General features: G+C 41.9%; 3 protein-coding genes and 3 long non-coding RNA genes across 15 annotated transcripts in view; 3 read left to right on the top strand and 3 right to left on the bottom strand.

Moving 5' to 3' along the window:
* The window catches only part of LOC126335315 (ubiquitin carboxyl-terminal hydrolase 45), a 159,193-nt gene extending 144,310 nt beyond the window's left edge, over positions 1-14,883 (top strand). For all 7 annotated transcript variants that reach the window (XM_049998466.1, XM_049998469.1, XM_049998471.1 and 4 more), the window contains exon 15: positions 14,519-14,883. In XM_049998466.1, coding sequence (XP_049854423.1) covers positions 14,519-14,758 — 240 coding nt within the window. In that variant the 3' untranslated portion in view covers positions 14,759-14,883. The remainder of the gene's footprint in view (positions 1-14,518) is intronic.
* Positions 14,884-14,981: 98 nt separating this feature from the next.
* Positions 14,982-17,715, bottom strand: LOC126335316 (uncharacterized). 3 transcript variants are annotated; one of them, XR_007564855.1, is made up of 3 exons: positions 17,692-17,715; positions 17,340-17,489; positions 14,982-17,287 (listed from the first exon to the last, which is right to left on the bottom strand). It is a non-coding gene; the product is annotated as an uncharacterized LOC126335316 (long non-coding RNA). The 3 variants fall into 3 exon arrangements; XR_007564854.1 differs by lacking the exon at positions 17,692-17,715 and adding an exon at positions 17,566-17,591 and having other exon boundaries at positions 17,365-17,489; XR_007564853.1 differs by lacking the exon at positions 17,692-17,715 and adding an exon at positions 17,566-17,591.
* Positions 17,716-25,275: 7,560 nt separating this feature from the next.
* LOC126335317 (uncharacterized) lies at positions 25,276-29,215 on the top strand. Its single transcript, XR_007564856.1, has 2 exons — positions 25,276-26,440; positions 28,677-29,215. It is a non-coding gene; the product is annotated as an uncharacterized LOC126335317 (long non-coding RNA).
* A 27,040-nt stretch (positions 29,216-56,255) lies between these two features.
* On the bottom strand, positions 56,256-355,417 carry LOC126335318 (esterase FE4-like). The gene is made up of 11 exons (XM_049998474.1): positions 353,727-355,417; positions 227,572-227,712; positions 190,108-190,239; positions 188,253-188,406; positions 178,837-179,022; positions 162,738-162,943; positions 142,956-143,121; positions 132,233-132,453; positions 89,653-89,785; positions 58,551-58,671; positions 56,256-56,620 (listed from the first exon to the last, which is right to left on the bottom strand). Exons 1-11 carry the CDS (start codon positions 353,811-353,813, stop codon positions 56,467-56,469), a joined length of 1,701 nt encoding a protein of 566 aa, XP_049854431.1. The 5' UTR covers positions 353,814-355,417; the 3' UTR covers positions 56,256-56,466.
* A 101,691-nt stretch (positions 355,418-457,108) lies between these two features.
* Positions 457,109-485,021, top strand: LOC126335326 (uncharacterized). 2 transcript variants are annotated; one of them, XR_007564858.1, is made up of 4 exons: positions 457,109-458,013; positions 476,151-476,331; positions 483,948-484,033; positions 484,789-485,021. It is a non-coding gene; the product is annotated as an uncharacterized LOC126335326 (long non-coding RNA). The 2 variants fall into 2 exon arrangements; XR_007564857.1 differs by lacking the exon at positions 476,151-476,331.
* Positions 458,565-498,714, bottom strand: LOC126335320 (uncharacterized). The gene is made up of 9 exons (XM_049998477.1): positions 498,477-498,714; positions 489,137-489,254; positions 485,840-485,973; positions 485,441-485,537; positions 484,722-484,951; positions 480,060-480,211; positions 473,308-473,433; positions 468,961-469,091; positions 458,565-458,988 (listed from the first exon to the last, which is right to left on the bottom strand). Exons 1-9 carry the CDS (start codon positions 498,684-498,686, stop codon positions 458,885-458,887), a joined length of 1,302 nt encoding a protein of 433 aa, XP_049854434.1. The 5' UTR covers positions 498,687-498,714; the 3' UTR covers positions 458,565-458,884.
* Between the last annotated feature and the right edge of the window lie 48,025 nt (positions 498,715-546,739).

A 546,739-nucleotide genomic window follows, 5' to 3' on the forward strand; every position in this document is an offset into this window, starting at 1 on the left:
CACACACAAATTCCACTTTTACCAACACAGTACCAGCCTATTACTACTGGGTCTACACCCTAAACCAAATGATGACAGACTTTTTTTGAGTCTTCTCAGAAAGAATACAAAGTTGACTTCTCCCTCTGGTTAGCAGGTGGCACTCTGCATTGTCACTGACAGCATACAACGCGACTGGACCAGGACGCGTGTTGTCACCTGGGTTATCAAGCAGTTGCGGCTTCTCTACCTTTATCCCCTTGTGATATAAATTATGTGCATCACCCTACAAATTCTGTGAAGCAAATAGCAAATAAACATTGAGAACAGGTAACAATTCACTATTAGATGAAGGATTAGTGGCACATGGACACATTTAAATATCTGAAGATTGCTCTAGCTTTTAGTATTATCTCTGTTTCTAGATCTAGCACATGTATTCTCCCTCTCTCTGGGGTTCTTGAAACTTTGCGTAGTGTTTTATGAGGTAGGTTCCATCTTATTTTCAAGCATGTGACCAATTGTGTTGCTCTTCTTTTTGTATGCTAAATATTCCTTCTCAGTCCTGTTTAATATGAGTCCCAAATAGGGATGGCAGTGGTTTATCAGAAATATCAATATTGTATAGAATTAATACTAATAAATTGATATTACACTGTTGATATATCAATATTATTAGTACTTACCATAAATATATTTCAACTTTCCTAATTTTGTGCTGGGTATTGAACATCAGTAATTTTCCTCCACTCTTCCTGTTAAATAATATTTATAAAACAGTCATTAATATTTATAGTGTGATGTTAAGATATGACATCTCAGTTTGTCTATATGGTAGGTATTGAATTATTTTTTAATGAATTCATTTTGACTCCTTGGCAGTCTACGTACTTTACATACAACTCACATAGTTGTTTTTCCCCATTCTACATAAACTCTAACAACTTTGTTAATTTCCAATTAATTTGAAATCCTGAAAGTGCTTAGCTCACCACTTTATCTGAATCAGTTTTTACCAAATTGTCTGAGAGTGAGCCTATTCTTGAACTGATGACTTTTTATTACTGATAGACTTAGGCTAATTATTTCTGTTTGCGGTGATCGTTCCTTAGTGAGTATGCACATGGCGAGCCTAGGGTGCCAAGCCATTGCAGCACATTTTCCTTGTCTGTGCTGAATTTTACTTTACTATTTCGTTACTCTGACTTGTTCTCTAGGACAGATTACCTGCTGACAGTCCAGCTCACTTGTAGGATGTCGATTCCGCCTTCTCCCATTTTTTTCCTGTATTTCTCTCTATTTATTTTGGTTAATTTGTGTTCGGACCCTGCAGCACATTTTGACCTGTGCCTCTTAAAACATTTTACAGATTGTGTGGTTCATGCAGGGAAGGGTTGCTCAATAACAAGCATGAAAACCAGTTGATGTGGGGGATCATCAGGTACTCATATGGTGGATGCCCTCGGGCATGCAGAAATCACATTATTGTTGCCTGATCTATCACTTTGAGCATGCTGAGGTGGTGGTCCCAGTCGACTTGGCGGCCACTTGGGACTCTGGACACTGGCCATTGTGCCAGGTGGCCTTGTAAAGCTTCGCCACGGCCATTTTGGTTTATTTGTTTCGATTAATTTTTTGTGCTTACTGGACTATCCACTCGAGTATGGGAGCTATGTCTTTCAAATATTAAAATTACCCAGTTGATACATGGAAAATGTCACTTTGAAATAATAACAGTACAAGTAAAATAACTTAATTTTATCATCCCTTTAACACATAACGTACTTCCCTAACAATCTTTAAATTCATCCACTCCTGTGTTAACAGTGAAGATCATGTAGCATTAATTCTGAAGTAACGATTGTTCCATTGCATTTCCACTTTAATCAAACAGGTAATAAGTGATCATGGAAGCCTTTTCATGTACATTCTGCTGTCAATATGTTTCTTCACTACAATTTACTGGTTCAAAAATAAAACACTGTTTTGGTCATAAATCCCATAATTAATACTGTGTGCCTTTCCATGAAATAACTGAATTACTGAAAGACTTTTCTTTTAAAGTGACATAACACTTTCATCTCTTAATTATCTTTCTAACAGATATTTCATACTATTTATTTGCAATGCAGCTGTGTGCAGCTGCTGTGTGCAAAAGCCTGACACTGACACGGTTTTCAAATGTTCCAGAAGGCAGGGATAAGTAAGGAATACAATATCAATATGTTGCAGTGTCAAAGATAGCAGTACTCCTTACATCTCCCCAGGAGAATTATTTAAAAATGGGAAAAAAAATCTTTCTTGAAAACCCCTCCCCCCAAAAAAGTAAACAAAAATATCTCAGAAATTTTACCCAGCCACAAGGTCCACACAGAAGACAATCACACATTGCAAACAACACAGCAATGGCTCTCTCCTGCATTTTTATACTGTAATGCAATAAAAATCTTAAGCACACTTCACACTCACTTGTCCCTGCACTGAAATTTTACAATTCTTTATATTTGGATTAATATATGTGACACGTGGGCAGTCAACACGCACACAAATGAAAATGTGTGTGTGTGTGTGTGTGTGTGTGTGTGTGTGTGTGTGTGTGTGTGTGTGTGTGTGTGTGTGTGTGGGTGTGTTGGGGGGGGGGGGGGGGGGATAATAATTATTCTTATTATTCCTGTGCAAATTGATTTAGCCTCCGTGGTTTGCCACTTACCCTAATCGTAATTTTTCTCAATAAACAGGGTCATATTTACAATGATAAGAACTTACCGTCCGCAGCTCGTGGTCTCGCGGTAGCGTTCTCGCTTCCCGAGCACGGGGTCCCGGGTTCGATTCCCGGCGGGGTCAGGGATTTTTCACCTGCCTCGTGATGACTGGGTGTTTGTGTCGTCTTCATCATCATCATCAATCATCCCCATTACGGTCGGAGGAAGGCAATGGCAAACCACCTCCACTAGGACCTTGCCTAGTATGGCGGCGCGGGTCTCCCGCGTCGCTCCCCTACGCTCGGTAAACGGAGTATGGGACTCATCATCATCATCAAGAACTTACCCACAAATATCATGTTGTGGTCTTCAGTCCTGAGACTGGTTTGATGCAGCTCTCCCAGAAATGACTTCCTGACACTTAAATCTATATTCGATGTTAACAAATTTCTCTCCTTCAGAAACGCTTTCCTTGCTATTGCCAGTGTACATTTTATATCCTCTCTACTTTGACCATCATCAGTTATTTTGCTCTCCAAATAGCAAAACTCTTTTACTGCTGTAAATGTCTAATTTCCTAATCTAATTCCCTCAGCATCACCTGACCTAATTCGACTACATTCCATTATCCTCGTTTTGCTTTTGTTGATGTTCACCTTGTACCCTCCTTTCAAGACACTGTTCATTCCATTCAACTGCTCTTCCAAGTCCTTTGCTGTCTCTGACAGAATTACAATGTCATCGGCGAACCTCAAAGTTTTTATTTGTTCTCCATGGATTTTAATACCTACTCCGAATTTCTCTTTTGTTTCATTTACTGCTTGCTCAATATACAGATTGAATAACATCGGGGAGAGGCTACAACCCTGTCTTGCTACCTTCCCAATCACTGCTTCCCTTTCATGTCCCTCGACTCTTATAACTGCCATCTAGTTTCTATACAAATTGAAAGTAGCCTTCCGCTCCATGTGTTTTGCCCCTGCCACCTTCAGAATTTGAAAGAGAATATTCCAGTCAACATTGTCAAAAGCTTTCTCTAAGTTTACAAATGCTAGAAACGTAGGTTCGCCTTTCTTTAATCTTTCTCCTAAGACAAGTCGTAAGGTCAGTATTGCCTCACGTGTTCCAGTATTTCTACGGAATCCAAACTAATCTTCCTCGAGGTCAGCTTCTACTAGTTTTTCCATTCATCTGTAAAGAATTCGTGTTAGTATTTTGCAGCTATGGCTTATGGCTTATTAAACTGACAATTCGGTAATTTTCACATCTGTCAACACCTTCTTGGAATTATTATATTCTTCTTGAAGTCTGAGGGTACTTCGTCTATCTCATACATCTTGCTCACCAGATGGTAGAGTTTTGTCAGACCTGGCTCTCCCAAGGCCGTCAGTAGTTCCAATGGAATGTTGTCTACTCCGGGGGCTTTGTTTCGACTCAGGTCTTTCAGAGCTCTGTCAAACTCTTCACGCAGTATCGTATCTCCCATTTCGTCTTCATCTACATCCTCTTCCATTTCCACAATATTGTCCTCAAGTACATCGCCCTTGTATAGACACTCTACATACTCCTTCCACCTTTCTGCTTTCCCTTCTTTGCTTAGAAATGGGTTTCCATCTGAGCTCTTGATATTCATACAAGTGGTTCTCTTTTCTCCAAAGGTCTCTTCAATTTTCCTGTAGGCAGTATCTATCTTACCCCTAGTGAGATAAGCCTCTACATCCTTACATTTGTCCTCTACCCATCCCTGCTTAGTGATTTTGCACTTCCTGCCGATCTCATTTTTGAGACGTTTGTATTCCTTTTTGCCTACTTCATTCACTGCATTTTTATATTTTCTCCTTTCCTCAGTTAAATTCAATATTTCTTCTGTTACCCAAGGATTTCTACTAGCCCTCGTCTTTTTACCTTCTTGATCCTCTGCTGCCTTCACTACTTCATCCCTCAAAGCCACCCATTCTTCTTCTACTGTATTTCTTTCCCCATTTGTGTCAATTGTTCCCTTATGCTCTCCCAGACTCTCTGTACAACCTCTGGTTCTTTCAGTTTATCCAGGTCCCATCTCCTTAAATTCCCACCTTTTTGCAGTTTCTTCAGTTTTAATCTACAGGTCATAACCAATAGATTGTGGTCAGAGTCCACATCTGCCCTTGGAAATGTCTTACAATTTAAAACCTGGTTCCTAAATCTCTGTCTTACCATTATATAATCTATACAAATATCATAGGTTGTGCAAAAAATAAGAGTCCTGTACAATATTGTCAGTTCTCAAAGAATTCAAAACTTTGTATACCCTTCTTTTTTCCTGGCTCAGCATCACTGAGAAGTCTTTGACTCTAATTATGCATTACTTTTCACTTCCTTTAGTCATATTTTCCTAATCTCAGCAATTATGATATCTCAACTGTCCTTACCTTGATCAGTGTAAGCAAAAGGAATATCGTTATACACATCGTGTTTACCTAAATGTAAGCCGACCTTGAATGCAGGCTACACTCCAGAAACGAGACTCAAAGGAAAAAGAAATTACCCTAGTTTCAAGCCAAACTTATGAATCAAATATGAGTTACCATATAATGGATAAAGTATAAAGTGGCCCCACGTCTTAGGGATTTGCGGGGAGTTGTACGTGTTATGTAATAATTCATATAGAATTAAATGCAGCTACTGTTACATCGCAAACACTGACAACAGTGAGTATTCACAATATGTATCAAAATATTTCAACTGGAACTAGGGCAGCTGGGGCCACTGAGACTTTTATAGACTGTACCACAGCATGTGTTAGTTTTTCCATATCACATGAATGTCATCTGAAGTAGTAGTTTTTTTTTTTTCCCCCTCCTTCTTCCAATGAAATAGTGTTTTCATCCAAGAAAGTTACATTTTGGCCTGACAGAGTATCACATTTGATTTAAAGGATATAAACTGAGTGAAGACCAGTCCACGTATTCAGGACACTGATTTGTATCATCTCTTGTAGTGGTTAGACAGCGTACTTTACTAGATTACTTTTTAACATTGTAAACAGTATAATTTGTCTACACACAATCATTTCCAACACAAATGATCCACACAAAGTGTGAACTGTAAGTATTGTCATCACTGCAGAAAATCTTTCTCCTGCAGTGTCTCCTATGCCTGTCACTGTTGCTTGGCAAACAAGCTAGAGTGCGACTGTGTAGAATACAGGTGGCTGTAATTACAAACTACATTCGGGTGGTCTGTGAAGGGTGACATCACAGGCGAGTCTTACTGGACTGGACTGGAAAACAGTGGAATTTCTTGTTACATCGTAAATATTGGCAGTATTGAGAAATGTATTGACGTACTAAGTTGGTGCATAAGTTAGTAGCATTTTTATTTTGCATGTTAGTGTTCCTGTTGTGAGTTTGTTTATAGATTGCCATTTTTTATTTGTAGTTCACTGTTGCTATTTTGAGTTACATATTGTCATTTTGTGGTAGTGAACGGAGCTGTGGACACTAGAAAATTAAGTGCCAGGTGGAAAATTCAGAACATTTCTGACATGTTCTTGTGTCAGAGTTCAAGAGAGGGGTGACGGCAGCAGAGGCTGTGTCTGGGGATAATGCCATTGGACAGAGCACAGCAAGAAAATGGTTTTCTTGTTTTAAGGAGTATCTTTTTGACATTAGTGACTCTCCCCGTTCAGGAAGACCTTTGGGGTTTGATGAAGGTCATTTAAATGCATTAATCCAGAACAATCCGCGTGAGTATGAGAACTGGCAAGTGTGATGAACTGTGATCATGCCACCAATGTGCAAGATTTGCATGTTAGTGGGGAATGTTTAGAAATTGAGTTTATGGGTACCAAATGCTATAAGCCAAAATCAAAAATCAGCAGTTGGCCATATGTGCATTGTGAACAACACTGACCATTCGTATCCTGCACCATTACTGGTGACGAGAAATGGTGTCTTTACGTTAACGTAACGAAAAGAAAGGAAGCACCAGTTGCCTGAAGTGATGTTGCTCCATTCTGCTAGACCAACAAAAAACACTGAACAGGAGTTGGGTTGGGAAGTCATTCGGCACCCACCTTACACCTAATCTTCCACCATCAGATTTTCACTTTTTCTACTCTTTATTGAAAACAGCCTTCAAAGAGCTTCCTTTCCAGGTGAAAATGCACTCCAAACATGGCTCAACGAGTTCATCTCAAAACCACATGATTTATAGTCGCAGATCCAAAAAGTTACCCAATGTTGGCAAACAGTTGTAAATAGTGAAGGAAAATATGTCGTTGATGACTAAAGTCTTTGTTGTGTTTATTGAACTTATGGGAAAATGCAACAAACTTGTGCACCAACCCAGTTCATTGACATGACAGCTTCTGAATGGAGCTGGAGCTGTCAAAATGTAAAACTGTATTTATCGTGCTTGCCAACTTCTGCACATTTGTGCAGGTTTGATGGTGTGTGTGTGGGGGAGGGGGGGGGGGGCGTGTTTTTAAGATGTGTTTTTACTGGTATAAATATATGAAAAACTGCTAAATTCAAAGGTGAGCAATATTAAATTTGAATTTCCCACTTGATAAAAAAATAATTAACTTAAGTACTCGAAACACTAACAAAATGGCTTCTGTGGCAAAGTAACTATGTACAGCAGCTTCTAGCAACATTTTTTGGAACTTTCTTAGGTTTTGCCCCTGAATCTAAGCCACAGACACATTTTGGACCATGAAAATCATAAAGGAGGTCAGAATCAAACAATAGAAAATCCAGAATGGAATGTAACAATATTATGAAAGGGAAGTTGCTACTCACCATATAGCAGAGATGCTGAGTCGCAAATAGGCACAACAAAAAGATCGTCACAAATAAAGTTTTCGGCCATTAAGGCCTTCGCCAACAATAGTTGAAACACACACACACACACACACACACACACACACACACACACACACACACACACACACACTTGACTGCAGTCTCAGGCAACTGAGAAAAGGTCAGCTTGCATTTGCGTTAATATGATAACTGCTGCTCAGTGCATTGAAGAATTCAAAGAAATGCAAGCTTTCATTAAGCAGGAATTCAATTAGTTACCAGCTGGCTACCTAATGGCATTTTACAACTGACCATCCTATAGATCATCATTTCTCATGATCAGATTGGGAAACAAAAACTAATTTATACATCTATGGAAAACAACATGACCTCAACAACTTTTTTGGTCCTGTCTTCCTCAGTTGCGTATAATATTTTGGTTTACTGATAATTTTTACTTATGGACTGTCGGACAGCAACTGAATAAAACACTACTTTAGTGTCATATGCGTTTCACCTTTATTTTCTACAAGGCATCATCAGTGGCAGGTTGCATGGACAATTTCTTACATATTAAGCTCCTGTTGCATTTTTGGTGTTGTTGTTCTTCTTATGAATGCCAGTTTGCAGTTTTTCCCCCCACATACCACAACACTATGAACTGAACGCTTGTATCAACGTGTTTTATTCATCTATCTTGACATAGAGTTAAATAAAAATTGTATGTGTGTGGGTAATGTATGGCAGGCAACGAAACTGTTATTTACAGTTGAAATAATGCTTTTAACACAAAGAAATACAAGTTGATGATTGTCAGCTGAAACTAAACACTTGCAAACACACACATAATTGACACTATCCTTTTGTGCACAACAATTTAAGCTCTGTGCTTACTCACTGACAGATGGACATAGCAGCTGACTTTCACATTTCTGCTCCTGTTGAGGATGCCAGGCAACTGCTGTGTGCTTCAGTTATTTCATAACAGCCGGCAGCATGTTGGTGGCGAGATTTAAACAGAGCAACTGCGCAGTCCCTCCATGCAGCATTGACTCCATGGAGGCACAGTTGGTGGCGACTACCAGAGTGAGCGCCCTCCTGGGCTGGCACATCCCCCACCTTCTAGACTGCAGATGAGGCGAGGTGCGGTGGTAATGATTACTCCATCACCAGAACCCCCATTCCGTGATGTCTGAGTGCAACGAATGTGGAAACAATCACACGGCACAGTGTCTGTATGCCTGACAAGAAACTAAAGCACACACACCATGTAACACTCTTAAATTTTAAATGTTGCAATTATGAAATGCCAAAAGAAAGAAAATTTTACTGTTAACTATAAGGACAGTCTACATTGCTGCTAGCTTAACACACATTCAGTATTTTAACACATCAGTACATAATTATTAAATAAATCACTGTTCATAAACATTTGACAGTTATTCTTTTCGTAAGTGCGTCAGGATTCTTGTGGCTGTATAGTGCACAACACATCATTTCGACCTCTTCATCTTCCTCTTTCTTTTCCATTTCCACTGCATAATATTTATGTTTTTGTAAGTGATCTGCCTATTCTGCTTTGCGCCATTCTGCGCAATCTTTTCTCCTTTTATTTCTTCCTCTGTTTCTGTCCACCTCTTGCAGAGCCATAATTATCACACGTCTTTGCAGTGGTAATCGCACCTTCTCTTATTCCTTTTACTTGTATTTTCTCTAGACTTCATTGCTTCTTGTCTATTCTGTTTTGTGCGGGTCTTCCTTGCATCTATCTACAGTACCAGTTATTGCACCAGTTAGATGAACACAAACTTTGAGCAGTAGGCGTTGTGTCGTCCTGCATACAGTGTTGTTCTCTTTATACTGAACTTCAAAATACTGAGTTTTTCCAAAAAGTCTGTTTACATTTTGTCATATCTCTGGTAATATGGATGGTCGCAAATAAAATTTAAACTCTCATCTTTTGTTCTTTTAGACCAATATGTATTTAAGAACACCTCAATCTCTTTATATGACGAAATTTCATTTCCTTGCTCCCCAAACAACATGTATTCAAGTTTCTTCTCTTGATCTAACAAACTCTGACATTTCTCTTGTAAATCCCGTGTTTGTTTTTTAACAGTCTGCTCCAGTTTCTTTGTGGTGACAATCTTCGTATCCTCTGCTTGAATATTCCATTTCAAAATACATTCTTTATCTACTGACAATACATCTGAATCTGCACTGAGAATGTGTACAACCAGTAAGGTCTCTGCATCATCTGCTTGATCCTTCTGTTTAAGATTACATTCTTCATAGACCGACAATGCAATACTATCACAGTCTGTGCTTGTACTAGTCATTTCTTCATCTAAGATTGCAGTACCTGTCATTCTGCATGACATGTGAAGTTTAGAACTAGGTATTTCAATTAACAGGTCAGTGACTGAAGTTGCTTCTAATTGTGACTCCACTGGTAATGAACAGGTGCTTTTTGCGTTTCATGACATACAAGGTGTGTCCAAATAATTCCGGAACATTCGTAATTTCTCGCCAATAGTATGTTGGAGCACAATGCATATGCCTGTGTTTAATGTGTAACTGTTGGAAGTTTCATTGTTGTATGTCTGTTAGTTATTGTTCAGTGCTGTATATCGCACAGTTTGTGAATTTCGAGATGGCAGAGTTAGAGGAGAAACACATCTGCATTAAATTTGTGTGAAACTAGTGAAGACCTGTATAGACACGCATCAAATGATACCGGAAGTCTAAGGTGGTGAGCGCTTAAGTCATACTCGCTACAGATGGTGGAAACGGTTTAAAAAAGGGCCGGACAGATGTTAAAGATGACATCTATTGATGGTGCTCATGTCAGGAACATCAACGAAATTGTGCATGTCAACCAAAGACTGACTGCCCGAGGGATTGCAGAAGAATGTAACATTTCATTTGGATCATGTCACGAAAACCTGACACGTCATTGTGGAATGCATTGTGTTGCCACAAAGTTTGTCTCGTGAATTTGCAGCTGGAAGTTTGCGTGATCCAGGAAGAGGCATAGCAAGACTGTTTCCGGAAGTGTGTCAGTTGTGGAGGAGAATACTTAAAAGGAGACCATGTAGAATAAGTGAAAGGTAAGAATAGAAAAATATTGTGGACAGAGTTCCAGAATTTTGTGAACAGATCTCGTATGTGTGTTTCTCTTTGTGGCTCTCTTCAGATATTGTCGCTGTTTCTTCTCTACTTTCCTTAACAATTTATTTTACTTCATCACCAATTTCCATTTGACTTTCTTCCACTTTAGTTACCTCAACCAGCAGTTTGATGTTTCTTCAGATGCTTCTACTTGTTTTGTTTCCAGGGTCACTGCAACTAACTTCTCTATCTTCTTTAATTATATATAAAGTCCCTGCCTCTTTCCTAACCCGTCTCCTCCACCTCCTTTATCTTTAATTTTCATGTTCCCCTAATTTATTTGTGCATTTCTCTTCACCGTGTCCCCAAGATATGGATATCTGTGTTATTAAAACTGGTTACCTCCCTTGCCTCTGCCTTTTCTTTCTCTGTCAAATGAATTCCTGAAACGCTAATTACTGGTACTTGTTCCTTTTCTGGTGACATTTTTATGGTTGAAAGTCAAAAAGTACAAAACACAAGTCTTTCTAACTTCATTCACATGAAATTCACCACATGCCTAATGATTCTAAATGTTCGTCTACAGCAGCAGTTTTAAACTACATACAATTGGCGTTACTGCGGCAGCTGTTGGTTGCTGTGTAATGGTGTGATTCTGCAGACCGCAGCTTTTGTCTTATTGAGATGGTTGTCTCAGACCACTGCAATCCAAGATGTAGAATTCCTCAACTTATCTCAAACCACTGCGCTCCAGGATTCTGTAGATTTCGGTTTCACAGGTGATTCTGTTGAAAATGATGTTCTCCCTTTGGAGTGTTGTTCCGTTATCAGTTTTTTTTCTCATTCCTGACTTTCGAATTGCTATTCTGTACTAGAAAATGTAAAGCTGCATAATATTCTTCTCGAAAGAGCAGTCATCCTTCATGTGGCACCAGACATAAAGCTCTGTTGTCGTCTTTTCAGTTTATTTTTTTGTAGGTTAATTTTTGCAGCTGTCGGGCTGTAGTATGGCAGCTCTGCACAGAGAACCCACTTCATTATGAAATAAATCTATGTTCCTAATATGAACTTAGGTCTCTTATACATTCCAAATATTAAAGTTATTCAGTTGAAAAATTGAAAATCTAACTTTGAAATAATAGTAAAAGTCAAATGACTTTATTTTATTGTCCCCTTAGCACATAACTCACTTCTCTAACAATGTCTAAACTCGTCCAGTCTTTTGCTAACAGTTAAGCTCATTTCACTTTCGTTCTGAAGTAACCATTGCATTTCCACATTAATTAAACAGTAATCACTGATCACAGAAGCCCAGAAGCCTTCACATTTACATTCTACTATCAAAATTTTCCTCCATGACAATTACTGATTCACAAACATGTCACTGTTTGAACCTAAACTTCATAATTATTCCCACACACCTTTCCTTGCAGCAACTAAATTCTTATAATACTTTTCTTCTACGATATGACATAAAACTTTCAACTCGTGTATCTTTCTGCCAAATTTTACATGTTATTTATCCACGACACAACTGCTCGCAATTGCTCTGTGCGGAAGCCCGACAGTCACTATCTGCCCACAGTGAGACAGCATGTGGCCACTACTGCTTGGGCGTTGTTGTCATTATTCAGTAAACAATGCTTCCTCCATGGAAGAGGCACACTCAGCTTCGAAAGTTCCAGAAACCAGTGATAAGTAAGGAGTATGTCATTGATATGTTAAAACATCAAAGATAACAGTACTGCTTCCAACTGTTTTCTCTATCTGGGTGATGTTTGTGGGTAGAGTCATCATCCAGAGTAGACAGCATCATAGCGGATATTTTGGCATCAAGAAAGTACCCAGTGTATCAGCCAGTGTTTGTGAGGATCTGGCTGGCAGTCTCCTCAGACAGACCGCAGTTTAGTACCAATTATTATGGTCTTAGGTACTTTCCCTTGGTTACTCCACGAGGGGAAAACAAAACTGTAAGCTTTGCAATCAATTATTCTCCTCATATTCTAGTTTGCCCCCAAACATATGCAGTGTCTTTTGTCTCTACTAAATTAATGCTTTTTGTTGGAGGCTATTGAAATCTTACTAGGTGAACTCTCTTTCTCTTGGCAAATTACGAAGTGATTTCATCTTAATTAAGAGTCAGATCCTATCTTTTTCTGGCTGTAAACAACTTGTAAATATCTTGGTGATGTTCCTGTTACCAACACAATCCCCATAACAACCTGAACGTGGTACAGTGATTAATTTTTCACCAGGACCCAACACTGTAAATGAACGAAGAACTACGGATATACTCAGGGATGGTATGTACAAATTAACTTTCCCATGGAGTCGATAGGCCCTCCTCTCTCTAGGTTCCTGCATCACCAACTTTGGGAACCACTCACCGCACCTGGCTGGGGAGGCAGCATCCTCCTGTGGCAAATACTGGTGACAGAGCTCAGTCTCAATAACCATCTTCCTGGAACTCTGCAGATCAGAGTGTCGACACCAGCCGGTACCTGGAAGAGCCACGGACTGAGAGTCCCAGGGCTGCCTATTGTTATTTCATTCCTACACCTATAGTGGATAAGCCCTCTCAAGAAAAAAAGGTTGTGAAAGGGGAGGAGGAGGAGGAGGAGGAGGAGAAGAAATCTCAGGACAAAGTGACTCTGAACAGATTTTCATATGTTTTCCAGGCCCACTGGTGACATACAGTGATCCTGAGACTTGACCTTTCCTCCTGGCTGGTTCACACCTAACCAAGACACCCTCAGCCTGGCAATCCGGTGGAATAGCAATGGATATTAATGGCACCTGCTGGAACGAAAACTATAATTTCTTCTTGTACTAAGATTTGTGTTGTTCTCAGAGTCACCCTTAGTGGTACCATAGTTTCCTTCACCTTTGATTATTTCATAGAAATGACAGACAAATCTTTAATCTTTTAAAGCAAATGAAGCATTGTACTGCATCGCAATGTCACTTCATAATTCAGACTAGGGATTGACGCCGTTCTGCAATACAACGGATGTTTGGCAACGACAGCGAGAAACTACTGTATAGACCAGGTGGGGGCAAGTCTTGCACACTGTTCATACTTCTTACCTTAAGCTATGACACACACCAACAGGGACATTATTGTGTTGATAATGCTGCACAAATTCTTATGCCGTGTTTGTTGCTTGTTTCTGCCAGCATTGTTTTCTATAATAACGCAATATTTCAAACCAATACAAATTTTATGTGTAAAAATAACTTCTTTTTAAAAAAGGTTTATTTTAAAACAAAAAATTTTAACACTGCTGCTATAGTTAATAGATATTTCGGGTTTTTTACTCAGTTATTAGTAAAAAATAAAATGTACCTCTTATAGCTGAGCTCAAACAAATAACGAAAAATACCGTTTATTCAGAATTCAAATATCAGTATCGGTTTTAACCATTCAGTATTTTCCCATCCCTAATTCCAGCTATGATTATTGATATTGTAGTAAGAGAACCTTGCATTTTTGTGTTTCATTGAGTGCACAGTTTTAAATTTGTTTTATAAACATTTAAAGCAAGTGCTAGTCTTTGCACCCCTGTGAAAAATTACAGTAAAGTTCATCGCCCATGTATAATTTTGCAAAGTTATTCCTCCTTTCAGGTATTTCACATCTCTTATGTCAATTTAGATTACATTTTTTGTGTCTTTTTAAAGCAAGCATTCATTAAAATATTGCATATTTGTTGGCATTGTCAAGACTTCTCATTTCTTTTTCTCAAAAAATATGATAAGACATCCTAGGTTTTCTCACTTTTGAAACAGTAGTGCTGTAACTGTTATGTAGAATTTCTGCAGGAGGTTGTAACCTGTATGTGAAACTTTGAGAGCAATAGTAATATGTCCAAACACGTGTCTAATGTGTAATTGTAAGTTGTCACAAACCTGTAGACAAATAAACATTTTTGATTACAGGTGCGACCAACACTATCGGAAGATGATTACCGTTGGTCATTTGTCCCCACATCACAAGGCTCCCACAGAAATAAATCTCAGGCAATGAAGAGCCAAGCACAAGGCACTGCAGAAGGTGGAACGTTCACTCCGCCACCAGGTCGCTGGTATTATGTCAGTGACTCTAGAGTGAGAGAAGTTGAAGAAGAGGTTGTGATGCGCAGTCAGGCATATATGTTGTTTTATGAGCGCATTTGGTAGCAGGTGAAGACTGTGTGTTTGTGAGTTCTTCAGTGGTGTGCAAGGTGATGGCATTTATTTGCCAGCGTGTATCAATTATTTTGTTGGAAGATATTTATTTGTTATAATGATTTAGTTCTATGAATGTAAGATTACAACACCCGAAAAGAAATACCCCTACATTTTTGAACAGAACTATTTTAATTCCTCCACATGTAGTAAACTGTGAACTGTGTGAGTGTGTGTGGGGGGGGGGGGGGGCGCACACATGGACGCGTACCGTATCTTTTACACTGTTTTCTTGCAGATTCTTCTGAGGATTTTGTTATGAAATTTTCTGAAGCATAGTAGCCATTAAGGTTTGATGTGTAGAAATGCTTTGTTGGTGGTATAGTCGTGTTGCTCAGAACGATGATCCTTTTCATTTGAGTGAATGTTGCATGATCAGTGTCAGATTTGATTCATTAGTACCTACCTTATAAGGAATTCTGTCCATGTTTGCCAAAACAGTTGAGGTTTCATCCATAAGAAAGTTCCTTCATGTCGTGCTGGCATTTCAGTTGTTGTTAATGTTGCTGTTGTGATGTGTTTTGCTACATAACTATTTTTTCTGTGTGCAGGAAAATCTCTGTGGTAGTTGACATTATTTTTGAGTCAGAAAGACTGGTGTAATTGTTGTGTAGCTCTGGGCAAGTAGTTAGTGTTTTGACTGAGGCCATCTGTCTTCTTATCTTTATGTAATGGAAAAATGATACATTGTTCTGTTGTATTTGAGAACACTTCTTTTTTGTGTTGTTTGGTTTTATATCAGTTCTCAAAAATGAAGTGTTAGCTGATATGGCATTTTTCTGTCTGTATTTATATTCCTCTTGCTATGTACTACTGAGTTATGCTGTGTGCAGAGAGCTGTGTGATAAGAAAGTCATTAATTATTACAGCTAAGAACAAAATGGGAAACTGAATGTAGATAAGAGGAGAATTTTACAAAATTATGTGTTTGTGAAAGTTCAGTTATTCAAACAGTGTTAATGAGAAATTTCTAAGAAAACATCTCGGGGAATGTGTTCATTTATTGAACTTGATTATAAATTCTGTAGATGTTTAAAAGGATGAAGTAATGAAGTGCAAGTTACAGAAAAGAGAAAGTACAGAATAAAATTCATTTTATAGTTACAGTATTCCTTTCTTCACATGTTTCATATAAATTGAAAGTACCAGATGTTGTCACAGAGATGAAGCAATGTGATAGCAGTAAGTCTCAGTGAAGAGTTTATAACAAGAAAGACAGTTTCATATGAAATGATAGAAAAAATGTTGCTCTTTAACAGATGGAAAATTGGCCAATCTCTATGAATGCTACAAGAAAAGAAAAACGGAAGGAAAAAAAAAATTGATGATGACAAGCAAATACTAAGTCCACATCTCAAAATTGTTATGTAACTGGCCATTATTTCTGAACTGCAGGTACTTTTTCTCTGTGTTTTCTGATCTATGCTACTCAATTGTTTACTGAAGGAAACGGTTTTCAGAAGTTGTGCTGGCTAAATTAGTTATAACTAAATATTTATACAGTTTAAAAATAAATTCATTGAAATGTATTGCATACTTATGTCCATTGTTGTATAAAATATTTCTGAAATTTTGTGTTCTATATGAATGTGAGTTATGTGAAGGTATGTCTTTAAAAAAGTGGAAATAAGTGTGATGAACAAAGACATTTGATGTAGTAAGATGGAAGTTCTGGACACTAGTGGTCAGTAATATGCTGTGTGTGTGTGTGTGTGTGTGTGTGTGTGTGTGTGTGTGTGTGTGTGTGTGTGTGTGTGTGTGTGTGTGGGCGCGCGCATATGTGCGCATAATGATGTGACCGTAGAATTATTTGCCTTGTTAAAGGTACAAAGCAGTTTAGCAGTTTGAACATAAATTGCAGTTATATTGTCATTTCCTGGCAGTAAATTAGTTCGATGATTTTTAACAATGATATGAGGAGCTGAAGGTACCTGACCAACTCTGAAGAGGAGGATTTTGTATTGAGATTGAAATTGTGAAAACCAGACTTTTATATGATAACTTACATAAACTATTTGACACGATACAGTGAATGAGAAAATATTGGTATTTTATACTGTGTGATAAGTGGCATGTCATTCATTTCATATGGAAATATTGTGATGATGTAGATTCACGAGAGAATGTGTCACTATTTAAAATTTGTTTGCGACACTTGAAGTAGATGATGTTAGCATGGTGGCATGTTAAGTGTAAAATCTAAATTTCACTGTCTGTGTTTGTATGCACAATCGCTATGTACTGTGCCTAAACAACTACTGCAGATCTGAATGGATATGTGTGACATAACACTATTATGATTGTAGTAATTCCATCTCCCTACACATGACCAATGGTGCATTATTGTTTGTATGAAAAGGACCAGCACCATTATAGAAAATGGAAGACATGTGACTTTGCAGTGGCACACTGCTTAATGTTAAATTGGTTCAAGGGGTTGCTGTTTGATATATATATTTGACTCTCCCTCTCCGCCTCTACCTCCCCCCTCTCCCCTCTGCCTCTACCTCCCCCCTCTCCCCTCTGCCTCTACCTCCCCCTCTCCCCTCTGCCTCTACCTCCCCCTCTCCCCTCTGCCTCTACCTCCCCCTCTCCCCTCTGCCTCTACCTCCCCCTCTCCCCTCTGCCTCTACCTCCCCCTCTCCCCTCTGCCTCTACCTCCCCCTCTCCCCTCTGCCTCTACCTTCCCCTCTCCCCTCTGCCTCTACCTCCCCCTCTCCCCTCTGCCTCTACCTCCCCCCTCTCCCCTCTGCCTCTACCTCCCCCTCTCCCCTCTGCCTCTACCCCCCCCTCTCCCCTCTGCCTCTACCCCCCCCTCTCCCCTCTGCCTCTACCCCCCCCCTCTCCCCTCTGCCTCTACCCCCCCCTCTCCCCTCTGCCTCTACCTCCCCCTCTCCCCTCTGCCTCTAATCTCCCCCTCTCCCCTCTGCCTCTAATCTCCCCCTCTCCCCTCTGCCTCTATCTCCCCCTCTCCCCTCTGCCTCTATCTCCAGCTCCCCCTCCACCTCCCCGGATCTCCACCTCTCTTCCCCTCCCCCTATACCTCTCTTCACCTCCCTCCCTACCCCCTTCCCTTCCTCCCTACCCCTCTCCCCCTCCTTCCCTCCCTCCCTACCCCTCTCCCCCTCCTTCCCTTCCTCCCTACCCCTCTCCCCCTCCTTCCCTTCCTCCCTACCCCTCTTCCCCTCCTTCCCTCCCTCCCTACCCCCCTCCTTCCCTCCCTCCCTACCCCCCTCCTTCCTTCCCTCCCTACCCCTCTCCCCCTCCTTCCTTCCCTCCCTCCCCCTCCTTCCCCTCCCTACCCTTCTCCCCCTATCTCTCATTTATCCTTGTATTTATTTATTAGACCTTGTTATGTCTTTCTGACATGGTAGTCTGAGAGTTTCCTGCACACAGTTTTGCTTTTTTTTCTGGGAAAATAGTTGAAACATTATTAGCAGTGTTTTTCTTGTGGAAGAATATTGTTACAGTTTTGTGTTTAGGGTGCAGTTCCTGTGATGAAATGTCTTGACTGATAACTGCATTTTGCAGAGGAATTGTCTGTATTGTTGTATTTGATCTTATTTAAGGAGTTGTTTATTTATTGATGTATTGTAAGTTTTATTTAAGTGGCGTTACTTATAAGTAAACAGCTATTTTTATTTATATTGGTTTGTATATGTGCATTTCATACGATTTTTATGTCAGCATTAAATATATTTCATAATAATTAGCTCTGTGAAGTTTTAGATACATATACTTCTTGAGATTATTTTGAAATGTAACTTTATTACCTGAAATATATTTACATATGAGGGTGTTAGTGTTTTAATTTAACCAAGCCTGACATATTGGTGCTCTGAAACTATATTTATTGATACTTTAATTCATATTTAACTGCTTATTTCATTTATTCGGCAACAAGGAAAAAAGACAGGAAGGACAGGCTGATACATCACAACTATTGAGCCAGTGGACACTTATTCATGAGCTGTGGGATTTAATTCCTATCAGCTATCCTAATTCATTTTTAATCAATCAGTATGTATGAATGGTGAAGATGTGGCCATTTTCTGGTTTCTTTACAGGCCCAACTAAGCATTTGCTCAGCATTGAGGGTTTCACTCATCATTTGTTCTAAGTTCTAGTGGAGTGCGTCATCAGTCATCTGGATTACTAGTGCAACTGAGGCATTTAAGTGTTAAACCCAAAAATGAGAGATTTAATTGTAATTACATACGCTGTTTTATGAGTATTGTTTTCCACAGTTTCAGTTGGTCATTTAAAGTTGGTGGGATAATCTGTGTGCCTGGTAACTAAATATTTGTAACTTAGGTTCTACCATTGTTTGGTTAGAGAGATAACAACATCCCTAGTTGGCTGATGATTATTTCACAACATTCAGAATTCCTAAATGTTTGCTTATGGGGAAAATCAGTCAGTAATAACTTAACACTGGTTGATAATAGCACCAGACTGTTCAAATGTTTCAACAATATTATAAAAAGGATAGATTGCTACTCTCCATGAAGGTGACACATTGATTTGCAGACAGGCACAGTGAAAAGGATGTTACACAAGAGTCTTTTCTTTGTACCTGTCTGCAGCTCAATGTCATCTTTATGGTGATATTATTGTTGATATTATTTAGCTTGCATTTATCGTGAGGCTCTTGCCCAACACAAAGTCCCAAGCGACTGCAAGAGAGTGCAAGTGACTCCTGTGTATAAGGAGGATGAAAGAATGGACTTGCTAAGTTACAGACCAATGTCCTTAACATCGATTTTCTGCAGAATTCTTGACTGTATTCCGATTTTGAATCAGAATCAACAGAATTTTAGAAAACATGTCTTGTGCAGCAGTCAGCTTCTCACATGATACACTGCTAATTAGAGATGAAGGGCAATAGGCAGATTCCATATTCCTAGATTTCCGAAAAGCATTTGAGATGATGCCCCACTGCAAACTGGTAACGAAGGTACAAGCACATGGAAGACGTGAGTGGCTTGAAGACTTTTTAAGCAACTGACATTTATGTCTCAAAATTTTAAACAAGGCTGACAGGGGTAACCATAAACAGATTTTCAATGTATGAAGTATACAGCCAGCTGGCTGCATGCATTTAATGTAAAAACCTTGACTAGGTTTTGATATCAGTAAGAGTATCTTTGGTAAGAAGTCATGAATTACGTGACACCATGTGACTTCCTTCTGAAAAAGATACTCTTGCTAGTATCGAAACTTGGTCAAGGTTTTTACATTAAACTTAGGCAGCCGGTGGCTGTATATTCCATATACAGAGACAAGAGTATTGTCAGGAGTGCCCGAGGGAAGTGTAATAGTGCAACACCGAAAATGCAGGATGCATGGCACCTGCTACCAATTATTAATTTTTTTATTGTATGTAAATATTTGGAATGTAAATGCTTTCTTTTAATGGGTAAGGACATTGCTTCACTGTATGTGTAAATTTAGATAGAAGTCTGTTGACATTTCATTGTATTTATCTGTGTCCTACTGTGAAACTTATAAGCTCTGGGAAAAAGCCAAAGAAATTGTTATTTGCATCGACTAGTAACCATAATAGCAGTGCTTGTGCGTTGTAGAATCTTTGTGTAGGGAGTTGTTGCACAGAGCACATGGAGAGTGTGGGAGACGGGTTCCAGTGCTTGTAGTGTACGGAAGTGTGGTGTTAACGCTCTCGCAGTTGAGTGTACCATTTTTGGCAGCAGCATGTACGCGTGTCAGCCAGATGTCTAGAGCAGGAGTACGGACAGTGGATGGGCAAAAGTGGCTGTATTAGTTAAGATTGCCCGTTTCTATAATCAGCCTTGGCTCCACAATATGCTACCATCATCAACAACAACAGCAGCAGTTCCAGCAACACAGTTTTGTCATTTGCTCCGAGTTTTGTCATATGTACAGCACTGAAGTAAGACTGTTCATAGGTAGAAAGTATTAATGGTTAACCCAGGAGCACAACTGAATGTGATTTGATTGAGAAGATTATTTATTTAAATAATAATCAGTTAAACTCATGGTGATTGTGTCCTCATTGCCCCCAGACATAGTTACCAAGCAGAATCCTTGTTCCTTTTTTTCCCTAATATGCTAACTGAGTTTCATGAGAAACAAATTGAATAGTTACAGATAATTTATTAATGAATAATTTCTCTTTTAAGAATTTTAGCTTCAGTCTAATTTCAATTAACTGTTGTACAACAGATGCTTCAATATATGACCAAAGTAAAGCAATTTCATTTTTCAAGATTGAGAATCAATCACTGGAAAAAAATCCAAATCTAAAGAAATGCACAAATTAAGAGTGCGGAAGTTTTATTTATTTTACATATAGCATGGAGCACATGACTGTTTGATTTGGTACGTATTCTAGTATTTAATTCTGTTCAAGTCAGTAAAAAAGGCTCAGTTGTTCAGACAATAATATGAAATCCAATTTTCAAAATAAGTAACGGCAAAGTAAAAAGTGCTTGCTTTTCTTTTCTAAATTTCTTTGATGACTTTACGCTGAGGTCACTGAAAGTCATTGTTTATGTAATGAAGTTCAGTACTAACATACAGTTTAATTGCATACTTTCAAATTATTACTTGACTGCCTTTTTCAACATAATGCCAAACATAATGGAAGAGTGACTTCCCAGTTTTCTTTATCATTACATACTCACTTAAAATTAGTGTTAAAAAAAATTCTGACAACCTTTAGTTACTATGTCAATGTTTAATAATACATATTTTTCTTTCCCCGTCATCTTGTACAGGATTTTGGATGCAAATTGCCTGGCGACCGTTAATTACTTCCTTTTCTTTCATTAGTGTAACTTTTGGATTCATGATCAATGGTACCCCTTTCTGTCCAGTGTTGTTCATGAGTGAATGCACAAAATAACTTTCATTTTCCGAATTATAGCCCTGTTTGGTTTAATTACTTTTATTTTAAGTAGACTTTCCATCAGAAGGGTAGGTTGTACACTTTCCTCCTACTTACTGGTATCACTTCTTCGGAAAAGATAGCCTTATACAATTACAAAAAATCCATTAGGAATACACGTGATCCACGGTCATATTTTATATTGCAAGCATGGTTGGCCGATTAGTCAGAGGGAGGTTACAATAGGACCACTGTTTTCTATATAAGTAAATGATCTGGTGGACAGGGTGAGCAGCAATCTGTAGTTGTTTGCTGACGATGCTGTGGTGTGCAATAAGGTGTCAAAGTTGGGTGATGGTAGGAGATTATCAGATTTCTAGTTGGTGTGATGAATGGCTGCTATCTTTAAATGTAGAAAAATGTAAGATAATGCAGATGAGAAGGAAAAACAAACTCATAATGTTTGGATAAAGCTTTAGTAGGGTCATGCTTGACACAGTCACGGCATTTAAATATCTCAGCACCATGTTGTAAAACGATAACAAATGGAATGAGTATGTGAGGATTATGGTTGAAAACAAATGGTCGAGTTTGGGTTGGTGGGAGAATTTAGGGAAAGTGTGATGCATCTGTAAAGGAGACCAAATATAGGGTGCTAGTGTGATCTATTCTTGAGTGCTGCTGGAGTGTTTGGGATCTGGACAGGACACATTAAAATAAGACAATGAAGCTCTTCAGAGGCATACTCCTTGGCTTGTTACCCGTAGGTTCGAACAGTGTGCAAATATTGTGGAGATAATTCAAAAACTCAAATGGTGGGGGGGGGGGGGGGGGGGGGGGAGGCGACACTGTTGAGAAAATTTGGAGAACCATAATTGAAGCTGACTGCAGAATGATTTTATTACCACAAACATACATTTTGCCTAATGGCCACAAAGGTAAGATATGAGTAATGAGGGCTCATATTGAGGGATATAGACAGCTGTCTTCCCCTCACTAACTTTGCAAATTGAACAGGAAAGGAACTGAATAGTAGGGCTACAGGACACCCTCTGCCATGCACTGTACAGTGGCTTCTGGAGAATGTATATAGACGTCGATAATCCAACCAGGACTTCCTGTTGTTTGAATGTTCCAGTGCTTTTGCTGTCAATCTCAGCAGTACAAAGTTGTTGTTGTCGTTGTTGTTGTTGTTGTTGTTGTGGTCTTCAGTCCTGAGACTGGTTTGATGCAGCTTTCCATGCTACTCTATCCTGTGCAAGCTTCATCATCTCCCAGTACCTACTGCAGCCTACATCCTTCTGAAGCTGCTTAGTGTATTCATCTCTTGGTCTCCCCGTACGATTTTTACCCTCCACGCTGCCCTCCAGTACTAAATTGGTTATCCCTTGATGCCTCAGAACATGCCCTACCAACCGATCCCTTCTTCTAGTCAAACTCCTCTTCTCCCCAATTCTAATCAACACCTCCTCATTAGTTATGTGATCTACCCATTTAATCTTCAGCATTCTTCTGTAGCTCCACATTTCGAAATCTTCTATTCTTATCTTATCCAAACTATTTATCGCCCATGTTTCACCTCCATACATGGCTACACTCCATACAAATACTTTCAGGAATGACTTCCTGACATTTAAATCTATACTCGATGTTAACAAATTTCTCTTCTTAAGAAATGCTTTCCTTGCCATTGCCAGTCTACATTTTATATCCTCTCTACTTTGACCATCATCAGTTATTTTGCTCCCCAAATAGCAAAACTCCTTAACTACTTTGAATGTCTCATTTCCTAATCTGATTCCCTCAGCATCACCCAGCCTAATTCGACTACATTCCATTATCTTTGTTTTGCTTTTGTTGATGTTCACCTTGTACCCTCCTTTCAAGACACTGTTCATTCCGTTCAACTGCTCTTCCAAGTCCTTTGCTGTCTCTGACAGAATTACAATGTCATCGGCGAACCTCAAACTTTTTATTTCTTCTCCATGGATTTTAATACCTACTCCGAATTTTTCTTTTGTTTCCTTTACTGCTTGCTCAATATACAGATGGAATAGCATCAGGGAGAGGCTACAACCCTGTCTCACTCCCTTCCCAACCACTGCTTCTTTTTCATCTCCCTCGACTCTTATAACTGCCATCTGGTTTCTGTACAAATAGTAAATAGCTTTTCGCTCCCTGTAATTTACCCCTGCCACCTTCAGAATTTGAAAGAGAGTATTCCAGTCAACATTGTCAAAAGCTTTCTCTAAGTCTACAAATGCTAAAAACATAGGTTTGCCTTTCCTTAATCTTTCTTCTAAGATAAATCGTTGGGTCAGTATTGCCTCACGGGTTCCAGTGTTTCTACGGAATCCAAACTGATCTTCCCCGAGGTCGGCTTCTATTCAGCTCCCATCTCCTTAAATTCCCACCTTTTTGCAGCTTCTTCAGTTTTAATCTAAAGTTCATAACCAATAGATTGTGGTCAGAGTCCACATCTGCCCCTGGAAATGTCTTAAAATTTAAAACCTGGTTCCTAAGTCTCTGTATTAACATTATATAATCTATCTGATAGCTTTTAGTATCTCCAGGATTCTTCCATGTATACAACCTTCTTTTATGTTTCTTGACGATTAAGTTATGCTCTGTGCAAAATTCTACCAGGCAGTTTCCCCTTTCACTTATTAGTCCCAATCCATATTCACCTACTACGTTTCCTTCTCTCCCTTTTCCTACTCTCGAATTCCAGTCACCCATGACAATTAAATTTTTGTCTCCCTTCACTACCTGAATAATTTCTTTTATCTCATCATATAGTTCATCAATTTCTTCATCATCTGCAGAGCTAGTTGGCATATAGACTTATACTACTGTAGTAGGCATGGACTTTGTGTCTATCTTGGCCACAATAATGCGTTCACTATGCTGTTTGTAGTAGCTTACCCACAATCCTACTTTTTTATTCATTGTTAACCCTACTCTTGTATTACCCCTATTAAATATTGTATTTATAACCCTGTATTCACCTGACCAAAAGTTTTGTTCCTCCTGCCACCGAACATCACTAATTCCCACTATATCTAACTTTAACCTATCCCTTTCCCTTTTTAAATTATCTAACCTACCTGCCCGATTAAGGGATCTGATATTCCACACTCCGATCTGTAGAACACCAGTTTTCTTTCTCCTGATAACGATGTCCTCTTTAGTAGTCCCTGCCCGGAGATCCGAATGGGGGACTATTTTACCTCTGGAATATTTTATCCAAGAGAACACCATCATTATTTAATCATACAGTAAAGCTGCATGCCCTCGGGAAAAATTACGGTTGTAGTTTCCCCTTGCTTTCAGCCGTCCGTAGTACCACAACAGAAAGGCCGTTTTGGTTAGTGTTACAGGGCCAGATCTGTCAATCATCAGACTGTTGCCCCTGCAACTACTAAAAAGGCTGCTGCCCCTCTTCAGGAACCATATTTGTCTGGCCTCTCAACAGATTCCCCTCCGTTGTGGTTGCACCTACGGTATCTGTATCGTTGAGGCACGCAAGCCTCCCCTCCAACGGCAAGTAAGAACAGCTGATCACAGAAACAGGGCAGTAAGACATGGACTTCCAAGGGCAGTAAGACATGGACTTCCATTTGGTATGAGACTAGTTGAAATCCGTGTCCAGTGATTCAGATTTAGCCATCGCAGTTTCCTTAAACTGCTTGAGGCAAGTGCTGCACTAATTCGTGTGAACAGTTAGTGCTCAGAGCCACAGACCGTCACTGATTTGAATCTAAGACAGTGATCTGTCTTGAACGACTTCTTAAAGGGATGTTAGACCATAGGGTTCCTTCATTCATTCATTCCTTTCTTTTCTTAAATGCAGGCACTGACAGGCATTCTCGCCACATGTAATGAGTCATTGTCCCAGAGTATACTGTAACACACTAAGATTAACATGTTGCCCCATGAAACGGCCAGCTCTTCAACTATTACATACAGCACCGTGAATTATTGCTGTTAAAAATTGTTGTAATTACCCAGTTTTTGTGCAACTTTGTATAACCGTCTGTAAAGATAATAGTTAATTACAGTAAGAATTTCAGCTTTTATCTAAAAGTACCGTTTTGTATATGAAAAATTACGCAAAACACAGAATGTGTTAATTTTTATGATAGATAGTATCCCAACATGTTAATATTTTACTTCAGAAGTTAGTGAAGAATCTTAATTAAGTACCTGACCCTTAAATGACAGTGTATATAATATTTTGAGGAAAATATTAAAATTTACGTAATAGTTTCATTTTGGGACTGGTGCTATAAGTTTATTGCAGGATGATGATACTTTCAGTTGCTGTGTTGTCGGAGTGAATGAATGTAGCAAGTACATGAAGTGTTGAAATTGTTAAGAATTGTGAGTGAGTGTGGGAATCAGACTGTGCAGCTTTGATGTCACATACATGGGGTAAAATGATGATTGAAAAAGCGGCCAGATGTGGGTGCCGTGAACTTGGGTGATGGGGATCCAAGGGTGAATATTGGGAAAATTTAATTAAATGAAACCTCTCACTTGTATTTTTGTTTAAGGTGTTGCGACCAATGCAGTTAAGATGGCCATTCTGTATCTACAAGATGTTAAGGTGCCAAGAGGCTGTTTTTATTTTATAATGTTAGCAGACATTTTAGTCTGCTGCTAATCCGCATGAAATTTTTATACCTCTTAAACTGTTGTTTGGTGCTAGCTAGTGACTGGATTGGCATGTCACTGGAGTTATATTCTCAGTTCAGCGTATTTTGGTGAGTATTTATACACAATAAATGTTTAGTTACCTTCATTCTGAAAGCAACCATTTACTCTGTTTATTTTAAGTACCATTTCTATAGTTGTATTGAGGTGGATAGAGATAATACAAAAAATTCCAAAAATATTCTGGTAACATATGTATTGTAGACATTTAATTAGATGACAGACAAAATTGATTTTTAAAACTTTGTTTGCAAATTGGTTAACCTAACCTCATTGTTAAACTCCTTCCAGTGATTCATGATGCCTAGGACTTCCAAAAGATACTCTCAGTTGTACATTATTATGCAGGCTGTTGCTCCATATGGAAAGCAAAAAATAAAAATAAAAACACCATTATGCGAAGTAATCCAGAGACACTCCTGCTGTAAATACTGAGATCAAGAAGAAAGATGATCAGACTCATTGTCCTAACCACCTTCAACGAGAACTTGTTGAATGTCGTATAATTTGTGCAGATTGGGGTTATCCTTTAAGTGCCTTTGACTTGTGTTGTTTCATAAAATATCACTTGGACAAAGAGGGCAAGAATCTAGCTAAATTTAAAGACAGCACAACGGGTATGAGTGAGGACGTGGCTTCCTGACTAGACACAAAACTAAACACTCTCAACTCTCAAAATAGTAAAAGGAGCCAAGCACAAATGTCCCCAGTAATTATCAACACTTTCTTTGATGAGCTGACAGCCTCAATGGAAGGTACTGGAGTCAGTGTACCATCACATCTGATGATAAACTAAGATGAATCTTCGATCTCTGATGACTTAGGCCAATGCAAACTTATTTTTTAAAACATGATGCAAATACCAAGAGAAGGTGATGAATCAAAATAAGTCCATTGTATCTGTCATGTTCACAGTGTCTGCTTCTGGGACGATGGTCCCCCCCCCCCCCCCCCCCCTCCTCCCAATTATATAATCTACAAATCAGTTTATATGTATGACTTGTGGTCTGATGGTGGTCCTCCAGGTACCTTCTACAACTGCAGTTAAGCCTGGCTAGATGAAGGAAACTGCTTTCTTGACTGGTTCCAGACGTTACTGTCCTCACTACATGAATTTGCGGGGAGGAAGATTGTGATACGTGACAATTTAAGTTCTCGTGTATTTCCAACAGTTGTGAGGCTATGTGAGGAACATAACATGTTGTTTGTTTTCCTTCCTGCAAATTTGATGCATTTGACACAGCTATTATATGAGGGTAGTAACTTACATAGTGTCACCTATTTATCACAACCGATATAAAAGAGTTACATGTTTGCACCTATACTGTCCTTCAAAGTAGTCACCAGTGTTGTGTAGAACCTGTTGCCAGTGATGTGGAAGGCAAAGTTTACGATTAGCAGAGCCTGTTCTGTTGATGGTGCGAATGGAGCGGTCTAAAGTTAGGTGATTCTCGTGCACGACTGTGATGATGTTATCCTAACACATTATGTTCCTCCACGGGAGAGCGTCAATGCACAGTATTACTGTTTGTTTTTGGAGCATCACCTGCGACCAGCTGTGTGAAAGAAGCGGCGACACTTCGTGCGCAACCCACCTGTCATTTTGCACGACAATGCACGGACTCGTACAGCGCAAGATGTGGCTGCTCTGTTCGGTCAATGGGACTGGGAAGTACTGTACCATCCACCGTACTCCCTGGACTTAAGTCCTTGTGACTTTGATTTGATTCCGAAGATGAAGGAACCACTTCGTGGCATTCACTTCAGAACTGTTCCAGAGATTAGACAGGCAGCAGACAGCTCCATTCGCACCATCAAAACAACAGGCTCTGTTAACCGTATACTATGCCTTCCAAATCGCTGGCAGTGGGTTCTACATAATGCTGGTAACTACTTTCAAGGACAGTAACAGGTGCAAACATGTAACTCTTTCGTATCAATTGTGAATAAATAATTGCCGCAATTTAAGTTCCAACTCTCTTATGTTGCCCTTTTCCACCCACTCAAGACAAGTTGGAGAAAAGCTCTTGAGAACAGTAAATCAAAATCAAATGTCAAAAGCAGAGCATTTGATAAAGTGTTTTCATTTCCTACTGAAGAAAACATTAAACTCAAGGGAAGAAGTGTTGAAAAATCATATCCAATCTAATTTTCAAAAGGCAGGTAGGTTTTCAAAAGGCAGGTAATTTCCTCTTAACTGGAAGAATGTACTTGACTACATGCCAATTGAACGTGAAAAACTGCAACAAATAGTCTGACAGAATTCTTAAAACTGATGTGTTACAGGGATGATGAAGCAGAGCGGACTTTCACAAAACCAGTGTTGTTGATGCAGAACAGTTGTCGGATGATAAAGAAGAAACTATTCCAGATGAAGTAGACACATCTGTAGAAGATGGATAAAATGGTGATGCAGCCATTGCAGATGACAGGATAAACAATTTAAAGGAAGGAGACTGAGTTAAGGTCAAGTTTTCTTGCGATAAGTGTGTGAAGGTATTCATTGGAAAGATTCTTTAAGTTTTTAAGGAAAATGGACAATACATTGGAACATTCCTTTGCCAATCGAAGAAGTGCTCAGATGTGTTTGCTTTTCCTGATGTGACCGATGATTGTGTTTTCTCAAAAGCAGATATTATTGGTGTTTTGAAGACACCAACTATGCAAGAAGGATGTCACACGTTCAATCCAAACCCATTTTTGTAATGACTGATTTGTTTAGTTAACCAATTTGCAGATTTTATGCTACCCTTGATTTTTATAATTTTAAATTGTATTGGTAAAATTACAATTATTGGTTTAAAATAAACAAATACTCACTAGTACTACTGTTTATATGTAATAAATATCATCAAGTCTTTTAAAAAAGATAGGTCCTTTCCCTATAGACCCCACCAGATACTTGGAGAGGGAAAACAATGATAAATAAATGCCTGTCCCTTTTCATCCTGATGGTGGGGAACCAGAGACACAAATGTGCGTGCGCGTGTTCAAGAAAAAGAAAAACAGATATTTATTGTACAGCATGAGCAGTGTTACACAATACAAAAATATTACCTTCAGCAGGAAATTATTTATTGTTCAGGAATAACAAAAGAAACACACATCTGTCTCTATTCACCCCAGTTTATGGTTCTTTAGAAATATAATACTCACTTCAGATGATTCGAGGTGGAATTAATTTGATAACTGGGAAAGTCTTATTTTGTAATTTCATGTAAATTGATATCAACTGGGTCTGGTCCAAAGAGGAAGAGAACCAGGGTATGTGAATCATAATATTAATTTCGTTGGCTACTGTGTTATTTGGCCAATCAGAGAAGTGGTCTTTTAGCTTGTTTTGGTAGTGGGAGAGCAATTTCATGCTTGGATCAGTGCATCTGTGGTCAGCTCATGTGATGAGGTCACATGTTCTGGACCTCTTGGTAGTTTTGTTAATTTAGTGGGATTTGAAGAATTTAATCAATTGTTAGAAGTTCGTGATCATTTGTGGATGACATCTAAGAAAAGTTTTCAATTTTCTGTGGGGACTGAGTCTTTTTTCCGGCGTTTATAAATTCCACGTGGAATGCTGTGCAGTAAACTTTCATAGAACTAAAAATGATATACATAGTACCTAAGTGGGCATTCAGAACTGTTAGATGCTGTGTAATTTTTACAAACTGTTTATTGGCTAATAAAAAGTGCTGTTCTTCCAATAACAGATAAGAGTTCAGTTTTTAAACTGTCTGAGAATGAAAGGATTAGCACAAACCGTGCTTATTTTCATTTCTGAAACTGTATGGTAGGATGGACTTAGTAACAAAGGTCTGTACACAGTGTGATAGTACAGACCACAGTTAATCTAATGCAAGCACTTTTTTCATTTAGTAGTTACAGCCAGGTCTGGTAAAAATCAACTCACACTGACAGCACAATACAATTCTGTTCACTCCTTTGACACATGTAGTGCAGGTAATTTTTTACAGATTTTTGCAGCTGAGGAACTGTAGTTGTTATTTCAGGATGGGTTATACTTCTGAAGAACTCACTAATGTGAGTACTTTAGAGTGTTAATAGAAAGGCAGAAAATTTTGCGCCATCACAAGTCCTATGATTGGTCTGATGCGGCCTGGGACAGCTCTCTCCTGTGCCAACCTCATCATCTCAGAGTAGCACTTGTATAGAGTAAACCATTCAGTGTTGAATACTAAGAAAATCACTGGAAGTATCTGCGTAAAACACAAGCCAGAAATTTGTAGCTGGAGAAAGTTTCGAGACCAAAGATAAAGGTAAGGCAACTATAGATTAAAATTATGTGCCAGAGTGGGACTTCAACAGAGGCCTTTGCCTTTTGCAGGAAGGTGCTTTACAGACTGAGCTATGCAAGCATGGCAGTGACTCACTCTCATAGCCGTGAGGCCGGGCTGTGGGTTGTGCTTGGCTAGCTCAGCTAGTAAGCACTCCTGCGAAAGTTTGAGACATGGTCTGGCACACTATTTTAATCTGCCAGGAAGTTTCAACTCATTGCACACTCTGCTGCAGAGTGGAAATTCATTCTAGAAAGGAACTATAGGTTGATAATTTTCAAGAGTCTAGGTATTGCCTTACAGCCAGAAATTACCTCGGTGGTATTGGGTGAGGTCATTATGTACCCCCACAAATAGTATTAGCCTCCTAAGTATTCAACGCTGTTGGCTGTTATATTGTACTCCATTTTAAGTACAACAGATGCTAGCTGTTTACCACCTAGTAACAATCATTAGTCAGCAATGTATAATTGCACCAATTGTCATAATTCAAGTAAGGAGTGCATCCAAAATAATTTGTACACAATATTGGCATTAACTGCTGAGCATGTTTCCCTGACATTGGTGAGGGGTGGATGTGAAAGGTGCACCTCATGCCAACGTAATTAGCTTGGAAGGACTCCTTAAGGCCTCATATTCACCTCTAACGCTACCCTGTCTTCCTAAAACTGATTACTCATCATCTAGCCTTTACAAATTGAGATGTTCTTTTTTTTAGATGTCTTGAAATTCCACTCCTGACTTATTACAGTACTCAGGTATCAGATAATGGTAACATGTCGTAGCAGATAAATCTTGCACTGAAAAAGGTTACATTTATCATCATTATCAATATCATCATCGCTTTTAACATCGAAGATCAAGAGGTGGGTGGAGTAATTTATGACCTTGTAATCTAGTCCTTATAAACCCACAATTACCACCTTCATTATAACATCATGGAGACTCCATCCATAATTGGAAATGGTGTTTTTCTTCTGAATCAGTTGTGAAAGATACAAAATCAGTTCCAGTTGGAAAATTTACGTTATGAAGCATGTAAGTTATTACCTTAAATCACTACAATGTGCTATGAAAACACTTCACTACCAACAAGAATCATGACAGTGAGAGGTTTATTTTTCCATGTGAATACAAATCAGCATTTTTAATGCACTTCCACAAGTTTCATGTGCTCATTGAAATTCTTGTTGTTGTGGTGTACAGTCCAGAGACTGTTTTGATGCAGCTCTCCATGCTACTCTATCTCCAAATAAACACTGCAACCTACATCCTTCTGAATCTGCTTAGTGTATTCATGTATTGGTCTCCTTTTTACCCCCACACTTCCCTCCAGTACTAAATTTGTGATCCCTTGATGACTCAGAATGTGCCACAACTTCCTCTTCACCCTAATCCTGTTCAGTAGCTCTTCATTAGTTACATGATCTCCTACAAATCTCCTCTTTCTTCTGTAGCACCACATTTCAAAAGCTTCTATTCTTTTCGTATATAAACTGTTTATTGTCCATGTTTCACTTCCATACATAACTACACTCCATACAAATACTTACAGAGAAGACTTCCTGACACTGACTTCGGTCGCGCAGCTTGAGGCTGTTGCCAATGGGCACCACTGTGGGGAGCCGGACTTGGGTATCACGGGGATGTCAACCTCGTTCCGTCTGTCCCCAGATCGGTCTGCCGCTGTGGTTGCTCCGGTTGCTGCCCGCAGTGGGGCTGAGCCCTCGCCTGTGGTTGATTGGGATGTCGTTCCAAGACGTGGCAGACAGCGAAAGGCGTCCCCGGAGGCTGATCAGAAAGCCTCCCTGGTGCATCTGACAAACCGGTTTCAGGCACTTTCTCTGGCTGAGCCAGATGCAGCTCCCTGCCCTGTTTCAGAGGATCATTCTCAGCCTTCAAGGTCCAGGCAATCGCAGAGGATGGGCTCACTGGTAGTTGGGAGCTCCAATGTTAGGTGTGTAATGGGGCCCCTTAGGGATACGGCGGCTAAGGAGGGGAAGAAATCCAGTGTGCATTCCGTGAGGAGTCATTCCTTATGTGGAAGGCGTCCTCCCGGATGCCATGAAGAGCACAGGGTGCAGCCAGCTGCAGGTGGAGGCACATGTCGGCACTAATGACGTGTGTCGCTTTGGATCTGAGGAAATTCTCTCTGGATTTCAGCGGCTATCTGATTTGGTGGAGGCTGCCGGTCTTGCTTACGAGATTAAGGCAGAGCTCACCATCTGCAGCATCGTTGACAGAACCGACAGTGGACCTTTGGTGCAGAGCCGGGTGGAGGGTCTGAATCAGAGGCTCAGACGGTTTTGCGACCGTATTGGCTGCAGATTCCTTGACTTGCGCCATAGGGTGGTGGGGTTTCGGGTTCCGCTGAATAGGTCAGGAGTTCACTACACTCAGCTGGCGGCTACACGGGTAGCGGAGGCTGTGTGGCGTGGACTGGACGGTTTTTTAGGTTAGAAGGCCTCGGGAAAGTGCGGGATGGGCTGCAATGTCAAAGGGTGCTTGGCAATTACAGGACGTGCTTGGATCAAGGAACAGTCGGAATTATAGTTGTAAAATGTTGTAGTTGCGCTGGAAAAGTCCCTGAGCTTCAAGCGCTAATAGAAAGCACAGAAGCTGATATCGTTATAGGTACAGAAAGCTGGCTAAAGCCTGAAATAAGTTCCGCAGAAATTTTTACGAAGTCTCAGACGGTGTTCAGGAAAGATAGATTAGGCAGAATTGGTGGTGGAGTGTTTGTGTCTGTCAGTAGTGGTTTATCTTGTAGTGAAGTCGAAGTAGATACTCCGTGCGAATTGGTGTGGGTGGAGGTTATACTTAACAGCCGAATTAAGTTAATAATTGGCTCCTTCTACCGACCCCCAGACTCCGATGATACAGTTGCGGAACAGTTCAGAGAAAGTTTGAGTCTCGTAACAAATAAATACCCCACTCATACGGTTATAGTTGGTGGGGACTTCAACCTACCCTCGGTATGTTGGCAAAAATACTTGTTCAAAACCAGTGGTAGGCAGAAAACGTCTTCCGAGATTGTCCTAAATGCTTTCTCCGAAAATTATTTCGAGCAGTTAGTCCACGAACCCACGTGAATTGTAAATCGTTGCGAAAACACACTTGACCTCTTGGCCACAAACAATCCGGAGCTGATAGAGAGCATCATGACTGATACAGGGATTAGTGATCACAAGGTCGTTGTAGCTAGGCTCAATACCATTTCTTCCAAATCCATCAGAAACAAACTCAAAATAATTTTATTTAAAAAAGCGGATAAAGTGCCACTAGAAGCCTTCCTAAAAGACAATTTCCGTTCCTTCCGAACTGACTATGCGAATGTAGACAAGATGTGGCTCAAATTCAAAGATATAGTAGCAACAGCAATTGAGATATTCATACCTCATAAATTGGTAAGAGATGGAACGGATCCCCCGTGGTACACAAAAAAGGTCCGAACGCTGTTGCAGAGGCAACGGAAAAAGCATGCGAAGTTCAGAAGAACGCGAAATCCCGAAGATGGGCTAAAATTTACAGATGCGCGAAATTTGGCACGTACTTTGATGCGAGATGCCTTTAATAGGTTCCACAACGAAACATTGTCTCGAAATTTGGTAGAAAATCCGAAGAAATTCTGGTCGTATGTAAAGTACACAAGCGGCAAGACGCAGTCAATAACTTCTCTGCGCAGTGCCGATGGTACTGTTAACGACGACTGTGCCGCTAAAGCGGAGTTATTGAACGCTGTTTTCCGAAATTCCTTCACCAGGGAAGACGAATGGAATATTCCAGAATTTGAAACACGAACATCTGCTAGCATGAGTTTCTTAGAAGTAGATACCTTAGGGGTTGCGAAGCAACTCAAATCGCTTGATACGGGTAAGTCTTCAGGTCCAGATTGTATACCGATTAGGTTCCTTTCAGATTACGCTGATACTATTGCTCCCTACTTAGCACTCATATACAACCGCTCGCTCACTGATAGATCTGTACCTACAGATTGGAAAATTGCGCAGGTCGCACCAGTGTTCAAGAAGGGTAGTAGGAGTAATCCATTTAACTACAGACCTATATCATTGACGTCGGTTTGCAGTAGGGTTTTGGAGCATATACTGTATTCAAACATTATGAATCGCCTCGAAGAGAACGATCTATTGACACGTAATCAGCATGGCTTCAGAAAACATCGCTCTTGTGCAACGCAGCTAGCTCTTTATTCACACGAAGTAATGGCCGCTATCGACAGGGGATCTCAAGTTGATTCCGTATTTCTAGATTTCCGGAAAGCTTTTGACACCGTTCCTCACAAGCGACTTCTAATCAAGCTGCGGAGCTATGGGGTATCGTCTCAGTTGTGCGACTGGATTCGTGATTTCCTGTCAGGAAGGTTGCAGTTTGTAGTAATAGACGGCAAATCATCGAGTAAAACTGAAGTGATATCAGGAGTTCCCCAGGGAAGCGTCCTGGGACCTCTGCTGTTCCTGATCTATATAAATGACCTGGGTGACAATCTGAGCAGTTCTCTTAGATTGTTCGCAGATGATGCTGTAATTTACCGTCTAGTAAGGTCATCCTCCGAAGACCAGTATCAGTTGCAAAGCGATTTAGAAAAGATTGCTGTATGGTGTGTCAGGTGGCAGTTGACGCTAAATAACGAAAAGTGTGAGATGATCTACATGAGTTCCAAAAGAAATCCGTTGGAATTCGATTACTCGATAAATAGTACAATTCTCAAGACTCAATTCAACTAAGTACGTGGGTGTTAAAATTATGAACAACTTCAGTTGGAAGGACCACATAGATAATATTGTCGGGAAGGCAAGCCAAAGGTTGCGTTTCATTGGCAGGACACTTAGAAGATGCAACAAGTCCACTAAAGAGACAGCTTACACTACACTCGTTCGTCCTCTGTTAGAATATTGCTGCGCGGTGTGGGATCCTTACCAGGTGGGATTGGCGGAGGACATCGAAAGGGTGCAAAACAGGGCAGCTCGTTTTGTATTATCACGTTATAGGGGAGAGAGTGTGGCAGATATAATACAAGAGTTGGGATGGAAGTCATTACAGCATAGATGGTTTTCGTGGCGGCGAGACCTTTTTACGAAATTTCAGTCACCAACTTTCTCTTCCGAATGCGAAAATATTTTGTTGAGCCCAACCTACATAGGTAGGAATGATCATCAAAATAAAATAAGAGAAATCAGAGCTCGAACAGAAAGGTTTAGGTGTTTGTTTTTCCCGCTCGCTGTTCGGGAGTGGAATAGTAGAGAGATAGTATGATTGTGGTTCGATGAACCCTTTGCCAAGCACTTAAATGTGAATTGCAGAGTAGTCATGTAGATGTAGACGTCCACCCGGCTTCCCGCATGCCCACTGTATGCCCTCGCTCAAAGTCCGTCAACTGCACATACGGTTCACGTCCACGCTGTCGCGGCATGCTACTAGTGTTAAAGACTGCGATGGAGCTCCGTATGCCACGGCAAACTGGCTGACACTGATGGCGGCGGTGCACAAATGCTGCGCAGCTAGCGCCATTCGACGGCCAACACCGCGGTTCCTGGTGTGTCCGCTGTGCCGTGCGTGTGATCATTGCTTGTACAGCCCTCTCGCAGTGTCCGGAGCAAGTATGGTGGGTCTGATACACCGGTGTCAATGTGTTCTTTTTTCCATTTCCAGGAGTGTAGCATAGTGGAGATGCTGAGTCGCGATAGGCACAAGAAAAAGATTCACACAATCATAGCTTTCGACCTTTAAGGTCTTTGTCAGCAGTACACACACACACACACACACACACACACACACACACACACACACACACACACACACACACACACAAGCGCGCGCACACACGTCTGCAGTCTGAGAGCTGAAACTACACTGTGAGCAGCAGCACCAGTGCATGATGGGTGTGGCAACTGGGTGGGGGTAAGGAGGAGGCTGGGGCAGGGAGGGCGAGTGATAGTATTGTGGGAGTGGTTGACAGTGAAGTGTTGCTGTTTAGACGGAGTGCAGGACAGAAAGTGCGGATTGGAGAGGGAGAAAGTAGTGGAAAGGAGAAAAATAAAAATAAATTAAAAGACTGGGTGGGGCAGTGAAATGATGGCTGTGTAGTGCTGGAATGGAAACAGGGAGGGTGCTGGATGGGTAAGGACAGTGACTAACGGAGGTTGAGGCCAGGAGGGTTACGGGAACATAGAATGTATTTGCAGGTAAAGTTCCCATCTGTGCAATTCAGAAAAGCTGGTGTTGGTGGAAAGGATCCATATGGCACAGGCTGTGAAGCAGTCATTGAGATGAGGGGTATTATGTTTGGCAGCGTGAATATAGTGGAGATGCTGAGTCTCGATAGGCACAATAAAAAGATTCACACAGTCATAGCTTTCAGCCATTAAGGCCTTTGTCAGCAGTTGACACACACACACACACACACACACACACACACACACACACACACACACACACACACACACACACAACTTGCGCACATGTCTACATTCTCAGATAGCTCTAGTCCAGTCACTAACATCACCCATCCTATCAAAGGCAGGGCTACCTGTGAAACCAGTGATTTACAAACTAAGCTACAACCACTGTGCTGCATTCTATGTAGGCATGACAACCAACTAGCTGTCTTGTCTGCATGAACGGCCACCGACAAACTGTGGCCAAAAAACAAGTGGACCACCCTGTAGCTGAACACACTGCCAAACATGATACCCCTCATCTCAATGACTGCTTCACAGCCTGGGCCATATGGATCCTTCCCACCAACACCAGCTTTTCTGAATTGCGCAGGTGGGAACTTTCCCTGCAATATGTCCTATGTTCCCGTAACCCTCCTGGCCTCAACCTTCGTTAGTCACTGTCCTCTCCCATCCAATCCCCTCCCTGTTCCCATTACAGCACTACGAAGCCATAATTTCACTGCCCCACCCAGTCATTTAATTTACTTTTATTTCTCTCCTTTCCACTGCTTACTCCCTCCCCCTTCACACCTTCTGTCGTGCCCTCCGTCCAAGCTGCAACACTTCACTGTCCGCCACTCCCACCATACTATCCCTCCCCCCTCCCTGCCCCAGCCTCCTTACCCCCAGCCAGTTGCCATTCCCATCATGCAATGGTGCTGCTGCTCGCAGTGTAGTTTCATCTCTCTGAGACTGCAGACGTGTATGCAAGTTGTGTGTGAGAGAGTACTGCTGACAAAGGCCTTGATGGCCGAAAGCTATGATTGTGTGAATAGTTTTATTGTGCATATCGCGACTCAGCATCTCCGCTAAATGGTGAGTAGTAACTTTCCTTCTCTGGTATCATTTTCTTTTTGTTATGGTCATCTTCTTGCGGCTTTATCTTCGGGTTATTAAAATTTGCACACAAAGAACTTTATGTGAACAAAAGTTAAGAAAAATGTGTGATCACGAGCTGCACTAAGATGGTAGCAGAAAGAGCGCTAAACCCAGACTGCAGTACCTACTAAAGACATTGTTCATATGCTGCTGCTGACAGCAAAAGGTATTCATATTGTTGATCATTTCCCCTGTCGCACACGAACGGCTGATGACATCACGCTAAATCAGCAACACTCATTATGTGAAATGTCGCTCGTTAAGCGAGTCATCTTTTTTTAGTTTGATTTCCTTGTTATGCGAGTTGCACATTGTGAGAGGTGATAGTTAAGTGAGGTTCCACTGTACTACGACATGGTTAGACAACTTTCCAATACGCTTTCAACAGCAGACAGCAGCAATATGACACATTTACCAATGTAACCTCTTTTCCACCAATGCTATATAGGTCACTGATTTCTCTCTAGCAGGCTGAAATGTACATAGAACCTGTCCACATCCTTTTTCTTGTGTTAATATTATTAGTAATGGAAACCCCATGTTGGAATATCAACGATATTAGGAAAAGGATTGATTGCTACTCACCATGAAGATGACCTGCTGAGTAGCAGACAGGCACAACAAAAGAACTGTTACACATAATAGTTTTCAGCCAAAGCCTTCTTCAGCAAAGAAAACCACACACACACACACACACACACACACACACACACACACACACACACAATATATTCACAAATGACTGCTACTGCTACAGCACAGTGCGGAATTACATGCTTGATCTTCAGTTTGCAGACCTACAAAGGAGGGAAGTGTATGAACTCAATCTGGCAACCTCGCTTCCCTCATGTGTCTACTCTCCAGTTCCCACTCCAGCCTGTGACACCCCCAGAACACAATTTATCTCTAAATATAGTTCTACTGTGCTTAGATGAGATACACACAGTTAATATTTGTTCTTAACACAATTTATTTAACAATAAACATCAATTTTATACACCAAAGCACAATTTTTAATAATCTAAGATTTTTCTGTGCCTGCAAAGTGGAAACTTCATAGAGAAAAAAATGAGTAGGTAGTAGCGTCAGTTTTTGATTCTAATACTGAAGTTTTTTTGTTACACTGAGTACCATTGGGGTCTTTAGTGACCCCAGTGGAATTTATTTTTTTAGTTAGGATAGTTTTAATAATGGTAGAATTAAATCACATTCCTTATTTTTTCCGCAATCTAAAACATGATGGCAGTGACATTACATTAAATTAAAATGCAATTTTTTAAAAAATATTTACTTCTGTAAACTTTACAAACGATTCTCATGAAACAACAAACATTTTTGATTAAAATCAGAACTGACATTTATGACGCAATACACTTACAGCAATAAATTGTAGAGTGGTTTTTGCACACACAACATCCACAGGTTGAACATTTATCGGTGAATTTTCTATCCTCAGGCCTTTTACAAAACGGACACCTTCCTCTTTTTTTGTCTGTGCTGTTGATGGAAGTGCTGTGGAAATAATTTTGTCTGGCTTTCTTTCAACGAGCTGCTTTCCTAATTCTATGATGAATGCCCGTCTCTTGTAGTTTTGTTCTTTCTGCCCACAGTGGTGTAAAATGTAGTAATCTAATAAACGCATTCAGTGCACTCATATCAATCATGTTGTAAAATAATACTAGTGGCCACCTTCTGCTCATCCCCCTTGTAGTGTATGTTCTAACCAGCTTGTTCATGGTATCTATTCCTGATTTTGTTTTACTATAATCCCGAATCATTACTGACTTGAATTCTTCACGATCTTCTACTTCCTTCCTTGAATACATTGTACTGAGCAAAGTTACTTTTCCCTTTTTTGGACAATATGAAACAATTGAAGCATGCTCTTGGAATCCAAAAATAGATGAATATTTGACTCTACCTTTGGTCTGAGTGAATGCTTGTGGTAGTTTTCCTTTATTTTTTCTAATTTTTCCGAAGAGTGTGAGATTGATTTTCAGAAGTTCTCTCGCCAAACTAAGGCTAGTGAAAAAATTGTCAGTTGTTGCATTTCTGCCACTGTTTTCTAAGCCTTTCACCATATCTAAAGCAGCTCTCTCGTGTTGAGCAATTTCACGAGATTCATTTTCTTGTCGACCAGTGTAAACTTGGAGATGGATAATGTGAGACGTTGCACTATCACGTACAGCTGATAATTTCAACCATAATTTTCCTGGTATTGAAGGAACATATTGCCAAAATGGACATGTACCACGAAATGCACAAGTTGTTCATCAATTGTTACATTGCTGTGGGGAACATATGTATGTACCCACATTTCAAATATTTCTCTAATGGGAGCCAGCTTGTCAGGAGCACGGTTGTGACGTCTCACATCTGTGTCATAAAATTGGATGTATCTTGAAATTTGCATAAAGCGATTTCTAGCCATTGCTTCACTAAAAATGGGTCTACCATCCTCTTTGTTCCACAGACGTGTAACTGCTTCATTATGGGCCTTGTAAGCACCTGCTAGGACCAAGACACCAAAAAGCACTTCAGTTCAGTGGCATCTACTGGTTTCCATTTACTACCATAAGCAAGACTACCCTCTTTGTTAGTCCACTTTAGAATTACATCAACAATGTTTCTCCTAAGAAACAACTGAAAAGCTGATTCTATGGAGTCTACATTTTTCACTGCAGAGTTTGTTGGACCTGGCTTTACTCGCTTTATATTCCATCTCTCTTCTCTTCCATAAGCTCTTCTCAACTCATGTTTGTGGCACAATTCTTCTTTGCTTTTAGACCTACACAAAATAAAAAAAATAATAAAAATACAAAGGGTATGTCTCTTACAAAAATACAATGGGTACTTACATATAACAGTCATAAATACATGTTACTTCCTGTTCAGGCTGGACATCTCCACTGTCCAAATATTCTTCTGAACTTCCGTCTGATTGAGGAATATTCTCTTCTAAGATGTCAATTTCTCCATCAGTGCATGAGACATCAGAAACTATATCGCTGTTACCACTATTTGATTCTAAAGATAGAGGATTATCCTGCAGTAATATTTCAATCACTTCGTCTTCGGAAAGGTGACAAGACATTTTCCACTAAATGCAACACACACAATAATAGTCTCCCCTTGTATGGAACAAATAACTGTTGGCTTATATAGTATTGGCAACAATCACATGTTACAACAAGATTTACAAGAAAAAAACAAAGGAAATACAGCAACAGTTATGGATTCAATGCAGGATTATTGGGTAATAATACCGCAAGAGAGAAATGGGGTCGCATTTAACCCCAATGGTATTCAGTGGTTCCCTCTTGATTTTCTCCAAAACTAAATATTTTCAAAAAGTTATATTACGAACCCATTACTTAATTCAGGAAAAGTCCAAATTTTTCATAATTTTTAAAAATAGGAAATTTTACAGAAAATTACGGCCTGGGGTCATTATAGGCCCCACGGTATTAGGAGGGTTAAGAATAACAAAAAATTTATGATTTAATGCCCCCCACCCTCTCCCACTTCCCCATATTTTTTTACTCTCGTTGACTATTTCTATTCTTCATTGACTGGGCTATTTAGTGGGCACCATTTATTGAAGAATCTTCTCTCTCTCCCACAAATCTTCTGTCTGTCTGAAGTCCCACAGCCACAGACATTAAATGTTACTGTTGGTCATTGTGTTGATACTATTTTCAGATAAATTGTCTTCAGAAGTGAATGGTTATGTATTGTGTACTCTTTAGTGGCAGTATTTTTGAATGACTACTTCAGTGTTTTTTTTTTTTTTTTTGTTTTTTCCCCCCCCCCCCCCCCTCCATGGATCACCTTACCAAAAAAATTCGGCGAGTGTCTTAATTTTCTTGCTGCCTTTGCTAGTTGTGAAAAATTTAAAGAACATGTTCTATGTGGGATTCTTTATTTTCAAAAACAGCAGTCACTGGGAAGTTAGTGACTGAGGATGTATCTTTTCCATACGTGCCCAGAGATGAAAACGATAAAGGACAAAAGAAAAGGAATGAAAAATGCAGTTTACTTCCAGGAAGAACCCTTCTTCAGTAAGTGCCTGGGGCACAAAGCACATTTTAAATTATATTATTTTTATTTTGTACTCTTGCGTTGTTGGTATTTTCTCTCTCGAGTGGGCATTCAATCCGTGAACGTTGTTGAAGTGGGAGAGGAAATGAAAACCAGTGTTCACCTTTTAAGGCAGACACTGAGATACTCCCAAGAGGTTGTGGATCTGTTTGAGCAGCAGCAGTCTGTCATACACAATATCAGTTCAAAAACAGTGTATGACCATAGCTTATGATTGCTCCCAACAGTTCCTGTCTGGCAGTAAACTGTTCAAGCAGCAGCTGCAAACCGATCACAGATGATAAATAACCATCAGAACAAATCTGAGGATTTTCCTCAAACTGCTAGTGTCATATGGAGAATGATGTGTCCACCTTGTGCTGGGCAACTGAGGGCAGGGATGGGCAGACAGCTAATGCACAAGCACTCAGGTACCTGGGCTGTAGTGTCCATGATTTAACTGCCCATGGGCAAGGGGTCCACGTGGTCCCATATCCGCATAACATGTGAAACTGTGCTGACTAATGGGTACCCTATATATACCAGCTGCACCTGTCCATGAGTTAGCTGACAGGCACTACCTAGTGCCCGTACCTCATGGGGCAGCTTTGGAACAGCCTAGTGTAAGGCAATTTAATCTGGCCCTACTTGCAGGGAGTTCTGACACAATTAACTAAGAAATGAAAGTATACACAGGTTACAATACAATGAAAAAGGTAATCATTAAAATATCCATATATTAGAACAAAGAACTTTCACATTGACGAGAACAGCCTTAATAAAAGTACAGCTGCTGCCAAGAAACAGGCATTGTTAGTAAATTGCTAAACAAGTAGTGGTCACGGAGTGATGTCCAACATCTGTTACTTTAGAAGCTAAATGTAACCTCTACACAGCAGGTAGTGTTGGGAAAAAGCTTTTAAAATAAACAAGATAGATCATTGCACCCCTGAGAATTTGCAAGGTGGAAAAGGCTGCAGTAGCAACGTCTTACCACACGGTGATGTCAAAGATGGCTTGCAACATCCAGCAGTCTGTTACTGCACTTCTGTCCTAAATGCTGCTCATGCCATGTTGAAATGGTGCCACTATATCACAGGCTTCATAACTCATCACTGTCTGGGCTAATGAATAGCAAAACTGTAGGGAGACGCAAGGTAGCAAGTGCATGAAGCCGAATGTTATAATTGTTGGGTTCTTCTGAAAGCTGCATCTAACTGCAATCGCTGATATCTGATCAAAGAGAATGGCTGAGATGAATCCATCCTTGAGTTTTATAATCTCAGTGACCAGTCCTCAGTAAGGCTGTGACTTCAAAAATTAGATCATCTACCAATTGTTAAATTAGAGACATTTGGAGAAAAGAGAACCAACTGTATGAATATCAAGAGCTCAGATGGAAAACCAGTTCTAAGCAAAGAAGGTAAAGCAGAAAGGTGAAAGGAGTACACAGAGGGTCTATACAAGGGTGATATACTTGAGGGCAATATTATGGAAATGGAAGAGGACGTAGATGAAGATGAAACAGGAGATACAATACTGTGTGAAGAATTTGACAGAAACAAGGCCCCGGGAGTAGACAACATTCCGTTAGAACAACTGATAGCCTTGGGAGAGCCATTCATGACAAAACTCTTCCATCTGGTGAGCAAGATATATGTGACAGGTGAAATACCTTCAGACTTCAAGAAGAATATAATAATTCCAATCCCAAAAAAAGGAAGGTGCTGACAGGTGTGAAAATTACTGAACTACAAGTTTAATAAGTCATGATTGAAAAATACTAACATGAATTCCTTACAAATGAATGGAAAAACTGGTAGAACCTGACTTCGGGGAATATCAGTTTGGGTTGGTTAGAAATGTTGGAACACCCAAGGCAGTACTGACCCTACGACTTACCTTACTTAGAAGTTAGGTTAAGGAAAGGCAAACCTACATTTCTAGCATTTGTAGACATAGAGAAAGCTTTTGACAGCATTGACTGGAATAGTGTCTTTCAAATGCTGAAGGTCGAGTCGAGGGACACGAAAGGGAAGCAGTGGTTGAGAAGGGTGTGAGACAAAGTTATAGTCTATCTCTGATGTTATTCAATCTGTATATTGAGCAGGCAGTAAAGGAAACAAAAAGAAAATTTGGAGAGGATGTAAAATCCAGAGAGAAGAAATAAAAACTTTGAGGTTTGCTGATGACATTGTAATTCTGTCAGAGACAGCAAAGGACCTGGGAGAGCAGTTGAACGGAATGGACAGTGTCTTGAACGAAGGATATAAGATTAACACCAACAAAAGCAAAACAAGGATAATGGAATGTAGTCAGATTAAATCAGATGATTCCAAGGGAATTAGGTTAGAAAATGAGACCCTTATAGTAGTAGATGAGTTTTGCTATTTGGGGAGCAAAATAACGTGATGGACGAAATAGAGATGATATAAAATGTAGACTGGCAATGGCAAGGAAAGTGTTTCTGAAGAAGAGAAATTTGTTAACATCAAGTATAAATTTGTCAGGAAGTCATTTCTGAAGGTATTTCTGTGGAGTGTAGCCTTGTATGGAAGTGAAACATGGACAATAAGCAGTGCAGACACGGAAGAGAATAAAAAATTTTGAAATGTGGTGCTACAGAAAAATTCTGTGAAGATTAGATGGTTAGATTTCATTACTAATGAGGTCGTACTGATAGAATTGGGGAGAAGAGGAATTTGTGGCACAACTTGACTAGAAGAAGGGATCGGTTGGTAGGACACGTTCTGAGGCGTCAAGGGATCACCAGTGTAGTATTGGAGGGAAGCGTGGAGGATAAAAATTGTAGAGAGAGACCAAATGACGAATACACTAAGCAGATTCAGAAGGATATAGGTTGCAGTAGTTACTGTGAGATTAAGAGGCTTGCCCAGAATAGAATAGCATGGAGAGATGCGTCAAGCCAGTCTCTGGACTGAAGACCACAATAACAACCAATTGTCCGTGGGCAAGTTCTACCTGCTGGGACCAAGAAAGCAGAGAATGACTTCATTCCTCAGATGTTTCCAATCCTGTGAGGGCACCAACTGACACAAAGCAGGGCTTCTGTGATTCAAGGAGGAGCAGCTCCTCAGTTTTTCCGTATATTCTAATGGTTGTCTCCGTTTTGAAGAAACTGCTAAGTTCTCTCAAATTCTGTGGTACTGCAAAGTGAGGTGCCAAAGTGACTCACCGGACTGACATTCGGGAGGACAACAGGTCACATCCATGTCTAGCCATCCTGTTTTTGGCTTTCGTGATTTCCCTAAATCATTCTAGGCAAATGTTGGTATAAAGAACATGGCCAGTTTCCTCTCCCTTCATTTTGTAATATGAGTCTGTGCTGCATCTCTAATGGCCTTGGTGTTAACAGGCCGTTAAACTCTAAATCTTCCTTCCTTTTTTGGGATACTGTTTTGCAGTATGTAAAGAGTTGCTTATGGTTTTCCCTTCATTCTTCATTTTCCTTTTGGGGGGCAATCTATATGTAAAGTTAAGCAGACATCGAAATAAAATTAATATTAACAAATTAAATACACCAGAGTGTTAGTTGTAATGGGAGCAAGTCCCATAGGAATATAAACTGTTTTTTATTTAATTGGGGACTTTTTCTTTGTAGTTCGATATTGCACAAACTCTCACATAAGGGTGTTGTCTCATGATGAAGTGGGTAAGGGTGTTGTCTCATGATGAAGTGGGCTTGAATTGTAGTGTCACAGGGTATGCCTGCAGAATTTGTGAACAATGTAGTACAGTGGTACTGTGCATCAGCAAATTTTACTGCCCATAAGTTAGTGTTTTCTACACAAATGAATCCTCATTCTCTTTATCTGTCATTTTGTAAATATCTGAAATTCCAAGGTTTTGTTCCATATATTCTGTTCACTCCATTTGTTATTTCTAACATGACAGTCATTGAATTCTAAGTCAATTATGTAGTTTGCTTTAAATGGCTTTGTCTGTGTTGTCACAGAATGAGAGTATCTTAAGCACGTTTCGGAGCAGTTTCTTCAATGAGTTTCTCTGAGGAGAGGAGTATAGTGCAGTGCACTTACTATTCTGTGGATATAGGACCATTACCACTCCAATGATTAAAGTAGTAACAATTTATTCTTTTACTTGAATATAAACTATACATTGTGTGCAGTTTTTTATTGAAGTCGGCCACATTGACAGTGGGTACATTGTGTAAATGATGTATAAGTGGCATCTACGAAGAAATACTTATATAACTGCAGAAACAGAAATGTTAATTATTAGAAATATGCACTTATGAATTTTCTTTTTTTTATACATTTGTATTTGATGAATATGCAGTAAGATTAGAGACTAGTATTCAAAATAGAAATAGTACTGCTGAAACTAAAAGCCAGATAATCATAAGAATTTTTCCTTTGAGAGATCTGAGAAGTCGCATAATTCTTCCCATTACAAGATGGAAACTGAGCAGCACAGAAATACCAAACTGTTTCAGATTGTGCACAAGCATGTGCAGAACAATAATTTTGAAATTACCAGAGACACACAGGTTCACTACTCCAACATACCCCTTATCTGTATTGTAAACATCCTTGAACCTACTTGTATTTGCTCCTACTTTTCTTGTGCCTATGAAAAGATTATTTGTTGCTCCTTATTTGTCACAATGTTAGGGTAGTCACAGACTACTAGTAGTAAAAGTTGTAGTTGTAGTTGTTGGTATGGTCTTTAGTGTGAAAAGTGGTTTGATATAGCTCACCACACTAGTCTTTACCGTACAAGTCTCATAAGCTCTGCATAACTAGTGCAACCTACATCTGTTTGAAAATGCTTGTTGTATTGGAGCCTAGATTTACCTCTGTAATATTTACTTCCCATACTTTACTCAGTTATTAAATTGGTACAATTCTTTGATACCTCAGGATGTATCCTACAAACGATTCCTACTTTTAGTGCTACAATTTGTTTTTGTCCCAATTCAGTTCAGTAGCTCCTCATTAGTTGTGCTACCTACCCACTTAATCTTCAGCGTTTTCCCATACAACTACATTATAAATTGTTTATAGCACCATCCTGTTGAAAAGATGCCTCAGACCCCGTTTTACTTGTTCTGGTTGAGGCTCTTTGAGTGGACATGATTGTCATATCTACCCATTGCTTGTATATTTGTGATCCATTGTTTTACTTAAACCAAGAAACGGAATTTTTGCTGATGAGTCAAGCCCTAACTGTAAACCAGAGCGCTTGAAGTGTTCATGAGAAAAATAGTAAATGATGTATTTGTTTTAAGTTCTTAACTGGTTTTGTGTGAATTGACTATTGATGGTAACAGCATGGCTGTTCTCCTCAAAAAATAAATAAATAAATAAAGTCAAATAATTTCCTCAGCACTGACTACACATGTAACTCTGACCTTATCACTGTGGAGAGGTCTCTCATGAATTTCCCCGGGATTCATACAAATCCAGTAATGCATATTGTGTTTATTAACACCCCTGAAATGTGAAAGTGTGCCTCATACTGAAGAAAATGTGTCCATTTTGAGGAACATTTTCAGTCAAGTCTTCACAGGCTTGCTGTCTATTTTGCCAATATTGTTGTGGCAGTTCTTGACTGATCACCATTATATGCAGATGAAACTGAAAGCCTTTGAGTAGAATCTGACACACAGTATGGATAGATAGTGCAAGCAATGATGCTTGTTTGCTAGCAGAACATTTCGGGGTCCGCAATACTGACATTCTTACATGCTCTATGTTTTGAAGAGTACTAACGGTCCTCTGTCCCCCAGCTCTCTTTTTCATAACACTACCACATTGATGAAAGTTTTCTACCCATAACAGAATCAATTTACAATCAGCAACACTGTTTTGAGTGGGGATTTGATATCAAGTACACACAGCACGCTATACTGCAACTGTAGGTTGGTTGTCTGAAAAATAGGTTTTGTCAGCTGAAGCACATTGTTAATTCGACAAAGCCATGTTTGCAATTAACAGTGGCACAAAAGTAAATTTTCACTGCCACTGCAACCTTGGAGCACTGCCTCACCCTTCTATTGTCCCCTCTTTCTTCACAGCACCAACTTAAAATTACAGATAATTCCCTGCTCCACCCTGTATAGAACTACTGCTGCTGCCATTACTAAAAGACAAAGCAATTACAGTTGCACATGTGGAGTTCAGACACACACATCTTTCTGGCATCTGTTTAAGCAACTGGCAATTTTTACTACAGCCTTGACAGTACATTTATTCACTGTTCAAACATAAGGAACCCAGTGCAGTTTAAGAGTAATAAGTGTTCAAAAATGCAATACCAGACAGTGAAATAATCAACATTTCCGTCTGGAGAATATAACTTAGGTACAAAAGGAGAGAAACACATGGATAATATGCCCATAGAAATAAAATGTCTCAAAGACAGAAGTATCTTTGAATCTAGGTTTCAATTGTTTATTCTTAACTACTCCTTTAATTCCGTAATTGAAAGGAATTCTTGAATACCTATAGAAATAAGTGACACTTATAAATACTTTTTAAATGAAAGTTCTGACATTCATCATTTGGATTTGCAGCTCCTTGTGTTGACCGTGTTTGCAGTTAACATTGTAGGATGTGAGGTCCGCCAGTTATGCAAAACACCATTTTTTCTCAGTATCCAAACCTATTTCAGCGCCACTGTGCCATCATTATTAGGTTTCCGTTTTATTTATTCTGTAATGTGAACATTTTTGTTAAATGATTACAAATTATGTGGATGTTTATTTCAAACAATAGTTCATTTCCTTTTGTTAATGCCTTTACTCGTGGTGTGCATAATTTTTCCGGATCTCTTATGTATTATTTATTACATTGTTTGGTTGCAGATGACAAGCTACCTGTAGTAAATAATACACAAGTGATCCTGGTAAATCATGCACACCAAGTGTAAAGGTATCAACAAAAAGAAATGAACTATTGTTTGAAATAAACATCCACATAATTTTGTAATCATTTAATAAAAATGTTCACATTACAGAATAAATAAAATGGAAACCCACTGATGATGGCACAGTGGTGCTGAAACATGTTTGGGTACTGAGGAAAAATGGTGTTTTGCATAACTGGTGGACCTCACATCCTACAAGAAAGTTCCGACATTTGACTGTATAGATTGTTTACTCTATTTTACAGTTATGATTTTGACCTTTAGCCATTTTTAAGTACTACAGTGATAAGCATGATAAGATGTCTGTAAACTAAGTCATTGTCAAAATATGTTAACCAACTAATCCCACTGTTAAGTGTCTTCAGACTTCTGTAAGTGAAGACATGGTCAAAATTTATTAATTGATATATTCTGATGATGACTTCATCTACAGAAGTCTGATCATTAACATTGTGATCCTTTGAAGTGACCAAAGGCCGAAATCATGAATGTACAACAGAATAAACAATCTATACAGTCAAATGGTGGAACTTTATGTAAATAGTCTTTTATGACTGTGGCCCCAAGCTATGGAAAGATTATAAGGTTGCAATTGAAGGTTACCATCATATTGAGCTACATGCATTCGTACCATCAGTCACATGAGTACATTCAGAGTCATGTAGCCTGTCGGCCTGCACTTTCCAGGTTAGTCTCTATAAATTGGGCAGTGGGCTTCTCGAGTAGAATTTTTGACTAATCTCCAGAGATTTTCTGAGCCATGTTCTTGCTCCCATGCTATATGAATCAGCTGGCAACACATGAAAAAAAGTGTCCCTAGAAGCCGAGGGCTGTACTACCTGGTAACCCATGAGCTAGAGATTTATTCCCACGTTTTACTGTATTTTGGTATTATTGCATGACATGTTGGTTGGTGCAGCAGCTTTCTCTGCTCTTTTATAAAGAAGACATGTTTGAAGATGCAGATGCCAAATTCAACTTATGAACTAGTAGGTTGCTTCCAGGATTGAAACCTGGTTTGGCAGATTTCTAATTGACAGTATCAGTAGTAAAAATGTTTTTCTCTCAGATGCATACTTAGAGTCCACTCAGAGTAGAGTTGTTGTTGTTTAAAAGCACTTACTCTTATTTTGTTTAACTGCAAGTTGTTCAGTCTCATCATTACTTGGTGCAGCTGTCACAGCCAAATGTAGATGTTGGCATGTATTGGACGAATGTGGGATATGGATGGAAACTGTCAGGATGCACTATGTTAAAACTTGGCTGTGATCCTCAGGTATTTTATTATTCCCAGCTACAGTGCCATGTTCCTCTCGGTCTGCATCACAGGGTCCCACAATGCCACAGAATTTTGATGATGTCGGGATGCGCCAGTAGCTGACTCAGCGGCCTTCATCCCCGTTGCCTCAGTGCCGCTCGCTGGATGCCGCAGGGTGGCCCACTGCATGCTTCTTCGCTGTAGTGGTGAAGATCGCAGCGACACAAGTGCCTGCGATCCGAGAGCCAAATCTGTGGCCCTCACCTTGGGATGCCTCTGGTGTGTGTTGGGAGCCAACAAGACTGGAACACTGGTGCCCCAATCTGCTGCTGCGTGTAGCCGGTGGTGTGACACCCCGCCATCCAGGAGAGCTGCCACACTCGAATCCTCCTCGTTAGAAAACCGGCACCTATTTATACGTGGCTGTGCGCCTGTTTTGCTAACGCGCCGCTCCAAGTCGTGTACTCATAACACCTACGTTGCGCCAGTGGGCCTCTTCTGCCTGTAACTTGCATCATGCAAACTGCTGCATTTACTCTTTTCAGCTGTTTGACGGCCCTGTGGCCTCCATTCTACTTCTCAACCGCTGGTCAGCATAACTTACTGTCAACTTGTGGTTGTAACTTGTGTGCTCAGAAATATTGCACCAAATCTAACTGTTCCATCTTAAATGGTGGTGCTACTACATTATTCCCCCCTTCGGAAAAACCCGGTCCCTGGATCGACCTCTAACTACTCTTAAACTTGTCTTGGTCGGCACAAACTTATGACATATTTGCTACTACTATTAGAAAACTTAGATGTGATCCTCAGGTATTTTATTATTCCCAGCTACAGTGCCGTGTTCCTCTCGGTCTGCATCACAGGGTCCCATTGGACTACCGTTGGTTCCCTCATGGAATTGGCTCTCCTCCTGATCAGAATGAAAACAACACACAACAAAGTTAAGGCTGTGATAGCACTTGGCACAGAGGTACTCAAAACAATCGTTACTTGTCATTACCTTTCCCTGTATTGAGCGGCAGCTGGATCAATCTCCTACTGCGGCACCCTAGGCAACGACGACTGATCAGATGCAGTTTCCCCGGTCCCTCCTAGATGTTAATTCACTTCTCAACTGTGTATTGTCTGCTGTTAATTGTGCTACCTTTTTCAACAAAATCCGTACTTCTTCCGGTTCCAACACACCTTGCGTTCTTTACTTTTCCATTGTGTTGCTTTCGTTCCCAGTTAGTCCCATTTCAACCCATAAAATCCCACAGAAACAAAACATTTGACTACAAAAATAAACTGACTGCCTGCAGCTTAGTATCTCATTTTATGTTTTAGGAGGAGATAAATAAAACAACATACTCAACCCAATAAGAAAGTAATTAAATGCCTCAAAAGAAAAAAAAAAAATTACTGCCTCAAACACACTAACACTTACTCTGATAACACAAAGAAAGAAAATGTCCAACACTCAAAAAGAAAAAGTAGCCAACATTCACCACATTTTGTGACTGTAAAGCAGGCGATGGGCTCGAACGTTGTACTGTACAGATGACGCCCGCTATTCTGATATCAAATGTAGATGTTGGCGTGCTGTGGAGGAATGTAGGACAGGGATGGAAACTGTCATGATGCGCAATATTAAAACTCGGCCGTGATCTTCAAGTGTTTTATTATTCCCAGCTACAGTGTCGTTCCTCTCTGTCTACGTCACAGGGTCCTGCAATACTGAGGACGCCACTTCGCTGTCTGCAAAAACAGCTTGGTGCTGAAGGGCTACCTCAGTGACCCGTACAACGTATACTGCGGCGTGCTGGCTGTGTACAGCTGCGGAGTTTTGACGACATCAGGATGTGCCAGCAGCCGACTCGGCGGCCTTCATCCCTGTTGCCTCAGCGCCGCTTGCTGGGAGCCGCAGGGCGGTCCGCTGCATGCTTCTTTGCAGTTATGGTTAAGATCGTGACGATACAAGCACCTGCAATCCAACAGCCAAATCTGTGGCCCTTGCCCTGTGATGCCTCCGGCATGTGTTGGGAGCCATTAAAAGTGCCTGCGGTAGCAAGGCATCAAGTGGCCTGCTGCTGGCTGGCTACGGACCGCGCGTTGGCCTCAGAGGGTCGAACGAGTGACCCGCTGTGGACTGGAACGCCAGCGCCCCATCTGCTGCTGCATGTAGCCGGTGGTGTGACACACCCTGCTGTCCAGGAGAGTTGCCACACGTGAATCCCCCTCAATAGAAAACCAGCAGATATTTATATGTCGCTGTGTGCCTCTGTTTTGCTAACATGCCGCTCCGAGTCACATACTCATAACACCTAGATTGTGCCAGTGTATCCCTTCTGCTCATAACTTGCGCCATGCAAACTGCTGCATTTACTCATTTCAGTGGTTCGATGGCCCTGTGGCCTTCCATTCTACTTCGCAACTGCTGGTCAGCATAAGTTACTGTCAACAGGCTCGCACCTGGCTATAACTTGTGCACTCGGAAATTTTGCACCCAATTAACTTTCCCATCTTAAATTGTGGTGACACTACATTGGTTTCAAGATTTGGTCAATTCCTAATTGAATCCTTTCAACATTTTCATCTGATGGTTCTGCTTCATGACTCGATGCATTGAATACTTTTATTTTTGATTCATAACTCTCGTAGTCCTTATGGAGCAGTCCTTATGTAGGCAGTTGAATTTATTTTATTTTATTTCCAAATACTGTTATGTGTTAAGCTTATATATTAAATACATAAATACGTTACTCACTGAACACTAAATTGTTAAATCTTGTATGTATTTACTTTCTTCTAGCCTCTTGATGGGTTGTTCTGAAGTTCTCTTTCTCAAATAACTCTCACCTGATTCCTTGCAGCAACATTGGCCCTCCTTTCAACTGTAGATTGATCATAATTAGGCTACCCTTATCAGTAGTAATGAACTCTGAAGCATTATATACTATATGCCCAAGTTCTTGAAAAAGAATCTGTTTCTTTTCACTTGTATGATCTTCCAGCATAATTTGTAGTTACCTCCATTATTGATACAAAGCTTTTAAATTTGATATGCAGTAGCACTTTGATGTACAATTAATTTATGTATTCACAGATTATAAAAGGGAACCTTGAATTTCTTTTAGACAAATCCTGAAGTAAATCTATTATCTACTGTAAATGAACTGAAGATGAAAAGATTGTGCATGCCACAACTGCTACCTTCCCTCAAAAGTGAAAGATGACTGGGTGTAAAAAGGAACAGCTGGGCTTGGCTGCCCTCACTCTACGTAACCTGGGGCACTGACCCATCATGTCACCTGATCAGTGTGAAATAAGACTGCATTAAGTCCAGAAAGATAAAGTTAATGTCTTCCTACATTAGTTAAGAATGAATTTGTCATGCAGAAATAATATTTTCCAAAGTATATTGTTTTCTTTTTCTCTGACTTTTTTTTTATTTCTGATGCCCTAGGGTCACCATTCCCTCTTATTCTGTTCAGCCTAATTTTCACACAGCTCATTTTACATGAAACAGAACCAAACTAGGTGGAAGCTCAAGAGAAATTAACAAGATTTTTTAAAAATGTCATGTAGGAGCCAGTCTAGGGTGCAAGAGTATTTTGTTAGCTTTGAAGGAGGATTCGTCCATAAGCTCAGCTATGTTTTCAGTCCTGTTTACACGCCTACCAAGCACTCGATGACTCAGGTATGTGGTGAGTTGTTTCTTATCTTTACTCGTTCCATTAACTCCTTCTTGTTCCACCGAAGTTTATCCTGTCAACAGTGTTGTGTGTAATCAAATGTTCTAAGACTATAATTTTACATGGTTTCCATAATTTAAGTTCCATCACCAACAGATAGCACTGTAGGTGTCAGAATATGCACACCAGCAGACATTTGGCGCACAACTGTTCTTCAGTTTGTGTCCATGACACCCAACATGATTGTTCCATGAAGAGTCGCATGCTACTGGTAAAGCTCTTTTATAAGAACAATGATTGTGTGCCAGTAGCCCTGCATCTGTTCCAGATACTCAAGGGGATGAAAAGACATTGATCTGATGTCTGCTAAGTGATCCAACATCTCTTTAATATGTGGCCACAACTTTGCAGGAGGGGGGGGGGGGGGGGGGGACGAGAGCAGTGGTGTGCTAACATGCAGGGGGAATTGCCGAACACTGGATGTGCTTGGGAGCAAGCTGCACAATCACCCATGTTTAAGAGTTGCTTCTAGCTGATCCAGCGAGGCAGAAGTTCACTGTGGAATTTCTTGCTCACGGGGAAGTGGACAGTGAATGGCCATGGAACACTGTGACATTGTGTGGACAGACAAAGCCCACTCCCATCTCCAAGGACATGTCAGTATGCAGAATTGCAGAATATGGGCAATGGGAAAACCACACGCACTTCAACTGGTACCACTTCATCCTGCAAAGGTGACTGTTTAGTGTGGGTTGATGGCATCATTTATCTATTGTAGGACCTTATTTTTTTTGAGGAGATGGGTCCTGTGGGTAATGCTATGAGAGTAATTTTGTGTACCAATGTCATTTCAACCCCTCAATAGTGCGGATGTGTGAGTAGGAGCATTTGTATGCAAATTGCACTCCTCTACACATTGCACAGCAAATAGAGCAGCCGCTGCAAAGGCGCTTTGGAAATAGTAGAATTATAAGCCCTCAGTTCCCTACAGCCTGGTTGTCCAGGTAACCTGATCTTAATAAAGAAATTGTGTTCAGTGCTCCAGTTATGACTGTAGCTGAATGTAAGCTATGCATTGCGCAACACATTCTGAATATGATCCCCAAGACACTCTGATCACTTGTGCGACGTGCTGTTTCTCAATTTCAACTTGGGGTGGAAAATCATAGACAGCATATTGAACATGTCTTGTGTCTGTCTCATGACAATTAAAAACCAATGTCATTTTGCTTTTTATGCAATTTTTGGCCTTGGGACAGTTCAGAACTGATTTTTTTCCAATCATCTGTGGTATGACCTCACCATGGTGATTGGGCTTGCCTAACAGTGTCACAACTGTTGACTGCTGGAGTTGTGCTGAACACTGAACAATGTTGATGGAGTAATGTGCAACTCAAACCATAGCTGTCATATTATGATTCATCTGTCATTTATAGCCAACCTCATTTTTGTTAAATTTTGTTTTTGTTCCATGATGTTTCCCTCTGTGTCAATAATATGTTATTCAAATTTGATGTCATTCTGAGCAATGGTAGACTTTTTACAGTGTTTTGAAACTGGAACTTTAATTATGGGCACCCTGTACACTGCAATGAGTGGAATCAATTTGCATCACTCAGTCAGCCATGAAGAGAAAATGAACTGGCTGTCCCCATACAACCAGGATTCTAGAATATCTTGAGAGAGTGAAAAGTATCGTTCTTCGAGTCCTCTCGGTGCTCTGCTAGAAATGAAATGCTAACTTTGTGTTTGTATTATGCCTGGCTATAGCTCATCTTACAAAGCAAATTTAAATTAGAGCTGTACAGAATCACAATTTAAAAATATATGAAGGTGAAATGCAAACTGTTTTATGAACGAATACTTGAAACATCATGAAAAAACATGTCTTATCAGAAGGGATTCTGACACATGGAATCCCCAATAAGTGTCTCCATATGTGTGGATCAGTAAAAATTAATGTTCGGTAATTTATTACAGAATATGTTCATTAAATAAATTTTTCATTAAAATTCTGTTAAAAGAAAATCGTGGCTCCTCTCTCAAATTACCAGCCACTGTATTTGAGCTGCTTACTGAATGTTGACTTATCAAGCAATGTATCTTCAGCAGACAAGTTTGTGGTTTGAATTTATAATCTTCTGTGGAATAAGTTTTCTTATTCACTAATTATCTCTGTAGAAAAATTCTGCACCTAAGAATGAAAACACACAACTGTGCTACATATCTTGTCATTAGTTGTTTTTCACATCTTTCCCATCATCACGTTGTAAACTGCATGCCAGCTTACAGGGAGAAGAGATAGCCGTGGAATGTTTGTAGCTTTGTATTTTCTTATTTGTGTTATTCTTTCATTTTGTCTAATTGTTTCATACTGACAGTCAGATTTGTGACACAAATTAATAAAACAAGTTAACTTTGATATATAGTCGATAGAAATAATGCCTGCAGTAAGAAACCATTTGGTGTTTGTATTTAATTGTGATTGACACTATCATTTATGGCTTCAAAGTACACTTCATGTCATGGTACTAGATTGTGCCAGAAGTCCATAGCTTTTTCCTTGAGTGCAGTTTTTAGCTGCATTTCTGATCCAATATCCAAGTAAATTGGCAGTTCCAATGTATAGCTGGTCCAGTTCACGGGTAACAAGGGATCATCTACTGGTGTTGGATGCCTGGAAAACAAGTCAAAACTAGAATCTCTTGTACTGAGAACCATTTTATGTCAAGAGACAAGGACTTTGTAGTGACATCCTTATTTGATTTTTAACAATATAACAAATGTTAACTGGAAAATTAATACCAATACTGAAATAGGTAAACTAAATTATACAATGACATCTTTTGGGACTGACAAAAATAATGTTTTAATGTTGTATTTGCTTCTTGAAATTACACAGCACCAAGATAAAGCTGACTGAAATTCATTATATTCAGAACGGAGGGACCATGTAATTGAAAGATAATTTAAAAATGAAAAACCTTTAATCCCATTGTCCTCATATTATTTCATGCAGCTGTTTATTTATCTTTTGGTGTGGGAACTTGTATGCAATTGTCACAATTGTGACTGCTCATGAGTAACTAAATCTATTCCATCTTCTGTAGTAAGATTGTCAGAACTGTTCTTCATGATGTTATAATCTACCTCTGCCCATTAAAGAAATGAAATAATGATGTCCAAATTTTGGATTGTGCAAACAGCACTCATGTGTGTTCTGTGACAGTAAAATTTGTCAGCCACATGGTGAATGCTGTATTGAATCAGTGAACTTGAAAGTGTTTGTGCTATGGATATAAAGGGCAAAAATGAGCCACAAATTGCGGAACAAAAGGTAGCTGCAGCATTAAAAATGCATCATTAACATCATTCTAATGAAGTTCGAAATGTATTACGCAAGTTAAAGACCAGTGAAAGGTCAAAATGTGTCCTTACAGAAAACAAAGCTACACAAAAGTAGCATGTTGCTGTATTTCTTCAAGTAACTCAGCCCACAGCCATGGACCCCACCCACCAATAATGTGATTAAATTAAAGATTACTAGGGGAGAAAATACAAGGGTTGGAGCTTTAATAGTGGCAACTATTTATTTACAGCTCGGCAGAATAGATGTATGTTTCAAAGTTTTTCTTATCTTCAAAGTAGTCACCAGCATTGTGTATAGCTCATTGCCAGCGATGTGGAAGTCGTAGGATACTCTTAGCAGTGCCAGTTGTGTTGACAGTTTGAGCGGTGCGGTCTATTGCCCAACAAATTTGTAGCAGCTCTGAAGCGAATGCCGTGAAGTGTTTCCTTCAGTTTAGAAATAGAATTGAACTTATGAGGGCTTAAGTCAGGGGAGGTGCAGTAGGTGGTATAGCACTTAGCAGCCCCATCAGTCAGACAAATCAGTAACAGCTTGCTCTGTATGTGCTTGAGCATTGTCCTGCAAAATGATGGTCAGGTCGTGCAGAAAGTGTCATCACTTCTGTCTCTATGCTGTTCATTTTTAGAACACAACATACTACCAGCTTAGAGACAGAAGTGATGACACTTTCTGCAGGATCTGACCACCATTTTGCAGGACAATGCTCAAGCACATGCAGTGCAAGCTGTTACTGGTTTGTTTGACTGATGAGACTATTAAGTGCTATACCACCTACTGTACTTCCCTGACTTAAGTCCTTGTGAGTTCAACTCAATTTCTAAACGGAAGGTAACACTTCACGTCATAACACTTTCACATCGCTGGCAACGAGTTATACACAATGCTGGTGACTACTCTGAAGGTCAGTAAAACTTTGAAACATGTACCTATGTTGTATGACCTGTAAATAAATAGTTGCCTCTATTAAAGTTCCAGCCCTCATTAATTTATGACACAGTGTGATGAAAAGAAGGGAGGCCTCAAGAAATTATCTGTTTGGTAATGGAAGTAAGTGTGAAAGGAAAAAAATTGAAAGGTTAGACCAAGGCTTAACTATGCTAAATAGTTTCAAATGGATATAGGTTGCTGTAGTTATGCAGAGATAAAGGATCTAGCTCAGGATAGAGTAGTTTGGAGGGCTGCATCAAATCAATCTTTGGACTAAAGACCAGAACAACAAAAATTATTTATTACTCACCCAGTCTTTGCAAAGTTGGTCCACATCTTTACAAGTCTTGCTCCAGTTACTGCCCCATTAGATCCATGTGGCAGAGCCCAAGAGAAGAATAGGTATGGTAGATCATCCGCATGTGAAGCCCCTAAAGAAGACAAGCTATGTGTGAGAACATTAAAAAAATGAACGTCTCTCTTACATGAAACATTAATGAATGGCTACTCATGTTCCTAATACAGAATCATGTATACTAATAACACTATTGCTTCAATAAATAAAAAGATTTAGCAGAATTACTTCACTCAGATTAAATGGAGGTAATCAAGTGAAGTGAAATGAGTGGAATGCAATCAAATCCAATCAGAAATACCACAAAAACAATTTAAAGAATACATTGCAACATACGAACATATGTACCAGACTAATTTCCAAACCGAAATCTACTTATAGCTAACTGCTCTGCCACAGTGGTAACACTGGTTCCCCATCAGATCACTGAAGTTAATCACAGTTGGGCTGAGTTAACTCTTGGATAGATGACCATCCGGTCTGTGGAGTGTTGTTGGCAAGCAGGGTGCACTCAGCCCTTGTGAGGCAAACTGAGGAGCTACTTGACTGATAAGTAGCTACTCTGGTCTTCTAAACTGATATACAGCCAGGAGAGCGGTGTGATGATCACATGCCTCTTCATATCCACATCCAGTGGTGTCTGTGGGCTGAAGATGACATGACAGCCGGCTGGTACCGTTGGGCCTTCGTGGCCTGTTCAGGCGGAGTTTACTTTAGTTTTAGTTTTTAAATCTGCTTATAATGAGCTGTTGCCTTAACAAATCAAGCTCCAGGTGTAATCCAAAGGTCAGTAACATTTTCCTTTTATTTCCCTGAATTAATAGCAGCCTGACACACAATTATATTCATAATAACTAATATGAAGGGCTGATATGACTGTTATGACCAAAATATGAATGTCCTTCAGCAAAACGTAGAGGTATGCACTGAAATTTCTGAAACACACACACTTCAGAATGGGGAAAATACACCAGAAATACAGAAAACACTCGTTTAAAAAGAACGAACCAATTTAAAACAGAAACTTTTTAGAAGACCAAAACACTGCTACCAGTTTCTGAAGTTGATTGTAAAAATTTAACTTTAATGACTATTAATCTTGTCTTTTACAATATATTACTAAATACACTGACAGAAATTGAAAGTGGTGCACCGTGATGCTCCCGCCAGTCAGATATTTATCAAATTTATGGAGATGTTCATTACGTAACATGTAGTATATGATGTCCATCATCAATATCAGTTTGGAGTGTGACCCCAAAATGACACGAATCCACTACTGTATTCATTGTGGCTTGGAAGCCAACAGCCTCCAAATCTCATCTTGAGAAATTTCTTATTTTCTTGAAATGCAAGCTGTGCAATTTGAGGATATTGCTGGCTGAAGTGTGTATTACCATACGATCACATCCCAGACATATGCTTTGTGTGATAAAGCGACGGTGGGTGGGAGGGGGGGATGCAGTGCAGAGAGACCAAATCCGTACATTCCTCAAGGCATTTGCGGCGTGACCTTCTGTTTGGCCTCTTGCATTATCCTGCTGGAATATGATGTTTGGTACCCTTGTCAATAAGGATATGACAACTGTTCTTCTCACATAATGGTGAGGATTCATTTTCCCTCCAACAATTACGGAATCAGTTGTGTTGTCTTATTCACATCATGATTCCAAACATGCGTCTTGAGAATCACTGTTGCCTGAGACCTTTCTCCAGATTGTTTCTGGATATCACTCTGACCGTCATAAACAGAAGCAAGACTCCTTGCTGAACACTACAAAAAGCCACTCAGTGTTTCAGTTGACTCTGGCTTTATACTGAATAATTATCTGTTGTCTGTGATGTGGTAACAGTTGTAAACAGTGCACATACAAACAGACCTGACCTAATCAACCACATCAGTATAGAGTGTCATGTCGTCATAATCATTTTGGTTAGTAAAGTTAAAACACAAGTCAAAGAGACTAAGAGGGTATTTCTGCTCTATAGAGCTCATAGACAGTTGTTAGCATCCCACTTAGACAATGAATTGACATCATTTAATTCCAATACAGTGAACATAGAGGAATTATGGGCAAAGTTTAAACTGATTATAAATCATACCCTGGAGAAGTACAGAGTAAGTGGATGGAGGATGGAAAAGACCTACCATGGTTTAACAACCAAATTCGAAATATGCTGATAATGCAAAGATTCAAAAGAGGATGTGCAAATGGTGACAGGCAAAAGTTAATAGAAATTCATGTGTCAGTAAAACAATTGATGCGCAAAGCATACAGTAGCTACCACCATTGTCTCTTAGCAATACAGCTTGCTGAGAACATGAAAAAATTCTAGTCTTGCATAAAATCACTAAGAGGAGTAAGGCTTCCATCCAGTCACTTGCTGACCAGTCTGTTGTGGCAGTAGAAGATAACAAAAGTAAAGCCAAAGCTTTAAACTTTGCATTTAAGAAATCGTTTCTGCAGGAGACTGTACTAACTTATCATTGTTCGACCAAAGCACAAGCTCTTGTATGGAGGATATAGTAATAAGCATCCCTGGTGCAGAGAAATAACTGATAGAGTTGAAAGCAAACAACTTGGCAGGTCCTGATGGAGTCCGAATTTTGTGTTACAAAGAGTACTCCACAGCATCGACCTCTTACTTAGCTTGGATTTATCATGAATCCCTCAACCATTCCAAGCAACTGGAAAAAAGCTCAGATGCCTCCTTGCATATATGAACGGTAAAAGAATAGACCCACAAAATTATAGACAAATATCTTTAAATTGGTGTGTTGCAGAATATTTGAACATATTCTCAGTTTGAATGTAATAAATTTCTTTGAGAAGGAAAAGCTTCTGTCCAAGATCATCATGGTTTTAGAAAGCATTGCTGAAGTGATACTCTGTTTCCCCTTTTCTCATATGAGATCCTGCAAACCATGGATGAAGTGCAGTCCATAATCCTAGATTTCCGTAAATCATTTGACACAGTGCCACAGTGCTGACTGTTAAACTTTTAACTGCTCTGGATGTGTTAACACACGTGCCTTTTTACCTGTCCCTGTGTGCTCTGAACGTGCTTAGACGTGCCACCAGTCCTTCTACCTGATACCCTGAACGTATCTGCACATTCAGAGTACACGGTAGAAGGACTGGTGGTGCGTGTAAACATGTTCAGAGCACACAGGGACAGGTACAAAGGCATGCGCGTTAACACATCCAAAGCAGTTAAAGGGTTAATGAAGATACAAGCTTACAGAATAGGTTTTCAGATGTGCAAGTGGCTTGAAGACCTCTTAACTAATAGAGCCCTGTACGTTGTCCTCAGTGGCAATGTTCATAAGAGACATCTTCAGGAGCTCCCCAGCGACATGTGATGGGGCTGCTGTTATTTTCTATATACAAAAATGATCTGGTGGCCAAAGCTAGCAGCAATCTGTGGCTGTTAGCTGATCATCTACATCTACATCCATACTCCTCAAGCACCCTGACGGTGTGTGACGAAGGGTACCTTGAGTACCTTTATCGGTTCTCCCTTCTATTCCAGTCTCGTATTGTTCGTGGAAAGAAGGATTGTCTGTATGCCTCTGTGTGGGCTCTAATCTTTCTGATTTTATCCTCATGGTCTCTTTGCGAGATATACGTAGGAGGGAGCAATATTCTGCTTGACTCTTTGGTGAAGGTATGTTCTCTAAACTTCAACAAAAGCCCGTACCGAGCTACTAAGCGTCTCTCCTGCAGAGTCTTCCACTGGAGTTTATCTATCATCTCTGTAATATCTTTCGTGATTACTAAATGACCCTGTTGTGGTGTGTGGGAAAGTGTCCTCATTGAGTGACCATAGGAGGATACAAGATGACGTAGACAAAATTTCTAGTTGGTGTGAAGAATGACAGATAGCTTTAAACATAGAAAAATGTAAATTAATGCAAATGAGTAGAAAAAACAAACCCATAATATTTTAATACAGTGTTAGTAGAATGTTGCTTGACAGAGTCCCATTGATTACATATCTAGGCATAATGTTGCAAAGCTGCATGAAAGGGAATTGGGCATTTAAGGACTGTAGTAGGGAAGGTGAATGTTTGACTTCAGTTTACTGGAAGAATTTTAGGATATGGTGGTTGCTAGATTTGTTACCAGTAGGTTTTAACAACATACAGGTATTATGGGGATGCTTCGGGAACTCAAATGGGTATCACTGGAGGGGAGGTGATGTTCTTTTTGAGGAGAGCTGTAGAGAAAATTTAGAGAACTGGCATTTAAGGCTGACTGCTTCGTTGTTCTACTGCTACCAACATACATTTTGTGTAAGGACCATGAAGATAAGACTAGAGAGATTAGGGCTTATAAGGAGGTATATAGACAGTCATTTTTCCCTCACTCTATTTGCAAATGGAGCAGAAAAGGAAATAAGTATTAGTGGTACAGGGTACCCTCTGTCAAACACCATGTAGTGAAACTTCCTGGCAGATTGAAACTGTGTGTCGGACCAAGACTCAAACTCGGGACCTTTGCCTTTCACGGGCAAGCACTTGCCCGTGAAAGGCAAAGGTCCCAAATTCAAGTCTCAGTCTGGCACACAGTTTTAATCTCCCAGGAAGTGTCATATCAGCGCACACTCCGCTGCAGAGTGAAAATCTCATTCTGGAACCATGCAGTGGATTGAAGAGTTTGTATGTAGATGTAGGTATCAATGCAAGGCCTGAACCCAAGTTTCAACCCATATTTTCTTGACAGTTCTTGGTGACAAATTGCCTGTAATCTCTGTCCAGATTTCAGCTGTTGTTGTAATCCATCCATTGGAGTCAACCAACCAATTCTATGAGTTTCTCATGGTGCAATTCTTCTGGGATTACTGCCTAGTCTAAAGGCCGCACTGTTGTCTGACTTCATCTGGTCACCACACTTCCTGCAGTCACTGTGCAGTTGTTTGATCTGTCAGTATGATGCTCCCATGTCCATCATGTCAATAATTCAACCTTTCTCAAAGTCCAAAAGTTGACAATAAGTTGCAAGAGCATTATCTCTGGGCATGCTGGGCATTGATATCCACCTGAAAAGTTCCATTAACATGCTCAACAGCTATCAAGTACTCACACCATTCAGTATATGTAGGAATCGCTTTTTGAATACTGAAAATAAGTTCACATAAGGATTAAATTTTAAACTACATGTTCCACAGGCATGGGAATACTGGAATATCGGCTGTAATGTTTGGTCAAGGAGCTTACGGTATTGACACTTGCTCTTTGTGACAGTGAATTTTCCAAAATTCTGTGGAATACATACCTTCCTCTCATCAGTGAAATAATTGTTTTCTAGACTGAAAATGTTCTCTTTACTGTACATGATATTAGGAGGTAGAATTTCAGTGTGGCAGTGTTGCTAGGAGAGTATTCCTCCAAACATTTCTCTAAATTCCCCAACAGCACTGAGTTGACTACACAGATGAAACACAGCCCAATTTGCCTTTCATGGTATGAAAAAGGGATTACTTGAATGTGCTATGTTACTAATGATGTATATTTTCCATCACGGTCCGCAGCTCGTGGTCTTGCGGTAGTGTTCTCGCTTCCCGCGGACGGGGTCCCGGGTTTGATTGCTGGTGGGGTCAGGGATTTTCTCTGCCTCGAGATGACTGGGTTTTGTGTCTTTCATCATCATTGACTGTCACCAAAGTGGCGTCAACTTAAAGGGACTTGCAACATGGCGGCCGAACTCCCCCGCATGGGGCCTCCCAGCCAACAATGCCATAGATCATTTTCATTCTTTTTTTTTTTTCCCATCACAAAGCGTCCATATGGGTATGATGTACACTATGTGATCAAAAGTATCCGGGCATCCCCAAATACATACATTTTCATATTAGGTGAATTGTGCTGCCACCTACTGCCAGGTACTCCATGTCAGTGACCTTAGTAGTTATTAGACATCATAAGAGAGCAGAATGGGGCACATACAGGCCGACCTAATCTGTTGGCTGACAGTGACTGCCAATAGTTGAAGAGGGTTGTAATGTGTAATAGGCAGACATCTATGCAGACCATCACACAGAAATTCCAAACTGCATCATGATCCACTGCAACTACTAAGACAGTTACGCAGGAGGTGAGAAAACTTGGATTTCATGGTGGAGCGGCTGCTCATAAGCCACACATCACACCGGTAAATGCCAAATGATGCCTAGCTTGGTGTAAAGAGCATAAACATTGGACAATAGAACAGTGGAAAAACATTGTGGAGTGACAAATCACGGTATACAACGTGGTTATCCAATGGTAGGGTGTGGGTATGGCGAATGCCCAATGAGTGTCATCTGCCAACATGTGTAGTACCAACAGTAAAATTCGGAGGTGGTGGTGTTACGGTTTGGTTGTGTTTTTCCAGGAGGGGGCTTGCACCCTTTGTTGTTTTGCATGGCACTATCACAGCACAGGCCCACGTTGATGTTCTAAGCACCTTCTTACTTCCCACTGTTGAAGAGCAATTCGGGGATGGCGATTGCATCTTTCAACACGATCTAGCACCTGTTCATAATGCAAGGCCTGTGACAGAGTTGTTACACAACAACAACATCCCTTTAATGGACTGGCCTGCACAGCGTCCTGTCCTGTATCCTATAGAACACCTTTGGGATGTTTTGAAACACCGAGTTCTTGCCAGGCCTCACTGACCAACATTGATACCTCTACTCAGTGCACCACTCTGTGAAGAAAGCGCTGCCGTTCCCCAAAAAACCCTTCCAGCACCTTGCTGGATGTATGCCTGCGAGAATGGAAGCTGTCATCAAGGCTAAGGGTGGGCCAACACCATACTGAATTCCAGCATAACCTATGGAGGACACCACGAAATTGTAAGTTTTTTTCAGCCAGGTGTCCAGATGCTTTTGATCACATAGTGTATGTACTGTTACCTCAAGAGACCATACAAATTTCAAATGCAAGGGAAAAAGCTTGTTTACACACATACTTTATTAAAGTAATATACGAGAAACTAGTCATTTCCTAATGGACTCCTTTTCACGCACATGTAAATGAACTTAAACAAATGTCTCTACATGAATCCAGGAAAAGTAATATGCAACATATATGTAACACTTCCTCTGGAGACAATAAAAGCAGATGTGGTGTTATTGCTGCAACAGAATTTCTTATCAAGTTTTATATGTAAAGCAGGTAGCATTTGTGAAGTCTCATGATTTTAATCGAAATATGCGAGCAGAATATGCCTTGTATACAGGAGCTGGACCAATATATTTAAATACCACAAGAAATGCAATGCTTGAACATAATTGCAGATGACAGCCAAGCCTGCAAGTATGCTGTTGTATTTGACAAAAAAGGGCAACTTATGGCGTGTCCTCAGTATTTTGTAAGGGTCAGTCTCAGTCCGAACAGTATTCTGTTTGGTGCATTATGGCTGAGCTAAGTGTATTCAAATGTGAGCAAATTACTGGTGATCGTATGGTGGGGTGTTTCCATAACCAAGGTAGTCGAAATGTTTGGTCTTTCAAGAGGTACCATACTGAAGATTTATACTGCTTACAGGAAAAGCTGAAAAAAGTGGCATGCAGTGATCATCACAGATGGTCACTGAAGAGGGTTATGACGAAAAATAACAGGATGACAGCTGCAAAAGTCACTGCAGATCTGTGAACCCTGTCAGCACCAAAACAACATAAAAGGAGCTCCATAAGCTGGAAATTGCACGGTGAGCTGGAATTCCAAAACTAGTCATCAGTGAAGCAAATGCCCATAACAGGAAAATGTGGTGACAAATCCATAAAACCTGGACTCTGGAGCAATGGAAGAAAGTCATTTCATAGGATTAATCTTGTTTCACATTATTTCAACCTTATGTGCGAGTTTACATCTGGTCTACAATGCAGACTGCTTGCTGCCAAGGGTGAAACGTGGTGGGGGGTTCAGTGATGATTTGAGCAACCATATCATGGTGTTCCATGCTTACCATGGAAGGTCCCATTACTGCCAAGGATTATGTGACAATTTTGGCTAATCCTGCCCATCCCAAGGCGCAGTATTTGTTCCCCAGTGTTGATGCTGTGTTCAAAGCAAAGGGGCCTCTGTTGACACAGCTCGCATCATCCAGGACTGGTTTTTGTGAGCACGAGAATCAATTGTCACATCTCCCCTGGCCACCACAGTCACTAGATCGCAATACTGTTGAGCATTTGTGGTCTATTCTGGAGGGAATGGAGGTAATCACTATCCATGTCAATCATTGTTACCTTAACTTGCCACTATTTGGCAGGTAGAGTGGTATTAGGTACCCTCGAAAACCATACGGGACCTGTCTTTGGCCACTCCAGGACAAGTGGAAGCTGTTTTGAGTGCCAACAGTTTCCCTGCAGTGTATTTTGTGATTAGTATTGTTTATTATTGTGTTTTCGGTATTTCCACATTTTGTCCACCCCCTGTATGTTATACATAAGTTACTTGGAAATGTAAAAATGCAGTTTTTGATTCAAAATTGCATCAAAGGGATACTTATTGCTAAAAGTGGCTGCTTTATTCCTCAGTGATGGTATGTCATGTCATATGCTGTAGCCCCACTATGGTGACTCTGTAAAGATCACTGGTATGCAGGCTGTGATCATGGTGGGCTGATAGATTACTTTTGTGCCACTCTTGAGTATAACACTTTTGTTTTGAAGCCTATGTTTGCATTTGAAGATGGCTTTAGGGGAATAATGCATTGGTTCTGGAGATCAGTAATTTGTGGGCAGCAGTATGGCTACACAAAATCAAATCTCCGGAATGAATATTCACTTTGAAATAGAGTGTACACTGATCTGGAACTTCCTGGCAGATTAAAACCGTAAGACAGACTCGGATTCAAATGCAGAATCTTTGTTTTTTTGTAGGCAAATGCCCTACTGACCAAACTATTTGTAGATTACACTCTATGCCTGGACAGCCCAGTCTGTGGTGAGAATTTGCTTGCAAAAGGCAATGATTATGGATTTGAGTCATTGTGCAGTGTACAATTTTAATCTTTCAAGAAGTTTTAAATCTGGCAGTCCAAACTCCAGTATGGAGTAACAACGATCTGGGAAGGGTAAACTGCTGATCACCAAATAGAGGTTTGGAATCACAGATAGGCACAATGAAAAAGACTGCTGGAAATATTTCAGCTTTCAAGCAAAGTCTTCCTTCAGAAGAAGAAAACGCCACAATAACACAAGCACAACTCATACACCCATGGCCGCTATCGCCACCAGGTGCTAAGATCATACTGTGCCTGATGTGAGCAGCAATCTAGCTGGGGTGGGCAGTGAGGGTAATGAAGAAACATTTTGTGGAGAGGGGGAGGGATGCCAGAATAGGGGTGGAGAAAGACACTAGTGTTTCCTCTGGGAGTGTGCAGAGACATGGATGCATTGTCAGCTGCAGCAGGCAGAAGATGTGCTTTGCTGGTGCTGTACATTTCAGAGATTTCGATCAAGGTAAACTTATGCTGCAGTGTTCTTTGGCACGCCAGTGTAGAAGTATGCACAACATCAGCTAAGTGAAAAATCTGTGCAATATGCACATTTATTTGTATCTTAAGCCGACTTAGGAATTTTTCCCTCGTATGAGACCGCCTGACTTAAAGTCGCATATTGTACTGTTCTTGTCACTTTTACATAATTATTCATTGATTGTATCAGTACCTGTTTGTATTGTGATATACTGTGAAATTTCAAATATTCATGAGTGCCGCGATAACCTATAGTACTGTTATTGACAGTTGTAGACTTAAACTAAATTGTGCTCTTTTAAAATTTATGAGAACAGTAGGCTTATCTTCATTTAAAAAATCTTCCTCTAATTTCATTGTAGAATTACATGAGAAATAGGTTAGTTTGAGAATTTTTAGATGCTTACAAAACTGTTGTTGTCCTCACGTCAGCCAAAGAGCACATCACCCATGAGTTTCACTGTATATCAACAATGCAAATAAATGCTGGTACAATGGGATGTACCCTCAACCATGCACCTTACTGTGGCTTGCAGAGTATAGATGTAGTTGCAAATGTAGATATATTTTCATAAGTTGCCAAATGAGTGTTTTGGATACGTAATTTATTTCGTAGCAAATCAACATTTGTGGTTACAGTTTAGCCCAAGAACACATCACACCTGAATTTCACTGCATATCAATGCAAATAAATATGTGTTTTTGAAAATTTTTGGAAGCTACCAGTGACCTTCGCAAAATCTACTAGCAGTTTGCAGCAAATCAGAGTTTGTGATTTAGATACTGTAGCACCTTTTCTAACTAATATATTGAGTTACATACATTTTCCCCTTAAAGAGGAGTAGCCCCATATATTATCTGCATTTATCAGAAATTACCTCTGTTTTTGAGTTTGCCAACAACTCTAATTAACATCAAAACGTTTCAGGAAACTAGTAATTTTTACCACAGGCTTTTGTGTTGCCTCAACAGAAATCTCGGAAAGATAATCAGCAGGCTTAATTTAAAGTTTTTTGTTCACTGCCTTGCAATACATTGCACCAGTCAAAATGCAGCCCCACTGTGATTGCTACTCTCAAACACAGGATGAGTTGTTTTACATTCATAACCAACTGGAAATTGCCCTGACTACTATCAAATGATTGGCATCTGAGTGTTGTGTTTCTGTGATACCTGTATCAGAGATACCCCAGGTACTATCCTCTCCTGTGGACCATGTTTCCTCTACAGAAAATACAAGATCTGTTATCACCCATCTACTTGACTGTGTGTGGCATGCCTATGGTAGATCTAGGCATCCTGTAAAGGGTGGACAGGGACCAGGGAGGACTCAGGATGGTGTACTGATCCTCTTACCAACGAGTTTGAGGTGCTTTCTTCACTTAAAATGAAACTGAGTCAGTGTTTTGGGGAAACTTGTTTTGTCTGGTGTTAGGAGGAGGCAAACACGAAAGGGTAGGGGTCTGTTAATCGTTGGCAGTTCAAATGTACTGTGTATGTTGGTACCTTTTAGGGAAATGGCTGCTAGGGACAGGAAAGGTCACAAGGTGCGCTCAGTGTGTATGCCTACGGGCCTCATTCAACATGTTGAGGCTATTCCAACAACCACTGAGAGAATGGTGTGCAACCAGCTGCATATTTTGGTACACATTGGAACAAGTGATGCCTGTCATCTGGGCTCTGAGGTTATTCTTGGGTCATTCTAGTGACTGACAGAAATTGTTGAGAAGACCAGCGTTGCGTGTGGAGTTTCAACGAAGCTCACAATTTACAGCATTTTCCACAGAACTGGTTGTGGCCCTTTGGTTCTGAGTTGAGTGGAAGGACTGAACCAGAAGCTTCAAATGTTCTTTGACAAACAAGGGTGTGACTTCCAGGACTTGGGCCTTAGGGTTGAGAACTGTATGGTCCACATAAATAGGCCAGGTTTACACTAGACATCAGAGGCTGCTACTCAGGTAGTTGACTGTGTGTAGGGTGCACACAAGCATTTTTTAGCTTAGGTGACTCCATCCAATAAGGTAATGACAGCCATAAGAATCCCAGAAGTACCAGTGTAAGATCAAAAGAAATGCCACCCACTGGTGAGAGTATTAGAATCCTAATGTAAACTGCCGAAGCATTTCACATGGCATACTGTAAGCTCTGGATCAATGCAACCAGGTAGATGCAGTTTATCATGATTTCTGAAAAGTATTTGACTCAGTACCACACCTATGCTTATTGTCAAAAGTATGATCATATGGGATATCAAGTGAAATTTGTGACTGGACTGAGGATGTTTTGGCAGAGAGGACCCAGCATGTTACCTTGGATGGAGAGTCATTGTTAAATGTAGAAGTAACTTCGGGTGTGTCCTAGGGAAGTGTGTTGGGACCCTTAATGTTCATGTTCTATATTAATGACCTTTCAGACAATATTAATAGTAAAATCAGGCTTTTTGCAGATGATGCAGTTATATATAATGCAATAATATCTGAAAGAAACTGTGTGAATTTTCAATCAATTCTTGATAAGATTTCAATGTAGTGCAGAGATTGGCAAATTGCTCTAAATGTTCAGAAATGTAAAATTGTGCACTTCACAAAATGAAAAAAAAACAACATAGTATCCTATAACTATAAATTCAATGAGCCACTGTTGGAATTGCCAACTCATTCAAATACCTGGGTGTAACACTTTGTAGGGATATGAAATGGAATGATCACATCGGTTCAGTCGTTGGTAAAGCAGGTGGCAGACTTCAATTTATTGGTAGAATATACTGGGAAAGTGCCGTCAGTCTACAAAGGAGACTGCTTACAAATCACTCATGCTACCACTTCTAGAATGTTGCTCAAGTGTGATGGACCTGTACCAGATAGGAATGACAGGGGATGTTGAACACTTACAGAGAAGAACAGTATGAATGGTCACAGGTTTGTTTAATCTGTGGGAGAGATACTGAAGGAACTGAACTGGAGGGCTCATGAAGGTGGACCTAACCTGTCTAGAGAAAATCTATTAATGAAATTTCAAAAACAGATTTTACGTGATTTCTCTAGAAATGTACTACAACCCTCTATATATCACTCACATGGGGATAATGAGGATAAGATTAGAATAATTACTGCATTCACAGAGGCATTCAGTCAATCATTCTTCCCACACACTGTACGTGAATGGAACAGGAAGAAACACTAATATCAGGTACAATGGGAAGCACCCTCTGCCATTCACCTCATTGTGGTTTACAGAGTATATATGTAGATGTAGATGGTGGAGTTAGGATAGGGCTGCTAGGTACAGTGTTGGGAGGCTGTGCTGGCGATGTGAGGAAGTGGGGGGGGGGGGGGGGGGGGGGCAAGGTGGAGGTAGTGAAGGGAGAAAGCAGAGATGGGGGAAGGACTGTGGAGGTACATTGGTGGGGTAGAAGGCATGTATAGTACTGGACTGGGAGCATGGAAGCGGTTAGGGAGGTGGAAGACACAGACTAGCAAAGGTTGAGGTCAGGGGGGTTATGAGAATGAAGGATATGTTGTAGGCAGGGTTTCCACCTGTGCAATTCAGGAAAGCCGGTGTTAGTGGGAAGGTTCCAGCTGGCACAAGCTGTGAATCAGTTTTTAGATTGAAGCTCATTGTGATGGGAGCAATATTCGGTAAATGGGTGGTTCAGCTGTCTCTTGGCCACAGTTTGTTGGCCATTTGTGCAAACAGTTAGTTTTCATGCCCATACAGAATGCAGCACAGTGGTTGCATTTATTAGGTTGGAGGTGCCTGGGACAGGATTGGAGGAGGTTTTAATGAGAGGATATATAGGGCAGGCCTTGCATCTAGGTGTATCTGATGACAAAGGAATATTCCCCTAGTGACTCAATACCAACTAGGACTGGTGTAAATGAATCATATTTTCCACCAGGTTTTCAACTAGCTTTTGTAATCCCCCGAAATGAGGAATACCCTACCCATGCCTCCCACACTGTTATTCTACCACCCACACAACTTACAAAACACCCATAGCTGTCCCTATACTGTACTCCTGGTCCCAACCCCTAACTCTGCAGACATAAGTGCAAGACCTGTCCCACACATCCCGCCCCCCCTTCCCAATATTACCACCTACTCCACTACTGTCACAGTCTGATCCTACCCCGTCATGAACAGGGCTGCCTATGAAACCAGCCATGTGATCTACAAACTTACCTGCAACCACTTTGCCACATTCTACATGGTCATTGCAACTGACAGGCTGTCTGTGTGTGTGAATGGCAACTGCCAGACTGCCCACAAGACTGCTGCACCACCCAACTGCTGAACACACTGCCCAACAAGACATGCTTTACCTTCAATGACTGTTTCACAGCCTATGCCATGTGGATTCTTCCCACCAACACCAGCTTTTATGTGCAGCACAGGTGGGAACTCTCACTCCAACATATCCTTTGTTCCTGTAATCCCCCTGCCTTCCAACTTCATTTCTCCCTGTCGTCCACCTGCCTATGCACTCCCTTGCTACCACTCCAGTACTACACATGCCTCATATTCCACAAACACACCTACGAAGTCTTTTCCCCTCCTCCCTTCTCTACTTCTCTCCTCTCCCTTTTCACCCCTCCATGTTACCCTCTTCCCTGTTCCCCCTACCCCACCCCACCCCCACCAGCACAACCTCCCAATGCTGCACCTACCAGGCCTATCCTATCTCTACTATGTCCCTGCACGCTCCCACAGGCAATACTAGCATCTTCCGCCACCCCTATCCTGTCTTCCCTCCCAACACCACTTCTCTTAATTACTCCCACTACCCATCCCAGCTAGACTGTTGCTCACAATAGATTCAGTCACAATCTTGTCTTAGTGGCCACTGACAACAGAGGCTAAGTGTGTCTGATTACTTCTTGACTATTGTTCTGTCATTGATGACACTGTAAGTTTTCAGCCCACTCATTTTGTTCCATAGAGCCTATCAAGAAGAAGAATGTTCAAGGATGTTGAACGAGTCGAGATATACATAAAAAAAGAAGCAATCACAGAAATTTAATCTGTATACTCCATCAACAGTAAACTGTCACTATACCACTTAATAATATCTGTGGCTACACCAGGCACATTTAACATAATAAATCTGAAAGACAGCAGCCACTTTCAAAAAGTTGGTCCTATTCAATGAATGTACGAGGTGTGACAGTCAAGTAATGAGACTGATGTGAAGAAAAAAAAATGTTGCTTACTATTTTAGTCAAGTTTAGTGTTGTCTCCTTCAAAGTAGTTCCCTTCTGATTGCACACACTTTTTTCAGTGCTACTGCCATTGATTGTAACATTTCTGGAACTCATCTTCTGTGATATCCTCCAAGACCCTTGTCACAGTTTTCTGGACATCTTGTGTTGTTTGAAAATAGTGTCACTTGACTGCCGTTTTGAGTCTTGGAAAAAGGACAAAGTCACACGGAGCGATATCTGGTGAATAAAGTGGTTGTGGTAGTACTGAAATTTGTTTTGAGGTTACAAATTGCTGTACTGGCAGAGCAGTATGGAATGGCGCATTATCATGACGCAGAATCCAATTATCATCAGTGTTGGCACAGACATGAAGAACTCTTTTACAAAGTCTTCATAAAAATTTCTTTCTAGTAATATTGGTTAAGTGTTTGTCCAGGAGGCACCCACTCTTTATGAACAATTCCCTTGGAATCAAAGAAGCCCACAAGCATGCATTTCACTTTCTACTTTGACATGCGAGCTTTTTTGGTCTGGGTGATCCCTTTCAACATCATTGTGAACTTTGGCGTTTTGTCTCTGGATCGTACTGAAAAAACCAACTTTCATCACCACTGACAACACAGCTCAACAATTCTGGATTGATTTCCATTTGCTCTAACAGATTGGCTGCCACATTTTTCCTTGTTTGTCGCTGTTGTGGTGTGAGATTTTTGGGGACCATTTTTGCACAAATCTTTCTCATACCCAGGTCTTCAGTTATTATTAGACGAACCATCTCTCGATTGATGTTCAGTTCTTCTGCAATAATTTTCACGGATAATCTTCGATCAGATGGTATGAGTTCATGCACCCTAGCCAAGTTGGCATCCATCCATGAGGTTGATGATTGTGCACTGTGCTCTTTATCTTCAACATTCATTTTGCCTTCACTAGACATTTTATGCCAATGAAAAACTTGAGCTCTTAACATAACCTCCTCTCTAAAAGCTTTCTGAAGCTTACCATAAGTTGTCGTCACATTTTCACCCAATTTAACACAAAAAGAAATGGAATACTGTTGCGCAATATTATGCGGTTCCATTTCTGTGACGAGACACACAAACACGTGTTAACTTATTACAGCACAACTCACGACTGAGCAGTTGCATCGATGTGCCGCTTGGACTAGAGGTAGCTTATAGGCCAAGGTCAAAGGTATTGTGCCTATGCAAGTCTGCAGGGTTGCCATGTCTTGCAAAGAAAATCAGTCTCATTACTTTATTGTTGCACCTCGTATAATGGTATGGATCTCACACGCTTAAGCAATATTTCAGGATAGGTTGTGCAACATTTTGCCAGCATTGTCCTTTCAACACTTGTAGTGTATTCACAATATATTATCAGTGAGCTGAAGATTGCCCACCTGCTTTGCATACAACTGAGCCACAACATATCCCCATAATTGTTACATCCAGGAATTTGTATGGCGTGACTAATCTCACTTGTGACCAATTGATATTGTTGTCATAGGGTGCTACATTCCTGCATTTTGTGAAGTTTTATGTTTCAGAACCTTTAAATCAAACCGTAGTTTACATTTTTCTGAAATGTTGTCATGATCTGACAGAATATCAGCGTAGCTTTTTTTGGTCAGTACTTCATTATAGATAACTGCATCATCTACAAAAAGATTGTGCTTACCTGCCACATCATTAATATACAACCTAGACAGCAAAGATTCCAAAACATTTCCCTAGACACCCATTAAATTAATAACACATCTGTTGAGTCTCCATTCAAGACATCATGCTGCATCCTCCCTACAGAGAAATTCTGATTTCAGTCATGAATTACACTTTATACCTAATATGCAGCAAACCATGTCAGTATCTTCCATAGAATTTTCTGAAGATAAAATAGTCCCCCAATTGGATCTCGGGGTGGGGACTGCAAAAGATACAGACAACATGAAGGAAGAGAATCCCAATTTTAACATAGCCACTTGGAATGTGAGAACACTGCTTCAGTGTAGCAAGCTAGAAAATGTAAAACTTGAAATGGAACAATTGGAAATCGATATCCAAGGCATATCAAAGATGAGATGGCCCCAACCAGGTGATTTCTGGTCTGGAGAATACAGAGTCATCCACACCGGAACTGACCAAGATAGACCAGGAATGGGAGGAATTGGAATAATTTGGAGGAAAAACTATAACTCACATGTCAAGGGACATGCGCAATATAGCTCTCGAATAATACTAGTCAAACTTGAAACTAAACCAAAGGACACTGTGATAATACAAATATACATGCCAACATCCAAAGGAGAAGATGCAGTCATTGACGAAATATGTGAAGAAATGAACTGGAATGCGATGGTGGGTGAAGAACTGGAGGAAGGAATTGTTGGCAAATATGGACTTGGAAGAAGAAAAGAAAGATGAGATCGAATAACGAATTTTGCTCGAGGAACCAATTAGTTGTTGCAAACACACTTTTCCAACATCACAAATGAAGAAGATACACATGGAAGGCCCCTGGAGATCTAAGGAGGCAACAGATTCATTACATTCTAGTGCAAGCATGTTTTAAGAACCAGATAAAAGATAGCAGGAGCTATCCATCTGCAGGCATAGGCAGTGATCATAACCTAGTCCTGATGAAAAGTTCACTGAGATTCAAAGATTCAAGAAGAAGCTAGTAAAACTTAAATGGGAACTAGAAAAACTGAAAACTGAGGGACTGCCAAAGCGCTATGCTCATGAAACGGACAACCTAGCTAATAATTTTCAACATTGTGGAGTAAATGAAGATTGGGATCAAATTAAATCTGGTATATACAAAGCAGCAGAAAAGATAGTTGGAAGAACTGAACCCAAAAACAAGAGGAAATGGATTACAGCAGGTATTATTGAGCTTACAGAAAACAGGAGATTATACAAAAATGCAACTGATGAACAAGGAAAAGCTGAATACAGGAGACTAAGGAATTTAGTTGATAGAGAAGCTAGGAAAGCAAAAGAAAATTTATTGAAGAAATGTGCAGAGAAGAGGAAGAAAATATGCAAAACGGAAGAACTGGTTTAGCCTACAGAATAGCAAATCAATTTTTTAACAAACGTAAAACAACACTCTCAGGCACAATAGAAAATAAAGTGGGGAAAATGCTGTTTGGTGAAGACATGGAAAGAATACATAAAGGAGTTGTATGCTGGAACACCTCTTTCAGAGGAAGTAATAGGAAGAGAAGAGCAAGTAGACGAAGATGACAAGGGAGATGACATTCTGCAAGAAGAATTTGACAGAGCTCTAAATGAACTATGGGACAACAAAGCAATGGGTATTGATGACATCCCTACAGAACTAATAAAGAATGCTGGTGACAGCATGAAAATGATGCAGATCAAACTTATTAGGTCCATCTATAACACAGGAGAGATACTGATGGACTTCCAGAAATGTATCATTGTTCCTATACCAAGAAAGGCAGCAGCTACAAAATGCGAACAGTACTGAACTCTAAGCCTAATATCACATGCATCAAAAATTCTCATAAAAATAGTTTTGAAGAGAATTGAAGATAGTGTGGAGGATATGCTGAGTGAAGATCAGTTTGGTTTCAGAAGGGGATTGGGAACAAGAGAGGTGATTCTGGCACTGAGACTCGTTATCAAAAAGCAATTTATCAGACATGGAAAAGGCATTTGATAATGTTATCTGGCAAGAGATTGAATTGAATTGAATTTTATTTGATCCTGTAAGATTACATTTTGTTCAGTAAATGTACGTGTAATATAGGACATGTCAAAGTATTAACATTCATTATCACTTATTTTTCCTCACCTTTCGCTTACATTTTTACATCACTGATAATGAATAGCAATATATACAGATTTAATGGCATAAGTATTCTGAAACACTGATTTCTTGGGCTTCAGTTTCTGTATAGTTTTCCGCAATTCATCTTCCGTGACTGGTCTTAAGAACATAGTACTGCATGATCTTTTTGGTGCCTTAATACCATTCTGTTTTTAACTATTTCTTTCCAATTTTAAATTTTCCACTACACTGATATAGTTATTATCCAGTATGTTTACTATTTCCATACCATCTGTGACTACTGTGTTGTCTATTTTAATTGACCTAATACCTTCTTCTTTGTTTGACCCATCTTTTTCCTTTCTTTCAGCATTGATTGCATTCCAGGCTGCCTTTGCCTTGTTTTTTTGAGTTTGCTACGGTGGTGTCAATTGCTCTTGCCTTGGCTTCTATTATTGTTTTTCTATACTTCTTTTTTAACATTTTATAGTTTTCATTTTCGCCCATCCGTCTCACATCCTGAAGCTTCCTTTGCTGTTCTAGTATTTCACTGGTAATCCACTGTATTTGATCTTGCTGCCTTTCTTGTCTCTTTATTTTGGGAAATGCTACCTTAAAATGGTACTTAATTGTTGAAATAAATGCATCATATTTTTCATTTACACTCTGGGTCTAGGGTTTCATTCCAGGTTTCCTTACTTAACATTGTTCTAAAGATGTTGATATTTTGTTCACTGATGATCCTAATTTCTTTGGTTGTTTGTTTTGGTTCTGATACTGTGTCATTACTTCTGCAAAAGCTGATTAGTTGTCCATAATGATCAGATATTTCTGTACGAACTACATGTGACTCATAGTTACACATATTAGTAATTATGTTGTCAATAACTGTCTCACTTTGTGAAGTCACTCTTGTTGGTGCCGTTATTTTCACTTTCATGTTATGCTGTCTTAACAATTCTTCAAAATCCTGTCTTATTTTTGTGTCTTTTTCCCATGTCAATGTTGAAGTCTCCACATATAATAAGATTTCTCTTCATATTCATTCTCAATAAGCTAGCAGTTTTTTTTCTCAGAAAGATGCTAATATTGCCACATGGTGTCCTGTACACACAAAACACTCTAAAATCCTTTGCCATTATACCAGTAACTTCAAAGTATTTTTCTCTAGCTATGGGCAATGTAGCAGCTTCACTGTTTACATTCTTTGATAGAGTACCTGTTTTAATATATATACAAACGCCACCACCCTTATATTTAGATCTGCAGAAGTAACTAACTAGTTTGTAGTCCTTTACTGCAGCATTGTGTATTTTACTTTCAGTTAGTCCATGTTCACTTATGCATAATGTGTCTGGTCTTACTTCACTCAGGAGTACTTCTGCTTCTAATTTTTTGTTATCAAAGTATTGAATATTTTGATGAAGTACTTTTATGTAATTTTTCTTTTGTTGATTTACATGTTGTGAGCTGTATTCTGGAGCAAATTCTTTAGTATCGTCTTTTTTTGTATGGTGCTTATATTTTTGTTTTCCAGTTAGAGTGTATGATTTTTCACCCCCTTCAGGTCATATTAGTTTCCCTTGCTTCTAATGATTTTGCACACATCTGCAAACATTCTGCTGAACGTTACAGACCCCAGTCTATTTATATGCAAGCCATCCTTCGCTAGTGAGTTTTCACATAGGAATTTGTTTGGGTCTATAAAAATTGCCCCAAGACGATCACATTGTTCTTTAAGAGCACAGTTTATTTTGGGGATATATTTTTCACTCACCGACCTTCTGTTTATGATTCCGCTAAGCCGAGATCCCGCGTACATATTTCTTGCGGGACGAATCATGTTTCTTGTTTCGTTTGCCATTTCTTCCTCACTACTGCTCCTTAACGAATTCGTTCCAACATGTATAAACACCCCTTTATAGTTATGTCTGATTTCAGAATCTGGTTCTGTAGTATCTTGTCTTGCATTTACCATATTTTTAAAATGTTTACCGAGCTGTTGCGTTTTAATTCCAGGTCGTACGTCGATCTTGCAATTGGGGACAGCAATATTCTTCAGCAGGGAATCGCCAATTATTAAAAAGTCATTTTCCTTTTGTTGCGTATCTGTTACCTTGTTTTTTCTTTTGCTGTATGTCACCACCTTCCATTTGTATTTATCTTCCGGTTTTTGGCTTACTGAGTTTACCGAGACATCAACGGGAGCACTTGAAATGCTGTTTTTAAAATCCGATCGCTCACTCGTATTTTCGCGATCTTCTTGCTTTTCCGTTTGACGGCTTTTACACACATATGACTTCTTTTCTTGTATTAATGTATCGTTTTCTTTCTTGCTGGTCGAAAGTTGGGTTTTTAATGCCTCAATGTCACTTCGTAGTATCTTTATAATTTCTCTTTTTGTATCAACTACACTTACAAGATCGGCCGTTTCGTCACGTAAACAACCGTGACATGTCCACGGAATATCATCGCTGACGAACTTTAGATTCACTTTCGCGAACTTGTCGTGTAACCAGAAGTTGCATTTGATACACAGAATACCCTTCATCACACGCTTATGACATTCTCTACACGAAGAACTGTTCATTTTTTGCCTTTTTAGCGAGAGAGAAGCGTCACTACACTTTCCTATCGGCGCCATCTTGCCAGATGTTCAGAGTGCTGAGGAAAAGTGGAATAAAGTACAAAGACATCTGTGTGAAACTCAGTTTCTATGAGAATGAGGTGGCAGTGATTAGGAACTGTCATCAGGAACAAGAAGCAAATATTAGAAAAGGGGTAAGGCAAGAATGTGCTCTCTCTCCTCTTATATTCAGTACTTACATCCATGAAGCTATAGACCAAGTTCGAGAAATTACTGAGGTGGGGATCAAAATGAATGGGCAGAAGATAGGCATGCTATGCTATTCAGGTGATATTGCTATAATCATGCAGAAAAAGAAGATCTAGAGGAAGTTCTCAGAACAATGGAAAAAATTCTATGCAATCATTATGGAATGAGAAGAAACAAGAAAAAGACTAAAGTGATGGTATGCAGTACAGGAGCAGAATATGAACCTCTCAGAATGAGAACTGCAAGAGAGGAGTTGGAAGTGATAGATGAATTTACTTACCTGGGAAGCAAAATCACAAGAGATGGTAGAAGCCAGAAAGAAATTGTGACTAGAATACAAAAGGCCAAAATTGCATTTAATCGGAGAAGGAACTTACTCACCAGCATCATTAGTCTGACAATAAGGAAACATATCATGAAATGTTGCATTTGGAGTGTGACCCTATGCGGATGTGAAACTTGGACATTTGGAAGAGAAGAGAGAAGACGGCTAGAGGCCCTGGAAATGTGGTGCTATAGAAGGATTACGAAGATCAGCTGGAGAGACAAAGTAACAAATGAAGAAGTGCTTAGAAGAGCACAGGAAACCAGATCTCTGTGGAGGCACATGCAAACGAGAAGAGACAAACTTGTAGGGCACATCCTATGACACAACATCATCATGGGAACAATAGCAGAAGGAGCTATTGAGGGAAGGAATCGGCTGGGGCGACTAAGGATATCATACTTGCAACAGATCATAAAGGACGTTGGATGTAACACATAGACAGAAGAGATGAATGGCACTCTGCTGCAAACCAACCTCAGGGTTGAACACTAAATGAAGAAGACCTAATATGACAAAAGTTTTGTGTGTAAGCGCAGATGTGGTATTGAGTCAAATGCTTTTTGGAAGTCAAGAAATATTGCATCTACCTGACTGCCCTATTCCATGGGTTTCAAAACATCATGTGAAAAGAGAGTGAATGGGATTTTACATGACTGTTGTTGTCCTTTGGCGTGGAGGATGTCATTCTGCTTGAGATACCTCATTACATTTGAGCTCCAAATATATTGTAAGATTCTGCAACAGATGGATGTCATTGATATTGGTTGGTGATTTTGTGGATCATGTCTGTACCCAGTCAGTCCTCCCACACTCCTGACAGCAGTCATATGGAAGGAAACCTTAATACACTCTAAGACAAAAACAATGATGCACCGTGAATGAATTATCAGAATGGGATGGAAATTGATAGATGTTTTATAGGTACATACAAACAAATGATTACAACTTAAGAAAAATTGGATGATTTAGTCAAGAGAATGAGCTTCCTGAATTGAAGAAGTCAGTAACATATTGGTCCACCTCTGTCCCTTATGCAAGCAGCTGTTCAGCTTCACATTGATTACTAGAGTTGTTGGATGTCTTCCTGAGGGATAAAGTGACAAATTGTGTCCAATTGGTGCATTAGGTTATTAAAATCCCAAGCTTGTTGGATTGCCCTGCCCATAATGTTCCAAAAATTCTCAACCGGAGAGAGATCCAGTGACCCTGCTGGCCAAGGTAGTGTTTGGCAAGCATGAAGACAAGCAGTCAAAACTCTTGCTCTGTGTGGATAGCCAATATCTTGCTGAATTGTAAGCCAATGAAGGCTTGCCATGAAGGGCAACAAAATGATGTGTAGAATATCAACATACCTCTGTGCTGTAAGGGTATTGCAGATGACAACCAAGGGGGTCCTGCTATGAAAATAAATGGCACTCCTGGTAGTTGAGCCTTGTAGTGGGTGACAGTCGGGCTGGTATCCCACAGCTGCCTGGAGTGTCTCCAGACATGTCCTCGGAAATGGATCTCTTTGACTGGAGTAGAATTGTCTTCAGTGATGAATCCCACTTCAAACTGAGCCTTGATGACAAATGAAGACATGTTTTGAGACACTACAGACAGCAATGGAAAGCCAGCCTGTCTGTCACCCAACATGCAACCGGACAACCAGAAGTGATGGTCGGGGGTACCATTAGAGTTTCATACCAGGATCCCTTTAGTTGTCAACTGTGGCTCCCTTACAGCACAGTTGTACGTTTGTATTTGTGTTTGTATTTTGTTGCCCTTCATTGCAAGCCATCCTTGGCTTACATTTTAGCTAGATAATCTCTGCTTGCATGCAGCAAGAGTTTCTGCTGCTTGTATGCAGCAAAGTTCCTGCTGCTTGTCTTCAAGCTTGCCTGAGACCATTTGGAGCATTATGGGCAGAGCCCTCCACCAGCTCAAGATTTTGATGGTATAAAGTGCCAGTTGTACAGAATTTTGCACAATATCCCTCAGGAGGACATCGAACACCTCTTTCAATCTATGCGAAACTGAACAACTGCTTGTGAAGGGGTCAGAGGTGGACCAGCGTGTTACTGACTTGCTTAGTTTTTGAAGCTGTTTCTCTTGAATAAGTCATCCAATTTTTCTGAGTTTGTAATCGTTTGTCTGTACATGTACATTTCTTCTTGGTGCGTCCCCCCCTCCCCCCCCCCCCCCCTTTAGAGTGTATATGGCACAAGAAGTAATACGATGTGCCATTATCTTCAAAATAAGTCATTTAGTGTATATGTAGAGGACAAAGCTGAGCTAGAAAGAGATATGTTTGAAGATCTCTACAAGGTTAGGTATTCCATAAAACTGATTCCACTGGAGGCAGATGTGTTTAGGTAAACTGTTTATAAAAACATTGAAATTTACGAAGAGTTCAGAGCCTGATCAATCCCTATCGACATCTGTAAGGAATTTGCTCCTAAGATAGCCCTTTCTGTGAGCTGTTTATTATATTATATTATTGAGGAGGAAGAGGAAGTAGGTGAAGATGAGATGGGAGATATACAGTGAGAAGAATTTGACAATCCTAAGTGGAGCAGATGATGTTCCATCAGATTTAGGTTCTTGGGACAGCCAGCAATGATGAAACCATTCCACCTGCTGTAGAAGCAGAATCAGACAGGCCAAATACCCCTAGGCATCAAGAACAATGTAGTAATTCCAATTTCAAAGTAAGGAGGTGCTGCCAGATGTGAATACTACTGAATCATCAGTTTAATATATCATGGTTACAAAACAATGACACAAAGCATTTATAGACGAATGTGAAATCTGGTACTAGATCAGTTTGTGTTATGGATTAATGTAAGAACACATGAGGCAATATTGACCATATGATGTATCTTAGAAAATAGCTTATGGAAAGACAAACCTATGCTTATAGCATCTGTAGCTTTAGAGAAAGCATATGACAATGTTGACTGAACTATACTCTTTGAAATTCTCAAGGTAGCAGGAATAAAGTACAGGAAGAAAAATGTTCTTTATCACTTGCACAGAAACCAGACTGCAGTAATAAGGATCGAAGAACGTGAAAGGCAAGCAGTAATTGAGTAGGTAGTGATAGAGGGCTGAAGCCAATCCTTGATGCTTAGGGCAAGTAATGTTTGATAATGGTTTTAAAGGAGATGAGCAAAATTTGACCATAATTTTAAGGGAGGTTTATGGGAGATTTGGCTGCAATAAATTTCAACTGCACATCTACCTCTCATTTTCTTGGAACAGTTGTCTATGGATATATATAAAAAACTAGCATATGTTGCTTACTTTTACTCTATTACTTCATACAATGTCATATTTTGGGGTGACTCCACAAACGGAGAGTGAGTTTTTGGGGTGCAAAAGCATTTAATAAGACCCATTTGTGGTGTAAATTTAGAAATGATCATTATATGCGAGTGTTCTAAGTGTGTGTGTGTTAAGTTTTCTGACATGTTACGTACCTACAAATACACCTCATTCATGGTTCTACAGAATTGAAAATGAATCTGCTCTAATCTAAATAAAACAATTTATATGTTCACGGCATATAATACACAAATATAATACCAATAACATGTAACAAATTTGCAAATATGTATTACTTATTTAAAGAAGGTGCAGAAGCCTGCAATTTTTATCTTCTTGTGTAAATTTCAAAGAACTCTTGGAATTATAATAAAAACTGTTGTCAATCAATTAATCAATTCTAAGCTGCTGCTGTTTCTCTTTTGAATTGTTGAGAAATGTTGTTGCATTGTGTGAGTCAATTTAGAAATAAATAACATAATGAGCCTTTTAAATATGAATGTCTCTATGATCTTCTTTCATGTATCCTTGTTACTTCTACATGTTATTTGTACCACAGCTAATTGGTACGAGGTGACTACATATGTGGTTTGCCAATACCAACTGAGAAATAAGTAAATATTCCCCCTGTCATGACTCCTCTGGACACTTAGACCCTGTCATTCTTTCTCTGCTCCTCACATTCCTTTGAGCCAAATAGTCTTCTTTGTGTAGAAGTGCAAATAGTCTGCAGTAGTATTGATTCTTATGTGAAAACTTCTGAAGATGTATTGGGTGTGGAACTTGAGCTACCGATAGCACTTTGCAGAATTAATATTTTCAACAGTTATCACTGATGACATATATGGGAGAAACAGGCAGTCAATAAGGGAGCCAGAAACCTAAAAAAAAATATTGCTAAAATAAGAGAGGTCGTATGAAATACAGGACAGTTTGTCACCCTACTGATGTTATTCAATTTGTAGAGTGAGAAAGCTGTCAAGGAAACCAGGAGGAATTCGGAAAAAGTAAATTTTAGGGAGAAGAAATATAAACTTTGCCATTTGCCAGTGACATTGCAATCCTGCCCAAGACTGCAAACAACTAGGAAGAGCACTTGAGTGGAATGGATAGTATCTTGTATCTTGAAAAAAGATTATGAGATGAAGATCAACAAAAATAAAACAATGATAATGGAAAATAGACAGATTAAGTTAGGTGATGCCAAGAGAATTACATTTTGAAATGAAACACTAAAAGTAGTTCATGAGTTTTGCTATTTGGTGGGCAAAATAACTGATGAAGACCAAAGTAGAGAGGATGTAACATGCGGGCTGCCAGCAGAAAGAGAAACATCTCTGAAACAAAAAAATTCATTAACATTTGACATAAATTTAAGTTTCAGGAAATCTTTTGTGGAGTGTAGCCTTGTGCAGAAGTAAAACATGGATGATAAGCAGTTCAGACAAGAAAGAAGATTTTGAAATGTTGTTCTGCAGAAGAATGCTAAAGATTAGGTGGGTAGATTGAATAACTACTAAGGAGGTCCTGAATTAAACCAAGTAAAAATGAAATTTATGGCACTACTTGAATGAAATAAGGGATCAGTTGGCAGGACACTTCAGATCAAGGAATCGTCACTCTGTGAATAAAGGGAAGCATGGGTAGTTAAAACTTGTAGAGGGAGATTCAGGCACAAACCAAGGAATACAAGAAACCCGTCCATGTAACACAGATATGGTTTTATTCACAAATCTGTAAACAATAAAAGAAATAAGCCTCTCATGACTCCACACATAACAAAACAAAAGAAACATACAGAGGGTGCAACATCAGCGATACACAGAACAACTAATATGAGTGGTACAAACTAAAAGAACATAGGGAGCTTCAGTCAATACTGCTAAATGTGTATATAGGAGCGAGTTGCTGGTAGACACTGCAGCAGAGACTGTGCCATTTGCATGCTTCATACAGGCAACCTCCAGTGGCTGGCCCATACTGATACAGTTGGCAGTTGATTTAAGTACACAAACGTAACAACACTACACTCGGTGCACTCACAGTTACACTCACTTGCACTAGTGTCAGGATACAGCAAACACAATAACCGTTAAAATGGCTGTAGGTTGCAATAGTTATTCAGAGACTAAGACACTTGCACGAGATGGATTAGCATGGAGAGCTGTGTCAGACCAGCCTTTGGATTGAAGGCCTCAACAACAATAATATCAATGAGGCAGATATGTAGCAGGCTGAATAAATTCTTATTTCCTTTCATGAAATCTGATTCTTGGAGTTTCAAAGTCGCTTCTCATGAGGTTTATGGTGTCTTTTAGCATGTGTCTGTTGACTGAAACGTTTCTGCATTTCTGTTACAGTCTCCCATTCAGACAAGTGTGACCATTCACACTACCCTTCCTTGTATGCTCTCTGTGTATTCTGTTATTTTAACTTAATATGGATCACATGCATTTTATAAGTACTGAAGTATAGTCAGTACCATTGTTTTGGAAGTAATCTCTTTGGTATACTGTCTGCAGTTTCCCAGTGTCCTACCAATGAACTGAACCTGTCATCTGCTTAACCTACATCCCAGTCTATGAAGATATTCTGTTTCATACTTCTACACTTTATTTCTACCAGATATTTGTATGATGTGACTCATTCTAGCTGCTCCTCATTAATACTGCAGTAAAGGATACAATAATTTAACATTTTATGATGTACATAATTTTTCATTTCTTTGCATTAAGAGCTGGTTGCCTCTGTTGCATCAGGCAGGTATTTTGTTGAGATGTACCAAATTGGATGTTCTCATAATTAGCTGCATGATTTGTTAAAGAAAGGTGAGAGACTGCAGTTGACAATGTCTGTTATTACATCGACATATAGCAGTAATAGTGGTGGTGCTGTTACACTCCCCTGAGGCACACTACTCCATGATTCCGTTTCTGTAGATGATTCTCTCACATGTTGTGTGATAGCTGTCAGAAAATTCTCAGTCCAGCCACAAACCTAGTTAGGTACCTCAGAGGAATACATTTTCTTTATATGTCACTGTGGTAGTTAGTCAAAAGTTCTGTTGGTTTAGTCCAAAAGAAAATGAAATACAGTGTTGAAATATTATGCCTGTAGTTAAAATATCCCGTAGTTAAAATATCCCAGGTTACACATGCTGAAATCATTGAAGATATTTTGGGCCACATTGTGTATTTATTGAGATTGTGCCTACAGTCTCATCTATGCGATGTCCTCTCCTTGACCACAAGCTACATGGGTGTCTTGAATGAAAATAATCCACTTGTTGCAAAAATTGCTCTATCCTAGCTTTTTCTAGATCTACTTGAGTAAATTAGTGAGGAAGCTACTACTTTGAGCAAACGCGCTGCCTCCTCAGTTTTACTACACTGCTGCTGTTTATCAGCCTGTAGCAATTCAATATTTACTTGATTACGATGGTATATTTCAAAGAAAATATTTTTTACCATCTGTAAATATTGAGTCCTATTTACAGTACATTATTACAGCTTTACAACAAACATTGCTTCTTACCACGTATCTTAAACAACCTTTCAGTCCTTGGACCTAGATGTTCAAGAAATTTGTAGAAAGAGTGTCTAATGAGATACGTTTCTAATATATTTTTTTAAATTTTTTTTTGAGTTTGTAGATATACGCAATTTCTTTCTTTATGTTAGATAGGAGCTTATTGAATAACAGTAACTTACCACAGAGAACATAACTCTATTCTGAGCCCCGGACAGAGACAAAGTCTAATCGAAAACAGTTTTTGTGTCTTGTGCTGCGACTGTGTGTGTCACAGTTTAGTTGAAAAAGATTTTGTACTCAGCAGTTAAGACCATTAAGGAGTAAATGTTTTGGGAAGTGTGAGTGAAAGTTCCAAGATCCTTGAAAAAGCAAAATGCAGGGCTATGAACTTTGCACAGTTTACTGATTGTTTCTACTGCACAAACACTCCATTTATTTTAGGTGCACTGCTCAGAAGACAATTTCATAAGACAACATGGAGTGAAAAATATGCAAAATAACAAACACTCCTCTCTTCACGTCAACAAACTGAGAGGCATAACACGCTAAACTGAGCTTCTCGGTTAGTTTGGCCATGTGTTTACTCCATTTTAACTTGTTATCCAGCTGGAACTCAAGGAATTTTACACACTGTGCTTCATTTAGTATACAGCCATTTATATCTACTTCTGGTACTAAAAGCCATTATGGCGTGTTTGCAACTGTGTATTATGAGTCTTTTTGAGATTAAGACTTAAAATTTTAGCTGCGACCACTTATAGGCCTGTTCAGTTATCACCTCAGCTGTTTTCTAGGGTTGAGTTTGGGCCCTTGATTAGTATGCTTATGTCATCAGCAAACATTGTCATTGTTGTAGAATTCTTTCAGACTCTTCAGCCTCATTATTCTGGCTTGTTCTGTTTTGCCAATTGTTATTAGATTCTGACTCTTCTTCAACATTCTGTCTGTCTTCAGTTTTTTCCTGACATGTTACTTTTCACACAAGAAAGTGCCTTCATTTGTGCTAACTTCAGGCTGCAACAGTTTTCAAATATTAGCCATTTGGTTTTAAAAAAGTAAAATTATGTCACTTCTCTATATGAACATACAGACATTTTGTCAGTTTGTTTTTTTATTGTTAGTTGTACTTATTTCTTTTATTTTTCCTTTCTATATTGTAATATTAATACTTATTTCTTTGTAGCAAAATATTTATTTGTATTCTTCCTTTCCATTTTGCATTATGAGGTGAACTGAGATGAAACTTCCAAAAAAGTTGTATCTTGCCAGAAGACAATCAGAATATCATTAACATATTTGTTTGCTTGCATTGGTGGCGAACCAGTCTAACAGGGAAATTGCGAATTACCAAGTTGGTGACACTGTCAGCTGATGTTTTGTTCACCTTATGTCAAAGATCGGATGTTGTGCTGAATTTGCTTTCTTTGAACTTTATTTGTAAGTATCAATCTAAATTGTCTTTTTGTAATTTAAGTGCATGTTGTGCAAATTTGCAACTCCATTTCAATAGCCAAAAGTTCAGTTTTAAAGTATACTTTAGTCTGGCTTGTGTTTTGGCCAGTGGAAAATGTAGGGATATGTTTTCAGAACATGTGGGCTGAATAAAATTGTAATCATCAGTATTTCTTCAGAAGAAGACCAAGAATTTGATGCAAATGAAGAACCACCTGGTACTATTCTCAACCCAGGAGATTATGCTGTCATTAAAGTACAGGGAAGCGAACAGTTATTTAGATTGTATGCATGTAATTAGAAGGCAAAGGTTATGCTCATGTTTTCTGAAAACACAAAACAAGGCTGAGTGAACATGTTTACTGTAACAGGTGAGGAGTCATGTTTTCGTCAAGGATATGTTGTTCTAAAGGTCTTCATTACTTCTGGGACTGTGCCTTGCTAATCCAAAGATTTCATTTTCAAACATGATGTCAGTGACACTGCATTAACAAACAAGTCAAGTTAACTGATTTAACATTACAATAAAATAGTTAGAGGTATAACAGCCTTAACAGAATAAGGAAACACAGTTAATGCAATGTTTTTAGTTTGTCTACTGAATAAAACTTTTTGAACATGATATTTTTTTTTTTTTCTTATGCTCCATCATCAAAAACAGATTCTGACATGCCCCAATTCATTCTAAATACCAATAAATAGAAAAAATAAAAAGATTAACACTGTTGTTTCTACTCACCATTCTCTGCAGGGTGAATAGAATCACCAAGTTTTTATTTTTTCGAGCTATAAAAGCACTGGCTAAGTTCCAAATTTAATTATAATTTTAGGTGTAAGACCTATAATCCAGTATAATTTTGATTTTCATATTTATTTTTAAAATAATCAATTTTTCTTCTAAAGTTGAAAACTGTTCCAATTATCCCCATTTTACAGTAAACAAGTAAGCTCTTCTCTTATGTGCATCTTTCAAAGCCACATTTATTTTATTCCCTCCATTTCTTTGCATGTTCATAAAAGTATTTTACTACTGATTTATCATGAAATGTATTCTGGAAATGAGGAATCTGTTCAGTACATTCACTATTCCTCTTTGGAATTGAATGAAACTCAATACACTAAGTGATATTCTTACCTGAAAACCCCCTGACTGTGTTGAGAATGTTGCTGAAGGAGAATTGGTAGTAGAACACAGGTTCTGCAGACTTCTGGGACACCATCCTCACAGTTTTATCTATTCCAGAATTGAACAGCAAGTCTGAAAACATCTGTAATATTTTCACTGTTGGTTAATCACATAAATCCAATTGATATTGTCTTTGTGGCTTAAAAGTTTGTATTAGTGGTGTTGACTATACACAGTAACAGTTATTACGCTGCTCCATTAAGACAAACATTTTGAATTATGCAACTTAAAAATGTCAAGAAAATGCCACGGAACTAAATTTAACAGGCACAAAAAGTTGCAGATCCCTAATGTAAAAGAAATAACATAAATACTGTAGCTATGTACCAAATTTATTTATATAGCAAAAATTGGATTTTACTGACTATTAAATGACAATGTTGATTAGAGACTTGAGTGCATAACTGGTATGTGATCAATATGCAAACTGTCATACTTATTCTAGATTCTGAGACTTAGAAGCATTCAGGTGCGGCCTGAGACTACAGTGAACATAGCTCTGCAGAAGTTTAGCATTATTCATGTGTCTTACGAAACTGTTAAAGGTCTGACAGGCTAAGCTACATCTACATCTGTAATCAGCAAGTTCTGGAGGGTCCTTGTGGTACCACTATCATTTCCCCCTTCCTTGTTCCTTTTGCAAATGCTGTGTGGGAAAAAACAGTTGTTGGTATAATTCCGAATGAGCTATAATTTCTCTGATTTTCTCATTGTGGTCATTTCGCAAAGTGTCTGTGTGAGTAAGTAATATTTGGTCAAGCTCTTCTTCTTATACTTCACTGTCTTCATTGAGGTGCCTTCTGTTTCAGAACTACTACTTGCACAACTAGAGCTTTGCTTAGTCCTGCCAGGCTGCCACATGTTGAGCTCAAAAATTGTTGCATTTTGTTAGACTGTTCTGTTGGGACACACTGAGCTTTGATGCACTTCAGCACATGTCATATAGACAGTGCTTTCATGGCAGTGGCTTCTTTTCTGACTCTAGTAGCTCTGTGGTCTTCTTCTGAGGTTACTGGGGAATTGCTCTATTTTGATTTGCACTCTTAAAATGTCAGACAGGCTGAGCAGATCTTGAAGGCTCTTCTTTCAATCATCTACTGTGAGTCTGAAAAAAGTTAGCTTCCACTGCTTTGTCTTCTGGTGCAGCAGGACATTGACTCCATCATAGTCTTCCTTCTGGAGGAAATCAGTGTTTCTTTGCATCAGACTGTCTAGGGTAGACATCTGAAAATCAGTTGTTTGATGATGGCTAGTTTCTTCTTCCATGGCGACTTCTTTGCCTGACCTATGCAAATGAGGTAGCAGTGTAGACAGCTGACAGCTTTGTCAAGGTCATCAGGTCTATGTTGCGAGATATCCATTGTCACGCAATCTGTAATGTTATCAATATGAATATGAAGATGGTATCGGTTCTTTCAGACATGTCCAAAAGAACAGATACCATTGGTGATCTTGCGGCTCTCAAAGAATGAAATTACAATGAAGCTCAGACCTTTAGCTCCTTACAGGCATTGATAAATATCAACGGGGACAGTTGAAAATGTGTGCCCTTACCTGAGATCTTCTGATTACACGGCAGACGCTGTATCTGTCTGAGCCACCAAGGACACAGAGGGTAGTGCGACTGCAGGGACTTATCTCTGGCACACTCCCCATGAGACCCACATTTCCAACTTACTGTCCACACTACATTTGTAGTGCCCCTGCCCACTAGACACATTACTCATGGCAGACAATCTACCAATTCCCATAAGAGTTCGGGATATGTGAGTGCATCCACACTGAAGAAGATCATTGGTCGGTAAGCCTTATCGATATGAAGGTGGTGGATCGATCATCATCTTCATCATGGCATAGTAGTCCAATTCGCTCCAGATCCAGGAATTTATACTGCAGCCCTCAAGCTAGACAATCCTTCCTTGAATGGCATACTAAAAATTGCACTCTCTTTTGAGATCGTGCTAGCAGCAAATGAACTTCTTATGGCCCGCCCCCAAGTTTCAGCAGTTCCACCACTACCATGCGGACGGAATTCTCGAAAGCCTTCTTCCATACCATGGTGTTGTAATTCATCACTTTCAGACATGTCAATGACCTCAGAGCAGCCAGTCCAGCCACATCTGTGCAAGCAGCCTTCTTGTCCTGACTGTTTTGTGACACACCAACATGCAGACTGCCCTGATTGCTGGGTGCACTACAAGGATGGACAAATCTGAACTGTCTGCTGTCAGGCATCAGGTCAGTTCAAACCCTCACTTCTAACTTGTGTCACAGGGTGGTGTGTGAACTTCAGGCCATCATTCCCCAGAGCAATCCTTGCACCCCCAAGTTGTTTACTGATCTCACAATTGCTCACCAGGATGTTCATTTCCAAGTCAATACAGGAGCAAGAGATTTCCTGGTCAATCTCCCGACATATGCTCTTCTGGATTACCTGGTGTTGGCCCTGCCCTCTCGCAAGTTGGTTGCATATGGTGACAGCTCTATTCCCTTTAGAGGTCAGTTCACCACAACAGCAATGGACAAGATGGTTATGCATCCATTAATGCTGTATGTTGTGAACAGTCACTCAGCTGGCAACATTTTCAGCCTGGATGCTTTCTTGCTGTTTGGGCCCAAATACAGTGCCCGCTTTCTGTCAAGCACGCCCTCATCCAGTCTCCTTACAGACAGCTCAAACTCGATTCCCTGTCACAACTAGTGCTTGAGCCACACCTTAGTCATGGTCCAGAAACCAAATGTCTCCCTCTTGCTTTGTGTATTGATCAATACCCAAGGTCTGGTGGAAACCTATCCCATACCAAGTCAAGCTCTTAAAGCTTGTTGGTGGTGAATGTTTTTCTAAAATAGACCTTTCTGATGGATATTTACAGATTCCACCAGATGATGAATTTCAATACACTTTTTTCATCAGCAAGCCTTTTGGCTTACACAAATACAAGCATTTGCCTTTTGTGATCTCTTCTGCTCCAGAGATATTCGAGAGAGTCCTGGGACAGTCAACCATGTCCACCTCAGTGTGTACCAATTACCTGGATGACTTAATTGTTACGGCTACTGCGTGTAAAGACCATATGTGTAACCTTCATACCCTCTTTACTACATTGCCTGATGCAGGGCCCAAGTGCCATCTGCACAAACTTCGTGTTTTTTTTTTTTTTTTTAAACAAGTGGACTACCTTGGCTACTTGCTCACCAAAGATGGGATTCATCTCACTGACCATAATGTTTCCACTAATGACTCTCTCTCCTACATCTCCAGAACTCTAAGAGGTGTAGGCTGTTTTGGGGAAAGTGATTTATTATTCCAAGTTCCTTTCACAGGCAGCACACATTATGCATCCCCTCAACCAGATGCAAAAGAAAGGCATTCCGATTCAGTGATCAGCGGCCTGTGAGCAGGCCTCTGCACAGCTGAAGTGCATGTCATATTCTGCCCCATGCCTTACCCCCTTTTCCCCATCATGTCCCTTTGTTCTGGCTGCCGGTGCTGCTCCCTATTGCATTAGTGTAGTGTTGGGACACTGTAATGATGATGGTAGGGAGCAACCAATCGCCTATGCATCCAAAATGCTGACACCTGCCCAAAACAACTCCTCACAAATCGAGAAAGAGGTACTGGTGATCATCTTTGCCATGATGAAATTCCATGTGTTCCTGTCTGCAACCCAGTATATCCTCGTTACAGACAAGAAGCCGTTAGTATCATTCTTTGGACCACACTCTCAGCTTCTAGAGTGAAGTGCCCAAAGGTACTAGTGTAGTGTGTTTTCCTTATCTCCTGCCATTACACCCTCAAGAACAAGCCTACTGCCCAACATCCAAATGTGGATGCCCTCTTGCTTTTACCCTCAGGACTAGACCCACCATTTGACCGACTGGAGACCTCCTGTTTCCATATTAATGTGGAACGACAACACACCTTGGCTCCGTTTCCCGTTACTGTTATTCATGTTGCGGAGACATGCTCCGCAACCCTGTCTTGTGGCGTGTCATACAATATGTACTCCATGGGTGGCCCAAATATTTTTCAAAGTCAGCTGATCCCAAATTCTGGGTCTGGGCTTGCCTTTCTCATCAATTGTCCATCATCCTCAATGTTCTTCTGCTGGTTGTGTGGGGTGGGTACCTACTGTGTTATCATTCCAACTATCTTACTCACTCGTGTCTTGTAACTCCTCCATCATGGGCATTGGGGCATGTTGTGGATGAAAGCCCTTGGGAGGCAACAGATCTACTGGCTAGTACTGAACAAGGAGGCTATGGTGTGCTGCTTTCTGCATGTGTTCGCCATCAGGCTGCTCCTCCTCAGTCTTTTGTCCCATGTCCTACTCCCCGTCACCCTTGGAATAGCATTCATCTCAACTTTGCTGGCCACTTCCTTGGCTCTAAGTGGCTCATTGTCATGGATGCTTATTCAGACTACCTCTATATGGTCAGCATGGCATCCATCACCAAAGCTGCCACACTCAATGCCCTTCTGCAGAGTCTTGCTGTTGAGGGACTTCCCCACATCGTCGTAACTGATAATGGACCCTTGTTAACAGCTACAGTCTTTGAACAGTTCTGCACCACCAATAGCATTAAACACTTGTGTACTCCTCTGTTTTACTTCTCTAAGGGCGAAGCAAAGTGGATGGTGAACAAATTTAAGCAACAAATGTTGAAGGCTGTGGATGCATTTACCATGACAGTGGCACTCAAGATGTTCCTGAGCACCTACAGGTCCACTCCTGTCCACAACCACAGTCCAGCAGAACTACTCCATGGTCAACAGCCATATACTTTCTCCATCTCTAGCACCCCAATCCAAGTAAACCTACAGACCAAACACTCATGTATGCCAGCTACAGCAGTGGTCCCTCACGGGTGGTACCTTATGACTGTTGATACCCCAAAAGGTTTGGAGTATTAGCACATGAACCAATTCCATCCCTACCTCCAGCCTACACCTGCAGTGGTGCCTTCTTGTCCTGACTGTTTTGTGACACACCAACAGGTAGACTGCCCTGATTGCTGGGTGCACTCCGAGGATGGACAAATCTGAACTTTCTGCTGTCTGGCATCAGGTAAGTTCAAACCCTCACTTCTAACTTGTGTCACAGGGTGGTGTGTGAACTTCAGGCCATAATTCCCCAGAGCAATCCTTAAACCCCCAAGTTGTTTACTGATATCACAGTTGCTCATCAGGGTGTTCATTTCCAAGTCAATACAGAAACAAGAGTTTCCCTGGTCAATTTCCCGACATATGCTCTTCTGGATTACCTGGTGTTGGCCCCGCCCTCTCGCAAATTGTTCTGAGTTGGAGTCCTCGCCCTCTCACGTCCCTCTGCTTCATGAATACCATTTGCACTCCAGGACACTGTCGGCAGCTCTAGTGGTCGTGAGTATTGAGGTCAAGGCATCGCTACTGCTTCATTCTGCTCTGCGGTCATCCCCCACACTGCAGTTCCCCAGCACAGTGCTTGAAGTACCGCATTCCTTCTGCCAAATAGGGCCTCCACAAATGGGACACCACCTGTTCACCTCCCAAAACGTTTCCAGGGTGCTTTAGGCCCCACATGCTCATTTCGAAGGGGGGAGGGAGGGAGGGGGGGAGGGGGGGGAGGGAGGGATCTGGTATCCCAGTTCAACATTTTTGACAGCCCACCAGAAGGCATGGACATAGACGACAGCCGATATGTGGCGCCCCTGTAATGTGCAAGCACTGCTGTTGCTGCTGCAGTGCTATTTGTGGGCCATGCCAGCCACGTCAGTCTATCGACGCTTATGTGGTCCTCTAAAGCCGGCAGTGCAGAGGCTCAGACTGCAGTTGTGTTCTGACAGCATTTGTGATTATTTCCTATTCATTTCTCTGGTCACTGATAGTTTCTCTGTTTTGGTATCCAGTTTGATTTTCCTTTCTGATCTTGGTATTTTGCTGTGTGGTCTGTGTTGTCAGTCATCCATGCTGTGTGTGTCCGCATTGTACCAGTGATTCCCCATTGATGCTTTCAGCCTCTTGGCTGGTGTGCTCCAGTCTTACTCGATTCCAGTTACTAGAATACTATCTATTATGGGGAGTTGGAACACCCTATCCTGACAATGTTAAATTTAGTGGCTTGGCTTCCTTGTATTTCAGGAACCACTATTGATATGAAACTTTTACAGGATATTAAACTGTATATTCTGAGTCTACTGAACTTCAATGATTGCATTTCAGCCACTGCTTTTGGAAATACAATTTTTTATTTACACGGTTAAAATTTTGTGTACTTTTTTGCACACTATCCTAAAGAATTATAAATAACGTTATGTTATTCTTTTGGTTCAGTAGACTCAGGATATGTATGTTGTTACTCCCTGAAAATTTGAATATTCTACTAGAAGTGTTTCCTGAGATTTAAGGAAAAATGCAACAGAATATGTATGTTTTCAGGAATGGCTTCTATTGTTTCAAAAGACTGTAACTCACTTAATATATGCTTTTTTTTATTCTTAGTCACTCAGAAGTACCCTGCACTATACTGTATATCATCCTCTTGATCTTTTTCAAAGTTTTTTTTTTATTCTTTCTGGACTCCTTTGTGGCCAACTGTGCTGCATACTCTGCTTTATCAGTGCAAACCTTGTCCATCCGTTCGAGTTCTCTGACGCAGTTTGCTCCAGGATTAATTCCCATATGCTCCAGCAATTTCACCCTACCAATGTTCCCATCATTAAAAGCAATAACAGCATCACTGACACCCCACATTAGTGTCTTCATTCCAACAAAAACATTTTTGGTAAGCGAGTCTATATAAGATTATTGAGCGACTCATTGGGATTTTGAGTCTGACCATACAGACACTTCTTCAGTAATTCAGGATTTGCCAGGACTCTGTAAATAGGTTTTATGATACCCATGACTGCTGCTGGGATGGAATATTTATGGCTGTATGAACTGTTTGAGCACTGGGCATTGCAGTAATTGCACCATGAATCAGGTCCAGGAAGGCAAAGGCAGTGTACTGGTTTTTCATCAGTTGACAGTCTGTGGAAGAAGGTAGCCCACACTGCCTGCTTCATTTTCAACAAATCCTTGGTATTATTTCTGCCTCTTAAGGTTTTACCATTAGAAAGTTTCTTGTCTCTCAGACTTTGTTTCAACTTCCTTAACTTGGTGTCCATTCTCTCCTGGACATGACCAACACATTCCAGTTTTGTGATAATCATCTCACTATAAGGCTGAGCAGTTACTACACCGTTATATGCTTTTGAGTCTCCATCACCTATTTACAACCAGTTTAGATTATATTTTTTTAAAAAAATATTTCCCATGTGAGTTTGTAAATGATATATATATACATCATTTTATATGGAAAATTGCATATTTTATAAGGAGAGAAAAATCCAAAAATGTGAAAAAAAATTTCCATTCTAACTCACCCTAACAAAGGTGAGTTCTGCATCAGTTATGTACATATCTTCTGGCCAGTTTTATTTCGCCCACCCTGTGCAAAGATGATTGCTTGATAGAAACTAGTTATATGTAGATAAATGTTATTACAACTGACTTTGGTAATTTTGTTGTTGCCATTCCTTAAATACAATGAAGTTGTATAGTACTGTTTGCATAAATATCCTGACTGATTAATTTTCAAAGGGCTTCATCTTCCAAGAGTGTTAAATTGAGACTAAGGTGAACCATGTGCTCTAGAATGTGACTGCTGGTAACTGGTAGCAAATGTCTTGGTGAACATCTTTTGTGAGCCCTTTAGAGTTGGTTATTCGATATTCTGTCTACATGTGCAGCTGTATTTCATAAGCAATCTACAGTGTGTGGCAGAGGGTAGACAGTGCACCAATAACATTGTTCCTCTTTTCCTATTCAATTTGAGGGAGGAAAGGTTGTTAGTGACCTTATGTATGGGTTCAGATTTCTCTTATTTTAGCAACATAGGTGTTATGAAATATGAATCTTGGAGGAAGTAGTATGTCTCTTGACTCATTTTGGAATGTAGCTATTCAGATTTTATGAGCAAGGCTCTACTCTCTCCAATGTATGACCTCTTTCTTGTTACTGTTCTCATTGTATGTCCCTGTACCTAATTCCGTTCTTCCTTTTCGGATATACCACTGAACACATCGGCTGGAAAACAGGTGTGTAGAGGTGTGGGGTGCATTACATGTACAGTGGCAGGCTTGAAATGAGGCAGTGGATTGTTGTCACGATGATGACCAATGGTCACTGTTAAAAAGGTCATTATTAGTCGTATATTTTATTGAAGAAAAACTAAAACACTTGTAGCGATACTCTGTGGTAGCACTGCACCCCTGGGCATGTTCTGAAGGCAGCAAGTGTGGTCACACTGATGCAGCAGGCAGCCAACATTCTGTTACGATGTCAGTGTTGGGCAGGAGTGCTGATGTACAGAGGCCACAGCAGCACATGTACTATCTTGGCACTCCTCTGTGGCTCAAGGCAAGGCACATTGTTAGGTATGTAAACCTGTTGTTTCTGCATTGCAAATGCCATCACTTTTGTGAATCTCTAGGCCCTCAGGTGCACATTCCTCAAAGGATGCAGCCTTGTCGGCCCAATCATTAACTTTACAAACATGTTTCTCTCTTTCTTCTCCTCCCCCCTCTCCATTCTGAGTAGGCAGTGCCATTGCAGGTGATGACGATTCTGCATACTTTAGTAATAAATGTGTCTGTAGCACTTCACTACCCACAACAACTACAACACTATCAATCTTATTGATAGCTTCTTGTGCATCGTCTGAAGTATCTATAACAAAGTTACTGTCTGCAGTTCCACATTGCACAACACAAAAATTAGTGGTACATGCACTTCCCTGGCCTGGGCTTCATGGTCTCTAATAAGACACCCATTATCACCCAATTGGCTAGATACTACTGCACTTAATCACCCATGCCACTATCCATGCACTTTTGTACTTCAGTACAGCACCTATTTACTGTGTCTAAGGCTACAAATGATCAGATTCCGCATTTTTCACATGACATTGGATCTGATAACTCTATCTTACTCTTCTTAATATCTACAAAGTTAGTACTCTCTGCATCAAGTAAACTTACACTATTAACCTCTTTCTCATTACTTCTTACTTTGGCGCAAGTGCAACCGTTTTTTCTTCTTTCAAATCTCTCCAAGTTCCTCATATTCCTTATTACTGGAGGCTCGTTTTTAACGAACAGCTTGTCAGATTCATTCCACCTCTTCTCCACATACTCCTGGGTAACTAGTAACTCTACTGTGCAATACCGTTTTCTGTTCCCCAATAGTTATATGCTTTGACATATTTGCATTCTCTGGTTACAACTGAGCAAATTCGGCTGCTAAAATTCACAACTTTTCCACTGTAGTAGCTCACTGCAGCATCAACAACAACATGATTAACCTTTTACTAATTACACAAACAAGAAAATGATGAGAACAAAATAGAGCTCCACCAGGATCATGCCTAGTAAGGCACTGCAGTGTTCTAAACAAACTTCGTTTTGATGACAGCTTTATCTACAGAAGAAAAGAAGCAGCATACAGAAGGGCGACTGACAAAGTAAGAAGCTGTGGTGCTCAAGGTGTGACAAATGGCCTTTGGTGGTGTGAAAAAAAATGTTGCCTCGTAGACAGCCATACACTGCTGGTCATTAAAATTGCTACACCAAGAAGATGACGTGCTACAGACGCGAAATTTAACCGACAGGAAGAAGATGCTGATATGCAAATAATTAGCTTTTTAGAGCATTCACACAAGGTTGGCGCAAGTGGCCACACCTACAACGTACTGACATGAGGAAAGCTTCCAACCGATTTCTCATACACAAACAGCAGTTGACCGGCGTTTCCTGGTGAAACGTTGTTGTGATGCCTCGTTTAAGGAGGAGAAATGCGTACCATCACGTTTCCGACTTTGATAAAGGTCGGATTGTAGCCTATCGCGGTTGCGGTTTATCGTATCGAGACATTGCTGCTCGCGTTGGTCGAGATCGAATGATGGATCGGTGGATTCAAGAGGGTAATACGGAAAGCCGTGCTGGATCCCAATGTCCTCGTATCACTAGCAGTCGAGATGACAGGCATATTATCCGCGTGGCTGTAACGGATCTGCAGCCACTTCTCGATCCCTGAGTCAACAGATGGGGACGTTTGCAAGACAACAACCATCTGCACGGACAATACGACGACGTTTGCAGCAGCATGGACTATTAGCTCGGAGACCATGGCTGAGGTTACCCTTGACGCTGCATCACAGACAGGAGCGCCAGCGATGGTGTACTGAACGACGAACCTGGGTGCTCGAATGGCTAAACGTCATTTTTTTTCGGATGAATCCAGGTTCAGTTTACAGCATGATGATGGTCGCGACATCGCGATGAACGCCCATTTGAAGCATGTATTTGTCATCGCCGTACTGGCGTATCACCTGGCGTGATGGTATGGGGTGCCGTTGGTTACACATCTCTTGTTCGCATTAATGGCACTTTGAACAGTGGACGTTACATTTCAGATATGTTACGACCTGTGGTTCTTCCCTTCATTCGATCCCTACGAAACCCAACATTTCAGCAGGATAATGCACGACCGCATGTTGCAGGTCCTGTACGAGCCTTTCTGGATACAGAAAATGTTCGACTGCTGCCCTGGCCAGCACATTCTCCAGATCTCCCACCAACTGAAAACGTCTGGTCAATGGTGACCGAGCAACTGTCTCGTCACAATACGCCAATCACTGCTCTTGATGAACTGCGGTATCGTGTTGAAGTTGCATGGGCAGCTGTACCTGTACACGCCATCCAAGCTCTGTTTGACTCAATGCCCAGGCGTATCAAGGCCGTTATTACGGTCAGAGGTGGTTGTTGTGGGTACTGATTTCTCAGGATCTATGCACCCAAATTTCGTGAAAATGTAATCACATGTCAGTTCTAGTATAATATATTTATCCAATGGATACCCGTTTATCATCCGCATTTCTTCTTGGTGTAGCAATTTTAATGGGCAGTAGTATATATAGACATATAACACATTCACACACGTAAGGCTGTGTACGAAAGCCATTAGCATTCATAACAGCTTCCAGTCATCTCGAAATGGATAAATCCAGCTCCTGTATTGTTTCCAAGGGAATCTTATACCATTATTCCTGCAAAATACTGGCAAGTGCGAGTAACGATGATGGAGGTGAACAGTGAATGCAAACCCTTCTCTCCAAAGCAGATCACGAACGATCAATAATATTGAGCTCTGGTGGCTATGGTACCCAGGGGAGATACAACTGTTCAGTGTCGTGCTCACAAATCTAATCCTGGACAATGCGAGCTGTGTGAACACGGTCCCTGTCGTTTTTGAACAGGACATCACCATTGGAGAACAAGCTTTGTGCCACTGGATGGACCTGATCAGCCAAAAAGGTCACACAATCCTTGGCAGTAATCCGACCCTGCAGAGTCACAATGGCGCCTATGAAATACCAAGATATGGCCGTCCAAATCATCAACGAACCCCCGCCATGTTTCACTCTTGAGAGGTAAACTCTGCCAGGAGTTGGAAGATGTGTGAAACAAGACTCATCTGACAAAATCACATTCTTCCATTTCTCCAAAGTCCAGGTTTTATAACTTTGGCACCAAGTTTTTCTGTTACGGGCATTTTGATCATTTATGAATAGTTTTGGAGTTCCAGCTTGTCCTGCAATTTCCTGCTTATGGAATTCCTTTCGCGCTGTTTCAGTGCGGACACTGTATGACATTTAGTTATGCAGTGACTTTTACAGCTGCCATCTCCTTATTTTTCGCCACAGCCCTCTTCATTGATCGTCCGTTATGATCACTCAACATTCGCTTCTGTCCCTGTTGTACATTCGCGGATGATGTTTTTCCGATTTCCCCATAAGCGGTATAAATCTTCGATACAGTGCCTCTTGAAACACCAAACACTTTAGCTGCCTTGGTTATTGAAGCACTCACCAAATGAGCACCAATAATTTGCCCACGTTCGAATGCAATGGGTTCCGACAAAATGCACTCACAACTATACAGAAACCTGTTCTGGTCATGACTGAAACTTGCTACTTATTGATAACGTTACACTGATGTTGTTTGTGGCCAAATACAACAGCGCAACCTGCAAGCTTGCCTAGCATCTGTATTTATGTACAAACATGCATTTCTTGCAGTGTTTCCACATTATTGTTCATCCCAGAGTTCACCTTGCAGACGTTATGGATGACATACCAGCAGAGTAGCAAGTTACATAATTAGTTTTTTTCATTTTTTCCATAGTTTAATCCTTAAATTCCATGTGTGTTTTGTGTTTGCGAGTTGTAAGCTTGCACCTCAGTAACTAAGCTCACATTGGGTTTCTTCCTGGCGCTGGACACGGTCTGTGGGACAGTTGTCATTTATTTTGAAAGACCAGACACACAGTTCAGTTAGACATCAACTTCCATATATGACATATCAGAAAGGTAGGAAATTACATATTAAGTTTTTTGTGTGTGATTTTATAGTTTGTTTGTTTGTTCTTAAGTTACCTGTACTACGATGGATATGATGTGTGCAGATACAGAAGCAGCTCGTTACAGTTTGCAAACAACTGAAGACAAAACGATCAGTCATCTTCAGGCTACTACCTAGGAGATCAGTGGTGGCGGTGAATCTAGAGCACCGAATGGGTTATCTCAGCTGTCACTTGGGTCGCTCACAGTCTTGCAGCTTAGGCACCTTCCAGCTACCTGACGTTGTTGATTGCCCTCACTGCACGGAGAGTGGTTGGTGGTAAAGCGTTCGCATAGCTTAAGTCAATTTGGAGGCTGGTCATTTGGCCTCATCCATTCACCGTCTGAGTCAGGGTCAGGCACATGGGGGGAGGGGTTTGCTAGCCATCAGGAGCTCCTGTTGTAAGGTGCCTTATGGAGCTCCTAGGGAAAATGTGTCCAGCGCCAGAAAGAAATCCAATGTGAGCTCGTTACGTCTGCCGGGATGAGGAGAACGCCCTGCCTGTGGCTATCGAGCGTACAAGGCGCAGTCATTTGCAAGCTGTGGCTCACGTCAGCACTAATGACGTCTCTCTCTTGGGTTCTGTGGGAATCCTCAGTTCATAAGGGCGATTGGTACAAGTGCTGAAGACTGCTGGACGTACGTTGGGGGTGCAAGTAGAGCTCACAATTTGCAGCATCGTTTCCAGAATTGATAACGTTCCTTTGTTTTGGAGCCAGTGGAGAGTCACAGGAAAGGCTCTGTAGAGTCTGTGATGATCTTTGATGCAGATTTCTGGACGTGCATTATGGACCTCTTCCCCTCCCCCCCTCCCCCATTGGTAGGTCAGGGGTGTACTACATAAAGGCAGCAGCTACTCGAGTGCCAGAGTTCTTGTGGCATGCACGATGTTGTTTTTTTTATGGATATACGGTAGTTTGAGGTCCTCTGATTGTCAAAATTTTAACAGTAATTTGTGGAACTATTCATAACAAAGTTCCTGAATTTACTACCCTCCAGGAATGTTGTCATACTCAAATCATTCTCGGGACCGAGAGGTGTTGCAGTCGACAAAAAAATATCGTAGCTATTGAGGTCGAAATTGGGTCTGACTGTGAAGTTATCTGAGCACTTGTAATAGGTCTAGGTGAACTGAGGCTAATTATCGGCTGTTTTTATCGGTCGCTCGATTCCACTGTGACAGTTTTAGAAGGAAATCTACGCTCAGAAGCGCGGGAACACCCAGATCATGCAATGTTAGTTGGAGGTGACTATCGCTTACCGAGTACAGGCTGGGACGACTACTGATTCACTGCAGGTGGCATGGACATGTAGTCTCGTGAAATACTTCTGAACACTTTTCCCGAAAACTGTCCTGAGCAGCTATTTCGACAGTCCACATGCATGGGAATATTTTAGAACTCTTAGCTTCAAACACACCTGACCTTATCGGCGGTGTCAGTACAGAGACAGGGGATAGTTATCATGATGTCATCATAGTGACGACGGTTGGTAAAGTTAATAAATCAATCAAGATTTGTAGAGAGGATTTTTTCTAAAACGAGCAGTTAAGCCGTTGTTAGTATCCCACTTAGACAATGAAAGGACATAATTTAGTTCCAGTACGATGGGCGTAGAGGAATTAAAGGTAAATTTTAAACGGGTTGTAAATTGCGTTCTGGAGAAGTATGTGTCGAGCAAGTGGATTGAGGACGGAAAAGACTCACCGTGGTTTAATAACAAGATTCGGAAACTGAGAGGAAGTAAAGACTGTTGCTCTCTCAGTTCAAAAAAGAACGTGCGAATGGCGACAAGCAAATGTTCGTAGGAATTCATGCGTCTGTAAAATGACCGCTGCGCGAAGCATACAACTACCACCGTCATACAATAGCAAAAGATCTTGCCGAGAACCCAAGAAAATTCTGGTCCTATTTAAAATCCGTAAGGGGGGTGAAGGCCTCTATCCAGTCACTCGTTGACCATTCCCATATGCCATTAGGAGACAGCAAAAGGAAAGCCGAAATTTTAAACTTACTTTTAAGAAATCGTTCGCGCAGGAGGATCGTACAACATGCCGTCGTTGGACCGTCGTACAGACTCCAATATGGAGGACGTAGTAATAGGCGTTCCTGGCGCACAGAAGCAAGTGAAAGAATTGAAAACAAATAAATCACCAGGTGTGAATGGAATCCCAATTCGGTTTTACAGAGAGAACTCTGCGGCATTGGCCCCTTACTTAACTTGTATTTATCGCAAATCTCTTACCCAATTCAAAGTCCCGAACTACTGGAAAACTACACAGGTGACCTCTGGATATATGAAAAGTAATTGCAGAATTCTTGAACAGAAATTTTCTCGGTTCGAATATAATTAATGTCCTTGAGACGGGAAAGCTACTGCCCACAGATTAGTACGGATTTAGAAAGCATCGCTTGTGCGAAGCTCAGCCTGTCCCTTCTTCACACGACGGACTGTGAATCATGGATGAAGGGCAATAGGCAGATTTCTTATTTCCAGTTTTTCGAGAAGCGTTTGATATTGTGCCCTACTGGAGACTTAACGAAGGTACCAGCATACGGAATAGGTTCGCAGATATGTGAGTGTCTCGGCGACTTCTTAAGGTGTAGAACCCTGTATGTTTTTTTCCGTCAGCGAGTGTTCATCAGAGACAAGGATACTGTCAGGAGTTTCCCAAGGAAGCTTTTACTCTCTGTGCACATAAAAGATCTGACCGACAGAACGAGCAGCAATCTGCGCCTGTTTGCTGAAGATGCTGTGGTGTACAGGAAGATGTTGTCATTGAGTGACTGTAGAGGGAGACAAAATGACTAAGACAAAATTTCAGGTTGGTGTGCAGAATGGCATCAAGCTTTAACTACGGAAAAATGTAAGTATATGAGTAGGAAAAACAATCCCGTGACCTTCGAATGCAGCATTAGGAATGTGCTGACTGATAGTCAAGTGGATGAAATATCTAGGCGCATGGTTGCAGAGTGATATCAAATGGAACGAGCTCCCAAAGACGGTAGTAGGGAAGACGAATGGTTGATTTAGGTTTATTGGGAGAATTTTAGGAAATTGACATGTAGGTCACTAATGCGCCCCATTCTTGAGTACCGCTAGAGTGTTTGGGACTCGCACTAGGTTGGAATAAAGGTAGACATCGGAGCAATTCAGAGGCGGGCTGCTAGATTCATTACCGTTAGATTTGAACAATATGCAAGTATTACGGAGATGCTTCGAGAAATCAAATGGGAATCCCTGCAGGGAAGGTGACGTTCTCTTCGCGAAACAACGTTGAGAAAAAAGAACTGGCATTTGGAATTGACTTATGAACGATTCTGCTGCCACCAACGTACATTTCCTCTAAGGACAAAGAAGATAAAAGAAATAATGTCGCTTACGGAGCCACGCAAACAGTCGTTCTTCCTCCCTCTGTTTACGAGTGGAACAGGAAAGGAAATGACTACCAGTGGGACAAGGTACCCTCCGCCAAGCAACATACGCTGGCTAATCTGGTATGTCTGTAGATGTAGATGACAAACTGACAGTGCAAGAAAGAGGGAATGAGTATTTTTTCATAGACAGTAATTTATTGCTATGCGGTATATGTTGATTTTTCCTTCGAAACTTCAATGGTGATATCTTCGGAGGACATCGTGAACGTCGCACAGGGGATCGCAGTGCAACCTGCGTTGCGCATCTGTCACGCGGAACTCCTGTCAGCGTGCAAAACAACATTCATTCAATTCGCACCGTCAGGGGCTGAATTTCTTAGTGTTTTTTAAATTTATTTACGATTTTATTTTACCTGGTCGTATTAGAGCCTGCAGTCGGTCTCTTACATTTAACCAGACATCCTTAGTGAGCTATAATTGCAATGAGCAAAAATTATAGTTATTAATACAGGTGTTACTGTTGTGTCAAGCTTTTTAACACTATGTTAAGTAATTCAGTTACAACATAGCGTTCCTGTCGAATGACAGTAAGCGGCTGGGAAGGTCACTCACTTTCAGTTTCGGATTGCCTATCTAATAGCTTCCACGGCCAACGAAAATTTGATTTTTCATTTTTTCATGTAAATACTGACCGACTTTAAAAATTTAAAATGATGTCACAATCTTCTCATTAAGAGGTGTAATTTTACGGTAAAATTTTAACACAATAAGTCAAGTATTAAAGTTAGAAATTGTTCATATATCTTGAGGCATCATAATTTATGGTGTGCAAATTATCCATTCTATATTCATCCAGTATATTATAACGAGAGCACTTTGCGATTTCCACCAAACTTTATACGTAATTTCAAACTTTTTCCCGTTAACACCCCCCCCCCCACCCCCCCACCCCCCCACACACACATACAAAATAATGCAAGGACAAAAATATAGCTTACTACATTTTTGCTGTTTATGCAGGAAAATTTCAGCATCAAATATGACGTTTGAATTTATTACTTCTTCACTAGTAACTTTCGTAACGCATTCAGCAGGCAGTACCCATATGTAACATTGAGTGTACCTGTAAAATTATATCATTGTGTGACATATAGTTCAGGAGATATGACTTCATACACACTTAGATGTGTGATAGTGGAGCACTTAACGACATCTGACAAGTTTTCGTATTCATTCTTTCATTAAATAATCTATGGATGAAAAATATTTAACACACCTGTAAAGTAATCAGACGTTTGAAGCTGTTTTATACACGGGAATTCGATTCTTTAAAGAACTGCATGTGAGGATTGTAATGAGCTTTGCCCTCAGAACTTTCCTACTTCAATTGAAATGTTCGATTCCCTATAAATTTCAGGTCTTACTTGAGTTAATTTTTATACTTAAATTATATACTCCACAGCTAAAGATAAATTTGCGTATATCTGATCAACAAAGCACCATTTTTCTGTAAATGTTACTTAATTTTTCATATCTATCCATTTAGGAACATAGGCCTTGAACCATGAAAATTAATGATCGAAATTGTTAACTTCATCATCATCATCATTATCATTATCATTTAAGACTGATTATGCCTTTCAGCGTTCAGTCTGGAGCATAGCCCCCTTATAAATTTCCTCCATGTTCCCCTATTCAGTGCTAACATTGGTGCCTCTTCTGATGTTAAACCTATTACTTCAAAATCCTTCTTAACCGAATCCAGGTACCTTCTCCTTGGTCTGCCCCGACTCCTCCTACCCTCTAACGCTGAACCCATGAGTTTCTTGGGTAACCTTGCTTCTCCCATGCGTGTAACATGACCCCACCATCTAAGCCTGTTCGCCCTGACTGCTACATCTATAGAGTTCATTCCCAGTTTTTCTTTGATTTCCTCATTGTGGACACCCTCCTGCCATTGTTCCCATCCACTAGTACCTGCAATCATCCTAGCTACTTTCATATCCGTAACCTCAACCTTGTTGATAAGGTAACCTGAATCCACCCAGCTTTCGCTCCCATACAACAAAGTTGGTCGAAAGATTGAACGGTGCACAGATAACTTAGTCTTGGTACTGACTTCCTTCACGCAGAAGACAGTAGATCGAAGCTGAGCGCTCACGGCATTGGCTTTGCTACACCTTGCTTCCAGTTCTTTCACTGTGTTGCCATCCTGTGAGAATATGCATCCTAAGTACTTGAAACCGTCCACCTGTTCTAACTTTGTTCCTCCTATTTGGCACTCAATACGTTTATATTTCTTTCCCACTGACATTACTTTCGTTTTGGAGATGCTAATTTTCATACCATAGTCCTTACATTTCTGATCTAGCTTTGAAATATTACTTTGCAAACTTTCAATCGAATCTGCCATCACAACTAAGTCATCCGCATATGCAAGACTGCTTATTTTGTGTTCACATATCTTAATCTCATCCAGCCAGTCTATTGTTTTCAACATATGATCCATAAATAATATGAACAATAGTGGAGACAGGTTGCAGCCTTGTCTTACCCCTGAGACTACTCTGAACCATTAACTCAATTTAGCGTCAACTCTAACTGCTGCCTGACTGTCCATGCAAAGACCTTTAATTGCTTGCAAAAGTTTGCCTCCTATTCCAATATCTCGTAGAACAGGCAATACTTCCTCCTAGGAACCCGGTCATATGCCTTTTATAGATCTATAAAGCATATATACAATTCCCTGTTCCACTCATAACACTTCTCCATTATTTGCCGTAAGCTAAAGATCTGGTCCTGACAACCTCTAAGAGGCCTAAACCCACACTGATTTTCATCCAATTTGTCCTTAACTAATACTCGCACTTTCCTTTCAACAATACCTGAGAAGATTTTACCCAAAATGCTGATTAAAGAGATATCTCTGTAGTTGGTACAATATTTTCTGTTTCCATGTTTAAAGATTGGTGTGATTACCGCTTTTGTCCAGTCTGATGGAACCTGTCCCGACTCCCAGGCCATTTCAATTATCCTGTGTAGCCATTTAAGACCTGCCATTCCACTTTATTTGATGAGTTCTGACTTAATTTCATCCACTCCAGCTGCTTTATTGCACTGCAATCTATTGACCATTTTCTCCACTTCCTCAAATGTGATCCTATTTCCATCATCATTCCTAACCCATTCTACCTCGAAATCTGAAACATTACTGATCGTATTTCACCTACATTGAGCAACTCTTCAAAATATTCCCTCCATCTGCCCAAGGCATCCACAGGATTCACCAGCAGTTTTCCTGACCTGTCCAAAATACTTGTAATTTCCTTCTTACCTTCCTTTCGAAGACTGCTAATTACACTCCAGAATGGTTTTCCAGCAGCTTGACCCATAGTCTCCAACCTGTTTCCAAAGTCTTCCCAAGATTTCTTCTTGGATGCTGCAATTATCTGTTTGGCTTTGTTTCTTTCTTCAATATAACTTTCTCTGTCTACCTAAGTTCTAGTATGTAGCCATTTTTGATATTCCTTCTTTTTCCTTTTACAGGCTTCCTTGACTGTGTCATTCCACCATGCTGTTTGCTTCGTCCTACTTTTACACACTACTGTTCAAAGACATTCTTTAGCCACTTCTAGTACTGTGTCCCTGTAACTTGCCCATTCCTTTTCCAATGACTGTAATTGACTACATTCAACTAACGGGTACCTTTCTGAGATCGCTCTCATGTACTTGTGCCTGATTTCCTTATCCTGAAGTTTCTCAACCCTTATCCTCCTACATATGGACCTGACCTCCTGCCCTTTTGGTCTCACAATCCCAATTTCACTGCAGATTAAATAATGATCAGTGTCATCAAAGAATCCCCTGAATACCCGTGTGTCCCTCACAGCCTTTCTGAATTCCTGATCTGTTATTCTATATTCAGTGACAAATCTGGATCCCCTGCCTTCCCAAGTATACCGTATAAATGAATCAAAAACCACTTCACAGTGAAACTAATGTTATTATGCTTCAGTTGTCATGTACACAAAATTTTTGTTTTAATTTTTTTAATTTTATTATCAATAATCCAGTCGACAATTATAGAAAGACAGGAGGCTGATAGTTTTTATATCGTCAAAATTTGGTCCCTTTATTATTAATTGTTAGGCGCAAAAATTTTGTATAAATAATTATTTCCAGAAAACATTATGTAAATTATTCCTGAAAAATGATTTTGTGTTGAAGTGTTGCACAGTGCATTTGCTTAACAAGTGGAGTTGTAGACAGTGTCAAGAATTTATGAATAAATACTGATGATGTCAAAAAGAACAGTATTCGAGCGACTTTTACTAAAAGGAAAAAACCTTGGACCTGTTAACTGGGAAGCATGAACAGGAAACGGCACCCTAGATAACGAGACAGCCATAGCAAGATAAGTAATATTTAGCTGCCAATAGAATGTTTCTGCCCTTACTAAATTATATAAACGTTGACAACACTAGAATAGTAAGTTCAGTGTAGGATATTTACTTTCTGTACATCTACGAACATTTTGACAGTGAAGGATATGTAACATTGTTTGGTATACTAGTGACATAGTATCAGTTATGCTTGGCAACAGTACAGATTAAATAAAATGAAATAAAATATGGGGAAGTAGCTGACTGGTTTTAGACGGAGACTGACCAACAGGGCATAATTATAAATTGACAGGGAAGAGAAAGATATGTTGGACGAAATGTGGATAGTGTTAAATCTGTACAGAGATATTGGTTTGCTGTTAGAGAATACGAAATCAGCTGAGATATGCTGAAAAGAAAGGTATGCCAATAGCAGGAATAAATAGAAAGTAAAGGCCTGGGGTGGCTCTGCGATGGGCCCAGAAACCATTAATCTACAGGGTGTTTCAAAAATGACCGGTATATTTGAAACGGCAATACAAACTAAACGAGCAGCGATAGAAATACACCGTTTGTTGCAATATGCTTGGGACAACAGTACATTTTCAGGCAGACAAACTTTAGAAATTACAGTAGTTACAATTGTCAACAACAGATGGCGCTGCGGTCTGGGAAACTTTATAGTACGATATTTTCCACAGATCCACCATGCGTAGCAATAATATGGCGTAGTCTCTGAATGAAATTATCCGAAACCTTTGACAACGTGTCTGGCGGAATGGCTTCACATGCAGATGAGATGTACTGCTTCAGCTGTTCAATTGTTTCTGGATTCTGGCGGTACACCTGATCTTTCAAGTGTCCCCACAGAAAGAAGTCTCAGGAGTTCATGTCTGGCGAATAGGGAGGCCAATCCACGCCGCCTCCTGTATGTTTCGGATAGCCCAAAGCAATCACACGATCATCGAAATATTCATTCAGGAAATTAAAGACGTCGTCCGTGCGATGTGGCCGGGCACCACGAGGTGTTCGCAGTGTCGTCTAAGGCAGTTTGTACCGCCACAAATTCACGAAGAATGTCCAGATAGCGTGATGCAGTAATCGTTTCGGATCTGAAAAATGGCCCAATGATTCCTTTGGAAGAAATGGCGGCCCAGACCAGTACTTTTTGAGGATGCAGGGACGATGGGACTGCAACATGGGGCTTTTCGGTTCCCCATATGCGCCAGTTCTGTTTATTGACGAAGCCGTCCAGGTAAAAATAAGCTTCGTCAGTAAACCAAATGCTGCCCACATGCATATCGCCGTCGTCAATCCTGTGCACTATATCGTTAGCGAATGTCTCTCGTGCAGCAATGGTAGCGGCACTGAGGGATTGCCGCATTTGAATTTTGTATGGATAGAGGTGTAAACTCTGGCGCATGAGACGATACGTGGACGTTGGCGTCATTTGGACCGCAGCTGCAACACGGCGAACGGAAACCCGAGGCCGCTGCTGGATCACCTGCTGCACTAGCTGCGCATTGCCCTCTGTGGTTGCCGTACGTGGTCGCCCTACCTTTCCAGCACGTTCATCCATCACGTTCCCAGTCCGTTGAAATTTTTCAAACAGATCCTTTATTGTATCGCTTTTCGGTCCTTTGGTTACATTAAACCTCCGTTGAAAACTTCGTCTTGTTGCAACAACACTGTGTTCTAGGCGGTGGAATTCCAACACCAGAAAAATCCTCTGTTCTAAGGAATAAACCATGTTGTCCACAGCACACTTGCACGTTGTGAACAGCACACGCTTACAGCAGCAAGACGACGTACAGAATGGCGCACCCACAGACTGCGTTGCCTTCTATATCTTTCACATCACTTGCAGCGCCATCTGTTGTTGAAAGTTGTAACTACTGTAATTTCGAAAGTTTGTCCGCCTGAAAATGTACTGTTGTCCCAAGCATTTTGCAACAAACGGTGTATTTCTATCGCTGCTCGTTTAGTTTTTATTGCCGTTTCAAATATACTGGTCATTTTTGAAACACCCTGTAGTTGTAAGGGTGATGTTCAGCTGTCCACTCTTGGCGTTATTGCAGAGCGTCTGTGGGTGGGAACCGGGGTGATGTCTCCTGATGAATCAGGAGGGTAACAGTATCATACATTTGCTTATCAGTATACTACCCTATATTGTTACAGACAGAGGCTAGGGACCGGCGTTGTCTTTGGTGAGCACTGAGACTGCTGAGTTCAGTATGAAGTCCTGTCTGGCGTGGCGAGTCCTCAGCGTAAACGGGTCCTGGTGGTCATGCTATCAGTAGTGTGATGACGAGGGACCACTGAGTCATGGTTCCGAACCTGGTGACATGCGCGTTTGGTGGCCTCTGTGAAGGATGCCTGTGCAGGCTACATTGGCACACGATTCATCCAAAGCGCGTGCAGTTAAGTCATGGACAACAGCACTGGTGGCAGCGATAGCAGGTAAGTGTACTCACACAGGATTAGATAGATTATGCCTGCACAAGGCAGTTGGGTAGACACAGGCACAAACCGGGGACCGAAGAGTTTGGGACCCACAGTTGATGGAATTAAGCCTACAGGTGGTCCTCCGTCAGGAAGACACCGGTTTGACTTCCAACATAATCTATAGTTAGACACAGCACATAGACCCATTGCTTAATGGAGATCGTGTCTACCTGTAACAGATAATGACTTCTACTCAATGGCTAAAATGGACAGTGTTTATGTGGGATCGGCCCGTCTGTTTTGCGCAATGCCTGAAGTAGACCGTGTTGTAACATCAGTCAGCGTTACTCCAGCCTGACTTCATGCTTTTTCTGTGTAAGTGGTGCTTTTACTCATGGTGTTGGTGCGACGCAGATATGTGGTAACTTGGCTTACAACATGGCCTGAGCAGCGACTCTTGCAGCGTCAGCTCTTGCTGTCATTCATTCCTTCAGCCACGGCAAATACAAAGGCTTAATTTTTTCTTGAATACAAGGTGGCTAGGGATTATGGTCGGTGGCGAAAGCGTTAATGGCCTCTGGCTACAGACAGCAATTTACGTTACGCTCCTGCATCCCGGCAACGTCGCAAACTGGCTCATCTAAATCTGCTCTACATTTGAAGATATACTTAAAAAAAGGTTGCTCCTCCGTTTTTGAAACACTTGGCGCCATCTACGTGTTTCAATCATTATGAGAAAACTCACAGAGCACACAGAATACCACATACATCAGTCAGTCGTAGTTTTGCTCACGTAATATACGATAGAACGCTCAAGTGTGACTGAAGTTTACACAGAACAGAATGCGCAAACAGACTGAGCATTGATCGGCTAGCTGCGTAGCTGTCTACTGCGCTTCCCCGGCTCGGAGACCATAAATGCTCTCGCACACTATAAGCGCAGGTACCTGGGTAGGCATTATAGAGTCGTGTGCTTCAAATGGAGGAGGAACTGGGGAAAAATTTAATGTTATGCACAGGTACTAGCAATGTGCTGTATGTATTAAGTCTTGTTTTGCAGCTGTGGACTCAGGATATTAGTGCTGTGTTGAAATACTGGGTGACAAAAAAATCAGTATAAATTTGAAAACTTAATAAACCACGGAATAATGTAGATAGAGACGTAAAAATTGACATACATGACGTAAAAATTAACATACATGCTTGGAATGACATGGGGTTTTATTAAAACCAAAAGAAAACAAATTATTGCTAGACGCGTGAAAGATCTCTTAAGCGCGTCGCTTGGTGATGATCGTGTGCTCAGCCGCCACTTTCGTCATGCTTGGCCTCCCAGGTCCTCAGACCTCAGCCCGTACGATTATTGGCTTTGGGGTTACCTGAAATATCAAGTGTATCGTGATCGACCGATAACTCTAGGGATGCTGAAAGACTACATCCGACGCCAATGCCTCACCATAACTCCGGACATGCTTTACAGTGCTGTTCACAACATTATTCCTCGACTACAGCTATTGTTGAGAAATGATGGTGAAATATTGAGCATTTACTGTAAAGAACGTCATCTTTGCTTTGTCTTACTTTGTTATGCTAATTATTGCTATTCTGATCAGATGAAGCGACATCTGCCGGACATTTTTTGAACTTTATATTTTTTTGTTTCTAATAAACCCCATGTCATTCCAAGCATGTGTGTCAATTTGTACCGCTCTATCTACATTATTCCTTGATTTATTGTTTTCAAATTTATACTGACTTTTTAATCACCCGATACATATCAATGGCACAATTTCAGCAAAATAACGACTGACCCAATGTCATTATTTTTATGAGCTTTTCAATTGCACGTAAGCGAGAGAGAGAGAGAGAGAGAGAGAGAGAGAGAGAGAGAGAGAGAGAGAGAGAGAGAGAGAGATATTCCTGCTTCCTGTGACAGTTTGTTCTTTCCGGTTTATACTGTCACTGAAGATTTTTCCGAGATCTTTTACTGTTTTGATAGGCGAACTGATTACCACCAAGGTGAGTGAAGGGAACAGTTTCACAGAAATATTCGCTGGTCAACTTCCGGTGTGATATTAGGACTTGCGACTTCTCAAGATTTAATTTAAGACCCATGTTTTGTGTCCATTTTAATAATTGCTATACTAAGGATGTTTATAGTTAGTTTTCTAGGTTATTGTAATTGTTCAAAAAAATGTGCTTGTTGTTAGTGTAGTTGGGTCTTTTAAAATACATTAGTGTGAGAGATATATGCAATCTGTTTTTACTATTTACCGTACAGTACATAGTGGTATCCAGATTACGGACGCAGAGGGATTGCATCCGGAAATACTCATTCCTGGTCCAAAAAAATGGTTCAAATGGCTCTGAGCACTATGGGACTTAACATCTATGGTCATCAGTCCCCTAGAACTTAGAACTACTTAAACCTAACTAACCTAAGGACATCACACAACACCCAGCCATCACGAGGCAGAGAAAATCCCTGACCCCGCCGGGAATCGAACCCGGGAACCCGGGCGTGGGAAGCGAGAACGCTACCGCACGACCACGAGATACGGGCTCCTGGTCAAAAGTCTACTGGTATGAAACAAGTTTTGATTTGATGAGAGAATTCTGGGAATGTAAATTTGGAGCACAGAATCGTATTCATTAGAATCATGGGCAGTGGGAAGACAGGAAGAGTAGAGAATCGAAGGATTCGAGATATGGTGGTACAGAAGAATGGTGAAGAAAATTAAGTGCACTGATATGTAAACCTCAGACTTGATGATGAAAGAAACATATGGAAAACACTGACAGGGTGATAGGATATGTGTTACAACATCAGAGAATAACTTCCATGGTACTAGAAGGAATTGTAGAGGGTAAAAACTGTAGGGGAAGATAGAGACTGGAATGTATCCGGCAAATAATTCGAAATATGGAGTGCAAGTGCTAATCTGAGATGAAGAGGTTGGCAACAACACCAATTTCAACAAATTAGGACTCTCGTTTCTTGCAAATAATTACAATAACGTTGTACACAAACAATAAAAACACTTAACATGGAAGTGTTGACAACATGAACTAACAACTAAATGAAGTTAACAAAGTCCAGTATAATCCAAACACCAATGCTTCCACTTTCCGCCCGAAAATTTTCGTTCTGTATAAAGCAAAATATTACAGAAATCCTTGCAGACTGCAAACTGTATCCAAACATCTGCTGTACTGCTGAGTACAGATAGCGACATGGTCGACAGCATGTGCACTTAACGTATGTTTGCTCACTGGGCGAAATCTTAGTCGCCCTCTGGAAACAGCACACTTAGCCTTGGAGCGCTGTTAAGTCTGGCCACCTCCTTGGCAGAGTGGTCAGCGTGTCTGACAGCCATATGCAGTGACTGCACGTAGTGTTTACCCGTATTAATGTGTTCTGCTTTTCACCGTTACTGCTCCCCTCTCCCTCCTTCCCCACTCTCTCAATATCTCTCTCTCTCTCTCTCTCTCTCTCTCTCTCTCTCTCTCTCTCACCACCTTTATTAAACTTATTTTTTGTAATTTGCATGTCAATGTTTCATCCCTATTTTTTTTCTTTCACAAATGACTAAATGTAATATACTTTTCTACTTTATTGTAAAGATGGAATGTGTAACCACATCTGCATCTTCATGATTACTCTGCAATTCACAAATGAGTGCCTGCACACGGTTCATCTAACCATCTGTAAGCTACCACTCTACTGTTCCACTTTTGAACATCATACGGGAAAAACGAACACTCAAATCTTTCCGTGTGAGCTCTGATTTATTTTATTTTACCATGATGATCATTCCTCGGTATGCAGGTGGGCGCCAAAAAAATATTTTCAACTCTGAGGAGAAAGTTGACTGTTGAAACTTCATGAGAGGGTCCTGCCATAGCGAAAAACCCCGTTGTTGTAAAGACAGCCACCCCAAAGTAAGTAAGTAAGTAAAATAGCATATTCCTGCCAAATTCTGAAAAGGATACTCCCATTTAGTGCCAAACTGGGAATATGTTTCCAAAAGATGTCGCTCTTGAATCCAATGATGAGTGAAGTAAAATTATTTTTAAATTGTTATCTTTGCTGCTTTTTTTAGCGTGTCCTTTGTTTTTTATTTTTGTACGTCTGAAGTAGACATGCTATCCCTGTCCTCTGTAGAAATGTACATGGAAATAGATAAAACAAAGCATAATTCTAAACTACCATGCTGACAGTAACATATAGTGTCAAATAGGAATTTGTTGCCTCCATGCGCTGGCAAATCTTACAGTAACAGTGTTCAGAACATCTTGTCCATACCATTACACACAAAAAGTTGGCATTTCTCACCATATACATACAATAAAGGTCACTCTATTGAAACTAATCATGAGTGATAACAAACTAAATTTATAAAAATTAGCTCTTAATTACATTCCAATGCACCTGTTTTTTATACATTTCCAAATGTGACAATCCGTCCTACAAAAGAATTAAAAGAATATATTAAATGTCATAAGCAAGTACTAACGAACACACTTGGAGGGGCAGAGTCTAATAATAAAAGATCTGGATAACACCAAAAAGGTTAATTCGGTTGTGAAACGTGAAATACACAAAGTGTTTGTAACATTATAATAGTTATTCTGTAAATAAAATTTTATACACCTTAGAAAAAGGTTCGATTGCCGGCTGGGTCAGAGATTTTCTCTGCTGGTGGAATGGGAGTTGTGTTATTCCTCTCATCATTTCACCATCATCGACACGCGTGTCGCCCAATGTGACGTCGACTGAAAAGACTTGAAACTCGGTGGTCGAACTTCCCCGTCTGGGGATTCCCGTCCATTGACGCCATGTCATCATTTCATTTTCATGTTTTTCGTAAAACTGGTAAGAGGCGGTCACATGACCCGCCACCGCCGACGTACGTGACTGTGTGTGTGTGTGTCCAATAGGTTGTAAGGAATCAGCACAACAAGATGGAGACATGGAGGCGTGGCAGAATGGCAGTGCTAAAAAGATCTTATCCGAGAGGGGCTGAGAACGAGTGTCACATCCTGTCAGTACTTAAAATCCGACAGGAATTGCTGCTTTCAGAGAATACTGGTCCACTTCAACCATTTTCAAACCGAACATTCCAAGGAGAAATGCATGCAATGGACATGTGCATTTTGGGACTTCGCAGAAGGCCATTTTTCACAGCAGCACATAAAGCTGCACATCTTGATTGAGCCAAACAACACACAAAATGGACAGTAACTTACTGGAAGCGTGTAGTGTGGTCCCGTGAGTCTCGATTTTGCCTCTTTTTCAAATGATGCAAAGCGTCGAGAGAACCAAGAGCCCGATGGGAAGTTAAACCGGCAGTGTGGCAGTATAGGCCGGAGGTGACTTTTTTTTCGTATCATGATTTGAACCATGGACCTTGCCGTTGGTGGGGAGGCTTGCGTGCCTCAACGATACAGATAGCCGTACCGTAGGTCCAGCCGCAACGGAGGGCTATATGTTGAGAGGCCAGACAAACATGTGGTCCCTGAAGAGGGGTAGCAGCCTTTTCAGTAGTTGCAGGGGCAACAGTCTGGATGATTGACTGATCTGGCCTTGTAACACTAACCAAAACGGCCTTGCTGTGCTAGTACTCCGAACGGCTGAAAGCAAGAGGAAACTACAGCCGTAATTTTTCCCGAGGGCATGCAGCTTCACTGTATGGTTAAATGATGATGGTGTCCTCTTGGGTAAAATATTCCGGAGGTAAAATAGTTCCCCATTCGGATTTCCGGGCGGGGGCTACTCAGGAGGACGTCGTTATCAGGAGAAAGAAAATTGGCATTCTACGGATCGATGCGTGGAAAATTTAAAAAGGAAAAGGGATAGGTTAAAGTTAGATATAGTGGGAATTAGTGAAGTTCGGTGGCAGGAGGAACAAGACTTCTGGTCAGGTGAATACAGGGTTATAAATACAAAATCAAATAGGGGTAATGCATGAGTGGGTTTAATAATGAATAAAAAAATAGGAGTGCGGGTAAGCTACTACAAACAGCATAGTGAACGCATTATAGTGGCCAAGATAGACACGAAGCCCATGCCTACTACAGTAGTACAAGTTTATATGCCAACTAGCTCTGCAGATGACAAAGAAATTGAAGAAATGTATGATGAGAGAAAAGAAATTATTCAGATAGTTAGCGGAGACGAAAATTTAATAGTCATGGGTGACTGGAATTCGACAGTAGGAAAAGGTAGAGAAGGAAACATAGGTGAATATGGATTGGGACTAAGAAATGAAAGAGGAAGCCGTCTGGTAGAATTTTCACAGAGCATAGCTTAATCATAGCTAACACTTGGTTCAAGAATCATAAAGAAGGTTGTATACATGGAAGAATCCTGGGGATACTAAAAGATATCGGATTATACAATGGTAATACAGAGATTTAGGAACCAGGTTTTAAATTGTAGGACATTTCCAGAGACAGATGTGGACTCTGTCCACAATCTGTTGGTTATGAACTGTAGATTAAAACTGAAGAAATTGCAAAAAGGTGGGACCTGGATAAACTGACTAAACCAAAGGTTGTACAGAGTTTCAGGGAGAGCATAAGGGAACAATTGACAGGAATAGGAGAAAGAAATACAGCAGAAGACGAATGGGTAGCTCTGAGGGATGAAGTAGTGAAGGCAGCAGAGGATCAAGTAGGTAAAAAGACGAGGTCTAGTAGAAATCATTGGGTAACAGAAGAAATATTGAATTTAATTGATCAAAGGAGAAAATATAAAAATGCAGTAAATGAAGCAGGCAAAAAGGAATACAGACGTCTCAAAAATGAGATAGACAGGAAATGCAAAATGGCTAAGCAGGGATGGCTAGAGGACAAATGTAACTTATCTCACTAGCGGTAAGATAGATAGAGCCTACAGGAAAATTAAAGAGACCTTTGGAGAAAAGAGAGCCACGTGTATGAATATCAAGAGCTCAGATGGAAGCCCAGTTCTAAGCAAAGAGGGGAAAGCAGAAAGTTGGAAGGAGTATATAGAGGAGTCTATAAAAGGGCGACGTACTTGAGGACAATATTATGGAAATGGAAGAGGATGTAGATCAAGACGAAATGGGAGATACAATACTGCGTGAAGAGTTTGACAGAGCACTGATAGACCTGAGTCGAAACAAGGCCCCTGGAGTAGACGACATTCCATTAGAACTACTGACGGCCGTGGGAGAGCCAGTCCTGACTCTACCATCCGGCGAGCAAGATGTACGAGACTGGCGATATACCCTCAGACTTCAAGAAGAATATAATAATTCCAATCCCAAAGAAAGCAGGTGTTGACAGATGTGAAAATACCGATCTGTCAGTTTAATAAGTAACAGCTGCAAAATACTAACGCGAATTCTTTACAGACGCATGGAAAAAACTGGTAGAAGCCGACCTTGGGGAAGATCAGTCTGGATTCCGTAGAGATGTTGGAACACGTGAGGCAATACTGACCTTACGACTTACCTTAGAAGAAAGACTAAGGAAAGGCAAACCTACGTTTCTAACATTTGTAGACTTAGAGAAAGCTTTTTACAATGTCGACTGGAATACTCTCTTTCAGATTCTGGAGGTGGCAGGGGTAAAATATAGGGAGCGAAAGGTTCTTTACAATTTGTACAGAGACCAGATGGCAGCTATTAGAGTCGAGGGGCATGAAAGGGAAGCAGTGGTTGGGAAGCGAGTGAGACAGGGTCGTAGCCTCTACCCGATGTTATTCAATCTGTATATTGAGCAAGCAGTAAAGGAAACAAAAGAAAAATTGAGTAGGTATTAAAATCCATGGAGAAGAAATAAAAACTTTGAGGTTCGCCGATGACATTGTAATTCTGTCAGAGACAGCAAAGGACTTGGAAGAGCAGTTTAACGGAATGGACAGTGTCATGAAAGGAGGGTATAAGATGAAAATCAACAAAAGCAAAACGAGGATAATGGAATGTAGTCGAATTAAGTCGGGTGATGCTGAGGGAATTAGATGAGGAAATGAGACCCTTAAAGTAGTAAATGAGTTTTACTATTTGGGGAGCAAAATAACTGATGAAGGTCAGAGTAGAGACGATATGAAATGTAGACTGGCTGTGATAAGGAAAGCATTTCTGAAGAAGAGAAATTTGTTAACATGTATAGATTTAAGTGTCAGGAAGTCGTTTCTGAAAGTATTTGTTTGGAGTATAGCCTTGTATGGAAGTGAAACATGGACGATAAATAGTTTGGACAAGAAGAGAATAGAAGCTTTCGAAATGTGGTGCTACAGAACAATGCTGAAGATGAGGTGGGTAGATCACGTAACTAATGAGGAGGTATTGAATAGGGTTGGGGAGAAGAGAAGTTTGTGGCACAACTTGACTAGAAGAAGGTATCGGTTGGTAGGACATGTCTTGAGGCATCAAGGGATGACAAATTTATCTTGGAGGGCAGCGTGGAGGGTAAAAATCGTAGAGGGAGACCAAGAGATGAATACACTAAGCAGATTCAGAAGGATGTAGGCTGCAGTAGGTACTGGGAGATGAAGGAGCTTGGACAGGATAGATTAGCGTGGAGAGCTGCGTCAACCAAGTCTCAGGACGAAGATAACAACAACAACAACGATTTAGGCTCATCATTCAAGTTATCGTCAACGTGAACCTGGACGACCAGGACGTTTATTTTAGCATTCTCGGTGACCAAGTACTGCCCTTCCTTCCACACCTTCATGATGAGTATGTTGTGGACACTCCAGTCTTCCAAGACGACAACAGGTCTTTTCGTAGAGCTACATGCATATAGGCAATGGACAAAATATGAAAAACACCATAAACAAACAACATATTACCATGCCTATTACGCTGTAGGAAAACCGCTGGCATTCAAAACAGCTACCAGTCGTCTGCAAATGGACAAACAAAGGTCCCGTAGGCTTTTCAAGGGAATCTTATACCATTTTTCCTGTCAAATAGTGGGAAGTTCAGGTAACTATTATGGAGGTGCATAGCGATGATGCACCCTTGGCTCCAAAGTAGACCACAAAGGTTCAATAATACTGAGATTTGGTTGTTCTAGTGCTCAGGGCAGATGCGACAAATCATCCTTGTTCTGATGTAAACAGTCCTGGGCGATATGACCTGTAAAACAGAGAACCGGTTGTCTTGAAACACAGTGTCACTACTGGGAAACAAACATTGTACCATGGGATAGACCTGATCAGCCAAAATGGCCACATAACCCTAATCCTAGGCAGTAATTAGACCTTGCAGAGTAGCCACGGGGCCCATGGAATACTATGATACGGCTGACCAAATCGAATCGTCGCCAAATCCCCACAAAACTTTACTCTTGGCATGTGAACTCGGCCAGATGTTGGGAACAGTGTGGAACGAGTCTCATCCGTCCAAATAACTTTCTCCCACTGCTCCACAGCTTAGGTTTTATAGCTGTGGCATCATGTTTTCCTGTTATGGGCATTTGTTTCACACATTTTCGTCCGTGTTGTGACTTAGCGGAAAACATTTTTCCGATTTAGTTGTATGCAAGTAAAAATAGTCGAAACGGTGCCTCTTGAAACTCCAGAGACATGGCTGTCTTGGTTATGGAAGCGCCCTCTACACGCAGTTCTCGCAGTGTTTTTGTCCAACCACTGCACGTTTCTGGCTTGACGAACACTGTGGCACTTTATCGCATCTGGACTGGCCAGCAAAATCATCTGATATTAATACCATAGAAAATGTCTGGGACATTTGAAACAGTGGCTGAATGTAGAAATTAACATCCTCACTACCTGGGATATAAGCGCTATAACATAGTCTGAAAAGGCCATGTGCAGAATCGCGGTTCGGGAGGATCTTGGTGTTCAGTTCCTATTTCAGCTACGAACAAGGGGTAAAAAGTTTTCGGTTCAGCCCGGACCAGTGGCCATTTGTACAGCCATTCGAATATATGTCTTCTCGTATCTATGTTACAGTGTATGAAACAAGGTTTGGACGACAAACCAGAGTTGGTGTCCGGACAGATTGTGCGGATCGATTAATTTCTTTTGCATGAGATTGTAGTTGGGCTACAATTAAGTCTCAGCTAACGACACCAGTTGTTAGTGCACCATTCGGATTTTATGCCCAAAAACATGTTTTCTGGGAGATTTTTGAAGGACACAACTTCTATACTTTAAAATTGAACGAATCGGTTCAAAATTTGAAAGAAGGTAGATAAATGGATAAGTCAAAACGAAATTTCTATCCAGTAACATTAATTCATTTTCGAGATACAATGGCTTAAGGTCGAGCTAAATGTTGCAAGTAAAATTCGCTCTTGGATGAAGGGAATGCGCGGAAGCCGTTTAAAGTAATTCAAATAAATAAAAATGCATTATAACGATAAAACTGAAAACTAGCTTTCAATAATCTGGCTACATTCGGATTTTACCTGTAGAAAACATGTTTCTTCGGTATTTTTTACTTGTGTCATTTCCATGTTTCAAACTTGTGTGAATTGGTTCAACTTTTGTAAGAAGGGAGACAAATGTATAAAATTAATGGTCATCTTGTTGTTTTGTCAAGCTTACTCCACTTCCATGATGTATGCAACATGAATTAAAAATGACAGTAAAAATACCTATACCGAATCAATTGTTGCCGAGTCAACAAAAATATAAATCCGTTACGAATCTATGGCGATCTAATGTCAAAGTTATGGTACACTAAAAGTTAGGACCCACAATGAAAAATGCTCCTATCAAAGTAAAAAAAAAAAGGCGAATACGTGCTGGGCAGCTTTACGAATGTAAAAGAAGGGAACTAGCTTTTCGGCTTATCTGGCAGCTTCAAAGACATTTAAATTAATGTATCTTGTCATATTCGCGTTTTATTAAGAGTTAACCCTGCTTCGTCAGCGTAGTGAACTCTCAGCTGCAAGGTGTTCCCCCTCCAACATCTTGAAATTGAGAGGTTTGAGTCTCTGATCGTGTGCCTAAAATCCAGATGATTCGCCAGCCATCGTAAACAATATATATCATATGGCTGAAGAGCACACAGATAATAGCTAAAAAAAAAAAAAAAAACCTGTTGGGAGGGGATAAAGTTTCTTGGTATTGGAATTGTTCCTGGAAGGGGGTGGGAGACTAAAACAATTTGTTTATTTGTGGGTGGTGGGGTTGGTTTTCCCCAGAGGGGACCATTTCTTCCTCGTACTGGTGAGAGGTGTAAGAACAAATAGACAAATTTATGTGCCTCTGGAGAGTGGGATGCATCTACATTAGTGCTAAAGGGATTTATCTGCTTCGGGAGTAGTTTTTAATCACAACACGACCTCTCAGCAATGTTCAACATGTGACTCTTCAAGATATCCCGGCGGATATGTTGTAAATAGTCTTCACGGGTTTTCACCGTATGACGTTGTGCAAATTCCACAATATTTCCTCGGAGCAACTGTCCGACATCTTGAAGTGGTGCAGCCTTGCTGGTGGCTCGGTGCAACTGACTGTATCCGCACTTCGACGCCTTGTATATAGAACACGCGAGCGAAGAGAGCGCAGGCGCGGAAATCACGCATGCGCTATGATTTGCAGATAGATGGCGCCCTCTGCCGGAAATCGCAGTGATTTAACAGCAGCCAATGCAGGGTTCCAGAAAGTGCTCAGCTGAAATCCCACATCCCTGTTGATGAGATTATCGGCTGTACGGATATGTATTGATATTATGAGATTGTCGGCTGTATGGAAGAGTCCTCGGAAGATATGGCATAATTGTGTTTTCCGACCATCTGCAAAACTGTGGAACCTCTTGGGTTCGGTTAACGATGATCTTGGCCTGAGGAAACGAGGTGTGTACAAGATTGCTTGTCAATGTGGGGTAGCATATACAGGGTGAAAAGTATTTAAGCCGACAAACTCTGGGACGTTGTACGGGACATCAAAACAAATATTTTTCCCTAATGCCATTTTTTACTATGAGGAGTATTTAAACCGGCAGAGGAAGATTTCTCTGGCGGCAAATTAATTAAACCAACAAACACTTTTCCATTTTTTTTATGACCAAGAGACTACACATTAACACAACCCAATTTCAATTACAGTAGATTTTCAAAAATGCCCCCATTGACACGTAAACAAAGGTAACACTGTCGGATCATGTTCTGCCTGACATGGGCAAAACCCCCAGGAGTATCCTGAATTGTTCCTGCTGCTGCTACTATCCGGGCAACCAGATCCTCTTCTGATGCAACAGGGGTTGCGTACGTAAGGCTGTGCATCTCTCCCCACACAAAAAAGTCCAGAGGGGACATATCTTGGGATCGAGGAGGTCACGGTACAGGACCACCTCTGCCAGTCCACGTGTCTGGGAACTGTCGGTCCAGGAATCGACGCAAACTACGACTGAAATGTGCCGGCGCCCCGTCGTGTTGGAACAACATGCGTTGTCTTGTAGGGAGCGGGACGTCTTCCAGCAACTGGTTCTAGGCTCTAGGTTGTGGACACGCTGTAAGTGCAACGGACTTAACAATTGCTATCGAAGGACTGTTCTTACATTCGTCTGATTCGTCCCCACATTACGTGCAATTGCGCGAGTGTTGATTGGAGGATGCCGTTCCACACGCTGCAAGACAGCTTCCTCAAATTGCAGCGTTCTTACCATACGATGGCGTCCCTGTCCAGGTAATCTGCTAAATGGCCCGGCCTCACGCAGACGTTGGTACACAGCAGCAAAGGTCGTATGATGCGGGATACGGCGATTAGGATATTGTTGTTGATAAACCCGCTGTGCAGGTCGTCGGTTGTGTTGCGCTACGCAGTACGCACCAACCATATCAGTGTAATCACTCCAGGTGTATCGCTCCTTTGGTAAACAGAGGCAATGCACTACTGCACTGGTGGACAGCAGTTGCCTACAACTGAAGAGCGTAACATGGCCTCTTACAACTGAAGAGCGTAATACGGCCTCCACCGGTTTAAATAATCCTCATAGGAAAAAATGGCACCAGGGAAAAAATATTTGTTTTGATGTGCCCTGCAACCTCCCAAAGTTTGTCAGTTTAAATACTTCTCACCCTGTATAGGCCAGACATGTCGCACAGTACCGGAATGCTGCGATGAACATCAGTATCATACACACCTACGTCAACCGGAAAAGTTGGCAATTGCAGAACACTAACTGAATACAGGACATCGCATGATTTATGAAAAGACGGAAGTTTTATCCCCGACATCATCTTTCTGGGACTGCGTCATTAAGGAAGCAATACATATCCGTACAGCCGATAATCTCATCATCAGGGATGTGGGATTTCAACTGAGCACAGCCAGGAACCCTACATTAGCTGTTATTAAATCACGACGAGTAAATTAAGATTTTTTTCGATCACAGACTCGTCATGACATTGGTCTAGGATAGTTTTTAGTGAGTGACGTCTGACCACACTGTTAGTAAACATAGCGTACAGCGCAAGCGCAGGAGGGCCGCTCTGCGATTTTCGGCAGAGGGCGTTTAATATGGCGCCACCTATCTGCAAATCAGAGCGCATGCGTGATTTCCATGCCTCCTCATTCTTCGCGCGCGTGTTCTATACACAGACGTCAACGTGCGGAAACCGTCAGTCGCACCGAGCCAACAGCAAGGTTGTACCACTTGAAGATGTCGGACAGTTGCTCCGAGGAAATATTGTGGAATTTGCACAACGTCATCCGGCGACAAACTCGTAAAGACTATTTACAGTGTTCAACATAATGATAATGGGTTTTCGCAATAACCAATACCAAGATGTTTTGCACTGTGTGACTGATGCAGTCTGTTTAAACACGGTATGAGGCAGTCATTAGTTGTGTGTCACACTTCTAATTACAGTTCAACTTATCACAGGTCAGTATTTTTGTTTTGGTATTGCATCACACGCTCAAACAATGATCAGCACACACAGTCCTCACTGCAATCCAATGTAAACATTTAAATACTTGTCAGGAATATCGTTTGCACGAGTCGGTAATGTTTCTCGAGGGTCAACCCACTGCAGTGGGTAGACGCAGCCGGTACGACACGACTTGTAGCTCAAGGCTCGGTTCAGACTCGACGCACCCCCAGACTCGACAAACTCACACGTCATTCACTTAACGCTAGCAGCGCTTGACAATCGATTTTGCCTACCATCGACTGTGTGAGGCAAAGATTAGATTTACTTTCATTATAATTGATCCGTAGTGAGGAGGTCCTCCAGGATGTAGACTATTTCTGTCATATTCTACATCCTGGAGGACCTCCTCACTACAGATCAATTAAAAACACAATAATACATTGCGAATATTTACAACTAAAACAAATAAGCTAACGTACCTTCCAGAGGTCCCAAGTGAATTGATCGTCATTTTTAAAAAATGAATACTATATGAAAGGATCATTTTAGAACATTCATTTACTAAGATCGCATTAATGCACTGGATTTTTGTAGCTGAGCAGAATTTAACGGACTCAGACATTGCTCTCTTTACTTATTCTGATCAACACTAAACTGACGCACAATATTTTTAGCGCAAGGCAATCTTACTTTCAATAATCCCTACAAAAGAATGGCCCTGACTGACAATACCTATACCTTTCATGAATCACTTACCTCACAAAAATCTTCGTTACTCGAACTACTGCAATACAGCGAGCGCCAATACTGCCAGCTAAATAAAAGATTCTAACTACTGAAGTCACTAACTACTGATAGATATAGTTAGAAAATGAAAGATTTTGATAGAGAACAAACAGTGCATTTACCTTAACAGCGTTCGAAAGTTATATATATGACATCCAGTCTTACAAATTTACTCTCTCTGATGGACACAGGTCCAGATCATCCGCTCTCAAAACTCCGCCATCTCACTCCCCACATCCACCACTGCTGGCGGCTCACCTCCAACTGCGCAGTGCTATGCGCTGTTCACATCCAACTGCCCAACACTACAATAGGTAATATTACAACAATGCCAGCCAGCCACACAGACTGCACACAGCGCAGCCAGTGATTTTCATGCAGAGCGTTGCGTGGCGTTACCAATATAAAAACCTAAACAGCCTACTTACAGAACTACTACAATACTTATTTACAATGAACATATTACTGAATTGAAATGGTGCAGAAGGTAGATTGTGCTTACACACATACACACACACACACACACACACACACACACACACACACACACACACAGAGTCTACTGAGAAATTCATCAGTGGAGTAGAAGGAGTTGGCCACGAATAAATCTTTAAGGCTTCTCTTAAACTGAATTTCATTGGTTGTTAAGCATTTAAGGCTGCTGGCAAGTTATTGAAAATGTGTGTTCCCGAATAATGCACACCTTTTTGTACAAGAGTAAGTGACTTTAAATCCTTGTGAAGATTATTCTTATTTCTAGTATAGATTCCATGAATTGTGCTGTTGGTTTGAAAAAGTGATATATGTTTAATGACAAATTTAATTAAGGAATAAATATACTGGGAAGCAGCAGTAGTTCCCTAAACAGACTTCTGCAGGATGTTCTTGAGTTCACACCACATATAACTCTTATTGCACGTTTTTGTGCCCGGAAAACTTTAGCTCGGCTTCATGAATTACCCCAAAAAATAATCCCATATCACATTATGGAGTGAAAGTGAGCATAGTATGCCAGCTTTTTCAGTTTTATATCCCCTATGTCTGACGGAATTCGCATAGCAAATAGAGATTTGTTTAGACGCTTCAGCTGTTCTGTTGTGTGCTCCTCCCAGTTGAATTTATTATCGAGCTGTAATCCCAAGAATTTAACACTGTCCACTTCTTCTATCTGCTTGTCATCGTATATTAAGCATATACTCGTGGGACACCCCTTACAAGTTCTGAACTGCATGTAGTGTGTTTTTTCAAAGTTTACTGACAAAGAATTGGCTAGGAACCAGTGATTAATGTCTACAAATATTTTATTAGCAGATATTTCTAAGACAACACTTGATTTGCTATTTATTGCAATGTTTGTATCATCGGCAAACAAAACAAAATCGGCTTCTGGTAATGTTACTGGTGAAAGGTCATTGATATACACAAGAAAAAGTAAGGGTCGTAAGATGGAAACTTGTGGGACCACATATGTAATCAGTTCCCAGTTGAATGATGTCTGATAGCTTAATATGTGTCTCTTTCCTAATAACACCCTTGGTTTATCATTGGATAAGGGATGGAGGACCCCTTAAAGCATTCATCCTAAACTTTAATGATACTAATTGACAAATGCCATATTGGATATGTGAGTTAACGAGCATTTCACTCTCATTTAAGTATATGGCCGAAACAGTCAGCATTCAGAAAAAGTGAAACGAACCCATTGTCCAGGACCATGTGCTACACAAAGGATGTAGATTCAGCACGAGATGGGGAAACTCACAGGCGTCTATTGTCTATTGAGGCCTAAGCACTGTAGTGTGCGAGTGAGACATACGAGGACCTATATGATAGGGAACCCCCTGTAGAAGGCATTTGTGGTCAAGGAGACGTAGCAGTGTTAAATATGGCGGACCTAAGATCGGCCATAAAGGGAAACATTTATGAAAACTTTGTAATTCTATAGCAATGCAGGGAATCAAGCCATAGTAATTTTAATCTGCCATCCTCCATAAGTTTTCACAGTGATCCCAATAATACTTGAATACTGATCATATCTATAATAGTTTAGGATTTACTGTTAAAGTGAAATTTGTTTAAAAATATATTAAATTTAAATGATCAATATTTTCAGCTAAGTATCAGATCATTTCCTCCACAAAAAACACATTGAACGACGACAGCATGACACCTTATTGGAATCATTAGGTAATAGAATATTTGTTGTAAAGTTTAATGGATAATACTTATTTTTGTTCTTTATTTATTTATCAGAAAGCACTTTGGTGAAAGGCTACTGGCCGTGACATTCAAAGTTAGGAAGAAAATTGTATTGGTTTTATGTAAAAGAATTTAACGATTGTTATGTAATCGACATTATTGTTACTTATTTAGAATGTGAAAGTGGTCAAGCTTTGATTAAATATGTTAAAATGTAAAGTAATGTTGAATAAGCTGTAGCCATTCAGATGGACAGCTTCAGGAAAGGGAACTGCGCTAGTCAGTTGAGCGAAGACGTTCGGCGCGCGGGAACGCGGTCGGAGACGGGCAGAGGGCAGTGCTGGTCGAGACACCAAGGGGGGCAGTTTAGATCGAGACACCGAAGAGTACAGTTCGGATTGAGACGCGCAAGCGGTCAGTCGGTCTTTAGGCAGCTAGGAAGTGAAACAGCTTAGAAAATTTCTCGTTGTGTGGTATCGCGGGACTGAGCAGTGAGCAGCCGCGCGCCTGGTGTGAACTCTAAGATAACGAGGTGGAGTATTAGACATGTATTTCGCGATGAGATTGAGAATGTTCGAACTGTGTCAAATGGATATGCGTTCGAGTGTAACAGTAACTCCAAATACGACCACTTTTTCTATTAGTTTGCTTTCTAAATAAACATCATTCTAACAAAATCATAACTGTGTGGCCTACGTCATTTGAAGGGCTTATTTGAATAGTGGTACCAATCCATTACCTCCACTTTTCTGTCTATAATGCTTCTGAAATTAATGAGCCAAACAAACAGAAAGAAAGGTTCATCTCTAGCAAGAAGCCATATGCTTCAATATTTCTGGTATCCCAACTGTAGATTTTTCAGCGCTCATTTAACTTTAGGACTCTGTATCTCAAAATGAACAAAAATGGACTTGTACCACTATTGGAATAAGCCCTTCATTTATGAGTCGTTAATGTTTTACCCGATATTATTGTAATATTATTGTTACTGTTATTATATGTTAACTTTGTAATTCGCAAACTTGCCATCAGCCAGACAATTTAACCAAAGGGTCCCAAGTGCCCAATTTAGGGCGTGTAATGCGACACGTGCAGTTCAACCCCTAGACGAGTTTGAGACGAAACATTTCGATGAAGAGGAACCGCATGTGAGCCCGAACATCTTTGGGATATTAGCTCGCAGATGACATGATGGCATTTGTCACGTTATACGACATGACATGTTATTTTATTTGGCATGATGCTGTATACACTACTGGCCATTACAATTGCTACAGCAAGAAGAAATGAAGATGATAAACAGGTATTCATTGGACAAATATATTATACTAGAACTGACATGTCATTACATTTTCAAGCAATTTGGGTGCATAGATCCTGAGAAATCAGTACCCAAAACAACCACCTCTGGCCGTAATAACGGCATTGATACGCCTGGGCATTGAGTCAAACAGAGCTTGGATGGCGTGTACAGGTGCAGATGCCCATGCAGCTTCAACACGAGACCACAGTTCATCAAGAGTAGTGACTGACGTATTGTGACGAGCCAGTTGCTCGGCCACCATTGACCGGACGTTTTCAATTGGTGAGAGATCTGGAGAATGTGCTGGCCAGGGCAGCAGTCGAACATTTTCTGTATCCAGAAAGGCCCGTGCAGGACCTGCAACATGCAGTCATGCATTATCCTGCTGAAATGTAGGGTTTCGTAGTGATCGAATGAAGTGTAGAGCCACGGGTCGTAAGACATCTGAAATGTAATGTCCACTGTTCAAAGTGCCGTCAATGCGAACAAGAGGTGACCGAGACGTGTACCACGCCGGGTGATACGCCAGTATGGCGATAACAAATACACTCGTTCAATGTGCGTTCACCGCGATGTCGCCAAACACGGATGCGACCATCATGATGCTGTAAACAAAAACTGAATTCATCCGAAGAAAATGACGTTTTGCCATTCGTGCACCCAGGTTCGTCGTTGAGTACACCATTGCAGGCGCTCCTGTCTGTGATGCAGCATCACGGGTAACCGCAGCCATGGTCTCCGAACTGATAGTCCATGCTGCTGCAAACGTCGTCGAACTGTTGGTGACGATGGTTGTTGTCTTGCAAACGTCCCCATCTGTTGACTCACGGATCGAGACGTGGCTGAACGATCCGTTACAACCATGCGGATAAGATGCCTGTCATTTTGACTGCTAGTGATACGAGGCCGTTGGGATCCAGCACGGCGTTCCGTATTACCGTCCTGAACCCACCGATTCCATATTCTGCTAACAGTCATTAGATCTCGACCAACGCGAGCAGCAATATAGCGATACGATAAACCGCCATCGCGATAGGCTACAAATCGACCTTTATCAAAGTCGGAAACGTGATGGTACGCATTTCTCCCCCTAACACGAGACATCACAACAACGTTTCACCAGGCAACGCTGGTCGACTGCTGTTTGTGTATGAGAAATCGGTTGAAAACTTTCCTCATGTCAGTACGTCGTAGGTGTCGCCACCGGCGCCAACCTTGTGTGAATGCTCTGAAACGCTAATCAGTTTCATATCACAGCATGTTCTTCCTGTCGGTTAAATTTCGCGTCTGTAGCACGTCATCTTCGTGGTGTAGCAATTTTAATGGCCACTAGTGTATTACGTCACATTAGTATTAATAGTAACAATCTAAAAAGGGCGAATATGTCAAGATGTTTTGATTTAAATATCTTTGGTGGTGCCAGATAAGTCGAAAAGCCAGTTCCCTTCTTTTACATCCCTAACTTTGTCCAAGACATACTTGCTTTGTTTGTCATACCACAAAAGTATTTTTCATCCTGGCCATTAACGAATGACTTTTGATGGGGAAGTAGACCTGAAGAAATATGCGGAATTCCTTCCTCGCCAAATTGAGGCCATTATCAAGGCTTGAGGCGGATGTGCCCTGGGATGGCAAATGTTTTGTGCAGTGGGCGTAATTACCTGTGGGATACAGCATATGAATACCCTGTAGAACATGCGATTAACTGAGCTAGAGTTGGTACCCACGTTGGCCGTGACGACGGAGTCGGCCGCCGTGATGTCCCGGCTGGTGGAGCCGTAGTAGAAGCGGCGCACCTCCCGGGCGGCGGCGGCTCGCTCTTCGGGGCTGTCCAGCGGGATGTCGGGCCCCACGCGCTCCGCGAAGTGGGCGCTCAGGTCCGCCAGGGCGCGGCCCGTCGACAGCTGACCGCTCGTCGCCCCCAGCAGCGTCCACGGCAGCGACATCACTGACCCCCAAACAACACCACTCCTCAAATCTCCATAGAACTCTCCTCCCTGTTCTTAAGTACACAGCCGCCGTTACAAGTGTGGTACAATGAAGGTGTCGTGCAAGAAACCTCAAATGTACTATACAAGGGGCGTTTCAAAAGTCCGTGCAAAGTCTGACAGATGGCACCACCGGCGCGTATCGAGGTCATGTTTAGTTAGTAGCATCTTTGGAAAGTACCATAGAGTAAATATCTCTGGAGTGAGAATTGCTTTCTGCGCATGTTGTCAACATTAAACCACGATTGTCGCGTGTTTTCGGGACTTCTCTGCGCGTGTGTGCTTTCTGCAGCGTTTGAAGTTTATAATATCAAGAGTTTTTGTTGTGTTTCACCGTTTGTTGATAGTGTAATAGCGAGGGTGAATTACTGTTGTTGCTACAGATGCAAAGAAACATATGTCAAAGGAGGGATAGTAACTTTTCATGGGTACATACCATGTACCTCTAATTATAGTTATCACATTAGTAAGAGACACTGTGTATGTTTACAAATTTCGAGACGCCGTATAATTAAGGCTTGATTCTGTAGACCTATTTTTCTACGATTTTATGACTATATAAAGATATTACGGCTTGTACAAAAGCTTACAAACAATCGCTTCCTCTCGTAAATTTGCGTGTGGAACAGAGAAGGGAATGGTTAGCTGTTTCAGTAAATATTATCCTCCACACATTTATAAGTGACTTGTTGATTATGTAAATAGATTACTCAGTCTACTATTTATTTAATAAGCTGGGAGCAAGTACTTAAAATGTGTTAAATAAATGCCTCAAAGTGCCACCAGTAAGAAAAATTGTGCTTTAGGTCGCAAAACGAGAAAATAAACACGCAGAAGTACAAGAAAAAAGGACGAATTAGCAGGGATATGATCGCCAATGTGTGGCAAATTCGGTGTTTTTCGGACACTTGCAAAAGTACTAGCGTACCGTCAAATCGTTTTGCAAGACCATCACTGCAAAAATGTATGTCAGGCTCTGTAATACTATGCCGTGCCGTATCACACCGAAAACTACCAAAATTCGAGTGCATCTGAACTGTGATACCTATTGCTAAGAAGCAGAATGTAATATCACTTGCCCTTAAAAGTTACGTAGCTGGTTTATTCCCGGTATCAAATGGATACTGTTAAAATATCTGCCCAACATATATAAATAATCCACGACACGTACGAGAAGAATCCGTCTGTAAAGGGATGTAGTGACATTCTAAATATATAGGGTGCTATACGGACAAACACACTACGTCCCGAGATCCCGTGACCAGGCTGGCAATGTATGTTGATAACACAACATCTGTTCTGCGAATGTGAATGCTCACTCCAGAGATATTTACTCTATGGAAAGAACGCGCACCAAGTTTCAGCCATTTTGGTCTATTTCTTTGTGTTTGGCATTCGTGTGAATTAAGGAAGTCGAGTGATTGTCAAAAAAATGACGAAAAAGAATTTCATGTGGTGATTAAACATTACTTTATGAAATTCAAAACGCCTCAGGAGACTAAACAGAAACTTGATAAACATTACGATGACTCTGGACCTTCGATTAGAACAGTTTATAACTTGTTTCAAAATTTGCAGAGTGGCCACATGGGTGCCAGTGATGCTGAACGTTCTGGACGCCCTGTGGAGGTTACGACTCCAGAAATCATTGATAAAATCCATGATATGGTGATGGATGACAGAAGAGTTAAGGTGCGTGAGATTTCTAGTGCTGTGGGCATCTCGAATGAATGGCGTAGGGTAACGGGAAATTTTGAACGTTACAGTTGGCAGCATTGTAGCGCCGGCAGATGTTCGAAACTTTGCACAATTGATGTGAACGCATTGTCATTTAGTAATCATGGAGAATTGGACTGGTGCGGAACGTGCAGTAGCTGTGAGAGCGTTTTACAAAAATGGTGATAGTGCGACTGCCGCGCAGAGAACATTTCGGCAGCATTACCAGCTTGGATGTCATGGACGTGTCCCATCTGCGCATGCGATTACAACGTGGGTGCGTAATTCTGAAGAAACAGGATCTGCCTTGAAAAAGAAACCTCCAGGTGGCAGCAGTTCGTTAATTGTTTGGAAGACGCATTATTTCACGTAACGGTGACATTGCATGGCCTGCGAGATCCCCTGATCTTAGTGTGTGCGACTTCTTCCTGTGGGGATATCTTAAAGGCAAGGTGTACCATACACGTCCTGCAACAATCCATGTACTGAAGGAGAACATTGAAAACGAAATCACTGCCATTCCCCAAGATTTGCTACACCGCGCATTCCAGAGTTTTCATAACAGGCTGTTAGAGTGTGAACGCCGAATGGGAGCACATCTTTCCGATGTCATCTTTAAATGTAAAGAGACACTTTTGGACATTTTGATTGTAATTGATCGTAATGGCATACTGAATACATTCACTTTCCTTAATAAATCACTAGTTTTATGAATTTATTCATGGAAATGACGTTATTTCGAAATTTCCCGTTTCCTTGCGCCACCCTGTTTTTTCATAATCATTTGGACATGAGAAAGCTGCCCGCAAGATGGGTTCCGCAACTGCTCGCTCTTGACCAAAAACGGAATCGTGTGAAGTGTTGCAACGCTGGTTTGCAGCTGTTCCGAAAGAATCTGCAGGACTTCGAGCATCATTTCGTCACTGTGGATGAAACATGGATGCATTACTATATTCCTGAGACCAAACAACAATCTAAACAATGAGTTCAAATGGTTCAAATGGCTCAGAGCACTATGGGACTTAACTACTCTGGTCATCAGTTCCCTAGAACTTAGAACTACTTAAACCTAACTAACCTAAGGACATCACACACATCCATGCCTGAGGCAGGATTCGAACCTGCGACTGTACCAGTCGCGCGGTTCTGGACTGCGCGCCTAGAACCGCTAGACCACCGCGGCTGGCCAAACAATGGGTTACCGAGGGAGAATCTGCACCAAAAAAGGCAAAGACCATTCCTTCGGCTGGAAAGGATATAGCGACTGTCTTTTGGGATTCGCAAGGGATAATCCTCATCGAATATCTGGAAAAGGGTAAAACTATTACAGGTGCATATTATTCATCGTTTGAAAACCGAGCTGCAAGGAAAACGCTGGCGATTGGGCTGCAAAAAAGTCCTTTTCCGTCACGACAATGCATCAGTACACACCTCAGCAGTTGCGGTCGCAAAATTAATGGAAACAAGATTCCAACTCGTTTCACATCCCCCGTATTCTCCAGTCTTGGCTCCCTTGGACTACTATTTGTTCCCCTATTTGAAGAAATGGTTGACGAGATAAAGATCTTATTCAAACGAGGAGGTGATTGCAGAAACTAATAGTTATTTTGCAGACTTGCTCAATTCTTGTTATTCGGAAGGGATCAAGAAATTAGAACAGCGTTGGACGTAGTGTATAAGTCTAAAAGGAGACAATGTCAAAAAATAAAAAAGGTCTACCCCAAACAATTAAGTAGTTTTTATTTTTGCACAGACTTTTCAAACGCCCCTCGTATTAATAGGTATGCAAGTGATTAGCATTTCAGTGCAACAGCACAGAGTAGGTAGACGCAACTCCATCTACACTGCCTGACACAAAAAAATGGAGCACCCAGAAGGGGAGGAGGAATCAGAATGAAGCTTCACGGGTTTAGAGGGTATGTGATGTTATTTCAGTCTTTCCAACATCGAGTCAAATTTGCAAAGAAGTTACCAGTGTGAGTTCACTTATCAGTGTGACCTTGGGGCCTCTCTGACCTGGATGAAGACAATGATTCTGTTGGGAAAGGTCTCATAAAGCCGTCATAAATTCCCATGAGGCACAGTGGCCCACAATCGTAGTAGTTGGTCCTTGGTAACAGGGGTACTGGCGCTGAGACAGAGTTGACGTCTTAGCTGGTCTCACAGAAGTTCTACTGGTGACAGATCTGGGGATCTTGCTCACCATAGGAGTACCTCAACATCACACACCGGCAGTTAATCTCTGTCAACGTGTACGATGTGTGGGCGAGCATTGTCGTGTTGAAAAAGAGCACCACAATACTGTCACACGAGCAGTAACACATGAGGACGCAGGATTTCTGTGACATACCGTTGTGCCATGTGACTTTCCTTAATCATTATCACATGTCACCTGAAGTAACACCCAATGCTTCCCCACACCACGGCGCCAGAAGGAATAGTGCTGTGCCCTTCCAAAACATTGGAAGAATGGGACTTTTCCTCAGACTGCTACCATACTCGCCAAAGATGGTCATCCATAGTAGCGCAGAGCTGCGATTCACCACTGAACACAGTGCAGCCTCATTCACCAACAGTCCATGCTTCCCAGTCACAGCACGACTCCAAAAGCAGCTGCTGCTGTAACGGAAACCCTCACTTGGGACTATAATTACCTAGTACAGCTGCTGTTGCCCTCCAACAAGTGGTGCAAAATGGTGCAGGCAGTCCATTACTTGCCCTCAGATGGCCATGCAGATGTGAAGGGGTTACAATGGAATGTACTTGGTGCACAATATAGCCATCCTCCATTGTGGTGGTCAAATGTGATCGACTGGAAACTTGATGACTAGTATGCCTGCTCTCACCTGCTCATGCTGCCAACATTGGGCCATTGTCACAGCTGAATGCACGACAAATCTGTATATTGCACGATGTGACCAGCCAGCCAAAAGGAGATCCACAATGAAGCCTCTTTCAAACTTGTCAGGTGCTAATAACACAGTATCGAACGAATATGTGGCATCTCTGTGTCCTTTACAGTGATCACTCAACGTCTGATACTGTTCACACTGGTTATATACCGTATCTGGCTTGGTAACAACACTAAAAACAAACAATACTTATCAAAACTGGTGGATGTTCTACCTGTAAGTGAGTATCAGAGTATTGAAACCATAATCATTTACACCATCCAGTGGCATAACCCACACGTTTAGCCAGCAAATATACTACTGTGGACTTTTTGTTGGACGGTTAGTAGGTGAAGTTACCATGTTAGTTGCTGGTCGAGGCTTAGTCCAAGGTATTTTAGTGTGTTAGTTAACTGCATAGGATGGTCATGAATTGTAAGGGAAAAGTCATGAAGAGGAAGGTGTAGTTGGTTCATTCTACACACATCAAACAAGTTTTGCGTCAAGCAGGTTCCCCGAACTCCTGGGGACAGACGTTGACTGTGGATATTGTATCACAGACACAGTCCCTTTCATTGTTTAGAGATGTCACTAAACCTGCCGCCGGCCGCAGTGGTCTCGCGGTTAAGGCGCTCAGTCCGGAACCGCGTGACTGCGACGGTCGCAGGTTCGAATCCTGCCTCGGGCATGGATGTGTGTGATGTCCTTAGGTTAGTTAGGTTTAAGTAGTTCTAAGTTCTAGGGGACTGATGACCACTGATGTTAAGTCCCATAGTGCTCAGAACCACTAAACCTGCCCAAAGATGTAAACAACATGCATGAGCAGCGCCTATTAGACGACAGCCGATCAGTTCCTGTCATTCCAGTAGGAAGGAGATTCACAGCTCGTGTTGACTATAGTTAAACCATGCCTAGATGGTCAATACCGCGGTTCGATGACGTCCACATTGTTACTTTGTGCCATGAAGGGCTCTCAGCAAGATAAGTGTCCAGGCATCTCGCAGTAAACCAAAGTGATTTTGTTTGGACATGGATGAGATACAGAGAGAGACAGGAACTGTCGGTAACATGCTTCGCTCAGGCCGCCCAAGGGATACTACTGCAGTGGATGACCGCTACCTACGGATTATGACTCGGAGGAACCCTGACAGCAATGCAGCATGTTGAATAATGCTTTTCGTGCAGCCACAGGATGTCGTGTTACGACTCAAACTGTGTGCAATAAGCTTCATGAAGCGCAACTTCGCTTCCAACGCCCATGAGGAGGTCCATCTTGCGCCCATGCAGCGCGGTACAGATGGGCCCAACAACATTCCGAAAGGCCCGCTCAGGATTGGCATTATGTTCTCTTCACTGACGAGTGTCCCATATACCTTCAACCAGACAATCGTCGGAGACATATTTGGAGGCAATCTGGTCAGGCTGAACACTTTAGACACACTGTCCAGCGAGTGCAACAAGGTAGAGGTACCCTGTTGGTTTGGGGTGGTGTTATGTGGGGCCGACGTACGCCGCTGTTGGTCAGGGAAGGCGCCGTAATGGCTGCACGACACGTGAATGCCATCCTCCGACCGACAGTGCAACCATATAGGCAGCGTATTGGCGAGGCATTCGTCTTCATGGACGACAATTCGCGCCCCATCGTGCACATCTTGTAAATTATTTCTTTCAGCATAACGACATTGATCGACTAGAGTGACCAGTACGTTCTCCAGGCATGAATCCTATTGAACATGCCTGGGATAGATTGAAAAGACCTGTTTATGGACTACGCAACCCACCGACCACACTGAGGGATCTACGCCGAATCACGGTTGAGGAGTGGGACAATCTGGACCAACAGTGGCTTGAAGAACTTATGGACAGTATGCCACGACGAATACAGGCATGGACCCATGCAAGAGGACATGCTACTGGGTATTAGAGGTACCGGTGTGTACAGCAATATAGACCACCACCTCTGAAGGTCTCGCTGTATGGTGGTACAACATGCAATGTGTGGTTTTCATGAGCAACAGAAAGGGCGAAAATGTTGTTTCTGTTGATTTCTATTCCAATTTTCTGTATTTCTGTATAGTTTCCGGAACTCACGGGACTGAGGTGATGCAAAACTTTTTTTGATGTGTATATAAATATTGCCTGGGTTTGGGATGGGTTGATCTTCAGGAGCCATTGGTTGCACCAGGATGAAAAATGATTGAGGTGGATTTGGAGAGTTCTTTGGGATTTCTGCAGCGTAGGATTAGTAACGAATCTATGTTGTTATTGTTGTGGTCGTCAGTCCAAAGACTGGTTTGATGCAGCTCTCCATGCTGCTATATCCTGCGCAAACCTCTTCATCTCCGAGTAACTACTGCACGACCTACATCCTCCTGAACCTGCTTACTGTATTCATATCTTGCTCTCCCTCTACGATTTTTAACTCCCTACTTCCCTCCAATACTCAATTGGTGCTCCCTTGATATCTCAGGATATGTCCTATCAACTGACCCCTTCTTCTAGTCAGGTTGTGCCACAAGTTTCTTTGCTCCTCAAATCTGTTCAGTACTTTCCCATTAGTTACGTGATCTACCCATATAATCTTCAGCATTCCTCTGTAGCACCACATTTCACAAGCTTATATTTTCTTTGTGTGTAAACTGTTTATCGTCACTGCTTCACTTCCATACAGGGCTGCACTCAACACAAACATTTTCAGAAAAGACTTCCTGGTACTTAAATCTGTGTTTGATGTTGACAAATTTCTCTTATGAAACACTTTTCTTGCCATTATCAGTTTCCATTTCATATCCGCTCTGTTTCGGTCATCATCAGCTATTTTGCTGTCCAAATAGCAAAACTTGTCTGCTCCATTAAGTGTCTCATTTCCTAATCTAATTCCCTCAGCATCACCTGACTTTATTCGAGTACATTCCATTATCCATGTTTTGCTTTTGTCGATTTTCATTTTATAACCTCGTTTCAATACCCTGTCCATTCCGTTCAACTGCCCCACCAAGTCTTTTGATTTCTCAGAGAGAATTACTCTTATGACTGCCGTCTGATTTCTGTACAAGTTGTAAATAGCCTTTCGCTCCCTGTATTTTACCTCTACTACCCTCAGAATTTCAAAGAGAGTATTCCAGTCAACACTGCCAAAAGCTTTCTCTACAAATGCTATAAGCTTAGGTTTGCCTTTCCTTAACCAACCTTCTATGAGAACCCATAGGGTCAGTATTGCCTCCCTTGTTCCTACATTTCTCCTGAATCCAAACTGATCTTCCCTGAGGTTGGCTTCTACCAGTTTTTCCATTCTTCTGTAAGGAATTCTTATTAGTATTTTGCAACCGTGAGTTACTAAACTAATAGTTCAGTAATATTCACACCTATCAGTGGCTGCTTTCTTTGGAACTGAAATTATTACACTCTTTTTGAAATCTGAGGGTATTTCGCCTGTTTCTCACATCTTGCTCTCCACATAAAAGAGTTTGTCATGTCTGGCTCTTCCAAGGATATCAGTAGTTCTAATGGAATGTCGTCTACTCTTGGCGGTGGCCGAACGGTTCTAGGCACTTCAGTCCGGAACCGGGCGACTTCTACGGTCGCAGGTTCGAATCCTGCCTCGATCACGGATGTGTGTGATGTCCTTAGGTTAGTTAGGTTTAAGTAGTTCTAAGTTCTAGGGGACTGATGACCTCAGATGTTAAGTCCCATAGTGCTCAGTGCCATTTGAACCATTTCGTCTACTCACGGGGCCTTGTTTCGACTTAGATGTTTCAGTGCCCTGTCAAATTCTTCTCGCAGTAATATCTATACACATTTAAAATTTGAAGTCCTTTGTTGAAATTTTTCATCTATATGGGATGGCTAATCTCAGAGACTACTGCAGAAATTTTGACGTGGTGTTCACTTATGGATAGACTAATTCATGAGGGTTTGTGTATGTAATTTATAATTATAGCGATGGTAAGTGTCTTATTATGTTTTGTTGTCTGTTCCATTTTTAACTGGCTCTTGGAGTGATATATCGTGGCATTGATGGGAGCTGTAAGCTGGTCAGCTACAGAGGAAGCGGTATCTGGTGGGAAAAAAAGTAAAGGAAACAGCTACCGCAACCCCAGAGAGCACCGAATCATGATCAGAATCTGCACATCTATACATATCTTCTATCTCTACATATTATAAATATGTATTCTGTCTCTGTGTGGAAGCCAACCTCAAAATCTGTCGTGGGGGTTATCACTAATAGATAAACTGATTCACGATAAGGTTTTGTATACATAATGTATTACCAGTACACAAGAAAAGTCGTCTGGCTATTGATACTTACAGCTGTCCGTATGAAGCTTAGGGTGTTCTGCAGCACATACACTGGTCTGCCAGAACATTATGATCGCCGACCGGGTATCGGTATAAACCCGTCCAGGAGACAGCAGCGTCACCTGGCGAGGAATGATTGCTATTGAGACACACACATGGTGCCGTAGTGTCAGTGGGCGTGCAGTCCGTGTGTAGAGTGGGAAAGGTGCCTCAGTATATCTGAGTTCGACCAAGGGTAGATTTTGGTGGCCCAGAGGCTCAGCACTAGCATTTCGGAAACTGTATTACTTGTCTGGTGTTCAAGGAGTGCTGTGGTGTGTGTGTGTGTGGCGAAACCAAGGTGAAACAACGTCCAGACGTCGTGGGGTTGGGCAGCCACCCCTCCTTACAGATGTCCGGCAACGTAGGCTGGGCGGACTGATAAAACAGGACAGGTTACGATCTTTGATGGAACTAACATCAGATTTTAATGCTGGGCAGAGTGCAGGCGTGTTTGAACACACACAGCACCGAAAACTCTTTATGATGGACCTGCGCTGCCAGTGGTCCATGCGTGTGTCGATGTTAACACCACGGCATCAGCAGCTACGTATGAAATGGGCACGTGACCATAGGCACTAGACGTTGGCGCAGTTGGAGAGCGTTGCATGGTCTGAAGAATCCCGATACCTTCTTCATCAAGCCGATGGGAGGACGTGAATCTGTCGTTTTCCTTGGGAACAGCTCCTCGACCCCTGTACTGCGGGCAGAGACAAGCTGGGGGTGGCTCCATTATACTCTGGGAAACATTGACGTAAGCGTCCACGGGTCCAGAGGAGCTAGTACAAGGCACCATGAGGGCCAAGGAGTATCTCACACCCCTTCATGACGATAATGTTTTCCGACGGCCGTGGCATTTTTCAGCAAGATAATGAGCCATGTCACATGACTAGGAGTGTGATGGTGTGGTTCTAGGACACTGTGGCGACTTCAGCTGAAGTGCTGGTTCCTCGACTCGCCAGATTTGAAACTGATCGAACACATCTGGGATGTGACTGAACGTGGCGTCAGAGCTCATCGCCACCTCCCTGGAATTTACGGGGATTAGGTAACTTGTGCGTGCAGATGTGGTGCCAACTCCCTCCAGCGGCCGAGCGGTTCTAGGCGCTTCAGTCCGGAACCGCGCTGCTGCTACGGTCGCAGGTTCGAGTCCTGTGTTGGGCATTGTCGTGTGTTATGCCCTTAGGTTAGTTAGGTTTCAGTAGTTCTAAGTTCCAGGGACTGATGACCTCAGATGTTAAGTCCCATAGTGCTCAGAGCCATTTGGACCATTTGAACCAACTCCCTCCAGTGACCTACCAAGGCCTCATTGCTTCCACGCTACATCACTTGGTGTTATCCGTGGCAGATGTGGGCATACCGGCTATTAGTTAGGCGGTCATTATGTTCTGGCTGATCAGTGTGCAGTAGATGCAGCTGTCCTACTAAAAACTACTACTCAGCGCTGTTGAAAACCCTTTAGGCCTACTCTCAAACGGCGTTGCATCTCGAGGAGCAGAGTAGCAGGCCCTACTCACCGCGTGTGATGAAGAGGCACTCAACACTGGTGGAGCCGATGAGAAGCGGCACCTGCGAGAAGTTGCCGCGCTCCTGCAGGATGGCAGGAGACTCGGTGAGGAAGGCGCCCTCCACGTCGGGCTCTATGGCTGGCGTGAAGGCGCACGTGAAGACACGACCTGCGTCCTGCAAGCAGCGCCACGGCATGAGGCTGAGGCTGTCAGCTGTCCTTAGCACAGACTATAAATATCTATGGGATGAGCATTCGGATGTGCAGAACTACAATTCTCTCCGCAACATCTCGTGCAGCTGAAGTCACGAAATTTTGGGACGGCGCACTTTAGCTCGTATAGCATCTTGCGTGTTTTGAGTGTTATTATTTCGCTGCTATAGATATACGAGGGTCACTCCAAAAGAAACGCACACTATTTTTGTAAAAATACAGTTTTCATTCTGCATGTGTGAAAGTCTTACAATGTGTAGATACATCCTTCCCGCTTGTTTTCAAACTTAGTTCAACCTGTTCCCGTGAGTGGCGCCATCACGACATGTCTTCAAGATGGCTGCTACACTTGACGTTCGTCAGAAGCAACGTGCTGTCGTAGAACTCCTGTGCTGTGAAAACGAGATAGTGGTAAATATCCACAAGAGGTTGAAAAAGGTGTTTGGAGATGCTGCTGTCGATCGCAGTACAGTTAGTCGGTGGGCAAGCAGGTTACATGATGAAAGCGGGCACAGCAATATTGAGGATTGTCCTCGCAGCGGCAGGCCTTGTACTGCACACACTCCAGACAATGTGCAGAGAGCTAACGAACTGGTGACTGCTGACAGACGCATCACAGTGAACGAATTGTCACGCTACGTTGGGATAGGGGAAGGAAGTGTTCGCAGAATACTGAAAGTGGTGTCGTTAAAAAAGGTTTGTGCCAAGTGAGTTCCCAAGATACTGACAGTGGTCCACAAAGAAACAATAAAAACGGTATGCAGCGAAATTTTGGAACAGTAAGAGAGTGTTGGAGATGCATTTCTTGGAAGAATTGTGACATGTGATGAAACATGGCTCCATCATTTTTCACCAGAGAAGAAGAGGCAATCAATGGAATGGCATCATGCAAAATCACCCAAGGAGAAAAATTCAAAAACCACACCTTCTGCTGGAAAAGATATGGCTACAGTGTTTTTCGATCCCAAAGGACTCTTGCTTGTGGACATCATGCCAAGTGGAACCACCATAAATTCTGAATGTGACGACACTCAAGAAACTTCAAGCTGGACTGAGTAGTGTTCGACCACATCAGCAAAAGCAGGACGTTTTGTTGTTGCACGACAATGCACGGACACATGTCAGTCAAAAAACCCTGGAAGCGATCACAAAACTCAGATGGACAACACTAAAACACCTGCCTTACAGTCCTGACCTGGCTCCATGTGACTATCATCTCTTTGGGAAACTGAAAGACTCTCTTCCTCGAACAAGGTTTGGAGATGATGATTCCCTTGTGCACGCTGCCAAACAGTGGCTCCAACAGGTTGGTCCAGAATTTTAGCATGCAGGTATACAGGTGCTGGTTCCAAGATGGCGTAAAGCAGTTGAGAGGGATGGAAATTATGTGGAGAAATGAAAATATTGTTCCTAAAGGATGTATCTACACACTGCAAAACTTTCAAACATGTAGAATAAAATACTCATTAAAAATAGTGTACATTTCTTTTGGAGTGATCCTCGTATCACCTTCAGAAGTATTGTGAAACTGCGTACATGACTTTTACATATATCTTAATAATTTGATACCAGGAACTGAAGTTGGCTTAAAGATGTGAAGAGAAATGGTATTGTACTTTTCGTAATAATATCACAGCTCAGAGTCCACTTTATTTACGTTTCTTCGGTAACGGAATAAGAAGTGACAGCCAACAATAGTTTTTTGCGTTTTATGTTGCATTTGCATATTTTCTAGTCTTTGCTCTAATTAAGTACGTTACAATGACACTGTAGACGGAGCTGAGGTGTCACGAAAAAACAACTCATTTGGAACTATGAAATACACTCCTGGAAATGGAAAAAAGTACACATTGACACCGGTGTGTCAGACCAACCATACTTGCTCCGGACACTGCGAGAGGGCTGTACAAGCAATGATCACACGCACGACACAGCGGACACACCAGGAACCGCGGTGTTGGCCGTCGAATGGCGCTAGCTGCGCAGCATTTGTGCACCGCCGCCGTCAGTGTCAGCCAGTTTGCCGTGGCATACGGAGCTCCATCGCAGTCTTTAACACTGGTAGCATTCCGCGACAGCGTGGACGTGAACCGTATGTGCAGTTGACGGACTTTGAGCGAGGGCGTATAGTGGGCATGCGGGAGGCCGGGTGGACGTACCGCCGAATTGCTCAACACGTGGGGCGTGAGGTCTCCACAGTACATCGATGTTGTCGCCAGTGGTCGACGGAAAGTGCACGTGCCCGTCGACCTGGGACCGGACCGCAGCGACGCACGGATGCACGCCAAGACCGTAGGATCCTACGCAGTGCCGTAGGGGACCGCACCGCCACTTCCCAGCAAATTAGGGACACTGTTCCTCCTGGGGTATCGGCGAGGACCATTCGCAACCGTCTCCATGAAGCTGGGCTACGGTCCCGCACACCGTTAGGCCGTCTTCCGCTCACGCCCCAACATCGTGCAGCCCGCCTCCAGTGGTGTCGACAGGCGTGAATGGAGGGACGAATGGAGACGTGTCGTCTTCAGCGATGAGAGTCGCTTCTGCCTTGGTGCCAATGATGGTCGTATGCGTGTTTGGCGCCGTGCAGGTGAGCGCCACAATCAGGACTGCATACGACCGAGGCACACAGGGCCAACACCCGGTATCATGGTGTGGGGAGCGATCTCCCACACTGGCCGTACACCTCTGGTGATCGTCGAGGGGACACTAAATAGTGCACGGTACATCCAAACCGTCATCGATCCCATCGTTCTACCATTCCTAGACCGGCAAGGGAACTTGCTGTTCCAACAGGACAATGCACGTCCGCATGTATCCCGTGCCACCCAACGTGCTCTAGAAGGGGTAAGTCAACTACCCTGGCCAGCAAGATATCCGAATCTGTTCCCCATTGAGCATGTTTGGGACTAGATGAAGCGTCGTCTCACGCGGTCATCACGTCCAGCACGAACGCTGGTCCAACTGAGGCGCCAGGTGGAAATGGCATGGCAAGCCGTTCCACAGGACTACATCCAGCATCTCTACGATCGTCTCCATGGGAGAATAGCAGCCTGCATTGCTGCGAAAGGTGGATATACACTGTACTAGTGCCGACATTGTGCATGCTCTGTTGCCTGTGTCTATGTGCCTGTGGTTCTGTCAGTGTGATCATGTGATGTATGTGACCCCAGGAATGTGTCAATAAAGTTTCCCCTTCCTGGGACAATGAATTCACGGTGTTCTTATTTCAATTTCCAGGAGTGTAGTTTCAGTAAATACAGTAACCCATTTGCAACACCTTCTCTGCATTATTTTTACACTATTATTGTCAGGTTTTCTTTATTTACCATTTTCTAGACAAGCAAAATATTTAAAACATTTATTCGCATTGTCATCACAAAAGTAAAATCATACCACGGAACAGAGAGTATACAGAATGGTAACTCGGTTGCAATCTATGCATCTGTCTACCATAACTTAGAGAGGTGGATCAAGAAGAGGATGAGCTCAACAGTGCAGCTAAGACAACAGCAGCTTTTACTTCAACCAATGGTATTTTTATTTCATCAGTCTGCTGTAACGTGTCTTCAAATTTACTCGTAACTTTTAGCATTTCATTCAGAGGTGCTGCCAATAATGCTAGACTGTGCACAAAACGTCGACAGAAGTTTTTCAACCCCAAGAAACGATGTAATTCTGTTATTGTAGTGGACTTGGGGAACGGAGAGATAGTTTCGTCTCTGTCCTGAGGTAGCAGAATTCCTTGTTCATTGATATGGTATACTAAGAATTTTACATCCATTGATTCAAAGACATATTTTTGTGGTTTAGTCATTAATTCATATTCTTGTGCTGGATGCTCTGTCTCATTGGACGACATTGCAAGTGGTCATCAATGTAGACGTAACGAAACTCTAAATCTCTACTTACTTAATCCGTGACGTGCTAGAAAGTACGGGTGGCATTGCGTAGTCCGATTGTCATTCGCCCACATTCCTGAAATTCGAAAGAAGTGCCAACAGCAGTTTTGGATATATCTTCCGGTGCAGTTTGTGTATGATAAAAAGCACAGAGAGCAGTTTTGTCCTTGTACAAGGTAGCAAATCATTATAATATGACAATATCTAAAGGACAAACGAAGATAATCGCGTTACATGATAAGAAGCATTTAAGAGCAAAAGTAATAATTGATGACAAACCGCTAGAATAAGTAAACACTCTTAAATACCTGACATGTGAGATCTCAAATGCTATACAAAATGATCAGAAATACAAATTGCAAAAATCCAGCAGTTGCACTCTGCTCAAAAAAAGTTAGGAAAGAGGCAGTACTAAAATTTTATAATGTAGTGGCAGTACCAGTTCTAACGTATTTGTCATTGACGTGGACTCTAAGCACCAGTCAAAGAGGAGGATTGATGCAGCAGACATGAGACTCCTAAGACCACTAACTGATAACAGACCCATAGACTACATAAAAAATAGTGAAACAAGAAAGGAACTGGGAGTCGAAGTCATACTACAGGAAACAGAGGAGTACAGAAAGAAATGGCATGAAGTAATTTAAAGGACTTCAGAAGAACGAATACCTAAATTAATATACAAATATATACCTGAAGGGAAAATAAATGTTGGGTGTCGTAAGAAGAGATAGAAAGATCAGCTGCAATCTATCGAAATTGAAACAGGCAAGGATGCCTAAAAAACTGGATAGGATGATGATAATAATAATGTCATGTGACTAGGGCCTCCCGTCGGGTAGACCGTTCGCCGGGTGCAAGTCTTTCGATTTGACGTCACTTCGGTGACTTGCGCGTCGATGCAACGCCACCTAGAGAGAAGGTGGCGTTGGTCGATGTGGATGAAATGATGATGATTAGGACAACACAATACCCAGTCTCTGAGCGGAGAAAAATCTCCGACCCCACCGGGAATCGAACCCAAGCCCTTAGGATTGACAATCTACCACGCTGACCACTTTTTTTTTTTTTTTAATTCCAATTTTGTTCGTTTCCGTTCGTTGTATCTGCTCTGGGCGGACGTCGAAAGACCCTCGTTTCAGTTCGTAGTTGACCCATTAACTCAGTTTTTTTTTTTTAATTACAGAGGGTAGCTAGCCCTCTGACCGAACACTGAGCTACCGTGCCACAACTCAGCTATCGCGAGCGGACATGATAATGGTAAAAAGTACGGACACGGGCGATCGTCAAGAAAACAGTCTTATCAAGAATGTGCTCAGCAAAGCCTTCGATATGTGGCACAGGATAACGATCAGGTATCGTTCTGTCGTTAATCTGACGATAGCACCACAAGGGTGCCACCAATTATTCTTATTAGGGCAATATGGACTGGAGAGTCCCAGCTGCTATTTGAAGGGCGACAGATCCCTTGTGCTGACATAAAAGCAAACTCTTGCATGCAGATGACACGCCCATGCATGAACTTACGGTCCTGGCGTAGTGACAGTGTGATGTTATTGTTTAGCAGGCGATAGGAAGGTGATTCCAGGGAAGCGGACCATTGTATGGTGAATCACCTACAATGACTTTGAATGCAACTTAAATGGCATTGTGTTGCAACTGTGTTGTAAAATCCAGCGGGCAACGCCTACGAAGATATAGGAGGACACTCTAAAAAGATATGAAGACCTCTCCAACAATCGAGAACAGTAAATCGGCAACAGCCGGCCCGTGTGACCGTGCGGTTCTAGGCGCTTCAGTCTGGAATCGTGTGACCGCTACGGTCGTAGGTTCGAATCCTGCCTCGGGCATGGATGTGTGTGATCGCCTTAGGTTAGTTAGGTTTAAGTAGTTCTAAGTTCTAGGGGACTGATAACCACAGAAGTTAAGTCCCACAGTGCTCAGAGCCATTTGAACCATTTTTTTAAATCGGCAACACTAAATCTCCACATGAATTCATGCCGAAGACTGAAGTTTAGATGTAAGTTGAGGTAGTCATATGACTTGATGGAAGAGCCATTCGCAGTATACAGGTAATTTCCATCGGTATTTCACTACGGAGTGCGATTAGGAGGCTGTGTTAATGATAAATTGTGGCTCAGTAGTGTGTTCGGTTGTAAACAGTTTCCTGCTGTCCGGTTTGAACTCAGTCGCCCTCGGTATTGATTTCCGGCGGCGGTTTGCTTGTCACAGGATGGTCGACACAGCCGAACCTCAGCTCCAAATTGTTTGTGATACCAGCAGATATTCTCCCTGATGGGAAAACTCATTTTTCTGCTGGAAGAGCGTTGCTGTTAGGGCACACGTGTGGAGCGGAGTATTTGTTGGGCCGTGACTTGCTTAGACAGTTCAGCTACTTGTGCTTCCAGAGAAAGCTCTGCAGGAGTCTCTATTTTGGACGGCATGCCGGTGATGCCCTCCGTTGGATACATTTTGACTGCTGGTCAGCAGTTTGAGCGACAACGTCGAGGTCACCAGCGCAGACTGCGAGTATTTTCTGTGCAGCCGGAGGTAAGCGTGATCGCCATACATTGAAAAGTCAAAACATTATGACCACTGCCCACCGCGACGTGGGATGCCGCCTGGTGGCGTTTCGGGAACGTGGTGCGGTAACGAAAGTATGTAAGCGGAACAGACATGGGCGGGGGATCACCCTAGCGAAGATATGGTCTGCAAATGGGGAAATCCATTGAGATAATCAACTTTGACAGAAAGCAGATTATTACGAAGGTGAGTCAAATGATAACCTTAAATTTGTAATAACAAATCGAAATTTCGCGCCGTTCTGCTGTAAGTTGGTAGGCGTGCTACAAACAGCGTGCAGAATGGCCTGTAGGTGGCAGCATAGTGCAGATGCACACATACCGCCGCAGTATTAGTATAGAGATGGCCGCCCCACTTGCGACTTGCACCGGGGAAGAACAGCGTTCTGTTATTCGGTTTTTGCGTAGTGAAGGTGTGAAACCTATTGAAATTCATCGACGAATGAAGGTTCAGTACGGTGATGCATGTTTGTCACAGCAGCAAGTCTACGAACTGAGTAGGGAGTTCGAATGTGGTATGACTTCAGTGGGAGATGCTCCTCATCCAGGTCAAACATTGCAGCAGTTGAAGCCATAGTGAAGGAAAACCGCCGAGTGACACTGAATGACGTTGCAGCATCTTTACAGATTAGTCATGGGTCAGCACACCACATTGTGCATGATGTGCTCCAGTTTCACAAAATGTCCGCAATATGGGTGACACGGCAGCTGACTCCTGAAATGAGAGAACGACGTGCTGATGCTTGTGAAGAACTTCTTCGGCGCTTTGAACGAGAAGGTGATGGTTTCTGCAGTGTTACGTGGCTTTATGCTTAATTACAGAGTTACTATTTTATCAGCTGATTTGTTTTCACCACGTAACGCCCGCTGTTTACGTCCTTCTTCGTTGCTGAGCGATGTATCACTTTTTGTTCTGACGCCGCAACTCTCCCTTTACTATATCTTTACTTCTTTTTATCTATATAAATGATGAACTATTGGTTTTGCCGTTTAACACCTTTTTAATAGCTGTGGAAGTATTACAGGCATCGGGTCCCACCTAATGTGTCACCCGCCTATACGTTTTACATGAACCTTTTAAGATTCGATCGATCTGTTTACAAAGAGAAAGCAGAATATCTCTTCCTCTGACGTTGTCCAACGACGACCTAGGAAGGTGGACGCCCTCGCGGCCCAGGCTCTTCCATGGCTCGCGGTAGTTTGCAGCATTCGTTTTATTCCTTGCCCACTTTCCGCTACGTCGAACTTTCGTGGTGATCGTTGGGCAACGTCTACCACGTTATCTGCAACATAAATAAACTTTCTTCCCACAGTATTTCTGAAAACCCAAAACAAAATTAAAGAACATAATAATAACTGTTCTTACAATTATTCGTATAAGTCCTGGTCGATTTAATGAGGGGTGGGACAGGCCTAAGCCTTGTGACACCACACTTCTTTGCAAGAATCGTTACTGGGGACGAAACTTGGGTTCACTTCCACCAACCGGAAACGAAGAGAGCGAGCAAACCAAAGAAGTTTCGAATAGAACCATCAGCAGGGAAGGTTATGCTGGCTCTCTTTTGAGACGAAAAAGGCGTCATTTTGGAGCATTACATGCCTAGATGGACCACTGTCACCAGTGCATCATACACAGATCTCATTAAAAACAATCTGCAGCCTGCAATCAAATCGAAGTGACGTGGATTGCTGTCAGCAGGTGTCCTTTTGCAACATAACAATGCAAGGCCCCACACTGCCCGTACAACAGTTTCAACAATCACAGACCTGCATTTTGAGTGTCTTCCTCATCCACCATACTCACCAGACCTTGCCCCAACTGATTTCTATATGTTTGGACCACTCAGAGACGCAGTGGGAGGAAAGAAGTTCCGTTCTGATGAAGAGGTACGCCACGCGGTGCATGAGTGGACTACCAAAAGAATTTTTTTTCTAAAGGAATTTATGCGCTTTGTAAGCGCTGGAGGACTTGCGTTGAGCGTGGGGGAGATTACGTTGAAAAGTGATACAGCTTCATACCACTTCTGCACAATAAATAATATTTAAAAAATATTTAAGGTTTTCGTTTGACTCACCCTCGTACTACGCAGATCCTGTGAACGATTATTTCGAAAATGGAGAACTTGGTGCTACTATCGTGAGCAGCTACGGAAAGAGGTACGAGGCGCATGTAGAAAGTAACTCCCCTTCCCTCCTTTTCTTTAACAAAGACAACGTAGTTACACGAAAAAATTTGTTGGCAACAGGTACAGCAATGTTCGAGCTTTTTTCAACAAAGTCACCAAAAGAATTGAGACATTGTCATGTTCTGGAATCAACTTTTGTATCCCTGTGTCATAGAAGTCTGCCGCCCGTGAATGAAACCAGCGCGTGACACTCGTCTTCAGCTCTTCGTCGTTGTCAAAACGTGCAAGAAAAGATGAAAACTGCTGGGAGTAAAATCAGGACTGTATGCTGGATGATCAAACAGCTCCCAGTCGAACTTCTGCGAAACAGTAGCTGCGTGCCAAGCTGTATGGGGACAAGCGTTGTCATGGAACAGCAAACACCTGCAGTAAGTAGTCCACGCCTCTCGTTCTGAATGGCTCGTCGCAGTTTCTGCACAGTTTCACAGTAACGGTCAGCATTCCCTGTTTCATCTCTGGGCAGGAATTCAATGAGTAGAATGCCGTTCCTCTTCCAAACACCGTGCATATCATTTTCTGCACTGATACAGTCGGTTTGAATTTCGTCTTGACTGGAGGTCCACTGTGACGCCAATGCGTTGAATGCTGCTTGGTTTCTGGGATCAAGTGAGAAATCCGCATCTCATCGCCCATGGTGATCCTGTCGAGGAACTCCTCGCCATCATCATGATACTACTGCAAAAATGCCAGTGCTGCTCCAAAGCATTTCGTTTTCTGCTTGGGTATCAGGTTTTTAGGTACCCACCTGGCACACAATTTCTTGAACAACAGGTGCTTAGTGACAGTTTCATACAACAGGGGTTGCGATATCTGTGGAAAACGGCTGCTGAGATTCTTAATCATCTCCAGGATGCACTGCCACACCAGCTCAACCAGGTGGCCTTTGATGAGGGACGGTTGCCCACTATGTTCTTCATTGGGGACACTTCGACGACCTTCGGAAAAAATCCTACACCAACGACACACCATCAGTTTGCTCATGATGTTCTGTCCATAGACCTGACAGACCTGATGTTGAATTTGGATTTGCGCTATGTTTTGCGCATTACGAGACCTTGTCACTAACCGAACCTCGAGGGTGGCGGGAGGACGAATAAGAGATGCTATTTCGGGGCACTGGTGCTGTGCTACCGGCACCAGGCGGGACCTTTCTGGCGGGAATTTGATTGTCACGCCATAGATCTGTTGCGCATGCGTAGCTTTCGCGGCTAAATACGTCTATTTTAAAGGAAACAACACCAGGAAGCTTACTTTATGGATGGGACTCGTAGAAGGACAGTGGAACTACCACAAGGAGCTAAATGGTTGAACGTCCACCACTCTTCACAGAACGTGGGGTTCGGGGGCTTGTATACCCTGCAATGTAGGATAGATTGTGATTTGTGGCATCTCTGCCGAAAGGACACAATGCTGGTTCACACAAAAGTGTCTCAGAGCACACTCTTCATCGTACATTGTTGAACACGGAGCTCCACATCAGACCACACCTATTGTTCACATGTTGACCGAACGACATCGTCGATTGCAGTGAGCACGAGACCATCGGGATTCGACAGTCGAACAATGGAAACATGTCGGTTCTTCGCGTGAATCACATTTTTGCTACATTAGGTCGACTTTCGTCTCCATAACCACCGTCTTCGAGACGAACGGCGACTCGAAACGTGCAGAGAGCTATGGATACAGGCTTATGGGAGGAGAGTTAAGCTATTAGAGACATTCCCTTGCGTTTGCATGGGAACTTTGGTCGTAATCGAAGACGTGCTGACAGCTACGAACCACCTGCATCCCTTCATGGTTGATGTCTTCTCCGACAACGATCTCATCTTTCAGCAGTATAATTGACCGTACCTTGGTGACACAACCATGCTACAGTGGGTTGAGGACTATTAGAGCCAACAAACGTTGATATCTGAGGGACCAAATTTGACTGACGTAACTCCTGTGGAACCCACGTGGATCGCTATCGGGTGCCATCACCGGGTAGGCAAATCAGCGGCCCGTTATTTACGCGACTTACATGATCTGTGCGTAGACATCTAAGACCGCGTACAGTCGTGGACAAAACGAGCGAGACCCCTCGTCTTTTCGTTATGCTGATCCGCACAGCTTTAAAGTCTATTACACAGTATAACAGGCAAGGCGACGAAGTGCTACCAACATACTATGCAGAGGTGAGAAATTGAAAAACTATCCGTAATTTGTCAGACTGTTTTCAATAATGTGTAAGACTATATCAGTGCTGATTAGTGTGTTAACCACAACACCTCAATACACTCCTGGAAATTGAAAAAAGAACACATTGACACCGGTGTGTCAGACCCACCATACTTGCTCCGGACACTGCGAGAGGGCTGTACAAGCAATGATCACACGCACGGCACAGCGGACACACCAGGAACCGCGGTGTTGGCCGTCGAATGGCGCTAGCTGCGCAGCATTTGTGCACCGCCGCCGTCAGTGTCAGCCAGTTTGCCGTGGCATACGGAGCTCCATCGCAGTCTTTAACACTGGTAGCATGCCGCGACAGCGTGGACGTGAACCGTATGTGCAGTTGACGGACTTTGAGCGAGGGCGTATAGTGGGCATGCGGGAGGCTGGCTGGACGTACCGCCGAATTGCTCAACACGTAGAGCGTGAGGTCTCCACAGTACATCGATGTTGTCGCCAGTGGTCGACGGAAAGTGCACGTGCCCGTCGACCTGGGACCGGACCGCAGCGACGCACGGATGCACGCCAAGACCGTAGGATCCTACGCAGTGCCGTAGGGGACCGCACCGCCACTTCCCAGCAAATTAGGGACACTGTTGCTCCTGGGGTATCGGCGAGGACCATTCGCAACCGTCTCCATGAAGCTGGGCTACGGTCCCACACATCGTTAGGCCGCATTCCGCTCACGCCCCAACATCGTGCAGCCCGCCTCCAGTGGTGTCGCGACAGGCGTGAATGGAGGGACGAGTGGAGACGTGTCGTCTTCAGCGATGAGAGTCGCTTCTGCCTTGGTGCCAATGATGGTCGTATGCGTGTTTGGCGCCGTGCAGGTGAGCGCCACAATCAGGACTGCATTCGACCGAGGCACACAGGGCCAACACCCGGCATCATGGTGTGGGGAGCGATCTCCTACACTGGCCGTACACCTCTGGTGATCGTCGAGGGGACACTGAATAGTGCATGGTACATCCAAACCGTCATCGAACCCATCGTTCTACCATTCCTAGACCGGCAAGGGAACTTGCTGTTCCAACAGGACAATGCACGTCCGCATGTATCCCGTGCCACCCAACGTGCTCTAGAAGGTGTAAGTCAACTACCCTGGCCAGCAAGATCTCCGGATCTGTCCCCCATTGAGCATGTTTGGGACTGGATGAAGCGTCGTCTCACGCAGTCTGCACGTCCAGCACGAACGCTGGTCCAACTGAGGTGCCAGGTGGAAATGGCATGGCAAGCCGTTCCACAGGACTACATCCAGCATGTCTACGATCGTCTCCATGGGAGAATACCAGCCTGCATTGCTACGAAAGGTGGATATACACTGTACTAGTGCCGACATTGTGCACGCTCTGTTGCCTGTGTCTATGTGCCTGCGGTTCTGTCAGTGTGATCATGTGATGTATCTGACCCCACTAATGTGTCAATAAAGTTTCCCCTTCCTGGGACAATGAATTCACGGTGTTCTTATTTCAATTTCCAGGAGTGTATAAGATATAAATGAAAGAAGAAAGGCTAATTAGTATGAACTGTACTAATAAAAATGAATTTCAGCTTATTTAGGTAACATAACTCTCTTAGTAAGACAAGGTACCGCAGATCGTTACGAATTAGCAAAATGTTATGCGCATTCGGCCTCGAAACGGTCTGTGTCAACGTTCAGTCCAGTCATACTGGATTACCGTTGCTAACCTACCATGAAAGTGTGCAAATTTAGCAATGCGTGGAGATTCAAAACGAAATTCAGTTAAAAATCATTCAGTGCCACACTTAAATCAATTCAATTATTGACAGAAGCGGAAAAAGTAGGCAGTAACAAGTATGAAATTCTACAAGAGTTTCTTATCGACATCCACAAGGCGCCGGTACAGAATAAAGGTAGCAATAAAACGTATTGAGGGCGCGAGAATTTCTTAAAATTCCTTTACTGATAGTCTATCTGCCTCCATCGAGATTAGAACCGAAAACAAACCAGACCTCTCTTGCAGTAGCAGACACCTTTCACTACGCTAGCAGACAACCCAGGCAAACAGCCATCTATTATTACCACAGACATGAATAATCTGGCAATTTCGCAATGAAAATTGCAAAATGACCTTCAGTTTCTGTTGCCTAGAGCTTTCTGGACTCAAAAACATGAATTGTCTATCTCTGTCACCGCTTATGTGACAATCATTCGGGATGTTTATCGAAATAACAAGAAACTCATTAGCGAGTAAATTTAGTAGGATTATTCTGCACCACCCCAGGAAATAAACGGCGGCGTAGCTGCCAATCGTTTTCTACAATGTTTCGAATTCTCCATTAGACGTGCCACAGCCAGAAAAGGTTCATTAGCCGAAGTGTTCCTTAAGGTAGTTGGCAATGGGAATGCTCGCACATCTAAAACGCGGTGACATTGATACTGGGATCTGAACTACCACGTGTATAGGCAAATGGATTTTATGTGCATTCCTGTAAACGTGATTTGGATCGAAAGCGTAGCTACGATTAATATGCTGATGTATCGACTGCAACTGGAACATTTCGAATAAAGAGTAGGGGAAATTATTATGCGGCCCTCATCTTCAGTAACTGTGGTAGCTATTTTCGTTGTTAGGATTTCGTCACGTAAATCGGTAAAAATGGAACCCTACTAGTCTCACTTTCTTGACCGTCTATCTGTCTACCCAACCCTTAAAACCAGTTTACTTCGAGTACCGGTGGACATAAGCGGAAATGTATCGCACTTCCTGTGGTATACGGTCCGTTGGTGGTGTAAAAAAGTGAGCCATGTCAACGCAATATAAAGATACGACCGTTTATGTGAAGAAAATTTACGCGACAGGTCAAAAAATGGCTCTAAGAACTATGCCACCAAACTGCTTAGGTCATCAGTCCCCTAGATCTAGAACTACTTCAACCTACCTAATCTAACACACATCCATGCCAGGGGAAGGATTCGAACAGACGGCGCAAGCAGCCGCGCGGTCCGCGATATGACGCCGTTGAGCGCACGGCTAACCAGCGCCGGCAACCTGTTAATATCATCTGGTGTTAGTAAAAAGTTATTCACTTGTAGTGAATGATTTTCTACGCAGTTAATTTAAGAATAACTAAAACATATTTGATGTTAGGGAAGAGGAAGGACGCCTAATTCATTTCCCCTTGTCTTTATTCATGATGTTAGATTTGAAATCTGAGCATACGTACTATCCATAACCACACTTTAGATCCAAGTCATAGTCACATATATGCGAATACAATACATTGGCTTATACTTGAGGTATTTCGTTTCCCACGAAGTGGTGGCAAACGATGCTGTGGCGTCTTCGAAGTGAGAATTTCTCCAGTGCCAGCTATCACAAACATCAGCTGAACGAACTTGCATAGTACGTTGGTAGCACTTCGTCGCCTTGCCTGTTATGCTGTGTAGCAGACTTTAAAGCTGTGCGGATCAGCATAACGAAAAGGAGAGGGGTCTCGCTCGTTTTGTCCACGCCTGTACATCCACAAACCTATCAACAAACTGTCGGATTCCTGATACGCACAATCAGAGATTTTTCGTTCCAGAAAAGAACAAACTAGCTATTAATCAGGTGGTCATAATGTTTTGGCTCATCAGTGAATATTCCACATAATGTCACCGTTAATTGCGTTGCCTGCCAGCGTGCGAAGACGACGAAGTAGTCGAGATGGTGTGCGATCGCCGAGTTCTTCAGTGCAGGACAGTTTTTCAAGTCTCTTAGCTCCTGTAGGCGAAAAGCGCGTTGCAAGTGCACGCTTGATGAAGGTGTATCTTTCAGTGCTTGGTCGAGAAGTTAGGATGTCTTGTACCTCCGTAGGCATTTGCTCGTTAATTGCATCACACTGATGCGATGAGACCCAAAACAAATTGGCTCTCAACTTGGGCAAACCACAGTACTGGACTATTCGACCAGAAGTGCGGGGCTTTGGCTACAGCTGAACTAAGTCTCACATCTGCCGCTGGTCTGACAGCGCTTGACGTGGCTGACGTTGGCGCGGCGTTTAACTAATAATTCCGTGCCGCGCGGTTGACACGAAAACCGGCGCGAGATTCAGTTTTTCTGACGTGCTGTCCTATCGTTCCAGGCCTAATTCGGAATCTCGGGGTCAATAAATGTCGTGTGAAAATGCAGTTTATTTAAGCACATAATACAACAGTTAAGCCAGCCGGAGTGGCCGAGCGGTTCTAGGCGCTTCGGTCTGGAACCGCGCGACCGCTACGGTCGCAGGTTCGACTCCTGCCTCGGGCATGGATGTGTGTGTCCTCCTTAGGTTAGTTAGGTTTAAGTAGTTCTAAGTTCTAGGGGACTGATGACCTCAGATGTTAAGTCCCATAGTGGTCAGAGCCACCTGAACCATTTGAACAACAGTTAACTACGAGGAGTAATCGTAATGCAAGACTACTAACAGCGTCTATAACTATACTTTTTTTTTCTTAGCTCAGACACAACACGAAAAATCAAATAGTTTGAAATATTTAGGAGACGATCCAATGTTCACTTATGTATCCACGCAACAGTTGATTCGTGACATCACCAGACCTTTGCCTTAGACCTCAGTCTGACGGTCATAAAATTACGCGACCGCGGCACATCACGCCTATTTCGCATAACCGATAATGTGGACAGCAGCCATTCCATTTCTGACATTTTAAGGCCGGTGGCTCTGCTCATGTGTGAGGTCTCCGTGACATCTTCCAACAATGCAACGCAAGACGGTTTGTTACCGATGCCATTCTGACGCATCTCTCGCCGAAGCCTCATGTTCTCCATATCTCTACCTATGGAAAACATCTGGTCATGCAGTGGAATAGCATGCCATCTTTCGCCAGCCACCACGATAGATGGAATATAGCATAGAATTATAACAACATGGAAAGAAGTACCCTTATCTGTTACGAGAGGTCAGTTCCAGCCGATGCCCAGTCACTTAGTACCACGCTTCTGGAGGTGACAGCTCCATGTACTAACCTGGGCAGTCTGTATCCAACCAAATGACCAACAAACTGAAGCATATATTCTTCTTACTATACTTATATGCATAAGAAATAAAAATTTGGTTATTTGCTATCCATTCTGCTGTTCACCTTTAATGGCAGCGTAATTCGGTGGCTTCCAGAACACTTGCCCGACTAATTTTGAATATTGCTTATCAGTATGGGAGCCTTGCCGGGTAGAATAAACAGAAGAGACAGAGAAAATTCGACTATGACCCACGAGAGCAGAAGACAGCAGCTATTAAAGGAGTCTCCACATTCTAATATTCAGTAGCGTAATGGACGTTTGGTGCAGGGGTGATACAAAAAGCGCCTTCTGGAACAAACTATAAGGTGGCTTGCTAAATGTGAGTATACAAGTACGTAAATGAGCCCTAACATTATGGCCTCTTGCTTAACACCTCTGGAGCGCAATACAAAAGCGATTCAGGGTGGCATGGATCGACAAGTCCTTGGTACGTTTTTGGAAGTATATGGTTTGTGGACGCGCACCTGGCCTCCCATTGCGCCCCACATATGTTCCATCGGATTCACATCAGGCGATTTTGGGCGGATAAGCCGTCAACTTGAGTTAGCTGTCGTCATCCTCAAACTCCTGTAGCACGATTCTCGCGTCACAGGTATCGTGCTGGTAAATGGTATCGGCGTCAGGGAAGACATCAAACTTACAGGGATGCAGATGATCTGCAATTACGTTCACGTAGTCCACAGCTGCCATGGTTCCTTCAGTTGCTACCAAAGCTCTCATGAAAGCCAAGGCGTATGTTTCCCATAGCATAATACTGGCCCCATCAGCCTGCTTCTGTGGTGTGAGGTGTGTTTGGAATGGCTGTTTACCTGGATGACGGCGTATCCGGAACGACCATAGACCTGGCATAACGACAAATGTGACTAACCTGAGCAGGCTACGCATTTTCGGTGATCAACGATCGGATCTTGATGATCCTGTGCCTGCTGCTATTGTAATTACAATGTCATTGACTCTACATCTACATCGATACTCTTCAAATAACATGTAAGTGCCTGGCAGAGGGTTCATCGAACCACATTCACAATCTCTGTTATTCCAATCTGGTATAGAGCGCAGAAGAAACGAACACCTATATCTTTCCGTACCAGGTCTGATTTCCCCTATTTTATTGTGGCGATCGTTTCTCCCTACGTAAGTCGCCGTCAAAAAAATATTTTCGCATTCGGAGGAGAAAGATGGCGATTGAAATTTCGTGAGAAGATTCCACCGCGACGAAAAACGGCTTTGTTTTAATGATGTCAACCGCAAATCCTGTATCATTTCTGTGACAGACTCTCCCGTATTTCGCGATAATGCAAAACGTGCTGCCCTTCTTTGAACTTTTTAGATGTACTACGTCAATCTATCTGGTAAGGATCCCACACCGCGCTGCAGTATTCTAAAAGAGGACGGACAAGCGTAGTGTAGGCAGTCTTTAGTTGATCTGTTACATTTTCTGAGTGTCCTGCCAACAAAACTCAGTCTTTGATTAGCTTTCCCCACGTCATTTTCTATGTGTTCCTTCCAATTTAAGTTGCTCGTAATAGTAATAGCTAGGTATTTAGTTGAATTTGGGGCTTTTAGATTTGACGGATTTATCGTGTAGCCGAAGTTTAACGAATTCCTTTTAGCACTCATGGGGATGACCTCCCACTTTTCGTTATTTGGGATCAACTGCCACTTTTCGCGCCATTCCGATATTTCTTCTAAATCGTTTTTCTGTTGTTTTGATCTTCTGATGACTTTATTAGTCGATAAACGACACCGTTATCTGCAAACCGAAGACGGTTGCTCAGATTATCTCCCAAATCGTTTATATAGATAAGGCACAGCTAAGGGCCTATAACACTACCTTGGGGAACGCCAGAAATGACATCTGTTTTACTCGATGACTTTCCATGAATTACTACGAACTGTAACCTCTCTGACAGAAAATCGCAAATTCGGTCACATAAGTGAGACATATTCCGTAAGCACGCAATCTCGCTACGTGACGCTTGTGTGGTGCAGTGTCAAAAGTCTTCCGGAAATCCAGAAATACGGAATCGATCTGAAATCGCTTGTCAGGAGCACTCAACACTTAGTGTGAATAGAGAGCTAGTTGTGTTTCACAGGAACGATGTTTTCTAAACCCATGTTGACTGTGTGTCAATAGACCGTTCTCTTCGAGGTAATTCTGATCTGAAGGCTACCTGTTCTTCATGTTTTCGCTCATCAGTGTGGAATGCATCGCATGGTTGCAAAGAATTTTGTTTGCATTCTAGTGAGACTAGGTTTCTTGACTAACTATGACACCACAGCCAGCAAGTGTGAGGATCTCCGGAACACACAGACAGCTGCGGGAGGTCGCCAACTGAGTTATCGACGACTGGTTTGGTAGACCTATATCTCTAACGTGGATCAGTTATAGAATTTTGGAACACGTATTATGTTCGAGAATAACGACTTTTCTGGAGATTAGAAATCTACTCTGTAGCAATCAGCACGGGGTTTCGAAAAAGACGGTCGTTTGAAACCCAGCTCGCGCTATTCGTCCACGAGACTCAGAGGACCATAGACACGGGTTCCCAGGTAGATGCAGTGTTTCTTGAGTTCGGCAAGGCGTTCGATATAGTTCCCCAAAGTTGTTTAATGAACAAAGTAAGAGCATATGGACTATCAGACCAATTGTGTGACTGGATTGAAGAGTTCCTAGATAACAGAACGCAGCATGTCATTCTCAATGGAGAGAAGTCTTCCGAAGTAAGAGTGATTTCAGGTGTTCCGCAGGGGAGTGTTGTAGGACCGTTGCTATTCACAATATACATAAATGACCTGGTGGATGACATCGGAAGTTTACTGAGGCTTTTTGCAGATGATGCTGTGGTGTGTTGAGAGGTTGTAACAATGGAAAATTGTACTGAAATGCAGGAGGATCTGCAGCGAATTGACGCAAGGTGCAGGGAATGGCAATTCAATCTTAATGTAGACAAGTGTAATGTGCTGCGAATACATAGAAAGAAAGATACCTTATCATTTAGCTACAATATAGCAGGTCAGCAACTGGAAGCAGTTACTTCCATAAATTATTTGGGAGTACGCATTAGGAGTGATTCAAAATGGAATGATCACATAAAGTTGATCGTCGGTAAAGCAGATGCCAGACTGAGACGCATTGGAAGAATCCTAAGGAAATGCAATCCGAAAACAAAGGAAGTAGGTTACACTACGCTTGTTCGCCCACTGCTCTAATACTGCTCAGCAGTGTGGGATCCGTACCAGATAGGGCTGATAGAAGAGATAGAGAAGATCCAGCGGAGAGCAGCGCGCTTCGTTACAGGATCATTTAGAAATCACGAAAGCGTTACGGAGATGATAGATTAACTCCAGTGGAAGACTCTGCAGGAGAGACGCTCAGTAGCTCGGTACCGGCTTTTGTTGAAGTTTCGAGAACATACCTTCACCGAGGTGTCAAGCAGTATATTGCTCCCTCCTACGTATAACTCGCGAAGAGACCATGAGGATAAAATCAGAGAGAGTAGAGCCCACACAGAAGCATACCGACAATCCTTCTTTCCACGAACAATACGAGACTGGAATAGAAGGGAGAACCGCTCAAGGTACCCTCCGCCACACACCGTCAGGTGGCTTGCTGAGTGTAGCTGTAGATGTAGACAGCGAACCACACGGACAGAGGAAGAGTGCTCACTTACCTCTGGCGAGAGCGCGGCGGTCTCGTTGCTGGTGAGCGCCTTGGCGCTGAGCGCGCGCAGGAAGCGCAGCATCTCCCGCGAGCCGCCTCCCTGCTCGCGGTAGCCCAGCGCCTCCGCCAGCCGCCGGCTGCGGTCCGCCATGTTGCGGGCGCTGCCCGTCGCGATGGACGCGGCGCCGCTCTGCGCGATCACGCGCCGGAACAGCCCTGTGTCCAGCGCCAGCAGTCTTGACTCATAGCTCATCCGGGAGGGGATGGGTGGAAGGGCAGGTAGGGTAGTATCACGGAGATCTTGAACCCCCCGTCCCACGAAAGAGTTGGTACAGATGTTCATGCTATTACACACGAATAATTTTCGAATTTTACAGCTAACTTCCTGAGAATGCAGTAGTAGCAAAACTAACATTCACGATAGTGACGAGGTATTCCCCAACGTAGAAACTACACTACTGGACATTAAAATTGCTACACCACGAAGATGTGCTACATACGCGAAATGTAACCGACTGGAAGAAGATCCTGTGATATGCAAATGATTAGCTTTTCAGAGCATTCACACAAGGTTGGCGCCGGTGGCGACACCTACAACGTGCTGACATGAGGAAAGTTCCCAACCGATTTCTCATACACAAACAGCAGTTGACCGGCGTTGCCTTGTGAAACGTTGTTGTGATGCCTCGCGTAAGGAGGAGAAATGCGTACCATCACGTTTCCGACTTTGATAAAGTTCATATTGTAGCCTATGGCGATTGCGGATTATCGTATCGCGACATTGCTGCTCGTGTTGGACGAGATCCAACGACTGTTAGCAGAATATGGAATCAGTGGGTTCAGCAGGGTAATACGGAACGCCGTGCTGGATCCCAACGGCCTCTAGATGACAGGCGTCTTATCCTCATAGCTGTAACGGATCGTGCAGCCACGTCTCGATCCCTGAGTCAACAGATGGAGACGTATGCAAGACAACAACCATCTGCACGAACAGTTCGACGACATTTGCAGCAGCATGGCTGCGGTTAACCTTGACGCTGCGTCACAGACAGGAGCGCCTGCGATGGTGTACTCAACGACGAACCTGGGTGCACGAATGGCAAAGCGTCATTTTTTCGGAAGAATCCAGGTTCTGTTTACAGCATCATGATGGTCGCATCCGTGTTCGGCGGCATCGTGTTGAACGCACATTGGAAGCTTGTATTCGTCATCGCCATACTGGCGTATCACCCGGCGTGATGGTATGGGGTGTCTTTGGTTACATGTCTCGGTCACCTCTTGTTCACATCGAGGGCACTTTGAACAGTGGACGTTACATTTCAGATGTGTTACGACCCGTGGATCTACCCTTCATTCGATCCCTGCGAAACCCGACATTTCAGCAGGATAATGCACGACCGCATGTTGCAAGTCCTGTACGGGCCTTTCTGGACACAGAAAATGTTCGACTGCTGCCCTGGCCAGCACATTCGCCAGATCTATCACCAATTGAAAACGTCCGGCCAATGGCGGCCGAGAAACTGGCTCGTCACAATACACCAGTCACTACTCTTGATGAACTGTGATATCGTGTTGAAGCTGCATGGGCATCTGTACCTGTACACGCCATCCAAGCTCTGTTTGATTCAATGCCCAGGTGTATAAGGCCGTTATTACGGCCAGAGGTGGTTGTCCTGGGTATTGATTTCTCAAGATCTATGCACCCAAATTGCGTGAAAATGTAATCACATGTCAGTTCTGGTATAATATATTTGTCCAATGAATACCCGTTTATCATCTGCATTTCTTCTTGGTGTAACAATTTTAATGGCCAGTAGTTTATTTCTCAGTTGCTTGTGTGAGAACCTGCTCACATGGATCAGCTTTCACTCTCTGACTGGTAATCTGAAATTGTTCTTGAATCTTCGGCAATTTGATTAAAGGGAGGCAGAGGGAAGACCTTCCACGGAGGGAGAGAAGCATAGAAAAACTAGTTTCCCCAATGTGGGTGAAAATGGCTGAAAGAATCGGCGTTCCCCTCATTTGCACACTCGTAAAACCGTAGTACTTACTTGAATCCCTGCACGAGAGTTTGAGATAGCAAACTCATTGTGGTGAAAGACCTTCCACGGAGGGAGAGAAGCATAGAAAAACTAGTTTCCCCACTGTGGGTGAAAATGGCTGAAAGAATCGGCGTTCCTCTCATTTGCACGCTCGTAAAACCGTAGTACTTCCGTGACGCTCTGCACGAGAGTTTGAGATAGCAAACACATTATGGTGACCACAAAAATGGTAATCTATCAAGCGTGTGTGCTAAACACCTCCTTGTATTATACTGTGACATGGACGTCTTACACTAAACAAAAATGTAAGCTTAACGCCTTTCCTCTGCAGTGCTTACGTAGTATTCTTGGCGTAACATGGAGGAAGGGACCATGCGACAAATGAGATGGTCGTGAATACTCCGAAGCTACCGAGAATTGCCACTTCTCGCAAGGAACGTCGCCTGTGGTGGCTAGGGGACTTACTTGGTATAAGGGCACTGTAGTCTACCCACAATACTAGATAGCACTTACCAAGAGACCCCGTGGAGGACCTGCATACCTCTTTAAAGACTACGTCAAGCATGATATGAACGCAGTTAACATTCAGCACAACTAATGGGAGGACCTCGCCGAAGCTCGAAGCACATGGAGGAAACTTGTCAAGCATGGCAGGTAGTGTTACGATGACGCCTGACTCAACAAATGGCTCTGAGCACTATGGGACTTACCATCTGAGGTCATCAGTCCCCTAGGCTTAGAACTACTTAAACCTAACTAGCCTAAGTACAGCACACACATCCATGCCCGGGGCAGGATTGGAACCTGCGACGGTAGCAGCAGCGCGGTTCCGGACTGAAGCGCCTAGAACCTCTCGGATACATCGGCCGGCTCTGACTCAACAACTTCGCTGCGAAATAAGCGTGTACATAGGTGCCTCTGACGAATCCCTCTTCTGGGGCGATATACAGTGACAATCAGTGGCGCCAAGTGGGATCCCGCATTGGAGTCCTGAGTCACCAAAGGAACTACTGATGTGACGCTTTTTCGTGAGGGAGTATAGGCTATTAATGTTGATGGCTATAGTTTGCAGACCAGTGTTCACAGTCGTCTTGCTTAGCCAAAAAATGACAATCGTGGGTGCACACATCTACACTCCTGGAAATGGAAAAAAGAACACATTGACACCGGTGTGTCAGACCCACCATACTTGCTCCGGACACTGCGAGAGGGCTGTACAAGCAATGATCACACGCACGGCACAGGGGACACACCAGGAACCGCGGTGTTGGCCGTCGAATGGCGCTAGCTGCGCACCATTTGTGCACCGCCGCCGTCAGTGTCAGCCAGTTTGCCGTGGCATACGGAGCTCCATCGCAGTCTATAACACTGGTAGCATGCCGCGACAGCGTGGACGTGAACCGTATGTGCAGTTGACGGACTTTGAGCGAGGGCATATAGTGGGCATGCGGGAGGCCGGGTGGACGTACCGCCGAATTGCTCAACACGTGGGGCGTGAGGTCTCCACAGTACATCGATGTTGTCGCCAGTGGTCGGCGGAAGGTGCACGTGCCCGTCGACCTGGGACCGGACCGCAGCGACGCACGGATGCACGCCAAGACCGTAGGATCCTACGCAGTGCCTTAGGGGACCGCACAGCCACTTCCCAGTAAATTAGGGACACGTTTGCTCCTGGGGTATCGGCGAGGACCATTCGCAACCGTCTCCATGAAGCTGGGCTACGGTCCCGCACACCGTTAGGCCGTCTTCCGCTCACGCCCCAACATCGTGCAGCCCGCCTCCAGTGGTGTCGCGACAGGCGTGAATGGAGGGATGAATGGAGACGTGTCGTCTTCAGCGATGAGAGTCGCTTCTGCCTTGGTGCCAATGATGGTCGTATGCGTGTTTGGCGCCGTGCAGGTGAACGCCACAATCAGGACTGCATACAACCGAGGCACACAGGGCCAACACCCGGCATCATGGTGTGGGGAGCGATCTCCTACACTGGCCGTACACCTCTGGTGATCGTTGAGGGGACAGTGAATAGTGCACGGTACATCCAAACCGTCATCGAACCCATCGTTCTACCATTCCTAGACCGGCAAGGGAACTTGCTGTTCCAACAGGACAATGCACGTCCGCATGTATCCCGTGCCACCCAACGTGCTCTAGAAGGTGCCACCCAACGTGCTCTAGAAGGTGTAAGTCAACTACCCTGGCCAGCAATATCTCCGGATCTGTCCCCCATGGAGCATGTTTGGGACTGGATGAAGCGTCGTCTTACGCGGTCTGCACGTCCAGCACGAACGCTGGTCCAACTGAGGCGCCAGGTGGAAATGGCATGGCAAGCCGTTCCACAGGACTACATCCAGCATCTCTACGATCGTCTCCATGGGAGAATAGCAGCCTGCATTGCTGCGAAAGGTGGATATACACTGTACTAGCGCCGACATTGTGCATGCTCTGTTGCCTGTGTCTATGTGCCTGTGGTTCTGTCAGTGTGATCATGTGATGTATCTGACCCCAGGGATGTGTCAATAAAGTTTCCCCTTCCTGGGACAATGAATTCACGGTGTTCTTATTTCAATTTCCAGGAGTGTATTTCTTACGTTGTAAATCATGACATTACCGAAGTTGTGAGACTTTCTTGCTTATTATAGATCTTAAACTGATTGTGTGATACATTTATTTCTCAAATTTTGGCATGTATTCATATTAAAGGCCATATTTTTCTGCAGTGCTATAACAAATGTCTATTTACTGTTGTAGACAAATTATTATTATGAAATTAACATGTTTTGTGTAGGGTGATCTTACTAAGTGGGAACAAATTGCAGGATACAATCCCTGAGCGGATGAAGCCTTCGGCACATGGACCGTGCTGTCGAACATCAACGTTGAGCGTGCTGCTTCCGTAGCGCGCTCCAGCAGCGGTTGTCAGCTCTATTTGGTTCGCACACCACGCTACTTATGGAACTGACAGGCGTTAAATTCCTAAGCTATTTCTATTAAAACGCATACTGGCTCCCTTTTTCATACGCTAGTCATGTTGTTCTGTCTGTACTATATGTAAACATAAACTTAAGTATCAATAGACATTGCCGCGCGGTTAGAGGCGCCATGTCACTGACTGCGCGGCCCCTCCTGCCGGAGGTTCGAGTCCTCCCTTGGGCATGGGTGTGTGTGTTGTTCTTAGCATGAGTTAATTTAAGGAATGTGTAGGCCTAGGGACCGATGACCTCAGCAGTTTGGTCCCTTAGAAATTCACACACATTTGAACATTTGAATAGGAATATTGTAAGAGAAAAAGTACCATGTCCTGCCGGTAAGAAAGTATCAGAAACTATTTGAAAACGCGAAGGCTAGTGGAAAAAAAACTTTTTTTTGATCCAGTGAGATGCGAACTAGCATCAAATCCCCGATGTTTTATAATTCCACAACGCTATTCATTGCACCAGTCCGCCACTGAGTATTGTGTAGCCATAGTTTGCTTCTTACCATCTCCTGCAAGCTTTAGTCATATATGCGTTATTAACTGAATTAAAACGTAACAGATTGTACCAAACACATTGCATTTCTTAAGGATCCTCTGTATGTCATTGCCTTGAAACAACATAGTTTCATAACATGCATGTTTACATCTACATTTACATTTATACTCCGCAAGCCACCCAACGGTGTGTGGCGGAGGGCACTTTACGTGCCACTGTCATTACCTCCCTTTCCTGTTCCAGTCGCGTATGGTTCGCGGGAAGAACGACTGCCGGAAAGCCCCCGTGCGCGTTCGAATCTCTCGTATTTTACATTCGTGATCTCCTCGGGAGGTATAAGTAGGGGGAAGCAATATGTTCGATACCTCATCCAGAAACGCACCCTCTCGAAACCTGAATAGCAAGCTACACCGCGATGCTGACCGCCTCTCTGCAGAGTCTGCCACTTCAGTTTGCTAAACATCTCCGTAACCCTATCACGCTTACCAGATAACCCTGTGACGAAAGGCGCCGCTCTTCTTTGGACCTTCTCTATCTCCTCTGTCAACCCGACCTGGTAGCGATCCCACATTGATGAGCAATACTCAAGTATAGGTCGAACGAGTATTTTGTAAGCCACCTCCTTTGTTGATGGACTACATTTTCTAAGGACTCTCCCAATGAATCTCAACCTGGCACCCGCCTTACCAACAACTAATTTTATATGATCATTCCACTTCAAATCGTTCCGTACGCATACTCCCAGATATTTTACAGAAGTAACTGCTACCAGTGTTTGTTCCGTTATCATATAATCGTACAATAAAGGATCCTTCTTCCTATGTATTCGCAATACATTACATTTGTCTGTGTTAAGGGTCAGTTGCCACTACCTGCACCAAGTGCCTATCGGCTGCAGATCTTCCTGCATTTCGCTGCAATTTGCTAATGCCGCATCTTCTCTGTATACTACAGCATCATCCGCGAAAAGCCTCATGGAACTTCCGTCACTATATACTAGGTCATTTACATATATTGTGAAACGCAATGGTCCCGTAACATTCCCCTGTGGCACGCCAGAGGTTACTTTAACGTCTGTACACGTCTCTCCATTGAGAACAACATGCTGTGTTCTGTTTGCTAAAAACTCTTCAATCCAGCCACACAGCTGGTCTGATGTTCCGTAGGTTCTTACTTTGTTTATCAGGTGACAGTGCGGAACTGTATCGAACGCCTTCCGGAAGTCAAGGAAAATGGCAGCTACCTGGAAGCCTGTATGTGCATAGGAACCTGGCACCCTAATTCGGAAAAACACAGGTATTGCAATGTAGAAAGCCAATACGGCGTCTCGGTATTCTGTAGTGAAGAGAGAGATGGCGTCCATGTGACGTAAATGACGTTCTTCCATTTCATTGGGCAACGTTCAAATGCACGTTTATAATACATGCCATACTACATATTGCTCCGCACGTACGGAAAGACTCACCAACGTGCTTTTTCCACGCATGGCGTCAGAAACTTGGGACACTCAACGCTCAACCTTTGAATGCACGGTCCGTGTGCTACGTCTTGAGGAACAAAAAAGGGCATATTGACATAATGCCAGAAACACGATCCAAGGGAGGTACACCCACCTGAATATGGGGATGGAACATGTTTTACAGTGCAGATCTCGATGATTGAGAGTACGCATGAGAACACACCAGGCTTGTGGGAATGTGCGAACGTTTTCCCTGTACAAGTGTTTCAGCTCCACACTCAATATGACATGAGGTGGGGTCCATCACACTTCATACCAACAAAGGCTCCGTTTCTGCAGGAAATGGAGATTTGCCTCGCCTGTGAGGTGACGTGGAAGACTGTGTAAGTCGGCTGTTTAGGTTTTTATGTTGGTAACGCCACGTAGCGCTCTGTATGAAAATCGCTGACTGCGCTGTTTGCAGTCTGTGGCTGCTTTGACTCATTGTTGGAATAGTGTTGCGTTGGGCAGTTGGATGTGAACAGCGCGTAGCGTTGGGCAGTTGGAGGTGAGCCACTAGCAGTGGTGGATGTGGGGAGAGAGATGCCAGAGTTTTGAGATGTTACTATGAGCGGACGTGTGTCCGTTAGAAAAAGGAAATTTGTCAACTTGGTTGTCACGAATTTATATATACACTTCTGGAAATGGAAAAAAGAACATATTGACACCGGTGTGTCAGACCCACCATACTTGCTCCCGACACTGCGAGAGGGCTGTACCAGCAATGATCACACGCACGGCACAGCGGACACACCAGGAACCGCGGTGTTGGCCGTCGAATGGCGCTAGCTGCGCAGCATTTGTGCACCGCCGCCGTCAGTGTCAGCCAGTTTGCCGTGGCATACGGAGCTCCATCGCAGTCTTTAACACTGGTAGCGTGCCGCGACAGCGTGGACGTGAACCGTATGTGCAGTTGACGGACTTTGAGCGAGGGCGTATAGTGGGCATGCGGGAGGCCGGGTGGACGTACCGCCGAATTGCTCAACACGTGGGGCGTGAGGTCTCCACAGTACATCGATGTTGTCGCCAGTAGTCGGCGGAAGGTGCACGTGCCCGTCGACCTGGGACCGGACCGCAGCGACGCACGGATGCACGCCAAGACCGTAGGATCCTACGCAGTGCCGTAGGGGACCGCACCGCCACTTCCCAGCAAATTAGGGACACTGTTGCTCCTGGGGTATCGGCGAGGACCATTCGCAACCGTCTCCATGAAGCTAGGCTACGGTCCCGCACACCGTTAGGCCGTCTTCCGCTCACGCCCCAACATCGTGCAGCCCGCCTCCAGTGGTGTCGACAGGCGTGAATGGAGGGACGAATGGAGACGTGTCGTCTTCAGCAATGAGAGTCGCTTCTGCCTTGGTGCCAATGATGGTCGTATGCGTGTTTGGCGCCGTGTAGGTGAGCGCCACAATCAGGACTGCATACGACCGAGGCACACAGGGCCAACAACCGGCATCATGGTGTGGGGAGCGATCTCCTACACTGGCCGTACACCTCTGGTGATCGTCGAGGGGACACTGAATAGTGCACGGTACATCCAAACCGTCATCGAACCCATCGTTCTACCATTCCTAGACCGGCAAGGGAACTTGCTGTTCCAACAGGACAATGCACGTCCGCATGTATCCCGTGCCACCCAACGTGCTCTAGAAGGTGTAAGTCAACTACCCTGGCCAGCAAGATCTCCGGATCTGTCCCCCATTGAGCATGTTTGGGACTGGATGAAGCGTCGTCTCACGCGGTCTGCACGTCCAGCACGAACGCTGGTCCAACTGAGGCGCCAGGTGGAAATGGCATGGCAAGCCGTTCCACAGGACTACATCCAGCATCTCTACGATCGTCTCCATGGGAGAATAGCAGCCTGCATTGCTGCGAAAGATGGATATACACTGTACTAGTGCCGACATTGTGCATGCTCTGTTGCCTGTGTCTATGTGCCTGTGGTTCTGTCAATGTGATCATGTGATGTATCTGACCCCAGGAATGTGTCAATAAAGTTTCCCCTTCCTGGGACAATGAATTCACGGTGTTCTTATTTCAATTTCCAGGAGTGTATTATGACTTTTGAACACTATTAAGGTATATACATTGTTTGTTCTCTATCAAAATCTTTCATTTGCTAACTATATGCCTATCAGTAGTTAGTGCCTTCAGTAGCTAGAATCTTTTATTTAGCTGGCAGTATTGGCGCTCGCTGTATTGCAGAAGTTCGAGTAACGAAGATTTTTGTGAGGTAAGTGATTCATGAAAGGTATAGGTTATTGTTAGTCAGAGCCATTCTTTTGTAGGGATTATTGAAAGTCAGATTGCGTTGCGCTAAAAATATTGTTTGTCGGTTTAGTGTTGATGAGAATAAGTAAAGAGAAAAAAGTATCAGTACGTTTAGTTTTGCTCAGCTGTTTGAAAATCAAATAATGTAATAGTTTTTCCAGCACAGTCATTCTTTACATTCAACTGGGAAGTTTCAACTGATTCGTCCTACGACGGGTCACCAGTAATCTCCACCCACACACTGAGGTTGAGCTTGTGCTGATGGTTCAGTTGTGATGATTCACTAACAACATAGTGGGGGATTCTCCATAGCCCTCAGTTATGTGATGTGAAGAACGACAGGACTACCTCTCGTAAAGGTAGCCTCATCTGTGACTGGAATGGATGCAGAACTTCACAGCACGTTGGTGGTCTGTGCGTCGAATCAACAACAAAATTGTCTCCGCAGAGTAGGTAATAGACCTTACCGCGTTTTAAATGATACAAATAGTTGCGGTTGTCGTGGAGAATTTTCCACATGGGCATTTGGCTTATCCCTTGCTGATGGGCCTTCTGTGTAACTCATTTTCGGCTGTATCCCTCTCGGGAGTAGTTTCCTGCAGTTTGTCTCCATGTAGTAAAATCGCCCTGCATTTCATTAAAAACATTTTGCCCTTCATTGTACCTTCTGAATAAAAAACCAGGTGAGCGGAAAGGACAATGAACGGAGGTCTCAGAGCCAGAATAGTTAACCTTTTCACGAAGATCACTTGATATATTTCTAACTGTCGAATACTCTCCTCTGTCGTAGCATCAGAATAAGTTCTACACACCAATTTTTGTCGAAATCGTCAGATTCAGCTTTTTCGGTTTTCATCTATATCCCTTACTTGGAGAATCAAAACACGTGCTCACATCTACAGATTCTACAGCGTTACTGCATTGTTCATATGGAATACAGTCTATTTGGAAATACCATAAGATTTTGTTATCATTTAATGAACTTGGGCAAAATTTATGTTATTCCTGGGCACTTCTCTGTTGGCCATATCAGTACAAAAATCTTCAGTACGTTCGATGGTAGCATCACACATAGGCCTGTGCTGCCACATTTTGCTCACTACCAAACACACGTCAGTGCACTGTTCTACACACGAACACAAGATGCCGCACGTGAACACAGGGCTTGTAGCTGGCGCTGACGTGTTGCGCTGTTTTCAGTGTGTATGCGGTAGCAAAGCTATGAGGTGGGTGAATCGCAGTGCTTACAAGGGAACCTCCCCATCGCACCCCCCTCAGATTAAGTTATAAGTTGGCACAGTGGGTAGGCCCTGAAAAACTGAAGACAGATCAATCGAGGAAACAGGAAGAAGTTGTGTGGAACTATGAAAAAAAATAAGCAAAATATACAACTCGAGTAGTCCATGCGCAAGATATGCACCATCAAGGAGATTGTGAGCTCAGGAGCGCCGTGGTCCCCTGGTTAGCGTGAGCAGTTGTGGAACGAGAGGTCCTTGGTTCAAGTCTTCCCTCGAGTGAAAGTTTAATTTTTATTTTCAGACAATTATTATCTGTCCGTCCGTCCGAAGCTGCACAGGTACACAGAGCAGTATTGTTTATGTGATCGTGATCGTGATCGTCGGTCAATTATCAAAGCTCAGGCACTCACACATAATCAACTCGCTCTCCAAAATTCCAGGACGTGTTCAGATTTGCTTGAACATATGCAGGATTTGACAGTCTACACACGGAAATATTTGAAAACGTTAAAAACATATGTTTTGACAGAGCACATGGAAAACTGTGCGACTGTGAAACTGTTGCATTCATTTGTTGCAGTTTATGTGACAAACTCTTATGTTTTCATCACTTTTTTCGGGAGTGATTATCACATCCACAAGAAAACCTAAATCAGGCAAGGTAGAAGAATCTTTTTACCCACTCGCCAATTGTACAAGTTAGGTGGGTCGACAACATATTCCTGTCATGTGACGCTCATGCCGTCACCAGTGTCATATAGGATATATCAGACGTTTTTTCCTGTGGAGTAATCGGTTGACCTATGACCTTGCGATCAAATGTTTTCGGTTCCAATTGCAGACACACGTCCTTTCGTCTACTAATCGCACGGCATTGCGGTGCGGTCGCAAAACACAAATACTAAACTTATTACAGTGAACAGAGATGTCAATGAACGAACGGACTGACCACAACTTTGCGAAAATAAAGAAAGTAAACTTTTCACTTGAGGGAACACTTGAACCAAGGACCTGTCGTACCGCAGCTGCTCACACTAACCACGGGACCACGGCGCTCCTGAGCTCATATTATCCTTTATGTTGCATATCTTGTGCATGGACTACTCAGTTTGTATATTTTGCTTAGTTTTTGATGGTTCCACACGACTTCTTCTTGTTTTCTCGGTTCATCTGTGTTCAGTTTTTCAAGGCCTATCCACTGTGCCAACTTATAACTGAATCTGAGGGGGGTGCGATGGGAAGGTTCCCTTGTTAGCACCGGCGAACTGCAAAGAGCGGATGAGACCCTGAGGTGTCTAATTTCGTGACGATCACTTTAGTCACAGTCGAATTCTGAAAATCTGCATTGTACAACAGCTTAAGTATAAGAGTAATTATCAGTTTTACATTAAATACAAAGTTTGCATGGAGATAATCGGTAAGGGGCTTGTTTGACTACAGAGGCGTTGATCTCAGGTTCGATTCTTGATGATGGTGGAAATGTATAGAACTCAGTCCACCTTGTTTTGCCAAAAGAAGAAGCTCCGTGATGAAGTAGTTAGCAGAATTCACAAAGAAGCCACGTAGGAGACACCATGAAACCGAAAATCACACAACATTAATATAAAAACTTCCTGGCAGATTAAAACTGTGTGCTCGACCGAGACTCGAACTCGGGACCTTTGCCTTTCGCGGGCAAGCGCTCTACCATCTTTCTTTTCGGTATTCTATTTGGACACAAAATTAGGCAGTTCACAAACACTAAATGAAATGCATCCTCTGCAAAAAAAAAAAAAAAAAATAAAAAAATTAAAATATAAAAAATAAAAATAATAAATCATTGTAAAACAAATCGCAAGTTTAAAGGAACAGGGATGTTGCTTTTATTTATTTATTTTCCATAAAGATCACTCTGTTAAAAGGAACATGTAAATCATTCCATGGTATAGTATGTGCATTACATATTGAGCGGTGAGAGAAGCGTGAGGTTCATTATCAGCTGTCAAATGTGCACACCTACTGCACCCGGCACATCCCAACTGCGTGTGGGGGTCGAGGAAGACTGTCTGAAGATAGTTGGCAAAGGTTTTCCGATAGTGTGACCATCTATGAACCTCATTGTGGGCTTGCTGCAAGAAATACCAAAAGTCGAGTCGCGACTTGGCAGCATCCCCATAGAGGTACGCGATCGTCCCACTTTTGACCCAGATGATCGAGTGTGATTTAGTCGCCGGAAAGTAGTCACTCTCCGGATGTAAGAAGGAAGCAGGTGTAATATGTTGCGGGGTCACACGGAGGTAGCAAGCCACCATCTGTCTTCCTAGGAGCCAGACGTCCTCCACGGCGATACAAGTTAAGCGGTGATGGTCGTCATCCACTTGGCGACATTTCGGGCATAGTGGAGTGTCCACTAGTCCAATTGCATGGAGCCGTTGGTTGGTGTTGAACTTGCCACAGGCGACAGAGAACCACAGTGCCCGAAGGAAGGTAGGAAGGAATTTTTGGTGCACATGTCTCCATATCTTCGGCCAATGCAACGTGGGGTGTTTGAATTCAATGACATTACGACTTACCGCAAGGCGGTCTCGTGCGCGGAAGCTCGTCTCTGATATAACAAAGTTCCACGATAAATGTTGATACATGCGCAAAATGTGGCGTAATGTTGCCCACCGCCACCGGAGGTGTGAGGGACGCTGGAACCAGGAGATCCAGTAGGCGGAATGTGAGGGAATCACGCCCGCTACGCCATTGCTTGTACATCGTGGCTAGAAGGAGCGCCGTCGCTCGGCAGTGAACATTCGTAAGTCCGAGTCCCCCCTTTTCCGTAGGGAGCGTGAGCGTTGCGTATCGCACCTTGAGGGGCGACCCAATCATCACAAAATAGCCTAGTGCTGATTGAAGTCGACGTCCGAGCGTGAGTGGTAGGGGCAGGATCTGCGAAATATGCACCATTCGAGAAACCACATAAGTGTTCAGACATTCGACTCGGTGCAAAGGATCAAGGCGCCGTAGGAGATGTTGGCGGACCATGGTACGTGTTGTCTGTAAAATACATCGGTAGTTAACTGCCGCAGTATGTTTTATAGATGAAGTAAAGTCTATGCCGAGATAGCGGAACCGTTGCACATAAGGAAACGGACTGATTTCTTCCGGCGTAAGGCCCCTTCCAACCGGCATTGCTGCCGATTTGTTCATGTTCACTGCACTACCCACCGTCACACTGTGGTCCAACAACAGTTCAAGGACCGTCTTCACCTCTTCCTCTGAACAAACGAGCACCAGGAGGTCGTCCGCATAGGCACGACATTTGAAGGTGTAGCCCCGCAGTTCCATCCCAAAAGAGAATTTGTTAGCCTCCCAATCAATGGTTCCAAAGCTATCGCGAACAGCAGCATCGAAAGAGGGCAGCCCTGGCGAATGGATCGTCGAATTTGAATGGGCCCTGCTAAACGCCCATTAACCTGTACCAAGGATTGTGCGCTCCCATAAATCCTTCTAATGACACCAGTGAAACGGTCTGGAAATCCCATTTGTTCCAGTACAGCGTACAGATAGTTGTGCCGCATCTTATCAAAAGCACTGTCAAAATCATGTACTTCCTCACAGCTAATGGCTTCCAGTAAGGTTCCCACGGCTTCCACCGTCAGTGCACGGGAGACGTACGTGGCTATACGTTCGAGATCATCGACAGGGGCTGTTTCTTCCCGATAGATGTACTGGTAATGGTCGACGAATGCACAGACAATGTCCGCTTGACGCGTCACTCTTCGGTATTTGCGGGTAATTACTTCCCGTACCAAAACGCGTCGTCGGTGCTTTCGTTTCATTCACGACGTGGTGCATGGAAGGAATCTCGTGCATTATCGTATCGTGACATCTGGCGCGCACCATGGTTCCCTGAAGATGTTTCCGAGCTAAAGCCACTAGTTTAGCTTTTATCCTTTTGCGTTCGATCCAGATGTCCTGTCTCGGCGGACCATCATCCAGGTCGTGCAGCGCTGCAAAATAAAAGTCGGTCGTACGGCGGCGCCATTCTGCCATCTCCCTGCTATATGAGATGAACGTACGGCGAAGCGCCGGTTCAGCACAAGTCAGCCACCTTCGTCGCATACCTTCCAACCCTTCGCTCGCACATCGCCCATGTGTCAAGGATCTATTGACGGCATTCAAGATCATGTAGATGTTGAATGTTTAATTTCCACGGGGCCTTACTGTTCCATTCCTCTCTACGGGGAAGAAGAACCGTATAGATGTAAGCGCTGTGATCGGAAAATGCCAATGTCCAGCGTTTCCGCGTCCTGGACATCATTTGCATGAGCCCGTGAGATATAAATGCGATCCAACCTGCTCGCCGAATGACTTGTCACGTAGGTGTATCCCGGTGCATCTCCATGTCGTAATTCCCACGTGTCACTAAGTACAAGGTCGTTGACTACGATTCGCAACTCCTGGCTGATGTTTGCTTGCGGCCATTGGTCTTTCTGGCTGAGAACGCAGTTGAAATCTCCACCAATTATTAAACATTCATAACGTCCATGGAATAGTGGGGCAATGTCTTCTGCATAAAATCGCGCCCTTTCCCGCGGCCGATTATTTCCCAACGGTGCATAAAGATTGATGATTCGTGTCCCAAACGTCGTGAAAGCCATTCCCCTGGCCGACGGAAGATAACACACGTTTTCCACTGGGAAGCCATCTCGCACGTAAACTGCAACCCTACTCCCATTGTGATCTCCATGCGACGAATAGGATTGGTAGCCTGCGATGTATGGGGGTGCAACTATGTGGACTTCCTGCAGCAAAGCAATATCCACATCAGATGCCCAAATCGTTTCCTTCAGTATGTGTATTTTGGCCGGTGAACGCACGTCATTTATATTTAATGTCGCAATACGGTTCGCATGGCGTTGAATCCCACTCTGTCGAGGCACAACATCTCCCTGCATCGGCGCTGGGGGCTGAGTTAGAAGATGTTCTCTCGCCCCTCTCCCTTCACCTTCAGCAATTATTAGGCCATCTTCGTGAGTGCCGGCTCCCTCTGTATGACGTCCGGCGCCTCCTGAATATCCTCATACCACATCTTTGCAGGCAGTGATACATTCGTGTCCAACAATCTGAGCTACCGAAGCACGATTCACGCCCGGTACTCACAGCTTTACTTCTGCCAGTATCTCGTCTCCTACCTTCCAAAGTTCACAGAAGCTCTCCTGCGAACCTGTAGGTAGGAGACGAGATACTGGCAGAAGTAAAGCTGTGAGTACTGGGCGTGAGTCGTGCTTCGGTAGCTCAGATGGTAGCCGGCACGGTAGCTCAGCGTGTTCGGTCAGAGGGTTAGCAGCCCTTTCTATTAAAAAAACTGAGCTAATCGATGAACAACGAACTTAAACGGACATTTTACGACGTCTGCCCCGAGCAGATGCAACGAACAAAAAGCGAACAAAATGAGATTAAAAAAAATGGTAGAGCACTTGCCCGCTAAAGGCAAAGGCCCCGAGTTCGAGTCTCGGTGGGGCACACAGTTTTAATCTGCCAGTAAGTTTCATATCAGCGCACACTCCGCTGCAGAGTGAAAATCTCATTCTGGAACATTAATGTAGGTAGTGGAGCTTACCAGCGGCTAGTGGCGAATACATAAGCATGTTGGCAGCAATGGCTCCGGCGCTCTGGCCGAATACAGTCACATTTTCTGGGTCTCCGCCGAAAGCTGCGATGTTGTGGCGCACCCAACGCAGGGCCGCCACCATGTCCTTGAGACCCGCGTTGCCGGGCGCTACCTCGTCACCCGTGCTCAGGAACCCTGCCACACACAGTGCTCTGCTGAAGACGTACTTTGAAGACGAAACCACATTTCATATTCATCACATGTACAACAAGCTTCCAATATCAGTTTCGATAAAATAACTCATATCGAGACCAATACCTAAAATTCTATTGATACTTCTATATCAGAACAAAAGTTTTGATATGACAGAATCGCAAGGTATTTACTGCTTAAATGTATCTTTAATCTTTTCTTTAGCAAATGGTTCAAATGGCTCTGAGCACTATGGGACTTAACAGCTGAGGTCATCAGTCCCCTAGAACTTAGAACTACTTAGACCTAACTAACCTAAGGACATCACACACATCCATGCCCGAGACAGGATTCGACCCTGCGCCCGTAGCGGTCGGGCGGTTCCAGACTGTAGCGTCTAGAACCGCTCAGCCACCCCGGTTTGCCAATGGACTTACAAACTCACGGAAAGCCGCTGTGAGTTGACGGAAAGTAGCGCTCACAGTGACTCCTGCCGTGATTTAACTCTTTGCAATGCACTGCATTTATAAAAGGCGAAGAAAAAATTCGCACTTGGAGATCGGTATGCGATTCGTCATCCAGATTCAAGAGAAAAGTTTATTTAACAAAATCAAAACGGTTGCAGTTTGAAAAATGTATGAAAACGAGGAGCTGACAATTCATCATGCAGCGCATCGGAATGCACAGAGGAACATGTATCATCCCGCACTACCTTACCAGCCGTCGTAGCTCACTGAGTAGACTGTGTGGGCATCAAATCCACTTCCACTTTGGTGCTATAGTTCGAATCCTCATCAGTTTCCTTTTTTTATCTTTATATTTTAGGCGTCCACTTCCTGGTTCTCGTCGTTTATAAGTAGGACATCATTTTGTCACATTATAATAGCCTATTACACGATAGTGGGATCCATTTAACTGCATGCATGTGTTTTCTAACCGCGCAACTGGTCCTGTGAAGTACGAGGGGCGTTTGAAAAGTCCGTGCAAAAATAAAAACTACTTACATGTTTGGGGTAAACCTTTTTCATTTATCAGCATAGTCTCCTTTTAGACGTACACACTTCGTCAAATGCTGTTCTAATTTGTTGATCCCTTCCGAATAACAAGAATTTTGCAAGTCTGCAAAACAGCTATTAGTTGCTGCAATCACGTCCCCGTTTGAATAAAATCTTTGTCCCACCAGCTATTTCTTCAAATTGGGGAATAAATAGTAGTCCGAGGGAGCCAAGTCTGGAGAATAGGGGGGATGTGAAACGAGTTGAAATCCTATTTCCATTAATTTTGCGACCACAACTGCTGAGGTGTGTGCTGGTGCATTGTCGTGATGGAAAAGGACTTTTTTGCGGTCCAATCGCCGACGTTTCTCTTGCAGCTCAGTTTTAAAACGGTCCAATAACGAATAATATGCACCTGTAATAGTTTTACCCTTTTCCAGGTATTCGATGAGGATTATCCCCTGCGAATCCCAAAAGACAGCCGCCACAACCTTTCCAGCCGAAGGAATGGTCTTCGCATTTTTTTGGTGCAGATTCTCCCTTGGTAACTCATTGTTTATATTGTTGTTTGGTCTCAGGAGTATAGAAATGCATCCATGTTTTATCCACAGTGACGAAACGACGCTTAAAGTCCTGCAGATTCTTCCTGAACAGCTGCTAACCATCCTTGCAACACTTCACACGATTCCATTTTTGGTCAAGCGTGAGCAATCGCGGAACCCATCTTGCTGCGGATAGCTTTCTCATGTCCAAATGTTTATGCAAAACATTATGTACCCGTTCATGCGAATGCCCACAGCACTAGCAATCTCACGCACCATAACTCTTCTGTCATCAATCACCATATCATGGATTTTATCAATGATTTCTGAAGTCGTAACCTCCACAGGGCGTCCAGAACATCCAGCATCACTTGTGCCCATATGGACACTCCGAAAATTTTGAAACAACTTATAAACTGTTTTAATCGAAGGGCCAGAGTCACCGCAATGTTTATCAAGCTTCTATTTAGTCTCCTGAGGCGTTTTGACTTTTATAATGTAATGTTTAATCACCACATGAAATTCTTTTTCGCTTCCTTGATTCACACGAATGCAAAACACAAAGTAATAGACCAATATGGCCGAAACTTGGTGTGCGTTCATTCCAAAGATGCTACTAACTAAACATGACCTCAATACACGCTGGTGGTGCCATCTCTGTCGTTTTTCAAACGCCTCTCGTACATGGAGGGAGGGCTTCACGATGGAGTATGCCTTTGGTGCTGGGTGTATCTGATAACCAAGCTGCCGTTACTGCTCCTGCGTTTGCTGCACGGTACCCCTCAAAGACGCCATCCTGATAGGACGTTTTTCGTCGCCTGGAGCAACACCGGGAAAATGGAAATCTTCGTCCACAAGTAATGGAAAAGGGTCACCCGAGAGCGAGAAGTATATCAAAAACAGAGGACGCTATTTTTTGAAACCGCTCACCAATCACCCCGGCGAAGCAGCCGTGTTATTGCAAGACTATCTGCTGAAGTTTTGCACGATGAAGAACTGCATCCGTGTCATAACATGTTAACTCAACACCAATGGCCGAATGACGAGTACAGTTTTGTGAGCGGCTTTTGGATCTTGCGGAAGATAATGAACGTCTTATAAATAATGTGATTCTAGCTTCACCCGTGAAGGTATTTTGAACCTACACAACAGCCATTATTGGTCGGAACACAATCCACTTCTCACCTATGACCTTGGCTGGAATCGTCGGAGGAGTGCTTTTGGGCCCCTGCCATACTTTGCCTGACGCATTAGAAAACATTCTACTTGGTGTTCAGCAACAGCTATGGTTTTAGTATAATGGTGCACTGACACACTCTGGAATGAATGTGCATAACTATTTAAATGAAACATTTCCAGGAAGTTGGATTGGTCATGGAGATCCAATTTTCGGACCCTCAAGCCGCCCGGACCTTAATCCACTAGAAGTTTGTTTGCGGTGACACTTAAAGGAACAGATTTATAGCACTCCGCCCGTGGAGTACACGAACTAATAGCTCATGTGTATGATGAACGCTGGAGTGCCTGTAGTGCCCAGAAAAGTATGATCCAGAAAGTGGTGAAGTGTTTGCAAATGCAAGGTAATCGCTTTGAACATCTTCTCTAACGTGAACGTTGCTTGTATGTGTACGTATCGGCTCTGTGAAAATAAGCCTGGACTTCAAAAGCACAGAATGGAATTATTGTGCATAGTGAAATGTGCAATCTAGTCTAGCCTACCCATTCTGTATTTGTACGTCTTTGGGTACAGACGATTTTACTGTATCCACTATTATTTTCTGTTGGCTTTATTCGTTTCATAGGGGAAGTGGTCGTCTACGTCTGAAAGAAGCCCATTTTACCTCTTAACGTTTAAACAAAAAAAAAGCACTCCGTCTTCAGGCCACGAGTGGCCTACCGGGACCATCCGACCGCCGTGTCATCCTCAGAGGAGGATGCGGATAGGAGGGGAGTGGGGTCAGCACACAGCTCTCCCGGTCGTGATGATGGTATTCTTGACCGAAGCTGCTACTATTCGGTCGAGTAGCTCCTGAATTGGCATCACGAGGCTCAGGGCACCCAGAAAAATGGCAACAGCGCATGGCGGCTGGATGGTCACCCATCCAAGTGCCGGCCACGCCCAACAGCGCTTAATTTCGGTGATCTTACGGGAATTGGTGTATTCACTGCGGCAAGGCCGTTGCCTAATGTTTAAACAAAGGTAAGATAAACAGAAAGCATTACACAAAATACCGCACTGTGGAGGTGTGAACTGGATACAGTTCGATGCTTGAACTGAAAAAAAGTTTGCTGCAAATGCGTATCGAAGTTCTGCGAATCTACATATCCATTCCCCACGGCTTTGACACGACTCACCGGGCGCATGGGACAGCTGTAGGCTTCATGCTACCTGTTCTTGGTCACGCTGCACGCAGTTATGGCCTCGTTTTTAAAAATTTCTTTGCTATTAAACGTATCAGTGGTACTAGGTTTTGGTAGATACAGTTTTGTCAGGAATTTGGATGGGCAATCGCATGTCGACCTCAAAGTGTAGTATTTTTTGTTCACCCTGCGTACCCTACCAGGCCTGGTAATGACTTTACTGGATTCTGGGGCCCTTCTATCTGTCACAGGAGACAGCATCTCTAATCATTTGCATACCAACTGATGATGTGTATGTATACGAAGTTACGCATGATATCCAATCATTCCTTTTTTGTTAGGCCGTGTAATAACTGAACAGACAACAACAGATATATTAGGCCACATCATTAATATAATCATAACTCATATACACAAACCTTTTTTCGCCAATCATTGTACTAGTAAAAACCGGATCAAAAATCGCTGCAGTAGTTGCTGAGACTGCTCTTCACACATAGAAAGAAAAACATGGCGTGGGACTTAATTTACACTACTGGCCATTAAAATTGCTACACCAAGAAGAAATGCAGACGATAAACGGGTATTCATTCAACAAATATACACTTCTGGAAATGGAAAAAAGAACACATTGACACCGGTGTGTCAGACCCACCATACTTGCTCCGGACACTGCGAGAGGGCTGTACAAGCAATGATCACACGCACGGCACAGCGGACACACCAGGAACCGCGGTGTTGGCCGTCGAATGGCGCTAGCTGCGCAGCATTTGTGCACCGCCGCCGTCAGTGTCAGCCAGTTTGCCGTGGCATACGGAGCTCCGTCGCAGTCTTTAACACTGGTGGCATGCCGCGACAGCGTGGACGGGAACCGTATGTGCAGTTGACGGACTTTGAGCGAGGGCGTATAGTGGGCATGCGGGAGGCCGGGTGGACGTACCGCCGAATTGCTCAACACGTGGGGCGTGAGGTCTCCACAGTACATCGATGTTGTCGCCAGTGGTCGGCGGAAGGTGCACGTGCCCGTCGACCTGGGACCGGACCGCAGCGACGCACGGATGCACGCCAAGACTGTAGGATCCTACGCAGTGCCGTAGGGGACCGCACCGCCACTTCCCAGCAAATTAGGAACACTGTTGCTCCTGGGGTATCGGCGAGGACCATTCGCAACCGTCTCCATGAAGCTGGGCTACGGTCCCGCACACCGTTAGGCCGTCTTCCGCTCACGCCCCAACATCGTGCAGCCCGCCTCCAGTGGTGTCGCGACAGGCGTGAATGGAGGGACGAGTAGAGACGTGTCGTCTTCAGCGATGAGAGTCGCTTCTGCCTTGGTGCCAATGATGGTCGTATGCGTGATTGGCGCCGTGCAGGTGAGCGCCACAATCAGGACTGCATACGACCGAGGCACACAGGGCCAACACCCGGCATCATGGTGTGGGGAGCGATCTCCTACACTGGCCGTACACCTCTGGTGATCGTCGAGGGGACACTGAATAGTGCACGGTACATCCAAACCGTCATCGAACCCATCGTTCTACCATTCCTAGACCGGCAAGGGAACTTGCTGTTCCAACAGGACAATGCACGTCCGCATGTATCCCGTGCCACCCAACGTGCTCTAGAAGGTGTAAGTCAACTACCCTGGCCAGCAAGATCTCCGGATCTGTCCCCCATTGAGCATGTTTGGGACTGGATGAAGCGTCGTCTCACGCGGTCTGCACGTCCAGCACGAACGCTGGTCCAACTGAGGCGCCAGGTGGAAATGGCATGGCAAGCCGTTCCACAGGACTACATCCAGCATCTCTACGATCGTCTCCATGGGAGAATAGCAGCCTGCATTGCTGCGAAAGGTGGATATACACTGTACTAGTGCCGACATTGTGCATGCTCTGTTGCCTGCGTCTATGTGCCTGTGGTTCTGTCAGTGTGATCATGTGATGTATCTGACCCCAGGAATGTGTCAATAAAGTTTCCCCTTCCTGGGACAATGAATTCACGGTGTTCTTATTTCAATTTCCAGGAGTGTATTATACTAGAACTGAATGTGATTACATTTTCACGCAATTTGAGTGCGTAGATCCTGAGAAATCAGTACCCAGAACAACCACCTCTGGCCGTAGTAACGGCCTTGATACGCCTGGACATTGAGTCAAACAGAGCTTGGATGGCGTGTACAGGTGTAGCTGTCCATGCAACTTCAACACGATACCACAGTTCGTCAAGAGTAGTGACTGGCGTATTGCGACGAGCCAGTTGCTCGGCCACCATTCACCAGACGTTTTCAATTGGTGAGAGATCTGGAGAATGTGCTGGCCAGGGCAGCAGTCGAACATTTTCTGTATCCATAAAGGCCCGTACAGGACCAGCAACATGCGGTCGAACATTATCTTGCTGAAGTGTAGGGTTTCGCAGGGACTGAATGAAGGATATAGCCACGGGTCGTAACACATCTGAAATGTAACGTCCACTGTTCAAAGTGCCGTCAATGCGAACAAGAGGCGACCGAGACGTGTAACCAATGGCAACCCATACCATCACGCCGGGTGATACGCCAGTGTGGAGATGACGAATTCACGATTCCAATGTGAGTTCACCGCGATGTCGCCAAACACGGATGCGACCTTCATGATGCAGCAAACTGAACCTCGATTCATCCGAAAAAATGACATTTGGTCATTCGTGCACCCAGGTTCGTCGTTGAGAACAGCATCACAGGCGCTCCTGTCTGTGATGCAGCGTCAAGGGTAACTGCAGCCATGGTCTCCGAGCTGATAGTCCATGCTGCTGCAAACGTCGTCGAACTGTTCGTGCAGATGGTTGTTGTCTTGCAAACGTCCCCATCTACTGACTCAGGGATCGAGACGTGGCTGCACGATCCGCTACAGCTATGCGGATAAGATGCCTGTCATCTCGACTGCTAGTGATACGAGGCCGTTGGGATCCGGCACGGCGTTCCTTATTACCCTCCTGAACCCACCGATTCCATATTCTGCTAGCAGTCATTGGATCTGGACCAATGTTGCGATACGATAAATCACAATCGAGATAGGGTAAAATCCGACCTTTATCAAAGTCGGAAACGTGATGGTACGCATTTCTCCTCCTTACACGAGGCATCACAACAACGTTTCACTAGGCAACGCCGGTCAACTGCTGTTTGTGTAAGAGAAATCTGTTGAAAACTTTCCACATGTCAGCACGTTGTAGGTGTCGGAACGGGCGCCAACCTTGTGTGATTGCTCTGAAAAGCTAATCATTTGCATATCACAGCATCTTCTTCCTGTCGGTTAAATTTCGCGTCCGTAGCACGTCATCTTCGTCGTGTAGCAATTTTAATGGTCAGTGGTGTAGATTAAAGATGTTTTAACAATAATTTCAATATCTTTGCTTAAATTTCAAACAGGTAGCCTAAAGTGTCATGTTGCAGGCGACGGTCAGGTTGGTATCCCATTACTGTGTGCAGCGTCTCAAAACACGTCATCGGTGGTCATCGGTCCTCAGTTGGAAGCAGGACTCATTACTGAAGACAACTGTGCACCAGTCAGTGAGATTCCAGGCCGAAGACGTGTCTGGAGAGGGTTTGGCCAGCTGTGGGATACTTACTAGTCCGACGGTCGCCAGCCATGCGGCGCGACAACGAGGACTAATGGTCTGGGTTGCCACTTCTTTTCATGTCAGGACCCCTTTGTGGCCGGCGGCACCCTTACAGCACGGCGATACATCGACGATATACTATGCTCCATGTTGTTGCCCTCCATGGCAAGCCATCCTGGGCTTACATTTGAAAAAGATAATACCCGTCCGCAAATGGCGAGAGTTTCTACAGCTTGTTTTCGTGCTTGCCGAATCCTACCTTGGCCAACTGAGAACGTTTGGTGCATTATGGGCAGGGTCATCCGACCATCTCCAGATTTTGAGGATCTAAAGCGCCAATTGGATAGAATTTGCCGAGATATCCCTCAGGACGACATCCAACAAGCCATGTCAGTCACGGCCAGGACTAATAACTGCTTGCATAAGGACCAGAGGTGGACCAATGAGTTATTGACTTGCTCAGTTTGTGAAGCTGTTTCTCTTGGACAAATCATCAAATTTTTCTGAAATTGTAATCGATTGTTCGTCCATACACGTACATCACATCTACCGATTTGCATCCCATTCGGAGAATTCCTACGTGCTGCGTCTTTTTTGACTGTGCCGGCAGTTGTGGCCGAGTGGTTCTAGCCTCTTCAGTCCTAAACTGCGCTGCTGCTACGGTCGCAGGATCGAATCCTGCCTCGATCATGGCTGTGTGTGATGTCCTTAGGTTAGTTCGATTTAAGTAGTTCTAAGTCTAGGGGACTAATGACCTCAGATGTGAAGTCCCATAGTGGTTCAAACGGTTCAAATGAGTCTGAGCACTATGGGACTTAACATCTGAGGTCATCAGTCCCCTAGAACTTAGAACTACTTAAACCTAACTAACCTAAGGACATCACACACATCCATACCCGAGGCAGGATTCGAAACTGCGACCGTAGCGGTCGCGCGGTTCCAGACTGAAGCGCCTAGAACCGCTCGGCCACCCCGGCCGGCTAAGTCCCATAGTGCTCAGAGCCATTTGCACCACCAATTTTTTTTATTTTACTTTTTTTTTTTTTTTTTTGGCTGTGATAAGCGTGTAAGTTGGTCACTTTGCTATAGCTATGGAACGCTGAAGCTGTGGGTACACTTCCGGCTATCTTTATTTTGGGCTCCTAAGTCATTGTCGAAAACAATCATTAAAATGTACGTCATATCTTTTCTCTGCCTCGTGATGTCTGGGTGTTGTGTGATGTCCTTAGGTTAGTTAGGTTTAAGTAGTTCTAAGTTCTCGGGGACTGATGACCATAGATGTTAAGTCCAATAGTGCTCAGAGCCATTTTTGTACGTCATATCAGTTACGTAATTACGCAAAGATTCGGGCAAACGGTTAAGAATAAATGGTGGCAACGTTCATCGCTGTTACATCGTTAGACCTGACTAATGGTATGTGTGCAGTAACCTGGGCTGGCACAGTCTTTTGGTAAAGAAAGAGATAGTGACATCGAAGCCTGGTCGTACCAGGGAAGTTTTTCAGATTGACTTTAACCTAGCTTTCACCTATCAACGAATTGGTTCAGACCCCACGTTAAACTGTAGGCCCCCTTCCCTCAACTGGATTAATGAGGTATGATGCTTGCAAGTATGCGAAGAGGCGCCCAGCTGAAATACTCGCACAAGACCGCTGAGCCACGAGAAGTTATATTTATATCTGTGCAGTTGCAAAGGCTCATTCGCTACGCTTAGAGTGCTGCAGTCGGCAGAAGTGGTTTACCCAGAATGCCGAGGCGGTAGTTGACGGTGACGAGGATGACGGCGTTGTCCACGAAGTTGGGAGGGCCGTAGAAGTTGGAGCCGCCCACGCTGAAGCATCCGCCGTGGAGGAACACCATGACAGGTAGCTGCGGTGGCGGCTCTTCCGTCGGCAGCTGTGGATGGCATGTACACTAGACTAGCGGCTGAGCATTATCAAGAAATCGAAATACACAAGCTGCTGCAAACGGAGTCATTCAATTTCAAAGGTTCAAACTTCTACATGACTGCAGACAGGAACTTACAAGGGGAAGCCACGTCGTTTGGAACTCGGATTTACTGCAAACGTCGTACACTCGCAGTACTCAATGAGGACAACAAAATGTGTAAGCAGAAGCTAGCCAGGTAAGTTCGTGTTCTAAGGAACTCCAAGGCACGTGGTTGCATCGACAGAGACTTCGATATTTTACTATTACATTAACTCAATTTTTTTTCAGTTTTGTAGGTGCTACAGGCTACAGAATGCAAACACATTTGCATTGCACGAAATGCACTTACAAAGTGTAGTTCACATGCACGTATAGTAATAATAATAGGTTTGTGTGTGTGTGGATGAGAAGGGTGTGTGTGTATAGCGGTGTGGTGGTGGGGAGGGGGTATGGGTGTGTGGATGTTAAGTGGGTGGGTGTGTAGATGTGTGGCTGTGTGGGTGTGGGGTTGAGTGGATGTGGGTGTGTTGTGGGTGTTCACATGCTTATGTGGGTGTGGGTGCCACTTCAATTTTGATTTTCAATTTTGATTTTCAAGGAACTGGTATGGTTTAATTCATGCTGTAATTTTTAACGATTCCTTTTCTGTTGTGGTTGGCATGAGAGCCAACACCGTGTTACTAGAGGAGGCCGAAATGCACGCGTTTTAGCTCACGCAGGCTGGCGTGAGGTCTGGAACAGCACAAGGAAATTAGAATTTAGAAAAAACGGACGTAGCTGGTGGAATACTTAACTTTAATCCATTCATGGTGAACGTCGGTCTGGACGGTACATGATTCACAATATCAATAGTAACTGATAATGGCGCCTTGCTAGGTCGTAGCAAATGACGTAGCTGAAGGGTATGCAAAACTATCGTCTAGGCCAATGAGAACGTAAGTAGGCAGTGAACCATCGCTAGCAAAGTCGGCTGTACAACTGGGGCGAGTGCTAGGAAGTCTCTCTAGACCTGCCGTGTGGCGGCGCTCGGTCTGCAATTCACTAATAGTGGCGACACGCGGTTCCGACGTATACTAACGGAGCGCGGCCGATTTAAAGGCTACCACCTAGCAAGTGTGGTGTCTGGCGGTGACACCACATTTTCACCACACTCATCTCGAAAATAATAGTAAGGGTACTAAAGACCCTGATCTCGTGTGCCAAACAAACATTTATCTTCGTCATTATCACCAAATCCTGATGTGCTTCTGACAATTGCTGACTGAGTGGCCCTATTTTTTTTCTTTTTTTTGGGGGGGGGGGGTTGTATTAAAAATTTGTGTCACATCACCGTAAGTCAAAACTGGTAAGACAATGATTGCAAATTCTCCTTCTCACACTAATGAAAAACTTTTGAAAACCTTATTTAGTTTACCAAAACCAGTCCAGGTCATATGTTGTACGTCCGTTCGATGGGCTCTTCTGAAGAACAATGCGAATGCAGGTTTAGTTTTTCGTCCATTGCCCGGTTAGCTGTGCTTTGTGAATTCCTTTGGTCAAGAGAGTATTGAGAAAGGAACCGTGAAAGTCATGTGGGCGGTGCGACATTTTGTGTCCAGTAGGTAGTTCACAATGAAGCGTCCCTTTCGCTAGTTGCCTCTAAGAACATAGAACTGCGAGTGTGTTTACCTGCGGCGTGAAGACGTTGAGGTAGAGGCAGTCCTCGTGGCCCAAGGGGATGGAGCCCTTGCGCTGGGGGCACATGCTGCCGAAGAACAGCGCCTTCCGGACCCCCTTCCACGGGGACTTGGGCACTGGCGCCTGTGGAAACGACGGACATTGTATCAGGACTGGTGCCCTGGAACGTGGAAGCCAAAGAACAATATGCGGGATTAAGTTACGGGCATCGGATTAACGGAATGTGCACACAGCGCTGTGAGCGGTCTGGGGAGACAACTTTCTGGTGCAGACACAGCGTAAGATAGCGGTGGTCGATATATAATTCGTCAACCGGTTCAGCAGCTATGATCCGCAAACAAGTTTACCTTGGCGACCTTTCCCACTTCTTCACTTTGGTTACAGCTAGCAGACAGTGACCTCGTAACAAACTTTTCAGAGATCATTAAGATTTCCCCGGTCATTCTGTTTTTCTTCGGTTCATATTTACCTAAAATAAGGATACAACTTTATAACCTATAAGAAAAGCAAGGTTAGATTTTAACGTGCTGAGATGAGTTTTTGGAGCTGGAGAAGTAAACAAGTGAAAAAGTTTGAGTACATCCGGGAGGCTTGCATGGATAGCGCACTGCCCACTAGAAGCAGGAATCTGAGTTCGAGTCTTGCCCAACACAAATAATTTCCACAAATGTTCACTTTTACGTGCCAAGTTCATCGAGGTCGTCACTAGATAACTGTCTCAGACGAACAACAGCACAAACGGCTCTTTCTCTACTTTGAACTGTATCCTTATGCCTAGTTTACAACAAGTTCCTGGTAAAAATCGACTACTCGTGATGGGCGTCCGCAACACACCAGCCCGTAAATCGTCCGGCAAACAAGTCGCAAATGGATCATGGCCTCGCCTGCTAACATAGGAAATTATAACCAGTTACCGCCGCGCCTAGTCGTATTGTAGTACTGGATTTTGTGCATGCGCTTGAAACTTTATATAACTGATAGGCTTTTGTTCGTGAGATTAGATTAGATTAGTACTTCTTCCATAGATCATGAATCGATACTTCGTAATGATGTGGGACGTGTCAGGTTAATAAAAGATCTCTATACAAGATATCACATGACACCTAATATATATACACAGGGTGTTTCATAAATGACCGGTATATTTGAAACGGCAATACAAACTAAACGAGCAGCGATAGAAATATACCGTTTGTTACAATATGCTTGGGACAACAGTACATTTTCAGGCAGACAAACTTTCGAAATTACAGTAGTTACAATTGTCAACAACAGTTGGCGCTGCGATCTGGGAAACTCTATAGTACGACATTTTCCACATATCCACCATGCGTAGCAATAATATGGCGTAGTCTCTGAATGAAATTACCCGAAACCTTTGACAACGTGTCTGGCGGAATGGCTTCACATGCAGATGAGATGTACTGCTTCAGCTGTTCAATTGTTTCTGTATTCTGGCGGCACACCTGGTCTTTCAAGTGTCCCCACAGAAAGAAATCATAGGGTTCATGTCTGGCGAATAGGGAGGCCAATCCACGCCACCTCCTGTATGTTTCGGATAGCCCAAAGCAATCACACGATCATCGAAATATTCATACAGGACATTAAAGATGTCGGCCGTGCGATGTGGCCGGGCACCATCTTGCATAAACCACGAGGTGTTCGCAGTGTCGTCTAAGGCAGTTTGTACCGCCACAAATACACGAAGAATGTCCAGGTAGCGTGATGCAGTAATCGTTTCGGATCTGAAAAATGGGCCAATGATTCCTTTGGAAGAAATGGCGGCCCAGACCAGTACTTTTTGAGGATGCAGGGACGATGGGACTGCAACATGGGGCTTTTCGGTTCCCCATATGCGCCAGTTCTGTTTATTGACGAAGCCGTCCAGGTAAAAATAAGCTTCGTCAGTAAACCAAATGCTGCCCACATGCATATCGCCGTCATCAATCCTGTGCACTATATCGTTAGCGAATGTCTCTCGTGCAGCAATGGTAGCGGCGCTGAGGGGTTGCCGCGTTTGAATTTTCTATGGATAGAGGTGTAAACTCTGGCGCTTGAGACGTTACGTGGACGTTGGCGTCATTTGGACCGCAGCTGCAACACGGCGAACGGAAACCCGAGGCCGCTGTTGGATCACCTGCTGCACTAGCTGCACGTAGCCCTCTGTGGTTGCCGTACGCGGTCGCCCTACCTTTCCAGCACGTTCATCCATCACGTTCCCAGTCCGTTGAAATTTTTCAAACAGATCCTTTATTGTATCGCTTTTCGGTCCTTTGGTTACATTAAACCTCCGTTGAAAACTTCGTCTTGTTGCAACAACACTGTGTTCCAGGCGGTGGAATTCCAACACGAGAAAAATCCTCTGTTCTAAGGAATAAACCATGTTGTCCACAGCACACTTCCACGTTGTGAACAGCACACGCTTACAGCAGAAAGACGACGTACAGAATGGCGCACCCACAGACTGCGTTGTCTTCTATATCTTTCACATCACTTGCAGCGCCATCTGTTGTTGAAAATTGTAACTATTGCAATTTCGAAAGTTTGTCCACCTGAAAATGTACTGTTGTCCCAAGCATATTGCAACAAACGGTGTATTTCTATCGCTGCTCGTTTAGTTTTTATTGCCGTTTCAAATATACCGGTCATTTTTTAAACAGCATATATATATATATATATATATATATATATATATATATATATATATATATATATATGGGGGGGGGGGGGGAATTACCTACTTACTATATCCAAAAATTCATCTAATGAGTAGAAGGAGTTGCCATTCAGAAATTCTTTTAATTTCCTTTTAAATGCTATAAGGCTATCTGTCAGACTTTTGATGCTATTAGGTAAGTTGTAAGGTGTCAGGCAAATCCAACACCTTCCATGAAAAACCTGGCATGATAAGCAAATCCAGTAGTATGTCACATATCTCCGAATAAATCGTGACATTAAATTAACCAAAGTAATACGAGTAACGAGTGAGCAAATGGAATACCACAGACTAACACAAGAATGCCTAAATGCATGTCATACCTTCCCACCGTGAGACAGACGCCGTTCCGAGGGGAGAAAAGAGAACAGAAGCCCAGAGCAGAACCGTGTTAAGCTAGAAGGCCCTATGATAAGGGACAGACTGGACACCCACGCCGCCAGTTAACCACTAGGACAACGCCAGCTGCAAGTTTTAGCGTGAGACTTTTTGAAGTCTTTGTTACGTCAAGGACCACCCCCCCCCCCCCCCCCCCCCAGACCATGTTAAAAGCTAGAGCCCTCCAGAAAAACAGTATAGATCTTACGATAACACAAAAAGGGCCACACCAGCTGCAAGCTTTAGCGTGAGAATTTTTCGCGTCTCTGTTACCTTGCAAACTTTAAAAACATTGCCCCACCACGAAAAGTATAACGTTTCTCATTCGACAGACAGAATTTTTGTAGGCGGAGCTTAATGTTAACATTGAGACCGTGATTGGTCAGATGAAAACACAGCCAGATAGTTTTTATTAAACCAACTTCGGTAAATGGTAGTAAGGAGAAGTTAGGAGAGGGGACTTGCTTCCGAGATGGCGAGGTGAGCGGAGCTGTGCTGCCCGCCGCCGCCCTGACGCTGCCTAAACACCGACAAGGTAATGAACGCACGCGATGCCGCATTTTTGAGCGCATAAGGCTTCACTCAGAACTGCAGAACTCTCATCCGTTACACCCCCTTTTTGCGTAATACTAGTGTCGATCGTCAATTAAAGCTCATGGTGTTCACATTTGCAACTTGAAGTAAAAATCTGAAACACGATGATTTTTCGGTTATATAGTTATTGAGAAGCAACATCAGCCACTGTAATTTACGACACGTTAGATAAGTAATTAAAGATAATTGAGAGTCACTGTAGACCATTTTGATAGTTTTCTCTCTTGTGAAACTTAATTTAAACCTACATTATAGATGTGATATGGCATAGGTCATCCTTCGATCCATTGTAGAACTTGGAAACCCATTCAGGGAATATTCGTTCACATTTTTGTTGAACGCAGTTGGTTTTTACCATCCTGTATTAAAACATTTCCTTTTATCAATAGTGCAATTTATAAACGATGTTTTTGTGAGTAGAATAAAATTGCCAGTGGTAAACTTAACTGCCTTTTCGACGTTATTTTACCAGCTAACTAAAAATATGAAAACCTTGAACCCCTTCCACTAAATTTAGTTAGTATTAAGATTCTTTTACAGGGAGTTCAGTGGAGCTGACGCTGAAATCATTAAGTATTTGGTTATATCATCGCTAGTCTCACTGAACTCTTCTGAATTCTGCATGTCATGTGTGGTCTGGCGTCTCCTTACCAGCAACAGGTCCCAGGTTCAAACTAGTCAATTCCCTAAAAAACACGCTCAGAGCGTCGTTGCGTGAAAGTGGTAGGGAGACACGATATAGAACAAACAGACACCACCATGAATGTTAGAAAGTGACCACAGATTTCTGTGGCACGGCATAATTTACCCACTTCTGAGCCAAAGTTAGTTTTAACCTTGAGTTGTGAAGATCATCTTTTCTCTTAGTGTTTTAGCCATGTACACTGCTATTACTTTTGAATTCGTTCCGATTTTTAATAACAAATTTCATATATATATATTGGGTGGTTGCAGTAAAGATCCCTAGCTCTTTAAATAAGTGTCTGCAGGATGATATTGGATGAGCTCTAGCAATTATTCTGATTACACGCTTTTGTGCAATGAATACTCTTTTACTCAATGATGAGTTACCCCAGAATATTATACCATACGAAAACATTGAAACCGTTGCGTGAGGACTTGATTATTTTTCCTGTGGATGTTGTCCTGTGAGATAGACCAGATATCTGAAAGCAAATCTTATTTAGGTGCTACAATTCACTGCGTGACAAGAAAAAGTGAAGCACCCAGAGGGCATGGTGAGATGTTAGTGTACCTTCGTACACTTAGACACCATTGACTGGTACGTAAGCTATTAGTGTTGCAGTCCTCTGCAGCAGGTAGAACGGCCACCAGAGTGCACTAGTGTCGTTCGTGTTTAATGCTGTTGCCATGACGAGGAGGGATACAAAGTGCGTGAGCAGTGCCAGATGTTGAGTGATCACAGTGAATGACCGAGCGAGGTGGCGCTGTGGTTAGCGCACCAAATTCGCATTCTTGAGGACGACGGTTCAAACCCGCCTCCGGCCATCCTGCTTTAGATTTTCTGTGATATCCCTAATTCTCTTCAAGCAAATGCCGGAATGGTTCCTTTTAAATGTCACGGCTGATTTCTTTCCCCAACCTCCACTAATCCGATGCCATTGCTGACGTCACTGTTTGGTCTCCTCCCCCAAATCAACCATCTGGCCAACCATCACTTGAAGGACTCGTGTGAGACAGTGTTATCAGCACCAGTCAGAATGGAAAGAGTGCTTATTGTAGGTCTCCATTTAGTTGGCTGGTCGATCCATACAATATCCAGATCTGTGGGGTATTGGAATCCGAAATGGCTGTGAGCACTATGGGACTTGACTTCTGAGGTCATTAGTCCCCTAGAACTTAGAACTACTTAAACCAAACTAACCTAAGGACATCACACACATCCATGCCCGAGGCAGTTTCGAACCTGCGGCCGTAGTGGTCGCGCGGTTACAGACTGTAGCGCCCAGAACCGCTCGGCCACTCCGGCCGGCTGTAAAGTGACAGTGGTCCGATGTTGGACTGCATGGTTTAATATATTATTATTGCTTAGCTAATTAAAAAATTATTTATTTATTTATTATTATAAATAACTATTCTTTATGTGTGCTATTATTTTAATTATTGGTTTAGTTATTGGTTTTAGTTGGTTTAGCTAAGTTCCTTATTTCCTTTTTATCTCTACTCTCCTGATAAGCTGGAAAATATAAATATTTCGTTTTAAATACCACGGGAGAGCAAGGGAAATATTTCTCAGCGACGATCTTGCGGAAATTCCTCGTCGTTATCTGCTCCACCTGAAATCTCTAAAACCTTTGCTCGCTACGCAGATAGTCCGGCACAACTGTGTGCTATGTTATTTGATCAGTCTGGATGACAATTTAGCAAGTTAGAATTTATTAATTCGGAGATTCTGACCTTGGAAAATGCAGGTCCGCACTGTCGTTCCAAAGTTCCCTTCCGAGCGATCTACATCTCGTAATATCTGTACCGTAACGATGGCCTACTTGCGCTACGGAGATATACACACCTTGAATACTTGACGTTCGTTATTGGATTTTATTTTGTGCAAAAAAATTTGAACATTTACTATAAACCGTAATGGCGTCTCACAATAATACAATCTCTCTCCTCCTCTCACACGCGCGATCTCTCAATTTTCTTCACAAAGAGCCCCTCCAAAGAGGCATATGAGTCCTACATATTTTACTCCACCACCTCTGATCACAGCAAGCGAGCCTCGCCGTTCTGTGCACCAAGCACTGGGGGGGTATCTTTTTTATCGGTGTTGGTGCTTTGCTTTCGTTTGTGGTTTTGTTGCGGTGCTTTATAAAAGTTTTGTGTTAAAATTCCTGGGTGCGCTGTAACAACACCCGCATCTCATGGTCGTGCGGTAGCGTTCTCGCTTCCCACGCCCGGGTTCCCGGGTTCGATTCCCGGCGGGGTCAGGGATTTTCTCTGCCTCGTGATGTCTGGGTGTTGTGTGATGTCCTTAGGTTAGTTAGGTTTAAGTAGTTCTAAGTTCTAGGGGACTGATGACCATCAATGTTAAGTCCCATAGTGCTCAGAGCCATTTGAACCTTTTTTTTTTCGCTGTAACAGGATGTCTGTCGTGCAGCCGAAAGACAAAAGGAACGGATATAATTTATCATTCGTTCCCAGAAGACTTTAAAGTGCAGAAGGCCTGGATAATGCCACCGAAAAGATCGCCTCAATGTTGCGACGTCAACTGTTTGTTCGTTGCATTTCACATCCGATGATTATCTGCGTGACTTGCTAGCAGAACTTCTCAGTCTACCGCCGAAGAAAACACTTAAACCAGACGCAGTGCCGAGTGTAAATATACCACGAAGTGTACCCAGTGTTAGTGGAAATTCAGGCCCTGATGACACAGTTTCTCCGAATAAGGCAGACAGGTTGCAGGCAAGAAAGACAATGAAAAATGTAATTGAGCAACTGGCTAGTGTGTCTCCGAAAAAAAGAAAAATAGACCAGTCAACAGCGACAGACGACTGTGGCACTGATAGTAAACAGATCAGCGAACTCTGTAAACGTGTAGAAGAATTAGAATACACGAATCACAGACTGACAGCTATGTGTGCAAACCTCAGGTGTAGTGAGAAGCGTTTGAAGAGTAAAGTGAAAGCTTGTGGTGAGAAAATAAAATATCAGCAGAAGTGTCAAAAGAAGCAAGTGCAAGAGAAAGTGACTCAAATATTAGGCAAATTGTTTTCAAAAACACAGATAAACTGCTTGTTGAGTGGAAAGAAACGAGCAAAATGGCAAAGGGAAGATATTTGTAAAGCGGTTACACTTCGTGCTGTGTCTAGGAAGTATTATTTGTTTTTAAGAAGTCAGGTCGGTTTCCCAATTCCAGGACTGTCAACGTTTAAGAGATGGACGTCACGTTCTTTCAGATGCTTTCCTGGTGTGCTGACAGATGTTTTGCAACTAATGAAAGCCCACTCATCTATATTGACAAAATCTGAATCTGTGTGTGTGCTATCATCCGACGAAATGAATGTAGATAGCAATATTACTTGTGATCCTGTTGAAGATCGTGTTGTAGGGCCACACAATAACGTGCTATTTGCTATGGTACGTGGTTTGTTTTCTGGATGGAAGCAACCCAGTTATTATGATTTTGACACACAAATAGCAGCTGATCGGTTAAACAGTATTAACTGTTCTGTACAAGATGTTGGTTACGATGTTGTTGCGGTAGTGTGCGACCTTGGAACAAAAAATCGATCTGTGTGGAAAGATTTTAATGTGACAGAGACAAATTTGTGCTTTCCCAATCCGCTGTATGAAAGAAACGAATCTGGGTGTTTTCATATTTTCCGCATTTGTTTAAATTAATGAGGGACCATTTTCTGTATGACAGACTAAAGCTTCTGAGTGGGAAAATTATTAATAAATCTATTGTAGAAAGACTGCTCGCATTAGATAGGAGTGAAATGAAGTTGTGTCCTAAACTGTCACAGCTTCATCTCAGTGTCAAGGGGAAAGAGCGTCAAAGGGTTTATTTGGCAATGCAACTTTTTTCGAGTACCATAGCTAAAGCCATAAAGTACCTGATGCCTGAAGAAGAGGAAGCAGCAAATTTATTTCAGTTAGCAAACGACGCTTTTGACATTCTGAATGCTCGGAGGTACAATAATAATGCGTTATCATGTGGTTATGGGATACATAAGGATGTTCAAGAAAGAATATTAAGAGAACTGTATACATGTGCCGAGAAAATGTGCGTAGGCAATGCAAATCACTTGCTCCCATTCCAGAAAGGCATTATGACAACTGTTCGGTCATTATTTGGACTGTTTTCAGATCTTCAGCCACTACAAATAATATATATTTTAACTGAGGATTGAACCAGGATGCACTGGAAGATTTTCCCTCACAGATCAGAGGAATTGGTCATTTCCATTTCAACCCTTCTCCAACAGAAGTAAAATATTTATTACGGCTGTTACTGCTGGGAGTCAATGCTCATGACATTCTTCCGTCAAGTGACACATCAGTAGAGGCAGATGAGCGTGACGGATTTTTAACGTCACATCTTTTCACAGGAATTTTGCCTGACATGAGCGAAGCACTGAAAATGATAAATGGTGAAAAAGAGGTACGAGATATTAACTTTCCTCTTCAACCTGGACCAGAAGAATCTGCTGTCAAAGAGGGATATGACTGCTCTGCAGAAGGATTCCGTTACCTGGTTGGCTACATTACATATCGTGTCACAGACACTGGTGTAAGTAGGCTGTTCAGGTTTTTTATATTGGTAACGCCACGTAGCGCTCTGTATGAAAATCACTGGCTGTGCTGTGTGCAGTCAGTGGCTGGTTGGCATTGTTGTAATACTCGCCATTGTATTGTTGGGCAGCTGGATGTTAACAGCGCGTAGCGTTGCGCAGTTGGAGGTGAGCCGCCAGCAGTGGTGGATGTGGGGAAGTGAGATGGCGGATTATTGAGAATGGATAATCTTGAGGTGTGTCCATCAGAAATAGTACATTTGTAAGAATGGATGTCATGAACTGCTATATATATTATGACTATTAAGGTAAATACATTGTTTGTTCTCTATTAAAATCTTTCATTTGCTAACTATGCCTATCAGTAGTTAGTGCCTTCAGTAGTTTGAATCTTTTATTTAGCTGGCAGTATTGGCGCTCGCTGAATTGCAGTACTTCGAGTAACGAATATTTTTGTGAGGTAAGTGATTTGTGAAACGTATAGGTTAATTTAGTCAGGGCCATTCTCTTGTAGGGATTACTGAAGGCGTTGCGCTAAAAAAATATTGTGTGTCAACTTAAGCACAGTCATGTATAATTGTTCAAAGGGGGCGTTTCATATGTCGACCCTTAGCCGAGGATACCTCACTGGAATCTTTTGATTTTTTCTTGTAGTTTGTGTAATTAGTGCAGCCTTTGTTTACTGCTAGCGCGTAATTGTAGAGAGAATTTCCTTTGTAGTTGTAGTTTTTCATTCTTGTACAGTAAAACAGTTGTGGCATGCATGTAGATTTGCACCAAGTATTTCGCAGCTGCGCTTGCAATTAATGAGATATTATGTTCAATGCTATGTTAAGGTGTTTTCTTATTTTGCTCTTCAAATTGTGCTTTTCTTTGTTGTCATGTGAAATATTGTGACCATAATGGCGTGCGAAAAACGTAATACTAGGCTCCAAAGTAAATTGAGAAATGACAGTGAAGATGAAAGCAGTGTGTTAGCGCCGCCGAGTAATGAATTAACTAATGTTCAAAGTAGTAATTTGGTAATTGTGCATAGGGAAATGGAGCGGGCTGCAAATAATGGTGTAGGCAGTGAAACAATTAGTGAACAGGGAAGCATTATCGATCGATCGGTCGGCAACAGCTCGCCTCAGGAATCCAAAATGACAGGAAACAATCTTACAAATGCTGTAGATTCATGTTTGCGTCCTCACCGTTTTCTCAAATAAGTCAAGACACATTTTCTGCTTGTCAAAATGTGAATGTTGCCGGTGCAAATGCACTGCCGAAAAGCATAGAGGAACAGATTCCAGACACTTATACATTATTATTGCAATTAATGCAACAAATGAAACAAAATCAGAGACAAACACAGCAACAGTTAGACACAATGGAACAAAATCAGAGACAAAAACAGCAAAAGCTTCAAACGTTAGACACAATGGAACAAAATCTTCAAAAGTTAGACTCAGTGGAACATACGCTTGAACAAACATGTGAAGATTTAACTACTGAGTTACATAAAATCGAATCGAAATGTCAAAAACTCTGTAATGATGTAAAAACACAAATTTGTGAGCATTTCCAACCTATTATTTCGCGACATGAAAATTCATCACAGAATAACGAATTAGCCATAAAAAAACTGCAAACTATTGTTCATGAAAATCATGAGACCTTGCAAGCTAAAATTGACTCAGTTGCATCTGCCGATTCGGTTACGCAACTTGCAAAAGCTCAGGAAAACTTAAAGGACACAGTAAATACGATTTCCACACAAATGGACACTCTGAAATTTGGTTCAGAAAAACACACTGAGGAAATAAGTACACATCGGAGAAAGTAGCCAAACTTTCGGATCAGTCTACTAAATTATCTGCAAAGATAGATGATGATCTGAATGACACAAGACCTGTAGCCATCACTGACACAGAAGAGTATGAAAAAATTAAGAAATTCAAACAAAATCAGAATCAAATTAATATGCAACACAAAAGAGAAATCCGGGAAGTACAAGATCAGTTGGCATAAGTAATACAAAAATTATATATTTCAGAGGACACTCGCGCTCCAACACGGGAAGAGGGACATAGAAATACGGAACAGCCAGAAAATAATAACGCAGGGCACTTCGGAAATTATGAAAGAAATTGGCAAGGTACACCGAATTTTGAGATGGAACCACCGACACGACGTAACAATGACCGATATGCTACCCGCCGACACGATGATTTTGACTATAAGCTGTTCATTACTACACGTAAATTCAAAACATTTAAGAATTCTGGCAACGACATTCATTCACAAGCATGGCTCCATCAATGCTCTCATTGTTTTCTTCCCAACTGGTCATTAGAGCAAAGATTAGAATTTATGTGTGGCTATTTAGAGAATGAACCAGCTGAAAGAATACGATCGGTCATTCACGATTGTCACAGTGAAGGAGAATTTTACCATGCCTTCCTCTCAGCATATTGATCTCAAGCCACACAAGACCGAGAAACATATGAAACATTTCGAACAATCTGAATTTTCCAGTCTTGTGAAATATTTTGAAGACATGTTGCATGTGAAACCCATACAGCCCCTCAGAACTCATCCGCATTTGCTTAATCAAATTGCCTGAACATTTACGACAGATTATTTTGGCAGTACGTTGCACAGACGACATTGAAGCTTTTTACGGACTGTAACAAGAATTGGAAAATGACACTGACAATCGCGGAACGCGAAAACAGAAGCACAGCAATTACAGGTCACATTCGTCACAATTCGGTGATGAAAGAAATAATAACTGGATACGACAAGGCTATTCTTACAACGCAAATCGTGACCAAAACAGACACCACCCGTATGACAACCGTTGGCAAAATAATAGTTACAGAGAGAGATCGCACTTCCGTTGTAATGAATATGACAGATATAACCATAGAAACAGACAATATGGCAACCAGAACTATTATTATCACGGGAGACAGAATAACTTCAGACGCAACGGTCCACCGTGCAGTGATAATTCAGGGAGAAACTCTCCACCACTTAACCGACAAGAAAGAAATCACAGAAATTACCGACATGACGACAGACGATATAATCATAACGACAGACCGGAATTTCGTCAGAACTGGCGAGGTCAAACAGGGCAGGACCTTCTCGTCAAGGTGAATTTGTACAAGTTAGATCTCCAAATCCCAATAACGACGCGCGCCAATAAAGAGACAGACAATGACTCGCACCGCAGGCAGCCACGTGCGCCGGCTGGCTCAGCGAAAAATAACATAGACGCTAACCTTGAGAAAAATTCCAGTATTGTTTACCAACGTATACCGCATGATAATTGCGTTCAAGTTGAAACTCTGAGTACTATGAAGAATAAAGGATTGCACCACATTTCACATGTAAAACCGCTTATTGAGAGATAATCTGTTTTTTAACTTAGTCTTTGCTATAAAATTTTTCACTTTACATTACTAGTATCCTTTGTCAGACTTAGAATCTGTTAACATGCAACAGTTCAATACCCACTCAAGAACCAAGAGGACTTATTTAAACAAAAGTTACGAATGCATTGTTATAGTGAACAGAGGACACGGTGTTATTGTGTGTGTACATTCATGCTTGTTAGTTGTACGATTATGTAACGACTATAAGGCTTACATACTTAGAACATATCCTGGTACTGCTAATGAGATTTTAATGCCACATTTTGGTTTACTTGAAAATACATTCTGGATTTAAAGTACTTTCTGTGAGACACCAGATGATACAGTGGCTAGTTTATGTGACAGCTACACGATTTTATCACTACGCTACTAATGAGTGACCATTTACAAGGTTGCTTTTGCGGTGTTTCTGTTTTATATCCGCACAGTTTTTCTGCATTCTTGTGGAAAGTAAAACAAGTTTTAGTAGTAACTTCTGTGGTATAGCTACAATGAGACAGCCTTCTTCGTAGCACAACAATACGTTACATTATAGTACTTTCTTGATCACGGTAAGGTATGTAATAACTTCGATATCTATACGCAAAGCATTTCACTTTTCTTTATGATGAGGTAATTACATTGACTTCAGCAGAACTTTGCTTACAGAGGACGATAACTACGACACTCCCACAGAATTATCTTACAGCAAGACGCACATTTAGCGCTACAGGACACACATTTAAGTGATTAATTTTGTACTTAAAACATTTATTTTTAAAGATTTTTGAATTACAAAGATACAGAGGTTTTCCGTGATACATTTCATTCCATTGCTGTAATCTGTAACACCTGAGGATATAATTACATTAAGCCTCAGGGGGGTACACGCTTACTTTGTGTACCATGTGTTTGGCAAGCACAAGGAGCCCTAGCTAATATGGTATTTGCTTATACAACTTTACACATAGGTACCATAGTTCTCTAACACATAAATTACACAGCTATGTGATCATTTAACTTAGAGAGACAGACATGCTTTTTTTTACTACATCCGTGCCACATGTTTACACAATTACACATTTGGATAACTTCACACTTATGAAACTGTATTTTGTCTGTACTTTGTGAACTGTTCGTATTTTTTTGGAACCATTGTGATACTATGAGAGCTTTGAATGATTTATTTGGTATGGGATCATGATTTTTAAAGTACATTTGAGGTAGATGACACTTTTGACATGCACTGTAGTGCAAACTGGTGTCGTAAATATTTCGGTAAGAAAGTTAAGTGACCACCAGCACGTAATGCGTCGTGGGCACCCAGATGCGCAACATTCGCCTAGAAAAAAGCATTAGTGTGTGCCTTTCAGACTCACAGGTGGAGAAAAGAAAAAGAGGCCATTATCCTCACTATTGACATTCATTTGTAGAAAGCATTGCAAATATGACAGACTCAAAGTTGAAAACATATGATTATACTGTGGATCTCTTAATTTATGATAGTTACTAAAATGCCTAATGAAATGATGAGAAACATTTTACATCTATTGTCTTTCTAGTTGAGAGATTGCTCATTTTGTTTAATACTAGTTTTTAGCTGCACTGCAGGATTGGTTAAAATAAAATTTAATAGATGTACTAATGTAGATATTTTATGCCTACAGATCCAGCAAATAGTAATTTTATGATCTACTTCCAAAAATCGAGGGAGCACAAAAAGACATTTCCCTTCACAGGAATTGCATACATAATTTTTGTCAATGACTGGTAACTTTTTAGTAGTGCAAGTTAAGGTGATACATCACTCTAGTATTAAGATGTGACATAGGTATTAAACATGGCCATTTTTACTGCAATATTTTTTCTGCTTGAGCTTTGTCATGTTTAGGTGTAAGTTATTGCATTTGCTGCTGCTGTGTGCCAGGCATAGTGCTACAGAATTTCACTTTGTATTACTCTGTTAAGCCAGCTTTACTACTGCTTTATTTTTCTTTTTACTGCACATTGGCTCATATTAGTGATAATGTTGCATTTGCTTTCCTAACTTACATATATTGCTGCTTGTTTTGCAAATTTGCATTTTTTTGTCATTGCTGTTTGTGTTAATTTTTATGTGCTGCTGCATTGCCTTGTCCCATGGTCTATATATCTGAGCTCAGTAGATTTAAGTTAGCTTAAGAGGTGGTAGACTATATAAGAAACTAACTATGATGAATTGGAAGAAATGCATTGAGAAGCTATAAGATAATGGTTTGGCCAAAAACATAGTGTACAGTGGAGAAAAACTATTTTTGAAAGAGGATGGGAACAAAATACAGAAAGCAGGCTTAGATATGACTTTTTGGGAATAATGATGAACGAAGGGAGATCTCCATGCAAAATACTGCAGTAAAACAAACCCTATCCAATCCTTTTGTGTTACCCCACTATGTGTTTGTGTTCCCTTGTGTATTTGTGTTTTTCCTGTCTTTATGTGTTTAGCTGATGTTGTTATGTTGTAGAAATTTTCTAATATTATGTTATTTACTTTGTAAAGATGTTTAGACATTATTTGTTCTGTTTTGTTTAATGCTAACATGTGAAGTTGATGTTTCGAAAGTTATTCAGACCTTTTATGTATTTACTTATGTCATAATTCCTGTAACACTGATGTATATGTTTATTTCTATTCTTTTGTAAAGCCCCTATTACTACAAATGTTATCTGTATTGTTATGTTTTTAATGATATATTTTGTACCATTATTATTGCATTCTTATGTTATAAAATTGTAATTGACACCAGTTCATCAAATTAGGTAACTTGTAAGTTACATTACTCTGCACACATTTCTGTTGGTCATAGTATATGGAAAATATGAGAGAAGTAGGGACTGATAGTGTTTGGACTTGTGTTAATAATTGAGCAAGGGACTGATTAACAGCATTGCAAGTTCTAAGGACAATTCCAAAAACTTTGTGCGTGCACAAGTGGTGGTTTATGGAATTGCTATATTCTCCGCAAGACTCTTTGATGGTGATTGTGCACCTGCACAGTCGCAACAGATGGCTGCTGGCCGTCTCTACAAGGACTACAGTCGGTCTGCATCTTTGATGGCCCACCAATACCATTATTTCTATAAGGACTGCAGTGGGTCTGCAACTCTGGTGGCCCACCAATATAATACTCTCTACCAGGACTATAGCGGGTCTGCTCTGTGATGACCTACCTACCATTATTCTTCAAAACTTCGACTGACTCTGGTGTGGGTTTGCTCTGTTGTGGCCCATTACCTGTCTGCATTTCAAGAGTCAGCACTGTCTTTCTGTTGGAAGGACAACACTACTTCTTCAAGACTGCATGGAAATCCACTACATCCGTGTGCATTTTCTTTTACTGCTCAGACTTTGAGAAAAACACTGCAATTTTACTGTGATGAACGATCAGGACTGTCTTTATGGACTGTGAGAAAATTTTAGCTTTTGACCAACATTGTGTCGATAAGTGTGTGCATTTTATTTCTTTGTTATTGTAATTAGGAAATTTTTTTTCAAATCTGTATTGGCCACTGCCCAAAACAATTTGTAAAATTTTTTGTGGGGAGCATGGGGGCTATGTAAGTAGACTGTTCAGGTTTTTTTTAATATTGGTAACGCCACATAGCGCTCTGTATGAAAATCACTGGCTGTGCTGTGTGCAGTCAGTGGCTGGTTGGCATTGTTGTAATACCCGCCATTGTATTGTTGGGCAGCTGGATGTTAACAGCGTGTAGCGTTGCACAGTTGGAGGTGAGCCGCCAGCAGTGGTGGATGTGGGGAGGTGAGATGGCGGATTTTTGAGAATGGATAATCAGGAGGTGTGTCCATCAGAAATAGTACATTTGTAAGACTGGATGTCATAAACTGCTATATATATTATGACTATTAAGGTAAATACATTGTTTGTTCTCTCTTAAAATCTTTCATTTGCCAACTATGCCTATCAGTAGTTAGTGCCTTCCGTAGATTGAATCTTGTATTTAGCTGGCAGTAGTGGCGCTCGCTGTATTGCAGTAGTTCGAGTAACGAATATTTTTGTGAGGTAAGTGATTTGTGAAACGTATAGGTTAATTTAGTCAGGGCCATTCTCTTGTAGGGATTACTGATGCCAGATTGCGTTGTGGTAAAAAAATATTGTGTGTCAGTTTAAGGACAGTCATGTATAATTGTTCAAAACTGGAAACGCCGTCTGGTGATATTTTAAGTCCTCCAACAAATGAAAATTATAGTTTGATTGAAGCTCTATCTCCCGGTGGGCTTACAGTTCCAAAAGATGAATAGCTACGTAAGGTGTCTCAGATTGAACTCATTTTTAATGAATTTAATGGATTGGGTAGTATTTACAAGGAAAAAAATATAGTGAAAACAATATGCACTGCTGTCCAAACTAAATATCCGGAATTTTCTTCACAAGTTATAAAACTGTATGTGAGAACACGACTTTTCATTCGTTTGGGGTTCCCCAATATGAAGCATAAAATGCAGAAAGCAGCAGCAGCACAGAAGCGAAAATCAAGACAGTGGCACTCTTCTTCCACTGCAAACATCTAAACAGGTAAATCAACTGTTTTAAATAATTTCCTGAGAACTTATTGCTGTTATAAGTAGTTTCTTGTCAGTAAGAGTCGCTTGCTGTGCTAGCCGCTGCCACGCTTTGCTTCTACAGTGACGTTACTGCGCCAGCCAATCACAGCCAATTTAGCTTCGGGCCCAACCTCCCTTTTAAATAACCTTGACCAAGCACATTACAAAATCCTCACTCATACACCCGCCATCCGAGCACATCCCTGCAACATTACATGGGAAGTATTTTATTTTATTTTAATTTTTTAAAATATAATCTACACCGGTTGAAAACGTTAAAACTTTTACGTGCGTTACTTCAAGCCCTAATAAAATCAGTAATTTTTTATGTAGAAGTCTGTGGATTGCTGTGTTATAAAGATCGTGTGCAGAAGAGGCTAGGCACCCGGTTGAGGAAGCTGAAACAAAGTTTGAGGGACAAGAAACTTTCTGATGGTAAAACCATAAGAGGCAGGCTTACAGACAAAATAATTCACGAACTACAGCAGTATTATGGGATGGCCATTAGAAATAATACTGCGGATTTGTTGAAAATGAACAGGCAGTATGGGCTATCTTCTTCCACAGACTGTCAACTGATGATAAACTCTTACACCAACTTTGCCCTCCAGGACTTGATTCATGGTGCAATTACCGCAACGCCCAGTACTCAAACAGTTCATACAGCCTTAAACATTCCATCCCAGCAGCAGTCATAGATATCATAAAATTTATTTACAGAGACCTGGCAAATCCTGAATTACTGAAGAAGTGTCTGCGTGGTCAGACTCAAAATTCCAATGAGTCGTTCAACAATCTTGTACGGACTCGCTTACCAAAGGTGTTTTTGTTGGAATGAAGACACTAAAGTGGGGAGTCAGTGATGCTGTTGTTGCTTTTAATGATGGCAACATTGGTAGGGTGAAATTACCGCAGCATATGGGATTTAATCCTGCAGCACACTGCATCAGAGAACTTGAACGGATGGACAAGTTTCGCATTGATAAAGCATAGTTTGCAGCACAGTTGGCCACTAAGGAGTTCAGAAAGAAGAAACAACTTGGGAAAAGATCAAGAGGATGATATGCAATATGGTGCAGGGTGCTTCTGAGGGACTAAAAATAAAAAATTAAGCATATTTTAAGTGAGTTACACTCTTTTGAAACCTTAGAAGCCGTTCCTGAAAATTTACATTTTCTGTTGCATTTTTCCCAAAATCTCAGAAACCACTTCGAGTAGTATTCAAATTTTCAGGGTGTAATAACACACGTATCCTGAGTCTACTGAACTAAAAAAAAGAACGTAATTTTATGCATTATTAAAATTATTTAGGATAAAGTACAAAAAAGTACACAAAATTTTAACTGTGTAATTAAAAAATTGTATTTCCGAAAGCAGTGGCTGAAATGCAATTATTGTAGAGTCAGAATATACAGTTTAATGTCCTGTAAAAGTTTCATGTCAATGGCTACAGTAATTCCTGACGTACAAGGATGCCAAGTCACTAAATTTAACGTCGTCGGGATAAGGCGTCCCAACTCCCCTTAACACCACACCACAAGCCTTTGCGTTGGGAGCGGTGCCACGACGGGGAAGCCCAGACTGCTGATGAATGGCGTCACCTTGTGTTCAGCGATAATCGCGGTTCTTTTCTACCCTGGGTGACCATTACCGGCGAGTATGGTAGTAATCTGAGGTGAGGTCCCATTCTTTTTCTTTTGGAGAGGCACAGCAGTGTTACTCCTGGCGCAACGGTGTGGGAACCATGGGTATGATTTGAGGTCACAATTGATAGAGTGAGAGAACCCTGATGGCGCTACAGTACGTCACGGACATACTGAACCGTCACGTGTTCTCTCATGTAACAATATAGTGGTGTTAATTTTCAACGGGGCAGTGCTCATCCACACAGTGTGCGTAACTCTGTGAACTGTCTGCTTTATGCTGAGAGACTCCCAAGGCCATCAAGATCACTATGTCTGTCCCTGACAGAACCTGTGTGGGATTGGCTCAACATCAAATCAGAGCTAGGGCTGGTATCCAGATGTCAACCATCAGTATAATATTTTCTACCAGCTTGTCTCAGGAAAGTATACAATGGCTACATGACATCCATTCCAGCTGCATCAGTGCATGTATCTGGGCCAGAGGGTGTGCAACGACATACTGATAAGTGGGCTCATATGGCCAAGCTCTTTGTAAATTTGACTCGATTTTGTAATCACTGAAGTAACATTATGCGCTGTCTCAACCCTTCAAGTTTCATTTGATTTGCTCCTCCACTTCTGGGTGCTTCGCGTGCTTTTTTTGTCAGACATTTATCTGAACAGACTAGAAGCTTACATTTTACTGAAATAAATAGATTTTTTAATGACTATTGTTTCACAAACTAATTACTCCGCTCTACTGAAGGAGCAAAACAGTTTTAGGTGTTATTTGTCACTTAGAATGAAAACAGCACACAAAGTTTAAAATAAAAAGGAACTAAACGACACTGCATTCTAAACGTTGTTCATATGTTGGTATACAACGTATCTATTTTCTCAACCAGTCGGCCCCTGTTAGCTGCGTGATGCCAGCACGGTAGCTCAGGGTGTTCGGTCAGAGGGCTGCTTGCCCTCTGTAATAATAAAAAAAATCTGAGTAAAGGAATCAACGATAAACTTAAACGGAGGCCTTGGGACGTCCGCCCAGACCAAACGCAAAGAACTATATCGAACAAAATGAAAAAAAAGGTGGTCAGTGCCGCGGAATGCCACGCCAAGGGGCCCGGGTTCGATTCCCTGCTGAGGCAGGAGATTTTCTCCGCTCAGGGACTGGGTGTTATGTTGTCCTCATCATCATTTCATCCCCATCTCCGAGGCGCAAGTCGCCCAATGTGGCGTCGAATGCGATAGGTTCTTGCCATCAGCGGTCGAACTTCCCCAAATGGGGGACTCCCCGCCCTCAATGCCGTACGCTCATTTCCATTTCTCAAGCAGATAAATTTACATGTTGTGAGGTGTTTGGACGGCACTTTTACTATTTTTTTCAGTTCTCAGCAGAATGGAAAGTTTACAATAAGGTCTGTGTCTGGAATATCCAGCATGAATTTCGCTTTGGTCACTAATAAATTCTACTCTCTTTGTTAGATTGTTAGTTGCTCCTCAAGACCGTTACTACGAGTATATTCCGAATCTTGGTAACAACTGTTCCTCAACCTCAATTTCACAGTTCATGTGCCAAACTGAGCAACAGACAGTCTGACATGCGATACTCAGTGCAGACATAATACGCTAGGGGCGTTGCAGTAGACACACTTGCCACCTGTAGTCGATTGGGAAAACAAAGTCGCTCGTGTAAAACAGATTAAGATGAGATTAATGCAATGAAAAATTTGATCAAAATGGATCGGATCAGTGGCAGCGCAGTTGTGATATTGAAGTGCACCCAAAGGCAAAATCGACGGATCTCCTGGTTTGCCTCTCGGGATGAAATTTGCAGGAATGTTTTGGGCAGTGAGAGGAACGAATGCAGATGTGTGTGAAATTGAACGTGTCACACTCTGAAGTCGAACAAGACTATCGTGACATACACTCCTGGAAATTGAAATAAGAACACCGTGAATTCATTGTCCCAGGAAGGGGAAACTTTATTGACACATTCCTGGGGTCAGATACATCACATGATCACACTGACAGAACCACAGGCACATAGACACAGGCAACAGAGCATGCACAATATCGGCACTAGTACAGTGTATATCCACCTTTCGCAGCAATGCAGGCTGCTATTCTCCCATGGAGACGATCGTAGAGATGCTGGATGTAGTCCTGTGGAACGGCTTGCCATGCCATTTCAACCTGGCGCCTCAGTTGGACCAGCGTTCGTTCTGGACGTGCAGACCGCGTGAGACGACGCTTCATCCAGTCCCAAACATGCTCAATGGGGGACAGATCCGGAGATCTTGCTGGCCAGGGTAGTTGACTTACACCTTCTAGAGCACGATGGGTGGCACGGGATACATGCGGACGTGCATTGTCCTGTTGGAACAGCAAGTCTCCTTGCCGATCTAGGAATAGTAGAACGATGGGTTCGATGACGGTTTGGATGTACCGTGCACTATTCAGTGTCCCCTTGACGATCACCAGAGGTGTACGGCCAGTGTAGGAGATCGCTCCCCACACCATGATGCCGGGTGTTGGCCCTGTGTGCCTCGGACGTATGCAGTCCTGATTGTGGCGCTCACCTGCACGGCGCCAAACACGCATACGACCATCATTGGCACCAAGGCAGAAGCGACTCTCATCGCTGAAGACGACACGTCTCCATTCGTCCCTCCATTCACGCCTGTCGCGACACCACTGGAGGCGGGCTGCACGATGTTGGGGCGTGAGCGGAAGACGGCCTAACGGTGTGCGGGACCGTAGCCCAGCTTCATGGAGACGGTTGCGAATGGTCCTCGCCGATACCCCAGGAGCAACAGTGTCCCTAATTTGCTGGGAAGTGGCGGTGCGGTCCCCTACGGCACTGCGTAGGATCCTACGGTCTTGGCGTGCATCCGTGCGTCGCTGCGGTCCGGTCCCAGGTCGACGGGCACGTGCACCTTCCGCCGACCACTGGCGACAACATCGATGTACTGTGGAGACCTCACGCCCCACGTGTTGAGCAATTCGGCGGTACGTCCACCCGGCCTCCCGCATGCCCACTATACGCCCTCGCTCAAAGTCCGTCAACTGCACATACGGTTCACGTCCACGCTGTCGCGGCATGCTACCAGTGTTAAAGACTGCGATGGAGCTCCATATGCCACGGCAAACTGGCTGACACTGACGGCGGCGGTGCACAAATGCTGCGCAGCTAGCGCCATTCGACGGCCAACACCGCGGTTCCTGGTGTGTCCGCTGTGCCGTGTGTGTGATTATTGCTTGTACAGCCCTCTCGCAGTGTCCGGAGCAAGTATGGTGGGTCTGACACACCTGTGTCAATGTGTTCTTTTTTCCATTTCCAGGAGTGTATTTCGTAAGTACAAAAATCGGCAGTTATCAGTTCCCTTCTTACATGTTAGATCGCATACATGACATTTTATGGCAATACGCAACAACAAGCTAGTATTACACCCCTCATCCACTACCACTGGACTGACTGGATCGTGAAACTTCTCACAGCGTAAATGTGCTGCTCAATAAGCTACGACAAATAGTTCCATAGTAACGAGAGCAGACAAAATATTTTTTGTAAGAGCTCATGTGGCTTCTTTACCTGGTATTGTGTTTCAGATTTTACTGTGACAAGTTCCAATCAAGGTAATGGAATTCGCAACGGTACTGAAAGAGCCGAGACCAAAGAAAGGTCCAGAGCAGCTGTCATCTAAGCTCTTGCGCAATTATGCAGAAAAACTGGGCGATTATTATTTCAAAATTGTAAACTGTTGTTACTATTTCGGTTCTGTTCCAGACGATTTTGTAGCTAGTAAGAAAACACTCATTAGTAAAAAAAAGGGGATACAACAGATTGCTGCCCCTCCACACAAAGAGATTTGATCTAATGTTCACAAATAGATGGAAAGATCCAGTATCACTTGACTACTCATTTGATCAGTCAGTAGAATGAACCAAAACTGTCAAGTATGCTAACTGAAGTCTTTTAAGAGATATGCCCTAAACATGCAAGCGCCCCCATTCTAAACCAGGAGATTTAGGACAGGGGTACTCAGCACAGTTAAATGATGTAAGACTCCTGGTGGTTCTGAATTAAGATAGGTCACATTACGGCAAAGCAGATAAGAATAAACACATGATAATCAAAAAGCACTACAGACTTGCAATTAAGGCAGAATACTGCAAGGTCAATGGCGGAAACATTGTTAACGCTTTAAATAAAAGTAGAGCAGCATGGGAAGTAATCAAAACCAAAGTAAAATGTCCAAAGAAAGTTGTTGCATATCAATTACTACTGATGCGGTAAAGACATACTATGCCAATTGTATCCTTGAAACCCTCATCGAGAACATGTGAGGCCGGCCGAGGTGGCCGAGCGGTTCTAGGCACTACAGTCTGGAACTGCGCGACCGCTACGGTCGCAGGTTCGAATCCTGCCGCGGGCTTGGATGTGTGTGATGTCATTAACAGTTGACTATGCCACTATGGCTGCAGTGCATTAGGACTTTGATTTTATGAGAAAGATCTGATGATGGTCATTAAAGACCGAAACCGGTAATCTGTTAAACAGACAAGATTGTGACCATAGACGTAAATTAAAGGAAACTTATTAAATATCTTTAATATAGGCTGAATTATCATTTAATTAAAAGTACTAACAATCAAGTAATAATCTAGGCATATGTTACAGAGTTAAGTAGGAACAGCTATGCTGCATTCATTTACTTTGTGACTGTGGGGAATACGATGATCTGACTCACCTAATTAAAAACTAAACGAATAAACAAACGAAGTATGTACAAATGTGTAGCTTTTAGGGGTGTTAGCTAGCGCCCTAAGCTAGCACCCAGTATCTTATCTGTCAAGATCACATGAAGCGTTCCATATCTTGCTGATATATCTTGCAGTATTCTGCCTTAATTGCGGGTCTATAGTGCTTTTTCATGATCGTGTAGTTGTTCATATCTGCTTTACTCTAATGTGATCTATCTCAATGCAGTTGTTAACTTTTAATGAATTTTGTAAGATGATTCATTTAATCTGACTACCTAACTTCTGTAGCTTTCGTGAGATTCATAATATTAATGTTTCCATATTTGCACCTCAGTTCTGTGCATATACTGATGTGGTTTTTTTGTTATGATGAAACTGTGAATCAATATTGAATTTTGAATTATTTCGAAGTAGTCATATTCTGGCCTGGATGCTTTTCATGCTGTCCAAACCGTTAACTGCCGTTCCCGGACCCCTGTGGCCAGGGAAAAATGAAGATTACCAGTCGCTGGGCGCTCGCTTGCCGGCAACCGCGTGGTTTTCCGTGACAGTCCAGCTGCCTGCCCTCCCGTTGCCCTCACCAGCCGAACCGACACTGATGCTACCATGACTTGATAGCTATTACTTGGCTGATCAATCTCCAGCATACGTGTTAAGTTACAGTCTCCAGCTCTGTGATTACTGAGCTTGGCTATAGCTTCACTGTCCTGTGTAGAAATCACATGACTTCACATAAAACGGTCATTTGTTTTATTATGTAATGGCGGCAGTAGTGGTTCTGCGTTCCTCACATGTTCTAAAATGGCTCTGAGCACTATGGGACTTAACTTCTCAGGTCATCAGTCCCCTAGAACTTAGAACTACTTTAACCTAACTAACTTAAGGACATCACACACATCCAAGCCCGAGGCAGGATTAGAACCTGCGACCGTAGCAGTCGCGCGGTTCCATACTGTAGCGCCTAGAACCGCTCGGTCACCCCGGCCGGCGAAAGTAGACTTCGTCGGAAAACCAAAATACTTCGCATACTAATTCACATCATACCCCGCGGCCAGCCGTGCAGTTTGAACTCCTAACGCAAACCGTTCAGAAGTTATGACGATTTTATTTCATATACACTACTGGCCATTAAAATTGCTACACCACGAAGATGACGTGTTACAGACGCGAAATTTAACCGACAGGAAGAAGATGCTGTGATATGCAGATGATTAGCTTTTCAGAGCATTCACGTAAGGTTGTCGCCGGTGGCGACACCTCCAACGTGTTGACACGAGGAAAGTTTCCAACCGATTTCTCATACACAAACAGCAGCTGATCGGTGTTGCCTGGTAAAACGTTGTGGTGATGCCTCGTGTAAGGAGGAGAAATGCGTACCATCACTTTTCCGACTTTGATAAAGGTCGGATTGTAACCTATCGCGATTGCGGTTTATCGTATCGAGACATTGCTAACTGCGTTGGTCGAGATCCAATGACTGTTAGCAGAATATGGAGTCTGTGGGTTCAGGAGGGTGATACGGAACGCCGTGCTGGATCCCAACGGCCTCGTATCACTAGCAGTCGAGGTGACAGGTATCTTATCTCCATTACTGTAACGGATCGTGCAGCCACTTCTCGATCCCTGAGTCAACAGATGGGGACGTTTGCAAGACAACAACCACCTGCACGAACAGTTCGACGACGTTTGCAGCAGCATGGACTATCATCTCGGAGACCATGGCTGCTGTTACCCTTTACGTTGCATCACAGACAGGAGCGCCTGGGATGGTGTACTCAACGACGAACCTGGGTGCACGAATGGCAAAACGTCATTTTTTCGGATGAATCCAGGTTCCGTTTACAGCATCATGATGGTCGCTTCCGTGTTTGGCGACATCGCGGTAAACGCACATTGAACGAGTGTATTCGTCATCGCCATACTGGCGTAACACCCGACGTGATGGTATGGAGTCCCATTGGTTACACGTCTCGGTCACCTCTTGTTTGCATTGACGGCTCTTTGAACAGTGGACGTTACATCTCAGGTGTGTTACAACCCGTGGCTCTACCCTTAATTCGATCCCTGCGAAACCCTACATTTCAGTAGGACAATGCACGACCGCATGTTGCAGGCCCTGTACGGGCCTTTCTGGATATAGAAAATGGTCGACTGCTGCCCTGGCCAGCACATTCTCCAGATCTCTCAGCAACTGAAAATGTCTGGTCAATGGTGGCCGAAGAACTGGCTCGTCACAATACGCCAGTCACTACTCTTGATGAACAGTGGTATCGTGTTGAAGCTGCATGGGCAGCTGTATCTGTACACGCCATCCAAGCTCTGTTTGACTCAATGCCCAGGTGTATCAAGGCCGTTATTACGGCTACAGGTGGTTGTTCTGGGTACTGATTTGTCAGGATCTAAGCACACAAATTGCGTGAAAATGTAATCACATGTCGGTTCTAGTATAATATATTTGTCCACTGAATACCCGTTTAACATCTGCATTTCTTCTTGGTGTAGCAGTTTTAATGGCCAGTACTGTAGTTCAATAACTGTCACCCTGTATATTGAACAATACAAACATTAGACACATTCAATATTCTTACTAAAGAACCAAAATTACAAAATTATGAATTACATGGTTGGATAATAGTGTAAAGACAATAATTTAAGTACTAACTATAAAATATTCATCGCCTACTCATAAGCAACTAGGTCCCAAGTTTGTAAACATTAAGTGACCTCATATGCAAAGCCGTGTACCTGCCAGCGCTGCGTCATTCATTTACTGCTCCGTGAAGCACTGCGCCAACGACCTTGCCGCAACAGCCGGTGGCTGGTGATTCGTCACCCGGTATAACATTAGCCACGTCTTCAGAACTGCTATTACGTGTTCAGCTGTATGTCAGTGGGCAGTGATGCGATTTACGTACTGCTCAATCATGTGTTGCAGCAACTACCTTGCCTCAACAGCTAGAGGCTGAGCACGTAATGCGGTGCCGGAGGCGTGGCTAATGTGTCCAGGGCGACGACTTACCAGCCACGAGCTATTGCGGCAAGGTCGTTGCAGCAGCGTTTGACAGAGCAGTAGGTGAATAACCCATCTTTGTCGTGTGCGCAGCAGGTCGTTAAGAGGTTACTTAATATTTACAAATAGGCTTGGGACCTAGGTGGTTATGAGATGAAGATGAATATTTTACAATTAATACTTGAGATCGTTTTTACACTACTATTCATTCATGTAATAGTCCGCCCCCATTACCTGAATGGTGACGGATTGTCAATCCTTTGGGCCTGGGTTCGATTCCCGGCTGGGTCGGGGAATTTTCCCCGCCCAGGGACTGGATGATGTGCTGTCCTCATCGGCTGCATATCGCCGAAGTGGCGCCAAATTGAAAGACCGGCACCCGGCGAACGGTCTGCCTGACGGGGGCCCTAGCCATACGATTAAATAAATAAGGCCTACCGAAGTGGCCGTGCGGTTCTAGGCGCTACAGTCTGGAACCGAGCGACCGCTACGGTCACGGGTTCGAATCCTGCCTCGGGCATGGATGTGTGTGCTGTCCTTAGGTTAGTTAGGTTTAATTAGTTCTAAGTTTTAGGCGACTGATGACCTCAGAAGTTAAGTCGCATAGAGCTCAGAGCCATTTTTGAGCCGTGTATAAAACCTGACCGCATGTAGGACGGAACATTTTGCTGAAAAATTGCCTCGGATGACATACGTGTGCGATGTTGTGTTTATGCAAGACTGTCTACAATCAGCTTTCGAGAAGGCAACATGCGAACTAATGTGTGATGTGCAACTCCGAGTAAAGACTGAATTGATTGTTATATTTTCCTCGGAAAACATATTTGTGCAATCTCATGTTGACTCGAAGATCGTGTGAATCATATGATTCTGGATTTTGCGGTGCTCGGGAACTAATGATTAATGACCGGGAATTTTGTTAAAAAAATTAATGATATACTGGCTCTCAGAACTGTTTTCTTGGTTTTTTGGCTTATAGAAATACAAATCCAGTGGCATCTCAGTACTCTTCAACTTCAATTTTAATAGCACTGAATTATTTCCCATTTACCACTTCATTATGCACTGTTTAAGTGCATGAACGTTAGCGCCTGTGGCCAGCAGAGAAGAAACCTGTTGGGCCAACATCTATGACACACGAGGTAAGCAGGTTGGCTAGAATTCAGTTACGAGAAAGAGGAGGCAGACACCCTTGACTCTCATCTCTGAAACAAACGTAGCATCTCTGTGTTCCCTGTGTACATATTGTGGCAGAAAATATTTCGAACGGTCATTCTCCTGTCTGCTGTGATAGTATTACACCAATAATGACCAGAAACGACCGCTCACGTACGCTTTAAAACCTTCAGTTACATCTCCAAATTCACAATGAACTTCAAATAAAGCATAATCAATCAAACCATGAACTTTGCACACTGAAACGTCCCCTTAAAAAAATTTATAAAATGACAGTGCTGGGAAACCCCTTGCTTTATTTGATTTTCAAACAGCTGAGCAAGACTGAACATACTTAGACATTTCCCTCTTTATTTATTCTGATCATCACGAAACTGACACACAATATTTTTAGCGCAACGCAATCTGACTTTCAATAATCCCTACAAAAGAATGGTCCTGACTAACAATAACCTATACCTTTCATGAATCATTTACCTCACAAAAATCTTCGTTACTCGAACTACTGCAATACAGATACCGCCAATACTGCCAGCTAAATAAAAGATTCTAACTACTGAAGGCAATAACTACTGATAGGCATATAGTTAATAAATGAAAGATTTTGATAGAGAACAAACTATGTATTTACCTTAATAGTGTTCAAAATATCAGTTCATGACATCCAGTCTTACAAATTTCCTTTTTCTGACGGACACACGTCCAGATCGTCCGCTCTCAAAACTCAGGCATCTCTCTCACCACATCCACCACTGCTGGTGGCTCACCTCCAACTGCGCAACGCTATGCTCTGTTCACATCGAAATGCCCAACACTACAATAGCCAATATTCCAACAATGCCAACCAGCCACAGACTGCACGCAGCACAGTCAGTGATTTTCGTACAGAGCGCTACTTGGCGTTACCAACATAAAAACCTAAACAGCCTACTTACAACAGGTGCACTTATAGCATGGATGTGTGTGATGTACTTAGGGTTGTTAGGTTTAAGTAGTTCTAAGTTCTAGGGACTGATGACCTCAGAAGTTAAGTGCCATAGTGCTCAGAGCCATTTTGAAGCCCACTTTCATTTGGATGGGTCCAAAAATGGCTCTGAGCACTATGGGACTTAACTTCTGAGGTCATCAGTTTCCTAGAACTTAGAAAGACTTAAACCTAACTAACCTAAGGACATCACACACATCCATGCCCGAGGCAGGATTCGAACCTGCGACCGTAGTGGTCACGCGGTTCCAAACTGAAGTGCTTAGAACCGCACGGCCACACCGGCCGGCTGGATGGGTTCATCAATAAGCAAAATTTGCGCACTTGGGGGACAGAGAATCCGCAATTCACGATCGAGAAGTATCTTCGCCCTCAACATGTGACTATGTGGTGTGCAATGTCCAGCCACGGAATATTCGATGCAATATTTCTTAATGGCCTCTGGTCCTGATGGGATACCAGTTCGATTTTACACAGAGTACGCGAAGGAACTTGCCCCTCTTCTTGCAGCGGTGTACCGTAGGTCTCTAGAAGAGCGAAGCGGTCCAAAGGATTGGAAAAGGGCACAGGTCATCCTCGTTTTCAAGAAGGGACGTCGAACAGATGTGCAGAACTATAGACCTATATCTCTAACGTCGATCAGTTGTAGAATTTTGGAACACGTATTATGTTCGAGTATAATGTCTTTTCTGGAGACTAGAAATCTACTCTATAGGAATCAGCATGGGTTTCGAAAAAGACGGTAATGTGAAACCCAGCTCGCGCTATTCGTCCACGAGACTCAGAGGGCCTTAGACACGGGTTCACAGGTAGATGCCGTGTTTCTTGACTTCCGCAAGGCGTTTGACACAGTTCCCCACAGTCGTTTAATGAACAAAGTAAGAGCATACGGACCATCAGATCAATTGTGTGATTGGATTGAGGAGTTCCTAGATAACAGAACGCAGCATGTCATTCTCAATGGAGAGAAGTCTTCCGAAGTAAGACTGATTTCAGGTGTGCCGCAGGGGAGTGTCATAGGACCGTTGCTATTCACAATATACATAAATGACCTGGTGGATGACATCGGAAGTTCACTGAGGCTTTTTGCAGATGATGCTGTGGTGTGTTGAGAGGTTGTAACAATGGAAAATTGTACTGAAATGCAGGAGGATCTGCAGCGAATTGACGCATGGTGCACGGAATGGCAATTGAATCTCAATGTAGACAGGTGTAATGTGATGCGAATACATAGAAAGATAGGTCCCTTATCATTTAGCTACAAACTAGCAGGTCAGCACCTGGAAGCATTAATTCCATAAATTATCTGGGAGTACGCATTAGGAGTGATTTAAAATGGAATGATCATATAAAGTTGATCGTCGGTAAAGCAGATGCCAGACTGAGATTCATTGGAAGAGTCCTAAGGAAATGCAATCCGAAAACAAAGGAAGTAGGTTACAGTACGCTTGTTCGCCCATTTCTTGAATACTGCTCAGCAGTGTGGGATCCGCACCAGATAGGGTTGATAGAAGAAGTAGAAACGATCCAACGGAGAGCAGCGCGCTTCGTTACAGGATCATTTAGTAATCGCGAAAGCGTTACGGAGATGATAGATAAACTCCAGTGGAAGACTCTGCAGGAGAGACGCTCAGTAGCTCGGTACGGGCTTTTGTTAAAGTTTCGAGAACATACCTTCACCGAAGAGTCAAGCACTATATTGCTCCCTCCTAGATATATCTCGCGAAGAGACCATGAGGATAAAATCAGAGAGATTAGAGCCCACACAGAAGCATACCTACAATCCTTCTTTCCACGAACAATACGAGACTGGAATAGAAGGGAGAACCAATAGAGGTACTCAAGGTACCCTCCACCACACACCGTCAGGTGGCTTGCGGAGTATGGATGTAGATGTAGATGTAGATGTAGACTACCGAACGGTAAGTGAAGGTTTTGGAACATGATTTCATCCCCATTATCCAAAGTGACCCTGATTTCGAGAAGAGGTGGTTCATGTAAAACGGAGCTCGACCCCACCGAAGCTGGAGAGTGTTTGATGTCCTGGAGGAGCACTTTGGGGACCGCATTCTGTCTCTGCGGCCTCGATTGGCCGCCATATTATCCTAATCTGAACATAGCGATTCCTTTTTGTGGCACTATATTAACGACAAGGTGTGCAGCAATAACCACAAAACCACTTCTGAGCTGAAAACAGCCATTCAGGAGGTCAGCCACAGCATCGAATTTCCGACACGAGTCGTGCAAAATTACGCTATTCGTCTACGCCATATCACCGCCAGTGATGGCAGGCATATCGAACATGAAACTTCCTGGCAGATTAAAACTGTGTGCCCGACCGAGACTCGAACTCGGGACCTTTGCCTTTCGCGGGCAAGTGCTCTGCCAGGAAGTTTCATATCAGCGCACACTCCGCTGCAGAGTGAAAATCTCATTTTGGAAACATCCCCCAGGCTGTGGCTAAGCCATGTCTCCGCAGTATCCTTTCTTTCAGGAGTGCTAGTTCTGCAAGGTTCGCAGAAGAGCTTCTGTAAAGTTTGGAAGGTAGGAGACGGATACTGGCAGAAGTAAAGCTGTGAGTACCGGACGTGAGTCGTGCTTCGGTAGCACAGTTCGTAGAGCACTTGCCCGCGAAAGGCAAAGGTCCCGAGTTCGAGTCTCGTTCGGGCACACAGTTTTAATCTGCCAGGAAGTTTCATATCAGCGCACACTCCGCTGCTGAGTGAAAATCCCATTGTGCATATCGAACATGTCATAACCTAAATCCGAATATCTGTAGTGACGTTTAGAAGTCGAATAAATCGTATGCACGCCGTGGTTTGTAACTAATTTACGTTTTTTCCATATGGATCAATAATGGTCACCCAAGTGCCGGCCAAGCCCGACAGCCCATAACTTCGGTGATCTGACGGGAATCGGTGTACCCACTGCGGCAACGTCGTTGCCACACAAGTTTAAAGGTGAGCAAATATTCTGTTCTAGTCTACTGTTTAGGACTATCTGTCTGGAGCAAATTTAGGAGACGATGAACCACAGATTCATATTTAATGAAAGAGTCGTGGAGAAGAGTAGCTCACGCACGAAGGATTTGTATCTTTTGTTCTCCAGTTCTTGAGTGTTGTTCATCGGTGTAGAACCATTGGATTAACAGAAGAGAGAGAAAAAATCCAAAGAAGAACGGTCCGATTAGTCGCTTGTTTGTTATGCCACCTTCAGACTGCCACAGAAAAGTTCCAACACACTGCAGTGCGAGACCTCCCCAGAAAGAGGAGAAAGACTACAGAGGGCCTTTCTTACAAAATTCCAAGAGCCAGCGTCCCAAACTAAACCAATAAACAGATTGCTTCCTCCCAAGTACATATCCTGTACTGGCCGTGACGCTAAAATTAGCGGTATTCGGTATCATTCAGTACATAATTGGCAGTATTTTTTTCGTCCTACTATTCGCGAATTGAATAGCGAGTGAAGTAAATTAAGGTGCCTCACTACTTAGCTCCCTTCAAACAACATACGGTGAACTGCAGAAATAGGTGAAGATGTGTCTCTAATTCAGCTGCTAGTGAATGTATGGTACCAGCCTTTAAGACTGGTAGTTGAGGAAATATGCAACGATGAAAAACGAAAGACAGTAGAAATAAACAACTGCAGCAGCGTATACAGGGTGAGTCGCGTAAGACGTAACACCCCCTTTATTCCGGGGCCGATTGCACGTATCGGTATGCGGTTTTCGGCGAATCATAGCGGACTATTGGGCACATACGTTGGTAAATGCACAATAATCATAACGTTTATATTGACAGACACAATGAGGCAAGTACATGTTTTTTTTAAATGGGACGCTATACTTTTTTTTTACCATAATTCGAACGCTCTGGAAAAGACGCGTATAGTGATGTAACGCATGTTGCTATTGTGATTCAAACTTTGCTTAAAAGAGGGCGGATGAGGATTTACCTACGTAGCATAGGCCGTGTATGAACACGGCAAGCCGGCCTGCAGGTCGCAGCCGCTTCCGACCGCCTCGACCTTCAGTCGTACAATATTTCCCAGCATCTTTTAAGCGAAGTTTGGATCACAATAGCAACATGCGTTACATCACTATACGCAACTTTTCCAGAGCATTCGAATGATGGTAAAAAGTATAGCGCCCCCTTCAAAAAACATGTACTTGCCTCATTATCTCGGTCAGTATAAACGTTGTGATTATTGTGCATGCACCAAAAAATGTGCGCCATAGTCGGCTATGATTCGCCGAACACCGCTTGTCGATACGTGCAATCGCCAACGGAATAATGCGGGTGTTACTTCTTAAGCGACTCACCCTGTACGAGGTGCATTCAAGTTCTAAGGCCTCTTTTTTTTTTTTACTAATTAACTACTCACCCGAAATCGATGAAACTGGCGTTACTTCTCAACGTAATCGCCGTGCAGACGTACACATTTTTCACAACGCTGACGCCATGATTCCATGGCATCGGTGAAGGCTTCTTTAGGAGTCTGTTTTGACCACTGGAAGATCGCTGGGGCAATAGGAGCACGGCTGGTGAATGTGCGGCCACAGAGAGTGTCTTTCATTGTTGGCAAAAGCCAAAAGTCACTAGGAGCCAGGTCATGTGAGTAGGGAGCATGAGGAATCACTTCAAAGTTGTTATCACGAAGAAACTGTTGCGTAACGTTAGCTCGATGTGCGGGTGCGTTGTCTTCGTGAAACAGCACACGCGCAGCCCTTCCCGGACATTTCTGTTGCAGTCCAGGAAGGAATTTGTTCTTCAAAACATTTTCGTAGGATGCACCTGTTACCGTAGTGCCTTTTGGAACGGAATGGGTAAGGATTACGCCATCGCTGTCCCAGAACATGGACACCATCATTTTTTCAGCACTGGCGGTTACCCGAAATTTTTTTGGTGGCGGTGAATCTGTGTGCTTCCATTGAGCTGACTGGCGCTTTGTTTCTGGATTGAAAAATGGCATCCACGTCTCATCCATTGTCACAACCTACGAAAAGAAAGTCCCATTCATGCTGTCGTTGTGCGCCAACATTGCTTGGCAACATGCCACACGGGCAGCCATGTGGTCGTCCGTCAGCATTCGTGGCACCCACCTGGATGACACTTTTCGCATTTTCAGGTCGTCGTGCAGGATTGTGTGCACAGAACCCACAGAAATGCCAACTCTGGAGGCGATCTGTTCAACAGTCATTCGGCGATCCCCCAAAACAATTCTCCCCACTTTTTCGATCATGTCGTCAGACCAGCTTGTGCGAGCCCGAGGGTGTTTCGGTTTGTTGTCACACGATGTTCTGCCTTCATTAAACTGTCGCACCCACGAACGCAGTTTCGACACATCCATAACTCCATCACCACATGTCTCCTTCAACTGTCGATGAATTTCAATTGGTTTCACACCATGCAAATTCAGAAAACGAATGATTGCACGCTGTTCAAGTAAGGAAAAAGTCGCGCTTGTAAGTATTTAAAACAGTTCTCATTCTCGCCGCTGGCAGTAAAATTCCATGTGCCGTATGGTGCTGCCATCTCTGGGACGTATTGACAATGAACGCGGCCTCATTTTAAAACAATGCGCATATTTCTATCTCTTTCCAGTCCGGAGAAAAAAAAATCGGAAGCCTTAGAACTTGAATGCACCTCGTATATTGCTTTCAGAGCGACCAATACGTTCAATGTAGAGTTTCCTTTCTTCGGATATTAGTATTGTTAACGTTTCTTCGCGGTGGGATATCGGTCGGTTCATTTACTGATTTTCGTGTCGTAGGCTGTCACTTTGTCCATCTATGTTTGCTAGATGCAAATGTTTAGGTGATTCACAAATATGTGCAGTTCTGTCCATCCAAGCTTTTTTTAATAACTTTATTCAAAAATGAAACGAGAATTTGTATTAATATATTTTGTAAACGTTGCTACATTTTAAAGCTGCCGTACAAATTTTCAGAGTTCTTTTATGAATCAAATTTGTTAAAGAGTACTTTAATTTTTAAGTGTTTAACAATTTTTTTGTCTTTGACATGTAACAACTTTGTTCATCACGTCATCTTTGGCGAAAAAACCGTTTTACGCAGTCGTGTTTTACAACTCGTAGTCAGTTCCGAGACATATTTAATTGCGATGAGTCGTACGTAAAATGTGTTAGAGAGTGGCTGGAAGAATACTCACACGATAAAAAATAAATACTGTGTCTGATGAAATACGTATTGATGATGGATCTCTGCATTTGATTCTGAAATATCTGACCAACATATTATATTTTAGTTTAGTACAGAATCCGAAAGTCTGGAGGAGGTGACTGAGAATTGGCTACAGTGAATCCGCTGTTGGATCGAGGTTAGCAGATAAGTAAAAACTCGTGTTACTGCTTGTTCTCAGCAATTTCATGGAGAGTACTAAGTATTCGATTGCACTGGAATTTAACGCGCACAAAACTGTTAATTTCTCATGGTTAGGAGAGAACGAGTAGGTCACAAGTACACGGTGCGGATTTTCGCAACAGAAAAATGTGATGAGTGATGTGGTGGTGGCCCTCAACTACGTACCCTCAGACTCAGGGTTGAAATATTAAAAGTTTTGGCTGGTTTCGTTGTCTAGGGGCTGGGATACGTAATTGCCTCATTACAAGCCAAATACTGCTGAGTCTACAATATACAATATTAATGTAAACATGGATCGAATGGTCAAAGGTTCCTATCACTCAGCAATTGTGAATGTAATGTAGATCGTAGAAGTACTTTTGAGAATGTGGTATATTTCTAGAGAACACTCATTGGTGTCGATGGTCCAGCAATTAAATAAAATATAAGTTGAATAACAGGGAAACAATAGATTCCTACTGCACGTAATTAGTTATGAACAACAACATAGCTCGCGAGATATTCACTTCTAAACGCACACTACATCTTCACTGTAGAAGCCACGGAAATCTCACAAGTGCACAAGTCAGCTCTACGATATATTTCTATCTGCCGCGACCACGCGCAAACCGCTGCACAGTCTCCTTCTCCCGCGGCTGTGCGTCTGTCGCGCCTTCGCGTCCAGCACTTTCCGTGTCCTGTGCCGTAACCTCCAGAACTGTCGCGCCGCTCAGAACTACTTCGTGTCCTCCGGAAACGATGCTCCTCCCAATCTCCATACGTCTCTCTTAGTAACGAGCGCTCCCTCCATGTCTCCAAGCCAACGTGCACTCACAAACATATTGAAACACATACGAAATACTGGATTTACCTTTAAATAACTTGAAATTAAATAAATGTTCCTACGGCTGGACCACAAACACGCTCTAACACACATTATTAAATACATAAACAAATTAAATATACATATATCAAAGGAATAGCAACAAAAGGTAGGCCAGTGCCTAATGTCTGTGTGCTTTCTAAAACACAGTAAATATTTAACTATTTCTTCATGAATAGTATATATCCAATATAAACAAAGACATAGATGAATAAATATATTTATAAGCATGCTGCTACCGTTTCTTTCGTTTAACTGTGTAGTACTTATGGCCTGACGCAATCGATAGTTAGTGGCCACTTTGATCTCCAATAACTCAAGTATTATTTAAGATACATGCCTGTAATTCATACCAGTTTAGATTTACACTAATAGCTTTCTAAAGACACGTAGATCAACGAAATCGGAAGAACCATTTAGATTTTGGAAATTCGTTGCTGGGTGTTACTTGTATAAATTATCGACGGATACTAAACTTTAAACTAATAAAGATATTGAAAATCTGCAAATACTCTTCTCGGGTTTGCCTCCGGATTGTATTGTGTAACTCGCACAATATTTCGTCGATGCAACTGCTCGACATCGTCAGGTGGTGGTAGCTGCTGTTATCACTGCTGCAAGGTGCTACTGATGATAATCGCACGGCGGCGACGGAATTTATCATGCCGGGAGCAAGCAATACGCGTGCGCGGGAAGACGCTGGTAGTTGGAGGAAAGCGGCGCTCCTGGTGCCCCTGCTGGGGGCCGCAGAAAGGCCATCCGCGCGTGCGCTGTGGGCAATGACTGTGCTGCCGGACGCTCCTGTGGTTAAAGTCCGAACTAAACCTCAGTTGCGCGTTTCGTCACTTGACGGAGCGGAAGTTCTTGTTTCCCTTTTTTTCGATTTAATGGCAGCCAGTGCTGGATTCCAGGCGGTGCTTAGTTGAAAACCTGCATCCCTGTTGATAAGATTGTCCGCTGTACGGATATGTATGGCCACCTTGACAACACAGTCCCAGAAAGATGACGCTGGGGATAAAATAGGGCAAGAACGCTGTTGCAGTGGGTGCCTCCTGATCTTCATTTACATCCCTGCTTCGAATTTGCTTGGAACGGAATGCATGTCGTACCTGCCTATTGGAATAGACATTCTGTTGGAATACAACACCTGAGAACGGTCGTGTAGTGGCTAGCACATCTGACTGTTTAGCAGACAACTCGAGTTCGAATTCTGGCATTGGAACAAACGTTAGTTTGTTGCTTCAGTCTGCGTACATACATCGTATATGTTTGAGAATTGAAAAGGTCTCTGGAACCATATAGTTTCATTTGAATTTCTGGGTTTCAGACAGGGTCACCCGTTTCTATAGTTGCTGAGGTGCTGTTTCCAATACAATTCGAGAGCCTCTGCAATGCTGTTCGAGTGTAGGGGAATACCAAGAAGGTTAAGGCGTGAAGAATTGAGGAAGGACACTTGCTAGGGTATTCTGTTAATTTGTGCAAAGCCACTGTGCCAGGGTGCTGTAGTGATTAGTGCATCTGCCTAATGAGCAGGAGACTAGAGTTCGAAACGCTGCCTTGGTTCAGTCCGCGTATATAAATCACAGCGCTCTGTCTATTTAATTATGGAACGGCGCTCGTAGAAAGACACGTAACTGAAGAAGCGAACGAAATGTGTGCAGCTGGTAGAGGCGCATTGAGGTGGTGCGCGGCTGTACTCGCCTGGAATCGGAGGTCCCCCAGCGGCGGCTCGGCGTAGGGGATTCCCCGAAAGCTGTAGTAGCGGGTGCCCGCCATGGTGTCCCGCACGGCTCCGCGCAGTGTCCCGGACTCCGTCTGCACCGTGACGTAGCCCTTCTCCAGCTGCGAACACCACACAACCACTAACACTCAGTGGGCAGCACACACACACAGCACAAAATCTCTCGTCTTCCTCTCTAGGCTAGTCCTATGCTCCTGAGCGGCTATATCCTACATGGGCACAGAATGAATATTCAACATTAAATACCTTGAGATCAAAAGTTTGTAGATTATACTATCTCTAGCAGAATGTAACGGTCGTCAGTACTGGAAAAAATTCTGGTATATAGGGTAACGTACCATCGACGACTATGTCGTTACAGATGGAGCACGATTTCGGACTGTGGAACGATGAGTAACCATCATGGAATTCCCCTTGACCCTTTGAGTGCCAGTGATTTCTGCCTGAAACCACCATTTTATTAACTTCGCTTTGAAGTAATAGTGCATTTAGCATGAAACCAACGATGCTGTTGCAAGACAGAGACTTCTAGTGATACACTAAGGATCTTCAACGAAGGTATGGCTTTCTAGCAGTTACTTACAGCGTTCATAGCAACAGTCGGAGCCGAGATTGTGCTACATGAATGTAGTTTGTTGTGACATGCGATTTTCTTTATAGCGGCCTTACTGAGGAGGTCACTGACAGTGGAACTACTAAACATATCTAAAGTTGTTGTTGTTGTTCAGACCTGAGACTGGTTTGATGCAGCTCTCCATGCTACTCTATCCTGTGCAAGCTTCTTCATCTCCCAGTACCTACTGCAGCCTACATTCTTCTGAGTCTGCTTAGTGTATTCATCTCTTAGTCTCCCTCTACGATTTTTACCCCCCACGCTGCCCTCCAATACTAAATTGGTGATCCCTTGATGCCTCAGAATATGTCCTACCAACCGGTCCCTTCTTCTTGTCAATTTGTGCCACAAACTCCTCTTCTTTCCAATTATATTCAATACCTCCTCATTAGTTATGTGATCTACCCACCTAATCTTCAGCATTCTTCTGTAGCACCACATTTCGAAAGCTTCTATTCTCTTGTTGTCCAAACTATTTATCGTCCATGTTTCACTTCCATACATGGCTATACTCCATACAAATACTTTCAGAAACGACTTCCTGACATTTAAATCTATACTCGATATTAACAAATTTCTCTTCTTCAGAAACGCTTTCCTTGCCATTGCCAGTCTACATTTTATATCCTCTCTACTTCGACCATAATCAGTTATTTTGCTCCCCAAATAGCAAAACTCCTTTACTACTTTAAGTGCCTCATTCCCCAATCTAATTCCCTCCGCATCACTCGACTTAATTCGACTACATTCCATTATACTCGTTTTGCTTTTGTTGATGTTCATCTTATATCCTCCTTTCAAGACACTGTCCATTCCGTTAAATTCCTCTTCCAAGTCTTTTGCTGTCTCTGGCAGAATTACAATGTCATCGGCGAACCTAAAAGTTTATATTTCTTCTCCATGGATTTCAGTTCCTACTCCGAATTTTCCTTTACTGCTTGCTCAAGATACAGATTGAATAACATCGGGGAGAGGCTACAACCCTGTCGCACTCCCTTGAAATCTGAGGGTATTTCATGTCTCTCATACGTCTTGCTCACCAACTGGTAGATTTTTGTCAGGACTGGATTTCCCAAGGCCGTCAGTAGTTCTAATGGAATGTTGTCTACTCCTGGGGCCTTGTTTCGACTGAGGTCTTTCAGTGCTCTGTCAAACTCTTCACGCAGAATCCTATCTCCCATTTCATCTTCATCTACATCCTCTTCCATTTCCATAATATTGTCCTCAAGTACTTTGCCCTTGTATATACCCTCTATATACTCCTTCCGCCCTTTCTGCTTTCCCTTCTTTGCTTGGAACTGTGTTTCCATCTGAGCTCTTGATATTCATACAAGTGGCTCTCTTTTCTCGAAAGGTCTCTTTAATTTTCCTGTGGGCAGTATCTATCTTGCCCCTAGTGAGATAAGCCTCTACATCCTTACATTTGTCTTCTAGCCATCCCTGCTTAGCCATTTTGCACTTCCTGTCGATCTGATTTTTGAGACGTTTGTATTCCTTTTTTCCTGCTTCATTTACTGCATTTTTATATTTTCTCCTACATCAATTAAATTCAATATTTCTTCTGTTACCCAAGGATTTCTACTAGCCCTCGTCTTTTTACCTACTTGATACTCTGCTGCCTTCTAAAGTTATTGTAACAGAAATCTGAGTTTTTACTACTGCTTTTATGAGCGGTTTCGAAGTGGAACTACTAGGGCAGTATGTAGCTTTAATACAAAATTTATTATGTTTTACGCCCATACAGTTTGTCTTAGGTATTGTGACCTCATGGAAGTTTGGTGATTGGGGGGGGGGGGGGTTGTGTCTAGGAAAAATGTTAACTTGCTTTCAAATATATCACATGAAATCATGAAATCATATATGGTTAAAAACTGTTTGTCCTAATTGTTCCAAAGTGTAACAACTTTCTTAACACAACTTAATGTTTGCTTTTTGCCAATTACTTCTTGTATTCATTGGTTACTGTGATAATAAAGGTTAATTAATAAAAAAAATTAAAATTTTAATGTGAAACTACCTCCTTAAAACAGTTGAGTGCTTACTTTTTTCGAATTTCTTCTCGTATTCGTTGTTTACTATGATAACAAAGACTACGATTATGAAAAATTTTAAAATTGTATATTTTTAGGGTTCCGTACTTCAATCGGTAAATACGGATCACTTTGTTTGTCTGTTAAAAATCCTTTTTCCCAGGAACTGGTAGATTTATCAACCTGAAATTACTTTCTACGGCCCCTTGGCGATGTACAAAAGTGAAGATTTTAAGCCAATGCAATCAAAAGGTTCGGCAATTTATATCACATATTTTGATACTTGCGAACTCACCAATCAAAACCTATAGGGTACTTCCCGCTGACTTAGAATCATGAAATTTGGCAAGATGAAAGGTTTTACGGTACAAGTTAAGGGGAAAAATCCGAAATTGTTAATTTGTAACTATATCGCACAAAAATATTTCTTTTGTCATTTGTTCCAACATGAAATTAAAACATGCTCGAAAGTCTTTGAATCCATGGAATCGATACCTTTCCAGTATCAGTTTCGATAGGAGGCACAAATCCTCAGCATCCTCGGCTCTCGAAATGGATGAACAGTCTATGTACATAATTAAGTTTGAAGGGAATCCTCCTTGGGCGAGTCCTACTCGCTCCTGATCAATTTTCTCATGTTGTTGCGAGGCAAAGCGTTAAGAGATTCATGGAAACCACGTAAAACCCAAACGTGCTTGGCCGAACAGGGATTGGAACTGCATATGCTAAGGGAGATGAAGCGAACCAAGAGCGTTGTACATTTTTTTTTCATTTACTCATTGTCTTCTTGAAGATAAGGACAAACATGTTCTTCTTGTTGACAGATTTTCCTAACATGTGATATGCGTCATACTTGCGTCGTAATTCTGGAGGACGACGGTTCAAATCCAGTGCTGCTATACAGATTTAGGTTCTCCGTAATTCCCTAAGTCATTCCATGCAAAATGCCGGTATGATTCCTTTGAAAAGGACATAGCTGAGTTCCTTCCCCATCTTAACAAAACAATCCGAACTTGTCATCCGTCTCTAATGACCTTGCTCTCAGCGGGACGTTACGGTCTAAGCTTCCTTCTTGCGTCGTAGCCAGAGTTTCTCGCTGAGGAGTCATTCTTTAGCTTATGCCGTATATCTGAATTAAAGTCACAGCTTCAGTCTTGGATCTGATGCCATTTATCTGTTGTTGTAACTCTTTATAGATTCGTTTTACCATCTCATTGGTATGTGATCACGTCGGTGCACAGACCTAAAAGATTCTCGTGAAATATCTTGTGTTTTAAGGACGTTCGTTCAATATCGACAAGAATTATGTAAGAGCTTAACGTCTGATGTGGAAAAATCACCCTGTTTTGATGTCTGAGAAAATTGCTGTTACAGTAAAAATAAAAAATACACTAGTAGGTGCTGACCCCACGCCGCTCCTATCCGCATCCTCCACGGAGGATGACACGGCGGTCGGATGGTCCCGGTAGGCTACTCGTGGCCTGAAGACGGAGTGCTTTTTGAGTTCGTGCACACTCTAAAACAAAAAAAGACACACCACGAAAGCATTATCCGAATTGTATGGAAATCGGTAGATGTGATGTACATGTATGGACAAACAAATGACTGCAGTTTCAGGAAAATTAGATTTTTTTTTTCAAGAGGAAAAGCTCCACAAATTGGGCACGGCAGTATAGCGTCGGTCCACCTCTGGCCATTAGGCAAGCAGTTATTCGGCTTGGTATTGACTGATAGACTTGTTGCATGTCCTCCTGAGACATATCGTGCCAAATTCTGTCCAACTGGGGAGTTAGATCGTCAAAATCCCGAGCTGTTTGAGTGGCCCTGCCCATAATGCTCCAAACCTTCTCAATTGGTGTCAAGTCCAGCGACCTTGCTCACGGAGGCACGATGAGAAGCGATAGACACTCTCGCCATGTGTGGACAGGCATTACCTGGCTAAAAAGTAAGCCCAGGACGGTTTTCTATGAAGGACAACAAAACGGAGACTATCGTCGACGTACCGCTGCGCTGTAAGGGTGCCGCAAATTACAAGCAGTGGGGTCGTACTACGAAAGAAATAGCACCCCAGACCATTAGACCTTGTTGCCGGGCCGTATGACGGGCGGCAGTCAGGTTGGTATCCCACCACTATGTGGTGCGTCCCCAGACACATCTCCAGCCTTGAATCTCATTGGCTGGAGTAGAATTGTCTTTAGTGATGAGTCCCTCTCGGTAACCAGTGAAGACGGGTCTGGCGTTGGTGGGATACCAACCTGACTGCCGCCTGCCACACCGCCCGACATCCAGGAGTGATGATCTGGGGTGTCATTTCTTTTCATAGTAGGACCCCTTTGGTTGTCATCAGCGGCTCCCTTATAGTACAGCGGTACGTCGACGACGTTCTGCTCTCCGTTCTGTTGCCCTTTTTGACAAGCCATCCTGGGCTTCAGTTTACGTAAGATAATGCCGGCCCACACAGGTTAGTGTTTCTATTGCTCCTTTTTGTGCTTTCCAAAACCTACCTTTGCCAGCAAGGTCGCCGGATTTCTTCCCAATTCAGAACGTTTGGAGCATTATAGGCAGCGCCCTCCAACTAATTCGGGATATGACGACGTAACGCGCCAGATGTACAGAATTTGGCTTGATATCTACATCTACATCTACGTGATTACTCTGTTATTCACAATAAAGTGCCTGGCAGAGGGTCCAATGAACCACCTTCAAGCCGTCTCTCTACCGCTCCACTCTCGAACGGCACGCGGGAAAAACGAGCACTAATTTCCGTGCGAGCCCTGGTTTCTCTTATTTTATCGTGATGATCATTTCTCCCCAAGTAGGTGGGTGCCAATAGAATGTTTTCACAATCGGAGGAGAAATCTGGTGATTCAAATTTCATGAGAAGGTCCCCTCGCAACGAAAAACGCCTTTGTTTTAATGATTGCCACTCCAACTCACGTATCATGTCTGTGACACTATCTCCCCTATTTCTCGATAATGCAAAACGAGCTGCCCTTCTTTGTACTGTTTCAACACCATCCGTCAGTCCCACCTGATGCGGATCCCACACCGCACAGCAATACTCCAGAAAAGGCGGACAAGCGTGGTGTAAGCAGTCTCTTTAGTAGACCTGTTGCACCTTTTTAGTGTTCTGCCAATGAATCGCAGTCTTGGGTTTGCTCTACCCACACTATTATCTATGTGATCGTTCCGATTTAGGTTATTTGTAATTGTAATCCCTGCGTATTTACCTGAATTTACAGCCTTCAGATTTGTGTGACTTATCGCGGAATCGAAATTTAGCTGATTTCTTTTAGTATTCATGTGAATAACTTCACATTTTTCTTTATTCGGGGTCAATTGCCACTTTTCGCACCATACAGATATTTAAATCATTTTGCAAGTCGTTTTGATCATCTGATGACTTAACAAGACGGTAAATGACAGCATCATCTGCAAACAATGTAAGACGGCTACTCGGATTGTCTCCTGTGTCGTTAATATAGATCAGGAATAATAGAGGGCCTATAACACTTCCTTGGGGAACGCCGGATATTACTTGTGTTTTACTCGATGACTTTCCGTCTATTACTTGTTATGTCCCATAATGCTCAGAGCCATAGTGCTCAGAGCCGTCCATTACTACGAACTGTGACCTTCCTGACAGGAAATCACGAATCCAGTCGCACAACTGCGGCGATACTCCTTAGGCATGCAGTTTGCTTGGAAGATGCTTGTGAGGAACGGTGTCGATAGCCTTCTGGAAATCTAAAAATGTGGAATCAATTTGACATCCCCTGTCGATAGCACTCATTATTTGATGAGTATAAAGAGCTAGTCATGTTTCACAACAACGATATTTTCTGAATCCATGCTGACTATGTCTCAATAAATCGTTCTTCGAGTTACTTCATAATGTTCGAATACAGTATATGTTCCAAAATCCTACTGCAAATCGACGTTAGTGATATAGGCCTGTAATTCAGCGGATTAATTCAACTTCCCTTTTTGGGTATTGGTGTGACTTGAGCAGTTTTCCAGTCTTTAGGTATTGATCTGTCTGTGAGCGAGTGGTTGTATATAATTGCTAAATATGGAGCTCTTTTATCAGGATACTCTGAGAGGAACCTCATTGGACCGGAGGCCTTGGCTTTATTAAGTGAGTTAAGCTGCTTTGTTACACCGAGAATATCTAATTCTATATTTCCCATCTTGGCAGTTGCTCTTGATTGGATATCCCGCATGTCGACATGCAATAACTCTATCAATCAATGACGAGGCGAATAACTGCTTGCCTATGGGCCAGAAGCAGACCACCGCGTTATTCACTTGCTCAATTTCCAAAGCTCTTTCTCTAGAATAAGTCTAACAATTTTTCTGAAATTGTAATCATTTGCTTGTCTTTACATGTGCATCACATATACCGATTTCCGGCTTAACCTGATAATTGCTTCGTGGTGCGTCGTTTTCCCTTTTTTAAAGATTGTTTAGCGTTGATCCAGATGCAAATCACATAATTCTACTATTATTTACACCTGAGGAAAGTCTCTTGTTAGAGCTGGAAGTTTTCATACACTGACATATCACCATAGCTGTCGCTGTTGTTGCCTTTAGTCTCAAGACTGTTCTGAACAAGCCTCCCCATCTCTGCATAATATTGCAACTTCCATTTAAACCTTCTTACCGTTCTCAAGTCTAATCTCCATAAAAATTTTACATCGTCCCCACACTTTTTTCCATTACCAAACTGACGACTACTTGATGCTTCAGAACGATGTATCCCATCAACTGATCGGTTCTTTTAGTCAAGGTACGCCGCAAATTCCTTTTCACCACACCTGGACTCAATACCTCCTCATTAGAAAATCTATCTACCCATCCAATCTTCAGCATACTTCTGTAGCGCCAGATTTCAAAAGCTTCTCATCTGAGCTGGGTATCGTCCATTTTTCGGTTCTGTAAAAGGCTACACTCCAGACATATCAGAAAGACCTTCCAAACCCTTAAATTTTTGTTACATGTAAACAAATTTCTCTTTTTCATAAATGCTTCTCTTGCTATTGCCAAACCATATTTTGTATCCTGTCTACTTTGGGCATCATCAGTTTTTGCCTGCCGAAATAGGTAAAGTCGTCATCTACTTATAGTGTGTCATTCACTAATTAGATTCCCTCTTGTGACGATACGCTTATATAGGCGATCTAAATGGTTCCTGTGAAGAGGGAGCTGAATTTCTTTATTTCTTTGCTGGACTGGTTGCGAATCGGTGGGACGAGTACGTCACCCCCCCCCCCCCCCCCCCCCCCCTGCGCAGGACACAATGCTCCAAAAATGGCGGTGTGTCAGACAAGCAGAAAGTGGCTAAGTTGCAGCTCTTTGACATTCGACAATAACTCGCATCCAAATATTAATGCAAATCTGAATGCGATCTCAGATAAATGAGGTGCATCCAGTGACACAACAATATCCCAATACCGTTAACACTACCGAAGTTAACATCCCACAGATAATAAACATTTTCGCGATGACCATCTGAATTAATAACTTTTAATCGCTCCATGCTATTTGAACAAACGTTATCTTAGATGACAGCACTGCGATATAGCTATCATCTCTGAAAGCTACGTGTCTATATCTATTTTATTTATTGATTTACCAGGTGTACCAGTATGAAATGAACGTTAAGATACAAGTAAGGATACAATAGGGAACATTTGTTTTGAATGAGCCTTAATGTTTTTTGTTTGGTTGGTATGACATCTGTCAAAGATATTTAGTATACATGGAACAATCAATATCATATTTTTTCATCGTGTTTACAATGTCGAATTTTGTACCAGAAAGTGATGATTTGCGGAAAGCATTAATTTTTTGTTTTCATTTGAAAAAAAAGTGCTAAACAGTCGCATTGAAAGCTTGTCGAGGCATATGGTGACCATGCTCTATCAGAAGTAACATGCAAAAGATGGTTTCAACGGTTCAGAAATAATGATTTTGATGTAAGAAATGAAGAACGTGGAGGACCACCAAAAAATTAGAAGAAGTCGAATTGCAAGCAATATTGGGTGAAGATGATACTTTGAGTCAGAAGCAAATGGCAGCAATGCTAAATGTTGCACAACAAATAATTTCTGTTTCAAAGTTATGGAAAAGCTCGAAAAGTGTGAAAAATGGGTGCCACATGAATTAAATGAAAGACAGATGGAAAACCGAAAACTTATGTGTCAAATTTTGTTTCAAAGACATAAAATAAAATCAATTCTGCATTGAATTGTTACTGGCGCTGAAAAATGGATTTATTTTAAGAATCCTAAATGGGAAAAATCATGGGTTAATCCGGGACAACCAGCAACATCGACTGCAAAACCAGATCGATTCCGCAAGAAGACAATGCTGTGTGTGAGATCAGAAAGGTGTGGTGTACCATGAGCTTCTAAAACCCGGTGAAACTGTGAATACTAATCGCTACAGACAACAAATGATCACTTTGAACTATGCATTGATCGAAAAAAGACTAGAAAGGGCCAGAAGACATGGCAAAGTAATTTTTTTACACAACAATACACCTGCACACAAAGCAAAACTGGTTCAGGATACAATCAAAACACTTGGGTGGGAGCTGCTACCCCACCCGCCGTATTCACCAGACTTGGCCCCTTCCGACTACCATTTGTTTTCATCAATGGGACACGCATTGGTTTAGGAACACTTCGATTCCTACGAAGAAGTCGAAAATTGGGTGTCCGGTTGGTTTGCTTCAAAAGACGAACATTTCTATTGCCGTGCTGTCCACAGATTGCTAGAAAGGTGGTCAAAATGTATAGAAAGCAATGGTCAGTACTTTGAATAAAATGTTTTTACTTTTCAATTCAAAATCAGTGTTTCTTTTTCCCAAAAAAACGCTCATTTCATACCGATACACCTGCTACAATGTCGTTTATATCCGTTTCAATTATGCAAATGTTTGTCAGAATGTCGTATCTGCCGCAGTTAAAAAGCAAATGAATACAACATGAATACCTCATATTTTGTCTATTTATTCAATGAACTGATACTATTTTGCCAGTAACTTTATTCATATACTGATTACAAGTGCTATTAAGAAACTGTGCAAACTTAAAAGAGGTCAGTCGCGTGTGTTAATGGTCGCCTTCTATCAAGAAGGTGTAAATAATTGTTTTAACAAAATGTAAAAACAATTTGTTATCATTTAATGTGAGCACACCTCTACAAGAATAACAGCTTTTTTATTCATGAAAAAACCTTTATTTGTAATTATTGTGAATGATATGTGTGTGACCAAATATTTATAACACTACTTTATTAAAATATTGTTGTAATATTTTAGTTTAGTCTGGAATGCGATCATGACGAGTTAAATCATGTTTGTAGAACACAAGAAAGATGTATTTTTGATGGGAATGGACTTCAGCAAATGGAAAAGCAGACCGTAGCAGAATACTAAAGGAGTCAAGTGGAGAATGGGACTTTTCAAATGAAGTGCTCAGGCGAGCGATTCTGTACATTTTGTGTCAAGTGCTGGAAGAAGACAGACCTATCTGTGGCAACGTGCATGTTTCAGTCATGTGGGTGTTTCATTCTGGGCAGTGAACTGTCACTACCATAATTGAACTTTTGAAGGGACCTCATATTTCGAGAGGTCTCAATGTGTTCCATAGTAGGAGTCAAACTCTTCTGGCTTTTAATACCGAATTGAGGAGAGAGAGAGTATGATATATTGTAATGTTGAACTATGAACTGCTTTGAGCTGATGAAAATTTAGTGTACTGTGATTACGAAATGAACATAGTTTTCTGGTATCTTCGATTACAATTGAGGTTGAAAATTCACTACCATTCCTGTGACTCGCTCACTGTAACTTAACTGCATTTGATATGGGTATTTTCTGTCTGTATTTAACTGAATATCGTTGAACTAGATCCCATTTATTTGAGATGTCTTTTCTTAAATATGATTATTCAACAAAATTATCTGTCATTTATGTCAACTACAGAACAATTGTTATTAAATTATTAATTTAAATTTTATCTTGTATTTCTGTGTACTGCATTAACTCGCAATTCTGGCCAATGCATAGATTATTTGAGTGCAGGATTACAGGTACAGATTATTTCTTTGCGGCGAATTAGATGTACGCATGAAAGCAAAAGTGTGCAGCTTGACCCTTTGACTACACGAGCAATTCTTTTTAAACAGAGCCATGCATATCCCAAGTATCTAAATCGCGAATAACCACAGGTAAAGGCGCAACTTAATTTGTTCGTATGGACAGCAGTTTAGAAGAGCAACTACACAAGCAGAAACAGAATACCGTCACACTCAGCATCGCCTGATTTAATTCGACTACATTCCATCATCCTCGTTTTACTTTCGTTTATGTTAAGCTTATAAGCTCTTTTCAAGACACAGTCCATTCTACTCAACTGTTCTTTCTTTGCTGCCTCCGGCAGAACTGTGGTGTTAACCTCAAAGGTTTTATTTCTTCTTTCTGAAAATTAATTCGGTTTCAAATTTTTCTTTGGTTTACTTTACTGCTCGCTCAGTGTACGTATTAAATAACCTCGGGAAGAATTTACAACCTGTTGCACTCCCTTCTTAAACACTGCCTCCGATTCATACCTTTCAACTTATAACTGCAGTCTGGTTTCCATACAATTTGTAGATTCCTCTTGGCTCTCTGTATTTTGTCTCTGCTGCCTTAAGTGTACAAAGAAAGTGTTCCAGTCAACTTTGTCAAACTTTTTCCCTAAACCCATTAAATTAAATCCTGATTTTCAGTTTTTTTTTTTTTTTTTTTTTTTTTTTTTGGATACTGCAAATTAAGCCTCTTAACGTAATTCAAGATTCCTCGTCACGTTACCTGATGTCTTACGTACGTTGCAGTTATCTTGCTGACTTTAGCAGGCTATTTAGACGCCTAATGATAATAGCGCAGAACTCGCGGGGAAAAAATTCCATTAATACGTCTGTGAAACTAGCAGTTACACCTCTTCAGACAGACCGTGAAGCTATAATTTGCGGCTAAGGAGCAGTTGTCATGTACTCAACCGCAAGATGCATTTCTCTTTAATGCCACTTTTCCGCTTCGTAATCTGCATCTAAATGGAATTTTTCTCGGTATTTCTAGACTTCACTTTTTTGCTTTCAGTGTGCGAAGTCTGGATTGAAATTAACCTGTCGTAAAAATAAGGGCCATTGGCAGGGGGAGGGCGAAGATAGGAAGTACAAAAGCCCCACAATTCTAACAGTTGCTCTGTCAACTACAAGCCCCTCCCAGGCGACGAAATCATTCCTAAAAGCCACCCACGCTGTCGGCTGTAACCTACTCTTCTAATTCTTCCGTTTCAAACCCTCACATAAATTAATTAGACACACTCCAAAATAATGAATTAGGAATTCAATGGCTATTAATAAACAAGACCTGCAATTAATCCGGTTTCTTCTGTTGAATTCACTCGTAAAACGTTTGACAAACAATGATAATACTAAAGTAAAACCTTGGCACGTCTGATAAAAGTGTCTTAGGTATGATTCTGATAATCGCGTAAATGAAACAATTATAGTCGTGAAGTTGTGCCGCGATTGTCGTGACGTTAGTATGACAGGCAGCTAGTATTAAAGCAGGGGATATGTTGCGTATGTGCGCAAGGTTGAAAGCAAACTGTTCATTTGAGTCTGAATTCGGCAGCGATTCGATTTCACCATAGCAGATTGGAAGTGGAGGCTGAAATGGCTGCAAAATCAGTCACTGGCGGCACACCAACGACTCTCGTCAATGGCTGAGTAAAATCAGTTAGAAATCTTCCATTGAGGGAATGGTCCAGTCCGACATGTCGAAACATGCCCTGCAATTTCTTTTCAGACAGGAAGAACACACCGACAGAAACACACTGTCAAAATTTAAGCTGCTGAGATACACTGCAAGTACTTTAAAAATTCCAAATTCGTAGCTCGCCAGATGGCCGGAGAAATGTACACCCCTACCATAGTTGCAGACAGGGCATGCGCAACACGGCAGACACATGTCCTTACTTGTCTTCAGATCGGTAAAAAGATAACACGGCGCAACTCGATCGTAATTTGTTAAGTGAATTCCAGTTTTCGCTGATAGTTTCTCTGTCACAATTATTCACATTTCCTATTCACTAGAATTCGCATCTCACTTAATATCCATAATAATCAGCAGTTCCCGTTACGGTATCGCTAAGTGTTAACAATGAGATGAAGGTGAATTTAAAAATAATTTTCTTTGTTTTCTTCTTTGTGCAGGTTCCAGAGTTTCACAGTAATATGTAATCCAGTAATGTTTTCAATCTTATGAGATGAATGACGTGGTATGCAATCGATATCATCTTCATCTATTGAGTAGAAGGAGTCCCCATTCAGAAAGTCTTTTAATTTGTTTTTAAATGCTGAGTGTCTGTCTGTCAGACTTTTAATGCTATTTCACAAATGACAAAAGATTTTTGTGCCATCATAATTCACCCGTTTCTGTGTCAAAGTCAGATTCAACCCAGAATGGTGAAGAACACCCTTTCTTCTAGTGTTGTATCTATACACTTTGATGTTATTTTTGAATTGAGATGGGTTATTAATAACAAATTTGATAAGTGAATATATATATTGCGAAGGTACCGGTACTATGAATATCCTGAGTTCCTTAAGTAAATGTCTGCAAGGTGATCTAGGGTGGGCTCCAGCTATTATTCTGGTTACACGCTTTTGTGCAATGGATACCTTTTCTGGAATGAGATTTTCACTCTGCAGCGGAGTGTGCGCTCATATGAAACTTCGTGGCAGATTAAAACTGCGTGCCGGACCGAGACTCGAGCTCGGGACCTTTGCCTTTCGCGGGCAAGTGCTCTACCAACGGAGCGACCCAAGCACGACTCACGCTCCGTCCGTACAGCTTTACTTCTGCCAGTACCTCGTCTCCTACCTTCCAGACTTTTCAGAAGATCTCCTGCGAACCTTGCAGAACTAGCACTCCTGAAGGAAAGGATATTGCGGAGGCATGGCTTAGCCACAGCCTGGGGGATGCTTCTAGAATGAACTTTTCACTCTACAGCGGAGTGTGCGCTGATATGAAACTTCCTGGCAGATTAAAACTGCGTGCCGGACCGAGACTCGAGCTCGGGACCTTTGCCTTTCGCGGGCAAGTGCTCTACCAACGGAGCGACCCAAGCACGACTCACGCTCCGTCCGTACAGCTTTACTTCTGCCAGTACCTCGTCTCCTACCTTCCAGACTTTTCAGAAGATCTCCTGCGAACCTTGCAGAACTAGCACTCCTGAAGGAAAGGATATTGCGGAGGCATGGCTTAGCCACAGCCTGGGGGATGCTTCTAGAATGAACTTTTCACTCTACAGCGGAGTGTGCGCTGATATGAAACTTCCTGGCAGATTAAAACTGTGTGCCCGACCGAGACTCGAACTCGGGACCTTTGCCTTTGGCGGGCAAGTGCTCTACCATCTGAGCTACCGAAGCACGACTCACGCCCGGTACTCACAGCTTTACTTCTGCCAGTAGCTCAGATGGTAGAGCACTTGCCCGCGAAAGGCAAAGGTCCCGAGTTCGAGTCTCGGTTGGGCACACAGTTTTAATCTGCCAGAAAGTTTGATACCTTTTCTCTTAGTGATGAATTACCCCAAAACATGATGCCTAAGAAGGAGTGAATGAAAATTGGCATAGTAGGCTAATTTGCTGATACGTTTATCACAAAATTTGCAATAACCCTAATAGCATAAGTATCTGGACCTGACCATTTCAGCATCTCATCAATGTGTTTATTCCAATTCAGTTTCTCGTCAATGGATACACCCCGAGATTTTGAACACTCTGCTTTAGCAGCAGACTTCTGTTCATTGTCTATACAATGCCACAGTCGACGGAGCCATCATGCTGGGACGGGTATGGCAAGAATTCGATTAACGTATTGGCGTCTGCCGGGGCTGCATGGTTCGCATATCGAATGATTATTTTTAAAAAATCTGAGTTTCTCTTCAAAATTCAATACGTATGACTTCTGTACAATGTTTAGCTCTTGTGCAATAAATAATTGAAAGTGTTCCCGACCTTTATGTACACCCTGTACAGACACTGGTCACACTTCTTTCTTATCGTGCAAAGTCGCAGACATACCTGTAGGATATATGGGGTAATAAGAAATCAGTCACTCAGGATGAATGTGATTAATATCTGTTTCATTATTTTTTACTTCTCTCTTGAATAATTAGGTAACTGCGAGAGGGTGAACACAAGGGTGTTCGTCTATGATTTTTGTCCTTCCTGCTCTAATTCAATCTGGGTTGGTAGTCCTGCCTTGTTATTTAAGTGATGATAATTGTAAAATGACATCGTTAATAATCCTTAGGATGAGTCCTGTAGCCGTCAGGGGCAGTATAGTATTCATCACTATTTTCACAGTAATTTAATTTTTGCATCATTAATTTATCTCTGTTACTATAACTATAATACTCGCCAAAGGTGATGTACATCGCTAGTGTGAATCAGTCTCCGAGAGTTTGTTTTATATTTGTACGATTTTATTTTATTTCACTTTCTTTGGTCGCGGCTCATGTCTGGATGTCCCAGCGAGCATTATGCAATTTCGGCTGCTTCCTAATACCTTTTTATAATGGAAAGAATACTGTAGTAGCGTCCCACATTACTGATGTCCTACGCTGCTGCGAAAGAGGTGTTACAGTATATAGTATCCTCGCACGCCAACTGGATTCAACAAAGGACGGACCTGCAGTCTTAATACTTAAATAACTTCATATAACCTAATAATAATAATTACATTCTACATCTACATATACAATGTACTCCGCAAGCCAATGGTGTAAGGCGGAGGGTAGCACATTCTACTGCTAGTCATTTCCCGTCTTGTTCCACTCGCAAATAGAGCCGGGGTTCGTTCCCCGAATCACAAAGAGCATTAGTAATTTATGGCTCAAGAGATGACTGATAGATCGCAAAGTTCACTGAGGGAAAAAAGTCGCAACACCGAAAAATAATAAATCTAGGGTAATGAAGTTTCGACAATGTATTTGTCTAGGTAACATATTTAAGTGATTAATATTTCAAGATCACTGGTTAATGTATGCACGAGATAAGCCATTGCAGATGTGACACTAATGACCAGTGTAACCGCCGGAATGTTGAATGCGAGCATGCGAACGTGCATGCATTGTGCTTTACAGGGCCTGATGTCAGTTTGTGGAATGGAGTTCCATGTCTGTTGCACTTGAACGGTCAGTACAGGGACGGTTATTAATAACAAATTTGATAAGTGAATATAAGTAATGCGAAGGTATTATGAATAACCTGAGTTCCTTAAATAAATGTCTGCAAGGTGATCTTGGGTGGTCTCCAGCTATTATTCTGATTACACCCTTTTGTGCAATGGATACTTTTTCTCTTAGTGATGAATTAACCCAAAACATGATGCCATATGAAAGGACTGAATGAAAATAGACATAGTAGACTAATTTGATGATACGTTTATTACAAAAATTTTTCAATAACCCTGAGCATAAGTAGCTGAACCTGACTATTTCAGCATATCATCAATGTGTTTATTCCAATTCAGTTTCTCATCAATGAATACACTCCAAGATTTTTAATATTCTGCTTTAGCAACAGACTTCTGTTCATTTTCTATACCAGGTGTACATAAAGTGCGGGAACACTTTCAATTACAGGGTGTACATAAAGTCCGGGAAAACTTCCAATTATTTATTGAACATGAAGCAAATATTGTACAGATATCATACATATGTCATTTTGAAGAGAATAATTAATAATGATAACCGTCCCTGTACTGACCGTTCAAGTGCAACAGACATGGAACTCCATTCCACAAACTGACATCAGGCCCTGTAAAGCACAATGCATGCACGTTTGCATGCTCGCATTCAACATTCTGGCGGTTACACTGGTTATTAGTGTCACATCTCCAATGGCTTATCTCGCGCATACATTAACTAGTGATTAGGAAGCAGCCGAAATTGCATAATGCTCGCTGGGACATCCAGACATGAGCCGCGACCAAAGAAAGTGAAATAAAATAAAATCGTACAAATATAAAACAAGCGCTCGGAGACTGATTCACATTAGCGATGTACATCACCTTTGACGATGATTATAGTTATAGTAACAGAGATAAATTAATGATGCAAAAATTAAATTACTGTGAAAATAGTGATGAATACTATACTGCCCCTGACGGCTACAGGAATCATCTGAAGGATTATTAACGATGTCGTTTTACAATTATCATCACTTAAATAACAAGGCAGGACTACCAACCCAGACTGAATTAAGAGCAGGGAGGACAAAAATCATAGACGAACACCCTTCTGTTCACCCTCTCGCAGTTCCCTAATGATTCAAGAGAACAGTAAAAAATAATGAAACAGATATTAATCACATTCATCCTGAGTGACTGTCTTCTTATTACCCCATATATCCTAAGGTGTGTCTGCGACTTTGAACGATAAGAAAGAAGTGTGACCAGTGTCTGTACAGGGTGTACATAAAGTTCGGGTACACTTTCAATTATTTATTGCACAAGAGCTAAACATTGTACAGATGTCATACATATTGCATTTTGAAGAGAAACTCAGATTTTTAAAAAAATAATCATTCGATATGCGAACCATGCAGCCCCGACAGGCGTCAACCCTAAAAGCTTTTTTCATGTATACCGGTACACCGTAGTTTGGTAATTTGCCGATAGTCAGCGCTAGTCGCAAACATGGCGAGTTCAGGTGTGGAGTGAGCTTTCTGTGTGTTGGAGTTCGACAAACACAAGTGTGCTACAGCTGTTCAACGGATGTTTAGAACCAAGTACGGTATGAAGCCACCAACAAGGAAGGCCATTTGCCACTGGCACAAAAAATTGGTTACGATGGGTTGCTTCTGCCCGGCAAAGAGAAGCGGACGTCCTAGTGTGAGTGAAGTGAATGCGGACCGCATGCGAAAGACATTCATGAGTCCAAAGAAATCGGTGCATTGAGCATCCCGTGAACTCGAAATGGCTCCAATGACAGTGTGGAAAGTCTTGCGACAGAAGCTCTCTGTGAAACCATTCAAATTGGAGCTAGTGCAGAGGCTCACTGACGGCGACAAAGACAAGCGTTCTGAGTTTTGTTCGCAGTTGCAACAATTGAATGAGGATGGGGATGCCATTGTTGATCGCTTAATTTTTAGCGACGAAACCACTTTTCACACTAATGGGAAAGTGAACAGGCATAATTGTCGAATCTGGGGTACAAATCATTCCCATGAATACATTGAACTTGAGCGTGATTCCCAAAGGTAAATGTTTTTTGTGCCATGTCACGTCGAAAACTGTATGGGCTATTCTTCTTCGCCGAGAGCACTGTCACTTGGACATGTTGCACCAACGGCTGCTGCCTCAAATGCAATCGGATTCTCCGTTTATCTTTCAACATAAGGGAGCTCCACACCAGTTTCATCGTGACGTTCGTGGGTACCTGAACACGGAGCTGCCGCATCGATGGATCGGCCTTGTTACAGAAGGGGACAGATGTTTCATGAAATGGCCTCCCTGATCACCAGATCTCATTCCAAGTGACTTTTTTTCTGTGGGAACACATTAGAGATCTGGTGTATGTACTGCCTCTACCACACCATGTAGCAGAGATCCAGGAGGTTCGCATATAGAATGTTTGTAAAAATATCTTTCAGAGTTTCTCTTCAGAATACAATATGTATGACATCTGCACAGTGTTTAGTTCTTGTGCAATAAATAATTGAAAGTGTTCCCGGACTGGCCACACTTCTTACTTATCGTGAAAAGTCACAGACTTAGCTGTAGGACAATTGAAGTGATAAGAAGACAATCATTCAGGATGAATGTGATTAATATCTGTTTCATTATTTTTTACTTCTCTCTTGAATAATTAGGTATCTACGGGAGAATGAACACAAGGGTGTTTGTCTGTGAGTTTTGTCCTTGCTGCTGTGATACAATCCAGGTTGGTAGGTGTTGCTTTGTTATTTAAGTGATGATAACTGTAAAATGACACAGTTAATAACCCCTCAGATGATTCCTGTTGTCATCAGTGGCAGTATAGCATTAATCATTGTTGTTGTTGTTGTGGTCTTCAGTCCTGAAACTGGTTTGATGCAGCTCTCCATGCTAATCTATCCTGTGCAAGCTTCTTCATCTCCCTGTACCTACCGCAACCTACATCCTTCTGAATCTGCTTAGTGTATTCATCTCTTGGTCTCCTTCTACGATTTTTACCCTCCACACTGCCCTCCAATACTAAACTGGTGATCCCTTGATGTCTCAGAACATGTCCTACCAACCGATCCCTTCTTCTAGTCAAGTTGTGCCACAAACACCTCTTCTCCCCAATTCTATTCAATACCCCCTCATTAGTTATGTCATCTACCCATCTAATTTTCAGCATTCTTCTGTAGCACCACATTTCGAAAGCTTCTATTCTCTTCTTGTCCAAACTATTAATCGTCTATGTTTCACTTCCATACATGGCTACACTCAATACAAATACTTTCAGAAACGACTTCTTTACATTTAAATCTATACTCGATGTTAACAAATTTCTCTCCTTCAGAAACGCTTTCCTTCCTATTGCCAGGCTACATTTTATATCCTCTCTACTTCGACCATCAGTTATATAGCTCTCCAAATAGCAAAACTCCTTTACTACTTTAAGTGTCTCATTTCCTCATCTAATTCCCTCAGCATCAACTGATTTAATTCAACTACATTCCCTGATCCTCGTTTTGCTTTTGTTGATGTTCATCTTATACCCTCCTTTCAAGACACTGTCCATTCCGTTCAACTGCTCTTCCAAGTCCTTTGTTGTCTCTGACAGAATTACAATGTCAAAGGCGAACCTCAAAGTTTTTATTTCTTCTCCATGGATTTTAATACCTAATCCGAATTTTTCTTCCATGGATTTTAATACCTAATCCGAATTTTCCTTTTGTTTCCTTTACTGCTTGCTCAATATACAGATTGAATAGCATCGGGGAGAGGCTACAACCCTGTCTCACTCCCTTCCCAACCACTGCTTCCCTTTCGTGTCCCTTGACTCTTATAACTGCCCTCTGGTTTCTGTACAAATTGTAAATAGCCTTTCGCTCCCTGTATTTTACCCCTGCCACCTTCAGAATTTGAAAGAGAGTATTCCAGTCAACATTGTCAAAAGCTTTCTCTAAGTCTTCAAATTCTAGAAATTAGGTTTGCCTTTTCTTAATCTAGCTTCTAAAATAAGTCGTAGGGTTAGTATTGCCTCACGTATTCCCATATTTCTACGGAATGCAAACTGGTCTTCCCCGAGGTCGGCTTCTACCAGTTTTGCCATTGCCAGTCTACATTTTATATCCTCTCTACTTCGACCATCATCAGTTACCTAGCTCCCCAAATAGCAAAACTCCTTTGCTTAGAACTGAGTTTCCATCTGAGATCTTGATATTCGTGTTAGTATTTTGCAGCTGTGACTTATTATTTTTATATCTGGCAACACCTGCTTTCTTTGGGATTGGATTTATTATACTCTCACCAGATGGTAGAGTTTTGTCAGGACGGCTCTCCCAATCCTGTCAATAATTCTAATGGAATGACGTCTACTCCTCGGGCCTTGTTTCGACCCAGGTCTTTCAGTGCTCTTCACTCAGTGTCATATCTCCCATTTCATCTTCCTCTACATTCTTTCTATTTGCATGATATTGTTCTCAAGTACATCGCTCTTGTATAGACCCTCTATATGCTCCTTCCGCCTTTCTGCTTTCCCTTCTTTGCTTACAACTGGGCTTCCATCTGAGCTCTTGATATTCATACAAGTGGTTCTCTTTTCTCCAAAGGTCTCTTTAATTTTTCTGTAGGCAGTATCTATGTTACCCCTAGTGAGATAAGCCTCTGCATCCTTACATTTGTCCTCTAGCCATCTCTGCTTAGCCATTTTGCACTTTCTGTCGACCTCATTTTTGAGACGTCTGTAGTAATTTTTGCCTGCTTCATTTACTGGATTTTTATATTTTCTCCTTTCATCATTTAAATTCAATATTTCTTCTGTTACCCAAGGATTTCTATTAGCTCTCATCTTTTTACCTACTTGATCCTCTGCTGCCTTCACTATTTCATCTCTCAAAGCTACCCATTCTTCTTCCACTGTATTTCTTTGTACCATTCTTGTCAATCGTTCCCTAATGCTCTCCCTGAAACTCTCTATAACCTCTGGTTCCCTCAGTTTATCCAGGTCCCATCTCCTCAAATTTCCACCTTTCTGCAATTTCTCAGTTTTAATCTACAGTTGATAACCAAAAGATTGTGGTCAGACTTCATATCTGCCCCTAGAAATGTCTTATGATTTAAGACCTGGTTTCTAAATCTCTGTCTTACCATTATATAATCTATCTGATACCTATAGTACCTACAGGCTTCTTCCATGTATACAACCTTCTTTGATGATTCTGGAACCAAGTGTTAGCTATGATTAAGTTATGCTCTGTGCAAAATTCTACCAGGCGGCTTCTTCTTTCATTTCTTACCCCCAATCCATGTTCACCTACTACGTTTCCTTCTCTCTCTTTTCCTACTATCGAATTCCAGTCACCCAGGACTATTAAATTTTCGTCTCCCTTCACTATCTGAATAATCTCTTTTATCTCATCATACATTTCATAAATTTCTTCTTCATCTGCAGAGCTAGTTGGTATATGAAATTGTACTACAGTAGTAGGCTTGGGCTTAATCACTATTTCAACAGTAATTTCATTTTTGCTTCATTAATTTATCTCTGTTGCTAAAACTATAAGCCTCATCAAAGGTGATGTACGTCGCTAGTGTGAATCTGTCTCCCAGCGCTTGTTTTATATTTGTACGATTTGATTTTATTTCACTTTCTTTGGTCGCGGCTCTTATCCGGATGTGCCAGCGAATATTATGCAATTTCGGCTGCTTCCTAATACCTTTTTATAATGGACAGAATATTGTAGTGGCGTCCCACATTACTGATGACCTACGGTTCCCCGCGTGCGAACTGGATTCAACAAAAAACGGACCTTCAGTCTTAATACTTAAACCTCAAAATAACCTCATATAAATAATCATTAAATTCTACATATACAGTTTACTCCGCAAGCCACCGTGCGGTGCATGGCGGAGGGTAGGACGTATTACTACTAGTCATTTCCTTGATTGTTCCATTCGCAAATATAGCCAGGGGAGAATGACTGTCTAAACTTTCTCGCACGGCCCCTAATTTCTCGCTACTTATTTTCGTGGCCCTTACGCGAAGTGTACATTGCCAACAGTAGAATGATTCTGCAATCGGTTCTCTAACTTACGTTACAGCCTTGCTAAAAGAGAGACCGTCGCTCCAGGGATTCCACAACTTCCTGCTGTGAAACACACTGCAACTCCTTGAGCTCTTCAGTGGTAATTTCTTGGCTGCTGTCTTCCACAAGCTTACCGATACATAACTAATTCTTTTTCACTAGAAAGCTATCTATTGTTATTTATTTCTGCTGACGCTTCAACACTTGGCGAAAATACGACACACCATTATTGTCAAATAAATTTGTACCGCACGGAGCCTTGCATAATTGGGGTGATAATTTTCAATGTACAATGCAACCATTCTCATGCTTTCAGCACTTCTCCTATTGCGCCAGAAGATTCCTGCTTTGCTGTTGCGACCTCCTCCTCCTTTGAACAACTCCATTCCACAGCTTCCTGCTGTGAAACACACTGCAACTCCTTGAGCTCTTCAGTGGTAATTTCTTGGCTGCTGTCTTCCACAAGCTTACCGATATTATTGGTATCCACTTCTAGTCCCATTCTCTTGGCCAAAGACACAGTCTCGCTGACTTCAGGTTCCACAAGTACTGACTCAAATGCCTCTAGAGTCACATTCGACAACGCATTGCGGCCATAACTTCTTCCAAGCAGAGGTGAGAGTTCTCTTGGTAACGCTTCCCACGCCTTCTCGATCGTCTTGACGCAGGCAACGATGTTGAAGTGGTATTTCCAAAACTCTTGGAGAGTGAGACTGGTACCTTCAGTCAAATCGAAGCAATGCTCCAAGAATGGTTTAGTGTAGAGCTTCTTAAAGCTAGAAATAATCTACTGTCCATAGGCTGAAATGGTGTCGGGAGGCAGAAATTGCATCTTGATGAATTCAGATTCTTCAAGGGAATATATGATAGTTAAGTATGGAGCCATTGCATCAGCATACTCTGACAGGAATCTAACTGGTGTACATCTGGACCGGAAGATTTGCTTTTATTAAGAGATTAAAGTTGCCTCACTACTCTGAGGATATCTGGTACTGAGGTACTCATGTTGGCAGCTGTTTCTGATTCTAATTCTGGAATATTTACTTCGTCCTCTTGTATACTGATCGAACGTACTGGTAACAAATCTAGCAGTGCGCTTCTGAATTGTTTCGATGTTTTCCTTTAATCCGACCTGCTGTAGATCCCAGACAGTCGAACAGTACTTACGAATGGTTCGTACGAGCGTTTTATACGCCGTCTCCCGATAAAATGAAGTCGAACATTCGCCTTTCCTACTACCAGCCTAAGTGCGCATTTCATTTCATATCGCTACGCTACATTACGCCAAGGTGTTTAATTGATGTGACTGTGTCAGGGAGCATCCTACTAATTCTGTATTCGAAAGTTACAGGATTGTTTTCTTTACTCATCCACATTAATTTATATTTTTCTACTCTCAGAGAGAGCCACCATTCATTACAGCAATTAGAAATTCTGTCCAAGTAAACTTGTATCCTCCTACAGGCACTCAAAAATGACGGTTTCCCATACACCATAGCGTTATCAGCAAACAGCCATAAATTGCTGCTTATTCATGGCTGTCAGGTCTTCTACATCTACGTCTATACTCTGCAAACCACTGTGAGGTGCATGGCAGAGGATACATCCCATTGAACCAGTTATTAGGTTTTCTTCCTGTTCAATTCACGGAAGAATGATTGTTTGAATGCCCCTGTGAGTGCAGAAATTATTCTAATCTTATCCTCACGATCCCTATGTGAGCAACACGTAGGGTGTTGCAGTATATTCCGAGAGTAATCATTTAAAGCCGGTTCTTGAAACTTTGTTAATAGACTTTCTCGCTATAGTTTAAGTTCAGTTCCTTCAGTATCTCTATGACTCTCTCCCATGGATTTAACAAACCTGTGACCATTCGTGCTGCCCTTCTCTGTATACGTTCAACATACCCTCCTAGCCCTATCTGTTACGGGTTCCACACACTTGAGCAGTATTCTGAAATCGGTCGCACGACTGATTTGTAAGCAATCTAGCGCCCGCTTTACCCACCACTGAACCGATTTGATCATTCCATTTCATATCCCTACAGATTGTTACAGCCAGACATTTGTATGAGTTTGCCGATTCCAACCGTGACTCATTAATATTATATTGTGAAGTGCACAATTTTACATTTCTGAATACTTAGACCAAGTTGCCAATCTCTGTACCAAGTTGAAATCCTATCCAGATCCGACAAAATATTTATACAGCTTCTTTCAGATAGTACTTCATTACAGATAACTGCATCATCTGTAAAAAGTCTGATTTTACTGTTAATATTGTCTGCAAGGTCATTAATAAACAACATTAAGAGAAAGAGTCCCAACTTATTTCCCCGGGGCACACCTGACGATACTCTTGTCTGTGATGAACACTCACCGTCGAGGACAACGTACACGGTTCTATTACTTAAAAAGTCTCGGAGCCTCCCACATATCTGAGAAACTTATCTGTACGCTCCGACGTTCGTCTACAGTCTGCAGTGGCGCACCGGAGATCTAGGAATATAGAATCTGGCTGTTGACCTCCGTACTTAGTTTGTAGGTTATCGTCTGGTGAATTGGCCAACTGAGTTTCGCACTAGCGATCATTTCTAAATCTGTGCTGATTTGTTTACAGAAGTTTTTCCACTCCAAGGAAATTAATTGTGTGCGAACTGAGGCTGTGTTCAGAAATTCTGAAGCAGTCCGATGATAAGAGTATTGACCGGTAATTTAATGGGTCCGTTATTTTACCTTTCTTGTGTACAAAAGCCACCTGAGCTCTTTTCTAGAGGCCGCGCGAAGGATTGACGATAAAATACAAGCTAAGAAAGGAGCCAATGCAGCAAAGTACTCTGTAAAACGAATAGGGGTTCCCCACCTGGACCTGGCGAATTATTTATTTTCAACTCTTTCAGTTGTCTCTCTATGCCACGGATGGCTATTTCTATATCCTCCTTGCGGGAGTCTGTGCGGTAGTCAGACTGTGATATGTCTGTACGATCTTCCTGCGAGAACGATTTCTTAAACTAAAAATTTAAAACTTCAGCTTCCCTTTTGCTGTCGTCTGTTCCTTCCCCGGCATGGTTCACGAGTGACTGTACAAAAGCCTTCGACTCGCTTAGTGGCCTTACGTATGACCAGAATTTTCTCACGACCTTGGCAATATCTTTCGCAAAGGTATGACGGTGGAAGAAAACTACTGGCCATTAAAATTGCTGCACCAAGAAGAAATGCAGATGATAAACGGGTATTCATTGGACATATATATTAAACTAGAACTCACATGTGATCACATTTTCACGCAATTTGGGTGCATAGATCCTGAGAAATCAGTACCCAGAACACTCACCTCTGGCTGTAATAACGGCCTTGTACGCCTCGGCATTGAGTCAGAGATTGTAGGGCGTGTACAGGTACAGCTGCCCATGCAGCTTCAACACGATACCACAGTTCATCAAGTGTATTGACTGGCATATTGTGACGAGGCAGTTGCTCGGCCACCATTGACCAGACATTTTCAATTGGTGAGAGATCTGGAGAATGTACTGGCCAGGCAAGCAGTCGAACATTTTCTGTATCCAGAATGGCCCGTACTGGACCTGCAACATGCGGTCGTGCATTATCCTGCTGAAATGTAGGGTTTCGCAGGGATCGAATGAAGGGTAGAGCCACGGGTCATAACACATCTGAAATGAAACGTCCACTGTTCAAAGTGCCGTCAATGCAAACAAGAAGTGAACGCGACTTGTAACAAATGGTACCCCACACCATCACACCGGGTGATACGCCAGTATGGCGATGACGAATACACGCTTCCAATGTGCGTTCACCGCGATGTCGCCAAACACGGATGCGACCATCATGATGCTGTAAACGGAACCTGGATTCATCCGAAAAAATGACGTTTTGCCATTCGTGCACCCAGGTTATTCGTTGAGTGCAACATCGCATGCGCACCTGTCTGTGATGCAGCGTCAAGGGTAACCGCAGCCACAGTCTCCGAGCTGATAGTCCATGCTGCTGCAAACGTCGTCGAACTGTTCGTGCGGATGGTTGTTGTCTTGCAAACGTCCCCATCTGTTGACTCAGGGATCGAGACGTGGCTGCACGATCCGTTACAGCCATGCGGATAAGATGCCTGTCAGCTCGACTGCTAGTGATACGAGGCCGTTGGGATCCAGCACGGCGTTCCGTATTACCCTCCTGAACTCACCGATTCCATATTCTGCTAACAGTCATTGGATCTCGACCAACGCGAGCAGCAATCTCGCGATACGATAAAACGCAATCCCGGTACGCTACAATCCGACCTTTATCAAAGTCGGAAACGCGATGGTACGCATTTCTCCTCCTTACACGAGGAACCACAACAACGTTTCGGCAGGCAACGCCGGTCAACTGCTGTCTGTGTATGAGAAATCGGTTGGAAACTTTCCTCATGTCAGCACGTTGTAGGTGTCGCCACCGGCGCCAACCTTGTGTGAATGCTCTGGAAAGCTAATCATGTGCATATCACGGCATCTTCTTCCTGTCGGTTAAATTTTGCCTCTGTAGCACGTCATCTTCGTGGTGCAGCAATTTTAATGGCCAGTAGTGTAGTTGTATGCTTTACACATTGATCTTCTAATGGACGCACGAATTTCTACTAACTTTTGCCTGTCGACATCTGCGCGCTCTTTATCGAATCAAGTGTGCAACGATCTCCGTTTCCTCAGCATTTTCCGAATTTCATTATTAAACCACGGAGCTTCCTTCTGCTCCTCTCGGAAGGGGTCCACTGTTTTATGCCATTTACACGCTGGTCATCCCGGCTCACCCATTGTTTCCTCCTACGTAACGACCCACCCCCACAAGGTGGTTGTGGAGCCAGACTGACGATATCTCACATATTGGTATGTCCCCTTCTTTCGGCCCTTCGTGTCAAGTATATTTATCCCGATTCCTTAAATTTAATATTAGCAGACGATCCACGGATGTTTGAACTGGTCCTCAGTTTCCTCCGTAAAAGTGGTTTTTATTTCCAGATATAAGGTTTTACTTTAGTCCTGGAGCAGGGGCACGTTGGTTCTGGTAGGGACTCCTTTTGTAGCCTTCTCAGTCTGTGACCCAATGACCGCCCCCTTTCTTCCAATTTTTAGATCTGGTCTCACTTTTTATGCCTTTACTGCGTGTGTTTAATGTTAATTATTTTATAATTTGACTCCCCTGACTAGATCTGTCCATTTTTAGCGGACCGCCTTCCTTCTGTGACCAACTTCGGAATCTCAGGATTGATGACCTCGCCGTTTTGTCCCATAACCCCTCTCTATGAATCAATCATTCAATCAAACCATGGAGGGTCCTTTCCATCCTTAATCCATTTGCTTGCACATAAGTCTTCAGTCACTTTAAACTTTGCAAATAATTCCTCTAGATCCGTCATACTGGAGCTAAACGATGACCATTCATTGTCTAAGTGGGATGCTAACAACTGATTATCTGCTTTTTCTACCGTAGATACTCTCCCGACCTTCTTGATGGGTTTATTAACTTTACTAACCGTCGTCGTTACGATGACATCATGATCATTAATCCTGGTCACTATAGTGACACTGTTGACAAGATCAGGTCTGTTTGTAGCTAGCTACAAGGTTGCGGGAAACATGTTCAGAATTACTTCACAAGACTGTCTGTCCATACCACCTGCAGTGAATCCGTAGATGTCCAAGTCCATACTCGGTAGATAAAAGTCGCCTTCAAATAATACTGCACGATCTCGGAATTTCCGCGCTACTGATTCCTTGAATGATTCTGCAACCGTTACAGTGGAATCAGGTGGCCGGTAAAAACATCTGATAATAAACTTGAGTTCACCTAGGTCACAGTCAGACTCAGTTGCGACCTTAATACACAAACTATTTTTGTCGACTGCAATGAACACTCCAGGTGCTATGGTGCCTAATCCGTCTTTTCGCTATACGTTTCGTGCCTCGCTAAATATTTCGGATCTTTCTACTTCGAGTTTCATCCAGCTCTTGATTTCGAGAGTAGTTTGAGTGCGACAACTTTCCTGAAGAGCAGTAAGTTCAGGAGCCTTGTCACGGATACTTCGGCAATTTACTGTTGAAAGTTTGAAGTTCGATATGTATCAGAGGAATTCAACCTACCGCCTAGCCTAAAAAATCACCATGTGCACTCCACAACTGCTCTGCCACCCGAGTAGCTGCATTCTTTGTGTACTACGTCCCTGATTTATCGAGGGGAGTCTTACAACTCCCCAATCCATAACACAGGTTCAGAAATCTGCAGCCGTGACCGTCACAGAATTGACAGAGTAATCTCCACTCGGCTCCAAATAAAAAAATACCCGATCAACACTGGGTTCGATGCAGCAAACTGTGAGCTCTGGTTGCAACCCACGAGCGTGGCCAGCAGTCTTCATCATTATCGCCAGCTACCTGTAGGAACTGAGGATGATGGCCTCAGAACCCAAGCGAAAGACGTCAGCGTTGCCGACATGAGCCACAGATTGCAGACTACTGCACCCTGCGCCCTGGGTTACGGCAGCAGGGCCTCCTCCACACCTCGGATGAGGCCCTCTGGCAGACATACAGGGTTCGCATTGGAATTCTTTCCGGCTTTGGACGCTATTTCCCTACAGGGCTCTATAACGAGCCTAATATCGGAGTCCCGAATCTAGTAAACCCCTCTCCCCGTGTGCATAACACACTTTCAATAAAATAATTTGATTAAAAAGTCCAAAATAAATAATTAAACTCTGCCTATTGGACGTCACATTCTCTGCAGAGTAAGATAACTGAGGACGTTGGATGCAAAAGCTACTGTGAGGTGAAGATGTTTTCGCAGCAGGAGAGGAATTCCTGGTGGGACTGATGATGTAGAATACAAGAGTACACATTGCACTGTGGCCAGTCTATCCGCTGTTGCATTCCGTGGTGGTCCGTGGTGTCCCCAGATATCAACGTGTTGCTGTCCACAGCAACTGACTCCGATGACAGCAGTTTTTCAGGAATCAGGGTACTCACGGTGTAGCCTTGGTGCGGTGGCACAAGCGAAGCCAAGAGTGAGCACGACCACTTGAATAGAGCTTCTCGTACGTCAGGCATCAACCGTACTGTCTTGTCCACTGTGCGACTGTCTTTCAGACGCCAGCACCATGTATGACGACATTACGGTCGCTTGGTACACCATTTTCCCTTTTGTCGAAGTACCAGGAGCACTTTCTCCATTTAAGAAGTTATCTCTAATTAATTTGGACACAAAAGGGAGACCGGCTCAGTATTCCAACTGTCGTCTGGTACGTCTCCCGTGACGTACAATGAAGATCTCAGAGCCTATCACAGACAGCGTGGTTTTACAAGTGGAACTCGTATAACGTGTCATGCAGTACGCTAGCTTGCGATTCGGGGAGGTGAACCGCATCCGGATTGAATCCGCACGGTCCATGTACTATCTATGAGCTGTTACACTGGCCGACGTGAGTGTGGTTTTTAGGTGGTTTCTGACACTCGATTAGGCAAATGCTAGGATAGTCCCTAAATTTCGGCTCAGATAACATTGTTATCGTGATCTTCAGTCCAAAAACAGGTTTGATTCAGGCCTCCACGCTACTCCTTCCTGTGCAACCCTCTTCATCTCTAAATTTACATCCTTCTCAGTCTGCTTACTGTATTCATCCCTTCGTCTCTCTCTCTCTCTAGAATTTTAACCTCCCACGCTTCCCTCCAGCACTAAATTAGTGATCCCTTGATGTTTCAGAATGTGCCATGTAAACCGATTCCTTCTTCCAGTCAGGTTGTGCCACAACTCTATTCAGCACCTCCTCGTTATTTATGTGATCTACCCACCTAATCGTCAGCATTCGTCTGTAGCATTACACTTCAAAATCTTTTATTCTCTTCTTGTCCAAACTGTTTATCGTCCATGTTTCACTTCCATTCGCGGCTACATTCCACACAACTACTTCCAGAAAATACTTCCTAACACTTAAATCCATGTTCGACGTTAACAGATTTCTCTTCTTCGTAACTGCTTTTCTTGCCATTGCCAGTCTACATTTTATATCCTCTCTACTTCAGCTACAGTCAGTTATTTTGCTGCCCAAGTAGTAAAACTCATCTACGACTTTAAGTGTCTCTTTTTCTAATATAATTCCTTCAGCTTCACCTGATTTTATTCGATTTCATTCCAATATCCTAGTTTTCGTTTTGTACATGTTAATCTTATATCCTTCTTTCAAGATACTATCATTCTGTTAAGCTGCTCTTCCAAGTCCTTTGCTGTCTCTGACAGAATTACAATGTCATCGGCAAACCTCAAAACTTTTATTTGTTCTCCGTGAACTTTAATTCCTACGCCAAACTTTTCTTTTGTTTCCCTTACTTCTTGCGCAACGCGCAGACTGAATAACTTTGCCTCACTCCCTTCTCAACCACTGCTTCCCTTTCATGACTCTGCACGTCTCCAGTCACGTAGAATGAAGATCTTAGAGCACATCAGAGACAGCAGAATCAATGTGATTTTCTGAGAGTTGTACGCAAAAAGTTAAAATATGATAACGGACACAACAAATTTCATGCAGTTCACAGACGGATGGCGCACTTGTCTTCCCTCTCTTCGGTAAACTTGACGCCTGGGGCGTTAGTAAGAGCACCCAGTGATAGAGTTAACTATCAAAATAAAATCCGCCAAGTCATGAAAAGCAGACCATGTACTGGACAAAGTAAACGCCAGGGAAACGGAGAAATAAGAGTGGGGATTTGTGAAAGTTTGTAAGATCACCGATGCAATCCATGCAACTCGGTTGCTCATTGGAAAAAAAGCAACCGCAGAAGCTTAAGCATCTTCACTCCCCTTTCCTGGATCTAGAAAAGACTTTTGACAGAGCATGATCTCATATGGTGTGCTCTCCGAAAGCATGAAGCACCTCAAGTACTAACTGAATGGCTTCAGCTGCTCTATCAGAATCCTAGAAGTCGAGTACCGTCTACTGCTTGATTTTAGGTGACTTTCCTGTTTCAATGGGTCGCCATCAGGGATCTGCTATTCCTCGCCTCTTCTTGACCATAGTAATGGACACGGTCAATCCAGATCTTCAGAAATTAGAATCTTGGAAACTCCTGTATTTTAAGTGTGTTCTACTGGCTACTGAAAGCAAGAACGACATTCTCAGACAAGTCCAAGCCTGAAAGGACCGCCTCGAACGGTCAGGACTGTTTGCAGTTGTTGTTGTTGTTGTCTTCAGTCCTGAGACTGGTTTGATGCAGCTCTCCATGCTACTCTGTCCTGTGCAAGCTTCTTCATCTCCCAGTACCTACTGCAACCTACATCCTTATGAATCTGCTTAGTGTATTCATCTCTTGGTCTCCCTCTACGATGTTTACCCTCCACGCTGCCCTCCAATACTAAATTGGTGATCCCTTGATGTCTCAGAACATGTCGTACCAACCGATCCCTTCTTCTGGTCAAGTTGTGCCACAAACTTCTCTTCTCCCCAATCCTATTCAATACTTCCTCATCAGTTATGTGATCTACCCATCTAATCTGTCAGGACTAGGCCTCGATATAATGAAGACTGAATATTTGTCAACAAATGCAGGTAACATGCACACCATAATCAGTATCGAAGATAAAGATCAGTCAAAGACAAATATTTTCAGTCCGCAGCTCGTGGTCGTGCGGTAGCGTTCTCGCTTCCCGAACCCGGATTCCCGGGTTCGATTCTCGGCGGGGTCAAGGATTTTCTCTGCCTCGTGATGACTGGGTGTTGTGTGATGTCCTTAGGTTAGTTAGGTTTAAGTAGTTCTAAGTTCTAGGGGAACTGATGACCATAGATGTTAAGTCCCATAGTGCTCAGAGCCATTTGATATATGTTCAAGTATCTTGGCTAAAAAATCGCTCGTTATCCCGAATCACAAAATGCATTAGCAATTCATGGCTCTAGAGATGGCTGATAAATCGAGAGGTTCACTGAAGGGGAAAAAAGTCGCAAGACTAAAAAATAATTAATCTAGAGTAATGAAATTTCGACAATATATTTGTCTACGTAATATATTTAAGTGATAAATATTTCAAAATCACAGGTTAATGTATGCACGAGATAAGCCATTGCAGATGTGAAATGCTGGTACATTAATAACCGGTGTAACCGCATGCATTGTGCTGTACAGAGCCCGATGTCAGTTTGTGGGATGGAGTTCCATGTCTGTTGCAATTGATGGGTCAGTACAGGGACGGTTAATACTGTTTGTGGATGATGGTGGAGTTGTCGTCCGATGATGTCCCATCTGTGCTCGCTTGGAGACAGACCTGGTGATCGAGCAGGCCAAGGCAACACGTCGACATTCTGTAGAGAATGTTGGAATACAACAGCGGCATGGATGGGATGTCATTATCCTGCTGGAAAACACCCCCTGGAATGAAACTTATAAGCCATGTCTCCACTATGTCCTTTCTTTCAGGAGTGCTAGTTCTGCAAGGTTCGCAGGAGAGCTTCTGTAAAGTTTGGAAGGTAGGAGACGAGACCTTGGCAGAAGTAAAGCTGTGAGTAGCGGGCGTGAGTCGTGCTTCGGTAGCTCAGATGGTAGAGCACTTGCCCGCGAAAGGCAAAGGTCCCGAGTTCGAGTCTCGGTCCGGCACACAGTTTTAATCTGTCAGGAAGTTTCATATCAGCGCACACTCCGCTGCAGACTGAAAATCTCATTCTGGAAACATCCCCCAGGCTGTGGCTAAGCCATGTCTCCACAGTATCCTTTCTTTCAGGAGTGCTAGTTCTGCAAGGTTCGCAGGAGAACTTCTGTAAAGTTTGGAAGGTAGGAGACGAGACCTTGGCAGAAGTAAAGCTGTGAGTAGCGGGCGTGAGTCGTGCTTCGGTAGCTCAGATGGTAGAGCACTTGCCCGCGAAAGGCAAACGTCCCGAGTTTGAGTCTCGGCCGGGCACACAGTTTTAATCTGCCAGGAAGTTTCATATCAGAGCACACTCCACTGCAGAGTGAAAATCTCATTCTGGAAACACCCCCTGGAATGCTGTTCATGAATGGTAGCCAAACAATGCGAATCACCAGACTGACGGAAAAATTTGCATTCAGAGTGCATCAGGCAATGAACGAGCGTGCTCGTGCTGTTGTACAAAATTTCACCCAAGACCGTAGCTCCAGTGTGCCTAGCAAGCAGACAGGTTGGTTGCAGGCCCTAAACAGCCCTCCGTCTAACGAACACACTGCTATCACTGGCACCGAGGCAGAATCCGCTTTCATCAGAAAACACAATAGACCTCCACCGTGCCCTCCAACGAGCTCTCGCTTGACGCCATAGAGGTTGCAAATGGCGATGATCTGGGATAAGTGGAATATACGCTGCATCTGTCTCGGAGCTGTTCTTGCAGCAACCGGTTTGTAAAAGTTCGTTGTGTCGCTTTGGTGTTAACTACTGTTCAAATTGCTACTGCAGATGCAGTACGATGCGCCAGAGCCATACGCCGAACACAATGTCTTCCCTCTCGGTAGTGTCACTGGCCGTTCGGAGTCCGATCTTCTTACGACTGTACAGTCTCGTGACCACCGCTGCCGGCAGTCATGTACAGTGGCTACATTCATGCGACGTCTTTGTGCAGTATCGCAGAAGGAACATCGTAGCCCTGTTACACGACATCGTTCAAACTCAGCGATGTGATGATAATGGCTTCTTTGCCACTTTACAAGGAATTCTTGACTAACATTAACTCAACACGTCCAATTTCGATTAGGAAACTACCCCGGTAATTAGTTCAGAGTCCGCAGCTCGTGGTCGTGCGGTAGCTTTCTCGCTTCCCACGCCCGGGTTCCCGGGTTCGATTCCCGGCGGGGTCAGGGATTTTCTATGCCTCGTGATGACTGGGTGTTGTGTGATGTCCTTAGGTTAGTTAGGTTTAAGTAGTTCTAAGTTCTAGGGGACTGATGACCATAGACGTTAAGTCCCATAGTGCTCAGAGCCATTTGAACCATTTTTTTGAATTGTTTCAGTGGCATAATGAATTCTTCAAAATTCGCTTTTTGCTTCACGCCAGTGGCCTTAGGAAATAGACGGTGTTTTTTTGTGAGAATTTGTCCCTTCCACAACGAGATTTTTTAAAATTCATCTCCATCAAATCAGAAATAACTTGTTTCTCTCTTTGCAACATGTTACTGTATGCAGTACGCAGTCAAGTCCACATGAAGTGTGAGTTCTGCAGTTCATTCCTGATATTCTGATGTTCGTTCCTGGTTTCTTTTTTCCTTCACAAATTCAAAAATAGCGGGCGTTAAACTGAAAAGTCATTCCACGCATGCTACTTGATCTACCCAACGTACTTTGCAGTAAAGATAGTATGAGAAGCTTGTGTGGCTGTTGCAGGGTAGGTTGTGCTGAGAAATAACTGTTAAAAGAAAAATTCGATACGTAGCGCCGGTTTTGAGTTAATTGGTTCAAATGGCTCTGAGCACTATGGGACTTAACTTCTGAGGTCATCAGTCCCCTAGAACTTAGAACTACTTAAACCTAACTAACCTAAGGACGTCACACACATCCATGTCCAGGGGAGGATTCGAACCAGCGACCGTAGCAGTAGCGCAGTCCCGGACCGAAGCGCCTAGAACCGCTCGGACACACCGGCCGACTGCTCGGGATTTTATCCGTACTACTGTCCCATGTCCAATTTCTGTATCTCTCTCTTGTTCATTTTTAAGGTACCAAACGGAGAACACGTTTGGGGATACCGCCTCTGGTGGGACTCTTGAATTTGCATGCGTCTCGGCCTCACTGGCTAACTTCAGTGCTGATCAACTCAGAAACGCCGCAGTGTATCGAATTTCGTCTTTAACAGTTATTTCTCACTACAGTCTATCCTGCGACACCCTTTTAGACTCTTCAGGCTGCTTCTAAGCACCCTGTATATAGTGTCCACTCTAGTCATTTCATTGGCCGCGTGGGGTAGCCGTGCGGTCTGGCGCCTTGTCACGGTCTGCCCGGCTGCCCCCGTCGGAGGTTCGAGTCCTCCCTCGGGCATGGCTGTGCTTGTTGTCCTTAGCGTAAGTTAGTTTAAGTTGGATTAAGTAGTGCGTAAGCATAGAAACCGATGACCTCAGCAGTCTGGTCCCATAAGATCTTACCACAAATTTAATTTAAAAAATCATTCATTTCCGTCAAAAAGTGTGGGAACTGACAGTGCAACAATTAGTGTGACTTCAGGAAATTTAATATCTGTACCATCAATTTCATCACAAATTCTATTCATATAAATTTGGCACAAAAATCTTCATGATGTACAGGTCAACCCCGTAAAAATCGTGTGTCGATCATGGTAATTTTTTGCTCTTTCGTCGTCAACAAATCTATAAATTTTCTCTGCATGATGTCGTAACGTCGTTCGACAAAATTCTATTATGCGGCAGCATGATACATATTCTCATCCTTCTCTTCTGTGTTTTCCATTCGTTGTAAAGGCTTGTGGCGACATATCGCCAGACTGCCTCTTTTTGCGGAAACGACCAGTGCACCTGTGAACTGCCTTTACATCACCAACAAATAATGAAGGATCAACAGCGCCTGACACGATGATTCTGCCAAACTGAAGGAAGTCGTGTTGGCGGATAATTCCCGCACCAAACTGTTGAATGAATTGTCGCACTACACAGAGTACTTCCGAGAAGAAAGGAGCAAAGCCGAGCAGAGCAGAGATAGGCCAAGTCTTGGATTAAGCTCGTGCAGTTTTGCGAGCCGCGGCCGACCCTGTCGTAAACATTGTAGAGGATGTGTGCGATATCGTATCTGATCTAATTACTTGTGCAAAATTTTGCGAATAACTGGTTGAGGAATGCCCAATCGCGACTTGCACAACGTGTAGATTTATTTGCGCAACGAAGGAACGTCTCCTGGCCACTGTTTCAACTGCAACACATGGTCCTTCGGAACTTTTTCATTTACAGAGGCAACCTCTGTCCATGAACTGTCAATACCAGCACTGAATGCTGGGCTGATGGCTGTATGCTGTGCTGTCTTCGGAAGCATGGTAGTGATTGGAGTTTGTCTTCTAGTATGGCAACACGCAAAATGCTTTCTATCGGGTAGTCGCCATTTTGCAAACTGCTGTCCCCCTATCGCATTATGTATCACTACGATATGCTCTTCCCATTGATTGTCAGTACAAACGGGTGGGCATTATGCACTTATGTTCACAGCTTAAGGACGAAAATATCTTCCGCATGACCGAGCGAGGTGGAGCTGTTGCTAGCACACTGGACTCGCATTCGGGAGGACGACTGTTCAGTCTCGCGTCCCACCATCCTGACTTAGGTTTTCCGTGATTTCCCTAAATCGCTCCAGGCAAATGCTGGGATGGTTCCTTTGAAATGGGCACGGCCGACTTCCTTCCCCGTCCTTCCCTAATCCGATGAGACCGATGACCTTGCTGTTTGGTCTCTCCCCCCAAACAATCCAATCCAATCCAATCCAGTCTTCCGCATGATGTGTCACTGCGAAGTAACATACCTCGAAGAAACTTGAATTAGAGATAAAAAGAACTGATACAGTATGGCACGGAAAGTAACTGAAGGAAATACGCAATGTGTTTGGATAAAAGTGTGACTTCTGTTCGTCCCATTGCGTATAGAGCAAGTTTCATCTAGCTACGTTATTTGGCAGTTTCACATCATGCTAAAGTTACTTTCGGCCTTACGTTTTGCGCACCAGTGTATGTTTCAAGCTATGTTGTTGTTGTTGTTGTCTTCAGTCCTGAGACTGGTTTGATGCAGCTCTCCATGCTACTCTATCCTGTGCAAGCTGCTTCATCTCCCAGTACCTACTGCAACCTACATCCTTCTGAATCTGCTTAGTGTACTCATCTCTCGGTCTCCCCCTACGATTCTTACCCTCCACGCTGCCCTCCAATGCTAAATTTGTGATCCCTTGATGCCTCAAAACATGTCCTACCAACCGATCCCTTCTTCTAGTCAAGTTGTGCCACAAACTTCTCTTCTCCCCAATCCTATTCAATACCTCCTCATTAGTTACGTGATCTATCCACCTTATCTTCAGTATTCTTCTGTAGCACCACATTTCGAAAGCTTCTATTCTCTTCTTGTCCAAACTAGTTATCGTCCATGTTTCACTTCCATACATGGCTACACTCCAAACAAATACTTTCAGAAACGACTTCCTGATACATAAATCTATATTCGATGTTAACAAATTTCTCTTCTTCAGAAACGCATTCCTTGCCATTGCCAGTCTACATTTTATATCCTCTCTACTTCGACCATCATCAGTTATTTTACTTCCTAAATAGCAAAACTCCTTTACTACTTTAAGTGTCTCATTTCCTAATCTAATTCCCTCAGCATCACCCGATTTAATTTGACTACATTCCATTATCCTCGTTTTGCTTTTGTTAATGTTCATCTTATATCCTCCTTTCAAGACACTGTCCATTCCGTTCAACTGCTCTTCCAAGTCCTTTGCCGTCTCTGACAGAATTACAATGTCATCGGCGAACCTCAAAGTTTTTACTTCGTCTCCATGAATTTTAATACCTACTCCAAATTTTTCTTTTGTTTCCTTTACTGCTTGCTCAATATACAGATTGAATAACATCGGGGAGAGGCTACAACCCTGTCTCACTCCTTTCCCAACCACTGCTTCCCTTTCATGCCCCTCGACTCTTATTACTGCCATCTGGTTTCTGTACAAATTATAAATAGCCTTTCGCTCCCTGTATTTTACCCCTGCCACCTTTAGAATTTGAAAAAGAGTATTCCAGTCAACATTGTCAAAAGCTTTCTCTAAGTCTACAAATGCTAGAAACGTAGGTTTGCCTTTTCTTAATCTTTCTTCTAAGATAAGTCGTAAGGTCAGTATTGCCTCACGTGTTCCAACATTTCGACGGAATCCAAACTGATCCTCCCCGAGGTCTGCATCTACCAGTTTTTCCATTCGTCTGTAAAGAATTCGCGTTAGTATTTTGCAGCCGTGGCTTATTAAACTGATAGTTCGGTAATTTTCACATCTGTCAGCACCTGCTTTCTTTGGGATTGGAATTATTATATTCTTCTTGAAGTCTGAGGGTATTTCGCCTGTCTCATACATCTTGCTCACCAGCTGGTAGAGTTTTGTCATGACTGGCTCTCCCAAGGCCGTCAGTAGTTCTAATGGAATGTTGTCTACTCCGGGGGCCTTGTTTCGACTCAGGTCTTTCAGTGCACTGTCAAACTCTTCACGCAGTATCGTATCTCCCATTTCGTCTTCATCTACATCCTCTTCTATTTCCATAATATTGTCCTCAAGTACATCGCCCTTGTATAAGCCTTCTATATACTCCTTCCACCTTTCTGCCTTCCCTTCTTTGCTTAGAACTGGGCTGCCATCTGAGCTCTTGATATTCATACACGTGGTTCTCTTCTCTCCAAAGGTCTCTTTAATTTTCCTGTAGGCAGTATCTATCTTACCCCTAGTGAGATAAGCTTCTACATCCTTACATTTGTCCTCTAGCCATCCCTGTTTAGCCATTTTGCACTTCCTGTCGATCTCATTTTTGAGACGTTTGTATTCCTTTTTGCCTGCTTCATTTACTGCATTTTTATATTTTCTCCTTTCATCAATTAAATTCAATATTTCTTCTGTTACCCAAGGATTTCTAGCAGCCCTCGTCTTTGTACCTACTTTATCCTCTGCTGCCTTCACTACTACATCCCTCAGAGCTACCCATTCTTCTTCTACTGTATTTCTTTCCTCCATTCCTGTCAATTGTTCCCTTATGCTCTCTCTGAAACTCTGTACAACCTCTGGTTCTTTCAGTTTATCCAGGTCCCATCTCCTTAATTTCTCACATTTTTGCAGTTTCTTCAGTTTTAATCTACAGGTCATAACCAATAGATTGTGGTCAGAGTCCACATCTGCCCCTGGAAATGTCTTACAACTTAAAACCTGGTTCCTAAATCTCTGTCTTACCATTATATAATCTATCTGATACCTTTTAGTATCTCCAGGGTTCTTCCACGTATACAACCTTCTTTCATGATTCTTAAACCAAGCTATAAGACGTCAGAAACCGATGGATCGTTTGTAATCACCCTGAATTTATGCTTGTGCCAGGTAACAGCGACAGATTAAATTAGGAATGCCATTACTTTAGCAAAGTCTGCTGCTTCCTTAGTTATAGTTTAAATACCTGGTGTTTATCTTTTACTGGTAGTATAATATTTATTCGTTTTTTTTTTTCAGCCACTTCTGTAACGACTGTTTACAGTACTCTCGTAACTGCAGCAGTCACTTAACTTCCCGCCCTTTCGTGACAACAACTGGACACTCTCCACTGTTTCAACTGCAACACATAGGTCCTGCGGAGCTTTTTCATTTATGGAGGGAACCTGTGTCCTTGAACAGCACTGAATGCTAAGATGGTAGCCACATGCTGTGCTATCTTTGAAAGCACTGTAGTGATGGATTCTGTCTTCTAATGTAGGTAGTGTTTATCTTCTACTCGTAGTTTAATATATATATATATATATATATATATATATATATATATATATATATATATATATATATATATATATATTAAAGAAAGTATCTACATCTGTAACGACAGAGGGCTGTTTACAGTATGCTCGTAACTGTTGTGCCATTTTACAATGAAAACTGCTACTAGCCACGCAGATAACACGAAAGTTGACTTCATGTATAAAGATAGAGAATTTGTAAAACAGTGGCTAATGAGATATGCTTTTAAATTTTTTTTGAATTGGTGACGATTCCACGTTTCTAGCTTTGTGCTGATGCTTCGAACAGGTTTTGAATTACAATTAGGACATCATCCCAAGGTTTGTCGATCAGGAACTTTACGCTGCCACCTCTGCTCGCCTTGGTCTCCAACAGTCTACCTTCAGAGCCAGCACCACAGAAGCAACGTGTACTAGTGACCTCGACTACGGAGACACTCCGCATACGTTTGTTGGTTCAAGTACTTTACTACCGTAATTTAGTTTGTCTTATTTACGACTTCCTCATAATTTACCTGCGCGCTTTACGTCGTTGTTCTGTGAACAGCTACGAAGCAAGCATACCGCGGTTTCAAAACGTAAACGGTGTTCCAAGTATATCCCATCCGCGTCTGGAAGTACCGATGTGCTGGAATTACTGCCAGTTCTTGGTTGGCCTTGTGGTGTTTCTGCATGACAGCATTTATACAATTCCAGCTTCGTGATTCGCAGTGCTTTCTTTCGTACATTGTCTTAGCGGAGTAGAAACACTATCCCGCTACGGTACACGAAACACTAGTGTTTCACACATCTTCTGCTTACTGGTCACCGTAACCTTAAATTTATTGAATGAACGCGGCTTGTGGCGACAGGGTCATTGGCCAGTTACGTTATCGTGAGGGAGAAAGACTCTTGAGCAGAACGCTTTCTCAAAATTAATTGCGACATTACCCTGTTTTAGGAAAACTGCGCGTCCTTCGGTGACAGACGCATTTCGTAAGGCGTGCTTTCGGCTGGTACCACACCTCGATTCAGAGGTCGTCGTGGACCGGTTTACCACCGTCAGCCTTCCCAGCAGCAAAACTTAACTTCCCGCCCTTTCGTAACAAAAATCTGTAGCATTTCGTGCTTGGGAATGATATACCCACACAACTGACACGCGTGTGCCTACATTCACTTGCCTGGAGCTTCATCTGGTCCACACCTCTTGCGCCAGTTTTCAGTTACTGTAGCAGATGTGCATCTGGCATCAGTGCGAAGATCCGTTTGAAAGAAAAATGTTTTACTAGGGATAGTCTCGTGGAAGGTTGTGTGCCGTTACCTTCCTCTGATCTACGAACAGGCTTACCTGCAATAGGACGACCTACATTTTCGCTTGGACCCAAACCACTGTACAACTATGCGTTTTTCAAATCAACAAACATTGCCAGATGTGAAAGAAGTGATAAGAGACAGATAAAGATACTTGGATTGACGGGTGATATAACCCGAGGCCTTTGGATCTGTAGTGATTCTTTATCAACGGGACACATTTACACGGATGGCACGAAAAGAATGTTGAGCTCCAATATCGAAGAAAAGAGCCATTTGGGTTGGCATCTGTAGCTAACAAGCGTGGCGGAGGATACTGCTGGGACCTCCATTTTATGTTCCATTCGTCTGCAGACCTCGGTAAAAGCTCTAATTTACTCTGATTTAGGGTGTGATACGCTGCGTGACTGCACTTGGTACTTACGCTCTCGGAATGAAACTGTTGTTGTTGTTGCTGTTTTGGTCTTCAGTCCAGAGACTGGTTTGATACAGCTCTCCGTGCTACTCTATCCTGTGCAAGCTGCTTCATCTCCCAGTACCTACTGCAACCTACATACTTCTGGATCTGTTTAGTGTATAAATTGGTGATCCCTTGATGCCTCAGAATATGTCCTAGCAACCGATCTTTTTTCGAGTCAAGCTGTGCCATCGATTTCTTTTCTCTCCAATTCTATTCAATACCTCCTCATTAGTTATGTGATCTACTCATCTAATCTTCAGCATTCTTCTGTAGCACCACATTTCTAAAGCTTCTATTCGCTCCTTGTCTTCACTATTTATCGTCCACGTTTCACATCCATGCATGGTTACACTCCATACAAATAATTTCAGAAGAAGCATAGCTTAACCTGGACTATAGAATTTGTGTAGCGTATTGCCACTCTACGGGACTCCCTACACACAGACACTTAAATCTATACTCTCCTTCATAAACGCTTTCCTTGCCATTGCCAGTCTACATTTTATATCCTCTCTTCTTCGATCATTATTTTGCTCCCCAAATAGAAAAACTCATTTACTACTTTAAGCGCCTCATTCCCTAATCTAATGCCCGCAGCATCATCCGATTTAATTCGACTACATTGCATTATCCTCGTTTTGCTTTTGTTGATGTTCATCTTATATCCTCCTTTCAAGACCCTGTCCATTGCGTTCAGCTGCTCTTCCAGGTCCATTGGTGTCTCTGACAGAATTACAATGTCATCGGCGAACCTCAAAGTTTTAATTTCTTCTCCTTGGATTCATACTCCGAATTTTTCTTTTGTTTCATTTACTGCTTGCTGAATATACCGATTGAATAACGTCTGGGGATAGGCTACAACCCTGTCTCATCCCCTTCCCAACAACTGCTTCCCTTTCATGCCCCTCAACTCTTATATAACTGCAATCTGGTTTCTGTACAAATTATAAATAACCTTTCGCTTCTATCTGATCAAAAGCACCCAGACCTGTCAGTGAATACTATGGAGTGTGTCCACCCTTCGTCTTTATGACGGCTTTAACCCAGCTACGGACACTTTCAATGCGGTGTCTGGACGTCTGTTTAGGAATGGCAGCCCACTCTTACATAAGGGCCGGAACCAGAAAAGGTAAGGTAGTGATGTTGAACGCTGGATCCTGTACCGAAATATAGGGTCTAACTCATCCCAAATCTGTTCCATTGCCTTCAGCCTGGGACTCAAGGAAGGCCCGACAATTTCAAGAATGTTACTGGCCACAAATCATTGCATCGCAGCGGCAGGGTACATTGCCATGTTGACACAATCATTTTCCCCGAACTGTTCCTCTACTGTACGCAATTCACAATGCTGTTTAGTGTCTTCATATCCTTCCGCATTTAGCACTTTCTTAAGCGCAATAAGGGACCACAGCCTAACCACGAGAAGCACTCCCATACCGTAACACCACCCCCTCCGCAATTCACTGCTGGCGTGGTGGCAGGTAACGTTCTCAAGGCATTCGCCAAACCCAAAACCTTCAGTCGCATTGCCACAGGATACAGCGGGACTTATCACTCCAAATCATTCGTTTCTAGTCATTCGCGTCGCGCTTTACAGACCTCAAATATAGCTTAACATTGACTATAGTAATGTGTGGCTTATTGCCGCTCTACTGGACCCTACACACAGACATTGTGCTTACTGGACTGCTGGTAGCACTTTGGAACTCGTGAGTAATGTCTTCCGCTGATTTCATGCGATTGTCTACAACCACCCTCCACAATGCTCCACAATCACTGTCTGTCACTGCCTGAGGTCTGCCTGCTCTTGGCTTACCTATGGTTGTTCCTTCGCGTTTTTTCCTTCACAGTCACAAACCTACGGTCAAACTGAGAAGTTTCAGGAGGGCTGAAGTGTCCCGGGTAGATTAGTTACTCGGGTGACGTCCATTGACTAAATCACTGAGCTCTTCTCACCAACCCATGCCTCCGTTACTGCTTCTCTTCTGAGCCCACGCCTTGGTTTATACTGGCGGGTCCGCCCCTTGCGATATCTAATCGTCAATTCTGCGTTACTTAGTGGTCTTCAGATGGTTCAAATGGTTCTAAGCACTGTGGGACTTAACATCTGAGGTCATGAGTCCCATAGACATATAACTGCTTAAGCCTAACTAACCTAAAGACATCACAGTTGACACACAGTCAACACGGGTTCAGAAAACATCCTTCTTGTGAATCACAACTAGCTCTTTATTCACATGTAGTGCTGAGTGCTATTGACAGGGGATTTCAGATCGATTCCGTATTCCTGGATTTCCGGAAGGCTTTTGACATTGTGCCACACAAGCGGCTTGTAGTGAAATTGCGTGCTTATGGAATATCGCCTCAACTATGTGACTAGATCTGTGATTTCCTGTCAGAGAGGTCACAGTTCGTTATAACTGACGGAAAGTCATCGTGTAAAACAGAAGTAATTTCTTGCGTTACCCAAGGTAGTGTTATAGGCACTCTGCTGTTCCTTATCTATGTAAACAATCTTGAAGACAATCTGAGCAGCCGTCGTAGGTTGTTTGCAGATGACGCTGTCGTTTATCGACTAATAAAGTCGTAAGAAGATCAAAACACACTGCAAAACGATTTAGAAGAAATATCGGAATGGTGCGTAAAGAGGCAATTGACCTTCATAACAAAAAGTATGAGGTATTCCATATGTGTTAAAAGTAACGCGTTAAAATTCGGTTACACGATAAATCAGTCTAATCTAAAAGCCGTAAATTCTACTAAATATCTAGGTATTACAGTTACGAACAATTTAAATTGGAAGGAACTCATAGAAAATGTTGTGGGGAAGGCTAACCAAAGACTGCGTTTTACTGGCTGGACACTTAGAAAATGTATCAGACCTACTAAGGAGACTGCCTACACTACGCTTGTCCGTCCTCTTTTAGAATACTGTTGTGCGGTGTGGGATCCTTACTAGATAGGACTGACTGGGTACATCGAAAAAGTTCAAAGAAAGGCAGCACTTTTTGTATTAACGCGAAATATGGGAGAGAGTGTCACAGAAATGATACAGGATTGGGGCTGGACATCATTAAAAGAAAGGCGTTTTCCATTGCGACGGAATCTCCTCACGAAATTACAATCACCAACTTTCTCCTCCGAATGCGAAAATATTTTGTTGACACCGACGTACGTAGGGAGGAACGATCACCAAAATAAAATAAGGGAAATTAGAGCTCGTCTTTTTTTTGTGTCATCAGTCTACTGACTGGTTTGATGCGGCCCGCCACGAAAAAAATAAAATAAGGGAAATTAGAGCTCGTCTTTTTTTTCGTGTCATCAGTCTACTGACTGGTTTGATGCGGCCCGCCACGAATTCCTTTCCTGTGCTAACCTCTTCATCTCAGAGTAGCAACTTGCAACCTACGTCCTCAATTATTTGCTTGACGTATTCCAATCTCTGTCTTCCTCTACAGTTTTTGCCCTCTACAGCTCCCTCTAGTACCATGGAAGTCATTCCCTCATGTCTTAGCAGATGTCCTATCATTCTGTCCCTTCTCCTTATCAGTGTTTTCCACATATTCCTTTCCTCTCCGATTCTGCGTAGGACCTCCTCATTCCTTACCTTATCAGTCCACCTAATTTTCAACATTCGTCTATAGCACCACATCTCAAATGCTTCGATTCTCTTCTGTTCCGGTTTTCCCACAGTCCATGTTTCACTACCATACAATGCTGTACACCAGACGTACATCCTCAGAAATTTCTTCCTCAAATTAAGGCCGGTATTTGATATTAGTAGACTTCTCTTGGCCAGAAATGCCTTTCTTGCCATAGCGAGACTGCTTTTGATGTCCTCCTTGCTCCGTCCGTCATTGGTTATTTTACTGCCTAGGTAGCAGAATTCCTTAACTTCATTGACTTCGTGACCATCAATCCTGATGTTAAGTTTCTCGCTGTTCTCATTTCTACTACTTCTCATTACCTTCGTCCTTCTGCGATTTACTCTCAAACCATACTGTGTACTCATTAGACTGTTCATTCCGTTCAGCAGATCATTTAATTCTTCTTCACTTTCACTCAGGATAGCAATGTCAGCGAATTGAATCATTGATACCCTTTCACCTTGTATTTTAATTCCACTCCTGAACCTTTCTTTTATTTCCATTATTGCTTCCTCGATGTACAGATTGAAGAGTAGGGGCGAAAGGCTACAGCCTTGTCTTACTCCCTTCTTAATACGAGCACTTCGTTCTTGATTGTCCACTCTTATTATTCCCTCTTGGTTGTTGTACATATTGTATATGACCCGTCTCTCCATATAGCTTACCCCAACTTTTTTTCAGAATCTTGAACAGCTTGTACCATTTTATATTGTCGAACGCTTTTTCCAGGTCGACAAATCCTATGAACGTGTCTTGAGTTTTCTTTAGCCTTGCTTCCATTATTAGCCGTAACGTCAGAATTGCCTCTCTCGTGCCTTTACTTTTCCTAAAGCCAAACTGATCGTCACCTAGCGCATTCTCAATTTTCTTTTCCATTCTTCTGTTTATTATTCTTGTAAGCAGCTTGAGCTGTTAAGCTGATTGTGCGATAATTCTCGCACTTGTCAGCTCTTACCGTCTTCGGAATTGTGTGTATGATGCTTTTCCGAAAGTCAGATGGTATGTCGCCAGACTCATATATTCTACACACCAACGTGAATAGTCGTTTTGTTGCCACTTCCCCTAATGATTTTAGAAATTCTGATGGAATGTTATCTATCCCTTCTGCCTTATTTGACCGTAAGTCCTCCAAAGCTCTTTTAAATTCTGATTCTAATACTGGATCCCCTATCTCTTCTAAATCGACTCCTGTTTCTTCTTCTATCACATCAGACAAATCTTTCCCCTCATAGAGGCTTTCAATGTATTCTTTCCACCTATCTGCTCTCTCCTCTGCATTTAACAGTGGAATTCCCGTTGCACTCTTAATGTTACCACCGTTGCTTTTAATGTCACCAAAGGTTGTTTTGACTTTCCTGTATGCTGAGTCTGTCCTTCCGACAATCATATCTTTTTCGATGTCTTTACATTTTTCCTGCAGCCATTTCGTCTTAGCTTCCCTGCACTTCCTATTTATTTCATTCCTTAGCGACTTGTATTTCTGTATTCCTGATTTTCCCGGAACATGTGTGTACTTCCTCCTTTCATCAATCAACTGAAGTATTTCTTCTGTTACCCATGGTTTCTTCGCAGCTACCTTCTTTGTACCTATGCTTTCCTTCCCAACTTCTGTGATGGGCCTTTTCAGAGACGTCAATTCCTCTTCAACTGTGTTGCCTACTGCGCTATTCCTTATTGCTGTATCTATAGCGTTAGAGAACTTCAAACGTATCTCGTCATTCCTTAGAACTTCCGTATCCCACTTCTTAGCGTATTGATTCTTCCTGGCTAATGTCTTGAACTTCAGCCTACTCTTCATCACTACTATATTGGGATCTGAGTCTATACCTGCTCCTGGGTACGCCTTACAATCCAATATCTGATTTCGGAATCTCTGTCTGACCATGATGTAATGTAATTGAAATCTTCCCGTATCTCCCGGCCTTTTCCAAGTATACCTCCTCCTCTTGTGATTCTTGAACAGGGTATTCGCTATTACTAGTTGAAACTTGTTACAGAACTCAATTAGTTTTTCTCCTCTTTCATTCGTTGTCCCAAGCCCATATTCTCCTGTAACCCTTTCTTCTCCTCCTTCCCCTACAACTGCATTCCAGTCGCTCATGACTATTAGATTTTCGTCCCCCTTTACACACTGCATTACCCTTTCAATATCCTCCTACACTTTCTCTATCTGTTCATCTTCAGCCTGCGACGTCGGCATGTATACCTGAACAATCGTTGTCAGTGTTGGTCTGCTGTCGATTCTGATTAGAACAACCAGGTCACTGAACTGTTCACAGTAACACACCCTCTGCCCCACCTTCCTATTCATAACGAATCCTACACCTGTTATACCATTTTCTGCTGCTGCTGTTGATATTACCCGATACTCATCTGACCAGAAATCCTTGTCTTCCTTCCACTTCACTTTACTGACCCCTACTATACCTAGATTGAGCCTTTGCATTTCCCTTTTCAGATTTTCTAGTTTCCCTACCTCGTACGGAAAGATATAGGTCTTCATTCTTCCCGCGCGGTATATGAGATTGGAATAACAGAGAATTGTGAAGGTGATTGGATGAACCCTCTGCCAGGCACTTACATGTGATTTGCAGATTATCCATGTAGATGTAGATGTTAATGTAGATCACACACATCCATGCCCGAGGCAGGATTCGAACCCGCGACCGAAGCAGCAGCGCGGTTCCGGACAGAAGCGCCTAGAACCGCTCCGCCACAGCGGCCGGCTCTTAGTGGTCTCCGGATAGTTTGAATCAGATGGCGTGTGAGAGTAAAACACACTGACTTACATAACGCCTCTCTTACAGTATCTGCCATTAGAGTTTTATACACATCCCTGGAACAATTTCGCGTTCACTAAACGAACTCGCCGCTGCTCTCACGTCTTCTATAGCTCTACTACTTTGGTTCTGCTTCGTTAGATCCCAGATTGGCGAGCAGTGTCCTGCAATCTGTTGAACGGTTTAAAAGCCAGTTCTAGCGTGTACGAAGTTTACGATTCCTTGGGACTCTTCCAATTAATCGCGCCCTGGCTTTTGCATTTCCTACAAGGTGTTTAAGATCGCTCCAGTGGTTACCCGGTGATGTTTAACTCTGTTTTCAGTGATTAATCGCTCGTAGTACCTTTCATCTGTTATGTCCTGTGTATAGCATTTATTAACGTTTAGGACCAACTGCCAGTACCTGAACCAAGTGACGAACCTCTGCAAGATTTATCGTACTTCGCTACTTTTTTTCTGACGTTGCGACTTTCCGTATACAATACAATCCGGCAACTTCCTTATAGAGATTTCTACACTACTGGCCATTAAAACTGCCACACCAAGAAATGCAGATGATAAACGGGTATTCATCGGACAAATATATTATACTAGAACTGACATGTGATTTCATTTTCACGCAATTTGGGTGCACAGATCCTCAGAAATCAGTACCCAGAACAACCACCTCTGGTCGTAATAACGGCCTTGATACGCCTGGGCATTAAGTCAAGGACAGCTTGGATGGTGTGTACAGGTACAGCTGTCCGTGCAGCAACACGATACCACAGTTCATCAAGAGTAGTGACTGGCGTATTATGACGAGCCAGTTGCTCGGCCACCATTCACCACACGTTTTCAATTGGTGAGAGATCTGGAGAATGTGCTGGCCAGGGCAGCATTCGAACATTTTCTGTATCCAGAAAGGCCCTTACAGGACCTGCAACATGGGGTCGTGCATTATCCTGCTGAAATGTAGGGTTTCGAAGGGATCGAATGAAGGGTAGAGCCACGGGGCGTAACACATGTGAAATGTAACGTCCACTGTTCAAAGTGCCTTCAATGCGAACGAGAGGTGACCGAGACGTGTAACCAATGGCACCCCGTACCATCACGCCGGGTGATACGCCAGTGTGGCGATGACGAATACACGATTGCAATGTGCGTTCACCGGGATGTCACCAAACATGGATGCGACCATCATGATGCTGTAAACAGAACCTGGATTCATCCGAAAAAATGACGTTTTGCCATTTGTGCACCTAGGTTCGTCGTCGAGTACACCATCGCACACGCTCTTGTCTGTGATGCAGCATCAAGGGTAACCGCAGCACGGTCTCCGAGCTGATATTCCATGCTGCTGCAAACGTTCGTGCAGATGATTTTGTCTTGCAAAGGTTCCCATCTGTTGACTCAGGGATAGAGACGTGGTTGCACGATCCGCTACAGCCGTGCGGATAAGATGCCTGTCATCTTGATTTCTAGTGATACGAGGCCATTGGGGTCCAACACGGCGTTCCGTATTACACCCCTGAACCCACCGATTCCATATTCTGCTAACAGTCATTGGATCTCGACCAGCGCGAGCAGCAATGTTGCGATAAGATAAACCGCAATTTGCGATAGGCTTCAATCCGACCTTTATCAAAGTCAGAAACATGATGGTACGCATTTCTCCTCCTTACACGAGGCATCACAACGTTTCACCTGGCAACGCCGGTCAACTGCTGTTTGTGTATGAGAAATCGGTTGAAAACTATCCTCATGTCAGCACGTTGTAGGTGTCTCCACCGGCGCCACCCTTGTCTGAATGCTCTGAAAAGCTAATCATTTGCATATGACAGCATCTTCTTCCTGTCGGTTAAATTTCGCGTCTGTAGCACGTCACCTTCGTGGTGTAGCAATTTTAATGGCCAGTAGTGTACTTATCTACGTATACATCGTGTGCCTTTTTTATTTTTATTTGGAGATATGCAGCTATTACAACGAAACCTAAACAAATGGAAGGTACTAAGCAAACGCAAATAATTAAGTTAAAACGTGTTTTTCATAAAGTGCTCCTCGGACTTTATTGACTTCCGAGTTCTCTTTACAACATCTCGTGTAGCTCTTTTGCTGTCGTTTTGCTATTCTTTTATAACTGCAGCACTATTCATAAACCGGACAATCCAATTGCATCTTGTGTGAACCCTTTCTTAGCAGACTTTGCGTTTCAACCACCAAGACAGATAAAAATCTAAAAAGGTAAAGACAGGTACATTGGTGGCCAAGGGATGTGACAATTTCTTCTGATCCATCTACTAAGAAAAAGGTCAGGTTTAGATGATGTATCACCTGCAGGGTCTGGTCATGTTGGAAGAACATGCTCGTCTCTATAGCCAAAGGAACTTCCAATAGTACTGGGAGCCAGTTTCCAAGAAATTCTATATAATAGTTGTCTGTATGTGGGTGTTATGTTGACGTGTTGCCCAATGGATTGTCTGACAAGTTCCCTTTGGCTCCTGCAAGAAGCAATTTCCACCCCACACTACTACAGAAGTCAGACAGACGCTCCTAACGTAGCAAAAATGCCTGAAAAATGTTCAGCAATAAATATCTTCTGGAGTCGTTCGCTGTAAGAAAAAGACACAAAAATATTCTATTTTCTTACATAACTAGTGGGATACTTGGGCACTGGAGTGAGAAAAACATTAAACGCACCGAAAATAATATTTATTGTAAAATCTGAGAAAATAAAGTGAAACTTTTATTTATAAACTGATACACAAATTTCCGGGTTCTTTTCAGAATAGGAGGCTACCTCTTATGAATAGAAATCCTGTTAATACAATTTATATACAAAGTGTGGGAAAGCTCTTTTATCCCTTTTCTTTAAAAATGTTATTTACTCAGTAGAATGGCTGAGAGCCGCGCCTGCTCAACTTGAATAATTATCCGACCGAATTTTTCTAAGTACGGTCGAGCCTGTCGCGTGAGAAATGTATTGGAGTGACGTGAATGAAGTATGTTACTTCTGATGGAGGGAAGATGGGGCTTGCCTATGCTGTAGCACACAATAGCGTGAGCTGTGACGACTGCTGCCTGCATCGTTCGCCACTGAAAAATAACAAAACTATCTCTTTCTATCTCGATTGACCTTCGCCAATTGAACCCTCACTACGCCTTGATGTAGTCAAGGACTCCTATCTGCCCCTAGTCTAACTATTGGCGTGGTACATCGGTCATATACCCAGTCCACCGCGATGCCACTCAATGTTCGCTCCCAGGCACTAACTAATTGTCTGTGTTCACACCGCACATTAAGTGTCGCGGCCAACACAATGAATAAATGCTTAATCGCGAGCGACTCAATGTAGAGTATCACTCCGATTCGCTGGCGTCAGAGGTGCTCTCCCAGTGAAGTACTGAGGAGAGACTTTATTCCTCGCTCTCTGCGTACAAACAAGAGTGCACTCGCTCCCGCTACGTGTTCCTGCTTCAAGAGCGTCAACGGAACGACCCCTCTCCACGCATAAAGCGAAAGGATACATCATCCGTGGTCTTTCCCTCACTCCTCTGGCTCATTGCATCAGAAATAGTGCGCCAATCAGCGTTACTCTTACAAACTGGAGAATGGCGCTCCATTTAAGCCGACCAATCCGGAAATATATAGCATCTGCATTAGGCGTTTACTGTCCACCTGTGAGAACTCAGAAACTGCGCACTAGGTCCATCAAAAAAAGCATACGCTGGGGCTCTCTCAAACAATACAGCGGGTTTTGCTTTTAAGGTGAACACGCAGGCCATTATCCCTTTTCTCTGGCAAAAACTGTTTTGGTCCCTGGGTAGTCAGCCGGCTGGCGCAGCTGCGTGGTAACTCACCCTTCTACGGACTTTCCAGCGGGCTGGTTGCCTCCGCTGAACAAAACCTGTGGCCGTCGTGTCTTGAAACTTTGTGTACGACAACCTCGACTTTTGAATCTTGGTGCGCATTTGCGATTTAGTTATTACATTTGCATATCGATTAAATGGGAATATGTAAAATTGACTCTACCCTATCGAGTTTGGGCTCAAATGCAACGTCTTGATACGCAGAATACGACGGCGAGATCGGAATATGTAAGAAATGAAGGTCTGGAGACCACGCTACCTTACATAGGGCACTGTAAGACGATGCGGCAGGACAACGCCAATCAACTGTCTATTATACCGCACCGAACATTTACAGCGAAGTGTTCTTGAAAAATGTTTCCGGAATGGCATGTGGGTTATAGTCAGACCACTGATATGCATTATGTGTGTTACTGATATCATTACGACTGAAAGTGCTTTAATCAGTAAACAGTATTCATGAGATTGCTCAGCAATTCCTTCCGATATGGTTTAACCTACGGTACAAGTGTCAGTATCATAGACGTATGCAAGCCACCCCACCGCGGCTGTCACTGTGGGAACGTTTCTGTGTTAACAGCATCTACTGTATATTGAAAAACAAGTGAAATGGGAAATTAAATAAAGGAGAAGATGTAAATGGCACTTGTGTACTTCTAATGTTAAAAATAATACGCAAATTTACCTCAATGGAAACGCACTGTTCATTTGCCTGTCATATACACGGTCCCCCCCCCCCCTCCCTCCCCCGATGAACCATGGACCTTGCCATTGGTGGGGAGGCTTGCGTGCCTCAGGGATACAGATAGCCGTACCGTAGGTGCAACCACAATGGAGGGGTATCTGTTGAGAGGCCAGACAAACGTGTGGTTCCTGAAGAGGGGCAGCAGCCTTTTCAGTAGTTGCAGGGGCAACAGTCTACATCATTGACTGATCTGGCCTTGTAACAATAACCAAAACAGCCTTGCTGTGCTGGTACTGCGAACGGCTGAAAGCAAGGGAAAACTACAGCCGTAATTTTTCCCGAGGGCATGCCAGCTTTACTGTATGATTCAATGATGATGGCATCCTCTTGGGTAAAATATTCCGGAGGTAAAATAGTCCCCCATTCGGATCACCAGGCGGGGACTACTCAAGAGCATGTCGTTATCAGGAGAAAGAAAACTGGCGTTCTACGGGTCGGAGTGTGGAATGTCAGATCCCTTAATCGGGCAGGTAGGTTAGAAAATTTAAAAAGGGAAATGGGTAGGTTAAAGTTAGATATAGTAGGAATTAGTGAAGTTCGGTGGCAGGAGGAACAAGACTTCTGGTCTGGTGACTACAGGGTTATAAACACAAAATCAAATAGGGGTAATGCAGGAGTAGGTTTAATAATGAATAGGAAAATAGGAATGCGGGTAAGCTACTACAAACAACATGTGAACGCATTATTGTGGCCAAGATAGATACGAAGCCCACACCTACTACAGTAATACAAGTTTATATGCCAACTAGCTCTGCAGATGACGAAGAAATTGAAGAAATGTATGATCAAATAATAGAAATTATTCAGATAGTGAAGGGTGACGAAAATTTAATAGTCATGGGTGACTGGAACTCGGTAGTAAGAAAAGGGAGAGAAGGAAACGTAGTAGGTGAATATGGACTGGGACAAAGAAATGAAAGAGGAAGCCGCCTGGTAGAATTTTGCACAGAGCATAAGTTAATCATAGGTAACACTTGGTTCAAGAATCATAAAAGAAGGCTCTATACATGGAAGAAGCCTGGAGATACTGACAGGTTTCAGACAGAGTATATAATGGTACGACAGAGATTTAGGAACCAGGTTTTAAATTGTACAACATTTCCAGGGGCAGATGTGGACTCTGACCACAATCTGTTGGTTATGACCTATAGATTAAAACTGAAGAAACTGCAAAAAGGTGGAAGGAGATGGGACCTGGATAAACTAAAAGAACCAGAGGTTGTACAGAGTTTCAAGGAGAGCATAAGGGAGCAATTGACAAGAATGGGGGAAAGAAATACAATATAAGAAGAATGGGTAGCTTTGAGGGATGAAATAGTGAAGGCATCAGAGGATCAAGTAGGTAAAAAGACGAGGGCTAGTAGAAATTCTTGGGTAACAGAAGGAATATTGAATTTAATTGATGAAAGGAGAAAATATAAAAATGCAGTAAATGAAGCGGGCAAAAAGGAATACAAACGTCTCAAAAATGAGATTGACAGGAAGTGCAAAATGGCTAAGCAGGGATGGCTAGAGGACAAATGTAAGGATGTAGAGGCTTATCTCACTAGGGGTAAGATAGATACTGCCTACAGGAAAATTAAAGAGACCTTTGGAGAAAAGAGGACCACTTGTATGAATATTAAGAGCTCAAATGGAAACCCAGTTCTAACCATAAAAGGGAAAGCAGAAAGGTGGAAGGAGTATATAGAAGGTTTATACAAGGGCGATGTACTTGAGGACAATATTATGGAAATGGAAGAGGATGTAGATGAAGATGAAATGGGAGATACGATACTGCGTGAAGAGTTTGACAGGGCACTGAAAGACCTGAGTCGAAACAAGGCCCCCGGAGTAGACAACACTCCATTGGAACTACTGACGGCCTTTGGAGAGCCAGTCCTGACAAAACTCTACCGCCTGGTGAACGAGATGTATGAAACAGGCGAAATACCCTCAGACTTCAAGAAGAATATGATAATTCCCATCCCAAAGAAAGCAGGTGTTGACATGTGAAAATTACCGAAAAATCAGTTTAATAAGCCACAGCTGCAAAATACTAACACGAATTCTTTACAGACGAATGGAAAAACTAGTAGAAGCCGACCTCGGGGAAGATCAGTTTGGATTCCGTAGAAATGTTGGAACACGTGAGGCAATACTGACCTTACGACTTATCTTAGAAGAAATATTAAGGAAAGGCAAACCTACGTTTCTAGCATTCGTAGACTTAGAGAAAGCTTTTGACAATGTTTACTGGAATACTCTCTTTCAAATTCTAAAGGTGGCAGGGGTAAAATACAGGGAGCGAAAGGCTATTTACAATTTGTACAGAAAGCAGATGGCAGTCATACGAGTCGAGGAGTATGAAAGGGAAGCAGTGGTTGGGAAGGGAGTGAGACAGGGCTGTAGTCTATCCCCGATGCTATTCAATCTGTATATTGAGCAAGCAGTGAAGGAAACAAAAGAAAAATTCGGAGTAGGTATTAAAGTCCATGGAGAAGAAATAAACACTTTGAGGTTCGCCGATGACATCGTGATTCTGTCAGAGACAGCAAAGGACTTGGAAGAGCAGTTGAACGGGATGGATAGTGTCTTGAAAGGAGGATGTAAGATGACCATCAACAAAAGCAAAACGAGGATAAGGGAATGTAGTCGAATTAAGTCGGGTGATGCTGAGGGAATTAGATTAGGAAGTGAGACACTTAAAGTAGTAAAGGAGTCTTGCTATTTGTGGAGCAAAATAACTGATGATGGTCGAAGTAGAGAGGATATAAAATGTAGACTGGCAATGGCAAGGAAAGCGTTTCTGAAGAAGAGAAGTTTGTTAACATCGAGTATAGATTTAAGTGTCAGGAAGTCATTTCTGAAAGTATTTGTATGGATTGTAGCCATGTATGGAAGTGAATCATGGACGATAAATAGTTTGGACAAGAAGAGAGTAGAAGCTTTCGAAATGTGGTGCTACAGAAGAATGCTGAAGATTAGATGGGTAGATCACATAACTAATGAGGAAGTATTGAATAGGATTGGGGAGAAGAGAAGTTTGTGGCACAACTTGACCAGAAGAAGGGATCGGTTGGTAGGACATGTTCTGAGGCATCAAGGGATCACCAATTTAGTATTGGAGGGCAGCGTGGAGGGTAAAAATCGTAGAGGGAGACCAAGAGATGACTACACCTTGCAGATTCAGAAGGATGTAGGTTGCAGTAGGTACTGGGGAATGAAGAAGCTTGCACAGGATAGAGTAGCATGGAGAGCTGCATCAAACCAGTTTCAGGACTGAAGACCACAACATCAACATACACGGTCGAACACATTAATGTGACCACCGCCAAGGGTGGACGTCAGTGTGCAGTAACCTCTCGCAGGTGGCAGTTGGTAGCATTAGGAGTGGAAGCTTGCCGAGGGAAATCTGAACAGCGCAGTCATTGATGTAACGTGGAAAGGGAGCAATTTATCATACGTCCAAAAGGGCATTATCATTGGCTTTCTAGCCAAGGCTGCAAGCATTTGCAAAACGCTTAAATTTGTAAACTGCTCTGCAGTCATGGACTGTGCGGCTGGTCCCGGCGGACGTTCGACTCCTCCCTCAGGCACGAGTGTGTGTGTTTGTCCTTGGGATAAAAATGGTTCAAATGGCTCTGAGCACTATGGGACTCAACTGCTGTGGTCAGTAGTCCCCTAGAACTTAGAACTACTTAAACCTAACTAACCTAAGGACATCACACACATCCATGCCAGAGGCAGGATTCGAACCTGCGACCGTAGCAGTCGCACGGTTCAGGACTGCGCGCCTAGAACCGCGAGACCACCGCGGCCGGCTGTCCTTAGCATAATTTAGGTTAAGTAGTGTGTAGGCTTAGGGACTCATGACCTTAGCAGTTAAGTCCCATAAGATTTCACACACCTTTTTTGTAAACTGCTCGTGTATCTAAAGTATATCGTGCATGACAAGATGGTGCTATCCAAAACCGGCACCGGGGCAACTAATCTGCACAATGAGCCATTGATGGAAGTGATGAACGACGGCTGCAGCGATGCGTACGGCGAACAGACATGCAACTGTTGAGCAACTTATAGTCCAGATGAACCAAGTGGTTAGCAACAGTGGCTTCCCAACGACCGTTCAGAGAACGTTGCTGAGTACAGATATCCACAGCAGGCGCTTAGTTTATGCACCAATGCTAGCAGTTGTTCATCGGCGACGAAGGCTGGAATTTGCACGCCTGTACTGCAACTGGACATCCGCTGTATGGCGACAGGTGGCCTTTTCAGATGAATCACGTTTTATGATCCATCAGACTGGAAGCAAGCACCCTGCAACAGTCGTCGGAAGTGTCCAGGCCGGAGGAGGGAGCGTTATGGTCTGGGAATGTTTTCGAGGAATTTCGTGGCTGGTCTCGTCAATCTGGAAGGCACAGTCGAACAATACAAGTATGCATTTATCCTTGGGGACCAGGTCCAGCCCCTTGGGGAGTTTGTTGTTCCTCGGCACGATGGCATCCACAAGCAGGACGATGTAACGTGTCACGCAGCTAGCGGTGTACGTGCATGGTTTGAAGAGCACCAGGATGAGTTTACTGCAGTTTCCTGGCCACCAGACTCCCTGTATTTAAACCCAGTCAACACGCTCCACGCCTCTGTTAGTGCCTTCCAGAACCTCACTGACACTCACGTCGCACCGTGGTCCGCATCGCAAAAAGTGCTTATCAGGCTCTTGACAGGTGGCCACATTCATGTAACGGGACAGTTTAATAGTCAAAAGTGAGATAAAATACCTGTTACAATGTTATTCTAATTCATGATGCTTCCTTCAGTATATCGTCAATTAAACCTTATGAGTAATCTTGCCCCTTTTTACTTTACTAGTCAGCTAAGCTCTAGCTTTTACGCTGTTTATCAGCCGGTTAGCAGTTACAGCACTGAGTGTAATGCTCACGGAAGGGATGGCGGTTATCGCTCAGTTAACTGGTATTCTGTTATACCGGTTTTGTACGTCTCTAATTTGACTGATAAAACCGCTGGAAATAACCGGTATCTGAAATAACCGATTTTCGGTTTTATATGGTTGTTATTTCCAGTAAAAGGAAAAGACTATGAAGAAGGATTAAAAAATTGTAATAAAGATGAAGTAATAGATCTCAATCGTCATGGAGTTGATGTGGTAGAACTCGGTCTCATTGTCTTCGGGAAAGATGGCGAAAGTAAAGGAGAGGGGCGTTGCGATGGCGAGAGCGTAAGGTCACAAGTTGACGACTTTCCTGCATCGTCATATGTGGAAGGTATCATTTAATCGTCTAGTTATTGTTCCAAGTTAACGGGAGGAGAAGGAGATTAGTATGTAACGTCCCGTCGACAACGAGGTCATTAGAAACGGAGCGCAAGCTCGGATTAGCGAAGGACGGGGAAGGAAATCGGCCGTGCCTTGTCAAGGGAACCATTCCGGAATTTGCCTGAATCGTTTTACAGAAATCACGGAAATCCTAAATCTGGATGGGCAGACGTACGTTTGAACTGTCATCTTCCCGAATGAGAGTCCCTCGGTCGAGTTAACAGCACCTCAATAACATGTTCGGTTTATTAATCAAATTTACTTTCTTTTCCAAAGAACACTGCAGATCTGCTCCTTATCTGATGTCGCAAGTTTGTTGTGCCACCTGCAGTTTTTAATTTTATAAAGCAAATGGAGCATTGTACTTCATCGCTACTGCACTTCGTAAAATATTACAAACTAGGGATGGCGCCACATTGCAATACAACCGATACCCGAGGACGACAGCGAGAAACTAACGAACAGTGACTCGCATAATTATTCGGACAGACATGATATATTATAGACGGCAGAGCCAATGAAACTTATACACCTGCCTAATATCGTGTGGGCCCACCGCGAAAACGCAGAAGTGCCGCAACACGACGTGGCATTGACTCGACTGACGTCTGAAGTAGTGATGGAGGGAGTTGACACCATGAATCCTGCATGGTTGTCCATAGATCAGTAAGAGTACGAGAGGGTGGAGATCTCTTCTGAACAGCACGCTGCAAAGCATTCGAGATATGCTCAATAATGTTCGTGTCTGGGGAGTTTAGTGGCCAACAGAAGTGTTTAATCCCAGAAGTGAGTTCCTGGAGCCACTCTGAAGCAGTTCTGAACATATGCAGTGTCGCATTGTTCTGTTGGAACTGCCCAAGTCCGTCGAAATGCACAATGGGCATGAATGGATGCAGGTAATCAGACGAGATGTTTACGTACATGTCACCTGCCAGAGTCGTATCTAACGTATCAGGGGTCTCCACTCCAACTGCATACGCCCCACAGCATTATAGAGCCTCCACCATCTTGAACAGTCCCCTGCTGACATGCAGGACCCATGGATTTATGAGGTTATCTCCATATCCGTACATGTCCACCTGCTCGCTACAACTTGAGACGAGACTCGTCCGATCAGGGAACATGTTTCCAGTCATCAACAGCCCAGGCGAGGCGTAAAACTTTGTGTTGTGCAGTCATCAAGGGTTTCCGAGTGGTCCTTTAGCTCTTAAAGCTCCTATCGATGATGTTTTGTTGAATTGTTCGCACGCTGATACTTGATGGCCCTGCATTGAAACCTGCAGCAATTTGCGGAAGGGTTCGCTTCTGTCACGTTAAACGATTCTCTTTTGTCGCCGTTGGTCCTGTTCTTGCAGGATCTTTTTTCCAGCCGCATCCATGTCGGAGATTTGTTTTACCGGATTCGTGATATTCACGGTACACTCGTGAAATGGTCGTACGAGAAAATCCCGACTTGCTCGCTACCTCGGAGATGGTGTGTCTCGTCGCTCTTGTGCCGACTGTAACACCACGTTCAAAGTCACTTAAAACTTGATAGCTGGCATTGTAGCAGCAGTAATCGCTCTGACAACTGCGCCAGACACTTGTTGTCTTATATAGGCCTGCTTGTATATCTCTGTATTTGATACGCATGCCTGTACCAGTTTCTTTGACGCTTCTGTATATTTCCCTTCGTATTACTGATTTCAGTAATAAGGAAGCACTGACGTAAAGTAAATGCAAGTTCCTGTAACGAATGTAAAAACTAAAGGTCCGTCGTACGTCAAAAGAACACTGCAACAACAAACACAAATATTAACAAACCCAACAAAAACGAAACCAATGTTGTGCAAAATTATCCAGACACCTTTCTCTCTATATATGGTCCATAAGTTCAGTATCTAGTAGACACTTCTTTCATCTTAATTACTTCTCTGAGACGACTTCGAATGCTCTCCACTAATTTCCGGGCGTACTCGGGAAATATTTTCTGCCATTCTTCTGGCAGATTGCTGTTCTCGAGATATGGTTGGTGTTTTTCTTATTTCTTTACCAAGTTTGTCCCAAAGATTTTCAGTGTAGTGGCTGAGGGGCGGATGAAGCACCATTCCACAGTTAAATAATAATCACATCCTCACATTACAGGCGGTATGTTTCAAGTTGTTATCTTGATAAAACAAAATATTCCCCAGTCCCCATGTTTTCTGCTCGCTTTTCCAAAGTGTCCCTCGGTATTCTGAGGTATTGAAATTGCTCCGTCTTATTCTCAATAAAAACCAATTCACCAATTTCATTCGCCGGCGTGTATCCCGACACCGTTACATGTCCATCGCCATACTTGACTCTTGCTTTGAGATTTTTCTCTTGAAGCTCAGTATTAGGTCGCCGCCAAACCGTTATCAAAAATTCAAATGGCTCTGAGCACTATGGGACTTAACATCTGGGGTCATCAGCCCCCTAGAACTTCGAACTACTTAAACCTAACTAACCTAAGGACATCACACACATCCATGCCCGAGGCAGGGTTCGAACCTGCAACCGTAACGGCCGCGTTGTTCCACACTGATGCGCCTAGAACCGCTTGACCATAGCGGCCGGCAAATCGTTATCCTCCCATCAGAATGAACTATATTAAATTTACTCAAAAATGTTCAAATGTGTGTGAAATCTTATGGGACTTAACTGCTAAGGTCATCAGTCCCTAAGCTTACACACTACTTAACCTAAATTATCCTAAGGACAAACACACACACACACCCATGCCCGAGGGAGGACTCGAACCTCCACCAGCCGCCCCAGACCGCTCGGCTAATCCCGCGCGGCTTATATTTACTCTCGTGAGCAAATATAACGTTATCCCACCTCATATTGTCCTCCCTAAAAAGCTCTTCGGCAAACAACATTCTCTTTCTTTGATTTATTTTACATATGAAGGGCTTCTGTCTTGCGACACGCCTGTGAAAGTTACCGCTAACAACCTCCTCCCGTATTGTTTCGCGATGTACTTCCTTTCCGATATCGTTGCCAATCTCAGTAGTAAGTTTTGGAGCACTTGCGGTCAATTTTTGTTTTTCTGGTGATATAACTCTCGTACCGAACAGAAAACTTTCTTGGGCGTCCCGTATGCGGTAGACTGTATATCCTACCTTCCTGATGGCATCTTATTATTATATCGGAAACTGTACTTTTCTTTATTTGTAACTTTTTGGCATGATAAAAAAAAACTAGCTGCCGCTCTCCGAATGTGCTCTTTTTTCCTCTGCGGCCCATAGTTACTTCAGCTGTACACAGCAAACTACCTCATTGAATGTTAACGTTCGCACTGTCCGTTAGTCCTCTGCATACGACCTCTGCAGAACAACTGAGTGTCCGAATAGCTTCGTTGACGCACGTTAATGGCGTTCAGAAGTTCCAGGGTAACTGCTTTTCCCGCTTCCTAAACATAACAATTTTACCGTGGTGTTGGCTCTGACGAACAGGGATATTAACAACTAGTCTGCATGTATGCTGTTATCTTCGAACCACACGGCCAATGCAACTCAAGGGGTAGTTATTAACTAGTGTTTCTGAGTCACTGTACAGGCCACGTCTTATAAGCTGCACGTACTCGCATATCCTTTAATAGGCCATGTCACGGGACAACAGATACGTTATTGTCTCAGAAATGCTGTACCAATTCCTATGTGACGTGTTTGTTGCTGGTTACTAACAGCTGATGTTGCTTTTAAAACAACGCTGTTCGCTTATCTTATTTTATATTATAGCCCAGGGTTTCAGAGCAAAGAAAATTTTACGAAGAAACATTACTCGTTTTTAAAAAAGTTCTATTTAAGAACGAAACATTTTAGCACTGCTACTGTCGCAAACTGATATGCTGGTTTTTTTCTCGGTTACTAGCAAAACATGTAAAAACCTGCTAAACCATAGACCAAACAAATACCGAAATATACCTGCTACTCAGAAATAAAATACAGGTTTCTATTTCAACAGGTCAGTTTTTCCCATCCCTTGGTCACAGTTTACTACGCCGAGTGCATTAGTAACAGCTGTATCAGATAATTGCCGCGACAGGACTTGGCAAAAGGCGCAGTGCCTCATTACGCTCTGTTTAGTGACCGGTACATTACAGGCACTCCTGTCCGAGTAGAGTTATGTCTCTTACATTCAGAATGTAGTCGGAAACCGTTATGAACAACTGTCCTTTCAGCAGGAGTCGATTTAGTACTGACACGAAGCGTTTTTGAAAGCGTAGCCTCTATTTTCCAATTAAATGTTTGTTCTTTTTGCCTTTGTTTTCCATATTCAAAGGGCTATTCAGGAGAAAATGAGATTCTACTCAATCAGTTCCAAGGCCATCGATGCATTACGCATCTCAAACAGATATTCAGTCGCCTGAAGGGAACCGACACACCGTGTCAAACGCCACACAGAATTACTTTCACCAGCTGTTTACGACCAACGGCACTCCTTTCTTAGTTACAGCATTGTGAGACATCAAAGCTGCACTCTTAAATGCCTGCGCGGTCTTCCTGTTCGCTGGCTGTTGGCAGGACGAGTGGGTTTCGATTTATGGTGCTGCCATCAGAACTTTACCCATTATGTCGGGAAACTTATATAGTTCATGGGGAATACACCACAAGGTAATTATCTACAAGTACTAGATGTCCGTCTCGTCATCGCCTATGCGAATGTTAGATGAGCAGTGTGATGTAACAGCCTTAGACTTCGTATGGGAATATGTGACACATGGTTTTCAGTGTGTTATTAGACACACTTTATTGACAGTTATATTGTCTTATGATTATATTTGTGATTATTCCTTTCACATTTTTGATTCATTATTCAATATTAGTAGAAACGATTGAAAGTGGTCTGCTTATTGAAGCTGAAGGGACCATTTCATTAACAAAATTACAAATCTGAATAAAATGAAATTACGCATTTCTATTCAGTTAAAACAAAATTTTCAAATTCATGAGACGAGTAATTCACTTATGCAATACAGTTATTTTTTGTGTGAAATTATCGTTTAGAATGTTCCAGAAAGACAGTATGGAAAAATTGAGACTGATTAGTAGTGCATAGCGTAATGTACAAAGAATCTTGTATCAAAAAAAAGTAATGTCAGAGCTGAAACCGGCATAAATGTTGGCAATCAAGATAATTAATGAACTGAGTAGAGATCTGCAACATTTTAAAAGTATTTGTTTCAATTTCATACTTTACGAAGTTTTCTATAAAAACATAACATCGAACGTTAATTTCTTTATTGAAAAACTTATTGGCACAGTCAAGTTTTGTGAAACACAATTTCTGATTATAATTTCGTGGAAGTATGAATTCTAATAATGTAAGTGAAAGAATGTATTGTTTCACTTTCACATAAAGGCCGGTATGGTGCTAATAGGGCCAGGCAAGTCAGTCACTGATTTGGTCATTGTTGGTCATTGTTACCATGAGTGTTTGCCATGAAGTTGTTGAGCAAATATGCAGGCAATTATTTGCACTTGAAACCAAAATTTCCTAGTAATTAATGTGTACATGACTCTGTGTTTCATTTGTGTAGTTTCCAAAGTAAGACATTTGACCTATCGGAAAACCCCTATCCTCAGATAAGTAATTTTTCAATATTCCTTCGATATAATCCTCTTGTAAAAATAAGTGCTTAATATGTTTAATCTAATTAAACGTCGCCACTGTTGAAAATATGTATGTTATTGAAGACACGGGGAACTGCATTTGAACATTTTTTTGGAAACATTGAAAGTCAATTTAGTACGACTAATTTATTCTGCTGCGGTTCATTTTACACATGCGTCGAAATTAGCTAACAGCACGATTAAATAAAAATCACGTAACAGCCTACTACGGGTCTTGTTTACGTTTATTAAGCATCTGGAGGGTGTGGATCCCCATAAATACAAAAATTTTACAAAGATATAGGCTCTGTTAGCTTAACACAAGGAACGCATACATGCAGACATATGAATATACCTACGTGTTTAATGAGATAAGAACAGGGCAAGTTGTTGGCACTGACGTCATTGAAGGAACCATTCCGGCGTTTGTTCAAAAATGGCTCTGAGCACTATGGGACTCAACTGCTGTGGTCATTAGTCCCCTAGAACTTAGAACTACTTAAACCTAACTAACCTAAGGACATCACACACATCCATGCCCGAGGCAGGATTCGAACCTGCGACCGTAGCACCGGCGTTTGTCCGAAACCATTTTAGAAAACTACGAAAAATCACCATCGGGATGGGCAAACAGTGCACCCGTTTCCGTCTCCCCGAATCGGGCCAGTGACTTGACAAATCCACTGCCTCTTTCGGCTATACCTAGAGAACAAAGCTCTTATGTTTGTGTATACTGGAAAGAAGTTGGCTTAATAATACGAAAAATAATTATACAATCTTCATTTAATCTCGTCACTCTTTTCGATACACAAAATGACATAATGAACGTACCATTTGTACCGTATCTTACAAAATGTGCTGAAACTGATGGCCATCACCCTCAATGCAAGCATGACATCGGCGAACAAGATTATGACGCTCATTGTAAAATATTCCTGGTGTGTTTCGAATCACATCACAGGCACCTACAATTCTGGTAACTAATTAAATGTCCGTATCCACTGGGGTCTCATACACAAGTAATTTTAGACATCATCATAGGAAATAATCAAGGCGATTCTGGTCAACGACATCGCAGGCCTCCCCTTCCAATCCAGCGACCACGAAGTACAGAACCGGTGCTGCCCCTCATATTGTACTGTACGTCTCTAAATAACACTGAGTAATGAATGGGTCTGTCATTGATTGGTAGCACTTTATTTCATGATACAGTGTAAATACGCTACAACAAAATGGTTCAAGTGGCTGTAAGCACTATGGGACTTAACATCTGAGGTCATCAGTCTCCTAGACTTAGGACTACTTAAACCTAACTAACCTAAGGACATCACACACATCCATGCCCGAGGCAGGATTCGAACCTGCGACCGTATCAGCAGCGCGGTTCCGGGCTGAAGCGCCTATAACCGCTCGGCTCATAGCGGCTGGCAAGATACAACAGCTCCACCTTATGTAAACAAAACGTGCGTCATGACTTCCTGACAATCAGGTTCGCCCTCCTTGTTTCCTTGCAGGAAATAAAGAATGTGCATGTAAATAACCAACGCAGTAAGTGTAAACTTGTACCCACGTTAGAAGTAAATAAGCTGAAAAAGGGTAATGCTAGACAAAGCAGTAGACAAGTTTACTTCCATATCTCCCTACGCTGGTTTCTCTGTCCCCACGTTCCCTAACTCAAATTGTTCAGTGCAGCATTCTCTATGTCCTATAACATTTTTGCACGCTCTTGCAAAAACACGCTATATACTGCCTGACAACGAAACGTGAAGCACCCAGAACGGGAGGACGAAGTGAAATGAAACTTCACAAGTCGAGAGGGGAAGTGATATTATTTTAGTAATTACAAAATCGAGTCTAACTCTGAGAGAACTTGGCAGTATAAGCCCACTTACCGGTAAGGCCTTGAAACATGGCTGCATGCACTGATTCGGTTGGGATGGGAAGAGTGTCATATATATTCTGTATAACCTCTCCTGGGCGGGCGCACAGCTGTTGCAACTGGTCCAAATGTCCTGGAATAGAGTTGACGTCCGAGCTAACGGGGCGGGGGGGGGGGGGGGATGCAACAGATCTGGGGGTTGTCCACGAGAACGTCAATATCACATAGAGAGTTCATAGAGAAAGTGCCATGTGTGGACGATCGTCATCCTGCTGAAAAATGGCACCGAGATACTTTCGCGTGAGAGGCAACATATGAGCGCGCGGGAAGTGTGTGACGTACCATTGTGCTGTCAGAGTTCCCGATGGCTCCCCACACCAGGAAGCTAGGAATAACATCGCTGTGCCTCTCCATAACACTGGAAGAACATGACATCTCCCAACGTCGCCGCTATATTCGCCGGCGACCGTTGTGCAGGGTAGTGCAGACAGGCGATTCATAGCTGTCATGGCGCCACACCAAACGTAGCAGTTTTTGTTGTGCTGTTAACAGTAGCCGAAGTCTGTAATTCCCTAGCGCGGCTACTGCTAGTCTCCGAACAATGGCGCGGAAAAGTTGCAGGTAGTCCATTACTTGTTTTCAGTTGTCGGGCGCAGATGTGAGCCGGTGACAATGTTCTCGGTGCACAAAATAACGATCCTCGCTTGCAGTGGACTGACGCCGCCGAACGGGACCTGGACGAGTGAGTATCCCTGCCTTTACGTTCCCATACAGTCCAACATTCGGCCACTGCCACATCCGAAGGATCCCCAAATCTGGATATTGTAAAATTCGACCAGATGGATAAATGGAGCCCCACAACGACGCCCCTTCCAAACTCTGTCAGTCGCTGATAAAGCTATCTCATAAAATTACACTGCATCTCTGTGCCCATCATCGTAATTAATAAACATGTGATGCTTTTCCCGAAATTATATTGAAATCCGACCATATCATTTAGGTGCTTCTTTATCTTTGCTAGGCAGTGAATTAAGAAGAGAACTGGTTTCATTGCTGCCCTTAGTTACATCTGATATTTTTGGAATCTAGTGAATGTTTCACTAAAATGTTGGCAGCGTCTGAAGTGTTGACTATCTCTACCTTTTGCACCCTGTTTTCAAGTATGATTATGACCCTTATCACTAGTACTTCTAGTTTATTTAGTTAAATTTTATAATCAACCGTGTCCAAATCATTGGACAGATCATAAATATGATTTGTCGAAAGCTTCAACTATAATTTTTGTAAACTGTCATGGCCAGTATTGTAACTAACTCCTGCTGCCTTAGAAGTCAAACTGGGCTTCATCGAGGTTGTATTTATTGGAGCAACTCATTAGTCTTTTACCCCTTCGGTCATGGCGTCTTCGTATAAGGACATACCAAATAAATGCTTAATATATTAAAATTCGTTAAATTTTAGCATTTGTGATTTTTGTCCCATATTATCACAAGCAGAGAGTTTATTTGAGAACAGTGTCGGCATCTCCTGTCAATCTCCGGTAGCACAAAACAAAACTGAATGTGCACGGTCACATGGACGCCTCCCAGTAATCTTTGAACCTCCAATCAGCCGATTAATATCGTCTCAGTTTCGGTAAAACAATTTATTTGTGCGTAGAAAAGTGCATTCTTGAAGGTGAAAAGTAAGATGTCTTTCAGAACGAAAGGTAAGTATCATATTTATAACTTTATACATGCCTCCAAATGAGGTCATTATGATTGTAAAGTTGTAATAGCATAGAAATGTAGGACACTATTTCGCTGTCTTTTTAGTCATCTTATGGAGATTTGACGTTGGCCCGAGACCAAGACAGACGAAGGCCATTTACAGAAGAAGAAGTTATAGAGTTCCTTAATTCATCTGAAACAGACGATCTGTGCGATGATCCTGGCGATAATTTTGTACATGAGGACAATAATGGAGCTAATCTCATTCTTTCTAACTAGACTTGCTATTCACGGCTTTCATCATCTAATCTGTAAAAACAAAACTTATCACGACCCAACCACAACATGTGTATGTGAACTATGTAACGAAGCCTGTGAACGGTATCACATAGAACTGTGCGGTAAAAGAGTGAAATCTATAAATGAATATGCAAAAATGTAAAATGTTGAGCAAAGTAACTCTGTATGGCTATTTGGCTGCAATTTTATTAAATAAAAAATATCAGACATTTTATATCATACGGGATTTTGTAAGCTGAGTAGCCTAAACGCAAAGCCTGCTAACTGGATGATAAGTGACACTGAGATAAACATGAAACACTTGTCCCATACCAATGACAATGCATTGGCACCGAAAATGTTATTGTTGCGTACGAATTCGTTTCAGCGCAGCCAACGGAAAGCTCAATAAGAAAAATACCCATTCTAAGAGTAACAGACTGAAAGGTTGCTTTGAATACCCAGATTGGTAAGTCTGATGTCTGTTCACGTGCTTTGCATGCGCACCTGGAAGGACTACATCCACGCCTTTCGGGCAATTAACGGGCTTAGTACCCTAAGGCAAAATGCAGTTAGCTGCTTTTGAAACCGAGCACGATTTTCGACAGCCATTTTCGACGGTTTATAGCCAACATGCAGGCGCTAAAAAAATCTATAAGGCTTTGTGCCCACCTCGAAATTGACATGAAATGCATTTTTCAATGTCAATAAACTTCACCAACAGCCGTATATTTTAAGATATTTTCTTTTATTCTGAAAACAACCAGTTCCGGCAACTCATTTTGCCATCTTCAGGCCCCATGCGTTTTTATCCAAATAAACGAACTTATCGTGTAGCGCCATAAAACACTGGACATCGTGAATTCCAATCGTTACGCAAATGCTTCATAAAATACTTTGGCTTTGCGACTTGAACACAATGTCCTCGTTTCGGGACGCGTTGTATCCCTCCTTGCGGGGCACCTCGTAATATTTTATGCATCTGAAAAACCATAATTTAATTCGAAGAACTGGCCATGATTTTTTTATTCAGCAATAAAATAATTCGTGACCGGGAGGGTTAATAATTGATTATACTACTTTTGAAAGTGATGGGTGTAGGAAAACTAACTTCTGGTTTTTAAGAGTTTCTGTATTAATTTTCTTTGATACGGGAACAACTCTTGCTTGCCTTAGGCAATCTGGAAAAATGCCTGATCTAAAAGACTCATTTATTATCAGAATTATTATTATTACCCCGGTTTGTTTTAGCTCTCAACCGTATCCTGTATCCGCCGATAAAACTCTGTCATCTCTTCATATACCCATAACATCTTCGTCTAACCTACAGTATACCTTATGTCGAGCCCCAGCGTCCATTGTATCTATCATCCTTGACTGCCTTGGCCTAAAGCCGTAATTAAATCATCCTATCCCATCTTCCTTTCCTCGCTTAACTCTCCATATCGTTCTCCAAACAATACCATACGCCATCCCCTCCCAAACTATGAGCGAACACAGAGATCTACCCATTCTATCAACTGTGAACTACCTCATCTTTCCCATCCCAAATGAAGGCCAATTCTATATGGAATCTAACAATTCCTATATCCAAGGCCGACCGCTGTGGCCGAGCGTTTCTGGGCGCTTCAGTCCGGAACCGCGCGACTGATACGGTTGCAGGTTGGAATCCTGCCTCGGGCATGGATGTATGTGATGGTTGGGGTTGGGTTGTTTGGGGAAGGAGACCAGACAGCGAGGTCATCGGTTTCATCGGATGAGGGAAGGACGGAGAAGGAAGTCGGCCGTGCCCTTTGAAAGGAACCATCCCGGCCTTTGCCTGGAGCGATTTAGGGAAATCACGGAAAACACAAATCAGGATGGGTGGACGCGGGATTGAACCGTCGTCCTCCCGAATGCGAGTCCAGTGATGTAAGTGATGTCCTTAGGTTAGTTAGGTGTAAGTAGCTCAAAGTTCTAGGGGACTGATGACCTCAGATGTTAAGTCCCATAGTGCTCAGAGCCATTTGAACCTATATCCCAACTCACGGTTCCTTCTCCCACTTACATTTCACAAACTTTTTTTTTTTTTTATATAAGGCAGTTTCCAGTACGTTCCTCACTCAAATTCGTTAAATTCCAGGAGCCCCCATCATCACCATCGCAATTTCATCGTCATATTACTTTGCATTCCTTCTGATTTGTAAACCAAAGACCAGGGAGTATTGGCCACTGCTTGCCTTTCCTCAATAGGTAGAAAGGAAATAACACAAAATAAAAATAGGCTCACTGTACGTATATTCTGCACTGATTCTTGGATATACTCCAGAGTCAAATCTTTTTTTTTTTTTGTCTTTGTCTTTTCCTTTTTGTTTAATATGTTCCAACATTTACTTTGAAAGCAATGAATGTTTGCTGTGCATTTCATATTTTTAATTTTAACAGAAAAATCTTGATAACTTAGATGTGTTGCTTCTTTCCTACTTGACGGAAGCAGACATAGTACCAAGGAGGAGCTGAGCGATATAAATGAAAACTGGCGCCAGTAACGCCACTATCAGGATAGAAATCAGTTTTGTTTTAAATACACGCTGTAACGGTCGTGAGCATTAGTTACCTCTAAGATTGAACAGGGTGAGAAGATGTTAGTCAAGAATGCCTTTGAGGCAATAAAGAAGCCACTATCAACACCTCATTATTTGAACAAGGTCGTGTAATAGGGCTACGGGAAGCTGGGTGATCCTTTTGCGATATTGCAGAAAACTCGGCAGGAATCTAGCCACCGAACGTGACTGCTGGCAGCACTGGTCATTAGAAGGTCGCAAGAGCACTGGACTCCGGACGGCCACGTGGCATTACGAAGAGGGTGTAACGCCAGAAATGCATATCCTCCTATTTCCATCTATTGTACTATAAATTTTTTTCCTTATTTTGTTGCCTGAAGATATGACATTTCTGTGTCTTTATGTATTGTAATTGGTTTACTATATATATATATATATATATATATATATATATATATATATATATATATAGGTCGTGTGGAGAACCAAAGTGTTTAGGATCTTTGGTAGTGTTAACTCTGCCGAATGGAATGCAGGCAGGGAGAGTCAGGCTGGCCTGGAGTAGGGCGGTGGAGCAAGCTGCCGCGCTTTCGGGGTTTGGCAGCATGTAATTGCGCTCGACTTGCTATGATATTTCAGACACGGTGTCGCGGACGGGAAGCATTAGCTGGCGCACATCAAGAGACCGTTTTGCCTGGTGACCGTGTCGAGAAGAAGGCGCGCCAGCATCCAGCTTCTGCAACAGCGACGACCGACAATGAGTGACTGTCGCCACCTCCCCGGTCGACGACTTCAAACCTTCAATCAACCAACAAGGAAGACTGGAGCCACGTGAAGTTTTAGAACTGTATGGCAGACCTCAGCTTTTCAAACTGTTCCATTTTCATAACTAAAATTACAGCAACGTAGCATGAACATTTGTTGCTCATTGTCCGATTGCATTACCAAGCAAGGTCCCCTCCTTTTCCGGAATGAACCTGAGTGTCGTTGAAATTCAAACGCCAGCATTAAAGTAATGTCATTCCATTTCACTGTCTTAATTTCAAAGTTCAGTTAAAGTATTCATAGCTGGCTACAATATTTAGCTTACACAAGCACAAATTAAGAGTGCGAGTTTTGTTACCATATTTTAGCCTACCTGTGTCTGCAGCTCAGATTGGTACGTACTAAATTTTCCTATTGTTAATTTTTCAGAATCATTTAATGCAGGTTCAAAGTTAAATCTCTTATTTCTAAATTGCGTAGGTTCAAGTAGCTTTTGAAATGATTGTTGAGGTAGCCCAAGACTAACCTTATTTTTGTGAATTTCGTAGTGCCTCATAAACAAAGCTCAGTATTAATTTCAGTCACTAAATTAACTTTCAATTTTCCGGTTTTATTAATTCTTCTGCTAAATTAAGTCAGGGTGTAGCGAAATTTATTACTTCTGACAAACATTCAGTTTTCACACAACATGTGTCAATCTTCAGTTGCCAGGCTTTTAATGCTAATTATATGTGCAATAACCTTTCTTTTTCAGTTATTATAGTAGTTGTTCATAGGACTGGCGACCGTAATTTTCCCCAAATCTCAAATATCTAACTAACGCCAGTTAACTGTTAACGTAACGACCGCACATTTACTTTCTTTATTAACTGTACTCCTTTTCAAAATTAATTTCCACTAGTTTCATTTGCATTTTTCCTTTCATTTAGATGTAAGCCTTTCCTCCCTCTTTACCGACAGATTGACTTCGGTGACGATTGCTTTTCCCAAATTTCCATTAGGTACACGTGGTTTAATTTTTACTGTCATTAAGGTCGATAAGTGAGGGGGAGGTTATAAGGGAACACTATCGCGTTCGGCGTATGGCTCTGGCGCATCGTAATGGAGCTCCGTGAATAGCTGCACATTAATTGTAACTAACGTTCTTTTGGACAGGAATCCCTTCTTTGCCTGTTCTTTTCTTTCTTTCTCTTACGCCCTACTTACTTCGTCTGTCATGTAGTGTTTTGTTCCCAAAGTAGCAGAAATCCTTCACTTCATCATCCCCAATTTTGATTTTAAGTTCATCGCTAATATCATTGATGGCACTCCTTATTACTTCCATCTTTCTTCGGTTTACTCCTAATCCATTATGTGTGTTCATTAGACTACTCATTGGCACTCCTTCACATTTATAGGGTTTGTCCCCCTATTAAAAGCGTCGCAAAGTGTTACATGGTGCAAGATGTTCGAAATTCTGAACCTGGATGTGGATACGTGACGTTGGTCACACAAATGTTACATTTCTACTGGAAGCCTACTAAAATGAAGTGTATAGTTCACAGCCTTTTGTACAGTGCTTACTGAAGTGTTACCCCAGTGGAGGTCGCTTTTCCGTCTAATTTTCACTGAACGAATGTTGCAGTTTCTTCTGAACGAGCCAACATTGTCATAATATCTGTACAGGGAAGGCAGATTAGGATTTCGAGACACTTGGACAAAGACGTATACGAAGTTCGTCAACTTACACAGAAGATGAGTCTGACAGCTCTTTTATGGGCTATGGATATTGTTGGTGAGTACATAGAGTTACCCCAAAATATAACACCATGCAAGAAAATAGAATGAAAGAGTGCCAAGTTAACTAGCTTTTTCGTCTGAGAGTCAGAAGAGGGAGGTCATAGTTATAGTGAAGATAGCAGCATTCAGTTTCGGACAATGTTTTGAACTTGATACTTCCAAGAAAGCCTTCCTTCTACTCTTCAGTCCTAAGAATTTAAAAGAGTCGATTTCATGGACTGTTTGACCACATTGAGATAATAAAATTTAGCCGTAACAAGATTCCCCTGTCAAAAACTGTATGCACTGCGTTTTTTTCAGTTAAGCGTTAACCTTTTCTCTGAAAGCCACGTGACTATGCTACTGACTATCCTATTAGTTGGCTGCAACTGTCTTACAGGTGATTAAGGGTACCAGAGGTCGGCTAGTGAATAAATACGATGTAGGTACTTGCAGAAAGAAAAATAGATAGGTAAGACAAAACAAACGAGGAGAGGAATATGGGGGAAATGTTGACAAGAATAAGAGACAGGATGGCAGAACATATGTTAAGACACCAAAGAATAGCTTGCGTAGCGCTTGAGGGAACCATAGGGCGTAAAAACTGTAGGGGGAGACAAAGATTGGAATACATCCAATAAATAAATGATGAAGTTGGGTACAAGTGCGACTCTGAGATGAACAAATGAGACAGGAGAGAAATTCAATGAATTCGTGGCGAGCATCATCAATACAACTTGAAGAATGGAGGCACCTCACCCCACCCCGAAGAGTAGAGGTATTAATAGTTACTGTTGTAATCGGTAGTAGGTAGGCGGGGCTCCAGAATGATTCCGTAATGATGCTACAAACCTATTGGGATGATGTAAAAGGTGGAATTTTTTCAATATGAGGTAAGAGATCCAGGTTCGAAAAAGACAGAGTCGGAAATTATAAGTTCTCATACCTCTGACAATGGAGTACATGTGCCGATGATGTTGAACGAAGACTGTAGACTAGGCAGCTTGCAGAGGTGAGAGTAGGGATTAAAACAAGAAAAGAAAGGTCCAGTAAATATTGGATCTCAAATAGGTGCCGTAAAAGCTATGGGCACTTGTTCGGTAAAAGAAATGCGTTTCACTGTAGCGAAGATGGACACCACCAATAGCTCTTAAGATATGCATTTTAGAGTCTAAGTTTAATAGTCATTTTTTATTGTTTTGGTGGACACTACCACCTCCGAGAGTTGCATACCCTTTAGTCTTAGCGACAACAGTGCCGACACATATACACTGTCAGAGGTATGAGAACGATTTTCGTTTATAACTTTCGACTGACTCCCTTACCTCAAATTGATACACTTATCCTCCTCCATTATTCCTGACAGTGTGTAACACCATCACAGAATCATCATGAATAGGCATGCAAATTAATTGATAGGAAATGGCCGAATGGAAGACGGATAGATAAGAATAACCCTCAGAAATGACAAGCTTGAAATTTCCTGGCAGATTAAAACTTTGTGCCTGGCCGAGACTCGAACTCAGGACCTTTGCCTTTAGGGGGCAAGTGCTCTACAATTTTTTTTTTGCTCTACCTACTTTGTTTTTTTTCTACCATCTTTTTTTTCTTTTTATTATTTTCTATGCCAACCTTTTTGTTTTTGTTTTCTGATTTTTTTACTTCCTATATTTCTTTTATTTTCATTTTTTGTATGGAAAAAGGCGTCTTTCAGTTACGACAAACAAAATTGGAATGTACGTCCGTAGAGACAACAGAACAAGAGTTCCTTCTAAACTGTGAAATAGAATTTGAAACTAATAGTGTGATGATAGATAATAAAGAAAGAAAAATGTAACCAAATCCCGCACGCCATGCCATGTGCATGGCCCATCTGCGTACAGATTCCATGTTCCCAATTGGTACAACATTTCGCAGCGTGTGCAGCCCCATGAAGACGGTCGTCCTCTGCCCGGTACTCTCCAACTGTGAGGGGGGTTATCGAAGACACCGCGCAAATAGTTCGCAAATAGTTGTCGGTATCGGGGTGTACACTCAAGTGTGCTATGACTGTCCTGGAGAAATTGCCAGTAATCAAGCACCATCTTCTCATCATCTCGAAAGAGGTAGTATATGGACATGCCCTTAAACCATGTGAGAGCGTGAGTCTTCGCAGGTGGGAAGTATCATCTGGACAAAGGAGGAGCCGTGGCTCATTTGTGCGAGGCGCGATTCGTAGGTAGCAGGCGAGGATCTTCTGCACTAGCAGCCATACCTCTAACGCCGATCCACATGTTAAACGGTGTTCGTCAGTATCCACGAGGTGGCAACGTGAACAAAGGGGGGAATCCGTCATCCCAATAGCGTGCAGCCTTTGTCGTGTTACAACCTTCCCTTTCACCACCTGGTACCACGCGGCTCGTACCCGCGTGGGAAGGAACGGCTTCTGGACCGCTCTCCACACTGCGGGCCACAGGGTCGTAGGGCTCTTCCTCTCAATCACATTGCGAGGGATGGACCTTAGCAGCAGTCTGTAAACGTCTCTCGCCTTGGGAGTGAAAAGCAGAGAGGTGCGAGAGTGAGGGTGTAATGTGCGCAACCGTGACAGGTGGCAGAAGAGACGCCGGCAGCAATTCCTCTAACAGATGTCCCGTAAGGGAAGCACCTTTGTGGATCCACAATTTCATTATTGTGCACAAGTATAGCGCTGTAGCTCTCACTCGTACATTTATAAGTCCCAGTCCGCCATCACACGGAGGGAGGGTGAGTGTTTCGTAGCGGACTTTGGATAGGTGTCCGGCGGTAAGGTAATATCCAAACGCTGCTTGCAGTCTGTGTGCCATTGCTGTCGATATCGGTAGGAGCTGGGCCATGTGGATCATCTTAGTCCCCACGTGAAGGTTGAGGTATTCCACACGCTGTAGGAGGTCCATCCGTCGAAGTAAGTTCCGGCGAACTTCTGTGCGTATTGCCTGTAGTAATCGTGCATAGTTCAATGCAGCCGTGTGGCGCACACCCTGTGTAAATGTTATGCCCAAGAACCGGATCTTGTTAACTAGTGGGAGTGAAGCTAAAGCGCCCTCCTGTAGACCTCTCCCAATGGGCATCGCTGCCGACTTGGCCACAGTCATGAGGCTGCCCGCTGCCAATCCATAGCGATTGATCCATTGTATCACCGAGCGTTCCTCGTCACCAGATCGGACAAGATGTAGAGGAAGTCAGGCTGGAAGCCCATGCGGGCCATAACAGACAGAAGGAACTTGTGGTGAACTCTGTCGAAGGGTTGGTCGAAATCAATGGAGATCAGAGCAGCTAGAAGGCGACACGATGTGGCGATGGCTATTAAATCCCTGCGTTCGCTGGTTGCATGTTGGTCACTCCGCCCTGTGTCGTTTGCTCCATTGAGAGGAGTAGGGGCAGAACCTTCTTTATGCGGCTGGCGAGTAGTCGGGCGAAGATTTTGTAGTCCGAGTTGAGCATTGTAATGGGCCTGTAGTCCTCGACCGTCCGACCTCTGTAAGGCTTGTGTATCGGTATAAGGAGACCTTCCACGAATGCAGGCAGCACATGGGACCCAGGGGTCATCAGTTCTTGGTACATGATGATCCATCGGGGCATCATCAAATCGCGGAAAGTCCGATAAAACTCGAGCAGCAGTCCGTCTGACCCGGGAGATTTGTTGAGTGCTCCCTTGTTAAGCGCGTCCTCGATGTCGTCCCGTGTAATTCCACCTAACAGCGTCGCCGCTGCTGCATTGTCGAGGGTGTGCGACACGTGCTGCAGTATGTCGTGATCGTCCGCTTCATCGTCCTCTGTATTCACCTCGTCGTAAAACCGGCGATAGTGATCTGCAAAGGCCTCTGTAACCGCCGCCTCAGTCATTACGACCCTACCACCTGGCAATACGAGGTCTGTGATCAGCTGCTGTCGGCGTCGGCGGCTGTCGAGAACGATGTGAGGCATAGATGGGTTTTCTCCTTCCGCTCGGTCTTGACGTCGCGATCGCACTACCGACACCCTCCAAACGTTTCCTCGTAAGAGACAATATTTTACCTTTAATTCGGCGGCTTTCCATTTGTCGGTTTGGAGATGGTGGTTGGCTGTCGAGTTCGCGAAGCATCATGTAATAAAAGTCCAATGTGTGACGATTCCAAGCTGCGATACCTTTTCCGAATTGTGTTAGCACACGCCGAAACGCTGGTTTCGCACAGTCCACCCACCATGCTAGAGTCGAAGGGTATCGGGGAAGACGACGTTCGCAATCCAGCTATGTGTTGGCGACAATCTGAAGGCATTCCGGGGCTTGAAGATGTGCTACATTCAGTTTCCAGGGTCCTCGGCTGCGCCATATCCGGTGCTGTTGTAGAGTGAGTGTACATGTGAAAGCGCTATGATCGGAGAAGGCAAGCGGCCAACGTTCGGCGTCCAATACTCCCGGCGCTAGAGCTCGTGAGACATAAATGCGGTCTAGGCGACTGGCTGAGTGACTAGTAAGGTATGTCGCCCCGGGTCGGTCACCATGCACTGTGTCCCACGTGTCGGTGAGAAGCAGATCTCGAACCAGGAGCCGAAGTTCTTGACAAGTCGAGAAATGTGGGACTTGGTCTTTGGGATGGAGCACACAGTTAAAGTCGCCGCCGAAGATATATTGACCGAAGCGACTGATAAAGAGGGGGGCAATATCCTCCTAGTAGAACAGCGAACGTTCGCGGCGTTGATCAGTTCCTGATGGAGCGTAAATGTTAATGATGCGCGTGCCCAGTGCTGTGATCGCCAGCCCCCTTCCTGACGGAAGGTAAGTCACTTCTTCGATGGCAATTCCGTCGCGCACTAGTATTGCCGTACCGCTGCCATTCCGGTCCGCCGGTGACACATATGTCACATAACCGTAGAGAACGAAGAGGGCCGCTATATACACTTCTTGCAACTGCGCAATGTCAACATCCGAAGAACAGAGCATCTCACGCAGCAACTGGATCTTCACTGCCGTTCGTAGCGTGTTGAGGTTAATCGTGGCGATACGATAAGCTTGTTGCCGGACCGCAGGTGTTAAGTTATCCATTAAGACTGGAATTACCTATGACGCTTCCGACTGTATTGACACCTCCACGACCCCCAAACCCCACCTGCAGTCCTTTCTAGAAAGCCGGCGCCAATGACGTGGGCCCCGTTGGCGTGACTGGCATGGTTCGATTGTCGTCGTGGTCATCCGCCCAGGTGGGGGAACTCAAAGCAAGATCGGCTTCCCTGGCTTCCTCAGGACACGGCATGGGTGCTTGCACTCCAGAAGGTGGTGGGCAGCATCTGTCTTGCATATCGGCATCCGTTTTTGCCACTGTAGATATATGTGGTTTGTCCTCAGTTCCGTTCGGTGGCGCCACACTGCAGCAAATGGCGGCTGCCTCTGTGGTAGCGTCGCCATTGAAGGTGGAGTCGTCGTCCTCTGGAGGCTGTGTCGCATCCCGTTCGGAAGTTGCTCTACGCCTCCGCTTCCGTCGCTTCGGAGAGCGTTGCTTCTTGGTGTGTCCTTCTGTGTCAGACGATGGCAAAGATTCACGACGTTCCGGCACCAAGGCAGCCGTAGGCACAATAAGCGAGTCTACGGCCATGCTATCGTCATGTATGTTGTTATCCGTCGACGGGGGCGGCGGCATCGGAGTTGAATCCGTAGCTTGTGGAACGGGTGTGTCATCATCGCCCTGTATTGGAGGATGGAGCCGCGATCCAACAGTAGTCGGCTGTCTTGGTGAAGTGGTAGCTGCCGTGAGGGCTGCTGCATAAGTCACGGGAAGCAGCGTCGGCCGGAGGCAGTTGAGTGATTCGGCGTTGGATACATTCGGATCTGAGGTGTCCCTCCTTCCCACAACCAGAGCAGGTCTTCGGTTGCCCATCGTAGATGACGATGGCACGACAGCCACCGATATTCAGATATGAAGGTACATGTCTTTTAAGTTCTATTCGGACCTGGCGGACTCCGTTCAGAACAGGATATGTCTGGAATTGCGTCCATTTTTCCGCAATATGATCATGGACCGTGCCGTAGGGGCGTAGCGCTGTCACGACGTCCTCCACCGGTAGTTCGAAAGGAAGTTCGAAAATTCTGATCGTGCGAAATCCCATGCCAGAATAATCGACGTGCACAGTCCCCACATTGCCATCAGCATGGCAGAAACGGAGGCCCTGTTTCGTGTCCCGAAGGATCCGTTCACATGTCGCGTCCTTGATGATCTTGACATATACGATGCTACTCACAATGGACAAGTGAATGCCGAGAATGTCAGTCGCCGGGATTTTAACTTCTTCTCGTAGAAATCGTTCGACTTCGAGTGCTTTGGGCCGTGCAAATTCGCTGCGGAACGTAAATTTCAGCGTCGATTTCCTGTATTGGTGCTCCATAGTGATCTATATGCTGAGTACGGAACGCGCGAAACGGCCTAGTACGATGTAAACAAACACAAGCGCTCGCTCCGCGGCAGGAACACAAACAGCGCGTCCTCACCGCAGCACAGCCAAAGGCCAACTCAATACTTCTCCATTATTCCTGACAGTGTGTAACAGCATCACAGAATCATCATAATAGACATGTAAATTAATTGATAGGAAATGGCCGAATGGAAGACGGATAGATAAGAATAACCCTCAGAAATGAGAAGCTTGAAACTTCCTGGCAGATTAAAACTTTGTGCCTGGACGAGACTCGAACTCGGGACCTTTGCCTTTAGGAGGCAAGTGCTCTACCAACTGAGCTACCCAAGAACGACTCACGCCCCGTCCTCACAGCTGTACGTCTGCCAGTACCTCGTAGACCTTCCAAACTTTGCAGAAGCTCTCCTGCGAATCTTGCAAAACTAGCACTCCAGAAAGAAAGGATATTGCGGAGACATGGCTTAGCCACAACCTGGGGGGTGTTTCCAGAATGAGATTTTCACTCTGCAGCGGAGTGTGCGCTGATATGAAACTTCTTGGAAGCTTAAAACTGTGTGCCGGACCGAGACTCGAACTCGGGACTTTTGCCTTTTGCGGGCAAGTGCTTTACCGACTGAGCTACCCAAGCACGACTCACGCCCCGTCCTCACAGCTTTACTTCTGCCAGTAGCTCGTCTCCTACCTTCCAAATGAGAAGCTTGTTTGTGTAAAACAGAAGGCGGAGAAGTTTGAAATAGGCCTTGTGCAGAAAATTATTAGATTAGGCTAAATGTATTTCTCATTCTAATAGATTCGCAGTAAGGAGATCCTCCAGAATGTAGAAAATGTGAGGGAAAAAAAACAAAAATATAAATATTTACAAAGAAAAACAAATACGCTAATGTACCTTCCACAGACCCTAAGTGAAATGGTTGTCATGAATGTGGAATAATTAAAGAAAAAACTTCAAAATATTTTCATTTCAAAAGTAATAAACAGCTTTCCAGTGAATATGTAAATAAAATGTCTTCGCAGCTTCGGATGTGGACAACCATCAGCTGTATGATAGAATGGTGACAAAAAAATTTTGTGCCGAAACGGGACTCGAACCCGGATTTACCGCCTATCGCGAGCAGTCTCCTTACCATTAGACTATCCGAACAAGTTTCACGGCCAAATCTAAGACTTCCATATGTAGTCAACCGTGTGTTACACTCGTACACCCATTGTGTATATTCCCGCACAGGGTAGACATTTTAATTGAAAGTCGCTTGTCCGGTCTCGGCGGATAAATACAACAGTTCAGTGCCTGTGTTGTTCAGAAGTGCTATGCAACGTTCCTTCGGACGTGCATCCTTCGTACTCCTGAATACTACAGGCACTGCAATGTAGCCGGCCACTGTGGTTCAAATGGTTCAAATGGCTCTGAGCACTATGGGACTTAAAAGTCTGAGGTCATCAGTCCCCTAGAACTTAGAACTACTTGAACCTATCTAACCTAATGACATCACACACATCCATGCCCGAGTCAGGATTCGAACCTCCGACCGTAGTAGTCGCGCGATTCCGAACTGAAGCATCTAAAACCGCTCGGCCACCATGGCCGGCTCATGATGGAATATGTCAAATGTTTAGACTCAATACAAATAAATACACCCACGCATCACTCGTTGTATGCACGAGGCTAGAAGCAGTACCTCTGACGGTTCGGAAGGTGACTGGCACAGGCTCTAAGTGGCACACTACCAAAGGACACAAGTCTCACCAATTAGGTAAAGACCTGCCGTTCTTTACTAGGGAAGCGCCAACACAAGAGTGCCCTCTTCTCTCTCTCTCCACTTTCCTCGCCAACTCGGTAGCAAAGCACATTTACACCTTAGACTTCTCCCACTTTAGCACAAGCCAATCACGAGCTGGAGCTCTGCATTCCAAGATGGGCAACTGCCCCTTGTTCTGCATACACAGATTTGACCAATCAGACTTTAAAGTTAATTAGGACAAAAGGAAAAAAAGATTCAGTTTCACAACCTCTTTTCCATGCTCTTACACAGTGTCTTTTGCTAATAACGTGATCTGGATGGAACCACAGCCCTCCATAAAAACATCGTTATCTCCCCTGTTGTGTCCATTTGGTGAACTTTCCAAAGAATGGCCATAAACTCGCTAAAAGCCTCGTGCCTTCACAATTATGTTTTGCAACAGTTCGGAATCAAGTCCCATAGTGCTCAGACAACTGCAATGTCGTAAACATGTAAACGCTCAGTACCCTCAGGATGATGTCGAATCGACTACTGTCTTTCGAATATATGTTACTCTGCATATATTCTGATGTTATGTTTACAAGTCTATTTCGATACTCTTTGAGCGACGAGTCTCTGTCGGAATTTTCCCGGGGCGCCCGCCAGCCCCAGGGCACTGTCGCGATTTCGGCCACGGAGCAGTGCTTTTCGTAATGTCTGGAACAGACCTAGACTTGGTGCTGGCTGCAACAGAGCTCTGGATCGCTCCGGCTGAGCGCAGTTTGGGACTAGTGTGGAGCGACAACCGCAGCATTTCTCAACTGCTTTCGCTGGCACGGGTTAGGCGCTTACTACCAGCTGACTGTATAACCCCGGCACGCGGCGCTACTTACGCGCCTGTGTTAGATATGCTCTTCGGCGGACAGTGACGGATGCTCAGCACCCATCGATTCATTCATTCATTCATTCATTCATTCACACATCTTGTTCCACAGATCTCATAATAAAGGAGAGCTCGCAGGGATGTAGGACTTGTCATTTTACACATTAACTCGCTGAAGCAGCTACTGCGAGCTACTTCTGTAAAGCATACTGACAACCAATTATCATTAGCGCTAATCTGCTCATATTGATGATTATTGAAATCTACTTTGAAAAAGTCACTCTTTGTGCTATTTTAATCAGCTGCAATTTTTACTGACTGTTCCAAACTAAGCACTTATGTAACTATACTAATTTCAGTTTTCTGGAGGGGGAAGTGCTGCACTTAGAGGTCAGTGTAACTAGGAACACTTGCTGTCTTTTGATCGATACTTCAGTCTAGACTGATCATGCGAGGGAATGCACACCAGAGACCACGATAAGCAGTTTCTTAAATTTTCTGCAGTTTTTGTTATTGTACATGAGGTTATGTTTTGTGCAGCATTCCTAAATATTTCGAATTTTACACATTTAAGTGCTGTATAATATTTTAACGCAATCTGGGATATATTATTGATCCTTATTTACAGAATTTAACGGTTCAAATGGCTCTGAGCACTATGGGACTTAACATCTGAGGTCATCAGTCCCCTAGAACTTAGAACTACTTAAGCCGTCCGTTCCGGACTGATGGCCTAGAACTGCTCGGCCACAGCGGCCGGCCTGCATGTGGTGATTAGGGAATAGATCTGCTGTATGAAACATATAGAGAACATAAGCAAAGCTCAAGCAGAGCATCCTGCTGCAGTACGAATAGTAAATGATAAAGCTAAGTGAATACGTACAAGAAGAAACACTGATGTACGACAACTTATTGCTGCATCTGCCGTTGATAAAACAACGTGTATCAAATTCAAATTGGGTGCCACAATAAATTTTCGGCAAGTTCTGAAAATTGCTTGTCATCCACTAAAAAACCACAAGACAATTTAAAAACTTACATTCATTTGTCATTGTTAATGGCTAAATGTGTCCTGTAGTAGCAAAGTACAATAAGAAGAAAACTGGTTAAAATTTCATAGGTTCCCGATAGCTCAGATATCGGGTGGAAATCTTCCATTCATGATCATCATCAGCTATTGCGTCTTCAGCTGGAGGAACAGTTGTTTATCATCCGAACAGCAAAAAATGCAAAAAAAAAAAAAAAACAAAAAAACGACAGTGTGATGGAATCTGTGACTACTGGAAAAGGACTGCTTGAAACCAGACCAACATGGACTGAGACTGTTCATTAGCGACAAAAAAACGAAAAGCTTCTAGCTATGCTACACAACAGTCCACTTATAAATATAAATTTCCTTAAGTTTCCCAAAAAGTTCCGCATTCCAAGAATTTGTGGAGCGCGTGTTTAATGTACAATGGGCGTACAATAAGTAATGCAACACTTTTTTCTCAACCCATGTTGGTTTTATTCAGAATTCGAAGACACCATATTATTCTCCGCCCTTTTGGCTACAAATCCCTACTTTTCCACATAATTTCTGTTCAGAGCGACGGCCTTACGCTACCTCATTGGCAGGGCCTGTATGCCCGCATGCTACCACTCTACTGGTCGACATCGAAACCATCGTCTTGCTGTGTCCATAACCTCCCCCCCCCCCCCCCCCCCTCACCTCCCATCACCCACATACTGCTTCCCGCAGAGTGCATCCTTGATTGGGCCACACAGATGGAAGTCGAAAGTTGTGAGATCCGGGCTGCAGGGCGGATGAGGAAGAACAGTCCAGTAAAGTTTTGTGAGCTCCTTTTGGGTGTGCTGACTTGTGTGAGGCCTTGCGTTGTCATGTAGAAGGAGAAGTCCGTATGCATTTTTAGGGCGAAGAATACACTCAAATCTTTCTTCAGTTTCCTGAAGGTAGCACATTACGCTTCAGAGTCGATCGTTGGACCATGAAGAAGGCCATTAAACAGAACAACTCATTCAGAGGTCCAGAAGACAGCAGCCGTGACTTTACCGGCTGGGTGTGCAGCTTGGAACATTTTCTTCGGAGGAGAGACGGTGTGGTGGCCTTCCATGGGTTGCCGTTTTGTTTCCAGTTCGAAGTGATGAACCCAGGTTTCATCAGTTGTGATGAAGTTCCTCAAAAAATTATCATGATCAGTCTGAGATCAAAAAGGCTACTGCGAGGTTGTTGCGATGATGACAGACGCCTCGCCCAACGACTCATCGCGATGCTTGGTTTCCCTAAGAAAAGGAAAAAAAGAAAAAAACTAATTGGAACGAACCTTTGTTACAGACGCCAATCTGAAGACTACGTATAGGGCCGCCACCTATCAGAACTTCATGAAACTATAGGGGCTGAAGCGAGAATTTTTCGCGATGTCTCACAAGAAATTGGTTAGCTGAGAGAAAAAGTGTTGCATCACTTATTGAACCTCTTTGTATGTGGAATAGAAGGATATATATATATATATATATATATATATATATATATATATATATATATATATATATATATATATATATATATATCACGCAAAGCATGCTGCCTGATTCGAGCGTTCTTTATGACCTTCCACGATTCTCTTATTTTTTCCATGGAGTCTCTTTCTATCTTCAGTCCACTTTGTCTCTGGTTTCTTTGGGACTTCATTCTCTGACCTCACATTCCACTTGTGTATCTCGTCCCAGTATACATTTCTGTCTTCAATTTCTATCGGATCGATTTTTGCTGATTCTAGGTCCAGTTTGACTTGTTTGATCCATGGTATTATTGATTTGACCCCTTGTGTAAATGTTAGAATTTTCTTGGTGAGTCGTTTTGGTGATAGCCTGATGACGTGCCCATAGAACTACAACCTTCTGTTTCTAACATCTGCTGCTTTGTTTGACACCCTTTATGTAGTTTACCTAGAGTTTAATCTGTATCCCTCTTCTGTCAGCTTTGGGCCGAGAATTTTGCTCATGATTTTCCTTTCTTCCTTCAGTATGCTTTCCATGTCATTTTTCGTATGGAGTGCTAGAGTCTCACTTGCTTACGGTGTTTCAGTCTTAATTACTGCCTTTTAGTGTTTGATTTTGGTGTGAATGGACATGCATTTTATATTATATACGCGTCGTCTTGCCGAACTCTCTCTTCATTTTTTGTAGTCGAGTCTCCTGTGCGATTTTTCTCCTCCTGTAGGTTCAAGGATTTCACCTAGATACTTGACGTATACAACTCTGTTTGTTATGCCGTATTTTGTGTCTAATTTTGTTATGTTTAATTTTGAGCAGAAAAATTCAGACTTATCGAAAGAGATTTGCGGTCCTACTTCCTCCGCGCTTTCTTTTAGTACCCCTATATGTTTGGTAGCTGTTGCTTCGTTGTGCGATAGTATGGTCACGTCGTCAGCGAAAGTTAGGTTTGATATTTTTATTCTATTCCACGTCTTCCTAGACGTGCTGGTTTCCAGTGTCCTTGAGTTTTCAGTTCTTTCTCTCATTCTCTCATTACTTCGTCCAGACCTAGGTTGAATAATAGTGGGGATAATCCGTAGCCTTGGCACACTCTAGTTTTGGTCATGAAGGGATCAGAGACTTCACCCATGAATTTAACTTTCGATGCAGTGTCAGCTAATGTCTGTCTAATTAATCGTAGTATTTTTGGGTCGAGTCACTATTCTTCTAAGACGTTGAACAAGGATTGACGGTGAGCAGAATCATATGATTTCTTGAACTCTATGAAGGTGCAAATGATTAGCGCATTCCTGATGGCCTTGTATTTTGCGATTGTTCTTAGACTGAGGATTTGTTCTGTGCTTGAACGACGTGGGCGAAAGCCTGCCTGGTATTCACCAATTTTGTGTTGTAACTGTTCTTGTGTTCTCTGGAGTAAGCATGCTGAGAAAATTTTGTAGGTGACTTGTAGCAGGGAGATTCCTCTGTAGTTGTTCACATTCGTCCTCTCTCCTTTCTTGTGCAGTGGATGGATAAAAGCACATTTCTAGTAGTCAGGAAGTTTTTTCTGTTTGCCAGATGGTACAGATTATTTGCGTAAGCTGCTGTAGTGACTTTGGTCCAAGGTTCTTTAGTAATTCTGCAATAACTCCGTCTTCACCAGATGTCCTGTTGTTTTTTAGTTTAAATATGAGTTTGTTGATCTCTTCACATGTATATATAGTGATACTATCAATGTGTATGTACTCTGTTTTGTAATGGCAGGGAAGTACAAGATCTACAAGCAATTGTGCCCATGATGCACGTGTGCATATTTGAATAATTCAGAATGCAGGAAGACGGTTGGAAATGGACTATCCACTGGACAATACCTGCAGCAAATCAGCTTAAGGAACGTGAATATATCATGGCACACTGTATAGACTGAGAGATTTTGCAAGTGATGGTTCAAATGGCTCTGAGCACTGTGGGACTCAACTGCTGTCGTCATCAGTCCCCTAGAACTTAGAACTACTTAAACCTAACTAACCTAAGGACATTACACACATCCATGCCCGAGGCAGGATTCGAACCTGCGACCGTAGCAGTCGCACGGTTCCGGACTGCGCGCCTAGAACCGCGAGACCACCGCGGCAGGCTTTTGCAAGTGAGAGACGTATAGTGTGCATGCCCTGCCAGGATAGATTTTATAGTGGAAGAGTCTGACATTAATTTATAATGCACCATTGATATGTTAAGTTTTTTTAGTTGTATTTCGCCCTACATGTGATTACCACAGAGAGGCTGTATGCTTCTGAAGGATGTTTCTTCCTGTAGCGCTATAACTGTATTGTACACAAATTTATTAATGCAGACTGGATATCTGTATCTGTCATTGTACGGGGTTGTTCAAAAAAGTGAACCCAATTCATTTAATCTGCATTTCACGACACATAAATGGGAGGGTTAATTGTCTAAGTACCGAAGGAAAGAGAAAGATTCAAAGTTTTGTTTTGTCAACTACTAGTTGCGTAAACGGCCGCTAGTGTGGTGATAGCTGCATAAACAGCTGCTGCGGTACTCGCACCAACAGGCATTTGTGACTAAGATGGCTACGATGCAGCAGAAGGTTTTCTTAGTTCTTGAATTTGCAAGAATTGAGTTGGAAGTTACATTGCAGCTGACACGCCGTCTCCAATTCGACATTGGACCACCAACTAGGAAAAGCATAAGCTGTTGATTTAAACGTGGGAAATAAAGATCTGGTTTTACACTTCTGGCCACCGAGATCTCCTGATCTCGTGTCCCGTGACTTTCTCTTGTGCGGCTATGTTACGGAGGCTGTCTACGTCCCACACCTAACAATAATTCTTGCCGACGTGCGGGCCATGTCACTGCTGCAATGAACTCCGTAACACAAGACATGCTTCTTCGCATGTGGGACGAGTCTGGCTATTGTCTAGATGTTGGCAGTACAGCAAAGGAGGGAGACACATTGAAAATTTATAACCCGTGTTAAAGAAAACTTTGAAATTTCACCCTTTCATCGGTATGTAGGCCGTTCACATACGATTCATACTTGATGAAATAAAAATCAATTAAATTAAGTGCATATTTTTTAGCAACTCTTTATGTATAAACGTATTCTAATACAGACTGTAAATGGAGCAAATTTAGTAACTGTTATCAAATGGAGAAACAAAACAATTTCATTACCCTGTAACTTTCTGTTTTACAAAGTAAAAAAATCATTGCCTTGAGTCCAAAGCCCTGCTACAGTAACTTAGAGAGTGAAAGGACTTAATTAAGCCTGAAGAATTGCTTGGTTAAAAATATTTCGGTGAGTTATAGCTCTGTCAAGATTGTGGTATTGAAATCCTAAGTTCAGATGGCGTGTTTATTGCAGTAAAAAAAAAAAAAAAAAAAAAAAAAAAAAAAAAAAAAAAAACCGATAAAATCTAGCGAGGTTATCGCGAGTTCCGAATGTGAATTGATCTGGGTGAAACTGAGTATCAAACGACGGTCAAAAATGGTGATCGGAGGCTTGTATAGACCACCTGGGTCAGGATCTGTAGTTGTAGATCGCTTCAGATAGAACTTGCAGAATATCATTAGTAATTTTGCTGATCATGCCGTTGTAATAGGGGGGGGGGGGACTTCAACTTGCCACCAGGAATAGACTGGGAGTGTTATGGCATCAAAACTGGTGCCAGAGACAGGAATTCATGTGCCATTGTTCTGGATGTCTTGTTCGAAAATTATCTTGAACAGATAGTTAGAGAACCAACTCGTGAGGGTAACGTCTTAAGACTTCCTGGCAACGAACAGACCTGAACTTATCGAATCAGTTAATGTAGAGGACGGCGGGTCCTACAAGAAATGTTAAGAAAGGCAGGAAGATATATTTGCTCAGCAATGGTGACAGGATACAAATTTCAGAACATCTCAGCAGACAGCATCAAATATTCGGTGATGAGGACGAGGATGTGGAGAACATATGGAAAAAATTCAAATGCATAGTTTAAAATGCCATAGACAAATATGTTCCGCATAATGTTTTAAGGGATGGGAAAGAACTACCACGGTTTAGCCGAGTTACAAAAGCGCTACGTAAACACAGAGCACTTCATCTCAGATTCGAGAGACGTAAAAACGTAGCTGACAAACAAAAGCTGAACGAAGCGAAAATGAGCGTAAGGAGAGCAATGAGAGAAACGTTCAATAATTTTGAAAATAAGACGTTGTCAACCGACCTGAGTAAAAATACTAGTAGATTTTGATCGTATGTAAAATCAGTAAGTACGTCAAAATGATCTGTTCTTTTTCTCATCGACCACAACGGAACCGAAACGGAAGATAACAGAGAGAAGGCCGAAATACTGAATTCGGTCTTCCGAAGTTGTTTCACCGCTGAAGATCGTAAGACTGCCCCTCCTTTCAACCGTCGTACGAACTTCGAAATGGCAGCTATTGAGATAACCGATCGCCGAATTGAAAAGCAGCTACAATCGCCTAGTAGTGGAATGACGTCAGGACCAGATTAGTTACCTATAAGATTCTATAAAGAAAGAACTTGCTCCCCTTCTAGCAGTAATTTATTGTTGATCGCTTGAGCAACGAAAGGTACCAAACGACTGGAAAAAAGCGCTGGTTTTTCTCGTTTTTAAGAAAGGACGTAAGAAAGATCCACACAATTACAGACCTACTCATGCTCAAGAATTATGACGTTTCTGAAAATGAACACCTCCTCTATAAAAATCAACATGGATTTCGCAAACAGAGATCCTGTGAAACTCAGCTCGCTCTGTTCCTCCATGAGATCCACAGCGCAGTGGACAATGACGCTCACGTTGATGCCGTGTTCCTTGATTTCAGTAAGGCATTTGACACCGTCCCGCATTGCCGTTTAATGATAAAAATAAATGTAACGTATTGCGCATACGTACGAAAAGAAATCCACTACTGTAGAGCTAGACTATTGATGACCAACAGCTGGAGACAGCGTCTGCCGTAAAATATCTAGACGTAACTATCCAGAGCGACCTTAAGTGGAATGACCATATAAAACAGATAGTGGGAAAAGCAGAGACCAGACTCAGATTCATCGGAAGAATCTTAAGGAAATGTAGCTCATCCACGAAGGAAGTGGTTTATAATTCGCTTGTTTGCCCGATTCTTGAGTACTGTTCATCTATCTGGGATTCCCATCAGGCAGGACTGATAGAGAAGATAGAGAAGTTCCAATGAGGAACGGCGCGTTTCGACACGGGAATTTTTTAGCTGGCGAGAGAGCGCTACGGAGATGCTGAAGACACTCCGCTGGCAGACGTTACAAGAGAGGCGTTGTCCATCACGGAGAGATTTACTATTGAAATTTCGGGACAGCACTTTTCAGGAGGAGCCGGACAACATATTACTTTCCCCCACATACATCTCGCGTGTTGACCACGAAGAGAAAATTAGAGAAATTAGAGGCAATACAGAAGCTTACCGACCATCATTGTTTCCAAGAACTATTCGCGAGTGGAACACGGTTGGAGGGATCAGATCGTGGTACCGAACGTACCCTCCGCCACACACCATTAGGTGGCTTGCGGAGTATGATGTAGATGTAGACGTAGAAGTAGACTGATAGGGTACTATGTAAGCTCACATTACGGTTCCACCACACATTTAGAACAAATGCATATGATGTGGAGTGGAGAAATGCTTTGTTCATGACACAGTCGTAGATCGTCTAACATTGTCTCTGAAACAGCAGGACCCAGTTGTGGGGTTTTCGTACCTCATCCAGCCAGCACAACTGCTGCTATCCCTACATCTACAGCATCCCTTGCCAGTGGCTGCTGATATGCCATGGGACATCATAGTCGATAAGAGCCTCCCAGCCTGGGATGTAGGTGAATTGTAGCTTGTTATATGACGTATTGTTATTATTATTACTTGGAAGCTCATATTACAGTTACACCACATACACATGTAGAATATACTGTATGCTTACAGTTGTACATGCTGCAGCCTTTATGCGAGTGGTGGTACTTGCAGCGATGGACAGTGTAAACCTGCAAAGAGTTGCTCAAATTTTGCCAAGGAGGCTACCAAAACTGCTGAAATTATTATGCCAGCTGCTTTAAGGGCTAACTGTGATGTCACAGAGGCGCTGGCCATTAAGAGCTCATTACCTAAAAAGTATTTTTCATTTGGAAAACATCTCTACAGCAAAGCTATTTCATCCTTCTGCAGAGATGCCATCAGTCAGCTGGCTGTTGCTGCACATGCTGACTCTCAGTAAATGTTTAAATTATAAAGTGGCACTTGATCATTCAACCGTTAAATTATCACCCTCTTGGAACCCTGTCACAGTTAGTACTTGCATGCACAATTGTAGCCCTTAATTGTTTAAAGCAAAAACCCTCATGTGGAGACTGCTCTCTCAACACATCTTTTTAAATAATCTGTGCCTCTTCATAATTGTTCTACAGTAATAACACATTAAGGAAGAATCTCACCAACACGAATCTCGAAATTCTCAATCAAATTTAAACAAAATAAACATGAGAGGACTTGGACTCAGAACCTTCCAGTAACCAAAGCTCTCTTTGGGGAGGGCGAGGGGGGGGGGTTCAGGAGAGGGAAAAGGGTGACCCTGAGGGGGAGGGAGCGACGATGAGGGGGACATTTTGAGGGGGCGACACAGAGAGAGGAGCAGTGGGTGACATTCAGGGTGAGAGTGAGGGGAATACCTTGTGAGGTGACCTTGAGGGTGGTGGGGAGGTGGATGACTTTGAGGAGTGACCTTGAGGGCGGAGGGTAGGTGGTGATCTTAAGGTGGAGGAGGTGACCTTGAACTGTACTACAGGTGGCTAAATATAGTTAATGAGTTTATCTTTCAACAAGATAATGTGCCCCTGCGTATAGGCCATGCTGTCATTCGCAACCTCGATATAGAGGGCGTTCGGCTGTTGCCCAGGCCAGCCCATTCTCTATAGATACCCACTGAAAACATCTGGTCATCGATTACAAAGAGACTGGCATTCCACCACTCGCTAGCTAGTGTGATTGATGACCTCTAGCATAGAGTTTATGTAGCATGGAGTGACATACCCATATCTACCATACAAGCTCAGTTGGATTTCATGACCTGGTGGGGAGGTGGATGACTTTGAGGAGTGACCTTGAGGGTGGAGGGTAGGTGGTGATCTTAAGATGGAGGAGGTGACCTTGAACTGTACTACAGGTGGCTAAATATAGTTAATGACGTTATCTTTCAACAAGATAATGTGCCCCTGCGTATAGGCCATGCTGTCATTCGCAACCTCGATATAGAGGGCGTTCGGCTGTTGCCCAGGCCAGCCCATTCTCTATAGATACCCACTGAAAACATCTGGTCATCGATTACAAAGAGACCGGCATTCCACCACTCACTAGCTAGTGTGATTGATGACCTCTAGCATAGAGTTTATGTAGCATGGAGTGACATACCCATTTCTACCATACAAGCTCAGTTGGATTTCATGACCACCAGGTGGCCATTGTTGCTGCCAATGACAGGTGCTCTGTATATTAAATTTCACATTCTGTATACCTCCAAATAATCTAAAAATATAATCATTTATCTACATACTAAACACTTAGTAAGTAAAATTCCCTTATTTGCTATCCTTCCTGGTGCTGCAGTTTTAATTACCAGGAGAGAATCTCATTACATCTGTAGTCAAGCATCGCGGGTCTGTCCAGTCTTCTGTCGTACAATTTTCTGAAGTGCTTGCGTAAATGTTCACCCACTGATTAACTGCTTTACGAATACAATGCTTCGCGATCGTTTGTGTGTAGTTTGCAAGTTTCCACCATCACTGAGTCGTACGTTTCATGGACGTTAGTTGATACATCGTATATGAAAATTACCGTTTTTATTATTCACAAATGATTGCCACTTTAAATCAGAATAACACTACTTCACTAACTCCCCATCGTACATCAGTACTACATAGTATCCTTCCTCATTGCTTTTCCCAAACTTTAATCGTCGTTTCGTTCATCTTATATTTCATATTAATTTCTATCCCAAGTGATACTGCCCCTCTAAATTATGACTGTCTCCACTCCACCCAAACACAGACTGCAAATGTGATGTACGCAGGGCTCAAAAACGTCACTTATTAACACTATGTTGTGCAATGAATGTCTGCCAAGCTACCAAAGAACCTGACCTCTATAGGTACGGTATGCTTACAAACTCCTGTCAACCTTGGCAAGGCATGGTGCCTGCACACAAATCTTTCTCTTCACCTGACAGTGCACTTCTCTCAACTACTCAACAAACATTCATCAAAGGTTCATGCTACAGCATCAAGGGTCCCACACAGATTTATCAATATACAGTTAGCCCTTCTACCCAGGCAAACTCGCCGTTTCAGTGAAAATGCGAATTAATAATACAGTTATTTGTTTTAATCTACGTGATTTCTTATTTGTTACCCTCACGTCATGTAATCGTTTCCAAACTCCATAAATTTGATCACTGTTGGTTTGTCTTAAGTGACTTGGCGCCCAGAAATAAAATTCGGCTGATGGGATTGGAACGTCATTACATAATTGTTTTTCGGTGCAGAGCTATCAAAAGTGACGGCTACAAAACAGACGGACAAGGGATGATGGTTTTTGTTGTGAATGACAAAATTGAATACTGTGACAATGTTGAGACCAATAAGGTTTACGAATGGAAGGACTTTGTTTATCAAAGCTATATCAGTCTTCCTTCCTTCCGTTCTGTGTATCAGTCTGCAAGAAGAATCAGCGTTGTGCTTGATAATCCAGGTGTAATGAAGAAAGACACTATCTGGTCCACTTGGTATGTTGTGTTAGGATAACCGGCCTAGACGTATCGTCTGATTCAGGTCGTCCCAGATCCACATGTCTCTATTAGGTAAAAATCTTCGCTGTGTTGATAAGCTACGTTTCGCAGTAATTAGATGTGTCGATCTAAGGGTAACCTATTTCAAAGGTCAGAACTGATTATCTAATAAAACCTACTCGATGCTTTCTTATTACACTTGGATTAGCAGCTGTCACCCTCCTTCTTCTCCCTAACTGATACATTAAAAGGACGGAAATTATAGTTTTAGAAAACAAAGACCTTACATTCGTAGACGTGTAGCTCGGAGATTTACACATCGCATGTGGTGGGCTACAGCAGTTGTCTAAACCAGTTCCTACCGCAAAGGAAGACAGAGCAATAAAATTAATTCGTTAGTTTAGATAACAGGTTCAGACTCCTTATAAAATTCCGGATAATTTGATACTAAATTTTTACCGGCCAGGTGATTAATTAACAAGTTGTCAAACTTAATTATCGTTTTTGTACTGCTAAACTGATTTTCCCAGGCCAGCGGACGCCACCAGTGCCTTGGCTACATAGAGGACCACATTCCACATTTAATTACTTGACTATGGTAAATGCCCAGAATGGCGTAGTCCAGCTAAGTTCCGTGGCCGTTATTTCAAATTTAAGGTGAAGCTGTGTGAAGGCGGAGGTATAGCAGTTCCCCGCTCGTTCAAACGTTCTGAACGTCTTTACATCACGATAGCCATCACGTGGCAGTTACCGCCATTTTGTTTCAAATGTTGTCTTCCATCACTTCGGCGGCAATCCAGTGTCTAGCCATCCACGAGCTGCCCGTCAGCCGCCCGGGATTAGCCGAGCGGTCCAAGGCGCTGCAATCATGGACTGGGCGGCTGGTCCTGGCGGAGGTTCGAGTCCTCCCTCGGGCATGGGTGTGTGTGTGTTTGTCCGTAGGATAATTTAGGCTGAGTATTGTGTAAGCTTAGGGACTGATGACCTCAGCAGGTAAGTCCCATAAGATTGCCCATACATTCGAACATTTGAGCTGCCCGTCACGTTTTGCATTAGGAAGCGCTCCGTACTACGATGGTTGCGACTGTGCCATCGCGTCATCTGCACCGAGAGATACTGGTACTGCACATCCACATCTCGCTGTGTGCTAAGCTTTATCGTCTCACTCCTGTTTCCTTTTCGTTACCGATAGATGGCTTCTTTCGTTATCTTGTTTCGATTTGATTTAATTTACGCATCCTCTCCAGGGAATGAAACTTATTCTGATAGTGTCAATATTTACGGAAGGAACTATTTGTAACTTCTAACTTGTTATACAGCAAGTAAATTACTCGACGAGAAGTTATTGTTTGTGAGAGATACCTTAAGGACGATATTGTGACAGAGATACTTCCCTAATTTCAGAATCTACTGACTTTCATTGGTCCGTAACATCCCTGCAGTCTCTGTGTTCTTTAACTGATTCCTTACTTTTTAGCAGAAGAGGAAGTCCGACGGCAGTTCGGTCTTGGTACAGAAGATCAGCTGGTGAGTGATATGTCAAGGAACAACGACTGCCAGTACATCTTAGAAATACAGTTATTCCTTCCTTTCACAATGTGCACAGATTTATGAATTTGAGACCGACCTGTATCAAGTGTCGAAACTGATCATCCTAATCAACCCCAATGACCCAGACGGAGTGATTACACACTGGTATGGGCAAGCTTATTCAAATACAGAGATATGTAAACAGGCAGAATACGGCTCTGCAGTCGGGGAAGCCTATATAAGACAAGTGTCTCGTGCAGCCGATAGATCGATTACTGCTGCTACAATGGCATATCATCAAGATTTAAGTGAGTCTGAACGTGGCGCACGAGCCGTGGGATACAGTATCTCCGAGGCAGCGATGAAGTGGGGATTTTCCCGTACGACCATTTTACGTGTGTACCGTGAATGTCAGGAAGCCTGTAAAAAAAATCAAATCTCCGACATCGCTGCAGCCGGAAAAAGATGCTGCAACAAGGGACCAACAGTGACCGAAGAGACTCGTTCAAGGTGACAGAAGCGAAACCCTTCCACAAATTGCTGCAGATTTCAACGCTGGGTCATCAATAAGTGTCAGTGTGCAAACCATTCAACGAAACATCATCGATATGGGCTTTCGGAACCGAAGGCCCACTCGACTGTCCTTGATGACTGCACGACACAAAGCTTTATGCCTCGTATGGGCACGTCAGCACAGACATTGGACTGTTGATGACTGGAAATATTTTGCTTAGTCGGGCGAGTCTAGTTTCAAATTGTACCGAGCGGATTGACGTGTACGGGTATGGAGACAACCTCATGAATCCATTGAACCAGCATGTCAGCAAAGAACTTTCAAGCTGGTGGAGGCTCTGTAATTGTGTGGAGCGTGTGCAGTTGCAGTGATATGAGACCCCTGATACGTCTACATACGACTCTGATAGGTGACACGTACGTAAGCATCCTGTCTGATCACCTGAATACATTCATGTCCATTGCGCACTCCGGCGGGCTTGGGAAACTCCAGCAGGATAATGCGTCACCCTACACGTGCAGAATTGATACTGAGTGGCTGCTGGACCACTCTTCTGAGTTTAAGCACTTCCTCTGGCCACCATACTCTGCATCCATGAACATTATTGAGCATATCTGGGATGCCTTGCAACCTGCTGTTCAGAAGAGATCTCCAACCCCTCGTACTCTTCCGGATTTATGGAGAGTCCTGAAGGCTTCATGGTGTCAGTTGCCTCCAGTACTACTTCAGACATTAATCGAGTTCATGCCACATCGTTTTGGGCCACTTCTGCGAGCTCGCGGTGGCCCTACACGGTATTAGGCAGGTGTAACAGTTTCTTCGGCTCTTCAGTGTAGTTACAAGTGATCACGGTTCCATGTGGCATCGTCTCTTCAGTACTAATGAAATAAAGCTACTATTTTTGCAAACAGCACCGAGAAGCTCAACTCATATTTATAACCAGGCGATCTAATGTATAGGGGGGCCCGAAAATTTGTTAACATTTGAAAACTTAGTACGTGAAAAAATAATGTAGGTAGAGAAGTAAAAATTGACACACATGCTTGGAGTTTTATTGAAACCAAAAAAGTCGACAAAATAACCAACAGATGGCGTTTCATATCACACAAAAGCAATAATTAGCATAACAATTGATTTTTAGCAAAGACGATGTTCTTAATAAGATGTGCTCAGCATGTCGGCCGTCGAGGGACAATGTTGTGAAAAGCGCTGTACACTATACCAGCAGGTATGGTAATTTAGCATCCCTAACAAGGTCGGACGATCGCGGTAGGCTTGCGGCTTCAGGTAACCCCACAACCAATAATCACACGGACTGAGGTCTGGAAGGCCAAGCATGATGGATCGGCGACTCAGCACGCGATCCTTACTAAAGATGTGGGGATTGTAACGATATGGGGTGGAGCGCCATCCTAGAGTCGTACCTTCCAGCAGGTGTTTATAAGCCAGGCTACGGACGATGCAGTCCTTTAACATACTGGCGTGCGTTGCACCCGCGACGCTGACAAGCAGCACTCCACATTTCCTCTATAAAAAAAAAAGGGTACGATAACGATTGATTTGGTAAATCCACATCACACTGTGACTTTCTCGTCATGCAATGGGGCTCCCACGACCTAGTACTTTCGATAGCCCGAATTCTGCTGTTGTGGGTACTGAAAGACCCTCAGAGAGTGAAATGGGCTTCGTCGGTCCACAGCAAGTTGAACAACCAATCGTCACCTTCCTCCGTATTACAAAATCGGTGACGACTCTGGATTTTGCAAAGATAGCACTAGAGGGTACGCCTTAGTGCTCTCTAAAAAGTAGTGCGTTGAATGCCGGTGGGACGTGAGACTTCAAAAGCGCTGACTTCACCATTCAGAGATGGGCCTGCTAAAGTATATTTCTTCTTGAACTGTCCGAGCAGCTATAGCAGTTGTGTCTGGGTACCCACTATGCTTGAAAAACCCATGGCTTTGAACTTTGTGATCATTTTCTTCACAGCGGCACTTGTCACGTGGTCTTAACCCGCCCTTTCTGTGGCGATAGATTCGTAAAGCTGCACTAGCGGATACTCCATTCTGATATTCTGATAGTAAAGCTTCATTACCTATTCCTTTTCTAGTACAGTTAACATGCCGCGATTGCTGGGGAATCTGACTCACTCTCTCAACACAGCTCATTGTAAACACGATTCTCATGCGGCTTCACTGACGTTTTTATAGCCCTACCTCTACTATTGTAATTTAGTATGCTTTTACCTAAATAACAGGAAAACCTTTCTCTATGTTGTAACGTACGCTACACTGCAACAGAACAAATAGTCCTGTTACAGGAAAAGCCACTTATGACCCTCTTACTAAAATTTAGTTTAGTTTCCAAATAGAGTACACTGTGGGAGGATAGTCCTGTTAATAGGAAAATCTAATCAATAGAGAACTGACCCGCCAAGAATACCAAGAATGTTGACAAAGGTCCCGAGTTCGAGTCTCGGTCCGGCACACAGTTTTAATCTGCCAGGAAGTTTCATATCAGCGCACACTCCAATTTCATTCTAGAAACATCCCCCAGGCTGTAGCTAAGCCATGTCTCCGCAATATCCTTTCTTCCAGGAATGCTAGTTCTGCAAGGTTCGCAGGAGAGTTTCTGTGAAGTTTGGAAGGTAGGAGACGAGGTACTGGCTGAATTGAAGCTGTGAGGACGGGGCGTGAGTCGTGCTTGGGTAGCTCAGATGGTAGAGCACTTGCCCGCAATAGTAGAAGGTCCCGAGTTGGAGTCTCGGTCCGGCACACAGTTTTAATCTGCCAGGAAGTTTCAATAGCGAGAATGTTTCACATATAAGTGCCGTCGCGAAAAACTTCGTTCCCAATAGAGACACCCTTTCTACAAGATTTCACAGTGTGATGTGACTAATGGATAAGTAAATCAGACTATTCAATTCTAAGATTTTTACAAAGCGGTTAAATATAAACGCAGTATGAATAATATTATACTGAAGCTAGGACAGCTCAGTCCCAAGTTCATTTAGTGGTTTATGCAAGCTTCCTATTTTCAATTGTAATCAAGACTTTAATAAAAAGGTAATGTTACTCAAAACACAGGGAGGAGTTATGATCTAAATAACAATAGATTTATTCATACTTAACATCACAAAACAAAAAAATGGCCAAAGAAACGTCACACAAACATTTCTATTTGATAAACACTTTCACTAATATGGGGTCCGTGGTGGACAAAGTGAAAATGGTTCAAATGGCTCTGAGCACTATGGGACTTAACACCTATGGTCATCAGTCCCCTAGAACTTAGAACTACTTAAACCTAACTAACCTAAGGACATCACACAACACCCAGCCATCACGAGGCAGAGAAAATCCCTGACCCCGCCGGGAATCGAACCCGGACGTGGGAAGCGAGAACGCTACCGCACGACGGTGGACAAAGTGATCAGATGGGGATCGACACACGACAATAACCAGAACACTAAGCGCTTTATCTGACTTCATGTCCACCCCTGGTATCTGAGTGGTCAGCACGACAGAATGTCAATCCTAAGGGGCCCGGGCTCGATTCCCGGCTGGGTCGGAGAATTTCTCCGCTCAGGGGTGTTGTCCTAATCTTCACCATTTCATCCCCATCGACGAGCAAGTCGCCGAAGTGGCGTCAAAAGGAAAGACTTGCACCCGGCGAACAGTCTACCCAATGGGAGGCCCTAGTCAAACGACATTTACATCTGACTTCATCCCCGTGAATCCGGGATATGGCACAAAAACTACCCCACAATCAAGCATCTGTACTCTACTACCACATAAAGAAAAATGTGGTTCCAAAGAACAGGCTGCTGAGAAGCATATTGGAGCCCTACGCTGTAGCAGCGAATACTTTACCCTCCTGATGGTCAGGCCGGCACCACGACGCGCTCAGCGACTGGAGTCATGGACGGCAGCTATCTGTTATTAACGGCGAGCGCCCGAAAAATGCATTCGGCTAATTCGGAACGCAGATACTTCCCTGTGAGCCTCTGAAACCCCAGTGGATTCCAGTGAGCAGGTGGACCCGTTTTCTGGTCTGCCAAACCAGTTTGACTCTGTCCCACGACTATGCGTGACGGAATATGTCAAATGTTTAGACTCAATACAAATAAGAGCACTCAAGCATCACTCGTTGTGTGCGTGAGGCTAGAAGCAGTGCCTCTGGCGGATCAGAAGGTGACTGGCACAGGCTCTAAGTGACACACTAGCAAAAGACAAAAGTCTCACCAATTAGCTAAAGACCTGCAGTACTTTACTAATGAAGCGCCAGTACAAGAGTGCCCTCTTGTCTTTCTCTCCACTTTCCTCGCCAACTCGGTAGCAGAGCACATTTACATCTTAGCACTGTAGCACAAGCCAATCACGACCTGGAGCTCTGCATTCGAAGATGGGCGACTGCCCCTTGTTCTGCATATACAGATTTGACCAATCAGACTTTAAAGTTAATTAGGGGAAAAGGAAAAAAAGATTCAGCTTCACAGTCTCTTTTCCACCCGTTTACACAGTGTCTTTCGCTAACAACGTGACCTGGATGGAACCACAGCCCTCCACAAAAAGATCGTCATCTCCCCTGTTGTGTCCATTTGGTGAACTTTCCAAAGAACGGCACATAAACTCGCTAAACGCCTCTGCCTTCAGAAATATGTTTTGTAACAGAGTCTGGACGCCTTCAACGCTATGCCCCTTGCAGCGCGGTCCGCATCTCGCGGTCGTGCGGTAGCGTTCTCGCTTCCCACGGCCGGGTTCCCGGGTTCGATTCCCGGCGGGGTCAGGGATTTTCTCTGCCTCGTGATGGCTCAGTGTTGTGTGATGTCCTTAGGTTAGTTAGGTTTAAGTAGTTCTAAGTTCTAGGGGACTGATGACGTAAGATGTTAAGTCCCATAGTGCTCAGAGCCATTTGAACCCTTGCAGCAGCGACTCCTCGGCGTTAGTCAGCCTACCTGGACGCGGCCGGCGACCGACCTGCTCCATCCAACGTGTCTGCACAATGAGACCACGGAACTCCCAGTCCGCAAAATGTTTTCACCCAGTTTCCACAGAAAAACGCTCCCCTCAGCCCTTAGCCGCCCATACGCTTCTACTGCAGTCGTTTAAATCGGCACCCTATTCCTTTGAACGCAGGTAAAGCTTACTGCTATTCCTTCACTAGAGCACACAAGCAAAAGCGTCAGCTACTGCCCACCATTTCATCAAGATGTATGAAGTCAGATCGTGTCCAGGTATAGCAACTATAACACACCCCTGCTTCCCGGGATTTGCGAAATTACAAGTTGACAATGACCGTGAATTATGAATTTTGACCCGCGTCGGGATAAGGCATCCAAATTCGAGGTAAATAATGATTATTCCGCGGGAAACAGGAGACGTTATAACTTGATCGTTCTTGAATGAGTAATTTCATTCAATAACGATCGGTAAATGAAATAATGGAAATAATTTGGAAATAAATTTTGTCAGTGGAAATTTTGCCGAAAGAAATGATTAAGTTGTAAAAGCAGTTAAAAAATCGGACGCTAGCTCAATTGATGAGCGACAGTACTGTTAAGTATGAGAATAATTGTGTCAAAAATAAAGTTTACCTGTTTGTAGCCCAGCAGGTGGAACGGGAACTTTTACGTAAGTGCTGAGCCAGACTCAGTAGTGATATAAAACAATGTCATAACAATCTAACTACACTTATTTTGTTCATAATTTGTCAACTAAGTGCAATGCTGACAACACAGATAATTATCTATCGAGATTTTGAACAATGGACTGCCATTCTGTCTTTAAAATTAGGTACTTTGCACAGTTTAATCTACTGATAATGAAATATATTGCCCATAATTGATTAACTTTTTTTTAATGATAATAATTCATTAATTGGGGGATTGTCAGGTGGAATAAGCTTTATAGTTACATGAAATATCGTTGAATTAACTTCAGCTGAATATGCATTGAAATAAATATTAATAATCAAATTTATTACTTCAGTCTATTATTAAGTTGCTACGGTTGGCGTAAGCTTATTAAGTGCAACAATTAACTACGATAACCAGTCTGAAATTTACTCCTCACCGTCTATGCAAATAATTTGGTAATTAACATATTTTCTCTTGATAATGGCGTGACGCACTCGGTTCAATAAGGGAAGGATTGGAAGGAACCTACTTGGTGTTATTGTCGGGTGGATTGTAACTGCAACATTTCGATTATAAAGTGCTTGTTATTAATTGTTCAACTTCAGAGAAAAGCACAGTCACTGGAAAGCCTTCTACAATTTTATCCTACGAAAATGACGTAGATCTTACTTCCCTCGTTGTCGGTGGATCGACGGAAGTCTACGGCAGCGACACAATGTGGCACCGGGCTTTTAGTGTTGCGACTTGGACCCACAGTGCGCTTCACATTTAAGCCCTCGTTTATGCCCATTAATCCATAATAAGTTGCCCGGCCATGCTTCCAGATATGCCGACCATTACTTTCCCGTCGTACTTAGATCCACACACTAGCCGTTAGATGTACCACAGCTAGGACTAGCAGCACTCGACTGTACTTCTTACTCCGAGCACGGCGTCACTGCTACTACTGCCCGCTGGAGCGCTCCCGCGCCCAGAGGCGCGACAAAACAATCTCTCTGACTTCAACGTTAACTAAATATGCCCTGACTTGCCAGTGTTAAATATTACATAATTTAAACATACTATTTACAATACATATTTACACTAGACAAAACATTGTATACAAACAGTTTCATGTGTTAAGTAAGCGAAATAATTCATAGCAAGGACTGCGTTGTAGCGTTACACAACCAAGTAATAAAGATCAACTTCCCTAAGAACATTACACAACCTAACACCGTATTAGAAGTGAGAATGCCCTGCAATCTCTCATTTAAAACATGTACTAATGGTCGCCACTCTATCCTGGCACTACAACAGTGAAGTACTGGAAAAGTAGACATATGAGTTTTTGCCTACTTTCTTCCTACTATTAAATTTGGTTCTTCAAATTAACATTACTGCATGTAAACAATGTTAGTGCAGACACTGGAATTTCTTTTTGACAGTACACTCTTATACATCACGTTTTAAAAAAGAGAAAAAACCCAGTAGATAACTCCAGGGAAGCTAAAATAATTGTAAATAATAGTTTTCAGCTATCAGTCGTCCTTTTGAAATTTTATTGACAGATCTAGATTTCAGCTAGAAACTAGCCATTCCCAATGCACTATCAGTTTGATCAATACATGTAATCATTGAACACTAATCAATGAACTGTGGATGAAGCCCGACCAACAGGCATTACACGCATTGATCAAAATGATAGTGCATTGAGAATGGCTAGTTTTAAGCTGAAATCTAGATCTGCCAATAAAATTTAAAAAGGACGACTGATAGCTGAAATCTATTACTTACAAGTCAATATAACAGTCACTGCGTGCAACAGCCTTTGAAATGGAAGGTAACCTGATTTAAAAAAGTTGGCCAGGGGGGACACACAGAAAATCATTTTCTATAATGAACAAACTTTAATACTGAAATACTTAAATACTAACGCACACACTTCCTGATCATTTCACTTCAAGAAAACTCTTTCTTACTGAAATTTACTTTCAGAAGCTATTATTCTTTGAACTAACTCTGTATAGTCATTTACCAGATTCTAGTAACTTGGCTACCACCTGAATTTTACGTAAGCAAACTTCTACTATAACATTTGGTAATTGTTGAGAAAACACAAAAAACTATTTACATGGTGCCTCTGTATATTAACTTGGCACTTCATAATTCTGTAAAATAGGGTACTCAGATTCATCAAACACCAGGAAGGAACTCTATATAGGTGTACGATTAGGATGAAATAACAGAGTGAACCAGTTTCTTTAAAGTTCAAGAATGATTATTAAAACACAGTTTAAATTAATTGCTCACGCCGTACAAAAGTAAATTTACTATAAAGGTGTCATCTGGTAGCTGTAGCGTTGGGTGTGGCAAACAATTATGGCGGCTACACAACTCACAATACGGCCTGTAAGTCTGTTGCAGTATGGGCTCAATTTCTCTTCTTGGCGTTGGTCAAATCTGCTTACAGTGGCCCAAAAAACTCGCAACTATGCCGTAGGCAGTTTGCAGTCTCCCTCTGATGCATTTTGTGCGAATTTGCAGCCAAAGCTTCTCCTGCTCCACTGAGGTGTTGCCTCAAACACTGCTGCCTGCAGACTGTGCGACTTACATCCGGTGCTTGCTCTAGGTAGAGCGCCAATGCGCCGTTGCCACCTTTTCCACTCCCTAGAGCCACTATCGTTTTTAAAAAAAGCACACTATCCTTTACATAACACCTATTTATTATATTGATGCTATGCGTGACCATTTCTTAAATTGCCAAATTTACATCAACATGAATAATTTATATACACAAATATTCTTAAATACGAAACGTCATCAGAAAATTATTTAACGTAATAAACAATGTACATAGTATTTTAAATACATTACTCACATGCAGTGCAAAGAACTTCAACCTCCAGTATAACACACTTTAGTTAACATACACGGAAAATGTAGTACGAATCTGCGAAAATTCTTTAAAACAAAAGAAGTTATAAAAAATTTAAATGAACCATAAACAAATCTTGTTATATGTCACAGTCCAGTGCCATCTGTTGCCTGGTTTTTTCACTCTCTTTTGGCTTCGATAAAACCCCATGTCAGGCAAGTGTGTCAAGTTTTGCTTCTCCCCCTACATTGTTTCGTGAAATAGAGCAATTTCAAATGTTAACAGACTTTAGGGCCACTCTGTGCTCTCCGCACTTTGGGTGGTGAATGCAAGTTTGAGGCAGTTAACGTGAAATGTGTAGTGTAACGTGTCACGTAAACGTCTGTTTGACTGAACGAGGGCATGCATTCATCACGCCCTTTAATTCCTCACGATGGAAGCTACAACTAAGGAAGTTCGCTTAGCGGTTTTTCTGTTATTTTTTGATGCCTTTCTCGTTTTTAATTTATTCATGCTGATATAGTTTTTAATATAAATTTTGCCTATCATGTTAACAATGTCTATAATACATAAATGAAACGGTTTATCTTTTGGCCTGAACTCTGTATTAATTTCATTGCATTAAGTTTTGTTCGCTGGGAGCAGGAATGATTTGATGCTCAAACTGTCCATTAGTACATGGCATTATTTGGTAAGTGCAGTATTCACGAAAATCCGGGGCATGTGGGACCAGGAGAGAGTACTGACCTTGCCTCGATTATACTCGTATTTTACCAGGTACAGTACACTGCGTCTTTAACGCCTCGAAACATAAACGCTAGATCCGTTTGGTATTCATAATATCCAAAGTTACTTTTTCCTGATTGCATTCGCAGCTGTATAGGATTAGCTACTAACCTATCATATCAGAAGACTCAACTGCTACTCCAGAGTTACCAGCTGCAGAATTGCTGCGTTCTGAAACGTGTGGCAACTCTGCCAGTGTAGGCCATTTACTGGGATTGTCTGCAGAGATCCTTGAACACCGTTAAGGAGTGACAGCGTAATTAATGCAGCGCTCGAGGACCACTTGGAAGCGAAAATAAATGTCCCCTGGGTCGGTACAGTGGAAATTCTGAAACGCAGTTGCAACAGCTTCTCGGAATCCGACTTTACTTTCCACACACATACGTATGCAAGTGCAAAGAAAGGTCAAGGAGGTCTGGAGTTGTTGAGAGTAGGTGGACAAAGCTGGCTGAGTTGACCGGTGACCTGTTAGTCGAGGCTGCGGAGAAAGTTTGGCCACACCTGCTTCAGCTGATCGCTGCAGTGTATCACTGCAGTTGTTGCGCATGTCTAAGTTGTCGCTTTAGATACGCACACACTGCACTTATCATGCTCACTAAATTCTTTACGACACGAAAAGTAGTACTACGTTTACAAAATCACAACCACGGGAATGTACATGGCGAAGCAGATCAGACAGGCCATCCCATATACATACAGAACGAGTAAATGTATCCAAATGCAGTTTTCAGTAAGCTATAGAGGACAATGTTGCGACTTCCCTGTCACGCAAGTAATTTTTAACTTTTATAGCTGCTGCATTATAACGCGGAATTTTTTTAATGGAACTATATAATTTTTCTTTGGCGTTGGAAAGAGCCTTCGAAGATGACACGTGAGGAACTTTATTAAACAATAAGAAGATAAACAGAGCAGCAATCAATGCCCCAACGTCAGGAGGAGGTGTTACGCAAAAGTGTTTCACTGTATCAAATGTAAACAAATTCGCAGCTCAGGTATGCTTTTATTGTGATTTATTGAAAATTAGAAGGAGCCTACTTTAGAAAAGTTAGTTTTGAGTTGTTGTTATGGTAATAGTGGATTGCTGGCTTCAACTACCACTGCACTCGAAAATAAGTTGCACGTTGCACCGCATATTCCCAAATGGCTGGCTCTGAGCACTATCTGACTTAACTTCTGAGATCATCAGTCGCCTAGAACTTAGAACTAATTAAACCTAACTAACCTAAGGACATCACACACATCCATGCCCGAGGCAGGATTCTAACGTGCGACCGTAGCGGTCGCTCGGCTCCAGAGTGTAGCACCTAGAACCGCAAGCCTTGGTGCTAGGAGTATTACGATAGGTTATCATAGCGCATTAATCCAGTAATCCTGAAGTCCTCGCGCATGCCGTTATAAAAGGTGCCAGCACACATCGGAGAAGCAATCGCAGAAAGCGGTAGCAAGCAGGCAATTCTAGCTGTGTGTCAACAGTGATTTCAACGAACGAACAGAATACAAACTCCTTGATGATTTTAATGAATAAGTTCGATTCTGCCCTCCACCCAGACAAACTGTCGCATTTGAACTGAACTTAAATTGATTTTAAGAGCTGCGCGGGGTACCCTCGAGGTCTAGGGCGTCTTGTCACGGTCTGCGCGGCTCCCCCCGTCGGAGGTTCGAGTCCTCCCTCGGGCATGTGTGTGTGTGTGTGTGTGTGTGTGTGTGTGTGTGTGTGTGTGTGTGTGTGTGGTCTTTAGCGTATGTCAGTTTCAGTTAGATTAAGTAATGCGTAAGCTTAGGGACCGATGACCTCAGCAGTTGGGTCCTATAAGACCTTACCACAAAATTTCGGATTTCAGGTACAAGCGTAGCAGATGCTTCTTGCCCGCTAAAACGCTTTAGACACTTTCTGATCCGTTAAAAACATTGATAATCCATTTTCATATTGACAAGTAGTCACAATGGGCTCATGTGATAATGACTAACCAGCGTGCTTTCGTAATCTTATTGGCTACCGGGATGTAGCTATCAAATTCTTTTTTTTCGAATGGTGTTATGCGGTTGTTTGGTACTATAATAGTAGTTCTCGATAAGTTCTACTGCTCCCTGCGTGTTTGGTGACATCCAAACAACTGTTATAAATTCTCTAATAGTTCAGCGCTGTAAATATTTTACAACAAGCTTGTATTAATTGAACTTCAGCATATCTACCAAAATGAGTGATCTACTTCTTTTTTATTCGATTGTATTTCATTCAGCAGAACAACACATAATTAACGGAGTATTCCCACACTCAGTCAAACATTTTATTGTTGAGACATGCAAAATTTCCAGTTGGTGCGTAATTCAACCAACCACAACAACATTAGAGAATTTTTAATACATGCATTTTCTCCGTAAGTTCAGATCTTAATTTTGACATGTCTAAGTTAGTTTACTTTCCGATGACAAACGTAGCAGTATTCTCAGGCGAAACACTTCCGTAAAAATAACTCACGAGTCACTGTAAACTTCAACACATCTTCTTCTCTGCACGACTCTTAAAGTATTGTATATTCGAACACACAGTAACTACGTCCATCTGCTGTCTTTCGTCAGATGACCGCCTCATGCGTTTCCTCGTCAATTCCTACGACAGCACTGCAGATAACTGGGGGAGCGCATCAGTCGAAAACGTCCACTTGTCGCCATTTAACCGGATTCGTAGAAGAGACAATCAGACCTGCTGAATATATTTTACTTATAGTAATTAGCCGTGTATGACCCTTCTGACAAGTGCCAGATACTAATAAAGAGCAATGATTAACTTTTCATAATTTTATGTGTAATGTTTTAAATCACCTGTTATGGAACTGGCAACATGGTGTAAACATTAATACGTCACCATCGGAGACAGAGTCGCAATATAACATTCAGCCAACATCGTTGACCGTTAGTTGCAAAATTTCATTAGCAACTATATGCTTACATAGAAAACTTAATTGATTTCAAGTCCTCCAAGTGCGTAATGGATGAGACACGGATTGTCTGTATTTGCACATGGTGTTGTTTAAACACAGAGTGCCCCTCTCAGAATTGGAATGTACTATTAACGCACAAAATTACACAGTTTTATTTTTTTACAAAAAATTAAAATTTTAATGATAAGTGCATTACTTTGCTTTTTTCAACAACGTGAGCAGCATAAATTACTTATCTGACAAGCGTTTTCTTGCGACATACCTTCAATTCTATATGTGTTACGGACTACATAGCATCACCTAATGGTGCAGTAAGGTTGAGTCTGTGGCCCCTAGGGCATCTTATCTTGCAGCAATGCCGGGATTTACCGGCTTCTGTGAAACACTAGAGTTTACAGTACATGGCTAAGTGAAGCTAAGTAGCATGCTGGCAATTCCGAACAGTTCTTTCAGGGTCGTGCAGCACTTAAGTACAGCAGTTAAATGGTTATGTTGTGAGACTGGATTTCGAACATAAATTTGAACTCTGACTCGCAGCGCGTAAAATCAAATCTTATATTTCTAGTGAACGTGATGAAAATCATAAACTGTTTTGATTTCCTTCTCACTGACGGAGTACGTGTGGCTGATAATGCCCATCTGGTTCCCGGAAAGGCAGGCAGAAGTTGTGCCGACATAACTTTACAAGGAAAAAAAGTTTGTACCCTATTCATAGAAAATACGGCTCCCGGGTTCCGCATAATGCTACTGCAACTTTAAATGGCGATAGTTCTGCAACGCTTCCCGGAAAAGCCACCGAGAAACGATTGGCTTCTTTTATATATTCAAGGTAGACCATATTTGATGTGGAACGAACTTCTTCGCGTTACAAAAATCGTGATCCGAGAAAAATCGTCACAACTTCACAACTTAAGGATAGTGTCCTTGAACCACTGCAATGCAGTCTTATGAAGGTTAGAGTCAGTTTTTTGCCCTTTTTCCAAAATATTATTTTTTATTGTTTTTTGTTTTAAACGCCGTAGGACAAATTGAGGACCAAACCTCCATTGTCACGGACCGTGTCAGTACACGAAATTACAGCAGAAAACTAATAATAGCTGAAAGAAAATGTTTATGAATTCTATATGGACGACAAGCTATAAGTTTATACAAAAAACGCAATCAATAATGTAACACAGTAATTAACTCAATTTTTCAAGGAACTCCTGGACAAAATAGATGGGATTACCCTTGAAGAAACTCTGCAGCTTAAGTTTGAAAGCTCAGGGATTACTGCTAAGCTGTTTGAATTCTTGTGGTAGATTATTGTAAATGGATGCAGTAGAATAATACATGCCTCTCTGGACGAGAGTCAACGAGGTGAGATCCAAAAGCAAACTGGAGTTCTGCCTAGTATTAACTGAGTGAAAGCTGCTAATTCTTGGGAATAAGCAACATTAAAGAATCTATATATTGAGAGGCCAATGTCTGGATACCCAGACTAATGAACAGGGGTCGACAAGAGGTTCTCGAACTTACAGTACTTATTGACCGAACCGTCCATTTCTGAGCCAAAAATATTCTTTGAGAACGGGAAGAGTAACCCCAAAATATTATAAAATACGTCATAAGCGAATGAAAATAAGCGAAGTAGACAACTTTTCTTGTAGAACTATCACTTACTTCAAATACTGTTCTAAAAGTAAAAAATGACAGCATTACGTCTTTGAACAAGACCCTGAACCAAGGGCTTTTCATGAAAGTTTAATATTTATCGGAACACCTAAAAATTTGAACTATTCAGTCTTATTAATCATATACCCATTCTGTGTTATTAGAACGCCGGGTTTTGTTGAATTGTGTGTTAGAAACCGAAAAAACTAAGTCTTACTGTGACTTAGCGTTAGTTTATTCTCTACAAGCCATGAACATACGTCTCAAACCGGATTATTTGAAACAGTGCCGACGTTGCACACAACATCATCCTTTACTACCAAGCTAGTGTCATCAGTAAACAGAATATTTTAGAATCACCTGTAATACTAGAAGGCATATCGTTTATGTAAATAAGAAACAGGAATGGCTGCGCCGGCCGGAGTGGCCGAGCGGTTTTAGGTGCTTCAGTCTGGAACCGCGCGACCGCTACAGTCGCTGGTTCGAATCCTGCCTTGGGCATGGATGTGTGTGATGTCCTTAGGTTAGTTAGGTTTAAGAAGTTGTAAGTTCTGGGGGACTGATGACCTCAGATGTTAAGACCCATAGTGCTCAAAGCCATTTAGCCAGAAGTGGCTCTAGCAATGATCCCTGGGGCACCCCCCCATTTAACCGCGCCCAATCAGACGCCTCTTCGTAGCCATTCTCAATACTGTCGACAATGACCTTTTGCTGTCTGTTCTTAAAGTAAGAGGTGAACCAATTATGAGCTACTCTTCGTTTTCCATAATGGTCCACTTTCTGGAAGAGTATTTTGTGATCAACACAATCAAATGCCTCAGTAAAGTAAAAAAAAAGATGTCTGACGTTTGTTTAATCTATCCAGTACCTCACAGAGAAAAGAGAATATACCATTTTCATTTGTTAAACCACTTCTGAACCCGAATAGTACATTTGACAACAAATTTTGTGAAATGAATTGAAAAATTATTCTTACATACACAGTCTTTTTAATAACTTTAGCAACACTGATGGCATAGAAATAGGTATAAAATAGTCTAAATTATCGCCTTCTCCCTTTTTACAAAGCGGCTTTACTACTGAGTACTTCAATCGTTTAGGAAACTGACCATTGCTGAAGGAAAAATTACAAATATGGCTAAGTGCAGGGCTAACATGTGCAGCACAGTACTTTAGTATACTGCTAGATACTTCATCATATCCATGAGAGTCCGTAGTCTTCAGTGATTTAATTATTGATTCAATATCCCCCTTGACAGTATCATGGAGGAGTATTTCTGCTATCATCTCGGAAAGCCATTTTCAAGGAGAGATATGTGATTCCCTGCAGAAACTAAGTTTTTATGTAATTCATCAGCTATGTTAATTGCGTTTGTTTTTGTAAGGACACATATTATCGATTTTTTTCAGTTTATACTTTCGGAAAAATATCATCCACATAATCCTGAAGATATCGAGGGTGGATCTGTGCGGAACTGTCGCTCCAACAGCTTAACATCTCATGCATCCATGCTTCGGACAAGAATAATATTCAGAAAAATGCAAAAAAAACTTGAGGATATGCTAAATCATGATCAGTTTGGCTTTAGAAAAGATGTCACCAGAAAGGCAGTAGAGACTTTGCAGATGATAATACAAACAAGACTTACGAAAACAACCCGACGTGTTCATAGGATATGTCGATACAGAAAAGGCTTTTGACAATGTAAAATTGTTGTAGATGTTCGAATTTTTCGGGAAAATAGGTGTAAGCTGTAGGAACATGGGGGTAATGTTATGTTCTCCCCAAGAGACACAACCGGAGCTCGCACGCTGTGACAGTTTCCGACTGGCGCGCGCATCAGTAACCTCCGCGCAGCCGCCAATGAGATAGACTTCTGTGTTGTGATAAGCGGTGGCCACAGGCAACAACAGACGGTTATGTTCAGCGATGGCGTACGACAGGTCTAGTATAGAGTTTCAGGGTTGTTGTGTACATAGTTCCGCGTAGGCAGCGCGTACACAACTTTCCCACTAGAGCGCGCCCCGCTAAGCACAACAGCACAGGCGCAGCGCTCGTCCGTCTCCGCACTACGAGATGGCGCTGCCATCGAGACGGACCAAATTCTGCTTCCGCCGATCCGCGTATTAATATGTAACGCAGCCAGTGAGATTGCTGCTAACGTAGAACCTTTTCTTCTCGCGGATCACATTCGCGCAGTGATACATGAATGCGCGAGGTATTATAACAAGTGTACAGACCTCTGACTAGAGGCAAAACCACCCCTTCCTTCCGCCTCCTTGATTTCTATCTCACCGTCTATGGCCGTCCTATCGCCCTCACCCCCACCCTCAAGTACCTTGGCGTCACCCTCGACCGTCGACTCTCCTGGACCCCACATTGTCAATTGTAAATAGCATCCAGAACCAAGTTAAGTTATTTTTATGCTTGTTATTATTTTAATAAATGTGTGTGAAAATCAATCAAGTTCTGTTTAAAGTTGGTCACCGTCAATCTGCTACTCTCAGCGTGCAAGTGGCACTTCTATGGCCTGACCTAATGGCAGAAGATAAACACGCCACGATAAGACCACGAGACATATTGCAGACACTCGCCTACTTCGTTAGAGCGACAAGTCAAATAATCTGATGGTGTGTGTACTGAAGGTCTTACAGTTTGCACACCACAACGGTTGCTGTTCGTAGATACAGTTCGTAGCGGAGATTAGCCTGCAGAACTTCGTCTGCAAGTGGAGTCGCCTATAGCCTTTGCATTGGTACAAGTGTTAACTACAGTGATTGACAGTATGGCGCCCAGGATGGACATGGTCTTGTCGACATTTTATTCAGTAATTCACGCTTTGACAGTCCACTACTTAGCTGTATCTGTCCACAATTACATGCAACGAGTTGCTGTACAACGTAAGTACGACAGCACAATAAAGTGTGTATTTGTTCTGTCACTAATTTGTTTGCACTATCACAGTTACTCCGTCCACCTCGGAGCACCTAAACCTGAAAGACGTGGGCGGGGCATTCTACCCAGACGATCCGTACACAATTGGTAGTATACAACTTGTACTAGTACCTAGACGGAAAAATTAGAACAAAGACCAGAACGTAATGCTCGGACTAGAAAGGGTGTAAGACAGAGATGTAGCCTTTCGTCGCTATTGTTCAATCATAAATAGAAGAAGCAACGAGGAAATAAAAGAAAAGTTCGGGAGTGGGATTAAAATTCAGGGTGAACGGATATCACAAGATTCTTTCCCAAGAGCCGAAACCAGAGAAGGTTGGACGCTGGGATCTAGAGCGAAGTCGACGCTCTAACTCATCTCAAAGGTGTTACATTGGTTTAATGTCGGGGCTATGGATAGGTCAATCCATTTCGGGAATGTTATTGTCCGCAAACCATTGCCTCATGGATGCTGCTTTATGACAGGGTGCATTGTCATGTGGATTGTCACGCTGGTGCAATCGTCGTTCCTCTACTGTAAAGAGCGCATAATGCTGAAAAATGTGTTTATATTCTCCCGAACTTAGTTTTAAGATCATTAAGAGGAACACACCCTAACCACGAAAACACATTTAAGTGCATTTAGAGAAACACACCGTAACAGCGAAAACACACCCCTATAGTAACACTACCACCTTTGTACGTCAACTGTTGGTACTACACACACAGCGGTAGGTAACGTTCTCCTTGCAGTCGCTAAACCCAAACCTTTCAATCGGATTGCGACAGGGTATAGAGTCTCACGTTTCAGGTCATTCATTGACACCACACCAAACGTCGCTCAGATTGACTGTAGAACTGCATGGCTTGTGAGGAGCTGTACCCTATTCTTTTCATCCCCTACGCGCAGTCATTGTCTAGCTGGACTGATTTTTTACAGCCACCCTCCACAATGCTAGACGGTCGCTGTCCGTCGGAACAAGAGGTCTAGCTGTTTAGCTGTGGTACTTCCTTAGCATTCTCGTTTCACCGCGCGGTCTACGGGCGCATTGTCACGGTTCGCGCGGCTCCCCCCGTCGGAGTTCGAGTCCTGCTTCGGGCACAGGAGTGTGTGTTGCCTAAGCGTTTTTTAGTTTAAGTTAGATTAAGTTGTGTGTAAGCCTAGGGATAGATGACCCCAGAAGTTAGGTCCCACAGGAACTTTCGACATATTTTCAAAAAATTTCTGACTTCACAGGCACATCACCATTAGTCATATTGGGCAGCTTTAAAAGGGCTGAAATGCCCCTGATGGATTTGTTCCTGACGTAACATCCACGTTTGAAGTTACTGAGCTCACCTGATCGGCCCATTCTGTTGTTACTGCTTCTCCTCTGACAACGCAATACTACCAGCCTCCTTCTGTACTGGTTCTCCGCCTCTCGTGAATCTAGTGGTCAATTCCGCATTACACAGGGATGTACAGATCGCTATCCTCAATGGAAGTGAGAAAGGACAGGGCATGTTGAATGAAATGAACAACCTAACGAACACACACCATGAGTTGACAATAACCCGAAGAAAGACGATATTAACGAAGACGATTGGTAGAAATGAGATTGGCGATAAACGTAACACCAAAACTGGGGTCCACGCAGTTGACGAATAATACATGATGGGCAAAGCAAGACTGGTGCAGGCAAAGAGTATGTTACTGACCAAAAGAAGTCTGCCAACATCAAACATCGGTCTGAATTAGAGGAAGAAATTTCTGTAAACGTACGTTTGGAGCACAGAATCGTCCGGAAGTGGATCTTGGTCTGTGGGAAATCCGGAAAACAATAGAGTCGAAGCATTTGAGATGTGACGCAGTACGAAGATGTTAACATTAGGTTAACTGATAAGATATGAGGAAGTTCTCCACAGAAGCGCCGAGGAACATACGGAAAACATCGACAAGAAGAAGATACAGGGTAATAGGACATGTATTAAGACATCAGGGCATAACTTCCATGGGAGCTACAGGGGGTCCAAGTCGCTGTGGCAGACAGAGCTGGCAAGACGACAAAAATACTTTCGTATCATACAAACTCGCGTCCAAGTGAGGGGGGTACGAGGAACAGACTGCGGTAGGTACTCACAAGAGGAAGGGGAATAACATAAATGAACGATGAAAAGTGCTTAGAAACAGAGGCGTCACAGGGCGAGTACCATTGAACAGGAAGAGATTAGCAACAGGCCTAACTGATAGAGAAGCTTCATACGTTTTTCCAAATAGGACATGCTGCGGGACCCGCGTTTTCACGAGCCTCAAAAGGCACTCCTTAATTTTCTGGCGTAAATTAACCGTTAGCAGTTTTGAATCGAAGATAATAACACTCTTCACGCTTATGTAGGCTTAACTGAGCATTAGCGATATTAGACCACTGACATGAAGTTGTGTGTATTTTTAAACTTATGAAGAATACATTCAACGTAATTCCAATTCATTAAACCACATATTTCATATTAAAAATTGACACAAGGGTTCTATATACTTGCTGTATTCCACTTTGATCTGCTGCGAATTATTACGAATTTGCGCTACAGTATTGTCGACAGACATCATTTGCTTCATCTTGTTTCACAATTGCGTTTTTCAACTCCGCCTTCTGCAAAACACAGCGTATTTATACTTTTTAATTACACATACATGTTTCGACACTTGTGTGTCATCTTCTGTGGGTCTCGATTTATTTCTGAAATTACATTAATTGTGAAGATGCATTTGCACAGACTGACTTGCTTTTATGTCTTTTTGTGGCTTGACAGCATGTTGTGATTTCCGTTATATTGTAATACTTTGGTGTGCTTTTGTAACGGTACCACCGTTCGCCTCAAACGACAATCGATGCTATCGGCATACTTCTGCGAGGAATTTTTGGAAGTTGTGACCGTGAGATAACTTAATGGAAACAGAACAATCAAACTGGGATTCATTTCCGAAATACTCCAGCATAGTATAACCAACAGTAAATGGTGGGTCAGGACCAGACGTTCTCTCAGCACATAAGCAAATTGTAACATTATATATATAAAGCGATCGCCAGCCTAATTACGCATTCTTGTGTCAAGCAAAATGATAAAGCAGAAGGCAGTGCCAAGGCTAACCTAACGTCCCTTGACACACACACTAAACTCTTTTCTTACATCTGTTCCTACTACAACACAGTAACCAAACCTTGCCGATAAATGTGCTACTAACAAACAAATGGCCAACGAGATAGTAAACAGTAACATATGCCTCTCAGCAACACGTACCTTAAATGAACTAGTTGTAACATTTTATAAAATCAGTTACCGACACGCATGAAACTAGTAGCTATACTGAACAGGGCAAAGCATGAAATAATTCTGTTTAAATCAGAAGGGTCTACTGATGATTATAATCTATAGCTTCATTGTTTAGTACAGGGTATCTAGGCCTGTGCATTAACCAGCTTGCATTAGAATAGATAACACAGTAAATAGTTCTTTCTTAAATCAGTTTTAAGTAAATATAACTACACTAGCTCTGAAGGAACCTTTGCATTGCTTCGTTAGCTAACTAGCCTAGTACATGAGGGCCCTTTAAACTTACATGGTCTGAAGAAACCTTGGTCATTGACAAAACTACACCAGTATGTGTGAGAAACGGTAAGTATTCTTATCACTAATTGTTAATTAAGTAAAGCAAAACAAAATATAACTTTTTAAATAATAAATGTGCTTTGATAAGCAGTCTTTTGACCTACTCAAAAATGTAAATGGCTGTGCAAAAGACAACACAACATTAAATTCAGGTTACTCACAATAAATCACGACACACGGAATTAAATTCACTAAGATAGGATTCCTGTCCAGGTTTATGATTTGGGTTAATTACGTGTGTAAGATAGATTTTTATCAACACCACAATTATTATTATAAAATCAACCAAATTTCACAAATAGCTGGTCCATTTACAGAGTGCCAAATATAAACAATGTAGTGGAAGGCTGGTGGAACTGGTGGCGTAATTTGCAGTGGCTTTTAACCTGGCGGCGATGCAGTCGTAGCAATACTGTTGGCCTCGCCCTGTTACATATCTTTTTGGCGTCTGGATTATATTTTTAGGACAAGAAACCATGGCATGATAATGGTATCATCAAATGCATCATCCGACGCCCGTACATACTGCCCTTAAGCTCTTCTGGACTCAAAACTCCAGGAATACGAGCCACAACGAACCGCACTACTCGGGGCACGAGTTGCCACCTGCGCGCCAACCACACCTTTTCCACTCTGCCAGGCTATTTCCTTAGCTGCGGGGCTTCCCCACATCTTTTACATTCAACCACACCTTTTCCACTCTGCCAGGCTGCTTCCTTAGCTGCAGGGCTTCCCCACATCTTTTACATTCAACCCTATGTTCCCTAAGTATGGACCAAGTCATTAACAGTACATTATATAATAATCATTCCACCAGTTATTTAAATCCACAAGTATAATTTAAACAACATCGTTCAATAGTTTCACATAACTGAACATGTATACATAGTCAAAGATTTCTACGACAGATACAACATTATACATAAGCAGTACTACAAATTGACGTAGAAATATGAATACAGATACAAAATAGGTCAAAAATATGTGTTACCCTTTCTTTCTTCGTTTTAATTGCACACACACTATATTTAAAATTTGTAATACTTCACCCTCACTTGTGATATGTTTTCAGGGCATAAGAAGACAAAAAAGCAAATCAATCTGTACAAATCCATCTTCACAATTAATGTAGTTTCAGAATATATCGAGACCCACAGAAGGTGAGACGTATGTGTCGAAACATGTCTGGGTGAATAGAAAAACGAAATATATTTTCTGTTGCAGAAGGAGGAGTTTGCAAACGCAAATTTAGTTCGTGAGCACAAAAGAATGAATGACGTCAAAAAGAGCTTTCAAATCCAGTAAGAGGGCTGTTTCACAACGTTTTTCTGCGCTTGCGTGACAAGCATTTGTTAATAAGCTCTAAATATCGTAGGCCTCTTCGTTAAACTATCGGATAACAACAATCCCGAAGTGTGATGTCCTTTAATCTGAGTCAAGGTTAGGGATATTCTAGCTCAGTCTCTGTTGTAATCAAGATCGCTCATTCTGACTTCAGGCACAGTGTGTCTTTACAGTCTGTTTGTCATATTTCAATGCTCTTCTAAGAATGAATTGATGCATGGTCATTTTTACCCTATTCATATGCGCCAGTGTGCTCATTTTCTCCATCCGAACGCCACAGTTTTTAAGTTTCTACCTTCCTATGCTAAAGCTGATAAGTTTACAACACGAAGCACTTTATTGGTTGATTTCGAGAGGGTGTGGACTACCCAGCACCTGCAGCGATGGTCAATTGTCAGTTTTGTTTGCCGGAAAGTCAAGCGATGTTAAAAACGTGCAAAACCAGTCATTTTACTCTTCCCACTTAGTGAAAACAATAGTAACAGTACCTTCCATGCTATGTGGGTGGAGTTCAGAAGAGTCAACGGTAACGGGTCGTTTTAGTGTCTTGAGTTATGTTGATTACATGTCTGAGGTAACGATTCATAAACCAAGGTGCTTAGCGTCTGTTAGTGACTGAACTACGTGGACGTAAAATACGACGCGGAAGTGTGGCTGAGACAAGTTAACATTACACTTCACACACAAGTAATAGAAGATACTATTTGGTGATGGTATTTACATGTATTTTAAAGCCATGGTCATTTTTATACCGTTTAGTGTTTTAAAGTTTTATGACACGTACAGACGACGATCTGTGTACTGCAGACGTGACACTTTTTTACCATGAGATAATGGTGGTAAAAAGGATGGCTATGTTCAGGGTTATAATCTCCGTGGGTCAAGCCACTGACTGGGATAGTGTGTACTTTACGTACAGGTTTTCGTTACTGCGGCACTATCCGTTTCATAATGACTGACTCCTGACTTTGTGCTCGTGTTCTGGTTACATCGCATGACAAACATCGGTATGCTGTACCTTACTAGAATCATGGAAATATTTTCGTTTCTCTGGTGTCTGAATATTATGCTTTACATGAAAAGGAGGTGACATACGCTATACTATTTCAGAGAAAGCGTACTTTCTCGGGCATTTTTTGGCGAGTGTCAACTTTGAGTAGTCATATAAACAAGACCATGAGTAGGAAAAAATTTCCTTCGGACTGTTTAAAGATACAACAGTTCTGTACTTACAGGTGGATTTTTGTTTGTTTCCGATTAGTCATTTGGTTGTAATAACGAGGGATGTTGATTGTCGCAGTTCACCTGATGCTGATACATATGAACAAGACGATAAGTGTAAATGCTAACTCTGTTACTGCCTTTCACAACTCTTACTTTTTATGCACGTAACTCTACACAAGGCGCTAATGTCACATGTTTAATTCGTTTGCTTTTGCGTCCTTATGCCCTGCGCGCTCGCGTATGCAAACAGCAGTTCCATTGCAGTGTTTATTGTTGCGATACTTAACATCGGGCTGGCAACGGCCTTGCCGCAGTGGATACACCGGTTCCAGTTATATCAACGCAGTTAATCGCAGTCGGGCGTGGCCGGCACTTGGCTGTGCTTGGCCGTTATGCGTTGTTGTCCTTTTTCGGGGTGCACTCAGCCTCGTGATGCCAATTGGGGAGTTACTCGACCGGATACTAGCGGCTCCGGTCAAAGAACGCCATCATCACGATCGGGAGAGCGGTGTGCTGACCACACGCCCCTCCTATCCGCATCCTCAGCTGAGGATGACATGGCGGTCGGATAGTCCCGATGGGCCACTTGTGGCCTGAAGACGGAGTGCTTTTTCTTACATCGGGGCTTCCCGTCATATAGGAAAAGATCGTGCTGTCATTCGCTGTTTTGTACTCGTGTGAGACAGTATTCATGATAGAATTAGTTGCTTTGTACTTGTGTGAAACTATGCATCATTTGCAAAATTGTGAAAAGGCCGTGGTGATCAGTGCGCGTGATTACTTTGAGCCCGGAAAAAAACAGGGCGTGAGCAGTTCTGCATCACGGCCAATAAAGAGAACTCTTTAATATCTCGGTATTAGTGAAAGTACAATGAAGTGAGTTTTGTGATTATACAGAGAAACTTCATGCCTTGTACTGCCCGCCATCCACATGGAGCACGTATTGGTGTGAGTGTAAAATCCTATGGGACTTAACTGCTAAGGTGATCAGTCCCTAAGCTTACACACTACTTAAGCTAAATTATCCTAAGGACAAACACACACACACCCATGCCCGAGGGAGGACTCGAGCCTCCGCCGGGATCAGCCGCACAGTCCATGACTGCAGCGCCCAAGACCGCTCAGCTAATCCCGCGCGGCGAGCACGTATTGGTCTCACCGCAGACTTGGACTCACTACTCAGCGACACACAACTGATATCATCAAAGTGTACGGGCCTGAAGATGGCGTTGACGCAACGTCGAAACGAGTAGCCAAATAAATATGAAATCTTAAGTACAGCTGGAGGAGTTTCATTTTTAATAAAAAAGAAAGAAAAAGGTACTGGCAGGTGACAGGAGTTTTCATTGGGCGAGTTTACACAGGGAGTCACAGTTTGCAACAGTAGCAGCTGTACTGAAAAATGTTGGATTGAAATGTAAGACTTTGCTGACATGAGTGAAACAATCCTTTGGTGTACTCTTTGGAAATTGGGCTTCAGACACAAAAAGTTCAACAAAAACCGGTGCTGATGGAAAGTAACCGAGTAGCAGGAAAAAGAATCGAGTACTTATGGGAAATAAAGCACTTGCCAAACACTGACTGGACTATTTATTACACTGATGAGGGTTGGTGTGGTGCATATAATTTGAGATAGTTTGGATTGCAGGAACAAAAACGGCTTACGCAGCAAAAAGGATATAATATTATAGCAGAGAAAGTGTTCAAGAGTGGAATGGCTGGAAAGGAAGGATTCAAATTTCGTCTGTGTCTGGAAAAAAGGATTATAATGTCCCACATCGGGAATGAAGATGGATTCGTGAAATGAAGGAAGGGTTCTATTATTGAATGGAAAGAAAGCAATAACGTAGGGCCTCCATCCAACGTCACGTCATGCGAGGAATTTGCTAATACTGGTCTACTGCAACAAGCAGGACCGCACTTCGGATCACAAGAATACCTTTTGGAAAGTATATTGCGCTCAGTGGACAAGGAAAGTAAACTTCTCTGGTAGCCAGTGGCGTACTGAAAATTCAACACCACTGTACTTAGTTGAACCTTTAGCAACAACAAGATAGCAAAGCAAAACAAGAATTTTAAGTCATGATATTTTACAGTTGTGGAAAGTGTTCCCCCAAGTGGCCGGAAGAACTGCGGGGGCACTACAATTTTTTATTGATTTCCAGAATAACAACTTCACACGAATAAAATATAACGCGCCCAGCAAATATAATTCAGGAACCCACGTGCACAAGCCTGAAAACACATTCGCACAAAGAGCCCACTACCCTGACTTTTCAATAGAACGGTTGCTGATCGAACAAGGAGACGGCACGACCCTGGGGTCGGGAATTTGTCCGCAATTTTGTGTGGTGAAAGAGGACCCGTAACAACTCACGTGGTTAAAATATTAGGGCGCAATACTCGGAAAATCCCAGGAAAAACCGATCCAAAGTTTCTTAGGTGCCTTATGAGTATAAAGTGTTTAGTCTGTTGCTGAGCCGCCGTCTGGTCAACGCCGGCACGGTAGCTCAGCGTGTTCGGCCAGAGGGTTAGCTGCCCTCTGTAATAAAAATAAAAAAAAGACTGAGTTAATCGATCAACAGCGAGATCCGGTTGGCCACTAATAAAAAAACTTCAGCAGGATGTCTTGCGACGTCCGCAACGATCAATAACGAAAAAAAAAGAAAAAAATTCTTCTGGTGCTTGCAAAATTGCAGCGAACTGTTGCGAGGGAAATCTTGAAATTAATTCCCGCGAGGATTGTATAAAAATTCATTCTATAATTCACCGTCAATTATCGTCACCAATAATCCGAGACATGATTCAATATGCCTGGTTTACCTAAAAATTATCAGAAACTCAAAACATTTTCGTAAATGTTAATGGGGTATGTTTTTATACAGATTTATTGCAAACGCCCAGTTATTGTAAAATATCCGCTTTTATATGTTGCGGAAGATGTCGCAAAAATTATTGCTTTGCTTGTTTTTACGATAATTACCACTGCGGTTCTTGTTTATAATTATTATATGTATAAAAATTGAATATTTTCCAATCGACTTTGTTATTCCGATTAAAACCCCAAAGTTTCTCGTCATATACTTTACAATGAAAAATGGAAAACTCACCGCCATGAATTGGGTTGTTGGACAAAAAGAAAATAATTTTTATTCAATAATGTAACTAATTTGTTAAAGATAATGTAAGTTTGGGAAACTTTCTGAATAACTGGTGGAATAACAAAAGAAAATGAAACAAAAGGAAAAAAAAGATGCCAGAGGAGGAATCGAAACCGAGACCCTTGGCGTAAGAGTCCGAGCCCTAAACATCTTTTTTTTAATCTCATTTTGTTCGTTGTATATGTTTGGTGCGGACGTCTCATGACACCCGTTCAGGTTGTTCGTTTATCCGTACACTCAGTTTTTTTTATTACAGAGGGTAGCTAACCCTCTGACCGAACACGCTGAGTTACCGTGCCGGCAAACATCTATGTCAGACAGCGGGTCGGCAACGGACTAACATTTTATACTTATAAGGCACCTAAGAAACTTCGGATAGATTTTTCCTGGGATTTTCCGGGTAGTGCGCCCTAATATTTTAACCACGTGAGGTGTTTGGGATCCTCTTTCACCACACAAAATTTCGGACAAATCCCCGACACCACGATCGTGTCGTCTCCTTGTAAGTAGAGGACTGCAATAGCAGCAGCGAGACCTCAGACAGCCACCAAAGCGATTAAGGTACGTTTTATTAAGTTCATCACTCTTTCCAGCAAAGTTTATTCGAGATAAGAGATATTTCATTCAGCGTTAAAATGTACAGTACCCCTTTCAGTGTTCAATTACTAAGAACTGCTTCTATAACGAGGGTTCAGCTGGAATTCTCAACTGAACGGGGCATTGCTATAAGGGAATGCCACAATGAAGTTGCCGTTCTTGGATGGTGAAGTAGGCATTCCTCGCGCATTGCAACAATGGCAGCGCGCTGGTATGACACCCATGCACCACCACATCCCTCACGTACATGCAGCTGCTAACACAATTGCTTTAGAAACTCTTAACTGACAAACACAGGGAGTATTCTTTAGTAATGACATACGACACAATCAAAAAAAGTTAAATCTTTAGACCTGAACTTTCTCCGCCGCAATAGCTGCAATTGTTAATCTCAATCTCAGCGTCTTGCGTTTAACATTACAATGATGAAAAGACTAATCAAAAAATAACGAAAATCGGCCTGAGATTGGAAAAAGGTTTTATCTCTAAACGATGCTACGGAAATTTTTCTCCTACTTATGGTCTTTTTTCCGTGACTCCACAAAATTGACAACTGAGAAAAAAATCGCGCTTTCTCTTAAATATTATTGCGTACGTCGCCTACTTTTCAATTAAAATGTGGTATTCATACAGCTAGTAAAGTCAGACATTTCCATAAATCCGGCAAAGTGAAACTCTTCGATATTCGCCATGCGATGTTGAAATGTGGCTACACTGAGTCACAGCGCCAAAGATTGCGCCAAGGAGTATTATTCAGCCGCCTCCACTGGCAGTTGCAGCTGAGAAGTTGCTGTGGGCAGTGGTAGTTCTGAGGTAGGGGTGCTTGTTGAGACGATGTCGATAGAGTACTAGTTGTGAGCATGTCGTGTGCAGTTGTTCTGTTGGGCAAGACACCGTATGTTGTTCGATTGGGGATGTTGTAATGATCAGAGTGTATTTTTTCGCCAATATATATGAAGGTAAAGAATTTTTTTTTATTTTTAAATGTCGTAAATAACAGTGCTTCTTGGTCACAGGTTCAGTCAACAAAGCATCTGGCTCGTGTTCTTGTATTAGACTGTAATTCTGGTTACTATATGCAATTATAGTATTTCTGTTTTTTTAATTACTTTAGTGTAAATGGTGTTTAAAATATCTTGTCTTATCGTGGAAAAACCGTGCCAGATGTGTACGTTGAATCACACTTCCGCACACAGAGCAGTTACATTTGTGCTTTGTTGTTTCGTAGCTTTTATAGTTGCTGGGGACTTAATTAATTAATTGTGTTAACGGAAATTTCCTTTCCTTCTTTGTTGTTATTCTGTGCAGTCAGATTGCGGAGTACTACTAGTCAGGGCCAACCGGTTACGAGACTTCGTAATCGGACAAACAGCGGCTAAAATTAAAATTATTAGCATTTTATTTAATTAAGCCCCCATGCAATGTAACCAGAATATATGAGCTTGGACTGAGGGACCCATTCTTTCCCCTCGCCGCCCTTATGCCCAGGAAAGCTCTGTCGTATTCATTTTTTGAGAACAGCCTGAGTGTGGCCCGTGCCGTCCTGGAGACACTGGGACGAGGAAAAATCGCCCATACCGAGGACTGAACCCAGAAGCTCCAAGGTCGGAGTCTAGCTCTGCTCGCTGGAGCAGCACTGCCACAAAGGGCTGTAGTTATATTTTTAAGTATTCACTGCGTTTGATGACCAACATCATTTTTAATAATCGTAATGATTTTATACCTTACAGGCATATTGTTTGGTTTATACGTGCACAATAATATTTTTCCCTAATTCAGCGTATACTAAGCGTTTGTGTTATCGATATAGGTATGCATAGCATACATGTGCTATTCATCTTCTGAATCAGATGCGCTGATGATTGGTTGTATACTCCAATACCGGTCTGGCAAATAAAAGCTTTTCAAGTGCACTTCATGGCGTACGATAAGATGTTGTTGTTGTGGTCTTCAGTCCAGAGACTGGTTTGATGCAGCTCTCCATGTTACTCTATCCTGTGCAAGCTTCTTCATCTCCCAGTACCTACTGCAACTTACATCCTTCTGAATCTGCTTAGTGTACTCATCTCTCGGTCTCCCTCTACGATTCTTACCCTCCCCGCTTCCCTCCAATACTAAATTGGTGATCCCTTGGTGTCTCAAAATATGTCCTACCAACCGATCCCTTCTTCTAGTCAAGTTGCGCCACAAATTTCTCTTATCTCCAGTTCTATTCAGTACCTCCTCATTAGTTATGTGATCTACCCATAATCTTCAGCAATCTTCTGTAGCACCACATTTCGAAAGCTTCTATTCTCTTCTTGTCCAAACTATTTATCGTCCATGTTTCACTTCCATACATGGCTACACTCCATACAAATACTTTCAGAAACGACTTCCTGACACTTAAATCTATACTCCATGTTAACAAATTTCTCTTCTTCAGAAATGCTTTCCTTGCCATTGCCAGTCTACATTTTATATCCTCTCTACTTCGACCATCATCAGTTATTTTGCTCCCCAAATAGCAAAACTCCTTTACTATTTGAAGTGTCTCATTTCCTAATTTAATATCCTCAGCATCATCCGAGTTAATTCGACTACATTCCATTATCCTCGTTTTGCTTTTGTTGATGTTCATCTTATATCCTTCTTTTAAGACACTGTCCATTCCGTTCAGCTGCTCTTCCAGGTCCTTTGCTGTCTCTGACAGAATTACAATGCCATCGGCGAACCTCAAAGTTTTTGTTTCTTCTCCTTGGACTTTAATTCCTACTCCGAACTTTTCTTTTGTTTCCTTTACTGATTGCTCAATATACAGATTGAATAAGATCGGGGATAGGCTCAACCCTGTCTCACTCCCTTCCCAACCACTACTTCCCTTTCATGCCCATCGACTCATATAATTGTGGAACATCCCTTAGAAAAATTGATGAATGACAGTGCTGGTAAACCTCTTACGATATTCGATTTTCAAACAGCTGAGCAAAACTGAACGTACTCAGACATTTCTCTCTTGATTTATTCTGAGCCGGCCGCGGTGGTCTCGCGGTTAAGGCGCTCAGTACGGAACCGCGTGACTGCTACGTTCACAGGTTCGAATCCTGCCTCGGGCATGGATGTGTGTGATGTCCTTACGTTAGTTAGGTTTAAGTAGTTCTAAGTTCTGGGGGACTAATGACCACAGATGTTAAGTCCCATAGTGCTCACAGCCATTTGAACTTATTCTGATCAACAGTAAACTGACCCACAATATGTTTTTTTAGCGCAACGCAATCTGACTTCCAACAAACCCTACAAAAGAATGGTCCTGACTAACAATAACCTATACCTTTCATGAATCACTCACAAAAATCTTCATTACTCGGACTACTGCAATACAGCGAGCGCCAATACTGCCAGCTAAATAAAAGATTCTAACTACTGAAGGCACTAACTACTGATAGGCATACTTAGCAAATGAAAGATTATGATAGAGAACAAACAATTTACCTTAATAGTGTTCAAAAATCATAATATACAGGGTGTTACAAAAAGGTACGGCCAAACTTTCAGGAAACATTCCTCATACACAAAGAAAGAAAATATGTTATGTGGACAAGTGTCCGGAAACGCTAACTTTCCATGTTAGAGCTCATTTTATTACTTCTCTTCAAATCAAATTAATCATGGAATGGATACACACAGCAACTGAACGTACAAGCGTGACTTCAAACTCTTTGTTACAGGAAATGTCCAAAATGTCCTCCGTCAGCGAGGATACATGCATCCACCCTCCGTCGTATGGAATCGCTGATGCAGCCCTGGAGAATGGCATATTGTATCACAGCCGTCCACAATAAGAGCACGAAGAGTCTCTACATCTGGTACCGGGGTTGCGTAGACAAGAGCTTTCAAATGCCCCCATAAATGAAAGTCAAGAGGGTTGAGGTCAGGAGAGCGTGGAGGCTATGGAATTGGTCCGCCTCTACCAATCCATCGGTCACCGAATCTGTTGTTGAGAAGCGTACGAACACTTCGACTGAAATGTGCAGGAGCTCCATCGTGCATGAACCACATGTTGTGTCGTACTTGTAAAGGCACATGTTCTAGCAGCACAGGTAGAGTATCCTGTATGAAATCATGATAACGTGCTCCATTGAGCGTAGGTGGACGAAACTAAAATGAGCTCTAACATGGAAATTAAGTGTTTCCGGACACATGTCCACATAACATCTTTTCTTTCTTTGTGTATGAGGAATGTTTCCTGAAAGTTTGGCCGTACCTTTTTGTAACACCCTGTATATATCAGTTCATGATACCCAATCTTACAAATTTACTGTTTCTGATGGACACACAACACTCTCAAAACTCTGCCATCTCTCCCCACATCCACCACTGCTGGCGGCTCACCTCCAACTGCGCAACGCTACGCGCTGTTCACATCCAACTGTCCAACACTACAATAGCGAATATTCCAACAATGTCAACCAGCCACAGACTGCACACAGCACATCCAGTGATTTTCATACAGAGCGCTACGTGACGTTACCCACATAAAAATCTAAACACCTTACTTACAATTGCCATTTGGTCTCTGTACAAATTGTAAATAGCCTTTCGCTCCCTGTATTTTACCCTTGCCACTTTCAGAATTTGAAAGAGAGTATTCCAGTCAACATTGTCAAGAAATTGTCATCAGATATTCTGTATAAAATAATACATCTAAAAAAATATGAGTACACATTGTTGAAGAGGAGCCTCGACGTTCATTATGGGCGCAGCATGGCCTTAAACCGGCCCTGCACCGACCGGTCTTAACACGAGTACACGTGGCATGCCGGCACAGAATCAAGTGATCACGAGAGAGATTAGCTACGGTTTTCTGCAGACTCACCGGAGTGTAGTCGATGGCATTGTAGATGAGGAAGTTGGCCGCGAAAGTCACGGCCGAGGCCAGCGCCATGCCACTGGGTAGAGGCATCGCGGTCGCAGCTGCTGGACAACCTCTGGAGGCTGGAAGCGCTGGCTGCTGCTCGACTGAGGCGTGGGAGGATCCAGGCGGTCGTCACACTCTTTGAAATGCCCAACAACGGGCGACGTATTCACGAGCTGAACTCTGAACTGTGGCCTGTTGGTGGTCCTATATCTTAAAGTGTGTATTTTATAGCTACCACACTATTTTATTGCGTCTCGTAGTGGCGACTTTCATGATGGGACGTACATGGAACAGCAAACTTCAAACGTAATCCAAAACCACGGGAAATTCTGACTGTCTGTTGTGACGGTACCAGTGGCTATATGAGATTAGCTACTTATTCTGAGTACCGTCTACTGATGGGCCGAGAATTTAGCGATTGTACAGTTTATCGTATCCTTTTTATACCAAGCACCTACTAATATGCCAATACGGTCTGGACCACACCCTCAAAGGAATAAAAATTTGTGGTTGTTGGATTGGAGCTTTTATTCACTCATTTATCTTTGCACAAAATTATATGTGTTACCCGGAGTATTACAGACTGTTTTTTAATAACAAAATACAGCGAAAAAGCATTTGTTCCTGTTGTCTCAGATTGTATTATAACTTGACGCTGATGCAACGTAAGCACTGGTAACATTACATTTCTTGTGGTATTATCATCAAGTTCGGTACACAGTTTACCTTAAATTTCACTATCCTATAAAGCTATTTATGTAGCCAGCTTTGTCTCATGTATAATCAGAACAAAATCTGCGTATCGTTTGTAAATTTTGACGCAGGAACACAGTCTGACGAAAAGGTAAAAATAGTAGCTGCTTTTCGCATTCGTCGGGTCAGTTAGTTACTTACTGATATAACGATATCCACAGAGCACAGTTGTATACTCATGTCGAACAGAAATGTTTCCTACCTGTTAGGGAATGTTGAAGAAAAACCATCTACGGTTTTGAGATTGTTCGTGAGTTTTACGTAAATTACGGTGCTGAAACTTTCGCGTTTATTTTCACTCAAGCCGCCAGTGCAAATGTTTCCGGCGTCAGTCTACGAACCACGAGAGTCAGTAAACACTATTGCAATTGACGATATGGCTGATGGGAAAAGGTGAAGTTCTCAGATGAGGTTCCTCGTTCACCCTCTGTAGCAAGAGGTAACTATCGTGGTCTTTGCTTTAGGTTCTGTCGTACCTATCACTAAAAATAAGCGTCCGTAATTTTGTGAGAACTGTTAATTGTTACTCTCGTTTCAGATTATGAAGCGCAGTCAACAGTAATGTCTCTGCGAGGACTTCCTAGCGGTTTGTGGACGATAGTACCGCGAATCGAACCTGGTAACCGTACAGTGAAGTGATTGTGAAGAAACAGGCCTCGCAGGCTGCAGTTTGGATTGTGAACAACTGTTCGTGTGGTGCTAATAACCTGTTGTCGTGGGCACGTGCAGTTTATTGTTTGGGAGTGAATCTCACTGAGGAAATACCGCCAGTGATATGCAGCTCGAGCGCGATTAGGAACACCTCCACCGCGGTCGCCCCCACACGTGCGTGTCAGAGCGCAGTTGAGCCCGCTTACTCTGCCGGCTGCGCTCACCACTGCCGACGGCGCGTATGCAACTGCGGCGAAAGCTCTGGCGCCAGTGCAGGTGTCGAGCTGAAGGTGAGGGAGGAGGGGGGGAGGGGGGGGCGCCGCCCTGCCGCCCTGCCGCCTCACCGCGCTTTTGATGGGCCGGCTTGCGGTCACTCTCCACGTTCTGAGCCCCCCAGGCGCAACCTGTCAGTCGGCACGGGCTAGGCACGTGCCACTGGGTCGCTTAACTTGGGGGTCTTAACGAGATGGGAGACGGACGTCTTGCGTCAGCACGGACGGGTTCGCATTTCTAGGATGCTTGGCCGTGCTCACGGACGGCGGCGCGAGGTGGAGCCTGTTCTAGGCCGTGGTCACAGTGGCGCCAACATCGCCCGATTCCGCCGACGACTGACATCGTCAGAAGACGACCGATCTTTTCAAGTCAGTACGCCACCACACGCGCTGTCACGCTGTAGCGAATCACATTCCCTCGGACGACAATCAATGAAATTCAAATCAGTTAGTTTTCTTCTGCAAAATCGATCGACGTTGTCACACGATAAATGTATTGCCAGAAAGAGACCGTTTAGGCCAAGAGTGGGTTTGTGACGTACTGAGGATGAAAATATCGTAGTCGTGTTGGCTTTCAAACAACTACGCACCGTCCGACTAAATGATTTGGCTGGTTTCGTTGTCTAGGGGCTGGGATACGTAGTTGCCGCATTACAGGCCAAATACTGCTGAGTCTACAGTATACGATAAAAATACACACATGAGTCTAATGGTCGAAGGTTTCTATCACTCGGCAATTGCGAATTATGAAAGTAACATATGAATTTATAAATGAAAGTTTGCAATTAAATAAAATCTGCAGGTACTATCTTAACGACTTTAAATGATGCGTAAGATAGTAAAAGTAATTTTGAGAATGTGGTATATTTCTGCAAAACACTCATTGGTGTTGATGGTCCAGCAATTAAATAAAATATAGAATGAGATTTTCACTCTGCAGCGGAGTGTGCGCTGATATGAAACTTCCTGGCAGATTAAAACTGTGTGCCCGACCGAGACTCGAACTCTGGACCTTTGCCTTTCGCGGGCAAGTGCTCTACCAACTGAGCTACCGAAGCACGACTCACGCCCGGTACTCACAGCTTTACTTCTGCCAGTATCCGTCTCCTACCTTCCAAACTTTACAGAAGCTCTTCTGCGAAACATGCAGAACTAGCACTCCTGAAAGAAAGGATACTGTGGAGACATGGCTTAGCCACAGCCTCGGGGATATTTCCAGAATGAGATTTTCACTCTGCAGCGGAGTGTGCGCTGATATGAAACTTCCTGGCAGATTAAAACTGTATGAAACTTCCTGGCAGATTAAAACAGTGGCTTCTCCCGCGTGTGCGTATGTCATGTATGTTGCCCACATTTAATTGTATCTGATTCTCTGCTGTTTTACGCCATACCACTCCAGAGAGAATATTAAATTCGCCTGTGATACTGTGCCGTGTGGCTTTATCTTTGGCCCCGAAACATGCTGACAGAATTATTGGTCGCTGCAGTGCTCATTCTTTCAACCTCGTTGACACACTGAACAGTGCAAACAAGAGAAAAATTGCACTTCATACTTTTAAGGAAATTTGCACTTTATACGTCTAACATATTCCAAGTTCACTAAGCACGGGAAAGAAGTACCAGCAGATCATTTTAGAACTTTTATCACCCCTTTCTCATCCCCATTCCCATCATTAGGGGTAGTAGGTGTATGTCACTGCACAGTATCTTTATACAAAAAATGAGTCATGTATGCGAGAATACCATTTTTGGTTGATGTTGCTCCAAGTGTCCCTGAGCTATGATTTTACGTCACCCTATTTTCAGTCCCACCGTCAGCGACAGGGGTATTAGTGGGGTTTTACACTCGCAACAGTTTTTTGCCAGACTGCAAATGATGTGTGTGTCAAGTTCCGTAGAAATTGCTTCAGGCACTGCATACCCTCTCCCTCTTCCTGTCCTCTCCCCCTTTCTCACATACTCACTCATTTAGGGGCGAGGCCGGCCGGAGTGACCGAGCGGTTCTAGGCGCTACAGTTTGGAACCGCGCGACCGCTACGGTCGCAGGTTCGAATCCTTATTGTCCCGCACTATGTTTAAAGTGCCCCTGCCCATTACACTCATTACTCGCGACTTTACTGCCGATTCCCATAAGAGTTCGGGCTCTGTTTGTGCATCCGTACAGAAGAAGATAGTCAAATGGCCGGTGAACCATATACAGGGAGAGTCACCTATCAGTACCGCTGGATATATTTCGTAAACCACATCAAATACTGACCAATCGATTCCACAGACCGAACGTGAGGAGAGGGGCTAGTGTAATTGGTTAATACAAACCATACAAAAATGCACGGAAGTATGTTTTTTAACACAAACCTACGTTTTTTTTAAATGGAACCCAGTTAGTTTTGTTAGCACATCTGAACATATAAACAAATAATTAATCAGTGCCGTTTGTTGCATTGTAAAATGTTAATTACATCGGGAGATATTGTAACCTAAATTTGACGTTTGAATACCACTCCTCCGCTGTTCGATCGTGTGTATCGGAGAGCACCGAATTACGTAGGGATCCAAAGGGAACGGTGATGGAGCTTATGTACACAAGAGACTGGAACAGCACATTACGTCCACATGTTAACACCTTTCTATTGGTCTTTTTCACTGACGCACATGCACATTACCATGAGGGGTGAAATACACGTACACACGTGGTTTCCGTTTTCAATTACGGAGTGGAACAGAGTGTGTCCCGACATGTCAGGCCAGTAGATATTCAATGTGGTGGCCATCATTTGCTGCACACAATTGCAATCTCTGGCGTAATGAATGTCTTACACGCCGCAGTACATCTGGTGTAATGTCGCCGCAGGCTGCCACAATACGTTGTTTCATATCCCCTGGGGTTGTAGGCACATCACGGTACACATTCTCCTTTAACGTACCCCACAGAAAGGGGTCCAGAGGTGTAAGATCAGGAGAAGGGGCTGGCTAATTTATGCGTCCTCCACGTCCTATGAAACGCCCGTCGAACACCCAGTCAAGGGTCAGCCTAGTGTTAATTGCGGAATGTGTAGGTGCACCATCATGCTGATACCACATACGTCACCGCGTTTCCAGTGGGACATTTTCGAGCAACGTTGGCAGATCATTCTGTAGAAACGCGATGTATGTTGCAGCTGTTTGGGCCCCTGCAATGAAGTGAGGGCCAATGAGGTGGTCGCCAATGATTCCGCACCATACATTTACAGTCCACGGTCGCTGTCGCTCTACCTGTCTGAGCCAGTGAGGACTGTTCACGGACCAGTAATGCATGTTCCGTAGATTCGCTGCCCCGTGGTTTGTGAAACCCGCTTCATCGGTAAACAGGTAGAACTGCAACGCATTCTCTGTTAATGCCCATTGACAGAATTGCACTCGATGATTAAATTCATCACCATGTAATTGCTGATGTAGCGACACATGAAACGGGTGAAAGCGGTGACGATGCAGTATACGCATGACACTACTTTGACTCAGTCCACCGGCTCTCGCAATGTCCCGTGTTCTCATGTGTGGGTTCATGGAAACAGCAGCTAACACACCAACTGCACCCGCTTCTCCTGTGACGGGCCTGTTACGGACCCGTTTGCGTGCTACGACCATACCTGTTGCATACAGTTGGCGGTAGATATTTTGCAATGTGCGGCACGTTGGATGCTCTCTGTCCGTGTACCGTTCTGCATACACCCTGCAGGCTTCAGCTGCATTTCGTCGACACTCGCCATAGATGAGTATCATCTCCGCCTTTTCAGAATTCGAATACACCATGGTCACAGTTCCTACAACACTACACTATCACAGACGTCTGGTAACACGGTATACGACAGTTGGTCTGCGTGCGGAGCCGAATCCAGAATAACAATAGCAGCAAGCGCTACATGCGGACACTGCGACAGCTAGACCAAACCACAACAGTGCACTACAGCCACACTCGTAAACACGGTCGTCATCGTAAACATATCCGTGCAGATGCTGCTCGCCGACCGTGGCGCGTGTTTGTTACAACACGCAACTGAACGTCGGAGGTTTCAAGGGTCAACTTTAGGTTACAATATCTCCGGATGTAATTAACATTTTACAATGCAACAAACGGCACTGATTACGTATTTGTTTATATGTTCAGATGTGCTAGCAAAACTAACGTGGTTCCATTAAAAAAACGTAGGTTTATGTTAAAAAACATACTTCCGTGCATTTTTGTATGGTTTGTATTAAACAATTACACTAGCCCCTCTCCTCACGTTCGGTCTGTGGAATCGGTTCGTCAGTATTTGATGTGGTTTACGAAATATATCCAGCGGTACTGTTAGGTGACTCACCTCGTATAAAGATGGTATCTGTTCTGTCGGACATGTCCGAAAGAACAGATACCATCTTCATATATCACAATGGTTGCCATCAAAGAGCCTAGGGACCCCAGAAACTATGGATTCGATAGTAATATTGGTCATTATCGAATATTTTGCACGTCACGGCTCCTCAACTCCACACTCACCCTACGGGAGGTTGGTAGGTTATATTACCCAAACAGTGTTTTAGTATAAATAGTGAATCACGCCTAAGGGACAGTTAAATGAAAACCGAACACACGCCATATCGGGACCTTGGAATGGTTCCATTCAAAAGTAATTACCACACATGTTAAGACATTTATCCCATTGGAAGAAGAGATGATCAGTTCCTGTTTCGTAGACGCAGTCGGCCGCTGAAGGATACACACCGGCACCCACTCTTGTACTTCCTTGTCCGACTGAAAGCGACGTCCACGCACGTCTTTCTTCAAGTCGCAAAAGACGTGTATATCACATGGTGAAAGATACGAGCTGTACGGAGAATGTTGCAGTGTTTCCCAACCAAATGGCCGCAGCGTAGCTTTCGTCAAATTGACAGTGTAGGGGCGGGTGATTCCATCCGACACCATTCCGGCAGCGTGAGGCAACAGACAAGCCAACAGTGGAAACCTCCCACATCTCCCACGCCAAAGAAATACAAAGCTGTTCACACAAGTTCGGTAAGATCATGATGACCTTCTCGACTGTAGTGTCTCTCTACTGGTCGAGTTCCTCGGGCGTGAAAGTACAATCAGTGCGCAGCGCTATGAAAACACTTTGCAGAAACTGCGATGCGCTATAAAGTAAAACGGCCAGGAATGCTATCGGACAGAATTTTCCTGTAGCACGATAACGCCAACCCCAGCACAGGCAAATGGACGAAGGCTACGCTTTAGTGATTTGGTTGCGAAACACTGCGGCGTCCTCCGGATCTTTCACTGCACGATTTTCACATCTTTCGCAACGTGAAGAAAGACATGCGTCGACATCGCTTTCAGTCGGACGAGGAAGTGCAAGAGTGTGTGCAGTAGTGAATCCGTCAGCAGCCGACCACATTCTGCGAAACAGAAATTGATCTTCTCATCTTCCATTGGCTAAATGTATGGTGACTACTTTTGAATGGAACCATTCGATTGTACCGTTGAGACGAGTGTTCGGTTTTATTTCACTGCCCCTCATATATACAAAATGTGGTCGAAATTATTCCAGGCATCCCATTATCACTCCCACTCTTACATCTGTGGAAGACAGTTGTTTCTTACTTATACAGTGCTTCTTTCCAACTAATAAATTATATTTGTACTAAGTTTTGTTGAAATCGATGCCACGGTGTAATGTTGATGCATTAATTTGTTCTGAAAGCGGTGCTGATATTCAAGAGAATAAAAGCGGGTTAAAAGCAGTGAGCTGTCTGGGGAAGTTAACCTTGCATTACTGAGCAACTGTTTCACCAGGTATCCAGTTTAGCTTACCAAATTCCCAACCAGACTAACATTAATTATAATCTTTTAATAGTCATATTACCACAACCGGTGATATATATAAAAAGAATTTAAATAAAAAGAAATAAGTCAGTTTATATTTGGACATTTATTTTAACATTGATCATTGTTCCGTTAAACTTTCAGCATATTAAACTTGATTCATAACTAAACTGGTGCCTTATTTAGGATTGTGAAAATGTGAGTTTGTAACCTTACAGAACACATAAAATAGGGAGCAAGATTGGGAGACTGCATACAACACTGCATTCATAAAATAACACACGAAGAACGTTGAAACATATGCAAGAGGAAATTAACCACAACCAACCGATTCAATGTTCACCCAAAAACGTTACATTCGTAGCGCAATCCTGCCCGTCATGAAATTACCACTCACTGGTATACTAAATTCATACTCACTCTCTGTGAAATCTTCCCGAAAAGAGTAGCTGAGGCCTACTTTGATGATTACACCACGTGCTTCACGTGGTCAACTTGGTTTACACAAAGAATGTAACTCCACGATAATTTTGATAATTAAAATAAATTACATCGAAACGCAATTTACAAAAGAAAAACCTCGAACTGGTTACTGTCGTCTTACTATTAACCTGATGGGTCAAACAATTGTATAAGCACGTGGTACTGGTCTCACAAAGTACGCCCTACGTGGGTTGAACATAAAGAAAAGTTGCTATATTGAAAAATATTGTCAAGACGAGACGTTATACTCTCACGCACATTAGATTGATGATCTTAGTCAGAGTTACAGATCATCAAATATGTGGTTCCACTTTACTCACAAAGTAGTGACAAAGCAACTGCTGGAAGATATTCTGAACTTCACACTCGAATTACACTGTGTTGCAATTTAAGATAACATGAGATATTTTAGATCTAAACCTGAAATAAAGGTGATTAAATTTTCAGTTAGGCTGAACTTAAGAAATCCATTGTCCTACGGACTTAGCAGAGACGCGCTCAGCCGGAGTTCTTACCACTTCAGATGCTCGCCGCGGACAGACTGCCTTGGGTCCCTACCAAGGGTGCTTCCAGATACAAAACGGAAGTGACCAGAGAGGCAGCTTCCCATACCAACACGACAAGGGACGGACAGGACCATACTAAGAATAGTAACCTCTTTGCTCTTAGAAAGCGGAGCTACCTGTTCCAACGTTGGTCCTACTGTTCTCTAGCAGACAGGCTTGTCTGCTACCATCAAGCATGCAACTAGAAATACATTTGCTCATTCATTCTTTCACACAGAAGGGAAGGGGGATGACAGTATCTTACCATATACAGTATATAAAAGAAAGTGGATGTAGGTTCCGTATGAGACTGTGTGAAATGAATTACATATAAACTGTGTTTTAAAGTGTTGCAGTGTGACACATCGTTCTTGATCATGTGTAAAAGTAACACGTTCCACTGCTCAGTCTCCTCCCAGATAGTCAGAAACACCACAGTAAATTTAGAAGTGGAATGTATGCCGTAAATGACAACAGATTTAAGAAATTAACATGAAAGGAATCCAACAGAGACCTTTCAACGGTATATGAAGAGATATGGAACATTTTTACTAAATCTGTACTGGCTGAGTATCTGGCGTTGTCCGGGAAATTTTTTTTCCATTTCTGTTAGTCCATTATGAGTACCGTTGGGAGTTGAAGGCCTGTTCGGATGGAGTTAAATTATTAGTCCACATCCTTCTTCACCCTCTCTCTCTGTCCATCTCCTCCACGCCCTTCTCTCTGCATATCCTTCTTCCTCCTCTCTGTCCATCTACTCCATCCCCAATTCTCTGTCCACCTTCTCCTTCCCCCCTCTCTTCCCATCTACTCCTCGCACTCTCTCTGTCTATCTACTCCTTTCCTTATGTCCATCTCCTCCTCCTTTCACCAAGTCCACATCGTCCCATTCCATCTTCTCCTCACCTCCCTATCTCCTCCTCCACCTCTCTCTGTCCTCTTCTTCCCCCCTCCCCCAATCCATCTCCTCCTCACCACTCTCTCACTCCGTCTCCGTGCCCTCTCTCTCTATCCATCTCATCTTCCCCTCTCTCTGTGCATCTCATCCTTCCTCTCTGCCCAGTCCTCATCCCCTCTCGCAGTCTATTTCCTCCTCCTCTCTCTCTCGCTTTTCATCTCCTCTTCTTTCCTTCCTCTCTCCACATATCCTCCTCCTCTCTCTGTCCATCTGCTCTTTCCCTCCCAGTTTTCATCTTTTCTACCCCCTCTCTCAGGTTATCTCCTCCTCCCCTGTCTGCAGCTCGTGGTCTAGTGGCTAGCGTTGCTGCCTCTGGATCACATGGCCCCAAGTTCGATTCCCGGTCGGGTTGGGGATTTTTTCTGTGCGGGGACTGGGTGTTTGTGTTGTCCTCATTATTTCCTGATCATCATTCGTGAAAGTGGCTAAATTCGACTGTGTACAGTTTGGGACTCTGTACGGACGCTGATAACCGTGCAGTTGAGCGCTCCACAAACCAAACATCATCATCGTCATCATCATCCTCTGTCCCTCTTCTCTTTCTCTGTCGATTCCGTCCTGCTAATATGTCTACCTATATTCTCTTTCCCCTCTCCCAGTCCATCTCCCATCTTGTCCATTTTCCTTCCTCTGTCTGTCTCTTCTTCCCATTCTCCATCTTCCTCTCTTCCTCTGTCCATTTCCTCCTCCTACACCACATCTAGATGTGTCTCCTCCTCACCTCTCTCTACCTTCTATTTCTGCCATCTGGTCCCTTTAATCCCACAAACCAACCAATCTTTCTGCTACCATTCCCTCTCCTCTTTATCATCACCGTCCCAATAAGAGCTTGCTGGTTCTTACTCCCACAATGTTTCTTTCCAGATAGTAAGTAATGTGTGTACCAAGTTTGGTTCAAATCAGTTTAGGGGCTTAGGAGGAATTTTTATAGGCAGCTTTGTCGCATATGTCGCGCATATTTAACATATTTCACACCATTTGTACACATATTTCACCTTTATCTCTGGCGAATTTCGTCCTGTAGTTTCGTTTTTCAGGCAGCTCAGTGTTTATGACGCCATATCTACTGAACAATGCGCCGTACAGTAATATAATTTTACAGGAACATTCAGCGGCATTTGTGAACACAATATGTGAAAAGTGCTGCGAACAGAGTCAGTAGCAAAGAAGTAATAACTTTAAGGTTGTCAGTGAGAGAAATTTTCGCAAAGGTTTGAAATTATGTGAAAAGTTTGTTGCTCTCAAATACTGGATGAATAAAGTCTGGGAATAGGTGCGCTTTCACCTCCACCTCAGTGACAAATAGTGTGTTCTTACCCCGCAGCTATTCTTTCCAGACATATACGTACCAAGTTTGGTTGAAACCGGTCCAGTGGTGCAGGAGGAGACGTAGAACATACATACATACACCTCTCATATATACATACGTACATTCTATATATATATATATATATATATATATATACAAAGAACAATAATGCTTATGAAAAGTGAGGTCCAAAGACTACGTAAAAAGGGCTTTAAAGACTGACGGTTATGCTAAGTTGGTAGCGTTTTGCAAACCAGTTTTCCCTCCAAGCAAAGTGTGACTCTGTTGAAAAAATTTTAAAGATAAAAGTAAATAAATGAAAATTAGTTACAGGGCTCGCTTAGAAAGGAATTTAAGCGAGTTTGAGACGGTGCGTGTCGTGGCAAATGTCTCAGTGATACTTATGTACCATCTTTGTGGCACTATGATCTTCTTTCAATTGCCGTGAATCAAGGGCTGCCAATTTCGAATTTCTCTGGCATGGATGTTTCTGTCAATGTTGAAAAAGCTCTAGCTGACTGTGAGGACGATGAAAATGATACTGACCTACAAAACAATGATGAAATCAACGAGGGTACAACTGAAGGTAGTAGTCCTGTACAGTATCCAACAATATATGTCAAATATTTCACTGCCCCATTCTTAAAACGTTTCGATAGTTACCTGGGTAATTACTTCGCTTGTCTTTAATGTATGGCTATGACGGTACCTCAACTCCTTAACCCGAGTAACACGTTTAGAAGTAGCGATAATAAGACCTGCTGGATGCGATTTAACTCGGAACATAGCTGTAACTAACGTACTCGCCGGGTACACGCCACGCAAGATTTTGGAATGAAACTGCGCACGTGACGTAGTAGCGCGCACTTGGGCGAGAGTTTCGCCATTTCCACGCACACACTTGCGTGAGCCGCTCTGTAGGCTGAGTTACAGATCTGCTCGAGTTCAGGCACGCACCCAGATCCGTCCCACTTACGTCTGTCTTGCGGTTAAAACCGTAATGCAAGGATCCCTATAGTCAGGCAGTTACTGGAGAGAAGCATGACTTCAGCTGAGATTACACAGTCGTGAATTGACCTCTTCAGACGGGGTAACGGTCTGCATATACATATACAGGGTGCGTCAAAAAATGTATACACACTTTGAACTGTCATGCACAATTTATTTCCCGTTATACAAGGTTAAATATCTGCCAGAAAGTAATGTTATGTTTCTTCAACAGATGGCAGCAGCGGCAAGGAATTAACTGCAACATGGCGGACGTGCGTTTGAGCTTTGAAACGCGGAAGCAGATAATTAAGTGGTACTGGAAGTTTGAGAATATAGCTGCGGTTCGAAGACAGTGGAGAAGTGAGTCTGGTACAGAATCACCTTCAAAGTTAACAATTACACGTCTACGAGACAAGTTCGAAATTCATGGAACAGTGTGTGATGTGCATAAAGGTCGATCAGGGCGACCTTGTACAGCTACAGGTGATGATTCCACAACTGCGGTCTTGGAACTGTTTCAGCTTTCGCCTCAAAAATCTTCGAGGCAAGCGGCACGTGAGAGTAATGTAAGTGCTAGTAGTGTGCTATGCATTAGAAGAAAGGCAGGTTTCGTGTGTGCATTCCAAGACTGGTGCGACGGCTAAGTGACGACCATCCAGATCGAAGGTTAGAATTTTGTGAATGGGTTCAGGAGATGGTGAGACATGAACAGGAATTTATGGGTAGCATAATTTGGTCGGATGAAGCCCAATTCAAACTCAATGGAACTCTCAATAGGCACAATTGTGTGTATTGGGCTGAAGATAGTCCTCACATTACAGTTGAAAAAGCTGTGAATTTGCCTGGTGTAAATGTGTGGTGTGGTTTGTCTGCAAGGGGAATCATTGGGCCTTTCCGCTTTGAAGGTACTGTTACTGGAAAAACGTACCTGACAATGCTTGCTGACTCCATATTCCCTGTCATTCGTGCATTATACGGTAATTATGAGTTTTATTCCCAACAAGATGGCGCCCCACCGCACTATCATAGGGACATACAAGCATACCTGGATCACAATGTGCCAGGCCAGCGCCTTGCGGAAGTTAAGGAACTTGGCACCTACCAGTGCGCCGGTACTTATTGCCTTCTATATATCGTGGACGAACATAACGAGCTGACGATCGTTATTTGCGGAATCCATATTGATTTCTACAGAGGATCTTTTCGATAAATTTTCTGTACCCGTTCGGCAACTGCCCTTGAAAACAAGGACGTTCTGCGAATTTTTCCATTCATTTGGAACGTTTGGCGCTTCCAACTGCTGAAAGAAGAGCAAATTATTTCACATACTCTGTAGAATCGCGTATGTATCCCATCACGTCCAGTCGTCTTTCCTTCGTTGAGTGATTTCTTTTGAGTTTTTTCCTGTGGACTCTTATAAAGTAAAACAATGAATTCTTGAACACTAATCTAGTATATTCTTCAAGAGCAAATAAAATATCTGTGTGTTGTAATATCTTCTTGCTAACTTTTTATGAATGAAAAGTAATCAGTGTTAGTAGGTTATCAGTACTAGTTCTGGCTCAGGTAACTAGGTAAAGCTCACCTTTCACCCCTCTAGGGCACTTCTGTGTGGTAAATTCAAGGTCATGATGTAGCCTGATACTTATCACATGGCAAGATAACTCCACCCCCCTTGCATGGCCCACGGCGCTAAGGCAACTGTATGACATAAAAAATTGTGTGAAAATAAATGTCACCACCCACTATTCTGGTACTAGCCCACTTTCAAGGTCACTCTCCTCCCATTGACCTAGGCCAATAGGATGACTTACAAATAGATGAAAACTCAACTCCGCCCTCTCTCTCCCATCCCTCTTCTCTCACAACACTAGTCCAGTTGTGTAAGTCTGGTCGTTCGACCTCTGTACACTATGGTGAAAGAATCATCATGAAGCGTCATCAGGTATCAGCCACCGCCCTCATGCAGAATAAAAAGAATAAGAAGACTGTGAAACAGCGAAGTGAAAACTTCAACAGTCAAGATCGCTAATTACATTTTAATTTATGACCGGTTTCAGCGAGTCTTGGTTGCCATAATTCGATCTTTCGATCTTATGCAAATACACCTCAATGCATAACCGTCGTATGTACAATATAGAGTGTCAAATTTTTAACACATCATTCTATAATGTGAAGAAAGTGGTACATCGATATGCCAATAATAAAACAAGATTTACGTGAAATATCAAGCGTGTTACACTGACTGCACAAGCTCATATTTACACAATAGATGAAAGAATCTTTGAAATGTATGTGGATGTTGAGGTGTATTTGCGTAAGATCCAGTGATAGCAACATAGATTTGCCAAAACCAGTCATAAATAAAATTGTAGTTACCATTTTTGGTTGTTGAAGTTTTTATTTCTTTGTTTCATATTACTGCAGATTGCCCCCATACTTGAATGATGTCAAGCATACACAATAAGAAGACTGTCACATTTGAATGTAGGTATTAGTGAACCTATCCCTCATTATTATTTATTAATATTCTATGTTTTCTTTGCAAATACTTACAATTTTATTTTTCCAACAGTGCATGCATCCCTGATGCAGTGGAGCAGGAATCAGTACTAGGCTGGTATCTTTGAATGGGATACACAGCTGTTAGAGTTTCTATTGTAAATAACAATGGGAGGTGGTCATATGTTGGAGTGCTTACAGAAAATGCCCAGTTCTCTTCTGCTAGTTGTGCTAATTAAGGTAAAAATCTTGAAGCTGGTCATTTTGGATCTCTAGTCTTGGTAATTGATGACCTTCATCTTGAAAAATAGACACTGCTTTAGCTGTATGAAAATCCTTTTGCTGGATTTCCTCTGTGGAAAAAACCAGTGCCATAATTTAGGCTCTAGATCACACAAGGTCGGAACTCACCACCTCCAAACCCTGTCGCACAATTCGTCTAGAGGAGTGGGTGAAGGGAACCAATTTCCTGTAGCTTCCCATCCTGTCCAGAGGTTGTAGCCGATTTCTACTGCTCGCGCTTCATGATCACCCTTCCACTACCTTGTACAGAACCCGAATAATGAGACTCACGAAATTGAATAATGAAACAATGATGAAACAAAGGAGAGAGAAGGAGGAGGAACTTGATTTTCCGCCATTTTTAAGTCAATCTATTCACAGAGATCAATGGGGAAAAGGTGACCTTGAAATGAGCTAGTGCTGATCCACTGGACGCGTGACCTTCATTTTTCCGCCATTTTTATGTCATACAGTTGCTATCGAGGTGTGGATGGGGGAGGAGGACCGTATCTTGACAACGATAGGCCTCGCATGATGACCTTGAATTTACCACACACAATTCTTCTAGAGACGTGAGTGGTGACCTTTACTTAGATCATTATCGGAGCCAGAATAGGTACTGATACACTGTTAATACCGGGTGGTTATAATTAAACTGATGGCGTTCCGAGTGCTTTAGTTCTGGGGTGTAGACATCACAGAAGTCCGAAACATCTTAAGTATGTTCATTAATTGCTATGCCTGCGGTTTATGCTAAAAAGAAAAAAAGAGTTCCACTTTTGACACCAGGTGAATGTATGGCTCTGTAAGCAGTCAGAATGTGAAATGTTTCCTGTTTTGAAGCTAGCGCGCTGTTTGTTGCTTGGTGATGTGCGCTGATTTCTTTTGTGAAGTGATTATTGATGTAAAAGAGAAAAAAGGTTGAAGTTGTTCATGCAAAACGCAGTGGTTATTGAAAAGGAAGACCCAGGACTGCTGGTAAAGTTGTTTTATCAAAATGGCAGCAATAGCAGCTTAGCATTGCAGTAAGATCACAGAAAGAAACGGCTGCCAAGAGGGTTCGAGTCAATAAATAGGCTAAAGAGTACGATCAAGAAATCTGAAGAAACAGGTGAATTTGGAGGTGCCGCAGGGAGAGGGAGGCGCTGATTCACATGGCAGTTGTTGTTGCTATAGCCAACTGTGCAGCAAATGTCTCAAATTCTGCAGCCAGTGCTCAAGCTGTGTCACTGAAATTGTCTCTCCCTGGTTAACAGTTCAAAAGATTTTGTGTCGCATTTTACACCGGTATTCTTACAAGACCCAAAGAAGTTCCAAGATATGGTACAAGCCATGACTTTGCTTTCGTTTTGTGATACACTTGGGAATGGATGATCGTGACAGGGGAATATTCTTTGGACTGACGACGCACATTTCATCCTGAACAGTGCTGTGAATGCGCGGAAATATCGCATACAGGGTTTCATTCTGCCACATGGTCTGCAGGAACATCAACTGCACTCAGCTTCTGTGGCTGTGTGGTGTGGTTTCACAAGCCCCTTCATTCTCTGTCCTTTTTTCTTCGAGGAGATGACACCTCGAGTGCCTGCAACATGTACAGTGACATCTGCGCGTTATAAGAACCTCCTTGTGTGACACGTGATTCCAGCCTTGGAAGAACGCAACTGTGTCCACACCACTATTTTCAAGTAACGCAACATGTCGCTTACCTAGTGAAAGATTTGGTTGCAGAAACCTTCGGTAAAGACCACAATATCTCTGGGTAATTTTAAGATGTGTCATCTCTCAGACCCCTCGACCTAAATTTGTGCGAATTCTTGGAATATCTGAATGATCGTGTCTATCAGGGGTGTATTTCCTGATGAACTGAAGGACAGCATATGATGACATATCGCTCTGATCACACTGTATATGCTGCGAGCAACTGTCGGCTATGCTGTGTTATGGATGCAGCATGTTGCTGAGTCAGAAGGCCATTCTGAATCGTGTTGTAAATTGGGATTATAACCTAATAAACGTTGCAGAACCGCTGTTATCATGTGTGATTCTTGAGTTTCTCCCGGCGTATTTGATAATCAAAATATCCACGGGTGTACTGCCGGTCTATAGTGTCCAACGGGCACAATGTTTCGGCGATCAAACATGTCGCCATCATCAGGTGAACTGACGGACTGAGCTCCTGTGAACCTGAGCACCCATAGCGTACGGATCTCCGTGCCGGCACGTTCACAGGAGCTCAGTCCGTCAGTTCACCTGATGATGGCGACGTGTTTGATCGCCGAAATATTGTGCCCGTTGGACACTATAGACCGGCAGTACACCCGTGGATATTTTGGCTGTTATCATGTGTTTGACCGTTCATCCCCTCTTCCCAGAGCCACATTACGTTCTAATTGCTTACAGGGCCATATTTTAACCTAGTGGCAGAAAGCGGAACTATCATTTTTCCAGCGTACACAGTGAGCACACCGATTAATGAACTATCTACGATAAAATAATTCAGGAAATTCTTTAAGTAAGCCAGCTATATTGACTTTTGGATCAAAAGCAGACACTGAACGTAGATTGTCTTGGATGCCAAGTCCAAACAAATCAAAGGCATCTAAGCCGAATATGTTCTCACTGTCTCTTGATTTCGACACGGTAACATTCACTGTCCTAGGGTGAGATTTGTAAGTTGCAGACAACCTACACTGTCCAAGCACTGGAATTTCCTATCGTTTTTAAGCGGTGAGGTACGTGCTAGATTTAGAAAAGCGTGGTGAGCCTGACTGTTCGTACGTGCACTATTAAGCAACGTTACTGAGTCACTTCAGTCTAACTGAAATTTCACACGACGGCTAGAAATTCGTTCACTGCGTGTGCATGAGCCTTTTTTTTCCTGGGAGCGGTCAAAATTGGCTTTTTTGTGCCGTTGCAAACAAACTACTTGAACATGGCCTTTTTTTCCACACGTGTAACGCGTTGCGTTACGTGATGGGCAACCCTGTCTTCTATGCCGGCCGCGGTGGCCGAGCGGTTCAAGGCGCTTCAGTCCGGAACCGCGCGACTGCTATGGTCGCAGGTTGGAATCCTGCCTGGGACATGGATGTGCGTGATGTCCTTACGTTAGTTCGGTTCAAGTAGTTCTAAGTTCTAGAGGACTGATAACCTCCGGTGTTATGTCCCATAGTGCTCAGAGCCGTTTGAACCATTTATTTGTCTTGTATGGCGAGCAAAACATCTGGGCAAGACTTAACTGAATCCACTGGTCTGTTTACATGTCTACGTGGCTGTCTGCGCGGCAGTGTAAGCGCTCGTTGTGGCTGCTAGCGCCGGTCACGAGCAAGGGGGCAATATGACCCTACAAATCGGGGCCTCACCAAACTTATCGGCCGCAATTGCACCCGAATCATATTGCTCTAAGATTTGCAATATTGGGGAAGTAACAGATCAGACTACTTTAAGATCTCCTCTCGTATCCTACTGTCTGAGACAATGAATGTTATTGCATCCCGTATCTTTGAATCACTGTAAAAGTTGCCACAACTACTCTTAAATTTACCCTTCCTAGTTATGTCCGTTAATTCTGTGTAACACTGGCGGTACGTCTGTTCCAGCTTTTTCTGCAAGCGAAGGAACTGATATCTAGCTGCAGATACTTGGACTTGTTGGTGATAATATTGAATTAATGCAGCGATTACTTGATCGTAGCTGAGTTCGTCGGGAGATGCGGTTGGGAATAGACTTTGTATTAACCTGAACACTGGGGACCCCGCAGTCGGGTAACTTTACAGTACCGTGCACAAGGCCCGCCCAGTTAGCCGTGCGGTCTAACGCACGGCTTTCCGGAGTGGGAAGGAGCGCCTGGTCCCTGGCACGAATCCACCCGGCGGACTTGTGTCGGGGTCCGGTGAGCCGGCCAGTGTGTGGATGGTTTTTTTGCGGTTTTCCATCTGCCACGGCGAATGCGGGCTGGTTCCCCTTATTCTGCCTCAGCTACACTATGTCGGCGATTGCTGCACAAACACTGGCTCCACGTACACTATAATTACTCTACCATGCAAACATTTGGGGTTACACTCGTCCGGTGTGAGACTTTCCCTGGGGGTGTCCGCCGGAGCCGAACCGCACGATAACCCTGCGATCGGTGTGGGGCGGTGGAGGGGTGATGTGGACTGCGGTAGTCGTCCTGGGGTTGTGGACCACTGTGGCTGCGGCGGGGACAGAGACTCTCCGTCGTTTCTAGGCCCCCGGCTAACATACAATACAATAACTTGAACAAGATGAACTCCACAGTGTGCTTGGAACTGAGTCAGTCTTTCAGTACGTGCCTCTTCTGTTTGCTTAAACTGCCAAATAGGTGGTACACTGATCGGGGACGCTTGTTGGGCTGGTTGGTTGTGGGTGCGCGGCCGACGTAGCTTGTGCAGCCAGTAGTTGCACTGTCGTCAGTAAGGTAGCGATTTGTTGGTTCTCAAACTGAAAAACTTGCATTATATCCATCATATTGGCCATATACGGTTGAGACGTGGGGGCAGGGGGTGGATGGGGAGGGAATACACGGTTTACACAAATACGTTACACCAAAAAGCATGCAAAGCCTCTGAAAAGAGAAATTTGATTAATCTTGCGGCTTCCCTCCTGGAACACATACAAGAAAACAAATTAGCAATAGAAACAATTGAACACCATCACCCCTAGAAGTCAAAACACAAGAGAAGCAAGCAAAATCTTTGGCCAAGTTGATTAACTTCGATCGCCACTGACGTATCCTCGTTCACCACTGTCAAGTCCTCGTCGCCACTGTAGAGTGTTGTACCGCAAGGAAGGAAGGGAGAGTATGTTATTGTGGGTGGACGGTCTCCTCTTTCTACAACACAAGTGCACATGTAGATTAATACGGTTATTTATTTACATGAAAATTTACTTAACTGGAATAGAGTCAATGTTCTGTGGTACAAGTTCATCAGTAACAGTCGCGCTATTGTCACTAATCCGGTCGCTATGAACTGTCGTAGTCTGTGCTGAACTCAAGTCCGCTCTGCGAATGTACTGACGGACACAAACTGGAAGAGTGAGTCACTGAGGCCCTCCGGGTTTTTTTTTTCCTTTATTGTAATTTCATGCCTCAGATGAGGCGGGCCGGCAGCGGCCTACAGACGCCGCTCTTCGGCCAATAGATACAACAGATAGACATAGAAGACAGAAAACATAAAAAACATGGTAATACATGATGAACATTACATGATATATTAGAAGGCGTTCGACAGAAGGCACGGTACACAAACGTTGTCACCAGTAGAACAGACGAAGACATCCACTTGGAGATGCGAACATAGGACGACACCGATGAAAACACTGTAGCACAGAATGGGGAAACACTGGCGCACGGAAACACTGGTGACGATCATCGGCGAGCACTCACAAACACACTGATGAAGATGAAGGGGGAGCTGCCACCAGGTGGAAGGGAGAGGTAGGAGGGCAGGAAGGAGGGGGGTGGAGCCAGTGGGAAAAAGGAGAGAGAGTGGGGGGAGGGGAGAGGGGGGGCTTGGAAGCCTGGGGAGGGGGGTGGAAGTGGGAGATGTGGGAGAGAGAAGGGGGGAAAAAGGAAGGTGAGGAGGGAGAGAGGGAGCCCTGGGGTAAAGAGGGAGAATGGGAGGGGAGAGTAGGAGCTGGTAGGAGGGGTAGATGGAGGGAACAAGGACAATATAAGGGATGGGAAGTTGGTGGAAGCCACCTTGGGCAAGGGTATGGCGGATGTGAAGATTGAGACCAGGTGGGATGCAGGAATACAGGTGCGGCAGCAGGCTGGGATCGGCGAGGGTGGGAGAGACAAGTGGGTGTTGGGGATTGAGCTTGCAGGAGGTGTAAAGGATCTGTACCCATTCAAAGAAAAGGAGAAGGTGCAGGAAGGGAATCAAGTCGTAGAGGATCCGTGTGGGGGATGGGAGATGGATGCGATAGGTGAGGCAAAGTGCATGGCGTTCAAGGATTTTGAGGGACTTACAGTTGGTGGGCGGGTCCCTCCGGTCAGCGGCAGCGTCCTAAATACGTGCTGTCGAGAGAGCATTGGTGGCATGTTACTTGTCGGTGTGTCTCTTTCCTCTCTCGTGATAGGCATGTTGGTCCAGCGCCTACTAATCGATCTTCGCTTCATCTTTGGCGACCGGTGTGCTGGCAACAGCACAAAATCTTTGAACACGGTAAACTCACCAGTCAGTGTTATTGTGACACAGTACTCCTTTTCCGTGTACGTCTTTACAGGGCTGCATTCGGCGCTGACTTCCTTTTCGTTGGTGACAATGCGCTACTGCATCGAATAGCACAGGTGGAGGAGCTTTTGGAACTAGAGGATGGACTCTCTGTATAAGTGGAAGGAAATAACTTCTTCGAGTTGTAACTGTGGCGCTAAAAAGCAGACTGTTAGCTGCGTAATTTAAAAATATCCCCTGAGAGCTTTCCAGCAGAGTTCCTGGTGGTGACAGAGTGGTCAATAGGCTACATTCATGGCCTCGATTTTAATCTGTAATTTGAGACAATTGTAAATATTTTTTGTGATGCAACCATACGCTAAATAAATAAATAAACTACTGGAACAGTTGAATAAGTTCCATAGAGCATAGAAACGGTGAGTCGTTTCATCTGTGTTGACTGTTTAGTGAAGTTTCAGAAAGCTGAATGAAAGGGCTTTGAACAAACATTCAGTAGCATAGCGCCTACAAAAGAACGCAATTGCATTCCTTTATTTTGTACTTCATATACACAGCGACGAATAACAATTATTCGTGCATGATTTTAGAAAACGTTTTAAACAAATGCTTGCTTAACAAACGTAGACTGGTTTCTAGTCAACTTACATCAAGGCTCTTAGTAACATCTCTTCCAGAAAAAGAGACTGACTCCAATTCGTTGATTTTTTCTGAATGCTGTATTTCACTTTGTCTAGCAGAATGCAGAGACACTTCTACATCTACACGATACTACGCAAGCCACGTAATGGCGCGTGGCGAAGATACTTCTGGTACCACTAACTGATTCCCCCTATCCTGTTCCACTCGCGAATGGGAAGAGTTATTTTCGGTAAGCCTCCGTATCGGCTGTAATTTTTCGAATTTTCTCGTCGTGGTCATTAAGCAAGATGTATGTGGGAGAAATTAATATGTTCTCCGACTTTTTCAGGAAAGTTCTCACTCGAAATTTCGGTAGTAAACCTCTCCGTGATGCACAACCCCTCTCTTGTAACAACCCCTTGACGTAAAGCGGCGGTCTTCGTAGTATCTTGTGTATCTCTTCCTTCACTTCTTGAATCTGTCTGGCATCTGCTTATCCTACTATTTGTTTTATGTGGCCGTTCCACTTATGGTCTTCTGGATAGTTACTCATACTGAAGTTTTACGGTAGATACTGTTTCTAGCAATTTGTCATCAATAGTGAAGTTGTACGTAGTGGCTTTCTTTTCCTGTGTATGCGCAATATGTTACATTTACTTATGTTCAGGTGAACTGCCAGAGCCAGCTGGTGTGACCCAGCGGTTCTAGGCGCTTCAGTCCGGAACCGCGCGACCGCTACGGTCGCAAGTTTGAATCCTGCCTCGGGCATCGATGTGTGTGATGTTCTTAGGCTAGTTAGGTTTAAGTAGTTCTAAGTTCTAGGAGACTGATGACCTCAGATGTTAAGTCTCATAGTGCTCAGAGCCATTTGAACCATTTGAACTGCCAAAGCCTGAGCCATTCATCAATCTTCTGCAGGTCATTCCGCAATCGATTAATTTGTTATGGACAACCGCATCATCTGCGAATAGTCTTAAAGAGCACCTAATGCTTTCTTCTAGATCATTTACATACACTGTAAACAGTAGCGGTCCTATCACACTTCCGTGGGGTACATTTGAGACAGTCTGTAAAAATTCTGGGATCAGTCGGGATACATATTCATTTCTTTCAATACGTCGAGTATGCCATATTTATGGCCTTCTTTCAATATTATGCATGCACCTAATATATTCCTCACTGCTGAACATTTACAAACTGCAAAAGATCCTTTGCAACACTGTCTTCCTTTGATTAAAACGACATACTCTGATCCATTCGTAGCACATCCGCGCTATGTCCCTGCCCCGCCGCTTCTGTACGAACTGCGCCTGTGAGCTGGGTCATCACTCCGCACTTTGCAGCGACTCAGGTTCGTGTGGCCGCCAGCCATCACCAGTTGTCCCATTCGACCGGTTCCGCTCCCTTCGCGGCTCACGCAAGAATCCTCCAGAGCGAGTTCGGGCGTCTCCGTCCACTTTCCACACAGGTCTCGTGCGCTGCAGTCTGAGGTCGACAGTACACCGGCCTTGCTACGTGCATAATCGATTGGGGCGGTGAGCTAATCCTACGACGAAGAATGCCGTAATCTGCTTACGCTCTCGTTATTTTCTCTCTTTTTCTTTTTTTTTTCCTCGATCAAATCAGTGCAGTCTTAAGAGGCCCTCACCCATTCAATAATATTCTCAAACTGTCAAACTGTCTGTTGAGTATCTGACAGCGCGTACTGACGTATTGTCAATACTAGAAATATTGGTAGGCACTATTGTCAGAACTCAAAATATTCTCAGTATTGTCAGTACATACCAAACAAGTGACGTCAAGTATTCATGGTTTGACAATATCCTCCATTCAGAAGTCGACAGAGCTTCAGGAACCAGCCACGCGGTGTTACACGGCACTGTGTATTTTTTCTATTCGCTGTTGTTTGTACCATACCTCAGATTCAGTTTTTAAGGTGTGTTTTAACATAAAAGAACTGTAAGGGACCAATGCAAGAGTAATCATTGTACGCTACTGGCCATTAAAATTGCTACACCACAAAGATGACGTGCTACAGACGCGAAATTTAACCGACACGAAAAAGATGCAGTGATATGCAAAATGATTAGCTTTTCAGAGCATTCACACACGGTTGGCGCCGGTGACGACGCCTACAACGTGCTGACATAAGAAAAGTTTCCAACCGATTTCTCATACACAAACAGCAGTTGACCGGCGTTGCCTGGTGAAACGTTGTTGTGATGCCTCGTGTAAGGAGGGGAAATACGTACCATCACTTTTCCGACTTTGATAAAGATCGGATTGTAGCCTATCGCGATTTCCGTTTATCGTATCGCAACATTGCTGCTCGCGTTGGTCGAGATCCAATTACTGTTAGCAGAATAAGGAATCGGTGAGTTCAGGAGGATAATACGGAACGTCGTGCTGGATCACGACGGCCTCGTATTACTAGCAGTCGAGATGACAGGCATCTTATCCGCATGGCTGTAACGGGTCGTGCAGCAACGTCTCGATCCCTGAGTCAACGGATGAGGACGATTGCAAGACAAAAACCATCTGCTCGAACAGTTCGACGACGTTTGCAGCAGCATGGACTATCAGCTCTGAGACCGTGGCTGCGGTTACCCTTGACGCTACATCACAGACAGGAGAGCCTGCGATGGTGTACTCAACGACGAACCTGGGTGCACGAATGGCAAAACGTCATTTTTTCGGATGAATGCAGGTTCTGTTTAAGCGTCATTATGGTCGCATCCGTGTTTGGCGACATCGCGGTGAACGCACATTTGAATCGCGCATTTGTCATCGCCATACTGGCGTATCACCCGGCGTAATGGTATGGGGTGCCATTGGTTAGACGTCTCGGTCACCTCTTGTTCGCATTGACGGCACTTTGATCAGTGGACGTTACATTTCAGATATGTTTCGACCCGTAGCTCTATCCTTCATTCGATCCCTGCGAAATCCTACATTTCAGCAGGATAATGCACGACCGTATGTTGCACGTCCTGTACGGGCCTTTCTGGATACATAAAATGTTCGACTGCTGCCCTGGAGAGCACATTCTCCAGATCTCTCACCAACTGAAAACGTCTGGTCAATGGAGGCCGAGCAACTGGCTCGTCACAATACCCGAGTCACTACTCTTGATGAACTGTGGTATCGTGTTGAAGCTGCATGGGCAGCTGTACCTGTACCCGCCATCCAAGCTCTGTTTGACTCAATGCCCAGGCGTATGAAGGCCGTTATTACGGCCAGAGGTGGTTGTTCTGGGTGCTGATTTCTCAGGATCTATGCAGCCAAATTGCGTGAAAATGTAATCACATGTTAGTTGTAGTGTAATATATTTGTCTAAGGAATACCCGTTTATCATCTGCATTTCCTCTTGGTGTAGCAATTTTAATGGCCAGTAGTGTATATATCACTTTAGGATGGTTAAAGCAGGACTGCCTGTGACACTGATTACTTCATTAATTTGAAAATATACAGGTACTATAGATTGGTGTATTACACAGCAGTTCGGGAAAACGATCCCATTTCGAAAAATTTGTCATGTATCTGCAATGTCTAGTAAGGGAGATGCATGTTAGTTGCACCAAATTATAGCAAAGTATTAAAAAAAAAAAGTACGTTAACTGCTTCAACAGCTCCTTGCCAGGCATATTAATTGCTTCACAGGTTCCATAGAATTTTACTATTTGTGCTTGCTGAAACAACAGAAATAAATTTCGGGCATTAGAATAACCTTTTTGTCGCCATAAATCACTAAATTACTCCTAATCTCTTGTTGACTACTACTGCCTCTCTCATTAAACAATTTTGCGCTGCTATTTTATGTCGTATCAACATTAATAACTTGTCATCAAGATATAGGACTCATCGGAAAATAATTTATGGAATCTTTCGGGTCCACTGTTCTGATTCCAGACAGTAAATTAACATCTGACCAGTCGTTCCTTTTTTTGAGCCACTCTCGGGCCCATTTCCAGTTTTTGTTTTTTGCTGCTTGCAATCTGTAGCTAATGTAATTACAGCGCATGGCTTATTTTGGATGTTCGACATCCTAACCTAGTAAAATCTTGTTGTCAAGTGACAATTTTTGTCAATTTTATTGACAACCAGAGTGCGTTTCATTGCACTGAAAGATGGCAAACTAGTATTGCAATGAACGTAACCTTCTACAATTTTTACCCTTCCCCAGTAATTTCCTTCATTGCCAGTTTGAATAGCTTATGTTGTCTCTTCTCAAATGATCCCTTCTTTTATCTGTTATGATATAATTTTTTTTTAATTCGATGCAATACACCTCCATTATTTATTCGCTCCACCCATGTAATCCTCAGCATTCTTCTGCAGCACCACATTTCAAAACCTTACATTCTCTTCTTGTACCAAATGTTTATAGTCCACACTTCACGTTCGCACACGGCTACACTCCGTACAATATCTTCATAGAAGAGTACCTAACACATAAACTTATGACGTTTTTCTTGGTAACTTTCTCGTCGGGTTCTTCGGTCAACATTTGTTCAATGACTTTTGAAACGTTTCGCCGTGCAAATGACTGACAATGTCGAAGATCAACTCTCTACAGCTGGTGACGGGCTTCAGTCGAGCTTGCGGCCGGAAATTGTACATTATATACGCACCTCACCGACATCTGATGACCTTTTCTCGGCCATTACTGCAGTAGGCCTGTCCTTGTTATCTGCAAGGTCGTACAATGCGGCACGGGAATCTAGGACCTGCTTATCTTTGGGCTTTCTTGTTTCTTGTTAAAACTGTTCTCACATTTATGAATTTAATTGTTTTCCCTGAACTAATGGGAGAGATACCCGTTCTCCACACCGAGAACCTAGATGGCGGCGAATATTATTTGGTGGACGGTCTCACACAGTGCGTACTCCACCAAAGCCGATTTCTCCACTTGTACCAACCTGCAGTACCGTTTGTGTTTAACGAACGTGATCAGCGGAGTGTGCGCTGATTTGAAACTTCCTGGCAAATTAAAACTATGTGCCGGAGACTTGACTCGGAATCAGATCGTAGTACCCTGCGCCGAGAACCATGCCTAGATTTCGAGTATAGGTCCCGCACATAGTTTTAATCTGCAGGAACTTTCATATCAGCGCACACACCGCTGCAGAGCGAAAAATTCATTCTGGGAAGACCCCCCAAACTGTGGCTAAGCCATACCCCTCTAACAGGCTTTCTTCCAAGAGTGCTAGTCTTGAATGGTTCGAAGGAGAGCTTCTGTGAAGTTTGAAAGGTAGGAGATAAGCAATTGGCGGAAATAAAGTTGTGAGAAGGGGTCGTGAGTCATGCTTGGGTAGCTGAGTTGGTACTTGCCAGCGAAAGACAGATGTCCCGAGTTCGAGTCTCAGCCTGGCACACAGTTTTAATCTGCCAGAAAATTTCATTTCTAGAATTTTCCACATATACACAGTGCGCGGCACACTTCCGAGATAGCCTTTCCCGATATAAGATACTTTCTACTTTTTTGGTGATTCTGTGTATACAGCCTCTACGCTGCATATGCGCAACATACCGTCGATTCTGTCCGTCACCCTGGGAATGTATCGTACAAAAGCCGTACCTGACATTCTTCGTTCTGACGTATCTCTTCACCGGGTGTTGTGTGTGAGTGTGTGTGTGTGGGGGGGGGGGGGGGGGGGGGGGTTGTTCCTCAGAACACAACCCAGGTGAAGCATGTCGCATCTGACGTGCTACGGTTCATATATTCACCTCGCGCGCTTTGCGAACGTGTTCATCCTATGTCTTTTTCTAGCTCTGTCGATAATTTGAAAGTTTGTACAGGTATCGGTCCGCCGTCCGGGGTGGCCGAGCGGTTCTAGGCGCTTCAGTCTGGAACCGCGCGACCGCGACGGTCGCAGGTTCGAATCCTGCCTCGGGCATGGATGTGTGTGATGTCCTTAGGTTGATTAGATTTAAGTAGTTCTAAGTTCTAGGGGACTGATGACCTCAGTGCCATAGTGCTCAGAGCCATTTGAACCATTTTTTTAACCCAACAGGTATTGGTCCGTGTGCGTCGTTTTTCGAAACAAGCTGTGGCCCAATTTCTCATACTTTCTCGTAATTAGCACATATAAAAACGGTAGCTGCTGATCCATTTCTACCGCAGTAGTAAATTTAATGATGGCATGGAGACTACAGGTGTCTTTGGAATACACATAGTTTTCCCTCTTGTAATGAAAAAGTAAATTCAAGACAATAACATGTATTCAGGGCACATACAACACAAATTCAAGACATTAATACACAACATAATTTTCTTTCTGTCACTTGTCAATTTGGTTTAATAAATCAGTTTGAAGTATTTCGATATACAGGCAAATGTTCTATAAACGCAACGAGTAGTGCCGTGTGGAACTAGATGTGTAAATGTTTTTACTTTTTGTCTCTGCAAAGTTGTAATTTTATTTCTTATTATTTCCAAGATACGTTTTCTTAAAATCTTAAATAATTTGCAAAAAGTCGAGTGTGTAGACTAAAATAAAATATAGAGGGTGGTCAGAAACAGTCTGAAAAGCGTTTAACGGTGTTGCAGGGTACGCTGTGCTGCGAAATAATTATTAAGAAAAAAAATTGTTACGTCGCACCGTTTCCGAGGTAGTTATCATTGAAGTTAGGCAATCAGGCCGTTGTGCGCGCAAATTCAAGCGGTCTACCAGAGATGGTATCGGCAAGTGTGCTCTTCGTTTGGTTTCCTAAAACCGGACAACAGAGCGAAATAAAAACTGGACATGGGGCGGTAGTAAGGATCAAATCCGAGCCAAAGGCTGAGAAGTTTCGTGCGCTATCATTTACGCCACGAGAACAACTAATAACTAAATGCATCTGGCGGGCCCCTTAAATTTTATGCGTGCAAGGGCCTGATTGGCTACCTTCAATGATAATTAACTCGGAAACGGCACAACGTATCGAATGTTTTTCTTAACAATTATTTCTCAGCACAACCTACCCTATAAAAAACTGACAGCTTTTCAGACTGTTTCTGGCCCTGTATATGTTAATTATGTGAACGAGCCAGAGACAATTGCACTGAGTAACCCAAAGATGTTATTTTCCCATAATCTTACCAATGAACCGAAATCTACCGCATCTTTATCTTGGTCTAACAATTTGTAGGTTCAGTCGTAGGTAAAGGACTGAACCAATAAATTGTTAGACCCAGGTTTTTGTATCAGGTGACCGGTGCCAGCTGTGATTCATTGTATAGTAATCATTGGATTCTACTTTTGAAAAGGGCACAGTTTTACATTTCTGAACATTTAAATCTTTGCGAAAATTTCAAATCTTATCAGTATATAACTGGATACTATTTTGTCGGAAACTGACATTGCAGCACCGTGGCTGTGTAAAAATTCAGCTTAATTCTTGCAATAAACTACAAATAGCAACCATCTACTGTTAACGACGAAATTTATTAAGAACAAATAGCACCGTTACTAGTTTTGAACCAACAGGTTCCCATTAAACCATTGTCCATGTTCAAAATTATATATAGCTTACGCTGTACATGTGACTGCTGAGTTACGTTGTGTCCAAAGTTCCTTTGGGTGGTGGCGCCCTACAGAGAGAAAAAGAGAGTAAGGCAAAGGACTGATTTATGGTAACTGAACCTAATACTGAATTACAACAATGTACTCTTATACAATTTCCGAGAGAAGAACTATGTTAGTTACCATATAATACACTACTGGCCATTAAAATTGCTACACCAAGAAGAAATGCAGATGATAAACGGGTATTCATTGGACAAATATATTATACTAGAACTAACATGTGATTACATTTTCACGCAATTTGGGTGCATAGATCCTGAGAAATCAGTACCCAGGACAATCACCTCTGGCCGTAATAACGGCCTTGGTATGCCTGGGGATTGAGTCAAACAGAGCTCGGATGGCGTGTACAAGTGCAGCTGCCCATGCAGCTTCAACACTATACCACAATTCGTCAAGAGTAGTGACTGCCGTACTGTGACGAGCCAGTTACTCGGCCACCATTCATCAGATGCTTTCAATTGGTATGAGATCTGGAGAATGTGCTGGCCAGGGCAGCAGTCGAACATTTTCCGTATCCAGAAAGGCCTGTACAGGACGTGCAACATGCGGTCGTGCATTATCCTGCTGAAATGTAGGGTTTCGCAGGGATCGAATGAAGGGCAGAGCTAGGGGTCGTAACACAACTGAAACGTAATGTCCGCTGTTCAAAGTCCCGTCGATGCGAACAAGATGTGACCGAGACGTGTAACCAACGGTACCTCATACCATCACGCCGGGTGATACGCCAGTATGGCGATGACGAATACACGCTTCCAATGTGTGTTCACCGCGATGTCGCCAAACACGGATGCGACCATCATGATGCTGTAAACAGAACCTGGATTCATCCGGAAAAATGACGTTTTGCCATTCGTGCACCCAGGTTCGTCGTTGAGTACACCATCGTAGGCGCTCCTCTCTGTGATGCAGCATCAAGGGTAACCGCAGCCATGAACTCGGAGCTGATAGTCCATGCTGCTACAAACGTCGTCGAACTGTTGGTGCAGATGGTTGTTGTCTTGAAAACGTCCCCATCTGTTGACTCAGGGATGGAGACGTGGCTGCACGATCCGTTACAGCCATGTGGATAAGATGGCCGTCATCTCGACTGCTAATGATACGAGGCCGTTGGGATCCAGAACGGCGTTCCGTATTACCCTCCTGGACCCACGGATTCCATATTCTGCTAACAGTCATTGCATCACGACCAATGCGAGCAGCAGTGTCGCAATACGATAATCCGCAATCGCGATAGGCTACAATCCGACCTTTATCAACGTTGGAAACGTGATGGTACACATTTCTCCTCCTAACACGAGGCGTCACAACAACGTTTCATCAGGCAACGCCGGTAAACTTCTGTTCATGTATGAGAAATCGGTTGGAAACTTTCCTCTTGTCAGGACGTTGTAGGTGTCCCCACCGGCGCCAACCTTGTGTGAATGCTCTGAAAAGCTAATCATTTGCATATCACAGCATCTTCTTCCTGTCGGTCAAATTTCGCGTCTGTAGCACGACATCGTGGTGTAGAAATTTTAATGGCCAGTAGTGTAGGTAATATGTAAACAATATGAGAACTGTGTTGGTCCGAAATGATATTATAAATACAATTTATTCAAATGGGGAAAGTACTTTTCAGCGAAATACAGTCTTCTAATCCAAATGATTCACATACCGTACCCTCGTCTCAGTGTTCTGTACGCATAATGTTGGTCGCATGGTCCGTTCGCGACAGTGTAACCTTCACCAATGGCAGCTTATGTTTAGTTTTAATTTTAATGACGCACAAAACGTACACGAGGAGTGTTGCCTTGAATTATTTATTTGCTTTGACGTCTGTTGGAAAGACTGATGTCTTATAAGAAAAGGTCAAGGCTGCCTGTATCCGTTGCCGAAACCTGCCACAAGGCCCACTTGGCACATAAAAACGTGCGTGGAACGCAGACGTAATTAAGGATTTCAGTTTTTGCTTCGTCAGCGTGGCGCAGCCACTGTGTAATTTCTGTCATCTCGGCTGGTCAGGCGATGCGAGATAGCTTTCTACCTACCGCGGTTGAGGAGAGAGGAAGCCGTTCTGCTGAGCTGTGCACGCTAGGCACCTGTTTCCAGTAAGTGGCCGTAACACCCACTTCCTAGCGGGTACTCGTAGCCTGGAGGCTCTGGTTCACAGCCTGAGAGAAACACGCTGAAGAGACATGGGTCACTCACCAACTGCGACATGGTCGCGTATACAAACAGTGATCCAATACTGTCTAATGTTTTTTATTCCAGTCTTTGACCACCATATGAATTCTTTAGACGATGGCCGGTTTCAGTCCGTAATGACCATCCTCAAATCTCAAAACTGTTTCACAGAGGAAGACCGCACTCCAGTTCCTTCTCTAAATCCTCGCACAAAAAATGGCTGACATCGAAATAAGTGGTGGTGGTGGTGGTGGTGGTTGTTGGGATGTTTAAGGGGGAGTAAACAGATAAGGTCATCAGTCCCCCATCGAAATAAGTGTCCAAGGAATAGAAAAGCAACTGGAATCACTCAACAGAGGAAAGTCCACTGGACCTGACGGGATACCAATTCGATTCTACACAGAGTACACGAAAGAACCTGCCCCCTTCTAACAGCCGTGTACCGCAAGTCTCTAGAGGAACGGAAGGTTCCAAATGATTGGAAAAGAGCACAGGTAGTCCCAGTCTTCAAGAAGAGTCGTCGAGCAGATGCGCAAAACTATAGACCTATATCTCTGACGTCGATCTGTTGTAGAATTTTAGAACATGTTTTTTGCTCGAGTATCATGTCGTTTTTGGAAACCCAGAATCTACTCTGGTGGAATCAACAGGGATTCCGGAAACAGCGATCGTGTGAGACCCAATTGCTTTATTTGTTCATGAGACCCAGAAAATATTAGGTACATGCTCCCAGGTAGATGCTATTTGTCTTGACTTCCGGAAGGCGTTTGATACAGTTCCGCACTGTCGCCTGATAAACAAAGTAAGAGCGTACGGAATATCAGACCAGCTGTGTGGCTGGATTGAAGAGTTTTTAGCAAACAGAACACAGCATGTTGTTCTCAATGGAGAGACGTCTACAGACTTTAAAGTAACCTCTGGCGTGCCACAGGGGAGTGTTACGGGACCATTGCTTTTCATAATATATATAAATGACCTAGTAGATAGTGTTGGAAGTTCCATACGGCTTTTCGAGGATGATACTGTAGTATACAGAGAAGTTGCAGCATTAGAAAATTATAGCGAAACGCAGGAAGATCTGCGTATAGGCACTTGGTGCAGGGAGTGGCAACTGACATAGAAAGAAGGATCCTTTATTGTATGATTATATGATAGCGGAACAAACACTGGTAGCAGTTACTTCTGTAAAATATCTGGGAGTATGCGTACGGAACGATTTGAAGTGGAATGATCATATAAAAGTAATTGTTGGTAAGGCTGGTACCAGGTTGAGATTCATTGGGAGAGTCCTTAGAAAATGTAGTCCATCGACAAAGGAGGTGGCTTACAAAACACTCGTTGAGTATTGCTCATCAGTGTGGGATCCGTACCAGATCGGGTTGACGGAGGAGATAGAGAAGATCCAAAGAAGAGCGGCACGTTTCGTCACAGGGTTATTTGGTAAGCGTGACAGCGTTACGGATATGTTTAGCAAACTTAAGTGGCAGACTCTGCAAGAGAGGCGCTCTGCATCGCGGTGTAGCTTGCTCGCCAGGTTTCGAGAGCGTGTGTTTCTGGATGAGGTATCGAATATATTGCTTCCCCGTACTTATACCTCCCGAGGAGATCACGAATGTAAAATTAGAGAGATTCGAGCGCTCACGGAGGCTTTCAGACAGTCGTTCTTCCTGCGAACCATACGCGACTGGAACAGAAAAAGGAGGTAATGACAGTGGCACGTAAAGTTCCCTTTGCCACACACCGTTGGGTTGCTTGCGGAGTATGAATGTAGATTAGATACACTTAGTGAGCAGTGTGTCTTTCAACATAATACAGCAATACGTATCACAATATACTACCACACAACCAGGGAGATGTACAGAAAATACGGTAAAACGTACCTTTTTTAACACCATGTCCTAAAGTGATAAGGCCATAATGGCATCGTGAAAACATATAAATATAACCAGCACAGCATCGTCACATAGATCTAAAATAAGGTGTGGAATAGACCACATCGTCCACACAGTCATTATTGCAGCTGGCAACTGAAGTACAGTAGCTGCCAGAAATCTGTTTGCCTACATCATCCCTAGATGTCGCTACTGTCGGGTTGGATGTAATCATCATTTACGCAAAAACATAATCTGATGAAAACACATTATGTAAAATACATGTAGCAAACTTTTAAAATTGATAACTATCATAGAAACTAAATTGTGATACATTAAAAGACGAATACACTTACCCATGTAAAATTATTAAAAGGAAATATATGAATATAATAGGACCGATCCTTTTTATGGTGAGTTTACGGTCAACAATTAATATATGTATTACATTGCCTGTAGAAACCTATAAATTGCCTATGAAAGATCAAATGTCTCTATGACAGCTGAAAAAAAGGACAGATCAATGATCAGTGCCCTCTGTTGGGTCGGCCGCCAGGATGTTATTTAAGCTTGCACCGATCTTAAGAACTTAACCACTAGGGGGCTTTACAAACAACGTGATACATCTCCCACAGGAAACCTTTAAACAGCATATTAACAACCAATAAATAAAATTATATAGTCTGTTTATACATTCAATGAATAGGTAGGACATAATCAGTTACAGGATTAGTGCGATTAATGTATGGAAGTAAGGCAAATGCCTAGTGTTCTCGACATAAATCATCAAGTAAGGCTAGGTTTAAATACGCGAGGCATTATTTGGTTATCAAACAAAGCAAAGTAGGCGTTGGGCAACCTACCGGGCTCACGCTTTTGTGGTTTGTAAGTCTCCAACAAGTCACGAGCGAGACCTTTCTCTGCCTTGTGTATATTATAGATCTGAGGATGGTCTTCGTCTGAAGAATTCATATTTTGGTCAAAGACTCGAATAAAAAACATTTGACATGGGATACACTGTTTTGTATATCCCATGCGATGCAGCAACAAAGTATTTATTAACCTCAGCAGGCTCAAGCTTGCAACATTTGCAGATTTGGAGAAAGATTTTCGAATGTCAGCTAGACTATACTCAAAAATTATGAAGGGAGCAGGGATAAAATATGGCAAGTGAAAAACAGTTCACAAGTTCTACAGCAACCAGGCTGCAGTTGTAAGTGTCAACAGACATGAAAGGGAAGAAGTAACTGCGAAGGAAGATGCACAGTGTTATAGGCTATCACAGACGTTATTCAGTCTGTACATTGAGCAAGTAGTAAAAGAAATCAAGGAGAAATGCAGAGAGGGAATTGAAATTCAGGGAAAAGAAATGAAAACTCTGATGTTTGCCAATGGCATTGTAATACCGCCAGAGACAGTAAAGAATTTAGAAATGCAGTTGAATGGACTGGATAGTGTCCTGAAAAGAGGTTATAAATGAACAACAAAAGACAAATCGGGTACTACAGTAGAAATTAGATTAAAAAATGAGACACTAAAATTAGTAGATGAGCATTGCTAAATCGGCGGCAAAAAACTAATGACTGACGAAGCAGACAATATAAAATGCAGACTATGAAATGTATTTTCTGAAAAAGAGGAATTTGTTACAGTCTTATGTACAGGCTGATTCTTACAAAGAAGAAAAAAAGCAGCCAACAACTATTCATAATGCTGTCTGTTTACACAAACGATATCTTAACCGGTTTCGAACCACCCGGTTAATCTACAGATTACTGTTCATGTTTAGATACACATTTCTTGAAATTTACAACAGTATTTGGCTCTTTATTCACCGTTATGGCGCAAGATTCTTGGGAGGATGGTTTCCTATAGTAAAAAAGAATGTTAGGAAAAACCTGTTTAAACGTAACTATTCGTAATAACGATCTGTCACAATGTAAAAAAAAAAAATATTGGGTTGTAGTTATATTTTACTTACTTTGTTTGCGTTGGGGAACTATTCAGATGATGTTCAGATGTGTGTGAAATCTTATCGGGCTTAACTGCTAAGGTCATCAGTCCCTAAGCTTACACACTACTTAACCTAAATTATGCTACGGACAAACACACACACCCATGCTAGAGGGAGGACTCGAGCCTCCGCCAGGACCAGCCGCACAGTCTATGACTGCAGCGCCCAAGACCGCTCGGCTAATCCCGCGCGGCAAACTATTCCTAATAATGATCATAAACAAAAAAAAAAAAAATCTTTAAGAGTTCTAGTTTTTTTTTACTTTGTTTACACTGTGTCCGATCGTCATTAGTTACGTCTAAATAGCTCGTTCCTACGTCGTTTTTTGCTGTAGGGCATCCTCATCCCAAGAATCTTTCATCACAAAGGGGAATAAAGAGACAAAAACTGTTGTAAACTTCAACAAATCTGTATCTAGACGTGAACAGCCGTCTGAAGATGAAACTGTCGGTTCGAATTCGGTAGAGCGCTATTTGTTAAATAAATAGCATTACTAACAGGGGTGGTTGCTCATTTCTTCTTTGTAGAAATGCACATGTATTTTGTACGCACCCATAGTCCCAAAAAGGCCCGTTTTAGAGAAAATAACATTTTCAGAAGGTATTTGGAGTGTGACCTTGCACGGGAGTGAATCATGAACGATAAGCTAGTCAGGAAAGAAAAGAATAGAAACTTTTGAAATGCGGTGCTGTAGAAGAATGCTGCTGATTAGATGGGTGTCTCGAATAACTAATGTGGAAACAGTCTACAGACAATAATCATCGATTACAACCATCGCATCATCCACATATGCACGAACAGCTACACTACGTAATCAAAAGTATCCGGACACCCTTAAAAACATACGTTTTTCATATTAGGTGCATTGTGCTGTCACCTACTGCCAGGTACTCCATGTCAGCGACCTCAGTAGTCATTAGACATCGTGAGAGAGCAGAACGGGGCGCTCCGCGAAACTCACGGACTTCGAACGTCGTCAGGTGATTGGCTGTCGCTTGTGTCATACGTCTGAAGGCGAGATTTCCACACTCCTAAACATCCCTCCACTGTTTCCGATGCTATAGTGAATTCGAAACGTGAAGGGATACGTACAGCATAAAAGCGTACAGATCGACCTCGTCTGTTGACTGACGTGTGTAGTGCTAACAGCCAAATTCGGAGGCGGTGGTGTTATGGTGTGGTCGTGTTTTTCATGGAGGGGGCTTGCACCCCTTGTTGTTTTGTGTGGCACTATCAAAACATAGGCCTACACTGATGTTTTAAGCACCTTCTTGCTTCCCACCGTTGAAGAGCAATTCGGGGATGGCGACTGCATCCTTCAACACGATCTAGCACCTGTACATAATGCACGGCCTGTGGCGGAGTAGTTACATTTCAATAACATCCTTGTAATGGATTGGCATGCACAGAGTCCTGACCTGAGTCCTATAGAACACCTATGGGATGTTTTGGAACGCCGACTTCGTGTCAGGTCTCTCCGACCGACATTGATACGTCTCCCGAGTGCAGCACTCCGTGAAGAATGGGCTGCCATTCCCCCAATAAACCTTCCACCACCTGATTGAATGTATGCCTGCGAGAGTGGAACCTGACATCAAGGCTAAGGGTGGGCCAACATCATATATAATTCCCGCATTAGCGATGGAGGGCGCCACGAGCTGTTAAGTAATTTTCAACCAGTGTCCGGATACTTTTGATCACATAGTATATATGGGTTTTGAGGAGCTGCTCGACCATCGTACCCCATTCTTGTTAACGCCCAACTCACGGTCACTGAGCTAGCTGGACTGCAGGTAGCACTTTGGAGCTCAGGAGTGATTCCTTCCTCTGAATTCATGCGATTTTTTACAAGCACCCTCCGCAGTGCTCAGCAGTACCTGTACGCCATTAAATGAGGTTTGTCTGGTCTTGGTTTAGCTGTGATTATTACTTCGCGTTTCTAGTCGACATGGACAGCTTTATAATAACTGAAACATCCCTGAAGTATTTTTCACTCAGGTGACATCCAATTACTAGTCTGCGTTGGAAATGACTGATCTCTCCTGACCAAACCACACTGCTGTTACTTCTTCTACTGACAACACAAACTCTCTGCTCCTTTCATACTGGCTTCTCATGACGTCTAGAGGTCAATTTCGAATTGCATACGGGTGTCTGGATATTTGACATCGAATAGCATATATGTCAGTGCTACAGTGTCCACTACATTTCGTTAGGATAATTTGAGATTCAGAGCTGAAAAAAGACTCAGACAAGGAGTTTCTATATCAGCAAAACTGTCCTAAGCAGCTTCAGAAGTTTTCAAATTCTTAAACTAGTAAAGTGTTAATGGAACGTGTCTAACCAGGTGCATTTCCCTGACGGCACTGTACTAGGAAGCAAGCGAGGATGATCAGTATTTAATGTCCCGTCGGACGGGATCATTGGAGATGGAGCACAACCTCTGATTGCAGAAAGACAGGGAACGAAAGGGGCCGTGTCCTCTTCGATAGAACCATACTAGAATTTGTTTTTAGCAGTTTAAATAAAGAGCAAAAAACGTAAATCTGGATGACCAGGCGGGCGTTTAGGACCACTTTTCTCAAGAAATACGAGTCCGATGTCTTTTCCACTGAGCAACCTCATTCAGAGACATCGTATTATTGGGCTCTAGAGCAGGTATACTTCAACAGCGATTGGACAAAAATTAATAGGCAGTTCTGAAAGTAGGTCTGGAATATAATAAGACACAAACAATAAGAAGAGTGAAAATGGCTTGGAGTGCTTTTGGTAATCTAGAAAGGTTCTCTAAAACAGCTGATAGTGTGAAAAAATTCTCTCGAGCTTCCAGCTGCTTCAGTTGGATTAAAATCCACGTGCTTTCGGGTGAGTCCTCCGTAACTATTATCAAGTGGTGTCTGTCTTTTGGTTGCTGTTACCGTCCTTATATTGTAGCGATGCCTTCTGTGACGTCACTGGTGCTCGCTCCAGCGTCATATAAGGTAATGTTTTGGTTTCGCGCCCATCTCTCAAACGTTCCGATGGCCTGGCCCTAAGCTCTGCGTAGCTGCAGGCCGCCGTCTTTATTCAGGGTGTTGTCACAAATTTTTATTTCGATCGCTTCTTTAATTTCGCTGTCCCAGAAACAATTAGTCCGTGTAATATGATGTTCGATTTCTAATGCATGCTTCGCTACTACCGATTCAGGGTACCGAAAGCGTGCTTTACGTAGCGCTGTTCAGTAGTACACACATTCTGTCCGACATAAAACTGTCCAGACCCACACGGTATTTTAAATACTTCTCGTTTTGTGAGGCCTACATTGCCTTTCACAAGCCTCATGAGCTGTCGAATTATTGTTGAGCCCTGAAGACAGGATGATTTTATACCTCTTTAGGAGTCGGTTAATCTTTCCTGTTACTGAGCAACAGAATGTCAAAAACGCAAGCTTCTTCGAGACCTCCTTGCGGTCCTACTGCTTCTGTATTTCTGGACAGATGACTTGCGAAATCTAATAGTTACTGGGATAGCACAAATAAAGAAGCGATAGAGATAAAAATTTGTGATATCATCCTTCGTAAAGACGGTGGCCTGCAGCTAAGCACGGCTTTAGATCCAGTCATTGGAAGGGTGAAGGAGGCTACAGTGGGCGAGTAACAAAAATATTACCTTACATGGGGCTGTAGTGAGCAGTAGAGATGTCACAGAAGGCAGCGCGGCTGTATAAGAACGGTAGCACCAACAAAAAAACAATCACAATTTGACAACGGCCGATGAGTACTCGACCGAAAGCTCGTGAATTTTAAACCACTTGACACGGCTGAAATCTCGACAGAATTTTATTAATACATATCTTCGCTAAACCATGCATTCATATAACTCATAATGCCTTTGAAGACGGATATTTTGAGTCAGTTTGTATTACCAGTTTTTACTGAAGTCGATAGAAATAGGAGACGCCACTAGACCAGATAGACACCTATACGAGTCTCCACAGAGAATGCGAAGTACACTACTGGCCATTAAAATTGCTACACCAAGAAGAAATGCTGATGATAAACGGGTATTCATTGGACAAATATATTATACTAGAACTGATATGTGATTTCATTTTCACGCAATTTGAGTCCATAGATCCTGAGAAATCAGTACCCAGAACAAACACCTCTGGCCCGAATAACGGCCTTCATACGCCTGGGCATTGAGTCAAACAGAACATGGATGGCGTGTACAGGTACAGCTGCCCATGCAGCTTCAACACGATACCACAGTTCATCAAGAGTTGTGACTGGCGTATTGTGACGAGGCAGTTGCTCGGCCACCATTGACCAGACGTTTTCAATTGGTGAGAGATGTGGAGAATGTGCTGGCCAGGGCAGCAGTCGAACATTTCATGTATCCACAAAGGCCCGTACAGGACCTGCAACATGCGATCGTGCATTATACTGCTGAAATGTAGGGTTTCGCAGGGATCGAATGAAGGGTAGAGCCACGGGTCGTAACACATCTGAAATGTAACGTCCACTGTTCAAAGGGCCGTGAATGCGAACAAGAGGTGACCGAGACGTGTGACTAATGGCACTCCATACCATCACGCCGAGTGATACGCCAGTATGGCAATGACGAATACACGCTTCCAATGTGCGTTCACCGCGATGTCGCCATATACGGATGCGACCATCATGATGCTGTAAACAGAACCTGGATTCATCCGAAAAAATGACGTTTTGCGATTCATGCACCCAGGTTTGTCGTTGAGTGCACCATCGCAGGCGCTCCTGTATGTGATGCAGCGTCAAGGGTAACCGCAGCCATGGTCTCCGAGCTGATAGTCCATGCTGGTGCAAACGTCGTCGAACTGTTCGTGCAGATGGCTTTTGTCTTGCAAACGTCCCCATCTGTTGACTCAGGGATCGAGTCGTGGCTGCACGATCCGTTACAGCCAACCTGATAAGGTGCCTGTCATCTCGACTGCTAGTGATACGAGGCCGTTGGGATCCAGCACGGCGTTCCGTATTACCCTCCTGAACCCACCGATTCCATTTTCTGCTAACAGTCATTGAATCTCGACCAATGCGAGCAGCAATTGCGCGATACGATAAAGCGCAATCGCGATATGCTACAATCCGAACTTTATCAAAGTCGGAAACGTGATGGTACGCATTTCTCCTCCTTACACGAGGCATCACAACAACTTTTAACCAGGCAACGCCGGTCAACTGCAGTTTGTGTATGAGAAATCGGTTGGAAACTTTCCTCATGTCAGGACGTTGTAGGTGTCGCCACCGGCGCCAACCTTGTGTGAATGCTCTGAAAAGCTAATCATTTGCATATCACAGAATCTTCTTCCTGTCGGTCAAATTTCGCGTCTGTAGCACGTCATCTTCGTGGTGTAGCAATTTTAATGGCCAGTAGTGTAACTTCCGCCTCTTCTACCAGCTGTGAACATTACGTCGCTAGAACAGCAAAGTGTCCCTTTTGATTAGAAAAATGTGCAGGTATATCACCTTTTCAAGAAGGGTTGTCGAAAAGACACACGAAATAGTAGGCCTCCATCGCTGATGTCAGTTGCAGATTTTTGTAACATGTTTCATGCTAGCGTATCATGAAATTTCTTGGAGAGCAGAAATCTACTTTGTAGACATCAACATGGACTCGAAAAGCAACGATCATACATACACGGTGAATCACGTAAAACTTGCCCCGCGATATTTCGATGCAGGGAGGTGCCATCGATATGACGATTTCACAGATTGGAATGATACACGGAGTGTTATGAGCTTCAACTGTGTATTTATATTTAAAAAGTACAAATATTTAAATGGAACAATTTCTATTGGCAGCATTGCAGTCAAAGTAGGCTAAATCAGAACGTCAGCGGTGTTTGTTGCAGGTATCTAGTGCAAGTAGCTTACGAGTATTGTAGTTTGAACACTGTAAAAGCCGACAGTAGTTTGTTCCATGTTGTAGCACAAACGAATGTGAATTTCACACGAGCTCGTAGGTGGAGATCTACACAGATGTTAATAGGTCTATGGATGTGTCGTGTTGTTAAGTGGGACATTGCCTAGGTCAAACAAAAGACAAACAGAGGCCAACGCAGAACCTCTGTGGGATCTGATACGTAAAGAAGCAATGTACCCTCAAAGCCTGTGCTCAAACTGGTCGCCACCAGCATGAATACAAGCTTGCAATCTAAAATGCAACGAGTCTTGTACATGTTCTAAAATTTCAGAGGAAACTGCAGCACAGACAGTAACAATACTCTGTTCCATTTCATCTCTAACTGAAAAGGTTGAAGAGACCGACTTTCATTGGGATATCTTCCAGCGTAAACAGTACACGAACGAACGGCATACTTCCAACATTCTCTATCAACCATGAAGGAGTCCTCTTTCTTCGCATTCCGAAATACGGGTTGTTCAAAAAGTCTCTCCGCAGTGTCGTATGATTGTTAGACGCGCGTGCCGTATGCCGCAGTGAATATACCGATACGAAACTCAGTGAAATACAAGTTATTAATTTACTGAATGTTCATTTTTACTTACAGATTTTCACATTAAGTGTTAAAAGTGTCCCGCTGTTGTTGAATACACAATTCAATTCGTCTAATCATGTTTCCAAACACAAGCTGTAACATTTCTTCTGTAATAGAAGCAGTGAAAGTGGATATGGCAGTTTTCAGTTCATAGATGGATTTTGGACAGTTTTTGTAGGCAGTTGCTTTCGCTGCACTCCAGAAGAAAAAGTCATGTGATGTAAGGTCAGGCAGTCGTGTAGGCCAAAGGCCTGTGAAATTATGCGTTCACCAAAAACATCAGCAAGAAATGACATTGAAACGCGAGCTGAATGCGCGGTTGCACCATCTTGTTGAAAATAACCATTCAGTATTTCACTTAACACAAGTTCTCCTATGAATGGGTACAGAATATCACTGCAGTATCTTTGTGCGTTTATTGTTTCGCTGAAAAATATGGGACCCACAATCCGACGTCTAGAAATTGCAATCCAAACTCCTATTTTCACAGACTGATGTGGTTCCTCATGACTACACAATGGATTTGCACTACTCCACATACGAGAATTTTGCGAGTTCATGTACCCGGATAAAATAAACCACTTCTCATCAGTGAAAAACGTTTCATTAAGAATATCCCTTCCATTTTGTTGAACGAAATTTTTAAACCATTGACAATCATGCAGCCTCTTGCCATGATCAGTATTTTTCAGTTCTTGCACGACTGTCACTTTGTATGGGAAAACTCCTAATTTTTTTTTCCTTGCAGCTGCGTGGGCAGTTCCGCCCAACATCGATTTACTGGGCGACTTTTCTTACTGACTTGTTCTGACTCATGTACGTTTTATCGGAAATATTGAGTAGTTTATCATCAGACAAAACGCTAGGACGACCACTTCTCGGTGCATCTGTCACTGAACCCGTACTTCGAAATTTGTTAATGAAATCTCGCACAGTATCGCGATGTGGGCGTGTTGTCTCCAAGAAAACTGAATTAAATGTTTGACGAACTGAAACTGTGTATTTACCGCCAGCTTTGAACACTTGTTCTATAAAAACACACTTTCTTCAATGGTTAGCATTTTAACAGTAACAAAAACGAAACAAACGGGTTCAGTGGCAGATGCACCGAGAAGTGTTCGTCCTAACATTTTGTCTGAGGATAAACTAATCGATATTTCCGATAAAATGCCCATGAGTCCTAACAAGTCAGTTAAAAAACTCGCCCAACAAATCGATTTTAGTCGGAACGGCCTACACAGCTGAAGGAAAAAAAATTAGAACTTTTCCCATACAAAAATATTCTCTGTTCGAATATAATGAATTTCCTTGAGACAGAGAAGTTGCTGTCTATGCATCAGCATGGCTTTAGAAAGCATCGCTCCTGCGAAACGCAACTCGCCCTTTTTTCACATGATATCTTGCGAACCATGGATGAAGGGTATCAGACGGATGCCATATTCCTTGACTTCCGGAAAGCGTTTGATTCGGTGCCCCACTGCAGACTCCTAAGGTACGAGCATATGGGTTTGATTCCCAAGTATGTGAGTGGCTCGAAGACTTCGTAAGTAATAGAACCCAGTACGTTGTCCTCGATGGTGAGTGTTCATCAGAGGTGAGGGTATCATCTGGAGTGCCCCAGAGAAGTGTGGTAGCCGGCTAAAGTGGCCATGCGGTTCTAGGCGCTGCAGTCTGGAACCGCGAGACCGCTACGGTCGCAGGTTCGAATCCTGCCTCTGGCATGGATGTGTGTGATGTCCTTAGGTTAGTTAGGTTTAATTAGTTCTAAGTTCTAGGGGACTAATGACCTCAGAAGTTGAGTCCCATAGTACTCAGAGCCATTTTGAAGTGTGGTAGGTCCGCTGTTGTTTTCTATCTACATAAATGATATTTTGGATAGGATGGATAGCAATGTGAGGCTGGTTGCTGATAATGCTGTGATGTACGGGAAGGTGTCGTCGTTGAGTGACTGTAGGAGGATACAAGATGACTTGGACTGGATTTGTGATCGGTGTACAGAATCGCAGCTAAGTCTAAATATAGATAAATGTAAATTAATGCAGATGACTAGGAAAAAGAAACCTGTAATGCTTGAATACTCCATTACTAGTGTAGCGCTTGACACAGTCACGTCGATTAAATATTTGGGCGTAACATTGCAGAGCGATATGAAGAGCGACAAGCGTGTAATGGCAGTTGTGGGGAAGGCGGATAGTCGTCTTCGGTTCATTGGTAGAATTTTGGAAAGACGTGGTTCATCTGTAAAGGAGACCGCTTATAAAACACTAATACGACCTATTCTTGAGTGCTGCTCGAGCGTTTGGGATCCGTATCAGGTCGGATTGAGGGAGGACGTAGAAGCAATTCAGAGGCGGGCTGCATGATCTGTTACTGGCAGATTTGATCATCACGCGAGTGTTACGGAAATGCTTCAGGAACTCGGGTGGGAGTCTCTAGAGGAAAGGAGGCGTTCTTTTCGTGGATCGCTACTGAGGAAATTTAGAGAACCAGCATTTGAGGCTGACTGCAATACAGTTTTACTGCCGCCAACTTACATTTCGCGGAAAGACCACAAAGATAAGATAAGAGTGATTAGGGCGCGTACAGAGGCATATGGGCAGTCATTTTTCCCTCGTTCTGTTTGGGAGTGGAACAGGGAGAGAAGATGCTAGTTGTAGTACGAGGTACCCTCCACCACGAACCGTATGGTGGATTGCGGAGTATGTGTGTAGATGTAGTCCACCTAAAGAGAAGTAACCCAGGCAGGCGAACAATCATACGGCTAACAATCATACGGCACTGCGGAGAGACTTTTGAACACCCCGTACCATCTTCCAAGCAAGTCTTACCACGTCCACTGTCATACAATAAGTGCAGGCCGTCGAATTGCAATCGCAGTGTACCTCTCACACAATGCAGACAAGTATAACATCATTGCCTAGCGTCTAACAATAGGATGGAACGAGTGTGCACAACGACCAACGCAGCGTTGCGAAACGGCATCAAGAAGGCGCTGACCTGCACGCCAATGGAGAGAGCGGGCAGCGCCACACCTCCAGGAAGACAGAGTTCAGCGGCCCCTCTCAACACTGACTCACCCAGCCGCCAATCGCTGATCGTGCCCAGTTCAGTCGCAGACTTAGAGACTATCAGTACTGAGTAATACAAGGACGATACTCAGCCTTCGTTCTGCGAGTAGTAATAATTTGAACAAGTAATTGCATGTAGGAGACACAGGAAACACATCAAGCCACCTCATAACGAGAAGCTACGTTTCTTTCCTTTTTAGAAATCAAGTGTTCTATTAATTTGCAAGTGCTATGTACAGATCATTTTGGATTCCTGCCAGCAGCCGTTGCAGCTTCTCTCCTTCCTTCTTTGTGTCGGCGCTAACTGCCACAGTAGCCGACACAACATTTGCAATGTTCACATTAGAATAATTCCTAAAGTACTAGCACTAGGTTCCTGCAACAAACACCATTGACATTCTCATTTACGCTACTTTCAGGATCTTACTGTCAATAGGCATTGTGCCAGTTAAAAATTTGTAACTGTTGTCATAAACTGCACTTCCATCAACGTCTCAAAACCTGTGTATTAGCTGCAAATACGTGCCCTTTCCTACAATTCAGTTCTGTGAAAACCATGTACGATGGTAATCCCAAAAGTAAGGTCTCTTATTCTTTATAAGTACATAGACCTGTTTATTTCTTCAAATGTTTACATCAGTTTACAGTTTGAATAGTAAGCTATTTTTCGACATAATCACTATTTCTGTCGATGCATATTTGTAGAACCTGTGGCAGTTTTTGTATGCCCATGTCATACCAGCTCGCCGCTATGCTGCTCAAAAAGTTATGAACTGACGTGATTGTTGCTTTGTCTCAGGTGTAAAGTGGTACGCCCAGGTTTCGTCACCCGTGACAACTGAGTCCAGAAATTTGTCCTGTTCGGCTGCAAGGCGGGGAATAAATACACGAGAATCATTAACTTGTTGCTGCATGTGGTCTTCAGTCAGCATGCGTGGCAAACACCTTGCACACACTTTCCGGTAGTTCAATGTTTCCGTCAAAATTCTGTGGGCGGTGCTTCAGGAAACCTCAGGAACCAATGTGCAGAAATCATCCAGGGCGATCCGCCGATCTTCACGCATGCTTTGCTCAACCTTCAACACAATCTCCTCAGAAATTGACGGTCTCCTGCCCCTTTGTTCGTCGCGAATTTCGGGCCGACCAGCTGCAAACTCTCTACATCACTTACGAACAATTTTGACATCCATGCACGACTCACCATACATTTCCGTCAGTCGGCGATGGATTTCAATCGGCGCAGTGCCATTTGCGTTCAAAAACCGAATAACTGTGCGCAATTCGCACTTGGCGGTAACATCTAACGGGAGCTCCATTTTCAACGGCTGCCAAGCCAAGAGTGAGCGCCTAAGCGCGGCGTGTGCGTGTTTACACACAGCGCGTGAACCACTCTTCATAAAAGTGTGACCAACTGCCACACAAACAGAGTTCTGTACTTATTAAAAAAGTAAGAGACCTTACTTTTTGGATTACCCTCCTATCAATAGCGCCTTTCATGTCTGAAAAATTTGCAGTGTAATTGAAAGGTGATTCACCTGTATATATATATATATATATATATATATATATATATATATATATATATATATATATATATATATATATATATATAAAAGATTTAAACTCCGTCCGAACATGCCCAACTGTACCGACCACCGCCGTGTCATCCTCAGACCGAAGGCGTCACTGGATGCGGATATGGAGGGCATGTGGTCAGTAAACTGCTGTCCTGACCGTTGTCAGTCTTCGTGACTAGAGCCGCTACTTCCCCATCAAGAAGCTCCTCAATTGACCTCACAAGGGCTGAGTGCGCCCCACTTGCCAACAGCGCTCGGCATACCGGACACTCACCCATCCAAATGCTAGCCAAGCCTGACTAGTGCTTAACCTCGGTGACCTGACGGGAGCCGGTGTTATAACTGCGGCAAGACCACAAATATATGCACTGCTAAAAAAAATTAGTACACCTGGAAAAACGACGTCGATTTTGATCTGACTGCGGTATATGCCGCCTGGGGTATAATAGATGAGCTGATAATGGGTTCAACGTCATCTGCCAAAGAATAGCGTAGTAGCATGGCTACCAGAGCATCTGTGTCTACCCTTTAATAGGGAATGTTTACAGCCAGAAAGGCTTAATGCGGTGCAAACGCGTGGCGCAAGTAGACAACTATGTCACAGAGATGCACTCGTGCTTCCCACAGCCAACTTAGCGAGTCTGAAAGAATCAAATTGTGACCTTTCGGACACTTGTCACACAAGTTGGCTGTGCTATATCAGTTGTGCAGTGATGCTGGGCTGGTATCAGTGGTCACGTAAACATTCTCACACCTATAGATAAGGTTCTGGGCGTCCACGCAACACAGGCACCCGCCAGGATCGTCTTATTGTAAGGGCAGCAGTAGCAGATCGAACAGTACAGATAAGAAGGGCTCAAATGGTTCAAATGGCTCTGAGCACTATGGGACTTAACATCTTTGGTCATCAGTCCCCTAGAACTTAGAACTACTTAAACCTAACTAACCTAAGGACAGGACACACATCCATGCCCGAGGCAGGATTCGAACCTGCAACCGCAGCGGTCGCGCGGCTCCAGACTGTAGCGCCTAGAACCGCTCGTCCACTCTGGCCGGCCAGATAAGGAGGCTTCCGAAGTCAGACGTATCAGTACGAACTGGTTATTAGCAGTAGGACTACGAACATGCATACATCTAGCCCGTCTTCGTGCAAGGCTCGCCTGGTGCCGTCAGAGGATCACTTGGAAGATAGAATTGTGCGCTGTCGTCTACAGCGACAGAAGCAGATTCTCCCCACATGCAAGTGGTAACCGTTTGAGAGTACGACGTAGACCTGAACACTGTCTGGTAGGGTGCATTCGTCAAAGATACACTGCCCCCACCCCAGGTCTTATGGTCTGGGATACGATAAACTACAACTCACGTTCACCTTTGGTGTTTTGGATCAGATGCTAGTCACCAATCGGTACGTGCAGAATGTTGGTAGAGCATTCTTTTACCATACTTGCAACAGGAAGAACGAGCCGTGCTGCGGCTCGTGTTGGTGCCGTTGCTAGGTTGGCATCGTTTAGTTGGTATAGTTACGGTTGTCGTCTTCTTCTTGTGTTATAAATCCAAATCTACATTTATACTCCGCCAGCAACACAACGGTGTGTGGCGGAGGGCACTTTACGTGCCACTGTCGTTACCTCCCTTTCCTGTTCCAGTCGCGTATGGTTCGAGGGACGAACGACTGCCGGAAAGCCTCCGTGCGCGCTCGAATCTCTCTGATTTTACATTCGTGATCTCCTCGGGAAGTATAAGTAGGGGGAAGCAATATATTCGATACCTCATCCAGAAACGCACCCTCTCGAAACCTGGACAGCAAGCGACAGCTCGATGCAGAGCGCCTCTCTTGCAGAGTCTGCCACTTGAGTTTGCTAAACATCTCCGTAACGCTATCACGCTTACCAAATAACCCTGTGCCGAAACGCGCCGCTCTTCTTTGGATCTTCTCTGTCTTCTCTGTCAACCCGACCTGGTATGGATCCCACACTGATGAGCAATAGGTCGAACGAGTGTTTTGTAAGCCACCTTCTTTGTTGATGGACTTCATTTTCTAATGACTCTCACAATGAATCTCAACCTGGCACTCGCATTACCAACAATTAATTTTATATAATCTTTCCACTTCAAATCGTTCCGCACACATACTCCCAGATATTTTACAAAAGTAACTGCTATCAGTGTTTGTTCTGCTATCATATAATCATACAATAAAGGATCCTTCTTTCTATGTATTCTCAATACATTACATTTGTCTATGTTAACGGACAGTTGCCACTCTCTGCACCAAGTGCCTATCCGCTGCAGATCTTCCTGCATTTCGCTACAATTTTCTAATGCTGCAACTTCTATGTTTACTACAGCATCATCCGCAAAAAGCCGCACGGAACTTCCGACACTATCTACTAGGTCATTTATATATATTGTGAAAAGCAATGGTCCCATAACACTCCCCTGTGGCACGCCAGAGGTTACGTCTGTAGACGTCTCTCCATTGACAAGAACATGCTGTGTTCTGTTTGTAAAAACTCTTCAATCCAGCCACACACCTGGTCTGATATTCCGTAGGCTCTTACTTTGTTTATCAGGCGACAATGCGGAACTGTATCGAACGCCTTCCGGAAGTCAAGGAAAATAGCATGTACCTGAGAGCCTTTATCTAATATTTTCTGGGTCTCATGAACAAATAAAGCGAGTTTGGTCTCACACATCGCTGTCTGCGGAATCCATGTTGATTCCTACAGAGTAGATTCTGGGTTTCCAGGAACGATATGATACGCGAGAAAAAAACATCCCTCCCCCTTGGTTTGGTTAACTTCGGTTTTTTCGAATAATTATTTTAATGATTGCAATTTCAATTTTGAAAATGTTTAACTGATTCTTGAAAGGATTGCTAGTCAGGCGTTCATTGGCGCCACTCCGTTTGCAAAAGATGTCTGTCCGCTAGTGGCAGCAGCGGCGGTTATCGATGTCTAGTAACGGTGGTACTATCTTTGGGCCGACGTTGTGGTGTTTCCGTGTCGTGTGAGTCGGCAGTTCGCTTGGGATTGGACGAGCAGCCAGGCCCACGCAGGAACATGCCAGGACTCCTGGCGGCGCGCATGCACTGCCGGATGGAAGGGCTGTAGTCGCTAGGGGTACAACCTCGTTGTCAACCGGACCCAGGAAGTGAAGTTTAGTGGGCCTTAATTCAAGTAGTGTAACCACCATTGTGAGATATCGCATTTTGCTTGCTTGTTGCTGCTCGCAGTGTCGCAGAGACGAAGAGCAGCGAGTGGAGCGTTTGGGAAAGGCGAACCTAATTAGCCTTCCTCCACTTCTTATTATTAATTGTTGCATTCTATATGCTATTATTGGTGAAGTCTGCCAGTGGTATTTTTCCTGCCTAGTGGCCGCTAACGCCCCAGTTACCTGCCCTGGAGCTTAGTGTATGTTACGGCAGTGTACTTTTGCTCGCCTTGCCTCTTCTGTCCGGTAGGTCATGTAGTCCGACCACTTCCTTCATTTGTTGGCCGGGTAGCGTTTTTTTTTTTTTCCTACTCTGATAGTAGTAGTTCCTTTCTGCTTCCGGAAACTCTAAACACCGGAGTCTGAAGACGTACTGCTGACCGCTGGTTCCGGCTTGGGTGTGTTATTCCATCGTTGCATTGGTCATCGCACGTTAGGTAGATCGGCAAATGATTACTGGTCATGCGTTTAAAAGTTACCATCTCGTGAAGTGAATGCAACTGTTGGCTGCCTGTCTCATCGCTTGCGAAGTTTTGAGGGACTTTCCCAGGTCGATCCTTGGAGCAACGTCTGCACGCCCTCCCCCTTGGTTTGGTCAGATTTGATGATTGTTTCTTCAAAAAGAAAAAAAAATAATGACTGTAATTTCAAGTTTGAAGATGTTTAACTGGTTCTTAAAAGGATTGCTAGTCAGGTCTTCGGCCGCGAAACAGTTTTCAATTATTACTATTGGAGTCCTCAGCCGAGAAGTAGTTCGAATTTGTTGTCATTAAGGCTTTCCGCCGCGAGTGTTACTTGTCTTAAGATTTTAATTAGAGAATTGTATTCTAGCATTCAGATTTTGATGATTGTTCTTTAAAAATATTTTAATAACTGTAATTTCAAGATGAAGAAGTTAACTGTTTCTTGAAACATAGTTTTTATATTATTACTATTGAGGCCTTCAGCCGAGAAATAGTTTGAATTTGTTGTCATTAAGGCCTTCAGCCGTGGAACACTTATTAATTTGTTGTCACCATTTATTGTTCCTGTTTCCAAATAATGTGTACGTGATTGAAAAATAAACTAACCAACAGTAATTGATTACGGCCCTGTATAATCGCAACCCAGGTCTCAAAGAACATGTGTTGTTCCAACAGGCCAATGCTCGCCCACACGCCAACTCAACGTGCACTGTAGACGTGCAGTGACTTCCGTGGAAATACGACCTCTGGATCTGTCTCCAATCGAGCACAGATGGGATGTGATGGGACGAGAAGTGACTCATCAGACAACAACTCCTACAGAAGTTCGTGAACAGGTTCCATAGGGGTGGAATGACGTATGCCAGGACAGTATTCGCCATCAGTACAATCGACTGGATCCCAGAGGCAGCGCCTGCATTGCCACCTATAGAGGCTAATCACGTACTAATAAGGGTGTTTCAGCCTGAGTCGATACCTGGTTCCTCAGACCGTTTGTGCTATTGATCTGTAAATGTAATCATTTCATGTGCTCCATATGCACTATTGCAAAAATAAATATTGAGTCAATTGGAAAACTCTGAAAGGAAGAATTAATTTTTTCCGGCAGCGTATAAGGTGACGACCACCAATTATCCTTTCTTTCAGTGGAGTTGTACACCACGCACGAGCTCTACGGGAATCAGGGACTGCGAGTTACGGGTTCATGGGTAGGCGAAGTAATACGTCAGTAGTGAGCTACAAGCTGGGAATTTATTGCGAAAAGGGAGCATGATCTTGCCAATGCGGTTAAGGTGACCACTCGCGTAAGACGCGAAATCCGGGTTCGAGTCCCCGTTCAGTTCAAATTGTTACCTGTTACCACTGATAGATACTGAAATGTCCCCTTAGAAAAATTATGAATGACAGTGCTGGTAAACACCTTACGTTATTTGATTTTCAAACAGCCGAGCAGAACTGAACGTACTCAGACATTCCCTCTTTACTTATTCTGATCAACACTAAACTGACACACAATATTTTTAGCGCAACGCAATTTGACTTTCAATAATCTCTACAAAAGAATGGCCCTGAATAACAATAACCTATACCTTTCATGAATCACTTACCTCACAAAAATCTTCGTTACTTGAACTACTGTAATACAGGGAGCGCCAATACTGCCAGCTAAACAAAAGATTCTAACTACTGAAGGCACTAACTACTGATAGGCATAGTTAGCAAATGAAAGATTTTGATAGAGAACAAACAATGTATTTACCTTACTAGAGTTCAAAAGTCATAATGTATATAGCACTTCATGACATCCAGTCTTACAAACTTCAAAACTCCGCCATCTCTCTCTCCACATCCACCACTGCTGGCGGCTCAAGCCCAACTGCGCAACGTTACACGCTGTTCACATCCAACTGCCCAACACTACAATAGCAAATTCCAGCAATGCAAACCAGCCACAGACTTCACACATCGCAGTCAGTGATTTTCATATAGAGCGCTACGTGGCGTTACCAACATAAAAACCTAAACAGCCTACTTACAATACATTTCAATGTCCAAATTAGGCTAACGCCATTAAAGACCTTTGAACAGTTCCGGAAATATTTGAGGTGAACGACTTAGCTGAATCTTTCTTAAATTAATGACTCTCTTCCCGATCTTAGAACTCTAACATTTCCTCCATTTCTACCTCATTCTTCGTACTCTGATTCTGTAAAAGCTGATCACAACACTTCTGTATTTCAGTTGCCTACACTCAAAAGTTTGGACATTAATGTTTTTGTCAAAGCGTCCTACATTTCATTTGTGACATTCTCAAATTTTCCTTGATTTGCTGATTTCTAAAATCTCTGATTGTTTCTGAAACTTCTGTTTTCAATTTCCCAAAAACTTTGTAATAATAACTTAATCTAAAAATTGTCTTTTCTAAAGTAACTTCCCACTACTGTTTAAATTCCTCCAACTTTTGCTTGAATTTTTTATCCAGATTTTCTACCTTTTTGCCCACTTCTTTTTGCAATGGGGACATACTTTCTGTTCCCCCTTTTCAGTTATCTCTTTTTTCATACCTTGTTTTGATTTAATAACTAATCCTTCTTCCTTATATTCAATAGCAGATTCCATTTATTTTTCTCCCACTTGTTCCTTCGTCATAAGTGAAAAATCGCTTCACCTACTACAATACATATTGCAGAACCAAAATGAGCCAAAACGAAATGTACCTCTCACTAAATTTCGAAGATCGAACACAAAGACTGTGATGTTTCAATAAGATGGCACTGAGAATGATTGTGCCCCGTCACGACATCTATCATACGCAATTAAACCATCTCAGAGAAGATTTAAAAGTCGAATTTTGATCTACACTCCTGGAAATTGAAATACGAACACCGTGAATTCATTGTCCCAGGAAGGGGAAACTTTATCATCACATGATCACACTGACAGAACCACAGGTACATAGACACAGGCTGCTATTCTCCCATGGAGACGATCGTAGAGATGCTGGATGTAGTCCTGTGGAACGGCTTGCCATGCCATTTCCACCTGGCGCCTCAGTTGGACCAACGTTCGTGCTGGACGTGCAGACCGCGTGAGACGACGCTTCATCCAGTCCCAAACATGCTCAATGGGGGACAGATCCGGAGATCTTGCTGGCCAGGGTAGTAGACTTACACCTTCTAGAGCACGTGGGTGGCACGGGATACATGCGGACGTGCATTGTCCTATTGAAAAGCAAGTTCCCTTGCCGGTCTAGGAATGGTAGAACGATGGGTTCGATGACGGGGTTTGGATGTACCGTGCACTATTCAGTGTCCCCTCGACGATCACCAGAGGTGTACGGCCAGTGTAGGAGATCGCTCCCCATGCCGGTGTTGGCCCTGTGTGCCTCGGTCGTATGCAGTCCTGATTGTGGCGCTCACCTGCACGGCGCCAAACACGCATACGACCATCATTGGCACCAAGGCAGAAGCGACTCTCATCGCTGAAGACGACACGTCTCCATTCGTCCCTCCATTCACGCCTGTCGCGACACCACTGGAGGCGGGCTGCACGATGTTGGGGCGTGAGCGGAAGACGGCCTAACGGTGTGCGGGACCGTAGCCCAGCTTCATGGAGATGGTTGCGAATGGTCCTCGCCGATACCCCAGGAGCAACAGTGTCCCTAATTTGCTGGGAAGTGGCGGTGCGGTCCCCTACGGCACTGCGTAGGATCCTACGGTCTTGGCGTGCATCCGTGCGTCGCTGCGGTCCGGTTCCAGGTCGACGGGCACGTGCACCTTCCGCCGACCACTGGCGACATCATCGATGTACTGTGGAGACCTCACACCCCACGTGTTGAGCAATTCGGCGGTACGTCCACCCGGCCTCCCGCATGCCCACTATACGCCCTCGCTCAAAGTCCGTCAACTGCACATACGGTTCACGTCCACGCTGTCGCGGCATGCTACCAATGTTAAAGATTGCGATGGAGCTCCGTATGCCACGGCAAACTGGCTGACACTGACGGCGGCAGTGCACAAATGCTGCGCAGCTAGCGCCATTCGACGGCCAACACCGCGGTTCCTGGTGTGTCCGCTGTGCCGTGCGTGTGATTATTGCTTGTACAGCCCTCTAGCAGTGTCCGAAGCAAGTATGGTGGGTCTGACACACCGGTGTCAATGTGTTCTTTTTTCCATTTCCAGGAGTGTAGTATGTACCTAAATATTTAACGGGGGAACACAATCACAAACAATTTAATGATTTTAGACTTGGAAGAATTCGTTTTACTACCAAAGTTACTGTGAAAGTCACGTTCAAATTTAGTAAACAGAGCCACAGAAATTCTATGATTACCTTTGAAACCAATGGTCAAACGAATCGTAATATCGTTCAACGGTATCCACAAAAGCAGGTAAGCTCACTCATGGCTTTGAGAATGCTGCAGTATGGCGAGTTCCCAAACATAAACGTAAGCTGCTGTCATCGGACAGTTATTAAATTCATAGTTCCCACTGTATGTAAACCTTGCACCAAACTGCAGCTGTTGCATCCTCTTGACTGAAGCATCACCCACTCGGTGGTAATATTATTCCTCCGTCGACGTCCTTTGGGTACACGCTGGTGACAAGCAACTGGCACTATGTAGATCGAAGATCGCATGTGTACGACGATAATGGTTAACGGCAAACGATGCAGTTATGAATGCCAAATACACAATTTTTGAAAGAGTGCAAAACACATTTCGACTCGTAAATCGTTTAGTTTCAGTTCATCCCTCTCGTCGAACACCTAACGTTCGTGAAATCACAGTTTGGTGATTAACTTTCAAATTTAGAAAACTAAAAAAACTAAACTAAACTCCGCCCGAAACAGGCCATGAAGGCTCAACGGTACCGACTGGCCGCCGTGTCATCCTTAGACTACAGGCGTCACTGGATGCGGATATGGAGGGGCTTGTGGTGAGCACACTGTTCTCCCGGCCGTTTGTCAATTTACGAGACTGGAGCCGCTCCTTCTCAATCAAGTAGCTCCTCAGTTTGCCGCGCAAGGGCTGAGTGTACCCCGCTTGCCAACAGCACTCGGCAGACCAGATGGTCACCCAACCAAATGCTAGCCCAGCCCGACAGCGCTTAACTTGGTGATCTGACGGGAACCGGTATTACCACTACGGCAAGGGCGTTGGCATTTCTCCAGACAGAAGATGAAGTTTAGAAAACTGCTCAATTCTTTTTAAAGCGACTGTTAATTTTTTAATGCGGGTGAAATATCGCGAAGTTTTAGATGAAAGTTCTTAGCATACATTAGTTTTTGCAACTCAGGCCACAGCTAACAATTTAGTCCAGCTGACAACGATCACTGTTCACTCGCACATGCATTCTCATTTCAGTTTGCATCGCTCCAAGAGGTTCGCAGCACCCTGAACAATTGACCACTTTCTTTTCGCGATACCCACGTCAATAGTAAATTTATGCCGTATTCGGAAAGTGAGTGTCCGGCAATATATGGCGAACGTTTTATTCCGACGCAACCCGACCCGCTGTTCTCTACGTACACGCCAATTCGCTGGCATTCTTTCTCTCACTGTTCGACTCTATCTATCGATATGGTTCTCTTTCTTGCTCTCGCTGGTAGCATTGCAGTTTTTTTTCACAAATTACATCTATCAGAATTATTATAAAGATTATCATAAAATTAAAATTATTGCTTATCCAAAAAAAGAAAATAAACATGTTAATGGGAAATCGATACCATAACATAACAAAAGCAATATATATGCGAGAGAGAATTGTCAGAGCATGTGTTTCGTTAAGTGCCGATGTGATAAGGAGTACCACTCAGTCCATGATAAGAGGATTGCAGCACTGCATTGATACCAATGGTCATCACTTAGATCACCTTCTGTAAGTGGGTGTTCATGCCACCTTTGTGACCATCGTTAACTCTCAAAGACCTTAGTATTAAACATTATTGGATTCGTCTCGATAGCCGCCATCTGAAAATAAGTACCAAACTATAGCATCCGATTAAAAAAAAAAAAAAAGTTGACCATATCTTTGAACAACAAAAAACAACGTCATATTATGGCTCCCATTGTCCCACGCAACTTTTGTCCCACAAACTTTTCAGCTCCTATCATACTTTATGACTCACTGTGTATACGCAAGCTTCAGAGTCAATTTTTATTTTCTGGCTCATGAATTTCGAAATGAGGGCGATGTTGTGTGTATATGCGGCTGAGATAATAACAGAGAACAATGTTGAGAAAAATTCAGGGCCATAATAGAGGGGCTGAGAGGTGGATGTGACACATAGGGAAGAATGACGACAGTCACAGGAGAAATCAAACTGAAAGGGCAATATTTACGAGACATATATTCAAGATGAATATGGATGGAATGAGAATGATATCTAGTGGGTTGTAGAACTCAGGAAGAAGTGGTCGGAATTTGGAATCAAGACGGAAGGGAAAGAAAACTGGAGAAGCAAGTATGCGTCCGCCAATATGTCAGAGGTCAACAGCTGAGAAGAATACAGGGAAAAAATAGAGAGTCAGACAAGAGGAGAGGATACTGAAGACTACCGAAAAAGAAAACTCGAGAAGAAAGGAAAGGGTGCACAGGTTCTGTGAGCTAAAGAAGAAAACGCAGCCAGTGAATGGGCTATTTGTAGTCCTACAGAGGATGTAACGAAAGAAGAAGGAGGTTTAATACATGTACAAATCTGCAGGTGACCTATACTCGGCAGTGGAGGTCAAATGGTTGATGACAATAATGATGTGATAGTGATATTATGGTGATGCAGCTGTCGTGGGGAGATTATACGTTATTGTTGTTGTTGTTAATGATGGTGATGTAGCTGACTATGATGTGGAGATGGTAGTGATTTTTTTAAAGGTGGGAGCCCATCCACGCTCGCACAAGCATGGTAACCAACTCAAAAGGTCTACTGTCACCTCTGCATTATTAGTATTTATAATCGAGGAGATCGCAGGAACGAGGAACTGCGATGTTATCAGTATGTCTGGGTAAGATTACCCATTAATACGGGGGCATCTTGGTGATGGTAGTGGTCGAAAAAGCTTGACAGAATCAAGCTTGAAAGAAGAGCGGTTTTAAGGGCAGAGGGAAAGAAGTACCAAGGCAAGTTCCAAGGGAAAAAAAACTCTGTAGAGTGTCGGGTTGGCTAGTGAGGGCAGTAGCGGTTTCTTGCTATCTGCGACAGATCGTGCAAGGTAAGGTTATGTTAGTGATTGGGTATCATGCATCAGTACCATAGAAGCAATGCCGGATTGTCATAGAATGATCAGTCTGTCGAGGAGGTGAGCGCTGCTGCTGCTGGGCAACGACGATGTCTCCTGGGCCAGCTGCTGCTGCTGCTCCTATGTGGCTGCGTGTTCGTTATAGCTGATTCAGTCCGGGTGTTGCAGCTGGGCTCGTGTGGATTCTCCTGGGCCTGCTGCTGTGGCTTCGTCTTTGTAACAAAGGAATTCAGTGCGGCAACGCATGCGTTGCCATAACGCCCTCTACTGCGCTGTGTCGTCAGCGACATGGCTCAGCTTCATCAGGCTGCTGCTGAACATCGGCAGCCCGCCGTCGTTCGGAGTCCTTCTCTACTGCTTGGCGCAGCTCTGCCGCACCTAAGCCTCGAGCAGCTCTGCTTGCTCGGTGAGCTGCGCCGTTTCAGCGTCGGAGAAACGTATGCCAACAATGATGTGATGGTGATGCAGCTGTCGTGGGGAGATGATATGTTATTGTTGTTGTTAATGATGGTGATGATGATGCAGCTGACTATGATATGAAGATGGTGGTGATATGATCTGGTTGTGGCGATATGATGGTGATGATGGTCGTGCTTCAGTGTTGACACTTTGCTTGCTTACATTTTCAAGACACAAATAAGTTGTGTAGCTCACACTGTCCACTAATTGTTATATTTGTCCCATTATTGTTTGAAGTATCACTTTCCTGGAGAATCAGAAATATCCCGTCAGTGTTACTGGAAACGGTGCTGCGACCCTCTGCTTTTGGAGCAAACCGGCCGCGGTGGCCGAGCAGTTCTAGGCGCTTCAGTCCGCAACCACGCGACTGCTACAGTCGCAGGTTCGAATCCAGTCTCGGGCATGAATGTGTGATGTCCTTCGGTTAGTTAGGCTTAAGTAGTTCTAAGTTCTAGGGGACTGATGACCTCAGGTGCTAAATCCCATAGAGCTCAGAGTCATTTGAACCATTTTGAGCCTGCAGCAAGTTCGACCACTTGGATTACTTTAAAGCGCCAACCATAGCAGCTAATTCTCTCTGCACGTCGTCTGGAGGGAGCAGCAACGACCGGCATCGGGCTAACAGTGAAAGAGAAGGCGCGCATTGCCGTAACTTCCTGCACGTTGCAACGCTGACCGCTCGTTATCACGGCAGGGACGTGCGTAGCGTGAAGCAGCGCGGCGCTTTAGCAATCCTACCGTCCTCTACAATCAGGTGCGGTGGCTAGGGGGGCGGGCTATGGAGCTATAGCTCCCTCCCCCCCCCCCTCCAATGGAGTATCATATTACACTGGATAGAATGACTTCAGAAATCAGCGATTATATTACTCCAATAGATTCAATCTTTTTTTTTATAACTATGTAGCAATATAGGTTGCAATGTATTTCAAACACATTTTAACAAAAGAATAAGAGCGGCAAGTACCTTACTATCTAAACCAATAAATATCATTTAACTTAAAATGGGCGTTTTATTATTTATTAATAGACATTTTTTACCCTGAACTGCTAATCAGCTACTAAAAACAACTTTAAGCAACACCAAATTTTACCAGTTTGTCGGTGAAGGTCCCCATCTCTTCTTTTGTTAAGCGATATTCCATTCCACCAAACCTCCCTCCCCTCCGCCCCACCCTTCTCCTCCATTAGCCCCTGCCCCCTTGACTGACTTCTAGAATCGCCCCCGTCTATAATCGGTGTCTTTTGTGAATAGTGCCAGGGTGAGCGTGAAAGGAAGGAAGGCCGGAATCTTAACGTTTTACATCCATTGACAACGAGGCCGTTAGAAGCAGAGCACAAGCTCAGACAGGCTAAGAATGGGGAAGGAAATTGGCCGTTTGGTTTTCAAATGAACCACCCAAGCACTAGTCTTAAGCAATTTATGGAAACTACGTAAAATTTAAATCTTGTTGGCCGGACGGGGATTTGGACTGTACCAAGATGCAATGCCGGTTTTGGAGTGTTAGGAAATACGCATGTTACTACTTCTAGTAGTCATATACTAATACAGTGCCAGAAAAAAAAAAAAAAAAAAAAAAAAAAAAAAGTGAAGCTCTCAGACAAAGAGGAGGAAACGAAATGAAACTCCAAAGTAAATGATAATTAATTGAAACCCTCAGCTGCCGACAGGTGTTATAGATATTCCTCGATGGGGACAGCTGAAAATGTGTGCCCTGATCGGTACTCGAACCTGCTTACATGGCAGACGCTCTATCCATCTTTTTTTATCTAATGTTGTTCTATATTGTTGGTTGATTTTGTTCTGGGCGGACGCCTGATGACAACCATTTAGGTTCTTCGTTGATCCATTTACTCAGTTTCTTGTTACAGAGGGTAACTAACCCTCTGACTGAACACGCTGAGCTACCATGCCGGCGTCCATCTGAGCCACTGAGGACACAGATGAATAGCGCGACTGTAGGGACTTATCCCTTGCACGCTTCCCGTGAGACCCACATTCCCAACTGTTCACAATCTACATACGTAATGTTCCCATGGGTCTCACGGGAAGCGTGCAAGGGATAAGTCCCTGCATTCGCACTATTCATCTGTGTCCTCTGTGGCTCAGATGGATAGAGCGTCTGCCATGTAAGCAAGAGATCTCGGGTTCGAGTCCCAGTCGGGGCAGACATTTTCAGCTGTTCCCATCGTATATAATATCAACAAGTCCTGTTGGCAGCTGAGGGTTTCAATTAATTATTTATTCTAGAGTTGCTGCACGGTTATCAATGGTATCTGTTCTTTCGAGAACAGTTACTATCATCATATATAGAAACTCCAAAGGTTGGGAGAGTATATGTTTACAAAATCGAGTTAAATTTACAAAGAACTTGGCATACTTATCAGTATGATGTTGCACCCCTTTGGCCCTGATACATGCATGTATTGATTCGTTTGGGAAGTGCGTCAAAAAGCCGCTGCATCCTCTCCTGAGGCAAGGTGGCTAACAACTGTGAAAGGTGTGTGTAAATTTTCGTAAGAATTTTTCCTGTTTTGGGTGTCTGGAATCTCGCTCGTTAGGTTTGAATCGCTTAGATGTTCGCACACAGTCTCGGCAGACAAGCTGCGCTGCACGGAGATGAGTTGGAGGTGATCATTGCTCTGCCAAGATGCCCGCCAGGTTTATCTGTTGATCGCGAGGAGAGAAAAGGAGACAGTTGAGCTTTGGTGTTAGATGTGGACAGTCGAGTTTTGCTTTAGTAGCAGTAACCAGCAAATAATGGAATTTTGTGGGTATTATATCATGGATTAATAGAAGATTTATTGTGGAGAGAAAAACAATTGAATTTTATGTTGGTAAGATCATATTTTTGTGAAGAATGAATTACAGGTAATGATTAACTCTGTTTTATTTGCGACAGCGGTTTGATAATGCAACTTTCTTGGTTCGTCAGACATACAGATCAAGATTTTTTTTCAGGGTTTATCGGTCATTGTGAGAGAAATGGATCTAAGACTTATATCTTGGAATTTTGTTTAAGGAAATATTATACATGTCAAAATTAATTTCTGTAATTCTTAGATTATGGTTACGTGCTTTCAGAAAAAACTTTACTATTAATGAAGATTCATTAAGTCTTATAAAGTCAAATGATACGAGATTGCTATTAAGTTAATTCAACCCAGAACTATTGTCCACGTCCCAAGCGTCAATTAATTTTCAAATTATTTAAAATCATTATACAAAATTATGAACCACGAAAGATAGCAATGTTGTTAGAGAACGCATTGCACGTTTGCTTATCTCGGTAGTTAGATTTTGCAGTTCTGTTATCGAGATGCGCTGTAGATACGATAGCAGTTTGCACGACATTATTCAGTGCGACCAAGGTAAGCCAGATAGCGTAGAAAATAGATTACATCTGTAATTAAATTTCTCAAGGGTAAATTTTAGTTTCAAAGTAACCAGTTTTTCATCACATTTCATGGTCAGATTTTGTGATAATAGTAAGTTTCAGACAGGGCATGATTTTCTTAGAATTCTTGTAGTTAAGAGTTATCTATGCATCCTCGCAGTTGAATTTTCCCACCAACAATTAGCGTTATGCAAGCTATCAGTTTTAAGGTCTGGCACGTGCACGTTCAGAAATAGGAATCCCAAAGTTTAGCATCAAACACGCAAGTGACAGGGTTCAATCACATTACAAATTGTATTGCTAAGTTCTAAGCAAAGTCATTTGAGAAGTTCATTCAGCACCCAAATAGGAAATATTTGGAAAATATTAGAAGCAGATAGAGGAGAAAGGACTAAGGAAAAAAGACATTTGTTTAAAGTCTAGTAGTGGTAATGAACTGGTTAATGATAGTCCCAAAATTGTAGATACTTTTAGTAAGTCTTTTCGTCAAGTAGTAGGTAATTTCGTTGTTAAGACTTCCTTAGAGGACAGCTTAAGGATTTCAATAAATGTGTTCCAAAACATTTTGTTTTTGTTTTGTAAACAGAGGTTCCACATGTGCACTCTGTTTATCTCCATTTTGAGATGGGGCTGCGATCCCGAAACTACTCACAAAAAATGAAATCGAAAAAAAATGAAACAAAAAAGAAGGCTGTGTAGCCTCTGTCTACAAAGTAAGCTACGGACCCGAAAATATAATTCCCCTCCAAAATTATCGTTGAATACTATGTTACAGAATAAATTTTATAAATACCAATCTTTTTTTGAGAGTATTAATCGACTTACAAAGAAAGAATCGCCACAACTGATAAACACGGCAATCCTACCGTAGCAGATATTAAAGTGAAAGTAGCTTCGAAATACTGGCTAAAATTGCTTGGTAAATTGCTCGTCTACGTTGGGATCGAAGAGATCGACCGGTTGTGGGCGATATATCACTCGTGTGTTTGACCTCTCGAGCCTCTCTATTAATAATACTAATACTGTTTGTAATAATTTGCAATGGGCTGATCAATATAGATAGTCAAAACTATTGTTTTGTTATATCAGTTATCACAATTAGAGTTATTTTTCTATACCAGTCCCTTCTGGCGGTTCTTGTTTGTTGTTGTCAATTGGACTGTTATTAGATGATGGCGACCAGACCGTTCATACACCGCACTTGGGAACTTTTGCTTGCATGTATCGAAAAAAACAAAGAAAAAGAAAATGGACGCTGTTCAATGCTGCCAGTGCGTTACAGATTTATCGAAAACGCAACCTTTCTTTACGATGCATCCTTTCCGAAGGTTCTGTGCTTATCATACATCGGATGTAGTACCGTACTTTTCGTACTGGGTATACGCTGTCTAATCAGAACCATCAGAACATCTATTATTGGACATAAATATCAGGTGCGTCCACCCTTAGCCTCTATGACTGCTTGAACTCTCCTGGGGATACTTTCTGTGAAGAATGTCATATCAAACACCTTTCAGCAGTCTAAATTTTGAGATTGTTATTTTATTGGACTACCAGCCATCTTCAGACTCCCTGATCGACGTGTGGGAAGATTCCCATCTTTGGCCCAGTTGTAAAAGGGGCCAGATTATTGAGACAGTGGTCACTTCAAACATCACCTGCCGACCGTGATGCTGGCCCCTATTTCGACTGGACCAAAGGTGGGAATCTTCCTATACATCGGTCAAAGGGCCTGAACATAATAGTAAAATGACGATTTGGAGATTTAGGTGGCTGAAAGGCTTTGATCTGACTTTCTGTACTGAACAGCGGAAGTCTTGCAACCATCTGTGAACAGATGGAAGTACAGAGACTTTCAGTAAGGTGTAGAGTAGTGGCAGCCCATTCTTCCTCGAGAGCCGAAACAGACACAGCAGTGATGTTAGATCCTTGGGTCTGGAGTGCTGGACAGGCCACTCCAGTTCCGGAATGTCATTGTCCACAAAGCATTGCCTCACAGATGCCGTTTTATGGCTGGGTGAACTGTCATTCTGATACAATCATCGTCATTGATCACAAAATATTGCTCCAGAAGTTGGACCATTACAGAATATGGGGAGTAGCTCACAACTGGTTCACCTCTTACTTTAGCAACAGACAGCAAAAGGTCATTGTGCAAAATGTTGCTAGCGACTGTGATGTGGGGTCTGAGTGGGGTACTGTCAAGTGGGGGGTGCCCCAGGGATCAGTGTTGGGGCCACTCCTCTTCCTTATTTATATAAATGATATGCCCTCTAGTATTATGGGTAAATCTAAAATATTTCTGTTTGCTGATGACACTAACGTGGTAGTAAAGGATGTTGGGTGCAACATTGGCTCGGTCTCAAATAGTGCAGTACATGATCTAAGTTCATGGCTTGTAGAAAATAAAGTAACTCTAAATCACCATAAGACTCAGTTTTTACAGTTTCTAACACACAATTCAACAAAACCTGACGTTCTAATTTCACAGAACAGGCATATGATTAGTGAAACTGAACAGTTCAAATTTCTAGGTGTTCAGATAGATAGTAAGTTGTCGTGGAAAGCTCACGTTCAGGATCTTGTTCAAAGACTTAATACTGTTCGAACGGTATCAGAAGTCAGCGGTCGTTCGACACAAAAATTAGCCTACTTTGCTTCTTTTCATTCGCTTATGTCGTATGGTATTGTATTTTGGGGTAACTCTTCCCGTTATAAAAGGATATTTTTGGCTCAGAAACGTGCGGTTCGGGCAATAAGTGGTGTAAGTTCACGAACCTCTTGTCGACCTCTGTTCACGAGGTTGAAATTGGCCTCTCAATATGTACATTCCTTATTGTCGTTTCTTGTTACCAATATTAGCTTATTCCCAAGAAGAAGCAGCCTTCACCCAGTTAATACTCGGCAGAAATCAAACCTACATTTGGATCGGACTTCCTTAACTCTTGTGCAGAAAGGTGTGCAGTATACTGCTGCATCTACTTTCAATAAGCTGCCACTCGACTTCAAAAATTTTAGCGGTAATCCATGCGCTTTCAAATCCAAACTGAAGAGTTTCCTCATGAGTCCTTCTATTCTGTCGAGGAGTTACTTGAAAAATTAAGCTGATTCGTATTTTATTGCTCACAGCGTTTACTTAAACCTATGGACTGACATTTTTCAGGTTCATGAATATTTGTTTTTATCTGTTATTACTTTTATGTTGTAATTTCATGTACTGACACGTTCCATGACCTTGGAGATTTGTTTCTCAATTTGGTCCTTTGGAACTTGACGAGCAAATAAAAAATAAATAAATAAAAAGTCTCTGGACCGTACCCGTACTGTACGCAGTACACAATGCAGTAAAATGTGTTCTTGTTATCTCATATTTAGGGTTTATTAAACGCATTGAACGGATCTCATCCTAACGACGAAAACACTTGCCTAGCGTAGCACCAGTTATTTTGTATTTCACTGTTGGCACTATACAGGATAACATGTAATATCCTCAAGACATTCCCCAAATCCAAACCCTTCCATTGGATTACCACAGGGTACAATGCGAATCATCACTCAAAATCATCTGTTTCCAGTCCTAAACTGCCCAGTGTCGTCGTATTTCACGTCACCCCATGCGTCGCTTAGCATTGCCTACAGAAATGTGTGTATTTTTTGAGGAGCTGTTTCCTCGCCCCATACACCTCACTCTTCCTAACTCCCCATCACAAAGTCATTACGCTAGCTGGAATGCTGACTGCACTTTGAAACTCACGAGAGATTCAACGGTGATTTCCTGTGACTTTTTACAACTTTGCTACGCAGTGCTTGACGGTCCCTGGCCATCAGTACATGAGGTCTGGTTATTCATTCGCATTTCTACTTTACAATCATATCAGCAACAGTCGATCTGAGCAGCTTTAGAACGTTTGAGATGTCTCTAATGCAGCTGTTACTCGGGTGACATCCAATGACTAGTTCCGGTTCAAAGCCACTGAGCTCCCATAACTCCTCTCTGCTGGCAACATAACAGTCCCCACCTGCTATTACTGGTATGTCCGCTCTTGTGACATGTTGCAGTCAATTCTGCGTTACATAGAAAAGTCTGGATACTTTTGGTCAGATAGCGTACGTTTTGTGAAGGAAACACCATACTGAAACACATGAAGATTAATCCTATCCTAAATTTTCCAGACATTTTCTTATCCTTCTTCTTGTAAACGCCACGTTACTGATAACCTGTGACTGTAGTGTTTATGCATCTACATCTACATTCATACTCCGCAAGCCACCCAACGGTGTGTGGCGGAGGGCACTGTCATTACCTCCCTTTTCTGTTCCAGTCGCGTGTGGTTCGCGGGAAGAACGACTGTCTGAAAGCCTCCGTGCGCGCTCGAATCTCTCTAATTTTACATTCGTGATCTCCACGGGAGGTATAAGTAGGGGGAAGCAGTATATACGATACCTCATCCAGAAACGCACCCTCTCGAAACCTGGACAGCAAGCTACACCGCGATGCAGAGCGCCTCTCTTGCAGAGTCTGCCACTTGAGTTTGCTAAACATCTCCGTAACGCTATCACGGTTACCAAATAACCCTGTGACGAAACGCGCCGCTCTTCTTTGGATCTTCTCTATCTCCTCCGTCAACCCCATCTGGTACGGATCCCACACTGATGAGCAATACTCAAGTATAGGTCGAACGAGTGTTTTGTAAGCCACCTCCTTTGTTGATGGACTACATTTTCTAATGACTCTCCCAATGAATCTCAACCTGGTACCCGCCTTACCAACAATTAATTTTATATGATCATTCCATTTCAAATCGTTCCGCACGCATACTCCCAGATATTTAACAGAAGTTACTGCTATCATATAATCATACAATAAAGGATCCTTCTTTCTATGTATTCGCAATACATTACATTTGTCTATGTTAAGGGTCAGTTGCCACTCCCTACACCAAGTGCCTATCCGGTGCAGATCTTCCTGCATTTCGCTACAATTTTCTAATGCTGCAACTTCTCTGTATACTACAGCATCATCCGCGAAAAGACGCATGGAACTTCAGACTACTTCATATCCGTTATATTCTAGTGTACTGCCTAGTCTGGTTGTGACTGGGAATATTTGACAGCTTATTGTTATTTCGTCACTGTTTTGAAAGCAAAGCAAAGCAACCTGAAGACTGATTTGAATACCACAGTGCTTTACTAGCCATGCTCCTGTCGGAGGTTGTACGCAGCTGCCTTCCTCTGCCATACAGTTTAACATGGAGTCCTAACCACAGTGCACCTCAGTTATTTTTCACGTTAACAAACACTTAGAGCGAGAAGGAATTGATAGGTGAGATATAAAGATCTTCTAGAAGATCACGGGTGTCCATACGTTAGTATGTAGGCCGGGGGTGAGGGGAGTCCTAGACCTGCAGGTATAGAGCACCTTTACACTGAAGCGCCAAAGAAACTGGTACAAGTAGGCGTAATCAAATACTGAGATATGTAAACAGACAGAATACGGCGCTGAAGTCGGCAACGCCTATATAAGGCAAGAAGTGCCTGGCGCAGTTGTTAGATCGATTAGTGCTACTATAATGGCAGGTTATCAAGATTTAAGTGAGTTTGAATGTGGTATTACAGTTGGAGCACGAGCGATGGAGCACAGCATCTCCCATGTAGCGATGAAGTGGGGATTTTCCCGTACGACCATCTCACGAGTGTGCCCTGAATATCAGGAATCCGGTATCTGCCAGGAAAAAGATCCTGCAAGAACGGGACCAACGACGACTGAAGAGAATCGTTCAACTTGACAGAAGCGCAACCCTTTCGCAAATTGATGCAGATTTCAATGCAGGGCGATCTACAAGTGTCAGCGTGAGAACAACTCACCAAAACATCATCGATATGGGCTTTAAGAGTCGAAAGCTCACTCGTGTACTCTTAATGACTGCACGACACAGTTTTACGCCTCGCCTGAGCCCATCCAGACCGATATTGGAATGTTGATGACTGGAAACATGTTGCATGGTCGGACGAGTCTCGTATCAAGTTGCAGCGAACAGATGGACATGTACGGATATGGAGACAACTTCATGAATCCATGGAACTTGTCTGTCAGCGTGGGACTGTTCAAGCTGGTGGAGGCTCTGTAGTAGCGTGGGGCGTGTGAATTTGGAGTGATACGGGACCCCTGATACGTCTAGATACGATTCTGGCAGGTGACACGTACGTAAGGATCCTGTCCGATCACGTGCATCCATTCATGTCTTTTGTGCATTCCGACGGAATTGGGCAATTCCAGTTTGTTTGGCTCTTCAGTGTAATATTCTGGGAGACGAATAGCGACTTGTAAGTGATCGTAAAAAAGTTCCAGTTCCGACCCTGTTCAAAACCTGCGTACTACCGACTTTTAAATCATTTTCTTGAAAGTAGAACACCTGATAATACTATTTTGTTTCCTTTCGCTGAGAGCTATGGCGAGGGGGGGGGGGGAGGAGGCACACAGGCACACTTCCCCCATGCCCCCGAGTATGGGCATCCTCGGGCTGACTGGCTACCAAACCCATGACATAATGTGTACTGCCAGATGTTTCGTTGCACGTTTGTCTGTTAGTTATCGTTCAATGCTGTACTGAGAACGTTGTGTCGCACGATTTGCGAATATCAAGAGGGCAGGATTAAATGAGCAACGCGTCTGCATTAAATTTTGTGTGAATCTAGAGAAAACCTTTATAGAGACACACCAAATGATGCAGGGAGCCTACGGTGATGAATGCTTAAGCCGTAGTCGGTGTTACGAATGGTTCATACGGTTTAAAAATAGCCGTACCGAAGTTAAACGATGACCCCAGTTTAGGACGCCTTTCGATTTCTACCGACGATGCTCATGTCAGGAACGTTAACGAAATTGTATGTTCCAATCGAAGACTGACTGTCCGAGAGATTGCAGAAGAGTGTAACATTTCACTCAAATCACGTCATGAAATCCTGCAACAACATCTTGGAACGCATCGTGTTTCCGCCAAGTTCGACCCACGGCTATGAGTGAAGATTAGAAAGACCTTCGCTTCACAATCTGTGAAGAGCTTTTTGATCGCGCAAATGAGAACGAGATGTTCATTAAGAGAACCATAACTGGTAATAAGATGTGGGTCTATGGTTATGACGCTGAGACCAAGGTTCAATCTTCAGAATGAGTCGGGAAAGGTTCTCCAAGACCAAAAAACGCTCGTCAGGTCAGGTCAAATGTCAAAGCCAAGCTAATAGTTACCTTTGAAGGGTTAGTGGCTCATGAATTCGCGCCACAGGGACAAACTGTTAATCGATGGTACTATCGGGACGTGTTGCAACACCGACGAGAAAACGTGAGAAGGAAACGGCCTGAAATGGGGCGGGACTTTTCGTGGCTCTTGATTAACGATAACGCACCTGCACATTCATCCCTATTGGTGCGTGACTCTTGCTGCCTTATGATCCGTACTCTTCAGACATAGCCCCTATAGTGTCCCTTTTGGCCGGCCAGAGTGGCCGAGCGGTTCTAGGCGCTTCAGGCTGTAACTGCGCGACCGCTACGCTCACAGGTTCGAATCCTGCCTCGGGCATGGATGTGTGTGATGTCCTTAGGTTAGTTAGTTTTAAGTAGTTCTAAGTTTCAGGGGACTGATGACCTCAGAAGTTAAGTCCCATAGTGCTCAGAGCCATTTTTGTCCCTTTTGAAATATTCAAGCCGATATATTTTAAGTAAATAATAAAGGGACTCTGAATATTATTATATGGACATAAACGACAAATTAATTATGAAAATGTATTAAATTAGCTTCAAAGAAAGACTATATCGATTGCAATGCAATAAAAAGACATTATTTATATTAGATGAGATCGTAGTGCATAACGTTCTCGCAACTAACATTATTATCTTTGTCATTATATATAAGAGAAAAAAGATATTTAAAATCACTTCGAGTCCGATCATTTCTTCTGCTGTATGTAAGTTACGCTTGCTACTGTAAAGCGATAGCAAGTTGTTTAGCATTTTTTCAGTTCCTGCGAAGCAAGCAGCGCTGATCTTTGACTGGCAACAATTGAACGCCATTACGCGGCGTATTTAAATTTATTTTTTGTGTATCATATCACGACAGTCAGAGCAGAAAGGATCATTTCAAGTTATTCAATTAACTAAAGTGCAAAGATTCACTAATATTATTTGGTCAAAAAATGCATACTTTCAAAGATACGATTTATTCTAGGTCATTGAACTTAGCCGGTGTTACATTTCGCCGAAAGCATTTGAAGTAATTTGTAGGGAGGGCCCATTTATACTCCGCAAACCACCCAATGGTGTGTGGCGGAGGGCACTTTACGTGCCACTGTCATTACCTCCCTTTCATGCTCCAGTCGCGTATGGTTCGCTTGAAGAACGACTGCTGGAAAGCCTCCGTGTGCGCTCGCATCCCTCTAATCTTTAGGGGGAAGCAATAAATTCGATACCTCATCCAGAACCGCACCCTCTCGAAACCTGGACAGCAATCTACACCGCGATGCAGAGTGCCTGTCTTGCAGAGTCTGCCACTTGCGTTTGCTAAACATCACGCTTACCAAATAACCCTGTGACGAAACGCGCCGCTCTTCTTTGGATCTTCTCTACCTCCTCCGTCAACCCGATCTGGTATGGATCCCACACTGATGCGCAATACTCAAGTATAGGTCGAACGAGTGTTTTGTAAGCCACCTCCTTTGTTGATGGACTGCACTTTCTAAGGACTCTCCCAATGAATCTCAACCTGGCACCCGCCTTACCAACAATTAATTTTATATGACCATTCCACTTCAAATCGTTCCGCACGCATACTCCCAGATATTGTACAGAAGTAACTGCTACCAGTGTTTGTTCCGCTATCATATAATCATACAATAAATGAACATATAAAGTTGATCGTCGGTAAAGCAGATGCCAGACTGAGATTCATTGGAAGAATCCTAAGGAAATGCAATCCGACAACAAAGGAAGTAGGTTACACTACGCTTGTGCGCCCACTGCTTGAATACCGCTCAGCAGTGTGGGATCCGCACCAGATAGGGTTGATAGAAGAGATAGAGAAGATCCAACGGAGAGCAGCGCGCTTCGTTACAGGATCATTTAGTAATCACGAAAGCATTACAGAGATGATAGATAAACTCCAGTGGAAGACTCTGCAGGAGAGACGCTCAGTAGCTCGGTACAGGCTTTTGTTAAAGTTTCGGGAACATACATTCACCGAAGGGTCAAGCAGTATATTGCTCCCTCCCACGTATATCTCACAAAGAGACCATGAGGATAACATCAGAGAGATTAGAGGCCACACAGAAGCATACCGACAATCCTTCTTTCCACGAAGAATACGAGACTGGAATAGAAGGGAGAACAGATAGAGGTACTCAGGGTACCCTCCACCACACACCGTCAGGTGGCTTGCGGAGTATGGATGTAGATGTAGAATAAGCACTTCAGTTAATGATGACATTTCTGAAATTAATTCCCTGCACCAAGTGCCTATCTTCCTGCATTTCGCTACAATTTTATACTGCTGCAACTTCTCTGTATACTACAGCATCATCCGCGAAAAGCCGCATGGAACTTCCGACACTTTCTACTAGGTCATTTATATATATTGTAAAAAGCAATGGTCCCATAAGACTCCCCTGTGGCACGCAGAGGTTACTTTAACTTCTGTAGACATCTCTCCATTGAGAACAACATGCTGCGTTCTGTTTGCTAAAAACTCTTCAATCCTGCCACACAGCTCGTCTGATATTCCGTAGGCTCTTACTTTGTTTATCAGGTGACAGTGCGGAATTGTATCGAACGCCTTCCGGAAGTCAAGGAAAATAGCATCTACCTGGGAGCCTGTATCTAATATTTTCTGGGTCTCATGAACAAATAAAGCGAGTTGGGTCTCACACGATAATTAATTAATAACCACAGAAAGGAAGGGATATTATACCCCCGCCAACTGTTTTTTTTATATTACTTCAACAGTTGAAAACCCGTTGAAAGGTCGAAGATGTGTAGCGAGAAAAGAGATAAAAGAAAATTCGCAGACGGCGCCTCTCGTGAACCAGCAAGAGGCATACCAAGACTGCTTCCGGAAGTGAGTATGACGTTGGGAGAAGTGTGTCAATAGTTAAGACAGTATTTCGAAGGAGACCATGCAAAATAAGTAAAAGGTGAGCGTAGATGAGTTTAATGGGAAAGTTCCGGAACTTTTTGAACAGACCTCGTGCAACGAGCATAAGCGAAGACCAGTCGCTTTGACTAAAGATATTGCGACTAACGGCTGTTCGATATGCTTCACTGCAGTACTCCATCCATTTACTGCAGACAGTCACTTTCTAGCGAATCGTCTTTTATTCGAGAGACCTGCGTAACAAAAGAGACAATTGTGCCGTTTCTATGACTGTCACGGTTAAACGTTAGCTGTCGCTGTGGACGTTGCCAGCTAGCGAATACTGGCGTCACAAAGCCACTTTCTCCCACACTTTGAAAGGAAGCAGCACGTGCGCATCGCATGCAGTGGCCGCCTTTGCAGCTGACGAAACTTGCGCCCGCGACCAGCCCTGCGTGCCAACGAGAGAACGACGCCAGCCAGCGTGCCGCCAACGCAGCCGCCCGCAAACACTTTGCAGAAATTCGCCGCGAACGCAGACGATGGCCCGGCCGATAGCGGCCGCTTCCACCGGATGCTCCCAGACGAGTTTCGACTGAGAACGCGCAGCAGCAAGAAGGCAATTTAACTGTACTACGCAACTGCAGGGGAAAAAACAAATGATACCCTTTCCCACTCGTAACCTTCTCGTGACTCACATCGAGGGAAAGTGCATGTTTCTGGGCTATCTCGATCACCTATGCGAATTACAGTACAGGATGTCTATAGGTTGTTGTTGTTGTTGTTGTTGTGGTCTTCAGTCCTGAGGCTGGTTTGATGCAGCTCTCCATGCTACTCTATCCTGTGCAAGCTTCTTCATCTACCAGTACCTGCTGCAACCTACATCCTTCTGAATCTGCTTAGTGTAGTCATCTCTTGGTCTCCCTCTACGGTTTTTACCCTCCACGCTGCCCTCCAATACTAAATTGGTGATCCCTTGATGCCTCAGAATATGTCCTACCAACCGATCCCTTCTTCTGGTCAAGTTGTGCCACAAACTTCTCTTCTCCCCAATCCTATTCAATACTTCCTCATTAGTTATGTGATCTACCCATCCAATCTTCAGCATTCTTCAGTAGCACCATATTTCGAAAGCTTCTAATCTCTTCTTGTCCAAACTACACTCCTGGAAATTGAAATAAGAACACCGTGAATTCATTGTCCCAGGAAGGGGAAACTTTATTGACACATTCCTGGGGTCATATACATCACATGATCACACTGACAGAACCACAGGCACATAGACACAGGCAACAGAGCATGCACAATGTCGGCACTAGTACAGTATATATCCACCTTTCGCAGCAATGCAGGCTGCTATTCTCCCATGGAGACGATCGTAGAGATGCTGGATGTAGTCCTGTGGAACGGCTTGCCATGCCATTTCCACCTGGCGCCTCAGTTGGACCAGCGTTCGTGATGGACGTGCAGACCGCGTGAGACGACGCTTCATCCAGTCCCAAACATGCTCAATGGGGGACAGATCCGGAGATCTTGCTGGCCAGGGTAGTTGACTTAACCTTCTAGAGCACGTTGGGTGGCACGGGATACATGCGGACGTGCATTGTCCTGTTGGAACAGCAAGTTCCCTTGCCGGTCTAGGAATGGTAGAACGATGGGTTCGATGACGGTTTGGATGTACCATGCACTATTCAGTGTCCCCTCGAAGATCACCAGAGGTGTACGGCCAGTGTAGGAGATCGCTCCCCACACCATGATGCCGGGTGTTGGCCCTGTGTGCCTCGGTCGTATGCAGTCCTGATTGTGGCGCTCACCTGCACGGCGCCAAACACGCATACGACAATCATTGGCACCAAGGCAGAAGCGACTCTCATCGCTGAAGACGACACGTCTCCATTCGTCCCTCCATTCACGCCTGTCGCGACACCACTGGAGGCGGGCTGCACGATGTTGGGGCGTGAGCGGAAGACGGCCTAACGGTGTGCGGGACCGTAGCCCAGCTTCACGGAGACGGTTGCGAATGGTCCTCGCCGATACCCCAGGAGCAACAGTGTCCCTAATTTGCTGGGAAGTGGCGGTGCGGTCCCCTACGGCACTGCGTAGGATCCTACGGTTTTGGCGTGCATTCGTGCGTCGCTGCGGTCCGGTCCCAGGTCGACGGGCACGTGCACCTTCCGCCGACCACTGGCGACAACATCGATGTACTGTGGAGACCTCACGCCCCACGTGTTGAGCAATTCGGCGGTACGTCCACCCGGCCTCCCGCATGCCCACTATACGCCCTCGCTCAAAGTCCGTCAACTGCACATACGGTTAACGTCCACGCTGTCGCGGCATGCTACCAGTGTTAAAGACTGCGATGGAGCTCCGTATGCCACGGCAAACTGGCTTACACTGACGCCGGCGGTGCACAAATGCTGCGCAGCTAGCGCCATTCGACGGCCAACACCGCGGTTCCTGGTGTGTCCGCTGTGCCGTGCGTGTGATCATTGCTTGTACAGCCCTCTCGCAGTGTCCGGAGCAAGTATGGTGGGTCTGACACACCGGTGTCAATGTGTTCTTTTTTCCATTTCCAGGAGTGTATTTATCGTCCATGTTTCACTTCCATACATGGCTACACTCCATACAAATACTTTCAGAAATGACTTCCTGACACTTAAATCTATACTCGATATTAACAAATTTATCTTCTTCAGAAACGCTTTCCTTGCCATTGCCAGTCTACAATTTATATCCTCCCTACTTCGACCATCATCAGTTATTTTGCTCCCCAAATAGCAAAACTCCTTTACTACTTTAAGTCTCTCGTTTCCTGGTCTAATTCCCTCAGCATCACTCGACTTAATTCGACTACATTCCATTATCCTCGTTTTGCTTTTGTTGATGTTCATCTTATATCCTCCTTTCAATACACTACCCATTCCATTCAGCTGCTCTTCCAAGTCCTTTGCGGCCTCTGACAGAATTACAATGTCATCGGCGAACCTCAAAGTTTTTATTTCTTCTCCATGGATTTTAATACCTAATCTGAATTTTTCTTTTGTTTCCTTCACTTCTTGCTCAATATATAGATTGTATGACATCGGGGAGAGGCTACAACCCTGTCTCACTCCCTTCCCAACCACTACTTCCCTTTCATGCCCCTCAACTCTTATAACTGCCAATTGGTTTCTGTACAAATTGTAAATAGCCTTTCGCTCCCTGTATTTTACCCCTGCCACCTTCAGAATTTTGAAAGAGAGTTTTCCAGTCAACATTGTCAAAAGCTTTCTCTAAGTCTACAAATGCTAGAAACGTAGGTTTGCCCTTCCTTAATCTAGCTTCTAAGATAAGTCGTAGGGTCAGTATTGCCTCACGTGTTCCAACATTTCTACGGAATCCAAACTGATATTCCCCGGGGTCGGCTTCTACTAGTTTTTCCATTCGTCTGTAAAGAATTCGCGTTAGTATTTTGCAGCTGTCACTTATTAAACTGATAGTTCGGTAATTTTCACACCTGTCAACACCTGCTTTCTTTGGGATTGGAATTATTATATTCTTCTTGAAGTCTGAGGGTATTTCGCCTGTTTCATACATCTTGCTCACCAGATGGTGAATTTTGTCAGGACTGGCTCTCCCAAGGCCGTCAGTAGTTCCAATGGAATGTTGTCTAGTCCGGGGGCCTTGTTTCGACTCAGGTCTTTCAGTGCTCTGTCAAACTCTTCACGCAGTATCGTATCTCCCATTTCATCTTCAGCTACATCCTCTTCCTCCATAGATTATCATTACCAATTAAGACTACAATAAGTTTAAAACTATAATAGATATTAACAAATGGTTTTGAACATGTGATAAGATATCTTTTGATCCCGTAAAGATTTTTTTTATATTCCAGGTGACGCAGTTTTGACGTAAACTTGAAAACCCGATAAAATGTGGACGCCACAGGAGAAAGCTTGGTGTGTGGCCTGCTTCATGCAGACGGCGTCCGAAACCTAAGTTCAACGAAATATCGAAAACAATGGGGAAGACAACCACCGTCCTCACCAACTATCCGGGCTTGGCATGCGTGATTTATCGAAACAGATAGTGTTCTCCATAAAGAGGGAGCGGGTCGCCCGTCTCCTTCAACCGCCAACGTCGACAAGGTACTGTACTGTTTCTCCTGGGTGGACTTGGGTTTAGACGCGCTGTCGGTTAGGACAATTTATTTCAGATCCCACGAGACTGGAGGCAGCTACTAATAATTTAACAATTTTATTTACAGATTTTCTTTATATAACGAAATAACATCCCAGGCATCACAGGATTCCAGTTCCATTATAGGGTTTCATTTGTAGATGCTACCGTTGTTATCTTATATTGGGGAATCGAGACGAAACCACGATAAGTTACGTATTACAGTAGTGTTCATCGAACAGACAATTAATTATCGACGGTTACGTAACTACCCTGAGAACCGAGCTAGTTACCGAGTGCTTATACACAACAACATACTAAACTGTTAAAAATATTCCTACATTAGTTATTTCTCTTTTATGCTGAGCCATTGCATTAATGCGTGTTTCTTTTTTTATATAAGTCACGGCTCATATTTTATTTTATCACATTACACTAATAGTCACAAAATAAATAAATAAATATTTTATTACATTACAGTAAGGCAGGCGTTTGCAAGGAGTCCGACAAAATTGGTGCGTACGGCGGCCAAAGAGTACATACATACCATACATTAATACTTGTTCCATAGATCATGAGTATGACATTTCGTAATGATGTGCAACGTGTCACTTTAACATCAGTTTTCTTTACACAAAATATTTTTTTTTTACATTTAGTACTCCATATCTAAAAATGCATCTATTGAGTAGGAGTTGTCATTCAGAAATTCTTTTAATTAGTTTTTAAACGTTGGTTGGCTATCTGTCAGACTTTTAATGCTATTTGGAAAATGACCAAAGATTTTAGTGGTAGCACAATTCATCCCTTTCTGTGCCAAAGTCGTATTTGACCCAGAGCAGTGATAATCATCCTTTCATCTAGTGTTCTAGCCATAAACATCACTATTATTTCTGAGCCGGAATGGGATATTAATAACAAATTTCGTAAGTGAATAAATGTATTGCGAAGGTACTGTGAATATCCCGAGTTCCTTAAATAAGTGTCTGTAAGGTGATCTTAGTTGGGCTCCAGCTAGTATTCTGATTACACCGTTTTATGCAATGAACACTTTTTCTCTTAATGATGAGTTACCCAAAATATGATGCCATATGAAAACAGCGAATGAAAATAGGCGTAGTAGGCTAATTTACTGATATGTTTATCACCAAAATTCGCAATAACCGTAATAGCATAAGTAGCTGAACCTAATCGTTTCAGCAGATCATCGATGTGTTTCTTCCAGTTCAAGTTGGAAATGAGACGATCAACAGCGCATAATATCTTGCGTAAGAGGTTATTGTTCTATCCCCACAAGGCACAGCTGCTTCAGGCACTAAAGCCTACGGACAACCCTCAGCGCGAACAGTTTGCAGCGGATGTGCTACGCAAGACTGACGCAAACAATGAATTTTCGGAAGAGATTTGTTTCTCCGATGAGGCAACGTTTCATGCAACAGCCAAACTGAATCGTCATAACGTTCGTATACTGGACTCTCAGCGTCCTCATGTTACGTGTGAAATGAAAAGAGGCAGTCCTAAGGTCAATGTTTGGCGTAGACTGGTGCGCATTTGCATCATTAGTCCATTCTTATTCATCGAGTCTGCCGTCGACGGTGTTGTTCACCTGGACGAGCTACAAGACCTCGTTGTGCCACAATTGGTGCACCTGCAACCTGATCTCATATTTCAGCAGGATGATGCACTACCCCACTGGTTTCTAAATGTACGCCAGTTTCTAGATGCAAATTTTCGGATAGGTGGATGGTCCAGTTCGATGTCTGTCACGATCCTCTGACCTCACGCCGCTAGACTTCTTCCTGTGGGTTTTTGTAAAGGACCTGGCGTAACAAGAGTTTAGAGATCTAGAGGACCGGAAGGCACGCATTTGCAATGCATTTGAAAATGCCACTGTGGAGATCTTGAATCGTGCATGGAGAGAGATAGAATTACCTGTGCCACTAAGGTGCACATACTGATGTGTATGCATGAGGAAACAAAACTTTATGAGTTATCTCATGCTCAGAACCATTTGTTAATATCTAGTACAGTTTTAAATGTATCAAAGTCTTAAGTTGTAAACATAATATATGGCCACCCTGTATATTGTACGACTGCCTTGAACAAGGTAACATGCTGGTAAGTCACTCAACTCACATTCGAGAGGACAGTTGTCCAACGCCCCCCCCCCCCCCCCCCCCGCCGCCCCCGCCACCCCTCCTGCCCTTCTGACTGTCTATGTTTATGTTTTTCGGTGATTTTTCTAAGTCGCTTAAGGTAAATGATTGCATGTACTACAAAAAGCACAGTCGCCCTCTTTCTCCATCCTTCCCCATTCAGCGCTTGCTCTTCGTCTCTAATGATCTCGTCTACCTTCTCTGTTTTTTCACAGTTACTCGCATTCCCCTTACTGGGACAGGCTGGCAGCTGCCAAATTGCTTCTCTACAGTCATTGGATTGTTTAATTAACAATTACAACTGATTTAAGATGGTAAAATAAGTAATGTTTCTGACAAGTTACTTATACATCTTTGATTACAAACATGTCTGCTGATTGTAGGAATAAGGAACTGTACAAATAAAATTGAATTATTCATATACCAGTGATATTCTTAACGTTTTAGAAACAGGAAACTAAGTGTGACAACAAATAAATAAAATAACCCCTTATCTGCACCACAGAGACATATTTGTAGCTCCACGGAGGTCATAACGTAAGCTGACAGTATTTCTATTCGGAGAAACAACAGCCACAAGGTTTTTCATTGCTTGTAATGGGTGGCATAAAATAATTCATAGCCTTAGCTTTTTTTGACATGGTTCATTTCTTATTATGAAGACAGCAAAACTACAGAACAACTTCACTTAAGTTCTGGACAACGGACACAGCCCAGTGCTCTGTGTGGAACAAGAGAGTGGTGGATAACTGAGGATACTGGCACAGTCTGCGCTACTGACGGACTTCCAGTAATGTCACCAGATGATGACACCCGATTATGTCACGCAACTTGTCAGGTTTCACCCCCCCCCCCCCCCCCCCCCGAACACACACACACAAACATACGTCTCCTCCCATCCCTCTGGTCTCACAATCCAAGATAGCAGAAGTAGGTCACTTGTCCTAAGTATAAAATGACAGAAAATTCAAAAAATGTGGGAAATTCAAACAGCATACTTACCCTAACATTAAAATTGTGTGACATCACAGATCACTTGTGTTGTTTAAGCAATATTGCCACTGGTTGTATGGCATTCAGGCAAAAATAAAAATAAAAAATTTAAAAAAATTCCACTGCCACTAGAATAGGATACGAATTGTTTTATCTATTTAAACTATTCCATCTTTGTTTAACAAACTGTCATTCATGCCTGGGAGCCACCTCCATGCTGCACTGTCTACCCCAGAAACATGGCATGAAGTAAGGATGCAGCGGTGGTGCATAGTTCCACAACCATCACTGCAAGAATGTGATGACTGGGTTTTGCCTGACATCACGCAATGACCTACTTTCCTTATGCAACACTGCGTACCCAAAACACTTGTCCTCACTGCTGTAGAACTACACTCGCCCCACCCTCCCCCACTCCTACTCTACAGTGTCCATTATCTAGTGCACTCGGCAGATGTATATCACCGTGTAAAGTAGATCATGAACAGTCATGATAGATCCACAGCCCTTAGGCCAGACAAAAAAACTGGATCACATAGTTTAATGTAATTACCAGTATTAGCCCATCTCACTATTTATTACTATTTTTATTGAGTATGTTTGTTAATTTGTATATGTTTCCATAGTTTTCATTTAGTTCATCCTCAACACAACAGTTCCACGATACACTGCAGTGGGAATCAAATGAACATGGATACAGGCTCTCTGATGTAACGCCTGATACATTGAAGCATAAATCATATCAGAAAGCAGAATTTTTCTCCAGATTTTGTGTTTCCAGTATCTCTACTGTCTGCATCATTCATTGAGCTGCTAGCATTTGATTAGTGCACCAATACCAAAGTAAAAGTTGGATGCGAACGATAGCAAGCACATTGTTGTAGACTTCTCATCAGATTGAGAATTCAATGTAGTGGTAATTTTTGAAAATCCGTGATTAAGTGATAGCAAAGAAGTGCTATTAGTTTATGAATGGTATCAGTTATGTCGGAACTCAACACATATAACTGCAATTTCAAGACTCAAACACTTGCAGGGATACTAGATCGCTATACCATATGTGCAGCGGACTACCCCTGAGGACAGTGGAAATATACAACAAGAATACCACGCATTGCAGTCAGTTTCAGGAATCTACATTAAGGAAATTGATGTATGCTAGTTCCACCAGCCAGTGCATGGTATATGAGTGTAACGAGAGATGCTCAAATGTGTATGGTTTTTATGGGAAAGTCTGGCATAGCCTTACAGAGCTTACTTGTTAGAACACTTCAGAAGAAGATTTTGGTACGAATTTAGATGCGATTTGTGCATCAGTATGCAGTATGCAAGATGCATCAGCGCCAGTGATGGAAATTGGTGCAGAATTATGTGCATATCTGAACATGTTTGTGAATCCACCTCTATGAAACCAAAGTAATAATAAATCTCTCTCTCTCTCTCTCTCTCTCTCTCTCTCTCTCTCTCTCTCTCCCTCTCTCTCTCCCTCTCTCTCTTTGGAGTGGTAGAAACGACACAGTTTATTGCTCGTGAGCTGCATACTGCACGATGTGTCCAGCACTTGTCCGAAATTTATAGTGGCTTATGGATTGGTAGCCACTTCCTGTCAGACACTCAACTGTCCTGATGAGGAAGCATCCAGAATACACCCCCCCCCCACCCCCCACCCCAGTGCATCTTCATTTTTGAAATGTTTGTCGTCTGTCATTGTGGGCATCAGGGTCACCATTTGTGGGGACGACGATTCACAGTATTTAATTTATTTTATATTATTTACAGGTCAAGTTCCGTAGGACCAAATTGAGAAACAAATCTCCAAGGTCATGTAACGTGTCAGTACATAAAATTACAACATAAAAGTAATAACAGATAAAAATAAAATATTTATTTGCCCAAATAAAGCCAAGCCATAAGTTTAAGTGCATGCAATCAACAATATAACATAAGAACCAACTTAATTTTTCAAGGAACTCCTCAATAGAATAGAAGGAGTGATCCATAAGGTTTTCATCACCCAACTGGTGCGACATTTCAACAGGACGCATACGTCCAGTGATTCCTGCAACTCTCCGCTCTGACATTTTAATAGTATCCACGACTTGGCACACCCTTGCATTCGCCCCAACACACGTCTGGATCTGAACGGTTTTTTTTTTTTTTTTTTTTTGCCCAGGGTAATAAAACAATGTCACAGTTGGACGTAAGAGTGTGTGGCTTGTCAGCTCACAGAAGTAGGACATCATGCACAGCCCCCCCCCCCCCCCATGGGTACTTTCGATGTGGCAAAAAGAAGATTCCAGCACATACACATAGATATCATTGGGCCCTTACCCTCCTTGGACCCCTTCCGTTACATATTATCCGCCGTTGACTAGTTTACCCGCTGCGTAGAGGTAATTCTTCTCACTACTATCACTGCCAATGCAGTGGCCTGAGCCCTTTTATTAATGTGGACCTCACGCTTCGGCTGCCCAGTTTCTATCACCACTGAACAGGGCTGTGGGTTCGAGTTCACCCTCTCCCAACAGCTTTGTGAAGTGTGTGGGGTGAAACGATTTAGGACTACAGTATACCACCCCCAGGAAATGGGCTTGTCAAACGCTGCCACCAAATGCTTAAAGCTTCCCTGATGTGTCACCGATGTGAGAAAGCCGACGCCTTAAGGCGTTTGGGCTGTGTACAAAAATGTGTGTGAAGTCTTATGGGACTTAACTGCTTAGGTCATCAGTCCCTAAGCTTACACACTACTTAACCTAAATTATCCTAAGGACAAAGATGCACACTATGCCCGAGGGAGGACTCGAACATCCGCCAGGACCAGGCGGTGTACAAAGAGGACCTTGGCGCGTCCCTGGCAGAAGTATTTTATGGAGAACCCCTTACACTCCCAGCAGAGCTAGTCGAGCCTTCACTTCCTCCAGATCAAATCTGCAACTGGGCATTTGTTGGGCACGTCAAGGAGCTAATCACTAACATTCGCATGCCTCCTTCTCGATCACACTCGCTCCCTCCCGTATTTCTGCACAAGACCTTGGCATTGTGCACTCACGTCATGGTGCGCAATGACACCGTCCGACCAGCACTCACACCTCCATACTCAGGCCCGCATAGTCATGTTGCAGAGTACCAAAGTACTCATTATAGCACACCTCAAACAGTATCCGTCTGCCACCTCGAACCGACATGGTCTCTGGGAGAACTGCCTGATACCTCACCCAGTCAGCCCTGGCCCCCTGCTACAACCGCCTCACTTGAGGCATCTACTGACAGTCCACGGATGAGTGATTCCCATTCCCTCACGTCTGATGTTACCCACTCCCAGTCGTGTGACAGTGCTACAGGTGCGTGTGACATTCCCAAACAGAGTAATGCACGTGATGACTCCCCCTCCTATGGCAGCCCCCCGCCTCTCTCCTGTTAGGATTCAGTGACACATCAGGGGCCAGCCTCAGAACATGTGGCGTCACAGACAATGACTCATGTGGAGAGTCTGTCAACCCGTATATGGTAGTGGTAGTGAATGTCAACACAGATTTTATTTGCAGCTCTAAAGTGTTTTTTTGTTATGCAGCTGGATAATGTGTGTATCTTCTATGAACAAGTCAGCTCCCCCAATGACAACTTAACCCACATTCATCTTCTCCAGTCTGTCCCCTTGCCTGTTGGTACTGACCCCATCAACAGTAAAAGTACTATGCACCGCAATGGGCATTCAGGTCCACTACCTCGGCTCCTCACAACCCATCATCCCCTCCTTGGATCCCTTGACTGCTGTATGAGGATTCACGTCACTGGCTTGAAGACTTCAGTTACTAATGTAATGTAAGGTATGGTTTCGGTTTAAACACCCTCTCCCTTCCCGCTAGGTGTTTGCTTTACATGTATCCCCCAGGGGCGATAATGTGGCGACTATCGACCAAGTTGTGTGCAATATCTTTGTTTTGGCAAGCTCTTTGCAGCAGTCTGTGGCCCCGAGCGAAAGAGTACACACGTGCACAGAGAATCAAGAATGTATATAACTGTGTTTGTGTGCTTCTGAGTAATAATATCGTGCTTATTACATGTGGTCTAGTGCGCATCATTGGATTCGGCAATCCTACAACACTAAACCCATAAACTTGTGTACTGGTGGATTGATCAGTTTCTTAAACGTCTAGATTTTGGCATAAGGCCAATACACCAGTGGGACAATCAGATAGTGTAGCACCTACCTTACCCATGGCATCAATGGTGAGGATCAACAGACTGTCCAAGGTTGTATGCAAATGAGTCACTAACTCAGTCACACTTCCATCAGAGGGGAGTTGTATCCTTGCCTCATAGCCAAGGAAAGGTAGTACCAGGACAACAGCATAAAGTCATGTCTGGCAGTATTCCTGCAATTAGGGCAACAATGTATTATAATAAGCTAATACAATAAAAGAAACAGCAATGACTAAACGTAATAACCCAGGAAATGGTGAATAGTGCAATAGGGAAAATTCTCTATTTTAACCCAGAAAATTATCCTCTGAACGACCATTGAAATGTCACCTTTCAGAGTGTGGCTTAACCAAAATCAAACATGTGAAAGGACTAGACGAGGGTTTTAAGCACACGTCATTCACCATTTGACAGTCTTTCCTACCATTAGAAAAACACTATGCATACTAAGGGGAATAATTTCTGAGACCAGCAACAATTACATTAAACAACAATTAAAAAGGGAACAACAGTTTGGGGTGCAAACAAGCGTTTTCAAATGAAACAGGTCCTTTTTATCAAATTATAACTTTATAGACAAGTCCATAAACCAGGAAACATTAATGTCAAATCATAACGAAATGTTATCAACATTTAAACCTCAGACTGTATCTATTTTCTTAAAGGACACAGCTAGCTATAACAGCAACAGGCGCAAATAAGTTAAATGACGTTTTCCGTAGCCTTTGATAAGAACGTTACAAATTTGCCCCACTGGGCTGACTTGACATTTAAACAACAAAGAAACTAAGGTGCAATGGCCTGAATTTTAGAATTATAAAAATTAACAAATACGAAATATCATACAGAGTCACAGATACAACCTCTAAGGTAAAGTTCAGAGGAGAACTATCAGTTTCAGTAACAAAATGGGAGTACAACAGGGAGATGGTCTATCACCCATTCTGTTTAATCTGGTGCTTGATAAAGTCATAAAAACCTGGGAATGTAAGCTGAGGAATCTAGGAATCAAACCAGTTGCCATTGGAGCCAAGACACAAAGAATCGAGATAAGGTGCCTTGCTTTTGCAGATGACATTGCAATCTTAACCAACACTCTAAGGATGCTGTCACTGCTGTCCAAGCCCTGCATGAGATAGCAGTGAAGTCAGGGTTACAAATATCGTTGGACAAGATGGAATACTTTGAGAACCTGCACTCCAGTAACACCCCTTTGACGACTAACATGGAAAATTGGGAGGTTCAATCGCTTTAGTTATCTTGGTGAATGGGTCCACCCCAATGGTAGAGATGGCATCTCCATCTTAGAATGGAGTAACAAACTCAACGCAGCATACCATCTGTCCCACAAGAAGTGCTTTTCGAAGAATGCTAAAATCTGTCATTACAGAACTGCTGTCAGACAACAGTTTGTGTATGCCACAAAGACCCTCTTGATGAACAGAAAAGACGCGATGGATGACCTAGAGAAAGCCGAAAGACGTTTCCTCACAAAAATTCTTGGCTCAAGATTGCTTCCAGATGGAACCTACCGATTGAAGTCTAATTCTGAACTATATCAACAGTATCAACCAACACCAGTATGCGACATAGGAGGCTCAAGTACTATGGGCACCTACGACGAATGGACAACACTAGGCTTACCAAGGAGATTTTCTCATTAGTTAAAAGCTACAAGACATTATAGTACACATGCACTGTGGGTATCACAAAAGATGGTGAGCTGGCCGTTGTGGCCAAGCGGTTCTAGGCACTTCATCCAGAAGTGCTGCTGCTATGGCCGCAGGTTTGAATCCTGCCTCGGACATGGATGTGTGTGCTGTCCTTAGGTTAGTTAGGTTCAACTAGTTCTTATTCTAGAGGACTGATGACCTCAGATGTTAAGTGCTCAGAGTCATTTGAACCATTTGAACAAAAGGTGGTGGAATAGAAAAATAATTCCAGAAGTACTGCCAAGCATGAACTAAGAAACCTAAACAGCCAGAATTTTGCAACTCAATCTGGTTCCTCTCCCATCCACAGAAGATCTGGGCACGAGACGGATGGGACAGTGAGACTCTCTCTTACATGCCCAGAACAATCACACTCACCAGTAAAAGTTCGATCTACCCTTTCAGATAAGGAGTGAGTTTCTCGGAGCCAAAATTCACACTAGGTGAACAAGCAATAAGGGGCTTAATTCCTCAGCCATGAATCAGCAACCATGCACAGCTACATTACCACATGAAAAATTAATCAATTCCATGTGAGTGACCTCTGCACTACGGAAGCTGTTGTACACACTCAAACGTCTCAGTGCCCAATGTCAGTACACCTCGCAACAATTTTGAGCCATGTGATCCCCTTGAAACCGAGAGAGGTGTACACAATACTGGTCGCAGTTCACTACTCCTCGTGGCAACGCCTTGCTTTCCTGATCGCGACACCACCACCATACCCCCTAGATAAACAGCACATTCTATAATGTGGCTAAGAACTCATGCGGGTTAGTTGGGCAATTTGTAAAGAGAAAGGGAGCCAACACATTTCAGCCATTTGAATTCCAGTGGATGAGTAATGACAGATCTCTTACTTTCTGCAGAGGACACAAGATCACAGGAAAGGATAGTATCTGGGGTACCTTTGGTACTGGTACTACAGGTACATGATTCTTTGGAGCTCTTCCAACAAAACTATTTGCAGCAGCTGCCAATCATTTGACAGCAGTCAGGGTAATTTCTAGCTGCTTATGAACGTCAGCCAACCAATCCCGATTCCATTTTCAAGAATAGCATTCGCAATGGGGTTGCATTTTAGCTGTTGTGGTATATTATAGGACAGTGAGCAAATAACTTTAAACTAATCCTGCTGATATCTTTTAATCTGTTGAGCTAAACAATTACTAGTTCCCCATAAGAATTGAAGTATATACAAAAAATGAGATTTCTGTGAGATTTCTATTAAGGCAATAGAAAACCCAGTGGTAAAAATTACTAGTTTCCCAAAACCTTTAGAGGTTGATTGCAGTTGTAAGTGAACTCGAAAATAGAGTTAATTTACGGTAATGTGGATAACAATATGAGTAGCTCAGATGCAGAAACCTCTAACAGCAGGAGAAAAACTCATACCTCCAAACTATTAAAGTAGGAGACTTAATTTATTTTCTAAAACTAAGTAAAAAATACCTATTTACATGATATTAATGGCTGAAATCTGCAATTACGTTCTATGCGTTAAAATCTAAAGTGGAATATTGACTTAGCGGTTTTTGCACCCGATTTATGCAGTCAGCAGGTTTTGCAAATGAATCGATCCAACTACAGAACAAACTTCGGTTGCAAAATCCGCTGTTCAGTGATATGTTAGGAATGACAGAAAGGTGGGATTCAATTATAGCGGATATAGACAGAATACACTTTATTTCAAAGAGAAGTCCGAAAATTCTACACAACTGGCGTATAAAAATACAAAGGTGACATTGTATTACCAGGAAAAACTGACTTGCTTAACGTCAAAAAGAGAGCAGATAGGGATGTTCAACATAAGGTGTTTAAAAAAATACACTATCGCGTTTTATTCATCACAAGATATCGTAGAAAATAAAATTAGCTCCAAATCATCGACAAAATTTTAGAAAATATTAAAATTTGTGGGAAGTTGCAACTTCGTTAAAACAGCGTTAAAAATTCTACAAAATTAAATTGGCTGAAAATTGTTTTTAAGTAACATCGACCTCAACACTGCCCATCAACCCAAAATCGCTTCCGGCATCTTCAGGTGGTTGCCAGCAGCAGGAGCGACTCTAGGAGTGCCTCTCTGCTCGTCTAACATCTCGGTGTAGAATTTGAGTTTGTTGTTGGTCGCCCAGTCTTCACCAAAGTGGAGCTCCAAAAGCTTTCTTCAGTCTCCGAGTTTGGCTTCTGAAAGTTTTACACCAGGTGTGATTAGTACTGTTCCATTTAATTTTAATAATAAACAGCCTAGTTGCACCGTTTACCTAGAATTTACCTAGGTTTCAGTCGGGATAACCCAACCTTCAGAATAGCAGTATCTATCGTTTGTCTGTAGTGGACATCGTCAAGCTAAAAGTACAAATCCATTCATTATTAAAATTAATATTTATACAGTTGCTGATAGGGCCGCGAAATGTTGAAGATATGACTGTTCCAATTCCTTTGCTGACATTTTTTCGGCTCTTCAAGATGCTCTTCCCGTCTCCAGCTTCAAAGTTGTAGAAGAGCTAATTTTCTTCTTTTTTCCTTTTGCGAACACGATTTTTCTGTCTGTTTGAATCTGGAAATGCCACTTCCCAGTCACATTCAAAACCATTCCACGTATGTCACAACAATTACTGTCAACACAGTATTCATGGCATAACGTTGCTTTAATGATACGTTTCATGTTCTTGCCTTTCTGTTTTGGAAACATTTCTTTACCATTGATCATGACGCCTCTTCCTTTTCCAGGAGGGACTGTCGACTTTGGTCTCGTTTTGGTCATTTGCAAATACTACAATGGAGTCGACTTCTTGCAGAATTCCTACTGTTTCGATTACTCCCACTTCGTTTGCACCATCTGCTGCATTGAAACTGCCCACAGCATCACTTAGATTCTTCAAAACACTTACGTAAATACGACAAAAAACTGATCAGCTAAACAGTGTTTACCGGTGTATAGTTCAACAATGCATCGGCAGCGAAAGCTTCATTGTTGCATACGCGTTGGTTACAGGGCACCCAATCTACCTCTGGATAAGAAATATATCCATTCGAATGAAAGGTAGCTTTGAATGTTTAGATTGGTAAGCCCGATGTCAGTTGGCGTTCCTTGCTTCCGGACATGGCAAGACGACCGTCGTTCCCATTGAACTTGGCAGGTTTTGCAAACGCTGGACATTTAGCGGGCTTCGCACCCGAAGACAATCTGGAGTTCGCGGCCTTTGCAACTGAACACGATTTTCTACAACCAATTTCAACAGTTTACAGCCTGAAACCTATTCCATCGTGTCGGCGCTGAAAAAATCTATACAGCATTGTGCTCAACTCAAAATCGACAAAAAATGCATTTAGCGGCTTTTAAATCTGGGCTACTCATATATTCCTGTTTAAGGGAAAACTAGATGTAACACAATATGTCTGTTACAATATCTGCTACAGTAAGTAAATCACAAATGCCGATTTACTACAAATTAGACTAAGCGCAGGACAACGGTAACCTCCGAAAATTCATAAAAATTGACGTCTATTTGCGTTGATATGCAATGAAATACGGGGTGATCTGTTTTGTTAGTAACTGTGAATCACAAACCCTGATCTGCTATGAAATAAATTCTCCAAAACACTCCTACTGATAACTTACGAAAACGTAGTTTTGTTAAAAAACCCAAAATTCTCAAAGATTACCTATTTCTCACATAATTATACAATGAAATTAGAAAATGATTGTTTTGAATGAGGATAGGCCTACTGTTCTCAAATATTTTAAATAAGTTTAAGACTACAATTGCCAATAACAGTACCAGATTATCGTGGCACTTTTGAATGTTCAAAATTTCGCAATACAAATGGGTATTTATATAACCAGTGAAAGATTATGCAGGAGTGATTTGAAAAGTAAAATATATGAATCTAGAATTTCAAATCAGCACATGAATATTGCACATACTGTCTCACGCAAACGAAAATTCAGAAGTGAGCTTTTACATATAAATAAATGTGAGGGTTGCACGTTTTTTTTTTACTTAGCTGTTCCTGTGCCAAATCCTACATGGTGTGCTGAAGAAGAACACTGCAGCATGAATTTATCTCAGCCAAAAGTGAAAAATGTGCAGAATCAACAAAGCACGTCCTCTGCCTGTTGCAGCTAACATCCATAACTACTACTGGTTCAGAATTAAGAAGCTGATCAGCCTACTTACAGTCAGAAATTGATATTGTAGGTAATTTAAACTAGATAGAATTAGTAATTATAGTTACTAGATCAATAATTAATTAAAAATGATTTAGTCAGTTCAGAGCAATAGAATGCCTGAAAAATCTTTAGATGATGAGAGAGCATATATTGAATAATCTCCAAAGTATTTCAAAAGAAAACACCACATTGCCCTTGTGATTTCCACTCGCAGTACCAAAATTTTGGTCATTCAAATAAAAATGGGAGCTAGCTCTAGAACTAAGCTAGGTGAACCGGGAAATTCAGAAAGCTTTTTGCAAGGAAGTTCAGCAGCATGCATTACAAGCGGCTAATGCGATGTTTAGTGGTGAGTCACATCTTCATCCGTTCAGTATCAAACTTGAGGTAAAGTTTCTGTATCGAGCAGTAGGTAATATTCATGAGCTTTGAAACAATAACTGTGACATACAGGGGTTGGACAAAAATAATGCTAGGCAAGTGTGCTGTTTACAATGTTGTATTTGAACACAATTAGCACCTAAGAAACTTCCTCAATACATTTCAAATGTCATTCATGGTCAGAACAGTGTTCTGTGTAATTGATAGTGCATTATGTTGGAGATACGAGAATTCAAACGTGAGAAAATTGTTGGTGCTTGTGTGATGGGTGCTTCTAAAACCAAGGTCCTTGAAGTGTTTGGTGTTTCACAATGCAGCATAATGAAGATTTATACATCATATAGTGAAAGTGGAAAAACACCATGTACGAAGACAAAACATGGAACAAAATGTGTGATGAATTATCGTGACAGAGAGTTATTGTAAATAACGAGAATGACATCTGCAAAATTCACCGCAGAACTGAATGATGCACTCATAAATCTCGTCAGCCAGAAAACAACATGAAAGGAATTCCACAAGCAGGAAATTTTAGGGCAAGCTGGAATCCAAAACTACTCATCACTGAAGCAAATGTTCACACCAGTAACATGTGTCAATACAGCTAAAAAACCCTGGAGTATGGAGCAATGGCAAAAAGTCATTTGGTCAGATGAGTCTTGTTGCACATTGTTTCTAGCTTCTGAATGAGTTTATGTCCCAAGAATGAGGAACGGTGGGGGTTCGGTTAAGATCTGGACAGCCACATTGCTGTCTTTCGTGGGCTCCATTGCAAGGTCATATTATTGCCAAGGGTTGTTGTTGCTGTGGCCTTCAGTTCAGGGACTGGTTTGATGCTACTCTCCATGCTACTCTATCCTGTGCAAGCCTCTTCATCTCCGAATAACTGCTGAAACCTACATCCTTCTGAATCTGCTTAGTATATTCATTTCTTGGTCTCGCTCTATGATTTTTGCCCTCCACTCTTCCCTCCAGTACTAAACTGTTGATCCCTTGATGCCTCAGAACATGTCCTACCAACTGATCCCTTTTTCTAATCAAGTTGTGCTACAAATTCCTCTTCTCCCCAATTCTATTTAGTACTTTCTCATTAGTTACGTGATCTACCCATCTAATCTTCAGCATTCTTCTGTAGCACCACATTTCGAAAGCTTCTATTTTCTTCTTGTCGACACTGCTTGTCGTCCATGTTTCACTTCCATACATGGCCACATTTCATACAAATACTTTCTGAAAATACTTCCTGACACTTAAATCTGTATTTGATGTTAACAAATTTCTCTTCTTCAGAAATGCTATCGTTGCCATACCCAGTCTATATTTTATATCCTCTCTACTTCGGCCATCATCAGCTATTTTGCTCCTTAAATAGCAAAACTCATTTACTATCTTCAGTGTCTCATTTCCTAATCCAATTCCCTCAGCATACCTGATTTAATTCGACTACATTCCATTATCCTCGTTTTGCTTTTGTTGGTGTTCAGCTTATATCCTCCTTTCAAGACACTGTCCATTCCCTTAAGCTGCTCTTCCAGGTCCTTTGCTGTCTCTGACAGAATTACAATGTCATCGGCGAACCTCAAAGCTTTTATGTGTCCTCCATGGATTTTACTCCCTAATCCAAATTTCTATTTGTTTCCTTAACTGCTCGCTCAGTATCAGATTGAATAACATAGGCGATAGGTCACAATCCTGTCTCACTCCCTTCTCGATCGCTGCTTCCCTCCCATAGTGAAAGTGGAAAAACATCATGTACGAGGACAGAATGGCACACAGACAGTCTGTACAAATTGTAAATAGCCTTTCGCTCTCTGTATTTTACACCTACCACCTTCAGAATTTGAAAGAGTGTATTCCAGTCAATATTGTCAAAAGCTTTTTCTACATCTACAAATTCTAGAAACATAGGTTTGCATTTCCTTAACCTATTTTCTAAGATAAGTCGTAGGGCCAGTATTGCCTCACGTGTTCCAACATTTCTAAGGAGTCCAAACTGATCTTCCGTGAGGTGGACTTCTACAAGTTTTTCCATTCGTCTGTAAACAATTAGTGTTAGTATTTTACAATGATGACTTAGTACACAGATACTTTGGTAATTTTCACACCTGTCAACACCTGCTTTCTTTGGAATTCTTTGGAATTGTAATTATAATATTCTTATTGAATTCTGAAGATATTTCACCTGTCTCATACATCTTGCTCACCAAATGGAAGAGTTTTGCCATGGCTGGCTCTCCCAAGGCCGTCAGTAGTTCTAATGGAATGTTGTCTACTCCTGGGGCCTTGTTTCGACTTAGTTCTTTCAGCGCTCTGTCAAATTCTTCATGCAGTATCATATCTCCCATTTTATCTTCATCTACGTCCTCTTCCATTTCCATAATATTGTCCTCAAGCACATCGCGCTTGTATAGACGCTCTATATATTTCTTCCACCTTTCTGCTTTCCCTTCTTTGCTTAGAACTGGGTTTCCATTTGAGCTCTTGATATTCATACAGGTGGCTCTCTTTTCTCAAAAGGTCTTTTTAGTTTTTCTATAGGCAGTATCTATCTTACCCCTAGTGATATATGCTTCTACATCCTTACCTTTGCTTTCTATCCATCCCTGCTTAGCCATTTTGCACTTCCAGTCGATCTTATTTTTGAGACGTTTGCTTCCTTTTCACCTGCCACATTTACTTTATTTTTATATTTTCCTCTTTCATCAATTAAATTCAATATCTCTTTTGTTACCCAAGGATTTCTACTAACCCTCGTCTGTTTACCTGCTTGATCCTCTACTGTCTTCATTATTTCATCTCTCAAAGCTACCCAGTCTTCTTCTACTGTATTTCTGTTCACTGTTCTTGTCAGCCGCTCTCTAATGCTCTCTCCGAAACCCTCTAAAACCTCTGGTACTCCATAGTTTAAGTAGGTCACATCTCCTTAAATCTATACCTTTTTGTAGTTTCTTCAGTTTTAATCTACAGTTCATAACCAACAAATTGTGGTTAGAGTCCACATTTGCCTCCTGGAAATGTCTTACAATTTAAAACCTGGTTCCTAAATCTCTATCTTACCATTATATAGTCTACGTGAACCATTCCATTGTGTCCAGGCGCCTCTTCGAAATTTACAAATTTCTTTCGTGATTCTTAAACCAAGTGTTATCTATGATTAATTTATGCTCTGTGCAAAATGCTAACAGGATTTTGTGACCACTTTGGCTAATCATGTCCGTCTCATGGTACAATGTTTGTTCTCCAATGTTGATGCTGTTTTGTAAGATGATGATGCCCCACAGCTTGTATAATCCAGGACTGGGTTTGTAAGGGTGAGGATGAGTTTTTGTTTTTCCCCTGACCAGGTCCCAGTATTATTGAGCTCATGGCATACTTTTGACAGAAGGTTGCATGATCAGTGGCCATCTCCGTCATCATTACCTGAACTTACCACTATTTTTTAGGAATATTGGTATGGGATTCCCACGAAGACCTCGTAGAAACTCTATTTATCTATTCTGAGAAGCTGCTTTGAATGCCAATGATTTTCCTACACGTCCTGTGTTTTTGGTGTTTCCACTTTTTGTCCACCTCCTGTAGGGCGGATAAAAGCTTGTGTTATGAAAATGTGGGTTTAATAACATGAACCTACTGTCCCACAGCTCTGTTCATTTACTCCAAATTTTTAGAGAAATATTTTCAGTTTCTTGAATAGTAATGTTAGCTAGACATAGACTACACCTGATTTGACTCTATCCACTTTTCTTCTCTCAGGCTATCCAAAACCCAAGATCTTTGCATTCAACCTAAAGCTGTTCAAGAACTTTGAGAAATGATGAAACAAGGAAGCACCAACCATCTAAATGGCATGAAAATTGATAATCTACTTCCTTGGAAGTACGAGATTGTGTGTAAGTAATAACAACTGCCTCCAAAGACGATGTCACTAATGGACACTTGGACAGTGGTGCTCAACTTGGAAGTAAAAACTTCGTATCTGGTGACAGAACATTTTCATTGCCATATTTGCCCAATAAGTGGAGGAGAGTTGGTGGAATTCAGTTTCTTATTACCAGTGTTTGTGCCAGTGTCCTGTATTAAATTCAAAACTTCTCTGCTGTGTCTCATGAAGTAAGGGCATGTGACTTTGTTGATGGTGATCTGTCCATAGGTTGGGGACATTAAGCTTGGTGGTCCCCATGAGCCTATTCAAGAGGAGTAGGATGTGTGTAAGCACTGGTTCTCAACATTTCCATTCTGTTCTTCCATAACATACAAATGGATCGTCACACTTAACAAGCACCCATCACTCTCATCCATACAACACAGATACACTTGTGGAACTTCATAACAGGTCAGAGGTAGGCAACTGCAAAGCACCAGGACCATGCGCAGTATGGTGAGGTATGATTTCTGGGTCCACTCCCTATAACAAAACAAGGGATTTCTTGATCAACTAGATGTTGTGACACCACTCTGGTTCAACAGAAAGATACAATTCCATCTCCATTTAGGTAACATTTGTTCCAATTTTGATTGTAAAGAATGAGATTTGTGACTTTTCCATAAGTATTTAATAATCTGAAGAATTTAAATAATTATACTCTTTTTTTAAATTTGCCTACATTATAATAAAACATTGTTTTGTGAATTACAATGTGAAAATACAACTTTACAGAATTGAATATCACTTTACAAAGCCTTATATTAAAGAAGAAGTTGTATCTTTAAAAGTTGTAAGCAGCCTTCAGTTCATTTATGTAATTTATAACAATTTATTTGTCATCAGATAGGTAGTCATCAGCGTATTTGAAAAATGCAATTCACTTCACTAGAAACAACATTTTTCTAGATGTAAAATTTTAATACTGCAATATGTAAACAAACCTTGTTATGTGGCATATTTTGAAAGTTCTGTATTTCAGTTCAAACAGTGGAAAGTCTGGGATGGAATAATGGCCACAGCGCCGAGAGACAGTGTTCACGTGTGTGTGAGCTGTGTTTGTTTTACTTAAGAAGAAGGCCTTTTGGCCAAAAGCTAAAATGTATAGCAATCTTTTCATTGTACCTGCCTGTGACTCAATGTCTCCTCTATATATCTAATTTTATTTCAGGACTATATACATCTTTTATTACTGTTTGAATACTCAGATTTTTGTAACTACAAAAAATGCAGTTTTGCTTCAGTTTTTCATGATTATAAAAACCACATGTTCCGAAGGATCTTCTAGAAAATTCTGGAAAACAATGCTCTGCTATATATAAGAGAATTCCCTCCAAATCAGTTAGTCTGGAATGACTAGGTGGTCTGGAACTCGGGAGATAACTGTTGGCGAGTTACTTTTAAGCTGTTGTGTGTGACAAATCAAGCATAGTATGTCTTTTATTATGAGAAATTATGCATAAATGAGCTTCATTAAAATGTAGAAACAGTTTATTATGTTTTATTATATGTGGCAGAGTAAGTGTGAAAAAAATCAAGAAGAAATATTAAGAAATGCTATCTTTACTGACTAATTAGGAATATGAGGACCTGCTTATCCTCTAATTAGTGAACAATGAAACTTCTCATTGTTAAAGTAAACAAATCAGAACTGTGTTTCCTCTCCTCTTCTATGGTGGTGCTTGGTTCTGTGTTGTGAATTTCTTTGCTCCTAAGAATTTCTTTTGTTTTCCACATTTTTACTCTTTGAAGTGTTTGCTGTTGCTGCAAGTCATCTTTCAGATATTAAAGGAAGAAGATCAGTATTCCTAAAAGTGTTGTGTTCTTGCTATAAAATTATATCCTAAGTTCATGCACAACAGGTTATGGGCCCAGGCTTGAACGCTTCAGGCTCTGAGAATTATGGTATTCGTTCGTGAGACAATTTGTCTATTTACTAAGATATTCGTAAGACTGCAAAATTTTTGGAATGACAGACACAGTGCTTCAGTTGAGTGATGACATTAGTCATACAAACATTAGCAAACTGTCAAGTGAAGATCAGTGGGAAACATGGAAATGGCAGATTCAACTTTGTTTAAAGGGAGATTCTCTTTATTCGATTATAGATGGTACATGTCAGTGGGGTCAACTGAAGAACGGGATACAACCTGGCAGCTTTGAACAATGACTCATAAGTTACTCATAGATATTAATGTGTTTACTTTCGAGCCATAGATAATAAATCGGTTGTCTGCTGTGAATAAGCCCCATCGCTGTAAATTGAAAAAAAAAAATTTATGTGGGTTTTCAAAGACAGTGCTAGAAATTGCGTAAGATTTTTTGCGTTTGCATTGATTTAAATAATTCGTTCTTTCCAATTCATTAGGGTACTTAATTTCATTGTTAGTAAGTTTGAGATAATTTGGAAGAATACTGTAGTTTTTCATTTAGAGCAATTTTTACTTTTTCATTTTCGTTTGTAGATATGGATTTAACTATTCCCATGAATGTGGAAGACTTAAAAGGAGACTTTGGACGCAGACATGATGGCAACCATTCGATTCTTGAAAATGTCTGGTCTTCTAGCTGATTACGTTCGGTCGTGAGTGCGGCGAACATATGCGCCTGATAAATGTGTCCGCTCGTCGTATTCACGAGTTATTCGTATGGAGATGTAGCAAGGATCGACTATGGTGCTCAATTAGACGCGGAACATGATTTGGGAAAGCTGGCTTTGACGGCTACAATAAAAATTACATACTGTTGGTGTTGAGGCATCCTGTGTGCTTGTGTGTGCATGAATGTTGTGTGAGTGAGCGTACCGTATTAACTGGTATTGTTCTGTGGGGAAGTTTGTGGGGAATATATAAAGTATAAGGGGCCTTTGGGGGCCGGGTGTTATAGTCGAAAACGATGAGTCTCATTTTGGCAAAACCAAGCACAACGATGGTGGGGGGGACCTGTGATTGGATTTGGGGGACTGTAATATTTCAGGTCCGGAATGTGACGATGTAGTTTTTAAAGTAGTTCCTAATCGAATGAAGAAAGTTTTGGTGAAATTAATTGAAGGTGATGTTGCAGAGGGTTCTGTACTTATTTCCGATGGTTTCTCTTCATATAGGGATTTGCGGAATAGGGATTTTCAATATGTTGTCGTCAATCATGATATTCAATTCACATCTTCTTCAACTGGGGCTTGTACCAATAGTATAGAAGGTTTTTGGTGCCGGCCGCGGTGGTCTCGCGGTTCTAGGCGCGCAGTCCGGAACCGTGCGACTGCTACGGTCGCAGGTTCGAATCCTGCCTCGGGCATGGATGTGTGTGATGTCCTTAGGTTAGTTAGGTTTAAGTAGTTCTAAGTTCTAGGGGACTAGTGACCACAGCAGTTGAGTCCCATAGTGCTCAGAGCCATTTGAACCATTTGAAGGTTTTTGGTCAGCCATAAAATCTGTTGTAGGGAAGGGGAAACGACGGATTTCGACATTACAGAGCTTTTTAGATGAATATTCATGGAGGTGTAGTGTATCCGATACATACTGCCCTTTTAAGTGTTCCTAAAACGTGTTGGGCACATGTATCATCCAAAATTTGTTAGTTAATTTCAGATTGGGATAGGGGATAACTGATAATTAAGGAGAAGGCTGCGTTTGGTCTAGATGGTTAAAATATTGATTTGGATTTTTTGTGGCTGATTCGTCATTCTTCATTTTCTTATGTTACATAATTTTTTTCTGTTGTTTTTTTATTTTACTTCATTTTTGGTGTGAAGGGTTTGTATATTTGTATGAATGTGTTTAATCATGATGTTGTGTTTCTTGTGTATGTGGGTATGTGATTTTTGTTGATGTCTTTCAAGGCGACCTTTGGTTTTTTGCAGAGGAATTTCCATATGGGAAGTTTAGTTTTTTTTATTTTAATGTTGCACTAATTTTGTCTATTTTGATGTATTACTTTGTCATATTGCACTGTTCCATGTTAAGTATTGGTTCATTAGCTGTGTTAAGGAACACAAATTTTGCAGTTGTTGCTCTTTTTCCCTTTATCAGTACTAGTATCACTTCGATTTTTGAGAGTCTCCACGAGCACTACTGAAGGCAGAAAGATTGACATACATAAAACTTCTATCCCATACTTCAGCTGATGTACACAAGTCAGCTGAAGTACGACACAGGTCAAATGTTATGTATGTCGCTATCTTTTGCCTTCGGTAGCACTAATATCCTAATCTTCAGTTGACCTATATAGCTCAACAAATTTAACTGCTGTTGGTTTTCTAGTCGTCGCTAGCAAGACTGTGATAGCTTTCAGTCGATACTATTAGAATCGACGGCAGAAAAAAACATTGTATCCCGTATATAGGTAAATCACATCATATAGGTCAACTGAAGTATGGGATACAAATTTTGTGTGTGTCATCTTCTTTCGCCTTCGCTTAGCTGAAGTGAGGTACAGGTTGACAATGTTATGTCATTCGGTTTCCTCGTTTTCGTTAGCATTAATATCCTATTCTTCTGATTGGAACCCTGTAAAACGTATTTTGAGATATCTTCGTGGTACTTCAGACTTAGGTCTGGCGGTAAACTTTGTGCCTATGCTGATGCTGACTTTGCTGGCAACACTAAAACAAGACTATCAACAAATGGTTTTGTTTCAATGATTGGTGATATGGCTGTATTGTGGACATATCAACTGCAGAAATCAGTTTCACTATCCACCACTGAAGCGGAGTTCGTTGCTGCAAGTGAAGGAGCCAAGGAATTAGTATAGTTCAACAGACTGGTGTTGGAGATTGGTGGAAAAAGAAACTCGCCCATATTGTTAATTAATAATGCAAGTGCCATTAAATTAGTGAAAAACCCAGAGTTCCACAAATGATCTAAGCACATCGAAGCACAGTATTATTATTTTGTGCGTAAACTCTATCAAAATGGGGATGGGATATCAATGGGGAATATGTATGTTCAGAAAATCTTTTTGGTGACGTATTTACAAAGCCTTTAAAATCAAACAACTTTAAAGCAATGTGTACCAAGATAGTGATGAAATGCGTGGAGCAAGTAAAAAAATATAATGTTTACTGTGTGTGCTTAAAAAAAAGAATATTGCTTAACATCTAAGAGTTTATATAAAAATAAAATATATCTGTAAGTTAGGTTGGCATAGCAACATATCAAGTGTGTATAGTGTTTTTCCCCCTTTTTATTTATATATGTGTGTTATTACATTCGCACAAAGTTACAATAATATTAAGACAAAAATCACAGCAGGTTATGGGCCCAGAGCTATAAGAAAATAGAAAAGCTAAAAAATTGAAGGCATGAATAAAGAACAAAACAGTTAAAGATGTTTCAAGAAACCGAAGAATTTCGTGATATACAAGTGCTTAAAGATAGTAGTACATCATTCTGTGGATGTTGAAATTAGAATATAATTTAATACGCAAGACCTGTGTGATATTTTGGATGGAACTGAAACACTGGAAAATTGCAAAACTTTAGAAAAACAGAAACATGGCAGAAAATTGATAGCAAGGCAAAACATTTTTTAATGAGAACAATTGGTAAAAAGGTGAAGCCACATGTATTGTGTTGTGAAACTTCCAAGGCAATGTATGATAAACTTAAAGCAATTTATAAAAGAAATGCGTCTCAAAGAATTCAGTAATTGCTTCAAGAATTTCATAGTTTCAAGTACGATAAAACCAGAGACATAGCTAGTAGTATAAGTGCACTACAGAATATAGTATTTGAACTGAATTGACTCCAGTCAGAAAAGATGACAGGTATTATGGTCATACCCAAGATATTATTTGCCAGAAGAATACAAACACTTTTCTCCAGCATGGGATTCATCACCCAGTGGTGAGAAGAGTATGGAAAATCTAATTGCAAGGTTTATAAGGATACAAAAAAGCTGAAAAAATCAGTGTTTTGAAGAAAGCTCGGTATGGACTTAAACAAGCCCCATCCAGATGGAATAAAACTTTGACAGATTTCCTAAAATCAGAAGGACTAATTCAATTGAAATCAGATCAGTGCATATTTAAAGATGCAACTGAACAAATGTACATGGCTATACATGTTGATGATAGAATCATAATAGGAAAAGACTTGGAGAAAATTGAAAAATTACTAAAGAAATTTAAGAAGAAATTTGAAATGGTTGTGGTAGAAAATCCAGATATGCATTTAAGGATACAAATAATGAAGACAGAGGATGGAATATTTTGATACCAAGAACAGTACGCAAAGAAAGTACTAGAAAAATTCAATATGACTGACTGTAAGGCCATGAAGACTCCATTAGTTCCAGAGAGAAAGTGTTGGGGTTTGTGAATAAACATTTTCCAGCGTGCATAGTGACGCACAAGATATGATATACAGAGTGCATTAGACTCTATGGAATATACATGTTCTGTGTTTGTTGATGGGGCAATGTAATATAATTTGGTAGTGAAATGTATTAACATGTGTTGTGCGAAAAAAGCATAAGTTTATTTTGTCCCTTAAATAGTTGTTACTTCTCATTTAGCTGCATTAATCCGCATAAACTACAACAGGTTATAGGCCTAGGTACTGGTTTAAAGCTAAATAATAAGCTTTAAGGTGACGTGTATTTGCGCAAAAGGTGCGCAGAAGTTCGTATAAACTTGGATTGAGTACGCTATACGAAGAAGAAAATTACTGTAAAATTAGTACAGCACAGATACCGCAAATAGAGCAGCTTGTAGGGCGCGAAAATTACTCGATCTGTAAATTAACCTTTGAGGCGTATTTGCACTTGGATGACCATTAAGAGGAAAATAAGATGCAAAATCTCAAAAATATCTTTTTGTTGACTACTGTGAGGATTCTAAAGGCTACAGATTTTATAATCCTGTAAATAAGAAGATAATAAGTAGTAGAGATGTAGTATATTTGGAGGATTATAGACCTAAAATAAAGGAAAGTAGTCAAAATGATATAGTAATGCAACCAAGCATAATGTGTGATAGTGCTGAAACAGAGATGGAAACTGAAACAGAGGAAGACGAGAATAAAGAGGAAGCTGACGTGATACCTGAGGACCAAATTGAGAAGATTCAACAGAATAAGTCAGTTTAAGGTTGTCTTCACGTATAGCAAAACCAAAAGAATATCCAGATTATGAAATGTATGCTGCTCAAATAAACAACAATGAACCAATCATAGTTGATGAAGCGTTAGCAAGTTCAAATGCTTAAGGTTGGAAAAAGACTATTGAAAAGGAGCTGCAATCTTTTGTGGATAATGATACATATGAATGGGTTGATATGCCTGAAAATAAAAAGCCACTAAGAACAAGATGAGTGTTTAGTATTAAAAATCCTGAGAGAGCAATACCAAAATTCAAAGCCAGATTGGTAGTTAAAGGATATTCCCAGAAAGAAGGAATAGATTACAATGAAACTTTCTGACCAGTGGTGAAGTATTCATCATTAAGATACCTTTTAGCTCTGGCAGTAACGTCCACTTTGTTTAAGTCCATAAATACTTTTTCTCAAACGCCAAATCTTTTTACTTTCTGATCTGGTTTTATGGCTTCCCTTGGTGGAATGATATATATCTCCTCCTCCAATTTCCCATTTAAATATGCCGTTTTAACATCCATATGATGAATCATTAAATTTCGTTTTTCTGCCAAGGCTAAAAGATATCTCAATGATGCATACTTGACTACAGGTGAAAAACTTTCTTTGTAATCTACCCTTTGTTTTTGTGAATATCCTTTTACCACAAGTCTTGCTTTGTATTTTGGTGATGAGCTTTCAGGGTTCTTCAAATTTAATACCCATCTTGCCTGCAGTGGTTTCTTATCTCCTGGCATATCTACCCATTCAAAGGTTTTGTTCTGATATATAGATTCTAATTCTCTCTTCATCGCTTCTTTCCATTTTTGAGAGTTTGGGCCACTCATTGCTTCTTCTGCTGTTCTTGGCTCATCATTAAAAGATTGTGCTGTATACATCTCAAAATCCGGATATTCCTTCGGTTTTGGTACACGGGAAGAACGCCTTACATTGTTTTCTTCATTTTTTTCATTCTCTAACTCATTGTCATCATAAATTGTATCTATTTGTCCTTGGCTGTCGTCTTCCTCTTCTTCACTTTCTATTTCCTCACACAAGGTTTCACCCTCTGAACTAGGTGCAGTTGACTTAGTGGTTTTGCTCTCTTTAGAGTCCTTTCTATTTTCAAAGAATATTACATCTCTACTTGTGACAATCTTTCTAGTCAATTGATTCATTAATCGGTAGCCCTTTGAATTTTCACAATAGCCTACAAAAATATACTTTTTAGCTTTTGGATCCCATTTTCCTCTTAGCTGTTTTGGAATATGTGCCATTGCATCACACCCAAAAACCCTTATATTGCTTAGATCAGGTTTCTTTCCTATCCATATCTCATAAGGGGTTCAATTCTTTAATGCTTTTGTAGGTGATCTATTGTTCAAATATACAGCTGTTGACACTGCCTCTGCCCAAAAATCTTTAGATAATTCCAGTCATCATGCTCCTTGCTTTCTCAACAATGGTCCTATTAGCCCTCTCAGCAACCCCATTTTGAGATGGGCTGTACCTTATGGTAGTTTGATGCATGATGCCCTTTTCTGCCAGAAGTTTCTTTAATTTCTGGCTAATATATTCTCTCCCAGTATCAGACCTGATGATCTTGATCTTCTTTCCCGTCCACCTTTCAACCATATTGCAATATTCATCAAAGATATCACTCACTTGGTCTTTAGAACTAAGAAAATAAACATGAGTATATCGTGAGTAATCATCAATAAACGTAAGAAAATAATTACTCCCACCTATGGATTCACACTCCATCGGGCCACGTACATCTGTGTGGATTAACTGTAAGACTTCTGTGGATTTACTCTTTCTAGTCGTGAAGGGTAACCTTGCTTGTTTTCCCTTTATACATGTCTCACAAGGATCCTTGGACACACTAAAATTCTGTATGCCCTGTACCATATCCTTTATTATAGACATACTCTTTCTATTTAGATGTCCAACCCTCTGGTGCCATAAAAAACCTTCTGCTGAATATACTGAATCACTAACATTTTTATGTTTACTGTCAATGGTATCCAACTTAAAAATAGCCCTTTTGTTACTTGCTGTAGCTATAACTTCACCACTTTCACTGATTACTCTTGCACCCTGCATGTCAAAAGTGACTGTATTTCCATTCTTGACAATTTCCCCTACAGACAGCAGGTTAGTTGCCACATTTTTCACACAATGAACATTGTGTGCTGCAACCATATCTGATTCACCATTTACACTTACATGTAGATCTAGTTTCCCAGCCAGGTGACACTGGAGCTTGTTGTCATCAACAGTAGATGTTCCCATATGAGTCTTATCTTTGATGTCATAAAGAAGTGATTTATCTTCAACAATATGCACAGATGCACCTGAGTCTAAAATCCATTCCATATCACGATAACGCATCCCACCAAAAGAATAAAAACATGAGAGTGCCTTACCTTTGTTATTGGTCCTTCTCTCTGGGCTATCAGTAACATACCTCTTTTGCTGAGTGTCTCATCTTAGGCTTATTTTTTCTTTGCACTGAGACGCTATATGTTCCATCTTCTGACATTTATAGCACCTCACCGATTTCTTCTTTTTGTTTTTTGAGTAGAGAGCAGACCCACCTTCCTTCTCCAATGTACAACAGCTTGGAGCACTCTTTACGTCCTGCAGGATTTTCACCTAAACACTGTCGCCTGTGATTGGTATACCCGAGCTTTCAAGTCCCATAATCATAGGTGCATACCTTTCGGGCAGTCATGCCAATAGCAATGTTCCTATCCTTTCGTCAGCGATCTCAAATCTGATGTTTCTCAGTCGGTTCGACGTGGTTATTATTTTGTTAACATATTCATCTACACTCTTACATTTGTCCAGACGAGTAGTAATTAACTCGAGTAATAATCCTACTTTTCTCGTAAGACCACTATCCTCGAATGCACTTCGTAAATTGTCCCAGACTTCTTTCGCTGTAGCAGCTTCTTCAACGTGAACATAATTTACCGAATCAATCAGTAATATCAATTTTGATTTTGCTTTCCTATCCTTACTTGAATAATTCTGATCTGTGGATTTCATTGTCCCATCTACCACGTCCCATAGGTTGTCTAAACGTAAATATGCTTCTACTGCGAACTTCCAGGTTGCATAGTTTTCACGACCTATAAGTCTTTCAATCTGTGGAATTTGTGCTGCACTCTTTCTTAACGGTAACTTGCTTTTTATTGCCGTAAAGAACACCGAAAAATAATGCGGAAAAAAATTGCGATCGTCTTGTAAGGATAACTCGCACTTCATGTAAATTGGAACTTTTCCAATACTTTCTTCCTACTATTTTATTGATATACTTATTCCAAATGCAGTCTGGGCTCATAACCTATTGGAATTTGCGCAGCTGAATAAGTATTAAGGAGAAAAAACGACATTTCACTAATAACTATATTTGCACATTCAAGAACAAAAAATTTACAGCGAACACAACAGAATAATTAGCGCACACAAAGAGTGTTAGACAATGCCAAAGAGGTCTATTTTACACGGTGCACTTTGCGCCGTCATACACGAATTATATTGTTCATACAATTCCAACAAAAGGAAGACTTATTAATTCATCAAATGGATGTGAAAACAGCCTACCTGGATGGAAGACTGGAAGAGGAAATATATGTGATTCCACCTGATGAAGTTAAGTGACCTTATCAAGGGAAAAGGAGAATATGGCATTTGAAGAAGGGCATATATTGATTAAAGCAAAGTGGCCATTGCTGAAATAAATGTTTGCACAAAAGTTTGATAAAACTAGGCGTGTTATAGTCAAAGCCAGATCCCAGTATATATCATAAAATGAGCAGTGAAGAAATTGCAATCAAGGCCATATGGGTAGATTTTTATTTTTTTTATTTTAACCAATGGTGAAAGCCAGATGGACTTTTTTTTTTAAAGAACAGTTATGTTCAGAATTTAATATGCATGACTTAGGGGAAATTAATCAATACTTCAACATGAAGATTCTGCTTTGAGTACTGTAGAAGCTGAATATATGGCCTTGTCCTCCACTATCCAAGAAGCTCTTTGGATCCGTACACTGATGAGTGAAATAGAATCTCCTCCAACATTAAAGACAACTGTGATATTTTGTGACAATATGGGAGCTATTTAACTTGCAAAAAAGAATGTCACCCTTGTAAGATACAAACATATTGACATAAGGCATCACTTTATAAGACATCATGTGGAACAGGGGAATATACTCCTCAGTTATCTATGCACAGAAGAAATGTTATCTGATCTAACCAAGCCTCTCAAACAAATTTAAAGCAATGTGTACCAAAATAGTGATGAAAGGTGAGGATACAGTGTTTATTGTGTGTGCTTAAAAAAAAAGAATAGTGCTTAACATCTAAGAGTTTATATAAAAATAAAATATATCTGTAAGGTAGGTTGATATAGCAACATATCAAGTATGTATAATATTTTTTTACTTTGTGTCTTTCCTACACCATCTTTTTTCTCTTTGAAGTTTTTGTTATTGCTGTGAGTCAGCTTTTGGATATTAAAGGAAGAAGATCAGTATTCTTGCTATAAAAATTATATCCTAAGTTCATCCAAGATACTAATCAGTATCAAGATGAGTATTTACTTTATTCTACAAGTTATTTAATCAAATTTTGAATGAGTATCTCTCTCTCAAATTTTTGATACACTACAATAGCAGAAAAGAACTTTATCTAAAAAAAGGGTAATATTTTAAAAAACTGTGTATTACATAATTAGAGTAGAGGCTCATTTTAAGTGGAGTGGCTCCCTGGGATATTATATCTCAGTATCTCAGATAGATCATTTCATCCCCTATACTTACTTGGTGAGAATGGGATTCTTATGTTATAACTAATAATTGGTGCCTTTCACATGTGGACTAAATGAGCTTTAACTGAAACTATTGAAATTGCACATAAGTGGTTTTTATAAATAAAAGAAATCATGGTGCAAGTTTTAATAAGTTTTTAATGCCTTTTGAAATATCAACTTTTATAATACATGCAATATAGCAACAGTATTTAAGCAGCTGTTTGCTGCCTCTGATGAACTTGCAGAAATGTAGAATTCATTTTTGAGAAAACACAAAATGCACAAAAGATTTGACAAAATAATTCAAATCACAACTTAACACAAAAAGGTATTGGATCAAATGTTAATAAATATACTATACTGATAATTGTACATTGAATGCTGACTAGCTTACACGGTTGCATTACTTATTTTACAGTGTAGCATTATACATTGTCAGTATGAAATAGTGGACATTATTACACATCTCCGTAAGTATAAACATATACTCTGCCAGCACTGTAGGCAGCTGCAACAATTTCTTTCTTACCATCACCATCCAAGTCAGCTACAACTGATTTGCCTGAAAATAAAAATTTATTTTGATTAAATAATCACCATTTCTGAAGACAAAGAAATTTTACTTCTACACACTGATAACTGTTGTGGATTAACAATTAGAGAAAATGAAGTCTGAATGAAGATTATTAATTCATTCATCATATGTACTGCATAATGAATGAGCACCTTCAGTTTTGTGAACTGAGTCGTTATACAGTACATTAGTGAGGTCAAGTAGCCATCAAGAACTGGATGTATATTAACTAACATGTTAAATTGCTATATACTTTTTGTGCTTACTCAAACTAAATTTAATAAAGCAAAATTAATAGGCAGCCCCCATTTAGAAGACAAATGGTGCTGCTTTTTCATTTATATTAAATAGCTACTACACATCCAATATTGTTGTTGGCTTACTATCTACTTGACTTTGGATTAGTTGTTTCTAACACTTAAGTTGTGCTCAAGTCAATACAATGAGAAATACTTTCAAGGGCAAAACATCCTAAACTAAGTTGCCTGATTACTGTTTTTACGTGTTGACTCAGTTTTAAATTTTCCTGGTTCTAGCAGATTATTTTTGTTTCTCTAAAATCACAAATGAGTCTTGGTGAGACTGAGACAACTGTTTGCTTTGAACCAGTCATAGGCTTATGCAACTATCATTTGAGCTGCATCTGGTAAGGTTGAGACTGGAACCTTCTTTAGTATGGTTATGTCAACTGCAACAACCGTCTTTCAAAGTTATTGGCAGCAGATAATTTGTGTCAATTAAGAGCAAGAATGAGACCAGTGCTGATCCTTGCAGGACATTGACAGTCTCTCATTCCAAGATATGATGAGGGAGTTAATGTTGGTGGCTGGTTCACAGTGGTGATGAGTGAGTCACAGGAAGATAAGACATGTAACATATTTGAAAAAAAATAGTAGCAATAGATTGAGATATAACTTGTGTTGTTAATCAAGTGCAGAAGAGAGGGTGGAAGATGCTCAAATGTAATAAGAAATTTTAGGATACACAACTGAAAAGCTGCAAACAAAGTTACATAACTCAGAAGCTGAGGTAGGAAACATCTGCTCTGGGTATTATGTCCAGTGTAAACGAACAGGCAGTTGTGAAATATTAAAAGTTAAAATAAAAGAAGTATAATATACAGAAGAAATAGAAACCTGGAGGAAATTGGTGATTTCAGCAAAGGTTCATTTAACATCTGCCTGCAGCAGGGTGAGCTCAATAGTGCTTCAGGCCTGTCCTGTCCTCCTGTCACCTCAACCTCCCTCCCCCCCCCCCCCCCCCCCCTCTCCCTGCCCAGCCAGCAACCATCTTTCTCTCTCTGTTTCCTCCCTACACTCTTTCTCCTTTCGTCCACAGCATCTGCACTTGACAAACTACTAAAGCCTCAGAACCAGTACAACAGAGATGGCCAAAAAATGTGTGTTCACTTAGTCGACTAGTTATAGGTGAGTGCAATGGTTTCTCCCATCATCTACTCTGTCTGACAGTTGGTCCAGAAATGGGAGGCTGAACTAAATAGGTACTGTAGACACTTAGGTGTGCTCCTTATTCATTCAGTCATTCATGCATTATGTTCTGTAAATACCAACAAGAAAGAGTGTGCAGGAATGGCGAACAAGTTAAAGAATTCATTGACAGGCTCAAACAGCCACTGTAGGCTACTGTTGTGAATTGCTAACCTTGCATTTTTAATTATGGGGTTTTTGTCTAGAAAACTTTGTTTCCTTTATATGTATTGGTGTAGAGAAGCTACTATTCCCTGTCTTGCACCACTCAGCTCCTGTTTTTAATCTACAATTTCATATTGACAATTTGTGTAACTGTACTGATTTCAGATAATGTTATTAGCTGTCTATAAACTGGAGAGAACTTCTTCTACTTCAATTTAGAATTTCCTGCCTGAAGTCTACTGGCAAACTGTCAAATATTTTTGCACCAGAAACTGTAAACAGGGACACAAAAGATAGAAACAAAGAAAAATTTTACATCAACAGCCACAGAATAGCATGCTATGAAAAGCCTCTGTTATATTTGTGATTAAAATTAGTCAGTCCACTGCCCAGTATAATCATTACTCTTCCCACAGTAGCATTTAAACTTAAGCTTAAGGAATTTCTTTTTCAAAACCTTTCCTACACTTAGAAGAATATTCTAGTATCATAGAGAGTAAGAAGTGTTTTGAAAAAGTATATGAACTGTAGCAAACTATTTGTTAATGATAGGAACAACCGAATGAAGACTTGCGCCATAGGGTGGTGGGGTTTCGGGTTCCACTTGATAGGTCAGGAGTCCACTACACACAGCAGGTGGCTACACAGGTAGCAGGGGTTGTGTGGCATGGACTGGGCGGTTTCTTAGGTTAGATGGCCTCGGGAAAGTACAGAAAGGGCAACAGCCTCAAATAGTGCGGGACAAAGTCAGGACATGCGGGGACCAAGCAGCTATCGGTATTGTAAATGTAAACAGTCAAAGCTGTGTTGTACAGGAACTTCAAGTGCTGATAGAAAGCACCAAAGCTGAAATTGTTATAGGTGTGGAAAGCTGGCTGAAGCCAGAGATAATTCTGCTGAAATTTTAAAAAAAGGATAGATTGCATGCAACCGGTGGTGGCGTGTTTGCCACTGTTAGTAGTAGTTTATCCTGTAGTGAAATAGGAGTGGATAGTTCCTGTGAATTATTATGGGTGGAGGTTATGCTCAACAACTGAGCTAGGTTAATAATTGGCTCCTTCTACCAACCTCTCGACTCAGCAGCATTAGTGGCAGAACAACTGAGAGAAAATCTGGAATACATTTCACATAAATTTCCTCAGCATGTTACAGTCTTAGGGGGAGATTTCAATTTACCAGATATAAACTGGGATACTCAGATGTTTAGGACAGGTGTTAGGGACAGAGCATCGAGTGACATTGTACTAAGTGCACTATCCGACAATTACCTTGAGCAATTAAACACAGAACCGACTCGTGGAGATAACATCTTGGGCCTAGTGATAACAGACCCAAACTTTTTGACTCTGTAAGCACAGAACAGGGAATCAGTGATCATAAGGCCATTGCATCATCCCTGAATATGGAAGTAAATAGGAATATAAAAAGGGAAGGAAGGTTTATCTGTTTAGCAAGAGTAATAGGAGGCAGATTTCAGACTACCTAACAGATCAAAGCAAAAATTTCTGTTCCGACACTGACAATGTTGAGTGTTTATGGAAAAAGTTCAAGGCAATCGTAAAATAAGTTTTAGACGGGTATGTGCCAAGTAAAACAGTGAGGGATGGGAAAACCCACCATGGTTTAAGAACAAAGTTAGGAAATTACTGCGAAAGCAAAGAGAGCTTCATTGAAAATTTAATCGCAGCCAAAACCTCTCAAACAAACAGAAGCTAAACAATGCCCAAGTTGGCATAAGGAGGGCTCTGCGTGAAGCATTCAGTGAATTCGAAAGTAAAATTCTATGTATCGACTTGACAGAATATCCTAGGAAGTTCTGGTCTTACGTTAAATCAGTAAGTGGATCGAAACAGCATATCCAGACACTCTGGGATGATGATGCCACAGAGGATGACACGTATAAAGCTGAAACACTAAAAACCTTTTTCTAAAGCTGTTTCCCAGAGGAAGACTGCACTGCAGTTCCTTCTCTAAATCCCCGCACAAACGAAAAAATGGCTGACATTGAAATAAGTGTCCAAGAAATAGAAAAGCAACTGAATTCACTCAACAGAGGAAAGTCCACTGCACCTGACAGGATACCAATTCAATTCTATACAGAGTACGCGAAAGAACTTGTCCCCCTTCTAACATCTGTGTACCGCAAGTCTCTAGAGGAACGGAAGGTTCCAAATGATTGGAAAGAGCACAGATAGTTCCAGTTTTCAAGAAGGGTCGTCGAGCAGATGTGCAAAACTGTAGGCCTATATGTCTGACATTGATCTGTTGTAGAGTTTTAGAACATGTTTTTTGCTCGCGTATCATGTCATTTCTGGAAACTCAGAATCTACTCTGTAGGAATCGACATGTATTTCTGAAACAGCAATTGTGTGAGACTCAACTCGTTTTATTTGTTCATAAGACCCAGAAAATATTAGATACAGACTCCCAGGTAGATGCCATTTTCCTTGACTTCCGGAAGGCGTTTGATACAGTTCTGCACTGTTGCCTGAAAAACAAAGTAAGAGCCTACAGAATATCAGACCAGCTGTGTGGTTGGACTGAAGAGTTTTTAGCAAACGGAACACAGCATGTTGTTCTCAATGGAGAAACGTCTACAGACATTAAAGTAACCTCTGGCATGCCACAGGGGAGTGTTATGGAACCATTGCTTTTCACAATATATATAAATGACCTAGTAGATAGTATTGGAAGTTCCATGTGACTTTTCGCGGATGATTCTCTAGTATAAAGAGAAGTTGCAGCATTAGAAAATTGCAGCAAAATGCAGGAAGATCTGCAGTGGATAGGCACTTGGTGCAGGGAGGGGCAACTGGCCCTTAACATAGACAAATGTAATGTGTTGCGAATACATAGAAAGAAGGATCCTTTATTGTATGATTATATGATAGTGGAACAAACACTGGTAGTATGCGTACGGAACAATTTGAAGTGGAATGATCATATAAAATTAATTGTTGGTAAGGTGGGTACCAGGTTGAGATTCATTGGGAGAGTCCTTAGAAAATGTAGTCCATCATCAAAGGAGGCGGCTAGCAAAACACTCATTCGACCTATACTTGAGTATTGCTCATCAGTGTGGGATCTGTACCAGGTCGGGTTGACAGATGAGATAGAGAAGATCCAAATAAGAGCTGCGCATTTCGTCACAGGGCTATTTGGTAACCATGATAGTGTTACAGAGATGTTTAGCAAACTCAAGTGGCAGACTCTGCAAGAGAGGTGCTCTTCATCGCGGTGTAGCTTGCTGTCCAGGTTTCGAGAGGATGCATTTCTGGATGAGGTAGCGAATATATTGCTTCCCCCTACTTATACCTCCCAAGGAGATTATGTATGTAAAATTAGAGAGATTCAAGCATGCATGGAAGCTTTCCAGCAGTCATTCTTCCCGCGAACCATACACGACTACAACAGGAAAAGAGGTAATGTCAGTGGCATGTAAAGTGCTCTCCGCCACACACTGCTGGGTGGCTTGTGGAGTATAAATGTAGACGTAGATGAACACAATTGGATCATTTGGTTGAAGTACTCATTTCAGTGCTACCAGTCGATCTGAGCAACTGAATGAAAACAATCGACCAAGTTTTGCATGATGATCGAGTTAATCATTCTTTCTTTTCAAGTGAAAGTAGTTGTAGTTTTTTGTCAGTTGAACCATGTATTTATTAGTTTTTTCAACTGAAACCACTCTTAAGCATTTTAGTTGACTAAGTTATCCATTCATTCATCTTGTGTGAAAACTGTCTGTAGAATTTTCGTTAGTTGGACCAAAGCAGTGGTATATAGCTGGGGTATACATGCTTCCAGACAGTAGCCCCAAACTCGGGAGTGTGTGAAAACATCTCAGGCGGTACACCAAAGTTAAAAAAGCATTTTACTTGTGCATGTGCATTTATTTGTTAACTGAATAGACTAATTTTTCCTTTCAGCTCTTAAATCTGGTTAATATATTCCTGTGGATTAAGTTGTTCTAGAAGCAAGTAACACATGGATATTAACAAGCTGATGTGTCATTGGAGCTAAAAAGTTGAGCATAAAAAATCCCTTGGTGGTATGTGAAGAAGAAAGGGGCATTGCCAAATTTCAGCAACTGTTTGCATTCTGTTTTACTGAAAAGATGTGAGTGATGATGAACATTAGTTAAAAACCTGCACCCTACATACTCCACGTCAGCCTCCTGCTGCTGCTAGGAGTGCAGCCGTCAGGAGGGGATGGTGCAGTTCCTTATACTGTGCCAGCAATCAGGCCACCTCCTCATGACGGATGCACTCCTGACTGCTAGAGATGGGCAGCAGTGGCACCGTGCACCTGGCTCTGAGGACACTGCACCACCCCCAAATGGAAAAAGGCTGAAAATATGTAGACTGAGTGAAACCTCTCAAACCTAGAGACTGTGTGAAAAATTCAAATAACAGACTTAATTATCAGAGACTTGTGTCATTCTACTGTCTCACATTAAGCGAAACTGCTCAAACACGGAGAGTGAGTGAGAAACATTTATATAGCTCACAGGGCCACAGACGCTAGTTTCATTCAATTGTTTCATTTGAGCCCGCATCTCGTGGTCGTGCGGTAGCGTTCTTGCTTCCCACGCCCGGGTTCGATTCCCGGCGGGGTCAGGGATTTTCTCTGCCTCGTGATGTCTGGGTGTTGTGTGCTGTCCTTAGGTTAGTTAGGTTTAAGTAGTTCTAAGTTCTAGGGGACTGATGACCATAGATGTTAAGTCCCATAGTGCTCAGAGCCTTTTTTTGTTTCATTTGACTGATAAAGCTGACTGAATGAAAAAGCAGCCAATGGGCCAATTGGTTGTTAAAACCAGTCAGCTGCCCCATCACTACTACTTATGTGTAATCTTATCAGATGTTAGTCAATGACATATTAAGAAGAACATATTGCTGTGCTGTATATTGAGATTAGTAGCCTTTGGTGTTTCTGTATGTATGTGAAGAATCATTCAATGTTGAAACAAGCATTATTATTATTATTATTACTATTATTATTATTATTATCATCATCATCATCATCATCATCATCATCATCATCATTCTCTTCATCATTATTACTATTATTCGAGCTATGAATTTCAGTCATCCTTAGTTCACTCTTTTTATTAATGAGCAGTACTACTAGGGAGTAAATATATTGGCATGTGATTGCAAGAACTTTTATGATCTGAGATGATAATAATATTTTAAGCTAGTAGCTATTTTCAGAGAAATTTGACTGTACCAACATAAAATGTAGACTTATTGACAAATGCACCCAAATTGTGATTAGAAACTGAATTACATAATGTGTGACATGCCGAACTTGGAAAGCCCATTATAATGAATGAATTGAACTGAATTAAATTTTGTTTCATTCTATAGTATTATGTTGCATGCATAAAGTGTGTGTGTGTGTTATATACTATATATCAAAAACAGAAAACACTCTGTATCGATTATTTCCTAAGGAATAATCACTTTGGTTGCCCTCTTTAAACACCACTGATTACAAAGAAAAACCTATACAAATTTAATTTAATAGGCACACTTTCACCTGCAAAATTTCTTTACCACCAGATAGTTTCTGAGTTTCTTCATTAAGTTAGTATGGTGTATACTATGATATAGGATTCAGAGTAATTTCTTCATAACGTGATACTGAAGTCCTTTTACAAGGATTGTCAATCAGAGGGATATGCTTCATAACTTTTTTTTTCTCTGAGCATTGTGGATGATACATTATCATTCATTTCTGATCCACTCTGAGCTGTCTTCTGTAATATATATTGTTGTTTCATATATCTATAAATAAGTAAAAGTTATGATGCCAAGATTTCTGAAGCAGTTTCTTCATGTTTCAGAAGTGTCCCCCATCCCTTACCCTCAATGTGGATACTCTTTTCATTTTCTGAATGTTAGAGTTTCCCCATACTGTCACTCTGTACTGCGGGTACTGTTGAAGGAATCCATGGTATACTTTGTACAGAAGCTGTTTGTCAGTGTGTTGTGGTAGCTGTTTCTTTATGAACATGACAGTGTTGAGTTTCTTACAGACAGAATTAATACACTGTTTCCATTCAGTTCATTAGCCACAGTAATACCTAATAATTTAATGGTTTCTACTTCTTCCAGCCTTGTTTTGTCCACTTCTAAATCGTTATGCTTGGACTTCACTGAATATATAGTTTTTTTTTCTGGTTTATAACCACTTAATTTTTCCACTGGACTGCAATGTTTGTAGAAGTATATGCTGCTCTCTCAACCTGTTCCACGTTTTGCTCATTGATCAATATTGACAGGTCATAGGCATACAATGTTTTCTTCTCTTTCTGTTCAACATTTCTGTCATTTATAAAGAGGATAAACAGCAATGACCCAATTATGAATCCTGTGCTACTCCGTATTTGATGGTTTGTGACTGGTCTCTGTTCTATATTGTACACACTATTTCCTGTTCCATAGGTATAATTATATCTGTTCTCCTGCTTGTCCTTGAGTGCTATAGCTTAGAATAGATATAGAAATTTTATAGACACAAGATTTTTTTTCATCTAATGCCTGTATAATATCACACCATTAATTGCTGGGGGAAGAGAGGGGGGGGGGGGGGGGGGGTAGGTGTGTGAATTTATGTAATGAAACTTGATGAAAGCATTGAAGTTTTATGTAACCAAGGATGGAAAACAGGAAAAATAACTTGACTTAGCTTATGGAACATAAACCAGAGAGCAAGTGAAAAATCTGAGACTTGTGATGTTACTTATCTACAAGAGTATATGAAAAATGTATCTGATAGGACACAATATCTTACATTTTATATTAATAAAGAACATTATTTAGAATATATATGTGAGGCTATGGTAAAATTGCAGGAATGCTTCAGAAAACACTATCTACATTACTGAACTGTATTGTAAATGGGTTCAGCCTTCACAAGCTGATAATAAAAATAAATAGTAAAATTAAATTCCTGCCTCATCAACAGAAATTGAGAAGACATTAATAATGCAGATGTGAGACACAGAAATTGTAAGTGCAACCACTACAAAACTTCTGAGGACTTGCTCCAGGACAACTGCAAATGAGATACACACATTTACAGTACATTTAGAAGGTTCAGAACAACGTGTTATTTAATGAAAGTGCTTGAAAACTGTTGCCATAAGGAATGCCTGATGACTTGTAATGTGTAAATGTACATTCTGCCCTGAAGGATGAGATCACTTTGAACTCTCTTTAAAAGGACATGAATTCTTACTCTTACATGTATTTTTATTGAGAAATATATGCAGTTTGTTGTAATACATCGATCAAAACTTAAAATATTCATTGTCATAACACAAAATGGAAAATAAGCTTTCATATGCACCAAGTAAACGCCATGTTTGCCAAAAGGGACACTACACTATCGTAAAATTATGAACAACAAGCTGCCTAAAAAACTGTGGCGATAATTATCTCATAAAATTAAAAGTAGCATTGTAAGGATGTTTACTTATGTACCGGTTCTGTAGCTTGAATGTTCCTTCAGAACCTTGGAGCCAATAACATAATCCATATTAGTGTATGTGTGTGTGTGTGTGTGTGATTGTGTGTGTGTGTGTGTGTGTGTGTGTGTGTGTGTGTGATGTACCTTCACTCACAGTGTGCGCAATTTCAGAGCTTGTGCATCCATAAAGTTCGCACACAGGCCTAATCGTAGAGGCACACCTGGGTCAACCCTCTGGCACACTCTTGTGAGCTTCCATGGAAACAGTATTATTTAAGTGATTTTAAATGAGTGTTCAGCCTATTCTTTACCCTGTATTACTGTTGTCCAGTCAATGTATTCAGTGCTGCATACAATGTGTATCTTATGTGTTGCTCTAAAAGGTACTACGTTCAATAAAACGAGTTTGTTTTTGTTACAGCAAGATTCATTTGTATCCTCAACAGTCCAAGTAATATGTTTGTTAGCTAGCTATATGGCAAAATTTCTTGCATCCTCTTAGAGAGACTGTTAGTTGATGAAGAGAGGAAACTGAAGTCAACCTGTTTTTATAACACTTATGCTTTTAATAACTGCTCAGTAATTTGGGTCATCAGTTAACAAATGTGGGTAAATCAGTGACATTAAATAGTGCTTACATGGACACTATTGTAGCTCCATCTCTTAAGCAGTTCAATTGGTAATCACATATTAAATAAAACAGCCATCAATTTGAATTATTATTTGTGTGTGTGATATTGCTTTTGTGTGAATGAACAAGAGCATTGTAAAAAACCAGAAACCGCTCCTAGCATCAAAAAGATTGTCATTCTTAAGTATCACAACACCTTACCTGTTGTAGTAGCTTTTGTGTCCAAATAGACATTTTTCTCATAGCTCCAGTCATTCTTGTCTTGACTTGCTGCTGTGAGAATATAGTGCTTTCCATCATCATCACCTGACAAAAGTATGTATGGCTTTTCCCTATAAGAAAGTATTTCAGTGATAAGTTTTTATTATTGAAAGTGATGAGGACACTAAAACAATGTTTCACAATAAAAAGATGTAGTATCTGTGGTTTTATATTATCATACATCTCACATTAAGAGTTAAATATGGTACAGAACATTATGGCAAAATGTAAATAATTTAGAGGTAAAGGTAACAACTCACTGAAGAGTATAGGTGCTGAGATGTCATCAGGCACAGGAACAAGAGTGAAAACTTAGGTGGCATATCTTTGTGGAAGACCCAGATGACTGTCCTGCTCACCCACCCACCACATACTACTCCATTTCTGTCACAGGCTTATCCTATCACATCACAGGCAGAGTCACCTGTGAAAGAAACCACGTCCTTACCACCTCTGCTGCAATTTTCGCACAGTATTTTATGTGGGCATGACCACCAAATAACTGTCCCCCCAAATGAATGGCTACTGCCATACTGTGGCCAAGAGCAGATGTGACCCCCCCCCCCCCCCTCCCCCCTTGTGGAACATGCTGCTGGGTGCTACTTTAAAAGCCACTCCCCATCTGGATCCTTCCCTCCAGCAACAGATTTTCTGAACTACACGGATAGAAATTATCCTTGCAACACATCCTTTGGTCCAGAAATCCAACTGCCCTCAATCTTCACTAGTCCCCTGCCTCACACACACACCTCCCTTATGACACTCATCTTGCATCCACAACCTCTTCCCACAGTTTCCCCTTCATCTGTTTGGCCCAACCCCCAATCCATTCCCCATGTTTATCATTATTGTGTGTTGCTTGAGCTCAGTGATGCTCATGCCCATGTGTCACATTTCTAACCCGTGCACCTGATAACTTTCACTCCATTATCTGTAGCCCATACAACCAGCAGCCGCTCTCTGAGCCATCAGCACTCCTCACCCAATTCTGTTCCTCACCTCCTTTCTCCTGTCACAAATGTCACCTAACACAGCCTCTCATCCCCCACCCCCCCGTCTACATGCGGAACTGCAGAACTAAGTTATCAGTCTTTTTTAAGTGCTTATCAATGACTCAAAGCCTCTACTATTTGCTAAGTTTTTACTTTTACTCCTAAATTAATGACATTAACAATTCTCTCTCTTAAAGCCTACACCTTTAGGGAAGTCCTGTATTCTCTGAAATTTACTCTCTTATCCAATATTTCAGCAACCTAAGGAATAAATTCAAATCCTAGAACTATCCACCGAACTCATTCTGCAAGCAGATATTTCTTCCATCGTGGTGAAGTAGAACCAGTTAATGATCAAATCATGAAAACAAGAAATCCGTAATTCTAAACACTGTGGTAAAGTTTTTAGACTCAGATGACCCATAAATAAGTTTTCTGACTTGCTTACTCCTAAATATCTGCCTACTCTCACAGCTAAATCTGCCCTGTGCATTCTTTTGATTCCATAATGCTAAGCCTCACAAACAATGTTGTGAACTTAATCAAATACATCATTTTCGACATACTGTAACCGATTTACATGGGTAGACCTACTTTTAGACTTGCTCTATTTAGTCTTTCTATGCGATGTTGAAATTTATCTGTACTAGAAGCAGAAGTACAACTTCATCATAAAAATCAAAACCATTCAGATATGTTCTGACTTTTTCTTTGCCATACTTTATTTTCTATTGTTTCATCAGTTATTTTTGCAATCTAGGTATTGAGTTATTAGCCCATTTTGTAACATTGCTGGTATTTTGCATAATGGTACAGGCATAATCAAACCACATAATTTACAGTTATGAAAGAAATTAACTATTAATACTAAGTATGTAACATAATACATTTACAATCATGGGATATTAAAATAAACTAGTAGTAGTAGTAGTAGTAGAGGGGTTTTGGGCGCACGACAGCAAGGTCTTCAGCACCCGTTCAGTAACATAGTGAGACGGGTGTCAAGAAAAAATCCCAGAACAGGAATATAAAACGAAAGAGAAAACATGGATAACAATCGTTGAAAAACATGTGCTCACCCACACCAAAGCGTGGGATGAAGCAGCGCGTCAGCAGTAAAACATGGACAACACAGGAAGGAAATGTTAGAGGGAGCTAAAACAATGTAGCAGATGGAAGTAGCTGGCTGACCGCAAGGAAAAAAGGGGAGGCGTCAGCCACTCTGCAATACACTAAAACCTCCAGCCTAAAAGTTTAGGCCAGAGTCCAGACACATCACAAAACTTAAAAACCCTAGACACACACGTCTCATCATTAGCTAAAACAGAAGGCAAAGGTGTAAAGCAGTTACAATGTGCTTGGTGCACAGTACAGCAGTCCTCCCTTGTGGTTGTTAGATGTGGTCTACTGGAACTTTGACAGCAAATATGCCTGACCTCATGTTCCCATCTTCGCCAACATATCCAAATGCCCCATAAATCTGGACAATGCATGATTCAGTCGACTGGCTAAATTGAGACCCACTGTGCCCCTCAAACTGTGCCAGGTGATCATAAGACAGTCTTCCATAAGTATACCCTATCAGTCCAGGTAACAGCACTAAACATGAACAACACTAATGCACTCTGGCGGCTGTTGTACTTCTCACAGAGAGCTGCAATTCTAATCATTTACATTCCTGTCAATGGTGTGTACATGTACAAATTTACATTGACATCCTACCACATCTTCTGGGTGCTTAATTTATCATCCATTGCATGTAAAATTTGATGGTCATATACTCTGAAGTACAGGGATTGTAAAAAAAAAATTATCTAGTACCTTTTATGTGATCTCATCGAGGAAAGAAAAGAGTAAATACTTATGTTATTGTGTTTTATCTTGTAAAAAACTTGGTTTAGCATTATAGTGGATATCACTTAAACACAGTATGATAGTATGCAAAATATTTTTTCAAAAATTGTAAATTTCATCAAATCAACTCTTTTCTTCCAAAATTTTCTCCCTCTGTGTACCAAATCCTCCTCACCTGTTGAAACTCTAAACAGTTTATTATTTTCACAAAAGTTCATTACTAAATCATTTACTTAAGGTTTCAGCTTCATTCCTCTTGTCAGGCTAGGTTCTGCCAAGAAACTCTATTTGCTAAAAAGATTCAGTGCACTGTATAGTAAGAAATTTCAAAAGCACTCTGAATTTATTATCAGGAACAGTTCAGTGATGCAGAGCCAGTCAGCAGGTGAATTTTTTTATTCTCTGTATATTGGTGTATATTGTTCCTTATGTTATTGAGCAGTAAGTCTATTTCAACAGCTCCAGTATTTACTAATGATGTATCATTTTCTGCACTTCAACATCTAATGCAACTTTTTACATCTTCTGACAGTTTTTGAATTTTAACTTTTGCGTATTCCTTTTTACAGTCCTCATTAAGTGCACATAATTTCAAAAGTGAGCACTTTCATGTAAGAAGTATTAAAGATTTTGTACACCAGAAAACATGGATACCAACATACAAATATTTGTTGTTTTTTGTTGTGACTATATAACTTATATTGCTACTTATTCCTTAGGTTGTAAACAGAATATTATTTATTAAAATGAATAATAAAATTGAAAATATAAAATTATAAGAAACTGTCTTTACAAATATTGGGACAATAACAGATTTTGAGAGACACCAAAATAAACAACTGTCCCAAAATTTCTTATATAGGAGTAAATATAATATAAAGGACTGAATAACCATACTAACTCATTTTACTGAGTAACAGCTCATATTTTGAGGAGAAATTTTGAAAAAATATTTTGCATACTATCATACTGTGTTTAAGTGATATCCACTATAATGCTAAACCAAGTTTTTTACAAGATAAAACACAATAACATAAGTATTTACTCTTTTCTTTCCTCGATGAGATCACATAAAAGGTACCAGATAATTTTTTTTTTACAATCCCTGTACTTCAGAGTATATGACCATCAAATTTTACATGCAATGGATGATAAATTAAACTATTGTAATTTATTTTTCAAATGTTAGAAAGCGTCATTTTGTCTCATTGCAGTGTTAAAAATGTCAAAACTACCAAACCTTAAAATGACATAAAATGAAAATAGAGAAAGGTAAAATGCTAAAATTTGCTGTGATTACTATTCTGTCTATGGAGAGCAAATATGGTCAGTGAGAAAATGTTTTTTTGGTCTGAGTGCCATGAAATGAGCAAATGTTTTTTGACCAGAGATGTAAATGATTAAATAATACAAAACTAATAAAAATAATAATCACACTTACCCTGACTGCTCATGTTCGTCAGAGATGTAAAACAAGTGCGCAGCACCAGGAGTCATAGACTGACCTCCCAGAATGAAATTAGCCTCAAATCCTTCAGCAAGTGTGTGTCTCTCAAAAGTTCCTGTTCTGAAAAATGACGAAACTTCACATAGTAAAGAAGCAGACCTTAACATAGGTAATTAATGCGCCATAAAAAGAAAAGCATATATGAAAAATATTTTGTGTGTAAAAATGAGAGAGACATAGAGAAGCCTAATATTTATCACAGTTTTACTTGCCATTTGATACAGCAAGGAAACCTTTATAGCTTGGTTCAAATCAAATGGCTCTGAGCACTATGGGAGTTAACATCTGTGGTCATCAGTCCCCTAGAACTTAGAACTACCTAAACCTAACTAACCTAAAGACATCACACACATCCATGCCCAAGGCAGGATTAGAACCTGTGACCACAGCGGTCACGTGGTTCCAGACTGAAGCGCCTAGAACCGCACGGCCACACTGGCCAGCTTTATATCTTGAAGTACGATAATACTACAATTTTTATTGGCTGATCAGCATGTTCATACAACATGAATTGCTCATCAATGAAGATGCCTTGGAAATTTAGTCATGATTTGAATTGCATCTTGTTGTGTCAAGTTGTGGTTCTAGATCAAAATGTTTGTACTATCACTTGACAATTACCTCTATATGTTTATTTTTTGTGACTGAAAGAGTTTAGAGAGATTGAGTTCACATCAGCTATTACTCTTCTGTCCACCCATGGTAGCTTAGTTGTCAGCGCAATGGGATGTCATACCTAATGGCCTGGGTTTGATTCCCGGCTGGGTCAGAGATTTTCTCCAATCAGGGACTGGGTATTGTGTTGTTCTTATCATCATCATTTCATCCCCATCAACATGTAATTCACTGAAGTGGCGTCAACTCGAAAGACTTGCACCAGGCAAATGGTCTACCTGATGGGAGGCCCTAGCCACATGGCATTTCCATTTTATTATTCCTCTTGCAGGCCATTGCTGACAAACAATTAAGGGGACGAGTGACACACCATAAGTTGGTTTGTGGAGTATATATGTAGATATAGGTGCATCTGTAGATAAGAAAATGAAGGCATGTTATAGCTCAAGATTGAAGCTTTGAGTATTTAGGTCTGATATATAATATTTCTCCATGAGATTGGTGTTAGACCTATGTCTGTTATTGAGATAATAGTAATTAGTTATTTGTAAAGTTTGTTATTTATTTGGGTAGATGGCTAGTTAACTGCGTCTTCTAAGAACAATATTTTCTGTATTTTTCTGTCATCTCTAACATGTTAGGTGATATATGAAAATAATATACTTTTCCAGTGCACATTATACTAGTGTCCTTTCTGTAGAGCACCCTATATAAAATCTGCACTAAAATTAAGTCATCATATCATTGTATGTAATACTGACAGTAATCCTATTAGATTTTGATACATACACTGCAAATCAGAGTGAAGTGCATGTCCCTAATTGGTGTAAGAGATTTTGTGTTTGCATCTACATCTGTACTCTGCAAAGCACCATGAACTGTATGGGGGATAAGTTACAGTCAAGCTGACATTGGCTCTTTCAAAATATTTCAACAATTTTCCTAGTTGTCTTCACCATGTGTTGAGGAGAGATTTTGGGGCTTCCTGTTTGGACTACAACCTGTCACACAAAACCCTTAATTAAAAAGCCTCTTATCTATGAGCAAAGGAGAGCATTAAGATGTTTTCTGATGTGATTTAAGTTAACTGAGTGTTAGACCTCACACTTTACTTAATTTAAAACCTCTGTACCTGTTGATTGTATTATCCATCACTCTAATCTCAATTGTTTTCCGTATTCCACTGTCCCAGAAATTTGGCACCTGCATCACAATGTTGGCTATATTAGTCTGGGGTGGCTATATTAGTCTCACGTAATACTTATGTTCTTTAAATATTTGTCTAATCATTCTTATGGTCTCTCTTGTAACATTTTCATCAATTAAACTTTTTTATGCTTCTGCAAAGCTTTATCTTAGATTTGAATTTTTATTGACTGTTTCATTAGTTATCGACACCAGGAAGCAGTCAACTGCAGTTTGGTAGGAGTCAAAAGAGTGAACAATGAAGTCAGCATTCAACAACTAGTGAAGTCATCAAAATTTCATGAAACAGAAAATGACAAATTGATTGGAACTCCAAAAACTTATAAACTTTCAGATATAAAGATAGAAGGATCATAATGTCCCCAACAATTTTATGAGAAACTATCTGGACATCATTTATCTTCACTTTTGTGAATGGGTGGCACTATAGCATGTTTATATTTAAATATTTTAGCCTGATGGGGAATGTTTAATACTTGCTAACAAAAATAGTACCATCAATTAGTAACTCTTTCACTTCTAGAAGAGTTTTCTATGTACTGGTTTGAGCACTGGCTTGTTATCACCTAATGTGGACACCTGCACTGAATGCAACATCTTCAAACTGCTAACAAATGCTGTGTTACTTGAACCACCTGCCTGGTCCTGTACTGAATATTTCTGGCATGCTAGCAGTCATGAATTTTGTCGCTTGAGTTTTGTCATCAGCAACATTAACTGTATACAGTGATTGCAGAAAAATATAGAGATTTCCAATTTCTAGTTTGTAAGCTTCTTAGAAAACTGGTGCCTATAAGGATAAAACCACAGAGGTGTTATAATTTCTTTTTTCCATAAGAATTATATGACTGTTGTTAGTTTTCAAATTGAGTTTATAAAGAATGATTGAAAAGTTTCCATTTGAGGGTATTACTGCAATGTAGCAGGGGATTAGTGTGGCATTCATTTCTTTCCAGTGCATGTGTAGCAGATACGGAAATGTGAACTTTGGCAACATTATTACCTAATGCATTCAAATGGGACCAATGTGCTGTTGTTCTTTCTTGGCTGCTAAAGGACAACATTGGTAGACATCCATTGGAGAATGAAGAATTTTTGTGGAGGAGCATGTCTGTCGAAAAGCACGACAGTGGAATGGTATGTCTAGTTCTGTACTGGATGCTGCTGCTTCATGATAATGCATGTTCCCAAATTGCAAATGTCATAAAGCAGAAGTTATGCAACATAAAGTGGGAGACACTCTAGGACCCATCCTATAGTCCTGATCTGTCCCACATGATTAGCATGCCTTCAGTTCCTTAAATATGGCCTTTAATGGTCGATGATTCTTGTCAGATAAGCGTGTCCAGCAAGTAGCTATGGACATCTTTATGCAGCAGGACATAGTGTTTTACCAAATAGCTATCTTCAACCTGGTGCATCAGTGGGCTCATTGTGTCAAAGCTCATGATGATTTTGCCTGTTGCCATAAACGTTCTGGACTGTATGGCCTTCAAATGGAAATTTTGTTGTCGCCCCTTATAGTAAGCTATGATAAAAGTGATTCTGTTGTTCACTGTTACTTCATTGCTACCTACTCCAAAAACCTGCTTCTGTCATATACTTGTGTTCCTCACCATATTAGTTTAAGAAAGCAATAAATAAGTTAATAGTTACATAGATAGATTTTTGTACCTCTTAACATGCTACTGTATGATGGACTGCAAATTACAATGTTTGGTATTTTTCTTATGAAGAACGTATACCAGAAACTACATGGGTGCTTTATAATATTTTTGTAGTGCAAAACACTCTATTAAAAGATCCAGTGAATGAGATATTCAAAACTTTATAATTTCATAGCCACATTTTCTGATCCACAGTAATAACTGCTGAATGAGACCTGTTTGGTAGCATCATGTATGATTTGTTCCTTATACAGTAACAGTCTGAATGCTCAGTGAGAAAAGGAACAAATTTATTTTCTGTAATATTTAGACCACAAAAATAATATTACAACAAAGCAACTTTTGCCATTGTATTAGTAACTTATTGACGATTTTCTTAAGTTTTTAACAACTTCTTGTGAACTAAAGATAGTTGGCTGAATTTTTAGATATAAATTTTAAAAAAATAACTTAAACATTAGTCTCATGCAATATTTTGTGTAATGTAATATCTTGTACAGACATCTTTTATTAACCTGACACATTCCACATCATTACGAAGTGTCGTATCCATGATCTATGGAACAAGTATTAATCTAATCTAATCTAACTGTCTGCAGCTGAAGTATGCTAATGCAATCATTGTAAATCAAGATAAATTCACTGAAGTAGTTACCAGCTGTCATTTATCTATATATATAAAGGCCAGTGCAAGGTAAAAGAGGGATTTTTTTAACTTAGTGAGATTGAAGTTGTTATTTGAGAGCAAGCATGTCAGTTGTTACAAAGGTGATGCACAAAGTTGTGGATAAATGGAGGGATACGAAAATAATATTGGTGAGTCACAGCTGGAATCAATAGACTCATACAAATACCAGGGTGTAACATTTAACAGGGACATGAAATGGTACAATCACATCAGTTCAGTCATAAGTGAAGCAGGTGGTAGACTTCAGTTTATTGGTAGAGTACAGGGGAAGTGCAATCAGTCTACAAAGGAGATTACTTACAAATCACTTATGTGACCAGTTCTAGAATGTTGCTCACATGTGGGACCCATACCAAATAGGACTGATAGGGGATACTGAACATTTACAGAGGTCAGCATGAATGGTTGCAGTTTTGTTTGACCCATAGGAGAGTGTCACAGAGATGTTGAAAGATCTGAAAAGGCAGACTCTTTGAAGGTAGATGGAAACTATCCAGAGAAATTCTGCCTAAAAAGTTTCAAGAGCCAGCTTTAAATTATGGCTCTAGGAATATACTAATCCCCCCCACTCTCCATATATTGTTCCCATAGGAATCAAGAGCACAAGATTAGATTAATTGCAGCACGCTCACAGGCATGTAAAGAATCAGTGTTCCAGTGCCCCATAGATGAATGTAATGGGGAAAAGCCCTGACAGCTGGTGCAGTTGGACATATCCTCAGCCATGCACATCCCAGTAATTTGCAGAGCATAGAGGCAGATGTAGATTTAAGTGTTGGGCAGTAATATTATATCATAATTTTATGGTTTTCTCAATCTATGGAATACTACAGATGAAAATGAAGAATGCTAGTATGATTTATCATCTGGTTGGGTCGTGCCTTCTGTAGTGTGGAGTAAAATGACATGACCATTTATGCCTATGCATATTTATTTAAAAAGACCATTGCAAAGACAGGGTGTAAGACATGCACACCAGCTTTTTTTACTATACTACTGGGTGGTTATAATTAAAGTGCTGCTACTCACAGAGATCCAGTGTTAGCTGCAATTATCACATGTCAATGAAATTTGGTAGATATTCTAACGCATTAATGTGGGACCAATTTACACTGGAAAAATATTAATTTCAATTTTGGTCACCAAATTCAAATCTGGTGCTGTGAATGCAAGAAAGACATACTGAAGTGTTCCCACATGTAATGGATTTGGAGTTGGATGTGGGCAGAAAAGGTACCAAATGAGAAATGCATAATGTTGATTTTATTACTAACGCCACTATACAATTTGTTCAGTATGAGCACCGAAGCCGTTGACAAGATGCTGCATCCATACAATGACATGATCAACAGCTGCTCGCAACAGTTCTGGTGGAATCTGACCAACATGTTCCTGCATATTGGCCTACACTCGAGGTACAGACTGAACACGTTCCTCGTAAATGTGTTCTTTTAGATATCTACAGGACCAAAAGGCACATGGATTTAGATCAGGTGATCTTGTAGGAAAACCTCTGGAGATAAAATATTCATGGAAGATTACATTAAGCAGATCTTTCAATAGGCAATTGACATGAGGTGGTGCCCCATATTGCATGAAAACAGTGGTTTCTAAAGAGCTGCTCTCTTCCAAAGCAGAAAACACATGCTGTATAAGGAGGTCTTGATAATATGCAGATGTCACAATATACCTCATATGCCCTCTGGGTGTGCTCTCTTCAAAAAAGAATGGGCTGAGAATAAAGGTGTTTATCAATCCATACCACAGTCACATATGGTGAGTGCAATGGCTCTTCACACACAATGTGCAGCTTAACCCCAAATTTGACGTTTCAATTGCTACACTGTCTGGATCTTGTGAAGGTACCAGTGTAAAATAGACCACAAAACTTTCTGTATTGTTGACCACGGGATGGACAATTCTCATGACACTGCATGAACACTAGCACTACTCAGGGCACATGCTGCATGGTTAATTACAGCAACAGCAAACTTGTCAATACCTTCCACAGGGATAGGACACCTTCCTCTTTCAGATACCACACCACACCCACCCATGTTTTTGAATTCCATTATCATTTTCTTTGAACCATTTAATGACACTGGGCCTCTCCTAAGACTGTTGAGTTAGCAATACTCTCTCGATGCAGCACTGTAATTGCTGACATCCACATAAACTAGTTTCATTAATAGCACGTGGCCTCTCTTCTTGGTAGCCATATTGTTCAATCATGTAATGGCTTGTCATATTGCAGTGTGGGTGTCAAACCATCATACAAATAGTGCAGAGAGATAGATATGCACCTGGTGGCCAAAATTGGAACTAATATTTTCCTGTTGTAATCAGTTTCATATTAACACATATGATATCTACCAAGTTTCAATGCCATATGATAATTGCAGCAAACACTGTGCCTACATGAGTAGCTGCAGTTTAATCATAACATCCTGGTACTTAATGTGTAGTACTCATAATGCTAAATACCACCAGAGTAATTATTAGTAACTCACCTGAAGTCTTCTGGTACTGTATAAGCAAAAACATTTCCATAGCTGCCATTATAGGCAGTAACAATTATTTCTTTTACACCATCAAGGTTAATATCCCAGTAATATAAATCAAAAGGTTGACCGATTGTATCATCTACAACCACTTCTTGTAACTGCAACAAACAGTTATATCACATACATTAGAAGCCTCGCAAATTTTATCATTAAAATAAGTAACAGAGTAACTATGATTCAGGTATTTGTAAATGAATGGCCCTTTATTACCTACACAGTTCATTCACCAGTGACTTGCTGTTTTGTGCAAATATATCTAACATATGCACACCAATTCAGGAGATCTGCAAAGTGCTCTTGCAGTATTTTACAGTAGATGCAGTCATTGACTGCTTGAACACCTGGGAGGTGCACATAGCATTGAGAAAACGTCACCTTGTGTTGTATTGCACACCCAAAATTCAAATGTTTTAGCCATAGTATTTCCAGTTTCTTATTAAGATACTACAAAATAGTTACTGATAGCTACTGAGATAGACTGGGTTCAATGACTTTTAGTAAAATGCTCGTTGATATCTGTAAAATAATCAAAAATAAGGGAAACTGATACTGTCTGTAGGGGGTGACAAATCAAAATAACCTTCTCTAAATAATAATAGTGAAAGTAATCGAAATGTAGAAGCTTCTCAAGGATCAGCAGGACACAGAACAGGACACGACACAGAATATGACTAAAAAACTTTCTCATATTAACAAAACACTAACTGTGATGCAAGTGAATTTATGTAGCATTAGGAATAAATTGTTGGAATTGGAGCATTTCTGCGTTGATAAGAAAGTAGATGTTATTTGTGTATCAGAGCACTGGCTGAGGAGTAATGAGGTAGATTGCTTTATTCCTCAGGGATATGTTGCTGCAGATGTGTAGTGTCGGGAAGTGAAAAAAATGGGGGGGGGGGGGGGGGGGGGGAGGGCAGGCATTTTTGTCAAAGAGGGTACAATATTCAGAAAAATTGATATTAGCCCATACTGTTCTGAAATGGATGGGGAATTCATCTGTGTAAATCTTGTGGATCATAACCTAATTATTGTAAGTCTCTACAGATCACCAAGGGGTGACATGTCTGTTTTCTTTGAGAAATTTGAATTAATAATGGAAAAGTTGTTAAAATCTAAATCAAAAATTGCTGTCTGCGGGGACTTCAACATAGAAATGGGAAATGATTGTGAGCAAGCCACAAAGTATTTTTTCAACCTCCTCAGAATGTTCAATCTATATTGTAGCAATAGAAATGCCACACGTGGTGGAGCATGTATAGATAACATCATTGTTAACTTTGATAGGGATTTGTACACTGTCAGTATTGTAGGTGGGGGATTTGCAGACCACGATCCAATACTCCTCACACTCAACCTGAACAAAACTAAAGGACTCCCCTCCAACACTAGTGCCAATGCTAAGGAAAAGGTGACTTGGGTTAGAGGGCAGAAGGAAGAATTGGTATACCAGTTCATTCAGAAACTCAGAGATATTAACTGGGACTGTGTATATAACTGTCAAGTGGGAATAAATAAGACTGAAGCTGCTTTTGAGAACTTCATTAAAATATATTTAGATTTGTGGTATTCTTGTTCTCCTCTTATAAAAATCAATCATAAAAGTCGACCTAAAAAGAAAAACATTAAGTGGTACACAGATGAACTTACCAGTGTGAGGGAAAATATGTTATCATTGTACCACATGTATAAAAATTCTCTTAAATATGGAACGGAGCAGAAAGATGAATTGTACAAAGCGTATCTTGAATGTAAGCGAACCTACAGAACTAAGCTTAGAATGGCAAAAAGAACAGCATACGAAAGATACATTGAAGGGGCTACTAATAAGTGCAAAGCTGCATGGAATGTTGTTGCACAAGAGCATTGCAGGAATGATGAACATAGCATAGCTCTTGACCCAGATGTAGTCCATCGTTTTTTCATGGACTCTGTAACTGATATTAGGAACAAAATTGAAACAACAAACACTAATGCAAGTGATCTACTTAAGCAAACAGAAGCTGGGAACTATACCTTTAAATGGAGGACAATCACACCCACTGAGATCACAAAGGTAGTGGCAAAATTCTCAAACTCCAAGAGTATGGACTACTCTTGGTTGTCCAATAACATAATTAAAAAAACAGTCCATATAATTAGTGAACCATTGGCCTTTCTGTTTAATAGGTGTCTAGAGTTTGGAGTTTATCCTACAACTCTAAAAATATCGAAAGTTATCCCAGTGTATAAAAAAGGGGACAAACAAGATCTCAAAAATTACCGACCAGTTTCAATACTTCCCATTTTCTAGAAAATATTTGAATCTCTTATTTATAACCAACTAAACTACTACTTTGAGTCACATAACTTACTCTCTAATAGTCAATTTGGCTTCCGCAAGGGAAGAAATACCACCAATGCTGTTCTTTCAATTGTGAATGAAGTAATAACAGCCTTTGAGAATAAAAATAAAGCATCACTTCTTTTATGCGATTTAAGTAAGGCATTTGACTGCATTTCTCATGATATCTTACTTGCAAAACTCAAATTCTATGGTGTACAAGACTCTGCATTGGCAGTAATTGAATCATACCTAAACAATAGGAAGCAGTTTGCCTCTGTCGGAAACAAAGACTCACAATTGCTAGATGTTAAGACAGGAGTTCCACAAGGTTCTGTCCTTGGGCCCTTCCTTTTTATAATTGCAGTCAATGATTTACCCCATTGTATCCCCAATACTGTTATCTGTTATGCTGATGACACAACTTTGCTTGCTCAGCATGAGAACATGTCATTTCTGGAAGATATGATGCGAGATGGCCTGGAAGCGGCACTAAATTGGTTCTCATCAAATACACTGCTTTGCAATCCTGATAAAAACCAGCAGATTATACTTGGATTGTCAAAAGAGATAGAGGTGAAAGCAGTTCAAATTCTAGGAATTCATGTAGATTCTAAGTTAACGTGGGAAACACACATCAACCATATCTGCACAAAATGGTCTCAAGTTATGTATTTAATGTGGAAACTGAGAAGCCTAGTGACGAAAGAATATTTAAGAGTTATTTATTTTGGACTCTTTCAGTCACAAATAGAATATGGACTGCTGATATGGGGACACTCTCTTCACATCACTGAAGTTCTAAAAATTCAGAAGAAAGTGATAAGGGCAATGAGCAATTCTGGTAGATTAGAGCACTGCCGGCCACTGTTCATTCAGCTGAAAATATTAACAGTTATTAATCTTTATATATACACCTCAGCATTGTATGCAAAAAAACAATATAGCAGATTTCGAAATGAGAGAAAACATACACCACCATAATACCAGAGGCAAAACAAAATTAGACATACCTAGGCACAGGATGACAAGAACAGGAAGTGCCCATCTAATCAATAGTATAAAAATATTTAATAAACTTCCATTTTCTTCTCGGTCGGCTCACATAAGTAGCTTCAGGAGCAAGCTACTAAAATGGTTACTAATCAATCCTTTTTACAATATAACAGAATTTATGAATATAAAATCAATTGACATTAATTTTTAAGTATTTCATTATGTGATGTCACTGAATGTATTTATCTTATGTTTTGGTGTATGTTAGCATCTATGGCTACTATTTGCAATGTTCATTTAGCTGTAAGATATTATTCAACGAAAGTGTTATATTATATCCATGTAAATTGCCTATTCCACCTCAGGTGGTCAATGGTGAATAAAGAATATGAATATGAACAGATAACCACTCATCACACATGGAAAATACAGAAAATTCACAAAGTAGAAGATATAAATAGTTAGAGACCACTGCTCATATCATAAACTTAAGTTCTTCTCTTTTTCTGTTGCTGCAGTTTGGCTGGAATGAGTACTGTTCTCAATTTGAGTGGATGGAGGAACAAATATATTGGAGAATGGGCATAAGGCAGAAGAGAAACAGGTAAGCAGACAGTATTAGAAAGACATGTTTCTAGAAGACATGGCAGCTCTTTCATTTGGGTATCATGATAGTGGCTAGCTTACACATATGAAAGAGAGATGGTGAGAGACAGGATCTGTACTGAAGACTGATGACAAAGTGGGGAAGCCAATGTTAGATATCATTTTGTCCACAAACTTAGTAAGTTTTTGGGTGATTCACAGTTTACCCCAGTTCCAGTGAAGGAGTGACGTGCATATTATGAAAACAAATTTTGACACTTCCAAACATTCAACAACATCAATAAAAGATTCTGGTCTATCTTATGTTACAAATTGTAATTTCCATTGCAAGACAGAGAAAGTAATTAGCCTTTCCTTCTCATCCTATCTAGTAAGTCTCCCCAACCCAGGGTTCTGGTGACTTTTCTGAACTGTACCCCTTTTCCTAAATCTCTCCAGTCCTTTTTTAACCCTCTTCCTTCCCCTTTAACTGTTTTGCCACAAGAGAGAGCCACTGGCTTTGAAACTTGTAAATATTAAATCTTTTTGTGTGTGTATTCTCCTGGCATTACTCAGTGAGTAGTTTTTTTATCTATCCATTTACATTACAAATACTTAGTCTAATATACAGGTCATGAGTAAGTAAACTTATGTGTTGTACAAGTGAACTACCATTAAATGTCAGCATAAAGAGATCCTATACTAACCACAGAAGGGTTTTGCCAGAAATTTGCATTGTCAGTTCCATAGTATATTGTGACCTTTTCATTCCAGAATTCACCATTGAGCTGGACATCATAGGCTGTTCCACCAACTGGCAACTGCTCAATCTGAAAATGTATATCAGCTCCATCTTCGTTTATCATATGCTGAGTCCATCCTTCCAACTGACTGTTACCTGGATTCTCAAGCCACAGGAACTGTTTTGTTACACTGCCTGAAGCATTGTAATTGAACAGAATTGTGGTAAATTGAAAAATAATAAATGATTATAATTATAATCAGAAGCTCTAGTAATATTAACAAAGGAAAACATGACAGATAAAACTAATAAACTATGAGACAGAATTGCTGGTCATTACCTATCTCCAGGAAGCAAAGTGTATTAAGAGGCACATATAAAGTTATAATGAAACACTAAGTAGTTTTGGGAACTCTTCCTCAGTACAGGTGAGTGTCTCTCATATTCGGGTCCAAGAGGCGTAATTTTTTTTATTTATTTTTTTATTTTTTATTATTTTTTTTTAACTCAACACACCCCTTAGTCCTCCGTGAAAATGGAATAATTAGTCCTGAAAACTAGTAATGAGCCTATTGGCAGTACCATAGCTTCCTGAAAGTAAGTACCAGCCAGCAGTACTAAAGTAATATTCTAATTTATACTATTGAAACAAATGCCAATGTTTCAAAGGAAACTGAAGCATACCTAAGAGTCCAGTGTGGAAACGAGCAGTCACAGCATCTGAAAGGCCATCACCATTAACATCTCTCCAAATTACTCGATGGTAAGAATAGTCTTGATCCTATTAACACAAAGAAATTATGTATGGAGCACCTACTACTCATGCATTACATTTCTAAAATATAAACAACTTATTCTGCTAATCTTTTACATAATTCAGTAACTCGAAGTTATTACTAGTATATAAATACTTCCGTAATAATGAAATTTAACTTCACGCTATCAACTGTTCACCTTTTACTTTAAACAGAATTTCTGTACATTAGGTACAATTACTACCAAGTAATAAGTACACTAAACATTTGTGTCACTTCAGCCAATTTTTGTAATATTTTGATAATGATAATAGTACATTCAACTTACATCTAATGAAGCAATATTATATGGTCCATCAAATGGCTCTTGATCAGTGAAGTAGATGTTCAAACAACCTTTCGTTTTGGTGGGTACAAGAAAACCTGATGTCCAAATTATTCCCTCACGACCCGCTATAGAACCTGTAGTACATTGAAAAGAACACAGTGTAGATAAAATAGGCTAAAATGTTTAATATTAGGATAAATTTTCCTATTATTTGTGGATCTTACATTTATTTGTTCATTTTCACCAAGAAATATTGGAGGGTGCTATGTCAATTGATTCATATTTGGGAGAAACAGAGACAAAGGTGAGTAAAATGACATTCTGAAATAAATTTTCTCTTTGTTTCTTATGTTTCTAGATATTGTTTTCACCACTGACCACAGGTAGTGGAATAGTAATCTATAACATGTTAATTAAGTTTTTTGACCATAACAAAATCCTCACTAGTACCCAGAATGTTTTCAGAAAAAATAAATCTACAACTAGTGCCGTCTATGATTTTCTACAGAAAGCCCTAGAAATAATGGACAAAAATGAAAATGCTACAACCATCTCATCATTAAGATAGCAATAGCTCATAATTCAAAAATTGTCAGATTTTACTTACTTGTTTCCACATTTTAGGAAATGTGTCCCACATAGGGTGAAAAGTCCCATGCAACAATGAAAACTCCAGGTAGGAATATCAAGAATGTAGGAAAAGACAGATTGCTACCTATCAGGCTGCCTGAGATACTGGAGTTGGTGGTTGTGTATGCGTGAAGTCTGCTTACTTATACATGTGAATGGTGTGTGTGTCTCTTTTACAGATGAAGGCTGTGGCCAAAAGCTATATGTAAGTGTCTCTTAAATGTGACTGTCTTCAACTTGATGTGTCTTCTTTATGGTAAAGTAGCAACCTGTATTTTCCTACAGTGTTGAAAGCCCCATACAAGGCATGGCTAGACTGGTGCTGAAAAGCCTTATGAGTGAATGAAAACAAGCTTGTGAAAATGTTTGCACACTTTGAATACCTTGGAAATGATCATAGTTTCTTGGAAAGTGTGATAATATGTGATGAATCTTTGTTTTTCACTTATGATCCAGAAACCAAATCCCTATCCATGCATTGGAAGGGTCCAACTTCAATGAGCATGAAAGAAATTCAAATGAGCAAATCGCGATTCAAAGCGATTCCCCACCCCCCTGATATTCTTGGAACTATTTACCTTCACTGGGTTCCTGAAGATCAAACAGTTAATCAGCATTACAACCTTGAGGTTCTTGCTCAATTCTATGAAAAAAAGAAAAAAAAACCATATCTTGAAAGAACAAGTCACAGGTTCTCCATAAAGGTAATGCACCAGCTCATACTGTACTGTCTGTTAAGATGTTTCTAGCAAAGTACAGCAGCCCAATATTAGACAACCTATCTTATTTTCCTGATCTAGCACCATGTGATTCTTATTTATTCCCAATGTTAAATTTGAAATAGAAGATTTCAATTGATTGAAATAGTGAAAGAAAAAGTGGCACACATCATCAAGGAATTCACAGAAAAAGACTTCCAACACTGTTTCCACAAATGTAAAATCTGCATAGAGCATGGCATGGAAAGAGATGCAGAATATATTGAGGGTGACAATAACTCAATACGTATGTTTTTGAAATAAAATGCTTTACAGTAATAGTCTCATTATTTTACAGCCACACCTCATATCTTAATACATGTTTGCTTAGCTCTTCTGTAGCAAAGTATCAAAACCTCACATCTTATAACATTGAAATCTTATGGGTACGAAACATTCTAATTCAGTAGGACATACCATGCTTCTTTAATTGTTGGGTGTATGTAATAATTATTTAGACACACAAACAAACACAAACACACACACAAAATTCAAGCTTTCACAACCCAGAGTTGCTTCATCAGGAAAGAGGGAAGAAGAGGGAAAGATGAAAGGATGTGGGTTTTAAGGGAGAGGGTAAGGAGTCATTCCAATCCCGGGAGTGGAGTCTTACCTTAGGGGGAAAAAAGGACAGGTATACACTCTCACACACACACACACATATCCATCTGCACATATACAGACACAAGCAGACTTATATAAAGGCAAAGGATGTGGCAGACAAGGTCAGTAAAAGATTAAGTATATATCTCATAACTTTTTTTAAAGACTCTCTAAAATTATGCACCATAAATCCATTAATCCAGGGAATACAGTAGGACCTTCATGTGTTAGACACTTATTGGCCCTCAGGTATAATCCATCAGCAAGTATTGAATAAAAACTGGATTTTGAAGAGAACTGGAAATTACCTGCAAAACACGCCGATACTGTCATCAGTAAAATAAAAAATAAAAAATAAAAAATCTTTTCACTAGTTCAGCTGTAATTTCTGCATAACAATATCACAGTTTCCAACAAACATTGCACATAATTTCAAGCCTTAAAAAAATTCTCATTGACACCCCCCCACAAAGTAATAAAAGAAGAATGTTGATTCTTTACAACATTTTCACTATTCATGCAGTGAAACTTCAGCATCAAACATGCCATTTTGATTTATTACTTCTTTATTATCATTTGCAACATTTTTTACAGACAGTGTCCACATATTCCACTGGATGATCATCAAAATTTATATTATTATTTGACATATAGGTTAGAAGATATGATGTCATAAACATTGAGATGTGTGAGAAACTAACTTTTCTTAAATCAGGTTTTACAAATTTGACATCAAATATTTAACACGTTAATTCATTTGTAAGTTAATCACTAACATTAGTAAAGTAGGATGTCTTGGATGGGTGAATCGGGCACATCCTGCACCTACGTCTTTCATCCTGTGCCAAAGATTTGGGGGTGGCAGTGACATAGATGTGGACAAGGGTGTTGTGTGGGTTGAATGTATGCCAGAATATCATTTTAGGAGGATTGGGCTTGATTGTGGGTAGAATGTCCCTAATTGCAGGCATGGTGATAGATAGTCAGATTTCAATTGTTCATCAAAGGATTCATCCGAAGGCTAGAAAAGCTTTATTGCTGTTGCTGTTGCTGTTGACATCTCAATGATTCCACTGTTAGGTGAGTTATCTCCTTCACTCCTAAATTATTCAAATTCTGCCAGAGGTTTCCTTACCGTATTTATGCATTTGTAATTTATACAGTTAAAGTTCAACATTACTGCAGGTGAGGAAATATGTGTATGGTAGTTAGAAAATAATATGTATTACCTTTGCATCATTAATGCACCAGAAAAGGTGAGTAAATTTGGTAACCTTGAATTAATACTATTTGAAGGGGTACTCACTGCTCATAAAATAGAGATCATTTGGCCAATAGTTTTCTTGGTCTATTTTTGTTGGCACCCAGTTGTTGACATCATTTAACTGACTCCCAGGAGACTTGATGTAGTAAATATAATCTTTCTGTAAATTAAAAAAGCAAACTTGGCTGAAACAAAATCACCGTTAAGTGGATTACAGCAAATATGAATTTACACATTAACAAAAACTGATAAATAGAATTTCTTCATTGATATTTAATATTTCTCTCAGTGTTTCTTTACAAAGAAATAATACAGTTCTTGAAATAGTTAGGGGCAATGAATCTGTCATAAAATCATGTTTCCATCATTTTTTATTTTAGAATTGATACAGTTTGTTAAATACTGTGTCATGAATTTATGATTAACTGCTGAAACGAATATGAAGTTCACAGAAAATCAATTAAATGTAGCTACCATGTTTGTTGCAGCTTTAATACTTTATTATAGGAAGTTACCTACATTGGTAGAAAAAAAAGGAATATAATATGATGTACATTTGAAGATAGACACCAACTATACTGTTAGTACCAATTTAAAAAGTTTAAAGCAATTTAAAAAGTTTAAAGAATCTGTACCGAGTGGTGGATCTAGGATTATACTCTGATCCCCCATAAATTCCTCCCATAGGGATCATGAAGACAAGAATGTCACTAACTACTGTACATTCAAAGGCATTGAAGCAATCATTCTTCCTGCACTAAATATGTAAATGGAACAGGAAGGAAGCCCTCTTAACTGGTAAAATGAGAGATGCCCTCAACATGCATTTCACAGTGTTTAAAAGAGTATGTCTGTAGCTGTAGATGTAGGGACTGTGCAGCAGATCGATAGTAAGGTTGATGAGCAAGTTTCAGGTAAACTCAAAAGTAAAAGTGAGCTACCAAAGCAATTCCTATGTACAAAGGAACATTTAAAGTATGATATTTTTGGTATATGGAAAGATGTGTTGCACAAATAATGTAATATTTGCAACTGATAACAAATCAGCATTATTTTTGTATGGGAGATTTATCAGTGATGTGGAAATTGTGTAACCGGAATCTAAAGTGAGATAAAGAGTGATAATCAGCAGCTACACACAAACAGTCATAAAAGAATAATAAAAGTATAGAAGTTGGACAAAAATATGGAAACGCCAAAAAACACGACACATTACCATGAATAATATGGTTTAGGAAATCATTGGCATTAAAAGCAGATTCCAGTCATGTCAGACTGGATACATAAAGATCCAGTATGATCCCATACTCCTAGATTTTGAGAAAGAATTTAATACTGTGCTCCACAGGAGACTCTTAATGAAGGTCTGATCATACAAAATAGATTCTCAGATTTGTGAGTGGCTCAAAGACTTCTTAAATGAAAGAACCCAGTATGTTGTCATGGGTGATGAATGTTCATCAGGGAAGCAGTGTCATTAGGAGTGCCCCCAAAAGGAAGTGTGACAGGACCACTATTGTTCTCTATACGCATAAGCAACCTGGTGGATAGGGTAGTCAGCAGTCTGCAACAATTTGCTGATTACATTGTAGTGTATGAAAAAGGTCATCATTGAATGTCTGTGGGAGGATACAGGATGACTTACACACAATTTCTATTTGGTGTGATGAATAACAGAGTGCTCAAAATGTATAAAAATATTAAGCTAATGCAGCTGAGTAGAAAAAACAATACTGTGATGTTTAAAAATAGTATAGTGGAGTGCAGCTTGCTACAGTGTTGATTAAATATATGGATGTAATGTAGAAAAGCGCTATGAAATATTATGAACATGTAAGGGTGGTAGTAGGGAAGGTAAACTTTGGTTTATTGGGAGAATTCTCACCTGTAAAGAATACTTGTGTGACCCACTCTTGAGTACTGTTCAAGTGTTTTGGATCCTCACCAGGTCAAGTTGAAGGAAGACATTGAAGGAAATCAGAGGTGCTGCTACATTTGTAACTGATAGGTTCGGTCAACATACAAACACTATGGAGATGCTTCAGGAACTCAAATGGGAGTTCCTGGATGGAAGATAATGCTCTTTTCACAAAATTACTGAGAAAGTTTAGAGACCCAGTATTTGCAGCTGAATTCAAAATGATTCTACTGCCTCCAAAGTACATCTTGCATAAGGGTTGTGAAGACAAGATAAATTAGAGTCATATGGACACCTTTGGACGGTCATTTTTCCCTTGATCCATTTGTGAGTGGAACAGGAAAGAGAATGATTTGTAGCAGTACAAGTTACCCTCTCCCACCCACCATTGCAAGCTTGTGGAGTATGTATGTCAATGTAGATCTTCTCAAAATATGGTATACCAGATCACATGCGTGAAACAGCTTGAAATGCCTGATTACCTTACAAAGGAGTTAATTTGTTAAAAAATGTATGTTAAGCATGCAAGTAAGAAAAAGTTTTTAAAAAGTTTGAAATTATGTTTAAAGTTTGCTGGAAGTGACTAAGTGCCTCTTTCTCAAATACTGAATATAATTGGAGTAATTTGCACACCATGAATTACACTGCCTCAAGATATATACCCAGTTTCTAACGTTAATACTTGTCTTATTGGATTAAATATTTAACCTAAGAATGTACCTCTTAATGACTAGATTATGAGAGAATTTCAAAATTTTTAGTTTGGCCAAAAATAACTTGAAATATTGCAAAAAAAAAAAAAAACTGTTGCCCCTGGAAGTTGTTAGATAGGTACTGTGAACCATGGCTCAGGAACTGGATTACTTGGTTCATAATATATATGTGAGGAAGTATAAAGGGATTCACCAAAAAAATTTTGGTGCTTAAAAGGATATTTCATTACTATTTGAATACAGCTACTTTGAAAAATGTATCCACTGAATTCCAAAGGCATTACTGATACTAAAATAGCATGTACTCATTTCATATGACAGGTGAGTTTTCAGTTTCAGTTTTACTTTATAAAAGTAAGAAATTCAAGGACCTTCAAACATATTCCAAGATATTTCAAAAGAAGAACTTTGATCTACCCAGTCACTCAGTTGCCAATCTGATGTGGTTGTAGACAGCATAAGGAAAGCTGATGTTTCACATTTTGCATTTAAAAGCTCATTTATACAGGAAGATCATACAGATCATTGTATAGACTCTCATATGTAGGACATAGATATATGCATCCTGGAATTGAGACACAAGTAAAAGAGTTGAAAACAGATAAGTTTACAGGTCCAGATGAAATCTCAGTTCAGTTTTACAGAGAGTATGCTTCGGCACTGACCCCTTACTTAGCATGCATTTATCATAAATCTCCTGCCCAACACAAAGTCCCAAACAAATGGAAAAAAATACACTTATACAATCAGGGTAAGTGAACGGACCCACAAAATTACAAACCTATGTCCTTAATGTCAGTTTGCTGCAGAATTCTTGAAGCAAATTCTGAATTTGCACATAATGAATTTCCTTGAGACAGATAATTGTCTGCCCACAAATGAAAACTGTCTGCCCGCAAATCAGCATGAATTTAGAAAGTAACATTCATACAAAACTCGCTTGCCATTTTCTTACACAATATCCTGTGAACTGCATATTCCATATTCCTAGATTCCTGGATAGTATTTGACACAATGCCCCACAGTAGACTGTTAATGAAAGTCTGAGCCTAGTGAGTAGGTTCTCAGATATGTAACTGATACATAGTTCTGGATAGCAAGTATTCATAAAAGATACAGGTTTCATCAGGAGTGGCCCTGTGAAGTGTCATAGGTCAGCTCATGTTCTCTATATACATAAACAGTCTGAGGGATAGATTTTTTTCTGGTGGTGCTGAAGTTTATGGGAAGATGTTGTTCTTAAATGAATGTAGTAGGATAGAGGATAAGTCGTGCATAATTTTTGATTGATGTGATGGGTGGCAGCTTGTTCTAAATCTACATCTACATATACAGTTATACTCTGCAAACCATTGTGAAGTGCATGGCACAGGGAACATCCCACTGTACCAGTTATTAGGGTTCAAAAATGGTTCAAATGGCTCTGAGCACTATGGGACTTAACATCTATGATCATCAGTCCCCTAGAACTTAGAACTACTTAAACCGAATTAACCTAAGGACATCACACAACACACAGCCAGCACGAGACAGAGAAAATCCCTGATTCCGCCGGGAATCGAACCCCGGGAACCTGGGTGCAGGAAGCGAGAACACTACCGCACGACCACAAGCTGTGGACTAGTTATTAGGGCTTTTTCCTGTTGCATTCACATATGAAGTGTGGGAAAAATGATTGTTCAAATGCCACTATGCATGCTCTAATTAATGTAATCTTATCCTCATGATCCCTCTGGGAATGATACATAAGAGGTTATAATGTATTCCTAGAGCAAGTATTTAAAGCCAGTTCTTGAAATTGTAGACTGATTATGTTTCCGCAGCATTCTATCAATAAACCAAAGTCTGCTGTCTGCTTTACCCACAGCTGAGACTATGTGATCATTCCACTTCATGTCCCTGCTAAGCGTTACACCCAAGTATTTGTATGAGTTTACAGATTCCAAATGTGACTCATTAATATTATATTCATAGGATACTTAGATTTTCATTTTGTAAAGTACACAATTTTACATTTGAACATTGAAGGCATGTTGTCTCTCAGTGCACCATTTTGAAATCTTATCAAGATCTGACTGAATATTTGAACTGCTTCATTCAGATTGTTCTTCATTGCAAAAAGTCTGAAGTTGCTATTAATATTGTCCATGTTGTTGTTGTTGTTGTGGTCTTCAGTCCTGAGACTGGTTTGATGCAGCTCTCCGTGCTACTCTATCCTGTGCAAGCTTCTTCATCTCCCAGTACCTACTGCAACCTACATCCTTCTGAATCTGCTTAGTGTACTCATCTTTCGGTCTCCCTCTACGATTTTTACCCTCCACACTGCCCTCCAATGCTAAATTTGTGATCCCTTGATGCCTCAAAACATGTCCTACCAACCGATCCCTTCTTCTAGTCAAGTTGTGCCACAAACGTCTCTTCTCCCCAATCCTATTCAATACCTCCTCATTAGTTACGTGATCTATCCACCTTATCTTCAGTATCCTTCTGTAGCACCACATTTCGAAAGCTTCTATTCTCTTCTTGTCCAAACTAGTTATCGTCCATGTTTCACTTCCATACATGGCTACACTCCAAACAAATATTTTCAGAAATGACTTCCTGACACTTAAATCTATATTCGATGTTAACAAATTTCTCTTCTTCAGAAACGCTTTCCTTGCCATTGCCAGTCTACATTTTATATCCTCTCTACTTCGACCATCATCAGTTATTTTACTTCCTAAATAGCAAAACTCCTTTACTACTTTAAGTGTCTCATTTCCTAATCTAATTCCCTCAGCATCACCCGATTTAATTGGACTACATTCCATTATCCTCGTTTTGCTTTTGTTGATGTTCATCTTATATCCTCCTTTCAAGACACTGTCCATTCCATTCAACTGCTCTTCCAAGTCCTTTGCCGTCTCTGACAGAATTACAATGTCATCGGTGAACCTCAAAGTTTTTACTTCGTCTCCATGAATTTTAATACCTACTCCAAATTTTTCTTTTGTTTCCTTTACTGCTTGCTCAATATACAGATTGAATAACATCGGGGAGAGGCTACAACCCTGTCTCACTCCTTTCCCAACCACTGCTTCCCTTTCATGCCCCTCGACTCTTATGACTGCCATCTGGTTTCTGTACAAATTGTAAATAGCCTTTAGCTCCCTGTATTTTACACCTGCCACCTTTAGAATTTGAAAAAGACTATTCCAGTCAACATTGTCAAAAGCTTTCTATAAGTCTACAAATGCTAGAAACGTAGGTTTGCCTTTTCTTAATCTTTCTTCTAAGATAAGTTGTAAGGTCAGTATTGCCTCACGTGTTCCAACATTTCGACGGAATCCAAACTGATCCTCCCCGAGGTCCGCATCTACCAGTTTTTCCATTCGTCTGTAAAGAATTCGCGTTAGTATTTTGCAGCTGTGACTTATTAAACTGATAGTTTGGTAATTTTCACATCTGTCAGCACCTGCTTTCTTTGGGATTGGAATTATTATATTCTTCTTGAAGTCTGAGGGTATTTCGCCTGTCTCATACATCTTGCTCACCAGCTGGTAGAGTTTTGTCATGACTGCCTCTCCCAAAGCCGTCAGTAGTTCTAATGGAATGTTGTCTACTCCGGGGGCCTTGTTTCGACTCAGGTCTTTCAGTGCTCTGTCAAACTCTTCACGCAGTATCGTATCACCCATTTCGTCTTCATCTACATCCTCTTCCATTACCATAATATTGTCCTCAAGTACATCACACTTGTATAAACCTTCTATATACTCCTTCCACCTTTCTGCCTTCCCTTCTTTGCTTAGAACTGGGTTGCCATCTGAGCTCTTGATATTCATACACGCGGTTCTCTTCTCTCCAAAGGTCTCTTTAATTTTCCTGTAGGCAGTATCTATCTTACCCCTAGTGAGATAAGCTTCTACATCCGTACATTTGTCCTCTAGCCATCCCTGTTTAGCCATTTTGCACTTCCTGTCGATCTCATTTTTGAGACGTTTGTATTCCTTTTTGCCTGCTTCATTTACTGCATTTTTATATTTTCTCCTTTCATCAATTAAATTCAATATTTCTTCTGTTACCCAAGGATTTCTAGCAGCCCTCGTCTTTTTACCTACTTTATCCTCTGCCGCCTTCACTACTTCATCCCTCAGAGCTACCCATTCTTCTTCTACTGTATTTCTTTCCCCTATTCCTGTCAATTGTTCCCTAATGCTCTCCCTGAAACTCTGTACAACCTCTGGTTCTTTCAGTTTATCCAGGTCCCATCTCCTTAATTTCCCACATTTTTGCAGTTTCTTCAGTTTTAATCTACAGGTCATAACCAATAGATTGTGGTCAGAGTCCACATCTGCCCCTGGAAGTGTCTTACAACTTAAAACCTGGTTCCTAAATCTCTGTCTTACCATTATATAATCTATCTGATACCTTTTAGTATCTCCAGGGTTCTTCCACGTATACAACCTTCTTTCATGATTCTTAAACCAAGTGTTACCTATGACTAAGTTGTGCTCTGTACAAAATTCTACTAGGCGGCTTCCTCTTTCATTTCTTAGCCCCAATCCATATTCACCTACTATGTTTCCTTCTCTCCCTTTTCCTACACTCGAATTCCAGTCACCCATTACTATTAAATTTTCGTCTCCCTTCACTATCTGAATAATTTCTTTTATTTCATCGTACATTTCTTCAATTTCTTCGTCATCTGCAGAGCTAGTTGGCATATAAACTTGTACTATTGTAGTAGGTGTGGGCTTCGTGTCTATCTTGGCCACAATAATGCGTTCACTATGCTGTTTGTAGTAGCTTACCCGCATTCCTATTTTCCTATTCATTATTAAACCTACTCCTGCATTACCCCTATTTGATTTTGTATTTATAACCCTGCAATCACCTGACCAGAAGTCTTTTTCCTCCTGCCACCAAACTTCACTAATTCCCACTATATCTAACTTTAACCTATCCATTTCCCTTTTTAAATTTTCTAACCTACCTGCCCGATTAAGGGATCTGACATTCCACGCTCCAATCCGTAGAACGCCAGTTTTCTTTCTCCTGATAACGACATCCTCCTGAGTAATCCCCGCCCGGAGATCTGAATGGGGGACTATTTTACCTCCGGAATATTTTACCCAAGAGGATGCCATCATCATTTAATCATACAGTAAAGCTGCATGTCCTTGGGAAAAATTACGGCTGTAGTTTCCCCTTGCTTTCAGCCGTTCGCAGTACCAGCACAGCAACGCCGTTTTGGTTAATGTTGCAAGGCCAGATCAGTCAATCATCCAGACTGTTGCCCCCGCAACTACTGAAAAGGCTGCTGCCCCTCTTCAGGAACCACACGTTTGTCTGGCCTCTCAACAGATACCCCTCCGTTGTGGTTGTACCTACGGTACGGCCATCTGTATCGCTGAGGCACGCAAGCCTCCCCACCAACGGCAAGGTCCATGGTTCATGGGGGGGGAATATTGTCCATAAGACCATTAATATACAACATGAACAGTAAAGGACCCAAGAGTTTGAATGAAGTATTAGCAGTATGCTACATGACACGGCCACACTGATTAAATATCTGAGGATAACACTGCAAAATATGACATTGAATGAACAAGTAAGATTAGTGGTTTGATTTACTGTGAGAATTCTAGGAAACTGTAGCTCATCTATAATGGAGACCACATATAGAACACTTGTGCAGCGGTTCTAGGCACGCAGTCCGGAACCGTGCGACTGCTACGGTCGCAGGTTCGAATCCTGCCTCGGGCATGGATGTGTGTGATGTCCTTAGGTTAGTTAGGTTTAAGTAGTTCTAAATTCTAGGGGACTAATGACCACAGCAGTTGAGTCCCATAGTGCTCAGAGCCATTTTGAACACTTGCGCAACCCATTCTTGCATATTGCTTACAAGTTTGGACAAAAGGGAGACATCAAAACAATACAGAGGCATGCTGCTAAATTTTGTTACTATTATTTTTGCTCAGCATATGCGTATATGGAATTGGCCCATGAACTCATATGGGAAGCCATGGAGGCTATACAACTTTCTTTCGCAAAACACTACAAAGAAAGTTACGAGAACTGGCTTCTGTGACTGGCTATAGAACAATTCCACAGCTACCAACTTGCATCTCAGTGTAAGGACTGTGAAGACAAGATAAGAGAAATTATGGTTCATACAGAGGCACACTAACAGCCATTTTTCACTCACTTCATTTACATGTAGAACAAGAAAAGGAATGATTAGCTGTGGTACAAGATACCCACCACTGTGCACCTTATGGTGGTTTGTGGAGTATGCATGTTGGTATAGAAGACAGGTGTGTGCTGAACATGAAGAAAGATGTTAGCTATTTGACAGCCACAAGGTTTATTAATGTGACAGGAGCCCTGATTGTACTGAAAGTACTACGTTTTTGCAAGGCAACTAATTTTCAGTAAAATGAAAAATGTTATCACGACACTCATTTAATCACTGTGAAAACTGCAAAATTTGAGAATGTACCTTTTTAAATGCAGTTACGTGAAATTCTTTTAATGGAAAGTTAGGAAGGAAACACATTGTGTGTTCTTCCTTAATACACTTGTTACATCATTGCAGCACATATAATACTGCAAAACTGCACTCATTGTAAGATTGTTATCAATTAAAGTAATTACTTTCTAACACTGTAATCATTATAAGATTGTTATCAGTTTAAGTAATTACTTTCCATCCTATATAAACTGACACAGTCAGAACTTAGTAATAAAGCTATGTTTTGGAGTTTACCTGTGCGAGAGAAAGAGGATTGAAGTTGGAGATATACAGGGTGAACTGGTCAGCATAGTTCTCTGTTGCCTGCTCGGACTGGAAAACCTCAAGAAAAGCAGCTTGGCCCAAATGGAAGTTCCCCAACTCCTTTGGCAAAATATCAAAGGCAGTAGCAGCCACTGCAGTGAGAAGAACCAATGTTGCAGTGATCATCTTGGAGTTCTGCATGTCTTGCTGTGATCTGATGTCTCTTATAGAGAGACATACCAACTGTGAGACAAATAATGATCATAGAAGTGCAAAGACACACCTTTTCCCATCTGTTTGAACATCTGCACTTAATTAAATGCTCATTGTTCACACAGCTGTGCCTGTGTAAACAGGTGCAAGCTCATGCATCAACCTGTAGTAGCAAACTCCAAACAAAATGTGCATTTTTTTTTCATATGTTAAGAAAGATTTTGCTAGCAGCAGCAACTATCAACATCCATCTTTTGCAACATTGAAATACCTCATTGCAGAACAACACTTTAGGATGCCACATATTCATCAGGTATTAATGAAGAGGTAAAATATGGAATTCAAACCAACCAATGTGTGGGTGATTCTTTGTATTCTCATACACAGCTTCAAGTTACATTCCTCAAGTTTCCTTTTACACAATTACAATCAATTCTTTTCCCTATCCCCTCAGTCATACACACTTACACAACAATAGTGTAAATAACAAAACAAAGAGGTTTTCAGTCTGTGGTTTCAATATCATACAAATAATAACCTGAAGCATAATCAAGCACAATGAAAAAATACACAAGAAAATAAAACAAAAAAATATAAACAAAATTATGTTACAGTTTCAGAGTAAGAAAGGAAATAAAAAGTTGTTAGGACATCTCCAGGTCAACTGAAAGATAACAACAACAGAAATTCCAGACTGGATATGACAGACAAATAATTAAGGGGGACAAGCAACCATTCAGCTGTGGTGGACTAATAGCCTCTTTTTCATCATTCACTTTTTGTTTCTCTACTAGAAGAACAAATAACATAAAATTATATGATATGACAAAAATGTGGATGTTGTTAAAAATTACAGGAACCAAAAATATATTATGAGGCCTGCAACTATGAGTTATATTAGGATCAGTGAAGTGAAACAGAGAATGAGGTTATTAACAATGATCCCCAGTGGACATACCAAGACTTTGATCAGAGACATAAATGGTTAAAAAGCAGGAAGGAACTACATTTGGTTCTACTATTCAGATCTAATATGTTAGATAAACAATAGGAAGAAGTTACCTAATGGAACAAAGTAGATGAGGAATTTAATCCCCTCTTAGAATCAGAACCAGAATTTTACTGTCTTGTACCATACATGTCAAATCATAGATTTATTGTACAGGAGACTCTCCAAGCTTATAACTATAATAGGCTGTACATGGAATACAACATTTACTAGAACTATAAAATATCTGAACATATATACTATTAATTTTTATCCTGCTCAAATGGTCAGATCACCACTAAAAATTCATCAGTAGAGTAATAGCTTTTTTGTACCAGAGTGCTATAAAATTTTCTTTTTACTGAAACAATTTCAATGTTTTGGAAATTGTCTTTTTTAACCTATTGCATATTTCCCTCCACGTATATTGTGGGGTCTGCATGAAAATATTGAGTCTATGTGTAGGAAGCATGAAACTTTCTTTGTTTCTAGTTTCATACGCATGCTGGAAGTTATTTGGAGAAAACAGTTCTGGATTATTATTTGTGAAAAGCATTATTTCATATGAATACAGTAATAGACTACTCAGTATGTTTTAGTCTCATAATAGTGGCTGACAAAATTCTCTTGGTTTTGCACTACACATATTCCTAATAATTTTTTCTGTAAAGTTAATATTCTTGTCAAAATTGCTAGCACTTCCCCAAAACACAATGCCGTATCTCAGTATTGCCTCAAAGTAGCTATGTTACACGTCCCTTTTCCATGTCTATGGCCGTGATATTGGCTAATATTGACATAGCAAATGCCAGGCAGTTCTGTTTATTTTTTAAATAGTCTGTACATGAGGACCATGGTAGATTTCTGTCCAACTGCACTCCTCACAATTTAACACATTCTGCTTTGTTTAGTTCCAGACTTCAAGCATAATTTGAATATCATTTATTTTAGACTGTTTGGTCTTAAACTCCATAAGCTGTGTTTTTGAAATATTTAGTTTTAGGTAATTTAGGTGGAACCACACATCTAAATTTTCTAGGGTTTCTATGACATTTTTGGGAATTTCTACTGAATTTTTATTTTCTGTCATTCTAACAGTACTGTGAACAGTTTCCCTTTTTAGTGGGTCAAGGGCAGTTAGTCAAAGCTGACAGAAAGAGTGGCTAACATCTAAGAAAGAATAAGTATTAAATCAAAACAGTACTTTCTACTAAGTAATAAAACTGTTCAATACAATTCCCAAGGAGATTAAGGAGATTATTTACTTCTTCATCTACATCTACGTAATTACTCTGCTATTTAAAATAAAGTGCCTAGCAGAGGATTCAATGAACCACCGTCAAGCTGTCTCTCTACCATTCCACTCTCGAACTGCGCGCCAGTAAAACGAGCACTTAAATTTTTCTGTGCGAGCCCTGATTTCTCTTATTTTATCATGATGATAATTTCTCCTCAAGTACGTGGGTGCCAACAGAATATTTTAACAATTTGAGGAGAAAACTAGTGACTGAAATTTCATGAGAAGTTCCCGTCACACCAAAAATGCCTTTGTTTTAATGATTGCCACTCCAATTCACGTATCACATCTGTGGCACTATCTCCCCTATTTCATGATAACACTAAATGAGCTGCCCTTCTTTGTACTTTTTGATGTCATCCGTCAGTCCCATCTGATGTGGATCCCACACCACACAGCAATACTCCAGAATAGGATGCACAAGTGTGGTGTAAGCAGTCTCTTTAGAACACCTGTTGCATCTCCTAAGTGTTCTGCCAATGAATTGCAGTCTTTGGTTGGTTCTGCCCATAACATTATCTATGTGATCGTTCCAATTGAGGGTATAATTCGATAGCAGGAAAAGGAAGAAAAGGAAATGTAGCAGGTGAATATGGAATGGTGGTAAGAAATGAAAGAGGAAGCCACCTGGTAGAATTTTGCACAGACCTTAACTTACCGTATTTACTCGAATCTAAGCCACACTTTTTTCCAGTTTTTGTAATCCAAAAAACTGCCTGCAGCTTAGAATTGAGTGCAGAGTAAATGGAAGTTCTGAAAAATGTTGGTAGTTGCTGCCACAACTAACTTCTGCCGTCAAATATATGTTGCGCTACACAGGCATGCTTTGCAGGCACAAAGATAAATACTGGTGCCAAAACCTGTGTGTCAGTAAATAAATTAAAAGAAAAGGTACAAGAATGTAAACATTATGCCATGTATTCTTTCATGTTTGCTGCTATCTCATTTAAATCCTGTCTACCTAATAAACTACGAAACTAGAGTGAGATAACAGCAAATGCGTAAGAATATACTTATCATGTCATGTTTGTATTTGTATTATTCTTATGCTGTATAGTGATACAGTCAGAAAAGAAGCATGGCAACTGACTCAGTTTTTAAATCTAAGATGACTCTAATTTCTGTGCAGAATGTAATGTACTAAAGAGGTGCCTGCAGATATTTTCAAACTCTCGTTCAGAACATCTTCTATCATGCAATCTATTATTTGGTTCTTGGTGATCATTATCAAAGAAAGCAGCAGTGTCAGTAACAACAAATAGCAGTCTCTTGCCATTGTTTCGCTTATGAGACAATTCCTCTCTTTTTTTTTTATTGTAAGTGGTGGTAGCGCACACAAAAGCAAGCCATGCCACAAGCGGCAACAGGTCATAAACATTCATTATCATAATGTGACAAACAATGCATGACACAGCACAATAATGCATTTTCAGCTTAGAGTGACGTAAAGACCTATAACAAAGAGAATGGCACTTATCAGATCAAAGCAAAATAGGCAATCGATTCAAACCAGATGAGGAACGTGAAAAAGGAATGTTACCTGTATAAATATGGACAGGGCACCTGACACATAGTAATGGCTACTTGGTAAAGCTTAAATGTTAAGCTTACAACTCGAACCAAACTACTGTAGCTGTATCTTCATCCATTTGACTTAAATTGTGTCTCATATTACAATGGACCAACTTTGTTTAGATTTGGAGGTGCGGTCTAAAACTTTTCTCTCCCCTTGAATTTTGAGTCTCAAATTACAGATGCAGCTTAGATTGGGGAAAATTTTTTTTCCTTGCTTTCAAGTCTCAGTTTTCAGGTGGAGCTTAGATTCGAGTGCGGCTTAGACTCGAGTAAATACGATAATTATACCTAACACTTGGTTCAAGAATCCAAAAATCATGAAAGAAGACTGTGTACATGGAGGGGCCTGGAGATACTGGAAGGTTTCAGATAGATTTTATAATGGTAAGACAGAGATTTAGGAGCCAGGTTTTAAATTGTAAGACATTTCCAGGGGCAGATGTGGACCCTGACCACAATCTATTGGTTATGAACTGTAGATTAAAACTGAAGAAACTGCAAAAAGATGGGAATTTAAGGAGATGAGACCTGGATAAATTGACAGAACCAGAGGTTGTGGAGAGTTTCAGGGAGAGCATAAAAGAACAATTGACAGGAATGGGGGAAAGAAATACAGTAGAAGAAGAATGGGTAGCTGTGAGGGATGAAATAGTGAAGGCAGCAGAGGATCAAGTAGGTAAAAACAAAAGGGCTAGTAGAAATCCTTGAGTAACAGAAGAAATATTGAATTTAATTGATGAAAGGAGAAAATATAATAATGCAGTAAATGAAGCAGGAAAAAAGGAATACAAATGTCTCAAAAATGAGATCAACAGGAAGTGCAAAATGGCTAAGAAGGGATAGCTAGAGGACAAATGTAATGATGTAGAGACATATCTCACTAGGGGTAAGATAGATACAAGCAAAGAAGGGAAAGCAGAAAGGTCGAAGAAGTACATAGGGGGTCTATACAAGGGCAATGTACTTGAGGACAATATTATGGAAATGGAAGACAATGTAGATGAAGATGAAATGAGAGATATGATACTGCATGAAGAGTTTGACAGAGCACTGAAAGGCCTAAGTCAAAACAAGGTCCTGGGAGTAGACAACATTCTGTTAGAACTACTGACAGCCTTGGGAGAGCCATCCCTGACAAAACTCTACCATCTGGTGAGCAAGATGTATGAGACAGGCAAAATACCCTCAGACTTCAAGAAGAATATAATAATTCCAATCCCAAAGAAAGCAGGAGTTGACAGATGTGAAAATTACTGAACTATCAGTTTAATAAATCACAGCTGCAAAATACTATTATGAATTCTTTACAGATGAATGGAAAAACTGGTACAAGCCAACCTCGGGGAAGAGTTTGGATTCCATAGAAATATTGGAACACATGAGGCAATACTGACCCTATGACTTATCTTAGAAAATAGATTCAGAAAAGGCACACCTACATTTCTAGCATTTGTAGACTTAGAGAAAGCTTTTGACAATGTTGACTGGAATACGCTCTTTCAAATTCTGAAGATGGCAGCGGTAAAATACAGGGAGCAAAAGACTATTTACAATTTGTACAATTACCAGATGGCAGTTATAAGAGTCCAGGGGCATGGAAGGGAAGCAGTGGTTGGGAAGAGAGTGAGACAGTGCTGTAGCCTGTCCCTGATGTTATTCAATCTGTATATTGACCAAGCAGTGAAGGAAACAAAAGAAAAATTTGGAATAGGTATTAAAATCCACGGAGAAGAAATAAAAACTTTAAGGTTCACTGATGACATTGTAATTCTGCCAGAGCCAACAAATGACTTGGAAGAGCAGTTGAATAGAATGGACAGTGTTTTGAAAGGAAGATATAAGATAAACATCAACAAAAGCAAAACAAGGATAATGGAATGTAGTCGAATTAAGTCGGGTGATGCTGAGGAAATTAGATCAGGAAATGAGACACCTAAAGTGGTTAAGGAGTTTTGCTATTTGGGGAGCAAAATAACTGATGATGGTCCAAGTAGAGAGGATATAAAATGTAGATTGGCAATGGCAAGGAAAGTGTTTCTGAAGAAGAGAAATTTGTTAACATCAAGTATAGATTTAAGTGTCAGGAAGTCGATTCTGAAAGTATTTGTATGGAGTGTAGCCATGTATGGAAGTGAAACATGGACGATAATTAGTTTGGACAAGAAGAGAATAGAAGCTTTTGAAATGTGGTGCTACAGAAGACTGCTGAAGATTAGATGGGTAGAGCACATAACTAATGAGGAGGTATCGTACAGAAATGGGGAGAAGAGGAGTTTGTGGCACAACTTGACAAGAAGAAGGGATCGGTTGGTAGGACATGTTCTGAGGCATCAAGGGATCACAAATTTAGCATTGGAGGGCAGCGTGGAGGGTAAAAATCGTAGAGGGGGACCAAGAGATGAATATACTATGGAGATTCAGAAGGATTTAGGTTGCAGTAAGTACTGGGAGATGAAGAAGCACAGGATAGAGTAGCATGGAGAGCTGCATCAAACCAGTCTCTGGACTGAAGACCACAACAACAACAATGAAGCTAATCAATTATGTGAATGAATGGTGTCTGTTCTTTTGGATGTGTCCCAGAAGAACAGACACCACACAGTCCTATAATCATCCATTGTTACTATGGTGCTGAAGTCACTGATAGTGTGTGTTGTCATACATTATAAAATAAGCTGTGTACAGTTTGTTTACAGTGGGCAGTAGGAAATGAATGGATGAGTAGTGTAGTACTAGCTTTTTACATTATTAAATAACTTCTTTACAAAACAGTATTGTTCATTAGGGATAAAGTGAATTAGGATGTGCTTAGTTAAGCAGATTGGTCCTGCATACATCTAACACCATCTCCAACTAGCTGTCTTATTCATATCCAACTAGACTGTAAGATTGTAAATGCCTGTTAAATGAATTATGGTTATTGCTTGTTTTTAAATACCATGATATGTCCAATATGCCATTAGAAAAAAATCTAATTCTACTAGGTTAAAAAGTAGGGCTGGCCACTCGAACCCCAGGATGAGAGGGACCCACATGTTTTGCAGGTCAACACAGTGAGAAATATTTCTAAGAAGGGAACCTCCCCATCGCACCCCTCTCAGAATTAGTTATAAGTTGGCACAGTGGATAGGCCTTGAAAAACTGAACACAGATCAATTGAGAAAACAGGAAGAAGTTGTGTGGAAATATGAATAAAATAAGCAAAATATAGAAACTGAGTAGTCCATGTACAATATCAGTAACTTCAAGGAGATGGTATGCTCAGGAGCGCTGTGGTCCTCTGGTTAGCATGAGCAGCTGTGGAACGACAGGTCCTTGGTTCAAGTCTTCCCTCGAGTGAAAAGTTTAATTTTTTATACAATCAACTTCGCTCTCCAAAATTCAAGGACATGTTCAGATTTGCTTGGACCTATGCAGGATTTGACGGTCTACGCATGGAAAAATTTGAAAACTTTAAAAACATATGTTTTGACAGAGCACAGGGAAAACTGGGCGACTGTGAAACTATTGCATTTATTTCTTGCAGTTTATGTGGCAAACTCTTATGTGATTATCACATCTACAAGAAAACCTAAATCGGGCAAGGTAGAAGAATCTTTTTACCCATTCGCCAAGTGTACAAGTTAGGTGGGTCGACAACATATTCCTGTCATGTGACGCACATGCCATCACCAGTGTCATATAGAATATGTTAGATGTGCTTTCCTGTGGAGGTATCGGTTGACCCATGACCTTGCGAACAAATGTTTTCGGTTCCCATTGGATGGACACGTCCTTTCGTCTACTAATTGCACGGTTTTGCGGTGCGGTCGCAAAACACAGACACTAAAGTTATTATAGAGAACAGGGACATCAATGAACGAATGGACAGATCATAACTTTGCGAAAATAAACTTTTCACTCGAAGGAAGACATGAACCAAGGACCTCTCATTCCACAGTTGCTCATGCTAACCACAGGACCACGGTGCTCCTGAGCTCATAGTGTCCTTGTAATTGCATATGTTGCGCATGGGCTACACAGTTTGTATATTTTCTTATTTTTTTCGTAGTTCCACACAACTTCTTCCTGTTTTCTCGATGGATCTGTGTTCAGTTTCTCATGACCTATCCACTGTGCCAATATATAATTAAATTTGAGGGGATTGCAATGGGGAGGTAAGTTCAAGGCAGGCAGAACAGAGTTTTTTTCACTTAAATTATCAAAATTGTGGTGATACATCAGTTTGTTATCCATTTAGATGAGTAGGAATTCACACATTGCACCTCGTCTAGAGTGCTCCCATTTCTTTAAATTTCTAGGCTCTGGAGGCTTATTTTTCTTCTTTCAACTTTTTGTGCCCAAAAGATGAAAAGGAAATATTGAGTGGTATACAGAAATTAAAATTAAAGTTTTCTTCAGGCATAAACAATGTTCCTGATCACGTACTAAAAATATGCTACAATATTAACTAACGCTCCCCCCCCCCCCTCTGCCCCCCCCCCCTCTGCCCCCCCCCCCCTCCTCTCCGCCTGCGAACTCTTGCTGGTGGACTTGAATCTAGTGTGCTTGCATCAGCCGAACTTGAACTCCGTGCACATGTATGAATTTTTTCCCACCTGTTCGTAGTGTCAGTTGCTGGCAAGCAGCTATTGAGTGAGGCAGTGTGTAGTGCTCGCATCGGTTTTTCGTTGCAAGGGCAACGAGATGACCAGAGCAAAGCTACTGCATCAAATTTTGGTAGAACCTGGGCAACAGCTACATGGAAACCACATTCAGAAGATTCAGGCAGCTTTTGGTGATGATGCTATGGGCATCACATAGATTAAAGAGTGGTACAACCAGTTTAAAGATGGCTGTACACCAGGGAAGAGTGAGCTATAATCCAGTCAGCCATCAACGTGCTGAAATAACCAGGTCATTGCCAAAGTGAACCCTGTAGTGAAGGGAGACTATTAGGTGACTATCAGAGAAATTGCAGAAGAGGTGGGCATCAGCACTTTTTTGCCAGATTCAATTGTGACTGAAGATTTGGCCATGAAGAGAGTCTCGACGAAATTCATGCCAAAGCTGTTGATGGCAGAGTAAAAGAAACTTCATGTTAAAGTCTCACAGGACATTCTAGCCTCCATAAACAATAAAACTGACTTTGTGAACACCTTAATCCCTGGTGACGAGACCTGGGTGTATGATATGATACAAGAACCAAATCCCAGTCTTCACAATGGAAGCATTCCAGGGTCAAACAATCAAGTCCTCCATTGCGTACGTGATGCTGCACAGTGCAAGAGAACCTACTTACGGTCAACAGGAAATTGGGGCCTCTGTCATGACAATGCTTCACCACAGTGCTCGCACTTGACTCAGGCTTTTTTGGCAAAAAATCAGATTACTGTGCTTTGAAAGGCTCCTTACTCTCTTAATATGGCCTCTGTGATTTCTGGCTGTTCCCCACACTCAAGAGGCCACTGAAAGAAATGCGATTTCAGACAAGAACAGCTGAGGTATTTTGGCATACTTCAAACAATAATGGTACTGCTGAATAGAACCGTGTGGGGTCCCAAGGGAACTACTTTGAGGGTGATTAGTTGTCCAATGCACCAGGTAAGACAGTCTTTTTTCTGGCAAAAGGTCAGATAGTTTTCTAACGGATCCCATATAGGAAGTTTCTCCATAATAACTAAAAATGACAAAAAATAAGGCCTCTATTCAAGAAAGGAGGCAAGACAAATGAAAAGAACTACAGACCAATATCTCAGCTGTCTGGTTTTTCTAAAATACTGGAAAAAGTATTTTATAGATGTCCTAGTACATTCATGTGGAAATGTAATTTTTTATTAAGTACTCAGCGTGGGTTCAGAAACCACAAGTCAACAGAAACTGCCATTTTTAATTTTGTTAGTGAACCATTGATTGCAATAAACCAGAAGGAACATTAATCGGTAATATTTCTGGGCCTCACATTTGTCTTGGACGTGACAGACCACTGTTTACTGCTTCAAATCTTAGAATACATAGGACTTAGGGGATTGACACATGAGTGGGTGATGTACATGAATGGGTGGCATCATGCCTGAAAAGCAGAGAGCAGATAGTAGAAATCATGCAACAGTAAGAAAAAATTATGTATACCTACAAATGTAAAAGAAAATAAGTTACATACAGTGTGACCCCAAGATTCTGTTTTAGAACCAGTGTTGTTCTTGATACTTATTAATGCTCTAGAGTCATCCAGCAACTGGCAGAAATACGAGTGTAGGCAAAAAGTAACACGAATTTGTTTTCTTGAAGAATCTTTATTTATTCATCAGCATCAACTTTTCCCCTTCAAAGTAATCCTGCTCAGATATATACACTTGCGCCAGCACTTATCCCAATCTTGAAAGCACTTCTGGAACTCACTTTTCATTATGGTGTTCAGCTCCTTCAGTGATTCTGTTTTTATCTCATCAATGGCAGAAAAACAACATTCTTTCATGGTTCCCTTCAACCTCAAGAATAAGAAGAAGTTGTAGGGTGGCATGTCCAGTGAATACAGTGGCTGAGACAACATAACAGTTTTTTTGTTTTTTTTGCCAAAAAAAGCATGAACAAACATTGAGGCATTATCGTGATGCAATTTTACCACAATTCTGGTCTTTTTCTTTGGACTGCTTCATGCGAACAGCACATTACTTACAGGTAGTATTTGTTATTGACTATTGGACCCAAGGCAGGAAATCATGATCCACTATCCCACTGCAATTGATGGAAACAGTGAGAAGAGTCTTCACATGTGATTGAAAATGCCCAATTTTTTTCAGTCTTGGCTCTTCAGGCTGTTTCCATTGGGACAATTGGGCATGGATTATCACATCATACCTGAATATCCATGTTTTAAACCCTGTCACAACCTTCTTTAGAAGTTCTAGATCATTGTTGACTTCATTGAGCAATTCATGAGTCATGTCTACTCGATGTCGTTGAAATTGGTTGAAATTCAACAATTTCAGAACAAACTTTGCTGCTACATGTTTCCTGCCCAAAAAACCCACAAAAATTGTTTGGCATGAGCCAAAGGATATGTTGACTCATCAGCCAGCAGCCCCTCTGATGGTGACTCAATGATTTTCCAGAACCATTTTTTTTACTTCTTCCACATTGTCATCAGTAATTCATGTGCTAGACCATTCAGGGTGGTTGTTATCTTGGACATCTCCTTGACCCTCTTCAAAACATTTGTGTAGTGTATGTACTGAACAATTATAAATTGTAAACTCAACAAAATTCATGGTAATATGGATTCAGGAAAACAAGAAGTGGGACACACACGTCAGTTACATGAGTGAGAAGCTGAGCATGACATGCTGTAGTGTAGAAATACTTTCTAGGTGTACAATAAAAGAAAAATTAAAAAATATTTTTTTATGGCTGAGCAGAATAACTTGTGTGAAGTGGAATAATTTTTTGGGGCAACTCTCCAATAAGTAAAAGCTATTCATAAGGGCAACTAAAAAGACAGCACCCAGACACTCTTGCAAACCCGTTTTTAAAGAACTGCAGCTACTGCTATTACCATGCCTGTACATTTTTTATATAGTTAGCTACATAAAGATAACTTCTGAGGCTAAAAGCAACTTAATATGTACAAATCATATGGTTCCAAACTAAAATTGTACCTTTGCAGTGAGCATGCAAACACAACTCTCAGACATATGTGAATATCTGTTGGTACAAATTTAAATTATATCCCTCTTTTTATTATTGAAGCACGTTAATGAAAGTCAAGCAGGAGTATGAATGGAGTATTCAACTGAGTTCACTTCACTAGCCATGGAGTACACAGAAACATGAAAGGCAATATAGTACTGAAACAATGAAATTGAAATCAGTCAGGCTTTGTGCAATCACCAATTATAGCAGCAGCAGTGTAATCATCAGTTTCACTTGAAGAACAAAATACACAATATTCTGGACAAAGCTGAAACACCAAAAAGAGGATCTCCATAAAGTTAAGCTGCTGTGTCCCAAGTTACAACCTAAAAAAATCACAGCTGAAATGCTATGTCACTATACATCAACTCAGTACACCCACAAAACAGGAACGAACCACATCCTTTTCATGGCATGTGATTCCACAGTATTTTAAAATTCATCTTGTAAAACATTGCTCTGGAAAAAAGTACAACAGTAAAAGTGTAACGAATGGTATGTCATGTGCATCTGTTAAAAACCGCTCAGCCACCCCGGCCGGCCCATTATTGTCAATCATGTACAACAAGTATTTAAAATACACTCCTGGAAATTGAAATAAGAACACCGTGAATTCATTCTCCCAGGAAGGGGAAACTTTATTGACACATTCCTGGGGTCAGATACATCACATGATCACACTGACAGAACCACAGGAACATAGACACAGGCAACAGAGCATGCACAATGTCGGCACTAGTGTACAGTGTATATCCACCTTTCGCAGCAATGCAGGCTGCTATTCTCCCATGGAGACGATCGTAGAGATGCTGGATGTAGTCCTGTGGAACGGCTTGCCATGCCATTTCCACCTGGCACCTCAGTTGGACCAGCGTTCGTGCTGGACGTGCAGACCGCGTGAGACGATGCTTCATCCAGTCCCAAACATGCTCAATGGGGGACAGATCTGGAGATCTTGCTGGCCAGGGTAGTTGACTTACACCTTCTAGAGCACGTTGGGTGGCACGGGATACATGCGGACATGCATTGTCCTGTTAGAACAGCAAGTTCCCTTGCCGGTCTAGGAATGGTAGAACGATGGGTTCGATGACGGTTTGGATGTACCGTGCCCTATTCAGTGTCCCCTCGACGATCACCAGAGGTGTATGGCCAGTGTAGGAGATTGTTCCCCACACCATGATGCCAGGTGTTGGCCCTGTGTGCCTCGGTCATATGCAGTCCTGATTGTGGCGCTCACCTGCACGGCGCCAAACATGCATACGACCATCATTGGCACCAAGGCAGAAGTGACTCTCATCGCTGAAGACGACATGTCTCCATTCGTCCCTCCATTCACGCCTGTCACGACACCACTGGAGGCGGGCTGCACGATGTTGGGGCATTAGAGGAAGACGGCCTAATGGTGTGCGGTACCGTAGCCCAGCTTCATGGAGACGGTTGCGAATGGTCCTCGCCGATACCCCAGGAGCAACAGTGTCCCTAATTTGCTGTGAAGTGGCGGTGCGGTCCCCTACAGCACTGCATACGATCCTACGATCTTGGCGGGCATCCGTGCGTCGCTGCGCTCTGGTCCCAGGTCGATGGGCACGTGCACCTTCCGCCGATCACTGGCGACAACATCGATGTACTGTGGAGACCTCATGCCCCACGTGTTGAGCAATTCGGCGGTACATCCACCCGGCCTCCCGCATGCCCACTATACCCCCTCGCTCAAAGTCCGTCAACTGCACGTACGGTTCACGTCCACGCTGTCGCGGCATGCTACCAGTGTTAAAGACTGCGACGGAGCTCCGTATGCCACGGCAAACTGGCTGACACTGACGGCAGCAGTGCACAAATGCTGCGCAGCTAGCGCCATTCGACGGCCAACACTACGGTTACTGGTGTGTCCGCTGTGCCATGCGTGTGATCATTGCTTGTACAGCCCTCTCGCAGTGTCCGGAGCAAGTATGGTGGGTCTGACACACCGGTGTCAATGTGTTCTTTTTTCCATTTCCAGGAGTGTAAAAGGATCCTGTACTCCAGTCCTGTAACCCGGAAGGTGTACACGATCAAATTCAGAGCCACCTGTGAATGCACCCATGTGATTTACCCACTGACCTGCCTACACTGTGAAGCTTTCTATGTGGGAATGACCAGCAACAAACTGTCCATTCACATGAATGGACACAGGCAGACAGTGTTTGTTGGTAATGAGCATCACCCTGTGGCTAATCATGCCTTGGTGCACAGCCAGCACATCTTGGCACAGTGTTACACCGTCCGGGTTATCTGGATACTTCCCACTAACACCAACCTGTCAGAACTCTGGAGATGGGCACTTGCTCTTCAGTATATCCTCTCTTCTCGTTATCCGCCAGGCCTCAACATCTGCTAATTTCAAGTTGCCGCCTCTCATATCTCACCTGTCTTTCAACAACATCTTTGCCTGTGTACTTCCGCCTCGACTGACATCTATGCCGAAACTCTTTGCCTTTACAAATGTCTTCTTGTGTCTGTGTATGTGCGGATGGGTATGTGTGTGTGCGAGTGTATATCTGTCTTTCTGTCAGTCTGTCATATTTAAGGCCAACTCTTTGCCTTTAAATATGTCTGCTTGTGTCTGTATATGTATGGATGAATACGTGTGTGTGTGTGTGTGTGTGTGTGTGTGTGTGTGTGTGTGCGCGAGTATATACCTATCCTTTTTTCCCCCTAAGGTAAGTCTTTCCGCTCCTGGGATTGGAATGACTCCTTACCCTCTCCCTTAAAACCCACATCCTTTCGCCTTACCCTCTCCTTCCCTCTTTCCTGAAGAATCAACCGTTGGTTGCAAAAGCTAGAAATTTTGTGGGTGTGTTTGTGTGTTATTTTATTGTGCCTGTCTACTGGCACTTTCCCACTTGGTAAGTCTTGGAGTCTTTGTTTTTAATATATTTTTCCCATGTGGAAGTTTCTTTCTATGTGACTTACCAAACAAAAGCGCTGGCAGGTCGATAGATACACAAACATACACACAAAATTCAAGCTTTCGCAACCAATGGTTGCTTCTTCAGGAAAGAGGGAAGGAGAGTGTACTCTCTGCTGGAAATATCACTTTGCCACGAAGAAAAATGATCCTAATCCTACTCCTAATGATCCAACTCCCCAAGACACTATCCAAATTGAACCCTGCCTGGAACAGTTCCGTCCTCCATCACAGTGGGACCCACCTCCTCTTCCTCAAAATCACTCTCTCCAAACCTTCCAGGAATTTCTGACTTCCAGCCTTGCCTCTCAAGCCTTCTTAAGAAACCTTAATCCTACTCCCAACATCACCACTGCTGAAGCCCAAGCTATCCGTAATCTGAAGGCAGACCCATCCATCATCATTCTTCCTGTGGACAAGAGTTCCACGACCATGGTACTTGATGGTCGGGAGTATGTGGCTGAGGGACTGCGTCAGCTTTCAGACAACACCACATACAAAATTTGCAAGGTAATCCCATTCCTGATGTCCAGGCGGAGCTTCAAGGAATCCTCAGAACCTTAGGCTCCCTACAAAACCTTTCACCTCACTCCATCAACCTCCCGACCCCACCGACACCCCGCACCCATACCTTCTACCTTCAGCCTAAAATTCACAAACTCAATCATCCCGGCCGCCCAATTGTAGCTGGTTACCAAGCCCCCAAAGAACGTATCTCTGCCTACATAGATCAACACCTTCAACCCATTACATGCAGTCTCTCGTCCTTCATCAAAGACACCAACCACTTGGTGGTACCAGGATGGCTCCATTGTACGCCAACCTATTCATGGGTAGCTTAGAGGCAGCCTTCTTGGTTACCCAGGCCTGCCAACCCAAAGTTTGGTACAGATTTATTGATGACATCTTCATGATCTGGACTCACAGTGAAGAAGAACTCCAGAATTTCCTCTCCAACCTCAACTCCTTTGGTTCCATCAGTTTCACCTGGTCCTACTCCAAATCCCATGCCACTTTCCTTGACGTTGACCTCCATCTGTACAATGGCCTGCTTCACTCGTCCGTCCACATCAAACCCACCAACAAGCAACAGTACCTCCATTATCAGCCACCCATTCCACATCAAACGGTCCCTTTCCTACAGCCTAGGTCTTTGCGGCAAACAAATCTGCTCCACCAACAACCTGAAAACAGCTTTCGCATCCCGCATCTACCCTCCCGGCCTGGTAAAGAAGCAAATAACCAGAGCCACTTCCTCATCCCCTCAAACCCAGAACCTCCCACAGAAGAACCACAAAAGTGCCTCACTTGTGACAGGATACTTTCCAGGACTGGATCAGACTCTGAATGTGGCTCTCCAGCAGGGATACGACTTCCTCAAATCCTGCCCTGAAATGAAATCCATCCTTCCCGAAATCCTCCCCACTCTACAAAGAGTGTCTTCCCACCATCCACCTAACCTTCGTAACTTCTTAGTTCATCTCTATGAAATCCCCAAACCACCTTCCCTACCCTCTGGCTCTTACCCATGTAACCGCCCCCAGTGTAAAACCTGTCCCATGCACCCTCCCACCACCACCTACTCCAGTCCTGTAACCCGGAAGGTGTACACGATCAAAGGCAGAGCCACATGTGAAAGCACCCACGTGATTTACCAACTGACCTGCCTACACTGCAAAGCTTTCTATGTGGGAATGACCAGCAACAGACTGTCCATTCACATGAATGAACATAGGCAGACAGTGTTTGTTGGTAATGAGGATCACCCTGTGGCTAAACATGCCTTGGTTCACTGCCAGCACATCTTGGCACAGTGTTACACCGTCCGGGTTATCTGGATACTTCCCACTAACACCAACCTGTCAGAACTCTGGAGATGGGAACTTGCCCTTCAGTATATCCTTTTTCAGGTTTTACACTGGGGGCGGTTACATGGGTAAGACCCAGAGGGTAGGGAAGGTGGTTTAGGATTTCATAGAGATGAACTAAGAAGTTACGAAGGTTAGGTGGATGGTGGGAAGACACTCTTGGTGGAGTGGGGAGGATTTCGGGAAGGATGGATCTCATTTCAGGGCAGGATTTGAGGAAGTCGTATCCCTGCTGGAGAACCACATTCAGAGTCTGATCCAGTCCCGGAAAGTATCCTGTCACAAGTGGGGCACTTTTGTGGTTCTTCTGTGGGAGGTTCTGGGTTTGAGGGGATGAGGAAGTGGCTCTGGTTATTTGTTTCTTTACCAGGTCGGGAGGGTAGTTGCGTGATGCTAAAGCTGTTTTCAGGTTGTTGGTGGAGCAGATTTGTTTGCCGCAAAGACCTAGGCTGTAGGGAAGGGACCGTTTGATGTGGAATGGGTGGCTGATAATGGAAGTACCGTTGCTTGTTGGTGGGTTTGATGTGGACGGACGAGTGAAGCAGGCCATTGTACAGATGGAGGTCAACGTCAAGGAAAGTGGTATGAGATTTGGAGTAGGACCAGGTGAAACTGATGGAACCAAAGGAGTTGAGGTTGGAGAGGAAATTCTGGAGTTCTTCTTCACTGTGAGTCCAGATCATGAAGATGTCATCAATAAATCTGTACCAAACTTTGGGTTGGCAGGCCTGGGTAACCAAGAAGGCTGCCTCTAAGCTACCCATGAATAGGTTGGCGTACAATGGCGCCATCCTGGTACCACCAAGTGGTTGGTGTCTTTGATGAAGGACGAGAGACTGCATGTAATGGGTTGAAGGTGTTGATCTACGTAGGCAGAGATACGTTCTTTGGGGGCTTGGTAACCAGCTACAATTGGGCGGCCGGGATGATTGAGTTTGTGAATTTTAGGCTGAAGGTAGAAGGTATGGGTGCGGGGTGTCGGTGGGGTCGGGAGGTTGATGGAGTGAGGTGAAAGGTTTTGTAGGAAGCCTAAGGTTCTGAGGATTCCTTGAAGCTCTGCCTGGACATCAGGAATGGGATTACCTTGGCAAATTTTGTATGTGGTGTTGTCTGAAAGCTGACGCAGTCCCTCAGCCACATACTCCCGACCATCAAGTACCATGGTCGTGGAACTCTTGTCCACAGGAAGAATGATGATGGATGGGTCTGCCTTCAGATCACGGATAGCTTGGGCTTCAGCAGTGGTGATGTTGGGAGTAGGATTAAGGTTTCTTAAGAAGGCTTGAGAGGCAAGGCTGGAAGTCAGAAATTCCTGGAAGGTTTGGAGAGAGTGATTTTGAGGAAGAGGAGGTGGGTCCCGCTGTGATGGAGGACGGAACTGTTCCAGGCAGGGTTCAATTTGGATAGTGTCTTGGGGAGTTGGATCATTAGGAGTAGGATTAGGATCATTTTTCTTCATGGCAAAGTGATATTTCCAGCAGAGAGTACACTCTCCTTCCCTCTTTCCTGAAGAAGCAACCATTGGTTGCGAAAGCTTGAATTTTGTGTGTATGTTTGTGTATCTATCGACCTGCCAGCGCTTTTGTTTGGTAAGTCACATAGAAAGAAACTTCCACATGGGAAAAATATATTTAAAACAAAGACTCCAAGACTTACCAAGTGGGAAAGCGCCAGTAGACAGGCACAATAAAATAACACACAAACACACCCACAAAATTTCTAGCTTTTGCAACCAACGGTTGATTCTTCAGGAAAGAGGGAAGGAGAGGGTAAGACGAAAGGATGTGGGTTTTAAGGGAGAGGGTAAGGAGTCATTCCAATCCCAGGAGCGGAAAGACTTACCTTAGGGGGAAAAAAGGATAGGTATATACTCGCGCACACACACACACACACACACACACACACACACGTATTCATCCATACATATACAGGCACAAGCAGACATATTTAAAGGCAAAGAGTTGGCTTTAAATATGTCTGCTTGTGTCTGTATATGTATGGATGGATATGTGTGTGTGTGTGTGTGTGTGTGTGTGTGTGTGTGTGTGTGTGTGTGTGTGTGTGCGCGAGTATATACCTATCCTTTTTTCCCCCTAAGGTAAGTCTTTCCGCTCCCAGGATTGGAATGACTCCTTACCCTCTCCCTTAAAACCCACATCCTTTCGTTTTTCCCTCTCCTTCCCTCTTTCCTGAAGAAGCAACCGTTGGTTGCGAAAGCTAGAAATTTTGTGTGTGTGTTTGTGTGTTATTTTATTGTGCCTGTCTACTGGCACTTTCCCGCTTGGTAAGTCTTGGAGTCTTTGTTTTTAATATATATTTTATTTGCATTTGTTCATGGGTTACAGTGCTACTATGGTTTCAGTGGATAAGAATGATACATCATTATTATGCATACTGACACATTATTATTAACCAAAATACATTTTCCCGTTGTAGAAGCAGTGATCAATTAGGTACACCTTCACTGCAGCTTTGAACCCTGATATGTTGTTTACCGATTGTATGTTACTTGGTAGTTTCCTGAATATCTTTTTGCCTTGTGTTGTGTGTACATCTTCATTTTTGAGGAAGAGCATGGGATTTTCAGTCACATAGTGCTGTATGAATACTATGGTTTCATGTATATGAAGGCATGGAAGTGGGAGGATTTGCAGTTTTCTGAAGAGTGGCTTGCAAGATTTTTTGTGCTTGACACCTTCTACGATTCTGTTTTGGTTTCTAAATAGCTTGATGATGTTAGCTAAGCTCCCTGGAAAATGAGTACATACTTCAGCATTGATTGGATACTTGCATAGCACACACTTTTTAGGCAGTCTTTACTACAGCAGCTGTCCAGGATCCTCATCACATAAAAGGATGTGTTCAACTCTTTGCTGAAATTGTCAGTATGAGTTCCCCACCTGACATTATTCTGGATCTGCAGCCCGAGAAACTTTGTCAGGTCAGCTCTATTTACAGCCTTGTTTGACAAATGGATATTTATAGTTTGTGGAACCTCTTCCTTGACATTATGGAAGTTAATTGCTACAGTTTTTCCATCATTTATGATTAACTTATTGTATGTGAACCACTCTGCTATGCTAGCCATTGTCTTTATTATGTTTTCGTGTAGTAGTTTTTCTGATTGTGCAATAATGAGAAAGCTGTTGTCATCAGCAAACTGGTACAAATTTTGACATTGTATGTTTTTGTAGGTCACTTACATATGGGAGGAACAGTACTGATCCTTGGGGGACATCAGATTTCATGTCTTGGTAATCTGAGTAATGGTTTGTGATTTTGTTTCAGTCAGTGTGTTGTATTTCCACTGTTTGTTTCCATCTGCAAACGTATGACCTGACCCAATCAAATGCTTTTGACAAGTCGAAGCATACACCAGTGATATAATTGCCACTGTCCACTTTCTGGTAAATCACACTTAGTAATTCATAGATAGCAATGTTGGTTGGTTGAACGGTTCTTCCTAAACCCATATTTTGCTGTGGATAGGATTTGATATTTTTCCTTAAAGGCTGTAAGTCTTTTGTGGAAGACTTTTTCAAGATTTTTTTAGAAGCCAGACAATAGGGCACTTGGTCTGTAATTGCCAACTTTTTCTGTTTTCTTTTTTTGTATATTAGTTTGAGTTTTGCAATCTTTAGACAAGTGAACTATTGCATAAATATGTCAGTGGTTTTACAATGTGTTCACTACATTTTTTTATTATTTCATAAGATATACCATCAACTCCTGAGATCGGTTTCGTTTTTAAGTTTTTTATGATGGTCAGGGTTTCTTCTTCATTCGTTGGGTACAGATAGAATGAGGTAGCAGAGCTGTTGGTCTTAGGTGGTGATGCTGTCATATTTTGGTTACTTGGAGTAATCTTAGTGTTGCTCACTTATGTTTGTAAAATAGATGTTCCAAAGGTATTTCCTACTTTCCTTGTTTCTGTTATTTTCTCTCCATCTTGACATAGCATGATATTGGCATTCCTGGTAGCAATGTTACCTGTCAGCTGTTTCACAACTTTCCATATGGCTTTGGTCTTGTTTCCCACAGACTGAACGTAGAGATCATTTGCCTTCATTTTTGCTTCCTTCACAACTTTTTAGGGTATTGTTTTGTATTTTCTGTAATATGCATGAAATTCATCACCTACCTGCTGTGTCATTATAATATCATATAATTTTTTTTTCTTTTTCTTGCTTGAGATCTTTATTCCAGTTGTTACCCAAGGTTTGTTTCTATTATTAGATCTCAGTCTATGTTTCTTTATTGGGATAGCAGTTTCACAGTACTTGCTAAATAATTCCATAAATCTGTTGAACTTTTGACATGTACTTCTATGCTCATATACTGCATTCCATGTTTCCTTAGCTAACATTTGTCTGAAGGTGTCTACATTCTGTTCGCTTAGGATTCGTTCTTCTTTGACTAGTTCTGTTGGCACTGTGGGTTTAAGTATTGGTATTGTATGGAAAGCTATATATTGTCCATTATGGTAACAGTAATTTGCTGAAGTGTTATACATTTAAATAAAAATAACATCAGCTGCATAAACATACAACACAAAGATAGGGCATATACATTAACAGACATATATTGACAGACATGCAGGACAGCATAGTCTAACTTCCTGTATCACCATCAGACTATTTGCCAACTGGAAATCATGTTCCAAAGTTGCTGATCAGTTGATGATGCTGGGTATCCCAGTGCTTTTGTCATGTTAATAAGCATCTGATCACTGAATGATTTCCTCAAGAGTGAATCTCCTATTGTTGCACAGAAGCTTTATAGTGGAACTTGAACTATTCATTATTTTGAACATTGCTGTAGTTCAGCTACTGCACATGCAAAAGCTTCAGTGGATTGGAAATAACAGCAAAACAGTAACAAAATACAGGTTTATTAAACCTTGACCATGGTTTCGACAGTTTTAGAACTTTCTTCTTCACGAGGTATGCCACATGGAATCAAATTATCTACATCCAATGTGGGAGTCATTGACTGTATCTAGTACACGTGATTAAGAGGATGACATGCATATGTGCTAGACAGAGTCAACGACTCCCAGACTGGATATAGATAACCTGATTCCATGTGTCTTCTGAAGAAGACAGTTTTAAAACTATTGAAACCATGGTGAAAGTTTAATAAACCAGAATTTTGCAACTGGTTTGCTGCTATTTCCATTACACTGAACTACTTAACTAATTAATTTGTGTGGCCATAATGTGTCTTGACATGTTGAAGTCAATGCCAACATTTTTGTTGTTGAAAGAGTTGCTATAAAGTGCTTCTTGTTTTTCCAGAAACTGCTGCTCCATGTAATATGAACAGCCATTCACAATATCCAAGCATTTCCTTGTCCACTTCTTTTGAAAACTGCAGTATTATGTCTTTGGTACAAGGGTTTCCAGAATTCAAGTTTTCCTATCTCTTTATAAATTTTTTTTTATGAAAGTTACATGATATTTGAGCTATTTTTAGATGCAGTCACCATCAGAACTGAGACAACTGTCATATTGTGGGATCAGCTTTTGTATTCCTGTATCGTAGAAGTCTGCAATCCAGAAATGCAACTAATGTGTGGCATTAGCCTACAATTCACCATTGTGAAATTGATAACCAGAGAGCAAGAATTTCTTGAGACACAAGATGGAAATCACTGGGAGCAATATCAGAACTGCACAGTGGATGGTCAAATGAATCCCAGCGAAATTCACTCAGAGTAGATGTGCACTAAGCCACATATACGTGAGCATTATCATCACTGCACTTAGCATTCCACACTTCTTTATTTGAATGGCCCATCAGTATTTCCACAGTCTACCACAATAATGGTCAATTATCTTGGATGGAGAGTCATTGTTAGATGTAGAAGTAACTTCAAGTGTGCACCAGGGAAAAATGTGTTAAGACCCTTGCAGTTCACATTATACATTATGACCTTGCAAACAATATTAATAGTAACCTCAGACTTTTTGCAGATGATGCAATCATCCATAATGAAGTAGTGTCTGAAAGAAGGTGCATAAATATTCAGTCAGATCTTTATAATTTTTAAAAATTGGTGAAGCGATTGGCAACTTGCTCTGAATGTTCAGAAATGTAAAGGTGTGCACTTCACAAAATAATTAAAAAAACATAGTATCCTATGTAAGTCAGTGTTGGAATTGACCAGCTCATACAAATACCTGGGTGTACACTTTATAGGGATATGAAATAGAATGATCACACTGGCTCAGTTGTGGGTAAAGCAGGTGGTAGACTTCAGTTCATTTGTAGAATACCAGGGAAGTGCAAATAGTCTATAAAGGAGATTGTTTAGAAATAATTAAGGTGACCAGTTCTAGAATATTGCTCAAGTGTGTGGGACCTGTACCAAATATGACTATCAGGTGATATTGAATGTATACAGAGAAGGGCAGCACAAATGGTCACAGGTTTGTCTGAACCATGGGGGAGTGTCACAGAGATACTGAAGAAACTGAACTGGAAGGCTCCTGAAGATAGAAACTATTCTGAGAAAGTCTATTAACAAAGTCTCAAGAACCTGCTTTAAATGATGAATCTAAAAATATACTACAAACCCGTATGTATAACTCAAATAGCGATTGTGAGTACAAGTTTGGAATAATTACTGCGTGCATTGCAACCATTCTTCATGCACTCCATATGTGAATGGAATGGGAAGAGACCCTAATAACTGGCACAATGGGATGTGCCCTCTTCCATGCACTTCATAGTGGTTTGCAGAGTACAGACGCAGATGTAGAACATTCTGTTTCATCCCTGGGCAGGAAGTTATTGAGCAGAATGCCCTTCTTGTCCAAGAACAATGTGCACATTACTTTCTGCACTGACATGGCCTGTTTCAACTTCATCTTGACCAGAGAGCAACTGTGACACCAGTGTATCAACTTCTGCATGGTTTGTGAAGGGGTTGAGGATGGGGAGAACAATCCACATCTCAACATCTATGACTGTCCTGTAGAGGTACCACTGCCATAATTATGGTAGCACACTATAAATGTCAATGCTGCTCCTACATTATTCATTTGGTGTTCTAGTGTCAGGTTTTACAGCACCAAAATGGCATACAATTTCTTGAAGCAGGTGCTTAGTGATAATTTTCTGTAAGAAGTGTCCCAATATATACACAATATGGGTGCTGAGGTCCATTAAAGTGGAATAACAGTTCTCCATAATGCACTGGTGTATCAGCTCCACAAAGGTGTCATTGATGAGGGATGACTGCCCACAGTATGGACCTTTTGACAACATATTTCCAACCAGTAGCTCCTCAATAAACAGTATCAGTAGTAGGAATTAGAACAATCTGCATAAAGATCTGAAACCACTTACCTTGGTCCAAAAAGCGGTCCAATATTCAGGAACATACATTTTCAATAAATTGCCAGCAACCATTAAGAACTTAGTTTCAGGTAAAGAACAGTTTAAAGAGAGTTTGAAAGGCTACTTGATAGAAAACTCCTTCTATTCTACGGATGAATATTTTAACAGGGACTGTTAGCTCAGCTTAAGTAAAAATGTCTGTTAGATTTCAGTTTTGACAGCAGTTGGTGACATCAGTTAAGATTAAGTATTTTTTTGTGTGATAAATTTAGTAAAAGTGTATAACTGAGTTTCATTCTGACAGTGAATCAATTCTGTTCTACTTTACTCTACGTATTCATGTATTTTGATAATCTTCTCACAAATGGTCAGGGTACTGAGTATCATATTCAAATGTTTTATGTTTTTATTTTATTTTAGATTTTCTGATGTGTTGTAAACCCATGAGAATCATCTTATGTTTTGGTCTATGGAACAAAAGCTGAATATAATGTAATCTCTTCAGAAAAGTGCCCACACCAGCAAAACAGCATCTGTTTGTTCACGACAATTAGCCCACACAAAAGAGACAGGCGATAATGAATTTTAGTTAGTGTTATGTTTTGTTTACTAAGAAACTTTGTCATCAGTTGGAGAAAGAATAAGAGCTGCCCCCTCCAGCCCCTGCTGCAGTGCTGCTGACAACAGTCAAAATCTTTCCCACCATCATTTGATTGTTACCTTATACCTCCGTTATATATGTGCCATATTTCCAGCTCGATACATTTACTTAAAAAATAATAAACTTAATTCTGGATGACACTTCTACCTCCAAAATAACACAAAATTTTCCTTATAATTTGCTAGTAAAACATATTAGAGTTATTGCTGACATAACTTTGTACAGCAAGAGCTCATACTAGGTCAAGTTTGGCCATCAAGTTTTGCTTACATGAGACTAGTAATGGCTTCTCAGTAAGGAAATAGTACATTTAGAACATAAATACCAATTGTTATAACACATAAGTTAACATTTACATCATAAATGAAATGTAGAATCAAAAATGTCAATTCTTAATTGCAAAAATTGGCACACTTGATATTTGTCGATTACGCCACCATCTGCCACAAATGGAAAACAATGATTTGAGTAAATCGTAAATGTTTTAGGTGCAGGATCTGAATATGCAATAAAAACGGGAGGTTCCTGAAAATACAGTTGACCCCACACACACACAGTAGGCCCCTAATTAAGTTTCATTTCATGTGTGATCACCTAATTATTTGATCCTGAGGTACTGAAATCAGGTTACAGTCATCATATGGTACCTAGTAAGAAACTGATTTATGCAATAATGCTTTTGATACAGCCACAGTAGCTGTCTCTCTTAATGTGTCTAAGAATCATTAAAATATTCTGGTGTTCTTTGATTTTAAAATTTTCTTTCAGTTTTAAACTGAGGGCATTCATCAGTTTGTTTTATTGATGACAATTATATGTCATTCATGTAAAGTGCAAGAGTAGAGCACAGCAAGGCTTGACATTTTCATTAAGACTGAAATCTCTTGACCAGCTCTCAGGTGAGGCTGTATCTTAATCATTATGATTTGTTCCAGCAGTTCTTAGTTCTCCTTTAACTTCTACCAGCAATATTTCTGTTATTTAATTATCTTTTTTCTGTGAATGGAATAAACATTCAATTATGCCCTCATAAATTATTAGCATTGTTATGTGCCCCTTGATCTTGTTCTTCTGGATGATCATAAGTGTCTGGCTTCACTCACATCTAGTGAATCATTTGTTAATAGAAGATGATATTGTTTGCTTTCATTGATCTATGATGATAAAGTTCAAATAAAATATATGCAGATAAAGAACTGGCAAATAACAGATTTAATTTGGAAATTGAAAACAAGTCAAAGGCACTATGGCCAGTGATGAAAGCTAGGTTAGAGAGTTCCCTTCCTAGGCCCGACAAGACGCCTCCTGAGACGTGGCAAGGTAGGAGTAGGCAAAATGTAACAGGGAATAACAATATTAATGTGCTAATAGTAAACTGCAGGAGCATCTATAGAAAGGTCCCAGAACTGCTCTCATTAATAAACGGCCACAACGCCCATATAGTACTAGGGACAAAAAGTTGGCTGAAACCAGACGTAAACAGTAATGAAATCCTAAACTCAGATTGGAATGTATACCGTAGAGACAGGCTGGACAGTGAAGGGGGAGGCATGTTTATAGCGATTAGAGGTGCAATAGTATCGAAGGAAATTGACTGAGATCCGAAATGTGAAATAATTTGGGTGAAGGTCATGGTTAAAGCAGGCTCAGACATGGTAATTGGATGTCTCTACAGGCCCCCTGGCTCGGCAGCTGTTGTGGCTGAGCACCTGAAGGATAATTTGGAAAATATTTCGAGTAAATTTCCCCAACATGTTATAGTTCTGAGTGGAGATTTTAATATGCCAGATATAGACTGGGAGACTCAAACGTTCATAATGGGTGGCAGGGACAAAGAACCCAGTGAAATTTTTTTAAGTGCTTTATCTGAAAATTACCTTGAGCAGTTAAACAGAGAACTGACTCATGGCGATAACATATTAGACCTTCTGGTGACAAACAGACCCGAACTATTTGAAACAGTTAATGCAGAACAGGGAATCAGCGATCATAAAGCAGTTACTGCATCGATGATTTCAGCCATAAGTAGAAATATTATAAAAGATAGGAAGATTTTTCTGTATAGCAAAAGTGACAAAAAGCAGATTACTGGGTACCTGACGGCTCAACACAAAAGTTTTGTCTCAAGTACAGATAGTGTTGAGGATCAGTGGACAAAGTTCAAAACCAGCGTACAATAAGCGTTAGATTAGTATGTGAAAAGCAAGATCATAAGAGATGGAAAAGAGCCAACGTGGTACAACAGCTAAGTTAGAAAACTGCTGCAGAAGCAACGGGAACTTCACAGCAAACATAAACATAGGCAAAGCCTTGCAGACAAACAAAAATTATGCAAAGCGAAATGTAGTGTGAGGAGGGCTATGCGAAAGGCGTTCAATGAATTCGAAAGTAAAGTTCTATGTACTGACCTGGCAGAAAATCCTAAGAAATTTTGGTCTTATGTGAAAGCAGTAGTTGGATCAAAACAAAATGACACTCTGTGACCAGAATGGAACTGAAACAGAGGATGACAGACTAAAGGCCGAAATACTAAATGTCTTTTTCCACAGCTGTTTCACAGAGGGAGACTGCACTGTAGTTCCTTCTCTAGATTGTCGCACAGATGAAAAAATGGTAGATATTGAAACAGATGACAGAGGGATAGAGAAACAATTAAAATCGCTCAAAAGAGGAAACGCCGCTGGACCTGATGGGATACCAGTTCGATTTTACACACAGTAAGCGAAGGAACTTGCCTCCCTTCTTGCAGCGGTGTACCGTAGATCTCTAGAATAGCGTAGCGTTCCAAAGGATTGGAAAAGGGCACAGGTCATCCCCATTTTCAAGAAGGGACGTCGAACAGATATGCAGAACTATAGACCTATATCTCTAACGTCAATCAGCTGTAGAATTTTGGAACACGTATTATGTTCGAGTATAATGACTTTTCTGGAGACTAGAAATCTACTCTGTAGGAATCAGCATGGGTTTAGAAAAAGACGGTCGTGTGAAACCCAGCTCGCACTTTTCATCCACGAGACTCAGAGGGCCATAGACACGGGGTCACAGGTAGATGCCATGTTTCTTGACTTCCACAAGGCGTTCGATACAGTTCCCCACAGTCATTTAATGAACAAAGTATGAGCATATGGACTATCAGACCAATTGTGTGATTCGATTGAAGAGTTCCTAGATAACAGAACGCAGCATGTCATTCTCGATGGAGAGAAGTTTTCCGAAGTAAGAGTGATTTCAGGTGTGCTGCAGGGGAGTGTCATAGGACCGTTGCTATTCACAATATACATAAATGACCTTGTGGATGACATTGGAAGTTCACTGAGGCTTTTTGCAGATGATGCTGTGGTGTATCAAGAGGTTGTAACAATGGAAAATTGTACTGAAATGCAGGAGGATCTGCAGCGAATTGACGTGTGGTGCAGGGAATGGCAATTGAATCTCAATGTAGACAAGTGGGAGATCCCTTATCATTTAGCTACAAAACAGCAGGTCAGCAGCTGGAAGCACAGTTAATTGCATAAATTATCTGGGAGTACGCATTAGGAGTGATTTAAAATGGAATGATCATGTAAAGTTGATCGTCGGTAAAGCAGATGCCAGACTGAGATTCATCGGAAGAATCCTAAGGAAATGCAATCTGAAAACAAAGGAAGTAGGTTACAGTACGCTCGTTCACCCACTGCTTGAATACTGCTCAGCAGTGTGGGATCAGTACGAGATAGGGTTGATATAAGAGATAAAGAAGATCCAACGGAGAGCAGCGTGCTTCGTTACAGGATCATTTAGTAATCGCGAAAGCATTACAGAGATGATAGATAAACTCCAGTGGAAGACTCTGCAGGAGAGACGCTCAGTAGCTCGGTACAGGCTTTTGTTAAAGTTTCGGGAACATACCTTCACCGAAGGGTCAAGCAGTATATTGCTCCCTCCCACGTATATCTCACAAAGAGACCATGAGGATAAAATCAGAGGGATTAGAGCCCACACAGAAGCATACCGACAATCCTTTCCACGAACAATACGAGACTGGAATAGAAGGGAGAACCGATAGAGGTACTCAGGGTACCCTCCGCCACACACCGTCAGGTGGCTTGCGGAGTATGGATGTAGATGTAGAATAGGCACTTCAGTTAATGATAACATGTCTGAAATTAAGATAGAGGTCAAAACTATTGTATCCTGCTCAAATACAAGATCTGCTTAAAGAATTTCTTTATAATCATGACTAAATCAAACAGTGTTGTAGAAAATTACATAGACAGCATAAATTTCTTTGGCATTGAGAATTTGAAGTTGAACCTTTCAGTAAATGCAGCAAAATTATAACAAAAAATATAGAAAATGAAATACTGTCACTAAAATGTTAAACATTTGCATGGTGGGATGGAGTACAAAACAAATTGTTAAAAGCAGTCTCTAAAATAATTGAGCAGCCAGTAACCACAATAGATTATCAGTCCTTCAGTGAGTGTTGTTTTCTAGATGCTCTGAAGCATACAGTAGTTAAACCACTATTCAAAAAAGGTACAAACAACATATAGGAAACTATTGTTCAGTCTCTCTCCTTCCATCACACTAGAAAATACCTAGAATGGTTGTTACAATACAGTTTCAAAATTTCATGCAAAATTTAATATAATTTCATAAAATTTGTACGGATTGAAGAAAGGCAAAAGCAGAGTATCTGCTATCAACAAATTTATAGACAAAATTACCCATGGATGTCACAGGGATTTTTTTTGTGATTTATCAAAGGCCTTTGATGTTGTGAATCACTGCTTGCTATTCTGTAGATTCGGAAAAAAATGAACTTAGGGGCATTGAATGATTTGGGACCTATCTAACCAATCAAACACAAAGAATGGTTATAATATCAAATAGATGGAATTAAGCTTCAGAATGGAAAGCCATTTGATAAGGAGAGCCTCCCAAGATTCAGTCTTAGGGCCAATTCTGTTTCTGTTTTATATTATTTATATATTTATTCATTCATGCTCCTTTGATCCAGTATAAGTGAGAATTTCATGGATGTAGAACAAGTCATAATTATACTTGAGGGCAGTACTTATAGATGCCAGTAGATACAAATTGCAATATGCGTATGGGAACAACATGTGCTAATAATTAAAAGCTTAGGCATGTCCAATAAGATTACGAGTTTGATAGATTTGACGTTCATCATTAACATGAATGAAAATTTCTGTGCTAATCTAGGTTATCATGTTTCATTACAAAATGATAATAGCAAATATTACAAGTACAATGTGTCATATCTAAATTACTATTCAGAAATGTTTACATTCAAAAATTCATTAAGAAAGTAAACAGAGGTTCCCAGTAGACAATCCTCTGATTTACTTTTACACAGTGACATTACACCAGTATGATTTTTTGTGTCCAATGCGAGTGCATTAAAAACCTTTAAGCTAGAGTAGTGTACCCCCTTTTGTACTAGAATCAAGTTTTTTCTGTCAACATGCAAATCTAGTTCTGACTTTGTGCCATAGTCATGGAAGGCACTATTGGTCGTGGGAAAAAAAACCATGACTTTGCTGTCCATTTCTTTGAATTAAATAACAATTTTTCAGATGTGTAAAATATTCCGATGTGCCCCCTAGGTGGGATACAATGTGTACCCACATAAGGACATTGTGTTCAAGTGGGTGCCGAATAAGTCGAAAAGTCAAAGTATTTTATTTCATTTTATTTCACCAACTTACACAAATTACACAAAGGTTCTTAATGATTATATACATAAACTACGGTTTTACACTTGTGAAGAATGATAATCAAAGAAACAATTTTTTTTCTATCCAGACATAAATGAATGTTACATTTTACACAATAAAATTTGTCTTTGCCTTTGCAACCCATTTTCTCGCACCTGTCAAATGATTTTTTGTCGCTGACCACTGGAAGATGCCCAATGTTGTTAAAACAAACATCAGCTTCTGGATGAACTTCCGCATTGGCTAGTTTTGAAGTACTTGGGGATGGCATTGGACTCTCACTAGTGTGACACCTCCTTTTCCTGGCAGCTGGCTCATCTATTTTTGTCAGTACTTTCACCACACTTGCCCTAAAGTGAAGCAAATCGAGGGTCTTATTTTTAGGAACACCTAATTCTAATGGTAAGGGGATCTCCAGGACCTATAATAAAAAATGCTATTACAAAAAGAAAAACTCATAAAAAATGTACATCTGAGTAGCCCAGATGAAAATGCTGCTAAATCTATTTTAAGTCTATTTTGAGGTGGGCACATGGCCGTATTGATTTTTTCAGTGCCTACATCATTGAATATGTTTAGGTTGCAAAACAGGCTATAAACCATCGAAAATGGCTGTTGGAAATTGTGTTTGGTTTCAAAATCAGGTGACTGCATGTTGTCTTTGGGTGCAAAGCCCAATAAATCCCTAATAGGCGTGGCTGTTGCCCTGCCATGTCCAATGCAAAGCACATGAACAGACAGACTTACCAATCTGGACATTCAAAGCTATCTTTCAGTCTTTTATGATTAGAATGGATATTTTTCTTATTCAGCTTTAGGTTGGCTGCACTGTAACAAATTCATAAGCAACAATAACAATCTCACTGCCAATGCATTGTCATTTGTGTGGGACGAGTGTTTCGTGATTATCTCAGTGTCACTTATCATGCAGTTAGTGAGCTTTGCGTCTAGGCTGCTTAACTTACAATATACTGTATGATATGAAAGGTCTAACATCACCTCCATCATTGTCCTCTTGTTCAAAATTATCGCAAGGATCATCAGATAGATAGTCAATTTCAGATGAAATAAGGAGCTCTATAACGTCTTCTTCTGCAAGTGTCCTTCATCTATCTTGGACTCAGGGCATTGTGAAATCATCAAGAGATGACTAAAGAGACAGCAAAACAATGTCCTAAATTTCTGTGCTACTGCAACCTTTCAATCACAATGTTCTCATTTAGAGACATGTATAAAGTTATAAATATGTCACTTACCTTGTTTCGAAAGACACCTTTAGCTTTCACCTTCAAGAATGCACCTTTCTGTGCACAAATATTTTTTTTTTACCTAAACTCAGAAGGTGTTAACTGGCTGATGGGAGGTACAAAGATTACTGGGAAGCATCCATGTGACTGTGAACATTCAATTTTGTTTGGTGGTACCACAAATTGACAAGAGATGCTGACACTGTTCTCAAATAAACTCTCTGGTTGTAACAACATGAGGACAACAATCACAAATAGTATAAATTAATGAATTTTAATTTACTAAGCATTCATTTAGTATGCCCTTATATGAGGACACCATGACTGAAAGGGTTAAAAATCACATAAGGAATAGTATGTATTGTGAGGTCATTGTTAATATTTTATGTATTCCAAAAAAAATATTTCTGCATGAATGATTTCTATTAACTCCACTTCAAATTTAGATTTCTCTTTTCTGAGTGACAAATATTTTATCTTCCATTGGCTAATTACCCCAGAATATTATGCCATAAGAAAGCAGCTAAAATAAGCAGCCTTAACAACATCAGTATCAGGCGTTGCTGCTACAATATGTAGAGCATAAGTTGCTGAACCAAGTCTTTTTCTCACATCCAGAAGATGGCATTTAGTTAATTGTAGATGAGGAAGCCTAAAGCTGTTAAAGAATAAACTTGCTTTTAAAGAAAGTCAGGCCATTGCAGTTGAACCACTTATGGAGATCATGGAACACACATTTAGATGTTGTAATGTCATTGTAAGATGGTTTTTTCAACTAAAAGAGATGTATCGCCTACAAAGAGACTAAATTTGCAAGTTGCTTTTGTAGAAGACACAAAACATATCAAGTGAAGCCAATCTAATTTTCAGCATGTAAAACATTTTTGGTAAAGGAAAATATAGTGTCATTAGTCTGTTTGCAATCTGAATTGACAATGGCTAAGAGCCTTGTGCATATTCAGTTGTTCCACAGATATCTTATGTATAATTTTCTCAAGAACTTTGAAGAAGCATGTTAAAAGTGAAATCAGGTGGTAGTTTGAAGCATCAGTTTTATCCCTCTCCTTGAATACTGGTTTCACATTTCTATACTTAATTCTGTCTGGGACAATTCCATGCTAACGGGCTTCATGAAATGTATGACAAGGTATTACACAAATGGCATTATGACAATGTTTTAGTACCTTAGTTGAAATATTATCAAAACCAGATTAATTTTAATTTTGCATTTTTGTAATGATCCTTTTCACCTCACTGGCTGTAATAGGGCTATGTGCATTTGACTTATTTTGCACAATCCATATTCTTTCGGAAGGTCCATACCCTCATTAAGCAAGTCCTTACAGTCAGTTTTCCCAGAAGATATTAGAAAGTGCTCATTACAGACACTTGCAATTGCATCCATTTCTTTAATCAAATTACCACAATGTCTTATTTCTCTGCTGGACATACTATCACCTTTTCTGCCAAAGCTCCCTTTTGATGACACTTGTGATGGTTTTTGTTTTGTGTTTAAGTTGTCTGTTTCAGATTTAATATGTAAGGTTTTGGAGCATTTTATAATTCCTTTTAGGATTTTGCAATATAATCTGTAGTGTTCTTTTATCACAGGAATATTAACATTGCCTCATTTTATTTACTGAGCTCCAATTAATCTGCTGCAAGAACTGTTTGAAATTTTCTAATGTGTCCACTGATCTGAAAGAACAAAAACTGGTTTAGGCTTAAGGCTAAAGCATAGGTCATTAAGGGGTAGGCAGCTGCCCTTAATGGTCAGTCAGACCACTGAGAATTTGTCTTACAGTAGTACAACTGCTACTCAAGTTATTGGGATTGATGTTGTCAATAAGACTTACACTTGTACCTGCCACTCAAGTTGGAAATTCAACTACTGGAGTTAAGTTAAAGGTTTATAACAAATGTTCCAGTTCTCTTTTGCCTGAGTTGCTGTAAGGAAGTTTACATTAAAGTCACCCATAGTGATTAACTGCTTAGCCTCTGAATATATTTTTACCAAGACTGATTCAAGTCATTTTAAGAAAACAAAATTTCCCTCCAGGAGCCCTATGTATTGTCACCACTCAATAGTGATTGGCACTCAACTTTATTTGCAAATTACACACATCCACGATCACTGATGCTAACAGTACTGACAACATATTTCAAACTGTAATTAATACCCTAAAAAGCTAGATAAGTGGTTTAATCTAAATGGGTTGAAATTAAAAAAAGGGAAAAAAACTAAGTTAATGCAATTTAAAACAAAGATATGAAAGTTAAAGGATATGATCTCTCATGTTTTCCTGATATAACTGATTAATCGTGTGCTTTCAGGTGTTCAGCCAAGTTATTGTTTCCGTTTTAAGCACAATATTTGGACGATTGATACAGACATATTCTTCAGAGCTCCAAGTTTCGCTGTTGTGTGTACTTTCTGTCTGGACTCTGACCAAAATGTAAACTATTGTTGTTCTTGGGCTGCTGTTTATAGCTGAGTTTGATTCCCAATGATACCTATGCCATTTGATGGTCTTTTGTTTTTCACAGCTCGCACTAATACTCCTGGAATGCATATGCTCTCACCATTTTCCTCTTCTGGTGCATGTGATGCCCAGTGAGATTCTCATAAATTAAGTGTTTGATCCCAAGTGTTATTTAAACAGAAACCTCCATTCCCTACTTATGAAGTTTTCTGATATCTTCATTTTTACAGATGCATTAATTATGCTGTCACAGAAACTTGTCTTGTGCACCACAATATTGGTCTCCGTGCTCAGTGACAGTTGAATTATTGACTGTTTTAGTCAAGTATGCCACGTTTCTTACATCTTTCCTCAACCATTGTGATAGTGTGCCCCACTTATGAATGCCACATTCACATAAAATACCATACACACTTGCCGTTTGGAGATCTGGATCGACTTTAACATTACAATTTCTTTTTTTTTTGTTAGTTAAAGAGGGTGAAATGTACTTGATGCCGTGTTCCCATAGGAGTCTACCGATCTTCCCAGATACTCAGCTTGCATATGGCAGATAAGTGATTTTAGCTTCAGAGAGGAAGAAGTTGAGACTGAGACCAAGGAAGAGAAGCTCAACATTGTTCATCTACCTTATTCTGGCGCAATATCTTGTCAGATTCCATGCAAATGTGGCTTGTCTTAAGGGGGGAGGGGGGGAGGCAGACTATCAGACGAGATGGGGAGATATACAAGAAACATCAGCAGCACAACTGACAAAACAACCAAGCATATCAGCTGTCACTGATCAATGCCTTGAATATAATCATGAAATGAAATGTGATGAGACAAGTAACTTAGTTCATATGCAAAGTTTCTGGGCCAGCATGATTAAGGAATCTATCAGAATAAATATGTCAGAAAATCTAATAAAAGAGAGATGGAGTTTTCAATTTAAAGAACGCTTGGGGGCCAGCACTCAATGTATTAAAATCTGGCCAGCCATCATGTGCACCAGAGCAGGAAAATGCTGAGAGAATAAGTGTTTTATGGAATATCAGTGTGAGCTCTTAAAAACTAAAGGAAATCATAGGGCATAGGGAGCATTGGGACTTAAACTTGGTTATAATTACTGGTGTGAGAACAATAACAGTTTACAGTCTTATTAGAGTCAAGGTAGTGAGAACACATGACGGCACAACTTGCAGTACCTGAAGAAGATGGTAAAATGTAGTAAGTTCAAGTTAGGCCGTCTGTTATGTCTCCTGCTCCCGCAAATAACTATTTTTTTTTTCACTTTTATTCTACACTCCTGGAAATTGAAATAAGAACACCGTGAATTCATTGTCCCAGGAAGGGGAAACTTTATTGACACATTCCTGGGGTCAGATACATCACATGATCACACTGACACAACCACAGGCACATAGACACAGGCAACAGAGCATGCACAATGTCGGCACTAGTACAGTGTATATCCACCTTTCGCAGCAATGCAGGCTGCTATTCTCCCATGGAGACGATCATAGAGATGCTGGATGTAGTCCTGTGGAACGGCTTGCCATGCCATTTCCACCTGGCACCTCAGTTGGACCAGCGTTCGTGCTGGACGTGCAGACCGCGTGAGACGATGCTTCATCCAGTCCCAAACATGCTCAATGGGGGACAGATCCGGAGATCTTGCTGGCCAGGGTAGTTGACTTACACCTTCTAGAGCACGTTGGGTGGCACGGGATACATGCGGACATGCATTGTCCTGTTAGAACAGCAAGTTCCCTTGCCGGTCTAGGAATGGTAGAACGATGGGTTCGATGACGGTTTGGATGTACCGTGCCCTATTCAGTGTCTCCTCGACGATCACCAGAGGTGTATGGCCAGTGTAGGAGATCGCTCCCCATACCATGATGCCGGGTGTTGGCCCTGTGTGCCTCGGTCATATGCAGTCCTGATTGTGACGCTCACCTGCACGGCACCAAACACGCATACGACCATCATTGGCACCAAGGCAGAAGCGACTCTCATCGCTGAAGACGACACATCTACATTCGTCCCTCCATTCACGCCTGTCGCGACACCACTGGAGGCGGGCTGCATGATGTTGGGGCGTGAGCGGAAGACGCCCTAACGGTGTGCGGGACTGTAGCCCAGCTTCAAGAGACGGTTGCGAATGGTCCTCGTCGATACCCCAGGAGCAACAGTGTCCCTAATTTGCTTTGAAGTGGCGGTGCGGTCCCCTACGGCACTGCGTAGGATCCTACGGTCTTGGCGTGCATCCGTGCGTCGCTGCGGTTCGGTCCCAGGTCGACGGGCACGTGCACCTTCCGCCGACCACTGGTGACAACATCGATGTACTGTGGAGACCTCACGCCCCACGTGTTGAGCAATTCGGCGGTACGTCCACCCGGCCTCCCGCATGCCCACTATACGCCCTCGCTCAAAGTCCGTCAACTGCACATACGGTTCACGTCCACGCTGTCGCGGCATGCTACCAGTGTTAAAGATTGCGATGGAGCTCCGTATGCCACGGCAAACTGGCTGACACTGACGGCAGCGGTGCACAAATGCTGCGCAGCTAGCGCCATTCGACGGCCAACACCGCGGTTCCTGGTGTGTCTGCTGTGCCGTGCGTGTGATCATTGCTTGTACAGCCCTCTCGCAGTGTCCGGAGCAAGTATGGTGGGTCTGACACACCGGTGTCAATGTGTTCTTTTTTCCATTTCCAGGAGTGTAGATCTAATGCAGTTGCACACATATTATGTAATACATACAGGGACATATAAAACTGTTATTTATAAAAAGTCCCATTTAAACTTATAGTTCAGTTGTTTCTATTTGTATTCCTGAGTACAGTGATGCAAGTTGTTTAAATAGAAGTCTGAGTAAGTAAAAGGTACAGTTAACTGAAGGCATGACAACTACATATAATGGTAAAACGTTCTGAGTAAATAAGCATCAGAGGAGGTATTGTTAGGAAGGAGAGGCATACAGCAGTCAGTTGCAATTCCATTATTTTTTATTACTCTTGCAAATCTAGATTTCAGCTATAAATAGCCATCATCAGTACTTTTTCATTCTATTTCAACAGACTCACCAAAAAGTAGTTGGACCAACACCTGTAATAACATATGGTGACATGAACTGCTGCCAGTCTGTTGAAATATAAATCTAGATTGCAAGAATAATAAAAGCTAAGGAGACTGTGACTGACTGCTGCGTGCCTCTCCTTCCTTATAGTCCACAGTCGCTGTACACAATGTTTCCTGATTGAATCAAAGTAGGATGTACTGTTACCATTAACTCAAAAGCAGACACTCCAAACTTTTTGACAACATATTTTAAATTATCGGAAGCTAACTAACTAACAAAATAATTGACATTAAAAGTTAGGACCCTCAAAATTTCAATCAACTATTTTGCTTTAATGGCTGCAAGTTTCTGAACTTTGACAATAAATTTTATTATTGTATTTTTTCTGAATCAGACAACATCTCTCACTAATTAATTCAGTCAGTAATTAAGATTTTGACTAATTTTCAATCATGAAATATTCATTTCAAGATGGATGCCATACTAGTAAATAAGGGATTTCATATGATGCATAATAACAATGTTCCATGCACTTTTGTAAATTACTAATCTGAAACATTTCTCATAAACCAAACAACAGTGAAGGCTTAGTGTCCAACAAAACGTGAAAAGCTATCAGTGCAGGACACCATACAATAGTCCTCCAAAACCATATAATGTAAAACCAAGTTGTCAGATAAACAAAATCCACTGTTGATGGCACAGAGGTGCTGAAACGTGTTTGGGAAACAAGAAAAAACAGTGTTTTGCATAAAAGGCAGAACCTATATCCAATAATTCTAACATAGCTAAATTCCAAAATTTTAAGTAGTTCCAGAAATCACATCACTTTCTTACACCTGTCTGTGAATAGTCACCCCTCCTCCAAAATTGCCAGGCTGCACTCCAAGCTCATACACATCAATTTATTAGGTGTATAAGTATGTCTCTGGAAATCATACTCTGTAGCCATGTTTATGTCAGTTTGTGAAAGTCTGCAACTGGTCAGCACACAGATAACATCACAGTACCAGTTCATGTGAAAGTCTCCAAGTTGCTAGCATGAAGCTGATAATTCCATGTTGGTGTGAAAGTCTGTGCCTGGAGATTATACATCTAACATTTCTACGTCAGAACTTGTTACAGACTGGAAAGAAAAGTACTCCAGTCACATTCTGCTAACCAATATAATATGCACAACACATATGAGTTTGTAAATAGTATGAACATGAATAAAACTTGTGTTTTGACGGGGAAAAGTGTAAAAAATACGGAAAAGTACTGAAAACCGGAATCACGTGCAAGGAATGTAATAACTCGTATCATTTTCGATGTGCAAAAGTGGACTCATCTGTGAAAGAAAATAATGAATTTATAACATGCTGGAACTGTAGTCAGTGCCGCGTTCAGAATTCAGATAACTATCATAAAGCAAAAATTTGTGAGTGTAGGTGTGAATTATCTGTACTAGTCGGTGATATGGTAAGTGAAATAAAGAGCCTAAAGGCTGAAGTTACTCTCTTAAATAAGAAGTTGTGCGAATTTGAACAACAGCGCCTGATGAACGAATGTAGGCCTAAACTAAAAACCAAGGAAAGCTTTCCTGCCGTCATTACTCAAAACAGGTTTCAAATTCTCGACGAAATAGTGGAAAAAGAATAAGTTCAGTCTGTGCAAACTAGAAGTAATCCTTCAAGCAGCAAAAAAACTGTCAGTGATAAGTTCAGAAAACACCAAGTCCCAAACTCGTGTGCAAAACGTGAAAGTGAACGTAAACAAACTGTCCAAGGAAATGGAATCTGTGAAATTACTCACAAGAAATCATCCCTAGAGAAAAACAGAAGAAATGACTACAATCAGAAACACAAGCAGGGCCAGATTCTATTATATGGAGACAGCCATGGACGTGAAATAGCGCAAAATATCGCAAATATGCAAGACAACTTTGCAGCGGTAGGCCACATCCATCCTGGAGCCCCTCTTTCTGCTGTAGTGAAGCCGTGCCTGCAGGATTGTAACTCCTTCTCATCCAATGACTGTGTCATTATTATGGGAGGTTCATATGATGTAGCAAGAAATCAAGCAAATGATGCAATTAGACATATGAAAATGGTACTGGGTAAGTTAAATGACACTAAAACAATTGTTGTCAACATTCCACAGAGGCATGATCTTATGAAACAGTCTATTGTGAACCGGGAAGTTCATAAAACAAATGACAGGATTAAAGCTCTATGTAGTAAATTTCAGAATGTGTGTCTAGTAGATGTCAGCTATCTAGAAAGGGAGCTGCACACATCTCATGCTCTGCACATGAACAGAAGAGGCAAAAAGATTGTTAGTAGCATAATTATTGAGGCAGTCAGGCGACATTGTTCACAAAGTGGCGAAAAGAAGTCCATTGCCATGGGGTGGTACAACCCACCTCAACAAAATCTGCCACAACACCAGCCACCACTGGCAAGCTAGGGAAACTTGTAAAGCCTGCTGGCCTCATTGCTTATCCAAAATTATCCTCTAAGATCCAGCAGGTAAAACTCAGCCTTAAAATCATACACCAGAATCTTGGTAGTCTTAGAAATAAGCATAATGATCTAGATGTAATTTCACGGATTAACAAACCCGATATATTAGTTGCAACTGAACGTTGGTACAATGACGCTCTAATTAGCATTACTCAGCCATTGTGTATGAAATTCTGCACAGCCTACAGTAGGAAAGACAAGACTGGGGGAGGTGTAGAAATTGTCACTGTAAATGAAAGTAATTTTAATGTTATTGATGTGAGTGCCTTCTGCTTGGAAGGCGTCTCAGAATTTGCTGCAATAAACCTAAAATGGGGTAGAGATAACATAACAGTTAGCGGTGTTTACAGGCCACCTGCAGCAAATACAGATACCTTTTTTGTAAATCTTTCTGGGCCAAATGGTCATGTATATATTATAGTTACAGGGGATATAAATATAGATTTATTAACAAATGATGTCAGCACCAAAAATTTACATCGTCTGTGTGATGAATTTAACCTGACCCCGCTCATTCGGGAACCCACTAGAGAAATTGGCAGTAGTAAAACATGTCTTGACAACATAATAACAAACATGACCCACTTATCCCACAGTGCATCAGTTTTAAAACTAGCCATCTCAGATCACCATGCAGTACAGCTTAAATTGGAGCTCCATGAGGCCCCCACTGTCCCTCCAAAGCAACAGTTTGTAACTAAAAGAATAATGTATAATGACAACATAAACAGAATATACTGCATGCTAGCACAAACAAAATGGTTTGAAAATAGTAGCTTTTCATATGATACCTTTGCTGCTGACTTCTATTACTGCCTTGATACCACATGCCCAGTTGTAATCACAAAAATGAAACAAAAAAAAAATATAAACAAAAATATTTGGGTAAATAGTAATGTCTTTGAAGCAAGGGAAAAATTAAAACTACTCCACAGTGCAATGCTGAATAATAGAGAGATTCCTGAGGTAAAGGAAACTTTCAAAATATATCAAGCACACTATAAGGACTTACTCTCAGAGACCAGGAGCAACTATGTTGCAAATAAGCTTCAAAACTCACACAACGTAACTGCTGGCATCTGGGCAGTCATAAACAGTTTTAGAACCTGCAATGACAAATCCTGTATGGACTTTACTATTAACCACAATGGTATGCTCATAAAAGACCAACAGGAAATTGCAAATATTTTTAATGAATATTTTTCTTCCGTAGGGGAAGCCATAAATATCAAACATAAAAACATGCACTACAGTTTTAAAGGTAATACATGTGACCATAGTATATATCTAGCCCCCACAAACTGTGCAGAAATAATGGGCATCATTAGCTCTCTAAAACCCTCTAATTCAGCTGGGCATGATGGTCTAAATACTAATGTTTTAAAAGCCTGTAGCCAAAATGTCTCTCTACCTCTGTCTACAGCAGTCAACAATATAATAGAATCAGGCACCTTTCCAGACAGACTCAAAATAGCACATGTAACACCCATTTTTAAGAAAGGTGACAACAACAAAATAGAAAACTACAGACCAGTCTCAATCCTTCCTGTCTTTTCCAAAATAATTGAGAAAGTTATATACTACAGGATTATAAACTTTCTTAACAAACACAACCTGATGTTCAAAAATCAAAATGGATTCCTAAAAGGTAAATCAACTAGCACTGCAGCTGCTCAACTAATTGAAGAAGTGATAGGGGGTAGCGAAAGCAAGGAACATGTGGCAGGTGTATACCTAGACCTGGAAAAAGCCTTTGATTGTGTGAATGTTGACATCCTATTAGACAAGCTGTGGAAAATGGGCATTAAAGGCGCTGCTTATGACCTAATAAAGTGTTATATGAGCAATAGAAAACAATTTGTTCTACTTAAAACGTAAAGTGGTGTCTACAAATCTGAGATCACTTGCATAAAATATGGTGTGCCCCAGGGCTCGGTGTTGGCCCCCTTCTGTTCTTGATCTATGTAAATGATATTAAATACTGTACTATAAATTTGAAAATTGTTCTGTATGCCGATGACACATCCATTGTATGTAAAAAGGAATCTTGTAATGAACTAGAAGCTGAGTGCAGTAATGTGACAAAAGAAATTGTTCAATTATTTAATGAAAGCCATTTAAATGTAAGCACCAGTAAAACATGCTTGATGGAGTTTAACAAAAGTAGTTTGAATACTGAAATTAATTTATACATGGGCAACGAATTGGTAAAGAAAGAGTCTAGTGTAAAATTCCTTGGCATAACAATCCAAAGCAACCTGAAATGGGACATGCATGTTGACTCCCTAGCAACTAAGTTGTCAAAAAATATATTTGCAATCAATACTATTAACAAGTTCTGTAGAGACACCGTAGTCCTAAAGACTGCATACCATGCTCTTTTCTCCTCTCACTTGAACTACGGTATTGAAATTTGGGGGGCAACAACCAAAGCTAATCTAGATAAGCTAGTCATTCTTCAAAAAAGGGGTGTGAGAATAATCTGTGGAGCAAAATATAGGGAATCTTGTCGCAACTTGTTTCCAAAAACAGAGGTGTTGACTGTTATAAACACATACATTCTAAAAGCCATACTGCTTGTGAAAAGACTGCACCCAAACACTTATTCAGATTTCCACCAATACAATACTAGAAATAAAGAAAGATTTTACATTGGCAGCCACAGAACAGCAATTTACAAAAGGGGGCCTCAGTACGCAGGTATAAAATTAGCTAATGCAGTGCCTAGTGCAGTCATGGCTCTTCCTACAATTAAACTGAAAAATCAACTTGAGAAATTTTTAGTAAAACTCCCTTTCTACTCATTAGAAGAGTACCATACTTATATGAAGAACAACAAATGCTTTGTGAAATTATGTGAATAGAAATCAGTAAACACGTTATTGTAATTTTGTTGTAAATTAATTATGTATTCAGAAGAATGTGGCTTGCCTATTGTACAAATAACTTTAATCATTACTGTTTCTTTGTACATGTGCAGTGTACCATTTGATGTTGAATAAAGCTATTATTATTATTATTATTATTATTATTATTATTATTATTATTAATATCTTGTGTCTTAAAAATCTTGAGCAAGCTAGTGGATATGCAACCTAGAAGTGTTAATGATATAATAAATGTATTCACTGTACAGTGTTGTTGACACTGGTGATAATAGGGCAAATTATTTTGTGTGCACTGTTACTTTCATGCATCTGTTACTGTACATTACGCCACTCTGAACTTCACCCAATACTGTGACAGTATTTAACAATTGGGTGATTCTTCTTCCATATGTATTTGCAATGGAAGAGATGTGTATCCGTTTACCTGTACTGACTGTGTAAAACTGTAACTGGCTATCAACTGTGGTGTAATGTAAATGAAGTGGGATAAACTACTTTTAAAATTCCTTTATTGTCTGTCTACGTCATTTGGCACTATCCTTAATAGCACTAGTGTCCAGGATATTTTTCCGTATAGTCAGATATAAGACTTACATTAAAGGATGTTCAAATCCAGCATAAAAATCAGGATTTACAAGATGTTAGCTGCGTGAAATTCCTAGGAATGCAATTGGACAAATAAATTAAATAGCCTGGCATTTGAAATGATGATATTATACAATGCAACAGCATGAACATCAGGAAAGTGGTACATCACCGTTACTTCTAATCAGTGATAAAAGGTACTAAATTATATTTTAAGACATTTCAAACAGTATTTCTTAAATACTAACAACCCCCCCCCCTCCCCCCAAAAAAAAAGCATCATTACAAACATGCACAATGCAAAGTGAAGAAAATTGTGTTGCACACTTCTGAAATCTAAATATGCTAAGTGTTACTTCACTGTACATATATGAACTTATTATCTATTTTTCTTCCCTATAACAGCAGATACATTCAGACATATACAAATGAGAAATAATGAAACTGATAAGGTTTCCTCATGGCAACCCTGAATAATTTGTAGCAAATCAATTTCAACATGATTACAACACTAGCAATCAAAATAACTGTATGCTGCGTACCCATCTTTTGAAACTTTATGCTCAAACTCTATAGTATATTAATACGAAAATTTGTAATAAAGTCAAAGGAAAATACTTGCTGAATATCTGTGTTATTAAGCAACTATCACAGAACCCAGTAACAGTTGCAGGTTATTTATCTAACAGCTTTCACAGACAACAAAAATATGATTTTCAATATTTCATGTAATTAGTCAACAAATTTAAAAATTTAAAGTGCTACCACAATCTATTCATTAAGAGGTATACTCTTATGTTACAAGATTAACAAGATAGGACAAGTATTAGAGTTAGACTGTGTAAATATCTTGAGGCAGCATAACTGATGGTATTTAAATACCCAGACAGTGTTCATCCAGTTTCATAATGAGAACACTTGCAACTTCCAACAAACTTTGAACATAATTTCAAACTTTTTACAGATTGTATTTTGCCTGCATGCTTAATGTCAAGTATTTACCACATCAACTCAATTCTAAACCCTTCAGATGTCTTAAACTGTATTACATATGGGCGTTTGATTCTTTGAAGGGTCAGAGATTTACTGGTTAATTTAACTATTTGACTGAGATGAGTTCATCAAGAAAGATCTGACAGTTTGGGGAGAGAACAAACCTATGATTAAAATATGTTATTTAAAAAAAATCAATTATGTATCCAGCACAGAATGTTATATTAGTAATATTTGGAGCAGTGGCAGCCACTGAGACATTCCATTGGCAGTGTGGAAGGAGAAAAAAAACCTTACCATAATGTCACAATGACATTCTTCTTACGCACAGTAAGAGTTTCATGTATTTCTGGGAAACATGATAGGAATCATTTGTTTATGATTTTGTGGTGTGTGTGTCTGTGTGTGTGTGAGAGAGAGAGAGGGAGGGGGATAGGGGGGAGGAGGTTGCTTTACCTTTCTTTTATGCACACACATACATCAACCATGCAATTCTTCATTGCTCATATGGTATGTGCAGACACTTTTACATGACAGTCTTAAGTAGAGGGTGTTTTGATGTATGTTTGCGTTAGATACCGGTAGAGGTCGGGCTTTAACTATTACGTTTACAACAATACCAACCAAGCTATTGCACTGTAGCCATTACTGAGTGCTTTGCTCTGTGTTGTGCTTGCTTGTTGTTTCCTTTTCTTATTTTGAAGTAAGTGCAGAGACCAATCTTGGCCTGTCACGGGGTTCAATTACAACTCTCACAACAGCAGATGCGATCAACAATCCATATGACCATTACATTAGCTCTGCCTTTGCAGGAGCATAGAATATGGACATTGGCCACCAACACTTTGATAAGGAGGTGTGACTTGTCCCCCTGCACCACTATTCTCCACTTAACTGGCTAATGATGTCCTCGTTTGTTTAAGTTTGCAGCTGATTGCCAAAATAGTAACTGAGACAACATGAGTGCCGTAAGTATGAGAATATTATTCAAACTTGTAATCTGGATTTTGGGAAGCAAATTTAATCAAATTACCAACATTTAAAACTAAAAGCATTTTACTCACCAAAAGCACCAACTCCATGACTTTGGAAACACAGCTTCAAAATAATTAGCAGAAATGGTATTGGAATCTATTCATTGCTGTTTCTTGATGGCAAATAAATCTTTCACCATTGAATTGAAATTTTAATTTTACACACACATGACTTTTCACAGAACAAAATCCCTGAGGCACTCAGTTGTTCTTTTTTCATAGGGTTTTGTAGAAACATGACAATTCTCTTGAGCATTGAAAAGCACCACTCAGTTTCTGACATCAAGATAAGCATCATGATTAGTAGTTTCAAAACTTTTAACAGTCTCTTCAAAAGTATCACAAAGCTAATCCTCTAGAATCAATTGAAGAAACAGAACTGCACTGCAACCTGTTCTCAACTCAGGTGTAGCACAGAAGACTTGAAACTCTACATTCAACTTTCTTTTTTCCAGAAAACTGAAAATGTAATTTCATTTCAGAAACGATGGCATTGTGTACTTCCATAGCATCTCTTTTTGTTATCATTAACAATTCATGATTTCTTGGCAGGCGATGTTTTGTCATTTTCAAAACTAATCTCATTAATGATGGAGTCAATGTCATCTCTGATGTTTTGCATTACTGCTTCAAAGTACTTGATGTCTTGTTTTTCTTTGGTCAGATCAGTCATCTTCTTTCAAAAATGATTAACAAGTACATCTGCATGAGGCATTATCTTATAAAAGACTGCAAAGACTGCAAAATGAATTCTTTATCTTGCAGTCTTTGATGGTATGAACCTTCTTACTCAACAGTAGAGGATTGTTTTATGCTCACACATGCTTCAAAGGCTTCCATGACAGTAACAAGATCTTCCATATTTTCATAAACGTCGTTTGCTACTTGCAAATGGTAATTCCATCGTGTGACAGACTTATAGGGCAAGCTTTTCTAATGTGAAACATTTTTCATTTCTGTGGCGAATTTGAAAAGAAAGAAGAAATACCTGAAAGATGTGCAAAGAAGATGCAGGCTTTGCAATTAACAGAGGCTGCTGTAGACATAATAAGGTTGAATTGGTGCACGTAAAAATGGCCATAGTTTGCATTTAGCTATTTCTCTTTAATTAATTTATGTACCCCATTTGATATGACATTTTCATAATCATAGTTCTGAATTATTAGTTTTGTTTAGTCATCATCAATTAAGGATTCAATTTCTTTCAGACATAGTATGAGCATTCTGACTTTCTGGATTAACGAAGTTCCAAAATTTTTCAGTGGGTTTCCCTCAACAATATAGCACAAAATAATAACCAATTGCAGTTTGCAAGACATATCTTTGATTTCATCTGTGATTATTGCAACATTACAAACTTCCTTATGGTACATTTCCACCATGCATTGCAAGAGTTCATTCTGAACAGTCTTAGAATGCCTTTGAACACTAATGCTTAACTGAAGTGAACTTGAAGATCTTTATTCAGTTCCAAGCTAAACCGAATTAGCTCATGAAAAATCCCATTATTTTCAGAAGCATCAGATTAATTGTGGCCCCCATGAACCAGTTCCAAAGTGCCACAGAACCGAACACAATTTACAATTAAGTTGCATACATATCTGTTCTTTTCTACTTGTTTGTTTTGGCTGTCAATTGTTTTTCTTAATTGTGAATCTAATTTCTGTTGAATATTGGTTTTGCCTAGAAATGAAAAACTCAGAACATTATTCATATGTCACTCTGATATTTCACGTACTTTCATTTTAAACCACATATACCCAGTATCAGTTATTCCAGCCTTCCACCCATGAACATGTCTCCCAAATAGCACATGAGGAAAACGAAAAGCAGAATGTTTTCTCCACAGGCATAAATCCATTTATTCTTTTGGTATATTTCCAGACTGAACTTATGGAATTGATTTTTTTGTTTGCTGATTAAGGAGTGGTCTACCTAGTATTTCTATCTGAATTTTTACACTGAGATCCCTATCGCTAAATGGTGTTTTTAATAATTCACTTACTTTGTTCATGTTTGTAATTTTCACTGTCGACTGAATATTCACTTAAAGAAAACTTTCAGCACATAGCTATATTGTTTCAATTACTTGAGCTACCAACAAACTACAAAGTGTTTGGGCAGAACTGAACTGCACAAATGTGATGAACATAAAGAGAAAAACTGCACTGTTGTTTTGGAAACAGGTACTCAACACATGGTGAATGCATCAGTTTTTTTTTTTTTTTTTTTTTTTTTTTTTTTTTTTTTTTTTTTTTTTTTTTTTTTTTTTGTTCTGTACTAAAATCCCTTCTGTTGTGAAATAAACAAGTACTAAAATGATACCTCTTAGTTTCAAAATCTAGCAGCATAATTATATTCAAATTATAGATAACCATTTATAATTATATTACATGTATTTTTTCTGTATTTAGTTTAATTAAGCATTAATTTTCATTTCTGAATTGCCATAACTTTATTCCATATCTACCAGGTTTTGATGGGATGTATTGTCAAAATGGATAGAACCTCGAAATGTGACCATCTATTCATCCACCATCATGCATTATCCTGGTATGTAGGCATCTCTAAGGGTAATTTCCACATCTCAAAAATTTCTCTGACTGGCTCCAATTTGTCACTTGAAGTATGGTCATACTGGGCTGCTGGATTGTCAAAACTCAACACCTTCAGAATAGCATGGAAGCAGATGCGAGACATAATTTCATTGAACAATGGTCAGCCATTCTCAACATTCCATAGCTGGCTGATATCTCCATTTCATGACTTGTAAACTCCAGTCAGGATCAGAACACCAAGAAACCTTTTCATTTCATGCATATCTATATCCAAACTGTCCTCGTAAATGATATGACCTTCCTTGTTGGTCCATATACACACTATGTCAATGAGAGGTATGCGAAAGAAACATAAAACAAAATTCTTCATTATCACAGTTCCTAATCAGATAACTTTTAGAACCCAGAGCTTCTTTGAATACATCCTTTTTGCTCCATTTACCAGAAATTTCAGCTTGAGGAGCTGTAGCCCATATTTCATTTCATTATGAGAAAACAATAAACCAGACTCAATAGAATTTGAGTTAAATTGTCCTTATCCATTCTCGTAAAGGGATTCTTCCTGGTCATCATCTTCATCTGAGTTTTCAGTGACATCCACCTTATGTT

Source organism: Schistocerca gregaria, chromosome 2 (genome assembly GCF_023897955.1).
Source record: "Schistocerca gregaria isolate iqSchGreg1 chromosome 2, iqSchGreg1.2, whole genome shotgun sequence".
In the NCBI taxonomy this organism is placed as follows: Eukaryota; Metazoa; Arthropoda; class Insecta; order Orthoptera; family Acrididae; genus Schistocerca; species Schistocerca gregaria.

Bases quoted from the DNA above. Each gene is read 5' to 3' on its own strand.
- LOC126335318 (XM_049998474.1), bottom strand. From the start codon at position 353,813: ATGCCTCTACCCAGTGGCATGGCGCTGGCCTCGGCCGTGACTTTCGCG. The intron at 132,454-142,955 runs GTGAGTAGGGCC...TTTGGGGGTCAG, and splicing joins GTGCCTCTTCATCACACGCG to TGATGTCGCTGCCGTGGACG. The intron at 58,672-89,652 runs GTAAGAATATCA...TGTCTTCTTTAG, and splicing joins CACAGTCAGGGGGTTTTCAG to GGGCTTCACATGCGGATGAT.
- LOC126335320 (XM_049998477.1), bottom strand. From the start codon at position 498,686: ATGCAGAACTCCAAGATGATCACTGCAACATTGGTTCTTCTCACTGCA. The intron at 489,255-498,476 runs GTAAACTCCAAA...TTTAATTTACAG, and splicing joins ATCCTCTTTCTCTCGCACAG to AAAGATTATATTTACTACAT. The intron at 473,434-480,059 runs GTGAGTTACTAA...GTCATTTTTCAG, and splicing joins ACAGTACCAGAAGACTTCAG to AACAGGAACTTTTGAGAGAC.